We start from the raw sequence: 543,696 nt of genomic DNA, 5'->3' as shown, positions 1-543,696 counted from the left end.
ACTTATGCATAGACATGCTGCATTGAAAGAATACAAATGTGCACACAATTCACAAAGGTAAAAACTATGTCTTCAACTATATTCTCTATGTGTGTAATGTACATTAACTCTTGGTATATTATGAACATGCCATGTCCTGACAAGTGTGCAAAATATAGCAAACCCAAGGGATTGTCAAAACAAGGCTGCCTGCACGCAATCTGTTGAAGTATTCAATTTGGGCTGCTGGATTTCTCCACGAGGAGGCAGGGGCATCAGTTGGATGCCTTTCGTTGAAGTCACATTAAACCTCTTAGTCAGTACAGCCCTGCTTCTCTCACAGTCAACAACAAAAGGCAGTCAGAATGCTGCTTGTTTGATGACGTCAGCTTCTGTTTTCGTTCTTTTACTACATTCAAAAGTCCCCCTTTAAAGCTGGCTCTTCTTATGGAAGGCAACAGCTCCTTCTCCGCTTGATTTACTCTCCCCATGGGTGTATAATTTTACTTTACATTAGCCGCCAAACTACGGCATGGTGTAGAATTTTAGAGGTGACTGCATCTGATTATTTGATGAGCGATTACACAGTGATACAATTTTAGCTAAGGAGATCTACCGTGCACTAATGTGCATCACTAAATATTTTTAAGGTTCCAAGGGCAAGACGATTGCATTGCAAATGCTTATTTTTATAGTAGTTCACCTTTTTCATGTGTGTTAATGCCTTAGTTGGATGTATGTGGTTGTAACGTGCAAACTTTTTTAGCCCTGTTGATTTTCGTTTTTGCATTGTTGCATTAAAACTGGGTTGTTGTTTAGCATGCCTCCTTTGTCTGGCCAGTGTGTGAGTGTATTTGAATTGCAATAGTAGGCCAGCATTTGACTTGGTTCCCATGTGGCCAGGGACCATTTCCTAAAATCTGTGTCTATAGGCATGCTTGTGGTGATTGTTTTCCAGGCATCCTGCTTGTTATTGTGACCATGTGGCTGGCAGCTATTTTGTGAAGGCATTCAATACGCTTTTGCCACAAGCCTTCATGTCTATCTCTTGTTCCCCTTGGATTATTTCTTCTTGTTGTGGCCTGGCCATGTGCCTGGAGGCCATTTTGTGTAGGCAGCCAGTGTGCTTTTGCTATAGGCCTGCAAGTCTCCCCTTTCTTTCCCTTGGCTTACTGCTTCTACTTGTGGCCTGGCCATGTGGCTGGCGGCCATTTTGTGAAGGCAGCAAGTGTGTTTTTGCCATAGGCCTGCATGCCTTCTTTGTTGGGGCCTTTTCTTCTTGCTTGTTGTTGTTTTGCATGCATTTTTTTCTTCTTTTATTCAGCAAAAATGTAGCACAGTTCACTACATTTTGTCCATGTTTTTAATAATGTAGCGTATTGATTTGAATTGATTCACTATGTGACCTAGTTTGCCAATGGGTTTTCTAGCCAATAGACCCAGAGCTACTCATGGGTGCATGAAGCAATTGTTTATGTGGTGTTAAATTTAACATAAGTCAGGCCATGTATGGCATCGGATTAAAATACAAAATTTGCTTTTTTTGTGAGATTTCACTAAATAATTTTTTTCATATGTGTTAATGCCTTTGTTAGATGTATGTGGTTGTAAATTGCATACCTTTTTAGCCCTGTAGATTTTCGTTGTTGGCATTGTTACATTAAAGATGTGTTGTCTAGCATGCTTCCTTTGTCTGGCTAGTGTGTGAATGTGTTTGCATTGCAATAGTAGGCCAGCAATGCATTTGCCTTGGTTCCGAATGTGTCCCCCACTCCCTGACTGAAAGTAGTATCCGGTTGCTGTCCCCTCTGGCCACATTTCCCCCTTTGTGGAAAGAAAGAAAAGGACAGACGTAAGAGAGATAGAGAGAGGGAGAGGGAGAGGGAGAGAGAGAGAGAGAGAGAGAGTCCACCATTAGATGTCCTTAGTCTCTATGGTCATCTGCTCACTCCTTGGGTATGACCCTTCTGTCCCTTCATTTGGTACCTCTTGTTGTCTCTCGCTATTGTGTGCCATTCTTCCCATGCTGTCCATAACTTCCTCTTTGTATTGTGTTGTGTTGCTCTTGGATGCTGTATCTCCTCTGTTCTCATGCGATGTCTTGAGCCCCTTGAAATGTGAGCTATTTCTGGTGATCCGGTAGGGGTCCGATGCAGCTGTTATAGGTCTTCTGACATTTATTATTGGCAGCGGTTCATCTGAGAAAGGACTGTCTCATTTTCTTGATTGTCGTTGGCGTACCAGAACTGAGTCTCCTTGCCTCCGTTGGGATGATGTTGCATGTCTCCTGGCGTTCGCATATAGTTTCATTTTCTTTTTTGCTTCCTGATCTCTTGCTGCAATGCTATTGTGTTCTGGTGGCGCTTTTGCCTCTAGCTGGGGCAATCTTGTCCTGCTTGCCCTTCCTAGCAGCATTTCTGCTGGGCATCATCCCGTGGAGCTGTGAGGGGTGTTGCGATAGTCTCTTAGTATATGACAGAGTACCTGGCCTACAGATATCTGTGCCAGTTTTGCTCTTTGGATTGCTTTCTTGATATTTACCATGAATATTTCCACCATGCCAATTGCTTGTGCCCACAGGGGCGTTATCTTCTGGGGGTGAATGCCCAGGTAGACCATGAATTTGCAAAAATCCTCTCCTGAGAAGGAAGGCCCATTGTCTGTCTTCATTATTTGTGGGAAGCCCCAGGCTACAAAAATGTCATCCAGTATCGGCAACGATACAGTGGCTGATGTTGAAGAGACGTGTTGTACTATGGGAAATCTGGAGTACTCATCAATGACCACTAGCAAGTAGTTGCCAGTGTCCAATGGCGCAGTCTGCAGCCGCAATGCTTTTGGCATTACTATTCCTCTTTCCGTTTCTGAAAGTTCCTCTTGTATGTTTTTGAATGCCAGCATTTATTCCCTGCTCACTCCTTCTCCCATGGGGCTGTTGTTGTTTATGTAACTCCATCTTTGCTGTTGTGTTGTTGATTTGATGGCTTGCATTATGGCATCCCTTGTTGTCTCTCGTTCCAGCTCTTCATTGGTTATTGGGGTGGGAGTGTTTTACCTTAACGCAAGGTTTAGGTACTCTTCTACCATGGATGTGTTTTCTGATGCCTGCCGTACGGGATGTTGTGACGTGTAGTCAGCTGGCTTATGTTTGTTTCCCGGCTTGTGCACAATCTTGAAGTCATAGTCCATCAATCTTATTCCCCACCTTTCAATGCGTGGCGGTATCTTTGCTTTCGGATTTCCATATTTTGTCACTGAAGCTTGGTGGTCAGTTACAATGGTGAAGGGTTTTCCATAAATGAACATGTGGTAGTGTTCACATGCCCAGACTACTGCTAGACTTTCCTTCTCTGGTTGTGAGTATGCCCTTTCAATGTCGATAAGCTCTTGCTGACAATTTGCCCTGGCGAATCTCTTCCAGGCATATGTTGCGCCAAGATTGCTCCTAACTAACCCTGGGCAAAGCACTACGCTGCGTTCGCACTACGCGAACTGCACGTAGCACAGTGCTAACACGCGTAGTGTAGTGCAGTGGTAATTTTTTGCTTGCTCGCGGTCCCCAACGTCAAGTTGGCGACCGCGAGCAAGCATAATGACATTCCGGCAAGACTTTTTCCTCGTTCGCGATCAACAACATCAAGTTGCCGTTCGTGAGCGTGGAAAATAAACCTCCCGTCGAGATTCTCAACGCGGGGAGGTCAGGTTTCTCATTGCAAGTGGTTGCGTATGCTCGCGACCGCTCGCAATGAGAAACTACCAGTCCGCGTTGAGAAAGCTGCCGCTCGAGTAAAAATCAACTCGAGCGGCAAAAAACTACAGCTCGCACTGTGCAAGATGCCGTTTTCAGTGATTGCACAGTGCCGGATGCTTGTCCGCACTGTGCAATAATTGAAAACAGCATCTTGCACAGTGCGAACAGGGTACTACGCTGTTCGCGTAGTGCTACGCGTAGCTCGCGTAGTACGAAGTGCACGTTGCGTAGCTTCGTGTAGCGCTACTTTGCAAACGACTCCCAGCCCTACTCCTAACCCTACCAGGCTGGCGTCAACAGTGAGCTCAGTGCAAAGCGATGGGCCAAAATAAGCAAGATGATTTACAGCCATTACTGCATGTCTGATGGCCTCAAACGCCCTGCCGCATTTATGTGTCCAGAAAAATTTCGGAACCTGCTTTGTTAGGTCCCAAAGCGGTGTGCTCACTGTGGCAAAGTCCTGTATCGAGCACAGTAGCTTGCTAACCCAAGAAATGGCCTCACTTCTGTTGGAGGATTAGCTTTTTCCAGTGTTTCTACTTTGCTGGGATCCGGCCTCATTACTTTTTTTAAAAAGATGTGTCCAAAGAATACTAGTTCCCTTTTCCCTAGTTCACACTTGTCTTCAATTAGGGTCAGGCATACTTGTACCAATTGGTTGTAAACCACACGTAGGGCCTCGTCGTGCTCCTCATCTGAGCGACCGAATACCAGGATGTCATCACTGTAGTTCCAACTGTTCTTTACTGGCCTGATCACTTGTCTTATGATCTATTGAAATATCTCTGCTGCTGATGATACTCCTAAACTTAGTTGTTTGAAGCGAAAAAGACCCATGTGGGTGGAGAATGTTGTGATGTACCGCGATTGTGGATCAAGCGCCAGTTGATGGTATCCTTTACACAGGTCTAACTTTGAAAATCTGCATGCGCCAGTAAGACAGCTGATCATGTCATTTAAGTGAGACCCTGGGTGTCTTTCCCTCTTGATTGCCATGTTTGGTATTCTTCTGTCAACACAAATGCGAATCTTTGATGTTTTCTTCTATGATACTGCTACTATAGTACATACCCATGGGGGTTGGTCTGTCAGCTGGCTCTATGATGTCTTGAGCCAGTAGGCTTTGTATTTCTTCTTCCACCTGTGGTTGCAGATGTATGGGCACTCTTAGGTGATGCTGAGCCACAGGCTTGACTGATTCATTGATGTGTAATGTTATTTGCTTGTTTCTTAGTTAGCCCAGCCCTAGTAGTATGGCTGGACGTTCCCTCAGAATGTTCTGTCATTCCGACATGTTATAGATCATTGCTAAGAGACCCATCACCTGCGCGGTGGCATTGCTTAGTAGACAGGGTGCTGGAATGTCTCCTCGTAGTACATGTACTTCCTCCTTTACCAATATTTCTTTGTATGTCAGTGTCTCTATGAACTTCCCCATGTTCATCACTGGTTTCCTTGAGCCCCAGGTGAACACATCAACAGTGGGTGGTGATAACGGCGGTTTCACTCTCATCGTCTCATATTCTGACATGCACATGATGTTGCATGTAGCTCCACTGTCTAATACGAAGGTTGTGCTGTGACTCCCTACCTCAATGTTCACCGTCGCTGTTTTCTTTATCGGCTGTTTTTCTACGAGATGAATGTGTTCCGGCGTGCGCTCTTCTGTTGGTACCTCTGACATCAGATACAGCCGTTTTGCCGCCTCTGGCATGTTTGCTCCATCCGATCCAGCTGAGGGGCTGCGATCCTGCGTGTTCATGTGTCGTGCGTACCTGCTTGTTGCTGCCCGAGGTCTTGCTGGTCTCCAATGCTCACTTTTTAATTGTCCACTGATGCAGGCAATCGCAAAATGGATATCCCTGTTGCATTCCTGGCATTTGTGACCCATCGCCGGGAAGGCTCCAGCATGTGGGAATTCAAATCCACAGCAATAGCATGTTTATTCTTATTTCTGCTTCCGGGGTGGTGGTGTATTGTCTCATCTCTTGATGTTCCTAAATACGCGGTTTGCTTGTTCCACTCTTCTTGCCTTCCCATTTTCCATTTGTCTGGCATGTGTTGTAACTCTGGTCTCTGCTCGGGCCATGGTCAGTATTTACTCTAGCGTGCACGGTTCTTTCAGTGATGTGCAGTCATATGGCCTGCTCATTGTCAAATTTGTCGAATTTGTAATATGTAATTAGTTTTCGTAGTCTTGTTGTGAAATCACTGAGGGACTCCTTTGCTAGTTGGCATGATGTATTGAACGTGTACCTCTCAAAGTCCACATTTCTTTGAGGGTCAAATTTGTCTGAGAGGCACTCTATCTGTCCCTTGTATGTTGAGATCTGTTATGGGGGAAATGGTATCAAAAGGTTCTAAACCTCATCACCTAAGAAGTTTAGGAACAAATCTATGTTTTGCTCAGCTGTGTAATCCTTGCATGTGGCACGCATGTAGCGTTTGATTTGCCTTATCCATCTTGCCCAACGAATGCCTGTTTGTGGGTCTGACAAACTGAACGGTAGTGGTCTGCGGAAGATTGCATTTGCGTTGTTCTTGTCACTTCCATCTTCTGTCATTTTGTTATGGTGCAGACCTTCTTCTCCTTACTCTGTACTCCTTTCTCCTCTTCTCTGTCCATTTTTTTTCTTTTGCTGTACTTTATTTTCCTTATTTCTCCGTTGTTTGCTGTAATTTCCTTTTATTTTTTACTTTTTTTGCTTCTTTTGTGCTTTTTCAGTGTTTACCTGACTCTAAAATGGCCGCCTGTCCAGCTTTCCAGCTTCTGATTGGCTCTCCCGACTGACTTTAAAATAGCCGCAGATATATCTGCTGGGTGAGATTTCCTATTTCTTATATTGCCTGACTTTAAGATAGCCGCCCGGCCTTTTCTAGCCTCTGAATGGTTCTCCCACCTGACCTTAAGATGGCCGCTGAGTTCTCGACAGATTTCAGCTTTAAATCTACGCGGGAGGCTTGGGGCTATCTCGTTGATCAGCGGGCGACTGCAGTCACAATCGGGTGCACTGCTCCCCTTCTTCTCACCTTTCTACTCGATGCGGCAGGGGTGAGCTCCCGATGTCGCTGCATTTCCTTGCATGCAGTCCAGGGTGGGCTCCTGGCTCCACTTTACCCACGCTCGGGTTGGGCTCCGAATGTTTTTCTCTTTTGGGGGCAGGCGGACCAGGGTAGGCTCCTGGTACTGTTCTTCTTGTGACCGGGGTGGGCTCCAAATGTCGGATTTCTTCTTCTGGCAGTTGGCGGACGAGGGTGGGCTCCTGGCTCCGTTCGGACGTTGTAGAGGCCACGGGCACGCGCTTCTGGTGGTGTTTGCAAATCCCACCTCATCTTCACCAGTTGTAGTGTCTTCTTACAGAAACCACGCAGAGACCGGTAAGTGATCAATTGTTCTTTATTCCTGTTTCTTGCCCGTGCTCACCGGCACGTTTTGTCTCCTGTCTTCGCAGGAGCATAATGCCCGCCCCCACTCCCTGACCGGAAGTAGTGTATGGTTGCTGTCCCCTCTTGGCCACTGGGTGCAGGGTCCTAGTGCCCTCTTGCCCCAGGTCTTGACACCTTTGTTTGTAATGCCTTCTTCTTGCTTGTTGTTGTTCATGATGATACCATGTGGCACTGGCTGGGAGCCATTTTGTATGTCCCTTAGACATATGCTTGCATGGATGGTTGATCAATGAGATCATATCAGCTTAATAAACTAATAGATAGACGCATGAGGCTAATTTTAGTTTTTTACTGATTTATAATTATTTATGTATTTTTAATTTACTTTTTTGAATTAGACTTTTTCTATTTTTCCAATTTGTTAAATTATTTCTTTTTTTTTATTTTGTTGTTTTCCATTTTTTCAGAAGTTATTTTCAAATGTTTTGATTGTTTCATAAGTAACATGATTTGCCATCAATAAACCATTAACCATGTCTAATATATGACGTGCACAACAGTATATGGATTGCTCCATTGTCATTTGTCAGCTGCAGCTCCCTGAGTGCCGCAACCCACGTGATGCATTGCATTGCACAATGCACATACAGCAAACTGTTATATTAGTATTATGTTGTATCCTTCCTATCCTTCCTGAGCTGACTGTACACTACACCATGAAAGCATATGTTGTTGTCAAAGTCTCACAAAAGGTTACACTGTATTGTTATTTTTTTATAATAACTGAGGTAACAAGTGTGACCATACACTAAATGATATTATATTTGTTTGCACTAGTAATTGAACTGCAATAATGCCATGCACAAGAGGAGCAGGAGACACCATCGCCCATAGTACTGCCAGAGAGAAGGCCTTCACACGACATGATGTGTGACCACAGACATCTCTTCAACTTGTGAAGCTAAGTGCAGCTGCTAACTGACAACTTCAAGATGGCTCTATCTCACAACAGGAAGAGACAAAGGAAGGAGCCTTCTCTGACCCCCCCCCTATACCCAAACTGCCATCTCACTCAAGAGAGAAGGACTAGAAATGACAAAGTAGTGTCCATCTAGGAAGGAGGAGGCAATGTTCATCATTGTGAAACCCTTCAATGAGATGGTTACAAGGTTAAACAGGAGAAGCAAAAGGGGGAAGGAAAAGACATTGCTTTTCTTAATACTGCCCTCACACACGCAGTGTCATGCTTCATCATAGGGCTGCATCAGACATCCAGGCATAGACCAATACACTGGACGGAGCAGGATTTATTTTATATGAAGAAGAGTGGTGAGGGAAGTAAGTAAGAAAGAAAAACAGAAGCAAAAACAGAGGCAAAAGTGTTCCCTCAAGAAGGGACCAAAGAGTGGAGATGCATGCAGTTAAAACTATCTAAGGGGATAACCACAATATGCCTTTATTCAAGTTTCCCCTTGATACGGTTAAAACATAAAATATGGGATATTTAGGGGAGGTAAGTGCCCCTATATCCCTACTGCAGTAACCAACATGTTTCAGCCAGTCCTACGTGCCCAACCGGGTCACAACGGCCTTCGTCAGAATATGGGTCCCTTGTCTTTATGGTCTTCACCCCTACTAGGGTGGTTTTCCTCAATTACAAGGTGGAAAATCTCCAATTACTCACTCTCCAATAATCTCAGAGAGGAATCCTTTTTATGAGTTCACAAGTACTTCTCTGAACCCGGGACCTTTGTGGGAACGTGGTCTTGTAGTCACACTTACATCAAAGAACCACCAGTGGCCGTTTCCGCACATCAATCCACCCACGATTAATCGTCATGCAGTAGGGATATAGGGGCTCTTACCTCCCCTGAATATCCCATATTTTATGTTTTAACCCTATCAAGGGGACACTTGAATAAAGGCATATTGTGGTTATCCCCCTAGATAGTTTTAACTATATGCATCTGCACTCTTTAGACCATTTTTGAGGGAACACTTTTCCCTCTGTTTTTGCTTCTGTTTTTCTTTCTCACTTACTACCCTCACCACTCTTATTCATATAAAACAAAATCACGCTCTGTCCAGTGTGTTTGTCTGCCCTTGGACGTCTGATGCGGCCCATTGATGAAGCATGACATTGCAAAGTGTGTGAGGGCAGTATTAAGAAAAGCAATGTATTTTCCTTCCCCCTTTTGCTTCTCCTGTTTAACCTTGTAGTCATCCCATTGGTGGGTTTCACAACGGTGACATTTGCCTCCTCCTTCCTAGGTGGACACTACTCTTTCATTTCTAGTCCTTCTCTCTTGAGTGAGTTAGCAGCTTCAAGATGCCCCCAAAGAAGAAAGGTACCAGTACCAAGAAAGGTGCCAGTGAGAAGAAGAAGGCACTTACCACCACTGGTATGTCGCCCAAGACCTTTTTTTGGAAACCAAAAATTGCGCCTGCAGCAGTGGTGTTCGAGGAGTAAGCTGGTAGCAGCACCCCCACATCAGCGGACCCACCCCGCCAACCTAGGCCCAAGCCCATTTCTATTTCAGAGGCAGCCAGTCTAATCATGGCAACGCCGCCGAGCAGTGACGTGAAAATTGACTTATAGTTATTGCAAAGTAGTACCTAATCAATGCAGGAAAATCAGATAATTGGGCAACAACAGCCGCAACCACCAATAGTAGTTCCTCCCAAAGCAGGGGCAGTTCAGGGGATTGAGCTTCCTGCTGAGGAAGAAGAGCAAGCCACTCTTTCAGAAGATCCATTGTCTTCCAGATACTGAGCAAGAAAAAATAGACTTAGTTCATCAACTTCTTCTCCAAGCCCCCCTTCTGATTCTTTAGACACCATTAGGATCCCACCTCAGTGTGAGAGTGAGACACGCCACAAGACAAGGTTAGGGAAAAGATAGGTTCCTGAAAGCCTTAGAGTTATGGAGAAAGATGTAGAAGGGGAGGATGATGATGAGCCAGACATCATTGGCGTTAGCACCACTCCAGTGGAGACCTACATTACCACATCCCGTTACTGTGAGGTATGTGGCACCACAGAGACCACCAACACAGATACCATCAACATCACCTTCAACTGCCATATTTACAAAGTACCGACGGTGACCTACATCTACCACAATCACTGCAGAGAGTCAATCAACACACCCACCTACCAGTTTATCAGACATTGCAAGTGGCACCAGCAGCGTTAGAAAGTTGACTTCCCCAGTTTGGGACTTCTTTTGAGTTACCAAGAAGGAGGTGAACATTGCTATGTGCTCTATTTATGGACAGAGCCGGACTTGCCATAGCGGGCAACAGCATTTCCCCAGTGTGCCTCATGGTGGGGGACGGTTTTGGGCCCCTGGAGGCTGTTTTTGTTACCGGGGCCGGCAATTTCAGCCCCCTGTAACAAAATCGTCCGAAACCGGCCCGTGCAATTTATGAATAGGATGTAACAAAATGAATCTGAATCAAAAGCAGTAGCCCACTTACCTCTCTAAATAAAATACCAATGTGTGATCTGCATATAATTCAATGGGCATCTACATTAACCCTCTATGCTACTTTATGAATTAAAACAGTGACCAGACAAAACACAAATCTCTCCCACAACTGTGTTAACCACTAGATATATATTCCCGCCATTATAAACCCTTTCAAGTTGCTGGGCACACAATTATCTCTGCAGCCAGTGTCTTAACCCTGTCAGAAAATTTAAATGAAGCCTCTTTTTGACAAGTTATGTAAGCTAGAAGACTTGCCTCTTGATTTGTTGTCAGAGTGAGAGCCCTAAATGTGTCTAAGCTCATTTTAACAAGCATTTGCAATGCAATGGTCTCGGCATCATTAAAGGTAGAGCTATTGGCATTGCTCATGACATTTCTTTTTTTTTCTTTAAATCATAAATAAATGGCATTGTCATTTACATTGCCAATACACACCACTCTGCACCTGCACTCACTACTCTGCACTCATTACTCTGCACTCACTACTCTGCACTCACTACTCTGCATTCTGCACACTCACTCTGCACTCACTACTCTGCACTCTGCACTCACTACTCACTACTCTGCACTCACTACTCTGCACTCTCTACTCACTACTCTGCACTCACTACTCTGCACTCACTACTCTGCACTCACTACTCTGCACTCACTACTCTGCATTCTGCACACTCACTCTGCACTCACTACTCTGCACTCTGCACTCTGCACTCACTACTCTGCACTCACTACTCACTACTCTGCACTCACTACTCACTACCCTGCACTCACTACTCTGCACTCACTACTCACTACTCTGCACTCACTACTCACTACTCTGTGTTGACTGGGTCTTGCTGAACAAATGTGGAAATGACAGTGAGAAAAGTTGAGCTTTGAGTGAAGTGAGGATGTGGCCTAACAGCCAGTGCTGCCGACAGGGGAAGTGGGAAACCAGGCTCGAATCTCTGGGTCGACAGAACAATTTGTGATTCTGGGCAAATCACTTATGCTGCCCCCTGCTTGCGACAAGGAAACGTATCATTGTGTAATGTAACTGGTGAGCACTTAAAGCGCTTCAATACCATCGGCTGGTGTTAGCACTATGGCAAGATGGTGGACGGAAGATGTGCTCTAATACCATTGGATCGTGCCCCAAAAAAAAGTGGTGGTCGTGTATTACATTTATTTAAGAAGTGCATATATGTACATGCATTTGCATTTTTGTGGTCTGTGTGTATGTGCACAAGGGAGATGGCCTGAAAACTCAAGTACTCATATGGAGTGCTTGAAAAAAAAGAAAAAATAACCCCACAAACTGGGAGCAGTGTAGGGTGACATGTACTTGGGACATGCGCTAAGAGAAGGCAAACACAAGAAGAGGGCATGACACCTGCATGTCATGACAAATGGCATCAACAAAATGAGTGACGCTAAATGTTACCAATGTTAGGAGATGGGTGTCCTGTAAGCCCACAGGTGGATGCATGCTCTGTCTAGCCGAGACATAACACTGATCAAATACACCATTGCTTGCCAAGGAGATGTCCACATACTGGCCCCTTAACCAGCCAGCATTTTTCACAGGTGGCATCCCTTGTAATTTGTAGTCACAGTCGCTGATTCCCTGTTGGTATATTTATTTTTAAATATTTTCCGATGCTTTTGGTCTGGGCTAGTGGCGGGCACCGCTGGTCGGCCTGCCCATCCCTTCCTGCTCGCCAGGGTCCGACTGTGAGAACTTTCCACTAGAGGAACTGGCAGAGCCAGACAGAATCCGAACAGGAAATCTGTGGAGGTCAGCTTTCCCGGCGCTGCCCATGCCCTGGGGCGTGCCCGCCTCGAGGCAACAACAGATGGACGTGATGGCATGACGGCTCACTGCAGTATACTATAGAATCACGCCTGCGGTGTTGAGGTAGTGGCCAGCTCCTGGTATATGCAGTGTACAGAAGGAGGGACAGCCATCTTGGGTCGCTGGTGGATGAGGGGGGGGCAGGATTCCGGAGATAAGTGCAGGCACTACAAGGTAAGTGTCCGTCTGCGATGGGTGGAGATGCTCGATCTTCGGCTTTGTATGGGGCAGTTGGGGGCGTGGGGTGTTTACGCAGGTAAACAAAGGTGCATGTGATTGCGTCTGATCTTTGCCTATCCTAATCCCGGATTCACCAAACGTAATTTTTTTGCATTAATGGAAAGTTGTCACTGAACAATCATTCTTTTATTTAGGCCCCTAGTTTTCAAGTGTAGGGCATGGTCCTGTACAAGGCTTCGGCTTCTAGTCCAACTGAAGCGATTTCCACAGCGCCTCGTTTTTTAAAATCCCTGAACCCTGTGGCCTTGCTGTGCCCGTGGATGTAGGGCAGTATGCCGTCGAAAAAAAAGAGACGGTGGGCAGAGGTGTGAGCAGCGGTAAATTGGCCTTTTTCAAAAGTGAAAGTTTTGTTCACTGTCTGGTCCCTCGGAAGGCTGATACAGCTGGGGCGCGGTGCCTTATCAGCCCTGTCGAGTTTACCTAGTCACTGTCCTAGTCAATTCACGTCTGCTGCTGATAAACGGTCTGCCTCAAGTTAGAATCTGCCCTTCGCCGCTCTAGAAAATGGTGTGGTCTTGGGCTAATCACGTACTCTCTCTTTTCTTCATTGCGCAATCTGCCAGTATGTAAATCCTTGGAAAGCATATTGGATTACTTTTCAGACTGCAATCTTGGAATCTTACAAATGTCTGTCCGCCCGGCGCTGGGTAATGTCAGGAATCTTGTCTTGCCTCCTGGTATTAGGCAGACCCGGTTCGGGCTTCATTCCGCACATTCCTGCTCCTTGTCCAGCTGGGGAGCAAGTGCAGCGCGCGCGGTTTTCTTTCTTTTATAGTGCTCGTGTGCGCGTCCTGCTCACCTGAGCCTAGCGCGTACCGCCCCCTGCAGGGTGACTCGAAGGTTTCTGGGTGGAATGCTGCAGTTTTCTTTGGTTGTGTAAGGTTTGACTTTATGACGCACCTGTCGAGTTTCCGCCTCCGCCCCAGGGTGGAAGAGGGCAGCGTGGGCCTGACTGATGTGACTAGGGGTTCCTACCTGCCAGGGGTGGGCTGGTTGCTGCGGAAATCTGGAGACGTCTCAAGAGGCCGAGGAGCCTCGGGCAGACGCAGTGTCGTGTCTGAGTCGCCAGTGACTGGCGGGGCACGGGCAATATTAGTAGGAATAGCAGGGTAACTTTGGAGACATGTCGCTCTCTCTCGGGTCTGCGGGCACGCAGCACAGTAGTAGTTAAGTACCTGTAGAGCGGTCACCGAATGTCCTAGTAATTAGTCACGTCACGTTCTGAAAGCCGTGAGGAGAGAGGTCAGTCACGCGTGCAGGCTTCACGGTGAAAGTAAGTCCCGAATGACGTTGATAGACTCAGTGGCCTGTTTTCCGGTGAACAGTTCAGTGTTAGTCGTTGTATGTCAGGGCCGTGGCAGCCAGCCATGTGTCATGGTGTGGTCAAAAACATGGATGGCTGGTAAAAAGTCAGTCACATATCTGGCTCGTCTTCGACTGGAAGCTTTGGTTGTGGCAGTCTGAGTTCAACCACCATCGTAATAGTAGTCGTCGTATTTAATTTTATTGTTTAGATAACTTGAAATCGAATACAATAAGAGTACAAGATTGAATTACCCTTCTATCAAAATATCATTTACAGTACATCAAAATAATAATAACAGTAGTTCAATTTAAAGGTTTGAAACGTTCACAAACAAAAATAATGGGCACGGCGCATGCGTAAGCCCGAAACCTTCCATTGGGCACGGCGCATGCGCAAGCAGCGGGAGGTATTGCTAGCGTCTCAGCTTCCGAGGAGGACAGCGCGTTCGCGTGCGCGTGGCCTGCGCAAATCGCCTTGCGCGCGGCCAGTGCTGTCGTCCTGGGAAGCTGAGCCGCTAACAATAAGGTCTCTGGCGAGAGCGAGCTTCGCTCGCTTCTAGCCGAGACCTAAAAAACTATCCTTTTAATAAACATCTCACAGAGCCATCATTAAATCTGATGTACTAAAACTTAATTTTAAAGAAATACACTTTCTTTAATTTTGAAAAGGCTTTCACACATTTCTACCCCGTGTTTGTTGCATTTTTATGATTTACCTCTAACAGTTTTAACTCGACTCTTAGAGTGAAGCGAGACCATAAACTTGTCTTTGCTATACTGTTCAATTTATTGGCTCATGCACTTCTTATAGTTCTTTAAAGGCACAGCTGCATTTCTTTCGTCTCAGAAGGCCACCCATCCACCTCCTGCATCTTCACACCTTCAGTCTAATGGCACAGCTTGCTCCTGTCACAGTGCAGGACATTTCTTCCCCCCTTCCCAGCAGGGTTCCTGAATCTTTGTTGAAGTGAAATCCAAACAACAGAGTTAAAGCCTTTCCCACATGTGCCGTTCTGAAAGACATGCTGTTAGATACCAAATGCCCATGAAGGGGTTCTGCAGAGTCATGCGCGTGCCATAAAAGACTCTGGGCACCTCAAGTAAGCAGGGTGCGTGCGTGCAAGGGAGCACACTGGCTGCAACATAAGCCATAAGTGATGTAATACGTGAGGTAATTAGCAGTGCATGGCAAAGGTTCGAGTTATAGGTACTTTAGCTAACTTTAACTGGTGAATTTCAGTAGGTTGGTTAGTTTAAAACATTATCAGACATTTTCACGTAACTATGATGTTCCTTTAACCCCTTCACTGCGGCGGCTATTCCGCCGCAGTGCTAAGGGGGCGGGGCGGCCGCGCGGTGGCCGCATGCTCGTGACGGAGCCGCTTCGTCACGAGCCGCGGTTGAGCTGTGCTCATGACGGAGCGGTTCCGTCATGGCCCCGCCCGCTCAATGGAACGTCCAGCGCAGGCGCGAAATTCGCGCCGCGCAGGCGCGCCGTGCGGGCCATGACGGAACCGCTCCGTCATGAGCACAGCTCAACCGAGGCTCAGGAGCGGCTCCGTCATGAGCATAGAACGGGTTAACCTTAGCTTTTTTCAGCAAATTACAAAGGTTTTTTTAAATGTAAAGTAAAATATTATTATAGCTCCCAACTATAACGTCAATTTAACAGTTGTTTTTTCATTGAAATATCATGTTTTTTTAATTTAAAGTCAAATTTTCATCGCAGCGCAAACCGCCATGGGGGGGAGGGTCATCAATAATCATAATAAAACATAACATACATTTTATAAATATACACATAGCAATGTTTAGAAATACTTATTGTCTCAAAATATTTTTTTACAAAAATAGTTTTAAACAACCATAAACATGCCTTTGAGTCTTTTTTAAAACTATTTTCAGACCACAAAATGCATCCATAGAAACAACCACAAAAGAACCCTGAAGTCCAGCTGAAGAACCTGCATGTCCAGCTCGGAGTGCTTCAGAATAATAATGATAAGCTCTCCTGGGGTCATGGATTCAATGACCCAGGAGACTTACTGTGATCTTTTTTATTTTACAGTTTCTAGGGTGCTGCTGTGCTCCCTGCATCCCGCCACAAAATAAAAAAAATGCTGGGTGGTGGCACTGCCTCTACTAGGGGCACCACCAGGATCAAAAAATGTAATTAAAAAGCCCTTGTAGGGTGCTCCTTGCCTGGAACAATGAATAATAAATGAGAGAACCCTGACGCTCATTTATTTTTCCTATTTTGGTTTTATTGGTGGGGGGTGTCCCATCCCCTCCCAGGACACCCACCCTTTATTTACACTTTATTGTTAAAGGGGACACCTCAAGGCCCCTGGCAGCTTGCACTCAATATCAGTGGAGGTAGCTGCGAGCCATTATAATCTGTATTTTGGGTCACCTGGTGTCCACCCAGAGCATGCACGCCTTTCTTTAAACATTGGGGGCTGCAAGAGGGCCCCAAGACCCCCGTAGCCAATGCTGGCTTGCAGATAGCACCCATCCTCAATGTGGAGGGAGCAGACTCTGTTGCATTACTTTCACCCGGGCAGGAGTAGCTCTTTTCTTTGCTCTTACTGGACAGGAGGAAAGTTGTACTCCCTGCCCAGAAGAGTGCAGGCAGGGAATAAGATTTGCATTTCCTGCCCGCAGTCTCCCGGACAAGCAACAAGTCAATTTGTCGAGGGCCCTGTACCCTGAGGCATGAAGAGCCTGTCTCCCTAGGTGTCCTAAGACATTCCTGAGGTGGATGAGACATTTTTTGGACAGTTTTGTGAAGATTTGTTAAAAGGTGCCAAATTTAAATATAACCCCAAAAATAAATTTAATATTGAATCGTGTTCCTAGCTATAACTACTCAGTAGCAACTGCCACTGGGATATATATGTATATATCCACTGAAAAAAGCAGAGGTTAAAGTGACATTATAGTTAGGTATATCAATAATATCTTATTTTACTTTTTTTTTGAAAGATAGAAATTTTCTGAAAAAAACATCTTAAAGTGAAGCTATCATTAGATAACAATGTCAGTTAAAAAATACAATTTTAAATTTAAAAAAAAATGAAATCTGAGTTACAGTTTAATTAGCTTACTATAAATTTCACCCACTCCATGCACTGCTTATGACCTCACATTTTAGATCACACATGACATGTTGAATTACGTTGATGATGTCACAAGTGACATTGCTGATAACATCATTACCCATTCTGCTGCTCGATTTAATCTAGAAACCAGTAGAGCCTTTAAAATATGTAAATAAGTAGTTCGCTATGTAAGAACTCTTAAGTATGTGGAGGGACTGAGTTCTCCTTGAAGAGCTGTTCAGAGAGTGCAGCTTCTCTGTAGTAGGAGCTCGCCCACTAATTGAGCTTCGGTGTCTGGATGGAGTGGCCTGTCCATGAAGAGCAGTAAGAGATTGCAGGCTGTTTGTGGTAGTTTTTTGCTCACCTAAGGGGGCTTGGTTGCCTGGAGGGAGCAGGCTCTACGTGCAGTCTGTGTTCTCAGCACTGACTGTGCATTGTAGGGTCTTGCCCTCCTAATAGGGCTTTCATGTCTAGAGGGAATTTGCTTTACGCACAGTTTGCACACTGAGAGCAGACTGTGCATAGTAGGGCTTGCTCACAAAATATGGCTTGTGTCTCATGAGAGAGTGGGTTCTACGCACAGGGTTCACACTGACCACTGACTGCTCATTGTAGGGGCTTGCACACCTAGTTACAAAAGGTTTCTGGATGGAGTGCACTCTACCATAGTCTGTAAACTCAGTGCTGACTGTGTGTAGCTCTATGAGGTGGACAACTAGGGGCTTGTCCATCTAATAGCTCTTGTTTGGAGGGATTGGTCTCTGCGCTCTCAATATCTCTTAACCAATGCAATCTTGCTGTTACCACAACATACATCTGCTTTGTTCAATCTCTCTGACCTCAGGACACCCCCACGCCGCACGGCTCCTCAGCTGTAGCGCGCCGCCCCTAGCATCTATGCACCTCGCTGCTGCTCGTGGATCTCCCCGCTGCTGCCCCTCGTGACTACTGCTGCTCTCTCTTGTCTTGTTGCCCGCATTTGTGAATTCCTGATTCGTGCCCTCTTGCTCTCTCTTGTCTTGTAGCCCCTTTTGTGAATTTCTTGGATATGAGCCCATCGCATTGTTGTTCTCCCTTGTCTTGTTGCCCGCATTTGTGAATTCCTGATTTGTGCCCTCTTGGTCTCACTTGTCTTGTAGCCCTCACTTTGTAAATTCCCGGATTTGAGCCCGTCGCATTGTACCCCGGTGTGTCCCTCCTCCCGCTTCCCGCCGCCGCTGCTCCCTCGCGGCCCCGCCCCCTTCTCCGCTGTAACCCCATTGGCCGCCCCGCTCTCGCCTCCCAGCTGCTCCTCCCTCCCACTTGGCCTCATATTGAGCCCGCGCGGCGCAGGAGAGTGTGACCTGACCTCAGGACACCCCCCACGCCGCATGGCTCGTCAGCTGTAGTGCGCCACCCCTAGCATTGGTGCCCCTCGCTGCTGCTCGTGGTTCTCCCCGCTGCTGCCCCTTGTGACTACTGCTGCTCTCTCTTGTCTTGTTGCCCGCATTTGTGAATTCCTGATTCGTGCCCTCTTGCTCTCTCTTGTCTTGTAGCCCCTTTTGCGAATTTCCTGGATTTGAGCCCCTCGCATTGTTGTTCTCCCTTGTCTTGTTGCCCGCATTTGTGAATTCCTGATTTGTGCCCTCTTGGTCTCACTTGTCTTGTAGCCCTCATTTTGTAAATTCCCGGATTTGAGCCCGTCGCATTGTACCCCGGTGTGCCCCCCCTCCCGCTTCCCGCCGCCGCCGCTCCCTCGCGGCCCCGCCCCCTTCTCCGCTGTAACCCCATTGGCCGCCCCGCTCCCGCCTCCCAGCTGCTCCTCCCTCCCACTTGGCCTCATATTGAGCCCGCGCGGCGCAGGAGAGTGTGACCTGACCTCAGGACACCCCCCACGCCGCACGGCTCGTTAGCTGTAGCGCACCGCCCCTAGCATCGGTGCCCCTCGCTGCTGCTCGTGGTTCTCCCTGCTGCTGCCCCTCGCGACTACTGCTGCTCTTGATAGAGCGCGCAGTTCACCCGGGTCACCGAGTTCACCTATTTCTTACACGCACTGGGCCCACGGCGTGCACAAGATCTATACACCATTTACTTTCGGGGTGAACCGGGTGATTTGGCTTCTGCTACACGCTCTTATGAGTAATTAAGGTTGGTTTCACCTCTGCTTACCATGTACCTGACTTACCACAGGCACAATTCCTACGACAGATCTGGAGCTTAGCAGGGAAAAGAGCAGACAGGTCTAAACCAAATACTCTTTATAATCAGTACAATACTTATCCACAATTTCTGTAAAATGACCACAGACACCTGAGGGTAGTTCAAAACTTTATATAAAGATTCAAAGGGAAGATGCCAAGACAATAAGCGATATGCAGAATAATATATCAAATATCAACATCAACACCAATATGTAACTTTGTATTAGGATTATAACCATTAGAGTATATGGGAAGACTAAGGGTAGGAATTTTTAGAACAGAACTAATCACTGCAACTTTATACTAGGACACGAGTTTCAAGGTTGGGACCTAAAACATGTACTTAATCCTCAAACTATTCTTACTAAATTCACTGCAACCAACTAAAGGTAAGGGAAAAACGGGAACATACTATTTATATAACGGATTGACAATTTGCTAAGGGTGGGGAGAGAAGTGGAACAAGCCTATTAAACAAATCACATACAGTTCGCATAAAAGAGAATAGAGCAATATCAGTGGCAAGTAATGCTTTACCGAAAGAATTTAGAGAGAGAGAGAGAGAGAGAGAGAGATGCAAACCCTCGGTCTAATAATTACCTAAGTTCAGATTGAAGTCTAACCCTGGCCACGGGTCAGATGGGAAGACGGGGACAAGGACCCTCAGGAAGGAATACCAGAATGGGAGCAGGTACAGCTCACGGACAGTAAGGACAGGATACCCCTCAGGCTTTGGGATCAGGACTGGGCTCACCAAGGTACGACCAACACCCACAGCTTCGGACAGCAACGCCTGCGTTACCCCTCTCTGCAAGTAATCCGCCAGTAACCCCGATTTGGGTTTTCGAATTTCCCAGCAAAGTGCTTCGCCAGCACTTAGGATTTTTCCACCCCTTAGGAGTTTGTGGAAAGTATGGACAGAGTGCTCCGCAGCACTTCAGATTTGAGCACCTATTGAGATCGTAGGGTCAGTGACAGGTCTGCTACTCGGACAAGTCGGACAATTTTCCTAAGCTAAACTAGGGCAATTATACTGTTTTGGGGACCACCCACTAATGTTGCAAGTGACAGCTTCTCATATTATGATTGGTCAAGAGAGGTGGTGCGATCATTACCACCTCCCAAATTCAGCTTTCCCATACTAAATATTCAGTTTTCTACACCCGCCCCTCGGGTTCACTTTCCCAGGCATAGGAATACAGGATACAATACAAGAGTACAGTATATAGCAACAGTGTATGACAGTTCAAGGTACAATCTTGCATCTTCGGGATGGGTTCCCAGGCGCATTGTGCTTCAGGAGCCAGCTGGCTAGTTTTAGCTTCTGCGCAGTTAGGACTTTCCCTGGTCAGCTGACAGGGTTCAGAGGAGCCTCAATATGGCGTTGCTCACGTATGCCCCAGCCCACAAAGACGCGGTACATGAAAAGTAAGCGAAAACAAATTAAAATCATATATAAAATGAGCACACTGTATACCATGATGAGATATTAACCAACCCTTACTTTATAATGACTATAGCATTATTGTTTAGTGCGAAAGGATAGATAAGCAAAAGCAGCAGCAACAAGCGGAGAGCGTGGTGAGAGTCAAGCAGCCATATTTGCAACAGTGCGCATGAGCACAAAACTCCCTCCAGAATGCGAGTGCGTCACATCACATGGGTATGACCGACGCATGCGCAGACTGAATTTCAGCGAAGCAGCCGCTTTTAGTGCAAGCTTCGTTAGTACGAGAAAAGACAAACAAGCAAGCATCCCGGGGACACCCGCGTGATGGGAAAAACACTTTATAAATGACGAACAATAGTGTTAATACGATTATGCACTTTAGACAAGGGTTTTGCATGAGAGTAGGGCGCTTGCACGCGAATCCCAGCTCCATCAATCCCCTCTTTGATGATATTTACTATCATCACCACACAGAAGGAAACAGATGCCAACTTTTCTCACTCATCCATATCACTCATCGGGATCTCAACAAATTTATCGTTGAGTTTCCTTGCAGCTTCTCTATGAGAGTGGTGATTTTTCACCTTCTTGTAAATTTCACTCTTTAATTCTTCCAATTCTAAATCATCAATATTTCTTTTCACCCCCCTCTTATTTACTGTATATTTCTTTTTACACTTCTGGCATTTGCAGCAGATAAAAATGATCAATACAATTATACCTATTACAACTATTGGCATCAGTATTTTCCACAACAGATTTCTACCTAGGTTAGCAAACCAACTACCTATAGAGGAGAGACCTCCAGTCAGTCTCGTCCAGGCACTGTCAACCTCCAATGGTTTGAGTTCTTTTTCCAAATTAGTTATGTTCTTCACATATTGTTTTAATTCGATACTTTTATCTGGAATGTAAGTGCAACAATGTTGCGCTTTCAGCATTCTACAGACTCCGCCCTCTTTTGCTAATAGGGTGTCAAGGGCAAGGCGGTTTTGTAAAACCATTGATCTGATCGCAACCATTTCGGTATTGACCATCAGGAATCCTGCAGCAGTGTCCGTTGATAACCGGTCCACTACTGTAGACAATTTGCAGATTCTATGGGTGTTCAGAACTACCCCCATTCCAGGTATCAGTGCACTAAAAATATCACCTATAATTTCACCTACACTTTCACGTCTACTACGCACTAAGCCATTAGTACCTTCATCGCTTCCAGCTGCATTATTCACATGGTATATTTTCGGGAAAACAATGCCAAAGTAGCAGCTTCCATACCAGTGATCCGGTAATTTGAAATACGCCTTGTTCCCACATATATAATATATTCCGGGAAACACAGGTTCTGACCCATTTTTGAAACCCCAACCTCCAATTACCTTGTAATTATGTTCACACTCGCTGGAACCGATGAATACATTGTTATAGTACTCTGTCTTTTCCCTATGGATACAAAGTTTCCCCTTTCGTTCAAAATCCAGCAACAAGGCAGGATTAGCTTCGCCTTGCGAGGTGTTATCCATGTGCTCAGCCCACCTAGGGACTCTATCCTTTTCGTCATTCGCCTTCTTCTGAAACTTTTCTCTCCTTCTGTCTGCCATCTTAATGAACATCTTTTCCTGCTCTTGCAGAGAACAGGTCAGATTAGATTCTCTAGCTTCATCTAAATCTATGTTACCTATAGTCAGAAAATATTCTCCCATATAACGGGTCACGTCACTTGTAGTATGTACACGGTTCAAGTGTCCTCTAACAGGCAGTTCAGAAAATACTACGTTATCATTTGAATAATAGTACTGCAAGGTGCTTCTATAGAACAAGCTAGCTAATATACTACAGGAGATTCCATAGGTTAAAGGTAGATGGTGGTATGTCACGCCTTCAACCACTGAAGTTGGCAGCTTCATGCAGACATAACAGTCCTCTATTTCCATAGCTTCTACGTAATGCACTAATAAGTTGGCAAAAACATTTAAATGTGTCCTGTTCTTCATTTTGTGAAAATGTAGTTCATCCTCATCTGATGCTTCTAAGTTAGGTCGTGTGTGTGTCAGTCTGATTTGGTTGTCGCGTCTTTCTAAGCTTCGTGGTGTTTCTGCAGTCTGTACATCTCCTACGTCTATTGCTTCGGGTTCAGTGGGGGACAAGTTAGGATTTTTACTTATCATAAAAGGTAGAAAGACTGTTAGTCCTATCCACATTACTATTAGCATGGCTATACTACACAAGCATATCTTACAACAGGTTTTGAGACACCCACACCGGGATCTCCCAGAGACACTCGGATCAGACATTTTTAGCTTACAGGTGGCTTTCGCTACCCCTCTTCGTTTCTTTGCACCAAAGGCTCACTTCTGGGCTTTTTCAAGGAGGGTCTTCGTCAGAGCTCTGATCAGCAATGGACTCTTCGTCACTGTTGCCACTGTGGTGTGGTTCGTCTATTTCTTCCAACACAAAGTAAGTCCACTCAGGGCTTCGATACCGTCGGTTCTGTTTCTTTAGTCTGTCGCTTTTTCTCAGCGATTTGCCTTGGGCTGCATTCCTTTCACTTTGAGCCCTTTTTCGGTCTTTATTGTTTTCTTCGACTGTCTTTAGTCTGAGCCTTCGTCTCTTTACGTATCGGGGTGCACTTCTTCCTCCGTGCCTCCCAGTGGTTGAGGAGACTTGGCCTTCTTCGTGCACTCTTTTCACTTTTTGTTGTGGCACCTCTGTTTTCCTGCCTGTCTGACTAGTTCCAGGTCTTTCATCTACTTCTTCTGCCTGGTCCCTATTCTGACCCTGCTCAGATTCAAATCGCACTTTCTTTTTATTTTTGGTTACTGTTGTTTCCGATGTCTGAGCACTTTGATCTAGTTCTATCTGTTCCTGTTCATGCTCTTCGATCTCTTCGCTTTCTTCTGCATGAACGTCAGCTCTAATTTCTAACTGTCCCTCTCCACTTTCAGGAGTCTCAGGAGAATTCTCGAGGTCTCGATCTGACCCTACTTGGCCTACTTCCTGATCAGGTGTGATGTGATTCTCGTTGACCTGACCTTCTTCTTCTAGTTCTAGCTCACCTGGACTATCCCACTCACTGTCTAAGTAGGAATATTTCCTGGTTCGTATTGGATCATGAACCTGTTCGTCGGCGGGATACCATTCAACGTCTCGACTTGTGCTCGGCAGTTCAATGTCAGCTAGTTCCGGACTCTCCTCTTCGGAAGCCTCTTCAGCTGCGCTGCCTTCAGCTCCAGTCGCGTTTTCTCCAGATACCCGCTTGGTGTGGCTGGCGTGGATCCACTTCGGTACACCAGCGCACTTTACAGCAGTAGTAGTGACGAGGATCACTTGTCGTGGCTTTCCCCACCTTGGCTTCAGGCAACTGCTCCGGGTGTGTTTCTTTAACACCACCCAATCTCCTGGTTGCAGTTTATGTGCTGGAGTCTCTGGCCACTCGTCTTCTGTCTCTCCAATCTGCTGAGAGAGAGAACGCACTTGGTCACCCAGCTGCTTGCAGTATTCTAGCACCATATCATCAGAAATGCTTAGCAGTTTGTGTCCGGGTACCCATGCCTGCCGCATCACTCTTCCCATCAACACTTCATGGGGGCTCAGGCCAGTCTTTCGGTTCGGGATACTTCTCAAACTCATCAGCACAAGGGGTAAAGCCTCTATCCAGTTCATCTTTGTGGAATCACACATTTTTCCCAATCTGGATTTCAGGGTGCCATTTATTTGTTCCACTACCCCAGAAGCCTCTGGACGGTAGGCACAATGCAGTCTTTGCTTCATTTTGAATGCTTTACAGAGTTCTTCTAGGACATCGTTGGCAAAATGCCCACCTTGGTCCGTTTCGATAGTCTCTGGGATTCCATACCTAGGTATCAACTCCCTGAGCAATAGCTTGGCAGTAGTTAGGGCATCATTTTTCTTTGCTGGGTAAGCCTCCACCCACCTGGAAAACAGGCAAACTATGACTAGGATATATCTATATCCCTTGCATTTGGGCATGGTTACAAAGTCTGCCTGCATTCTGACAAAGGGACCTACTGCCTTTCCAACAGTACTTTGCTCTACTACAGTCCTCTTTCCTGCATTGAATTGCTGACACACTAGGCACCTCTGGCACAGCCTTTCCGCCTGGTTCCTGAACTTTGAATTACAGAACACCTTGTCAAACACTCTGCACATTGCGTCTCTTCCCATATGTGTGGGTTCATGTATCATTCTGATCATGGGGTCAATCAAGCTATCAGGCAGTACGGGCACACCAGTCGGGTTTACCACCACACCATCATCTCTCAATTTGCATCCTTCTGCTGCCCATTTTCCCTTCTCTTGTCTGTCTGTAGCCTGTTGCAACTCTTTCAATTCTTCCCACGTTGACACATTCTCAAACAACATAAGTTGGCAGCTGGTTCCACTCCACAAGGCAATTTGGAGTGACATCTGGTGTCGGGCACAAAATTGTGCAATTTGGTCAGCGTACCTATTACCGGCAGTCACATCATCATTTCCAGATCTGTGAGCCGCACACTTGACCACAGCCAATTCTTTGGGCAATTGAATAGCTTCCAGTAAGTTATGCACCACCTTTCCGTTTCTGATAGAAGTGCCTGAGGAAGTCATGAATTCTCTTTGCAGCCACAATTGGCCGAAGTCATGAACAACCCCGAAACAGTACTGACTGTCTGTGTAAACAGTAATTCTTTTGTTCTTTCCCCTCTTACATGCTCGAGTTAACGCGATGAGCTCCGCCACTTGTGCAGATTTCACCTCGCTCAGGTAAGATGCTTCTATCGTTTTTGTCAATGTAACCACAGCATAGGCAGCACTCAGACTCCCACTCTCATGTCTTAAACACGAGCCATCCACGAACATTGTCTTATCCCCATCAAGTAATGCTATTTCACGAATATCCGGACGGGGCTTTGTACTGTACTCAGTCAAATCAATGCAATTATGTTCCCCTCCCTCTTCGATTTCTACATCCAGAGGGACCGGTAACAGGGTTGCAGGGTTCAGGACGTTGCACCGAGAAATAGTTATATTTTCGGCGCCAATTAAAATCCTCTCATACTTAGTCAGCCGACTAGGCGTGAGGTACTGGGTCTTCGTTCTGGTCAGTAGGATTACAACAGAATGAGGAACATATACGGTGACGTGATGTCCCATGACAATGTTCTCACTCTGTTCCAGGCTGACGCAAGTAGCAGCAACTGCCTTCAAGCATCCAGGTAATCCAGCAGCCACCGGATCTAGAGTGGCTGAAAAATAGGCCACTGGCCTTCTAATCAGCCCGTGCTCCTGGGTCAGGACTGATAGAGCACAATTCTCTCTTGTGTCACAGAATAGTTCAAAAGGCTTGGTGTAGTCAGGCATACCCAATGCAGGAGCGGTACATAGACAGTTTCTCAAAGTTACCCAAGCATTCATGCTTTCGTTGTCCCAACTGACGGGGTCTTCTACTCCTTTCTTGGTCAATTTTATCAGGGGTCTTGCTAGAGCCGCAAATCCTACAATCCATTGTCTGCAGTAACCCACGACTCCCAAGAACATTCTCACCTCTTTCTGAGTTCTGGGCAGTTCCATTGCTTTAATTATTTTAATCCTTTCAGAAGTGACTTTCCTGATTCCTTTTTCTATCTGGTGCCCCAGATATTTTACTGAGTTTTTACAGAATTGTAACTTGTCAGGCGACACTTTATGTCCTCCCTTTCCTAAGTGATTCAGCAAGGCAATTGTGTCAGTGACACAGTCAGTCTGGGTTTTAGACGCCACCAACAGGTCATCTATGTACTGCACTAAAACAGACTCTCTTGGCAGCACTAGGGATTCAAGGCACTTTTTTAGTATCTGATTAAAAATCGATGGACTTTCGGTGTACCCCTGGGGGACACGATTCCAGACATAGATATGGCTGTCAAATTCAAAACTAAAAAGGAACTTGCTTTCTGGATGCAATGGGATGGAAAAGAACGCATGGCACAGGTCGATGACAGTGAACCATTCTGCATTCCAGGGAATCTGATATAGAATCACTGCAGGGTTGGGCACAACAAGACAGCAAGGCACAACAATTTGGTTTACCTTGCGCAAATCTTGCACTACCCTGTACTTTCCACTAGGCTTTTTTATCCCAATGATAGGCGAATTACAGGGGCTGCTCATCACTTCTTCTATTATTTCTGCTTCGAGCAGCCTGGTAATTTCAGTCGCTACTCCTGCTTTCACTTCTGCACTCATTTTGTACTGTCTGGTTTTGGGGTATACAGCATTTGTTTTTATTGCTATTTTAACTGGGTCCACATTTGCCATTAAGCCTACATCTTTTCCTGTGAAATCCCATACTTCTGGAACTACTCGTACTTGGAGCTCTTCAGGTAAATCCTCAATTGTCAAAGGCTTAATATCAGAATCTTGTCTGACTAACATCAATTTGTACAGGCCATCTTCATCAGGGGTCTGAATTTCGACGCCATTTGGTGTGCAGAAAATGGTACAACGCATCTTGCACAACAAATCACGTCCTAGCAGGTTTACAGGACTGGAATCACAGACCACAAATCTGTGCATTTCTTTGAAATTTCCTATAGAAATTTCTATTGGTTCAGTTACTGGAGTACTTATTATTTGATTTGAGACGCCCACTACTTGGATCGCTTCTCCCGAGAGGGGTAGGTTAGGTACATCCACTGTTCTTACAGTAGATCTGGTAGCACCAGTGTCCAACAGAAAGGTGACATCTTTTCCTTCAACCTTTCCTTCAATGTATGGTCCAGTCTGGTCTACCGGTAAGGAGGCGCCAAGCACGCACTCCTCATCCTCCCCCCTCAGGCCCCGTCAATCTTGACCTTCACAGAGGAAGGTATCATTTAACAAATACTGTGGAATGACTGCGTTTCTTTCACTCTCGACTTCCCATACTTCCGCCCTCTCATTCTGCTGACCCTGATTCTTAAAATTCTGTCTTGGAGCGCGAGGTACTGGAGGTATTTTTACCTGTTGCTGGTTCTTTCTCGTCCCCTCTTTCGGCACCTGTGGATTTAAACCATTTACAGGGGCATTACCGGCCTGCAGGTGTGGACACTCGTCTCGCCAATGCCCCATCTGGCCGCACCCGTGGCACGGAAATTTCTTCATGGCCTCTTCCCTACTCATTTTAGTGCGGGGCTTCCCTCCTCCCCCAGCAGTGGCATTCTGAGCATTATTACCAGAGGTCAATTGACTTAACTGCTTTTCTTGTTGTTCAGCTAATTTTACCTGTGCCCACATGACCTTTTCCTTGAGGGCCTTCTTTTTATTTTCGATTTCATCTTCGCAGTACTTAGCATATTTCAGGACATCATCTATGGGCTTTCCCTGCCAACTGATTTTGTTATCTCGAATCCATTGGGAGATTTCAGGTCTCAATCCTAGCACGAATCTGTAGCTAAAGTGAGTCATGTCTTTCATGTCTACGTTATCAATACCACTGTAAGTTTTAAATACCTGCAGTAACCTCTCATAAAATGAATGCACCGTTTCATCACGTTCCTGGGTAGTTCTATCTATTCGGGTCCAATCTGTTTCTTTTGCGGGAACCTTTTTCTTGAGATATTGTATGACTTGTTCATACTTCCTCATTACTTCAGGTGCAGGAGCTCCTGTTTTCTCATCTCTAGGGAATTCTTCACTGGGCCAATCAATTTCGATTTTACAGTCGGTCCATAAATCTACAGGGACAACAATGTCGAAAAACCCATCCAGGTCTTTCAAGAGGCATTTCTGAACTTTTATGAAGCGTTCTACCTGCCTGTACCAGTCAACTGGCTTCTCTCGTAATTTCGGGAAGTCATTTGTAAATGACACAATATCCTGTCGGGACCACGGGACATGGACATATTTCCCTCCCGGGACCTCTCTCATGGGGCACAATTTTTCTGTTGGCGTTACTTCCTTTAACATGAATTCTGAAGCCTGAGACTTCGCCCTGCTGTCTTCCCTTTTCTTTGCCCACCGGGTTCTCCATTTTCCCACCTCTCCCCACTTTTGCAGGAGCTTCAACAACTCTTTTACTTGGATCTGCTTCCCCATCACATTCAGGCTTTCTAAATCCTTGTCTGAAAAATCTACTCTGTAGGGTTTCTGAAGAATTTTGGAGCGACTGACATCAATTCCCATTTCTGTGGCTGTATCCATTATCCTTTCATGGAGCAACCTAGCACTCCGGGTAAGATTTTTGCTGATGAACAGTAACTCTTCTTCATTGTACGAGCTTAGGCGCTCAACTCCTACATTTCCAGCCATCATTTCTTCTATTTCTATTCTTAATTTATATATCTCTAATGCTTTGGGTTGGGGAGTAGTCTCCTTCTCCAGCTCCTTTGACCATCTGTCTAATTCTTCTGGGGTTACTACAGTAGCACTCCTAATCCCAGTTGCGCCTTCAATCGACACCTCTCTTATTCTAGGCTGACTTCTTGTCCCTACTGTGCTAGTCCTAGGTTCTCTAATGAGCAAATCCATCAGCACCACAGACTCACATTCACTTTCCTGGTCCTCATCGATGAATACTTCTTTCTTCGAGGAAGGGACACTAGGAGTAGGCGGTATTGGGGGGATAACAGTAGGATGGGGACTAGTCAGGTCATTTCTATACAGTGGAATAGCTGGGCCAATAGTTACTGGAATAGTCAGAGAATCAGGATGGGGATGTATCTGGGCAATAGTTCGAACTAAATCTTCCCGCTGTCTAGCCAGGGCTTCTTTCTCTTTTTCCCGCAATGCTTTTTCGGCAGAATTGTCATGCAACACCTGAGGTACTAAGGACGGATAAATACTCGGGGCAGTCGGAGTGACCACTCGAGGTGGACCTTCTCCGAACGGCTGATAATTTGGGACCGCAGATTTAGGTCTGCAAAACCCATCCCCGTTACTGGTTTTACTGTCAGTACCCGTTCCATCTGTATCACTGTCCCTCCTACATCTGGGATACTTTGAAAAGGGATTTGGTGAATGCACAGGTTCTGACTCTGCAACATAGGGAGGTGGATTTTTCATTAACAAATCTTCCAGGTGCTCATCTTCTGAGTCCCCTACAGTCATTAGGTGATGGGTCTTTTCTTTACATTTACCTCCTTTTTCTTCTAATACCCCCATCATGGGAAACAATCCTTCCGTCAACATAGATTGCCTCCACTGTTTCATTTTCTGCTCTTTAGTTGGTGTAGGAAGCCTAGGATACCATTTACTCACTCCCTTATCCATCCTGGGTTTATCTCGCTCTGCAGCCTCAATCTCCCATTCCTCCAGAGCTTCGTACTGGGTCAACCTAGGTCTGGGGTGTAATTCATTCATGCGGGTCCTTAGGTTAAACAGGATCCGACCATTAAATGTACCTTCAACAGGGAATGCTAGGACTCCGTCATCTACAGTATACTTTGCCCAATTTTCTAACCAGACACAAGTGTGATACCCTTTATCAAACAACATGAAAGAAGCAGGGGTATTCGGCGGGGGAATGAGCACGCCTTCCCTCGTTCTAATGGGCTTGTCGGTTTTGAAAAAATTCTTTACTTTGTCAGCAAATGACAATTTCCTCTTTACTCCATACATCATGTGCAGTCTACCTCGTATAAGCTGATCCTTGTAAAATCCTAGGTGCTTTGGATTTGGTATAAAATCTGGATACCACATATAATTTTCCAGACTCTCTTCTAACTCGGCTTGATTAATTTTGTCTACCTTTGTGCTTCCAATGCTAGCGCGACTTTTATTTCACAATACCCAATCAGGTCAGTGATTACAAATTCCCTTGTCCAATGGGTGCGCGGCCTTTTCGCAAGACAGAGTCTCACGCTTCGGCACTCACCCCTCCTTCACAAACTCAGCTCCGCTACACACCTGCTGTCTTGACCAATACCAGCGCGGCACGGAGTGACGTCAGAGCAGCTCTCCGACTGACTCCCTCCTTCACAAGGTAACGGAAACTTTTTACTCTCCCTAAAGTGCGAATACAGAGTTTATTTACTAACACGCAACGTTTGCCACTATGTCTGAGTGTTCTAAAAAGATAGAAAAACTTTCTCTCGCTACAAGTAAACCACTTCTGTCTACTTCTCATTCACTCTGGATAGACTTCTTTGCCTGTCCCTTCACACTAGTAACATAGAACCCGTTATTCTTCTGACTCATCCACCTCAGTCGGCGATATGTACTGAGCCAGGATTTCACCAGCGAACTATCTTACTTACCAGTCAAGCCTCGGAGACCCTACTACTCCTTCCGTATGCGACCCTTACTAGGTGATATCGCAATGAAAGTTTTATACCGGACTCGTAGCTATCATTTATTCAGATGCAACAAAGGTCCTAATTAGTGCTTCCAGTTATCCTAACCCTGCACTAATGATTCAAACCCTAGTGACTTCAACAGCTAACCGGATTCTGCTCACCGTTAGCTAAAATACTTCCCCGGGGATTCGGACTACACTGAACATTCACAAACAACTTTTCGGGTTAATATAACATTTAGCAGCAATGTAAAAATCATATACATTTACATATAAATCCTTAAAACATTTCAAAAATATTTGAACCTAATACAGTAGCAAATCAGCAGCACATTTTATATTCACGGTTTGTTTATTAACTTCCCTGTCTACCTAATCTAACTAGTCCAAACCATCCTCTGGCTGCCAGATAATTACTGATAGAGCGCGCAGTTCACCCGGGTCACCGAGTTCACCTATTTCTTACACGCACTGGGCCCACGGCGTGCACAAGATCTATACACCATTTACTTTCGGGGTGAACCGGGTGATTTGGCTTCTGCTACACGCTCTTATGAGTAATTAAGGTTGGTTTCACCTCTGCTTACCATGTACCTGACTTACCACAGGCACAATTCCTACGACAGATCTGGAGCTTAACAGGGAAAAGAGCAGACAGGTCTAAACCAAATACTCTTTATAATCAGTACAATACTTATCCACAATTTCTGTAAAATGACCACAGACACCTGAGGGTAGTTCAAACCTTTATATAAAGATTCAAAGGGAAGATGCCAAGACAATAAGCGATATGCAGAATAATATATCAAATATCAACATCAACACCAATATGTAACTTTGTATTAGGATTATAACCATTAGAGTATATGGGAAGACTAAGGGTAGGAATTTTTAGAACAGAACTAATCACTGCAACTTTATACTAGGACACGAGTTTCAAGGTTGGGACCTAAAACATGTACTTAATCCTCAAACTATTCTTACTAAATTCACTGCAACCAACTAAAGGTAAGGGAAAAACGGGAACATACTATTTATATAACGGATTGACAATTTGCTAAGGGTGGGGAGAGAAGTGGAACAAGCCTATTAAACAAATCACATACAGTTCGCATAAAAGAGAATAGAGCAATATCAGTGGCAAGTAATGCTTTACCGAAAGAATTTAGAGAGAGAGAGAGAGAGAGAGAGAGATGCAAACCCTCGGTCTAATAATTACCTAAGTTCAGATTGAAGTCTAACCCTGGCCACGGGTCAGATGGGAAGACGGGGACAAGGACCCTCAGGAAGGAATACCAGAATGCGAGCAGGTACAGCTCACGGACAGTAAGGACAGGATACCCCTCAGGCTTTGGGATCAGGACTGGGCTCACCAAGGTACGACCAACACCCACAGCTTCGGACAGCAACGCCTGCGTTACCCCTCTCTGCAAGTAATCCGCCAGTAACCCCGATTTGGGTTTTCGAATTTCCCAGCAAAGTGCTTCGCCAGCACTTAGGATTTTTCCACCCCTTAGGAGTTTGTGGAAAGTATGGACAGAGTGCTCCGCAGCACTTCAGATTTGAGCACCTATTGAGATCGTAGGGTCAGTGACAGGTCTGCTACTCGGACAAGTCGGACAATTTTCCTAAGCTAAACTAGGGCAATTATACTGTTTTGGGGACCCTCAGACCACCCACTAATGTTGCAAGTGACAGCTTCTCATATTATGATTGGTCAAGAGAGGTGGTGCGATCATTACCACCTCCTAAATTCAGCTTTCCCATACTAAATATTCAGTTTTCTACACCCGCCCCTCGGGTTCACTTTCCCAGGCATAGGAATACAGGATACAATACAAGAGTACAGTATATAGCAACAGTGTATGACAGTTCAAGGTACAATCTTGCATCTTCGGGATGGGTTCCCAGGCGCATTGTGCTTCAGGAGCCAGCTGGCTAGTTTTAGCTTCTGCGCAGTTAGGACTTTCCCTGGTCAGCTGACAGGGTTCAGAGGAGCCTCAATATGGCGTTGCTCACGTATGCCCCAGCCCACAAAGACGCGGTACATGAAAAGTAAGCGAAAACAAATTAAAATCATATATAAAATGAGCACACTGTATACCATGATGAGATATTAACCAACCCTTACTTTATAATGACTATAGCATTATTGTTTAGTGCGAAAGGATAGATAAGCAAAAGCAGCAGCAACAAGCGGAGAGCGTGGTGAGAGTCAAGCAGCCATATTTGCAACAGTGCGCATGAGCACAAAACTCCCTCCAGAATGCGAGTGCGTCACATCACATGGGTATGACCGACGCATGCGCAGACTGAATTTCAGCGAAGCAGCCGCTTTTAGTGCAAGCTTCGTTAGTACGAGAAAAGACAAACAAGCAAGCATCCCGGGGACACCCGCGTGATGGGAAAAACACTTTATAAATGACGAACAATAGTGTTAATACGATTATGCACTTTAGACAAGGGTTTTGCATGAGAGTAGGGCGCTTGCACGCGAATCCCAGCTCCATCACTCTCCCTTGTCTTGTTGCCCGCATTTGTGAATTCCTGATTTGTACCCTCTTGGTCTTACTTGTCTTGTAGCCCTCATTTTGTAAATTCCCGAATTCGAGCCCATCGCATTGTACCCCGGTGTGCCCCCCTCCAGCTCCCCGCCGCCGCCGCTCCCTCGCGGCCCCGCCCCCTTCTCCGCTGTAACCCCATTGGCCGCCCGCTCCCGCCTCCCAGCTGCTCCTCCCTCCCACTTGGCCTCATATTGAGCCCGCGCGGCGCAGGAGAGTGTGACCTGACCTCAGGACACCCCCCACGCCGCACGGCTCGTCAGCTGTAGCACTCCGCCCCTAGCATCGGTGCCCCTCGCTGCTGCTCGTGGTTCTCCCTGCTGCTGCCCCTCGTGACTACTGCTGCTCTCCCTTGTCTTGTTGCCCGCATTTGTGAATTCCTGATTTGTGCCCTCTTGGTCTCACTTGTCTTGTAACCCTCATTTTGTAAATTCCCGGATACGAGCCCGTTGCATTGTACCCCGGTGTGCCCCCCCTCCCGCTTACTGCCGCCACCGCTCCCTCGCGGCCCGCCCCCTTCTCCGCTGTAACCCCATTGGCCGCCCGCCTCCCAGCTGCTCCTCCCTCCCACTTGGCCTCATATTGAGCCCGTGCGGCGCAGGAGAGTGTGACCTGACCTCAGGACACCCCCCACGCCGCACGGCTCGTCAGCTGTAGCGCGCTGCCCCTAGCATAGGTGCCCCTCGCTGCTGCTCGTTGTTCTCCCTGCTGCTGCCCCTCATGACTACTGCTGCTCTCCCTTGTCTTGTTGCCCGCATTTGTGAATTCCTGATTTGTGCCCTCTTGGTCTCACTTGTCTTGTAGCCCTCATTTTGTAAATTCTCGGATTCGAGCCTGTCGCATTGTACCCCGGTGTGCCCCCCTCTCGCTTCCTGCCACCGCCGCTCCCTCGCGGCCCCGCCCCCTTCTCCGCTGTAACCCCATTGGCCCCCCGCTCCCGCCTCCCAGATGCTCCTCCCTCCCACTTGGCCTCATATTGAGCCCGCGCGGCGCAGGAGAGTGTGACCTGACCTCAGGACACCCCCCACGCCGCACGGCTCGTCAGCTGTAGCGCGCCGCCCCTAGCATCGGTGCCCCTCGCTGCTGCTCGTGGTTCTCCCTGCTGCTGCCCCTCGTGACTACTGCTGCTCTCCCTTGTCTTGTTGCCCGCATTTGTGAATTCCTGATTTGTGCCCTCTTGGTCTCACTTGTCTTGTAGCCCTCATTTTGTAAATTCCCGGATTCGAGCCCGTCGCATTGTACCCCGGTATGCCCCCCTCCCGCTTCCCGCCGCCGCTCACTCGCGGCCCCGCCCCCTTCTCCGCTGTAACCCCATTGGCCGCCCCGCTCCCGCCTCCGAGCTGCTCCTCCCTCCCACTTGGCCTCATATTGAGCCCGCGCGGCGCAGGAGAGTGTGACCTGACCTCAGGACACCCCCCACGCCGCACGGCTCGTCAGCTGTAGCGCGCCGCCCCTAGCATCGGTGCCCCTCGCTGCTGCTCGTGGTTCTCCCTGCTGCTGCCCCTCATGACTACTGCTGCTCTCCCTTGTCTTGTTGCCAACATTTGTGAATTCCTGATTTGTGCCCTCTTGGTCTCACTTGTCTTGTATCTCTCATTTTGTAAATTCCCGGATTCGAGCCCGTCGCATTGTACCCCAGTGTGCCCCCCCTCCCGCTTCCCGCCGCCGCCGCTCCCTCGCGGCCCGCCCCCTTCTCCGCTGTAACCCCATTGGTCGCCCCGCTCCCGCCTCCCAGCTGCTCCTCCCTCCCACTTGGCCTCATATTGAGCCCGCGCGGCGTAGGAGTGTGTGACCTGACCTTAGGACACCCCCCACGCCGCCCGGCTCGTCAGCTGTAGCGCCCGTCGCATTGTACCCCGGTGTGCCCCCCTCCCGCTTCCTGCCGCCGCTGCTCCCTCGCGGCCCTGCCCCTCTCCCCGCCTCCCAGCTGCTCCTCCCTCCCACTTCGCCTCATATGGAGCCTGCGCTTACGCGCAGCGTTCATGCGCAGTGGGCGCGCCGATTGTGCACCGAAGGCGCGCCAAAGGCAAGCCCGTCTACGCCCGTCCGCGCCTGGACTGCACCCAGCGCCAGGAACCCTGGACCTCGACGATCCCAACGCACCCGACGAACCTACGACACCGCCACCCTCCGCGCACTCAACACCGGCCGGAACCCCGCCTGCTACCTGGCCCCCCCGAAATGCTCCCACGGACCCTTCACCTGCCAGGAATGCAAATTCACCTGCATCCGCCCAGGACCAGCACCCGCCAAACCTACCACCAGCAAGAATCACCTCAAGTGCATCCTGCTCAACACCCGCTCCGTCCACAGGCACGCAGTTGAACTCTGGAACCTCCTAGACACAACAGCACCGGACATCGCCTTCCTCACAGAAACCTGGATGAACGCCTCCTCAGCCCCCGACATCGCCATAGCCACCTTGGACGGCTACAAGATCACCAGGAAGGACCGCACCAACCAAACCGGAGGAGGCATCGCCATCGCCCACAGAAACACCATCCGCATCACGACCAGCTCGGAAGACACCCTCACCGCCGCCGAACACCTTCACTTCCAGATACACACCAACCCCAGGACCACCCTCAGAGGCACCCTCATCTACAGACCCCCGGGACCACGCACACAATTCAGCGAAGCCATCGCAGACTTCGTAAGCCCGCAAGCCCTCGCCTCCCCAGACTACATCCTCCTAGGAGACCTCAACTTCCACCTGGAGAACAACAATGACAGCAACACCACCACCCTGCTGGACAACCTCGCCAACCTCGGACTCAAGAAACTAGTGAACACCCCCACCCACTACGCCGGCCACACGCTCGACCCCGTCTTCTCCTCCAGCAAGCACATCTCTTTCAGCCACTCCACTGGACTCCACTGGAGAGACCACAGCTACGTCCACTTCTCCTTCAAGAAAACCACAACCCACCACCACCCGAAATAAGCCCCCGCAGAAGCTGGAGCAAGATCACCGCCGACCAGCTCACCACCTCCCTCAGCCAGAACCCTCCCACCATCACGATGGACCCCAACGAAGCAGCCCGCATCCTCGCACAATGGATCACCGACTGCGCCGACAAACTCGCACCACTGAAGAAACCACCCAGCAGGCCCCACAGCAAGAAAGCCTCGTGGTTCACGGACGACCTCGTTAACTCCAAGAAAACCCGCTGCTCCCTGGAGAAGACCTGGCGCCAGAACCAGAAAACAGAGAACATGACAGCCCTCAAAAACGCCACCCGCAAGCACCACCAACTGATCCGTACTGCCAAGAGAACCACTTACAAACAGCGCCTGGACGACATCACCCACAACAGCAAGGAACTCTTCAGCATCGTTAAAGAGCTCTCCAACCCCAGCGCCTGCAACAACGACATCACACCCTCGCAAGACCTCTGCGACTCCCTCGCCTCGTTCTTTCACCGCAAGATCGCCGACATACACGACAGCTTCGGCGCACAGATCAACCACCCAACCACCGAACCAGCGCACCCAACCGCCATCCTCTGCACCTGGAACCCGGTCAGCACCGAAGACACCGCCCGCACACCCTGAGCACCATCCACTCCAGCTCCCCCACCGACCCATGCCCACACAACATCTTTAACAAAGCCGCCTCCACCATCGCACCCCAACTCTGCGACGTCATCAACAGCTCCTTCGCATCAGCCACCTTCCCAGAGAGCTGGAAGCATGCCGAACTCAGCGCCCTCCTGAAAAAAACCACTGCTGACCCAACGGACCTCAAGAACTTCCGACCCATCTCGCTCCTTCCGTTTCCTGCCAAAGTCATCGAGAAGACGGTCAACAGTCAACTCTCTGCCTTCCTCGAGACGAACGGATCCCTCGACCAGTCACAGTCTGGTTTCCGAGCTAACCACAGCACTGAGACCGCCCTCATCGCAGCTACCGACGACATCAGGTCTATGCTCGACAACGTGGAAACCACCGCACTTATCCTCCTGGACCTCTCAGCAGCCTTCGACACGGTATGCCACCGCACCCTGATACAACGCCTCAGCGACACCGGAATCCAAGGCGCGGCCTTAGAATGAATCACCTCGTTCCTCGCCGGTAGAACCCAGAGAGTCCCCCTCCCCCCATCCCGGTCCGCAGCTACCGAAGTCATCTGCAGCGTCCCACAAGGATCCTTGCTTAGCCCCACCCTCTTCAAAGTCTACATGAGCCCCCTCGCAGCCATCGCACACAAACACAACCTCAACATCATCTCCTACGCCGACGACACACAGTTGATACTCTCCCTCACCAACGACCCCGCCACCGCCAGAGCCAGCCTCCAGGAAGGAATGAAGGAAGTGGCGGAATGGATGAAGCTCAGTCGTCTGAAGCTGAACTCAGACAAGACGGAAGTCCTCATCCTCGGACCTTCTCCCTCCGCCTGGGACGACTCCTAGTGGCTCCCTGCCCTGGGCACCACACCCAAGCCAACGGACCACACACGCAACCTGGGCTTCATCCTGGACACCTCCCTCACGATGACCAAGCAAGTCAACGCCGTCTCATCGTCCTGTTTCAACACCCTACGCATGCTCCGAAAAATCTTCCGATGGATCCCCACCGCAACCAGGAAGACGGTCACCCAGGCCCTCGTCACCAGCCACCTCGACTACGGAAACACCCTCTACGCTGGAATCACAGCCAAGCTCCAGAAAAAATACTACAGCGCATTCAGAACGCCTCGGCAAGACTCATCCTGAACATCCCCCCCCACAGCCACATCTCTGCCCATCTGAAGGATCTGCACTGGCTCCCCGTCAGCAAGAGAATCACATTTCGACTCCTCACCCACGCACACAAGGCTCTCCACGACGCGGGCCCCATGTACCTCAACCACCACCTCGCATTCTACACGGCAACCCACCAGCTCCGCTCCGCCAGCCTCGCCCTTGCCACCATCCCACGTATTCGCAAAGCCAACGCCAGAGGAAGATCCTTCTCCTACCTGGCAGCCAAGACATGGAACCCCTCCCGACCCACCTCCGCCTGACACAGGACCATCTCGCCTTCAGGAGGCAACTCAAGACCTGGCTGTTTGAGCAGTAGCGACCCACCCCAAGCGCCTTGAGACCCTAACGGGTGAGTAGCGCGCTTCACAAATTCCATGATTGATTGATAAAGCGGAACCACACCTGAATAGCTCCAGCATCAACAGGGACAGCACTCCAGGCAATGCAAGATTCTTTCTTCAATAGGAATCAAATGTGAATATAGCAATGCTCACCCCAACACATTCTGACAGAAGTCTTGATCACATAGAAAGTCAAGCCCTTCTACGGTTATGTAATAGCACAAACCCAGAGGAATCATGGGACATGTACCTCCTACATAACTTAGAATACAGCCTTATCAGTACCATGAGCCCATTCTAATACCTGAAAACAAGACGATATTTGCGTATGTGTGTATAGTAAACCTTGATACCCATTATCTCCATTGTATTAAGGAGTGCATGTTAACCTGGTGCAGAGATTTAGCAAAGGGGAATTTATACTGATACCCCAATGTGCTGTCAACTCTGTGTGAATACTTGATCAACAGGAGCCTCAAATCATCAGGCAGTATCTATGTTCTCAATACTCAATTGCATGTATCAATTTTGCATTCTTTGCAAATATTGACATGTCATGCCCTCTAATGGGCAATTTCATTCATCATTTTCATCCATCATATTCTAAGTTAGATTATGCATTTTATGTTGGGTACCGATACCCTGATAATCTGAATGTTTTATTGCAGCATTATCTAAGTTAATACAAGGACCTGCCCATGAGTATCCCAGAGTTCTTGAGCCATACTGGGAAAGCAATTGCCCTGAGGTTATTTCATCACATTTCATCACATTGCAGGTGTACAAACAAACTCATCATCTAAATTGCTTCCCACTGGATACCTCTTTCCCAATATTATTTTACAACAGGATTCTACTAGCTTTAATATCCTAGTTCTGTTTCCCCCATCAGCGTTCTTTTCCCCAATGTCAGTCCTTCAGAAATGTCATTTCAGCTTTCAAAATTGACATCATGCTTTTCTGGGTCCCAGTTGTTGATTGCCAGTTGTGTTATATCCTTTTCTGTACTTTGCCAGCGTGCCACTGATATATCTTTATTGATAGGGGCACTGCAATATAGATTTACATATTATACTTTTCCGAACTTTTTCTTTTCATTGGATTCAAATTTCTTAGTGTTGAGATCATATTTTCATACTTCAATTTTTACAAATACACAAAAGGCAATAGGAGGAATGCTAGCAATGCATCAAACCACTAGCAATCACGCGGAGTAGCATTCCAAACTAAGCATGGGCGGAAAATCCGTTACGCTCGCGGATTTTGAGGATTTTCGGTAAATTCGGAATCCGCGAACGCTCGCGAATTTACCGAAAATTCGCACGCAGTGGATTTTTTTTTCTTGGTGATACAATTTTGCGGCGCGCGGCATTTACTTACCGTCATTCAGCGTTTGCCGAGTTGGTTTTCTCGATATTTTGCGAGTGCTACGCCATTTTGGATCTTGCTGCGGGATCCCGCGGGAATTTGGCGAGCGCGATTACGTCATCGCGGCTTGCCAACTTGCACAGCAAGAGTTTGTCAACGCGAGTACGCCGTGATCACGTATCGCGGGACTTCGCAATTGCGACCTTGTAGATGCGGCGAGCAGCAACAATCTTGCACTCGTGAATATAAAAAATTTGCATTTCTGCACAAGAAATCCACCAGCAAGCAGCATAAACCTTCTGGAAATGATGATTTTTATCTGAATGACTCCTCAGGTTGACATTTGGCTGCACTTTTTTTGCGAGGAGTCCATTTTGGGGAGGGGGGGTGGGAGGAAGGAAGTGCCCCACAGTCTTCAACTTCCTGTTCCTGTCCAGCAGGCTCCTCCCAGTGCTTTGTCCATCTCCAGGTCACTTTTCATTTGGATCTGGATCTGGAAGGATTACTTTTTGTTGATGCTGCTGGATATTTGTATTTGAGGCCTTTTTGACTTTCTTTGGATCACTTTTGGATTAGAAATTTCACAAGTAAGTTTGTTTGGGGCATTACAGTTGCTGCAACTACAATTTTGGAATTTTCGATTTTTGGGCTGTTTTGGGGCCTTTTACCCAGGGGTACTCAGTGGTGGGTGGACTGAGTCTTTCTGTGGGGTGTTTTGAATTTAAACATCATGGAGGGGCTGGATGGCTTGGGATTGTGCTGATTTTTCTGTGATTTTCGTTTTTTTGGCCTGTTGTTGTGGCCTTTTCACCAGGGGTAGTGAGTGTTGCATGGGCCTAGTCTTTCTGTGAGGTGTTTTGAATTTAAACATCATGGAGGGCCTGGATAGTTTGTGATTGTGCTGATTTTTCTGTGATTTTTGTTTTTTTGGCCTGTTGTTGTGACCTTTTCACCAGGGGTAGTGAGTGTTGCATGGGCCTAGTCTTTCTGTGGGTTGTCTAGAATTTAAACATCATGGAGGGCCTGGATGGTTTGGGATTGTGCTGATTTTTCTGTGTTTTTCGATTTTTTGGGGTGTTCATGGGGACAGGCCATGTGGGTGGGGGCCATTTTGAGTGCTGGTACAGGCAGGCCATGTGCTGGGAGGCAAGTGGCCATTTTGAATGCAGGCAGTGTTGTTAGGCCTGCAACCATTTTGCCTAGTTTTCAACCTTTATGCCCAGGGGCAGTGAGTGTTGCATGGGCCTAGTCTTTCTGTGGGGTGTCTTGAATTTAAACATCATGGAGGGCCTGGATGGTTTGGGATTGTGGTGATTTTTCTGTGATTTTCGTTTTTTGGCCTGTTGTTGTGGCCTTTTCACCAGGGGTAGTGAGTGTTGCATGGGCCTAGTCTTTCTGTGGGGTGTCTTGAATTTAAACATCATGGAGGGCCTGGATGGTTTGGGATTGTGCTGATTTTTCTGTGTTTTTCGATTTTTTGGGGTGTTCATAATGACAGGCCATGTGGGTGGGGGCCATTTTGAGTGCTGGTACAGGCAGGCCGTGTGCTGGGATACAAGTGGCCATTTTGAATGCAGGCAGTGTTGTTAGGCCTGCAACCATTTTGCCTAGTTTTCAACCTTTATGCCCAGGGGTAGTGAGTGTTGCATGGGCCTAGTCTTTCTGTGGGGTGTCTTGAAATTAAATATCATGGAGGGCCTGGATGGTTTGGGATTGTGCTGATTTTTCTTTGATTTTCGGTTTTTTGGCCTGTTGTTGTGGCCTTTTCACCAGGGGTAGTGAGTGTTGCATGGGCCTAGTCTTTCTGTGGGGTGTCTTGAATTTAAACATCATGGAGGGCATGGGATTGTGCAGATTTTTCTGTGTTTTTTCGATTTTTTTGGGGTGAATAACTGAACTGATGTTTCTCTGTCTTCCATTGCTTTTAGGTGCACAAGACTCAAGAGAACCACCTGTGCCAGGAAGAAGTCCTGCAGCGGTGTGTGTGTGCAGCATAACGTCACGCGACGTCACGTCTGGCCACAGACAACTCTGCAACTCGTGCAACTGCGGCCTGCTGTTCTGACCTGCTCTGAAGAAGATGGCCCCAAAAAAAGTTCCCCGTAGCTCCTCTAGCAAGGAAGTTGCCAGTAAGAAGAAGCAAGTTACCAAGGAGGCTGGTGTGCCGCCCGCCACGCTTTTTGGGAGTAAAAAATAAAGTACGCCTGCAGCAGCAGCAGCGGGATCTGCTGGGGACCAAGCTGGGAGCAGCACCCCCGCTCCATATGGCTCAGTGCAGCCACCACCACCACCACGCCAACTTAAGTCCAAGCCCTTGAGTGCTGCAGAGGCAGTCAGTGTACTTCTTCAATCACCATCGACCAGTGATGTTGGCTCATCGCAAGAAAGTAGCAGCAATGTCCCTGAATCAACACACGTTGTTGTAACTCATCTGACAAGTGTTGAACAACCACAGCCGCAACAACAACCACATGTGCAAGTACAAGCCCAAGTACATGTGGAAGGAGAGGCAGCGCAAGGAGATGCGCAAGCAGAGGTGCATGGAGGGTCACAAGTGCCCACAATAGTTGTTCCTCTTGAAGTAGGGGCACATCAGGAAATTGACAATCAAGCCGAGGTATCATTTGAGGAAGCCACTCCTCCTGATGATCATTCATTGTCTTCCACATCCCTAGCAAGGAAAAGATCAAGGGGGGTGTCTACATCTTCTTCAAGCCCACCTCCTTCTGATGATATGGATGAAAATTGGGCACCACCATGGCCGTCTGAGAGTGAGGCACACCATGATCTGACAAAGGTACTTAAGCGTAAAAGGAAGGTCGTCGAAAAACTCATAGTTATGGAGTGTGATGAGGCTGAACAAGAAGTGGCGGATACTGCTGCTGATGAAGGCTCTCACGACGACGAGCCAGTCATCATAAAGGTCACTGCAGCCCCAGCGGGCATGCAGCAAACAGACATTTTGACCCTAGCCCGAGAAGCTGCTGAGCGTGATGATGATGTCGACGAGGAGGCAATGGAAACACAACAATCATTGGAGTTAACTAGTACACCAACACGTACCGCTTCCATATTTCATCCTCGCAAGAAGGGACCACCATCCACCTCGACCTCAATTAGTGGTGGTGAAAGTGCACAACGTACTAAAGTTCGGCAATCCACATCCTCCACTTCATCTGGCATTAGCAGCATGACCACCACCACCAGTATCGCCGCCTCCTCCGGCCCCCACAGACAATTCAAGTCCCCAGTTTGGTACTTCTTTAGTGTTTGCCCAAAAAGGGAAAACTTCGCCATTTGTAGCATTTGTAAGCTTGCAGTTAGTCGTGGTAAGTTTGGTACCAACTATGGTACCGGAGGCCAGAGAGGTCATCTTAAGAGACAGCACGCTGTCCAATGGTTTGCGCACGTAAAGGCGATCAAGGAAGCCCGAATTGCACATCAAGAAAACATTGATGTTTCATCTGATGATGACGAGGAAGAAGATGCCGTGTCAAACACTTCACTTACACCCAGTACCCCTGTCAGCAGCACACCCCATGTGAACCACACTAAGAGTGTGGGAGAGAGTGAGACACCAATGCGCAAAAGTTCATCAGCGAGCGTAACTGGGTCGAAGATATCATCATCATCATCCCGTAAATGCTTGGTCCAGGGCAACATTAAAAAGATGTTGTTTACAGAAGCGCAATATCAACGCAACCACCCACTGACGCGTCTGTATAACACTAAGCTGGCTAAAATGCTAGCTCTGGACCTTCTCCCTTTTTCTTTTGTAGAAGGGGTTGGTTTTCTAGAATTAGTGGCAGCGCTCTGCCCTAAATGGAAGGTTCCTAGCCGGTTCTATTTTGCCAGAGTTGCGGTTCCAGCACTACATGAAGATGTGCTGGAGGTGATTGGGGCAGCTTTGCAGAAGAGTGCTGTTCACAGTATACATCTGACAACAGACATGTGGACCAGTGGCGCAGGCGCTGATTACATGTGCATCACTGCACACTGGGTCTCTTTTTCAGGGGTTAAAGCAAAGCTAAACGCAGGTGTTGACCCAGACCAAGTTTTTAAAGCTTCTCGGAAACATGCAACACTAGCCATGTTTGGTTTGGAGAAACTATGTAAATCAATGTGGACTAGCTAGTTTAAGGGGGGGGGGGGAGGATTTTAAATGACTCAAGTACGTCAGCAAATAGACAAGGAAAAAGCACTGTTTTCCTTAGAAAGCCCTCACCCACCGACCTAGTCGGTGGCATGCTTCATCATCGGGCCCACCACAGTGGCACCGAATGTGCCCCGGGTGTGCTACAACGCCAGGTGACTGCGGAGCTGGTATATTGCTGAGTGTGCAGTGAAGGGGTGTGATACGTGAAGATTAAAATGCTATACAAGAGGTCCCAGCACCCGAGGGTTAACAATATTTAATAAACTAGGCCTCTGTTAGCAGGTTAAAAAGGCAAAAGGACGTTTAAAGGAGTGTTACGATGACCTCCGGCGTCCAGTGTGGTCTACATGTTTCAGCCAGTGCCTTTTAATTCTAAGCTGGCTTTCCTCAGGACCAAAGAGAAGTGTGAAAAGGTGCAAAATATAATAAACTTAACTTAAGTGTGTGTCTGTTTTTTTCTATGTGTTGCGCACGCTAAGGCGCTATAACTGTTAGAGGGGGATTCCCTCAAGCTTTTCTACACAGAACACATAGGACAAGGACAAGACGTACAGGGAAGAGTCATATTAGGGTTGCATAAATTAAAAACCACTGTTTGCCGACTTTTAAGGTGGTGTACGACCTATATGCGGCTAGAGTGAGCTCATGGAAACTCCATGGGGCTGGTGAGGGTATAATGAGCCGTTAGTGAGGGGTGGTGGGCTAAAAAACGAAATCACAAGGTGAGGTACAGGAAAGTATAGGTACTTGGTCCTCACTCTGTTATTTCTCAGTAAAAAGCCTCATGGGTCGCCTGGCAGAGAAAGAGACCCTGTGAAGATAAATGAGATATGCAAGGCTATCTAACCTGTAAGGAGAGAAGGTGCTTACCCCATTGGCAGAGTAGGAGGTTTGTTGTTACTCACGAGCAGTTCGGTCTGGTTCCTCCTAGGACCTAGTAGTCCGTCCGCGGCGCCCGATATGAGGTAAATGGGCCGCCTTGTTAGTAATTTATACTCGTCTCTTAACCTGATTCACCTGTTCGGAATAGAAAGAGAGGGAGGGATGCGCGCTGACCGCCATGTCATGGTGGTCCTGTCTGCGCAGCTGCGGGGAGGTAGCGCGCGTCATTCCGCATGCGCGAGGCTGCAGTGCGTGTCTCCACGCATGCGCGAGGTCGAGCTGCCTTCGCGCATGCGTTGTGCCTCGCTGTGTCTGTTTACACGGCGAGCGCATGTATTCATCTAGTACGCGCTTGCGCATTGGGCTGCATTCACAATGTGTATACTGTAAAGAACGCATGGGGTGCTAAGCATGTAATTAAAGATGCCGTTTTGGTACTATTTGGGAAGTGAGAAATTCTCACCTGTTCAGAGTGTGCATAATGTGCACTGAAGGACAAAGGGAAGAGCACTCTGGGAGAGGGAGGGTCAGAGAAGCGGGCGCTAATGCAAGGGTACACTGGCACTGGTGATCTCTCATATATAGGGGGTATGAGGAAAATGATCCACACTAGTATTAGGGCAGGCAAACCAGGGGAATATATGGAGTGCACGCAGTGCTTTCAAGCTGTACTGTCAAATAGTGTTTTTACAGACAGTGTTTTTGCAGTTGTGCTATGACTATACAGTTAGGCTATTCCATGGAATAGCGTAGTTCAGGCCATGGGTGTGAGTGGCTAGACGGTATATCCAGCGCTGTTCTTTTTGTAGAAGGAATCTCTCATCTCTGGCATTGTCAAATTTCTCAATGACGGTCCAGGTGAAGTCATTGGGTGTATGGTTGTGGGTCAGGAAGTGATCTGTGAGCTTGCTTATATTTTTCCCACATCTTATTGTACTTCTGTGTTCAGTCATTCTTGTGCGTACTTTTCGGGTTGTCATGCCGATGTATCTCAGGCCGCATCTGCAGGTTATCAAGTATACCAGGTTGGTAGAGTTACAGTTCGTGAACTGTCGTTGTGTCCAGGTTTTACCTGGTTCCAAGTCAAGTGTTTTGGATGTGGATGTTAGGTGGCATACACTGCAGTTGTTGCAGGGTTGGTGTCCGGTGATTTTGGGCAGGCCCCATGCGTTGACAATGGTGTTGTCTTTGCTCTGTGTTGTCGTTCGCGGTCTGGTATTTACCAGTTGGTCCCTTAGATTGGTGGCCCTTTTGTAGGCAAAACGCGGTTTCTCCCATTGTCTGGTGCCGGAGTTGATGATTTTCCAGTTTCGTTGTATGATGTTTGATACTTGGTTCGATACTGTATTGTACGTAGTCACGCAGGTAAGGACTGGTTCTTCCTCAGGTTTTTCGAAGGTTTCTAGGAGTGCCTCCCTGTTCTGGTTCCTGGCTCTTTTGCGGGTTTGGTTTATTATCCTGGAAGGGTAGCCACGGTCCCTGAGTTTGTGTACCAGGTCGTTAGACTGCTGTTTATAATCCTTGATGTTGCTGCAATTACGCCTGATGCGTAAGAACTGTCCGTAGGGCAAGTTTTCCCTCAGGTGTCGGGGGTGGAAGCTGTCAAACCTTAACAAGGAATTTCTTGCTGTGGGTTTGTAGAAAGTGGTGGTAGTGAGTTTCCCATTCTCAGGTCTGATATTCAAGTCCAGGAAGGGTAGTTCAGTGGCACTGCTGGTGCAGGTGAAGCGTAAATAGGGGTCCAGTTGGTTAACCCAAAGCATGAAGTTGTCCAGTGATTCTTGGTTACCTTTCCATATTAAGAGTATGTCATCGATATATCGCCGCCACATTCTTATGTTGGCGGAGAAAGGGTTGGTGGGTTGTTGTACGTGTATGTCTTCAAAATGGGCCACATACAATCCTGCCACGCTTGGGGCAAAAACACTGCCCATAGACGTTCCATTTGTCTGCAAGTAGTAGGTCCCTTCATATTCAAAATAGTTCTCTTTAAGAGCTAGGGCAGCGCAGTCCAAGATAAAACTTCGGGGGTGTTATGTTCCCAGGGGTTTGTCATGAGGACATCATGTAACACTTGTAGTGTTGCATCCTGTGGTAGGCTAGTGTACAGACTTTCTATGTCTAGTCCTGCCATTAGTTCTGCGGTAGGGTCAAAGTCAAGATCCTGAATTACACTTAGTAGGTGTTTGGTGTCTTTTATGTAGGAGGGGGTCTTTTGGACCAGGGGGTTTAGAAAGAAATCACAGAACCGGGATAGGGGCTCTAAGAGTGACTTAATCCCGGATACGATAGGTCTCCCTGGCGGTGGAGTGATGCCCTTGTGTATTTTGGGAACCGTGTAGAAATATGGGGTCTTTATTTCTTTGGGGCATAGATAGTCCGCCTCTTGTTTAGAGATGTGTTCATTGTCTCTGGTATTAGTGACCAGTCGGTTGATGGTGACTTGTAGTTGTTCAGTTGGGTCTTTTTTGAGGCGTTTGTAGTTCCTGGTGTCACTGAGGAGCCTCTTACACTCATGGTCATAGTCCGTTTTGTTCATCAGGACTATGCCTCCGCCTTTGTCGGCTGGCTTGATAACCAGAGTGGGGTCACTTTGTAGACGTTGGATGGTGCTTCTATCTTTGTTGGATAGGTTATTGAAAGTGTCTTTTTGTTGGAGTTGTTGTACATCAGTGTAGACTGCCTGTTCGAATGTCAGGATTTCGACCGGAATGCTGCCTGGTGGGGGGGTGAAGGTGGATTTCACTCTCAAGCCAGTCTCATTCGGCGTGCCTACTGCTTCTATGATGGTATTGTCCTTTTTGGTTTGGAGAAACGTCACACAGCACAAAACATTTTGGATGAGTTTAACACAAAGGTCCTTCACTGGCTGTCCCCAAAAAAACGCCAGATTGGTTATGTTTCCACGGATAATGGTGCCAATGTAGTTAAGGCCATGGAGCTGGGTTGCTATTTCAGAGTGCCGTGTTTGGCGCACTGTATAAACCTTGTTGTTAAAAAAGTGATAAAGACAGTCCAGCGTACGAGGTAGTGGACACCTGCCGAAAAATGTGCAACCATTTCAGCCATTCTTTTAAGGTCGGAAGCATCTGAGGAGCCTGCTACATGAACTTCGAATGCCAGTGAAAGCACTCATCCAGGAGGTGGTAACACGTTGGAACTCAACCTTCTACATGCTTGAGCGTCTGTATGAGCAGTATACGGTACTCGATCACTATTTCTTAAAACAGGGTACAGCTCACAAGGACCTGAGGATGGATGCGGCGCAATGGGAAATAGTTAAAAGCCTGACAGACATGCTTCGTCCTTTTGAGTTCTTCACGCGTGCAGTCAGCAAGGAGGACTGTAATTTGGGAAAAGCTATCCCATTGTTGTACATGCTGGAGCACCAACTGAAGGCAGTGTCTTCTGTGTTTCAAAAAAATGAAAAAAACCAAGACCCTTTTGTTTTGTCGGAGAAATTATTAGAGCGCCTACAAGGTGATGAACATCTTAAAATGATCCACTCACAACAGCATTACATTTGTGCTACTATTCTGGATCCACGCTACAAAAAGGCGCTGGCAGGCAGAGCATTCTTTCCTTTTGATGATGAAGATGTTACAAAGTACAAACGCTGGCTAGTCTTGTCAGCCAAGAGGTTTGAAAGAGAACGGCAGCTCATTGAAGGAAAAGGCAGTACATCAGCATCAGCAGGCCATCCCCAGTCAAAACAATCCACTTCTGCACCTGTGGCTGTGGCACAAGTGACCTCTCAGCCGTTAAAGACACCGTCAACCGGATCATCTGCACCAGACACAACAGTAACATTGGAGGCTGAAGAGGATTGGCTAGCTCTGCTTGGGTTTGGTTATGAAAAGGTCACAGCAACAGCTAAGCAAAGTGGAGGAACCTTGGAGGAGGACCTTGAGTCGATGGTGCAGGACTATCTGAATGACTCAACAGAGGTCTATGTTAATGCTGACCCATTGGCGTATTAGCATGGGCAAAAAGAATTGTGGCCACAGCTCTCCAACCTGGCTTTCAACTACTTGTCTTGCCCACTCGCAAGCGTGTCTTCTGAACATGTTTTTAGTGCTGCTGGTGGCATTGTAACTCCCAAACAGGGCCGCCTCTCGACCAAAAATGTGGAGAGGTTAACAATGATCAAGATGAATCAGCACCTCATACCACCAGATTACAAAGTGCGAGAAAGCACGCCGGATGAAGACCAGGTGGACAGCAACGTAGTTGAGGGAATTTTTTCTCTGTTAGGTGACACTGAGCTCACCCTGCCTGAATTCGCAGAGTATGATGACGAAGCCTTATTCTTATTCCTGGACCCTGACACCGAGCCCTGAAAATGAGACAATGAATCAATAACTTTCTTTTTCGTCCTTATTCACTTTTATTCCTGTGTGTCTGTCTTTCTTTGTTGTGCACAGTTAATATAATTCAAACTTTAATCACCTAATCACAAAAACAAGCCCATCAGCAGAACTGTCTTCACTTGTTTGCTTATTGATTTGAAGGTGCCGCAGTCTGCATTCCTCAGGTTCACAAGTTCAGAAGAACATGCTCCTCTATCCTCCTCCTCCAGACTCCTATTTCCATCAAAGCAGAGGGCTGGATTACGCCCAATGAAGAAAGACTCAGCACTTGTGGGGGTGTTCTACTTCTTTGCGGGTGAGTTGACGGCTCTGGGGCCATTGCTGGGAAGCTCTAATACCGGATAAAAGTGGTTTGGACCAAATTGGAGGTGGAATTTTTTTTGTGTTTTTGCTGACTTGCTTGCCTTTCAGGTGCTCTTTGGGGGGGTTCCGGGTGTTTGTGGCTGAGTTTTGGGGTCTGGGAGCACTGCTGGGACACTCTAATCTTGATTGCATTTGCTTTTCAGGAAATCCGTGGTGGAAAACTAGAGTTATGGCCTAGCTGCACAGCGCGTTTGGACCGAAGGCCGAGAAATATTGTAAGTACGAGATTTTCGTTTTGGGCTGTTTGGGGGTGTTGTGCTTTTTGGCGAGTGGGTTGGCGGGTCTTGTGGCATTCCTGGAAAGGTCTAATACCGGATAGAAGTGGTTGGGACAAAATCCACGCTGAATTTTTTTTTGCTATTTCTGATATTTTGCTCAATGTAGCGTTTTCGGGGGCCTGTTTGGGGGGCTTCCTGGTGTTTGTGGGTGGGTTTCGGGTCTAGGAGGACTGCTGGGACACTCTAATCTTGATTGCATTTGCTTTTCAGGAAATCCGTGGTGGAAAACTAGAGTTATGGCCTAGCTGCACAGCGCGTTTGGACCGAAGGCCGAGAAATATTGTAAGTATGAGATTTTCCTTTTGGGCTGTTTGGGGGTGTTGTGCTTTTTGGCGAGTGGGTTGGCGGGTCTTGTGGCATTCCTGGGAAGGTCTAATACCGGATAGAAGTGGTTGGGACAAAATCCACGCTGATTTTTTTTTTGCTATTTCTGATATTTTGCTCAATGTAGCGTTTTCGGGGGCCTGTTTGGGGGGCTTCCTGGTGTTTGTGGGTGGGTTTTGGGGTCTGGGAGCACTGCTGGCTATGGATACTTTAGTTTGCAAGAGGTTTGAAGCAAATCCATGGTGGCAGAGGGGAGTTAGGGCCTAGCTGCAGAGCGCGCACGGAGTGATTTGGGAAATTGGCAAAAAAATGACTAAGTCCCCATTTTTGTACTTTTGCTTTTTGGCTGTTTGGGGGTCTTCTACTCGTTTTCTCCTGGGTTGACGGCTCTGGGGCCATTGCTGGGATATTCTAATAACGGATAAAAGTGGTTTGGACCAAATCGGAGGCGGAAATTATTTTGTGTTTTTGCTGACTTGCTTGCCTTTCAGGTGCTCTTTGGGGGGGGTTCCGGGTGTTTGTGGTTAATGTTTGGGGTCTGGGAGCACTGCTGTGACACTCTAATCTTGATTGCATTTGCTTTTCAGGGACTCCGTGGTGGAAAACTGGAGTTATGGCCTAGCTGCACAGCGCGTTTGGACCGAAGGCCGAGAAATATTGTAAGTATGAGATTTTCCTTTTGGGCTGTTTGGGGGTGTTATGCTTTTTGGCGGGTGGGTTGGCGGGTCTTGGGGCATTCCTGGTAAGGTCTCATACCGGATAGAAGTGGTTGGGACAAAATCCACGCTGATTTTTTTTTTTTTGCTACTTCTGACATATTGCTCAATGTAGCGTTTTCAGGGGCCTGTTTGGGGGCTTCCTGGTGTTTGTGGGTGGGTTTCGGGGTCTGGGAGCACTGCTGGCTATGGATACTTTAGTTTGCAAGAGGTTTGAAGCAAATCCATGGTGGCAGAGGGGAGTTAGGGCCTAGCTGCAGAGCGCGCGCGGAGTGATTTGGGAAATAGGCAAAAAAATGACTAAGTCCCCATTTTTGTACTTTTGCTTTTTGGCTGTTTGGGGGTCTTCTACTAGTTTTCTCCTGGGTTGACAGGTCTGGGGCCATTGCTGGGAATCTCTAATACCGGTTAAAAGTGGTTTGGACCAAATCGGAGGCGGACATTTTTTTGTGTTTTCGCTGACTTGCTTGACTTTGAGGTGCTCTTTGGGGGGGTTCCGGGTGTTTGTGGCTGAGTTTTAGGGTCTGGGAGCACTGCTGGGACACTCTAATCGTGATTGCATTTGCTTTTCAGGAAATCCGTGGTGGAAAATTGGAGTTATGGCCTAGCTGCACAGCGCGTTTGGACCGAAGGCAGAGAAATATTGTAAGTATGAGATTTTCCTTTTGGGCTGTTTGGGGGTGTTGTGCTTTTTGGCGGGTGGGTTGGCGGGTCTTTGGGCATTCCTGGGAAGGTCTAATACCGGATAGAAGTGGTTGGGACAAAATCCACGCTGAATTTTTTTTGCTATTTCTGACATTTTGCTCAATGTAGCGTTTTCGGGGGCCTGTTTGGGGGGCTTCCTGGTGTTTGTGGGTGGGTTTCGGGGTCTGGGAGCACTGCTGGATATGGATACTTTAGTTTGCAAGAGGTTTGAAGCAAATCCATGGTGGCAGAGGGGGGTTAGGGCCTAGCTGCAGAGCGCGCGCGGAGTGATTTGGGAAATTGGCAAAAAAGTCCCCATTTTTGTACTTTTGCTTTTTGGCCGTTTGGGGGTCTTCTACTCGTTTTCTCCTGGGTTGACGGCTCTGGGGCCATTGCTGGGATATTCTAATAACGGATAAAAGTGGTTTGGACCAAATCGGAGGCGGAAATTATTTTGTGTTTTTGCTGACTTGCTTGCCTTTCAGGTGCTCTTTGGGGGGGGTTCCGGGTGTTTGTGGCTAATGTTTGGGGTCTGGGAGCACTGCTGTGACACTCTAATCTTGATTGCATTTGCTTTTCAGGAACTCCGTGGTGGAAAACTGGAGTTATGGCCTAGCTGCACAGCGCGTTTGGACCGAAGGCCGAGAAATATTGTAAGTATGAGATTTTCTTTTTGGGCTGTTTGGGGGTGTTATGCTTTTTGGCGGGTGGGTTGGCGGGTTTTGGGGGATTCCTGGTAAGGTCTCATACCGGATAGAAGTGGTTGGGACAAAATCCACGCAGATTTTTTTTTTTTGCTACTTCTGACATTTTGCTCAATGTAGCGTTTTCAGGGGCCTGTTTGGGGGGCTTCCTGGTGTTTGTGGGTGGGTTTCGGGGTCTGGGAGCACTGCTGGCTATGGATACTTTAGTTTGCAAGAGGTTTGAAGCAAATCCATGGTGGCAGAGGGGAGTTAGGGCCTAGCTGCAGAGCGCGCGCGGAGTGATTTGGGAAATTGGCAAAAAAATGACTAAGTCCCCATTTTTGTACTTTTGCTTTTTTGCTGTTTGGGGGTCTTCTACTAGTTTTCTCCTGGGTTGACAGGTCTGGGGCCATTGCTGGGAATCTCTAATACCGGATAAAAGTGGTTTGGACCAAATCGGAGGCGGACATTTTTTGTGTTTTCGCTGACTTGCTTGACTTTGAGGTGCTCTTTGGGGGGTTCCGGGTGTTTTTGGCTGAGTTTTAGGGTCTGGGAGCACTGCTGGGACACTCTAATCTTGATTGCATTTGCTTTTCAGGAAATCCGTGGTGGAAAACTGGAGTTATGGCCTAGCTGCACAGCGCGTTTGGACCGAAGGCCGAGAAATATTGTAAGTATGAGATTTTCCTTTTGGGCTGTTTGGGGGTGTTGTGCTTTTTGGCGGGTGGGTTGGCGGGTCTTGGGGCATTCCTGGGAAGGTCTAATACCGGATAGAAGTGGTTGGGACAAAATCCACGCTGAATTTTTTTTGCTATTTCTGACATTTTGCTCAATGTAGCGTTTTCGGGGGCCTGTTTGGGGGGCTTCCTGGTGTTTGTGGGTGGGTTTCGGGGTCTGGGAGCACTGCTGGATATGGATACTTTAGTTTGCAAGAGGTTTGAAGCAAATCCATGGTGGCAGAGGGGGGTTAGGGCCTAGCTGCAGAGCGCGCGCGGAGTGATTTGGGAAATTGGCAAAAAAGACCCCATTTTTGTACTTTTGCTTTTTGGCTGTTTGGGGGTCTTCTACTCGTTTTCTCCTGGGTTGACGGCTCTGGGGCCATTGCTGGGAAGCTCTAATACCGGATAAAAGTGGTTTGGACCAAATCAGAGGCGGAAATTTGTTTGTGTTTTTGCTGACTTGCTTGCCTTTGAGGTGCTCTTTGGGGGGGTTCTGGGTGTTTGTGGGTGAGTTTTGGGGTCTGGGAGCACTGCTGGGACAGTCTAATCTTGATTGCATTTGCTTTTCAGGAAATCCGTGGTGGAAAGTTGGAGTTATGGCCTAGCTGCACAGCGCGTTTGGACCGAAGGCCGAGAAATATTGTAAGTATGAGATTTTCCTTTTGGGCTGTTTGGGGGTGTTGTGCTTTTTGGCGGGTGGGTTGGCGGGTCTTGGGGCATTCCTGGGAAGGTCTAATACCGGATAGAAGTGGTTGGTACAAAATCCATAAGGAAAAGCCTTTTGGCACTTTTTGTAACTTAGGGTTCGTTAGGGTTAGCCCTAGCAGCAGGATTGCATGTGTTTCCGGGTGTTCTAGATTTTTGCAACGGAGCTCTGGGGTCTTAGAGCACTCGTGAGAATGTGTAATTTTGGTTGCAAGTCATTTGAAGAAAATCCATGGTGGGAAAGGGGGGATTTGGCATAGTTAAAGAAAGCCTCTGCCACTATTCTTAACTTAGGGCTCGTTAGGGTTAGCAGTAATTCTATTGCATGTGTTTGGGTGGGGGGGCTTTCGAGTATTGGAGCGATGCTGGCTATGGATACTTTTGCTTGCTTGCAAGTGGTTTGAATACAATCCACGGTGGGTAAGGGAGTATTTGGGCCTACTTTTACTTTCGAAGTACGTTTTGTCACCAGTTTTCTGCTAGGCCTCGTTTTTTGAGATCTGATTGGGGGTCTTCTACATTTTTGCGACTGGCTTTAGTAAGGGTCTGGGTGGGAGCACTGCTGGGAAGGTCTAATTTTGTTCTAAAACACAGTTTACAGTACACCTAGCTTGAAGGGAAAGATCCGCTAAATTCATTGGCCCATACTTATTTATCCTTCAAAAGGTGACTCAGACAGAGTACGCACTTTCAAAAATATTGTACTGTCTATTAGGAAAATCAAAGTGTGACTTTTTGCACTACACAGCGAACATACCTTATATTTATTTATCAGTGCTGTTTTTCGTTCAATAATTACAGGCCGGGTTTCAGTCTGTGCAATGGGGAAAAAAGGATGGAGTCAGGCTTCACATTAGCGAGCCGCAATTAAGCATCCGCCAGGCAGGCAGTGGACAGGGTGTCTTCTGGTCACCAACATTGATGGACGAAGAGTCAGCTGGAATGGAGGAGTGCCGCTAATAAGAGGAATTGTTTGCTGCATACAACTTACTTACCAAATTCAACAGGAGGACAACTACAACATACAGACAGATACAGTATCCATTCTTTTCTTCTATGAGTGTGACTGCATTTCTTGGATCTCTCTCTGCTTCTAAATTGATCCCTACAGCCATTCTATAGGTTTTACTTCGGCTATTTTTTAAACCTAATTTAATGTAGCCCTGTACTGTCGCATTCTGTCATTCACGGTTGTCGCAAGTACTACTTACTTTTCAGTAACAATGCGTTCAGTAGTGCATGCACTTCCTTTATGTCACTTAAAAGATTTATGGTTAGCTTTGTACCCAAATATTTCTTTAAATTCAATTATTGTTTGTCCATGCTGTGCTTTTTTTTTTTCTCTCAACAAAACCTACCAAAAAGAAACCCCCATTCCCATCCATTTTACAAACCCTAACCCTCTTGCCCCGGGCTGTGTGGTTTTGCTTGATGTGTGACTAAATGACATCAATAATTCCACACACTTGCTGGGGAGGATAAGGTCATAGCAACAGGCTGGTGAAGGAATCCGAGGATATATTCTAGACTTACTCAGCTTCAGTACTATTTCTTGTAGTAGTAGCCAATACCAAAGAAATCCTACACAAGTACAAGTTATACTATCAATACTTTACCATTTGTTAAGCTACATTGTGGCACTGTTCTAGTCTAGTGTACTGTCACCTGCTATATTCTCTATCGTACCGTTGTAATGCTACAGTAAGGACAAACCAAGTTTCATTTACTTTTTTTCCATAGCCATGCAACTGCCACTGTGTCACACCACTAGTACCACCGCAATGAGGAGGAAATTTCATCCGCCCTGGATTGCCAACCTTAATCGCCATTTCCCGTGGAGCCAGCCCTGGGCCTAGCCCTACTTTCAAACACAAAATACAGGTAAGATAAGCGTTTGATTGGAGGTAGTATAATGGAGTATTAGGAGAGACGAGAGATTGATGGTAGTACTACTAAAGTCCTAGGACTATTCAGGAAAACAAACTTACTGTTAAACCCCCACCCACCAGACTCAAAAGCAGTAAAAAACAGGTATGGTCAGATAAAGTTTCAAAAAGTATATTTTTATAGCCCTAACAAAATAATCTCCTGCAAGACCCTCCCTAACCCCAACGATTGTCCTTCAAAAGTCCCCAAAAAACCCAACTCCCAATTCCCACCCCCCAAAAGTCTCTAAAAAAGGGGCAAGGGGCACTACGGCAGGGTGCTGTCGACTTTAGCGGCCAGGGCATCATGCTCCTTGCGGAGAGTGGCATGGTCGAAGCGGAGGCCCTCCACCAAGTTCTTATAGCTTAGGACCTCCTGCTCCAGGTAGGACACTCTGAGGCATAAGCGGCGCCGGCGTGCCTTGCAAATCCTGTGGGGGGCAGCTGATGTCTTTGCTGCTCGGCGGTGGCGTTTGGCTTTGGTAGCCTGGCTCCGTACCGCTGGAGCACTGCCCTGGCTGGCAGCCTGTGGGGGCACGGAGGAGGATGCAGCTGTCCCAGTGGATGTTGTTGTAGTACCAGACTGCGTCTCCTCCTCCTCCAGGGCCACCAGCCGCCGATATTCAGCGACAGTGGCATCCAGCCTCCGTTGCTGGGCCATTTGGGCCAGCTCCCTCCTCCTTGATGGTCTTTTGGATTTGGAAGGAGCAACTATATGAAGAAAGAAAGACATAGTCTGTAACCAATGTTCCTTAAGATTAACACAAAATGATTGAGCAGAAAGTTGTGTCACAGTACAAGTAGCAAATTGAAAGCACAGTACATAACTATTGAGGACAGTATTATGTAACCTCCGACTTCTTCATCCTTGCTCTAACATTAGTGGGAGTTTAAGGAACAAATTCTAAGAGCACTATGGACTTCCATTACAGTCGACTATGACAGTACACCAGTCTTATTCTTCTTCTTCTCTCTCGTTTAGGAAAATTGGTACGTTATCTTATGCAAGCCGGCATAATGCCAGCGCAGTGAACTTGCACCCGAGAAAAACAGACGCACACCATGATGAGTGAGACAGACTTGCGTTACTGTAGCGGTCCAGTACATGCAGGTGGTGAAGCTCTTACTTTTGTATTACGGGTGGCACTGCGAATACTCTGTTAAAAGGGCTACTGCTTAATTAATTTAGCTTTCACCCTACAGTGCAAATGAGTATTAGAAAAGGAAAATGAAGAAGCTAAATAATCTGATTATCTATCACTTCACATGGGATGTATTTGATGACATATGGGATGACTTTAGGGGCTTTGCTTATTATTGAGTGAACAGTGATACACCCACACATGAATGACGTACTACTGCTAAACTAAAGTTATTAAGAGAGGTAGGGAGTGTCCACCGTAATAACCGGATATATGCTGTGCTTGCAGTTGCAATACAAACTACTGCTACTATTCATGGTAGTATTTGGACAAAATTACAACTTCTTTTCCTTGCCTTTCCTACACTGGAACGGACGTGCGGGTCCGGTGTTACATGCTCTTCAAAGTAACACTTAGTTCATCCAGTGACCGTCTACTCTCTCTAGATACACATATGCTATCTAAGAGTCAGATAGTACCATGATCCAGGCATCCATCCATTCAAAGTATATGCACACATACAGTTTCTGTTTCACCCACCCAGGCTGTTCTCCTTCCACTCATCCTTGCTTCATCATTCACCCAGCCATGCACCATACCATATTCTTTCCTTCCTAGCCACCTCGGGGACCAAGCAAACACATATCATTCTTCTTTGCCAGTCATCATTACATTTCTCATCCTTCCACACTTACTTACACCCTTCTTTCGCTTTTCGTTCATCCCATCCATCAAGTTCATCTCAGAACTGATTGGGATTCTTCTCTCCAAAAACTTCACAGCTAAGTCGAAGTACATTTAGAGGAGGCTACTACCTGGTTGATTTATAATACTTCCGTGCAGAAAGCACACTCTGCAGTCTTTAATCTCAATAAGTAAGGAATATATAGCTTACCTCTGCCCGCCACCACCGTGTGAACCCTCACAGAATTGTCCGGCACTTCCACCGCCTCCTCCCCAGAGTTGTCCTCGTCCAATGCCACCACCACCTCCGCGCTGGCCCCACCTCCAGATGTTCCACCTACAAAGTACATTTAATAATGTTAGAATACACCACTCACTACTATATAATATTTGGTCTAGGAGGAAGAAAGAAATGTGAAAAAAATAGAATACAATTTAATAATTTGTGACTGTCTACTCTAAAGTAAAAATGTCCCTTTTTCCAGGGAAGGCTGTTGTCTTGTTGCACTTTTTGGAACAACTGATGAATGCTTGCTTTTTATTTTTAACACGCACCACTTTTTCTCCTAACAGACAGAAGCTTGACTTCTAAGAACACGAGCAGGATCAATTTCAAACCAGGTGAGAGCTCGGCTCGACCACAAGAAATGTGTCCAATTAATCGTCAGCACTAAGCACTTTTCCATTTTCAGTTAAACGTTTACTTTTATGACAAACTTGATTTTAATAAATGTGTTTACTTTTAATGAAGCTTTTAAACTTAAATAGACTCTGTGGTTTTTGGTCCTCCAGACTAGAGTGGATGAGCTAAAGGTTTTGGAATTTTTGCAAGAATGAGTCCGTGCCTCTGACATCATTGGGGATCAATCATCGGTGACTTTGGGAGCTAAATGACTCTGCCACACTATCTAGTCAGTAAGGAGATTGGGGGTTCAACTACAAAGTCTGTTATCACTGAGGTATGTGGAAAGTCTAACAGCACCTATTATAATTGATAAGCTAAGCAATGCATTATTTAGTGTCCATAGTTCTGTTTGTGCAGATTTGTCCCTGCAACAGTAGTAGAATGGATTGTCCTCCTATCCAAACCAAAAGTAAAGTAGTATCTTATTCTTTCTTGGTGGTCATTCACCTTTTTATTATTGGCAATTGTCAAAGCATAAACATTTAGAAGACTTGAAAAGACATTATGGACAATCCCAGAGGACTGCACTCAGTGCATAGAGCTATTGCTGACTAGAATGGGAGTCCAATGGAATTGCCAAATGTGCAATCTTAGTTAGCTACACAGACAGACTAATAAGAATAATCTAATAATACCACACGGAGTCATAGTCGAGGCAGGATAAGAATTTAGATCCAGTCTCCAAGAAGATCAAAGACGATTTAGAAAAAATCGAATGAGGAACGCTAGGAAAAAATAAGTACTCTATATTAAAATTAAAACTTACTGGGGCCAGCAAAGGAGCCCTCGCCTGCCCGATCCTGGCCTGCATCCTGAACAGCACCCTCCTCCTCCTCCTGTGTCCTCTTCTTGCCCCTGGGGGGAGCTGATGTGCAACATGAAAGAAAGAAAAACAGAAAACATGGATGATATTTGTCAACCAAATCAAACATTTCAAAAGAACTAACAAAATATTTTGGCGAAATAGCAAATAGACAACTATTCCACGTGATATATTATTGACCAATCTCATGTGGTCTACTACGTTATTAGTATTGCTTGATTTGCGGACCGTCGAATTAGAAACTTCTTATGTAACTCACTAAACAAAGCACTAAAAAGGTTTGCCTAGGATTGGCAGGCAGCAGTCCGCAGCACGCGAAGTGACAGACAAAGTCCATCGTGATTGCAGATCAGCGACAACACTAAAGTTTCCTACTACATTAACCAGTCATTAAAATACTCAAACTATCAATACACCACAACTATTTCTTCTTATCGCCATGTGTACAAAGGAAGGACTGGACTTGAGTCTGTAGGGGCTGATTTAGAAGCCCCTTGCGGCTCTTTTGCTCCATTGTTGCGTGACTTTTGTGACGCAGCGGCAGCACAAAAGAGGCGCAATCGTGAGGAGTCTCACAGGCCAATGAAATGAACACAAAATCGAAAACAAATAAGCATAGTAGCAACACTACTGAGAAGGAGAGCAGTGCACCTGAAATGCACAGAAGATTTTGAAATATAATTTACCTACAATGTAATGAGCAGCATTATTGCTCTTGGTAAAAAACAAAAATGTGCAATATAATAACACACAGCAGGAGAAAACAGAGTAGTAAAGAAATAGCTACTACTACTCACCAAGCCCGGGGATCTCAAGGCCAAGCAGGTCGAGCAGATCTTGTTCACGGTCCAGGACATCCGTCCAGAGGTGGGTGGCCTGGTTGTAGGTGCGCCGGACCCGAGAGTGGTGGTACTTAGCCCGGCACACCTTCTCCCACCGCTTGCGGCGCTCCTGGAACCCGTACCCGACACCGATCCTGCCGCCTGCCATGATGGTCCTGGGGAGGCGGCGCTGAACATAAAAAATGAGTGCGGCCACCTCCTCCGGGCTAAAGATCTCCCGGGGTACGACCTGCTCCCCCCTCAAACGCCCGCACGGGAGCCAGGCACGGGATGCGGGACCCTTCCCCTTCTCGGGATGCTTCCCGGCTCCCTTCACCATGGTCTGGGCGGAAAGGAATAAAGAAAATAGAATAGGCAAGAGAAGAAAAGAAAGAGTTTAAAAAAGTAGTTTAAAATTAACCAAAAGTAGCAGTAAACACAAAAATATAGGGCTAGAAAAATAGAGGGATAGATAATAAGTAAAATAGATTAAAAAAAACTTCAAACAAGCAAAGGATGGCAGAGATTTAGAGAGGATACAAAAAGCATGCCCAGAACCATAGCAATGAATGAGAAACAAGATGGCCGCGCCCGTTCACGACGGCGCGGGTAAGTTCGCGCAAGATTTTCCTCGCTAACACTCGCGAAATTGTCCTGGCGAGCCGCACACTTTGCGAGATTACACTTCACGCCCGGAAACGGAAATACGTCATGCAAACAAGATGGCCGCACCCTTGAACGACCGCAAGGGTAACTTCACGCCTTGCGCTACAAGCGGCTCGCGAAAATGCACAAAACCTTGCGAACTAACACACCGCAAATAAACAAATCGCATATTCGCACGAATTCGCAGCTTCCGAATCCGATCTCGCATGTGTTTGCGCCCCGCGAATCCCGCGAAATTGCAGAAAAACGAGTTTTGCAAAACTGAAAGCACTCAGCAGGTGCAAGAGTTCAAACTCATCATTAGTAACCATTCCCTGTAGTGCTTCCTGACTGGGGCCCCTCCAGAGTTCAGTTGCTAGTTGCAACAATTGTATGACCCTGCTCTGACCCTCACAGCAGGCTCATAGAATAGCTACAAGTAGGCCACAAAGGTCCTGGAGAAAAAAAATTGCACTGCAACAGAAAGCAAATTACTGATAAGGAAGCAGGTGCCAGACCTGGAATTTTAAAACAGTGACACATTAATAAACTAACTCCAAATTAATTCATGTCAGTTGAAGCAGGGCAGGTGTGCTTGCTTTCCCCCCCCCATAATCTACAGTGATGATGAACCAGAGGGTGGCATTGATGTAACAGAGGGTGGCATGGGTGAAACAGAGGGTGGCAGTGGTGAAACAGAGGGTGCTGGGAACCTGTGATGATGAACCAGACGTAGAAACAACATAGTCGCGACCGTTGCGAGCCGACAAGTAAGTTCGCGATTGCGAACTGGTACCAAACCCTCGCGAACTGGCAGAAACCCTTGCGCACACAAAAAAAAAAAATTCGCGAGAATTCGCAGATTTTGCGGATTGCGAGTTCGCAAAATTCGCGTACGCCAGATTCGCAAAATTCGCCCATGCTTATTCCAAACCATTGTTCAAGGCTGTGCCTTGAGTGGGTTGTTGACTGCCCACAGAAGAGTAGTGAATAGGAATGAGTGTATAGAGGAAAAGGTTGGGAAGGGAGGTCACTGTGGCGTAGATTAGGTTGGCAAACTTTGATTCTTTTGTTAGGGTTTTTGAGTGTATAGAAATAAAGACAGACCTCAATAGATAGGAGAGTTTGTTTTGAACTGAAGAGTTCTTTTGCAGTGTTGGAGGGATGACAAACCATAAAACTGATGTGGATATCGTGGGTGAATTCAGACGCCGTCAAGTAGGACAAACACAATGCCTGCTCCAAGAAAATGAAGGTTGATGAATCTCAGAGAAAATCACTTTGTCCTGCTGCCTTCCTGGAAAGAACTGCATTTTCTTCAGAGAGGCAACCATGTCTAGGGTATAGGTGATGAGGATTTGTAACTCGGCCCACATGTAAGTAGCTAGTTTTATAAGGGAATTAGGTTGTAGTTGAATATGAAAGGGGCAATTGATTGGATGGAAAGCATATTCATGGCCATTTTGGAAATGAGGGAGGTCAAAGTAGTGGAGTGTTTTAATGTGGGGGCCGAATGGAGAATGGGGTAGCAACGTTGTTTGACCAATGGGTAGGTATGGGTTGTGACCACAAAGGGCTAGTGATGTACAAAGATAAAAATAGCAGGGGCGTGGCCAAGATCGCGACCTGACCAGACGTGGATTGCTGAGGCTCCTCGCCGCGGCCCTTCGCCCTCAGTTTTTCTCAGTAAGCAGTCCCCTGCAGCACGCTGAAAAGAGCAGCGCAGTGTGTGGGGATCCTGCCGCGCCCAGTAAGAGGGGTTAGTTGAGCTACTTACACCCAGAACGCTTCTCGACCGACTTGGCCGGCTCCGGCGAGCTCTCACAACATGGCGCCCTGGCTGTGAACGCTTGATGGCATCGCTGTGCTGGGGAAGCTACAGGGCCAAGTGTCGACTGCAGATTGAAGCGGAGACCCAGTGGCCCGCTCCACTGATCGACGCATCCCGAGGGACAGAGGAGGCGGCCTGGTGGGCGCGAAAATTGAGCACGCTGCCCTTGCCTGGCCTAGCAGCCATAACCCCACGGAAGACGCTCGCCAAGCCTGGGGCGGGCGGGACTATATCCAGCCACAATATATAGTGGCGCATGCAGAGGGAGAACGACGGATTCTTCCAGGTTGCTCCGCAGACCTGTCTGGATTCCCTAAGGGAGCTTCGTGCCCAGCTGGGCGCCGATTTCGTCGGCTTGGAGAGTTTGTTGCTTTCTGCTGCCATTGGAGAGCTGTGTGGTGGAGCCCAGGAGAACTTTGAAGATTGGCTCACAGCGGGCTCTCTCCGGACTTTGCCCTCCTTTACCCTGCTGCGCGGGCCCCCTGCTGACACCGTTTCTCGAGGGTGAGTGTCCTGTTCCTGGAGGGAGGGGACTCGCTTCAGGCACGGTGCACGCCGGGGCCGAGCCGGCGACGCCAAACTCAAGGGTGAGGCTTTGCGGCCTAGCTTGCTTAGCGCTGGGCCCAGACTGCACAAGTGGCGCCTGACCGGCATCGGATAGTGCAGTGTTCGGATGCTACATCCCAACCGCTCCTCCGAAACATAGCGGACTCTCGTTCACCTGTTTCTGCCCTGGAGACACCGAGTAGTGGCTTGCTGTGTGAGATCTCCCATCTTTGCTGTGCCGCCATACTGACTGTGCCTCCGCACTGGCCTCGTTGTTCCATCTCCCTGGCAGTGGAGGCCTCGACCCTGGAGGAGGTGGCGATCGGCCGGTGTGGGGCAGCGCTGGCTGCGGGAAGCTAGAAGGTGGGGCTCGGCGGCCTAACTGACACAGCACTCGGCCCTGCAGACACGCGCTGTCCTTGAAGAGCATAACTTAGGAGGGGCATTCACCGCGTGCTACAATCCCTGCCTCCAATGCATTCCTGCAAATAACTGAAGCCACCAGTTTGCGCAGTTATCTTCTTGCTTCCTCACTGTGCAGTTCTTGGCAAGGCCCAACGGGAGCCCGCACCCATCCTTAACGCCGTGGTCCGGTGGACTTACCCGGCTACATTCCGATCAGTGAGGCTGCCACAAACAAGGGGCTCTCTCCAGGAGGCGCGCCCCGCAGCATCATCCTTGGCATGGTTTCCATGAGGAAAAAAGGGGACCACACATTGAGAGACATGCTTATCAAGGGGTCAACTCCGGGGGATAAAGGCCAACCTACATCCCCGGCATCGCTCCACCCATCGGCATCGCTCCAACCATCCCCGGCATCGCTCCACCCATCGGGCAGGCAGAAGGCGAGGCGCCCATCACCCGGTCATTCTAAAATCTCTTTTTAACACCCTCCGAGACGATTTCCAAACTCTAAAGCAGGAGGTGGCAGTGGAGGTCCGAAAAATACACCGGAATGTCGACGTGTTGGGTGAACGGGTGGCCGTTATAGAAAATGAGGGACAATCTAAATCTGAGGAAATTGAGCAACTGCAACAAGAAGTCCTCCGCCTTCAGGACCAACAGGTTGATTTGCAAGCTCATGCGGAGGACCTGGAAAATAGATCCCGAAGGAATAACATCCTAATGAGGGGCGTTCCATTGCAGGCTGAGGGAAAGGATGTCACCGTCTACCTTCAGGGCCTTTACCGGGAGGTTTTGGGGGTTGACCAAGACTTTGAGATACGCATAGATCGCCCATCGGGTGGGTCTGCGGAGGAGAACCCCAGCTCCCCCACCTGACATCTTAGCCTTTCTGCCGGATTTCCCCCTCAAAGAACATGTTCTGAGAGAAGCCCACTCGAATCAACCAATCACCTACCAGGGACATGCCATTGCTCTCTACCAGGACCCGGCTTCCATCACTCTCCAGAAACGTAAAGCCTTTCTGGAGGTGACTACTTTCCTTAAATCCAATGGTGGGCCATCGTTTTTGCATAATTTTCAAATGGAAGGGCAAGCTCCATCAGCTCCGCTCCCTCCAGGAAGCAAGTGAGTTTCTAGGCCTCGCACAACATAATCCAGACTCCTCACCAAAGCCTTCGCAGCAATCGTCGAGGGACGAATGGCAGAAAGTAAGAAGACATCGCTCTCCTAACTCAGGCGCGAAACCAGATCGAGCCACATTGACCGTCAAAAGGGTTTCGGCTTTGGCAGCTGTCTCACGAGACACAACTGCACCGGACTCTCTTTAATCTTGCACTGGGGACTGCTAACGCACAAGCTTCTAGCTACCTGGGGGCGGGCGGGGAGCCTGGGTCGTCCTGGTACCATGACCGTTCTATTTTCTTACTGCCGAGTGTTTACGGCCCAGGCTGCAGATAAAGGACAATGTTGGGTAATTGGGAATGTTTTGTTGGGGTTAGGGTGGAGGGAGGGTCGGGGACGGGAAGGGGGGGGTTGGGTCGAGGGTGGGTGGAACCGGTGTGCAATTCTTGGGGTGGCGGTAAAGTAGGATCTGTATGCGTTAGGGAGCCCACGCCACACAGAGGTCTTAGCAAGCGCCTCCTGATCTTTGTCCCTTGACACTCTGAAGGTACACGCCTAGTCAATACATATGTCTGTTCCCATGACCCAAGTCTTAACCCTTAATATGAAGGGGCTGAACAACCCTATCAAGAGGCGCGCAATTTTGAGCTACCTAGATAACTCGGGGGCCTCGATATGTTTACTGCAGGAGACACATTTTTACCTAAAGACTGGCATAGAATGAAGTCCTGTGCCTTTCCCCATCAATTTTATTCCTTCATGCCAGATAAAAAAGGGGGGGTGGCCATACTTTTAGCGCAGCACTTTCAGGGCAGGGTTGGAGACAGGTGGCAGAGACGAAGGGAAGGCTGCTGGCATACCGGCTGTGGGTGGGCGATACCCCTGTAGTTATAGGATCCCTCTACGCTCCTAACTCTGGTCAAGAGCCCTTTCTTACAGATTCCCTCTCGGAAATCCTTTGTTATCATGATAGACAAATTTTAATAGGAGGGGATCTTAAATTAGTTATGGACTCAGGGACGGACAGGTCAGGCCACAGATATGAGGTCACTGGGGCGATCTCGAGTGCAGGGAAAGAATGGCTACACAATAGAGGGCTGATAGATCTCTGGAGGGCAGCTCACCCCCATAGCACGTAATACTCATTTTATTCCCATGTGCACCATACCTATGCTCGCTTAGATCATTTTATAGGGTCCTCCGCACTTAATGCACTGGTCCAATCAGTCAATATTGTCCCAGCAGCGCTGTCTGATCATGAAGCTGTGCAGTTGACTCTTGACTTGCGATCCATGAGCAGACCGACTGGGAAGTGGAGACTGCGGGAATCTCTCTTACAGCGGCCTGACGTGTGCCGACAGGTGCAGAAGTGCATGACGGACTAATTGACATCCAATGACACAGCTGATACGTCATTGACAACCTTATGGGGAGCCCTCAAGGCGGTAGTGAGGGGGGAATTAATTGCTATCGCTGCAGCAGATAATAGAGCGCGCAAAGAGAAGAGAGAAGAGTTGGGCGCTAAAGTGATGGAGCTCGAGCAAGTGCACAGCCGGACTGCGGCCCCGCAGATGTGGCGGCAGCTCAAAGCAGCCAGAGAGCAACTTGCCAGCCTAGACTTGGATAGGGCCGTATATATGCCGCTATGCGGCTGAAACACTCTTATTATATAGGGGTGATAAGACAGGGAAGCTTCTCGGGAGCAAATTCCGGGCGCGGTCTGAGCGTTCCAGGATTACGGCTCTTCACACCTCGACTGGGGAACGGGTCAAACGCGATGACCAGATTGCTGAAGCCCTCCGGAATTTCTATGCCTCACTATATAGTAGAGACCCCACAATCAACAGTGCAGGTGAGGCATATCTTAGTCAAGCAGAGACTACAGCCCTTAACGCATCAGGTGCGGCGTCGATAGATGCTCCCATTAGGGTGGAGGAGGTGATCGGTGCTATCTCCCGCTTCAAGCCACTGAAATCGCCGGGCGTGGTCGGCTTTTCTGCTGGTTTTTATAAAACTTTTTGCCAATCCTTGGCTCTGGTCTTAGCACGCCTGTTCAATTCCTTTCAAGACCCAGGAACAATCCCAGCAGATATGCTGGAGGAAGATATTGTTGTCCTTCTCAAGCCAGGGAAAGATCCCACTCAGTGCGCAGCATACTGGCCGATTTCCCTCCTCAACTTGGATTTGAAGCCCTTTACATGGGTCCTGGCAGCCAGGTTGGGCCGGCGCCTCCCCGGTATAATCGAACCTGACCAATCGGGCTTTATTCCTAATAGGCTAAGCAGCGACAACACCAAGTGGATCATGCATTTAATAGATAAAGCCCATTATATGGGCCTGGACGCCCTGCTGCTTTCGGTCGATGCTGAGAAAGCTTTCGACCGGGTGGACTGGGGTTTCTTGGATAAGACGTTAGCGCATTTGAGCGTGGGGAATCGCTTTCGGGCCTGGGTGGCGAGCTGCTATGACCAACCTAGAGCAACGATACGGGTTAATAGGATTAGTTTAAAGCCCTTCGATATCCAGCGAGGCACACGGCAGAGGGTCCTCTTTTACCCCTGCTTTTTGACCCTTACGTCGAGCCACTAGCACAGCGGATCAAGGACAACCACCAGATATTGGGTATCCCCTTCGGGGGGGGAGTAGCATACCGTCAGCTTATACGTGGACGACATCTTGGCGACTTATGCCACATCCCGAAGCTCCATTCCAGCTTTTTTGCAGGAACTGGCGGAGTTTGGCAAGGTCTCCGGCTTTAAGGTAAATGTGGGAAAATCTATGCTCTTGCCTCTTGGCCTCCACAAGAATGCACAGGTGGATGCATTTCTGGAGCGTAGGGGACTGCGAGCCCAGAGCGAGATCCCGTACCTGGGGATTGCGCAAACTCCATCCACTGGCCAAACAATCGCCCGTAACTACTCAAACCTCACTTCCCAAGTGGTTAGAGATATGTGCTGCTGGAGGATGCACCCCCTGCCTTTGCTAGGTAATACCGGTCGATCCCCCCTTGCATTATATCCATACTCTGCAGACAGAGATCCAACACTTTATCTGGGCCGGGAAACGGCCGAGGCTCCGTCGCGATATGGCCTATTGACCTCCTGACGAAGGAGGTTTAGGGATCCCCAATCTCATGAACTATTACAAGGCGGTCCAACTTCCTTATCTAGTAGAATGGAGCAGGCCGGAGTCAGAAAAACTGTGGCTCTTTCAGGATCGGCCAATAGCGCTACTCTCCCTGTGGAAGATACCCTTCCTGAAGCTGTCGGACTGCCCATCGTATCTTCATAAATCTCCCATTACTCGTTCAGTGATGAGGGTTTGTGACCTGGTCGCTACAAAGAGGAATCTCACTTCCTTCCCCTCGCCTCTCACTCCTCTCTTTGATAATCCTGAATTTCCTCCAGGAATGGAGGCACGAGCTTTCCCGCAATGGCGAGCATCAACCTGCAGATCTGCGTGTCATCTATTTGATCTCCAGAGCTTCATCCCCTACTCGGAATTGCCTGACTGTTAAGACATCAAAGATCCCAAAAGGTTCCAGTATTTTCAGCTTCCTCACTGGCTGCTCCAACCCGACACGCGTCCTTTGGTTAGCTGCGGCCTTACGGCTTACGAGAGGTGGCTCCTATCCAAACATTCTGATCGCAAAATGATCTCTGAATTGTACCTTATGCTGCGCCCACCATTATCTCAGGAACGGTCAGCTGGTCAGCGCCGCTGGGAAGCGGAATTGGGTCGGAGCCTCTCGCTGAAGGAATGGCAGCAGATTCACTATAGGGCTATGTTACATTCTCCTGTTTTAATGTTCACTACTGTTCCTTTAATTCTGGTGGAATGTTGGTTACTCCACTGTGTGTACATAGGAGTGTAAAGGTCAGTTGGAGCTGGGCTTTTCATCCAGTGACATCTTAGGGTCTATATCTACGAATAAACTACAAATCTACATCAGCTTCCTGTGCTTCTTACTTGCAAAAGTGGCGACGAGGGAGAAAACAACCCATCTGACCCTTTGATGTCTTCATACATATTTTAAAAATCGTTTTTCTACAAGGAAAAAGAAAATCAGAGAGACGTTTTAAAAAAACAAAGGAAAAGAGAAAACCTCCAAAACGATTTCCTGAAAAAGCAGTGTCTCAAGCAGTGACTATACCAAGCAGTGAGTTGTGACTATTTTTTTTCTTCTTCTCTTTGTTTATTATCTTGTTATTTTAAGTTCTGCTGCTTGTAAATGCTGAAAAGCGGCGTTTATCTAAGACACTGCAATACAGAAACATTGCCGGAATATTGTCCATTTACTTTTGGAGGTTATGTATATTTTGACAAAACTGGGAACAAAATTCTTGAAACGCTTTCATATTGCATCTTTTAAAAATCATTCAGCATCTGTTTAACAGCGCGAGCAAGTGTACGCGAGCAGAACATCACCAGCTGACTCTCCTTGCATCGATGACATCTTAGGGTCTATATCTACGAATAAACTACAAATCTACATCAGCTTCCTATGCTTCTTACTTGCAAAAGGCTAACCACACCGTAAAGAATGCAGGGAGTAGGGAAGCGGCAGTAAAAGTAGTCATCTACTGGTACCTGACCCCGGCTCGACTTCACAAAATTCACCCAGGCCGCAGTTCTGATTGCTGGAGAGGGTGTGGGGAAACAGGCACTCTGACGCATATACTCTGGGACTGCAAGGAAGTGCAAGGGTTTTGGTTGGAAGTCCTTAATGACATAGACAATTACTTTGAAACTGAGTTTCCCCGCTTTCCTGCATACGCTCTCCTAGGTCTGCCTAACACACTCACCTTTCCACTTAAATCCATCTGAGGGAAACAAATGGGGATAGCGTTAGGCGCAGCTGTAGAACACATCTTATCTCTTTGTGGCACTAGGACCCGACCAACGCACACTGGGTGGCTCCACAAACTGTGGTATATCATTGACATGGAGCGCATACAAGCTCATCTCACAAATTCAGCGGCTTCCTTCCACACTATCTGGAGCCCTATCCTCTCGCTGTTGGCACAGGAATACAACGAAGTGACCTGCCCAAGTACCTTTGTTTGCTCAGACTCACTGATGCTCAGACTCCTACAGTCGTGCCCTAGAGGACGCAACACACTGTCCACGTATGGCGCATAGCACACCAGTTCCAGGGAGGGAGGGTGGGGGTGTTGGGTTAGGGGGGTTGGGGTGGGGGTGAGTTCGCAGGAGGGTAGACCGCAGGATTAGATTTACACTTCGCTTTTCATCGTATGATATGTACTCATAGCCCTCGGCCGGACATTTCTCTCTATTCTCTTGTACTCGTTAGCAGTGGCTTCGAATGTGCATGCTTAATTCAGATGCTTATGGCACCGACTGTGCTGGCGGGGATTTATCTGGGCCATTGTGTATTTTTGTTTTTCACTGTACCTTTGCCTGCTTTAAAATCAATAAAATAAAGCTATTAAAAAAAATTGCGATTTCCTAATTGCCATTTCCTGTGAATCGCAATTATGAAGTCGCTATTCCTTATTTATGACACTCATTGAGTTTCATTTAGAGATACGGAGTGACTCACAAATAGACCTACCTTATGCATATTAATGAGGTAGGTCGTAATTTGCGACCCACTACGAATCGCTGCTTTCACAGGGATGGTGGCCTGCTGGGGTCAGCAGAACCCCATGTCTGTGATTGCTTTTAAATAAAGCAATCTTTTGTTTTTTAATGCAGCCTCTTTTCCTTAAAGAAAAACAGGATACTTTTCAAAAGATTAAAATGAAAGTTCGAAGTTGCAATTTTTAAGAGTAGGCTGTGGTCTGTGGGACCACTGCCTGCGCTCCAAAAATATTTTGTCAACCATTCTCAAGGAGGAAATAGTCCAGGAAGAAGCTTCTCTTATACCACATGCAAATGGTAGAATTTATTACTTGACCAATCCAGATTTCAATCAAACCTTTTTCAAATTTAGGAAGCAACTCAAAACCTGGCTTTTCCCTTCCACTGATAATTAGGTCTAATTATTCTTTTTTTTCTAGTATTCTGGTTAGACATTTAGCGCCAAGATGCCAACTGGCATTTGCGCGCTCTATAAGTTATTAACATAATATAACTTAATATTATGGACCCCTTCAAATTTGCAAATGGACTGACACCATTTTTCAAATGGTGATATATCGGGAATGCTTTGCAACCTCATTTCGGTCACTAAAATGTTTTCATACCATTTTAATTCGGTATTAGTAAGGGATGCCTGCAACACGCCCCTTCCAAATACCGTATCTCTAAACCCAAACTGCGATTCGGTAATATATATAGTGTCGAACACTCCATAACACAGAAAGGCATTCAGATCCTATTACAGACATTCAATCTAATTCATCTAATTTGAGTCATTCAGGAAATTTTCTGTTGATCATGATAATATGCTCCGATTCCATCCCCCTCAATTTCTTTTCTCTGTCCCCACCTCTTAGATTCACTGGTAACCTGATAATGCCAAAAAACAAAATCTCGTCATCACTTCCTTTATGCATCTGGTGCCAATGCCTTACTACTGGGTAATTTGAATCACAGTTTCTAATGGCCCGAAAATGCTCCAAGACCCTTTTCTTGACTGGTAAGATGATACTACCCACAGAACGTAGTCCACAAGAGGAATGCAAGACATAAATTACAAAATCGCTTATACAAGTGATACATTTCATTATCTTAGCTGTTTTCCCTGTGGGAAGAGTGTATGTTTTTCTGTTCATATTGTTCCTACATGCTCACATTTACGGAAGCCCTGCTGTTCCTTCAACCATGTTCCCATGCTGCTCATGTGTACAAGATAGCTATGTACCAACAAGCCTCTAATAGTTTTACTCTTTCTAAAAGTCACCCTGTTATGTGGGCTACCCAGACTGTCAATTACTGAATCTGACTTCCATAATACAAGTGTTTACCAAGCATGTGCTTAATTCTAGCTGACTCGCTGTTATATGTCGGTATCAGTCTCACTCTGTTTCCTTCCTGTGCTTTTACTTTTATCTGTAACAGACATTCCCTTGGTTTGTCCTGTACTGTCTCACAAGCTGTTCTCAAGACGCCCTTTGGGTAGCCTCTAATAATAAATCTGCAAATCCAACATGTCTTGTTCTGCTTTAATGGATTGAGAGCTACCGCAGTTGCGTTTTGCTTGCAGCATTTCTCCACTTCAGTGCACGTGGATGGTATGCAAAATACTCTTTCCTGTAATTTCCTTCCCCAATAGACTAGTTTGTACAATATCTCACTTCACCTTGACTAGAACATCCACAATCTCCATTTCTGATTTGTGTATTTTATGTGTATATTTAAGATTGAAGTAATTAACAGATGAAAAATTGAAAAAATCATGTAGGTCCCAATGTGGCCTGTCCCAGATCATGAAAAAATCAACTATATACCTGGTCCAAAATAATATTGATTTATTTTTGGAGTTTTCTATAGCACAAACATGACACTCTGGGTATCAGAGCACTGTACAAATAGCAAATCAAGTTAAACATATAACACATTAGTAATAAACAGATAAAAATACAGTTAGTGGTATGTTTTGTAAATAACAAATAAGTTGTAACAGCAAAAAATAAAGCAAAAAACAAAACATAAACAATAATGATTTCAGGAGGAATTGCGTTCCATATACTAGGAGCAAGTCCAGAATAGAAGTGGTTATAAGTTTTCTTTTTATTGAACTTTTGTTGCTTCAACAGTAAAGCGTTAGATGCATTGTCCACTTTTCTTGTGCTTCTGTCCAAATGTGCACTGCCTTCCCCCAACCCATTAAAATTCCAACATAACTAGGCTCGAAACAACCTCCCATCGTGGTCCTAGTCAGTTGCCTATGCCAATGATCCTTGAACAGAAAACAACCTTTTTCCAGACACAAAAAAAATATATATTTGCAGCCGTAGCTCAGTGCAGAAGCACTGAAATAGCCACTCTCCTGCCTCTTACAACGGCGGGCTGCGGCGAGGGGGCCAGCCTCGTAACACCTCACACAAACGCTGTATGCGTCAATGGAAAGCAGCAGGCGCGGACACCAGCAGGCTTTTTAAAGCAGTTGTTTATTTCACAGATACAAGCAACTCGACGTGTTTTGGGACCAATGGCCAGATGTAGGAGCCCAAATACCGGTCGGTAACGGCCGATTTCGCCCGTTACCGACCGGTATTTGGGTATTGTAATGTAGGGGGCTAGAAAATTACAAAATTGGTATATTTACCGATTCAGTAAAATACCGAATCGGTAAATATACCGATTCTGTAATTCAATATGTAGGTGGCACAGTTTACAGTGCCACAGGCCCTTAGAAATTCGTTATTTACCACCCAATACTATTGGGTGGTAAATTACGAATTTCTGTGTACATGCACATCTGTGCATGTACACCTGTGCCATGTGACACACATACATGCCCTTAGGGCATGTATGCCCTTAGGGCATGTATGTGTGCCCTTAGGGCATGTATGTGTGCCACATGGTACACAAGCCAGAAACAGGGGTGCAACAGGGTGTCAAAGTGACACCCTGTCCCCCTTGAAAATTCGGCATGTTTACCGATTCGGTAATTACCGAATCGGTATTTGCTATTGAATCCTATGGGCTTCAAGGCCCATAGGAATCAATGGCAAATACTGATTCGGTAATTACCGAATCGGTAATTACCGAATCTTACCGATTCAATATTTTTACTGATTTTTTTTCCTACATAGCAATTACCGATTAGTAAATACCGAATCGGTAAAATTCGGTATTTACCATTCGGTAATTTGCTATTACCTACATCTAGCCCCAAGTCCCTTGTTCATGAGTGCCACGGATTAGCTTCCATTGCATTAAATAAACATGTGACTAAACTTTTCAGAGAACGTAAAACAGACTGAATGAGACGAGGAGATAACGCACTCCTTCTTATACAAAATGCCTTTGCCTGTCACTTTCAAAATAACCATTTACATTTTGCAGATTTTACAAAGAGCGGCATATCTATGTAATAGCAAAGGAATACAACCATTGACTGTATTGGCATATACATCTCTGCTGGGGCGCTATCATAGAATATAAAAACAGACTTCTCACGGATGGTATTATCCATAGATTAATGTCTTTTTGTTCGTCTCAGACAAATGTTTGTAATTTATTAGCATCCAATTACACACTTCAAATCTATGTGTGTGATACAGCACATATTATATTCAAAGGCACTGTTTTGTTTGTTGCGCTGAACATGTAAACACATTTGAATTCCACCCCAGTGTGAACTTGGAAAGAGATTTGTCTTCTGCTTTGACAACATGGCGTCTCCTAGGGCTGAGATAACTCACTCGCGCTGGTTACCAGGTGGAAATAGTCATAGCTGAAAAGAAAGGTGGCCTTTATTTGTGTTCAGTTTCTAGCTGTACGTGTCAGCGAGCCTGTATTTTTTACCCGCGCGCCGTTTGCATGGGTGTATGTCGCCTTTTCATATTTGTGGGTTCATTATATGTCTGCCTGCACTTCTTCTTGTGTGCATGGAAGTAGGGAGGGGGAATATGAGCGAACAACACAATACACGCCAGCTGAGAAGCTCTATGTATGGATTTGCAGCACCGTAGCAAAAATAGCACTGTTATCATCAACTGCACATTACAACAGATATTTGCATAGGTTTGTTTCACTGATAGATGTTAGAGAGATGATTTTTTAAATACAGACCACCTGGATGGTCACATTGTACTAGGCACAGAGATATCTTTTGGGACAATGGGCAGCTGGGAGCCCCAATGTCAGATATTTCCACAGAAGCATAGCAAGGCTGACCTCAGAGTAAACAAACACTGGACTTTGCTACTTTGATAACCATGGCAATAACTAGCGCTGACCGCCATCTGTTTCCAATTAACGCGACTGCCAGATGCGGGCGCGATAATTGCAAACAGATTGCGCTGCTGCTTGCTCCTGAGCCCTCTAGGCCAGGGGACAGAGAAGGCGGAACATGGATCCGCCCTGGACCAATTACATGCTGTCTTTCTTAGAAAGATACAAGCAAAGGCCAATTGCGGGTGATTAAAAAAAAAAACACACGCACCAGCCTGTGTTCAGAATTCAAAAGCCCTTACTAAATGCCTCGCAGGGCAGTGTATGTGCCCTGGCTCAGGCGAGACCTAATGATTGTGTCCTCATGTAATGCAATTGGTGCTATGTAAAGCGCTTTGATACCCAATACCGAGTCATGTTCGTACTATATAAAAAAAAACAGTGCCACTGCCCAGGTGTCATGTCTGAGGGAGAAGGCTAGATGAAGAAAAGGATAAAAACGTAAGTCACCCATTGTGGGATGCATAACTTAGGTGCGCGAATTGTGGCAGGGTTCCTGGGTCATGCCAGGTTCATCCCCCGAGCACAGATAGTGTTTCACCTCACATAGGGGCCTATTAATGATCTATCTTGGATATCAGTATGCGTCTTAGGCATGCCACTTCTGAGCATCCACGGATGTCTGAGCAGCGAGTGCCAGACATGACCTCCACTGTCGCCCACTTGATCATGTCCTGCAGCCAGGGCTGGATGATGGTTTTTTTTTCTGAGACCTCCAGGACATAGCTAGTCATCGCTTTGCCAACACATATGCCTGGTCAATGAATTTTATGACATACTTGTGGAGTGGTGTGGCTCACTGGTTTGAGGCGGCAGACCCGGGAGCAGAAGTCGACCCCGGACCAGGGTTCAATTCCCGACGCGGCAGGGTCGTAGACCAGGGTCAGCGGACTCGATAATTCTCGCCTCGGTGCCTACTCTAAACAGGGGTCCCACTCGGCAACTCTGGGCATTAGCTTGCCTCATCTCCACAACGGCCCCATCAACGCCGGGGATGCCTGGCTCCACCTTGGGGATTCCCAGCAGGGACCATCCAGAGGGAAAGCCAGGACGGGTTCCCCAGCGGTATACAGCGCCAGGACGCCGTCTGGCAACTGTGCGCTTTACAAGTAATACATTACATTACATACTTGGTTTTGTGTGTGTGCACCAATATACACAATAGGGGATCAATGAGTAGTATCCGTCCAGTTATATCTGTCAGGTTTGATGTCACCGCCATCATGATATGTGCAAAGTGGGATGAGCCCTTGATATATGGTGGAAGTCTGCTTTTAGGCATGGGAATCTCGGGCATTTGAGAGTTACTGTCGGAAACATGTGATAGATATACATAGGTGTAAGATACATCTGGTGTAGATAGTTAAATTTGGTATATTTCAAACAAGGATTTCTAGATACCCTGCATATGTATTCAAGTGCTATGGTTCATTGTCAATCTGTGTGGTCATGGCCTGTTGAGCGTGCCCATTTGTCTTTAAGAAGGGGGAAGTTCATGATTTGTGTTTACACAAGTACTCTGTACATCATCATGATTGCCCGCCTAGCATTCCCATGAATAAGCAAAGGGGGGAAAGTTCTGGTTCTTTATGCTCTGATCCCCATACTGTTCCTATCTTGGTCGCAAGTGCAATATAGAGCAGGAACTGGCCCTCATCGATGCCATACTGCTCCTGTAGTTCCTGGAAGGTGAGTGGATGGTTGTGAACATAGATGTTCTCTAGCGTGGTGAGGCCAGCCTCCCTCCTTGGTCTGGTACTATGATGCTCAGCCACATTGCAAATAGCTGGCAAGGCACGCAGTGGCAGGTTTGATGAATACTGTGGTGCGCCAGGCTTAAGCTGGATATACCTGAGTCAGCAGCACTAGCAACCCTTATCTAATGGCCAGCGCAAAGAGAAGCCCATTGCTGGTCCAACAGCCAGTCTATTATTATGCAGCCTCCCAATTGTTTCTGCATGCTTGTCCGCTCAGTGCTGGTGTCATGAGCTTGCCAATGCATCGATCATTGGAGCTGCTCTGCTGCATAGTAAACCTCATAATTCGGTGCATCCGATCCGCCATGTTCCAGTGGGGTGTATAGTTTGAAGAGCGTCACCGTCTTTCGACCAGTCCCCCTGATTCAGGTTTGAGAGAACAGATTCCAAGACCCTGAAGAAACGTTTAGGCAGGTTAATCCGAAGGGCTGAAAAATGGTATAGTAGCCTGAGCAGCGCCATCATTTTAGCAATAGCCACTCAAGCCATAGGTGATAGTGGTAGGGAACCCTAAAAGAGCAAAGAGCCACTCATGCTGGTCATCACTGCCCGCAGGATCCCTTGAATAAGGTTGTTTTCGGAGTGGTAAATATTCATGGCCAGGTACCGGAAGGCAACGCTAAATGGGGTATGGGCAAGACTCCAGTTCAGTTTTAGGCCCGAGGCTTTACCAAAGTAATCTAGAGCCTCCCTCACATGTCGAAGTGGTCTGTCTGCACACCTGAGGTACGCCAGCACGTCGTCAGCATACAGTGAGATAACTTCCCAATTGGTTCTGCTTAGTAGAGCGGAAGAGGCCTGAATGTGGTTCCATTGCCAGGGCAAAAAGTGATTGGCGACAGTGGGCGTCCCTGTCTGGTCCTCCTGTGCACCACAGAGGTGGCTGAGAGCTCTTTGCCTGTGCCGACCCTAGCCACCTGGTTGGTGTAAACCAGGACTGTTCATTCTAGTATCTTCATGGTTATTACGATGTGTCTCTGTGCTTCCTTCATATAGGGATAGTCTAGGATTTTGAAAACCTTCTTGATATCGAGAGAGTGTTTTGAATGGAGGCGTCAAACAAGACTTTTCTTCCGTAAGACGGAAGGGACATCTAAGGTTTAAAAACATGTTTCTCCCTAGGATGAACCCCTTCTGGTCTTGATGAACCAATTCAGGGAGGCAGAGCAATAACCCGTTTGCAAGGACCTTCCAAGGATTTTGTCATTTGTTTTTAAGTGGGACAGCGGTCTATAGGAGCACACCTCTAATGGGTCTCTACCTGACTAGGGCAGGACCACTATTATTGCTTTCCTCATGGATACCTGTAGGGCGCCCTCTTCTCTAACCTGGTGGTACATCCGGTGAAGATTCAGGACGAGGAATAGAACTCCACTCGGAGAGCCGTCAAAAAAGGGGTTTTATTATGTGCTATCTGAGTGATTGAGTGATTGTGAGACACATTTTTTCCATGTTTAGTGCTTGGTCAAGAGTGTGGCGCTGTAGAGGATCAGGTTGAAGGATAGGAAATCTATTCAAGTACAATAGGAGATTCCCCGTCCTACCTCTGTAGAGTAAGGTATAGTAATCAAGGAAGACTTGCTTGATGTTTGCCTGCATTGATACAACTTCCCGTTAGAGATCCGATTGCATTCATGGAGATGCTTGGGGCCTGCGATCTCAGGAGCCACAACAATACACAGCCCGGCCTTTGTGTGTGCTGCCTAGCCACATAATACATGTAATCCAGCTTCCCAAGCCTTTCCATACTGCTGTATGTTCCTCTCAGAGAGGTATAGCTTCCTCCTCATTGTCCACAACCAACCCAGCCCGTGTTTCTGCTGCTCGTAGGGCACGTTTGACTTCGAGGATCTGGTTCTGCAGCACATGTGTGACACCGTATGAGGTTTTAATACATAGTCCCTTATGAATGCCTTAAAGCTCCCCACTCTATCCCTGTACTTGTGACAGACCCCTCATTCTCTTCAAAATAAGCAGTTATGTGTGTGCCCATTGTGTCACTAAAGGCTCTTTCTTGTAAAGTTGGTGTATATAGTCTCCAGGTTGGTACTAGTACCCGCTTTCTGCCCCACCTCACAGTTATTTGTCTGATGGTACTCGCCGCCTCCATCTACACCACTCCATGGAATTTGTTGTTTGACCATCTTCGTTGTGTTGGGGTGGCAGCTGGAGGGAGAGATGCCTGCACCGCTCTACAGGAATGATCTCCTCTGAGTTACAAATAGAACTAGGGATGACTATGTCAAGCCCAGGAAGCACCTTGGCTGGCCTTGAGTTCCTACCAGTCTAGTATACCAGCCATTGTCCTGGGGGTAAGGCCCTCCCCCTTGGTGATGGTCATTGTTGTGTCAGATGGGGGGTCCGAGCCGGTGACCACCTTGACCACCTACTTCTCCTTGGTCGGAGAGCCCTATTCCAAAGGGGCCAAGGTGCAGCACAGTCTCTGTATAAGCCCCTCTTGTCTGAAAGGTAGAGGTCGCTCCCGGGAGCCCAGACGGTGACAAGCAATGAGCTGGGTCCGTTGCTCCAACAAGGTTTCCTAGTCTCTGCGGGGTGGGTTTAATGCCTGTATGGATGGCCGAGGCAGTTCGGTACTTAAGGCACCTCATCCCCTACAGCATGGCCCCAGTCAATCTACCAAAGGGTTTGGGGGGCGGCATCCACAGGTCTTTCTAACAGGCCCGCCATCCATTTCAGGAAAAGGCTTAATGTCGTGGCCACCCCTTGGGCATAAGCCTCCCAACTACCCCGTCTGTGCTGCAAACCGTGAAGGGGGATGCGGTGCAGCAACAAGCCAGGGCTGCTCCAAAGCGGGAAGTGCAATGCCCCTGTGCTTTGTCACAGGCCCAGCGTTCCATAGTCACGCAAAAAGTCAAGGTCTATGCCCTTCCCTGTCTGAGGTTGTCGGGCAGCCTTATCTCTGGCAGGAGCCAGGTAGTCAAGTCTGTAGGCAATTAAGTTGTCCCAGGGGTGTCCAATGCATTTGCCAAGGTCGGGCAGTAGGAGTATGGTGGGAGGCTGCAGCTTCAGTAGCAAGCAGACCATGGTCTCCTCTCAGCCCACACCTCGCTGAAAATGCTCTTGCATGACCCATGCACCAGCAGCATCTGTAGTGTGCAGTGGCACTCTTCCGCAGGGTGGAGAGCAATCTGGAAGGTGTTGGGCGGGCTTGTGGAGCGTAGCTACCATACTCATCATTCAATGTGGTCACCATCTTGGCCACCCTTCCCAACTTTACACACTTAGTTGTAATTCAAACAGGATGCATAGAATACTTTATCATGGCAATCATTTGTTTCACAATTAAAGCTAATTCATATTTACATCTCAGTAGCTGGGATAGTATAAAATAAGCATATTGTTTGTTACACTCTAGTTGTGCCATGACTAGTCATCTGTAGTAAAAAAAATGGCATCACTAGTCAACAGTTCTGCACTCTTATAATTTAGCTGTGATGTCACAATGGCTCCTGTCAGAATCAACAGACAACCTGAAAAGTGGATCACTTATCAGAATTACATCTAGAGCCTATACAAATAAAGGGGTAATGTATTTTCAGCTTTCTGTCTGAACTATTATGCAATGGAAAATTGATAATTAGCTGATAACAAGGTATTTATATATTGAAGTTATGGAGTCCATTATACGGCAGCAGGAATCTGTTTTCGGACATAGTGATAGATGCTTTCACTGCTGGTACTCCCGTGGGCCTACTTAAGGGCCTGCGTATGGACTATAGGCTAATACTGATAGTTATGTTACATACTGTTGTTCTCTTTGTACCATTCTCCAGTGTCATCACCTGCACACCTTGTCATAATATGATAATTGCTCTGCTTTGACGCTATAATTGTATGCAATAGAGAGAAATGCAAATAAAATCATTTACAAAAAAGAAAATAAGGCTGCAGTAATCTTTCTGCTTCTACAAATTCTAAACGCGAGTTGCTTTTGAAAAATGACCATTAACCTGTTTAACTTATTTGCAGAACAATGAATATTGACATCTCCATAGAAGACAATGGAGCAGCAGCAGACTACATATTTCTTTTGAGTCCTGTTGCTGTCAACATGGAAATGCCTTAATTTGCAGCCTCTGACCTGTCTCAGCAGAACTGAATCTTGCAGGGGAATGAGAGCGAAGCAGAGATTCTGGGGCAGGGGCAGTGTGACCGTTTGTTTCCACAGTACACATTTCATGCTTATACCCTCTACTTCAACGACAGTTTAGTTTTAAGACCGAGCATTGGGGCAAAGATTTAAAGGGGAATCAGGATATTGCAAGACATATTTTTCAGAATAAATATTATTAGCATATCTGAGTAATCTCAGAGTTCTGGGACTTCTTAATGGACCTTGGCCTTTGGTATCATTCTTTTGAATTCTAAAAGAACTCCTGAGTGACTTGGAAATGTACTTTTAATGTATGGTCGCGGCTACTTTAGCTCATTTATAATGTGCAAAACTGTAAAGGACGGAGTTGATAAAATTTCATTTTTATCCCTACAAAATCATAATAGATGATCGACATTTTGAAAATGGTCTGTCGAAATTCTACAGCATTTAGATTTCTTTTGCCTCTATTTCTGTGAATATGTTACACCAGCTGGATAATAATGCCTCATAATGTGCAGCAGAATTCGCCTCGTCCTGCTGCATAATTTGCCTTATCTTTGCCACATAATTTAACCATGTGAGTCGCACAAGTTTGGCATCAATTGCAACACAGCTCCAGCGGCCTTGAGTACAATGCATCTAATTGTCAGCTCCTTTCACGTGATCTAAAAGACATTTATTGGTTTTCAACTTCTATCGCATTTACATCTGGGCCAGTGCATAAACTGTTGATGTTTCAGTCTTAGATTTCGGAGCAGTGACTGTGCTTGCTTCCAGCAGTGAGTATTCAGGTGCGCGTCGGGTTTTCACTGATGCATAATATGGTTCAGGTGCACTGGCATCTTTATCCTTCATACCGACTGCATAGGGGGAACCTTTTGGGGGAAAAAACAAAAACGCTTGAATGACGAGGAATGGATATTTTTTATTGTATTGCAATGAAAGTACAGTCATATGGTAATAGACAGCAAGCAGTTGTTTTCAGAATTCGAGCACAAATGAGGGTCATAGAGAAATGCATTGCAAAACTATAGATTCCATTTAAAATAAACCATCCTGTTGAAAGCCACTTTTCGTCATGTTTAATTTTCGTTTTGTGGCATTTAAGGGGGTTTCCCACCCACATGAAACCCCTGCCCTTCCTTTTTTTAAACACCCTCTTCCATGCTTTCCATATCCCTTGCAATACAATCGCTCCCAATTTAGATTTTTGTTTTCAAACTCCTTACTAAACTCTCCCACTTTACGCCTGTTTTATTCAAACTCTTTACTCCCCATCCTAATATACTTCCTTTTTAAATACCGCTTACAGCTCTTTCTGTTTTATTCCGTTATTTTAAACCCCTTTCTCCCACTCCAGATGTGCTTCCTTTTTATACACCTCACTCTCTTCCTGCTTTCTTCAAATTTATTTTATATTCCCTTTACTACCAGTCCCACTTTACTCCATTTTATGAAACCCATTAATTTCTTTCCTGCTCTACTTTCTCGTTTTACAAACTCCCTACCCCACTCAGTCTTTATCCATATTATTTAAAATCTTTTAATCCCCTTCCTTCCTCACTCCTGTTTTTTTTACAAATCCTTAACTCCTTGTTTACTTCATTTATTTTTCAACCCCCTTACTTTTCCCCCTGTACTCCCTTCCCACCTCATCAACAAAAACGTTTATTCCCCATTCCTCTTTACATCCGCGTTTTTACAAACAGATTACCCTATCCTGATGAACTCCTTTTTTAATTTTCTCCAAACGTCTTACCTTCTTTTTATTTTATTCTTTTTGTATAAAAAAGAAACTCTTACTCCCCTCTCACTTTACTACTTTTGACTTTTACAAACCCACCCTGCTGATTTATTCATTTTTATATATTTTTTAAACCCCTTACTCCCCCTGTTCTCTACTCCTGTCCTGTAAACCTACTATCTTTTCCCGTCTTACTTCTTTGGAAGGCTTTCCTTTTATTTCTCTAAATTTAAATTTCCTCAAAAACATTATTTGTGGAAAAAGGTATTTTGACGTTTTCATTTTTGCCTAAAATAAAGTTTCAGGAGCTTGTTTCCGTCAGTCTGACTTTCTTCAGTTCTGGAATTTGTCAAAATGACAGATTGACATATATTCCTTTAATAGTCAAGGTGTGCTTTGGCATTTGCGAATAAAGCAAAATCTTCACAAGCATTACGCTGGCGGTCTCTGTGTGTTCGTAGTTTTTTAGGTGTGGGCTGTGACAGTGTTATCTGTCTATTAGAGTGCTATTTTTCCCAAAACATTCAAATATATTACATATACCTAGAGTGGGGTTTGGCAATTAGATTGTGTGTTTTAATTGGGTGATGTTTCCTTACCCTGCTGCTGTTAGCAATGCGTGAGGGCTCTTTTCCCTCCCCCTTTCTCTCTGCTCCCCCTTCTTTCCCAACTCCTTCTCTTCAACCCCGCTTTCCCACCACTCGCACTGCCTCCTCTTGCTCTCCTTCCCACTTGCTAATTTTTCACGGTCCGTCACACGATTAAAGGGCAGCCATCTTAAAATGATTTTTCTTACCACTGGAAGATGCCCACCCACACGTATGCACAAAAAAGCAGGTGTGGTAGGCATCTTCAAATTGCTTTTGATTGCATTTAAAAAAATCCATTCAAAATGTCACCACCATTCACACGCACCCAGTGAAGTTGAAGGAGATTTGTTAAAATAAAACAAATTCATTTAAAGTTGGCTTATGTAGATGGCTGCATGCCTGTATGATGGCCATCTTTGAATGGAACTCACATTAATGATGTCATTGTTGTGCCCAGCATTGGTTCCATATCTCACTGTGCCAAGAGGACTACTGCTGCCCCTCAAAAATAAGACTTAATATTGCCCTAAAAAATTTGAGCTAGGATATGTTCTCATTTAAGGGATACTTTGACTGGCAGTTATGTAGCATAGCCAAGACTAATTTACATATGGTTGGCCACTGTCTGTGATGGAAGTGTTCTATGGCGTTTTAGGATCCGGGTGAATTTTCCTGATTCATGCCCTTATATACGTACAATTCACATTGCCCTAATATAAGCATAGAAATCATTCCCTTATTTAGACATAGCCCATGCAGTCCAAATACAGGCATGGCTACTTCCACCCGTACCAAAATGTAACAACGATTTCTTGGAAAATCGGCTTAAGCAGTCAGGGACCTCCCCTTGCTTGAATATTGATTTGTACAAAGAACTACTATTCCCTTGGGGTTCTTTACTGACGTTATTATGCCCGACTTTACGTCAAACTAGGCACCTTCTAGGTATAAATATGCCTTGACTTGCTCTAGCAAGATATGGTGGTTCTGAGCAGTTTGACTATCTACTTACCGAACGCAGCTCGCTACAGCAAGTGCCGAAGGAAGCCGACCCTCCAGATGATGCACTGATCGAGAAGCTGTCTTTTCTCTCGCTGAGAATCCAGCTCCAGTGTTTCCAAGCTCCCCTTGCGGGGTGTTGGGAAATCGAGTCCCGAGACAGAGATACCAGACCTCCTTCATTCTAAACTAAGGTATGGAGCTGATTAGAACCTAAAGAAATCTTGGATAGATTCTTGGCAAAGAAAACCAAACCTATGCTACACAATACTTACTCCCTCCCGCGTAGACTTAGGTTAGGTACATTGGGGTAGGCGTATTTTAGAAGCACCAGTTGAGTATTTTAGTCTATGTATTTATGTATGTATTTGTATATGCCTTAGAAAACATACAATGCTCTTACAGTTTTATTTTATAATATTGTTCTCGCTGTACGCATTGTACTTTGCAGCCTGCATTACGATTGTAGCAGTTCATTTCTTTAGCATAAGAAAGAAGGCTCTTCAATAAATCCTTTTATTGAAAACGCCTGTCTCCCTATTTCTCTGCAACTCTGTAGAAACGAAGCATGCACGATTGACTGAGTGAAATACTTACCTATTGTTTCCACGACTCTAGAGATACAATTCCTATTCTTGGGAAACAAAGTTGTCATGTTTATGCGGTTGCCAGAAACTAATCCTTTCTTGTGAATTCGAGAACGTTTCTAGTGACCTCTGAGTTAGCTGGCACTCACTATTAAGTTTAATACATTCGATAGAGACCAAGTCGACCTCAGTCCTACGTCTAAACTGTAGGATATATTATTCTAAAGCGCAGAGCCTATTGGGAATATAGGAACTACACTACATGGTGCCCAACGTTTGGTAAGGCACTAATTTAACGCTAGATACTAGAGTAACTCAGTCGTGCTTTTCACAGAGACCCCTTATTCCAGTAAAATATTCCAATAGACGTTTGGAGTGGGTAAAAGGATAAAATATCCGCCATAACTGAGTAGGACGAAAATCCTATGTATTAGTTTTTGGTTTGTTCAACGTTGAAGGATACAGTGTTCCAAAATATTGTGCACCTTATCTTTGTTTCCTTGAAACTTCCTCTGCAAACTTTCAGTATTTCCCGATATTACTCCTCATGAGAAACACAGGATTCTAACAATCTGTTTACCAATGGGGATCGCACCACACCTGGAGGACTGTGACACTTTGGGTACAGTCTTTGCTGCAATCTACACAAAAACACATGGTGTTCCGTCTATAGCGGTAATACCAGACGACCTGAAACAGATTCAAAATGATTGCGGGCCAGAGCCTGCTTTAAATCTGGGTATGAAACTACTGAAAGATTTCAAACCAGTCTCAACAATAATATTAGCTAATATTAAAGGTGAGGCAGCATCTGTGGCGATCCGCCAAAAATTAAGAGAATTTGATGTAACTGAGCAACGATATGAACTGGCCAGAATAATTGAAAAATCCTATGAAGAACTAGGTAGAGACAGTTTGGGTGGGAAACCGGTTAAACCCCAACTAACTGAAAGCCCTGAAGGTCTTAACTAAAAACACTCTCACTGTTCCTAAAAAGAAGTGGGAGAACACTAAACAAACTTCTAAACAGAAGCGTTCTCAATCCAGAGGAAGGTCTCCTCAAAAGGAGCCCTCTGAAAAGAGGTATAACCTCAGGAACAGGGATAATTTGAGAAAACCTGATAGATATCAAGATACTGATACACGTTCCTCTTATACCTTTCAGACTTCCTCACAGAAATTGGAAAGAAGAGGATGGTCAGAACAAAATTAAGAACGCGTGAAGTCTAAAGACGATCAACACGTTCAGAAAAATAAGAAAACCCAATTCGCCAAAAAGAAGGAAGCACTAAAAATCAGACATGCCGAGGATCTTGAGGACACAACTCAAGAACGGGTAGTGGGCTCAGACAATGCTGGATAGCGCAGCAGTAGTAACCACAGCTCACAAGATCTTGAAGGATCATCTGGAGACAGTGGACTTGAATGAGTACATCCAAGTTGAAACTGCTGATACCAGGGTTAGTGTACCCCACAAGTTATATGAAGTAACACTCCGGATGGAGTGGGACATAACTAGAAAAGTGAGAGCTCTCTTTTGGTAGCGACTCTCACAGGGTTATGACATTCTTCTAGATAAAAAAGACCTAAATTTGTCAGGGAGTGCTCACATGGCGAAGACATCATTATGCCAGCCTTCTCCAATCATATTCCAATTCATTTAAAATACACCTATGCCAGAAAATGGGCTGTAGCCCAGGCTCCAGTATTTTATAAAAATCATGTAGGATGGGATGAGGATTCCCATCACCATAAAATCCAGTTAGAAATCCCACCAACTGCACAAAGGCAGTACCCAGTTAAGCAAGAAGCTAAAAAACAAGTCAGGGAGTTATTAGATCAACTTGAATACCAAGGGGTGGTTGAAATATGCACCTCGTCAATGAACAATCCTTTGTTTCCTGTATCCAAACCAGACAATACATATCGTCTAGTTTTGGATTACAGACATCTAAACGCTTGTTGCAAAAGTTTTGCAGTACAAAATGCACACAGTGCAGCACTAACTGAATAACATTGTGCGTAAAAAATATAAAACTACATTAGATATTTCTAACAGTTACTCCTGTCAAAATATTGCACCGGAAAGCAGGTATTTGACCGTTTTCTCAATCATGGGGACACAGCTCCAATTCTGTCTTCTCCCCCAGTATTATTTTATAATATTGTTCTTGCTGTACACATTATACTTTGCAGTCTGCATTACGATTGTAGCAGTTCATTTGTTTTGCATGAGAAAGAAGACTGTTCAATAAATCCTTTTATTGAAAACACCTGTCTCTCTATTTCTCTGCAACTCTGTAGAAACGAAGCATGCACGATTGACTAAGTAAAATACTTATCTATTGTTTCCACAACTCTAGAGATACAATTCTTATTCTTGGGAAACAAAGTTGTCATGTTTATGCGTTTGTCAGAAACTAATCCCTTTTTGTGAATTCGAGAAAGTTTCTAGTGACCTCTGAGCTAGCTGGCACTCACTATTAAGTTTAATACATTCGATAGAGACCTAGTCGACCTCAGTCCTACGTCTAAACTATAGGATATATTATTCCAATGCGCAGAGCCTATTGGGAATATAGGAACTACACTACAGAACTATGAGCACCAACAATGTATTTGAATATACCCAGAGTAAATACCAGTAGTTAAGATACATTTAAGTAAAATATCCATCAAGTCTTTCTCAATAATGTGGCAAATTCACTTTGCACACAAATGTCTTTGCTGTAGCAGGAACCTGGGTACATTTGCTGGATTGGTGGAACATACTATTCTCCAACAGGGAGTCAAGTCAAGTCAAGTCAAGTCAGAGAATTTATATAGCGCACTACATACCCATAGGGTCTCAAGGCGCTTGAGGAGGGGTGGGGAATTACTTGTCAAATATCCACGTTTTAAGTTGCTTTCTGAATGCTAGGTGGTTCTGGGTAAGGCGAAGGTAAGTGGGAAGTGAGTTCCAGGTTTTAGCTGCCAGGTAGGAGAAGGATCTACCTCCCATGGTGGTTTTGTTGATGCGAGGTACAGTGGCAAGGGCTTGGTTGGATGATCGTAGCTGGCGGGAGGGGGTGTAGAAGGAAAGTCGTGTGTTGAGGCATTCTGGTCCGATTTCGTAGAGTGCTTTGTGTGCGTGGGTTAGGAGCCGGAAAGTGATCCTCTTGTTGACGGGAAGCCAGTGGAGGTTTTTCAGGTGACCAGAGAGATGTTCTTTACGTGGGATGTCTAATATGAGCCTGGCTGAGGCGTTTTGGATCCGTTGGAGTTTTTTCTGGAGTTTAGCGGTAGTACCGGCTTAGAGGGTGTTTCCATAGTCCAGTCGGCTCGTGACCAGAGCCAGAGAGGGTGACCGTTTTCCTAGTTTCGGTGGGGATCCAACAAAATGTTTTTTTGAGCATGTGAAGAATGTTGAAGCAGGATGAGGAGACGGGGTCTGTTTATTGAAAGTGAGGAATCCAGGATGACGCCCAGGTTCCGAGCGTAGTCTGTCGGGATGGGTGCTTTTCCAAGGGCTTCTGGCCACCAGGAGTCGTCCCATGCGGAGGGGGAGGTACCTAAGATGAGGACTTCTGTTTTATCCGAGTTCAGTTTCAGACGGCTTTGTTTCATCCATTCGGCTACTTCTTTCATTCCTTCGTGTAGGTTAGTTTTGGCGGTGCTGGGGTCATTGGTGAGTGATAGGATCAGTTGAGTGTCATCCGCGTAGGAGATGATGTTGAGGTTGTGTTGGCGGGCGATGGCTGCGAGGGGGCTCATGTATACGTTGAAAAGGGTGGGGCTGAGTGAAGATCCTTGTGGTACGCCGCAGATGACTTCAGTGGCCTCTGACTTGAATGGTGGAAGGCGGACTTTCTGGGTTCTTCCGGAGAGGAACGAGGTGATCCATTCTAGTGCTTTTCCTTGGATTCCGATGTTTCTGAGGCGCTGTAGAAGGGTGCTATGGCAGACTGTGTCGAAAGCTGCAGAGAGGTCGAGGAGGATGAGGGCGACTGTGTCTCCATTGTCCAATAGAGTTCGAATGTCGTCTGTTGCTGCGATGAGGGCGGTCTCAGTGCTGTGTTTTGCTCGGAAGCCGGACTGTGAGGAGTCGAGGGATTTGTTGGATTCGAGGAAGGCGGCGAGCTGGTTGTTGACAGCTTTCTCGATGACTTTGGCCGGGAATGGAAGGAGCGAGATGGGGCGGTAATTTTTGAGTTCGGTGGGGTCCGCTGTGGGTTTTTTCAGAAGGGCGCTGAGTTCAGCGTGTTTCCAGCTTTCCGGGAAGGTGGCGGAGTTGAAGGAGCAGTTGATGACGTCTCGGAGGTGCGGTGCTATGATGGAGTCTGCTTTGTTGAAGATGTGGTGAGGGCATGGGTCTGTGGGGGATCCAGAGTGGATGGAGTTCATCAGGCGGATGGTGTCCTCAGTGGAGATTGGGTTCCAGTCATTAAGGATGTTCGAGGGGGGTGAAGGTCCAGCAGATGGTTGGGTGGGTTGGTCTCCGGGTTGGTCGTCGAAGCTGTTGTGGATGTCTGCAATTTTGTTGTGGAAGAATGAAGCTAGGGAGTCGCAGAGGGCTTGAGAGGGGGTGATGTCGTTAGAGTTGGCCGAGGGATTGGTGAATTCCTTGACGATGTTGAAAAGTTCCTTGCTGTTGTGGGCGTTGTTATCTAGTCGGTCCTTGAAGGCGGTTTTCTTGGCCTTTCGGATCAGTTGGTGGTGTATGCGGGTGGCGTTTTTGAAGGCGTCCTTGGTGCCGGTGGTTGGGTCTTTTTTCCAGGCCTTCTCAAGGGAGCGGCAGAGTTTCTTGGATTTCTTAAGTTCATCGTTGAACCAGGAGGCCTTCTTGCTGCCAAGTTTGCTTTGTCGTTTTTTCAGTGGTGCTAGGATGTCTGCGCTGTTGGATAACCATAGGGTGAGGTTGGTGGCGGCTTGGTCGGGGTTTGAGGAGTGGGCTGGGGGGTTTAGAAGAAGCGATGAGGAGATCTGGTCGATGGTGATTTTGTTCCAGTTTCTTAGCAGAGTTGGTTGGGGGTGGTTGTTGGGTTTGGGCTTGTTGTAGGTAAAGTGAACGCAGCTGTGGTCAGTCCAGAGGAGAGCCGTAGTGTGGCTGAAGGAGACATGGTTGCTGGAGGTGAAGATAGGGTCGAGAGTGTGACCTGCGATGTGGGTGGGGGAAGTGACCAGTTGTTTAAGTCCGAGGTTGGCGAGGTTGTCCAAAAGGGTGGTGGAGTTGCGGTCGTTGTTCTTTTCAAGGTGAAAATTGAGGTCTCCCAGAAGGATGTAATCTTTGGAGGGCAGCGCGTGTGGGGTGATGAAGTCCGTGATGTCCTCACTGAATTGTGCGCGGGGTCCTGGTGGCCTGTAAAGGAGGGTGCCTCTGAGTGTGGTCTTGGGGTCGATGTGGATCTGGAAGTGAAGGTGTTCAGAGTTGGCGAGATTGACGTCAGAGCTAGTTGAGATGTGGATGGATTTCTTATGTACGATAGCGATTCCTCCTCCTGTGTGGCCGGTACGGTCCTTGCGTATGATCTTATAATTTTCTGGGATGGCAATGGTGATGTCTGGGGCGGAGGAGGCGTTCATCCATGTTTCTGTTAAGAAGGCGACGTCCGGAGAGATGGTGTCAAGTAGATTCCATAGGTCAATGGCGTGCCTGTGGACCGATCGGGTGTTGAGCAAGATGCATTGTAGGTAGTTGGGGTCGGAAATCTGTGGTGTGATCGTAGCGGAGTTGTTGACGGTGCCGGTGAATTTGCAGGAGTAGCATGAGAAAGGTTCATGGGTGTGTCCAGGAGCGGCTTGGATGCAGTTGGGGTAGCGGCCGGGGTTAAGGGCTAGGAGGGTGGTGGCATCGTAGGTAATGCGGGAGGGCTGGGCAATGCGAGGACCAGGGGGTCTGGCACTGGGCGCGGTCCAGGCGCGGACGGGCGTAGACGGGCTTACCTTTGGCGCACCTTCGGCGAGGCCGTAGCGCGTGGACGCTGCGCGTGGGACCATCAGACATAAATGGACAGTGGAGGGGGCGGAGCGTGGGAGGGGCAGCAGGGAGGCGGTAGTGAGGCTGAGGGGCGGGCCTGGGGAGATCAACAACAACAAAATGGAGGGTCCGAGGGGAGGCAGACAGGGGTAACAGTAACAAGGATATAGCGAGTGAGCAGCAAGCACAATCAAAACTGAAGCGCTACACAAATACAGCGTCAATGGCACAAATACAACAACAATGATCCCAATAGCGCTGACGGAGGCAGATAGACAGCAGAGGCGCTACGCGTGTGAGGCGTCCAAATGATCCCAAAAGCGCTGAAAGAGTCAGGCAATCAACAGAAGCGCTACGCGTGCGAGGCGCTAATATGCAAATATAGCAGCAGTTCACTGTTCAGCGCGCTGCTACGATACCAGGGATCGTCGCAGCTGAGGCACGGGAGGAGCGTGGAGGAGCGGCCGTACTGGAGCAGGTCCAGGTGGCCAGAGTTTTCATCTGCAGGAGCGCCCACATTTACTCTCAAATGTCACAAATGTCACAAATTGTTTCATCAACTTGAGTTCTGCTTTGTAGTTACCGGCAACCGCGGGTTCAGCAACTTGAGTTCTGTTTTTTGGTTGTGAAAGAGTTTATGGGCACCAGACTACAATAATATACTGCCTACAATACTAGACCAGAAGTAACTGAAATCTGGCTTAGATAGTCGTAGAAAAAAACAATAACCCTCACATATAACAAACTATGCAAATATATTGATGAATCCTCAGGCAGCCTACAAAAAGGGGCAAACAATAAGAATGCTAATGGAACAATAAACACAAACTGTTGGCAGAGTGTTCCTGGAGCCTGCTTGGCATGCCGCATAGCCCATGGATATACAAGGAAACCACTATGCTATGGTGTAGTAGTTAAGGTATGGATTACAAAAAAACAACGTCTGCACAAACTAGTGTTAAGTACGTGTAGGTAAAGGGAGAGGAAACTACGAAGGAGAAGGCAACAGCTTTCATCCAAGTCTAAAATGAACTCCCAAGAGTCTTAAATAATGTCACCCACAAATATAAACCGATCACTACGAAGAATCATTAGCTTACCTTGTAGTTTGGCACACAACAACTAGACAACCAGCAATACAGTTAAGAAATAAAATGTTCATTGACAATTAGTCAAAACAACAAAATAATAAAAAGGAAAGCCTCAGTAAAATGATGAAAATCAGCTCCTGGAATGAAAAGTTATAATGAAAATAACGTCTCATAAGAGAGCTTTGTAAAAGGGCATACAATGTTATCTAACAGGAAATTAAAAAATATGTAACAAAATGACAAAGGAATCTCCAGGTAGTTGACTGACCCATGAATGAACGCGCTGGATTGAAGTTGTAGTGACATTTGTATGAGACCCAAGTTGGTGGAATAGTCTGCTGAAATTGTTTGTCTTTGCACTAGGAAGCTTTATTGGAAGTCAAAGATTCTTGTTGAGGTAAGGCAGAGGCTCTCGTCAACTAAAGCGCTGCAAGGGTAGATACATTGAGATAGTGGTTCTGCTGGATCATCGAACATCCTTCCAAAAACTCTGCTCTGGAAAAAACACAAAGTATAAGCTTCCGAGGTTAAATCTTTTTCGAGGAGGCAATTTTGGCATGTGGATCCAGTACTACAGGAGTAGGTTATTTTTTTATCTAAATCCACATATTTCCACAAATTCTGGCAGCACTGCTAGCTTGATGGGAAGTATTTAAATCTGGCTCCTCTGGTGCTAGTCTACTTTCCCCAGAAGCAGAAGAATTCCAAAAGCTTTAGTTTCAGATCGTCAAGAAATGTCTAACTTCAATTGGTTCACGGATATTCTTCAAGAGAGGCAACAATTTCTTCTGTCTCACGGACTTCTCTCTTCAACCTCAAAATTAAAATTCCATAGGAGCAAGCAGAATGAATCCATTACATGTTCCTTTAAGGCAGTATTTACACGAGGAACAGCTGAAGGCACCTCAGATTCCAAGGGCCCTTGCAGTTCTGTATAGTTGTATATTGCGCAACAGATTCACGTCTTGCCTCCCCCAGTGCAGACATACAACCTCCTAGATGAAATTGGGTACTTGAAAACTACTGAACAGTGTTATGATTAATTAAATTGCATGTACGCCACTCATGCTTTGATTAGGAGACATACGCAGCGATCCCTGAATGAGACCTAAAATATCTCTCAGTCAACACCAATATCGAATTACATATACTTTTAGAATGCTAATATGGCTTTTTTCTTACTTGAAGGTTTTGTAGCATTCCCAGTGTTTCAGATATCTGACCCTGATGAACCCTTTGTAAGATGAAACACGTAGGATGCGCTATCTTGAAAATATAGAATAAAGAAAAATTCTGCACCATCATTCAAGACTTATCAAGTCAAAGCTTGGTCAAGGTCTCCAGCACAGCCGTGTGGTCTTCCGGGCCTCCATTCTGAATGGGGCAGATGCTACAGAAGTCCTTTCAAACACAGGTGTTCCCACTTCACAAACCACCGTGGTTTCCTCATTTCCATTTTGTACAATGTGGGGCCATTCCTTTGAGGTGGAAGATGGGTAATAGATAAGGTTGTGCGTGGGGTAGGTGGAAGATGGGTAATAGATAAGGTTGTGCGTGGGGTAGGTGGAAGATGGGTAATAGATAAGGTTGTGCGTGGGGTAGGTGTAAGATGGGTAATAGATAAGGTTGTGCGAGGGGGATCACTGAAATATTATCGACGGTCACATTATCGACTTACTAAAATATTGTTGACAAATTATCGACGACAAAAATATCGACTTTCTATACTTATTACACAAATTACAAAAATATCGAGTAAAAAATATCGAGTATTTACTATATCGAGTACATAAATATCGCTTATATAAATATCGACTACAAATATATCGTTGGACATGAAATTAGCCCTAACACTACAAAAATATCGACTACAAAAATATAGACTACCAAAATATCGTAAAAAAAAAAATATCGAGTTCATGTTTGTACACTTTCATTTCTAAAATACCATCTTAATCATCAATAAAAGTCATTGCTCTATACAAAATACATTTCACATATAATACCTGTTACTTACATAAAATTACTATTAATCAACATTTGCTATACATTCTATTACATGCATTTTATCATTTTCTAAATATTCTTTGCATTTAACAAACTTTTTCATTACTTATTTTCACATAAAAATCTATTTCATTTAAAAACGAACCTGCTTTAATGCGGGAATCACCACATACCACCATTCTCACATCAACAAACACTCCAATTAACCAAAAAAAATTCAAACTAGCCTATACAATGCTTCCTTACATCCTACAACCAATCAAATCAAAGCACACATAATACATATACTATAAAAGGGATACATGCATTCTACCATTTGTTGCTGCTACCTCTCTGGAAAGTAGATGCCAACACTCTGAAGATTTTGTTGCAGAATAAACATCTTTAAAGATCCAGCTCACTAGCTAATTAATCAAGTAAGTAACACTGCATTTCTTAGAAATCTAAATTAGAAGTGCACTATTTTCCTTACATCTCCTAACTCTTACACTTATTTTATTTTCATCTCTTCCTACATTTCTGATAGAAACTACTCCAAAACAATTCCTATTACATGGTCATATTTCTTCACGTGGAAAATCAGATAGTAAGTATATAATAATGCTCTGTTATACACCAACTGCTGTTTTTAAACACTAATTTACAAGAGTATTTATTTTTTTTAAACATTATATTGACAGATATACTGAGATTTTCCTATTTCTCCACCAAAAAGGATAAAACTACACTAATTACACATGTAAGTATAGATGTTTTTGTTATGAAACAGCCAATTTTATAATTGCACATTTCTAAGCAACATATCTTGCTTTTTACATCTTCCCTATAGATCATTTGAAAGATCCAACATCAACTATACCAAAAGACAAGAGTACCCTTCTGAAAAATGTAAGTATAATTGTAATTTGTCTAAAACTGGCCAAATAAAACGCAAACTATATTCTTAACACCATGTTATATATTTTGAATTGCCTCTACAGATATTCTGAAAACATCATACATCTATTCTACATATCCTATGAAAACATCCAACACAAACTATACCAATATACAAGAATACCCTTGTAAAAAATGTAAGTATACTTGTCATTTCTCTAAAACTGCCGAAAATAACACACACTATGTTCTTAACAACATGTTATCTATTTTATATTTCCTCTACAGATATTCAGAATACATCATACAGCTATTCTGCCTACAACAAAGAAAACGACTTATTTAGAAGTTAGTATACTTTTAAATATTTCCCATTTCCAAATGGTTCAATATAAAAATTATAATAATTTTTATTTATTTCTTCTATCTACTCTACAGATCAGACCTGTACTAACTTGATGTACTCCACCAATTACTAGAACTCTACTCTTTAAACAAGTAAGTATATGTAATGTTTACATCAAATGTACAAGTAAGCAAAAATGACAACTGCTTTTTAGTAAGAAAAACGTTTGTTATGTGTAAACATTAACGTGCCATTTCTATATTTTCATACCAACAGTAAATAAAGACATACATACAAGAAAATCCTTCAAAAGACATTTCTGCTTTTGTGACTACTACTTTGATTAACTGTAAGTATAAAACACATCATTAATGATGTTAGCACCACAAAAGGAAAAATATGTGTTTTGATTTTGTTTCTTTCTACTCTTTCCTAGAACAAGTAAATCAAAATGACTGAAGGTGCAGAATTTGTCATGTCACAGAAAAATAAATTACTATTATGCTACATGGGTTATGTGTATAATAAGGAAAGACAAAGTGGTAGAAAAGTTTTTTGGAAGTGTACCAAATATTACTCCAACAAATGTTATGGGAGGGCTACTACTGAGGAAACTAATGTGCTATTTACTAGGGAACACAATCATCCCCCAAATGTCACAGAAATTGAAATTAGAGATGCTTTAGAAAGTATTAAAAGTGCTAGCACACAAAGTGATAAACCAACAACACAAATCCTTAAAGAAGAACTGGTAAAAGTCCCAGCCCATGCTTCAGGTCAACTACCCTCTATTGACTCCCTGAAACGCACAATTGCACGCACTAAACGACTCACTAGCACAACCCAACCCAACCCAACAACTTTTGAGGAAATTATTATTTCACCAGAAATGGCCATCACACACAATAAAGACAAATGTATTCTTTTTGATAATGAAAGCAGTACAAACAGAATAATTATGTTTGCAACTGCAAGTAATTTAAGAAAAATCCAACAGTGTCCCCAATGGATGATGGATGGAACATTTAAACCATGCCCAAAACCTTTTTATCAACTGTATTCCATCCACGGTTTATACCATAATTCTAACATACCTTTCATTTACTGTTTGCTACCCAACAAACAGCAAAACACTTACACAGAAATATTAAATGTTCTCAAAACGGAAATCAATAATTATTTTCCTGAAAAAATAATTATTGATTTCGAATTAGCTATGATTAATAGCATTTTGAGAACATTTTCCCACACAGCAATCCAGGGTTGCTATTATCATTTTAATCAGAGCATATGGAGGCATCTCCAAAAATCTACTTTAAGTATACTATACTCTACAGATAGCACCTTTGCCTATCAAGTAAAAAAATTAATAGCCCTGGCCTACGTCCTGTAACAGATGTAGCGGAACATTACAATTTATTAATTGACAGCACATATTACAAGAGGAATGAGGATAAACTAACCCCATTACTGGACTATTTCGAAGACACTTGGGTGGGAAGGTTGCACAGATCTGGACATCGACGCTAGCCCAAATTCCAAATCCCTTGGTGGAATGTCTATCTTAGTACTTTAAACCAAGAGCTAAAACAAACAACAGTGTAGAAGGGTGGCATAATGCTTTCCAAGCAACTACAAACAGAGGCAAACCCACATTACATAACCTTCTAGAAGCTTTGAAAAAAGAACAAAGCTATCAGGAACTAAGAATGGAACAATCAGTGTCACAAATAGGTCCAAAACTCACTAAACAAACTAAACAAATGTTCCGACTACTTCAAAGTCAAGTCACACTATACCCTACAACTAGAGGATTAGAATACCTGTCAATAATAGCTAAAAGTCTACTATAAAAATGTCAACTAAATATACTAATGTCTTCTTACAATAATAGTAAAATTACATTTCATAAATATATATAATCAATTAAAAATAATACATATTTGTTTGACAAAGTTATCAAAAATTGGAAAAATATTTCGTAACAAATATGCAATGTTTATAATTTCATCACACATACACATGACATTAAAAATCGACATTTCCCACCCAATTAAAATTGTAAATTCAATACTTACAATTTTTGGAGATGAGAAAGACGTAATCAAGCAAAATGCAATCCATACAATCCAATCCAATATCTTACAATTCCAATATGGGAAACCCTCAAAAACCCGAAAATAAAGTGTAAAACTTAAAAAAACGCTCCAGGAAATCCCGAAAACAGTAGTGTGGACACTTTAGTATTTAAAGTGATATACACACAACTTTTAAAAAACGGTCACGCATATCAATGTATCAATCCGATTCGAAACCCTCCAAAAACCCCGAAAAAGGTTGAAAAAGTGTTAAAACCGCTCCTGGCAAACACGAAAAATAGGAGATAAATGTCAAAATATAAGCATAATAGGTCAAACATTTGTTTCTCCGTAAAAAAACACGCTTCCTTCCATGTAGTTTTCATGCGAGGAACCGGAACCTGTAAAATAACATACATAACGAAATCCACCCACAAATAGCCCATAACATTTGTAAATACACTTACAATTAACATTAACCATGTAAGAAGACATTTCCGAACACTTACAATAACACTTGAAGCAAAAAAATCACGACACATCTATAACGGAGACATTTCACCAAAACGCTACTTAAACAATTAATACATACACCAAAAAACACTACAAAGTTTGATTATACCCTCAAACATGACCACTTACTTATAATTCCTAGGTAAAAATAACCTTACCTCTCTCCACGCGAAGCAACTCCCAACCGCGAGCTTCTCCAGTCCAGAATGGAGCGCAATAACCTTACGCGGTAAAAAAGTAGTCCCCTTAACCCATTTGTGTAAAAGTATCATAGACAATACAATGTTATATTAAAAAAATATAATACATACACATGTATAATTTTACAAATTAATACACTATACTCATTACAATTTACCTTATTAAAGAAAAATAAATATATTTAATATAAATTAATATATAATAATTATTATATATTAATAATATTAAATAAATATGTAAGACTTTGAATAAAAGATGTAAATATTTTGTTATTGTATACATTTGTATGAATAATTTTGTGTTTATTTTTAAGTAAACATAATAAATGTTTATGGTAATAATTAATAATAATAAATAATATAACTTATTTATTGTTATTAACATAACAATTTGAACCATTTAATATATAAACAATGTCCAGAAAAAAAGTATTTATTTTATCTGTGAATGTATGTTTTTCTGAAATTAATAATCTAATGTTTATGTTTATTAATTAATAATAATAATAATAATAAATAAAATTGTTATTATTTTTATTAATTATTACAAAATGGTTTATAATAATTTCTAACTATAACAAAAGTATATAATAGCTTAAATAACATTTTGGCAATACCAGATATTATAATTAAACATATTGTTTCCCTATACAATTATAAAGTTTACAACCGAATAGATTTCTATGTTTAATTTTAAAACAACATTTTCTGAAATATATACCAACAAATATTTTATTTTGTATTTCAATTTCTTCTAACAAATGTAATAATAGTCATGTTACTTGTTAAAATAAAAAATGTTTTATATATATTTAATAATATTAATATTTAATAGTAACATTATTAAATATTAATGTTTGAAAAGTATTTAAAAACATTTTTTTATGTATTTCAATATAAATACTTGTAACTCTAAGTGAATGATGGGAATATGTTAAATTTACAGAAATAATGTTGTAAACAATTTTATTTTTATTATTGACAACATGTATATAAATGTAAATGTGTTATTCTGTGAATACTAAAAGTCAAAATAATGTTATGTTATTTTTGTTTGTGATTGTATTGTAGTACACAATAAAAATTTCAAAAATGGTTAATAAAGTTTTTTGAAAACATCCATGTAGCATTATTTTTTAATATTATAAGACAGTAATGAACAAATGTATGCAAATGTGCTGCACACTGACCAATTTAATATGTCCTATTGCTACTCCAGTCAAGCTAATATCATACAAGCTGCAGGACACTAGCAAAAAATTATTTACTATTCCTACTCCAGTCAAGCTAATATCATAAAATGTGGTGCACACTGACCAATGTTTATTTAGTAATCCAACTCCAGTGTAGGTAATATCAGTGATGGTGCTGGACACTAACCAATTAAGAATAACAATTCCAACTCCACTCTAGCTACTGTCTGGAAAGATGCTAATACATATATTTTTTAGATAAAAGTAAAACTTAATAATGTAAAGTTATATTTTTTTGTATTTTCCTGTAATAGCTTTAATGTATAAATGTTTTATTTTACACTATACACCTGCACTCCAAAATACCCAAAACTGTCCCTGAACACTAAAAATACCCCTTCACCCCAAAGCCCAAAACTGACCCTGAACCCTACAAATACCCCTTTATCCACAAACTTAAAACTGACCCTGAACCCTACAAATACCCCTTTACCCAGAAACTGAAAACTGACCCTCAACCCCAAAAATACCCCTTTACCCAAGAACAGAAAACTGACCCAGAGCCCCAAAAATACCCCTTTACCTACAAACTGAAAACTGACCCTGATCCCAAAAAATACACCTTTACCCAAGAACTGAAAACTGACCCTGAACCTTTAAAAAACTCCTTTACCCACAAACTGAAAACTGACCCTGAACCCTACAAATACCCCTTTACCCACAAACTGAAAACTGACCCTCAACCCAAAAAATACCCCTTTACCCAAGAACTGAAAACTGACCCAGAACTCCAAAAACACCCCTTTACCCACAAACTGAAAACTGACCCTGATCCCAAAAAATACACCTTTACCCAAGAACTGAAAACTGACCCTGAACCTTTAAAAAACCCCTTTACCCACAAACTGAAAACTGACCCTGAACCCTACAAATACCCCTTTACCCACAAACTGAAAACTGACCCTCAACCCAATAAATACCCCTTTACCCACAAACTGAAAACTGACCCTGATCCCAAAAAATACACCTTTACCCAAGAACTGAAAACTGACCCAGAACCTTTAAAAAACTCCTTTACCCACAAACTGAAAACTGACCCTGAACCCTACAAATACCCCTTTACCCACAAACTGAAAACTGACCCTGAACCCTACAAATACCCCTTTACCCACAAACTGAAAACTGACCCTCAACACAAAAAATACCCCTTTACCCAACACCTGAAAACTGACCCTGAACCCTATAAATACCCCTTTACCCACAAACTGAAAACTGACCCTGAACCCTATAAATACCCCTTTAGCCACAAACTAAAAACTGACCCTGACCCAAAAAAATACACCTTTACCCCTGAACTGAAAACTGACCCTGATTCTTAAAAAACACCCCTTAACCCACAAACTGAAAACTGACCCTCAACCCAAACAATACCCCTTCACCCAAGAACAGAAAACTGACCCTGAATTTTTTTAAAACCCCTTGACCCACAAACTGAAAACTGACCCTGAACCTTTAAAAACCCCTTAACCCACAAACTGAAAACTGACCCTCAACCCCAAAAATACCCCTTCACCCAAGAACAGATATCTGACCCTGAACACTCTAAATACCCCTTTACCCACAAACTGAAAACTGACCCTTAACCCTTTAAAAACACCTTTACCCACAACCTGAAAAATGTCCCAAATCCCACAAAATACACCTTTACTCACGAACTGAAAAATGACCCAGAACCCAAAAAAATAACCCTATAGCAAAAATTATTTAACTGACCCTGAACACTATAAATAATAATGTACACATTAAACATTAATATTTAATTAACTAAGAATTAATAATTAACAAAAACAAAAAGAAAATATATTAGCACATTAGCTATAATTAATAGAATTAATTAATTAATATTGTTTATTTCCAATTAATTAATTAACATGAACATACATTTATACATTAAATTTAAATTCATCCAATTAATGTAATTAAGTCATTATTATTAATTAATTACCAACTAATTAATTAAAATAATATGCAAAATATTAATAAGATAATTAACTATTTATTATTAATTATTTACCAATTTATAAATTAAAATATTATACAAATTAATAATAAAAAAAATCACTAATTATTATTAATTAATTAGGAATTTATCAATTAAAATAATATGCAAAAAAATTAATAAAAGAAATCACTAATTATTAATTAATTTCCAATTAATCAATTAAATAATAAGCTAAATACTTAATAAAACAATTAAATAATTAATATTAATTAATTACCAATTAAAATCTAATTAAAACAATTAACAAACATATATTAATTAATTAATTATTATTAAATTACTTCCCACCCTATTCCCCTATAAACCCACAACCCGCTCCTAAACATTAACTACTAATTATAATATTTTTTAAAAATTATTTTTTTTTTTACATTTTTTTCTACATATTGTCGATATTTTTTACTTTCACTATTTTTCGATATTTTGTCTGGTCGATATTTTTGAGTCGATATATTTGTATTCAATATTTTTTTGTCATTTTTTCTGTCGATATTTTGCCCAACGATATTCCTATAGTCGATATTTAGTTAATGTCGATATTTTTCCGTCGATATTTTGTCCATTCGATAATATGTAGTCGATATTATGTCCAGTTACCGTGCGTGGGGTGTGATCCCTGACAGAAAGGTAGATACCTTTGGAATGTACTTCAGCAGAACTCAATTACATTGTATTTCCTATTTCAAAAGAGTGGTAAGGATAATTGGCAATGTAAATTTGATATGATTATGTATATTTTCTTCACACATTACCTATACGCTGAAAATTTGATTTTGTTAACCCTTTACAACCTAAAGTGCCAGATTTAGGGCCTCATTTAGATTTTGGGGGACGGGTTACTTGGTCACTGTTGAGACAGAGTAACTTATCCAGTGAAATCTACATCAGGCCCTAAGTGTTATGCTACATTTCATATAGCTTCAACCAGGTGCTGCAGAAGATGCTGCACGGAAATACATCCTAAAATCACATTTTTGTTTTTACCACATACACATCCTCACTCTTAATTGCCATATCTGTGGTCACAGGGGCCCTATGAAGAGACAGTTTCCTTAGTCGAATTGTAGTTTGGAAATATATAAACATCTTTGGGGCATATTCTTAAGAATGTGTGATAAACATCGCAAAAGTAACTTAATGCAACATTCAACATCGCAGTCTATTGCGGGAAAATTATGCCGTGTTAACTAAGTATTCACAACACGGAGGCACCATGCGATAGGCCCCTAACAATGCGTCAAATGACCCTGATAAAGTCAACGCAACGCCGCAAAAATGCAAAACACAAACGCAAGAAAACTTGTGATGAGGCCAATCGCGATACAAAAAGCAGCGGAAACCAGCGCCAGGCCTGCATATCCCACGCGTCTGGTGGTAAAATGCACTATAAAAGCTACAAAAACAAAGCACCAAAAACAATCCAAAGTACGTAGCAACATGGATGCACCTTGACTGAGTGCAGAGGCCAAAGCGAACCCCACAACCCCCTCGGACCACCAGCAAGGAACAACGGGGTCAGTGAAGGCGAAGGAGAGGAGGAAAATGGGGTGCAGCAAAACCAGATCAGCGTCACGGAGGTGACAGAACACTACCATCAACTGACTCACAATTAGACTACCGTGAATGCAGTCGGAGTGTTGAGGAGGCCAATGGAGTAGGCCAAGAGGTGCTGGCATGATGTAAAAATCTAAACCAGGCACAAAGCCACTGCCAACAGGAAGGCAGCAAGGGCGACAGGAGGTGAGAGTCCTGCGCCACAGGAGGACTCAGCTCGGGAGCACCTAACATAACTTCAACAGGGTGAGTAACAAACAGAGACTGGGGGCACGGGGGGATATAGGCACAATGGCACACATGCACAATGATGTGTAGCACACTGCACACCCACATCATGGGATCATGTCTCTGATCCCAGTGGCACACTGCAGCACACAAACATAGCAATAACAGCACATCCCCATTGACAACAATGTGGTACAATGCACAACCCCAACACTGCAGAACAGAGGACACAACTGGCTCCGCACACACGCAGAAACAGGCCAATCACATATGACAGAGCTGTAAACTGTGAAATGGAAATGTACGCGTACAACCTCACATCCGTCATGTAGCCCAAATGTCCACTGTCCCACATCTAAATCCAGCACCTCCAAAACAGTCACAATGTACATTTTCATACTGTCTGCATGTAAACAAGAACAATGCGTCAACCTACATGTCAAAACAATGTCAACATGCATCTCCCCTTCACGTTGCAGAGGGACACAAAACACCTCCAGCAGAGCAGAGCAGACCACTCATCAGTGATGCCGGAGAGGACCACCACAGCTTCGACACGGACACCCTACAACAGCCCATGGACATCCCACGCAGCCCACCATCAGGACCAGGGCAACCAAGCTACATAGAGGAGAACATAGCCCCTTCAACAGACCACCAGCAGGACGCACCCGAAAGCACGGCTGGCTCCCAACACTTCACCGACTCACACATGGCATCCCAATGCCAGGTGTCAGAATGCCAAAAGGAGGGGGCCGAACAGGTGCGGGTGGGATCCGAACCATGGAAGATTAACTAAATCACATATGTGGGTGTCTCATTCCCTTTATGGACCACCTACACCCCACAAAGGAGACCCACACTTCGACAGAGACAAATGCATTTGCACATTATCAGTATTGAACCACGCCCAGAGCCCCGCTATTATCAGTCACACACCCAGCTGGACCTGGGAATGATGGACCAGCCAACTCCCCTTACGTATTGCGTGTGTGACGACCAAGCTACATGTCCAAGCTCTAACCCGCTGCCTGTGGTGACATGTCTGCGTCCGCTGTACACAGCACAATACAATGTCGTAGGGCCCAGGGCCCTCATGCATACCTCATGACCACACGGATACACGCAGATAGTATGTTGAGCTGGCTACAGGCACGTGCGCCCGGCCCCTTTATTGGCATGGTTCCATGTACAGTGACGCCGGTGCCAGATGTGTGTGTGTTGAGTGTAAGCCAGCCCGCACGGAGTGGTTGGTGCTGGCAACAACTTTAACAGTAACCACCATTGAAACAGAAACAGTAAACACCAGCATAACAGAGTCAACTGCTGAGCAACATGGAGGGAGCCGGAGCAAGTACAGAGGTCACCCAACATTCAAACAGAAGTGTCTGCGAGTTGCAGAGCACTGAGTACGTGGTACTTGGAGTGCTGAGCAGGGTATCAGGCAGATTATGGAATCCACAACAGGTGTGAGTAACCCCGTTAGTCTGCCAGTACCACTGTTTTGACTCTGTTGGAGGTGGTCCTGGCGATGGTGGTGTGTGCCTCCTGCGGTGATGCCACTTCCGGGACTCAATTTGATGTGTGAGCCCTGGTGGACCGCAGTTGAGGCCGTAGGCAGCGGACAGTGCAGGGCAACAGACACATGGCATTGACGAACCCAAGGCCATCGTCTCAGAGGTCATCCAATATTCAATCAGATAGGGTCCCTGACTTGTGCTGCGCAGAGTTAGTGGCTCTGGATGCACAGTGGCCGGCACAGGCACACCGCCACGGGATGGTGACTTGCGGTCCACTGAGGGAGGGCCACGCAGACTGAGCGGGTCCACGACGAAGTCCGAGGGGACTGTGGCAGAGGGTCACGGGGGACTGTGAAAGGTGTCCTCCAGGGCATGATGCGGAGAGCAGTAGCCGTCCAGAAGCAGCAAATGGAGGACTTGAATGCTACAGCCTCGTTTCCACCCCCAATTCGGTATCAGCTACAAAGGTGAATGTGGTGGAGGGTTGCGGGGGACATTGGAAGGTGTCCTCCAGGGCATAATGCAAAGGTCTGATGTTATCCGGAAGCAGCAAATAGGGGAGTGAAAAGCGATGACCTCGCTGCCACAACCAATTGGGATGAAAACGACCCCCCTTGTTCATAGACTCAGACGCCACCAATGTATGACCAGAGAGTGTCCATGAATGTCGGGGAACAGACTTAGTGGGGATGCAGTCTGTGATGATGCCGGTACACTGATATGAACTCCGCCATTGCTAAATCAAGACTCTGTTACCTACTGGACTGCAGTGTAGGCTGGAGGCAGTGGTCAGCAGTGGCTCACAGCTAAGTGTCATTGGCTTGCAATGCACAGATTTAGTGATACCAGGGCAATTGTTGATAGTGTTCTAGCACCTCCGTAATGATGATCCTTTTTTCTGCCTGACTGCAACTCGTCATCCTCTTACATCTCTCCTTGCGTGCAATGATATGTACACTGCCTTTGAAAAAACAATGCTCAGTTCCAATTGTGTGACCTACTCGTGAGCAGCGTAGGCCAAGGACAGTAGTCCGCGTGAGCCCACATGCACGTGTGGTTGTGATGCTATGCACAGGCTTGGTGTCACCACATCAAAGGGAGTAGAGTGACATAAACTCAGTCATAATTAATGTTCTCTGCCATGGTGTATTCTAGACTCAGTTCCAAATGTGTGACTTACTTGTCCGCTGTGTCTGCTGGTAGAGTACGTCAACGAGAAAGGAGTACTGCAGGCCTGTGTTGCAGAGGCTGTGGTGGAACGAGAAGGGTACTAAAGTCGCAGGTCTTGGGCTTGCAGCTTGCACCGGTCCGTGGCGGGCCCTCTTCGGCACACGCCAGTGTCGGCATGTGGGCATTGAAGCCTGGATGCGCAGGGGCGGGCAAGACTGGTCGGGGACCAGCGTCCCGGGGTGCAGCAGCCGCACAGGATCGCAGGCAACCCGCTCACGGCGACGGCATCGGCCTCTTGGTGGGGTGAGAGGCGTCGCCCTGCCAGAGACGTTGGGCATCCCAGAAGAGGACCATTCCCAGAGTTACGTGCCTTTTATTCACACCCCTACGCTGGCCTGGTGTACACCAGGCCAGCACACTCAGGTCACGCTTACGGGTGTACGTAACAAGCTACATTTCTGCGCTCTTCCCTACTGGCTGGGGCGACATGGTTGAGTACACTGTCCACTACACTCCAAACACCAGCGGTGCGTGTCAACATGGGCATGCGTGTGGTCTGCATACTGCAGTCTGGCCCTCACATCCACGCCACACATGGCATTGTGTACATTCTCATTCATCGGTCACTTGCCTCCTTCGCACATGCCTGGTCCCCACCTCTTCCCACATTCTGCTGTTGTGTGGCTGAGGTGCCATGCCATTGATGGCTAATGTAAATGGCTATCCCAGGTTACCACATTAAGTTGTGCTGTCATGTCTGGTGGGTGTGCATGTTTTTTGGCATATATGTGAGCTTGTGACGTGTGCATTTCCAATGTTGTGAGTTGCATGATTGTGGATTTGAGGTGTGTGGTATGTTCATTTGGTATTTGCCAACGAGCAATGCATTTCCGTGGGCGCCATCCTGGTAGCGCAGATTGATGATGGACTGTTAGAAGATGTAGGGATCATGGACACTGCCTGGGTGGTTGGCGACGACATTGTTGGAGATTCCCCGGTTGTCCAATATTGCCTGGACATTGGTGGAATACGTGTGCTTTCTGTTGCAGTTATTGTGTGCAGTGTTGCCAGGGGGCACAAGTAGGACATGCGTGCAGTCAATTGCCCCCTGACACGTGCAGGAAGCCAGCTGTGGTGTAGACACCTTGCTTGGTCACCGGCTGTTCCTGCGCAGTGTGGGGGAAGTATAGATTGTGGGGTACCAAGCTGATGGTGTCATCCATGACCGTTGTGAGGGACTTGGATTGGGCTGGCTGTGTGACTCCTCTGTCTCAGGTGGTTGTTGGTTGGAGGGTACCAGAGGCCGACATGTGCTGCTCGGCCAGCAGCTTTGTCGGAGGTGGGATGTAGGTTGTCTGCTGTGTTGGTACCATCAGCCTGTGGACAATGGTGGTCAGAATGCAGAGGATGGTTGTCCCTTTGATCATGTAGTGGGCAATGGCATTCTCTGGTGCTGGGTCTGTGAGGTTGGTACGTTTTCTGTAGGTCGCTGTATTTGTCTGCGCTGCCTCAGTGTTGGTCCGGGGGGGGTTCCTGGGGGTTGTGGCGGTGGGTGCTGTGGCCCTGTTTGGGATCTGAGCGGCATGGTCAATGGCTTCATGGCATCTGCTGCCCTTCAGGTGTGGCTCTGGCCTAGGCTCCCTTTTGTGGTGCAGGTTGCCATCCAACTAAACAACAGGTCAGAGCAGGTGTTAATTTCCTGCTGCTAAAGCGCCTTATCGCATGTTTTGTGATCTGATCACCTATCTGGCTGGTCGTTGAGAATGTTGCAGAGTGGTTTTGTCGCAGCTTTTGGCACAGGATCTCCTACTCTGCATCTCATTAGCGATAGTTGTAGGGGTCATCTGTGGCGATGTTTTTGCGGTAGCTACCACAGGTAAACTGGTGATATGGGTGTTAATGTGAATGGGGCAATACATTTATCGCCACTTTGGCTGCAATAAAGTGCTGATAACTCTGGGATAAGTCCTTGAGATTATGCCCCTTTGTTTTAAAACAGAGCATACAAGCTGTCACAGAAAAAATACAACAAAAAGGGAGAGGGTAAACATGATTCGAAACAGGACTCTGGCTTTCACTGCAATAACAAAACTGCAGCAAAACAACTTCCTTCCCCTAATTTAGTAAACTTAAACTGACAAGTTTTCTTACTTCAATTATATTGCACCTACCAGTCCTCACTGCAGTGATATCGTCCTCACTCCTAGTGATTACACCAAACTTGCTACATCTGAATGCAAAGCTGCCCACGATTGGTGGTGGTGGTGGGTTGTGGTAAAGGACAAGCTAAAACTAGAACCATAAATTCATAACTGTTTAACATGATCATACCTCAGCACCCATTTTTACAGGGAATGTGCTTCTTTGTAACGCTCACCTGTTCGTCCTTCAACCTCAATATATACATTGTAACCTTTTATTTCCCTCCTTTGAAGCTTACAAAAGAACTTTCACATTAACTGCTTGTAAGGGTCCCAGGTCCCAAAAAACATTAAATACACTTACATTCGTAGTTTTCAAGAGTTCCCGGGTGATCTGTGTTTCTAGGGCTTAAAAAGAGAGGAGGAGAAATCAGATGAGTGTCTTTACTTCACACCCAAGTAATGAGCGGTAATAGTGCAAACACTGGCTTCTTACAGTACCTGGAACTTCCTGTAACTTCTTTCCCTACAAGAGATGACATGGATAAAAACTGTTAATAGAAATAGTGACAAACACATCATACCTCTTTGCAGATTTATATAGTCCCAGTTACCTTTAGACTTGTTCCTCATCAGAAGTATCAGACATACTATTAATCCACTGATCAGGGCTACTGATCCTAATGCAATCAAAATGGGCTTCCATGAGTCATCGCCCAGTGGACCTGAAAAGGATAAATATAAAGACTTCACTGATAGAAATTTCATTACTGGATCCAAATATATTGCCACACTGCCTTTTTCATCAATGGAGCTTATGACGTTTAAACCACAGGCAAGTCAATTTATTAGTGTTATTAAATGTACTGTCATTCATTTAGCAGATACTAGGCATTACTGCGAGTATGGAGCATTCCTCAAACATCAGGCAATATGACTGTAAATACCTCACTATCATGTATGAGCAAGCTAGGCAATAACATTCCTCATGAACAGATTCATTATGAACAACATTTCCTATGACCAGCTTCACTGTAAGACACTTCTTAGGCACGTGGATCATTGAAATGAGTAAACCTGTGCGTAAACGGCATATCAGTAACACAAACAAGGCTTCCTGCTCCAGGACAGGCTGCAGAGAACACTCCCCTAGCCAGGGGTTAACTTTGGCACAAGAAAACAGTTAACAAGTTGGGCTAATGCCCAGTTCAGGGAGCCCTCAGTCCCTTTTCCCCTTATTCCAGGCCCTTACTGTATGAATTAGGGCCACCACAGGGTTAATTAGGACCTACGAGGCCCAACTGCAGGCTCCTGAAGGGGGGGGCAGTCGCGGGCTGCCTCTCTACTTTCGCGGGCACCTCCGCAGCCCCACCGCCTCCGTGGCCGCTGGCCAGGCGGGCTCCCCATGGCATGTTCCTGGCAGGCGGCAGATCGGTGGGACTCGCGCTCTCCTTTGAGCCCCCTCGCCAATGCTCCGGCCAATCCTGGCTCTTCCAGGGCTTCTCCCAGTGTCGGGACCACTCAGGGACGGCCCCTGGGAGGTGCGGGGCTAACTGCCAATCACAGCTCGGCCGTCTAGTGGGCACGGCCGGTGAGGCCAATCGCAGTGCAGCAAGGGCGTGGGCGAGGCCAATGACACGGCCGGCGCCCCCGTCACGTGGGGAAGGTTGACTTGGCTTCGTAGGACCGGCGCGGCCCTCTCCGATAGTGCAGCGGCCCTCTCCTTGCTCCGGGTGCCGTAGCGGGGATGCAGGCAGCAGCGGCATTTCGCCGATGAGGGGCTGGGCCGCGGCGGTGTTTTACGGCCCCAGGCGCAACCGGCAGCAGCACCACACAGCGGACTTGTCTAACATGGCTCCCGGGCCGTGGCAGGGATTTTCGGGCCGCAGAGTACTTCCGATCAGCGCTGGACAGCGCAGGTAACCCCGGGCCGCGGCGGTGATCAGGCACAACTCATTGAACAGTGCAGCGCTTTGCAGGGCACATCGCTGGAAAGGGCAACAGCGCTTTTAACAGCACAGAGTTATGGAGTCACAGAGGCAGTCTCTTGTAGGCCCCAATGCCTGGAGATTATTATGGGCAGAATAGCGCTTGGCGTTCACTGCGCTTTGGGAAACAGCAATTCGGGCATGACACAGTTCTGGGCAGTCCAGGGTAAGGCGGCACTGGGGATTAGTCTCATCTTGGGCAGGACAGCGCAGGAGCACAGTTCAGGTGGGAAGTGCTGGTTACCTGGTTGATCTTCCAGCAGTCCTCACAGCAGGTGTTTCCTTGCGGCGCTTTATGGTTCCAGCACCCTTCTGGTGTAGTTTCTTGGGAGGGGGAAGAAGGGGGGTTGAGTTGGTGGCTCAAAGATAGGATGGTGCCCTTTGGCTCACTGAAGTTGGTTCCCTGGGTTCCACAACGCTGGGCCAGATCAATGGGCTGGCAGAGTCCCTCACCTAACTTAGAAAAGCAGTGCCTAAGCCCAGTCAGTTCCAGTGGTGTAGGTTCCTCCCCTAGACCCCAACCGCCTAAACTCCTGCAGAGGTTCCCCCAGGTCCAGTGGTGCCCCAACTGACAGGCAGATTTCCCTCCTTTCCCCTTATACCCTTAGGTCAGGTGACCACTCTCTAAAGGCGGCAAAGCGTAATCCCTCCCCTATTCTTAAAGGTTCCAGGAGCTTCTACATTCTAGGCTATGGGCTGAAAAGGCGGGATGGCAGTGTTACTGTATCCTAATGTCCCAGCCTGCTCCTGACTACTAGTGCGTGTTTAAAAAGGCCACTCCGCAGTAGAAGGGCCTGTGGCAGCCATGTTGTTGGGAGAGAGCACCTGCACCTCAGCACTGTTTGGCAGTGGTAAGGCGTCCAGAGACCTAGGTCCAACAAAAAATATGGTGGAAAAAACAAGGCTAAGGGCGAAAAAAAAGGGGTAAGACCACCCTAGGGCTGACAGGTTTAACAATGCCGGTATTAAGAGTGTTATGGTAAGGGTGGCCAGTATTGGTGGTAGCAATTTTGCTTGTAGTAATAGTGATGGTAAGGACAATGGTGGTGATCGTAATGAAGGTAATTATAATGGTAATGGTGGTGTTTAAAATCCAGGGGTGACTTAAAGGTTTGAATGTGGCAGAAAGTGTTATGATTGTTGTTAAGTAACCCCTTTGTGCTTTGAAACAGACGTATCCCATTGGAGGAGAAATGATACGCTAAAAAGCCAGTAATATGTGGTGAATGAATCATCATCACGTAAGCCCACTCTTTATTAACAAAACATCTGTGACAAGTACCAAAAGGTGCATGTAACCGGACCTAAAAACACAACATCACATTTTGAAAAAGCAAAGAAAGAAAGCACACACTGTATGAGGGAACAATTCTGTAGTTATTGGACCGACTATATTACAAAATAGAAATAATTTTTGCTGGTTCGCACCTATACAAAGAAGATGTTTAAATGCCCACCTTAGGGACTGCATATTCATGGGCATAAATGAAAGATGAGATAATGGTTCAGGACAGCGGGCGATGTGGTAACGTAGAGCTTCGACTCAGCACTAAGGGTATGACTGCTAGCGGTTGAGGTTGCGCTGACCACTGAGGATTTTGATTTGGCAACACAGCAGCCCATGACTCCACATATGCCCATATGCACCTTATACATCCCGCCTCATATCCGAATTGCAGCCTGGAGCTACTGATGGAGCAGGGGACAAACAAACATTTTTGTACCCTCTATAATGTTATTTTCTCGTAACTTTAATTGTACTAATTGTGTGATGCATGTAAACTGATCAACGAAACTAAGCGAATAAAAAAAAAGATATTACACGTGGGAAAACAAACTGCTATTTGCAAAAACTTTATTTACTAATGAAAAATGAGTCTAACTAATATAGAGCAATAACGACGTAGAATAAGAGAGTAAACGCATGTATTTGTGATTTGTAGAAAAAGTTATTGTGGCAAAATGAATACAAATGGTAAGTAAAGACGCATTTATGTGGCTTCGCAAGGTAACACTTAACCGGGGAAAATTAGAAAGGTGGGAGGTAAACAGAAGGGTTTATTTGCTTTATCTAATTTTTGTTATGTTTGTTTTCATAATAGTTGACTTTTGGCCCGAGAGGCATAGTCTGAAAAGTGGCTGTTGAGAAAACGCAAATGGTAAAGATGGCCCCACGCATGCGTAGTGAAAAAGACGGAAAAGTCACGAGTGAGGACGGCTTATGCCCAGAGCGAGGGATGTCAAGGCCAGCATGGCCTACAGACGGAAGTTGTGCCAAAGTTGAATGGATTTAAAAGCCTGGGAAAGAATGAACTCTCAGGACTGTGTGCGAGGAAATTGATACAAACAACAGAAGAAAAGTATACAAGTACATGTGAATTTATTTAATTAGCTCATGGGAAAGCATAGCATGATTTTGCAAAATTTCAAACCAATTTGAGCAAGAAGGACATGAGGTGATCACCACCCCTCAAATGGACCAATGAGAAATGAGTGAAGCCCCTAAAAGTTTCAATTTGGATTCTAGATAGCTAGTGAAAGGGTATAAACTGTCTTGTATAAGTGATCTTGGTGTGGCCTTTGTGAATTGCACCACAACATCCTGTCACCTGTCAGTTGGGACGATTTTCTTAGGGTGCAAAAGACTTTGAACATTTTGGAACTTTTGATGGGGAGGAGAAACGAGATTTTTTGCAGAGATTCTCTTTTTTTTAAAACTTTCTTTATTGTGGTTTATACCATCTATATACTTATACATTTCTGACAGTGTCCAACACGTAATCTTACATATGACAGAAAACTGAGAGCATATTACATTACATCACATCACAAGGCTTATCCATATCTTGCTACAGATTTATTGGGCGGCCTTCATTCCTCTAAACGGGCATCTCCTACTCCATCTGACAATGATATGTGTTGGGCATGGTAGTCCACTGGCCCTATATTCTCATTTGCACAAGTTCTCTGACCCAGAACACACCCTGTACTGCACAGTAGCCATCATTCCTCCTCACACTGAATCCCCTCTATCACCATACTCTATTTTTGGGGGGAAGTTCACGAAGAGACTGTGAGAATTTGGCCTGATATATGATGCTCACTAGTTCTAGTGATCACCTTGTATCAGTCCAAATAACCCTTATGGGGATTGGTTGTAAGTCAACCTTATAGACCAGCTATCCTAGTGGTAGCATGGACAAAGCAGTCTTAGGCTAAACTCTTTTGGCATGTGAAGCCAGCTGTTTTACCACATATAACCCCTTGAATACCAAGTGAAAGGACACCACCCAGGTTGTTATGAAAATAAACAATATATTTATTAATAACAAACACCTCTGAACTCTTTATGAGATCAGAGGGCTAAGCACATGACAAGACTCTTAAGAAAAATACGTTTAAGTTGCACAAATTACAATGGTGCCCTAGGGGCACGTCAAACCATATACTAAGTAAGTGGGTTGAGAAAGTCGATAGAAGGAATGGAGCTGTCCAGAGGCTGTAGGATCACTGGGACTACACTACCCTAACCTTAGGTAAGTAATAGGAGGCCCACGAGACGCGCGTGCAGAGTGTGAACTCACACGCGAGATGCGTAACAAAGTCAATGGACAGTACAATTTACGAAAAGGTAAGTATTAGACAGTTCCGACTAACTAGGACTAAAACGACTGGAAATCTGGACACTAGGAGAGTCAATCTACCCTTGAGCACCGAAATGCTCTTGTTACCTCACCCACGGGCTGCGGGTGCATAGGTGTCAAAGTGTGTCGGGTTTCCGCTTTGCAGTCTATGGAGCCTTGAAGAAAGATGCTGCAGGCGACCAAGAGGAAGCTGTCTGGAGTGATCCAAGGGTGGATCAAGGAAGATGAAGACCTGAAAGCAGAGGGGGCAATGTTCAAAGTCACTAGCCAGTGACTGGAGTGGAACCAGGAAGGAACCAGATGCTGTCCTCGCGATCAGGTGAAGAGTGGACGCTTGACTCTACAGACACGTGGACCAGGAGGTGTCTTCGACGACCAGATGGAGGCACGAGCTGTCCCACGCAGGCTCTCGCTGTCGGCGGTGTTGGTTCTGGATTCGGCGTCAACAGGCCTTGGCAAAGGCAACCCACGTGGTGAGTGGAAAAGGCGTCTGGTGCGGACCAGGAGTGTCCGGGTGCTTCTCCTTTGCAGGGAAGCAAGGGCCAGTCTGGAGCAATCAGACCAGCGGTGGGGATTTCAAGGATCATCGTCTAGGAGGCCACTAGCCAGCCGGCAAGTGACCAGACAACACGTCGAGCAGCAATCAAGCAAAAGGGCCCCACGCAGATCTCGTGGATGCTGGAGGGCTGATCTTCTGTGCAGAAGCTGCTAGGGTTGGGCTTCTCAATCCCCAAAACACTTAATCGAGGATGCCTCTGAAGGCGTGCTGGAAGCAAAGTGCAGTTTCTTCAAGATGACCGGTCCCACGTGTCTCGTCGAACCCACGGATCTCAGCTGTGCTGCAGATGTGAGTTGAGGTCGGAGAGGTCTGTAAGTCCGGGTCTCGCCGGGCTCTGAAGTCTGGATCCACCAGAGAAGACGACAGAGTGAACCGCTGGAACGCTTGATGGTGCCTGCTTGTGCAGGGTGGTCACTCCTTGGCCACAAGGGAGATTTCTTCAGTCTTCTGTGGAGCAGAACATCGAAGTCCAGATTTTCTTCTTGTAAAGTTTCAATTCAGGATAATCTAATTTGGAATGGGACCAGCTCCTACCTTTATTTTCCTAAACGGGGCTGTACTATCACTAGGTCCCTCCTATGGGTGGGCCCAGGAAGGGGGGTGGTTACACCCCCTATCCTTTGTCCGGTTTCGCACTAGAGCTGGGGCTGGAGTGCCCCAGCAACTGGTTTGAGCCGGTGTATGCACAGGGCACCTTGTGTGCCCCAGGCATGTCTCATTCCTTTCAGGCCTGTCCTACCCAATACACAAAATCCTGTCCGGGGTGGTGCTAGCAGTGAAGTAGTGTGGCTCACTGGTTAGAGGCGGCAGACCCGAGAGCAGAGGACGGCCCGGGACCAGGGTTCGATTCCCGGCGCGGCAGGTTTCTGGACCAGGGTCAGCGGACTCGATAATTCTCTCGTCTCGGTGCCCACTCTGATCAGCGATCACACTCGGCAACTCTGGGCATTAGCTTGCCTCATCTTCACTAACGGCCCCACCAGACCGCCGGGGATGCCTGGTCTCACCCTGGAGATACCCATTAAGGGACCATCTCTCAGGGAAGCCAGGAAGGGTTTCGCAGCGGTCGAAGCGCCTTGGGACCCTATGGGTAAGTAGTGCGCTATATAAATGCCAATACATTTACATTTACACATTACAAGGCAGGAAACCCTTTGTCCAAGCCTCCCTCGCTGGAAGGACTCCCAGCAGCAGAAGGTCAGACTTTTGTCTGTGGTGGCAGCATCCATTTTGTGATGCTGAGGCTCGAGTTAACTTTAACCGGGGCTCACAGTTACATACATGTTGTGTCCCTCTAAAAGGGTGGAATGCTACCCCCGTCGCCAGAATTGGTGAGGGGGTAGTATTCCAATTCGTATGACACCTTACTTGACATGTTTTGATAATTCTATGCCAAAGTTAGCAATAACTGCGAGGATTATAATGCACTTAAGAGTATATGGTATAGCGTTATCATGGAAACAGCTAAAAGACTTTGTTCCGAAAGCTGCAGACAGGCTCAGCTCATGCCAGAGCACTATCTCACATAATTCCAAGCACTCTGCCTCCAGGATTGTTAAGGCCTGCCATAGGAGTGACTTATAGGAGTATATATGTCCATTTTAGGGTTAGATATAGGTATACTATATCTAAAGCAAAAGGTGATTACACCACCTTGCCCCAGCTGATTGATCAGCCAGTTGTGTCAGATTTGGATCGCCAGCCAGGGGTGGCATACATGCTGCAGCCCCTGGTAGGCCTTGAGTTCACTTATGCCCTGGGTACCTATTGTACACTGTACAAGGACTTAGAATAGTGACCCAATACCATTTGGTAAATGCACCTAAAGTACATGGATGTCAATTTAGAGAGAGAACAGCTAGGCAGTGGGTCTGATTAGCAGGCCCACAGGCAGGGAAAGTCGTAAACCAGTGAAGCAAAAAGCAAAAATCTGGGGTGACCATAGGATTGCAAATCCTACTCTCCTACAGGGACCAGCCCCGTGACAAATCTATGTCAGGCTCCAGTGGGTTCGCTATTAGTTAACATGTTAGTGGTGCCCAAATATCCCTGGGCCTGGATGAACTAGGCAACAATTCGGCATGGTTGTTGAGTTGTTCTTGACAATAAATCATGTCGGCCATCCAGGTCTTACAGGACACCCGTCTCTTGGCCATGGGAGAGCAAGGGCTACATACATACGTTGCATCACCTGCACATTTTTAACATACCCCAGTAAGGCCATTAAAGGTGTTTGTTCAATATGTGTGTTAGTCATCACATTCCAGGCCTCAAAGACTTTCCCCCAAAAGACATTCACCCCCGGGCAGTCCCAGACCAGGTGAAGAAAGTCAGCATGTGGAGCCTGGCACCTGTCACACCTGTCCGAGTCTCGCAGCTGGTATTTGTACATCCTGACCGGTGTATAATACATCCTATGAAGCTATTTATAATGTATTATTCGGAACCTGCTGCTAGCTGAAACTCGCTCCGTTTGCGCGCAGCAATATTGCCAGTGCTCATCGGTCAGTGTAAAGCCTAGTTCCTCGCCCCAGTGTGTACGGGTCGCCGTAGTCAGTACTTCCCTCTGTGTATGAACTGTGGGGTATATCAATGAAATCTGGCGTTTAGCGGACGTGTTCTGGAGGGTCAAGTTTAGTGGTGCAAGTGTTGGGGGTTCCGTCGGGAAGTCTGGGGCGAGAGAACGGACTCCCTGTCTAAGCCTGATGTACAGGAAGGCGACAAGCGGGGTCTGTTGCTTGTCCTGAAATACACTACCTGAGTCCCTAAACTGTCCTTCCTGGTACATGTCCCCCCAGGTACTAATTCCTACTCGGTCTCTAAAGTTATGAAATACCGTTTCCTGAAGAAGGGGCATGTCCGGGTGAAACACAAGTGGCAAAAGCGGGGAGTATGCCATGGGGCTATTCCGCTGGTGGCCAATGCTCCGCCATGCTGTGATTGTGACATTAACAGTGGTTTGCGTCTTCTCGCGGGCGCCCGGCACGGCATAAAGTGCACCTTCGATCGGCACTGGTTGTGCAAGACTTTGTTCGGCTGCTACCTGTGGCATATATTTTGGTTGGTTCATCCAAAAGTACAAGTAATGGGCTTGTGTGCTAGTATAGTAAAGTTTGAAGTCCAGAATTCCAAACCCACCTATTGAGTAGGGCCTTATCAAAACATTCCATTGCAACCGTGGTTGTTTACCGCCCCATACTAGTCATATCAGCTCCGACTTAAGAGCCTGCCTCCCCAGAAAATATGGTATGGAAGGGGCATGGAATGTGGCGCAGCGGCCAGGGGGACTGACATTGGATTCTGGGGATCACGGTTCGATCCCTGGTGCTGGCGGCAGATTAGCCCAGCACCATGTGACTCTGGGCAAAAGCTTGCTTAATCTTCCCGACGGCCCCCAGCGCCTAGAGACCCTTACGGGTGATTGTTCGAGCTTTATAAATGTGGATTATTATTATTATATTTAGGAAAAGGTATAGCAATTGAAAGAGTATTACCATTTTTAAAAAAAATAATTTTTTGGGAAAACCTTTATTTTCAAATCAGTGCACACAGCTATTTAGCCTTACATCCCGGAGGCTAGGCAGCATATTATCGGTCAATCGGCTGGTGTACAACGAGCATATTACCAAATCGTACAAAGGTTTTTTTAAAACTTTTTGAAAAGTAACTAAGATGAAAAAAGGGGAAAAGCACCAAACTAGTGCTAGGAAACAAGGCAATTAAACATTTGTGTAACAGAGCCCGATCATAGGAAAAGCTAGGCCCAATAACATAAAAGCAATATGAACAGCACCAATTGCAAGACCATGGAGGGGGGGAGGATACAGGAGACATCAGATAATAGGACGTATATTGGAGCCATAGGCTACGGGGACATTCGTTCTTCCAGGGGGGCGGTGTCAGGCGGCAGGCAAATATCACCCCTATACTCGTTCCAGGCCCCCCATATCTTTTGCCACTTTTTGGGTTTACCCCTGGCCATGTACACCGTCTTTTCTCGGAACATGCACCAATCCATGTTGGCCTTCCACTGTACCACCTTTGGGGCTGTAGCAGCACCCCACATCTGAGCAATATCTCGTTTCGCGACCATGTTCCCCAAGGTGACCCATTGTGTTTGTGCACTATTATAATCAGTAGGACCCCACACATTCAGGAGGCAGCGCCGGGCCTCTGCCATCACGTCTACCCCAGTCACCTCGCTCATGATCATATGTACACGCCTCCAGTAGGAGGCGACCACCTGGCACTCCCAGATAATATGCATGAAGGTGGCCAATGCACCACAACCACGCCTACAGAGGCCGTCCACTGAATGACCCATGTGTAACAGCCTGGGACCCGTCACGTACACTCTATGGAGAATCTTTAATTGAACCAGCCGCAACCTGGCCGGGATTGCCACCTCCTTGGGGGAGGACACTGCATATTGCCAGTCTTCATCATCCAGCTCAATCCCATCACGCACCCACTGGTCTCTCACCCCAAGGAGGAGGTCCGTACGGACATTGATGAGTTTTTTGTATATTAAGGAAATGGCACTGTCCGGCATATGGCCGTCCAGCACCGTGTCCTCCAACGAGGAAGACTCAGGGATCTTCCCGCCCTCCGGCATCACTGCCAGAATGGCATGACGCAGTTGGGCGTACCGGAAATATTCTGTTTCACCCAACTGGAACTCTGTGTGTAAAAGAGTAAAGGACTTTATCTCCCCTTTCACAATCATATCTTCCATCTTGGATATGCCTATCATGTCCCACCTGTCGAATCCCTTCGTGTGCCATAATTTGCCCAGTATTTCAGATTCAAAGAGAGGAGTTGCCATCGTAAGCCTACCCTTCCACCCCTGTGACTTTGTGATTGCCCGCCATATATGTACAGCTGTCTTCGTCGGCCCGACATCCTACCATCCAGAGATCTCGAGTATAGCGCTCTATGATACTTCCCGTCGTCCAGGAGCCACCGATCCATGGCATAACCTGGGCTTACTGCTGGACCGTAGAGGCCGTGATTAAGGGCCGCTAGCTGAGAAGCCCAATAATATCTCCGGATGTCAGGCAACGCTATGCCTCCGTCATACCATGGGAGCGTAAGTTTCGTAATAGCGATGCGTGGCCTGCCATCCCAGAGAAGGGCCCGCTGCAAACCCTCGACCTCCCTAAAGTAACTGGATGGGACCGGATCCTGGGTGTTTTGAAGAGCATACAGGAATCTGGGCAGGGACATCATTTTAAACAGTGCCGCACGCCCGGGCAGGGAAAGCGGGAGCTTCCGCCATCCCTCTACGTCACGTCGGAGACGTGCGAGAGGGGGGAGTAAGTTATTCGTGTAGCGTACCTTGGGATCCGTTGAAATATAGATCCCCAAGTATTTGAATCCCTGCCGCGCGACCTGTATGTTGCATTCCCTTGGAAGCCGAGGTGTCCCACCTCTCAGCACATATAGGTGTGACTTCGACCAATTAATAACCAGGCCAGAGTGCAGACCAAAAAGACGTAGCACATCACACACCACGATGAGTGACTTACAAGGAGACGTGAGATATAGCAAGATGTCGTCTGCATACAGCGACACACGGTCCTCTAATCCAGGGGACCAGCGTATTCCATTTATATCCGGGTGGAGTCGCAGCCACGCCGCCAGCGGTTCAAGCGCCAATGCAAACAACAGGGGCGACAGGGGGCAACCCTGCCTCTTGCCTCTGCGGAGAGCAAAGGACGCAGATACACGACCATTAACCGTTACGTTGGCAAGCGGGCTAGCGTACAGGAGCTTGACCCATCCTATGAATTCCGGGCCAATTCCGAACTTCGCCAACACTGCCCACAGATAGTTCCACTCGAGGGAGTCAAACGCCATCGTAGCATCCAAAGACGCCAAGACGGCAGGCTCCCTGAGCGTGTGGACCCTCGCGAGGGCCCCATGTAATCTCCTGAGGTTAAGGGCAGTGTTGCGGTGTGGAATAAAGCCCGACTGGTCCGGGTGAACCAAGTCGCTAATCGCTCCAACCAAACGGTTGGCAAGCAGTTTAGCCAGAATCTTGGGTTCAGCATTCAACAGAGAGATGGGACGATACGATCGACACAGGTCTCTGGGCTTCCCTTCCTTATGAATGACAACAATGGTGGCCAGTCTCTGGTCCAAGGGAAGCATGCCCGTCTCCCGCGCCTCCAGGAACATGTTCCGCAGGGGCGGGGAGATGGCATCAGGCTTAATCTTGTAAAGCTCCACTGGTATACCATTGGGGCCGGGCGCTTTGCCAGATCTCAGGGAACGTATTGCAAGGGCAATCTCATCGGCGGTAATATCCCTATCCATGCCATCCCGCTCCGCTTCCGACAGGCACGGGAGCTCAGCTTCAGCCAAGAGCTCCCCAGAGTCAGTTTCGGACATGTCGGAGACCGAGGTGTAAACGGTCTCGAAATATTCTGCAAATGCCATGACTATGGCACTCGGGTCGGTGACAGTCACGCCGTCCTCCCCCAGCACCTCCGGGACCACAAGGCTGGCTCTCTCTTTTTTATCCAGCCAAGCGATGAGTTTGCCCGCCTTGTCCCCAACATCATAGATCCTACCCTGTTGCTCTCTACCCATGACCTTGGCAGCATCGGTAACAGTAGCTCGATACTCTGACTGTTTAAGTGAGAGAACATGGAGTAGGTCCGGTGTCGGGTCGACTTCCAATTGAGAGTCCAGATCTTCAATTTCAGATTCAATCCGCACCACATCCGCATCCCTGCGTCTCTGAACCTCAGCTATAAGGGAGAACGCCTCACCCCTCAAGACCGTCTTAAAGGCCTCCCATAGGGAGATAGCCGATGTAACTGACCCCGAGTTTTCAGAAAAATAAAGCTCAATAGCCTTAGCCATGAGTCCACGAGTCCTGGGGTTGCGGAAGTACCACGGATTAACCGATACCACCCTCTCGGTCGCCACAATGTCGAAGTCAAAGGACACCCAGACCAGAGAATGGTCTGAGATGCCCCTCGCCAGTAGTCGGGCCTCAGAGACTGCCGACGCGTGGGCCGCTAGAGCCAGAGTATTACCATTTTAATGAGGGATGCCCGGCCAGCCATAGAGAGTGGCAATGTAATCCAGCGATCGACACAATCCCCTATGCGATTCAGCGCAGTTTCATAATGAAGACGCATCCGCTCGTCTCTATCTCTGGTAACCCATATGCCTAGGTAGCGCAATTCGTCATAGCCCAACACCAATGGGTAGCCCAGTGCGAAGCGTTCTACTGACGTGGTCAGCGGGAATAGACAGGACTTTCCCCAGTTTATTTGAATCCCTGATTGTTTCCCAAAAATGAAAAATTCCAGAAGAAGTGTGTTAAAATTTTGTTCTGGGTCCCTGACATATAAAGTGATATCGTCGCCATATAACGAGATTAATATCTGCTGCATGTTACACTGCAGGGCTTTATCATTGTGGCGTTGTCTGAGCCTTGCCGCCAATGGCTCCATCGCCAAGGCAAAAAGCAAGGGGGACAGGGGACACCCTTGGCGAGTCCCCCTGGTGATCGGGAAAGCCTGAGATGTGTGTCCATTCATGAGTATCTTAGCACCCGGCCGGTGATACAATAATTGGATCCAGGACAAAAAAAGTGGCGGGAACCCCATCCGTAACATTATTTCAAACATGTAGTCCCATTCTATTGAATCGAAAGCCTTGGTGGCATCTAGAAAGACAATCACCAAGGGTAGGTCAGGGGAAACAGTATATAAAATAGTAAATAACGTTCTCAGGTTGTGGGAGGTTGCTCTTCCTGGGACAAATCCCAACTGATCCAGGAGGACCAGGTGCTCTAACAAAAAGCGAAGCCTGTTAGCAACAAGCTTCACCAAGATTTTAGCATCGCAATTCAGAAGAGATTGCGGTCTATAAGACCCGCAGTGTTGGGGTGGCTTCTTCAGTTTCAAAAGGGAAATGAGAGCTTCTCTCATGGAAGGGGGGAGGCTGCCCACTTCCAAAGACTCCTTGTATACTTCACGCAGAATGGGGGCCCTTAAAGCTATATAAGTTTTGTAAAATTCTATATGAATGCCACCCGTATCGGCTGCCTTTCCAGATTGCATTTGCTTGATGGCTTCCCTGACCTCGTCTAACTCAAAAGGAGTACACAGAAATTTGTGTAGCACGTTGCTTAACCACCCCAATGATTCGTCTCCCAAGTATGCCTCGAGGTCCAAGTCATCCTCTCTAGTCGTGGTATATAGGTCAGTGTAGTGATTTGTGAAAGCTTGCAGGATGTGTGCTGTGTCCCGCCAGATGGTTCCATCTGGGCCCTCCAGTTCTACTACATAATTGGAGTATCGCAATTTCCTAATTATGCCTGCTAACGCTTAGCCAGGCCTTTCGCCCTCCCTGTATCTGTGAGCCACCCAATTCTTGCCCCTATATCGTGTTTTCCTCTGTGCCATATCCATGTATTCTGTAAGCGTCTCTCTGAACTTGTGTTGCGTAGCCCTATCAGGTCCTGATGCCAACGCTTCGTCCAGCGCCTTAAGCTCTGAGTCTAGCCTGCGCATTGTGTTGCTAAGATCTTTTAGTACCCTAGCCCCTTTAAAGATGCAGAACCCTCGGAGTGTGACTTTAAATGCTCCCCAGATGGTTTTCACACTCTTCACTGTGCCTTTGTTCCTTTCGAAAAAGTCACGAATCTCCTCCCTCAGTTCCTCCTGAAAAACAACATCCAATAATACACACGCGCTGAGTCTCCATATACAGCGCGGGGGATAAACTTTGCTGAGGATAGGGTAAGCATGTCCGAGTACGTCCTAGCTAAGTGCTGTACCTTCTGTATAGCTGGGTCTAGCCCCTTAGATATAATCCAATAATCTAGTTGCGCCCATGAAACAGCTTGTGGTGTGTAGTGTGTCCCTTCCCGCTTCAAGGGGTTTGTGTGCCTCCACGCATCTAGTAGGTGGTAGCTGGCGAACGTATCCTGTATAATAAGGTGCACCTTGGTAAAGTGGTGAGGCAAAGGGGGAGATCTGTCCCTGTCAGGGTCATAGGTAACATTAACATTCCCACCCCAGATGACGTGATTAGAGCCCAGCGCGTTAATTTCAGCCTATAATGCAATGAAAAATTCTGGGGCATCCGCATTAGGCCCATAACAGCATGCCAGAGTTATCGATTCAGCTCCCAGTTGCCCCCATGCCAAGCAATATCGCCCCTGCGCATCACAGGAGGTTCCGGACACGTGGAAAGGCACCTGCTTCTTAACCAGTATTGCGGTGCCTCTAGCGTAGGAGCAAAATATTCTACGAGTCGCCCACCTGCTCGCGAATGTATTGATTCTCTGGGGAGCAAGGTCAGTCTCCTGCAACATAGGTCTGATGCCTATCCAAGTAAGCCAAGACCTGTGTCTTTTTCCTTGGGTCCCCTAGCCCCCTGACATTCCATGTGATTACATTCAATTTTGCTGGGTAAGTACTAGCCATGTGACCATCCCTTTTATAAGGTCGGATCATGCCCCTGGAGTGGCCTGCCCATTGGCCATATATGTGCCTTGTATGTTGTCATGTTGCACGCCAATAATCCCACTTGTATCTGCCATGTCAATCCTGTCAGTTCGAAAAAACCCTCAACATATTTGAGATACAAACTTGAAATAACCAGCTCCCCCCTGATTCCTGCCCCCTCCCACTGAAGCAACCCCAACTTGCCAGAAAGAGTGTCTCTCCCTCCCTCCCTTACTCCCTCCTTATGCAATAATACCTAACTAACACCTCTAAAGTCTGCAGTGATCCACATTGGGGGAATACCCATTAGGGACTGTTCTCAGGTGCCAGCACAACTAGACCTCCACCCCAGAGCCCTTCTCAGACGGTAGTATATCAGGGCCCAACGGGGTAGAGGGTGCCTGACGTACAGTAAATCAGCTCAATGTGTCGGGATACGTAGTCCTTGCGGTAAGTCTGACAGGTACATGTCCTTCCCCTCTCTTAATCACCTTCCATCAGCTATAAATGACAACTAAAGCTCCAGAAAAAAGAGAGGGACAACGTTCACTATGAGTCATCTTCTCCTCTCATCTAGGAGGACTGCTGCGATGCTGGCGCAGCCCCAGAAGAGCGGTTTGTACGCTTCACATGTTTGCGAAATTCCTCCACTTGTTGCGGCTTGGTAAAGAAATGCTGTTTTCCTTGGTGGGTGACCCTGAGGCGAGCAGGATATAGCAGCGCATAATCGATCTGAGCCAGCCTTAATTTGTTCTTGACATCTATCAATTTGCGCCGCTCCTCCTGAACAATAGGGGTGAAGTACGAGTATATGGACAACCTGTTGCCTTCATAATTCAGTTGTTGCTTACTCCGGGCCACCCTCAGTGTCACATCTCTATCCCTGTAGTTCAGCATTCTTGCAATTATAGGCCACGGAGTATTGCCAGGCGCTGGTCGTGGTCCCAGCGAACGGTGGACTCGTTCAACTATGAACTGATTGGATAGGGACTCTGCTCCTATCGAGGCCAGCAATAGCCTCTCCACGTATTCCTCCATCTTGCCCGTGTTGGTCAACTCGGGAATTCCCACTATACGGATGTTATTGTGCCTACTGCGCGCTCCCAAGTCCTCGTTCTTGGCGGCAATCTGCTTCATGAGTTTCTCCATCTGAGCAAGCTGCATTTTGGCTCTGGTTCTCGTGTCTTCGGTGTCCGATATGCGCCTTTCCGCCTCTGTCAGTCGGTCCTCGTGTCCCTCCAGCTTATGAGCGATAACGTCCTTCCGTGAGGACATCCTATCTACCTTATCCACAAATCCTTGGTGCACCTCTTGTAAGATACTCTGCACGTCTGAGGTTTGTGTCACCCCACTCGCCTGTGTTTCCTCTCTTCTGTCGGCATCTTTTTCCTCTTGCATGTTTTTGGCATTGCGCTTAGTTGCTTCAAAATTCAGCTTGGGCTGTCTGGTGTCTGGCTTTCCCATGTCGGCTCTTTCACGTTACTTTTTGGCTAGCCCTACGTTACGAAACTTGACGGGTATTTTGTGTAGGCGCTCAAAATCAGGTGTATGCAGTGGCCAGGGGAGCAGTAGCTCCTTTCAGCATGTAATTAGTCAATGGGCAGCCTCAGTCCATAAGGCTAAATTAGTTCCCCCTGCCAGGGCCCTCACCTCCCAGCAGGCCGGTTTAGCACAAATGGCAGAGCTAGCACCCTTTGTCCACGCAGCGAATTCCCAGCCTCCTGCTGTGCCTCCCTGTCAGTAGCACTCTGTCCGTTCCCAGGTTACCAGTGGCGGTGTTGGCATGTATGTTCCGGGGGGACAAGCCTCAGACTGAGGGTTCAGGCTTTAGGCAAGGTTGCAGATGGTGGGGGGACCGCCCTTCAAGGAGCGTTGCACTCAAAGGCAGGCAGACTCCTGTCCCTTGCTCCCTTCTTCTGAGCCCGGCCCAGCCAACGTCTTTTCCTGCGCGTCGTGGGGGTAGCGACCTCCTACCCACTCACGCTACCGGCAGGGTCTAGCAGGAGCCCTCTGGGGTCTTTCATCCGCTACGCGTGTCCTCACAACGCTGGTCCCCGCTGTTGCCGATGTAAATTCTGGCCCCCTCCACAGTCTAATCAGTAAGGTCGGGTCAGTTGCATGCCCCCCGGGCCCATATTGGCTATCAATGGTGCCCGCCAGCCCCTAGGACAGTTGTGCGCTGCTAGGTTAGGCGTGAGGCCGATTTCACACTCCCGCTCTGCCTGCGCTGTCACACGGGCTGCTGATGGGGAGTCCACTATGGCCTCAGCAACCATTCAGGTATAGGCCTCGGCAGTGCTGCGTACCAGTCTCTTGTCCCCCGCGCCCCTCTCCAAATCTGTCCTTCTTGCATCGTAGTAAATCCGGGCCTCTCCGCAACTCCTTTTCCTGATGGACCCAGCCGAATCTCCCTGTGCGCCTTTCATTTCTGTTGCGATCCGGCTGATCTCCTCTCTGGGCCTAGACTCCTCGTCGCAGGCCGCGGGCTCGCGCAGTTCTCCGAGCCGGTGCAGCACTCCGCCACAATGACCTCCTCACATTCCGCGGATTCTTCTTCAGTGCACCTCCAAGGCAGTACCTTCCCAAATCAGACAAAACTTACAGCGGAGCTCCCACAAGTCTTCCGCAACAGTATGCCCCAAGAACTCCGATTTAGCTGAGCTGTATATTAGGATAAATGTCGGATAAAAGCACCAGGCTGCAGGAGCCTCACTGGTGTGCGGCCATACTGCTTGTGCGCCACCTAGCGCCCCCTTTTTGCAGAGATTCTATGTCGGGAGAGAGACATCGAGTTTAGAAAAGAAAGTCAGTTTGGGAACCTATTCTATATTCTGTTATTCTATAGTCGCCCTATGGCCAAGGGGTAGTGAGTCCGCTTTATTCAAATTTTGCTTGAATGTATTACTAAATGTTTAGAAATGTACTTATTTAATAAATCTATCGCTATATCAAAAATTTCTCTTAATGATTTAGATAAAAGTATAAGAAATATTAACTCCAGTCTGTGATTATCAAAATAGATTATGTATATAAAAAATGTTAAAGTTGTGAGAATAATGTGATTGAGCTGGACTTAATCGCCATCAACTGATTCCTACAAGTTGGTCCATCGACCAAGTAGCGGAGTACCTTGATGTTTGTTCTCTGTAAAATATTGAGTACCTGGAAGAACTAAATGTATATAATGTATAAAGTTAATGTATAGGCCAATAAGGTACCCCGCATATCTTGCAGCACGTTTACTTATCACTGATTCAGGGACGGTGTGTGATTGAGAGAATGTGTGTATGAGTGACTCGCAGTGTTATGGGCCCCACTGATGAGTAAAATAAGTAGTTCCAGTTCTCAAGTGATATAGATAGAGGGAAGTAGTTCCTGTTCTCAAGTGATATAGATAGAGGGAGTCATGTTAGACCGCGCTGCAACAGTTTTCCTGGTAGCAGAGTTATGGTTTCTGTAGGTCAGTTTGGAGATTATTGATTATTGATGTTGAACATTCAACACTACATGTTGAGTTTGTATTGCGTTATATGTATTCAGAATTTTGAAGCTTCCAGGAAGTAGGACGTGGATGTTTGTGACAAGTGTAGTCACATGAAATTGTGCATTGTCTGATTTCAATTTGGTGATAACACAGGACTGTGTGTTATGTTAGGGAATTTTCTGTGTGTCTGTGCTGAATGAAATACAAACAGGTATTCTTGTGAAACTCTGGCTATAATTCTCAGGAGCTGTATAGTCTCCACATGTATCTTATCCCCAGAGAAACAGGTTTACCTTTTGCTTGTTAGAAGGGTAAGGTAGAGGGAAGTGCTACTTTATTGCAGAAAACAAAAATTCTACGGTAGGGTAGAGGTAAGCGCTGCCTACTGGAAATACAGAATTCTTGTATAGCTGGGTAAACTCTCTCTTTTGCTTTAGAGAAACAGACAATGTAAGTGTTTATATGTTATACCTAATCGATTTTGTAAATAAAAAGCTTAGAAATACAGTGCCGATAAATTTTGGAAAGGAGGGGTTATGAGAAGCAGGAGTAGAATTGACGTAAGCAGGAGCCGTGCTGAGATTGGTCAGTTGCGGAAGGTGTGAGCAATCCTGATTGATGCGTTAGTGTGTTTTGCGCTGAGATTGGTCAGTTGCGGAAGGCGTGAGCAATCCTGATTGGTACGTTAGTGTGTTTCGCGCTAGGATAGGTCCGTGAAAGTGTGCCGTGAACTATTCAGATTAGTGCGTTAGTGTGTTTCGCGCTGGGATAGGACGGAAATATCAGCATAGATTGAAAAGAGGTGTATAACTTGGTTGCGAAGTGGTAATTTTGAGGAAGAATGGATTAATTTTATGAGCAAGAAAAATAAAAACCTTCATGGTTTAAGAAAATTTAGAATATTTCCAAGAAGGATAAAGAAATAACGACTAGAGAGGGAAAAGTGCTTCTTCTGTCGAAAACGCCTTCGTCATATATGATGACGAAATATGGCTATCATACTTGCATATCGTTAGAGAATTGGGTGAAATATACAAAAGATGATGGTGTTTTGGCATTTCCAGAATAGGTTCGTTTAGGGCAGCAGTGATACGGAATTTGAGAGAAAAAATGATGAAGAATGAACCGAGACCTAAACCAACACAGTTTGAGGCCTTAATGGAATGGGAAGATTGGATGAGTGAGAGAGAGAGAGAAAGATTTCGAGATTACAGAGAAGACAGATATAATGCAAGAGGATTATGTGGATCGACTCATGAGAGTAGAATGAAAAGTTGGTGGTGTGCAAATATGTGGGATGGTATCCTGTCAGAACAGTGGATGAAATGTTAGGAAGAAAATGTACAGAGAAGAAAAAGCATGGAATACCAGAGAAAAGTGGGTATGGAATCAGTGATACAGAAGATGGAGTGTTGGAGGATATTTTAAATAAGAGACCCCCTCCATATCAACAGACTTCTGCAGTGGTTACACGAAATGCACCGCCAATGGACATTGAAATAAATAAAACCCCAAGCAGGTATACTGAATTAAAAAGGCAATTTCAACCACAGGAGATAACGCAAACTATAAAACCTAGTACTTCTGAGTTAGAAACATTTACAAATGAATTAGCTGAGAAAATAAAAGAATTGACGAGAAATGTAGAAGTTGTAACTGTACTCCTAACTATAGGTCCTGTAATACCAGTATTTGAGAATCAGAAAATAGAAGAACACTCATTAACAATTCCTTTGAATTCTAGCATGCAAAAGTATGAGAAAAAATGTATCCTGACCTGAATGAGACAAAGAGCACGATTAGAACAACTCCCTCTGTTGGGATCTGAATCAGCTTCTGAAACCCCTGATAGAAGTGTAGATAAAATACATTTGTCTAAAACTCCAGTAGGGCCAACAGCAGAAGAATTAAATGATTGGGTCAAAACTTTACAAAAGAAAGATTCTGAACCAAAGCTTTTGGATGTGGTAAGGTTAAAAATAGATATGGAAGAGCTGATTATTGGAACAATAGGTACCGATAGATTAAAATCATATCAAGATGATGAGGTTATGTTTATGTGTAAAAGTATAACTTGGAGAGCAAATAATTAGCATGACAAAATAGAAGAGACAGCAAATGAATTAGGAGTAGAATTTCCAAAAAATAAATGTTGCAGAAACCAAACAGGATAGATTTCACTGAAAAGGATATAGAACATTTGAATACATCAGGACGACTAACCCTGATAAAAGAATTAGCTGAATTGGCTGTATTACTGAGAAAATGGGGAGATGTAGATCGATGGAGAAGTAGATGGGTAAAGAAAAAGGAAGAAACCTCTGATAAAGCATTGTTAGCTTGCTCTGTCAAAGAAAAGGAGCCAGTAGTAGCAGGATATCCTATGAGAGAAATACCAGGAGGAGGTTATGTACATGTGCCATGGAATAGGCTGGACATATTGTCATTTACCAATGATTTCCCCAGATTACGAGAGAAACCTGTAGAATGGCATAGACAAGTAGATAGGCTTGTGAAGGTTTCAAAGGTGTTGTGGGCAGATTTAGATGGATTGTTTGACATAGTCATACCTGCAGATTTGTGGACAGAATGTAAAATTACTGTTGACTGGCCGAAGCTCCAGGTCCGGAAGTAATGAGAAAATATTAACAGGTCATAAAATTTTTGAAAAATAAAATTCCTCCAAAAGAGACAGATTGTGTAAAAACCGAACTATTCAAGAAGCTAAAGAATCTGTACATGCTTATTATGAGAGTCTACCGTTAGTTTTTAAACAGTATAGTAGATATGAGACTTTGAGTGAAAAAGATATGAGTAATATTGTTTATAGGTTTGTATTTGGATTAAGACCTGAAATAGGTGATATGATAAAACAACATATGATGTGTTAGTAATCTAGTACAGTCGATGATGTGTTGAGGTATGCAAAATATTGTAGTGATGACATAGAAGCAAGACAGAGTAAATTAAAAGAGAACGCAATGTGGGCACGAGTGAAAGTTGCAGACCAACAAGAAGCACAATTGATTAACCAAGCAAACGAAATAGGTCAGACTGAACAAAAAATGTATGCGAATAAAGGAAAAGTCCAAATGAGCATAGATGAGCTAAAAAGAATTGGCCATGTCATAACTGCGGCAAGGTAGGGCATTGGAAAAACAAGTGTAAGTTACCTCTCCAAATTAATACAGAAAATAAATAATTGAATCCACAGGTGCAGAATGAGGTGAATAACCAATCACCGCCACAACAACAGGTAGCGGACGCCAAAGGCAAGCCCATCTGGGCCCGTCTGCGACTGGACCACGCCCAGCGCCAGAACCCCTGCCCCCCGCCGAAACCCAGAAACCTGACTGAGATATGACACCACCAGCCTCCAGGCACTCAACACCGGCCGACCAGCCGCCTGCTACCAAGCCACCCGAAGTGTACCCACAGACCCTTCACCTGCCAAATCTGCAAATTCACCTGCGTCCGAACCTACACCCCACCGCCCGGACCAGGCAACAACAACAACCACCTCAAGTGCATCCTGCTCAACACCCGCTCCGTCCACAAGCACGCTGTCGAACTCTGGGACCTCCTCGACACAATAGCACCAGACGTTGCCTTCCTCAAAGAAACCTGGATGAATTCCTCCTCAGCCCCCGACATTGCCATAGCTATCCTGGACTGCTACAAGATCACCCGAAAGGACTGTGTCAACCAAACCGGAAGAGAAATCACCATCATCTACTGGAACACCATCAGCGTCACAACCAACTCCGAAGATGCCCTCACCACCGCCGAACACCTTCACTTCCAGATCCACACCGACCCCAAGACCACCCTTAGAGGAACCCTCATCTACAGACCCCCGGGCCCACGAACACAATTCAGTGAAGCCATCGCCGACTTCATCAGCCCACATGCCCTCGCCTCATCAGATTACATCCTCCTAGGGTACCTTAACTTACACCTGGAGAACAAAAACAACAACAACACCACCACCCTGCTCGCCAACCTTGGACTCAAGCAACTGGTGAACACCCCCACCCACTACGTCGGCCACACACTCGACCCAACCTTCTCTGCCAGCAGCCACGTTGCCTTCAGCCACTCCACCGGACTACACTGGACCAACCACAGCTGTGTCCACTTCACCTTTAAGAAGACCACATCCCACGACCGCCCACAACAGATCCCCTGTAGATGCTGGAGAAAAGTCACCACAGACCAGCTAACCACATCACTGAACCAGAACCCACCTATTAACACTGTTGAAGCCATCTTTTTTGTATGATACCAAATGCTGTAAGCTTTTAGTGCCTGCTATGTTGACATAAAAAGCAGTGCGCAAATGCTTGTACTTTTCCAATTGCTTCAGAGACACAGCTTTGTAACACAAGGTTTGATCAAGAATAATGCGTGACAGGCAAGTTGCTCCCATAGCACATTTTGCAATATGTCCGGTCCTTTCTATTATGTTGCAATTATTAACTGGAAAAGAACCAGACTTATTTCTTACATTACAGTGGAAGGTCCCAAAAGCTGCCCACTTAGTTCACGTGGTCAGCAACAGTATGGTTAGGACCTTACAAGGTATAAACTGTTTCAGAACCTTGCTAATTGGTCAAATGACTTAAGGGGTCATTAGGATGGAGGATTTTCCGCATCCTCCGGGCCGGCGGAAGCCACCGCCGGCCCGGAGGATGCGGAAAATCCTCTGCGGACCCACCAGGACCCACCGCCAAATTAGGATGGCTGGTGGGTCCTGGTTTAGGTCCGCAGCTTTTCCGCCGCGGCTGGCTTACAACCGCGGCGGAAAAGCCCTAAAATGGTGAAGGTGTCTCTTAGACACCGTCAGCCAGATTAGGATGCGCTTGGGAACATGCTTTTCCGCGGCGGCTTTTCCGCCGTGGAAAAGCATGTGTAACTGCACTGCAGGGGCCCATTCCGGGCCCCCTAGGTGTAGTGGGTGGTGGGGGTGCACATGGGGGTACCTATGGTACCCCCCTGCATTTGCGTGCACAATGCAGCAGGCACCGCGCGGTGCCTGCTGCTTTGTGCACGCAAATGCGGTGCTTGCATTTTTAACATTGCCGCGGGTGCAGCTTGAAGCTCCACCCGCAGCAATGTTAAAAATAGAGGATGTGACCGCCACCCTGGCGGTCACATCCTAATCTGCACAGAGGGAACGCCGCAGCACATGCGGACGTTCCCTCATGCTCTGGGGTCGCGGACGGACTCAAGTCCGTCCGCGATCCTAATGACCCCCTTAATTTGTGCTATGTATGTGATGATGCCACATCCTTTGTGGTTTTGGCCTATAAAAGCTGTCTCCAATGTCACATCTTTGGGCATTCAGTACTTAGGGGGTCATTAGGATCGCGGACGGACGTCCGCGACCCCAGAGCATAAGGGAACGTCCACCTGGGCTGCGGCGTTCCCTCTGTGCAGATTAGGATGTGACCGCCAGGGTGGCGGTCACATCCTTTATTTTTAACATTGCTGCGGGTGGAGCTTCAAGCTGCACCCGCAGCAATGTTAAAAATGCATGCACAGCAATTGCGTGCACAAAGCGGCAGGCACCGCGCGGTGCCTTCTGCATTGTGCACGCAAATGCAGGGGGGTACCATAGGTACCCCCCATGTGCATCCCCACCCCCCACTACACCTAGGGGGCCCGCAATGGGCCCCTGCAGTGCAATTACACATGCTTTTCCACGGCGGAAAAGCCGCCGCAGAAAAGCATGTTTTCATGCACATCCTAATCTGGCTGACGGTGTCTAAGAAACACCTTCCCCATTTTAGTGCTTTTCCGCCGCGGTTGTAAGCCAGCCGCGGCGGAAAAGCTGCGGACCTAAACCATGACCCACCAGCCATCCTAATGTGGCGGTGGGTCCTGGTGGGTCCGCAGAGGATTTTCCGCATCCTCCGGGCCGGCGGTGGCTTCCGCCGGCCCGGAGGATGCGGAAAATCCTCCATCCTAATGCCCCCCTTATTGTCTGCCTCCGTGCTGCACGTACTTTTGCATTATTTGTTGTTCCCCAATAAATATTGCTAACAGTTGTGCTGAGAGAGACTTGTGTTATTTGTATTATTCCTTATTCATTCTATTTTCAGCTTCCACATTTGGTGAAGAATGCTGCCCAAAAACATCTGACCAGCTTCGACAGCCACCGGTTGCTGGGCTCCAACCCCTTGGAGCTCGGAGACCTGAGGTGATGATATTTCAATTTGTCTTCTCTTTCTCTGCTCTCTGGCTGTTGGAGGGCAACACAGGTGCTTAACCGTTAGTTGCCTGTGTTATGTGTCTTTGGCTCCTGCTCTGTCTCTGTCGGCACATTTGTATAGCACTGTTTTTTACCAGGTTCTAAGCGCTCTCCTTCTGTATCATTTTCTCTTGGTCCTCTTCTCACGCCCCTGCCAGTGTGTCTTAGCCCGGTGACCCTATGTCTCTGATATATCTCCATTGGTTGTTTACTGAAGTACTTCTTGACTGTCATACTGGCTGTCCTCATTCCTTTCTTTGTTCTCCTTTTTCTAGCTCTGATGATTTCCATGTCACTGTGTCGCCATTCTGCTGGTGACCTTTCCTCCTCTTCCTCTTACAGTTTGCTCAGTGCCACTCACTCTGTTTCTGCTTCGGACTCGGAGCCCTTTCTGAGTTCTGACCTCTGACTCAGCTGCCGACTCTCAGCTGTCTTTTAATATGCATTTTGGTCTCTTTGTAGTTTCTGGTCCTCATCTCCACCCCTCCAGAACGGCGATGGTGTCCTTTTGCTCAATTCCATGCACGCAGTCACTCCCTGGTGCTACGCAGCACTTGGCTCAATATAGGACCAAGGAGCGCCAACTTCTGCAACACCTTTGTCTTGCCTGCAGAGAGTCTCCGGTCTCTGGGGGTGGAAGACATTTTACCCAGGTCCCCTGTTGGCAACTGAGGTCGGTATGCTTTAGCAGACCAGTCATCACTCTGTGAGTACATATCGAGGGTTTATATCCTCCAGGTTGGGTTGCAGCAGGTGCAGGTATGATAATGTATATTTGGTGTTAGGCTAAGGTACCATGGTAATGTTTTTGTGTTTTTTTTTTTTTTGCTACATGTGTCGCTGATGGCGCTGTTAGTAGCTGTGTCTCTCTCTGGTGTGCACTCCAGTGTTGCACCATCTTGTTGCCTCCAACGTCAGAGGGACACAGTTGCCATCTCCTTGCGTATTTATCTTCCGTTGTTCCTGGCGGTGGGCCAGTTACAACGGGGAGGAGTGTTTGTTTTGGTCTCGGTTTTTGAGTTTCCTCTCATGTGTATCCTCTGATTGTGCTGCCCTCTGTTTTATTCCCTCTCTTTTTCCGTCTGCTGTCGTTGCCAATGGGTAACTTTGTTTCCACAGTGGCTCTGTGTATTTCTTTTTTTTTTATTGCCCTGTACAAAGGCATTCTTTGCTAAGCTTTCTTTTCTGGTCCCCAGGGGGGCTGCATCTGTTTGATCCTGAGGGGACAGAAAGAGGAGGATTGGATACCATCGCAGCTGAATGAACCACTATTAGCTAGCCAGAGTTCTGAGGGTACTCAGTCATAAGTGGGCTGACAAGCCCCTTTAGGACCTTGGTTGGAGGGACTGATGGAGGGTTGGTGTTTAGCATCCTGTGGTATCTTGCTGTATCTTTATGGAATCTGAAACACTGCCGTGTTCCTGATCCCAAGGTAGACAGTTAGACACAGGCTTAGAGATTGGATGTGCAGGCTTTTTATCCATGAATAAATTATACTTTTTTACCTGAACTCCACAAAGTATCCTCGTTATTATACTGGCGACGATCGGACGATCTTTTTGATAAGCCTGGAGTCCAGCTGAGAGCAGACCAAGTTGCTGTTGTATCATTGAAGTCCTGCGAGCTTCAGTTAACATTCTGCTGCACTGTTGACGATTTCCGAAAATCCCTCATGAAAGGCGCAACCTCTGAAGTCATCCAGTGAGCGTTTGGGCTATTTTTGTTCCTTTTCGCAAGTTCAGAGCTTCAAGCCAGCGCGCATGTCGGAGAGGACGGGTGAGGTCATAACGTCAGCGTGGCGGACATTTTAAGTTGGAACAACAGCACGCAACGTCACGGCCATTTTAAAGGCATTTTATTTGTCACGTTTATTGCGGTGAAATCGTTTTTTTTTCAATATACTCATTCTAGGAACTGAATGGCATTCGGCGTGTGTTTTCTTTGTCAAATTCATCAAAACGAGGTCATAAACACATCGCATGAACTGGAGGACAATTAAAAAATAATACTTAAATATTTTGATCTTTTTCTGGATATAATTGTCAACAACAAGTATGGAACATGCATAGCAGGTACATCGTTAATGCACACACAGCTATTTTTATGTACAATTGACAATTTCGTTTCAATTATAAACTGCAGTTTTGGCACGATTTACTTTTTAATAAATTGATGGAGGGCTTCAATGCTCCTGCACCTTTTCTGCCATTACCAGGGGAACCTGTTTTAGAGTGGAAACGCTGGAAGCAAGGTTTTGAAGCTTATATTGAAGCCATTGGTGGTGGTGATTTCACTGATAAACGAAAATTGGCTATTTTAAAACACTGTCTTGGTGCAGTAGGAAGATATATTTTAAGTCATTTACCACCTAATACAAAGTGCACTACATCAGCTGACGATGATACTGACGTGTTTGAAGAAGCTATCAAACAGATGGATAAATGTTCCATAAAAAAGGTCAACGAGGTTGTATCTCGCCATAAATTTCTCAGCAGAGGACAACTGGTTAATGAGTCTATAGACTCTTTTGTAAATGACTTGAGAATATTGGCCTCAAAGTGTAATTATTCTACTTTTCATGATCAAATGTTGCGCGACCAGATGGTACACAAGGTTGCTGATGTAAAACTTCAAGAAAAATTATCTGACTTTAGATAAAGCTTTAGACATTGCAGATCGTTTTGAAGACATGAAGCTTGGTTTAAAAGAACTGGCTGAGCAAAAAGCGTCTGAGATCAATGCAATTAAAAAGAATAATCCTGAAGAAGCTGTTTCCAACAAAATAAAATATAAAAGCTAGAGCAACCAAGAAAAAAAAGAATGTATTTGTTATAAATGTGGTATTTCAGGTCATTTTGCTAATGACAGGAAGTGTCCTGCTTTGGGCCAAGTATGTAGGTATTGTAAATTGAAAGGACATTACACAAGGATGTGTAGAAATAAGAACAAATTCAAGCGTAAGAATTTTAATCATAGAAGACAAAATGATGAAAATGTAAAAGAAGTAAGGGGGGGGACATTGATGATGAAGACTTTCTTTAGCTGTTTATGAGGTTAATTGTACATCAAAGGATGCTCCTTTCTGCACAGTTGTTATTGGTGGTAAATATGTAAGTGCTATGGCTGATTCTGGTGCTAGACACACTCTTATAGGAGATGAATGGTTAAAAGAATTTCCAGACATATGCTTATCTCCTCCTGACATAAGGTTAGTGGGATATGGTAGAAAACCTATTGATGTTTTAGGGTTTCTCATAACCACTCTTAGTTTCAAAGGTAAAACAATGATATCAAAAGTATATGTAGCAAAAGAAGGATCTTGTCTTTTGGGATGGCCTTAACAAAGGGATTTGATTATCACTTTAGACCCCAACCTTCCTGACCAGGTGCTTGGATATTCTGATTTAATCTAACATGTTGATTCTGATCCAGCTTCGGAGTGGGAAAAGAGATTCCCTAGTGTATTTTCATCTTCAAAATTGGGTCTCCTAAAACAATTTGTACATAAAATCATTCTGAAACATAATGCCGTACCCAAGGTTCATAAGGTTAGGAATGTACCTTTATATTTAAGAGAAGATGTTAAAATCAAGCTTCAAAGATTGTGTGATTTTGGTATAATATAGGAGATAGAATCTTTGGAGTGGTTATCTCCGGTTGTAGTTGCACACAAGCCTAATGGTAAAGTAAGATTATGTGTCGACTTAAGAGATCTCAACAACAACGTGTGGGTTGACAGACATCCTTTACGAAATATTGGTGAGATGTTCACAAAATTGAAAGGTGCCTCCATATTTTCCACCCTTGATTTATCTAATGCCTACCATCAAATTGCACTGCATGATGATAGTAAACATCTCACGTCATTCATAACTTCAGAAGGTGCTTTTAGATACAAAAGAATGCCCTTTGTATTGATTTCTGCATCATCAGTGTTCCAAAGGGTAATGCACAACGTATTTAAGAATATTGGAAATGTGCTATATTTTCAAGATGACATTTTGATTTTTGCCTCTAATTCAGCTGAGCATACTGACACTTTGCACAAGGTTTTGTGTATTTTACAAGACAATGGTTTGAAACTTACAAAGGAAAAATGTACATTTGGGGTATCATCTGTTGATTATTTATGTCATTCTATTGATAAACATGGCATTTCTCCCAAACAGAACTTGATTAGAGCCATTGAACAAGCTCCTGATCCAGAGAATAAAGACCAGCTGTGATCTTTTTTAGGACTCGCTGAATATTATGCAAAATTTATACCATTATTTGCAGACAAAACTGTACATATGAGAAGTTTAATGAAAAAAATAAGACATTTTTGTGGGACGTAAATTGCATGAATGAATTCAAACAATTGAAAACATTTATTTCATCTGCACCTGCTTTAGCAACGTTCAATACGGCGTATGATTCAATTATTGTATCTGATGAAAGTAATGTTGGTTTAGGTGCAGTTCTGATACAGAATCAAGAAGGTCACTTGGTCACTATTGGATTTGCATCTAGACCATTAAGGGGTGCAGAATGTAAATATTCCACTTTAGAAAAAGAAACGCTGGCATGCTGGTGGGGAATTGAATACTTTCGAAAATATGTTTATACTGTATTCAAAGTTAGATCTGATCACCGTCCTTTGGTTGATTTGTTTACGACAAAAGGATGTGGTAGAGCCACATCAAGAATTGAGAGATGGCAATATAAACTACAGGATTTTCATTTCAAAGTAGAATATATACCTGGTGTAAGAAATATACTGGCAGATTGTTTATCAAGATTGCCTGTACCAGATGACAATGTAGTTGAAGAAGACAATGATTTAGAAAATGTAATTTCTATTTGTGAGGTGTCAAATGGATGCATTCAAGAGAAAGAATGGAAAATGTTGTGTGAGAATGATATTGTTCTCAAAGAAGATGCTAAATATGTTAAGTCATCGTGGCCCAGAAAAGCAAATTTGTCAGAAGAACTTCGTCCTTTTTTTCAGGTAACGCATGAATTGTCCTTAAAAGATGATGTCTTAATGAGAAGTTTACAATTAGTTGTGCCATGTGATTTACAGCATATTAGATATGGCTCATGAAGGTCATCCTGGTATGAAAAGTATGAAAAGAAGGATTAGAAGTGAGTTTTTGTGGCCAGCCATGGACAAATCAATTGAACTTAAAGTCAGAGATTGCATGGAATGTTGCTTAAGTGATAAATCTCAAAAAATGGTGTCTTATGAACGATTTCCTATTTCTAGACCTGGTCATGTCTGGCAATGTGTTTCTTTAGACTTTGCGGGTCCTATGTGTTTTAATCAGAGTTCAGTATATGCCATCATATTTATTGATCAATTATCGCAGTGGCCAGAGGTTAAAATCGTTCCTACTATTACTTCAAAAGTAGTGATTCAATTTTTGAATGACATTTTTGAAAGAGAACGTTTTCCAGAACGTTTTCCAAAAACAAATCCCTATGTATCGCCCACAAACTGCTGCAGGGCAAGGGGCCCCCCATACTGAAGAAACTAGTATTACCCAACAAAGCCAACCGATCACTTCGCTCAGATGGCGAGCATTTGGTCATCGTGCCCAGAGTGAAAAAGGCACGCACAGGAGGAAGGCGATTCTCGGTTAACACAGCCAAACTGTGGAACTCCCTTCCACTGAAGTTACGGGCCGAACCCTGCCACCTACGCTTTCGGAATCTCTTAAAAACCCACTTATTTCCTTAAATCTGCTGCATTTGTTTCTCTGGTTCCCGCCCCGGTCTTTTTGTTTAGGTTTAGTGCTGGGATGCTTCCGGGTAACTACGCGCTCTATAAATCTTCATTCATTCATTCATTCATTCATTCATTCATTCATGGACAAGGCCCAATGGGAAGATATGCCTGCTTCAGCAATGCTTCTTTCCATCACATGCTTTTTCACGGTCCCTCACATTTTGGCTGAGATGGCATGATTAGACTGTTTTCCCTATGTTGGTACAACTCCAAGTTCCGCCAAATAGCAGAACGACTTTGCAGAAAGACTTTGCAAACAATGCACTGTTTGCGCCCAATACAATACTGGAGAAGGCACACCAACTGTATCTGGTCTTTTCCCACTTCCCCATGGACCATATGAAAGTCTCCAGATGGACTTCATAGACATGGCCCCCACTCACAAGTACAAATATATTTTGGTAATAGTGTTCATGTTTAGCAAGTGGACAGAAGAGTATCCAACCATGAACTGTGATGCAGAGACTGGGGCAAAATGCCTTCTAAAAGAACTCATTCCGCAATTTGGGATTCCATCTCTCCTGAGCTCAGATAATGACCCTGCGTTCATCTCCCTTATGAAAGGGAACTATGAAAGAAGCTTGGGGTCACACAGAAATTACAGTGGGTGCGGTGGAGAAGAAGAATGGGGTGTTGAAGAATAGGATTGGAAAAATGTATGCATCAACTGAACTTTCATGGGTAGATGCACTACCACTAACCCTGCTGGCAATGAGAATAACACCAGATGGGGTAACAAAGCTCAGCCCCCACGAAACAGTATTTGGCCACCCTATGAACATTGTAGGCCATATGTCCACAAGCTCCACTATCAATATCAGACGACCTGCTTTTATGCTTTTGCAAGAAATTAATAGAGACCTTACGTAATCTTCACCACCAGGTTCTGCAGGCTCTTCCAGAAGCAGCAACTCCATCGCCACATGACCTGCAGCCTGGTGAGTGGATCTGGGTAAAGGCCCATACCCGACGGCACTGCCTCCAGCCCAGGTGGAAGGGACAACACCAGATCATAAGTCAAGTGCCAAGGGCTGACATCCTGGATTCACCGCTCCCACTCCAAGAAAGAAGAAGGGCCAGACAGTAGAGCATAAGCTCCACCAGCACCACCAGTGACATCTGAGGCATCTCTCTGGTACAACTTTCGATCCAACACGCAAGACAAGACCAACGGAAGTAAGAGGCAGATACCTGCTCGGGGCAGGCTAGGCTAACAGAAGATACAAGAGGCAGTCACCTACTGCGCACAACACTTCCAGGTCCAGGCCTCTGGTTATCAACTCCCCAAAGACGCCTGTACCAGCTGTCTTCCAAGGGAGTGCCAACTGTCATGTGCTAGTAACCTCTGACAGTACACCATCAAGGCACCAACGTTTTCTTCTAAATGTTGACTGGCGTCTGCACCAATAGACCCCTAGGAGATACAGAGCCCGCTAGTTAGAGTTGCTGGTGATGCTCCAATTAGGCACATAGCGGTGCATCACCCGTTAGTTACATATCAAAGACAAAACTTTGGAACATGAAAGAACTGAATTGAACACTTGGTTAAGGGCATGCAACGACCTAAGTAGATCACAATTGCGACAAATGCCAGCAACAAGATCTGGAAGGCTTAGATCTATACAAGTGAATGTAGAAGAGTAACACCTAATAATTAATGTAAGGTTATTGTGTCCTGGAAAGAAATTAAATAGTGTGCTGGAACTAACTGTGCCAAATACTCCGCTACTGAGTGGGTTAAGAGGCTTGATCTTGCAAGACATCTCGTCCCCCATTTTTGGACATCAAACAACAGCACAAGATATCGCAGACATGCGACTTGACATTTTGGATTGCGTGATGTATGCAATAGAAGAGATCGGATCTGTTGAAGCCATCTGTCTTGTATGATACCAAATGCTGTAAGCTTTTAGGGCCTGCTAAGTTGACATAAAAAGCAATGCACAAATGCTTGTACTTTTCCAATTGCTTCAGAGGCACAGCTTTGTAACACAAGGTTTGATCAAGAATAATACATGACAGGTAAGTTGCTCCCGTAGACCCAGACATTTCAGCATAGCACATTTTGCAATATGTCTGGTCCTTTCTATTATGTTGCAATTATTAACTGGAAAAGAACCAGACTTATTTCTTACATTACAGTGGAAAGTCCCAGAAGCTGCCCACTTGGGGCACGTAGTTAGCAACAGTACGGTTAGGACCTTACAAGGTATAAACTGTTTCAGACCCTTGCTAATTGGTCAAATGACTAGGGCTTAATTTGTGCTATGTATGTGATGATGCCAAATCCTTTGTGGTTTTGGCCTATAAAAGCTGTCTCCAATGTCACATCTTTGGGCATTCAGTACTTATTGTCTGCCTCCGTGCTGCACGTACTTTTGCATTATTTGTTATTCTCCAATAAATCTTGCTAACAGTTGTCCTGAGAGAGACTTGTGCTATTTGTATTATTCCTTATTAATTCTATTTTCAGCTTCCACAGCCAACCTCAGACTCAAGCTACTGGTGAACACCCCCACCCACTAAGCCGGCCACACACTCGACCCTATCTTCTCTGCCAGCAGCCACATTGCCTTCAACCACTGCACCGGACTACACTGGACCAACCACAGCTGCGCCTTCTTCTTCTTTAGGAAGACCACATCCCACGACCCCCCACAACAGATCCCCAATAGATGCTGGAGCAAAGTCACCACAGACCAGCTAATCACATCACTGAACCAGAACCCACCAATCAACACTACCGACACCAACAACGCAGCCCGCAACCTCACACAGTGGATCGTCAGCTGCGTCGACGCCCTAGCGCCACTGAAGAACCCTCCAGGCAAACCTGGCAACAGGAAAACAACATGGTTCACAGACGACCTCAAAGAATCGAAGAAATTCTGCAGAATCCTCGAGAAAACCTGGCGCCGCTATCAGACGACAGAAAACATGACAGCCCTCGAGAACGCCACCCGCAAACACCACCAGCTGAACCGCACCACCAAAAAGACATCGTTCAAAGAGCGGCTGGACAACAACACACACAACAGCAGGGAACACTTCAGCATCGTAAAAGAGCTCTCCAATCCCAGCACCAGCAGCAATGACATCACACCATCGCAAGACCTCTGCAACTCCCTCGCCACATTCTTTCACCGCAAGATCCCTGATATACATGACAGCTTGGCCGCCCAGACTCCGCCCCCAGCCACCGAACCAACGCCCCCTACAACCACCCTCAGCGCTTGGACTCCCATCAGCACTGAAGACACCACCCAGGCCATGAACACCTTCCACTCCGGCTCTCCTTCCGACCCATGCCCCCACCACATCTTCAACAAAGCCGACACCATCATCGCACCCCACCTACGCAAGGTCATAAACAACTCCCTTGCGTCCGCTACCTTCACAGAGAGCTGGATGCACGCAGAGATCAATGCCCTACTGAAGAAACCCACAGCTGATCCCAAAGACCTCAAAAACGTCCGCCCCATCTCTCTTCCCCCTTCCCTGCTAAAGTTATTGAGAAGATCGTCAATAAAACTACTGACAGCTTTCCTCAAGGCCAATGGCTCCCTCGGCCCATCCCAGTCCAGATTTCGAGCCAACCACAGCACCGAGACCACCCTCATCGCAGCCACCGATGACATCAGGACCCTGCTTGACAACGGGGAAACAACCGCCCTCATCCTCCTAAACCTCTCAGCCGCCTTTGATACAGTCTGCCATTGCACCCTAATAACCCGCCTCCACAGCACCGGTATCCACGGTAAAGCCCTGGACTGGATCACATCGTTCCTTTCCGACAGAACCCAGAGATTTGATTTAATTTGATTTGGGATTTATAAAGCGCACGAATACCCATGGGCGTCTTGGCGCTATGTGACAAGAAGACCTGCTAGCTTCTGTTGCGGTTTACAGACTTGCAGTGAACAACCAAGTCTTTATCTCTTTTCTGAAAGAGTGCAAGGAGGGGCTGTTTTTAATTGAGAGCAGGTTCCAGATCCGGGCTGCATGCAGAGAGTCCGCCTCCCTCCCTTCCACTCCGCAGTCACCGAGATCATCTGCGGCGTACCCCAAGGTTCATCACTCAGCCCAACCCTCTTCAATATCAACATGAGCCCCCTCGCCACCATCGCACACATACACAACCTCAACATCATCTCATACGCCGACGACACCCAGCTGATACTCTCTCTCATCAAAGACCCAGCCACCGCCAAACTCAACCTCCAGGAAGGAATGAAAAACGTCGCGGAATGGATGAAACTCAGCCATCTGAAACTGAACTTAGACAAGACGGAGGTCCTCATCCTCGGACCATCCCCTTCCGCCTGGGACGACTCCTGGTGGTCCACAGCACTGGGAACCGCACCAACACCCACTGACCACGCAAGCAACCTGGGATTCATCCTGGACTCTCATGCTGACCAAGCAAGACAACGCTATCTCATCCACATAACATGACCACAGTAAACTACGCGGACGACACCCAGCTCCTCTTCTCTTGGGAAGGCGAAGATTCCATTTCCTTGCAAGCCTTCCATGAGTGTCTAAGAGACACCGCGAGCTGGTTGCACCGGAACTCCCTTCAGTTCAACGCCTCGAAAACCGAGGTGCTGTTCTGCCCTGCGAGCCGTATACCCCGCCCTCTGCCCGCAGAGTTCTGGCCCCTGGAAAATTCTAACAACCCACCACCTGTTACCAGTGTTCGCAACCTGGGCGTCATGCTAAACCACCAACTGAGCATGGAAACGCAGGTCTCAAGAACAGTCGCTACCTGCTCTGGCCTTATGCGCTCACTGCGCAAGGTCTTGCCCTTGCTACCCTCCTCCGCCAGAGCCTTAGTAGTCAGGTGTACCATTCTTAGTCGCCTCGACTACTGTAATGCCCTGCTGCTAGAATCTCCTGCGACACTACTGGACAGACTCCAACGAGTCCAGTCGGCAGCAGCCAAATTGGCTCTTGGCTGGACCAGGAGATCCTCGGCCACCGCCGCAGTGGCCGAGCTGCACTGGCTGCCTCTGAAGAAACGCATCGCCTTCAAGGCTCTTTGCCTGGTCTTTAAGGCACTACATGGCGCAGGACCCAGACCTCTCCAACGTCTGTTCTCCTGGTACACTCCCACCAGAACACTCAGGTCCACAACTGCCAGCCTTGTGAGAGTGCCCAGATGTAAGAAGGCCAGGATGGGGGGAAGATCGTTCAGAGTAGCCGCAGCCAAGCTGTGGAACAGTCTGCCTGTCGATATTCGCCAGATCCCCCATCTCCTCCCCTTTAGGAAACGAATCAAAACATGGCTCTTTCCTCTACCCCTTTAAACCAGCTAGCCACAGTTCACTTCCCCCCGGCAATAAACCCCAGGAGTAGCTACCAGCGCCAGGATACCTGCCAGGTGACAGCCGCGCTCTATAAATATTTTAAATAAAAATAAATAAATAATGTTTCAACACCCTGCGCATGCTCCGTAAGATCTTCCGGTGGATCCCTACCAGAACTAGAAAGACTGTCACCCAGGCCCTTGTCACCAGCCGACTAGACTACGGGAAAGCCCTATACACAGGAACCACAGTCTAACTTCAGAAAAGACTCCAACGCATACAGAACTCATCCACAGGACTCCCTCGCCACAGCCACATATCAGCCCACATGAGAGACCTGCACTGGCTCCCCGTCATCAAAAGGATCACGTTCAGGCTCCTCACCCACGCACAAAAAGCGCTCTACGACATAGGCCCCGAATACCTCAACAACCGCCACACGTTCAACACTCCAACAGGCAAACCCCGCTCCGCCAGCCTCGCCCTCGCCACCGTCCCACGGATCCGCAGAACCCCCACCGGAGGAAGATCATTCTCCTACCTGGCGGCCAAGACATGGAACTCCCTCCCCACTCACCTACGACTGACCCAGGACCTCCTCACATTCAGGAAACACATTAAGACCTGGCTCTTCGAGCAGTAGGGGCATCTCCACCCCTCCCTCAGTACCTTGAGACCCCTACAGGTGAGTAACACGCTCTATAAATGGATTGATTGATTGATAGCTACTCAGCAGAGTCAGGTGCCACAACCACCTCTTCCACAGAGTGTAAATCTTCAAAGACACAGTGCAGAGACATGACTCTACGGAAGTAGTGTGGCTCACTGGTTAGAGGCGGCAGACCCGAGAGCAGAGGACGGCCTGGGACCAGGGTTCGATTCCCGGCGCGGCAGGTTTCTGGACCAGGGTCAGCGGACTCGATAATTCTCTCGCCTCTGTGCCCACTCTGATCAGCGATCACACTCGGCAACTCTGGGCATTAACTTGCCTCATCTTCACTAACGGCCCCACCAGACCGCCGGGGATGCCTGGTCTCACCCTGGAGATACCCATTAAGGGACCATCTCTCAGGGAAGCCAGGAAGGGTTTCGCAGCGGTCGAAGCGCCTTGGGACCCTACGGGTAAGTAGTGCGCTATATAAATGCCTATACATTTACATTTACGGAGGAGAGCAGGTAAAAAGATTGCTGTGTGCAACTGTTTCCCAGTTTTGGTTGCGACCGGATGGAAATGAAACAGATGTGAGAGATTAACAGTGCCTAGGGGAAGAAGTAGAGTGCCTGCTTGGCGCAACTCTAGAGGTAGATCAGTCTGGTCCCTTTGTGGATGGAAAGGTGAATGGTGCAAATGTTACCTTCCTACTGCACACTGGGCTACCCGTTCTACAGTTAGATCAGTAGAAATTCCAAACCTTCCTCTCTCGGGAGAACACATCCAAGTAGTAGGATTAACGAATAGGCAGATTCAAACCCCTCTCACACAGTGGAGGTGGAAATAGGTTCGTTTATAGAAATGTATCGCTTTATGGTATGCAATAGTAGTCCTGTAAATTTGCTTGGACGCGACATACTCTGTAAAATGAATTGTGCCATTTACTGTACTACAGATGGAATTGCTTTCCAAATAGCAGATAATGATCTCTTGTATAACGTGACTAAGTCCATAATCCATTCTGAAAAGAGTGAAACGTTCCCTGTGAACCTCTGACCCTCTGGGCCGGTCACCCCACGCACCGCGCACACTCTCTGTGAGTGAGCCCAGGCTGCCCCCGATCCCGCCGAGTGCCGCCGCTGCCCGCAGCCGTGCTCCTGGTCTGCTGTGGCGGTAGTTCCTCTGCTGCGCTGTGTTGCTCCCTGTTATAATTTGTATCGTATTGTCACTGCGTTGCCCCCTGTTGTAATTTGTATCGTATTGTCACTGAGTTGCTCCCTGCTGTAATTTGTACCATATTGTCACTGCGTTGTTCCCTGGTTTAATTATCATTGTATTGCATTACTGTGCTGTTCGCTTCTTGTGCCCCTGCCCTCTGCTTAATCGTTTTTGTTCCCCCTCTGTTGTGCCCAGCCCCGGTCGTGTGTCCCGCCCGCTCCCCGCCGCTGCCCCCCTGCGGCCCCGCCCCCTTCCCTCTGACTCCCTTCCCATTCGCCGCCCCGCTCCCGCCTCCCAGCTGCTCCTCCATCGCTCCGCCCCCCCACTCTCCACGTATGGCAGAGTGGCAAACGCACAGCATTGACGCGCAGCGTTGACGCGCAGCGGGCGCGCCGATTGTGCGCCGAAGGCGCGCCAAAGGTAAGCCCGTTTGCGCCCGTCCGCGCCTGGACCGCGCTCAGCGCCCGAACCCCTGGACCTCGCAGGCACCAGCCCACCCGCCGGACCTACAACACCTCCGAACTCAACGCACTCAACACCGGCCGGATCCCTGGATGCTACCGAGCCACCCCGAGACGCACCTACGGAACCTTCAGCTGCCTCTCCTGCAAGTTCTCCTGCATCCGGACCTGCACGACAACAACACCCTCCAAGCCGAGAACTAGCACCAACCACCTGAAGTGCATCCTGCTCAACACCCGCTCTGTCCACAGAAACACCGTGGAGCTCTGGAACCTGCTCGACACAACATCACCAGACGTCGCCTTCCTCACCGAAACCTGGATGAACGCCTCCTCAGCACCCGACATCGCCATCGCCATCCCGGACGGATACAAGATCTCCCAGAGGGACCGCGGCAACCAGACCGGAGGAGGCATCGCCATCATCCACAGGAACACCATCCCCATCACGACCAACACCGACGACACCCTCACTACCGCCGAACACCTGCACTTCCAGATCCACACCGACCCCAAGACCACCCTCAGAGGCACCCTCATCTACAGACCCCCGGGACCACGCACACAATTCAGCGAAGACATTGCCGACTTCATCAGCCCGCACGCCCTCCCCTCCGCGGACTACATCTTCCTCGGGGACCTCAACTTCCACCTGGAGAACAACAACGACCGCAACACCACCACCCTGCTGGACAACCTCGCCAACCTCGGACTCAAGCAGCCGGTGACCACCCCCACCCACCACGCCGGACACACTCTCGACCCTGTCTTCTCCTCCAGCAAGGACATCGCCTTCAGCCACACCACCGGACTCCACTGGACGGACCACAGCTGCGTCCACTTCAGCTTCAGTAAGAACACGATCCACCACCACCAGCAACAGATTGCACGCAGAAGCTGGAACAAGATTACTGCCGACCAGCTCGCCGCATCCCTGAGCCGGGACCCCCCGCTAGCTCAACGAACCCCAGCCAGGCCGCCAACAACCTCACAAAGTGGATCAGCAACTGCGCAGACGACCTCGCCCCACTGAGGACCCCGCCCAGCAGACCCGGCAGTAAGAAAGCACCATGGTTCACCGACGAACTCAAGAGCTCCAAGAAGAACTGCAGAGCCCTCGAGAAAGCCTGGCGCAGAGACCCGACACCAGACAACATGACCACCCTAAAGATCGCCACTAGAAAACACCACCAACTGATCCACGCCACCAAGAAAACCGCATTCAAGGAACGACTGGACAACAACGCCCACAACAGCAAGGAACTCTTCAACATCGTCAAAGAGCTCTCCAACCCCAGCGCCGGAAACAACGACATCACCCCATCACAAGACCTCTGCAACTCCCTCGCCTCCTACTTCCACAACAAGATCGCGGACATACACAACAGCTTCAGCACACAGCCGACGCACCACACGACCGCACCTGCACCCCCCACCACCACCCTACGAGCCTGGACCCATATCAACACCGAAGAAACCCTACGCACGATGAACTCCATCCACTCCAGATCTCCAACCGACCCCTGCCCTCACCACGTCTTCAACAAGGCCGACGCTGTCATCGCGCCCCACCTGCGGGACATCATCAACACCTCCTTCGACACCGCCACCTTCCCAGAGAGTTGGAAGCATGCCGAACTCAGCGCTCTACTGAAGAAACCATCCACGGACCCCACCGAACTCAAAAACTACCGCCCCATCTCGCTCCTCCTGTTTCCTGCCAAAGTCATCGAGAAGACCGTCAACAAGCAGCTGGCCGCCTTCCTCGATACGAACGGATCCCTCGACCTCTCGCAGTCTGGCTTCCAGGCCAACCACAGCACCAAAACCACCCTCATTGCAGCCTCTGACGACATCCGAGCCCTGCTCAACAACGGTGAAACAGCGGCCCTCATCCTCCTGGACCTCTACGCGGCATTCAACACTGTCTGCCACCGCACCCTAGTGCAGCGACTCAGCAACGTCGGAATCCAAGAGAAGGCACTAGAATGGATCATCTCCTTCCTTGCCGGAAGGACACAGAGAGTCTGCCTCCCTCCGTTCAGATCAGAAGCCACCAAAGTCATCTGCGGCGTTCCTCAAGGCTCCTCGCTCAGCCCCACCCTCTTCAATGTCTACATGAGCCCCCTTGCGGCCATCGCACGCCAACACAACCTCAACATCATCTCTTACGCCGACGACACCCAGCTGATCCCCTCCCTCACCAACGACCCAGCCTCCGCCAGAGCCAACCTACACGAAGGGATGAAAGACGTAGCCGAGTGGATAATGAACAGCCACCTGAAACTGAACTCAGACAAGACGGAAGTCCTCATCCTAGGATCTTCGCCCTCCGCCTGGGACGACTCCTGGTGGCCCCCTGCCCTGGGCAGCGCACCCAAACCAACGGACCACGCACGCAACCTGGGCTTCATCTTGGACTCCTCCCTCTCCATGACCAGACAAGTAAACGCCGTCTCCTCGTCATGCTTCAACATCCTGCGCATGCTACGTAAGATCTTAAGGTGGATCCACACCGAGACCAGGAAGACGGTCACCCAGGCCCTCGTCACCAGCCGACTGGACTACGGCAACTCCCTCTACGCCGGAACCACTGCCAAACTCCAGAAGAGACTCCAGCGGATCCAGAACGCCTCAGCAAGACTCATCCTGGACATCCCCCGTCACAGCCACATCTCCGGACACCTGAGAGACCTGCACTGGCTCCCGGTCAACAAAAGAATCACGTTCCGACTCCTCACCCACGCACACAAAGCCCTACACAACCAAGGACCGAGATACCTCAACAACCGCCTCAACTTCTACACTCCCACACGCCAGCTTCGATCGACCAGCCACGCCCTTGCCGCCGTTCTCCGCATCCAAAGAGCCACCACAGGAGGAAGGTCCTTCTACCTGGCAGCCAAGATGTGGAACTCCCTCCCGACCCACCTCCGCTAGACCCAAGACCACCTCGCCTTCAGGAAGCAGCTCAAGACCTGGCTATTCGAGCAGTAGTGGACCCCCCCTCCCCAAGCGCCTTGAGACCCTCTGGGTGAGTAGCGCGCTATATAAATGCATTGATTGATTGATTGATTGTATTTGACAAAGAAAAAATTCCCACTGAATTGAAAGGAACAGTTAAAAGTGATGCATGGGATTTTACCGGAGAAGATATAGGCTTAATGAACGGAGTAGATCCTGTAAAGATTACTGTAAAAGAAAAAGCAAGTTTTCCAAATACTCCACAGTATAAATTGACACCAGAAATCATTGAAGGAGTAACTCCAGTAATTAATAAAATGATTGAACAAGGGATTTTGAAAGAAATTATGAGCAGTCCATATAATTCACCTATAATGGGACTGAAGAAGCCACATGGAGCTTTTAGAATAGTGCAAGACCTGAGAAAGGTAAATAAAATTGTTGTTCCATGTTGCCCGATTGTACCAAATCCAGCTGTAATGTTATACCAATTTCCGCATGATGCAGAATGGTACACTGTCATTGACTTATGCAATGCATTTTTACAGCTCCTTTGCAGCCTGATAGCCAATCAATTTTTGTCCTCAAGTTTGGCGAGCGTATTTTGGCACGGTGCCGAATTCCTAAAGGGTATACAGAAAGTCCTTCCATTTTTAATCAAAGATTGAAAAATTCATTAGAAAGTCTGAAAATTCCTGAAAAATCTGTTTTGGTTCAGTATATTGATGACCTGTTGGTGGCATCAAGAACCAAAGAAGCTTGCATTTCTGATACCATTGCATTATTGAATCACTTGGCTGAAGGAGGGCATAAAGTATCTCCATCAAAATTACAGTTCTGTCAACAACGACCTTAACAATCTTCGGCCCATATCTAATCTCCCTTTGCTCTCCAAAGCCCTCGAAAAATGCGTCCTTCTACAATTAGACAACCATATCTCCTCCTTCAATCTTTTGGATCCCCTTCAATCAGGTTTCAGAAAGGGCTGCAGTACTGAAACTGCCATGATTAAAGTAATTGATGACTTACACCAATCCCTTGACAAAGGCGAAGCCTCCATTCTCATCCTTCTTGACCTCTCTGCGGCATTCGATACTGTCAATCATTTTGCCCTACTTAACACTCTAAAAGACCGTTTTGGACTCAATGGTTCTGTACTCCAATGGTTTTCTTCCTTTTTCCAACACAGGTCCCAACAAATAAAAATTTCTGATTGCCTCTCCAAACCTATACCCATCTCCCTTGGTGTCCCTCAAGGATCCATACTCTCTCCGGCTTTGCTCAACCTCTTCATGGAGCCCCTTACCATCATTCTTAAACAATCTGGAATCACTACCACCTTTACGATGATGACACCCAAATCTATTGTAAGATTAAATCAAGTTCTGATATTACTCCTCAATGACACCTTGACTAAGAATCAATCTTGGTTCCACTGCAACCCCCTTAAACTTAACCGTAAAAAAACGGAAATCATCCTCTTCTCACCTAAAAACAACCTGCTCCCCATCCAGTCCTGGATCTCTAACGTGAATGCTCTTAGCTGCTATTTCACCTTATCCAGCTCAGTTAAATTCCTCTGGATCAGCATTGACCAGAACCTCAGTCTCATACCACACATAAAAAATGCTGCCAAGAGTGCCCTCTTCACACTACAGCACCTCAAGAAACTAAAACCCTTTATCCCCAATGAGGACTATAAATCTGTGGTATAATCACTTGTCCTTTCAAGAATTGACTAATGTAATGCTATCCTCACTGGAACTCCAAAAATACATTTAGCTCCAATCAAATCTAGCTGTGAGGCCCATCACGGATTGAAAATGATTCAAGCACATTTCTCCTGTCCTCAAATCCCTCAAGTTGGCTCCCCCTTGAAGGCAGATCCACCTACAAAACCGCTTGCATCACACATAAAGCACTTCACCAAAATGCCCCTCAATACCTATCTGAGAAACTTCTAAAAGCTGGCACTGCTAGAGATTTGAGAAGCACTGACAATCGCATCCTCATCCCTCCTCTGTTAAATAGGAAAGCCACCCAATCACGCTCCTTCTCTGGAAATGTGCCATCCACCTGGAATTCACTCCCCATTGAATTTCGCTGCAACCCCTCCTACTACAGCTTCTAAAAAGCCTTGAATTGCATCTTCGTAACCATTACTTGGGCCCTTAATTCCTTGCACTCAACACTTGTCCCTATTTACTCTGCGTCTCTCAGTTTTTCTTTTTTTGCCCTCCCTTCTATCTGCTTTCCCCCCCTCCCCTCCCTCTTAATTCTTCCCTATCCTACTTCCTTATCCTCTTTTCCCATTTAATAGAGGTAAGATCTCTGGGCCTTTTCTCTCTGACCTGGCCTCTCCCCGCTTTTCTACTGTAAACCTCCCTCACCTCCTTCACCTACGTCCACACCATTCAATTCTTCCTTCCCATCTCTCTTCCTTATTTTCCCTTTGCTCGGAATGGGGAGGTATTCCTTAATTGCGAATCGCAATTTGAGATTCGCAATTGAAGAATATGTAGGATTTGCAAAATGTATTGCAAATCCTACATACATAGCATTTTGCGATTCTCAAATAGCGATTTGCAAAAAATCGCTATTTGAGAATCGCAAATGAGGATTTTGATACATATGGTCCAAAATCACCAAAGGGGGGAATTGATGGAGCAGGGGAGTAACACAAATGTTTGTACCCCCTATGATGTTATTCTCTTGTAACTTTAATTGTACTAATTGTGTGATGCATGTAAGCTAATCAACGAAAATAAGCAAATTAAAAAAAAGACATTACACCTGGGAAAACGAACTGCTATTTGCAAAAACGTTATTTACTAATGGAAAATGAGTCTAACTAATATAGAGCAATACAGGCGTAGAATAAGAGAATAAACACATGTATTTGTGCTTTGTTGAAAAAGTTATCGTGGCAAAATGAATACAAATGCTAAGTAAAAACGCATTATGTGGCTTCGCAAGGTAACACTTAGCCGGGGAAAGGTGGCAGGTAAACAGAAGAGGTTTATTTGCTTTATCTAATTTTTGTTATGTTTGTTTTCATAATAGTTGACTTTTGGCCCGAGAGGCATAGTCTGAAAAGTGGCTGTTGAGAAAACGCAAATGGTAAAGATGACCTCCATGCATGCATAGTGAACAAGCATTTACAATGCAATGGTCTCGGCATTATTAAAGGTAGAGCTATTGGCATTGCTCATGACATTTTTTTCATTTTTTTTATACAAAACATAAATAAATGGTATTGTCATTTACAATGGTAATAGGTGAGCATTAGAGAGTAGTAGAGAGTATTTGCGGACACAGAGCCACACACACAGACAGAGCTGCACACACACACACAGACAGAGCCGCGCACACACAGACAGAGCCGCTCACACACACACAGACAGAGCCACACGCACACATACACACACACACAGTCATGCACACACACACACACACACGCAGCCACGCACACACACAGACAGAGCCACGCACACACACAGACAGAGCCACGCACACACACACACTGAGCCACGCACACACACACACACAGAGCCACGCACACACACACACACACAGAGCCACGTACACACACACACACACACAGAGCCACACACACACACAGACAGAGCCACGCACACACACAGACAGAGGCATGCACACACACAGAAAGAGCCATGCACACACACAGACAGAGCAACACACACACACAGACAGAGCCACGCACACACACAGACTGAGCCACGCACACACACAGACAGAGCCATGCAAACAGAGGCATAGAAAAACCGGGATGATAAGCAGGGAACAGGAGTAAGAAGCATACTAGAGAGCTTCATAGAAGGAGTAAGACAAAGGCAGTGGGCACACCAGGAGTAAGATGCAGACTAGAGAGCTTTGTGAAGGGAGTAAGAGGGCCGCCTGCTGGTGGTCTCAGATTAGTCCCTCTTCAGTGTCGGCTGCTCCCTCTGTTACCTCACTGTAATGGTAAGATGGCCGCCTGCCGGTGCTCGCAGATTAGTCCCTCTTCAGTGTCAGCTGCTCCCTCTGTTACCTCTCTGTAATTGTAAGATGGCCGTGTGCTGGTGGTCACAGTGCAATCACAGAAACTAACCTCAGAGCAGGAAAAGGAATACACTCGGGTGATGAAAACAAAGTTGCATTTCTTGTGTATACATGTAAGCCCTTCAAGATGCAACTGGAATTTAACAGAATACTTAGGACGATGTTGAAGTTTTCTATTTTCCTTTAAAAATACGGTTTTCTCTGGCGATATTAGACTGTCCCACTCCAAAGCTGCAGCACAGTAACGGAACTTCGGACGTCCGAAAAGGCTCGAGTCTGCACAGCTGTCTTTCTTCTCTTTCCAAGCGCTGCTCGGCATAGCGTCTGCTCTCATGCCCGATCCGGTACTCCTTTCCATAGAAATACATCTTTCAAATCCTTTTCTGGTACTTTGCATCTGTTTATATTTGATAATTATGGATAAAGTAATATTTGCCTTATCGCTTGAGTTGCGCTCTTTGATGCAGAGGCGCCCTCTCATTTCAGTGGTTCCTTCATAAGGGCGAATGCGGCTGGCCGCTGCCGTGTCACTGAATGGTGCAGCGTTCGGAGCCTCGCGCAGGCTTTTGTGAGGCTCGGTAGCTCCCAAGAGGAGGACTTTTACATGCCACCATCAAGGCATTCTGGCTGGCTCCTTGCTTGTTAGTTTTGCAGTCCGCTTTAGAATGATGGAGCATTCTTGCGAGCGCCTTGTTTATTTTGTGGTCTTTCGGTTCAATCTGCAGGGGTTTATGGTTGTTTCCTCGATACAGAGAAAGCTGGCAGGGCTCGGCTGAAGAGAAGTGCTCTCTGTTCGCTCTCAAGTTTTCAGAAGCGGTTTTAGACTCGCAAAGAGCTGAGAGGTGAAGGAAACCCCCCATGCTGAGACATGCGCCGCGAAGAATGCTGGTGCTTGTGGTCTCCCTAGCCTGGACGTGGAGAGACTTCCCCTCAGTCTCTCTCCCGCAGCCGGCCCTAGACAATGCGTAGGCGCTGTAACGCGAGACACTCGTTACCTGGGGAGCGGACGGGGCGCTGGTGCGAGGCTGACTCCAGGGCTTCTGTCCCAGTTGCTGAACCGTTGCTTGATACGGGAGGTTCCAGGGACTTCTTGGTTCATAAGTAATTGGCTTGCTTATACTTGCCGCCCAAGGGGGGTCTTCCTTTGCCGTTTCTGCCACGCTGAAGGCAATAAATCATGTCATTGAGTCATGGAAATTAAAGGCATTTTGCAAGCCACTGGCCAGTGAAAGGAAAGGCTGCCTGAGACACTGACACTGCCAGTGGTACCCGTGCCTTGGATCCTGTAGGAAACACCAGTGACCAACTATGTCCCAACCTGCTTGCCTTACAGTGGGACCAGCCTGCCGGGAAGCCGCATCCTCTCTCCTTCTCCGTGCTGGACGCGGGGGAAGCCCTTAGACCTGTACCAATGGCCCTTCAATGACGCGAAGGAAACTCCGGGAAGGTGTTGCGCCCCACAGCCGTACCGGCGTGAGTGGAGTGGATGTGGGAGAGGCGGGGCCAGTGGGAGTCCCTCGGCGCCTCTTGCTGGAAGGGAGAGCCGCCGCTGCAGCTCTCCCCGGTGCTTGGTGTTAAATTTCAGCGCTTCCTAAACTTCTGCTGACGTCACCACTGGCCGCCATGCAGAGGGAGCCAGAGGAGCCGCAGGAGCCAGGTCGGCCTATCAGGGCGCTCTGCAGCCGGTTGCCACGAAGCCTCCGCCGGAGTGGTCCCACTCCTCTCACTGGTAGCTCTGCCTGTGATCGCCTCTAGCTGCTGTCCAGCTGTCAGATCGGCTTCTCATGACACTCCCCCTTCTCCGGGCCAGCCCTGCTCCTGCAAAACGAAAAGCAACCAGTCTGATTTACATCCAATAATTAATCAAACCAACAAGGCCTCATGTTTCTATTTTGGTGGTCCGGGGAGGGCCCCAGCCTGGAAGCAGAGCTCCGAGGTTTTCTTTTCCAGGGTGGCGGGGAGTGTAAAGTCTGGGAGGCAAGCGCTGCCATTTTCGCATTCGGGCGTGTTTTTTGGTGAGTGACGGATGACGTCACAGATAGAAAGAACGCAAAAAACACGCCCCCAAATCTGAAAAAGACGGGCCTTAAAGGGAGTGACGCCCCTCTCCTCCAATGGCTGGCCAGCATTTACGAGGCCAGCCAATGGCAAAGAGGGGCGGGTTCAAGCCCCCTACACTAAGAAACATAAAATCTCGGAGCTCTGCCCACTGCTTACGCAGTGCGACGGAGTCCTCGACCTAAAAAGAAGGAAAAGTCACGAGTGAGAACGGCTTATGCCTTGAGCGAGGGATGTCAAGGCCAGCATGGCCTACAGACAGACGTTGTGCCAAAGTTGAATGTATTTAAAAGCCTGGAAAAGAATGAACTCTCAGGACTGTGTGCAAGGAAATTGATACAAACAAGAGAAGGAAAGTATACAAGTACATGTGAATTTATTTAATTAGCTCATGGGAAAGCATAGCATGATTTTGCAAAATTTCGAACTGGTTTAAGCAAGAAGGACATGAGGTGATCATCACCACCCCTCAAATGGACCAATGAGAAATGAGTGAAGCCCCTAAAAGTTTCAATTTGGATTCTAGATATCTAGTGAAAGGGTATAAAATGTCTTGTAAAAGTGATCTTGGTGTGGCCTTTTTGAATTGCACCATGACATGTTGTCATGGTGCAAAAGGTATGAACATTTTTGGACTTTAACTTTGATGGAAAGGAGAAACAAGATTTTTTGCAGAGATTCCATGTCGGGAGGGAGACATCGAGGAGGTTAGAAATGAAAGTCAGTTTGGGAACCTGTTCTATATTCTGTTATTCTACCGTCGCCCTATGGCCAAGGGGTAATGAGTCCTTTTTATTCAAATTTTGCTTAAATGTATTACTAAATGTTTAGAAATGTACTTGTTTAATAAATGTATCGCAATATAAAAAATTTCTCTTAATGATTTAGATCAAAGTATATGAAATATAAACTCGAGTCTGTGATTATTAAAATAGATTATGTATATAAAAAATGTTAAAGTTATGAGAAGAATGTGATTGAGCTGGACTTAATCGCCATCAACTGATTCCTACTAGTTGGTCCATCGACCAAATAGCGGAGGAACCTTCATGTTTGTTCTCTGTAAAATATCGAGTGTCTAGAAGATCTAAATGTATACAATGTATAAAGTTAATGTATTGGCCAATATGGTACCCGCATATCTTGCAGCACGTCTACTTATCACTGATTCAGGGACGGTGTGTGGTTGGGAGAAAGTGTGTATGAGTGACTCGCAGTGTTATGGGCCCCACTGATCAGTAAAAATAGGTTGTTCCTGTTCTCAAGTGATGTAGATAGAGGGAATTATGTTAGACCATGCTGCAACACTTCAATATGTTGCCACACTACAGCGACTATTCGACATAAGACTTCGGGACGAAAAGCAAAAAGCACACTGACCTACAGCAGCATTTGCCGGTAAAAACCTTTCGTGTTTAGTATACCAACTGCATTTTTTTTATTTTGGTATTCTGAATTCCAAGGGTCTGACCAAGAGTTTCATTCATCATTCCCAGAGCCAACGAAGCTGCAAGAGTCTGTAAGGGGAGTACCTTGGTGGCATCATTTATGTTCAAGTTGGTCGTAACCATGCTTTATTACCTTTGTACACTGTCAACATTACTGTGATGCTGGTAACTAAGAGCGCAAGAGGAGTTGAGCAAAGTTGGGGCTGCATAAAAGGCACACTTTAAAATGCAGGGATTTGTTGGGACGGTTGCAGAGGCAGTATGTGTAATAGTCGATGCGGTTTGCGACCTCCTCGAGTTATCTAGGCATGCTGCCCCCATGTTACATATAGAGATGCATCGGCTACTCGTTTAAATGTCTGCAGAGGCCATTTGGGGTCCAGTATACAAGAATAAAGAATGAACATAGTGAGGCCTCAGTTAATCAAAAACTGCTTCAGCATCTTTCACCTCAATAAAACGGCACTTACTAAGAGAAACCTCAGGGAAAAATAGACTCCCAATTGGACCCGCTAAAAGTACTAAGCATCGTACTTTCACAATGGCTTCTGCAGTTTTACTTTATAAAGCCTCTCTTGGCCATTTGCAACAGATCGACTCTATCGGTGCGAAGTTTCCTCAGAAAATGTGCTATTACTAGGAGATATGCAGGATAAGAGGGAGAAGAGCCTAACTACACAGCCTGCTCCACATTTATACTTTGCTTCAGATGCTTTTAGAGAAAGTGAAGCCTCCAGCCATAGCAGCAGGGAAGATTCCCCACTCCAGATAGCATCACAAGACCACCACCTTACTCTTTATGATCAGCCAGTTGGCTTCGGAAATGAAGCTTTTACCTTTAGCACGCTCATCATCCAAAGAAACAAACCAAATATTCTCATCCTATGGAGGCGTTAAGGGTCGCACAGCGGGATGGCTGCTTGAATCGGCAGCTACGCCGGGCAGGCACAAGTCCAGCAATATAAACACCATTGCATGGACCCACAAGCGGGGTAAAATGCAATATGATGCGTAGGAACATTTGAGGCACAAACTGCGATGCTCAAAAGTCAGCTGACTGCGAGACTTTCAAAGATAAGAGCCGAATCTGCCAGTCGCCGGCGGGAAGGTGAGATGGCGGACATCGATGCTCGCGGACATTGGGGGAAGGAGGAGCGACATCGGCTTAACTGCAGAGCGGGCAAAAAGGCTCCTACGGCTCCGGGTGAGGAGAACGAGAGATAAACTGAAATCTAACCCGCCTATAAGCGTGAATGCCACGGAACTCATTTTGACATGGAGCGACTTCGGAAATCAAAATGGCGGCGCCAAGGTTGTGGGGATACAAGTGATTGGCAGTTTACAAGGTGAGGCACTGAGAGTGATGTGAGCAAGCGTACGGCAGGCTGCATTGGGAGAAAGGATGCGAGAGGAGAGAGGACACTTGCGGCATTAGACAGAGCAGGAGGATATAGAAATAGACCCGAGAACCGAATACTAAAGGCGCCGAGATCAAAGACACTGATGCGGTGCGGATGCCTCACACAAGAATGAGCGAAGGGTGCCTATAGGACTCTACGAATGGTATGCGGTTCACCCGTGGCGTGCAATACTGAGACTGTGGGGTGCAGTACCTGTGGGGGAAACTTACACGATTCGCAGGCGGCTCTCCTGTATGGGCGCTAAACGAACCACCGGATCACAAAAGCAAGCGAATAAGAAATGGGCGGAGAGAGTGGAACTGTGGTGAACTGGGATAACATGAAGTGTGCTTGCCGCCCCACGAAATAAGATCCGTGAGAAATAGGCAGTGTGCATAGCAGCATAGCATGTACATGATCTTGGGCTGTCCTGCAACACTTTGAAAATCGCTCGTTGGCACACCGCAAAATGGCGGCACCCACAACTTAACATTCCTATACAGAAAGTATACACGGACTGCAATCCAGACTGCTAACGGAGCTCTTGTGGGTCTGACACTGTGCAGCGACCACTGCTAAAGGGGATGTGAGCAACTATCTATAATCGCAGATGAAGACACCTAAGGCTGGCTTGCAGACTACAGGAATAAAATGGTGGCCGATAGCTATCTCATGATGGTGGATGTCAAAGTGCTGACTGTGCGACGGCGGATCTTGTAACTGTAAACACGAATGCGTATTGGAGGTCTGGAACGTGTGATGACATTTGAGGCTTAGCTGGGACTCCAGAAGCCACTAATGAGGGAGTGACAGTAGGAAGTGCGTAGCGGACAGACAACACAGAACCATCGACCCATAGGTGGGCGCAGCAGACGTAAGAAGATACCCAGAATGACCTGAGGAAGATCAGAGCTTGAGAAGCGGGCGTTCTGCCATTTCATGGAGCCAGAGCACACAACGTCAACTGCGCAAGCGCATCGTGGTGAGTCCCGAAAAAGACTGCATTTTTCCTAAGAACACAGTTGTAGGCGAGACCTCATGGCGATCTGGTACTTGCCTCCCTGGAACTATATTGTGCAGTAGTGGATGACTGGCAAGAAGGTACTCTTCACTAGCAGGCCAACTCCTCCGCACGGTCCGTGTGACGATCGCTCTTACAGTTGCCAACCAAACGTCTGGGAGCCATTGCAAGAGGGCTCTGCTTTGGGCCAGGCTTCCCAACAAAGGCATGATGCGTAAGCCAGACAAGCAACAACCGAAGCTTACATTCGAATTACGCAAGACGCCCAAGAGCCAAACTGGGTAGCTTGAGGAAGATTCAGCATCAGACGCAACGGAGGGTAACAACATGGAAGCCATCCTGAGAGCCATACAAACTAACTTGCAGGACACAAACAGTAAACTAGACCCCCTGACGGGGAGAATGGACAGCATGACAGCGAAAATGGACAAACAGGGAAAAAGGTTGGATACAGCGGAGCAATGCATCTCCACGGTCAAAGATGAGTCTCATGATACGGCAGGGAAATGTAAGGGCATGGAAAAGGTGCTTGCAGTCATAAGCGCAAAGGTGGAGGAGTTAGAAGCGAGATCCCGCCGGAACAACAATAAGCATGGGCGGAAAATCCGTTCCGCTCGCGAATTTTGTGGATTTTCGGTAAATTCGCAATCCGCGAACGCTCGCGAATTTACCAAAAATCCGCAAATTCGCACGCAGCGGATTTTGTTTTCTTGGTGATACAATTTTGCGGCGTGCGGTGTGAGTTCGCAATTTCGAACATGTAGGCAGCAACAATCTCGCACTCACGAAATTACAAAAATTGCAATTCTGCACAAGAAATCCACTAGCAAGCAGCATAGACCTTCTGAAAATGATGATTTTTATCAGAATAACTCCTCAGGTTGACATTTGCCTGCACTTTTTTGGATTTGAGGCCTTTTGACTTTCTTTGGATCACTTTTGGATTAGAAATCAACTTTCACAAGTAAGCTTGTTGGGGCATTACAGTTGCTGTAATGCTGTTCTGCAGAAAAACGAGTTTTGCAAAAGTGAAAGCGTTCAGCAGGTTCAAAAGTTCAAACTCATCATTTTTAGCCATTCCCTGTCATGCTTCCTGACTGGGGCCCCTCCAGAGTTCAGTTGCTAGTTGCAACAATTGTATGACCCTCACAGCAGGCTCATAGAATAGCTACAAGTAGGCCATAAAAGGTCCTGGAAAAAAAATTGCACTGCAACAGAAAGCAAATTACAGATAAGGAAGCAGGTGCCAGACTGGAATTTTAAAACAGTGACACATTAATAAATCAACCCCAAATTAATTCATGTCAGTTGAAGCAGGGCTGGTGTGCTTGCTTTTTCCCCCCATAATCTACAGTGATGATGAACCAGAGGGTGGCATTGATGTACCAGAGGGTGGCATGGGTGAAACAGAGGGTGGCAGGGGTGAAACAGAGGGTGCTGGGAACCTGTGATGATGAACCAGACGTAGAAACAATATAATCGCGACCGTTGCGAGCCGACATGTAAGTTCGCAATTGCGAACTGGTACAAAACCCTCGCGAACTGGCAGAAATCCTTGCGAAACACCAAAAAAAAATCCGCAAATTCGCGAGAATTCGCAGATTTTGCGGATTGCGAGTTCGCAAATTCGCAAAATTCGCGAACGCCAGATTCACAAAATTTGCTCATGCTTAAACAACGTACGGATAGCGGGCCTGCCGGAAACAACGAATACTGGCTGCATGGAAACATATGTAGAGCAAATGTGTAAGGATATCTTTGGGGAAAATGCCTTCTCTCCCATTTTTGTGATCGAAAGAGCTCATCGTTCTCTTGCACCGAAACCGCCAGTAGGAAGCACACCCCGACCCATTGTAGCCGGGGTGTTGAACTACAGAGATCGTGAAACCATTCTCCGATTAGCGCGCAAAAGGGCCCGATTCAACACCAAGGAAACAAACTAGACTTCTTCCCTGACTTTACAGTAGCTGTTCAACAGGCACGCAGGGAGTTCGCTGCAGTCAAGGCAAAATTTCGGGAGTTGCACATAAATTATGCTATGCTATACCCGGCGCGCCTAAAGATCACTTGGGTGGAGAGGTCGATAATTCTTGCAAGCCCCAAAGCAGCTCAGGATTTTCTTAAAAAGATAAACGGAAAAGGCAAGAAGGCGAACAATCCGGAACAGCAGCACGACTCAGAATGATGGTGAGATCTTGTATAATTGGATTGCTACGGTGCCAATCATACTGGCCTGCAATATTTTATGCAGACTTATGGTGCCTGTGCAGGTTGGGGATCTCAGGTAACAAGCGCTCTGACCTTACTATTTAACATTAATGCACAATTGGTGTACAAAATGCGAGGAGACAACTGGACACCGCAGGATTGTCACATGCAGACACATAGACATATTGGAACTGTGCAACTGCAACTGGGGTTCTATCTTTACGCATACACTCTGACACCGGATCACATGATCCCTGCCTGCTTGCTGACACTTAACATACTGGTCCGCCACACAATGTGCGGCAGGAGGTCATAGGCCATCATTGTAATGATGATATCCGTTGTCGAAATTATTATACTTCTCGGGGGGCTTGACTGGGTCTATGCCCGAGGGTTTTCTTTTCGTTTTTTTTTGGACGCATGTCTGTAACTCAAACGCCTGGACACAATATTGAAGACAAGGTCAATAGCACACCTAAGATGGCTGACCACAAAGGTAGTTGTGGTGTCAATGTACATTGTGAGCATCATATAAGACAAAATTGTTGTTTTTCCTGTTTATCCCAGGTGGCTGGGGAAAAGACGGACGTACCGACGAGTAAGTACACTAGTAATGATAGAATGTTTAACCACTTGCTTGCGAACGATGCCAAGTACGACATGTTATTACGCAGGAGGTATGCAGGCTGCTCTGCAGTGCACTCACCTAGATTGTATATTGCAGAGGCGCGAGAGGTGATGGTATGACTAACGACATAGACTGCCGCTTCCCTAGCCACGTCCTTTGACTCGAGCATGTATATATTGCAGTGTCGCATTTGGGTGTTTATATTACAAAGCACTATTTGTTTAAATCGTAGTATGTCTGCCCCCATCCATTAATTTGGGTGGAGTAATGTACCCCCGGTGGACCTCTAAATGGGTAATCCCCACAAAGTTATGTTTATTGATGATGTTAGATGGGGGTCATGGCTTCAGCAGGGTTGGGTTGCTGAAGCGGGTGGGATTGGGGTGTGTTGGGGTTTTGTTCAAGCAAAGGAACCAGGGCATTTGAGAGGCATTGCTGATAAACATGTTGTATCCAGGATGATATGTAGGGGGGCCGTTGGAGGTGAAAATAGCGACACGTTCATCCAATGTTTAAAACGACAATATTATCACAGGTATGATGCTACAAGGGAAGGGGGGCTTTAAGCAATAGAAGTCTAAACCTACTAACGTGGAATGTGAGGGGCTTCACGAACCCAAAGAAAATTAGGCAGATATTTGCACATTCAGACAGATGTGGCATTGATATAGCCCTACTACAAGAAACTCATATAGCACCGACGATGCGCACGAAAATTGGTATGAAGTGGGCAGAATCCACACACGCAGCTAACTACTCTTCAAATTCCAGAGGGGTAATGACGTTGGTCAGGAAAGGTGTTAATTTAAAGTTTACTAAAACAATACTGGATCCTTATGGAAGGTATGTGATTGTATCGGGGGTGTTACAGGGACAATGAGTAACAATAGTCAATGTATACGGTCCAAATGTAGACTCCCCTGAATTCTTTCTGGAACTTTGGAATCATATACATGAATTCTCAGACACCAACATCATATGGGGTGGTGATTTTAATGTGGCGTTAAGTGATAGTTGGATTGCTCTGCTACATCTACAGAACCACATAGGAAGGCTCGGATGCAAGTACAGGATATAATGGAGGAGCTGACACTCAACGATATCTGGAGAGCCAGATACCCAGATGTAACGGGAGTGACACATATTAACATGGCACATAGCAGTTGGTCGCGTATAGACTTTTGGCTGGGATCAGACAACATTTTCTTATGGATGGGGGCATTGAAAACATTGCCTAGAACCATTTCAGATCACAACCCGGTCCTACTAACGCTTCACATACCTCATTATACACCCCCTCCGTTCAGCTGGAGGTTTAATGCTAAAGCACTCACTGACCCAATATATGCGGACACTATAGCCAAGGCTATACACAATGACTTTAAAGCTAACGTAAATACAGTCGACGATCCCGGCACAATATGGGAGGCTTTTAAAGCCACACTGAGAGGGGTGTGCATGAGTACCACAGTAGGAATTTTGAAAGATATTAGGAACCAGATCAATAGATGTGAAGCCCGTATGAAGGAACTTGAAGCCGAGTTTGAACGCACGCAAAATGCGGCCTTGCTGGGAGACTTGAGGCAGGTTCATACGGAACATCAAACGCACGTAGCAGATGAACTCAAATATATATTCAAAAGACCAACAGCCAGACAATTTGGGGAAGGGTGTAGACCGGGCAGGGTCCTCACGGCAAAGATTTGCGAAGGGAAAGGCCCACATTCCATCACGCAACTACGAGATGAGACAGGCAACCCGATCCGTCACACGGCAGGTATTTTGAACAGCTTTGTACATAACTATAGCGAATTGTATGAATCCAAACAGACGGCACCCCCGGAAGAAATATTTAACTATTTAAAGGACATGGCAATTGCATGGTTATCAGACCGTCAACGGGAGTACTTGTCACTACCAGTGACAGTGGAGGAGGTGACGGAAGTCATTCAATCGCTGCCCAACGGGTAGGCGCCAGGCCCTGATGGGTTCACTTGCGAATTCTATAAAACGTACGTTGAGAGCCTGGCTTCGATGTATGGCAACGCCTTTGATCAAACAATGCTCCCTCCGACGCTTTGTGAGGCACTGATAGTGGCCCTCCTGAAACCACACAAAGATCCTGAACTTTGCGAGTCACACAGGCCACTGTCATTAATTAATGTTGACTCTAAAATACTGGCAAAGCTCCTGGCGGCCCGGCTACAACCACTAATGACTAATCTGATCCTAGCGGATCAGGCAGGTTTCATACCTTCGAGATCCACGACACACAACACCAGAACGCTTTTTGCCCTCTCCCATTACCTCACACCAGACACTAAAGCCGTGGCGGTAATGTTAGATACCGCCAAGGCATTCGATTCCATAGAATGGCCTTATTTGCTCACGATTTTGCAACGTATGGGGTTTCCCCCAATGTTCACACAGTGGGTAGCATTGCTATACACTAGTCCGGTAGCCAGGGTGCGTGTGAACGGGTATATTTCAGAGGCCTTCCCCATAGCCCGGGGTACACGGCAGGGATGCCCCTATCACCCCTGCTATTTACACTGGCCCTCGAACCATTGGCCTGCATTATTAGACAAAAGCACAATCACTCCACCTTGCACTTCGCAGGACGTCCATTGCACATCTCTTTATACGCAGACGACATGCTTTTGTATGTTCGTGACCCAGAATCTGGATCCGTTATTACGGGAGTACATAAAGTTTGGAAGACATTCTGGTCTCCAGATAAATTGGGATAAATCCTCAATCATCCCACTGACAGACACCACCAAACCACACACAACGGAATTCCCATTGGACTGGCAAACCGACTCGATACGCTACTTAGGGGTGTGGTATAGCAGGGACCCTGAGGAGGTTATACGCACCAATTACGGTAGAGTAATTGCCACACTGGATGAAAAGATAAATAGGTGGATACAACTGCCACTCTCCTTGGCGGATCGGATTGCCATTGTGAAAATTAACATTCTTCCTAAATTCCTGTATTTATTTAACAATATCCCCATACCGCCCCCAAGGGCTGTCTTTAAAAATATCACATCATTAATACTGAAACTGATCTGGGCTGGTAAACAAGCACGGATAGAACTTATAACAATGACCCTACCCTACGAGAAGGGGGGCTTCTGTGTACCGGATTTCTTCCTATATTATTTATGTGCCCAGTCGCAATATGCTGCACACTGGTACCACACAATCCCTTATTAAACGCATACAGCAGTGGAGGAAGGGGATGCCTTCCCGGTACCGCTGACAGCCGTAATCACACACAAGCGACCACCCTTACATGCTGCAGATATAAACACGATTGACACAACAGCACACGCTTGGAGGAAACTAGGACAGCTAGCTCATAAGTTACCTCTGTATACCCCGGCATTGCCTTTGCACCATCACCCTGCACTATCAGTTACTAGAGAGAAAGTAGGCATGGATCTATTGAAACAGGTGGGAATAGATACATCTGGAGACTTATACAAAGATGGGAAGTTTTGTCAATTGGAGGATCTGACATATATACAGAATCAAACCATGTTATTCAGATTTACGTTTTATAGACTGCAAAGGGCTATTCGAGACTTATATCCCAATTTCCCTGTGGAACCGCCTAGACTAGATACACTGCAGCTAATACTGTCATCCTCAAATACTACACACTTAGTGTCGAGATTATACACTGTTGCCCAAGCTGAAATCCCATACAACACCACTAAAGCGCTAGCTAGGTGGAACAAAGTCCTCACTTATCCGCTAACTGAGAAACAGTGCTTGTACGTTAATTAGGCTATTTACACCTAATGGAAACTTGCGCCTCATACATTTCAAATATCTCCACCAAACATACTACACTCCTGCGAGGCTGCACAATTATGGGTTGCGGGAGGATGCAAGCTGTAGAAGATGCGGGGTGAGAGGAGCTGACTGTATGAAATGAAATGAAATGAATGAAACTTATATAGCGCACGACTTACCCTGGGGCATCTCAGCGCTTGCTTAGGGAACCCGTCCTGGTATTCCCCTGTGAGATAACCCTGGCAGGGTATCCACAAGGTGAAAGCCAGGCATCCCACCGCGAGGGGCCGTTGTGGAGATTAAGCAAGCTATTGCCCAGAGTCGCAGAGTGTGAACCCGTGAGTTGAGGAGGCACCGGAGCGAGAATTAACGAGTCCGTGGAATTTTGAGCCCAAGACCCGCCGAGGCGGGGAATTGAACCCTGGTCCCGGGCCGAACTCAAGCTCCAGGTCTGCCGCCTCTAACCCCTGAGCCACACTTCTCCACCTGTATACACCTGGCATGGAGTTGCGGGCAAATACACACCTACTGGGAGAACATAACTGCCAAGATCACAAAAATGGTGGGGGTGGAGATCGAATGTTCTATAAAAATATGTCTGCTGGGCCTTTTGTCAACGGTAAAGGCAGACAAACGCAAAGTTTGTGCTATTGCACTGTTTATGGCCAAAAGGCAGATATCTCAATGTTGGGGTGGCACGAGTGTTCCTAGTGTTACAAGATGGCTACAGGACTTGGCCTGCTGCAGGGATAAGTTGTTAACTTATGAGGAAGAACTGCCAGCGAGATCACGTCCAAAGGATTTCTAGAAGTTCCTTACTGATTTTCTGCAGAACGGTGAACGAAACAAAATGTCATGAGCACTATTGTCTATGTTTATGATGTATTATTGTTCACCCTGGCTGACTCCTCTTCTCAATTATATGTAATATTTGTAAAGTATACAAGTGGATGATGAATGCGGGAATGTACTGGCCTTCGTTTTTATTGAATGGTTGTACTATGTTTTCTTGATGAATATCAATAAAAAGAAATTTTAAAAAAAATATTCTTGTCCTCTCTCAAAACTTCTTCTTCAGAAGGGGTGGTTCTCCAGAGCAATACAAAAGGCAGCGAAAGCCGGCTTCTTGCCTCTGTAAGGTCTGACAAGCCAGAGCAGAGGCAAGTAAGTGCTCTTTAAATTCCCTCCTCTAACCCTGATAGCCCTCAGGGGGCTTTTGAGGAGGCAATTGCTCGGGACGATTCAGTGATTCCAACTAATGGCAACACCACCCTTTCCTTACCCTTGGAGTGGCCGACAAGTATCTTACAATCTAGCTTGCCACTTTTTGATATAACCTGTGATTCTTTCTCATCATATTCTTTTAGAGTGGCTCAAGTCCTCCAACAGATCCTGGGGGTAATCGGGGAGATTAAAGCCTCACAAAACAGGGCGTATTAAGAGCTAAATTGCAGTTAACAGCTCAGCGTAATGAATGTAAGTCTTTCGAAATTCAATCTTTGAATGGAGCAAGCGGAGGGATATGGGCTAGAGTTTCTCAAACTTTGGACATTTATTCATTTAAGATCTTCTCCGACATGTCCTTGGCTGCAGCACATTGACGGAGAATTTAAGTTGATGGTTTGCTTTTTTAATAAAGTAGGCACCCAAGCGGGCCTTGCTCAACAATCAAAGTTGAAAGTAATTCTTAATAGACGGTCTGGGCTTTTCCCTCAGTTGCACAAGCTCACACATTTTTAAGACTTATTACCATTTCTCGCATTGGGAATGGGGCTGTAAATGGGAATTGAGAATGTGCCGGGCTCGAGCAGTCTGGCTGAAATTTAATCTCTTTTCCCCCCTACTCTCTCCTTTTTGTGATGAAGGTTGTACTTACTCTCGTCTGTCTTTTTTGCTCTCTGATGTATCCTCTGTCCCATAGTTGTATGCGTATTTTGCTTACTGTACATGACTTAGAGGCAGAAGGAAAAGTAAGGTTCAGGTTTGCATGCCTCCTGGACCCGTGAATGCCATTTCGAATGCACTGCCGAGGCACTCAACCAGGAGGGGGCTAAGGGGAAGGACACTTTGGAAAGAGGGTTTTTTGAGGGAGAGTCAAGCAATGCGGCCTCAAGGACCTGGGATGGGTTGTGTCCTGGGAGCATGTGCTCCAATGGGGAGGGCTGGAGTGGGGCTGGGGGCGGTGAGTGCAGGGAAAAGGGTTAAAGGAGGTGCACATGTGTAAAGGAAATGAAACAAGCATTTACAATGCAACAGTTTCGCCTTTGGAAAAGTTAGAGCTATTGGCATTGTAAATGGCACAATTTGTATTTATGTGTTGGTTTTGAAAACAGATAAATAAATGGCATTGTCATTTACATTGCCAATAGCTTAATCTATCACAAATGTGAGACCTATTGTACCCTACGGACGAGCTCAGCAGACAGCAATTACTACCACACACACACACACAGAGCCACACACACCCAGAGCCTGCCACAAACACCCAGAGCCAGCCACACACACCCAGAGCCACACACACACCGAGAGAATCTAGAATAATACCTGAAGCCTTCTAAGTTCGAATCAGCAAGTCCATATGTGAGAGAGGATCCTGTTCAGCATCATAAGTTGGTGTTTTTTAGGTCTTGATTATCAGATAGCGTAAGATGTCTGATTGTGGAAGGCCTATTAAGCGCTTACCAAGTACTTACAGGGGTTTCCAGCCCATTGTTTACCAGTAGTTGGCTTTATTGTCACTCTCAATTGCTTGCTTCTTATGCAATGGATTTCCTTGTCTTTTCCGTCTGGTGTTTGGAGAGACGCTGAAGCTCCTGATGCTGATTGAAATTTTAAGGAATTTGCCTTTGTATATACCGACTATTATGTAACTTTCAGAATCCAATTGAATGTTATTGAGAAACTGAACTTAGCCTTGAGAAAGCCCTGGCGCAATTCGCCAAAGAGGGCGAAACACGTGTCAGCTGTTTTCGTTCAATTTTGCACCAATAAAATGTAATACTCTTTCTAAACCTGGGGTCGACCTTATTTGTTGAATGAAAATTTGAATCAACGATCACAGGATTTAACCTAAAAAATAGTATGCACAGGCGTGGCCAAGATGGCGGGGTGAGCGGACGCTTCCTCCCGTAGCTCCTCCGGCCCGGCTCAGCTCGAGCCCCGATTCCTACGCCTCTCTCCCCCCGCGGCTGCACTGCGGGTGAGAGAACTGTGCCGGAGTTCCTGGGGCACTTTTTGGTGTCACTTTGACTTCTGGAGCCCCGGGGGAAGTTCCCGAAAAGTTTATTCGGAGATCGCTCCGAGGACTAGAGCCCGGGTCGCCCTGAGGAGAGGAGCCTGGAGGCGGAGCGTAGTGCGGCGCTGTCCGCGCGCCTTGGCTGGCCCGAGTGCTGAAAAGCGGAACGCCGGAGATTCCGAAGGAGCGGACTAGAAGGACTCCGCGGAGCGAGGTGGCTTCCTGGCGGTGCCCTGGTGGCAAGCACCATTGCTGGGCGACGGACTTTAGCCCTGTACCGGCGATCCCCCCACTACCCGGGGTCTCGAGGGGCGACGCCTTGCGAGCTCCGCGCCCGGAGGCGCTGGATGGCGGAGTTCGAGCAGTGCCCGAGCCGGGCAATCGACTGGTGATGGGGGGAAGCACCGGTTTCGCACTTTCCGGACCCGTTATCATTTGAGAGTTGCCCACGGACTTGCTGGCCCGGGCTGCCTTCTTGGGTCCCACCCTCCCGCCATCTTGTCTTTGTGTGGCTGAGCCCGGTGGCCCCTGCCCGCGCCCTTCTCACACGGGAGCCTCGACTCGTTCTGGCGCCAGCTCATCTACTGCCCTCCCTGGAAACACGAGACGGGAGGCCTACTCTTCGGACATTGCTGCCTGCCCTGCTGGCCCGAGGGCCGTCTTGCCCATGCCTAGACCGCCATTTTGTCGCCTGTGACGCACTATCCTTGTCCTCGGCGAAGGCCTCACATCTGGTGCCCGCGAGCGGTGGCGCTCGCCTACAGCAACTAATCCTGGGCTTTGCCGGGCCCCAAGATGACTGGAAGACGTGGCGCGGCACGGGGTGATCGCACCTTGCCGGAAATGCTCGGCAGGTCCCAGCAATTACGCGACAGGACGCAGCCGTCCCCGGGGGCCTCCCGGGCATCAACGGACGCAACTGCGGGCGAGCCGCCGGTCACGCGGTCCTTCATGGAGGACTTATTCACCTCCCTCAAGGAGGAATTTCAAACTCTTAAGACCGAAGTGGCTGGAGAGGTCCGGGAGGTGCGCAGGGAAGTCGAGGGCCTGGGCGAACGGGTCGATACTGTGGAGACGGCGGCTCAACGCCGCGATGAGGAGATAACCCATCTCCAACAGGACGTCCTCCGCCTCCGGGAGCAATGTGTCGAGCTCCAGGCCCACTCGGAGGACCTCGAGAACAGGTCCAGGAGGAACAACATCCGGGTCCGGGGTGTTCCATCCGCCGATGAAGGTACGGACCTAGTGGCTTATCTGCAGGACCTGTTCCGTGACATCTTGGAGGAGGGAGCGGATTTCCCCATCCGCATCGACAGGGCACACAGGGTGGGCCGCCAGCGCCAGTCATCAGCACCCCCGCCTGATATCCTGGCATTCTTGCCGGATTTCCCTCTAAAGGAGCGCATCATGACTGAGGCCCGTAGGAAGCAACCATTGACCTTCCGCGAAAGACCTGTGGCGCTCTATCAGGACCTGTCGGCCATCACACTGCAAAAGCGCAGGTCTTTCCGCATCGCTACGGACTTTCTGCGAGAGCACGAGACAGCCTACTCCTGGGGTCACCCCTTCCGTCTTATCTTTCGATGGAATGGGGTACTGCATCAGCTGCGCTCCTTACAAGATGTCTGCGGGGTGCTGGGTCTTACTGCTACGGAGGAGGACGGGGCTACACCCGCATGGAGGCGCCCCGAGCGGCGGGGCCGACGGAGGTCGAGAAGGCGCCCATCGTCAGCGCCAGTGAGTCGCCCGGACTCGCCCACCATCAGAGCTGACATGGCGGAGGCCCTGAGGACTGCGGCCAGGAACTTGCCTGAATCTACTGGTGTGGCCTTGACGGCCTAATTTTTCTCCGGGGGGAGAGGCTCTTAGCTTTCACGATGCTGGGCTGGGGGTTGGGGGGGCGGGGGGGTGGTGTGTGGCTGGACGTCCACTTGACTGTTTTCTGCAGACTCGCCCATTTGGGCTAGACTGAGACTATGGGGTGTTGTTTTTTACTTTTTGTTTTGGCCGGTTGCCATCAATGGTTTTTGGGGGGGTTTCATTGCTGGTTTGTTGTGGGGGGGGTCCCGTCCGAAGCTGTCCGAACGAGTACGATGCCGCCTCTGGCCTTCCCTGCGCCCCTGCCCCGCGCGCCCCCTCCGCTGATCCCCCGCCTACTGCATAGCGCGCTGTTTCCCTGGAGGCGATGCCACCCCTGAAAGTAGTGACCCTTAATGTCAAGGGTCTGAATAACCCCGTAAAGCGTAGGGCGATCCTCTCCCTATTGGAGGGGTCGCAGGCGGATATTTGCCTCCTGCAGGAGACCCATTTACTCTCCAGAGATTGTCATAGGTTGCGCTCTGCCAAGTTCCCCACTCAACTTTTTTCCTCTGCTGCGACTAAGACCGCTGGGGTGGCCATTCTTCTAGCCAGCTCCTTTAGGGGGGAGGTGCTGTATAAACATGCCGAGCAGAAGGGGAGGCTCTTAGTGTATCGCATGCGCTTAGGAGGTGTTACCTTTACGGTTGGTTCGGTTTACAGCCCAAACGATCACCAGGATCGTTTCCTGGACTCGGTGTTGGTGGACGTTACTGCCTCGCCCGATCGCCATGTCATTCTGGGGGGAGACCTGAACATGGTCTTCGACTCCACTCTGGATAGGTCTGCCCAGCGTTTTCCGCAGACAGGGGAGCTTTCTAGAGCGGTGCGGGACCAGATTGCAGAGATGGACCTGCATGACCTCTGGCGCACCATGCATCCCACCGATAGGGACTACTCCTACTTTTCCCACGCACACCGCACTTATTCGCGGTTGGATTATCTTTTGGTGAGCGGCCCACTTCGCTCGGCCGCCACGGCGGCGGACATCGGGGTCTTGTCTCTGTCCGATCATGCGCCGGTCTCCGGAGTTTTTGCGTGGCCGGCGCCCCCCCCCTCGAGAGGGATGTGGCGGCTTCGGGACACGCTTCTCCATAAGAAATCGGTGGTGAAGCGAGTGGAGGAGGTCGTCCAGGACTACCTGACCCACAATAACAACTCTGATACATCCCTGGCTACACAGTGGGCGGCTTTGAAAACAGTCGTCAGGGGAGAGTTTATCTCCATTTCCTCGGCTGAAAATAAGGAACGCCAGCGCAAGAGGGAAGAACTGACGGCGCAGGTTAGGGAGCTTGAGCAGGTCCACCGCCGGACGGGGGCACCTCGGGTTTGGAAGCAACTGAAGGCGGCACGAAAACTCCTCTCTGCGTTGGATCTAGATCGAGCGGAGTACGCAGCGCTGCGCCTGAAACATGCCTTTTACACCGGCGGAGACAGGTGCGGTAAGCTCCTGGCCCATAGGCTTAGGGTTGCGCAGCAACGCAATGTGGTGAAGGAGCTGGTGGGAGTGGATGGGATCCCGGTTTCCGGTGACGCGGAGGTGGCAGATACCTTTCGATCCTTTTACGAGTCACTGTACGCTTCAGAATCTTCCCCACCGGGGGAGGCTGAGGCCTATCTGGAATCCGTGACCCTCCCGGTCTTGGACCCCTCCCAGGCGGACCACCTAGAGAGGGACATTCACGTGGAGGAGGTCATCTCTGCGATCGCACGGCTGAAGCATGGCAAAGCCCCGGGCCCGGATGGCTACACGGCCTTGTTCTACAAGACCTTCTGTCCCACTGTCGCTCCTCTCCTGGCTCGCTTGTTCAACTCCTTCTCCGAACCGGGCGCCATCCCACCGGACCTCCTCTCGGCGACTGTGTCGGTTATCCCCAAGCCGGGGAAGGACCGGACCTTGTGCGGCTCGTACCGGCCCATTTCGCTCCTAAATGTGGACCTCAAGCTTTACACCGGAATCTTGGCGGCCAGACTGGGTCTACATTTACCAGGTTTGGTGGAGGCAGATCAGGCCGGTTTTGTACCCGGTAGGCAGACGGTCGACAACACGAAGAGAGTGACGCACGTCCTGGAAAAGGCCTCACGCGTCCCGGGGGAGCGGATGCTGCTATCGGTCGACGCGGAGAAGGCCTTTGATAGGGTTCATTGGCCATACCTCGAGCTGGTCCTTGGGAAACTAGGGATCGGCGAGAAGTTCCGCACTATGGTCTTTAACTGCTATAGGAGACCGTCGGCGTCAGTGCGTGTCAATGGACACAGCTCCAGCAGCTTCACCATTGAGCGCGGCACGAGACAGGGTTGCCCTCTCTCGCCGCTCCTCTTCGCCCTTTATATGGAGCCGTTTGCGCAGAGGATCCGCGACAACCCGGACGCTATTGGGGTGAAGATGGGGCAATACACACACACTGTCAGCCTATACGCGGACGATGTCTTGTTGACCCTAGATGACCCCAGGCGGTCGCTCCCTGCCTGTGTCCAGGAGCTGAACGCTTTTGGCCGCGTTGCGGGCTTTAAAATGAACATGACTAAGTCGGCTGCACTGGATGTGTCGCTCTCTGCCGACACCAGACGGGACCTTCAAAGTCTCTTCCCTTTGCAGTGGTCCTCCTCCACGGTGCCTTACTTGGGCATTTTGCTTGCTCCCACCCTGCCTGCCATGGTCGCAGCTAACTATTCCTCTCTAGGCAAAAAGATAAAGGAGGAACTCGGCCGATGGAACAAGGGCCTACTCTCGTGGCTGGGCCGTATTGCGGCGGTGAAAATGACGATACTGCCCCAGATCCTGTATCTTTTCCGCGCTCTACCTCTTCAGCCCCCTGTGGGCTGGATACGGCAGGCGCAGGCAGACATCTCCCGCTTTGTGTGGCAAGGCCGTAAACCTCGGATGAAGCGGGTCCTCTCCATGCTTGCCCCGGAGGCGGGAGGTCTCGGGGTCCCGGACCTCCGGAAGTACTTTCAGGCGGCGCAGCTCCGGTACCTGGTGGAATGGAGCCGGTGGGAATCGGACAAACACTGGCTCTTTCAAGACCAGGCAGTTGCGGGCCGTACCCTCCAGGAGGTCCCGTTCCTACGGCGCGTTCACCGCCCGCCTAATCTCTACGCCTCCTTTATCACCCGGGTCCCGCTAAGAGTGTGGGACGCGGTGTGTGAGCTACGGGAGCTCACCACTTTTCCGTCGCCGTTCTCTCCCATTGCTGACAACCCGGACTTCACTCCGGGCCTGGAGCCGGGGGCCTTTTCCCACTGGGTGAGTGCGGGATGTAGAGCGCTTTTCCAGATCTACGGGCCGGAGGGCGTGCTCCCCTTCCAGCAGCTCCGACAGGAGTTTGGCCTGACGGAGGGGGACAGACTGCGTTACATGCAAGTCCGCCACTGGGCTCTTCAACCCTCAGTGCGTGACGTCGCCGCCCGTACAATTACGCCCTATGAGCGATGGTTGGTGACCCGGGCCTCGGATGCCAAACTCATCACTGATTTGTATAAATTTCTCCAACCCCCGCCGTTTCACTACCATAACCCAGGGAGGGAGCGCTGGCACAGGGAACTGGGCAGGACCCTGAGCCACAGGGAATGGGACAAGATTGCGTATCGGGCGAGGCACTCTGCGTACCACACTGGGCTGACGGAAACCTTCACTAAAGTGTCCACCTATTGGTACTACACCCCGGAGCGGCTCTACGAGATGCGCAAACTAGGCGATAAGGGTTGTTGGCGCGGCTGCGGACAGGAGGGCACCCTCACGCACATTCTCTGGGAGTGCCCGGTGCTGTCGGCCTACTGGAAGGAAGTCTTAGATGAGGTGGATAGGCATTTTGAGATTGAGCTCCCACGCTTCCCCGCGTATGTCTTGCTTGGCCTCCCCAATGACTTGATGTACCCGCTGAAATCCCGCAGGGGCAGGCAGATTGCGATTGCGCTAGGCTCAGCCGTTCAGAACATACTTGTCCTTTGGCGCACCCCCACTGCCCCCTCTATCACTGGTTGGTTGCATAGGCTCTGGCAGGTACTGGGTATGGAGAAGATATCGCTAACGGTGGCTGGGAATGTTGACCAGTTTGAGGAGCTCTGGCATCCCTTTTTGGCACTGCTGTCCACGGAATTTCGCGAGCTAACGTGCCCACGATACTTGCGCCTCCTTAGGCTGACACCGCCGGCGCCAGCGGCGGAGTGATTGTGCGGATTGGGGACCGGGGGCTGGGGGTGGGAAGTGGGGTTATATGCTTCTAATGCTGCTTTTCGGACGGGGATGTTGGGGTGTTGTTTTCTTTTCTTTCCTCCTTGCTTTTCTTTCTTCTCCTTTTCTGGGGTCGAGGGGCTGGTGGTATGGTATGCTTCTCTTTTGCTGTGTCGCAGAGTGCTATTCTGGCTTGGCCTTGCCTAGGAGTGGGGGCCTACGGGGGGTTGTTTACAGTGCCTTACTGCCTTATGTTTTTTGCCCTGTTACCCTCTGGGGCACCCTGCCTCCCTCTTCTTCTTCTGACTCGCTGCAACGTTTTGCTTCTTGTATTGTATGTTTGCCTGACCTCCTGCTCCCCTCCCCGTGTTTTTTATGCCTTAATAAAATACTTTAAACCTAAAAATAGTATGCACAAAAACCTGGGAAACCTACTCTACCTTTCAAAAACTATGAAGTCTGGTGCCTGGATGCTCCTTATCCGTGTAGGTGGTACCACCGTCTGGTGCAGTCAAAATGTAAAGTCATAACTTTCTACACAGCACCAATAAACACGTGTCCCCCCTGGCACTGGTATGCGCATGTACCAGGCGTGGAGCACCAGCATGCCACTGTACCCTGCTGCCCAGCGCCAGCATATGCCTGTACGGGGCAGTTTAGTATGAGATGGGACATTGTCCAGCAGCAGCAGCTGCATGTGCCTGAACCGATTGAGCAGGATCAGAATGGCTTTGTACCAACATGCGCAGCAGAGCTATTTTGGACATATGAAGGATTCTGGGGTCCTGTGCCAAACGTATTTTTGCATCCATGAGTTTCCCGAGCGCCATCCCTGTGTAGCTCCTGTGACCAGGAGGCTGCTTCTCCTTATCTGCTGCTCTGCTCGGTCTTTGACCCTTTATAAACAAGATGCATGTTAACTCTCATAGAAGCCCCGCCCGTTTGGCCACGTCTGTAGAAAATTAGAAATATTGATGTACATAAGCAACGTTCATTTCCCTTTTCCCACTCCTCTCCCTGCATGCACCATGAATACCGTAAAGCATTGACTGCATCACTCTGTCAGCAAAGGCCTGTACCCATGTGTACATGACAGCCATTTTAGGCACCCTAGCCTTTTGCCCGCCTAAGATTAGAAACACCGGCTTCCTCTCTGCGCGTATTTGAAACCCCCCCCTCTCTCTCACATGCATAAACCATGAAACCCTCTCCCTCTGCGCGACCCTGCCCTGAAAGGCAGCCCTTCTGCTTGACCCACGCAAACCCCCATTCCCTCTTGAAGAGGCCACCTTCGCCCCAGCTGACATAGCCCTCCCCAGCTGCACCTGACTATCACCGCTCTCTCATGCATGAGTCATAAGATCTCTCTCTCTGTGCGACTCTGTCCCTGTGCACACCCTGGCTCCCCCTTCCCCTTCTCCCTCACACGGGCAAGTCATAAACCTTCTTCTGCAAGACCCTGTCCTTGGAAGTCACGGCCGCGCCTGACCAACACCTCCTTTCCTTCCATGAATGCCCCTCTATTGACAAGCCCTCCCTCCGCACTCAACTGTCCACGCGGCATGAATACTACTCCTTTGATGACCTCTTCCCCCGGGTCCGACTGACCACACATGTCCGAGGCCATCGCCTAAGCCAGGAGATACCATTTACTGCCCTTTTTGTATGAAGTCACTCCTCTTCAAAGGACCCACTATTGATCCTGGCCACCCCACCCCCTGGGCTATGATCAGGCGCACACATTCTAAACAGTTGACGGAACACTCAGCTGCGTGATTGCCCTCCCCTCTTATCAGCAAGTCAAGGGTCCCTATTGTGAACACATGTGGGGTAGGATTGACACGAGGATTATGGGGATATCTTTTCTTTGTTTCACAATGCTGTGATTGTAACGCCAAGTGTTTTGTAAGGTATAAAAGACGGAGTCTCAGCTCACTTGTTAGAGCACCTCCCGATGACACCTTGTTTCGTGTCTGAAATGACAGGCTCTCCTCATGAGAAATAAACTCTGTTCTTGTGATTCCTGCTCCCAGCGCCCGTCTCTTTATTTTGGTAACTATACAGAATGGGAACTAATAGGCGACTTGCGCCAGCCATCCGGGCATCGATACTAGTATGGAAACGCACATGTCGCTCTCTTTTTCTACAATTGGCGTCCCAACGCGGGGTCCATCAGTGACATAAGGTCCAATGAGAGAGATCCAGACGATGAGGTGAACATCTAAATGATCGGAGTATACCTGCCTTGAGAGGGCCCTCGTCCGGCTGCCGATTGAATGAACTTCACCAATTCCGAACGGACCTCTCTCGAATGACCCACTGTCCTGACTGGAATCCCACAGGATTGCCGCGGTAAAATCATGGAGTAAGAGAACGATCGGGCGCTGGAAGGAGGAAGGCAAAGAACTGCCCACACGGTCCGGCCCGGGTAAGGTCGCGTAAATGCGACAAATTGTGAATTAATTGTTTGGTTTGGATAATACTAGTATTACTCTTTTGATTGGTACCTCTGGAGATTCACCGTCTGCAAACGGGGAAACAACAGGCTCTCCCTTTGCAAGCAGTGAAGGATAGGTAACGCAGACTTTTGTCCCCATTGTAATCCGTCGTGCCTATCTTCCTCCCCCACTGTTTCCCGAACTGCCGTTCGTGGATTATTGTCTGGAGATTCTTTGTCTGCAAACAGGGAGGAACAAGGTCTCTCTTTGCAGGTAGAGAAAGAGTGGGTAACGCAAACTTTTTGTACCCACTTATTCTCCCCACTGATTGTTTGATTGACCGTACATTAAGTGTTCGGTATTGGTTCTTTTGAGGTATTCACCGCCTGCAAACAACGGAGAATAGAAATATTCTGTCTAGTCTTTGCCCGCCGTGATAAGATAGGTAGTGCAGACTTTTGTCCCCGTTGTAATCCGTCATGCCTATCTTCTCCCCACTGGTTGGTAGCCTGTTTAGCCCGGACCACTTATTAGAGTTGAACCATCCAGCTCCACTGGAAGGCACACCTAATAAGGACCTATTCATTAAGTGTGGACTAGTCGCTATAGCTTATAATAGGCTATGGCATAAAAATACAAGAAAAGGAGTTGAGCGAAATCAGTAGGCCACTGAGGAGTTATCAACTTCGCTAAAAATAAAATAAGAAACGTTAGAAATAACCCGTAATAAGAAACATAAAAATGGCGAGGGAAGAAAAGCTTGACACCAAGGCAAGCCACGAGGTAGCTAGGTTCCGTTGCCTATTCCTGCCCTAAACATGTCTGCCTCATTGCCCACCACGCCCAAATAACGGTCACATGAAATAGATACAAATCAATAGGTACCTACCCCCATTCCGGAAACTCCCGAAGTGCCACAGGTCCGCGGTTACGCCCATCCGGTAGGCGAGGCCTCGAGGCAATCGGGGCTCGCCTGGCCGCAGTCGGAAGAGGAGGCTGTGGGGCGGACGGCCCAGAAAACCGTGATGGCCTCTCCTTCTCTCCTCTTCTGCTGCCCTGCAGGCCACGGGGGGGGCTGTCTTGCCTCAGCCACCGACCACCCCCCCCCCTCTGTCTCTCGCCTGGACCGGCCCACGAAGAAGGCCGAAGCCAAAAACAAGAACGGCGGCGCTTACATGTAGTCCGCCACATGTCAACGCCTGGACAAGTGCAAGTAGTCCCGCCACATGCCGACGCCGGGATAGTTACAGGTAGTCCCGCCACATTTCAAATTCCTGGAGAGTTGGAGGTAGTCCCGCCACATGTCAAAAAGGGGGGGGGCTGTCTTGCCTCAGCCACCGACCCCCCCCCCCATCTTCAATAGCCGGCACGGCCAATATCGAAACGGCAGAGCCGAGGATCGGTGAGGGGTCGCTGGAAGGGGGAGGTGGCGCGAACGAGCCTCCCCCACCTCCCTCCAGGTGGAGGCTTCCAGCGACACCCCAACGCTCTTACTTAAAGAGGGTCCACATCGAAAAGCGGTCTTTTGCCCGGGGCGGGCACATGCCCCATACCGTCTCTCCTCAACCTTGAAGATTCTATGAGAGCCGGGGGGCCCCCGACCCCTCTGCATGGGTGCCCCCGTCCCCCTCACTGGGACCCGCGACATCGACACACTCCTGCCGGCGCCAGCCTCAGTTTGGAAATGGCTAAAACACAGCCAAGGTACAGACTTGTTCAGTTCCGGTGGAACACCAGAATGACCCGGTAGGAAAATTGTTGTTGCCCTCCCCACTCTTTGACTGATGGTCCATTTGTTAGACTGTTACCACATTGCGAAAAACTTTTTGAACTGCCAACGGAAGGTTCTGGTCCGACCATGAGTCATTGGAGACATTCTGACTATACCGGAACCTGCCTGACCTCGCCCAAAATGGCGCCGATACACGAAACGAAAACTTTCGAACTCCCTGTTCACCTGGATTGCTCGAATAAGTGATGCTCTGAGATATGTATGCATTTTTGGACAATGAAAGTCGATAAGATGGATAGTGATTATGTGCTTAGAGAAGAAAGCAATACAGATATTGATCATGTGTTTTGACAATGAACTGATTTAGGGTGGGTACTTATTATGAATGGGAACAATGAATTGGTGTAATTTAGACAGTGAACGAGCATCTGGATAATGAATTAATTTAATATGACTGAATCCTTGACATGCATCATGTTTGCTCTGTAGTAAAGTTTTATACGATTTTATTGCACTGCCGCACTTTATGCAATGAACTGCCACCAACTTCGTTCTTCTTATGTACATTTCCAATCTGCTCCGTGGCCGGTCCACTGGGTTGTAGGCCTGTATTTATACACCAGCACTTTTTATTAAAGGTATTTTTGAAAACGAAAGCATAGTTGTAGCGGTTGCATTAATGAGTTTTGAATGTATTACTACTGTGAGCAACGAGAAAGTATGATGAAGGCTGAAGGTTAAAAAGGACCCGATATTTAGCAGCTACATTATGTGTCACAGGCAGCCGGAAAAGTGTTTTAGAAGCCTTAAAGCGACACCACAGAAATGCCACCTGACCGCCACCCTTGCACCCAACCAAAAGGGGTTACGACCAAGTAACTCATGTAGATACGCAGATCGTCAGTGATTATCTATCTGACATTTCTGGTCCCTCTAGGCTTAAACGCTGAGATGGCAAAGAAATGCACTACGTGGAGATAGGTCGAGTATGTGGTAGGTAAAAACATTTCCGGATTACTGCATGCTGATGTGGTTTGAATGCTGCCCCCCACCCCCTTCTTTCTCCTCCCTTCTGCAGGTCACGTCGGAACCTCGGCTGAAGTATGGGAGGACGATGACCGAACCACCGACGAGAAAGGGAAGAAGGGAATATGAGCATGGTCCTTATGACAATAAGTTCTTAAAAAAGACGTAGACTTGACATGACTGTACCTCCTCAGAACATAGCGACTGGGAGGATGGACTGACATAGAGACTTGACGGGTACTGTATGACGAAAAATTGGCTCGAAATAACACGTTAGAGAATGTAACTAGACGTTTGACTAGGTAGGGAAAGGACAAAAGAAAAAGTGCACGGGTAAGGGTTACCAAGACTGCACCCATCGGGGAAGTTAGAAATGTTGCTGATGTTCAAAATGTACTGCCCCCTTCTCACACTCTCATAGATCTAGCCAAGCTGTCCGACTGTTCTCCCGATCAATACTTGCCGTTGCATCAGCCTGAAGAACTTCCCACCAAAGGAAGAAACTGGAGAATGGTTTAAAATCCAACCATGGGTAAATAGCGCGACCAGGTTCATTTCTGATCGACTAACCAAGGTGTAAGTATTGGCAATTGAGAACGCTCGAAAAGATAACAGGCGAGAGGGAAAAGGGAGGGAAAGGTAGACAGAGCTAAGCACGTAGGTAAATAGGATAGTAAAAGATAAGTAGGATATAAAAATATATAGATCTCGTTGGCCAACTATTGTTTTATGTTTTTGTTGTGAATGTCTTATGTATGTAATACATGTACTGTCTTCCTTCGTCTGAGTTTGTGTGTGTGTGTACTGTAGGGGTTTATGTTCTCCCTTTGTTTGCGTCTCTCCGTTACCTGACCCCCTACTGTTCTGTGTTGTGAACGCACTAAATGACCTATTTTTGTACATGTCTCTCCCTTTCTCTATCTCTCTCTCTCTCGCTCTCTCTCTACATGTCATACGTGTACCGAATGGCTCGTTTAGGTTGCGGACGACTCTCACTCTCTATGAGAGTCTCCCTATTTCCTCTTCCTTTTTATGGTAAAATCGTGCCTCGCAGGCACCAGTCTGATTGGATAATTATTGAACGCGAAGGCGTTCAGCGAAATTGACCGAAAACTAAAATGATTGTATATCGCCATATTACTACCTCTCCTTTCTGCAAAATGAATGAACTCCAATTGGCTGAGAAGGAAAGGACAGGTAAGACGACTAAGGTCCCCCAATCTGGCCTTTATAGGGGAACTGTATGTCAATGGCACCCTATTTTTCTGTTCATCGGAGACGAACGCCAACGTCCAGCTTGACCCCCAACGCCCAGATTCCCTCCCCTTCTTTTTGCACCCAAGCGCGAGCGCCCGAAGCATCCCCGCCCCATTTGATAGACCCCAGCTGCTGTCCCAGGTATAAACATGATGACCATGAGTAACTGTCGTCCCTCGAGAAAAATTTGTTTTACCTGACTCTCGATGATAGCGCCCCCGCCCTGTTTGAAAAGGTTAGCCAGCCTTGAGGGGAAATGTTCCGAAATGTTGAATATGATGAAATGCACAGTTGATGGGAATATTATTTGTCCTCACTTGAATTATAAATGGGACGATGAATAAACTTGGCATGAACTCAGTAGGAATGCCGACATATGCACTGCTTGGTAATAGACCTCTGACTGTGACCGATGAGCGTATCTCCCAAACGCGTAGAATTAAGGGAGGAATTCACATGCATAAATGTCTTCGTCTGCCAGTTCTCTAAAAGCTTGTTTTGTACCTATTCAAAGATTCACGATCACTGAAGGAGAAGGGTCGGACGTGACACACAGCCTGGCTGCAGATCTTGAGACAAGTGTGACCTCGACCAAAGGTGGAGCCGCAGAGCAACTAGATACGGGACGAGACAGCAATCCCAAACGTGGAAACGACGGGCTGCCCTGAAGCCCTCCGCCTGCTAACCCACGTGTGCCTGGAGTCTCCGTCCCCCTTCTTTGGGCCCGATTGATGGGCCTGCCTGCTTGTTATCCTTTGCTCCCTTGGTCCCTTTTGTGTGTCCCAGGAACTCTGACCCAACTCCACTCTCTCTCCTATCGACTATTTGAACTACACACACCCTCTTTTCCACGTGACTTATTGCCAAAAGGAAGAACTGCATTCAACTGGGAATAGGGTGTTGCCACAGAAATATAGGTGTCGAGCATAAGGCGCCGCCAAACGGATTGTTTAGGGAACAGGACTGTGGTCTAACAGCAGAGGACTGACCGCACCCTGCAACGCGTAAGGATAGACCCGAGTTGGACCTATAGCTCCACCGCCGGTGCTCAACAGCGCCAACGAAAGGACACGGACTAGAGCCTACCAGTGATGGCTCATTACTAAAAGACACTGTGACGAAGAGATCTTGTGTATTGAACTGAATTCCGCCCTCGACTACTTGATCAAAATGCTCATTGGTCACATTTTTAAGTCAGAAACATTTATGCTATGTAGTGCTTTGAAACAACAGGAACTCGACAAATGTAATCTCCTATGTGCTGCGTTCTGCCAAACACATTAACTGTCCATGATTATATGCCCTATGTTAGTATTGACAAATGCTAATTCTTCGACCGCACCTGTTTATATGTACCCTCATCGATTACGAAAATGAACTTTGCTATGTAAAAAGGGGCGACTGTAGAAAATTAGAAATATTGATGTACATAAGCAACGCTCATTTCCCTTTTCCCACTCCTCTCCCTGCATGCACCATGAATACCGTAAAGCATTGACTGCATCACTCTGTCAGCAAAGGCCTGTACCCATGTGTACATGACAGCCATTTTAGGCACCCTAGCCTTTTGCCCGCCTAAGATTAGAAACACCGGCTTCCTCTCTGCGCGTATTTGAAACCCCCCCCTCTCTCTCACATGCATAAACCATGAAACCCTCTCCCTCTGCGCGACCCTGCCCTGAAAGGCAGCCCTTCTGCTTGACCCACGCAAACCCCCATTCCCTCTTGAAGAGGCCACCTTCGCCCCAGCTGACATAGCCCTCCCCAGCTGCACCTGACTATCACCGCTCTCTCATGCATGAGTCATAAGATCTCTCTCTCTGTGCGACTCTGTCCCTGTGCACACCCTGGCTCCCCCTTCCCCTTCTCCCTCACACGGGCAAGTCATAAACCTTCTTCTGCAAGACCCTGTCCTTGGAAGTCACGGCCGGGCCTGACCAACACCTCCTTTCCTTCCATGAATGCCCCTCTATTGACAAGCCCTCCCTCCGCACTCAACTGTCCACGCGGCATGAATACTACTCCTTTGATGACCTCTTCCCCCGGGTCCGACTGACCACACATGTCCGAGGCCATCGCCTAAGCCAGGAGATACCATTTACTGCCCTTTTTGTATGAAGTCACTCCTCTTCAAAGGACCCACTATTGATCCTGGCCACCCCACCCCCTGGGCTATGATCAGGCGCACACATTCTAAACAGTTGACGGAACACTCAGCTGCGTGATTGCCCTCCCCTCTTATCAGCAAGTCAAGGGTCCCTATTGTGAACACATGTGGGGTAGGATTGACACGAGGATTATGGGGATATCTTTTCTTTGTTTCACAATGCTGTGATTGTAACGCCAAGTGTTTTGTAAGGTATAAAAGACGGAGTCTCAGCTCACTTGTTAGAGCACCTCCCGATGACACCTTGTTTCGTGTCTGAAATGACAGGCTCTCCTCATGAGAAATAAACTCTGTTCTTGTGATTCCTGCTCCCAGCGCCCGTCTCTTTATTTTGGTAACTATACAGAATGGGAACTAATAGGCGACTTGCGCCAGCCATCCGGGCATCGATACTAGTATGGAAACGCACATGTCGCTCTCTTTTTCTACACGTCCACCACACACTAGCGGTATGAAACGTCTTCCCGCCCGTCCCCACTATAATGGCCAGCTCACTCAAGGGACCTCGGCGCCTTTTGGCGCGCTGGCAAAGTTACAGGCACACGTGGTCACATATTTGTGCAAATGGCTCAATAATCCGCAAGTTCGCAGGAAAATTCGCGAACTCACAGATTTTTTTTGCCATTTTGCACGAATTAGCGTACCGCGAATTCACAAATTTTGCCCATACTTATATAGTAGCACTACCCTATTGGGCCTCCTGCAAACCTCACTTGTTCCTCTTAGGGCTACACTTAATGTAGCACACAGGCACATGCATTCTAAAAAATGTGATCATATCATCTCCGATCTTCGAGCTCTGAATTGGCTACCTTTCAAGGCCAGGATGCATTTCTAAATTCCTTGCAGGACCCATAAAGGCCTGAACCACAACATTCCTTCATACCTATCTCTCAGAAACTGATCCTTTTGGGTGGAAACAGATCCTCCAGAATCACGAGCACTTTACTTCTCAAGCCACAAAAATTAAAGAAAAAAACTATTACCGATCCTTCTCTGGTATGGCCTCTCATATCTGTAACTTCCTTCCTATTGAAATAAGATGTAACCAATCCACATCCCTCATCAGGAAAGAAGTAAAAAAAATTATTTCCAAAAAATTCCTTTCTTGCTTATGACTTTGACATGGCCCAATTATCTGGATCTCCCTCCCTATTGAGATAAGATGCAACCCATCCTTCTTCTGGAAAGTAGTTAACACTTTTCTTTCCAACAAATTCCTCTCTCACTGAGGACTTGGCCTCACCCCTCTCCCTGTGTAGACCCTGGCTGTCATCTGTCTGCTGCTCCCGGGCACACTGTAACTTGCCACAGTCTTGGACTTATGGTACTCTACACCCCTTGCTTAAATATATATATCACTACCTCAGGGAAAACGGTTCATCGACTCTCCCCACTCTTGCATCCCCCTCACCAACTACCTCAGGACTTCTTCGTTCTTCTTTATTTATTGTCGATATGTATTTTTGTTTATACTTTATGTAACTTGAGTTCTGGCAAATATTCTGTTTAAATATCCCACCCTAGGGCAGTTACTTTTGTTTACCATTATTATATAATTTTATTTATTTTCTCTCCACCTCCTGTTAATTTTGTTGTGCTTATTCTGTAAAGTGCTAAGTTGTCTTGAATGTACGTGCTTAGCTGCCATGTTCGTTCATCACCTTGGGGATAACTATGCAACTAATCTCCTCACCCTAGCAACTTCTCACTTGAACTACCTCAGTTCCTTATGTCTACATATGCTTTGTATTTTAATTTATGCTTTATAGAACTTGGTATTTGCTGATATTTACTCACATATCCCACTGTATAATGTTCATTATATTACCTGTTACTTTATGTTTGATCTATTCTATATGTACCGCATGTCATATTCCTATGCTTACTCTGTGAGGTGCTATGATACATTTGGGTCAAGTAGGCTCTATATAACCTTTTGTTGTGGTGCTTCCTCTGTAAAGTGCTCTGATGCCTTCGGGTCAAGTTTGCGCTATATAAAGCGCATAAATAAAGCCCTGGGATCTACTAAGTTAGGTGGTTCAAATGGAGAATATGTTCATGCCCTTAAACCAACTCCACATCCCATGATGGAAGCTACTTCTGATATGGAGGAGAAATATTGGCTAACTAATTAAATAGATAGGGAACGAGCCCACCGGAGTACCTAAGTTAACCCCAAGAACTTCAAAAGGCAAACATTGCTGCCCATTGGACCTTTAAATTGTTAACTGCAAACCCAAAGAAGCCCCCTCCTTGAGGAACTGAAAAATGTGATCAAGATTAGCTCTTTGGAAGTGCACCACTTACTAAAGAGCCTACAATGCCTTGCGTATTATAGGAGACTAGAGCCTCTTTGAGAAGCTTAGAGAGTCAAAGCAACCTCATTCAAAAGCTCCTTCCTCTTTAATCCCCTCCTTTTAACTTCCAAGCAATCAAATGTATATTCCTTACGGAGTGAAGAGAAAACACGGGAAGAGGGCTCTATCAGAATGTTCCACTCCTCTGACACCCTCAGATTCTTCACCTGAGGATGCAAATTGGAGTGGGGCCATGCTGGGGCTATCATAATTACCTGGACCTTCTCCCACCTGCGCCTAACTAGAAAGGACTGTATCAAAGAGGAAGGAGGAAACATGTACAGAAGACCCGGAGGTCATCTGCATGAAAGAGTATCTACTGCCCATGTCTTCTCCTCCCTCCATCAAAACAAAACTATCAGACTTTTGCACTGGTCTCTGATTCAAACAAATCCAGGGTTAGTACTCCCACTTTGTCCATTAACTGATGGAAAATGGATGGGTAAAGAGAAAAATGGATGGATGAAGAGATCTCCCGACTTAAGAGATACGCTTGCACGTTGTCAATCCCCTAAATGTGAGCAGCTGTCAGGGAAAGGACAGACTTCTGGGCCCATTGAAAGATTTTGTCTGATATCTTATCTAGAGAGCGGGATTTCGTTCACTCCTGCTTGTTGAGATATTCTCTTTCCACACTAGAGCATGCTTGTGCGGAAGTAAGGGACTGAAAACAGTCACCTCCAGTTCCCTCTAATTTGACAGCCTTGCTTTGAGCCTGGATCAGAGAGAGAGATAAACTTGACTTCTCCCAGTTCACCAACTATCAGTGCTCTTGAATGACGATGATAACTCTGGCTGTATGACAAGACACTACCTCTTTTAATGACACCTGCACAAGTCATCATCTAAATATAGATGAACAAAAATCCCTTCCTAATGCAGAATAGCAATTGGAGGAGCAAACACTTTTGTGAATATCCTTGGTGAGGATGTTAAACAGAAGAGTGGAAACCTGAACTGAAAGTGTTGTTCTTCAACAGCAAATCCGAGAAAGCGCCGATAAGACTCTCGCACAGGAATGTGAAAAAATGTGTGCTGCAGGTCATGGGCAGTGAGAAAATCATCCTTGTTGACTAGAGGAATGATTGAATGTAAGATGACTATACAAAAGTGTACCATCTTTATTCAGGTATTTACCCACTTCAAATTCAGAACTGGACAAAAAGCTCCTGAAAGTTTTTTAACCAAGAATAGGATTGAATGCATTCCTTCGACTTTCTTCTCTGTTGGAACAGAAACAATAGCAGCCTTATCCAATAACTACTGTATCTCTTCCAGCAGGACCCTCTTTTTCACTGGATTGTGTGGAACGTGAGTCACACTCACCCCTGTGTCCGCAGGAATCTCCAGAAAGTCTATGGCATATCCATGTCTAATGATATCCAGACCCTATTTATCCTTGACGTCTAGTTCACACTTTTGAAGAAAGGACTGAATTCTGGCTCGGACGGGAAGGCCATTGTTGTTAGGACGACTTTTAGTTTTTCAACCCTGCCTGCTTAGAAAACTCACCCTTGGAATAGACTTTTGTAGACTTGGATTTTGGTCTTTTATCCAACCATGTTTTGTACTTCTGCTTAGGTGAGGTTCTGCTGGAGAAACAGCAGGCCTTTTTATGGGATATAGAGATCTGCCTTTATTAGGAAGGTTGCTGTTACATTCTATTATGTTGCCCTCTTAACTATTTATTTCCCATTTAATTGTATAGTGTATTTTCAATTGTGGCGCATGCATTGCTGTTATGATTACATCACTTAGAATGGATGATTTGATCATCTGACTTTGGAATTCTACATCAGCAGCTGTAACTGCAGTACTATGCTCACATCATTACATCTGGATTTTATTCTAATATGATTCAAGTGTTTTTCCTTCAAGACTTTAAGATTTTGGCGACGAGGGACCCAGTGCCTGCTACTTTCTGAGCACAGGAGCGGCACTACCTACTTTGGGACTGAAATTGATGACACTGTGTCTGTTCCTGGATGTTAGGAACGTTATTCTGCCTGTGGATTGATATCCATTTCCTAATTTTCATCAACCTGTTTTTCACCATTTTTTACGTGGTTCCTGGACTTAGCAATCGATTTTTGAACTATTTCACTATTTTTGTAAAAATCTGCATCATTCAACATTTTCCGTTACCTGCCTCGGGGTCCACGCTGTTGGAACACGCCATACGCTGTAATCGGCGGAAGTCTGCACTGTTGGAACGCGCCATACGCTGTGATCGGTAGAATGAAGAACGTCGTAAATGAAATGTGGAGTTCCGAAGTTTAAGAGGTTCGTCAAAGAAGATGGAATAACGTTGTGTTACAGCCTTCACGTTGACGTCTCTTATGTCATCACGTCATCACGTCATCACGTTGGAAGCCATTTTGTTTGGTTTCCAAGGTTACTCTCACCGCGATCCACACTAGCCCAACTCAACTGTGGGAAGTGTGCTCAACTCTTACTATTTTTCCTCACTGATGTGCACAGCAACATTTTGGAACCACGATGCACATACCATCTATATCTACGCTACGTCGCTGATGTGCAAAGCCATCATTTAGCATCATAACATTCTTTGGATGTTTTGTGCATACCTTGAATACATCGTCGATACGCACAACAGGACTTGATCTGCAAATTCAGATGGTAATCTCTACAATATCTGTCAATCCTACGGCAGGCATTTAAATTTATAGGATGGCTGAGTTTTTGTATTTTTACATATACCATAAGTTTTAAGCTGCACTACTAGTTTCATTATATTTATTCATTTTATAAAGGACATTATAGTGTTGCATACTGGCTTGGTTACTACATGTAATACCTGCTTATATATATTCTTCTCTGTAAACTCTTTAAATCCTTAGGCATTGTGTTACTTTGAGATATCTGTGCTGATTTTAATTAGCAATATATTTCCTTCTACTTTCCATTACACTTATTTTATTTGCAACCATGCAATTTGATCCACCCACAAAATTCTTGCAGTCCAAAGGTGAACCTCCCATTCCTTGGGCCAGATGGAAGGAATAATTTTCGACTTATTTGAAAGCTATTGATGGGGAGAGGATGGGCAATGAAAGGAAAAAAAGTATTTTGTTACATTGTTTAGGCTCAGAAGGCCAAGCTGTTTTTAGAACCTTACCTGTTGCTTCTGGGGATTTTGGTACATTTTATGAGGCTCTCATGAGAATGGAGACTCGCTTCAAACCTACAACGAGCATTGTTCTCAACAGATACAAATTGTATACTAGGATTTAGAGGGATGGTGAGACATTTGATGATTTTTTGACTGCTCTTAGAGGTCACGTAATCTCTTGCAATTTTGGCAATCTAGCCGATGAAATGATTAGAGATCAGATTATTGTTAATGTGAAGAGTGGATTTTAGGTAATCTTAATTTAAATGACACGATTGCTTCAGCAAAGACCTTTGAACAATCTGATAAGTGGAGTTAACCATTGATGATGTGAATGCTAAAGGTGATAGTAGTAAATGCATTGATGAAGTTTGTGCTGTAAAGAAAGTGTTTACTAAGACAACTCATTTGAATAATAGAGTGACCAGAAATATTGTTTGTTTTAGGTGTGGGAGTACTAACCATGTGGCCTTGTTCAAATATTGTCCTGCTATGGAAAAGAGTGTATCAAATGTGGCAGGATTGGACATTTTGATAAAGCATGTAAAGATGATCGTAGAATAACTATTGATACTCATAAAAATGTAGGTTCTAGGAATAACGATGTGTCTTGTGTGAGATGTGTCAATCTTTCAGATGATGATCAAAGGAGTGAAAAAGAGATAGTTGTTTCCATTATTGATGTATGTTCTTTAGAGGAGAATTTGAATTCTCCTAAGTGTATTGTAACATTTTTAAATGAAAACTTAGTTCTGATGGCAGATTCAGGTTCGCCATGGACCATTATAACGGAAGCTTATTTTGAAGAAATTTATGGTAAGGTTACATCAGTTAAAGACCTCAATCTTCCTGATATTGTGGCTCAGAGTTTTGATGGTTCTATAATTGATCTTTCAGGTTATGTTGCTTCCGATGTCGAATTCAAAGGAAGGACAGCTTTTATTAAGGTGTATGTTGCGAGAAAGGGTGTCAATGGTTGGAGAGACCAGTGGAGGTTGGGAATTATTCTCAATCCATGTAACAAAGAACCTGTTATGGTGATTGAGGAAAGTGTTTGTGTTGGTGTTTTATCTAGAAGTAACAATGCTGTTGACGTTGAAGGTATGTTTCCTGAGGTGTTTTCTGATACTTTAGGAAAACTCAAAGGGTTCTCACATGAGATTAAGTTAAAAAAGGAGCCTCTCCAGTCAAACAGAAACTTAGGAATGTGCCAATCAATGTACGTGATTAATTAGGAGAACCTTTGAGAGGTATGTTGAATGAGGGAGTGATTGAAGAAGTGGAGTCATCAGAGTGGGTTTCTCGGATTGTTTTGTCACGCAAATCTGATAATTCTTTGAGACTGTGTGTTGATCTTCGTGCGCTTAATGCTAACATTTTGATTGACTGCCATCCATTACCTAACATTAATGAGCTTGTGAGCATGTTAGGGGGGGCAGCAGTTTTCTCTACTTTGGACCTTAGGTCTGCCTATCATTAAATTAGCCAAAGATTCCTGGTCATTGACTGCTTTCATCACACCACAAGGTCTGTTTCAATTCAAGAGAACGCCCTTCGGGCTAGTGTCGGCGGCACCTGTATTCCAGAGATCAATGTGTCATCTGTTTAAGGAGTTGGGGTTTTGTGTAAAATGTTTCCAAGATGACAATTTAATTTATTCGCCAGACGACGCAACTCATTCGGAGTATCTTAAAAAAGTCTATGGAATTCTCAAAGACTATGGTCTTACACTAAAGAAGACAAAATGCAAGTTTCTTCAGGAATCGGTTGAGTATTTAGGACACACATTCTCCAAGGAAGGAGTTGTTCCCAAGAAGTCACTAGTTGATGCTCTATTAAAAGCACCTTCTCCTGATTTTAAAGAGAAACTTCTTTCTTTTTCAGGACTTTGTGAATACTATACTAAATGTGTAAAGAATTTTTGTTTCAAAAATGGAGCCATTAAGAGAAATTATCAGAAAAGATGTTGAATTTGTGTGGGGTGAAAAACAACAAAAGGCATTTGAGAATATCAAAGCATATATGGTTGCAGCTCCTTCTCTTAAACCTTTTTGTGGGATGAAACTTGTGTGCTGACTGTGGATGCCAGTTTATATGGTTTGGGATGTCTCTTGTCCCAGTGTGCAGTAAGGATGAATGGAATATGGTTTCGCTTCATGCACGTTACATCTTACAGAGAGGCGTTATGCTGTCATTGAAAGAGAATTGTTGGCATGTGTGTGGGGTATAGAAAATTTCAGGACTTACATTTGTGGTGCAAGGTTTATTTTGAAAACTGACCATAAGCCTTTGATCCATATTTTAGCTCCTGGTGGTGGTCTTAATGCTATGGCTAGGATAGCCAGATTAATGTCCCGTTTACAAGAGTATACATTTTCTGTTGAATACGTTCCAGGAAAGGTGAATGTCAAAGCAGACTGTCTTTCACGACTTCCATGTGATGTTAACAATGCTTCTTGTGGAAAGGAAATCGTTGCTAGTTTTTCTGAAATGTTATCAGAGGAATTTAGTTTGATTTCAGAAGAATCATGGAAAAAGAATATGAGTGAAGATACCCTCTTGTAGCAAATTGTTAATTATGCAAATGTGGGGTGGCTTTCCAAGAGGGCCTTCCAAGAGGGAAATTTCTGATGAGTTGTTCCCATACTGGAAAGTTTCTGATGGGATTGTTGTTGAAGGAGACTTTATTTATAGACAAGGAGAATGTATTCCACCAATTTCTTTAATGTAAAGACTTATTAGCTCAACCTTTTGGTGGCCTGGTTTAGGCAGGTATGTTGATAAAATGGTAAGAGAATGTCCAGAATGTATGTGTAGTGAAAAATATCTCAAGTATAATCCAGCTCCTCTTGTTCCTGTTAAGTGGCCAGATAATCCTTGGCAGAAGGTTGGGTTGGACATTGCTGGACCATTCAATTTTTTACCACAGGATTGTAGGTTTGCAATTGTCATGGTGGATTATCACTCTAAGTGGCCAGAGGTAAAGTTGGTACCTTGTGTTACCACTAGTAGTGTTATATTGTTTTTAAAGGAAGTTTTTGCAAGGGAGGGTAGTCCAAGAGGTGATAATTTCAGACAATGGTGTGCAATTTAAATCCTTCGAGATGTTAGAATTTCTAAAGTTACACAATATCCGTCACATAACTACTTCTCTTTATGAACCTCAAGGAAATGGTCAAGTAGAAAGGTTCAATAGGGGTCTGAAACAAGATATTCTTTGGGCACAGAATTTTGGATATGGAATGGAAAGATAAATTGAGAGAAAAGTTATGGTTCTACCGAATAACTCCCCATTCAACAACTGAAGTTTCACCTTTCCGTTTGCTTTCAGGTAGAGATCCAGTGTCTAAATTGTGCCCTTGGTGGTTTAAGAATAGTGTAAAAATTCAAGCTTCTGATGTTATAGAAAAAGACATAGCTCAAAGAGTTGAACAGAAACAGCAGAGGAGTAAACATTGCTATGATCTTCGCATGAATGTTAAGGAGCCTAAATTTTTGTTAGGCGAATTTGTTAGAATACGCAAACCTGGGATCCTGTTAAAAAATGAAACAAAGTTTAGCAGACCTGTTAAACTTGTTAGAGTCAATCGTAATAGTGTAGTTACCCAAGATGGACAGGTTTGGAATGTAAGACGTGTATCTAAATTTTCAATGATTCCTTCTTAATGTTTCTAAAGGGGGAAATGTGGTATCTGGACTTCTATGTTATGACTTCCCTCTCTGTAGAATACTCATGTGATGCAATCCTCATGTGATGTCACTTCATAGAATGTTGGGAGTTAGATAGCCACAGTTGGCTGGGCTGAGCAGCATGCTGGCTGCTCCTGGTGGGGTCTCCCTATGGTCTTGTTCCTATCTTCTTATCATCCTGTCATTCCTGTAACTATTCTGGAATAAACCATTCTCTAAACTTCATCATCACTTGTGGGCATTTGATCATTACAATTTGGCGACGAGGTTTAAAAGAACCTACATCTGTCTCCTCTACAAGGACTTCAAGCAACTTAAAATACAGAATCTCCTGCAACTTAAGTCAAGTTACCCCAACTGGCATCCTCACCCCACCAGTGACCTCCCATTGGTCGCCCACAGCAGTCTGCCAGTTGTTCCTGTTCGTTTGGAGAGCCTACTAATTTCTGTGTTGGAGCTGTGGCCTCAGGGGTGGTAAACCCGAATCTCTTCAGTCCCTGGCTCATCCTATGCAGTGCCTTCACATGAGGGTAAGCCTTTTCTTTCATCAAACCTCCCTACGCCTATGTCTTCTCTACCACACACTGTCTGGGGAAGAAGTGTGACTGAAGACGTATACCTATGCTGCAGTGACTTATCGTAATTTCAGTTTCACTGTCACATCACTGAGGGATAGCAGAGCCTGACCTTTTTATTGCCACATGTTTCATCATAAACAGAAACCACAAGCTTCATCATAAGCATAAACCTTTCATTTCTTGAGCAGTATTCAGCTGTCATCATCTAAGGAACAGCTGAATCGAGGTGGGGAGCCTACTGCCAGTGCGTGTGTTTTCTTCGGTGTTGCTTTATGCTGAGGTGAGGTACCGGCCCTGAATGTTTCCCTGCTCTGTTCAAGTTTCTATTGACTTTGATTTATTTCTGTGTTTCAACACATTACTGTGGTGTTGCGCTCTAGTCTACGAGCGTGAACGCGATGACGCGTCACGCTATAGACGGAGCGAGGCACGCGCGCATGCGCAGGAGCGAGAAGTGAAGGGCGCGAAAGGCAGGAAACGGCAGTTAACGACCGGAGCAAGTACTGGATAGACGCTCGGCGCTCTATGTTCCCAGAAGCTATTGTTGGCTTGAATAAAGCACTATACACCCTAATTGGAGACTCTGTGCACTGTGTGGGGGCAACATACATCATTACAGTGGCGACGAGGACTGGGATCACCCAACTGTCTCCACACAGCCTTGAAGGAAACCCACTTCCTGAGCACCAGAAGACCAGCCCTAGTCAAAAGGGACAGAGCAAGTGTAGCAGTGCCAGCAGTGAAGCATAGAGCGTGGCAGTGGCAACCTACCAGCACAGGAGCCCAAGGAGTGCCCATTCACCCTACAACAGGGTAGAGGAACCAGCCTCAGACCACCTCACAGGTCAGTGCTGTCCGGGAGTGCGAGGGGTCCCCCGGCCAGTACCCTGGCAACGAAAGGAGAAGCCCGGAATCCAGGGGAGGGCAAGCAGTCTCCAAACCTTCCCAAGGGAACTGTAGATAACACTCCAGGCAGTCCCAGAGGCCAAGGAGAAGTCGCAGGAGGATCAGAATCCCCCCGGGCACCAAACAACCCCAGAGACCAAGCGGAAGCACCCAAGAACGAGCCCAAGATGGCCAACCAATCATCTGCTTTGATGGCTCCCATCACCTTCCTGCCCAGACCAGGCGAACCCCAAATGAAATGGGAGGACTGGAGGGAGTACTTCAAAAATTACATAGAAGCCCTAGAAGATGAAAATGGAGAAGCGTACCCCCCAGCAAGAAAAAAGAGGTTGTTGCTCCACAACCTAGGTCCGGAGGGCGTGAGAGTGTTTGCCAACATAGTGCCCAAGGAACGTGACGCCGCGGAAGATGATGTATTCAAGAATGCACTAGAAGACTTGGATAACCACTTCCGACCAGCGGTTTGCGTATCCATAGACCGTTACAATTTCCAGCAAAGGAAACAGGAAGCGGGGGAATCGATAGATGACTACGTAGCAGCATTACGACGCCTGGCCATCACATGCAAGTATGGAACACTCCAAGACGAGTATATAAAAGACCAGATAGTCATGCACACTACCAACAAATCTGTCCAGGACAAACTATGGGCGCAGAGTGAAACATCACTCAAGGACGTCATAGCCATGGTGAAGAAGGCGGAGATGTCGAAGCGCTGTGCAGACGCAGCCAAACGAGAAAACGTACAGTAACAGATGGTCAATAAGATCGACGAGGCCTCCACTTCACACAAGCAGAAGGGGCCACACGGAGAACAGAAGCAAGAATCCAGATGGGCAGGCAAGCAGACGGGGTCGGGACGATCTTCCACGGACAGCAAGTTCGCATGCTACAGGTGTGGGAGTACGAGCCACTCGGCACAGGACAAACGTTGCCCAGCATTTCGCGCCAGATGCGCGTTCTGTGGCCTAGTCGGCCATTTTGAGAAGGTATGCCGAAAAAAGGGGAAGAGGTCCACAGTAAAGTGTGTAGAGCCAGCACCGTCAGAAATCGGGACGGACGACGATCTTGAAGATGGCGACATGGTCCTGTGTGTAGAAGATCAAGTGCTGGAGGTAACGGGAAAACGCACGGACAAACCACGCACGGACATGTTCACTGGTGGAGTAAAGGTGTATGTGGCCATTGACTCTGGCTCCCCTTGGACCATAGTACAGCGGTCCATATGGGAAGGAGATTTCGCACCTGTTCTAGGACCAAATCTACAACCACCGGACATACGTCCCATCTCCTACACAGAGAATGCCATTCCTATTCTAGGTTTTCGCCCGTTGAAGTTTGAATTTAGAGGCAGATCAGCAACCTGCAAGTTATACGTGGCAGAAAAAGGCCCCTCTGTACTCGGATGGAGAGATGCAGGAGATTTGGGAATCAAATTAGATCCGGGCGGCAAGGAACAAATCCTATTGACAGAAGAACTTCAAACAACAAACGGTGAGAAGTTGAAACTGGCCTATCCCAAAGTCTTTGATGGTACAGTAGGAAAATTAGACAAGTTCGTCCACAAGATAATACTCAAAGAGGGTGCAAAGCCTGTGTCCTACAAGGTCAGGAATATCCCCATATCCACAAGGGAGGCGGTACAACAAGAGCTCCAGAGACTGGAACGACAGGACATCATCGAACCAATAGACAGTTCAGAGTGGTTGGCCCCCTTGGTCGTAGCCATGAAGCCCAATGGCAAGGTCCGTTTATGTGTGGATCTTCGCGAACTCAACAAGTGTCTCATAGTGGAAAAGTTCCCTCTACCCAGGATTGAGGAAATGTTAGCGAGAACCAAAGGAGTCACCTGGTTTTCCACAGTTGATCTCACATCAGCGTATCACCAGATAGACCTGCATCCCGCTAGCAGAAGATACACCTCATTCATAACACCCTTTGGATGCTATCAGTTCCGCCGCATGCCATTTGGCCTAGCATCCGCGGCCGCGGTCTTCCAAAAGTTGATGCATCGCCTGTTCAAAGATATACCTGGAGTCCAGTATTTCCAGGATGACATCCTTGTGATGGGATCCAACCAGGAAGACCACGATGGGAAACTGTCCAAAGTACTCACCGTACTACAAGACAAAGGACCCACAGGTGAATGGAGCAAGTGCAGGCTAGGGATGTCATCGGTCACCTACTTGGGGCACGAGATCGGGAGTCACGGCATATCCCCCAAAGGGCAGAACGTGAGAGCCATCAAGGAAGCCAGAGCCCCGAGCACCAAAGAAGAAGTACGGTCGTTTCTGGGAATGGCCGAGTACTATAGTAAATTCGTGAGACACTTTGCCACCAAAACAAACAGACTGCGAATGCTCATCAGGGACAAATCTAAATTTGAGTGGGACATGGAAGCACAAAGTGAATTCGACTGTGTGAAGAAGGACATCAGTGAAGCAGTACCCTTGCAGGGCTATGACCCCTCCGGCAACACCATCCTAACCACGGATGCCAGTGACAAAGGCCTTGGAGCTGTACTGGCGCAAGAAAGGGGAGACGGCACCGTTGAGACGGTCAGCTTTGCATCACGTGCTTTGTCGCCCACAGAACAAAGATATAGCGTAATAGAGAAAGAAATGCTGGCGGTCACGTGGGCAATGAGCAAGTTCAGACAATTCATCTGGGGCACCAGGTTCAAACTTCAAACTGACCACAAGCCATTAGTCAAGGTCTTAACGTCCTCAGGCCATGAAACCGCTACCCCACGCATAGCCAAGATGACGCTCAAATTGCTGGACTACACTTACGATGTCGAATACTTAAAAGGGACGCAAAATAGAGTTGCAGACTATCTTAGTAGAGCTTCTGCCATGGAAGAAGCCCCTGCATCATCTCCGGACACGGAAGAGATGGTAGCAGACATGGTCGACAATGAGACGACGATAAGCAGACAAGAGTGGGCAGTGGCATACGAACAGGACCGAGAGAAGTCAGAAGTCAAGCAACACCTCACAACGGGATGGCCAGACAAACGGAAGCTCAAAGAGGAACTGAGGAAGTACTATGAAATTCGTGAAGAATTATCGCTGAGTGACTCAGGTGTCTTCCTGTACAGAGGCGATAGAGTAATACCACCGGAAACACTAATACCTGCTTCATTGAAGCAACTTCACGAAGGACACCTAGGCATTGTAAAGACTAAAACGCGAGTGAAGCAAATGTATTGGTGGCCAGGCATGGATAGCCAAATAGAAAGACAAGTGAGGGAGTGTGAGCAATGCCAAGGAGCTGATAAAATACTCCGACCACTCAGACCTGCGTTAGGAAAATTTGACCGTCCCCAGAACCCGTGGGAGGACATAGCGATCGACATCCTGGGCCCAGTGCTCGACAATAGAGGAATGAACAAATACTTATGTGTAGTCATAGACAAGTACTCCAAGTGGCCGGAGATCGACGTACAAGAAACCATGGACACAGACACTGTATTAAGGTTCTTAACCTCCCTGTTCTTGAGGGAAGGAATACCGAAAACGATACTGAGTGATAATGGACCCCAGTTCGTCTCAGACAAATGGACCAGGTTCATGAAGAGGAATGGAATCAAATCGAAACACACAGCAATCTACCACCCAGCTTGTAATGGGCAAGTGGAGCGGTTTAACCGCGTACTCATGGGTTCGATACAAGCAGCCATCATGCAAGGGAAAGACTGGGAAGCAGAAGTCCAAAGCATACTATGGGCGTACAGGATCACCCCAACCATTCTAGGGTACAGCCCTTTCCAAATCCTGAGAGGCCGATTTCCCTTCACCAGGGACAACGTAGTGTGGAGAGAAAAAACGGTGACCAGCAAATGGTCTCCTGCAGTGGTGCAGCACAACCTGGAAAAGGCGCAAAAAGTATATGCAGCTCATTACAACAGGCGGCACAACACCAATGAAGTCTCGCTGGAGGAGGGAGAATGGGTTAGGGTCAAACTCCCTACCTTGCAAAAGAAGGGAGAAAGCAAGTACAGCCAACCCTTACAAGTAAAGGAAGTACGATGGAAGAGCTGCCCTACTCAGCGATGGCAAGGTGTGGTCCCAAGACCGCATGGCGAGAGTCAACAGGATCGTGAGATGGCCAAAACACGAGGAGGTGGAGATGCAGATCGGAGGAGAAGAAGAAACACAAACCAGTAAGGAAATCAAGAAAGAAAGACTAGCGGAAAGAGGTGAAGAAGGAGAAGGAGAAGTACAGAAAGGAGAGATAGCAGGGAGCGATGCCATACCAGCCACTGGTGTAGAAGGGAGAGACAGGGAGGACACTGAAGGTCTCCCTGGGGAAAACAGCGGTGAGGAGAATAACGCGGTAAGGCGCACCCGCATGGGCAGAACAGTCACCCTGCCTTCACGATACAAAGACTATGACATGAGCGGACAATAGAGTTGGACTCTAGCACTGTTTGTTTAGTGTGTTAAAGGGGGGGGGGATGTGGTGTTGCGCTCTAGTCTACGAGCGTGAACGCGATGACGCGTCACGCTATAGACGGAGCGAGGCACGCGCGCATGCGCAGGAGCGAGAAGTGAAGGGCGCGAAAGGCAGGAAACGGCAGTTAGCGACCGGAGCAAGTACTGGATAGACGCTCGGCGCTCTATGTTCCCAGAAGCTATTGTTGGCTTGAATAAAGCACTATACACCCTAATTGGAGACTCTGTGCACTGTGTTGGGGCAACATACATCATTACAATTACTTCATGCCTTAGCGCCATGGCAGTTGAAATGTCCTGGCTTAATCAAACATCCTCGAGCCTCTCACCACGCGCACGCACTCAGCGCATGTATTTTCACCTCATCCTTGTTGTACCGCCGATGCCTCCTCATCTTCTTCTGTGACGATTTCTTTCAGCGCACTACAGCTGTTCGTCGATCTTTGGGGCATTCTTCTGCAGTGAGCCACCCTGCCCTATGACGTACTGCGTGCTGCCATTTCTTCACTTCACCTGTTGTTCCCAGCGCTCTACGTATTGTGTCAACCATGATGTCAGTTCAAGTACGTGATCTCCGTTGTTCCGTTTTCAGACACATGGACAATAAAGAGCAAGATGAGAAGCACATCCCAATAATTATCATGGTCATCAGAGCATCTTTATAGATCCAGGGACTGTTTCATTAGTTTTAAACTGGCTGACTTCTACCATCAATTTTTCTCAAGAACATCAGAGCGCCCAAAACGATTTTCAACAGGTACTGTTTCATTCATATTTATAAACGCGCTACCCTTTCACATGGAATTGGAAACTCTCCTCATCACGATATGATGTTTTTCCAAGTGCTGAACTTTAAGTTTTACAACACTGCCACCTAGTGGTCAACTGTCCACTTTGCAGCAAGGTATTCTAATGTCCAGTTTGATCACTTGTTCGTCTTTGTTCATTTACAACATTTTGTTTTTCAAGTGCTCAAATGAAGCTCACTACTGTATTTGTACAATAGCTGTTCTCTCTCACAGTTTCAAGTGTGTCTAGTCTAAACTATTCCTTTTACAGGTGGACTCTCGCACTTAGTACTAAGCAGACTTTAGCTTATAATCTCTGACTGCAATTTATGCAGGATGGTTGTATGTGTAAAATGCAAACTGTTGTTCTTCCTTTCTTTGTTACCTTTAGTTTTCAATTGCACACACAGACCTCGCTAATTTTGTTTCTGTGTTTTGCGTAGGGTTAGTCCATTTAGCTTTCAAAAGTGCACGCCCAATGTCTATACACAGACCTCGCTAATTTTGTTTGTCTGTGTTTTGCGAAGGGTTATAGTCCCTTTAGCTTCCAAAAGTGCACGTCCAGTGTCTACACACAGACCTTGCCAATTTTGTTTGTCTGTGTTTTGCTAAGGGTCAGTCCCTTTACTTTCTAACAGCCAGACCTTGCCAATTTTATTTGTCTGTATTTTGCTAAGGGTCAGTCCCTTTAGTTTCATACAGCGCACAGTGTGGTAGCACCACGTTAGTTGTCAACACACGAACCCGCAGAATCTTTGCTTTTAGCCATGTAGGGTGTGCGCGACTTGGTTTTTCCTCCCTCCTGGGAGCTATGCAAGGGTGTCAGTCCCTGTGTATTATGTTCATGGGTTCCTACCCTTATGTTCTATTTTGTTTGGAATATGTCATGAGTACCTACTCATATGTGCATTTACGCAGTTACATTACTACAGTGCACTGTGTGGAATTTCAACACAAAGTTTGTTTTCACACTTATATCTTTACTCTACATTGGGTGTGTAGGGAGAGTATTTGCAGTTTTGTGCACTACGCATCTCTTTTCCAAGAGATTAGTCATGGGTTATCACCCATGCATTCTAGTTAACATATTTAGCCTATGTGTTTATCTTATTTGAGTGCATTTCACGCCTTAATTGCTAAATATGTTACGTTTATATTGTATTTTAATTGCTATTTTGCACTGTTATCTTTGCATTACAATTCTGTTATTGCGTATGATAATGGTGTTTAGATGGGGAATCACTCTTATTTTTCCTCATCTTCTTTGTTTGTTTCTTCTTTTCTGTTTTCATTCTGAGGTCTTCTTCATATGTCTCCTGTGCATTTTCGATTTTCCTCTGCTTTTCTGTTGTGTTTCTTTTCTCTGCGTCCGTCGCAGCTTGTAGCACTGTGTTCTATTGGATTTCCTTTTTCCGGCTCCATTCATTCCTGTTCTGGCCAGTAGGTGTGTCTTGGAGTTGTGTGTTGTACTTTCTTTCCTTCTTTTCTTTTACGTTGCTGCTTCTGTTCTTCTTCTCTGGTGTGTAAGAAGTGGGGATGGCTTATATGTTTGATCAGTCTGTTTGCTCTATTCTCCTCTTCTTCTCATTTCTACTTTCTCTGTTGTTTTTTCTTTTATTAAGGAGAAAGGGGGGTATGTGGTATCTGGACTTTTATGTTATGACTTCCTCTCTGTAGAATACTCATGTGATGCAATCCTCATGTGATGTCACTTCATAGAATGTTGGGAGTTAGATAGCCACAGTTGGCTGGGCTGAGCAGCATGCTGGCTGCTCCTGGTGGGGTCTCCCTATGGTCTTGTTCCTATCTTCTTATCATCCTGTCATTCCTGTAACTATCCTGGAATAAACCATTCTCTAAACTTCATGATCACTTGTGGACATTTGATCATTACAGGAAATGTGTTACATACTATTATGTTGCCCTTTAAACTATTTATTTCCCATGTAATTGTATAGTTTATTTTCAATTGTGGCGCATGCATTGCTGTTATGATTACATCAGTTAGAATGGTTGATTTGATCATTCTGACTTTGGACTTCTACAGCAGCAGCTGTAACTGCAGTACTGTGCTCACATCATTAAATCTGGATTTTATTCTAATTGGATTCAAGTGTTTTTCCTTCCAGAATTTAACAGGTACGCTTGTGATCCTTAAAGACCTTCACAATCATATTATCCAGCTGGACCCCAAACAGTATTTTACTATCACATGCGATTTTCAAAAGAACAGACTTTTCTGCCACCTCCATTTTCCATTCCCTCATCCACAGATTCTGATTTTCTGTTTTGCTGAAATGATTGCACCTGATACCCTGGCTGTGGATTTTACGACATCTGATGAAAAATGTGCCAGCAGTTTTGACTGTAATTTCCCGATTATCAGTAAGTCCATGTGCCTGCTTTCAAAGCCACATTTTCTGTTAAGAGAAGGTTTTAGGCAAAGCTGCATCACCTTCTTATCTGTCACATCGGTTGGAGCCCAATCCATTGGATTCAAGGTTGCCCTGCCTATTAACATAGCCAGGATAGCATCTACCTTAATTCTTAGCAGGAAAGAATCATCTGCCTGCTACATCATATACAGTTTTTGAAGGAATCTCGGAATGGACATTTTATCCACATCTTTCCATTCCGAAACAACTACGTTTTTTATTTTACCATGAAATGGCATCACCATAGAATGAAGCTGAACATATACTAAGGGAACAGGTCCACACAATCTCTCAAAGGCTGAAAGGGAGGTAATACCAAATATTAGTATGTTATGTTAATGGCATATGTAAAGTGAGCGTACACCGGTCGGTTTCATGGCGCAGGGGTGGAAACGGTGAGGTGAGTGTGCTGTGAGCAAGGGTTTAGTTATATGGTTGGTTGAAAAGCCAGGTTTATAACAGTTTCCTGAATTTTTAGTAACATGAGACTAATCTGATCTCTGGAGTGCAATATTTCCAGATGGGTGCGATGACTGAGAATCATGTACCCCTTGTTGAATTTGGTTACCAACACCTCAACTATTCCTACTCTAGTATTACTGATCCACCTGTATGACTATGCACCCTGTACTCACCTACCTCAACTATCCTACCTTTATGTTATCTCCAAAAGCATTTTGAGAACGCTTAAACAAGTATATGCTCCTTCTTTTTGTATTTTTATATTACTAGCGCACCTGTTAACTATGCACCTTGTACCTACACTACCTCTATTTTGACCTACCTCTTGTATTGTGACATACCTATGTAACTATGCACCTTTACCTAACTACCTCAACTATTACATACTATTATTCTATCACCCCCTTGTCTTGTAAAGCGCTCTGATATCTGTAAAGATCTTGTTCGCGCTATATAAAACTTTTCAAATAAATAAATAAAATAAATAGTACATATGTGCGGAGCACAGAGTGTGTTTGGGGTGTATTCTGAATTTGGGATGTAATAAATGGCCGACTCTTATTGTTTAGAGTTTTAAAGATGATGCAACCAGTTTTGAATATTGCTTTTTGTGCCACTGGGAGCGAGTGGAGGTCTCTCATCAGGGGAGTGATGTGGCATCATTTGGGTTGTTGATATATTTTAGTCAGACTGCCTGTTTCTGGACAAATTGGAGCATATTGATATAGGGGCCCATTTATGAGCCCTTGCGTCACTTTTGCACCACTGGTGCGTCACTTTTTGTGACTCACCAGCAGTGTGAAAAATGCATCCTCTTGCGCCACATTTACAAAGTGACGCATCTAGGTAGATGCGTCACTTTGTAAACCCCTGCGCTACATTATACCTGCCCCAGCAAGAAAGGGTCATGGAAGTGATGCTGGGGCCTCTACCAGATTTCACTGCGCCACTTCTAAGACTCAAATGAGTCAAAATCCTATGCCTTCCTCACAGCAGGCGTAAGACTGATGCAAGCCCATTCACATGGGGCTTGCCCCATGTGAAAGGACACATTGCTGGGGTGGCGTCACTTTTGGGACACACTCCAGCAAAGCGTCACTTTTGCGCCATACAGATACGTCAGAAATACTGACATATCTGTAACTCCTTGACATGACGCGTCATACAGTAAATATGACGCATCAGGTATGGCACAAGGAGTGCGCACTGAGAAGTGAAGCATCGCTGCTTTCATGCAGAAATGCATCATTTCTCATAAATGAGGCCCATAGCATTTAGGATGGCGAACGTATTGGGAATTGGCAAAGTGTATCGTTTAGATGACAAGTGAGATGACAGCTCGGATGATGACCTCTGGGGTCAGCAATTTCGCCATTATTCCTGATTCTACGAAGCATACAGAAGTAAGAGGAGATTACTGCTCTGATTTGTGGCTTCTTATATAGTTCAGCATCAGATTTCACCCGAGACTCTATACTGGTTTTTCTGGGGGGGGGGGGGGGGAGGGGGGGGGGGAGGGGGGGGGGGGTTGGGTGGTTGCGGGGGCTCCCAACTCGGGGACCAGAAGGATGCTGTTGATTTTAGTTATGACAATTTCGATTTTATCCAAGTTCAATTTAAGGTGGTTGCTATTCATCCAGTCGCAGATAAATAGTATTGTGGATTGAAAGTTTTCCTTAGATTCTTGGGGGTTGTCACTCCTGAAAATTAGTTGCATGTCATCCGCATAATTCTAGGTCTTGCATTTCTTATTTTTGAGAAGGTGAACTAGTGGGTGTATGTAGAGGCTGAAGAGATAAGGTCAGAGGAACGAGCCTCCTGGGACTCCAGAGAGTAGGTGTACTTTGGATTAGTTGGAGGGGATTAGGCTGACTGACTGGGATTGGTTGTTTAGAAAGCAGATGAACCAGTCCAGTGCTGTGCCCGAAGCCCTCTGGGCTCAACACAGTCTACTAGGAGGCTGTCCTCATCGTAGGCGCATCTGCGCTATGAGGTCTAAAAATAGGCCGGTGTGCGAGAAACACTAGAGCGCCACCCTGCCAAAATGGCCACTCGAGGAAGCCTAATCAGGAAGTACCAAATTATCCCCCAGCTATCTATAGGTTGAGAGTCTCCCTCCACACAAACAGCATGGGATTTCTGCGGTGGACCGGGGAGTCGAGGTGCTTGAGATACGACTGGGCACAAGGGCAGCACAAATTAAATTAAAAAACGAGGTGAGGTTAAAAATGGTTGTACAATTCTATTTTTCAATATTAAAGCACATGAATTTCATACAGAGTGCTAGCACATCTCAGCAAGCCAAGCAAACCTCAGCCTATCTGTCCGCTCCTGTGCTTCACCGAATCAAGGACAAGGAATCTAGCAAGACTTGGGAAATTTACGCACTCAATCAGGATTGCTCTTAATGAGGCATTACAAAATTATGCCATCCCTCCGATAGGCTAATGACCACATACCTTTATCTGCATAGTGCATTTTACTATACAATGGAGGCAGCAGGGTGGGTCCTCACTTGGTTTTAAGGGGGACCATCTTCTTTTACTTAAAGTTTAACTCATCAAACCTGACTTTTATGCTTGAAAATTAATTTGTCCCATCACACAAGTAATTATAATCAATTTTGAGAATTTGTAAATGTGAGCCAAGGGTCTAAGGATGAGCACAAGGATAAATACATTGAAGGGGAGTGGAGGGGGTAGTGGGGAATCGTGTTAAACAATGATTTTACTGTAATAATTCTAATTAATTAAACAGTTAATAAATATTTATTCAATCATACTTTCCCTAGGCTGAGGGAGTGACCGAGGAGTGAAATAGCTGGGCCCATGAGGTTAGTCAGTACTGTTTTTAGAATTGTTGGTGAGCAGTTGTCGTTGGGAGATCCTGATTCTACTTTAATCAGCAGGTCCCTGAGGCAATCCTTGCTGATAGGTGGAAATGAAAAAATGGTGACAGGGTTCATATCTCCTGTGCCTTCATGGGGTTAAGTGTGCTTGAGCGGATGCTTTCTTTGAGGATCTTTATTTTGTCAATGAAAACATTATTGAGTGCGTCGCAGAGAGTCTGGGATGGAGTGATGGGTAATGTCACTATATATCGATTTGATAATTCAGAGACGATCCCGAAAAGCTGATTGGACTTATTTGTGAAAGAGAAGATTTTATTTGGGAAGAAGGTAGATTTGGCTTGTAGGCTATGTATTTTGTATTCTTTGAGGTGTTTAAAATAGATTTCCTTTGCTTTCTGCCATTTACGTTCATAATGGCATAATTCAAGCTTGGCTGATTTAAGATTGTCCATAAACCATTTGGAAGCATAATGGCTCTGGCCTGTTTTGACATGTGTGAAGGGGCATGGAGATTGCTGGCTGTCGTTAGCCAGTCCTAGATCGCTTTTTCATATAGGCCGATATTATTACTTGATTCTGGCATGGTTATAGCCAGAAAATCACAAAAGAGACTTTGGTTGACCTGTGACCAGCCTAGCGAGTGTTCTCAGGCGAGGTGGTGGTTTTAGGGGAGACAAGCCTGTTAGTGACAATGTATTTAAGTTGTGGTCGGACCATGCACATAGGGAAACTGGGAGGTATGAAGGGGATAGGTGAGTGGGGCCTTTGATGTAAGAGGGAGAGAACACATGTTGTACAAGATTTAAGTTGCTGAGGTAGTCAGAGAATTCGGTGGCAAGATGTCCTCGCTTGTCCTTGTTAGCCCAACGGTTGAAGTCGCCGACCAATTGGTGTTTTGCATGGGCGACACAGAAGGGGGGAAATTAGCTCATAAAAAGCTGTGGGAAGTGCTGCATATAGTCTAGTGGTCTATAGATGAGTAAGCATAAGAGGAGATAAGTTAGCGATTCGATTTGGTTATAAAGATATCTTCTGCAGGGATATTTAAGGAAATGAATTTACTGAACCTGGTATGATTTTTGATCACTGCGACTACTCCGCCTTCAATTATAACAGCTGGTCGTTGGTTTGCAGGATATAGTTATTGTCCGGTTGGGAGGCGAGAATAACTGAGTTGGACTCTTTAATGAGCCAAGTTTAAGTTAGTATTAGGATGTCTGGTGATTCAGTGTCTAGCAAGTTGAAACTCTCAGTTTGGTGTTTCACCATGGAAGGAGTATTTAAGTAAATGATTGCTAACTGGTTGGTTTTGGGGCTGTGGGTGCTAAGACTGGTGTAGGAGATTATATATTAGAATGCAGTGGTCTTTTAGTTTGGTGAAGTTGGATGTAGCAGTGTTGGTGTTTGAGAGTCCTAAATTATCTCATTTTTGCAGGAGTAGGGGGTCTATTTTGTAACTTGTCGAGTGGAGGATTTTAATTTCAGTAGCCCGTCTAAGCCCGTCTATGCCCGTCCGCGCCTGGACCATGCCCAGCGCCAATCCCCCTGGCCCCCACAAAATCCACTCCACCCGCACAACGTACGACGCCGCAACCCTCTCATCACTTAACCCCGGCCGACTCCCAAACTGCTACCATGCCGCCCCAGGACACACCCATGGACCCTTCACCTAACCACCTGAAGTGCATCCTGCTCAACACCCGCTCGATCCACAGACACGCCATTGTACTTTGGAACCTACTCGACACCACATCGCCGGACGTCGCCTTTCTTACAGAAACCTGGATGAACGCCTCATCAACGCCCGACATCACCATAGCCATCCCGGACGGCTACAAAATTATCCAAAAAGACCGCATCAACCAAACAGGAGGAGGCATCGCCATCGTCCATAAGAACACCATCCGCATCACGACCAGTTCCGACGACAACCTTGCAGCTGCCGAACACCTTCACTTCCAGATCCACACCGACCCCAAGACCACACTCAGAGGCACCCTCAATTACAGACCACCAGGACCCCGCACACAATTCAGCGAAGACATCACTGACTTCATCAGCCCACACGCCCTCCCCTCCGAGGACTACATCCTCCTTGGGGACCTCAACTTCCACCTGGAAAAGAACAACGACAGCAACACCACCACCCTTCTGGACAACCTCGCCAATCTCGGACTCAAACAACTTGTTGACACCCCACCCACAATGCCGGGCACGCGCTCGACCCAATCTTCACCTCCAGCAAGCACGTCTCCTTCAATCACACCACAGCTCTTCATTGGACGGACCACAGCTGCGTCCACTTCAACTACAAAAAGACCACGACCCACAACCACCCACAACCAATTCCCCGCAGAAACTGGAACAAAATTACCACCGACCAGCTCTTCACATCGCTTCACCAAAACCCTCCTGCCAAATCATCGAACCCAAACCTAGCTGCCACCAACCTCACACAATGGATCACCCACAGCGCTGACGAATTAGCACCCTTGAAAAACCATCAAATCAAGCAAGGTAGCAAAAAAGCCCCCTGGTTCAATGATGACCTTAAGAAATCCAAGAAGACCTGTCGCACCCTCGAGAAAGCCTGGCGTAAAAACCCAACCACTGACAACCTGGCCACCTTCAAGAACGCCACCCGCAAACACCACCAAGTGATCCGATCCACCAAGAAATCAGCATTCAAGGATCGACTCGGCAACAACCGCCCACAACAGCAAGGATCTTTTCAACATCGTCAAAGAATTTACCAACCCCACCGCCGGCACCAACGACATCACTCCCTCCCAAGACCTCTGCGACTCTCTAGCCTCGTTCTTCCACAACAAAATCACTGACATACATAACAGCTTTGGAGACCAGTCCGGAGACCAGTCCACCCCACCCACCTCCGAACTAGAACCCCCCTCCAACAACCTCTGCGCCTGGAACCCAATCACCACTGAAGACACCATCCGCCTGATGAACTCCATCCACTCAGGGTCGCCAACCGACCCATGTCCCCACCACATTTTCAACAAAGCAGACTCCATCATCGCACACCATCTCCGAGGCGTCATCAACTGCTCCCTCAACTCCACTACCTTCCCGGAAAGCTGGAAACATGTTGAACTCAGTGCCCTCCTGAAGAAACCCACAGCAGACCCCACTGAACTTAAGAACTACCGCCCCATTTTGCTCCTCCCATTCCCTGCCAAAGTCATTGAGAAAGCCGTCAACAGTCAGCTAGCCGCCTTCCTCGAATCCAACAAATCCCTCGACCCTTCACAGTCCGGCTTCTGAGCCAAACACAGCACCGAGACCGCCCTCATTGCAGCAACAGACGACATTCCAACTCTACTGGACAACGGAGAAACAGCTGCCCTCATCCTACTTGACCTCTCTGCAGCCTTCGACACAGTCTGTCATAGCACCCTTATACAACGCCTCAGCAACGTCGGAATACAAGGAAAAGCTTTGGACTGGATCATCTCGTTCCTCGTCGGAAGAACCCAGAGAGTCCGCCTCCCCCCTTTTAGATCAGAGGCCACCGAAGTCATCTGCGGCGTACCACAAGGATCATCACTCAGTCCCACCCTCTTCAACGTATACATGAGTCCCCTCGCATCCATCGCGCGCCAACACAACCTCAACATCATCTCCTACGCAGATGACACCCAGCTGATCCTCTCCCTCACCAAAGACCCAAACACCACCAAAACCAACCTACACGAAGGGATGAAAGAAGTAGCCGAGTGGATGAAGAACAGCCGGTTAAAACTGAACTCAGACAAAACGGAAGTCCTCATCTTAGGTTCATCCCCCTTCGCCTGGGACGACTCATGGTGGCCACCGGCCCTAGGAAACGCACCCATACCAACGGACCACGCTGCCACCTGGGCATCATCCTGGACTCCTCCCTCTTGATGACCAGACAAGTCAACGCTGTCTCATCATCATGCTTCAACATCCTCTGTATGCTCAAAAAAATCTTCCGTTGGATCCCCACCGAAACAAGAAAGACGGTCACCCATGCACTGGTCACAAGCCGACTGGACTACGGAAACACCCTTTACGCCGGAACCACAGCCAAACTACAGAAAAAACTCCAACGCATCCAAAACGCCTCACCCAGACTCATCCTAGACATCCCCAGCCAAGCTCACATTTCTGGTCACCTGAAAGACCTCCACTGGCTCCCCGTCAACAAGAGAATAACGTTCCGTCTCCTCACCCACGCACACAAAGCCCTCAACGACCTAGGACCCGAATACCTCAACACACGCCTGTCCTTTTACACCCCCACCCGCCAACTACGATCGTCCAATCAAACCCTCGCCGCAATTCCACGCATCCAAAGATCCACCATGGGGGAAGATCCTTCTCCTACTTAGCGGCCAAGACCTGGAATTCTCTCCCCACCCACCTCCGCCTTACACAGAACCACCTCTCCTTCAGAAAACAACTAAAAACTTGGATATTCGATAAGTAAAGTACCCCCCCTCCATCAAGCGCCTTGAGACCCTCTGGGTGAGTAGTGCGCTATACAAATTTTAAACTTGACTTGACTTGAAGAAGTGAGAGCTGGGGCGTGATGGCTGGCCTCTAGCCACAGTCGGACGGGTGCAGACGGGCTTGCCTTTGGCACGCCTACAGCATACCAGCAGCAAACCCGCCACTTGCAATCGTTAAGCGCATCCGCGCTGCTTCATTCACATGTGACCGGCTGCTCTTTGTAACTCTGCTGACACATTGCAAGGCAGTTTTCGGATTAGCTCCCCCCGGACACTATGTAGCTACTGGATTGATTCTCAAAAGGTGTTAGGTGCTGATCCGATTCAGTAGGAAGGGCGAGTGTAAACACACAAACAACTTAAAAAAAACACAGACCAGAGTTCAAAAGGCGCTTCTAAAGTGCATATGCTAAAAACCAATGGTGTGCAAAATACGGCAGTATCAGTGAGAGCAGCTTTCACATTGCTTAGTTTTGCTGCGCGCCCGAGATGCTTCAGACATTTGTAGCCGAGACGTCTTTGTAGCTTCGTAACCATTACATCTAAGGGACACCACTGCCTACGCTCTCAGCTGAAAACAGCGGAAGGCTTTCCTTTTCTACTTTGCCTCTGGAGTTGGGGGAAGACCTTCCCCAACCTACAGAGGCATTTCTTTTTTCCAGTGTAATGACGACCGCGCGCATGGCACGCTGAGGTCATTACATTAAAACTGAAATGAGCTCTTTCCAGTTTCAGTTTCAGTGCTTCGGTGCTCGTGGGTCTATCCCAGTCCCCCCCAGAACTGGAACACCGCAAGAGGTATCATCAATGGTACCCCTCCCTAATGGATCCCTGCTTGGTGATCGGTGCAGGACGGTGATCCCCAAGCTGGGATCCACCCACTAGACACCAGGGAGAGGGGAGCAGCCCCTTGGGCAAGGGCTTTTGCCCCCCCCCATAATAATTTGGGCATAGTCAGTATTTTTGTCCCCTGGGAGACAGATGGGGCAGAAGCCCCTAATCTGCCCCTGTAGGGGTCAGAAAGCACACTACACACTAGGGATTCCTTTCTTTATTAATGCTTAGGGGTGGGGGCTGCTCTAAATGGGCACTATAATGCCCCAACCCCTCCCAAAAATATGCAACAGTCTTTCTGCCACCACCCCTTGGGTGCAGATGGATAGAAAGCCCACTAGGCACCAGGAATGTATTTTTAATATAAAAGAGGGGTGGGTGCTGCCCACAATGGACCAAAAATGCAAGTGCCCCCTATCTATGGTAAAACAACCTGTTTTTGCAAGGGGTGCAACTGCGTTTTTGATCCCGGACTCCGCATCCATCTGGGGCAGTGATACTCAAAGTTCGGCCTGGGGGCCGCGTGCAGCCCTCTTGACCTTTACCTGGTAAACAGCAGCCCAAGCTGTTGTTTAATCACTGAGCACTAACATTCAGATTTTTTTTTTAGATAAACGGGCAGGCATTTATTAGCCTGCAAATAAATGCTTGCTTATTTATTTAACACTTTTTTAAACCTCCTTTCACAATCCCTGACCCACCCAGGCCCCCTAACACTACCCTGCTAGGATCAGTGCGGCCCTCGGTCACACCACAGACCCTGCTTTGTGGCCCTGGGCAAATCTTTGCGATTACCCATGATCTAGGGAAACTTACCAAATTTAGACATTTCTGAAAAGTAAACATCCGGGGGAGTCCAGGAAGGTATGGCTTGCAAGGACCCCCAACATTTTGTTGACTAGAAACCCCTGCAAATCTCAATTTTAGCAAAATAAATCACATTTTCCTCACAGTTCTGTGTGGGAAAGTTGTGGAATCACCGGGCCCGCACACATTTCCTACCATCCAGCATTCTTACAGCTCTCCCGATAGAAAGGCTACCTCACTTGTGTGGGTGGGATAGGTGCCCGCGACAGGGAAGGCGCCAAAGCTTACTGTGGAGGCATCAAAACTATTGAACACAAAACGCCTCGGTTTTGCAAGCGGGTCAGCTGTATTTTTGGTCCTGGGCTTGAGGGCCAACTAGGGAAACCTACCAAACCCAAAAGTTTCTATAAACTAGACAACCAGAGGAGTCCAGGGAGGTATGGTTTGCGTGGATCACCCATCGTTTTCTACTCAGAATCAACTGCAAACCTCAAATTTTCTAAAGAAATCAAATTTTTCTCACGTTTCTGTGTGGGAACGTTGTGGGATCAACGGGGCAACTCAATTTCCTACCACCCAGCATTCCCCCAGGTCTCCCAATAATAATCGTACCTCATGTGTGTATGTTGGCCAAGTACCCGCTGCAGGGAAGGGTCCAAAACATATTGGGAAGACATCAGAATTATCTATCACAAAATACCCTGGTTTTGCAAGGGGTGGGCACTCACATTTTTGGTCCCAGGCTAGGCAGTCATCTAGAGAAACCTACAAAACCCAGACATTTCTGAAAACTAGACATCCAGGGTAGTAAGGGAAAGTGTAGCTTGCATGTCCCCCACAAAGTTTACTTAGCCAGAGTCCCCTGCAAATGTTACATTTAGCAAAAAGAAAATCATCTTTTTATCACGTTCCTGTTAGGAATCATCCCACGGGCACATATTTCCTACCACCCTGTGTTCCCCTTAGTCTCCTGAGTAAAATGATAGCTCACTTGTGTTGGTGGGTCAATGGTCTGCGACTGGGAAAGGCCAAAAATATAGAGATTGAGGAGATAGCACAGCGATCTCTTAAGCGCTATATATTTGTTTTAATACACTTTTAAGCAATTCTTCATTGGACACTCAAACAAGTGAGGTATCATTTTTATCTAGAGACCAAGGGGAACGCTGGGTGGTAGGAAATGTGTGCTGGTGCAGTGATCCCAGACAAAAACATAAGGAAAATGTGACTTTTTTAAAGCTACATTTGAGGTTTGCAGAGGATTCTGGGTACGAAAAAGTTGGGGGATCAACACATGCCACACTTTCCTGGACTCCCCCAGGTATCTAGTTTTCAGAAATGTCTGGCTTTGGTAGATTTTCCTCGATTGCCGCCAAGCCCAGGAACAAAAATGCAGGTGCCCCCTTTTCAAAAACAGGGTTTTTGGGATAGATGATCTTAATGTCTCCACAATATGCTTTGGGCCGTTCTCTGTCACTGGTACTTGGTCCACCCATGCAAGTGAGGTGTCATTTTATTGGGAAACCTGGGGGAATGCTGTGTGGTAGGAAATTTGTGTTGACTCAGTGATCTCACAACTTTCACACACAGAGATGTGAGGAAACGTAAAACATTGTGGAATATACACACAAGCCAAACCTCCCTGGAATACCCCTGGTGTTTAGTTTTCAGAAATGTCTGGGTTCTGCAGGTTTTTCTAGACGGGTGCCAAGCCCAGGACCAAAAGTGCAGGTGACTCCCTTGCAAAACCAAGTCTTTTTGTGATCTATAACTTTGAAGTCTTGTTTGGCCCATTTCCTGCCGCGGGCATTAGATCTACCCATACATGTGAAGTACCATTTTTATCGGGAGACTTAGGGGAATAATGGGTGGGTAGAAGTTTGTGGCTCCCTATAGATTCCAGGAGCTTCCATCACAGAAATGTGAGGCAAATGTGTTTTCTTTGTAAACAGCATTTGAGGTTAGCAAGGGATTCTGGGTAACATAATCTGGAGAGAGCCACACAAGTCACCCTATCATGGATTCTCCTGAGTCTATAGGTTTAAAAAATGTACATGTTTACTAGCTTTCCATAGCTGCCGGTTGAGCTAGGGCCCACAATTCATAGCTAGGCACATTGCAAAAAAGGGTCAATTTTCTATTGAAAAATGTGATGTTTTCACCTTGCGTTTTGGGCCTTTTCCTGTTGCGGGAACTTGACCTACCCACACAAGTGAGGTACCATTTTTATTGGGAGACTTAAGGAAATGCTGGGTGGGTGGAATTATGTGGCTCCCTGTAGATTCCAGAAATGTGAGGAAAATGTGTTTTCTTTTGACAATGAGGTTTGCAAGGGATGCTGGGTAATGGAACCTGGCGAGAGCTACACAAGTCACCCCATCCTAGATTCCCGAGTGTCACGTTTTGAAAAATGTACACATTTGCCTGGTTTCCCTGGGTACTGGCTGAGCTAGGGCCCAAAATCCACAGCTAGGCACATTGCAAAAAAAGGGTCAATTTTCTGTGGAAAAATGTGATGTTTTAATGTTGCCTTTTGGGCTGTTTCCTGTCCTGGACATTAGGCCTCCCCACACAAGTGAAATATCATTCTTGTCTGGAGTCTTAGGGAAATGCTGGGTGGTTATCAGTTTGTGGCTCCCTGCAGATTTCAGGACTTTCCATCAGAGAAATGTGAGGAAAATATACATATATATATTTTTTTTTTACAAAGATGAGGTTTGTAGGGGTTTAACAGAACCTTGTGAGAGCCACACAAGTCACCCCATCCTGGAATCCCAGTGTTTAGTGTCTAGTTTTGAAATATGTACAGGTTTACTAGGTTTCGACTGAGCTAGGGTCCAAAATTCACAGCTAGGCACATTGCAAAAAAAGGGTCCGTTTTCTGTGGAAAAATATGATGCATCCATGTTGCGTTTTGGGCTGTTTTCTGTCGCAGGCACTAAGCCTCCCCACACAAGTGAGGTATAATTTTTATCAGGAGACTTAGGGGAATGCTGGGTGGGTGGAAGTTTGTGACTCCCCGCAGATTCCAAAACTTTCCTTTACAGAAACGTTAGAAAAAGTTTTGGTTTGCAGTGGATTGACCAGAACCTGGTGAGAGCCATACAAGTCACCCCATCCTGGATTCCCGTGAGTGTCTAGTTTTTAAAAATGTGCAGGTTTACTAAGTTTCGGCTGACCCAGGGACCAAAATCCACAGTTAGCCACATTGCAAAAAAAAGGTCAGTTATCTGTGGAAAAATGTGATGTGTCCATGTTTTGATTTGGGCTATTTTATGTCGCGGGCACAAGGCCTACTCACACAAGTGAGGTACCATTTTTATCGGGAGACTTCGTGGAATGCTGGTGGGTGGAAGATTGTGGCTGCCCGTAGATTCCAAAACTTTCCATCACAGAAATGTGAGAAAAATGGTTATTTTGTATTTTTACAAAGTTTGAGGTTTGCAAGGGATTCAACAGAACCTGGTGAGAGCCACACAAGTCACCCCATCCTAGATTCCCCAGAGTGTTTAGTTTAAAACAATGTATAGGTTTACTAGGTTTCAACTAAGCAAGGCCCCAAAATCCACAGCTAGGCACATTGCAAAAAAAAAATTTGTTTTTTTTTTACAAGGTTTGAGGTTTGCAAGGGGTTCTGGGTAACAAAATCTGGTGAGAGCCACAAAAGTCATCTCATCCAAGATTCCCATGAGTGTCTAGTTTTCAAATATTTACAGGTTTGCTATGTTTCCCTAAGTGTCGGCTGAGCCAGCACCCAAAATCCACAGCTAGGCGTATTGCAAAGAAAATGGGTCAGTTTTCTGTCGAAAAATGTGATGTATCCTTCTTGCGTTTAGGGCTGTTTTCTGTTGCAGGCACTAGGTCTGCCCACACAAGTGAGGTACCATTTTTATCAGACTTGGAGGAATGCAGGGCGGGTGGAAGTTTGTGGCTCCACACAGGTTCCAAAACTATCCATCACAGAAATATGAGAAAAATATGTTTTTTGCCAAAGTTTGAGGTTTACATGGGATTCTGGGTAACTGACCCTGGTGAGAGACACAAAAGTCACCCCATCCTGGATTACCCCGAGTGTCTAGTTTTCACAAGTGTACAAGTTTGCTAGGTTTCTCTAGCTGCTGGCTGAGCTAGGGCACAAAATCCACAGCTAGGCACATTGCATAAAAAAGGCCAGTTTTCAGTACAACAATGTGATGTTTCCACGTTGTGTTTTGACCCATTTTCTGTCGCAAGCACTAGGCCTATCTACAAAAGTGAGGTACCATTTATATCTGGAGACAGGGAGGAATACAGAATAGTAGAATAAGTGTTATTACCAGTTGCCATTCTATGCATTTCTGCCTTCCAAATGTAAGACTGTGTGTAAAAAAAATACTTTTAGAAAAATGCCCCATAATTCAAATGCTAGTATAGCTTACTCACAAACTCAGAGATGTGCAAATTACCACTGCTCTAAACTCCATATTTTGTTCCCATTTAGCAAATACATAGGTTTCCTTGATACCTAATTTTCACTTTTCATATGTTACCAAATTAATTGCTGTATACCTGGTAGGCAATAAAAAAAACATTACAGGGGCGTGGCCAAGACCGCAATGTGATCGGACGTGCCACGGGCGAGCTCTGTCGCCCCGTTGCCTGCATAAGCCTCTTACAGCGACATTCGGGGGCTATCGAACGGAGTGCCTGCACAGCTGCTGGTGTCTGGAGCGTGGGGCAGCCACTGGCGGAGCAGACCCGGCGGGGGAGGCCGGGGTGCACGGACCGGAGGGCTCGGACGTCTTGCCGCCGGAGGGCCCGCCCGCCATCTTGGTCCTGTGACGGAGGACCGGCGCCTAGGTGTCTGCGCCTCTGCGGATGCCCTATCCCCTGGCGGCGGCTGGAGATCGCGGACTGTGCTGCCTCACCCTGCGGAGTGCCCTCCGGTTACCGGGCTTGAGCCCGTGAATGCCTGGGAGCCGACCTGCAGCCTCCTCGCGGAGCGCACTCCGGCAGTCCATGAGGCCAAGTTGGCGCCGTCCTGTAGCTGCAGTCTAGCCTGACGCCGAGGGTTGACCTGGACCCCCCGAACCAGCGGGAGCCCCCTGTGAGACTGCGGGGAGGAGAGGAGCGCCCGGCCTGCACCTCCGCTCGTCCCTGAGGTGAGGGCCCCTGGGGTGAACTGCCGCGGAGGGCCGGAGCTGGCCGGACTTGCCTGACTCCAAAATGGCGGCGGTCCCCGAGACCCGCGGTGGCCTGCAGCGCTGCACCTAGCGCCTCCAACACAGCGCTCGAGACGCCCCTCTGGCCCATCCTGCACAAGGGGGGAAGCCCATCGGACCTGCCCGGGCGACCCAGTTGGGGGTGACAGGGGACTGGCGGGAGCGGAGGCCGGTGTGCCTAGCGAACTTTCCCGCGCTGGAACTTCCCCGTCTGCGGATTGGGGCGCCACTGCTGCCCGGCACTGCTGGACTGCGGTGGGGGCCGCTGCTCACGCCGCCTACCAACTTGGGCCTCCTGGACTGGGCCCAGCTTGGCACCTCGGCCCCTCCGGCTGCTGCGACCGCGGACGTCTGTGCCCCCGGGGCTGAACCGGCCGGGCTGGAGTGAGGGGTCAGATCTGCGAAAGACCTGTGAGTACCCCCGCGCTGACTGTGGGCCCCGGGGTGACCAGCGCCACTCCCTGAAGGCGACGCCATTCCCCGAGGGACGGACGGAGTGACACCCGGAGCCCGGGGGGGGGGCTGGCCTGTGAGGCGTGCTGGTGGCGACGAGAGGACCCGGGCCTGCACCCCGCCCCGCTGACAGAGCGAGCTTGCACGTAGGGGAGTGCTTGGGTGGGGAGTGGAGGACTGGTGGCGCATCGCACTTTCTCCACACCCCGGCGACACCATCGAGGGACCGTGCCCGCGGCGAGGGACACTACGCTCCGGGTGGACGATGACCCGAGGCAGGGGAGGAGGCAGGACGGACCCGGCGACAGCATCCAAGGGCACGTCGATGGTTGCCATGTGGGGCAAAGCGGGGGCGTCGGCCCCAACCGAAGACACGCCGCCACCTGTCACCGACTCTCCCCTTGTGACCCAGGCCTTCATGTCCTCTTTCATGGCGGACTTAAAATCCGAGATAGGGTCCCTGCGGGCGGAGGTGCACACCTGCGTCAAGGAAATGCGCAAAGAAGTCACGGAACTGGGAGACAGGGTCGATGGACTGGAAAAAATTGTCGACTCGCGCACTGAAGATGTCGAGCAGTTGTGGCAGAGGGTGGCGGCCCTGGAGGAGCAAAACATCGAGCTCCAGGTCAAACAGGAGGACCTTGAAAATAGGGGGCGCCGCAACAACCTCAGAATCCGTGGCGTACCACTCGGAAAGGAAGGGTCTGACATCATGGCCTACACAGCTCAGCTCCTGCACGAGGTGCGAGGCAGAGAGGGGGCCTCCCTACCAATTCTGGACCGCGCACATCGAGTCTTCAGCGCGGGAGGCAAAACGGGCCTTCTCCCGGATATCATAACCCGGGTACACTATTTCACGGAGAAGGAGGCTATAATGAAGGCGGCAAGGGACAAACAGGACCTGCAATTCGGAGGGCACAAGATCCAAATCTACCAAGATCTGGCACCTAACACGCTGCATAGAAGGAGAGTCTTCCGCCCTGTGACAGAAAAACTACGGGCTCTCGACATCCCCTATCAGTGGGGACATCCCTTCGCCCTGATCTTTGGCTGGGGTGACAAGCGCAGAACACTCCGCTCCTACAATGAGGCGGCGCAACTGATTGGTCTCTCGGAATCCCCCGAACATAGCCCAACCCACCCCAGGCGACAGGAGAGGCCCCCGGCTCGACCGGATTGGACCACGGTGACCCGGCGTCGCCGGACGACCCCGAAGGACGATCTCTCCACATCCCAGGCTAAGCAAGACATCATTGACCACATTCGCTCCCTTGAGAGCGACCGCGAGGAGCACCCTGCGAAACCTCATACACCGTGACCCCCGATTGGCCAGTCTCCACGTTTAGATGACCACCGATCACTGAGGAAACTGCCACTACAATCACCTGTGCGGGACTGGGAACTTCTGCGTCCGTACGCTCACTGATGGGCATTCTGGCACCACCTGCATTCCTGCAGCTTGCACGACCTCCCACACCCCGGCAACAAGGGGGAAGCGCACGATTAGCCCTACAACCTGCCGAATCTCTACAGGGGGACAACTGAACAATAGCTGCGGCTCGGAGGGGCTGATGATGCCATGGACAGCGGTTGGGCCCCTTGGGGTGATCGAGAGGATATGACCTGGTGGACCTTTGCTACAGGAACTTGCCCCCGTCGCTGGACCCAGGTACTCCTGTAGAAGTTATTCAGCCTTCCCCGTTTTTGAGATGCATTAGACTCACATCCCCTGAAACCGCCCTGGGCAACGGGGCAGACGGGCTCCGTGGCTACCGGGTCCTACATTCCCAACAGAACCCCCCCCCCATTCTGTCCCGTAGGAAGTGACATTCCTGCGACTATCCAAACCCTCGGGTAGAGGATGTCCGGAACATGGGACATTGTGCTAGGGCCCTGTTGGCCCGTCGTGGTTTCTTACTCTCTTTGTTCTCTTTGTTTTCCCACTCTGTCTACTTCTCCTCCTTTTCTCCCGAGCTGTCCCTATGTTGTCCCCCCCTCTGCCCTCGGGTGGGGTGGCAGTCCCGAGACCCTTGCAGATGCACGCACGGAGCTGCGGCAGTGGTGGCGGAGGGAGGTGATTCTTCCCACCCATGCGGGGTGGAGGGTGCTGGGTGATAAGGCGGCAACATCCCCCCTAGTGTTATGGCGGTGACTGCTCCCAGGCCCCTAAAGATCCTATCGCTCAATGTCAAAGGGCTGAACTCCCCCAACAAAAGGAACCAGATATGGCGCTACCTTCTCCATCACTTCCCTGACATCATATTTTTACAGGAGACACATCTCCTATGGGGGGACACTAAGCGCATGGCACACCCTAGATACCCCACACAATTCTGGGCATCGGCTGACACCAAGACGGCAGGGGTGGCAATCCTGTGCAGAGTGGGCTGTAGACAGGGGCCCGCCAAACCATACAAGAGCAGTGATGGGCGCTTCATCCGGGCTGCGGTGCAGATGGGGGGGATACGGTACACCCTGGGTAATGTATACGCACCCAACCAGTCGCAGGACAAATATCTCCAGTCACTCCTGAGGGCCCACTTCAAGTCTGATGAACCGCGTACAATCCTGGGTGGAGATTTTAACCTAGTGTGGGACCCAGATATAGATCGCGGGGAAAACGCGTGTGGCGGCGCGGGAGCGATGTCCTCTACGCTCAGGTCACAGATCACGGACTTGGGACTGGTCGACGCGTGGCGCTACCACAACCCGGGGGTCCGAGACTACACCTTTTACTCCCACTCCCACCGGACATACTCGCGCATTGACTACATTTTCACCTCTCTAGACCTTGCCCGGGACACGCTGCAAGCTGACATTTCGGATATCTCGCTGTCGGATCACGCACATGTGGAACTTACGTTGCAGGACCCCCTGACGTGCGGCCCTCGGGAGCGACGCTGGACCCTCCCACCGGGTGTCCTCCGAGATCCGGAAGATGTGAATAGCATCCGCGAAGCCATAGACTCGTACTTCGCCGTCAATGATCTACCCGAGACACCCCTCCCGGTAGTATGGGACGCCTTTAAGGCCACCATACGGGGGCACATCACGTCCCTAGCGATCGCACGACGACGGGAGACTCACAAGCTGGAGTCTAAGCTTGCGGGCGAAATCAAGCAGGCGGAGGCACGGGACAGGACTCGATCTTCCCTGGCGTCCAGACGGGAGCTAGCTAACCTCAGGGGACAATTGCGTCTTCTACGCACCAACAAGGCAGAGTACTCCTTATTAGCGCTGAGGCAAAAATATTATGAGGGCGGAGACAAGGTGGGGCGTATGTTGGCCAGACGGCTGAGAGCGAGAACAGCCAGAGCCCATATCGCTAAACTCCACTGTCAAGATGGCTCCACGGCTGTCACGGAGAAGACAAAACAGGACGCCTTTGTGGCCTACTACACCTCCCTGTACGCGGGGGCACCCACATCGCAGGAGGCGTGAGCGGCGGTCCTGGACGACTACGAGGGGACTCCGTTGCTGCTGGCTTGTGCTGCGGAACTGGAGGAGCCCATACTGGAAGAGGAGGTCTTGGCGGCCATTAAGGAACTCCCCACCGGGAAAACCCAAGGCCCGGATGGCCTCCCGCTGATCTTTTATCAAGTGTTCCAAACCCAGCTCCGTCCCTATCTGCTCAGGCTTTACCACTCCTTCTCTGACTCGTCTGGTCCATCCTCTGACATGGGAATGGCAGAGATAGCGTTGATCCCGAAACCCGGAAAAGATCCTGCGCTCTGTGCTTCCTACAGGCCTATCGCCCTCTTAAATACGGATCTGAAGATCTATACCAAGATATTAGCCAAGCGATTGGACCCCTACATGCCGGGGCTTGTGGACCCGGATCAGGTGGGTTTCATTAGGGACCGACAAGGGGCGGACAATGTACGCCGACTGGCGCACCTGGTGGGCAAGGCACGACACTGGGACATTCCGGCTTGCCTTCTCTCGCTTGACGCGGAGAAGGCCTTCGACCGGGTGGACTGGACCTTCTTGAGGGCGGTGCTCCGGAGGCTCGGTCTAGGCCCTAGAATGATAACTAGCATTATGGCCCCGTACCTTGGGCCGCAAGCCAGGGTCAGAGTGAACGGCCAACTAAGACCGCCGCTGCAGATACATAGAGGTACGAGGCAGGGATGCCCGCTCTCGCCGCTCTTGTTCGCCCTCGCGGTGGAACCATTAGCAGCAATGATACGACGCGACCACAGAATACATGGAATAGCCCACGGGGGGAGGGACAACAAAGTGGCGCTATTTGCCAACGACTTGATCCTCACTCTCACACACCCCAGTGAATCCCTGCCGGCGCTTCACGAGGTTCTGTGTCTATATGAACAGGCATCGGGCCTCAAAATAAATCATACCAAGTCCTGGGCGCTCAACCTCACTATACCCGCGGACGAGCTCCAGCTGCTGAAGGCGACGGTCCCCTACCAGTGGGCGGAGAGCCAAATCAAATACCTGGGCCTCACGCTGACCCCCCACCAGGACTCGTGGTCTTCGGTAAACTGGACGGAGTGTCGTAAAGCGGTTCTGGAGGACCTCCGGAGGTGGAGGCCTCTGATGATTTCGATTCCGCTTCACTGCATCCGGAGCCTCCAGCGAGAGATCACTTCCTTCATCTGGGGCGGGAAACGCCCCCGGTTCTCGCAGAAAATCCTTATGGAGCCGAGGGACAGGGGAGGCCTGGCATGCCCCAACTTGGTTCACTACTACTGGGCAGCACACCTGCGCTTCGTAGTAGAGTGGGGTGCACGTGCAAGTGACAAGCACTGGTTCCACATGGACCGGGCGGTCACGGGACGCACTATATGGGACCTGCCGTGGCTTCCGCGGGCGGCGCGCTCCAGGAGTGCCTACATAGCAGTCCCTACAAAAACGGTCCTGGACATATGGGACAAGATTGCTGTACCCAGGGGCCTCACGACGTTCCCGTCCCCGCACACGCCGATAGCGGGTCACTCGCAATTCCCTCCGGCCCACAGAACCCGTGCGTTTGATGAGTGGTCGCAGGGAGACTGCAGAGTCATTGGGGACCTTTTCCTCGGGGGCTTGCCCAAGACCTGGGAGGACTGCAAGGATGAGTTCAGACTCCCCCCGTCGGCTGGTTTTCAGCACACCCAGCTACGTCATTGGACTGCGGGTGATGAAGTATACCAGGCGGCCACCAGGGCTTTCACACCCTTCGAAAAGCTGGCGCGCTCTCTCGGGGGGCTGAAGAGACTAATTTCACAAATCTACCACATACTACAACACCCGAAGTCAATCCCCGCGCACCCGTACCAGAAGCAATGGCAGTTGACGGCAGGAGCAGACATAGAGCCCTCCCAGTGGAGCAGACTGTGGCGCGACATACCCAAAATCTACCGCAGCGTCCCGCAGCAGGAAAATGCCTATAAATTGCTCACCCAGTGGTACTACACTCCGCTGCGCCTTAGCAAAATGTTCCCTAAAGCCTCGCCGATGTGCTGGAGATGTAGCTCTGCGACTGGTGACTTTGTGCATATATGGTGGGCGTGTCCAACTTTGACAATCTTTTGGAAGGAGGTACTTAGCCATATCAGAGGGGTGCTGGGGTTCCCCATGCCTGAAGAAGTGTCCACAATACTACTCGGCATTTACCCTAGCACACTTAAGGCACTTACCCGCAGCGACTGGGTACTCACACTCCACATGCTAGGTGCGGCTAAGCAACTCATAGCCCTGTATTGGAAACGTACTGAAGCGCCGCCCATAGCATCCTGGTTTGTACGCCTTTGGCAGGTACTCGTGCTGGAACTGCTCACGGCTAGGCTACAGCTGAGAGACACACGCTTTACAGCAGTTTGGAAACCCCTAGTGCGATACCTCTGTTCGGTACAACATGTACGACACATGCCCCCTAGACTCCGCACGCTACGCCTCTTTGAGGACGCCATTGCCCCTGCGGATCCTGCCAGGCTGTGCCCTTGAGTGTTAGGCACACTACGGTGTCCCGCGCTGCAGCGTAAACCCCCCCCCCGCCTTGCCCCCAGACACGCCACCCACAGCCACTATCCCTTCCCCTCTCTCTACTCTCTGACCACAGATTCTCTTGCTCCGTCTATTTTCTTCCTTCCTACTTGCCACCCTGGCCTTCTTCTCGCTCTGAGACAGATGTGCCCTGTTGGGCTGTTACTACAGTTGGGCTAGTTGCCTGCTACCTACCTCCCATGCATAGTGGGCGTATGCCCGCGTGTGATGAGCCTTTGTCTACTCCTCCATAAGCCTCGCGGCCGGCTCTCCTGAAAGAGTTGTAGGCACGGCGCTGTGTTAAGGCTTTGAGCCGGCTCCAGTTGATACGCAAGCATAAGAACTGTTGCAAACGCGGCCGGCCTCTACAAGAGGTTGTAGGCTTAACGCTGTGTTTAAAAGATAAATAAATGTGGCCTGTATGGGCCTGAACGAAAAAAACATTACAAGATGCAGCTCAGTTATTGGCTCTGTGTACCTCGGGTTCTTGTTGAACCTACAAGTCCAATATATCCCTGCAACTAGAAGGGTCCCGCGGACATAACAGTATATTGCTTTAAAAAATCTACCATAGTTTGAAGAAGTTACATGTGAAAAATAAAGGCACAAATGACTGTTTTTTTCAACTCAATTTCATTATCTTTTATTTCAACTGTTACTTTCTAAAGGAAAACCTTGAAGTATCTACACAAATGACCCCTTGCTGAATTCAAAATGTTGTCCTCGTTTTAGAAATGTATAGCTTTCTATGATCCATTATTGCTATCACACCCATTTCTACCACTAACTGGAAGGATTTTGAATGCAAAAAATAGGCATTGTTCCAGTAAGATGCCAATACTGAGTAGAACATTGTGCTTTTCTGACAAAAGTGTACCTGTTCCTGAGAGCTGAGAAGATGGTATTTTTAGCACCGCATACCCTACGTTAATTCCATTTGCAGGGGAAAAACAGCCGCTCTCATCTGCAGCACTTGTATCCCCTTTTTACACACAATAACAAAATGTAGCTGTATTTTGCCTAATTTCCTGGTCCCCTCCAGGGGAATACAAAAGCCCTGGGTACCTTTAGAATCCTCAGGATGTTGGAAGAAAAGATGCAAATTTGGCATTTACACCTTATGTGGACAAAAAATTGTTGAGCGCAAACTACCCCAAAGAGTCAAAAAAGGGAATGGCACAGGAGGGTTGGGGGGGGAGACCTGGCAGGGAAGGGGTTATAAACACAGAGCAGGGTTTAAAAGGCGCTTCTAAAGTGCATATGGTAAAAGTCAATTGTATGCAAAATACGGCAGTATCGATGCAAGCAGCTTTCACCTGGCTTAGTTTCGCCAGTCTTACATGAGACATGACATTCCACAAGTGTGTTCAAATAACTAATGGGGAGAGATCAGTATCTACCAGCCAAACTCTCACTAGCTGTCAGGACTCACAGTAGGTTTCTTCCTTATTTAACTATGACCACCATTTCTCTCTCACAAAACCACCAAAAGCATTCGATCCCTTGAGTTGGAGAGCAAATTGGCATCGTAGAAATTCCAACATGGCAGCTAACATTCCAACACTGCTGCAGCATATCGCTGTGTAGCAGTCTAGTCATTTAGGTTAATCGCACACTGGTGAAGCGCGCTCCAAGATTCCACTGTGCACTTCACCGAAGTACTTCAAGGAAGAGCAACACATTTACATGGGTGTAGTGGAAGTCAGTCAGGGTAGTTTGCGTGTACACCGGGTTTCGATTCGATGGTTGGTAAAATTCCCAGAGTCAAGATTGGTGAACTGTTTAGTTCTTGTAATGTAAAAAAAAATACTTTGTGAATAGCTAATAGCATACTTTCTAAATATCACCGGGAGGCTAGAGGTGAAATAAAAGTACCGGTATTTAAAATTGCTTCATCAGTCCCCCCTAAACCTTGGATGGATTTTCAGAGGCTTTCATAAGACAATTTCTGTCAGAACCATTTAGTTTCTCCTGAACGCAGGAGTGACCTTTCAACATGCAGCGCTTACCAGTGAGAAATGCAAGCATCTAATTTCAGCTGTGTTCAGTCAGCTGAGGCAAAATATCCATAACGTGGGCTTCTCTTTTAACACACCAAGTTTCCTCTCAACTAAATAAAAAGGAATGTTTTTCAGCCAGAGTCGGAGTTACTCGAGTGTGACGATTAGCACGCCATAAATCAATGCTCTTTTCAAGGACATGTAGCTAATTAAAACTAACATTAAAAACGACATCCCTTAAGCAAATAATTTCCTACCAGAGTCAGAGATATTCGTGGATAATAATTAGTGCTCCATAAAACACATAACTGCAATTTATACTAAGAAGCTAAAAAGCAGGCCCGGACTGGTGAGTCTGGGCACTGGGCAATCCCCCGGTAGGCTGGAGGGGGTTGGGGCCGGTTTTCCAAAAGTGGGCCGGTTTTGTGGCTGGGGGACGATTTTCAGTCTGCCCATCACAGCCTGTGACGGTCGGACTGAAAATCTGCTCCCGGCCCCAGCCACAACTGCGTGCGTCACATCATTCACTCTTTCCAAATAATTTAAAGTTCCCTGCCCCGGCCCCGGCCCCCGAATAAGTCTAGCGCCGCCGCCAGCAAGCTTGATTGACACAACAGCACTGCAGCAAGTGGTGCTGGCTAAATGTGCAACCTAACTTAAACAAACGGAGGAGGAGGTGCCTGTGCGCAGCGCGCAGAATTATGCCCTGTCTCCTCCTGTCCCCGCATGCGCATTGGGCATCTAACTGCGCGTGACTGACAAGAGGAGCAGAGGTCAGGTGCGCACTTGAAGTGGCCATAATTTTATAGCCAGGCAGTGGCTAGCGCCGCCTACCGACCCCCCTGTGTAGTGTGTCTGCCACAGTCAGAGTGCCACCCCACCACGAACAGCAGTCAGACAGCAGGCCTGAGTGAGGTGAGTCCGCTTTTCGGGAAGGATGAGTGTCTGGGTGGATGAATGAGTAAGTGAAAGGCTGGCTGGATCGGTGAAAGGTTAAATGGCTGGATGGATGAGTGAATGGATGGATGAGTGGAAGAGTAGATGGATGAGTGGATGAATGGGTAGATTGAAAGGATGAATGGAGGGATGGATTAGTGAAAGGGTGGATGGAGGGATAGATGCGTGGAATGATAGATGGATGGATGGAAGGATAGATGATGGATAGGTTTGCAAATGGTTGAATATTGTTATGGATGGTACACAGATTGAAGGACAGACTAAATGGTGAAAGATTGAATGATGGGTGAAAGAATGACTACACCTTGTAACCCCCATTTTCTTAAGTAACATTTCCTATACATTGACTTTCACATGTATATGGGTCATTGTCTCTATATAGGATGTGTGTGATGTAACGCTCTCCGACACCCTGTCCTACTTACTTGGGATGAGTAGCACTATAAAAGAAATGAAAAACAGATGTGAGAGGGTCTTTGTGAAGATGAGGGGCACCATTGGAGGGTGGTTGCAAGGCCGAACTGGCAGGACTGGATATCAGGCGTTTTCCTGGGAGGCTGGAAAGATGAGGTGGGGGCTGTTTTGTTAGCACAAAAAGACCTGCACATTTGCTCAAAGCTGCATGCATACTCAAAAACCATGAAGTGCACGATTTTCTCCACCTAATATAAACATATTTTCACTTGTACTTAAGTGGTTGTCTATTTACTTACTTATATACTATTGCGCAACCTCATCTGATGTGCCTTTAAAACTTACCTTTTGTCCTGAATTTCGAACTCCCGTCCTGAATTTACGTCCTGAATTTTGACCCTTTGTCCTGAATTTTTACACTCACAGTCCTGAATTTGTACCCATGCCAGTTTGTCACCCTGCTCACACGATTATTTCCAGGTCACTTCCTGTAGGTTGACTGGTGAACAGACGGCACGCTTGCAAGGTGGCTGCAGCGAGGCAAGGACGCCCTGGGTGGGGGTGTTGCAGAACGGGGGCGTGGTCAGTAGCCAGGAAATATGCCCCTGGCTCATGCTCCACGCCTGGACAATTTTAAGCAATCGCCGGCTACACTTTCCAAATTCCACACCATTTCCCCCTCAAGTGGCCAGCGTGCGCCTGGATGTGGCATCCAGGTGGTACAAAAGGGGGTGGTAATGGACGGAGCATCTGAACCAATCAAACACTCACACCCAGTCAACAGATCTGGGTTTAATCCATCACCGTTCTTTAGCCCACTCTGCCACCCCAGTTCAGACATGGCCATATGCAAATCAGTCTGACCCTGTGCCTCATGGGAACAGTCCAGCCCAAACTGCCAAGCCATGCCTTCCCTGGACCGGAAACAACTTCTGAGGACCGGTTTCTGGCATTTCAGTCGTCTTCAGCCCGGCTTGCTTGAATCCAGTGGCAAAGTGAGCAAGGGACTCACGTCTGAGCATACCCTGCCAACTTATGCAGAACAAAGCGGTACAAAAGGGGGTGGTGATGGATGTGGCATCTAGCCCTGAGCCGCCAATTTTCAACGGGTTCTTAATCTTTTCATAACGTGAATTATAAATGCCCGGCTTTAGTGTTCTGAATCTGCGCGAGCAGAGAGAGCGCGCGGGCATCTGATGGGCACCGCTCACTCACTCACAGCTCACAGAGAAAGCGGCTCCCTCCATTATTAATGCATGGCCAGTCAGTCGCATCAAAGACTAATACCTTTTAGGCCGGTGGTGCGCGCTTTGTCGTCGAACAAACCAATAACTTCGAGCCGAGTGCCAGGCTGTGGGTGGGTAGCCTCTTTTTTCTCACTGTAAATAAATTCACTTTTTTCTAATTTAAGAGAAATACATTTTTTCTTAAAGACACGTGAGTAGGGTTGGGAAGTTGTGCACCCGTCCTGAAGAAGGAACACCGAGTTCCGAAACATGTCGACGCACACCAGAGGTAGTGTCCATAATAAAGACAACTGACCTCACTTTGCACCCTTTTTAATAGCACCAGCTAGGGGTCCCGAATAAAGTTTTGTCAAAGAACCCACTAGCCAGGTACTTTTTAATCCTCACCACACCCTTCACTCACATTTTCTAATACCCCATCATTTGCACTTAACACACACCACACATAGTCAACCTCTACAGTGCTCCCGCGTAGTCGCTGGTCGCAGCACGCCGCATCCCTCTAGCGGATGAGAAGACCCCAATGATGAAGCATGACACCAAGGGGCCTGTTGGTGTGTGAGGGGTATTTTTCACAACACTGAGTGTCCCCCATCTCTGAGGTGTGCACTCCGAGTAGGATTCTTCTTGTTTAATTACCAGTGCCCGTGGAGTGAGAATCCTGTCTCTATACTCTACCTCCCCCCATTGTTATCTTGTGTTCTAGGCAGCGCAGAGCTGCGGGAGTCTTTGTCTCCGACCACATCTCACACACACATAGAGACACACACCATAGTTATAAGAAGCCAGCGGTCCTTTCAAAATGGAAGACGAACACGGCCTCACCTTTGCAGAGGACGAAATCGACAAAATTCTATCAGACGCCAACCTTTTTGAAGGCTTAAGCAACCAGGAAACTGGTTCGAATACCAATGATTGGAATGAATTGCTCAATTTAAGACGCAGCCAGATAAAAGCAGCCCTTCACGGTTTGTTCATGACCGAGTACCTTCGCAATAAAATGGCACCACCGGGTCTAATTGTTAAAAACGAACCACTAATTTTTCAAAATGACTTGATTTTTAAAAAGGAGTGGTCATTGATATCCTGGCACTGCTCAAGAGACTGGTTGGTATTAATAGTAAAAACTGCCGCCAGAATAACTCAGGAACTCAAAATTGAAATTAACAAAATAGAGGTCCAGCTCAACACGTACATCTCTCCAGAAGAGTTGAAAACCAGACTGGACGAATTGAACCAGCAGATGACAGACTTTGAGTTCACCTTGAAACAGAGTAAAACGAACAAACTGGCCAAGGATGTAGCAAAATTTACTCCTGAAAACGCGTATCCGTATACAAAAGCGGATTATGTCTCCAAAAGTACCTACAGTGATGCGGATAGCGACGTCTCAGACAACGGCTCCTCAGGATCGAACTCAAGTAGTAATAGAGGACCCAGACAACGCCGAGGAGGTTGGAGACAACGGAGACAACAATTCCCCAGACAAAGGGGATGAAGGGGTTACCAACCGCAAACCCAATATCCGCAATACTTAGGCCCTCCACAATTCAACCCTTTTCAATTTGGGCCACCACCAGGAGCACTGAGTTACCCACAATGGAACCAGGAATATAACGAAGGTTACTATGGTCAACAACAGCCCTATGGAGGCCAACAACAGCCTTTTTTAGGCACGCGCCAGACCACACGAGGAAGAAACTGGAAAGGCAACACCGTGGCTTGGCAGGACCAGGACCAGCCCAACGCCCGGACAACCAGGAGCATGACCGGATCCCTCCCCAACCAGCCATCAACAAGCAAGAGAGGGACCTAATAGTCAATCTCACACCGTTGACACTGACAACGACGCAGGAAAATATATTGAACAAAGGACTGGGGTTTGTACTGACTCAAAAACCTGACATATTCAGACTCAACATGGAATTACAAGAGTTCTTTCGAAAACTGAAGCTACAAGCTTTCTTTAAAGACAAACCACTGCCGGAGGACAAAACAGATACCGGCTTGAAGTTAAAATCAACCTTCACCCCACCGGACTCTGCAATACCAGTTGAAATTCTAACTTTCGAAAAAGCGGTCATTACTGAGGTCAACCAACTCAACATGAAAGAAAGGAGCACCTTCCACAACACCAGTGGTGATGAACATCAAGCCCTGAGGGAATTAACAAACAATAGCGAACTAGTTATTAAACCAGCAGACAAGGGGGGTGCCATCGTACTACAAACCCTTGAGGCCTACGATACGGAGTGCAGACGTTTACTATCTGACGAACGTAACTACAAAATTCTGCACGATGACCCAACCGAAAGACTACGTATCAGGATTGGGGGCATGGTGGAGGAAGGCCTAGCCCACGACTGGCTAAGCAAAAAAGAGGCTGACTTCTTACAACAACCATCACCACGGATACCGTACTTTTATTGCATCCCCAAAATCCACAAGAACATCAACAACCCACCAGGGAGACCTATCGTCTCCGGGATCCGGTCCATCCTGGAGCCCCTGTCAAAATTTGCGGATGCATTTCTCCGTCCTTTGGTACAATCCACCAGCACTTACCTAAAAGACACCAAGGCAGTATTACAACTACTTGAAGAAAAAGAATTTGATCCATCAAAACAGTTCCTACTAAGCCTCGATGTAGAGAGCTTATACACCAGTCTCCCTCATGATGAGACATTACAAATCATAGAGGAAGTTCTCTTCAGCAGTAGATGGAAATACCAAACGCCGAGAAATCTGGTCCTAGAATGCATCTCCTTGGCTTTGCAAGAAAAACATTTTTTTTTTTCCAATACGACCAGACCTTATATTTACAGACCCATGGAACAAGCATGGGTAGTACATTTGCTCCGAGCCTGGCTGGTCTGTATGTGTACCACCTGGAACAAAACAGAATCCTAAACACAGACAACCCATATCACCCCCAGATCAATACCTGGAAAAGGTATATAGACGACATTTTCATCATTTGGGATGGCGATCTGGAGAGTGCCTCCAACTTTGTGACATGGCTGAACAATCAGAATAGATATCTGAAATTCACAAGCACCATATCCAGCACATCAATGATCTTCCTGGATCTAAGCATATACACGGAGGATGGCAGGCTGAAGAGCAAAACCCACTTCAAACCCACCTCCAGAAACTGTTTATTACGGTACGACAGTTTCCACCCCAGACACCTTAGGGAGAACCTACCATATGGACAATTCTTACGCCTCAGAAGAAACTGCACGGAATTGAACCAGTTCAACAAACAGGCCAAAGATCTCAAAACAAAGCTAATACAGAGACAATACCCTGTAAAAACCATTGACAGGGCAATGAAAAGGGCCAGGAACAACCACAGGGACGCACTCCTTGAAGACAATTTACAAGACAAGGAAGCGATCAAAAGACCAATATGTGTCACGACCTACACAACCATGTCCAACGAAGTATCAAAAGTGATCAACAAACACTGGAGGATACTGAACTGTGGCCAATTGGACTTCGAAAAACCAATGTATGCACATCGTAGGGGCAGAAACATCAAGGACATACTGGTACACACAAGACCTCGTCAAAATCCAACCGGCAGACAGACCACCATTGGAGTCCAAGGACATTTCCCCTGTGGAGATTGCAGTAGTTGCCACCTAACTCGCAAAAGCAAGGTCATAAATTTCAGGAATGGTACATCATGGGAGCAACGACAATTTTCTAACTGTAACACAAAAAATGTTGTCTACATGATAACATGCCCATGTGGCCTAGAGTACATAGGCATGACCTCCCGACCTGTAAAAGTGAGAATAGGAGAACATAAAAGCAACATACGCTGCAAAAAAACAACCACAAAGATGGCTTCTCACTTCTTGGAACAACAACATTGTGTCAATGATCTGCATTGGACCGTAATTGAACGTATGCAATCAGAAACCGGCCTTCTTCAGAAAGAACAACGTTGGGTTTTTCGTTTGGGCACCCACATTGAAGGCCTAAATGATGATATCCCTTGGGGCCATTTGTCCGGGTGAATCCTATAAATCTAGAAGGATCTGCAACTTAAGGCCATGTCTGTGTTTAGAGAAACAAGGGTTCTTATCAATCTGTAACCGTAAGGGCCATGCCTGTGTAATCCCTCTCTCTCTTTTTTAACAAACCTATGTTAAATACTCACTGATCCATCCCATCCCATAAGTGCCGCATAGCAGTAAATATACCTATAGCACTTAGTATGGGAGTAGTGTAACAAAACCAAAGCGCACATCTCATAGACTACACCATCTACCCATGCGCCCAGAAGTAGCGACTGACGTCAATATCTATGACATACACGCATGCGCCTTATTGGCTCCACAGACACTACCGGATTTAACATGCTCAGTACGACACATGGTACTCTGTAAACAGGTCCATGATTATGATAGGCGCTGAGGCGGATGTTCCTTATTTGGTCTGTACACCACATCCGTCAATTAACGAATCAATGAGCACCTCGAGGCCCTTATATACCACAACCCTGAACGCTAAACATTACCATCGGAGCATCGCAGGGTGGTAGAAGGAGGCCGACTCAGGCGGATTTTGTGAGTATTTGATAGACAATCCTTTAGAGACCTACCTGGCACGAAGCCAGACAGTGAGTAAATAAACTGAAACCAATTCTTTACCCACACAGATTAAGAATCCACCTACCTACCCTGGCGTTCTGGATATGCTCATGAGGCAGGACACAACAGTCACTATGAGTATGATTTTCAGAACCATTACAAACTAGCCGTGTGTCATCTATGTTATGTGTCATGTGTGTGTTTTCTCTCTACAGGTTTATTTAACCGTTTGGGGCTCCAGGTGATTGCACCTGTCTGAGCCAATCCCTTGCGGAAACCAAACTTATTCATCTTTCTCTTTTTCTTTTTAGGACATGCAACTGCATGATCCCAAAGAAACCGCTGTAGGCACATAGTAGCCTCTTTTTTCTCACTGTAAATAAATTCACTTTTTTCTAATTTAAGAGAAATACATTTTTTCTTAAAGACACGTGAGTAGGGTTGGGAAGTTGTGCACCCGTCCTGAAGAAGGAACACCGAGTTCCGAAACATGTCGACGCACACCAGAGGTAGTGTCCATAATAAAGATAACTGACCTCACTTTGCACCCTTTTTAATAGCACCAGCTAGGGGTCCCGAATAAAGTTTTTTCAAAGAACCCACTAGCCAGGTACTTTTTAATCCTCACCACACCCTTCACTCACATTTTCTAATACCCCATCATTTGCACTTAACACACACCACACATAGTCAACCTCTAGCCCCAATGATGAAGCATGACACCAAGGGGCCTGTTGGTGTGTGAGGGGTATTTTTCACAACACTGAGTGTCCCCCATCTCTGAGGTGTGCACTCCTCGTAGGATTCTTCTTGTTTAATTACCAGTGCCCGTGGAGTGAGAATCCTGTCTCTATACTCTACCTCCCCCCATTGTTATCTTGTGTGGGTAGGGGGCGCCCGCCCCGCAGCTGAACCCGCCTTCCACGTTGGGTTGCATCCATGCCACTTTATGGCGGCCATGTTATGGTAAAATAATGATGCAGCTTCGACTGCCATGTTTGCATTGTGATAGTACGCGTATATACGTCTAGAGATATTGTAATTGTATTTATATAGCGCTTACTGCCTCTGGCGAAGCATTGAAGTGCTTTTCAGCGAGTAGCACGCTACTCCTGAACCCAAAAAGGATTATGCTGGATTAGTAGTGGGAAATATAATTTGTTAAGGCGAATGGTGGACATGAGAGTCTGTTAGTTGGATTGAGTAGGATAACAGCATGTCAACAATAGTGCATACAAAGTAGTCCCATTGTGAGCAATCCCCTAAGAAAGACCTCATGAACTTTGTTTTTTTTTTTTTTTGTTTTTTTTTTGGGGTTCAAACTGCTTTATTGGAGTAAACAGAGTATGGTACACAGCTTGGTCCGCCTACAACCCGGAGGCTGGCAGCAAAAAATTATGAACAATACACAGCCCAGATGCCGGCATCCCGGGGGCCCGGAGGCGCATAGGAAAACATACATGACGCTGGTTCCGCAGCCCGGGGTGTAGGACAAGCAAGGATGAGCAACAGTTGAACAGGGTTTTTTAGTCGAGAGATGAAATCCCTCTCCTTTGTTTTTTTTTTTTTCCTCAAACAGGAACCAAACTTCCCAACTCAGGTAACAACTATGAGGCCGTATAAGACTGTGTGAAAGTGCCAATGAAGAGTGGTGCAGCAAGGTGGGTCAGGCAGGCCGCAGCTCATGGGGAAGCTGATGTCCAGGACTGCTATCCCAGTGCGGCGGAAGTCTGCAAAGGTGCATCCCATAGAAGCATAATATATAATGGGGTGTTACTCAGTAGGAGTGTGAAGCATGCTGTGGATGCAGAAAAAATAGGATATGTATGTCCAAATACGATGGGGGTGTGGGTCAGGCCAAGAGAGGGCGGCCCAGGTCACTCAGGACGCTGCGGGGGCATGAGAGCGCATGGGGACAAGGAAAGTCAGATGGTGCAGGAGGTATTATCGGATTGCGATCTGGGAGGGACGTCAGCGCACTGAGGAGGAGGAGGCACATCACCCGATCGTGCATCGTCATCCTGGCGCGTGAGCAGGTAGTGCATCAGAGGTTCCCAAATATCCCTGGGCCTACAAGAAAGGGGTATCAATTCAGCAAAAGTGGTATGTTGGTCCTGGCAATATGTTAAATCCGTAAGCCAGTCCTTAAACTTGGGCGCCCTTCCTCTGCCCCAGCGACAAGCAACACGCCTCTTGGCTAAGAGCAAGGCGGTGTCAACAAATTTCCTGCATCCCCTAGGCAAGTGCATCGTGCATCCGAGGATGGCGATCAAGGGGTCTGCGGGCATCGCCTCACCCACCATCTCCGCGAAAGCCTCCATAACCAGCTGCCAGTAATGAGCAACTTGGGGACAGTCCCATGCCAGGTGTAGGAAATCGAAGATGCTAGCCCTCCACCACTTATCTCACAATTTTTGTGAATACAAACAGACACTTGTTTTGTTTGTATGGGCGAATTTATTTAACCCTTTTCATAAATTTTTTTGTCTTATTTATAGAAACATTTTAGGTGAGAAAAGGCACAGAGATACAAACATTTACATTATTTACAGCTCACACGCATACATCTTTCATACCACTATTACAACTAACATATATACAAGTAATCGACATATTTTTTACACACTATATATACAAGCTTCTTTGTGAGGAAGAATTTCAAATTTTAAACCACAAATAATGATTCTCTGTGGAGAGTCAAGTTGTTACGACGCCCAACAAGGGTCAAACAGCAAAAAGGCAACAAGAAAATAAATTGCAAATTCAGTGGTTGAAAATAGTAAATCGATTATAACACAAATGTTAACTCAAGGATGCCTAATTTGCTGTTATTTGCCAACACGTTTCGAATCTGAGTCTGATCCCAGATTCTCCTCAGGGCTCTTTAAATGAAGATTCTCAAAAATGGAAGGCGCGGTCCCGCGATGCCATTTTCAGGTGAGGGCTTTAGTTTAAGAAGAGGTTCTTTAAATGTGGTAAGTGAGGTTGCTAATATTTCTTTTTGGCGCTGTGTTTATTTCGCTGTTCAGGCGGAGCTGCTGCAGCCTGGTGACTGTTTTTCGAGCAGGAGACTCGCTACTTCGCCAGCCCGTAGCTCCTTCGTTTTCGCGCAGGCGGCGAGCCGGGACCAAAGCAAAATGTTCCCAACAGTTGGTGTGATTCACGCTGGTTTCTTCTTCTCCAACTCTAGCAGCTGCTGCTAGAGTTGGAGAAGAAGAAACCAGCGTGAATCACACCAACTGTTGGGAACAGCTGCTGCTAGAGTTGGAGAAGAAGAAACCAGCGTGAATCACACCAACTGTTGGGAACATTTTGCTTTGGTCCCGGCTCGCCGCCTGCGCGAAAACGAAGGAGCTACGGGCTGGCGGCGAAGTAGCGAGTCTCCTGCTCGAAAAACAGTCACCAGGCTGCAGCAGCTCCGCCTGAACAGCGAAATAAACACAGCGCCAAAAAGAAATATTAGCGACCTCACTTACCACATTTAAAGAACCTCTTCTTAAACTAAAGCCCTCACCTGAAAATGGCATCGCGGGACCGCGCCTTCCATTTTTGAGAATCTTCATTTAAAGAGCCCTGAGGAGAATCTGGGATCAGACTCAGATTCGAAACGTGTTGGCAAATAACAGCAAATTAGGCATCCTTGAGTTAACATTTGTGTTATAATCGATTTACTATTTTCAACCACTGAATTTGCAATTTATTTTCTTGTTGCCTTTTTGCTGTTTGACCCTTGTTGGGCGTCGTAACAACTTGACTCTCCACAGAGAATCATTATTTGTGGTTTAAAATTTGAAATTCTTCCTCACAAAGAAGCTTGTATATATAGTGTGTAAAAAATATGTCGATTACTTGTATATATGTTAGTTGTAATAGTGGTATGAAAGATGTATGCGTGTGAGCTGTAAATAATGTAAATGTTTGTATCTCTGTGCCTTTTCTCACCTAAAATGTTTCTATAAATAAGACAAAAAAATTTATGAAAAGGGTTAAATAAATTCGCCCATACAAACAAAACAAGTGTCTGTTTGTATTCACAAAAATTGTGAGATAAGTGGTGGAGGGCTAGCATCTTCAATTTTCTACTTTATATTAGGTCCAGCTGCCCCTCTGTCCCAGGACCAAACTCCGTTTTGTTTACAAAAAGGTGTAGGAAATCAGCATGGTCGGCACGGCAGCGTTCACATCGGTCGCTGTCAGCTAATCCGAACCTATATTTCCGAGCCGGAGTATAGTATATCCGCTGAAGGAATTTGTAGTGAATAATTTTCAATCTGCTGCTAGCAGAGACGCGAGAGGTGAGCGCGCAACAGTATTTCCACTGCTCATCGGTAATGTCGAAGGCAAGTTCAGCAGACCATCGTAGCCGAGCATTGGAGACCTGTTCCGGAGCAGCGTTGCGAATGTGGCGGTAAAGACCAGAGACCAAGTGGGTCCCGTCTTGCGATCCCAACAGGAAATGCAGTGGCGCTAGGGTCTCAGGTTCATTGGGATAATCAGGTAAGATGTCTCGCATACCCGCACGCAGCCGAATGTAGTAAAAGAGTTCAAGGGAGGTGTGTTCCTGCGCTTTAAAGAACAGTTCCTTAGTCTTGAACCTACTCTCATGGAACAGGTCACCCCAGCAGGCGATGAGTAGCCTATCACATAGTTGACGGAAACCACGTTCCGATAAGAGAGATAGTTGCGGGTGATAAGCAAGTGGTAATTTGGGCGAGTAAGGCATCGGGCATGACAGGTGTCTAGCGATGCGGCGCCACGCATCTAACGTGCAGGAAACTGAGGTATTCGCAGTGGCGATGGATGTCTCAGGACAGTGTAGCAGTCCGTTGAGTGGTATAGGGTGCACGATCCAGTCCTCCGCCGCTATATGCGGCATGAAAGGAGTTGGAGCCATCCAATGGTAGGCAAAGTGTGCCTGTGCACATTGGTAGTAAGTTTCAAAATTAGGGATGTCAAAGCCTCCCCTATCGTAGGGAAGGGTCAGCGTCGACCATCTTAAGCGGGGGGATCGGCCGCCCCAGAAAAGCCTGCGCAGCTCCGTACGGAGCGTCCTGAAGAAAAAGGCGCCAGGGTAGTAGGGGATATTAAGGAAAAGATAGAGGAAGCGAGGTAATATCACCATTTTAATGAGTGAGGCTCTTCCCGCCATGGAGAGTGGTAATGTAATCCACCTAGCCACTGAAGCAGTTAATTTGGTCATGGCCACTCCGTAATTGGCCCGCAGCGTCTCGTCTCTATCGCGAGATATGCGAATCCCCAAATATTTAAGATCATCGCTACACCACTCTAGTGGGTAATCGAGAGGGAAGGCATGCACTGCATCCGTGAGGGGGAAAAACTGCGACTTTGCCCAATTGATGTGGACACCCGACACCCCACCGAACAATATGAATTCTCGAAGCAGGGGATTGAGATGTGTCTCAGGATGTTTAACGTACAGCGTGATATCATCAGCGTAGAGGGACACATCTATTTGCCGCTGCAGGCATTGCACCGCCCCCACTCGGTGTAGCTGCCGTAAACGACAGGCGAGTGGCTCGACCGCGAAGGCAAATAGCAGGGGAGAGAGCGGGCATCCCTGACGGGTGCCTCTAGTAAGTGCAATAGGTTGTGACAGGCGTCCATTAATTAGCACCCTCGCCGTGGGGTCTGTATACAAAAGTCGAACCCAAGAGAGAAATAATTTGGGGAAACCCATGCTGGCCAGGATCGAAAACAGGTAAGGCCATTCGATCGAGTCGAATGCCTTAGTAGCATCCAGGAACACGGCTGCGACAGGGATGTCGGGGTGAACCGTGCGAAGCAAGGTAAAAAGGGTGCGTAGATTATGGGACGTGGACCTCCCCGCCACGAAGCCAGACTGATCAGGTAGGACAAGCCTGGTCATGAGTAGCGACAGTCGGGTAGCTAAGACCTTGGCTAGTATCTTCACATCGCAGTTTAGGAGGGACAGTGGACGGTACGAATCGCAGGCGGCGGGGTTTTTATCCGGTTTCAGAAGGGAGGTGATTGCCACTTCACGCATAGAACGGGGAAGTATCCCATCGGCTAGTGATTCCGCGAAGACCTCGCTGAGCACTGGTGCCATTATGTCAACATAGGTTTTATAAAATTCGGCAGGTAAGCCATCGAGCCCCGGCGCTTTGCCATTTTGAAGGGACATTATGGCCTCACGGACCTCATCCAGCTCGAAAGGAGCCGCAAGAAACTCCCTGTCCCCATCGCTGAGCCAGCACAACGCCACTTCGTTAAGGTAGTCAGCATATGAAGTGTTTTCCTCCGCTGTAGAAGTGTAAAGCGAAGAGTAGTGTGTTGTGAAGGTGGATAGTATCCCTGCCGGGTCCCTGACAGCAGTGCCGGTGTCATCAATAAGCTCCAGTATAGTGTTGTGTACCCGTGGTGGTCGTGTGATTGCAGCAAGCACTTTCCCGGGTCTATCCCCCTCACAATATTTCCGGGCCACCCAGTGTTTACCCCGATATTTCGCCTCCCTGGCTGCCTCCTCCTCGAACTTTGTCAGTGTCTCCCTAAAGGTGACGTGTAAGTGCGGGTCAGAGTCTGTGATCATGCGGTGTTCCAGAGTCCGCAGGTCGCGTTCCAGTGCAGAAATAGACTGCAGGATATCACGCAGCACCCCGTGACTTTTAGAGATGCAGAAGCCCCTTATGGTGACCTTAAAAGCCTCCCAGATGTGCTCAACTGACTCTACCGAGCCCTTATTTCTAGGGAAGAAATCTGCTATCTCCTCCCCCAGCTCAGTGCAGAAGACATTGTCCAAAAGCACATCAGGACGCAGTCTCCACGGAGGTCTTGGATTGTCCCACCCAGGAATGCTGAAATGCATAGACACAGGGCTGTGATCGGAAAAGGTCCGAGGAAGGTGCTCTACTCTGAACAACTCCGCAGCAGCCTCTCTGTTAACAAGAAAGTAGTCAAGACGCGCCCATGTCCCGGTGTGAGAGGTAAAATGTGTCCCTTCCCGCCCCTGGGAATGTAGGTGTCTCCAGGCATCCAAGAGTCCACCCTCCTCCATGATTCCCTCCAACGTCTCCCTGGCCCTGGGCTTGTAGGAGCTGACACCATCCGCCCTATCCATGGGGGGCACCAGCGCGAGATTGAAATCACCGCCCCATATAACATGTCGTGCCCCAACAGCTACAATCTTCCCCCACAATGTGGAAAAAAAGGCAGGAGTATCAACATTCGGTGCATACATAGATACAAATACATAGACATCGCGGCCAATCCTTCCCCACAGCAAAGCATATCGCCCCTCTTTGTCCATCGCCTCTCCAAGATGATGAAAAGGCACTCCGCGGGCAATGAGCACTGCAACCCCCCTGGCATAGGTCGAATAAGAGGAAAAAACACGGGCACTAGCCCATTTCGTCGCAAAAGTGGCAGCGTTCTGAGCAGGCAGATGCGTCTCCTGCAACATAGCAACTTGCACATGATGTCTGTTCAGGTAGGCAATGATATTCCTGCATTTCTTAGCATTGTTCAGACCCCTGACATTCCACGATAAGCATGTCAATCTAGCATTTGCAGTCAATACAGCCATTGATACAATAAGCCTATATGTGAGAGCGACCTAGAAGGCCTAATGTCAGTGCCATAGTCGCCCCGCCCCCATCCAGAAAAGCACCAGTTCAGTAGATAAAAATACAGTCTGAGCAACAGAAGCCTCTTAAAACCCAACCTCCCCCCACCCACCCCAGCATCCCAATCATGCCAGTAGCCATGGATCCCACCCTCGCAGTCCCACCCCAACCCCCCTTTCAACCGCAACAGCAACATCGGAAAACACAACCAAGTAATGGGGAACACCCAGTAGGGGTAGAGCATAGAGTGCGCACTGCCACCTCCTGGTCCTTAGCTCCAGCACTGTACCACCCTCGGTGGAGACTAAGGCCAAGGGAGTGGTCCTTGGCATACATTACCACTGGGGTGCAGTGTCCATGCAGGTCCATCGTTCTCACATCACTCCAGCGACCAAAGTTACATACGTTGTCGGAGAGCCAGCAGGCGTGGCCGGCGCCGCGCATATACCATGCAAACATATTTAATTATCCTGTCGTTCAGGGGGTAGATCAGCATTTTCCAGGTCTTCTGCAGGCATATCTCCGCCTCTGCGCGCCGTTCGAACCGATTTCAAAAAGTCCTCAGCTTTCTGCGGGTTAGTAAAGAAACGTTGCTTACCCTGATGGGTAACTCGCAGTTTCGCCGGATATAGGAGGGCGTAGTCAATTTGGGCCTCCCGCAGCTTTTTCTTCACGGGCAAAAACGTGCGCCTTTCGTCCTGGACCATCGGCGTGAAATCAGGATAAATTGAAAACGTAACCCCATTATACTGTAGCGATCTCTGAGTCCGGGCTGCCCTGAGGGCCGTGTCGCGATCACGATAGTTCAAGAGCCGTGCTATTATAGGCCTAGGAGGTAAGCCAGGCTGGGGCATGGGTGCAAGTGACCGGTGGGCCCTCTCTACTATAAACTGAGGAGAAAAAGCGTCCTCTCCTATGGAACCTTTAAGCAACTTCTCCACGTAGAGCTCCATTCTGCCCGTGGCCGTGGTTTCCGGCACGTTCGTGATGCGCACGTTGTTGCGGCGGCTTCGTGCCTCCAAATCTTCGTTCTTTGCCGCTATGACACGTAGCAGATTGTCCATCCTGGCCAATTGTGACGTATGGGTCGCAGTGGTGTCAGTATTGTCGGAGATCCGCTGCTCCGCAGCCGTGATGCGTTCCTCATGGCGGTCAACCTTGTGCACCAGGGCATCCAACCGAGCCGTGACCCCATCCACTTTTTCCACGACAGTGGCAAAGCCCTGTCGCATCTCTTGGATCAGACTTGTAAGATCCGCCTCGGGGACCGGGGGCGGGGGGGGGGCGGACTGGGGAGAAGATGTGCTTGGCCCTGAATTCATCTGCGTCGATTTAGCGCTCCTGCGAGCGTTGTCGAAGCTCAGTTTAGGCTGGCGGTTCTCAGGTCGCCCCATGGCAACTCCCAGCGACAGTCCACAAGCCCGGACAGGCAGTAGCAGGGTAGTTCAACAGGAGTATTGGCCTTGTAGGGAGTGGTCAGTTGGAAGAGGGCAGGTGTGCCCAAACGCAGAGTATAGCAGGAGAGTTGTTGCCGAGCTCCGTCGGTCCGCACTCCCCCAGGCCCCAGTGGAGCGCCCGTGAATGTCCGAGCAGAAATGCGCAAATCTCGTAGAGGTCACTGGCGGCGTGGGGCTGATTGAGACAAAGCTCAGGCTCCCGGGTCCACGGCAGTCCCAGGTCAGCAGGAACCAGGGCAGCAGGATAGGCAGCGTTGGTCAGGAGCGAGACAGCGCGCCTCACAGGGAGCGCCACACAGGGGGACAACACAGGGCCCCCACGCAGGGCGGAGGCACAGCAAAGTCTCAACCAGACAGGATCAACTGGTGTGGAGACGGCGTAGGGGTCCGCAGGCAAGGAGCACGTACCAGCGGTAAGTTCCAGTGCGGTGGGGCAGGCTCCAGACCCTGCAGGTCCGCCAAGTCGCGCTGCACAAGCCAGTAATTAGCAGCGAGGCGGGAAGCAGTACGGGCAGGACGCAGCTCCGTCCGGCATGCGAGGAGCAGCCCCCCCCTAGCACCAGCAGTGAGGATTTAGCTGCGAGCGGAGGAGGGGGGGGGGGATGCAGCTCGAGGCAGGGTGCACAGTCGTCTCCTACCTGCGCGGCGACCGCCGCACGTCTTCACAGCAGGGTCGCAGGCTATGGCGATGAGGTGCGGCCTGAAGCCTCGTGGCGATCCCCAGGGTCGCGTGGTGACAGCAGCCGGACCGGCGCCTGCCGCAGTTCCAGTGATAGAGTCGGCCAAACTGCAGCTGCTCGTATCTCCCGTTCCGGTGCACGCAGAGCCTCCAAACTCGGATCGGGTGTGGAGAACGATGTCAGGATGCAGTTTCTGAACTTTTGGGGTGAATCAGCACCCCGTGGCGCAGGATCAGTGGAGGATCATATACCAAGGAGCGGGAGCTGCGTGTTCAGGCAGCCATTCCGTAAGCGCGCCCTCTAGCGCCCCCACCTCATGAACTTTGTTTGTATGCACCTTACTCTTTCCTGCACTAGAATGTAGGCTAGAGCCTTTCGTTCAAACATTTTCAGATTGTTAGTCACATTGCATTGGGTCTACCGCGAGCATAACATATGCCTGCACCACCATTCTGCTTGTCTGCTGATTCTCCTCCTGAATGTTCAAATCAGTAGATATTTGGAATACAGGCTCTGTTCACTGTGGCCTTTCCTGAAGTTTGCCACCACTTTCCCCAATACCCTTGTCAAAAACATTTGATAATGCACAATCCCACAGCTACTTCGGTCTCAATTTATACCAGCCTATTATTAATATGATCACACTTTCCTTGGCTTTAAGAACAAAGGGAAACTCTCTACTTTTCTGGAGTGCCTGTCAACTATTCCCCCTTGTAATTTGACCACCCAGGGCACTACTCCCAGGCTAGTTGTCTGCCAAATAAGGAGCTATCTCACTTATTAGTGGCGATCCACCATCCAGTATGATCTGTTTAGTAGCACACTGCACTTCTTGTCTTGCAGGCCAGCACTCTATGAGAGGCTGAGCTGAGCGCACAACTCAGGCCGAGGGGCTCGTATATGCACAGCTCTGTGTATACATGCTGATGGCAGGACCGTCGCAGGTGCAGGCAATACATCAGAAAAGTGTAATTATGATGATGAATCAATCATCATCATGATTACAATTTTTGATTTGGTGCGCTGTGCACATGGTGCGGGCGGCCAGGCCGGCAGGCCGCGATGTAAGTATGAGATCTGAACTAAGCTAATGCAGCCGGCTGGTTGGCTGCTTTGTTCGTTCTCCTACTTTAATCACGGCCTAGGCATGGGTTGGATTAATATTAGTGATCAGCAATTGCTGTAACTTTGAGGGATTGGGCATGGAATCTGTAGGCTTTTGAATGTTACTGTCAACATTTTGAGGGCCATTTATAAATATCAAACAATGCAATGTAATAACCAGAGTTAACCTCCTTGCGTTGGCTCTCTTTGAGCCTGCTTTGCACCACGCTAAGCATGGGCGAATTTGGTGAATCTCGCGTTCGCGAATTTTGCGGATTTGCGAACTCGCAATCCGCAAAATCCGCGAATTCTTGCGAATTTGCGGATTTTTTTTTGTGTTTGCGCGGGTTTCTGCCAGTTCGCGAGGGTTTTGTACACTTTCGCAAATTGCGAACTTACCTGTCGGGTCGCAAGTTTCGCGAACTTGTTGTTTCTACGTGTCCAGCCTGTTTGGGACACTCTTCTTCATCACTGCCACTCTCTGTCACCACTGCCACTCTCTGACTACTCATGCCACCCTCTGGCCCACCCATGCCACCCTCTGTTTCATCACAGCACCCTCTGGTTGTCCAGTCAGTGTACATTATTGTGGCAACGCAAGCACCCCTTCCCTGCCTCAAGTGACCTGAATTAATTTGGGGCTGATTAATGTGTCACAGAATATTTTTTTAGCTGGCACCTGCTTCCTTAGTGCTTCCTGATTAGTGATCTTTTGTACTTGCTAAGTGCTTTCATTGTTGCAAAATTAGTTACAACACCTGCCCTGCCCCAACTGACAATAATGAATTAGGGGCTGATTAATGGATTTGAACTTCCAGCCTGGCTCCTGCTTGTCTCCCTTAGCTGTAATTCAGGACCTTTGTGGCATATGTGTAACTATTCTGAGGTTCAGAGCAGGGTCACATAATAGTTGCAACTGGCAACTGAATTCTGGAGGGGCCCCTCAGGAAGCACTACAGGAAATGGCTACTAATGATGAGCCTGAACTTTTGAACCTGGTAAGTAGTTTCAGTTTTGCTAAGATCGTATTTCTGCAATTTTGCACTTATTCGCGGGGCGCGAAGTTGTACTGGGAAGCCGCGAACTCACGCGAACAGGGCGAGCAGTGCGAGCAAAATCCGCTGCTCGCAGATTTGCGGATTTTGCGGGAGATTCGCGAATCTCGCGGATTGCGAATTTACCGAAAATCCGCAAAATCCGCGAGCGAAACGGATTTTCCGCCCATGCTTACACCACGCACACACCTTTGTACCACAGTGAAAGGCTGTGAGCATTATGTCTACTGTCTAGCATAGATTTCGCACTGAAACTACAAGTAATATCCATCCACTACAAAATCCTATGCATAGGAAAACTTTAAAATGTTTACTGAACTGTATTTATGCTGTACTTTAGAGCATATATGCATTATTGGAAAACCTCAAGAAGGCATCAGCGTGTGTCTTAAGTCCAGGTCTACCTTTGTTAGTAGGTAGGACTTTACATCAAAACCCATGGGTGGTTGCTTGGGGACTTGCTCCGACATTTCATCTGTGAAACATCCTCTTGACACAAATTAATGCAAAGTGAAATTGAATAGAACACTTATTTGAGAAGAAGTACGTTGTTATGTTTTATAGTATATAATATCATATTAAGCATTTGCTACTACAGGCAGGTCATGTTAGCTGTTTACAATGTCAATACGCCTACAATCATAATGTTGTGCACTGTTGCACTTTACATAAGATCCTTTATTTAAGCACTATTTACAAAACTCTGTATATAAAAATCATTTAGGGCCCGATGTAGGTACCAAATACCGGTCGGAAACGGCCGATTTCGGCCGTTTCCGACCGGTATTTGGCCTACTGAGATGTAGGGGACCTTTTTTTGTCCGATTCGGTATTTTACCGATTCGGTAAAATTACCGAATCGCAAAAATACCGAATTGGTAATTTTACCGATTTTTTAAATTTGGGATGTAGGTGGGACTACTTTCAGTCCCACAGGCCCTTCAGATTCGGTATTTTAACACCCAATCCAATTGGGTGTTAAAATACCGAATCCAGGTGTGCATGCACATGTGTGCATTCACACCTATGCCATGTGACAGACAGACATGCCCTTAGGGCATGTCTGTGTGCCACATGGCTAACATGCCTTTTTTTGGGGTGCTGGAGGGTGTCAAAGTGACACCCCCTGCACCCTTGCACAAATCGGTAATTACCGAATCGGTAATTACCGATTCGGTAATGCCCATTGATTCCTATGGGCTTCAAGGCCCATAGGAAGCAATGGAGGATACTGAATTGGTATTTACAGAATCGGTAAATACCGAATCTTACAGATTCGGTATTTACCGAATCTGAAATACCTACATCTCCCCCCTCTAATTTACCACTTCATAAATACCGATTCGGTATGATTCGGTATTTATGAAGTGGTAAATTTAGATTTACCTACATCGGGCCCTTAATGTTTGCATATTGTCTTGAACACTTTTTACTCTGAACCTTTGCACAATTGTTTGAAGTTCAGTGCGTTTTTAAATGTCTTTATGCTTTTTTATATGAAGAATAAATTGGTTATATTTAAATTCATGTTTCATGCTCAACATTTCATTTTTTGGTGTTCTCTGTAGGAATGTCTGTGATTTATGACTGGGTATCCTGGTGCTCTATAAGGTAATCATTTACTATGCTTTAAAAGTTAATACAATCTAATATGTAATAAAAAATGTGTTGAAAAATGCTTTGTTTTGGCCTTTCTGTCTCCCAAATTTTCTTGGGGGGAGAAGTTCAACCCCCCAAACTCCCCCTAGTGGTTGCTAACGGCGCTTGCTTGCTACACACCATGTGGGGGCTGGTCTCACTTTTACTTTGTTCTCTCTGATTCACTGCTTGTGTCTATTTTTGGGGCTCTCTGAAAGAATGCCTATGGGTAACCTGATGTTCTTTAAGGTCATCATCTACTGTTTACTGTGCTTTGAAGGTTGATAAAATTTGAATATGTAATGAAAATGTGCTGTAAAATTCACCATTTTGGTCTGTCGTTTTTCAAAAATTTCTTGGGGGAAGAACCCCCCAAATCCCCCTAGTGGCCATAGGGCTCGCTCGCTGCGCTCGCTTGCTACGCGCTGGACGGGGGCTGGCTCGCTACGTGCCGGATGGGGGCTGGTCTGGGAAAATTTGCCAGGGCGGCTTTCAGATCCCAGTAAGGCCTTTACTAAATGTGTGGAACAAGAAAGAAAGGCAGAGACATGACTCTGCCCTTTCCTGTTCCTAAAGCAACAGCAACTAACAGAGGACTAATGTTTCTATCTCCCCTATTCTGGCGGCCATTTTAGAGTGGTCTCGCTCTCTCTGTGGCGGCCATCATGAACTAGTCCTTCTCAATATATGACCATACCTATAAACTGGCCTCTTTAGACTAATCTCAACTACCGAGTGTCTGCCACTTATTGCAGTATTATACTTATACTTGTATTCAATGCACCGATTGCTACCTCATATATTTCTCGCTGCTCACTTTTGTCATTTTTTGACTAATGCTGCCTTTTGTTTGCACCAGTATTTTGGTCCGTTATATCTTTAATATTATACTTTTATGTGTATACTGTACAGTATTATAAGCTGCACCCATCGCACTTTCTTATTCATGTATTGCATTGATCGCTACCTCACATATTTATATACATTAGTATAAGCTACACCCATCTCAATTTTTATTCCTGTACTGCACTGATCGCTACCTCACATATCTATATACACTTTGTGTAAGCTGTGCCCATCTCTTTCTATCCTGTAAGCTGCACCCATTTCACTTTTTATTCATGAATTACACCAACAGCTACCTCTTATATTTTGGTTATGCTGGTTGAACACTAGTGCCACTTTGTACTTTGTAACCTCATATATTTTGATTGCTCACTAATGTCACTAATGTCACTTTTGATTCTGACTGCCACCTCATATACTCAGTCTGCTCACCATTGTCACTATCGCTACATGTAATTTTTTTTTTTGTTTTTTTTGTTTTTTTGCTCCTGTTATCATTATTGTACACCCTCCTATGCCTACCTCTACCCAACATGGATCCCATTGGCAAACACACATATAAAATCATCTACCCACCATTACCCAACAAAAAAGCCGCTAAGCGCTTTAAACATAACTTCCTTAGGACCCACCCTGAAACCCCCTTTGTCGACACCTATTTCTCATCGGTGAATGGATCCATGAATATTGACATCATCTTCCACACCACACGAAGAGTCCAATGGAGAAAAGTGTTCTGCACCTTACTCACCGTCTCCTCTACCAGGAAATCCGCTCATGGCTCAACACTCTCCATCACACCATCTCAACTCTTCCCAGGCAGAACCACCATCACTATCTACAATAACGGGATTGTCCTAATTCAATCCACAGACAGGAACCTGGAACTACTAGACAACATGTTCCCCACCTTCAAACAGCACCTCTCCAATCCACGGACCCCCACTCACAGCATCCCCAGTCCTCTCATCCCTAACTGCACAGCCTCCAATCACAACCCAGCTAACATAGTTCAGCCCCAAAACGACACGCACCTCTCTGCCACCCCCAGCACCTTAATTACCCACTCACCTTCTGTAGCTACCCCACACTCCTTAATCACAGACATAGATCTCTCCCCCTCTACCCCCTGCACCTTAATCACCCACCGACCTATTGTAGCTTCCCCACACCTCTCACTCACAGACATAGACCTCTCCCCCATATACACCATCCGCACCCCATCACAGCTGAGGAACATCTCACAGCTCTCCCCTCCCCAATCCGCGGTAATCAGTCACCCTCCTGATCGTACTTCCCATTGCATTCCACCCGTTCATATCCCCCAAATTCCCCCATGCACTAGCGAAGATCACCCCCCTTTGCGCACTCCCGTTATCCCCACCCTCCTCACCCCCTACCACACAACCTCCGCGAACGTCGCAGATGCTGCTGTAATCGATCACCCATCCGATCTCACTTCCCCACACCCCTCATGCATTGGCGATTATCATCCCCTTTCACACATCACCAATACCCCCACCCTCCTTATTCCCAACCCCACTCCTCACACAAGTCGCGCAGAACCCACCTCCACTACCTTGAGCATACCTCCCGCGTCCCGCGACATGACCAACCCTCACCCTCTCTCCCCCCCCACTCTCACTCCCCACTACCCCACCCCATCGGCCAGACTCACGGAACACCCCACCTCCCCCAACATAACCCCTTATCCTTTATCCCCTCCCATTCTTAGCCCTCACCCCCCTATTGTCACTCCTTCCCTCTCCAGTCTACATTTTTCCCTCAACTCACCCACACCGCCTACCACAAGCGCCATCACTCACGCTATCAACCGCCCCCTGTCCTCATCCCCGACCCCGGTTCACAAACTCTCTCATCCTTCGAACGCTACCCCACCTACTCGGACCGCAGAGCCCTGCTCCATCGCGCGCACATCTCGTCACATTCGATCCAGTTCCCACCCCATTACCCGACTCAAACACTCACCCACTGCTCTCACTTCCAATTCCATCCCCAATCCAACACTGGACATGATCATCTCCAACCTCCTACAAGTCAAGGAAGAGCTCCACAACATCAAAGAACTTCTTCTCACACACCCCAGGCACCCACTACCCTACACTTCCCCGCCCAACAAGGACTCCATTCGCCCTCAAACCGTTCCACCCTGCTCTCCCCGCGCTGGCCCTCTATCCCTGATCGCAAGGCCACCGGCCGTCCCCGTCGCACCCTAAACACCCTTTCGGGCCGAGACTTACACAATCTACTCTGCTCCTATGGCCCAGGTCCCACAAAACGCTCACCCACAACACACCTCCCCATACCCACGATTCTCACAAATTCCCTCAGGCCACCCACACTGAGCGACAGAAGTTCTGTCCCTGGTAATCTCAAAAATATCCCCCTCTCCTTAGAACATTCTCCCACCCTCCTCACCCTTAGACTAAAGTGTATCCTGCTCAACTGCAGATCGGCCCGGAGACACTCCTCTGGCATCGCGGAGCTCATCTTATCAAGGGGCATTGATCTAGCCATTCTGACTGAAACGTGGTTAACTGAAACATCCACACCTATAATGGACATACTAGTCCCCCCCAACTATCGCATCATTAGACTCGACAGGAATGGCAAGACGGGCGGGGGAATCGCATGCATCTACAGGAGCAACCTAGCTGTCACTGAAGGCCCCTCCCCCTCCCTCTCCGCCTGCGAACTCATCTGCCTTGAGATTACTAGTGAGGGCAAACCTGTGTGCTCCCTTCATGTTATTTACCACCCACCCGGTGACAACTTCATCTTCTCCCAACAACTAATGGACACGATATCCACCAACGCCGGTCGACAGCTCAATCAAATTTACCTGGGAGACTTCAACCTCCACTGGAATGCCCAGAAAGACACTGTGGTGAAGAGCCTTAAGACTTTCCTCGACGCGCTTGACCTCACCCAAATATGCAACAGTCCGACACATGAAAAAGGCTCTATCATTGACCTTATCATCGCCAAAGAAGACTCTACCCAACTAGTCGCAATCGAACCATGTGACTGGTCAGACCACCACATCATCACCTTCTTCATCAACGAAAAAGTCAAACTTAACCCGGCGCAACCTGCCAAAACCAAGATTTGGAAGAGGGACCTGAAGAACCTTAACCCAAAGACCTTGCCTGCCCACACAGGCAGTCTCCTTCTTCCCCTGACGGACGTCTCTGATGTGCATTCATTGACCAACCTCTACCTAGACTCCATGTCTACAATAATCAATGAAGCCGCACCCTTGCAATTGAAGAGAGTCTCCACCAAGAACTCGAACCCATGGTACGATGGCAGACTCAATGAAGACAGACGTGTGATGCGCTTAGCTGAGCACGTGTGGAGATCGGACCCCTCAGCACTGAACCTTAGAACGCTTAAGAGTAAGAGAAACGCTTACTTCAGAAAAATCAAACGCTCGAAATCAATATTCTTTAGCCAACAGCTGGATCAAGCTAAAAACCGACCAAAAAAACTGTTCGAGTTAGTCAAAACCCAAACCAAAACACAACCTCCACAACCCAACAACTTAACAAAGGCTATCCCAAGTTGCGAAGACTTCTCTGCTTTCTTCAAGCAAAAGAACAACACTATAAGAAGCGATCTCATCAAGGATGTAAGTCGATTCGCCGGCTCCATATGCATAACCAACACTCATGCTAAAAACAACGCTTCATGGTCGTCCTTCGACACCTATTCCGAAGAATCAATCCACAAGCTGCTGGTCACCTTGAAACCCGCCAATCATCACACAGATCCCCTACCTGCCAATGCTGTTAAAGTCCTCACCCCCCTGTTCCTCCCACTCTGGACTAAAATCATCAACTGTTCCCTGCAACAAGGGCTCATCCCAGATTCCCTCAAGATTGGGCAAGTCACGCCTATACTCAAGAAACCCACAGCTGGCCCGGCCGACCTAAACAACTATCGTCCTATCACCAATATCACCACTCTAGCAAAACTGTTAGAAAAATGCGTACAACTCCAACTGACAAAACACATTGAGCAGTTTGACCTCCTCAACTCTCACCAATCCGGATTCAGAGCAAAGCATAGCACGGAAACGGCCATGACACACATAATAGATGATGCCCTCCAAATCCTTGATCACAATGAGTCTTGCCTCCTCATCCTTCTTGACCTCTCTTCAGCATTTGATACGGTCAAACACGAGAATCTACTGGAGCTCCTAAATACCAGAATGGGCATATCCGGGACGGTTCTCAAATGGTTCACGTCCTTTCTGCACAACCGTTCTCAGAGGTTCAAGATCAACAACGCACTGTCCTCGCCTGTGCCAGTAACACTGGGCGTTCCGCAAGGTTCCTCCCTATCCCCCACATTGTTCAACCTCATCATGGAACCACTCACCACCTTGCTTCAATCCTCTAAGGTACAGTTCCATATGTACGCCGATGACACTCAGCTCTACCTCAAGCTTCAATCCCCTGAAGATATCAAACTGTTGAATGCCACACTAAGAAATACCCAAGCTTGGCTGGCCGACAATCACCTCAAACTAAATGCTCTGAAAACTGAGTTCCTTCTGATCTCTCCTCCTGCGAAAAAGGCCATCACCCAAACCTGGCTCAATCATTTAACCGCACTCAATGTCCAACCCACCATCGTGGACTCAGCGAAATCCCTTGGCATCACACTGGACTGCAATCTCGACATGCAGCAGCATATTAGCATAACAACTAAAGGAGCCAACTTCCAAATCAACACGCTGAGAAAACTCAAACCCTTCCTTCCACCCAAGGACTTCCAAACTGTGGTACAAGCCTTAGTCATTCCTCGCATAGACTACGGAATTGTGGCTCTCAGCGGGCTCCCCCTGACAACAACGGCTCCCCTAAGAGCCTCCCTGAACGCGGCCGCGAGACTCATCACCGGCTCAAGAAAACACTTGCATATATCCCCTGACTTACAAGCCCTGAACTGGCTGCCTATTGAAGCCAGAATTCAGTTGAAAATTGCCTGTATGACACACTCTGCCGTACACCACAAGGCACCCAACTACCTCTCTCATAAGCTGACCATATCAGGAGGCTCAAGATCCAACAGAAGCACAAACACTCTCCTCCTGAAACCACGGAGATTCCGGAAGGAAAAAACATACAAACGCTCCTTCTCTGGAATGGCACCTAGGATCTGGAATGCACTCCCGCCAGAAACCAGGCTTATCCCGTCCACTATACTCTTCAAGAAAGAGGTGAAGGCCATCCTTATGGCTAAATACACCTGAACACTATTGATACTGGAACAATGACAGAATTTGGCTCCCTCATTATTGGCTGTCTGAATACCTACCTTTGTACACTAGGACTTGAGTGCCTCAATAACCTGCAATGCACCCACTACTGACTACTACTCTGCCTTCAACATTGTGTTTATTCACCCTCTGGGGTGCTATAATCTTATCCGTTTAGACATTGTACTGTTTCCATATTATTGTTTCTTGATTGTTATTACTCTGTATACTCGTGTATGATTGATACCCTACTTTTTGCAACTCACTGTCTACAGAATCTCATATTGATTTAGGAGTCTTGTTTATCCTACCTACTGTTTCTGTAAAGCGCTCTGATATCTGCAAAGATCTTGTTCGCGCTATATAAAACTTTAAATAAAATAAATAAAATAAAAATAAATTCCCAGAACCCCATTTAATACACCCAGTTCAGTTCAACACACTGTAAGTATACTAATAGAAATTAGAGGCACATCATTACAGAATTAAATAAAATAAACTTAGACTTACCTGTATCATTTCTTGTGAAGGAAGCTGAAGCAAGATAGGCACCGGTCATACCTGAAAAAGAAGAAAGAAGATCACCCGTCAGGGCCCCCGAGCCCCGGGGACCACCAACTCCCCGGGGCTGTGCATGTGATTGGCCCTGGGGATCACCACCCCCCAGGGCCGGATCCTGCAGTGTCCCGGGGGGCTCACTCCTGGGACACTGCAGTTTGCTATGACAGGGCAGGAGCCTCGCGGCTCCCGCCCTGTCATAGCAAACTGTGGTTTGGATTTTGGAAGAGAGAGCAGGAAACCTGTTCTCTCTTCCAAAATTCAAACCACATTGCTTTTCCACACGGGGAGCTGCATATCAGCAGCTCACCGTGTGGAAAATAAATGCTGGCTCCCGCAGGAGGTTGGGAGCCAGAATTAATTCCCCAACTTACAACTCGCCAGGGGGCGTGTTTACACAGTGGTGAAGGAAGGGGGCAGGGCATGAGGTGACGTGTGCAAACACACCCTGTGGCACGTTTTAAGTTGGGGAATAAATTCCTCTTCAATTCTGAGGGTCCCTGGGGGCCAACTAGCCCACCAGGTACCTTCAGTATGCGCCAGGCAGCTGCTTTGCAGAGAGGTGTTCAGAGACCACACCCCTTTTTACACCACTCTGCGCAGCTCTGTGGTGCTTACTTGAGGTACCTGGTGGGCTAGTTGGCCCCCAGGGACCCTCAGGATTGAAAAGGAATTAATGCCCCAACTTAAAACGCGCCAAAGGGTGTGTTTGCACACATGTTCAAGCCTATCACATTCAATACCTTGTGGGAAATGTATGGGTCAACAAATTAAATTAGATGATATTCATTTGTAGCTAGTCCTGCCATAGAGACCTTCACTAACTTATCGCCAGAGAATTCGACCCAACTTCGACGTCGAGGGTCAACTAGCAAAAGCCTGTTGTCCCGTAAGCCTTAATTGTGAATTCAGGGGAATTCTGCACAAATGTCATATCCACATAGTACAATCATATACATTTATAAATATATAAATACTTGTTAAAACTTGGATGAATCCAGATCATAAAAAATTCATATATCATTAAAAAGACCCCTGAACTTAAGAAGCCCTAAAAAAATTCAGAGGGGCTAAAAAGTCAAATAAGATCAAGTAAATGTAGGCCTTGAAGGAATCTGATTAAAATTAACAGAATCGACCCTAAAATTTCCCTCATTGTGATCCGCAAATAGTGGCTCAGCCCAGACATGTATGTAGGTCCTCTGTGATGTTGAGGCCACCTGGGGTCTTGGAATCTAATTGGAGGATGTACCGTGTTTCCAGCCTCCGTAGTTTAGATTCTCTGTCACCTCCCCTTCCTCTGGGTGTGTCAATAACAAAATATGTAAGTCCACTGTTGTTACTGTTGTGGACCTCCATGAAGTGCCTCACCACTGCATATGTGTTGTCTTGATTGGAAATAGTCCGGAGGTGTTGCAAAATGTGCTTATGTACGGCCAACATATTTGAGTCTGCAAGGACAGCTAAGTATGTAAACAGCAAACTCAGTTTTACATGTTAAAAGTTTGCCGATCTTGTGCTCCCTGTTACTAAACGGGTCAGTGTACGTTTTCATGTTCCCTCCATGGGTACCCGCCTTGCATGTTTTGCATTTGTCGAAATGACTGTTGGTCTGTAACCAAGTGGTTTCATCAATTACCACCGGAATGGTGTTGACTAACATATCCCTCATTGAGGGAGCCCTACTGTCTGTGATCGAAAATCCACTCGGTAGAGTAGGACCTATGACCGGGTCACTCAATTCAATAGGCCAGTTATTAGCAATGATTCTGTGTAGGCTAGGGCGTTATCTGCTATAACCATTGGTAATCCTAAAGGGATTAGATTTATTTTGCTGTTCTTCTTCATCAATTTTCCCGACTTGAGGCTCTATCTGTTCTGCCATCCTTTTGTCGCGGAGAAGTTAAATTCTACTAAGCCTCATCTACTTAGTGATAGCACTATCTATGGTATGCTTGCTGTAACCCCTCTCCAAAAATCTGTGTTTGCTAAGAAGTTGCGCCTGTCTCAAATCTACCTCATTGCTGCATATTTTTCTTGGACGTAACATTTCCCCATAGGGGATGCTGTTGATAAGATGGGGTGGGTGAGCACTACCAGCATGTAGAATTGAATTGCCAGCGGTCGATTTCCTGTAAAGCCTAGTTTCAATGCTGTTATTAACTATGTACACTTCTGTATCTAGAAACATGATAGAAGACTGGCTCATGGTGGCAGTAAAATGGAGATTTAAGTAATTGTCATTAATCCCTGCAATAAAATAATCAGCCTGTTCCCTAGTGCCATTCCATAGGACAAACAAGTCGTCAATATAGCGTAGCCAAACAATCACATTATCACCCACTTCAGGATTCTGCTGAGCTCCGGTCCTTCCTTGAAAGTTTGGGGGGGGATTCGTGAAGCGGGGGCCGAGATAAAAGGGGGGTCCCAAAACGTGTTTTCCCCATGTTAATTTCCATAGGGCGGTCGAACTCACTTTTAGCCCGAACGGCTGAATGGATTTCCACCAAACTTGGCAAAATTGTAGGGACTGGTAGCCCGATGTGCCTTTGCTATGTCTCAAGATATGTGCTCCAGTGGTTTTTGAATAATTTAGGTTCAAAAAAATATATATATCTATAGCAGCGCCCCGGTACGCGCACCGGTGCGCGTACCGGGCGCGCTACGTGACCTGTGTGTGGAAAGCTGATTGGCTCTCAGGTGTCTGTAAACATTCCAAACAGTACGGAGCGGCCGCCATCTTGTGTCTCAGTAGGATCGAGACACAAGAGGTGGCTTAAACAAAGGGGGAATTGACCATAATGGGGCGGAGTAGACCCCCCCTTGACCCCCTAGGTTTGATGTGGGGGCCATGAAAGGGCCCCGCAGGGCAAAAAAAAAAAAAATTGATTTTCAGGGGTGGGATGCGCCCGGTACGCGTACCGGGGAGCGTACCATGGGGAAAAAGAATGACAGTTTTAAAAAAAAGTAGCTTTTTGTTGTTTTTTTTTATATATATATACATACACATAAATATATATAAATGCATATGCATATATATGCATATATGTGTTTATGTGTGAGTGTAGCGAGAGGTAGAGAGGTAGAGGTGTAGAGGTAGAGAGGTAGAGGTAGAGAGGTAGTGGAAGAGAGGTAGAGACTAGTAGAGAGAGAAGTAGAGAGAGGTAGAGAGGTAGAGAGTAGAGAGTGAGTAATAGAGAGTAGAGAGTGAGTAGTAGAGAGTAGTAGAGAGCAGTAGAGAGAGTAGCAGAGAGTGAGTAGTAGAGAGTAGTAGAGTGAATAGTAGAGTGAGTAGTAGAGAGTAGTAGAGAGTGAGTAGTAGAGAGTAAGTAGTAGAGTGAGTAGTAGAGAGCAGTAGAGAGTGAGTAGTAGAGAGTAAGTAAAGAGTGAGTAGTAGAGAGTAGTAGAGAGTGAGTAGTAGAGAGTAGTAGAGAGTGAGTAGTAGAGTGAGTAGTAGAGACTAGTAGAGAGAGAGTAGTAGAGAGTGAGTAGTAGAGAGTAGCAGAGAGTGAGTAGTAGAGTGAGTAGTAGAGAGTGAGTAGTAGAGAGAGAGTAGTAGAGAGTGAGTAGTAGAGAGTAGAAGAGAGTGAGAAGTAGAGAGTGACTAGTAGAGAGAGAAGTAGAGAGAGGTAGAGAGGTAGAGAGTAGAGAGTGAGTAATAGAGAGTAGAGAGTGAGTAGTAGAGAGTAGTAGAGAGCAGTAGAGAGAGTAGCAGAGAGTGAGTAGTAGAGAGTAGTAGAGTGAATAGTAGAGTGAGTAGTAGAGAGTAGCATAGAGTGAGTAGTAGAGAGTGAGTAGTAGAGAGTAGTATAGAGTAAGTAGTAGAGTGAGTAGTAGAGAGCAGTAGAGAGTGAGTAGTAGAGAGTAGTAAAGAGTGAGTAGTAGAGAGTAGTAGAGAGTGAGTAGTAGAGAGTAGTAGAGAGTGAGTAGTAGAGTGAGTAGTAGAGACTAGTAGAGAGAGAGTAGTAGAGAGTGAGTAGTAGAGAGTAGTAGAGAGTGAGTAGTAGAGTGAGTAGTAGAGAGTGAGTAGTAGAGAGAGAGTAGTAGAGAGTGAGTAGTAGAGAGTAGAAGAGAGTGAGAAGTAGAGAGTGAGTAGTAGAGTAGTAGTGAGTAGTAAAGCATGAGTAGTAGAGAGAGAGTAGATAGTGAGTAGTAGGGAGTAGTGAGTAGCGAGTAGTAGGGAGTGAGTAGTAGAGAGAGAGTAGTAGAGAATGAGTAGTAGAGAGTGAGTATTTGAGAGTAGTGGAGTAGGAGAGAGTAAGTAGTAGAGAGTAGTGGAGAATATTCCAAAGTTTGGCACAGCACCACTTGCACAATGAGTCCAATCAAATCATATCACTTAGAGTCCTTATTGAAGCGCTGAACCTTGGTGTATATTCAAATGCTTTTATTTTCCTTAAGTTTATGTACCACAGCCAGCCGAAACGTTTTGTTCTGTACAGCAGAACTTCTTCAGGGCATTCTTATTTCCTTCAAGTTATGTCGGTATCCTGTTGTCATATAACTAGATATTTCTTCCAAATGTTAGACGAGACGTAAGTACATTCTTATTCAAAGTGACTAGGTATCAATTTTACCCACACAATTCGGGCAGACTTGAGTAATTTATAGCATCCTCAAAGTCAGTCTTTCAAAAATTCCAAAGTATAGGACATGATAATCCAAATCCAAATGTTTCTCAAGAAAAGTCATAACACTACCAGTGACCATTTTCCCAATAGCGTTACCCTTTCTCTTCCCACCTGTCGAGAAAAGACTAACCGAGTGAGTACATATGGTCAGGAATATCTGGTACTGGACAGAATAAATGGATACTCGCTCAAGTGGGATCGAGCAGACCCACTTAAGATCACTTTGGAAGTAGTGAAGAATTCTATTAAGGCCATAGAAAAATGTTTGGGCCCTTCCTCTAATCATCAAGAGATTTTAGACAACTTTTCGGTTATAACTAATGTAGTGAAGGAAGCCTTATGTATTTATCCTAAAGAGAACAAGAGGAAAATGAAGGGTTGGTTTAATAATGCTTGTACTAACGCATACTCCAACCTAAAATCTGCCCTCCACAAAAAAGAAAGGGATAAACGAGAAATCATACTACTCAGAATGATTTATAACCATTCAGTTAAAGCAAGAAAAGCAGAATTGAAGCAGGAACTTTGAGCAGAACTGCATAAGAGCTGCTTGATGAAAGATGGTACTGCCTTTTGGAAGATAATTAAATCTCCATTTGTGTCTGAACCTAGGGTTAACAATAAAATCTAATCAGCTATTGATGAGTTATCATGGGTGGAAACTTTTCACAGATATTCGGATCAACTGCTAGAGAAGTGACTGATCATAAACATATGGAGATGATGAGCCCCTGTCAAAAACCCTCAATTTTCCCTCTTGTACTTGATTTTACTCAGTTAGAAATTGAACTTGCCTTAATGGCAAGCAAAGGGGGAAAGGTGCCAGGCCCTGACGGGCTCCCGGTAGACCTTTTTAAATATAACATGGATCTCTGGTCGCCAATATTGGTCAGGGTATTGGAAGCCAAAAGCACAGTGGGGCTGGTGGAATCGTGGTCCGACTAAATCCTGGTCCCAGCATTCAAAAAAGGTGATCGTCAAAGTCCATTTTGTTATTTCCTCATTTCATTATTAGATTCTTTGGGCAATGTTGTGGGGCGCATTATTCTTGAGCGCCTACAACAATGGGCTGACGATAACAACGTATTGTCAGACCTTCAATACGGGTTCAGGTAGGGTATGGGTACCACTGAGCTAGTCCTAAATTTGATATTGTTAATGGGCAAATATGTGAATGTAAAGGGTGGAAGTTTGCACATGGCTTACGTAGACTTAACATCAGCCTTCGATTGCATAAGCCATTCGAAATTGTTGGGAATTTTAATAGATATGGGAGTTGAGCTCTCCTTGGTTTATTTCCTCCGTGAATTGTATTGAGATGCCACAGCCAGGATGAGGTTTGTCAGGCAGGGTTGTGTCCTGGCGCCCTTCCTTTTCACACATTATACAAATGGCCTTGAACAAGCCATGTTGGAGGAGTGCCAGGACCTTCCCCTACTTCACAAAAGCCCGAAACCCGCTCTACTCTACGCGGACGACACAGTAATTATTGCTCGCACCCCCCTGGAACTCCAGTGCTCGCTTAATACATATAATACCTATATGTCTAACTTGGATTTAAAAATTAACATTAAAAAAACTTTTATTATGAATTTTGGGCCAAGGAATAAGAAAAGGAGAGATATTTTCATCAGTAATACCAAGGTGGAGAACACGAATACGTACCCCTATCTAGGACATTTAATTGATGATAAGTGCACATGAAGAAAAGCTATTGAGGCCAGAAAGCTGCTATTCATCATGCCTACCTCTGCACTAGTACGTTTCGGGCAGAGGCTAAGTAAAAGACCCCTGGCAGAGATGATCCAGATTTACCAGGCAAAATGCATCAGTACAGCCATTTATGGAGCAGGGGTGTGGGGTTACGGTCAGGTGGAAGCCCTTCAAAAAGTGGAAAACAGTTTCTTGAGGTATCTCTTAGCTGTTCCGTGAGATACCTCAACCTTTAGCTGCCATCTAGAACTAGGTTTGCCATATATTACTGATATCGTAAAAATGCAGCCAATTCTATTGTGGCACCGCCTCTGGTCCTCTCCAAAGCCAGTTTTAAACTAACGCTTATTAAATGACTGTCTTGCACTCGAAAACTCACATAGGATCGTTGGCTTTTATATGTCAAAAGGTTTCTGTATTATTTGGGACTAGAAAGATATTACCATCACCCCTCACTTATCGTGGAGTTATCAAGAAAAGGGCTGAAAAAGCTATGCCTGACTCATATAAAGGATCTGCGTCTGGGTATTGAGGTTAAAAAAAGCTCGGTTCAACAATCATTGCTGATTCAATCCACAATGGCCATGCAGCCTTACTTAATTTGCAATCTGAGTGGCTATGAAAGGTTCTTGTTGACTCGTTTTAGGCTGAATATTTTACATCGCCTGGTAACCTTTCCTAGAATCAATGATTGGTCGAAGCTGTTAACCACTTGCCCCTGCGACGAAGTATCAACCCAATCACTAATCCATGTGGTCCTTTTTTGTAAATTTTATGAAGAACCGAGAAAGCACTGGATAATCCCAATTTAAAAAATGTTAGGCTTACGCCAATGTCGTCCTGCCCTAATTGTGCTGCAACTCATGGAGACAGAATGCCTGACGACAAATATTGTTAAATTTTTTAAGTTTTGTATTAGCCATAGGACTAATTTATAACAGAAATATTGCTGTTCATATTCCTCCAGACTATACCTTGCTACTGCTTTGTACACACAGGATTATATGAATGGTTTTAATATTATTTTTGTATTTCAAGATATTTTATGAAGGCATGCTTGTCTTTTAAATTTGTATAACTATCTATCAATGTACGTGGCTTTTATAAATATGAACTTTTGTGGTTTTTAGCTATGGAGACCGAATAAAGCAATTTGATTTGATTTGATTATTGGATAGTGACTAAACTGTGTGAATATCTGTACCACTTTGTCAGTTGTTTTGTAAACTGCTGCACCAGTTAGATACTAGCTATGTGAAAGTCTATATTATTTATTGATTAGTTAACTGAGTATTTGTATTGGAGAGTGAATGTGAGTGTGGTTGGGTGGGAGGTGTGTGACTGTCCAAAGATGTGTAAATAGTTGAGTTAGTAGATATATGAGGTTAAAACTGCACGTGGAATCAGTTGTTTGGGTGAGTGAATGTGTTTATGGCTGTAGTGATAAGTAAGTATATTTCTCAGTGAAACATGTCCAACATAGTAGAAGTATAAAACACAGTGTATGCGACAGTTGTTGTATATAAATAAGTATACATAAGACTCAGTGATTGCATGAGTGACTGTATGAATAACTGTATACTTGTAATAGTGATTTTATAACACACTATGTATGAGTTACTATCTGTATGAATAAATAAGGTGGTGTTTGTATAAGTGTGTAGCTGAGTAAATGTAAGTATGATCCATTGTTTGCATAAGTGAGTAGGATGACTGCATAACTGAATACTATGTGTGCTGGTGTGTAATGTCGATATAGCTGTATAAGTATATTTGATAGTGTTCTATTGATCATTGACAGCATGTGTGAGTGAATCTATAGGTAAGTGATTAGATTTGTGCGTAGTTCTAGGAATCACTGAGTATGTTTTTAGGAAGTATTGGTGTGTCAATGGATTCAAATATAGATGAAAGGTTATACTCGTGTATGATGGGGTGTATCTGATTGTCACGTGGATGATGTCATCAGTGATGTCATCAATGATGTCATTTGAGATGTCATCAGTGATGTCACTGACCATGTCATGAATGATGTAATATGTGACATCATCAGCAGTGGATTGCGCGCGTGTGAGTTATAGTTAGTACAACTAACTATAACGGGCAATTTCAATGGTTTTATACGAGTAAAATGTCTAGCTAACTATGACACCGCTAAAACCTATGGTTTTTTCTGTGAATTTCTAAGGTTTTATAAATGCTAATTCCTAACTATGACATATGCAAAACCTATGGTTTTTTCAGTGAATTTCAAAGGTTTTTTAAATGCTAATTCCTAACTATAACATATTCAAAACCTATGTTTTTTTAAGTGAATTTCAAAGGTTTTTTAAATGATAATTTTAAAATATATTTATTGTTTTTTTATATTTTAGAACTACTTTTTTAAATCTTTTTATTTTTATATGTTACTTTTTAAATTACATTACACATTTTTGTATTAAATTTTTTTACATAAAAATATTTTGTTCTTTATTTTATATTGTTTATAATATACTCAAATTAGTTTTATTATTTTTTTCCTTTTTTTTGGAGTTGCGCACCCTACGAGCACCCTGCTCGTTCACTGCGTGAAATGTGTCCGTCATTTTAGGGTCGCTGTCTAGGATCCGCCTAGGGTGCGCGTTGGATACAACTTTTCCAACGCGGTTGCTACGCGACTTGTGCGCGACTTCTGGCTCATACGCGAGATGTGCGTATTACGCGAAGTGACTGACGCACGGTAGCGCGTGATGTTATATGCATATCAGACGCAGTGGGTGTGCGACTCCCACGTTTATTTAATGTTGAAAAACTTATTTATATATTTAATATAAATATTAAGACAAGAGATTATCTGAATATTGTTTAACTTTCTTAAAAAGTACATCACTTTTTAATACAATTTTGTGAAGTCGCGCTGGGTGCGAGCAAGGTACAAGCATGGTGCGTGCTGAGTGCACGCATCCTGAGCGCATCCTGAGCGCACCCTATGTGACCTCAAAGAAAGAGATTTGATTGGTTCATTACACTTCCTATTGAAACTATTGAAGGACCCCACCCATTTCAATCAGTCTTCTCAGAACTTTTCCTAGGGAAAGAGCTCCTCAGAAGATTTTCTGTTTCTTTCTTGTTGAAGAAGATATACACTTCATTCAACTATGGCTGCCCATCAATCTGCTTCTTCTGATTCAGAACACTCTTCAGAGCAGGAATTTGTTGCTGAAGCTCCCCCAAAAGAAAGGTACAGCAGTATTGTATGGAAATTTTTTACCTATCCACCTGGATTGAAGAAGGTAAATGCGACCTAAGTCACCTGTCGCATTTGCAAGGCTGTGTTCTCAAGGGGAGACCCCACAAATAAATATTTTTGCGGAACTGCAAACCAAACATCCAATCAACTATGCCAGGGAGGAGTTAAGAAGATTGAGGGAGACTCCGTCTGATTTGTCTGCAGTCCCGAGTAACAGCGGAGCAACACCAGGAAGCTCTACATCACAGCCTGTCATCCGTCTCCAATTTGGGAAACTAAGAATGTCATGCATAAAATGCAGACGGCTGATTGCATATGGGGAGCAGTCATTGGATCTGGTGTGTCGAGCTGTTGACCACCACTAGTGTTAATTTTCATTTCTCCTCTCCTTCCAGTTTTTTGTTCTCTTTCCCCAGTCCACATTTTTCCCCTGTTTTGAAAAAAAAATACAAAATCGTTCAAAAAATCACCAAAAAAACCAAAACAACAAAAAGGAAAAAAATTGATGTTCTCTGTATTATTCCGTTTAAACGTGTAATTTTGCAGCCCTTCATAGAGACACATGTTCTCAAGATGATGACTTCTGTTTGGGTAATATGTGTCCAACATATTCATTTTCAAAATATCTGTACTTTCTGGAACTTTTTCTGCTAAATATTCAATTTCTTGTACAGATTTCAGTACTTGATTTCGCATACACTAAAGGATAAAGGATTCTTCTAGATTTGGAGTATAGACTTGCAGATGATAACCGATCTGAGCATTCCTATGCTCCAATTTTTCGATGTGATAACATCTTTAAACTGAAACTGTATACTTTCTTACTTAGAGTCTTCTCGTGAGAAATCTCTTCCCACATTTCTTTCAATTCCGTCTTTTCTGATTTTGTAATATAAGGTGTTACATATCGAGCAACAGCAGTGGAATTGTCCGCAACATATTGAATATCCATGTTAGCATTCCAAATGGACAAAATAACTGGGTTGTAGTCATTTATGTATTTTGTAGGTATTTTTTGTAGGTATTTTTTAGAGACTTTCTTGTGATGGTATGTCGCAAAGATGACATAAAACGGTTCACTCTTTTTCGCTATTACAGGACGTGTAAATCCAAAACGACTTTTGGTGTAGAACTTGTCCTTAGATTTGTACTTTCGTCGACAGTATTTTCCACATCGCTGGCTTTGGAATCGTAACACTTGTGCGCTTAAGTTGTTTTCTTCTGGGCTTTTGGGGACAGCACATGTTGCATATTGTTCAATAAAACTCAAAACAGTATCAATCGCATCTGTTCCAAATTTGGGAGCGTCCTTAATCCATAACAGCATATGTATATGAGGAGCACCTCATGCTTGATACTATTTTCTCCAAAAGAAATCCACAACTTCTCCAAGAGGAGGATTTTTTTTATTGCAGATAAAAGACATCATAGCCTCAAATCTATGATTGAAATACCTGCATACATTAACAGGATCAAAGAGCACAATTATCAAGGTGTCTTGTATTCAATATCTTTTATATTAGAATTTGCCTCTCGAAGAAATTCTAGTAAATCATCCCAAGTGTACTCAGCACAGCTTAGGGTAAGGAACTATGCTGGAGTTCCTAAGTTCCGTAGCATACATTTCAGTTCTCTATGACGACGGTACCAATATTCATTAGTGCCATGCTGACATGCCATCAAATTAATGAGCTGAGATTCTAGATGATCATCTCTCTGGTACACTTTATCCACAAAATCTTTTGCTGATACATTTTGCAGATGCATTCCAGATTTTAGAATATGGTTGACTGCATATGAAAGTACAGACAAGTCACTTTCATACAAAAGAATAAATATATAAAGGATACATTGTCGAAATCTTGGATCTTCGTCATATATTCTTGTTGTCCGGTATTCAGATGCAGGAATCTGCACAGGGCGTTCATCATATCGTCCTCCTTTTCCAGTTGGGAACAACTGTGGAAAACAACTATTTTCCAAGCTCCCTTCCCATACACTCATGGTAGTTCCTTTTGCTTTTTTCATTTGGAACAACTCAATAGTGTTCCCCATTACTTATTTTGAATGAAGTGGATGCACACTGTAATGTTCATAGATTTCTTCACATCTTAACATATCCACTTTTTCAATTTGTCTACTTGATGTTTCAGTATTTTCTGCTAAAACTATTTCTTCTTCTCCTATATAAACATTCTTATAGTATGTATAATTTTTTGTCAAATACAATGTTGCCTTTGGCACTTTCCTAACATCCACTAACTCCAGCCAGATTTTTTTATTCTTAGTCGGCACAACATTAACAAGAATAACAAGTGGTTCACTTTCTACACTCTCTACACCAATAGTTTCAATATTTTTCTTTAAATCTAACGGTAACTGTAAATACACAACTCTTCCTTTTAATCCTCTTTGTAAATCTGAAGTACTGACCTCCAGACAAGGTAGGAAGCAGACAGTGCTGCAGAGTTAATGGTGTGTCATGCAGACATCCCACCAAGTCATTTCTAAGGTAAGTATAGTACTTTTAAGTTCACAAAACAGACTCATAAACATAAGTTTGTTTTTAACAAAATATTTTCTGTTTATCCTTGAGTAGAAACTAGGCCTGGACGTAATACAAATTAGGAAGTATGGGATTGTGACATGGTTCACTGAGCTGTCACATCCATACTCGGCCATTGGCTGGATCAGCTTTTAGAATGAAACGTCACATGTGGTGTTTTTTCCCACATGAAGATGACAAGCTAATTGGTGGGCATTTAGAACCTGAGAAACTCTTGCAGGCAGGGTGCCTCCCTGCCCTGTGCAGTGTAGGACATTCTGCCTGTTGGCTGGCACTACTGGCCTACGGGATGGGGCATCCAACATAGGAAATAAAGAGAGCTGTCCAGCCTGCATGGGTCCCAAATTGCTCCATCCACCCTGACCCAGGTAGTGTAGCTGGGTCTGCCCTGAGCTTAGAGACCTGCCTGTCGGGACAGTGCCTCCCAGGTGAAAGCCATGTCTTTGCCCTCCTCTCATGGGGACGGGAGCATGAGCCACTGACTCCTTCCGGTCTGGTATCACCCTGGCCCAAGAAGGGTAAGTGGTCCTTCCCCGTGCCGGGAGCATGGGCCTGTGGAGACCAGACCTCCGGTAGGCGAAAGACATTTCTTCGCCCACCTCTCACGAGGGATTAAGGGAACTGTTCAGCCCGCTGGAGCCCGAGACTCCTCCGTGGTCCAACACCACACTACCCAGTGATCTGGCTGAGCCTTCAGGTTGGGTCCATTCTCTGCTCCGTATCCCAGAATGGCACAAGTGTTCTCCCTTGTCTGCGGCCACCATGACCTGGGTAGGAACTATCACCTCAGTCCATTGGCTAAGGGTGCCCCAGGTTAGTGCCTTCCACTTCCCTAAGTCCCCAGCCAACACCCCTCTCTCCTTGGGCCTGCTTGGAAAACAATTTTCCCTCGGCTGTAAGACACCCGGGGGAGACATAGTCAGAGTTAGCTGCCCTGGATGGTCCGCTGGTTATCTCTCCGCCACCAGCCACCGACCAGTAATCTGTTGCCCATCAACCGACCAGTTATCTGGTCCGTCTGCCACTGGCTGATCATCTGGCCTGCCATCCCGTTGACCAGATGGCTCAGGACAAGATGGTGACCAGATTGCCCAAGCGGCAGTTGAGGATGAGGCCAGCACTTGGGAGGCTCCTTCCTCAAGCCACCAACTGGCTTGTTGCCTCCATCCAAGTCTGATTGTGCCCACTCTGGCCAGCTGGTCACCCTGCTGACCTGTGAGGGATCATGCCCCATCCCAACATCTGATGACACAGGGAAGGATGGGAGGATCTCATGTCGAACTTCATGTGGTGGTGGTAGCCTCCCATGGGCCCAAGACCTAGTCCTCCTACCGCGTTGCGGCAAAGGGACCTCAGGAGAGCATAGACACCTATGGATGGAGATGAAAGCTTGGCTCAGAGGATGACCTTCACCCAGAATCAGGTAATCTACATATGATTTAGCACCAGTTGCCCCAAGAACATGCGTTGCACTATGGGCGATGGAGCCAGCACCCTCCCGTCTGTGCTCCAGTTTTGAAGTGAGCTTCGGCTATCCCAGGCCAACTGTGGTTCCAAGTCACTGCTGTATCATTATTGTTCAGAGGGGATTCTCACTTAGAGGTGTTCAGTCATAGTCCACAGATGCTAGCTTTGCCTCATTAGCTCTTCAGCCAGGCACATACTCTGAATGTCAAAACCTGTGAGTCCTCTCGTACTGGGCAGGATTACTCTTGCAACAACAATAGTATAAAATGAATCTGTCTCATGACGGTCTAAACCCAGCTCATGTTCCCTATTAGTGGGTGAACAATCCAATGCTTGATGAATTCTGCCTAACAACAATAGGAAGTGCCAACATTGAAGGATCAAAAAGCAACACTGCTATGAATGCTTTGCTGCCACAAGCCAGTTATTCCTGTCATAACTTTTCTAACACCTCCTGCTTGAAACCCAAAACGTCAGTAAGATCATGAGGCCCCACTTTCGCAATCAGTATTCTGACTGAAGATCAAGATCAAGTTAGCCTTTGCCCTTCTGTGGAAGGGTTTCTCTCTTCCCTAAACTCACCTTAGGACATATGCGTTATTGTTAGACAGGTGTACTGCCTCAGTCAAGCTTCTCACCTGCCACTGTCCATGGAGCTTGTTGCGCCAATGGGGCTCCCCCCCATCCCGCCCCACTGGATGTGATGAAATGGGTTATATTATATAGTGTGGTTGTATAAAATCACTGTGTAGTACAATACCAACCCCATTAGGCCCAGTCAGGTTTCATTTGTTAAACTTTAGCCTAAACCTGAGCAGCTGTGGCCCTGAGCATTTAGGCTTACACAGAGGAACAAGTATAAAGCATATCTGACACCCATTTACAAAAATAGGTTATATCTCTAGACAACAAAATGAAAAAGATCCTAAGATATAGATTTTATAAAGTATATTAAATCACAACTTTTCACTTAACTGCGAACAAGCATTGGCAAACTAAACAAAATTGACATGATGTAAATGAAAGGAAGATCCACAGGCACAGGTAAGCTTTGGATAAGCTTTATTGCAGCACAGAGATAGTAGGTCAGCTCCACGTCCAACCAGAGCTCCAACTGCCAACAAGGCAAAGGAGCGCTCCAGAATGCAGATCACAAGAAGAGATCTAGAGTGCTAGCTCAAGGAAGAGCAAAGCACTGTACAACATATCTCCTCTCCTTGCAATGAAAAGAAAAGACAGGAACACAAAGGGAAAAGAAACACTAATGCACATAGTCATTCAAATACATGGGTGGGCGGCGGGAGCGAGGGCTCCTCAGGCAGACATCAGCTAAGGAAGAGGAAGGAGGAGCAGGAGTACAAGGTACAGAAGGAGAAGCAAGAGAAGCAGAACTGAAACCAAGCACAGACCTATTGTGGTAAGTACACGAGGAAGTGGAGGCATCACCACCACCCACCTCCCCCCGACTAGCTGACAAGGGAATGGGAGAAGGAGGACAACCAGAGGACAATAAGTAACCATTACAGCCATCCACTTTGGCAGGAGACAGGTCATCAGAAGAAGAAACTTTACGTTTCTGGTAGAGGGCTACCCTCCGGTAATTCCAACTCTCACCATTGGCTAATACAATGAAGTTGGGGAAAACCTTCCTGACTTTGTAGGGGCCTCTAAACTTACTAAGACCTTTAGTAAGTCTGCCCGGCTTAACCTTGACCAAGTCGCCCACGGAAATGGGCAAGGAGGCACTGTCATGGGTTAAAGGAATTTCACCGCTAGAACTCAGCCAAGAAGGGGTCAATTTGCTCACTGGTGTGCGACCACGCATTAGCTCAAAAGGAGACTTATCACCAGACTTATGGGGTGTGGAGCGATAAGCCCAGACCAATTCCTGGACACGCTCATCGGAAAAACAGCCGGACTCCACAAACATCTGAATCACGCCCTTAATGAGGCGATTCACCCTTTCACAAAGGCCGTTGCCCTGTGGGTTGTAAAGACTCGTCTTCTGATGCCTGATGCCACAACCATTAATAAAAGAAGCCATTTTAGAGGACGTGAGTTGCGTCCCGTTGTCTGAAATGAGAACAGAAGGATACCCTTCGTTGTTAAAAATGCCCCTCAAAAACTTAATGGTAGCATCTGTAGTGATTTCCTTTACAAACTGTACACACAACCATTTTGAAAAACAGTCGATAAGAACAATGGCAAACCGGTGATCAGTGGGAAGCTCACACATAGGGCCTATGAAGTCAATGCATACACTATGCCAGGGAGTATTCTCAAAGGTAATCTTGTGAGTGGAGTGGGAGCCTAAAACTTTGAGGCGCTTCTCACCCTCCTTACAAAAACTACATCTCAACACACAATCTACTGCGTCATTATCAATAGAGGGCCACCAAAAGTTCAATTTGACACGACGTTGCGTGAGGCTTTGACCCAAGTGTCCCTCATGGGCCAAGTCCAGAATTCTCTTTCTTAACAGAACAGGGGGAACAAAACGATCACCCCGCATTAGAACATCTTTTCCTTCTAAAGAAAGTTCATCCAAAATTTTTAGAAAGGGTCTGACAGAAGGACTAACAGTACTTTCTCTCCTAGTACCATTAGAAATGAGACTGATAACGGCCTTCAAAGTCAGATCCTCCTCCATACCCTTGGACCAGTCATCACGGGTAAATGTGCCACCACCCACAGACAAGACATCCTCCATAACAGCAACTGCAAGGTCGTCGGACTTGACTTCAGAACTACAGTCAGTGGAAGGTATAGGGAGCCTAGACAGACAATCCGCTTGGATGTTTTTCCACCCATGAATAAATTCAACCTCACACTGAAAGTCCTGTAAACGAGAAGCTAGTCTCGCCAACCTGGGAGAACCCTTACCAGCTCCACCAGGAGCAAGGACGTTGACAAGGGGTTTGTGGTCGGTACGTAAAACAAACTTGTAACCCCACAAGTAGGTTCGAAAGTAACTTGTACCCCAGACCGCGGCAAGAGCTTCACGCTCTATTACCGAGTAGTTAGACTCAGAAGAGGACAAAGGTCTAGATGCGAATGCAATTGTCTTTTCAACACCGCCATGTTTCTGTAAAAGCACAGCGCCCAAACCAATGGCACTTGCGTCCACCATCAAGATGGAGGACCGAGTAGTGTCAAAAGGGGTGAGAACGTTAGCAGATTTGAGTTCCTTCTTAATCAATTTGAAACAGGATTCGTGATCAGAGGTCCAGCTAAACTTGACACCCTTTTTGAGCAAGGATCTAAGAGAAGCTGTCTTAGAGGCAAAATCTCTTACAAATTTCGAGTAGAACTCGATTAAGCCCATAAAGGACCGAAGTTGATCCTTATCAACTGGGGAGGGTGCTAGCTCAATAGCTTCAATTAGATTCTTTTTGGGTTTAATGCCATCCTCTGACAAACAAAAACCTAGGTATTCTATCTCTTTCAATAGGAAGGCACACTTCTCTTTTCTTAAGGTCAACCCAGCCTCATCTACTCTACGTAACACATCATGTAAAATTTTGTTGTGTTCCTGTAATGAACTACCATAAATCAAGATATCGTCTTGAAAAAATAGCACCTTATCAAGACCCTTAAAGACTTCAGAGACAAGTCTCTGGAATACGCTAGCAGCTGAGACTAGCCCAAAAGGTAGTCTAGTGAATTGGAAAGTGCCTTCACTAGTGATAAAAGCAGTTAAGTGCTTTGAGTTATCGTCCAGACAAATTTGGTGGTAGGCGTGTTTGAGGTCCAATTTACTAAAGAACCTTGCTCCCCTAAGGGTTGATACCAATTCGCCAATGTTGGGGAGGGGAAACACGTCAGCTACCACACACTTATTGAGAGAACGAAGATCCACACAGAACCTGATCTTGTTATCCGGTTTCTGTGAGATCACAACAGGCGAAATCCAAGGAGATGCTTCAATGGGCTCAATAATACCCCCTTGGAGCATTTCCTCTAGAGTAGCCTTAACCTCATCTCGTAAAGCAAAGGGCACCCTTCTTACTTTGTGCTGTACAGGCGAACTGCCTTCTTTAAGGATTATGCGATGAGAGTATCCAATAAGTTCACCCAACTGGTCCCTAAAGACATTTTTAAATCTGGCCAAAATGTCTTCCACAGACGAGGTCTCAATTATGGAAACTGGGTTATCCGACCTGGGATCAACTACAATATGGAGGTCATATTGGTGATGACGGCCTAGGATTGCTGGTCCATCAGCCGATATGTATATTTTCCCATAGGCTGATCTGCCCTTGAAAACAATTTCCGCTTCAAAGAAACCCAGCATGTCAATTCTCTCACCTTGGTAACCAGACGGGAAAATGTCGCACGTTTTCAAGGCTCTTTTCCCCCAAACATTTTCCAACAGGGAAAAGGGAATTATGGTCCACTTTGAACCTGTATCAACCATGAGTGTAACAGTTTTCCCATCAATTACAAAATCATCTTTGAAAGGATTGCCCCTCTGGTTATCACACGCACACACAGTGTCAGTCAGCACTAAAATTTTGTTAACATCACGTCTCAGAACATCGCATTCATCAACAATTGTAACTTTTGAGTAATTCTTATTCCTACACATTTTAGCAAAGTGTCCTGTTTTACCACACCGTAGACACTCTTTGTTGTTTGCATAACAAAATTTCCCATCTAAAGGATGAGAAGAAGTACCACATCTCGAACACATTTTCTGATTATTCTTGTTAAGCGATGTTGCTTGTACATTCTTTTTTTGAAGAATGTAGCCTTTCTTCCTGACAATTGCAATGGCGGCAGATTCATCGTCGCTATTTTCACTTAAAGTATTCTTATGAGAAATTTCAGCTACTTTGGTTTCTAAGCCACTTTTTTGCAGTTCTCTCATGCATTTTTCACTTTCTTCTACGACCTTGGCCAGCTCTATGGCGTCTTTCAATGTTGGGTTCTTAGCCGCCCACAGACGTTCTTGCACTTTCCTATTGTTGGCTTGCACAACTAATTGGTCTCTGATTAACTCGTCTGCCATCTGGCCAAAGTTACATTTAATAGATAACTCACGCAGTCTTGCTACAAACTCGTCAATACTTTCTTCAGCCAATTGTTTATTTTTATAAAATTTATATCTCTGAAGGATGAGATTCTCTTCCTTGCCAAAACGAGTTTCTAATCTTGTGACAGCCTCTTTAAACTCATCAAAATCGGCTTGTGATCCTGCAGGTAGTACTTGTGGTAAGTATCTGAACAAACGCTGCCCCTCTTTACATAACGTGGTCATCAACAGTGCTTTTTTACGTTTAGGCGAATAATCTTCTCCATCCAGAGCCTCAATATAGTTATGAAACATAACTATCCAGTCCTCCCATGCTATAGGGGGATTGCCTGGCTCTGACAAGAATTGGGGAGGAAGGGCAACATTGATTGATTGAGTCATGACCTTTAAAGAATGTCAGCAGGTAGAGAGAACTAAGTACACCAAACAGTGGAGTAAAAAGAGTAGAAAGTAAACGCTTACTGTTATTGCAGTTGATGATCTGTAACAAATGGCTGATGCTTACTGCTTCGTCACACTCGTTTCAAATGCTTCGACACGCTCGTTTCCAACAATGCCCACAGTGAGGAACTGCACCAAATTAAATTTTACAACGTTATCTGCGTTTAAACACAGCCTGGTGGCACTCACACCTGAGTGAAGGTTTCGCGTTTGTAAGCGTGAGCGCGAAAGACTTGTGCTCCCCGGCGCGTAACCAGGGCAACAGTAATGCCGTCAAAATGGCCGACAACGTTGTGACGTCGTGCGTGAGCGTCACACGTCAGACGTTCCGTGTCGTCAGCCTGTACGGCCTTCAGAGACGCGCTCAGTGGCGAAGCGTTACTAAGCAACTCACCAACAAAGGAAGTTGGTTCAGGTGACGTCGCTGCTTGTGGTGATCACGTTGCTAGGAGACGTGTTGCAGCAGAGTAGACGTTGGTAGAGATGACGTCGACGCTGGGCGGAGAACAGAAAATCGGCGTAAATATCCGCAAATAGATCACCTCGAAGTCGCTGTCGCTGAGGAAACGGAGGCTATACTTCGCATTGACGCTGTGTCTCACGCGTAGATTCTTGAGGGAGTTGAGGCGCTACTTCTCTGGGAAATAACTTCAGGCTGCAGCGGACACAGGAGACAGTGGTCGGACTTCACACCAACTCAAGTCGCCAAATGATGTAAATGAAAGGAAGATCCACAGGCACAGGTAAGCTTTGGATAAGCTTTATTGCAGCACAGAGATAGTAGGTCAGCTCCACGTCCAACCAGAGCTCCAACTGCCAACAAGGCAAAGGAGCGCTCCAGAATGCAGAACACAAGAAGAGATCTAGAGTGCTAGCTCAAGGAAGAGCAAAGCACTGTACAACATGACACTTAGAACTTGTTCAAGAAAAACTTGGGCTAGTATCAATGTGGTTACCTTGAGTTACTATGTGGGACCAACTCCGGCAGGGAGCAAGTTAAGGGGACCAGCCAGGTCGACAGAAATATTTACCTCTTCAAGAAAAGCAGCCCCAGTCAAGTTCCAGTGGTCCCTTGCCATTGACCTCTAACAGAGTGGTCCTGATACAAGGGAACCATAATGATGATGATGCTCATAATTGACAATGCCAGATGGTTGACTGGGTCTTCCTGGAGCTACTCCTTGGTCCACAGGCTAGGTGAGGTAGTCCTGGCAACAGTCCCTCAATGTCCTCTCATGCTTAGCAGAAGTCTAGTTGCCTGGTACAGTGGTTTCAGTGGTCTCCTTCTTTTGGCAGTAACTTGCATCCTGGGCAATCCAGCTTCACTCCGACATCTCTACTGGGTCCTGCAGACTCTGGTGCAACTATGGAGCATCGATTCTTGGTCGTTTAGGTTTTCAAGGGGATGAGGAAATCTGGGGGGAGAGGAGCAAAAATGTAGATATCTCAGCTACCAACTCGCCAGGCAGCCTACCTCAGCTTTTGTGGCCATGTGCTGTGAACAGGAGGACAGTCATAGTACCCTTGGAGTCTGTTGTTTTTGGCTTGGCTCAGGAGTCAGCTTCTCTATGAGCAGTACACAGAAGGCAGAGTCATTTTCTTTGGTAGCCTAACGTGCAGCAGGTAGAGTCTAACTTCAATGCAGCCTCTCTTTGCCAGATCCTTGGTACAGCAGAGCAGCCCTTCTTCGGTCCTCTATTCCAGTCAAACCAGATCTCAGTTCTGAATTCCAGGAGTGCCATTTTTATGCCCAGAAAATGCCCTGGGGGAGGTTACGGCTGACACTAGCTAATGTGCTACCAGGTTCCCTCCCTCCTCAAGACTACTTCCTGTGAATTGTGGCATCTCGTTATCACAGAAACTCCATTCTGTCCACTTCAAACACAGCAGAACCGCTCTCTCAGTCTGCAGAGCTACCTAGACCAACCCAGAGGTGTGGATACCGGGTGGCTGCACGCATCAGAAAAACATTTTGACAACAGTTGTTCCCCATCCATCCCAACTGCTTGCCAGTCTACCAAAATAATAGATCAGCCCCTCTCCCAAGCATATTGACATTTGCTCTTCAAAGGCAGCTTCCTCTTTAAAGCTCCTCTTTTGGGCCAACAACACCTGTGTGGTTTCCTACCAGGGAGAAGTAGCACCTCTCTGTCATGCAGGCTGCTAAAACATTTGGGAAGCATTGCCGTCAAAACATGGCTGTATGCAATCAATGATGCCCAGTTATAAGCCAGAGAGGATAACCTAAACATGTTTGTGGATTTTTATGGGGCACTCTATAAGTCAAAGTCTACACAGTTCCATAAAAGCTTAAAAATCTACCTTTGCTGATGTACCATTCCCATGGATGGATGATAAATATTGAGGTTCTTTTTCTGAATGGTGAGTGTAGATAAAATAGATGTAGCCATTGAAAGTTTTGTGGGAGGCTAGGACCTGGATTTACCAATACATTTTATAGTTACCTACTGCCCCACAGTTATCAGAAATTCATAATGAAGACTTAGAATTAGGTTGCGTGCCAAAAATGACAAGGGAGCAAATAATAAATGCTCTGTTAAAGTTGGCATAAGATGAGGAGTTATGTCAATCGTATTCCCTACTATCGTTCATAAGGGTGGATGACAAGATTCTGGTTCGGGTGATTGTTAATAGGCTCATTTCATGTATGAATAAATTAGTACTCCCAGACAAATCATGTTGTATCCTGGCAGGGGCCACCTCATGTAACCATATGACCCTCTCTATCCTAATGCAGCACATTCAATCCAAGTTGTCAGCTCTATTTAGATTATTTTTAAATGGCAAAATGGCCTTTAACTCACTGGAATGGATGGTTTTATTGACAGTGCTTGACTGGATGTGCCTTGGTGGATTGCCGACATTCTGGTTTGTCACATGATGGAATTCTATTTGCAGAGGGGGATATTGTAAAAAGCCATGATTCATCCAAACTAGAACCCGGAACTTGTGAGGTATCAGCTTTAATTGTATCTGCTGTCTCAAGCAGTTCTACGCTATATTCAAAATCCTCTCCCACTTTATCCTAGAACCTCAACTCACAGAACACAATTATGTAATAACATTCCACATAACAATATGTAATAAAAACACGTGTCAGCAACCCTACCTATATCCAAGATGCAACATATCCCTCTTTCATATTAACAACACTAACAACAGAATAAGTTTAAACCATAACATGGAATAAAACAAACACCTCTTGTTATGTAAAATTGACAAAGTACTTTTGGAATAAGTAAATGGCTTGAATAAGAAATCAATTTTGCAGTCATTGTCCTTTTTTACTTTGGTGCAGCAATGCCTCTAAAAATGTAAGCGATGCACACTATATGAATTAAAATGATGGAATCACAATAGGTGAGATTTTCCGCCAGAGGTTTCAAATAAAAAGTTGACCTCCTCCCAAATTCCTTTCATATTCATCTTGCAAGAGCTCTCTTTTTGTTTGTAAGTTTCCTGCGTAGCCTAAGCTCTTGAGGGTTATATGGGCCCCCCTCCACCTCTTTTTTGTACATGAGGATGCGTCCCACAGCAGTGGTACTGAGGAGATTTCTGACTGTGATGGGAAAGCTGGGTTGGGATGCATTGTGCATCGCAGGTTCCAAAGCAGAGCTGCGAGGAGAGGCGTTGTGCTGTGTCGGTTCTGGCCACGGGACCACAGCTGGGCTGGCAAAGCACCTGCAGGTCCACTTTCATGGGTAAAGGATTGGGCTGCCACTACTTGGGGAACAAGACTCAGAGCAGACTCGGTCCATATGCTGTGTTCAAGATTGTTGGTGCCTGTTTTGTCACTAAGGACTCGGTCAGGATGCCAGCCAACTGGCCATTGGTGTCACCTTGGTGGTCCCGGGATCAAGATGCAGGTTCATTCCTTCACTCAGGCAGGCAGCAAGGCAACAGGGACTGGCAGAGCAGCATAGCAGTCCATCTGGGTCTTCTACAGATCCAGGGGTGTACTGAAGAGAAATGGGTCTGAAGGTCCACTATACCTGGTGCCACCTTTGAAGCAGGAGAAGGTTTTGGATGTTTCCGAGCCCAAAAGAGACTGGAAATGTCTACCTTCCTGCCCTGGTCCCAGCTTGTCTGGGGTCACAAAAGACCAGTGTCAAACGTTTGGTCAGAGTGCTCTGGCAGAGCCCTTGTGAAATGCAAGCGTGGTAGGTAAAAGTGGCTCTCCCTCAGTAGGTTAGAGATGTCCCATCCTACTACAACTTATTCCCCTTTGTCTTACTGTCTGGGAGCAATACACAAAGACCAACTGCAAGCTACACCTAGTCATGGGACCCAGTATACAAGTTACAGGCACCAAATGGTTAGGACAAGAAAATGCCAACTTTCTAAAAGTGGTATTTTCCGAATTGTAACTTAAAATCTGACTTCACCAATAAAGAGGGCTTTAACGTACAATTCTTTAGACACCAAAGTCAACATTCTCATCTGCTCCAAATTGGAAGTTAGCACTTATTAAGTATCATAAGGGAATCCAATGTCATCCTACAGGAGATGTAGGCCTCACAGTGGTAAAAAATTAATTTAGATGTTTTTCACTACCAGAACATATAAAACATAAACGTACATGTCAAACTTGTTAAATACACTGCCCTCTGGGCTGTGTAGGGCCTAACCTGGGGGGGGGGGCATATGTATTAAAAACTAAGGGTTGGGCCTGGCAAAAAGTTTATCTTGTTAGGCTGAAATGACAGTTAAAAACTGCACACAGTGACAGGACAGAGACATGTGTAAAAGGCTACTTCAGTGAGTGGCACAATAAGTGCTGCAGGCCCACTGTTAGTATTTAATTTATAGGCCCCTGGGTATATGTAGTACCAGTTTATTAGGGACTTAAAAAGTAAATTAATATGCCCATTGGGTTCTTGTTTTTTATGTGCTAATGGCCTCTGATCCAGTCCTGAGACCATATATTGTAGCAATATACAGGCGATTGTCAATCTAATGGATAAAACCTCAATTTAAATAATAATAATAAAATATATACATACATATGCCAATTGGGCCAATTGGGTGTAAGCCAATTTTACCATTTTAAAAGAGAGAGCACAAGTAATTTGGCACTGGTAAGCATTTGCAAAAGACATAGAGTTTCAAAAACTAACAAAAATGGGTTCTGAAAACATAGGATTAGGGCACAAATTTGGGAATGATCCTGCAGAAATGTTTATGTCCAGCAACCATGAACATATTGAATCTCAAATTCTTGTAAATTAAACAGCCATCTCACTCTGTGATGGGTTGCTCTGCCTGCTCCCTTAGCAGAAATAAATCTACCAAGAGTTTGTGATCTGTCCTTGCTGTAAATGGTGTTCGCCAAAGACATTCGTGAAAATACCTAAAAGTCCACATACAAACTAATGCTTCATTTTCCTAAACTGAAGACTGGGACTCGGCTGGTCTCAAAGTTCTAGAAGTATATGCCAGCTCGTTTTCATGACCCTCCTTGACTTGTAGAAACACTACTTCCAAACGATAATGGCCCACTATTGAAGAACATGCAGATTCAAATCACTTCAGTTATGGGCTGAGCACATTTCCTTCTTCAATATGGATCCTTCTCTTTCACAGATTTCACTCCGCTCATACTTTACATCTTTATTTAATATTTTTCTCATGCGGGAAGTCTTGTACACAAAATTGTTAATAAACCTTGCATAGAACTCAGCTACTCCTCTAAACAAGCACAGCTGTTCCTTCTTCTGAGGACTGGGTGGGGTTTCTGTTGACTTGACCAATGACACCTTAAGCTTGATTCTATTGCAATGTATATGGTATCCTAAACAGTCCACACCTGATACACTGATTTAAACATTTTCTTTCCTTTAATCATCAGTTTTCTTCGTTTTCAAAACTTGTTATAACAATTTATCACGTTCTTCCTTGACATTTTCACAAGCCAAGATATCAGCATGAAAGTAGGTTGCATCTTCTAGAACACTAAATAGTTTCTACATAGCCATTTGTTACACTACTGATACCAGACCAAGAGACATCCTGCAATCTCTAAGTGCTCCTACTGGTGTTATGAAAGATTATGCTGAATTGTGAGATAAACACTGTGTACCTGTGCAGACGTGACTAAGTGTTACATATCATCCTTCATTGTATCTGTACTCAAAATTTAGAAACCTGGTCTGTTCAGGGTAAGTCTAGCCCTGATTGCCTTATTGAATATATATGTACCCATGTGGAAATTGCCCTGGAAATGCCTCACTGATCAGGTGTTCTGTCACACTCACGGCGACCACATACAGGAATACTTCACACTGAACGCAGGCACAGCCTTATCCAGATCAATAGAATGGGACGTGTATAAGGTCCAGGCTGGGGGACACTGCATCCAACAAATAGTAGGAGCAATCACTGCAAACAGCGGAAACAAGATTGGCGGACATAACCGAAAGCATGGATAAAGGGGAAGCTACTCCGGAGCAAGTGGCACCAGCAAAAACGTGTGCGGAAACTATGAAAGACCTTTGTAAATACAACTTTAGGGCGTATGCTGCCCGGGTACATCGGGAGGGAAACAGGGTGGAAACACTCCTAGCCTAGTTAGCGAAACAAGACACGGACATGCAACCAATCACAGAACTGATAGATGCGACGGGTGCCCCTAGGCAGTCACAAGTATATATACTACGCATTTTACATGACTATTACATGACTATTACACGGGGATCTATCGAGCTCCCCTGCAGTCATCACGGCTGGCATTGCCCCAGTTCTTCCACTCATTACCTCTACCCAGGATCCCGTCGGCAGATGGGAAGGCGTTGGAGACAAAGATAAAATCCCCGGACGTAACCCACGCAATCATGGCACTGGTACGACGCAAGGCGAAGGTAATGGATGGATTTCCGCCTGTATACTATACCACCTTCTCGGGTCGACTGACCCCACAACTTGTGTCCATGTATGAAAACGCGTTACAAAGAGGTGAACTTCCTGGTTCACTCATGGAATCTACCCTGGTAACATTCCTCAAACCACATAGGGATCCCACTCTCCTGTCCTCATACAGGCCCATAACCCTACTCAACGCGGACTCTAAAATTTTAGGGAACATTTTAGATGATCGGTAGATCCAAGTCCTCCCACAATTGATCCACCCAAACCAAAACGGTTTTCTCCCCAGGCGCAGAGTCTCACAGAACATATGTAGACTCTTCCATATACCAGACAGAGCGAAAGATCACTTCCCATGAGCCACATGCCTAATTCTAGACCTCGAAAAGGCCTTTGATACACTACTATGGCCATACCTATTCGCAGACCTCTGTAAGATAGGCGTCGGCCCGACCCTGCTGGCATACAAACAACTCCTCTATAAGGGCCTCACGACTCGGGTGAGAGTGGTTAAGTGCATTTCAGCTCCATTCCCAGTGGAGCGGGGACAAGGAAGGGATGCCCCTTGTCTCCCCTTCTATTCATTTTGGCAGTGGAACCCCTGGCCATTCGTTTGCGTCAGGGGGGTGAGACCTGGGGCATTCCAATCGCAGACACAGTACTTAGCATATCGCTATACGCCGATGATCTCCTGATCTATGTGTGGGGTTTCACAAGCGACCTTACACTGATATGGACAATATTACAAGGCTTTGCAGAGGTCTCCATACTCAAAGTCAATTGGGAAAAATCTACGCTCTTTCCACTAAGCCCCCACCTAGCTCCCTTGGAGATTGGACCCTAGACGCTCAGTTGGATGGCTGCGGCACCACGATACGTGGGAGTGAGGCTGTATCACTCACCCGAGAGCCTCTATGAGGGGAATCACCACAAGACATTGGCGGGCTATGTACGGTGGTCGCCTTCTGGAAGACCCTGCCCTTGGCCCCCATAGGGCGAGTAGCCCTAGCGAAGACGATTATGGTACCTAGGCTACTCTACTCTTTTACTAATCTCCGAGTGATACCGCCTCATTCCTTTTTTCAAAAACTAGACACACTACTTATAACATTGATACGGGGGGCCTTACAAACCCTTTATTTACCCACAACACAAGGGGGTCTGGGAGCCCCCTCCTTTGAAGCTTACTTCCTAGCAACTCAGCTTCAGTGGCTGTCCTATTGGACAGCAAAGCGCCACATAGAGGACACATTCTCCCGCGATGGCCAGAAACCTCTCCCGGCCCTCCGGAGATTACTGATGCCGTGTACCAATCACACGCGTACACATCCCCTACAGGTAGCAATAGCCTGCAAATGCATGATGCGTATTCACCGTATGTCAAGGGGTCAGCCCCTCTACTCCCCACTGCTTCCATTGGTAGGATTCCCTCAACAGGAGAAATATTACACCTCCAGCGCCCTAAGTTCAAGTTCAAGTTCCAAAATTTGTATAGCGCACTACTCACCCAGCGGGTCTCAAGGCGCTTGAGGGAGGGAGGTGCTTTACTTATCGAATATCCAAGTTTTTAGTTGCTTTCTGAAGGAGAGGTGGTTCTGTGTAAGGCGGAGGTGGGTGGGGAGGGAATTCCAGGTTTTGGCCGCTAAGTAGGAGAAGGATCTTCCCCCATGGTGGATCTGTGGATGCGCGGAATTGCGGCGAGGGCTTGATTGGACGATCGTAGTTGGCGGGAGGGGGTGTAGAAGGAAAGTCGCGTGTTGAGGCATTCGGGTCCTAGGTCGTAGAGGGCTTTGTGTGCGTGGTGAGGAGACAGAACATTATTCTCTTGTTGACAGGGAGCCAATGGAGGTCTTTCAGGTGGTCGGAAATGTGAGCTTGCCAAGGGATGTCCAAAATGAGTCTGGCTGAGGCGTTTCGGATGCGTTGGAGTTTTTTCTGTAGCTTGGTTGTGGTTCCGGCGTAAAGGGTGTTTCCGTAATCCAGTCGGCTTGTGACCAGTGCGTGGGTGACCGTCTTTCTTGTTTCGGTGGGGATGCAACAGAAGATTTTTTTGAGCATGCGTAGGATGTTGAAGCATGATGATGAGACGGCGTTGACTTGTCTGGTCATCAAGAGGGAGGAGTCCAGGATGAAGCCCAGGTTACGTGCGTGGTCCGTAGGTATGGGTGCGGTTCCCAGGGCCGGTGGCCACCATGAGTCGTCCCAGGCAGAGGGGGATGACCCTAAGATGAGGACTTCCGTTTTGTCCGAGTTTAGTTTTAGACGGCTGTTCTTCATCCACTGGGCTACTTCTTTCATCCCTTCGTGTAAATTGGTTTTGGCGGTGTTTGGGTCTTTGGTGAGGGAGAGGATCAGCTGGGTGTCGTCTGCGTAAGAGATGATGTTGAGGTTGTGTTGGCGCGCGATGGATGCGAGGGGACTCATGTATACGTTGAAGAGGGTGGGACTGAGTGATGATCCTTGTGGTAAACCGCAGATGACTTCGGTGGCCTCTGATTTAAAAGGGGGGAGGCGGACTCTCTGGGTTCTTCCGGGGAGGAACGAGATGATCCAGTTCAATGCTTTTCCTTGTATTCCGACGTTGCTGAGGCGTTGTATGAGGGTGCTATGGCAGACTGTGTCGAAGGCTGCGGAGAGGTCAAGTAGGATGAGGGCAACTGTTTCTCCGTTGTCCAGTAGAGTTCGACTGTCGTCTGTTACTGCGATGACGGCGGTTTCAGTGCTGTGTTTGGCTCGGAAGCCGGACTGTGAGGGGTCGAGGGATTTGTTGGATTCAAGGAAGGCGGCGAGCTGACTATTGAAGGCTTTCTCAATGACTTTTCCGGGGAATGGGAGGAGCGAGATGGGGCGGAAGTTCTTAAGCTCGGTGGGGTCTGCTGTGGGTTTCTTCAGAAGGGAGCTGAGTTCGGCATGTTTCCAGTTTTCCGATTTGTTGAAAATGTGGTGGGGACATGGGTCGGTTGGCGATCCTGAGTGGATGGAGTTCATCAGGAGGATGGTGTCTTCTGTGGTGTTTGGGTTCCAGGCGCAAAGGTTGTTGGAGTGCGGTTTTGGTTCGGAGGTGGGTGGAGTGGACTGGTCTTCGGACTGGTTTTCAAAGCTGTTATGTATTTCGGCGATTTTGTTGTGGAATAATGAGGATAGAGAGTCGCAGAGGTCTTGGGAGGGAGTGATGTCATTGGTGCCGGCGGTGGGGTTAGTAAATTCTTTGACGATGTTGAATAGTTCCTTGCTGTTTTGGGCATTGTTGTCAAGTCGATCCTTGAATGTTATTTCTTGGTGGATCGGATCAGTTGGTGGTGTTTGCGGGTGGCGTTCTTGAAGGTGGCTAGGTTGTCAGAGGTTGGGTTTTTTCTCCAGGTTTTCTCAAGAGTACGACAGAGCTTCTTGGATTTCTTAAGGTCATCGTTGAGCCAGGGGGCTTTTTTGCTACCTTGCTTGATTAGATAATTTTTCAGGGGTGCTAGTTCGTCGGCGCTGTGGGTGGTCCATTGTGTGAGGTTGGTGGCTGCTTGGTTTGGGTCCGATGATTTGGCAGGGGGGTTTTGGTGAAGCGATGTGAAGAGCTGGTAGGTGGTGATTTTGTTCCAATTTCTTCGAGGAATAGGTTGTGGGGGGTTGTGGGTCGTGGTCTTTTTGTAGTTAAAGTGAACGCAGCTGTGGTCCGTCCAATGGAGAGCTGTGGTGTGATCGAAGAAGATGTGCTTGCTGGAGGTGAAGATAGGGTTGAGCGTGTGTCCGGCGTCCGGCAAGGTGGGTGGGGGTGTCAATAAGTGGTTTGAGTCTGAGATTGGTCAGGTTGTCTAGGAGGGTGGTGGTGTTGCTGTCGTTTTTCTTTTCCAGGTGGAAGTTGAGGTCTCCCAGTAGAATGTAGTTCTCGGAGGGGAAGGCATGTGGGCTGATGAAGTCAGTGATGTCTTCGCTGAATTGTGTGCGGGGTCCTGGTGGTCTGTAGATGAGGGTGCCTCTGAGTGTGGTTTTGGGGTCGGTGTGAATCTGGAAGTGAAGGTGTTCGGCGGAAGCGAGGTTATCGTCGGAACTGGTCGTGATGCGCATGGTGTTCTTATGGACGATGGCAATGCCTCCTCCTGTTTGGTTGGTGCGATCTTTTCGGATGATCTTGTAGGCGTCCGGGATGGCTATGGCGATGTCGGGGGCTGATGAAGCGTTCATCCATGTTTCTGTAAGGAAGGCGACGTCCGGCGATGTGGTGTCGAGTAGGTTCCAGAGTTCAATGGAGTGTCTGTGGACTGAGCGGGTGTTGAGCAGGATGCACTTTAGGTGGTTAGTGTCGGAGCTCTGTTTGTAGTTTGTGGATTTGGTGTGGGTCATGATGCAGTCGAACTTGCAGGAGTGGCAGGTGAAGGGTCCATGGGTGTGTCCTGGCGCAGCTTGGTAGAAGTTTGGGAGTCGGCCGGGGTTAAGGGCTGAGAGGGTTGCGGCGTCGTATGTAATGCGGGTGGAATGAGTTTTGCGAGGACCAGGGGGTCTGGCGCTGGGCGCGGTCTAGGCGCGGACGGGCGTAGACGGGCTTACCTTTGGCGCACCATCGGCGCGCATGGGGCGCGACCGCTGCGCGTGAACGCTGCGCGCAAAAGCATCTGTCATATGTGGATAGTGGAGTGGGCGGGGGCGAGGGAGGAGCAGCTGGGAGGCGGGAGCGGGGTGGAGAGCCGGGCAGGGAGGCACAACAACAAACAACATAATGGCAGCAAGCCAAAAGCGAAACAGGATTGGGGCACAATCGAAATGAGCGCGATGAAAATGGCAGTGGCACTGGCACAGACAAGCACAGCTGAAATATTCAGGCAAAAGGCAGCGCAGCACAATTTAAATCTCTTGAAAGCGCACCTTAGCAATAGCGCTATAATACCGAAGTGATATGCAATCAGGCACGAATAATAACGCTACAATACCAATGTAATATGCACTCAGGCACTGATAATTGTGGGAGCAATGCGAGGTAGCAGAGAGCAATCTGGGAGTATAGCGCTACGATACCACAGGCGGCAAGCAGATCAGGGAGCAGCGTGAGGAGCGACCGCTTCTGAGGGGATCAGGACGGTCACAGCGCTACAACACGAGAGCGGAGCCTAAACTATCAGTGGGAGGGAGGATCAGCTGGGAGGCGGGAGCGGGGTGGAGAGCCGGGCAGGGAGGCACAACAACAAACAACAAAATGGCAGCAAGCCAAAAGCGAAACAGGATTGGGGCACAATCGAAATGAGCGCGATGAAAATGGCAGTGGCACCGGCACAGACAAGCACAACTGAAAAATTCAGGCAAAAGGCAGCGCAGCACAATTTAAATCTCTTGAAAGCGCACTTTCGCAATAGCGCTACAATACCAAAGTAATATGCAATCAGGCACGAATAATAGCGCTACAATACCAATGTAATATGCACTCAGGCACTGATAATTGTGGGAGCAATGCGAGGTAGCAGAGAGCAATATGGGAGTATAGCGCTACGATACCACAGGTGGCAAGCAGATCAGGGAGCAGCGTGAGGAGCGACCGCTTCTGAGGGGATCAGGACGGATATGGACTGAGAATGGGGTGACAGAGGTCGAGTCACTGTTTGAGGATGGGCAGCTGAAAACATGCCCAGAAGAGAGGAAGCTACGATCTCCCACTGGGACAATTCCTGGTCCATAGACGATTAGTAGATAGCACCCAACACTGCTGGGATCTCACTGAGGGAGAACCACCGACACACCCGGTGCTGCACACAATCCTGAGTATGGGCATGGGGAGACACCTAGTCACTCGGCATTACAAAGCGATCCGGGAACTGTTCACAACCCCTCTACAAGCCCTACGCCAGAAATGGGAGGATGAGCTAGGACGGGTGCTCCATGACAAAGAATGGGAAAAGGCACTAGAGTACCCAAAAAAGGTTTTTAGGAACGCATGTTTCAAAAACATTCAATTCAATATTTTACATCGCGCATACTTAACACCTCACTGGCTCCCCCGATTTTACCCTGATACACATTTCGCATGCCCCAGATGCCAAACACCTGAGGCTACTTTTAAACACATGTTTTAGGACTGACCCACACTTCAAAGGTACTGGGATAGGGTATAGCAGACCATAAGGGCGACAGTCAACCTCATGAACATTTCAACGTGGGAGGCAAGCGCCCTATGTGTCTTTCACCGGAGGAAGACAGAAAAGGTGCAATGCAGCTTTCCATCCCTAGCTATGCTTTTAGCGAAACGTGGAATAGCCATGCATTGGAGGGCCACAATAGGACCCCCAGAAGCAGCCTGGATAGGCATCATAAAAAAGTGGGGGGCAGCAGAGGAAGATGCACTGAGAGATGAGGAGGGGAAAGGGATTAGTAAACATCCCATCTCCATGGAATGGGCACAACTCCTGTTCCAATTTGTTCAAGAGACAACACTAGAGGACTCACCCACGGCCACACAATCCCAATCCCAAACTCCACCCCTGTCCCCCATGGCTGGCGCAAACAAACACCAACGCGTAACAGCCATGCGATATGAAGGGCTGACTGTGTGCTAAGGCCCCATCGGAATACCACCCCGGTCCATGATGGGAGACGCAACCCCCCCGGGATCCACTTCCCCCTCGCTACTGACGCCACAGCTCAGTAACGAGCAAACCAGAATCAGCCACAGACTAGTCAAATACCACGATACAATGTGTAAGCTCCCCGACCCCCCTTCCACTCCACTTTCCCCCTTAGTTTACTGTTCTACGTTTCCCCCCGACACCCACATAGTCGGCTTATCCGCATTGGGAACACATTCATAGATGATATAAAAGGAGGTGTACTGGGATAGAGCTGGCGACTGAATATCAACCCACGCCACTCGGACACCCACAAATGCACCAGGCAACCTACATTGAACGTAATAGTTCATCTGAAGTGTAATCTCTATTTCATTTGACTGTATCTTATATGTGATGTAACATATATGATGGGATGGTTGTTCCAGGATGCAATGATACCATTCAACTGCCTGCATACACCTGTCATCATGTATTAATAATGATGTGTAACTATGTACCATGAAAAGTAAAACTCCCAATAAAGAAATGTAAACAAAAAAAAAACTTAACAGGCACAACAAATAACACATAACATGACATAACACATATAGACAACAGTTTGACTGACTAAACAGTAAGGAATGGCACTAAGTGCCTACCTTCAAACTTCCCAATGTGTGTTTTAGAGTGTTTGTTAGTCTATATTAGAAAAAACAGTCCACCATGGAGGTAGTACTGCTAGTAATCACACAATGAGGACACTTATGGCCTCCATCTAACCAATTTAAGTTCCATATCCTTTGTACATTTCATTTCTGGAGTGAAGTGGCTCCTCCATAAAAGATGTGGACGCGTTTTGGCCCCTATTAAGTATGGGCCTCCTCAGGACCATGGAAGAATGAAGAACCTAATGAATAAAAAATATATATATACATATACAGAGACATAAAATCAGAATTCTAAATATTAAACCTACTTCATCGCTTGTAGACTTCAATTATAACAATGGGGAGACAATATGAACATGTTAAATTACATTGTAACAGAGCCAAAAAAGGTTTGTAAAAAATCTTCGGAATGAGTTGCAAGAAGGCAAAACAACTTTTTTTCCAACATATTGACACCAAGGATCCTTGTGGGAAACAAAGCCCAAAAATGGGAAATTGGAAAAGGACTATGTAAATTACATGCAGTACCAAAGAGTGGTAAAAACCTTATGAATTCGATATTTTGTGCCACCCAGACGTGACTGACTGGCTAGCGGTAAGAAGTGACGGAACTAGACCTTGCTCAAGTCAAATACCTATTCTTTTTAGTCGTAACAAGGGAGCCCAAGAGGTACCTAGGGACCATGGGCAATTAACTTTTACAAAGAACAACGGTCCTTAGGATTAAGAACATGAACAATAGAATGAAGTATAGACTGCGATCAGTACTATATCAAAATATTTCAGTACCCAGCCGGGCCTGAAAAGTTTTATTCAAATATAAGCATAGATAAACAAGACCACCAGAGGGGTCCAATTCATTATCTGATAGGGTACAAGCCTGTACCTATCCAGAGAACACTCGAACAAGGTTCAGGAGTGAGAAAATAGGGAAAGAAGAGAAAGTTAAAGAATATCAGGCAAAGAGGACGTGGGAGCCAACTGTCCCTTGCATTATTACCACAATTTTAAAGCAAGTTCGGACAGACAATTACTGTAACAGATTTATCACAATGGAAAAGATTACAGAATTGCTAAAAATGTCGACGACGTATCGATCCCTGGCTCCTAGTGAACTGGGATCATCATCAGGACTTTGTATTAATTTGCCTGTTTGTGCTTTTGAAGCGCCTGTTCATAGTATGAAAAATGAGAAAGGAAAGAAAGGAAATTCTTGTTTAAACACAGCACTTGTGTCAGACAGTATACACAGAATTTCACATGTTAAATCGAGATTGGGGTGAAGCGACGCCGGTGGAATGAGGGATGATTCCTATAATTAGGGAAGGGTCAGTTGAAACTTGACCATATTACATGCGACTCAAGTAGTGTCAAAAGGGGTGCATAGTTACCTCAAAAGTCCTAGTGAGCGGAAAGCTGATTGCTGTCGGTCACTTGAGGTAAAGTCTTTTCCAAATGGGGGTGTGGGCTAAAATTGATCCACACGCTGGAAGGAACATGGGAATATGGTTAGATCAAAACCAAGTGACGGGAGGATGGATTAATTTCCAGGGGCTTAGACCCTTACCGTTATTTTGCAGTCGCTGCTGCCTTGCTCATGAATCGAGCAGAGATCAGTCGGCGTGCTCGATGGCACTGTTCCGACTTCGCGAGAATCTGGAAGTGATTTCGGTGGCTGACCATCGCAGTGCATTTAAGTGAGCGAGGGAGGGGAAGTGAGGATACGTGTAACTATAGCGGCCATATTGGAAAGGTGCCCCTTGCGTGAACCGTCAATCGGAGACCCGTGACTGAGTGCCTAAAATCATACAATTTACAAATGTTTTTACAATTTCTGAAGAATTATACAATCAACAAGCAATGAACTCAAATGTCTCTACAGGGAGAAATTTTTGAACAGTCTTAAGAACAATCTGCAACTTTTGAGCAGTATTTAGAACAATCCTCAGAGGAGTTAAAGGAGTCCAGCCCAATCTTCTGTTCGATTTAGGCCATTCTGTATTGTATCCAAAAGTATTATACATTTTAGTTCCTCTTTATTAAGATGTTGGGTCATGCTTCCTCCTCTGGGTGGCAGCTTTAGTGCCTTCAGGATGGTCCATCGCAACTCATCTTCCTTGTGCTTGGCATTGATAAAATGTTCCACAAGTGGGGCATTGGGGGTTTGACATCGAATACGGCTCTTGTGCTGGCAGATCCTTGTTTTAACCTTCTGCGATGTTTGACCCACATACATTTTGTTACAAGGACATTGAACAATATATATAACATTACTCGTGTTACAATTTGAGAGGGAAGAACTTGTAAAAGTAATATTGTTAAATACTCTTGTCTTTCCCTCAATGGTTAGATCACATACGCTACAGTTGCCACATTTCACATGTCCAACAATGGGGGACAGACCCCATACACCTTCAAGCGTGGAAGATTGAGTGGGACTTGGCAGTGCTGCTTGGACTAAATGGTCCTTCAAGTTTTTGCTTTTTTTAAAAGCAAATAACGGACGTTCAATTTCAAATACACCTGCATTAATGATAGGCCAGTGATGGAGTACCATTTTTCTCAATTTATTTGATACTGGTGAAAATGTTGTGACACAGGCCAACCTTTCTTGTGCTTTCTTTGGAGTGGGTGTAAGCAGGGTCTCCCTGGGTCTATACCATGCTCTCTTGAGTGCATTTTTAACAATTCTCCTAGGGTAACCCCTAATTTTGAGTTTGTCTGCTAGAATGGCACTTTCCTTAAAGTAATCCTGCCTGCAGGAGCAATTTCTCCTAATTCTCAAGAACTGGGAGAATGGGAGTGAGTCACGAAGAGCTCTCGGATGATTACTAGAGTAATCTAACAATGTGTTCCGCTCTGTAGGTTTTCTGAATAAACGAGTCAGAAGAACTCCATCTTGGTGAAAGATGGTAAGATCCAAGAAGTCTATGGAGAATTTATTTGATGTGAGGGTAAAATGAAGGCCACAACAGTTATTTTCCATCCAATGTAAAAAGTGGCGTAGATCATTGACTTCACATCTCCATATCATGAAGATGTCATCAATGTATCTACGCCACATACTAATTCCAGAGTAGAAGGGGTTTGATGGGGATAGAACCACCTCATTTTTAATCTCGTTCATAAACAATATTGCCAAATTTGGGGCAAAAATAGCGCCCATACTTGTCCCCTTTATCTGCTGGTAGAAGAGACCATTGAATGTAAAAAAGTTTCTTGTCAAGCAGATTTCAAGAAGTTGTAAAATAAAAGAAGTCGGTATTGCATGTGGACGTGGACGTGTGTCTAAGGTTTTCTGAATAACCCTAAGGGCTGCCACCTGAGGGATATTCGTATAAAGGGACTCCACGTCCATGGTGCAGAGAGTATCTGTTGCAGGATCAAAAGGAAGATGTTCAATCAGCGAAATCATGGACATGGAGTCTCTAACGTAGCAAGGAGTGGAGGGTACAAATTCCTTGATGAAAAAATCAACAAAGGCTCCCAGTGGTTCAAGGATTGATCCACAAGCTGAAACAATAGGGCGGCCCGGTGGTGAAGTCAAGTTTTTATGGATTTTCGGAAGGGTGTATATCACCGGTATCCTGGGGCTTTTGATGTTTAAGTAATTAAATTCTTTCTTTGACAAGAAACCCTCTGCTACCGCATCTGTGGTGATTTTGTTTATCAATTCCTGGATTTCTTTTGTGGGATTAGACGCTAACCTTTGGTAATGTTCCCTATTGTCTAGCTGTCTTTGTATTTCTGTGGTGTAGGAATCAAGGTCTTGGAGAACGATTCCTCCGCCCTTATCCGCACTTTTAATGACCAATGAATTGTTCAACTTTAGTGTGGTAATAGCCTGTTTCTCTTTCAATGTGATATTATAAGGAGTAAAGCTACGTTTGTTCTGCAGGATGGATAGGTCTTTTAATACCAACTTCTCAAAGGTAATTATCTCTGGGGGAATCATTCCAGATGAGGGCAAAAAAGTAGAAGGTGGACGGAAGGGAGTTAGGGTTTTACTCTCATGGCTGGGATGAAGTTGAAAAAATGCCTTCAGGCGAACTCGTCTGAAAAACCTCATCAGCTCCGTTTGAAGCTCCAAAAAGTTAGGTGGAATTGTAGGTACAAAGGTCAGTCCTTTTTTGAGGAGAGAGACTTCGTCGTCTCCTAAGGAGTGGTTAGAGATGTTAAATATAGGGATGGTTTCTATCTGTGCGGAAGCAGAACCTACCACTGGTAGTAATTGTTCCTGGTCCGCCGCTCTCCTGGTGGGTTGACCCATCTCTGGGTTTTCTTGACCTTTCCTCTTTGTGGTGTACCTTGTTGGCCTCTCTGTAAAAAAGCGTTTGTACCTGTGTTCTGATGTGCACCACCTCGTCTAAAGGTGCTGCTACCTTCACCTGCGTCTGAATTATCGGACGATTCAGCTGAGGTATCTGAGAAGCCTACTAAATTCCGGCGTCTATTGTACCTGCCCCAGGGTCTGTACTGTTGGGGGTTGGAGTATACCCGATTTGTATAGAAGTCCTTTTGCAAATAAGGGTATGTTACCTCAATATTGTATGATTTTATGTCTTTTTTAATCTTGTTGTATTTTTTATTTTGTTCAATTCTGTGGTACTCCGCAATGGTCTTATCCACCTGTTCAAGGAGTTTCTTGCTGTCTTCGGATGTACCAGAATCCTGGATTTGTTTTAGGATATCTGAGATCTCACCCTCTAGGGATTTTAATGTCTCAGCGGCAGTGTCAATGCCTAATGCCAACCAATGGCGTGAACAAGTTGTTCCTATATAACTAAAACTAGATGTATATTTGGGATTATCTGTAAAAATACCCGGTATATTGCGGTAAAGAGAAAGAAAGGACAACCAGAATGCGGTCCAGTCTAGAAAATGAAAAAGGAAATAGAAAACAATGGGAATTTTTAGAGGGGATTGAAGTGCTAGGGGACCCAGACCCAGTGTGGGTTTGGACAATAAAGAGCCCTTGCAAACGTGTATTGTTAGTGAGAAAGGGGGTGTACAATCCAATGTCGGGCACTCTGGCATGTTGCTAAAGAATAACATGTGAAATTCTGTGTATACTGTCTGACACAAGTGCTGTGTTTAAACAAGAATTTCCTTTCTTTCCTTTCTCATTTTTCATACTATGAACAGGCGCTTCAAAAGCACAAACAGGCAAATTAATACAAAGTCCTGATGATGATCCCAGTTCACTAGGAGCCAGGGATCGATACGTCATCGACATTTTTAGCAATTCTGTAATCTTTTCCATTGTGATAAATCTGTTACAGTAATTGTCTGTCCGAACTTGCTTTAAAATTGTGGTAATAATGCAAGGGACAGTTGGATCCCACGTCCTCTTTGCCTGATATTCTTTAACTTTCTCTTCTTTCCCTATTCTCTCACTCCTGAACCTTGTTCGAGTGTTCTCTGGATAGGTACAGGCTTGTACCCTATCAGATAATGAATTGGACCCCTCTGGTGGTCTTGTTTATCTATGCTTATATTTGAATAAAACTTTTCAGGCCCGGCTGGGTACTGAAATATTTTGATATAGTACTGATTGCAGTCTATACTTTATTCTATTGTTCATGTTCTTAATCCTAAGGACCGTTGTTCTTTGTACAAGTCAAATACCTATTCACACCCGCTGGGTTGGAAACGGAGGTTTGAAGAATTCGTGTAGAGAGGTGATTGCGTTATAGTGTGTCACAGACAGCCATGGCTAGACTACCACGGATAACCAGATAAAAAATGTCCAGAATAAATCTAACACAAACATGTTGAGGTATATGCTAAAAAGGAAGCATGTAAAAATCTAAAAGTTAAACTGTGCAGCGGAATATAGGGCCAGATGTAGGTGAAATAGATTTACCGATTTTTAATTACCGAATTTTACCGATTCGGTAATTAAAAATCGGTAAATCTATGGGTTGGACATGTAGGTATTCCAGATGTGCTGGAATACCGAATCGGATGATTTCGGTATTTACCGATTCGGTAAATACTGAATCGGTAATGCCCATTCATTCCTATGGGCTTTGAAGCCCATAGGAATGAATGGGCATTACCGATTCGGTATTTACCGAATCGGTAAATACCGATTTTCACAAGGGTGCAGGGGGTGTCACTTTGACACCCTCTGGCACCCCCAAAACAGGCTTGGGTGCCATGTGGCAGGCATACATGCCCTAAGGGCAGGTCTGCCTGTCACATGGCATAGGTGTGCATGCACACATGTGCATGCACACCGGAATCGGTATTTTACCATCAAATTGGATTTGATGGTAAAATACCGATTCGGTAAGGCCTCTGGGACTCTGAAGAGTCCCACCTACATCTGGGTGGCTCACATTCGGTAAATTTACCGATTTTTTTATTTTACAGAATCGGTAAAATTACCGATTCGGTAATTTTACCGATCCGGTAAAATAATGCCCCCTACATACCTATCACCTATTTACCGATCGGTAACGGCCTAAAATACCGATTTTCGGCCGTTACCGACCGACCTACATCTGGCCCATAGTACTCTATTATCGGTAATCAATGGTGGAGTACAAAAGGTAAAACCCCGCTGAGAGCCACTTACCCGTATTACTCAGGCTCCATATAGGTGGGATGGCATAGGTGTTAATGTCTGCCCAAACCGAGGCAGAAAAGTCCCCATCAACTACGTCCATACACCTAACATACCCATATTTTCTGATACTTAATTGAAGTAACTGGGCATTTGAATATAACATTAAACATAAAAGCTTTCAAAACACCATTTCTGAGCTAATTTTTACCCCAAAATTCCCAATTAACCATGTTGAATGTCTTTTCTGTTTTTTACAAAATGATGGCCAATGCTAAATCGTCAATATGTTTAATGTTGATTAGCAGCAATACCAAGTTAGTTTGCTGGGTAGTGGTGCACCCTGGTATGAATACAGAATGCTCTTTAAAACGCAGCTACTCCAAAAGTTGGTGAAGATAAGAATTCCCTAATTGTTTTGCCATAAGCATTTTTGCAAATAGAGTAAATGATATGAGGAACATATTTTTAAATAGATCTCTTTTTTGAGAAAGACACCAATCGTTAGCTTGATCCTACAAAAGTGGGGCCAAGTGGCCATGAAACTAGTGACACATAGCCCCTATTAGAAATTTTCTGAATTCAGATTTGAGAAAATAAACATGGGAGTTCATTTACTCTTGATAATTTTTTGTTGGATATTACATTATTGCCACTTTCAGTTATAATTTTGGGAGAGGTTGTTTTATTTAGCATGTTGATCAATTGTTATCCTAGCTAAATAAAGGTTACTCTAATAGGTCTCATTCTCTTGAGAAGAGTGCAGCTGCTCTAAAGTAGCTGGAGCAGCTTAACATTTTTGAAACACCTCAGTAATCTGTTTTAGTTCATTTGGAGCCAGAGTCCTTTGTGATTTGTTCAATAATATTACCAGTCTCTGTCTCCTTGGGGTGAAGTGTCAACTTGTGACCCGTGAATTGACTATATTCACAGACGACAATGATTTCTTGAAGAACCACATTAGCTCCAGTACTTTCAATGCTAAGCAGTTACAAATGTTTGCCTGGTGCAGTCTCACGTGTGCCTGCTCTTCTGTATGTTTGACTATTGAGGTTCGTTTGATTTGATACCTCCGGGAAACCCCAGGAAGTACCATACATTGCTTCTTCAAGAGTGTCCCAAAGGATGGTGCTATCAGAGTTTTAACTTACTGTCTGTGAGTTTATAATCAGGAATGCTGAGTCTTCCACACACGATCTGTTGAACATTAACCTAAATGTTCTATGCCAAGAACAACTAGCATGTGGGAAGTGATCAGAGATCCCAAAAGGATGAATACCAGACTTTGACTTAGGAGCTTCTCTCTATAAAGAGAAATAGTCATGAACTCCGCTTTCTCAATAAAACATGAAACACCAACTCACCTTCGTGATCGCCTTTCGTGCCATTCTTTTTCTCCACAAGAAGTGAAATATTTCTCACAATTTCCCAATGGTAGGGCTGTTGTGTCAGACGGGCTCCAATGCAGAGGTAGTGCCCACTGTCCGAGGAGGTAGCATTTCTGATTTCAATGTTATGTTTCTGGATCTTTGCAGAAATGTGTTTATCACTGTGATTAAATATTCTACGGACGCTCTCTTCATGGACACAACAGTGTTCATTAAATCGGGGTTCATGGTCTTCAACCGCAACCGAATAAAGGCATTGGGCTTGTTCTGCAGCTCTGATCCAGTACAAAATAAAAAGTGAGGAGTTTGTTGTAAAATGACAGGAAAGGGTGATGTTTGTCCTTTCAGGCTTCGTAATCTCCTCCGAACTGTCCTGGGTTGGCGCTCTTTCTTCTTTGTGTGTTCTTCTTGGTGCTATAAAAAAATAGAACAGAAATCACATCTGAATATGTTTGAAAGAAAAGATGGTTCAGAGAGCACATGCACTGAAATAAGGTAGTAGTAGCTTCACATACAGGATGTTTTCCTTTATAGCTACATTGACATATGCGTATTCTTATAGCTACATGAACCTGCCACCCCAATTGAACTACATAATCTGCAGACAATGCATCATAATGAGATCTGAAATCATTTAAGCAATGCATTTGGTGCCTCTGTTATATTTTATATTTTACATTTTATATTAAGTTATGTCAGGACCCAGAAAAGAGGTGTAATTTATTTTCATACTTGCTTTGAGGTTAGTTGGCACATGTAATCATTATTCTACATTAGGACAGCCTAAAAGTGATGGATGGAAACGTTTGAGCCAATGCAGATTACACCTCGCCCATTATGTCATCACAGCCCTTACTAATGAGGACCGCTCACCATAAAACTAAATGGAAGCCATGTACCGCTTGACCCATGATTTAGTCAGATCATAACTTGTAAAATATATTATGCAATACAATAATGAAACCATAGTACCATTCCAATACATGCCTTTGTATGATAAAATCATAGGAAAATAAAATGAAATTATGATTGAAGGATACACCTTCTTCCATCATATCTAACATAGTATAAAATACCATAAGACAGCACATGAATCAATCCCACAGTAATGATAAAATGATCATATCATTATAAACTTCTGTAGACCTATGGCTACATGTCTTTCACCCACACTCTGACTTGGAAATTCCGAACTACAGCTCCCATTCAGATCAGGCTTGTAGAATAATCCACCAAATACAATATAACCTTGTCAGCCAGACCACTTATATTTTACTACAAACCTATCGTACGCTTGGTGATGTTAGCTTCATATGGGCCACCTCACATATTCCCCATGAGGGTTTTACATCACACTAAGCATTGCACAATTGCCAGTGGTCCTGGAGAGATCTTGTGCTCGCCTTCCTTGTAGTTCCCTCATGCCATCTTCACAGGACTCAGACGAGGCCTTAAAAAAATTCAGATTCAAACAATCTATGTTACCATTAAATTTTAAAGAACAGATGCACAAAAACATTGTGCACCTTGCACCCACTCCTGATTTGTAACATGATGTCTACCCACTTGTATTACAGGGATCTTTAAAAAACAGCATCCCTCTGTTCACAAGAAAAGTCATCCCACATGATGAATGACCTTGTGTTGGAAACCAAATTCAGGAAGGACCCGGTGAATGGGCCATACCTTTCTTCAGTTAGAAGTGCTTGTCTTCTCCTGGAGCCACATCTCATTAACTGACAAGCCCACTACTTTACTGTGACCTCTTCCCAACCATTCTAACTGGAATCTGTGGTCCCAGAACAGGGGATAGACACTCTCTCAAGAGTGCCATGCCCCAAAAAAGTGGGGGGGGGAACGAATTAAGAAAGTAACCAAAGAAAGGCAATGCAGTATTAGTGACTGGGGAGAATAATCGAACCTTTCACTCCTAGGGGGATACATTATAGTTGTATTTGAGAGCCAATTTAATCTTTGTCAGAGTTCTTGCTAGTTTGTTGCTTTCTCATTGTCTGCGGTAGATTTGTCACCCAATAAAGACACCGTCCATTACTCAATGCAGCCCCTTTTAAGCATGCACAAACCAGAGCCTGGCAATACCTGGACTGCTTTCCCTCTCAGCCAAGTCAAAGTCTTGTCACTCCCATGGTTTTTTGGGTTTTACTCTTGAAACATTTCTCAGGATTTTATTTCGTAATTTTCTAATTAGGCACTATGGCATTAGTGACAGGTTGTATTCCTCCTAAAAGTCTCAGGCCTTTTGCCTCATTGATGTTTTTGACATTCTGTAATTGAAGGCTGTTTGATTTAGTATGTGGTGTGAGCCTTTATCTGTGCTGCTCTTGTGGCATATAGTTGAGAATAGTCAACTAGAGGTGGTTATACACGTTGATTGTTTCTTTTCACTTCATTTGACAACTGACCGGATTACTAATGCAGATTATATCAAATAAATGTGTTGGCTATACCCTATTAAACATCTTTAAAAAGTAAAAAATGAAATACGAGATAACAATTTAATAAAATAGAATAGCATTTACAAACAACTCTGGAAGATGACAGAGGTTGTGCCTGCTGCTCTCCTTGCTCAGGCTCCAGAGTTGCTGGTGAGCCCCACAACATTCCTGGAGAGGGTGGTGACCATATCTATGACACTTGAGCTGGAGATCCATCTGAGGTGCCCAGCTGGGAGCAGGGGCGGCTCTAGGCTCATGGAGGCCCTTGGCAGGTAGCGAAGGTAGGGGGGCCCGGAAGAGGGGGGCCGGGCGGGGTGGAGCACGGAGGCCAGTGAAGAGGGGGGGGGGGTCAGGGTGTTTGGAAGTGGGCAGAGCCTGAGGCTGCCAAATCCCTGCCAGAGGCCACCACGCAAATATGTATCCATCCTCCGAGGATTATTATATTAAGGATATATATTGGAGTGGTGGTCCCTGGGGTTTGGTGGCCCTGTGCAGGTGCACAGCTTGCACATGCCTAAGGCCGCCCCTGCTGGGAGGGAGGAGACAATGTGTAGAATACAAAGGAGCACAAGAGGAATGTGATAGCTATTTTGTGTTCCAGCTCCTTCCAGGGGACCATCACAGGGACAGTGTGAGAGGAGGAGAGGGGTAGGGTTTTAACCTTCAAATAACGGTCGGAAGACCTTTCTGGCTTGCCTTACACTAGGGATATTTCACACCCCTGACAAAGATGTGATAATAGGCTAAGACTTAAGTCTGGTAATAGACAACTTCCATGGCCACTCAGCATCGCAGTCTAGCCTCAGTGGACCTATAACAGAGGCAGACAGTAATTGGTTGGGTGCACTTGGCCTGCTCGACATTTAGAGAATCCATCACCCAATTTAGAGGGGCTACATCTATTCCCCTATGTCAGATAGTGTTGCAGGGATTCTGCACATATACAGAACTATGTGCAGGAAACTAGGATCTCAGTGTACAGTGGTGTACCAACTACCCAACTTAGTGCCCAAAATCCCAATCCGACTTGCTATAGTGTCTCATTCGTTCTCCGTACTACAGCGAAGCTTCCAATGATTAGACAACCCAGAACATGTCACTCTGACTTTCTCAGGAATCAGCAAGAACACTCTTTCGCTCACTCACTCATACTTGTCCACAACATGAGTAATCAGAGACCACGGTATCGTTTAAAATGTTGATATCAACTAACGTCCTTTAAAATGCAGTACATGTGCTATTGCTTACAGCAGAATGCCTAAACATAATATAATGAGCATTGTTACACTTCCATAGAATATTAAAGGAGATATCATTTTATAAAGCTAGTGGAAAATGGCCTACTGTGCCTTGGCACCCTCCCCATGCTAGGAACTAGTTTATTATAAAAATGGAAGATCTCTGGGCTTTGTCAGGGGGACCCCATACCGCCAAGACTAGATGCAAAGGTTTACATCTCCGGACAAGCACAGCTCTTCTCTCTGGAACGGTTTTTCTCCAAGTGCCTCGAACATGCATGCATGCAATATTAAAAGCACACGATTTTTTGCAGTGCAGCTGTGGTTCGTGTTATGTCTAGGTGCGGGGGACTGACCTGAGCAGAATAACAAGGGACATTGTTTTTTGACCTTGCACATCATGTACAGATAAAAACCACAGAGAACTGCAAGGAACCCGAAAGGCAGATGGTTCTCATGTGAACAGGCACAAGCAGCGTCTTAGTGAAAACAAAGTTGTGTAGTAACATGGGCAAAAGCAGCAGCATGGAAGACAAGCTTGTGCGAACTTACCAATGTCTGCAGTCAATCCACCAACCTCACTACATCCTCACTACATCCTCCCCTGGTAAGTGAATTGGATGTAGACATAGGACGAACACAGACTACAAGAGCAGAGTTCAAGAGCGTCTATAATTTGCTGAATTTTGAAAAAAGAAAAAAAACGTGTAAATAGGGGCCAGGTAAAAAAATGTTGCTGAAAAATACAATAAAAAATCTGGCACAGAGGGGGGCGTGGCTTGGAAGCTGTGCATGGCTGATGCGTCTTTGTAGAGCTCCGTTAGCCCGTGCCTCTAGGAGCCCTCATCCTACTGTTATCTGGACCCCAGCCCTGCAGCTGCGGACCTCTCCTTGTGAAGCGCACCGTGGCCCCTGGGGTGCAGTTTGGTGCCGGCGGCGTGCCGGTGGGGCTCAGATCCGGAGAGGACACAGATGTGGCTGATAACGGTGGGCGTGTGGGGCCACGCTGTGTTGACTGGGCTGTGGCCGTGGATTGCTGCAGGCCGGTTCCATAGGCCTCGCTGCGGCGGCTACTCTCGCCCGAGAGGCCATGGATTGGTGCCGGTGAGTGACCCGGGCTTAGGGGCCTGTCTTAATTACAACAGCCTGCCACCATGGGACCATGGCCGGCCGCTTAGACCGTTGCTGGTGGCCCTTGCTGTGGGCCCATTCCGCTACCCCCTGGGTAGTGACGAGTGGTGTGCGGGGTCCCCTGCTGTCTGGATGCCCGTGTCGGCCCGACCTGCTGTGCCTCGGGGGTCAGTCCTCCCTACCTCTGACATCGGCGTCTCCATGGACTGGGCCTAGTGGAGGACGTGCTGAGGGGCCTGCGCTGCGACGGCATTGGGTGGCAGAGTGACAGCGGCACCTCACCCACCTTCAGTGGGGCCAGCAGCGGTGAAGGTGGTGGCCTGTGGCAGGCGGGTTTCCTGGCCCGCGTATTCTGCCAGAGGCCTGATATTTCTGTCTGGTGCCTCTGCTGGGGACCCTCTCGCCAGGCTTCCGGTGGAGTGCAAAGTTGAGACCTCATGGGCTTGTGGCCCTTCCACCCGCTGCACATGGACCTCATGCTTCCTGCGGCTGCCTCGTCGGTGGCTGGGAACGCAGGTGGGTGCCCCGGACTCCGTGGGAGCCCACATATTGTGCACACAGCAGGTATGCTGAAGGGGCCGGCTGGTACATCTGGAGTCAATTGTGGGGTTGCCGGGGCCTGCGCTTTGTGGGTAGTGGTAGCCCACCCATCCAGACAGGGACCCCTCCTGTGGCGGGCGCTGATGCCCTAGAGACTGTACCTTCCTGCATTGCCCGGCGCCCCTGAGAAACACATCCCACGCCCCTGTCTTGGATCGGCGACTTTCCCGGTGGTTCCCGGTGCCAGTGGTCGGCAGTGTCCTGAGTGGTGGGCTGTGGAGGCTGGGTGCCTGGCCTGGTGGCAGAGGGTGCCCTACCGAGCCAGACATAGTGCTGTGTGGCTTCCCATCATTTGTCCTCATCACATGGAGGCCCTCTCTGCCAAGCTTACCTGTGGCGGCTGTGGGCCAATGGCGGGCCCTCAGTTGGCTATTCCGTTTCACGATGGGTAAGGATAAACACGGTGAGGCGGCCCCTAAGCAACCAACCATGGATTAATATACGACCTCTCCTGCGCTGAGGGACTGCCCTCCGACACTGCGACACTGCGATACTGCAACGCTGCTTGCAGCGATCAATCAATCTAGGACTGCACTCAAGGCCCAGATTGCTGCTGTTGGTTCCAAGGTATCATTTCTCTGCCAAGACCTTTGGAAGGCGGTGGACCGGATCACTGAAGCGGAGACCAGGGTCTCTACGGTGAAGGACACCGTATCCGCCCTCCAGAAGAAGGTGGACAAACTTACCAGAGGAGCTGGCGTCGCGGGTCGAGGATGCGGAGGGGAGGGCCAGGCACAACAACATCCGCCTGGTTGCCTTTCCAGAGGGCTGCAAGATCTATGGGGGGTGCGGAGAGTGGGGGAGGCCATGTTGGGTTTCAGGTTGTATGTTTCATGTTTTGCGCCTCGGACACATGTCTCCTAGATACGTCATTAATGCACCCTTGGTCATTACACACCTTAGAGTGTAGGGATGGCTGAGGCCACAAGTAAATCTCTGAGGGAACTCAATATTCTGGCATGGAATGTTCGGGGAGTGTTAGACAAGGTTCAACGGGGGGCTGTGCTTCACTTAGCGAAGCGTTACTCGGCTGACAGCCTATTATTGCAGGAGACTCACCTCTTGGGCACTAAAACCCCCTGTCTATCCTGATACGTGTTCGCTACAGTGTACCACTCTGGCTTTACGAAGGGAGCACGCGGCACAGCAATACTCATCCACCGCAGGGTACCCCTTCAGGTTACAGAACATTGGCTATATCCCCGGGGGTGCTTCACTATTATCTCTGGCACCATAGCCGGCGAACAGATCACAGTTGGGAGTATATATGTCCCTCCACCATTAGGTCAGACGTTCATAGATAAACTTACACAGCTCTGGGGGGACCTCCCCTGTGGCTTAACAATTCTGGGTGGGGATTGGAATGACATCATGACTTCCCTCGACAGATGGTGGTCTTGGCCGCCAGACAACCCCCCCCAGGGGCCAAACTGAGTGTATTGGCACATACACTGGGCTGGACAGAATATTGCCCGGCGCTTCATCCCTCTGAGGAAGGGTTCACATACACATCATCAATTCATCTGACCCTCTCATGCCTGGGTTACATATTCCTTCCACATAGCTACATACACAGTGACACACACATCCATCATGCCCGGGGGCCTCTTCGACCACTCACCAACTCAACTCAAGCTCTGCCTGCAGACTAATCGAGACCCCTATCGGTGGCGCATGTCCCCATGGCTTCTTCGCAGTGCTGACTATCAAGAGATGCTGCACCGCGCTATCATGGACTATCTCAGCCTCAACATGGGTACTTCCTCGTCCTTAGTCACTCTCTAGGAGGCCCTTAAGCCTACGATTAGAGGGGCGGACATCAGTTATCGTTCCGGGGAGAAATGGCAACGCTTGACGCAGGTGCGGGAGCTGGAGGACCGTCAGGTACACCTTCAGGCCCAACTGGTGGAGAGCCCAGACTTCGGTACCCATCGGAACCTATTACACGTCCAGCAGCAGCTCTATCAGTTGCATACTGACAGTGCTAAAGAGGCGTGGTTGGGGACCCAATACAGAATCTATCAGTGGGGCGACAAGTCCAGTCAGATGCTCCATAGGTTGTGTCAGGTTCGGATGTCCCCCACAGAGGTTCCCCTCCTGAGTTTCCCAGACGGTACAATGTGTACTTCCCCCCAGGCCGTGTTCCAAGCGTTTGTCAGCTTCTTAGCAACCCTGTATGAGGAGCGTGAGGTAATAGCCGAGTCACTCATTTACAACTTTTTCTCCAATATCCCTCCCTGTCGTTTGCCCGATAATGTACGAGACGAACTGGATAAGCCGATCACTCTGGACCAAGGGTACTCACATACTTTTTTTCGGGGGCCAAAATTACAGTTTGGCTTATGGCAGAGGGCCGCACTGATGAGACTGCGGATGGGGACGGGAGGGGCGGGGGCAACGTGGGGGCGTGTCTACTAAAGTAAAAACAAATCTTCAGTGTACAAGGCAGGAATGCAATGGCCCTGACTGTATGGTGCATGAGGCGGGTATGGCTGTGGTGTATAGGGTAGGGATGTCAATGCCCTGTGCTGTAAGGTTCATGAGGCACCGATGGTCGATGAGATGTAGTGTATGGGGCAGGGGTGCAGGGGCAGTGTGCTGTATGAGGCACTGATGCATCACAGAGCTGTAGTGTATGAGCAGGGGTGCAAGTTCACTATACCGTGCGTGTGATATGGCACAGATGAGTTCAGGGGCTGCACATTTAACTAGGTATAGATCGGAAGCAGCACTACATGTGGCAGGGATATTACAACCCTGGATCTGCACCTTTGAGAAAAACAATTTAAACATGTTTATTTCTAGCAAGATTAATCGAGGTCAGTTAATCTTACATGTACTTTTCCAAGTTCGGAGATGCCCTTTGAGCTGCTGGTCGGGTTGTATAAATGTAGGTCCAATCATTTCATTAATTAATTCATGGTCGCCCCCAATCTACAGCTGGGCCGGGAATCAATTATGAATCAATTTCGCCCTTACTATGACACACGTCACTGGGTTCACACTTGGATGCATTCCTACTCATTGTGTAAAGCGGTAACTCAGTGGCTACCGTGGCGCTACAGACACAGTACCTATAAACACACTGAATGTCACTGAGCATCCATGAACACCGTGCTTCGCACCCGCACCACATCTCTAAGAGACCTGCTTGAAGAAAAAGCCAGAATCACAGCATGCTTCAAACAGTAATCTAGGAATGTTTACAGAGGCCTGCCAGCTCTAAGGAGGGGAATCAGTTTGGTGCCAGGGAGGCTCGTAGCCTAAACTAAAAGAATCTTATTCAGAAGGCACTATAATTACATGTCCTCATTGGGAGGTGAAGGAGGGAGAACTATTGGCCAGGCATGTTGTGGTAACATGGATAAAAAGCACGCCTTTACCTTAAGAAGGTTCAAAACTTGCACAGATTGATGCTGCTGAAAAGGCCAGTCGCACGGATAGGACTGACTTATATTTATGTCGGACCACCTACGTGGCTGCGACTATAGGTGTTTGGTTAGTGAGGTTTAAGATCTGCACCACAGCAGTAGTCCACCAACCCCCCCACATCCTCCACCCCACCCCCAGTGGCTGGTGCTGATGTCTATGCTGGACTGGAAAGGAAAGCCAGCAACCTGCATGCCATATGCGCAAAGCCCAAATGGCTCAAAGGGCTTCAGCTCCCCCAATGTGTGCCAGCCCGGGCTGAGACAGTTTTCCGGGGGGGCAAACACACAGACAGTTTTTGAGCTGCCAGCCACACCCAAGTACTTCACACGCTGCTAAAAAAACATTCAGTTGTGAACGAGGCTTTATTGCATTGTCACCCCTTCTTAGAGCCCCTACATCTCACGTCACTGAGCAAGAAGGGGAGGGTCACATGTAAGGAGGCGAATCACTAATTTCTTGAGCATGCTTCTTTGATTGCCTTTTTTTTTGTTTAGCATGAATGCGGTCCCGAGGAATGAACAACAGGCAGAACAAAGGCTGCTGACTATGTGCGTCTTTCGTTGTTTTCCACAGGGGGGCACCTGAAGGTCTGCCGGGCCGCAAATGACCCGCGGGCCGTACTTTGAGTACCTAGGCTCTGGACGAATTACAGGCGGCACTGTCCAATACACACCCTGACCGTGCGCTAGGCCCAAACGGGGTTCCCTGTGAGTTTTTGCGTCCACATTTGACTACCCTGGGGCCTCACATGCTCGGGCGTTACTGTCAGGACTGATCGATTTCCCCTTAGACAAAAGCTTTCCTTACCTGTTTCAGCATTGAAACATTTTTAATTCCACAGACAGGTTCATTTAAGCTGGAGTCAGTTGTTTGCCGGGAGATTCGTTCAGCAGCACATGGACTAGATGTGGCTGCAGCTGAGATTCCAACCTGGCGGGTTAATGCAGTTCTGAGTTAGCGTTTCAGTGTTTTCGCTCTTTCTGATGCCTGGCAGGTGATTCTGCTCGCGCACCTGAAGTGCCTTGCCTCAGCGCTTCGTGTTTACTGTCAGGAGAAAGGTAGCGAGGGTCTACCTCTCACTAATTTGGTATTTGCCCAATTTCCAGAGTGTCCTAAGATCTGAATGCCTTTCCCTTGCCGTCCTAGAGGGAGTTTGCAGGTATTCTAATTTTGGGACTTCAGTCGCTCGTCTGAAGAGTTATTTATGGAAGGTTTTCCCATCTTTAGTTCCAATTCCAGTTTTTCCCCCACTAGAGAGCGCATTTAGTCAAGAAGAGAATTGTTTTCCCTGCGAAAGGAAAGAGTTATTTTCTTTCCGGACTATTTTAGTAGGAATTATTCAGGAATATATATTTCATGCTCCACAAGGAAGTGTTGTTGACATATGGTGCAGTCAGAATTGCACTGCGCAGACTCATACAATTTTGAAGCATTATTTCTGAAGACTTTGAAGAACCTATTTGCGCAGTGCTTTTCCCCAGACAGCATTTAAAGTAATCTCAACAGACTCTCTATCTTGCCACACATACCCATCTTCCACTACTTGCTGTGCTTTCCACAATCTACAAGAAGGTGTAAATGTATATATATATATATATATATATATATATATATATATATATATATATATATATATATTCCTACTTACCACTGCTATCAGCGCAGTTCTTTCCAGCTTTTTTGTCTTGGGTGAGAAAAGAAAGAAGAATGTAGTGACTCAATGCTGGTAAGGAAACTTTCTTTTTCACAAGTACTACATTACAAGATAGAAGCTAATTCCACAGAGTGCACAGGTACATTGAGATGAGAGTGAGTTATCAAAGTGATACAAAAGATGCATTTGCAAGAGTATTAGGAGGTCAGATCGAGAAAGTCCTCCAGGTGAAACCCCTGTGGCAGTCTCTCTTTTTCTTCCTATTTCCTTTTCCCCCTCCTTTCTGCGGACAAAGTTATTCTGGTGCGCAGTGGGGTACGGGAGTTGGAAAAATATCGTCTTACAGTTTCAGTCCTTGCTCTTGCCCTTGACGTCGGTTTTAGAAGCGTTGCAGAAGCAGTTGAGTGAAACTAGGCAAGAGGTTACGAAATCTAGTCAGGAAGCTAGTTTCCTTCTAAAATGTTTTGAGGAGTTTTCTGCTCGTACCAGTTCAAGCACTAGATAGCATAAATCCCAGCCTTTCTCACCCTCTCCCTCAGCCGCAGAGTTAACAACCCAAGGTATCAATGCCATCTCCCAACAATCCCATTGGCCCCGCCAGAGAGGTTTCATGGGGACCCACACAAGGCACAGATTTTTTTCACGCAGTGCTCTTCTCCTTTCTTGTGTAGGCCCATTAACTTTAAAGAAGACCAATCCAAGGTAGCTTTCATACTGTCTGGCCTGAGTGGAGATGCCGCTGCTTGGTCCATGCCCTTAGTGAACACCAATGATCCCATTCTTTATCATTTTGAGGAGTTTAAGCTGGAGTTTGTGCGCATTTTTCACCGAAGAGCCGTTTTGCAAACTACAGACAATGAACTCTTAGGTCTGAAACATGGAAATTGTGAATTGGTAGCCTACCTGGCACATTTTAATAAGTTAATAGTGGAAACTAACTGGTCGGAGGCTAAGAGAGCTGCCATTTTGTATGGAGGGTTAAAGGATGAGTTGAAAGATGGATTGGCCCAAATTCCCAAGAGACCCACTGAGTTGTCCGGACTAATAGATTTGGTTCTTTAAATTGATCAGCGTCAATTTGAGAGAAGAAGGCAGCGTCAGAAGGAAATCAGGTATATACCACCTCCACGTTTTGATCGGCTCAAAACAGAAGCATCTAAGCCTAGTGAAGGGCGACCCTTGACCCCATGTTCAGGCCAGGTCGTACCCCCGACGCGTTAGCTCGCCGTGCTAGTGGTGTGTCTGCCCTGTGCCCCGCTGCTGCCGCCGGTTCGATCCCTGGTGATCCAGTAGGCGTAAGCTTGCTCTCTATTCTGCTCTTTATTGCCTTTATTCTGCTGCTGATTGTACTGTCTCCACTGTGTTACCCTTTTCTTTTTGATTCACGTTCTGTGCCCCATTGACTGTACTGTGTTGCCTGTACTCCCTTAGCATTTTTTCTTTTGTGCCCCTTTGCGTTCTGTTCACGTTGTTTGTTTCCTCCACGTTTCTGTGCCACTTGCTCCCCCTCGTTCTTGCCGCTGCGTCCCCAGCGCCCCCGCCCCCCAACACCTGATTGGTCCCTGCTCCCCCTCCCAGCTGCTCCTCCCTCCCTAAACCCCTACGTAATGCAGGCCGCTGCACGGCCGCGCCGCTGGCGCGCCGAAGGCGCACCTAAGGCAAGCCCGTCTGCGCCCATCCGTGCCTGGACCGCGAACAGCGCCAGGACCCCTGGCCCCCGTCGAGGACAGTCCAACAGACGGATCTACGACGTCGCCATCCTCCACGCACTCAACACCAGCCGGACCACCGCCTGCCACCGAGCCACCCCGAAACCCACTCACAAATCCATCACCTGCCAAGCCTGCAAATTCACCTGCCTCCAGCCCGCACGCCGGACCAAGCATCAACAACAACCACCTCAAGTGCATCCTCCTCAACACCCGCTCCGTTCACAGGCACGCCGTCGAACTCTGGAACATCCTTGACACAACAGCGCCGGACGTCGCCTTCCTCACAGAAACCTGGATGAACCCCTCCTAAGCCCCCGACATCGCCACAGCCATCCCAGAGGGCTACAAGATCACTAGAAGGGACCGCACCAACTAAACCAGAGGAGACATCGCCATTGTCCGCAAAAACACCATCCGCATCACGACCAACTCCGACGATACCCTCACCGCCGCCGAACACCTTCACTTCCAGATACACACCGACCACAAGACCACCCTCAGAGGCACCCTCATCTACAGACCCCCGAGACCACGCAGACAATTCAGCGAAGCCATCGCAGACTTCATCAGCCCGCACGCCCTTACATTCCAAACTACATCCACCTAGGGGACCTCAACTTCCACCTTGAAAACAACAATGACAACAACACCACCACCCTGCTGGACAACCTCGCCAACCTCGGACTCAAGCAACTGGTGAACACCCCCACCCACTACGCGGCCACACGCTTGACCCAGTCTTCTCCTCCAGCGACCACATCTCCTTCAGTCGCACAACCAGACTACCTTGGACAGACCACAGCTGCGTCCACTTCAGCTTCAGGAAAACCACGACCCACCACCACCACCCGCAACAGGCTCCCCGAAGATGCTAGGGCAAGATCACCACCGACCAGCTCACCACTGACCAGCTCACCACATCCCTGAGCCAGAACCCTCCCAGCAACACTACGGACTCCAACGAAGCAGCCCGCAACCTCACACAGTGGCTCACCAACTGCGCCGATGCCCTTGCACCAATGAAGAATGCCCCCGGCAGACCAGGAAGCAACAAAGCCTCGTGGTTCACGAACGACCTCAAAATTTCCAAGAAATCCTGCCGGACCCTCGAAAAAGCCTGGCGCAACAACCAATCAACAGAAAACATGACAGCCCTCAAGAACGCCACCCGCAAACACCACCAGCTGATCCGGACCACAAAAAAGACAGCGTTTAAGGAACGACTGGATAACAACGCCCGCAACAGCAAGGAACTCTTCAGCATCGTCAAAGAGTTCTCCAACCCAAACGCCAGCAACAATGACATCACGCCCTCGCAAAACCTCTGCGACTCACTTGCCTCATTCTTCCACCTCAAGATCGCCGACATACACAACAGCTTTGGCGCCCACACCACACCCCCAACCACCAAACCTACGTTCCTCACCACCACCCTCTGCACCTGGACCCCCATCAGCACTGAAGACACCACCCATGTGATGAACACCATCCACTCCGGCTTCCCAGCCGACCCCTGTCCACACCACATCTTCAACAAAGCCGACACCATCATTGCACCCCAACTCCAAAACATCATTAACTCCTCCTTCGCATCTGCCACCTTCCTGGAGAGCTGGAAACATGCGCAGGTTAGCGCCCTCCTGAAGAAAACCACTGCAGACCCCACGGACCTCTAGAACTTCCGCCCCATCTCGCTCCTCCCTTTCCCCACCAAAGTCATCGAGAAGATCGTCAACAAACAACTGACCGCCTTCCTCGAGACAAACGACTCCCTCGACCCATCACAGTCAGGATTTTGAGCCAACCACAGCACCGAGACCGCCCTCATCGCAGCCACCGATGACATCAGGTCCATGCTCGACAACGGGAAAACGGCTGCCCTCATCCTCCTCGACCTCTCGGCCGCATTTGACACCGTCTGCCACCGCACCCTAACTTCACGCCTCCACCATGCCGGTATCCAAGGAAAGGCCCTGGAATGGGTCACCTCCTTCCTCGCTGACAGAACCCAGAGAGTCTGCCTGCCTCCCTTCCGCTCAGCAGCCACCAAGATCATCTGCGGCGTTCCTCAAGGCTCCTCGCTGAGCCCCACCCTCTTCAACGTCTACATGAGCCCCCTCGCAGCCATCGCACGCCAACACAACCTCAACATCATCTCCTACGCTGACGACACCCAGCTGATCCTCTCCCTCACCAACGACCCCGCCACCACCAGAGCCAGCCTCCAGGAAGAAATGAAAGACGTCGCGGAATGGATGAAGCTCAGCCGTCTGAAACTGAACTCAGACAAGACGGAAGTCCTCATCTTCGGACCATCCCCCTCCGCCTGGGACGACTCCTGGTCGCCCCCTGCACTGGGTACCACCCCGAACCCCACAGACCACGCACGTTACATGGGCTTCATCCTAGACTCCTCCCTCACGATGACCAAGCAAGTCAACGCCGTCTCATCATCTGGCTTCAACACCCTGCGCATGCTCCGAAAGATCTTCCGGTGGATCCCGACCGGATCCAGAAAAACGGTCACCCAGGCCCTCATCACAAGCCGACTGGACTACGGGAATGCCCTCTGCGCTGGAACCATAGCCAAACTACAGAAAAGACTCCAGCGCATACAAAACGCCTCTGCACAACTCATCCTGGACATACCCCGCCACAGCCACATCTACGCCCACCTGAGAGACCTGCACTGGCTCCCGGTCAACAAGAGGATCATGTTCAGGCTCCTCAGCCACGCACACTAAGCCCTCCACGACACGGCCCCACATACCTCAACAACCGCCTCATGTTCTACACTCCCACCCGCCAGCTACGATCCGCCAGCCTCGCCCTCGCCACTGTCCCATGGATTTGCAGAACCACCACCGGGGGAAGATCCTTCTCCTACCTAGCGGCCAAGACATGGAACTCCCTCCCCGCACACCTTTGGCTGACCCAGGACCATCTCTCCTTCAGGAAGCAACTCAAGACCTGGCCCTTCCAGCAGTAGCAGCACCCCCGCCCCCCCCAGCGCCTTGAGACCCTAGCGGGTGAGTAGCGCGCTTTACAAATCTGCGGATTGATTGATTGATTGATTAGTGAAGTGAGTTCTGGAGAGGAACCTATGCCGATTGGATCTGTGCGGGGTCCTTTAATCAAAGAAGAAATAGAGAAGAGAAGAAGTGGTAAGCTGTGTATTTACTGAGGAAGCGCAGGTCATTTTGTCAAAATTTTTTCCCAAAAGGCCCAAAATTAATACATGGGTAAAAGACAGGCCCCACCAGTAGATGGAGTTGCTCAGGTGTGTGCTGCTGAGGAGACAACTCCAAATGCACAGTTTTTAGCGAATATTTTGCAGTCATGTAATATTCTTCAGTCTGATAAAATTTCAAGACATTGAAGTGGATGAAGTATCGGTCATGGTGGATTCTGGGGCCACCGGAAATTTTTGTGACATCAAATTCGCAAAAGCCTTGGGAATCCATTTTGTCAAGAAAGAGAAGCTGTAGCCAATTTGTGCTGTGGATGGTACTAACTAATCCTCCAGCCCAATCATCGATGACACAGAAGAGATCCCTTTGGGCTAGATGTAGGTAAATTCAATTTGCTAGTCCTTGATAGCGATTTTTACCGAATCGCTATTAAAGACTCGCTAAATTGATGTAGTGAGGAATCGCTAAAATATTAGCGATTCCTTAATATTACTTAATAATGAATTGATAATTGAGATTCGTTAATAAGGAAGACCTAGCCATTCATCCCTATCGGCAAGGAGGCCCATAGGAATGAATGGGAATTTATTCACTATTTGCGATTCGGTATTAAAGAATCGCAAACAGCGGGAGCTATTTCAGGGGTGCCAGGGTGTCAAAAGGACACCCTGTTGCACGCTTGAAATGTGCATGTGTGCACATGTGGCGCACATACATGCCCTAAGGGTATGGATGTGTGACACATGGCACATTTAAAAAAGCAAAAAAGTGCTTTTTTAAAGGTAATCGCTAATTACCACCAACTTGAAGTTGGTGGTAATTAGCGATTCCTTAAGGCTGAAGTGCACTTGTTTTGTGCTACTTACAGTGCATTCAAGGAATCCCAATTTCCGATTCCTTAAATGCAAGAGCAAAATAAGGAATCACAGTTTTGCGATTCCCGATTTCGCAAGTAGGTTTGAACTGACCTACATTGCTCTCTGCGAATTTCTGAGTGACCGTTTGATATTTGGCCACCTACATCTGGCCCATTGTTTGGACATGGAAAATATCAGAGTATTTTAAGTTTCAGTCTCATAGATGCCCCTCAAATTCAATTGATTATGGGACTGCCATGGTTGACTGAACATAATCAGAAGATCGATTAGGCAAAAAGAACAGTTGAATTGAACTCAGAGCATTGTCAGAAACATTGCTTTGATTCTCGAATTGCAGTTTCACAGCAGACTCTATCAGTTCGCCTGGCAGATCAGGCTCAGATCATTTGCGCAGCAGAAACACAGAGTATACCAAGATCTGACTGCCTTTTTTAATGAAAAGGAGGCTGAGAAATTTCCCCACATCTGGAATATGATTGCAGGATCGAACTAGAACCTGGAGCGTCTTTGCCCTGCAGTCTCATTTATGCAATATCTGAAGTGGAAAATAAACATTTAGAGGGTTACTTGGATCGATACTTAGCAAATGGGTTCATTCGATACTCGTAGTCCCCAGTCTCCTCCCCATTATTCTTCATCCCTTAGAAGGATGGAAAGTTGAGGACCTGCATAAACTATTGAGCCTTGAATCACGCAACCAAAAAGAATCCATACCCCTTACCTTTGATCTTGGAACTTCTTGACCAGGTCAATGAAACCCAAATCTACACCAAGCTGGATCTAAGGGGAGCCTACCACCTAGTTCGCATGGCTGAGGATGATGAGTGGAAAACTGCATTTCAAAATCTTTTTGGCCTGTTCGAATATCAAGTCATGCCATTCGGGCTGTGTAACGCGCCCGCCGCTTTTCAGAACATTGTTAACCACATTCTACGAACATTTTTGGATCATTTTGCTGTCGTGTACATCGTTGACATCCTTATATTCTCAGCCAATTTGGAGGAACATGTTATACATGTTCTGTTCTAACAATTCTGGAACGATTGTTAGAGAATCAATTGGTTGTTAAATTGGAGAAATGTGTTTTTCACACTAATCGAGTGGAGTTCCTGGGTTTCATCTCTCCTTTGATGGTGTATCGATGGATGATTATAAAGTCAGAGCTATAAAGGATTGGCCAGCTCCCCGCTCTGTAAAGGAAATACAAAGATTTCTGAGTTTTGCAAATTTTTACAGGCGGTTCATTCTAAACTTCGCAGAGAAGGTTAGTCCCATCACTCTGTTACTCAAGAAGAAGGAAAAGTTTATCTGGAATGATGATACTGAGGAAGCCTTTCAACTTCTGAAGGAAACTTTCATCACAGCCCCAGTATTGGCTTACGCAAATCTAGAGGAACCTTTCTATGTGGAAACAGATACTTCCAACATGGCCATCAGTGAAATTCTCTCTCAAAGGCATAAGGAGACTGGTCAGCTGCATCCAGTGGTGTACCGCTCTTGCAAACTACCAGCCACGGAAATTAATTACTCCATTGCGGATAAACAATTGTTAGCTGTCAAGGATGCATTCCAAGAGTGGAGACACTTTGTATTGGGTGCAAAACATGTAATCACCATCTTCACAGATCATCGGAATTTACAATTCCTCAAATCTGCAAGAACGCTTACCCCACGACAACTTCATGGTCTCTCTTTTTCACAGACTATGACTTTGTCCTGACCTACAAGCCCGGTTCAGTAAATGGAAAGGCCAGCACTCTCTCCCGTTTGCATACTGGTGAAGTAACAGAAATTCCACAAGAAGGCCATATAATCCCTGAGGAAAAAAATGTGGGAACGATTTTGTACCCGGAGCTGGAAGAAAGGATAAGAGCAAGTTTTCCGCCAGTGGAAATCCAGAGTTGGACTTTGGAAGGTCCTGATAGAGAAATCCAGGAAGGGAGGCTTTCAAGGGAGTCTTTATGTATCAGACAGCAACTTGCAGAATGAAGTCATCCAACTGTTTCATGATGTATCGATGGATGATTATAAAGTCAGAGATATAAAGGATTGGCCAGCTCCCCGCTCTGTAAAGGAAATACAAATATTTCTGAGTTTTGCAAATTTTTACAGGCGGTTCATTCCAAACTTCTCAGAGAAGTTTAGTCCCATCACTCTGTTACTCAAGAAGAAGGAAAAGTTTATCTGGAATGGTGATACTGAGGAAGCCTTTCAACTTCTGAAGGAAACCTTCATCGCAGCCCCAGTATTAGCTTACGCAAATCCAGGGGAACCTTTCTATGTGGAAACAGATACTTCCAACATCTGAATATTGGTGAAATTCTCTCTCAAAGGCATAAGGAGACTTGTCAGCTGCATCCAATGGTGGAGAAGAGTCTTGCCGGTGGCAGTGGCAGGCTCTATCCGCACGCGCTGTGTGTTTTAATGTGCCACACTGTTTAGCGCTGATCTATAGCGTGTATTTTTAATCTTAGCGAGCAAGGCTAATTTTAAATGTTTTTGTGTGCATAATTCATTTCTTTGTCACTCACTTGATTGCCGACTCCCGCCCCGGTCCGCCGCGTCCATTTCTGGGCGTTTGTTTGCGGAGGGTGAGGAGGAGCCTAGCACTTCCGGGCTCGGGTGGCCAGGTCAGCGCTCTAGTTGCGCTGTAGGCGGCGTGTATTTAAATCTGCTGCCTCACTCAGTCGCGCTGTGGAGAAGAGTCTTGCCGGTGGCAGTGGCAGGCTCTATCCGCTCGCGCTGTGTGTTTTAATGTGCCACACTGTTTAGCGCTGATCCATAGCGTGTATTTTTAAACTTAGCGAGCAAGGCTAATTTTAAATGTTTTTGTGTGCATAATTCATTTCTTTGTCACTCACTTGATTGCCGACTCCCACCCCGGTCCGCCGCGTCCATTTCTGGGCGTTTGTTTGCGGAGGGTGAGGAGGAGCCTAGCACTTCCGGGCTCGGGCGGCCAGGTCAGCGCTCTAGTTGCGCTGTAGGCGGCGTGTATTTAAATCTGCTGCCTCACTCAGTCGCGCTGTGGAGAAGAGTCTTGCCGGTGGCAGTGGCAGGCTCTATCCGCTCGCGCTGTGTGTTTTAATGTGCCACACTGTTTAGCGCTGATCCATAGCGTGTACTTTTAATCTTAGCGAGCAAGGCTAATTTTAAATGTTTTTGTGTGCATAATTCATTTCTTTGTCACTCACTTGATTGCCGACTCCCGCCCCGGTCCGCCGCGTCCATTTCTGGGCGTTTGTTTGCGGAGGGTGAGGAGGAGCCTAGCACTTCCGGGCTCGGGCGGCCAGGTCAGCGCTCTAGTTGCCCCTACTGCCTATAAATGTGTGTAGGCCAGCGACGGCGCAGCGGACGCGTGCAGCGGGTGCGCCGGAAGCGCGCCGAAGTCGAGCCAAAGTCTAGCCCGTCTGCGCCCTTCCGCGGCCGGACGGGGCGCGGGGCCACGACTCCTGGCCACTTAACGTCCCACAAGATACGGTACGATAGACAGGAGCTGTTAGATCTCTGTCCCGATGTCACCCTATCATGCACTCATACTATATAGGCGTTGTCTTTGCACAGTTGTCCCATATGCTCTTTCTCGCCTGACGAGCCGCCCACTAAGGCAGGTTCCAATAAGCAGATTAAGGCGGGATTGTTAAACTGCCGTTCTCTCAGTAAACATAGTATACAGATATATCAGCTACTGGAGGATGAGGGATTTGATATTATGTTTTTTACGGAGACCTGGCTAGGAGAATTCTCAGACCCTGACATCATAGAAGCTATGCCTCCTGCCTACTCCCTGTCCAGATTGGACAGGAAGGATGGCAGGGGAGGAGGAATTGCAATTGCCACTAAAACTCCCATACAATGCTCCCTATCTCCTCTTACTATTGATCACTGTGAAGCAGGATCTTTTACTATCATCATACATCCTCAACTTTCCCTTTCAGGCATTCTTGTGTACAGACCCCCAGGGAGACTGTATGATTTCACATCTAGCCTGTCAGAAACCACTGCTCACCTAGCAATAAGGAAAAGCAGTTTTCTTGTTCTTGGTGATATGAATGTTCATTTTGACGACCCCCTCGACCCTGAGGCTAAGGACATTAGGTCTGTACTCCAGTCCCTTCAGCTTGACCTAATAAATCATGATCCAACTCACAGACTTGGTCACCTCCATGACCCTATCTTTGGGAATGGTTCCAGAGTGCAAGCCTCACCCCCAATTCCTGTACCCTGGTCTGATCACTCCATTATTCCATTCCATTTGCAGATATCTGAGTCTGACCCAAAAAATGACACGGACCACCGGTACCTGCGCCGGAAATGGAAAAGCTTCTCCCATGAGGCTTTTAACAAATTGCTCGTAACTGGAGGTTCTCTTGAAGGCACTGACTGTGAAACAGCATACAGTCAGCTGCAGAATCGAATTTTAATGGCCCTAGACAAAACTGCTCCTATTCGCAGCATGAACAACTCCAAAAACGCCAGAAAATCCTCCCCTTGGTACACTCCTGAACTCCAGGCAATCAAATCCGCTTGCAAAAAATTAGAACGCGAATGGCGTATCAACTTCTGCCCAGCTATCAAATCACAGTACAAAAAAGCGCAAAAGGAATATAATAAAAAAATCCGCACTTCCAAAGCCTTGCATTATAAAACGCGCATTGGGGAGGCAGCGAACTCCTCTAAAGAGCTTTTTAAAATTTTTAAAGAAATTTCAGTGCTCACAAATGATAATGTGTCATGTAACAACTCGGTGGAAACCTGCAATAAAATTGCACAGTATTTCTCGGGGAAAATCACCAACATCTATGCCAGCTTTTCTGACAATCTGACATCTGGCCATGATTTTATGGAAAGTATAGATGCTGGTTCTACTGAGTCCTGCCTACAATACTTCTCGGTTCCCCCTCCTGAAATGCTTATAAACATCTGTAAGAGTGTCAAATCGGGTTCCCCTCGTGACCCGGCCCCCCCAAAAGTACTTAGAGAAAGTTTACAAGTACTAGAACCCTACTTTAGGCACGTCATCCAACTATCCTTTTTTCCGGCATTCCTACCGCTTGACTGGAAAAAGGCAATTGTACTGCCAATCAAAAAGAAACCTAATGTAAGCCAGGATATCTTGGAAAACCTGAGACCGATCTCTCTCCTGCCATACCTTGCGAAAGTAACCGAAAAAATTGCCAATAAACAACTTATGGCTCACTTAGAAGCCAATAAATCCCTGCATAGCTCCCAGTCTGGTTTCCGGACTAACTACTCCACGGAGACAGCCCTCCTGAGAGCGACTGAAACTCTACGGGCAGGAGCTGACGAGGGTCATACGATGGCACTCATTATGTTGGACCTCAGTGCTGCGTTTGACACTGTAGCACACTCCATCTTGCTACAGTGTCTAAACCAGGCTGGGGTCACCAAGGCTGCACTGGGATGGCTTAAAGCCTTCCTTATAGATCGCAGCTTCCAGGTTCAGAGAGGAAATCTCCTCTCAGACAGCATTGCCCTAGAACAGGGGGTGCCTCAGGGCTCTGCCCTGAGCCCCACCCTGTTTAACCTTTATATGCCCCACTGGCGGATGTGGTCCAATCGTACAGCATAAAATTAGTATCCTACGCCGACGATACCCAACTCCTCATCTCCCTATCCCAGGCACCCACCTTAGCAGCCGCAAACTTTAAAATTTGCATGCAGGAGCTTGCAGGCTGGATGAACCAACACTGCCTGAAGCTCAATGGCTCTAAAACAGAGGTTCTTGTGATAGGGGGAAATACGGCTAGTTGGACTCAGGACTGGTGGCCTCCTTGTTTAGGTCCTCTACCTTCTCCTTGCAAGGAAACAAAGAACTTGGGCGTATGGGTCGATCCCAAGCTTTCCTTTGACAGCCACGCCCATAAGGTAGTAGGGAAATGCTTTGGGGTGCTGAAGACCTTAAACCGTACTCTGGACCTTCTTCCATTAGAGGCCAGACGTACGATGACCCAAGCTCTAGTCACCTCCCGTATCGATTACGGTAATGTGCTACTCTTAGGGACTACAGAGAAGAACATCAGAAAGCTGCAGGTTCTTCAGAACACGGCAGCGCGGCTAGTCCTCAGGCTACCCAAAAGAGCAGCCTCCAAGCCCGTCTTGGCTGCTCTTCATTGGCTCCCTATAAAAAAGAGGATCCAGTTCAAAGCGCTCCTAATATGCTACAGGATAACCTCTCAGAAAGCCCCTGAATACCTGAAGGATCTTGCTATCCCCTACGTGCCCAATAGAGCACTTCGCTCCAGGGGAGCGGGTCTTCTTAAAGCCCCCCGGATAAACAAGGCCAGAATGGGAGGGCGCTCTTTTCGCGCGCTGGCGGCCAAATATTGGAACTCTCTCCCTCTGAACATTAGGCTTGCTGAGACTGAGACAATATTTAGGAAACTCTTAAAAACCCACCTTTACACCCTATAGGTCTCTCACTTTCTCCTGCTGCTCTCTCCACAGCGCGGGGACACGCCGGGATGGCGTCACCAGGCGCTTTATAAACCCCTTTATTATTATTATTATTACCCCTCTCGCAAACTAACAGCCACGGAAATTAATTACTCCATTGCGGATAAACAATTGTTAGCTGTCAAGGATGCGTTCCAAGAGTGGAGACACTATGTATTGGGTGCGAAACATGTAATCACCATCTTCACAGATCATCAGAATTTACAATTCCTCAAATCTGCAAGAACGCTTACCCCACGACAACTTTGTGGTCTCTCTTTTTCGCAGACTATGACTTTGTCCTGACCAACAAGCCCGGTTCAGTAAATGGAAAGGCCAGCACTCTCTCCCGTGGGAACGATTTTGTACCCGTAGCTGGAAGAAAGGATAAGAGCAAGTTTTCCGCCAGTGGAAATCCAGAGTTGGACTTTGGAAGGTCCTGATAGAGAAATCCAGGAAGGGAGGCTTTCAAGGGAGGCTTTATGTATCAGACAGCAACTTGCAGAAGGAAGTCATCCAACTGTTTCATGATAATCCACTAGCTGGTCACAAGGGTACGAAGAAGACCTTGGAACTTTTGAAACAAATGTTTTGGTGGCCAGGCATGGAGTCTAAGGTTAGGCAGTATGTTGCATCTTGTGAACCTTGTGTAAAGGGGAAGGCCAGTAGACATGCATCCCAGGGACTGCTAATGCCCTTACCTGCACTGTTCCCACTAACGTGCGCGCGTGGGCACGCGCGCACGAGGGTCACCCAGAGCGCGCAGTGTCCTGGATTCAGCGCGCACACTCTGACACCTCCCCACAAGACCGTTTGCGCCGCCGCTTTTTAAACGCGAGCGGCGCGAAATCCAACGTGAGGCAGAGACATGGTTTTTGCAGGCGCGCAAAGCCCTTTGTGCTTAAAGGGCTTCTGCTTCAGGTCCCCACACCCCCGTCGTGTGTCAGCCCGGCTGAGACCGCTTCCGGGGCACCCAACAGCCGCACCGAGTACTTCACGGGTCTTTAAAAAACCATTTGCATGTAAATGAACTTTGTCGTTTTTTCGCCCATGCATCTTCACACTTCCTACTGCCTACTGGGATTAAGAGGACTTCCTGTGCAGAGGCCGAGTACCTTGACATTTACACTTCGGCTCGACTGCAGCAGGAGGAGTTTTTGGCGTTTAGATACTTTGGGAACAGAGGATGGTACAGACAATCACGACCTTTTTGATACAGCCCAGGGATTACGGCATGGCTCTCTCAATGCCATTTCTTGTCCTGGAGCAGTCTGTTCACGATCAAATGCGAATGAAGGATTCTCCGTGTGTGTGAAGTATGAAAAACCCTAGGTGTGATGTTTGTGGTAGGCGTTAGTTTTGTGGAAGGCCTTGGAGAAGACCTGTATTTTGGACTCCTCTTCCCATTAGTTTCTAGACAACCAAAAGCACTCCGGTCATCATCTGCAGTCTGCGAAAGTCACTTCTACTTCATTGATGTCTTATCTGGATGGAGGCTCAGGAAAGCCTCAGCACTTATTCCTAAAACACGCCTATGGTGCCTTTTGGTCTTCTTGCATCAAAAAGCTTCACAAGATGAGCAGGCAGACTTGTGATGGTCACGTGGGTGGCAGAGGTCACGGACAAAGTCGGTTCAACAAGAGAAATTTACTATTGCAGTTGTGCCAAAATATAAATGACGCTCTCCATACCGTTCACATACAAGTCATTCCAAGGCTTCTTGATCCTATTCCACTCTAAAGTGGCCGGAAGTCGTATGAGGGTCTATAGAGTGAAGCAGCTGGGGTTCACACAAACAACTCGCATTTAGACTTATTTTTCCACCATAAGGAGCGCCTTGAAACAGTAACTGCCCTTTCAAATAAAAAGAACTTGCAACATCCAAACCGAAAATTAGACAGCAGGATCGTGCACAGCAAGAAATGTACCTCAGCACATAATAATAATAATAATAATAATAAAGGGGTTTATAAAGCGCCTGGTGACGCCTCCCGGCGTATCCCCGCGCTGTGGAGAAGGGTCAGAGAGCAGTTAGAGGGAGAGGACCTAAAGGGCAAAAAGGTAGGTTTTTAACAATTTTCTGAAAGTGACTTCATTGTTCGCTAGCCTAATATTGGTGGGGAGGGAGTTCCATTTGCATGCTGCAAACTTAACTCTTACTGTGCAAAGTTCCAGAATCCAGCCATGTGCCTCAGTTGAATGAAAGGAAGCGGAATGACCAGAACCGTTAAATACCAAAATAACTTGCCTTCTGAAAATGCAGAAAAAACTGACTGCTTATGAATGCGTTATTAAAAAGAAAAAAAAACAGGAGAATGTTGCCATCTTCGTTTCCTCCTTGTTGCAGTGTTATTACTTCTTATTGACACACCATGGGCCTTATTTATGAAGGCCTTGCGCCACTGGTGCGTGTCTTTTTCCCATTTTAAAAGTCACGTAAAAGTGGGGCAAGTCCTTCACTAGACTATCCTTGTATTGGTTTAGGCTTCATCCAAGAAGGGGAAAAGAAAAGAATCAATCAATTCTTGTTGCGATTTTCACTACTGCTAACAATCAATTTTACAGTGCACAATATATTTCGCCAGATGTAAGAAACTTTAATCCTTTAGAAAAAAAAAATATTATCACGTTTGTTAAATAGGCTTTTAAGGTATTAGCAAAATTGTTTCACAGCAATAGAAACCGGTTTTTTAGTGTAGTTCATTTGCCATCAAGATGTAATCCAGGAGCAGAGACAAAGCATAGTGCACCACATATCGGCGAGTGTGAAAAATCAAACTTGAAGTGAAGATTTAAAACTCATAGCTGCTTTAAAAATAAAACTGTGCCAAATGATGAGTAGCTCTGACCCCTGCGTAACGTAAGCTTTTGGCACTGTTGACTGATGACATATTTTAATGTCCTTTGGCAGAGTGTATAGGTTTGGCTTACAAATAGAGTGAAGTCACAGAGGGGCCTGGCAGACTATGCACGCACAAACACAGATCCCCAAGCACAAAGAGATAAAGATGCAAGCAGACAAATGGACATCTAGGCATACCAAGACATATGTCCATCAGAGCAAACAGACAACACATGCACCTACAGACAACAGTACAAAGGCACACATGCAGTCGCGGACATACAGGAAGAGGAATGCATGACTGTGTGATTAGATTGATAAGTGTGCATCTGTGAATGCACACATGATTTAATGTATACATGTATACACATGGGTGCATGAATGGATTACCAAATATACATTTGTGGTTTAGGGCTTGTTTTTTGGCTTACAACGGATTGGATTTTTTTAGTACGATGCGATTTTGCAATTGTTTGCGCTGTAAGAGCAGAGAACAAAGATGCTGGCACTTTTTCTGTGGTTTACGTTTTACTACGATATATGCTTAAGAAGCAGGTTCTAAACTTCAGTCTCCTTTAAGAGCATTCGGCAGTGAAAATATCAAACAAAACATTTGAATGGGACAAGAGAATACATAAATATTCACTACACGCCTTTACGGAAAGCAAGTCTGAAACACATTCAGGAAATTACAAAATGTGTGCTCTATCCTGGTATTTGTGAAGAAACAACCCCTTTTCAATCATAGATCAATGGCATCTAGAGTATGCTCATAATGCCTTATTAGCCAAGCACTGTCCACAAAACGTATAATAATTCTATAGAACAACCCTCAGACACCTATAGTATAGTCCTCGTAATATTGCAAAACGGGCGTCCGCCCCCTGGTTTACCGAAGCACTGGCGGCTTCACGACGGCAGTGCAAGGTGGCTAAAAGAGCGTGGCGTGCACAATATGACCCGGTGGCAAAACTCGCCTACAGAGCCTCTGTTAAAGCATACCATCGCGACATTCTCTCTGAGAAGAGAGGCTATTTTTCTAGAAAAATTGAGACTGCCTCTAATTCATGTAAGGAGCTATTTGCCATTGTGAGAGAATTTATGGCCCCTCGTGATTCTTCGACCCAGGCACCTCCCACGGATGCATGGGTGAATGCCCTGGCCAACTTCTTCACCTTCAAGATCAAGCGGATTCAGGATTCCTTTCCCCTGAAGGGACCTGAGGTTTTTTACTCTTCGGAGGGTGGCCTTGCTTCCGCAACTAGTGCAGTCTCGATTCTGGCAGACTTTCCACCACTCTCAGCCTCCTCATCCTTGGACCTGATGGGCTGCCTTAAATCGGGCTCACCTCATGACGCATGCCCTGCCAAATTTTTGGCAAAAATGGCCGAAGTCATCAATCCCATTGTGAACCCCCTTTTGAACTCCTCCCTTAGTGAGGGTGTAGTCCCCCAGATCTGGAAGCAGACGATGATTATTCCTCTGCTTAAAAAGCCCGGTCTGGACTCGGAGGTACTGGCTAATTATAGGCCTATCTCGCTTCTGCCCGCTTTTGCCAAGATCCTCGAGAAGCATGTGCACAAGGTGCTCTCCGATTATCTGGAATCACATGATCTACTGCACCCCCTCAATCCGGCTTCTGCACCAGCTTAAGCACCGAAACAGCGCTTCTGGAAGTTTCGGAGGCTATTAAGGAGGTGCTGGATTCAGGTGGCAAGGCGATGCTGGTGTTGCTCGATCTGTCGGTGGCCTTTGACACCGTCCCCCACGAGGGTCTCCTCGTCAGACTTCATGAGATCGGTCTGAGGGGGACTGTGCTCAGCTGGTTTCGATCTTTCTTGGCGGGCCGTCGACCAACGGTCTGGGCCTCCTCCAGTTCCGCCGAGATGCCGTCATTGGGTGTCGGAGTCCCTCAGGGCTCTGTGCTGAGCCCGACTCTTTTTAACATCTTTATGACCCCTCTGGCGGCACTGGCGGAATCTTTCGGGGCCCAGATCGTTTCCTACGCCGATGACACCCAGCTCCTCTTTACGTGCGGGAAAGGTGCAGATTTTGATGGAGAGAGTATCCGGGGTTGCCTTGGGGCTGTTTTTAATTGGTTCCAACTTAACAGCCTCAAGTGCAACACGGATAAATCGGAGGTACTCTTCTTCGGGTGCAGTTCGGATCCAGAGTGGCAGGAATGGTGGCCGGAGAATATGTTTCCACCTGCAGGGTCGTCCCAGGTGGCCAAGAACCTGGGGATTAAGATCGATAATGGCTTGACGCTGCTTTCCCAGATAACCGGTCTTACTGGCACCTGCTTCGGTTTGCTCCGGATGCTACACAAGTTTCTTCCCATACTATCGGAAGATCACAGGAAGATAACGGTGCAGGCGATAATTGGTTCGAGAATGGATTATTCTAACATTCTGTATCTCGGCCTGCCGGAGTATCTGCTACAACGACTGCAGGTGGTCCAGAATTCGGCAGCACGAGCCATTTTCGGATTATCAGGCCATGTTAGAACCTCGGGTCTCCTGCAGTCACTTCACTGGCTCCCCATCCGGAAGCAGATAATTTTCAAAGCCCTGACTTTGGCTCATAAAGCTCTTTATGCTTCAAGAGCAAAATATTTACAAAAAAGGGTAGCTTTCTACCATCCCACAAGATCCTTGAGGTCCGGGTCTTTGTTCCTTGCCGCGGTCCCTCGTATCAAAAGGGCACGCATAGGAGGCCGATCTTTCAGACTGTTGGCTCCGCAGCTTTGGAACACTTTGCCAGTGACTTTGCGCAGTACTCCAAATTTACTGACGTTCAGGAAGGGCCTTAAAACCTGGCTTTTTGCCTCTTAGATATTAGTTTTCTTGGTGAGTCTGGATTTCCCCCCTCTTTTCTGTTTTTTCTTTCTGTTATGTTGTGATACAGGTGTGCTTCAAAGCGCCGGGACACTCTGAGTAGCCGTGCGCTATACAATACAAATATAACATAACATAACATAACATAGTAGGGAAATATCCAGAGAGTGAAGCAATTGCAGCAGCAAAAATACTTTAAATGATGGGCTCCACCTCAAACAGCACTCACTATAGCTTATGATGGGCTACAATAGAGGAGTGCGAAACGAATAATTAGAAGGAATAGTCAATAATACAAATTAACAAGCATTCTACTTTGAATAGAAAGTATAAATAGTTACTCCGGTTTTTTGTTTTAAGGGAAAATACCAAAGTTAAATGTGTGGTTATCATAAGATTTTTTGTCAACATATCTGAAAAAGAAAGCGCAAAGAGAATGTTTTACAGCAATTTAAATCCAATAAAAAATACACTTGTCAAAAGACCTCTAGTGGGTAATACTGAACAGTAGGCTTTGGGTTAGGAAATTGTTTTTAATTGGTAGGCTCTTAAGTCAATCTAGTTAGCTAGTTTCTTACTGGATAGCTTTTGTCATTCTTGTGTTATTTCTTCTCCTGGAACATAGTTTCTCTACCACCCTTTTGATTGGATGACTTGTATCTTTCCACTGCTCATAATTAGATAATGAAATTATTTTTATTTTTAGCACTACACAGGAGTGAGCACGTGTTTTCTTGAGTTCTCTCCTTTGCCCTGTGTGTTGACTCTCTGTTCACCCTTCCGCCCCCTTTTTTTCCAGTCAAATAATAACTTTGGTGATAAACGTAGCATTTCATAAAAGCACACACAGTACATCAACAGCACATTAAATATTATATAGTGTCTTAAAATCTACAGACCAATGTCCTGGGCACTGTCCCAGAGCCCCTTTCCCATCGAACACAGCTGGTTATACCCCATTTGACAATTAGGGTGACTTTCAGACATGGTCCATTCTAGTCACCATGCAACAAAGTTTAATTCCGGCCTTAAGAATCAATATGAGCAAGCCTGACTGACTAAAGCAATCTTCTCTGACCGGGGCAGCCGCTGAGTTCAGAGAATACAGAGGCATGTCTTCTCAGGCTCCGGTCTCACAATGCAGGAGGGTTGTGGCATCTAGCAGACCTCTCTGGATGATGCATCGGGACAAACTATCTCTGACGAAATATCCAGACATTACTCCGTAGCTTGCATGTCTAATTGTAAATATGTTATGTAATTGTGTATATATGTGAACTTGTATAGGCTCACAACATTCTCCACCCTATGAACAGTCCTTGAGCTGAGGATCTTCCGTAAAATCTTATTATGATACCACCATTGGAGTCCTGTGCTTTTCTAATCCCAAAGTGTACTTGCCTGTGTAACCAATTCATGTCATTGCGTATGTATCTAAATTGAAAACCTGCCTTAAGACACTTTATGTGGCGTTACATATGTGGAAATGCACTCTCTTTTCACTTTTTTAAGCAAAGGTTTGGAGTGAAACTTGGCGCTGCACCACATACGCTGTCTGGTTCCCGGCGCACATAGCCTTAGTTACAGCGCACAGAGACCTTATACTGCCGCACACAGAGGAAAACATTAAAGGGGAACATTGCTTACCTGTAGCCCCCTATCCCTGGTATACAGTTTCTAGGGATTTTATTGTTGACCTGCCTTCTAGCCATGGGTATTCCACCATTTTGGTGGTGGTAGATCATTTTACCAAGATGAGCCATTATATTCCTTTAGCCGCACTTCCAACTAAGGCCCAGTTAGCAACCTTGTTCACTCAGCACATTGTAAAATCACACGGAACTCCTAAGGTAGTGATTTCTGATCAGGGTTCACAATTTGTGTCTCTCTTTTGTAGATCTTTCTTGGAATGTTCAGGTGTGGGTTCCCGCTTGTCTACCAGTTTCGATCCTGAGACTGATGCACATGTTGAAAGAGTGAATCAGGATTCAGAGCGATATTTGCGATTAGGAAGGAGATTGGCCCGCCCTGCTCTGGGCACAGAATTTGCCTACAATAATTCAGTGCACTCTTCTACAGGGTATTCCCCTTTCTTTTTTAACTCTGGCAGACACCCTAACATGTTGATAGAAAAAACTGAGAGTAAGGTACCAGCAGTGGAGGTAGTTATGCAGGAGTTACAACAGGCTTATCAAGTAGCTACTGAAAATTTAGCAAAAGAGAAACAGTCACATAAGGTGCAGGCCGACAAGAGTAGAAGGGAAAGTCCAGTTTTTGAGTCTGGGGATCGGGTTTGAATCTCCACTCGAAACATGCGGCTTAAAGGGAGCAGAAAGTTTCAATCCAGATTTGTGGGCCCTTTTGTGGTAAATAGAATGATAAATCCAGTTTGTGTAAAGGTCAAACTCCCCCAAAAATCACACCCAGTTTTTTATGTATCTCTGATCAAAAGAAATCCCCCTAATTTAAGGAAGATTTTACCTTCAGCACCAGTTTTAGTGAACTCAGAGGAAGAGTTGAGGTGAAAAGAATTAAATGATTCCAAGATTAGAAGGGGACGGCTGTTCAACTTGATTGACTGGAACGGTATTGGCCCAGAGGAGAGGTCCTGGGAACCTAGTTCTGATGTGCTTGCCCCCTCGTTGGTGAAGGAATTCCATAGGACTCATCCTCAGAAGCCCAAGGAGAGAGGAGGAGGGTTCTTGGTGGGGGGTACTGTCAGGACTGATCGATTTTCCCTTAGACAAAAGCTTTCCTTACCTGTTTCAGCATTGAAAAAAATTAAATTCCACAGACAGGTTCATTTAAGTTGGAGTCAGTTGTTTGCCAGGAGATTCGTTCAGCAGCACATGGACTAGATGTGGCTGCAGCTGAGATTCCAACCTGGCGGGTTAATGCAGTTCTGAGATAGCGTTTCAGTGTTTTCGCTCTTACTGATGCCTGGCAGGTGATTCTGCTCGCGCTCCTGAAGTGCCTTGCCTCAGCGCTTCGTGTTTACTGTCAAGAGAAAGGTAGCGAGGGTCTACCTCTCACTAATTTGGTATTTGCCCAATTTCCAGAGTGTCCTAAGATCTGAATGCCTTTCCCTTGCCGTCCTCGAGGGAGTTTGCAGGTATTCTAATTTTGGGACTTCAGTCGGTCGTCTGAAGAGTTATTTACGGAAGGTTTTCCCATCTTTAGTTCCAATTCCAGTGTTTTCCCACTAGAGAGCGCATTTAGTCAAGAAGAGATTTTTAGGTTTCGCTGGGGGGCGGAGCCGTTAGGCTCCTCCTCCAGAGAAATCTGTAGTTTCTAGTATGGGTGACTTGAACACGCCCCTCTGCTTCATTGGCTAGCTCCATAAATGGAGGCTAGCCATTGGAACAGAGAGGCGTCCGTCAATGCCGGACCAGACACGGGGGCGTTCCCGAGATTCTTTGGCTTTGGCGACGTCACGCGACGCCGGGAACGCCCCCGAGTCTGGTCCGGCCGGGCCGTGCTTGCTGCTGTCCTGCCTTGTGTCCCTCCTCCCGCCGTCCCCACGTTTCCCGCCTCCCTCCCGACGTCCGTGTCCTTTCCCGCCCCCCTCGTCCTCTCCCTCGTCCTCTCCCGCCCGCCCCCCTCGTCCTCTCCCGCCCCCCCCGTGTCCTCACAAATAGTGGTATCCCGTCCCGCCCGGGGGTCAACCGGCAGCTGCTCGGCACCTTGGCCGAGGCACGAAGGGGCTGCGACCGCATTGGTGGCTTTTCGGAGGCTCGTCGGCAGAGGCGCGCTCTGATTGGCCGCTGCTGTGGGCCTGTCCCCGTGAGCTGCGCCGCCGTTGGTTGGAGCCTCGCCGCGTCATCAGGATCTGCCCCGGGAGCCGCGCTGTGAGTGGCTGACTCCGGGGGAACCCTCGACGTCAGCTTCCAGCCGGACGTGGAGCCAAACAATGTATATTTTACAGGTCAGCGCAATGGCGTGCCTTGCAAAGCGTGACATACTTTGAATAAGCAATAACACACCAGCACACACCTGAGGTGAGAGAGCTCTGAGCTCCTGGAAGGGCGAGGCGCATCCATGAACCATCACTCCCAAGAATGACCAAACCCTGCACTTCGGAAGCACAGTCCGTGCCAGCACCTGACCGGGCGGGATTCCGCCTCGAGTGCACTGCTGGTGGCACTGGGGTCTGCAGGGCGCATGCCCGGACGCCCACCCTCGACGGAGGCCCCGCGCCCCTCAGCCCACACCTCCCATTGTTGTCACACTGATGGAAGAAGGGCGCCAGCGGGCACACGGCTGAGGCGATTTCACCCCAGCCTCACGTCTGTCAGCGTTGAATGTCCCTGCTCCTTGTCACTCCTCGGACAACAACACGGGGGTGGGCGCAGAGCCCCCTCCCGAACCCCAAAACATGCACACAAACAAATTCGCCATCACTCGCAGCCCTTTCACAACACGGGCGGACTGAGCCGCGCTCATTAATCTGCTGTCTGGTTATCAATGGAGGCCCCGCCCTGCCCCCGGCCTCCCCCCTCCCGGGCTGGGGGAGCTGCCATCGCACTAGAAGAGGAGGCGCAGCGCCCGCGCCGCGCTGCGCCCTTATCTCTGCTCTGGTGCCTGCGCGCATTCCTGCCCACCGCGTGCTCTCCACAGCTCTCGCGTGCTCCCTCCCCCTCCGGGGTCGAATCACGGGGTGGCAGCACCCCAGGCTGGACATGGCCTCAGTGCACAGGCGAGGATTGGGGCGAACACCCCCACCCCCACACGAGGTGCCACTTCAGCCCCCACGTGTGTGTATGTTTCTAGGAACCTGTGTCTGGATTGGGGAAGGGGGACATGTACAGCGTCATTGACTTGTTTTTACAACGGCCGCACAGGTACTTGTCGAATGCATTTGTATAAACATAAATATATGCATTAAATAAAATTGGGCCTTGCGCACGTGAGCAGTCAGTCGGGTTAGCAGGGGCACCATATTTAAATATTGTTTCCTAAGGCACAGCCGGCCAATGGTACCCACACGCCAACAACGCAGTCAGCCATTCCTTTGAGAGACACCAAATGAGGTGCCAGACAGCGCTTCGCGCCCACAACACTTGCGAGGGCGCTATAGCGATAATGCAATGCAACACTCTCTGAGCAGGAGAGGGGTAGCCACTCTGGAACATGGACTGTAACTTCCAACTTGCTAGTGACCACGTCACGCTTTCATTAAAAAGAAAATCTCCGGAGATCTGAAGTTACCGTAAGAGGCCAGGCGCGCTCGAAAAAATATCCCAAATAAATAAATATACAAAAGCAGATGCCCTCGAGTGCACAGTGAGCTGCAAGGCCAATAAAGGCTTTCCTGTATTGTAGGGAGCAATGGAAAAGCTGCCAATTTCTGGCACACACGCGGGAGGAGAAACCTCTGCCTCGCCCCAAAAGAGGTGGATGAGGAGGACATTAGACCACGTGTTTTCTTGTCCTGGTGTGGCCCCTCTTACAGAAACTGGAGCCTCAGCCTTTCCCCCAACTTTTAGCTAGGTTTTAAAACTCCTTTTGTGCTTTGCTAGAGTGTCATTGAAACTCACAGCCGTTCACAATACTTACTGCTCCTCCTTTTAACCAATTCTGAAAGGCCATTCCTGGCTGCTCGAATCTCGCTCTCACAGTGGTGAGCTGGGGCAGCGTAGCCCGGCCGCGGGCTGACGCGCAGGCCTGCTCTTGTTTTGGGAGGTTATCTGATCATAACACAGATTCCTGAAACACCGCAAGGCCCCGGGAGCGCGTGCACGTGGGTAGCTGATCCGAAACGGCCGGCCCTGGGTTAACCTGCAACCCCCAGAGCACGCACGGAGCCATGCACAGAGCAGCATTCTTTGAGAGCGAGACTTTTCAACCGCTTGTCCCCCACGCGAGGTATATTATTATTTGGCATCCTTACAACCAAACATCGAGCAAGTGCCTGGAACAGGATCAAACCTTTCCAGGCTCTGAAGAGCCGATAGCATCCGCCCGAAGATAAGGAACGCGCTGACAAAACTACAAGCCGTGGTGCGCATGCGTGGGTTCCTGCGAAGATGCTTTCGGATAACGTTTGGAGACAGTGTTCCGCCTTGGTATTTAAAACTGGGTTAATGAGTAAGCTGGCAGCCCTTTGATGCCAGGCTGCTGCGGCCCAGGGGAAGCAGCATGGTACAGAAAGTCCCAATAACAGTGCAACCATGATTTATGTGGCTGCCAACGCAACCTGGGGGTTCATAGCGGGCTTCTGGGGCGCAGGGAGGCCGGCCTCTTTATCCACCGCCCCTCCAGCCCAAGGGCTTCTTGCATATAGGCTGAGTTCTACAATGGTCCCTTCATTAATTATTCGAGTATGTTTGTGTGTGTGTGTGTGGGGGGGGGGGGGGGTTAAGGAGGGAGTGTTGTCATTTTTAGGTTTCGCTGGGGGGCGGAGCCGTTAGGCTCCTCCTCCAGAGAAATCTGTAGTTTCTAGTATGGGTGACTTGAACACGCCCCTCTGCTTCATTGGCTAGCTCCATAAATGGAGGCTAGCCATTGGAACAGAGAGGCGTCCGTCAATGCCGGACCAGACACGGGGGCGTTCCCGAGATTCTTTGGCTTTGGCGACGTCACGCGACGCCGGGAACGCCCCCGAGTCTGGTCCGGCCGGGCCGTGCTTGCTGCTGTCCTGCCTTGTGTCCCTCCTCCCGCCGTCCCCACGTTTCCCGCCTCCCTCCCGACGTCCGTGTCCTTTCCCGCCCCCTCGTCCTTTCCCGCCCGCCCCCCTCGTCCTCTCCCGCCCCCCGTGTCCTCACAAATAGTGGTATCCCGTCCCGCCCGGGGGTCAACCGGCAGCTGCTCGGCACCTTGGCCGAGGCACGAAGGGGCTGCGACCGCATTGGTGGCTTTTCGGAGGCTCGTCGGCAGAGGCGCGCTCTGATTGGCCGCTGCTGTGGGCCTGTCCCCGTGAGCTGCGCCGCCGTTGGTTGGAGCCTCGCCGCGTCATCAGGATCTGGCCCCGGGAGCCGCGCTGTGAGTGGCTGACTCCGGGGGAACCCTCAACGTCAGCGGAGGCCAGTGGGAGCTGCGACGGGGGCCGTGCCTGCGAGGGTGAGTCTTCGGCCCAGAAGCTGGGGGAGATCGCCTTCCACCCCGCACCCGGTATTGACACCGGCTGAAGAGAGGAAGCGCTGGGGGGCTGTGCGCTCGCTCGCCTTCCGTTTCCCAACTCTCTTCTCTTGCTTCCCCAGTTCTCTTGCCCTCTCTCATTCCGTACTCCCACCTCTCTTCTCTTCCTTCCCTTTTCCCGGCTCTCCTTCCGTTTCCTTACTCTCTTCCTTTCCTTTCCCTTTCCCGGGCTCTCTTCCCCTCTCTCCTTCCGCATTCCCACCTCTCTTCCCTTCCCTCCCCTGTCCCCGGCTCTCCCCCAGCTCCCTCTAGCTGCAGCCACAAAAGTAATCTAATAATGGCGCCGGTTCTGTGGCAGGCCGGCCTCTGTAATCTTTCGCCTGTAATTGCCGCGTACGTGGTTTAGCTCGGAGGAGTTAATGGAGACTCGCAGTGTAGCACGGGGTAATTCGTTGTTTTTAAATAAACTGCAGGCACACTTTAATTAAGCCTGCAGTGTGAAAGGTGTGGTGTTATAGCAGAACAAAGCACAGTAGGCTGGGAAGGGGGGGCGGAAGCGGGGGCAGATGGAGAAACACTGAAAGCCAAGAAGGGACGCGGGTCTCTTTATCTCTGGTTTCGTTAACAGCTGTTGGGGATACAAACATTCGACAGGACGGGAAACCAAGCGCCTGTTTCCCCCTACACAAAACGCGGCTTCAGAGCCACGTTTGGTTGCGGGAGAGAAGAAAAGTCTTCAGAACACTAGAAAGGGAAGAAGGGAGTTGCGCCACACGCCACTACCGATAGACGGAGGGTGTTGGAGCCAGGCAGAGAGAGAGGGAGGGAGCGGGGAAGGGAGGGAGCGAGTGAAAGAGAAGGAGACAGAGGGAGTGAGGTAAAGGGAGAGACGAGGAAAGAAGCAAGAGAAGGAAAGAAAGGGGGCAAGCGAAAGAAAAGAGAACACAAGAGAACTATGTAGAAGGAAAGAGGCCTATGCGAAGGTAGGAAGGGGCAAGGGAGAGAAAGTCAGCCAAAAATGAGGAGGTAGTGGATAAAAGGAGACCTGTGGAGTGGAACAGGGAGTTCTGTGTTGTAGTTCAGGAATTGTAGGGCCACTTGGAATTCTTGAGTGGGAAACATGGACTTTGATTGGTCTCAAGCTTCATCATCTTTGGCAGCACTGACAGCACTTTAGAAAATAACTCCCAGGGGCTGCTGAACCACAATGTACTGCCAATATATGTTCTGAACTACTGTATGGAACTTTACACTACAATCCCACATGAAGAATACCAAGTACAATTGCGCTGCTGGACGAATCATTATATCTACGTTTTCATTCCTGTGCTCAGTCTTCATCTTTATCCTGATGACCCCAGAATTTTGATTCAGTCGAAACGCTGTCAACCATACTGAGGATTAAGACTATAAAATCATTGTGCCTGATAGCTGATGCCCCCACTGCAGCTTTTGTAAATTGTATAAACTTACATTAGCCTCTTTGATATAGACCTTCCATACTTGCTCTATTTGTAATATATAAATGATACTTTATACACCTTGTATATATGTTTGACATATAAAACATACTGAACTTGTAATACATCCCCTTTTGTAATGCTTTGTTCGCCCTAAATTGGCAGGGTATGCGCAGATGTGAGTCCCTTGCTCACTTTGCCACTGGATTCAAGCTAGCCTGGTTGAGGACGGCTGGAATGCCAGAAACTGGTCCCAGGATGCTTGTTTCTAGTCCAGGGAAGACATACCCATCTTCCACTACTTGCTGTGCTTTCCACAATCTACAAGAAGGTGTAAATGTATATATATATATATATATATATATATATATATATTCCTACTTACCACTGCTATCAGCGCAGTTCTTTCCAGCTTTTTTGTCTTGGGTGAGAAAAGAAAGAAGAATGTAGTGACTCAATGCTGGTAAATAGACTTTCTTTTTCACAAGTACTACATTACAAGATAGAAGCTAATTCCACAGAGTGCACAGGTACATTGAGATGAGAGTGAGTTATCAAAGTGATACAAAAGATGCATTTGCAAGAGTATTAGGAGGTCAGATCGAGAAAGTCCTCCAGGTGAAACCCCTGCGGCAGTCTCTCTTTTTCTTCCCATTTCCCTTTCCCCCTCCTTTCTGCAGACATAGTTATTCTGGTGCGCAGTGTGAGAAGTTGGCCTGATATATGATGCTCACTAGTCCTAGTGATCACCTTGTATCAGTCCAAACAACTCTTATGGTGATTGGTTGTAAGTCAACCTTATAGACCAGCTATCCTAATGGTAGCATGGACAGAGCAGTCTTAGGCTAAAGTCTTTTGGCATGTGAAGCCAGCTGTTTCACCACATATAACCCCTTGAATACCAAGTGAAAGGACACTACACAGGTTGTTATGAAAATAAACAATATATTTATTAACTAACGTACACATCTGAACTCTTTATGAGATCAGAGGGCTAAGCACATGACAATCTCTTAGGAAAAATATGTTTAAGTTGCAAAAATTACAATGGTGCCCTAGGGCACGACAAACCATATACTAAGTCAGTGGAATGTGAAAGTCGATAGAAGGAATGGAGCTGTCCAGAGGCTGTAGGATCGCTGGGACCACGCTACACTAACTCTAGGTAAGTAATAGGAGGCCCACGGAACGCGTGTGCAGAGAGTGAACTCACACGCGAGATGCGTGACAACGTCTATGGACAGTACAGTTCAAGAAAAAGGTCAGTACGGACAATCCTGACTAGTTAGGACTAAAACGACAATGGAACTGGACACTAAGAGAGTCAAGCTACCCTTGAGCACCGAAATGCTCTTGTTACCTCACCCACAGGCTGCGGGTGCATAGGTGCGAAGTCGTGTCAGGTTCCGGCGTTGAGTCTATGGAGCCTGGAAGAAAAGATGCTGCAGGCGACCAGGAGGAAGATGTCTAGTGTGATACAAGGGTGGATCGGAGATGTTGAAGACCTGAAAGCAGAGGGGACAATGTTCAAAGTCACTAGCCAGTGACTGGAGTGGAACCAGGAGTGGAACCAGATGTCGTTGTCGCAATCAGGTGAAGAGTGGACGCTTGTTTCTGCAGCCACGTGGACCAGGAGGTGTCTTCGACAACCAGGATGGAGGCACGAGCTGTCCCACGCAGGCTCTCGCTGTCAGCGGTGTCGGATCCGGATTTGTAATCAACAGGCTTTGGCAAAGGCAACCCACGCAGTGAGAGGAAACAGCGTCTGGTGCAGAATAGGAGGGTCCGGGGTGCTCCTCTTTTGGAAGGGAGCAAGGGCCCGTCTGGATCAACCAGACCAACAGTGAAGATTTCAAGGTTCATCGTCTAGGAGGCCACAGGCCAGCCGGCAAGTGACCAGACAACGCGTCGAGCAGCAGGCAAGCAGAAGGGCCCCACGCAGATCTTGTGGAGGCTGGTGGGATGATCTTCGGTGCAGGAGCTGCTCAGGGCTGGGGCTTCTCAATCCCCTAAGCACTTCATCGAGGTTACCTCAGAAATCGTGCTGGAAGCGAAGTGCAGTTTCTTTCAAGGTGGCCGGTCCCATGTGTCTCGTCGCACTCACGGATCTCAGCGGTGCTGCAGATGTAGGTAGAGGTCAGAGAGGTCTGGGAATCCGGGTCTTGTCGGGCTCTGAAGTCTGGATCCTCGAGGGAAGACGACAAAGTGAAGCTGCTGGACGCTTGATGGTGCCTGCAGTTGCAGGGTGGACACTCCTTGCCCACAAGGGAGATTCTTCAGTCCTCTGTGGAGCAGAACGTCGAAGTCCAGAGTTTCTTCTTGTAAAGTTGTTCAGGATCATCTAATTTGGAATGGGACCAGCTCCTACCTTTATCCGGCTAAAGGGGGCTGTACTACGACTAGGTCCCTCCTCTGGGTGGGACCAGGAAGGGGGTGGTTACACCCCCTATCCTTTGTCCGGTCTTGCGCCAGCTCTGGGGCTGAAGTGCCCCAGGAACTGGTTTAGACCTGTGTATGCACAGGGACACCTTGTGTGCCCTAGGCATGTCTTATTCCTTTCAGCCCGGTCCTACCTAATACACAAAATCCTGTCTGGGGTGGTGCTAGCACCTCCCAAGGCAGGAAACCCTTTGTCCAAGCCTCCCTCGCTGGAAGGACTCCCAGGAGCAGGAGGTCAGACTTGTGTCTGTGGTGGCAGCATCCATTTTGTGATGCTGAGGCTCGAGTTAACTTTAACCGGGGTTCACAGTTACATACATGTTGTGTCCCTCTAGAAGGGTGGAATGCTACCCCCGTCGCCAGAATTGGCAAGGGGGTAGTATTCCAATTCGTATGACACCTTACTCGACATGTTTTGATAATGCTATACCAAAGTTAGCAATAACCGCGAGGATTATAATGCACTTAAGAGTATATGGTATATCGTTATCATGGAAACAGCTAAAGGACTTGGTTCCGAAAGCTGTAGACAGGCTCAGCTCATGCTAGAGCACCATCTCACATAATTCCAAGCACTCTGCCTTCAGGATTGATAAGGCCTGCCATAGGAGTGACTGATAGGAGGATATGTGTCCATTTTAGGGTTAGATATAGGGATACTATATCTAAAGCAAAGGGTGATTACACCACCTTGTCCCAGATGATTGATCAGCAAGTTGTGTCAGATTTGGATGGCCAGCCAGGGGTGGCATAATACATGCTGCAGCCCCTGGTAGGCCCTGAGTGCACCTATGCCTTGGGTACCTAAGGTACACTGTACAGGGACTGATAAGGTGACTCAGTATCCAATTGGATATGCACCAAAGGTACATGGATGTCAATTTAGAGAGAGACAGCTAGGCTGTGGGTCTGATTAGCAGGCCCACAGCCAGGGAAAGTCATAAACCAGTTGAAGCAAAAACCAAAAATCGGGGGTGACCTTAGGATTGCAGACCCCACTCTCCTACATACCCCCCAAACTTAGGGACATTAAACTAACCTTGACCAGGTGAGTCTTCCTGTTCTAAGTGGAAATACCTGGAGAGACCATCTGCATTGCCATGGTCAGTCCCTGGTCTGTGCTCCACTGTAAAGTCCATCCCCTGTAGGGAAATGGACCACCTAAGAAGTTTGGGGTTTTCACCCTTTATTTGATTTAGCCATAAGAGGGGCTTATGGTTGGTCTGAATCTTGAAGTGAGTTCCAAACAAGTATGACCTCAACTTCTTCAGGGCCCAAACCACAGCAAAGGCCTCCCTCTCAATAGCTGACCAATGTTTCTCTCTAGGGGTCAGCCTTCTACTTATAAAAGCAATGGGCATGACCATCAATATTCAGTTGAGATAGAACAGCTCCCACACCCAACTCAGAAGCATCTGTTTGGACAATGAAAGGTTTGGAGTAGTCTGGACTCTTGAGAGTAGGTGCAGTGCACATGGCCTGCTTTAGGTCATCAAATGCCTTTTGACAGCTAACTGTCCACTGAACTTTCTTTGGCATTTTCTTACTTGTCAGGTCATTAAGTGGAGTCACAATGGTTCCATAATTTCTGACAAATTTCCTATAGTAACCAGACAGGCCCAAGAAAGCTCTGACCTGTGTCTGGGTTGTTGGGGGAACCCAGTCCTTTATGGCCTGTATCTTGCTCTCCAAAGGTTGAACCTGGCCTCCACCTACAAGGTGGCCCAGATATACAACTTGACTCTGCCCTATCTAGCACTTAGTATCCTTGATAGTGAGGCCTGCCTTTTGCAGGGCCTCCAAACCTTTCCTGAAGTGGATCAGGTGATCCTCCCAGGTGGAGCTAAAGACAGCAATATCATCTAGATATGCTGCACAGAAGTCATCCAACCCAGTGAGAACTCGGTTCACCAACCTTTGAAAAGTGGCAGGTGCATTTTTCAAACCAAAGGGCATCACCAAAAACTGGTAATGACCTCCTGGGGTAGGAAATGCTGTTTTGGCTTTGGTATCCTCAGCCAACCTGATTTGCCAATAACCTGCAGTCAGGTCAAATGTACTCAAGAATTTGGCAGAAGCCAATCTATCTATGAGTTCATCTGCTCTTGGTATTGGATGGGCATCTCTTAGTGACAGCATTGAGACCCCTGTAGTCTACACAAACCTCATCTCTCTCTTACCATCCTGGGTGTGAGGTTTTGGCACTAGAACTACAGGACTAGCCTAAGGGCTCTCTGAGGGTTCAATGACTCCCAATTCCAACATATTTTGTACTTCTTGTTTTATGCAGTCCCTGACGTGGGCAGGTTGCCTGTAGATTTTACTCTTTATAGGCAGACTGTCACCAGTGTCCACCTCATGGGTGCATCAGTTTGTCTGACTGGGTGTCAGAGAGAACATTTGTCTAAAGGATTGAAGAACCTGTTTACAATCCTCTTGTTGATGCTCAGAGAGGCTGTCAGAAAAGACTACCCCATCTACTGACCCATCATCAGGGTTCTGAGTGAGCAGGCCTGGGAGAGGGTCACTCTCTTCCTCCTGCCCCTCATCTGTGGCCATGAGAAAGCCCATGTCCTCCCTGTTAACAAATGCCTTGAGCCTGTTCACATGAAGTACTCTGTGAGGGCTCCTGGGAGTTCCAAGGTCCGCTAGATAGGTGACCTCTCCCTTTTGTTCAATAAAGGTATGTGGTCCAGACCATTTGTCTTGGAGAGCTGCTGGGGCCACTGGCTCCAACACCCACACCTTCTGTCCTGGGTGATACACAGTGAGGACAGCCTTTTGGTCATGCCAAGCTTTTTGAAGTTCTTAGCTGGCCTCCAGGTTTTTAGATGCCTTCTCCATGTACTCTGCCATCTTGGAGCGAAGACCAAGTACATAGTCCTCTATGTCATGTTTAGGCTTTGGTCGTTTGTTCTCTGTGGATTCCTTGACTCGTTCCTCCTGGCAGAAAATTTCCAGGAATGGTTGAACAACCAAAATACCTTCCTGAAATTCACAAGCACCATTTCAAATGAAACATTGGTCTTTCTGGATCTAAACATTTATGCAGACGCAGGATTACTAAAAACCACCACTCATTTTAAACCAACCTCTAGAGATTGCCTGTTGAGATATGACAGCTTCCACCCGAGACACGTACGGGAAAATCAGCCATATGGACAGTTTTTACGCCTTAGGCGCAACTGCACAGACGTGTCTGAATTCAAACAACAAGCCAACGACCTCAAAGAGAAACTCAGACAACGACAGTACCCAAACAGAATCATCGACAAAGCAATGAAGACGGCAAAAAACAATAACAGAGAAGCATTGCTCGAGGAACGAGTCAAGGAATCCACAGAGAACAAACGACCAATCTGTGTAACAACATTCAACACCATGTCGAATGAAGTGTCCAAAATTGTAAATAAACATTGGAGAATACTCACATGTGGCAACCTGGATTTGGAAAAACCTATGTTTGCACATCGCAGGGGACGCAACCTAAGAGACGTATTGGTACACACAAGACCAAAACCAACCACAGTAGCCATACAACCATCTATTGGCGTCCAGGGTCACTTCCCTTGCGGCAATTGCAGCAGTTGTCATCTAACCGAAAAAAGCACGAGAATCATCTTTCGCAACGGCACCACATGGGAACAAAGGAAATTCTCGAACTGTAATTCCAAAAACGTAATCTACCTGATTAAGTGCCCATGCAACCTGGAGTATGTGGGAATGACCACAAGAGCCATAAAAACGCGAATGAATGAACATAAAAGCAACGTGCGATGTAAAAAAAGCACAACCAAAATGGCAACGCACTTTCTGACTGAACAACACTGTGTCAATGACTTGAAATGGACAGTCATAGAGCAATTACCTTCTGAGACCGGCCTTTTTCAGAAGGAACAGCGGTGGGTGTTCAGATTGGGGACCCATCTAAATGGTCTGAACGACGATGTACCCTGGAGTCAACTATCAGCATAATGCCTATTAGGTCAACGTAGACTCATGATTGATCCTTTATGGTAAACATCAACCGACCAATACATATGCCAAGATATGAATCGGGTATATATGAGAGTATTCATTATCTCAAAAACCAACTAGAATAGCCCCTAGTGGTATATCTCTCCTTTGTTTCCAGTCTCATTACATCAATGTGCCAAATATAGAACGAACTCGCGCACACTGTAGGCTTTAATGTTCAATGCGCATGTGTGGGGAACAGACACTGGTTCCGAAGAACGCCGTAACAGTAGGGCGCATGCGCAGAAGGGAGTTCAAATGGGTGCAGACACTGATCCTATGGCAGCGCGCGTTCAATTACATACGAACGCCCTGTATGGTCGGCAAGCGGATGCTCCGTACATGGACATGTAATTGACGACGGAACACCCATAATTGCCTCCGCCTAATTAGAAGAACAGGGTAAAAATAACCATGACCGTAGCCTCACTCCACATCAGCGGAGCAGCGTCAGGGGTAAGGAGGCGATCAGAGTGTCCTGTCCTTGTGAGTATAACATTGAACAACTAGTACACAGCACTCTTCTTCATAAGTAAGTGAGACAGATTGAATGATAAAAGCTGCATCATTCTCCTACTACAGATAGCCATTGGAGCAACACCCCGACGTTTCTATACTGCTCATGAAGCCTACAAAGAAGCTTCACAAGTATGGATACATTTCTCAGTAAAACCTAGTACCTTATGTGTTTTATGTTGTATGTGTTGTGAGTCTCTTTTTAACAAATGGTACGGTTCCAGGTGATTGCACCTGTTTGAACTACCCGCTACATGGGTAACCATTAGGTGTCATTTTTTGTCTTTCTGCAGGTCATTGTGCTTGTAGCAGGCCGCTGTAGGCACACTTAGCCTATACTTAAAAATTCACTTTTCTGTAAATACACTTTTTTTAATAACTAAAGACGTGAGTAGGGAGGGGAGGTTGTGCCCCCGTCCTGAGGAAGGAGCTTGTCTCCGAAACATGTCGACAACAACGCACACCAGAGGTCCTGTTCATTAACATAACAGCCTTGACCTCGTCCTGCACTTCTTTTAACAGTACCAGCCAGAGTTCAGAATAATTTTCTTTTTTCTCTAGCGCCAGGTACTTTTTAAACCTTCACTACACACCCCCCACTCACTTGACAACATACCCCACACATTGTACACCACACATAGTCTACACCATAAGTGCTCCCGCGTAGCCGTAGGTCGCAGCACGCCACATCCCGATAGAGGGGTGCGAAGACCCCGATGATGAAGCATGACACCAAGGGGCCTTTTGGTGTGTGAGGGGTATTTAACAAAACACTGAGTGCTTCAACATTTATTGATCACTCTCTTCCCTTCACTTTTGAATGTTGGATTCCTTCTGTTTACTTAATTATCGTTGTGGAGCGCGAATCCAACTATCTGCTCTACCTCCCCCCTGTGTTTTTGATGGTGTCACCATAGTGACACTGGCACAGGTGTCCCTGTAGGCATGAGCCATTTTTCCATTGATTAAAGACGTTTGTCTGTACTTGCCCAGAGTACTGGGACTTATTGTAGGGGTCATATCCATGTCCCCAGTACAAACAAGAACAGCCTGATTAGGTGTCCTGACTAAGGCAGAACCCGCCTCATTTCCCAGGGTTAACCCTACTATAGCCTTGGGAGGAGCACTACCACTACTAACTGTACTAGGGGGTGCAGGTGCCTTAGGGGCAGTAGTGGCAGGAGCTGGGCCTTTCTTGGTGCACTCACTAAACCAGTGAGTTTTACTTTTACAGTATTGGCACCATGGTTTCCTCTGACCATCATTCTTCTTCTTTTGGGAATTCTGGGACCCACCCTCTTTAGATTGTTGGGGCCCTGTTGAAGACTTCTGGTCATTTTGCTTATTCTCATTACCCTTCTGGTCTGCTTTCTTCTGGCCACCACCCTGGTTCTGGTTCTGCTGCTTGACCCTTGTCCTGACCCATCTGTCTGCCTTCTTTCCCAATTCTTGGGGAGAGGTCAAATCTGAGTCAATAAGGTGCTGATGCAACAACTGATTCTGACAATTATTTAAGATTTTCTCTCATAATTAGATTATACAATCCTGTGTAATCAGTAACTTTACTTTCCAGTAACCAGCCTTCAAAAGCCTTAGTGGCACAATCAACAGAATTTTCTGGGTGTCTCTGAACAGCAACCTGTACTGCTCAGTTGTTAAGCCAAACCCATCAATCAGTGTATTCTTCAGGACTTGGTAATTGTTAGCATCCTCAGCTCTAGTAGTGAGGAGCTTATCTCTATCTTTACCTTCAAAGGAGAGCCACAGTATAGCTGCCCACTGACTCTGGGGGGATTCACTGTACAGTGCAGGCCCTCTCCAGAGCAGTCATCTATTTGTGGGTGTCACCCCCTTGTTTAAAGGGGGGCACTATTTTACTCAGATGTCTAGTATCAAAACTCCTGTCTTTATCTCTAGGGATATTGCTGCCACCAGTGGGTTCTGACCCACCCAATTTCTGCTCTCTGGCAAAGGCAAGTCTTTCTTTGGCAAGGGCAAGTTCTTCCCTCTCAAGCCTCAGATTGACTTCCCTCATCTTAGCTTCGTGCTCTCTTCTCTGAGGGGATGTCATCCCTCTCTGAGAAGATGCCTGAGAGACATGGGTGTGAATAGATCTGTTAGAGCCTCTGGGGCGAGACCTAACTCGTCTATTCCCAAGGTTAAGCCTGCTTGAGGATAGATCTGGGGCTCCCCCAGTTCAATTCTCATGCCTGCTTAAGTTGGCCCTGGTAAGTCTGCTGACTCCCTGACCATTGTCTACCTCTTTATCAGATGAGTCTCCATCTTCCTCTACTTCTTCAGTTTCAGGGAGATTGGAGTCCTCCTCTAGTGGGGTTATAGTTCCCTCTGTAGGGTCAGATGGGCCTGGATTAGAAGTCCTTCTGGCATCAAATGTCTCTAAGAGACCTATCAGAAAAGGAAGGGAAGCGTTTGAACCCTGTTTTAGCTTCCTGGAGGTACACAGTTGTCTCATCTCCTGGAAGCTAAGGGCTACATATCTTGACATGACCTGTGGAGGGTCAATATCACCAAGGGGAGCCACTGTGTTCTCTCCTGTGATAGACATGCTTTTCTAGTGAGGTGTAAGTGGTGCACTTACCTACACTATGGGTTTTCCTACTGATCCCTTGCTAAGAGTTGTAGTCAGGGTGTGCTACTCCCTTTCTACTACAACAGCTGGTTCAGTAGAACTCAGAGTATTTCTAAGCTTGTTATATGTACCTATGGTACCTTATGTGATCTTTCAAATGATATCTCAAGATTATACTTGGTAAAAACAAGAGCAAGCACAAATCCCAACCGCTGCCACCAATGTGAGAAGTTGGCCTGATATATGATGCTCACTAGTTCTAGTGATCACCTTGTATCAGTCCAAACTAAGTATGGGCGGAAAATCCGTTACGCTCGCGGATTTTGCGGATTTTCGGTAAATTCGCAATCCGCGAGATTTGCGAATTTCCCGCAAAATCCGCAAATTCGCACGCAGCGGATTTTTTTTTTCTTGGTGATACAATTTTGCGGCGCGCGGCGTTTATCATCGTTTGCCGAGTTGTTTTTCTCTATATTTTGCGAGTGCTGCGCCATTTTGGATCTTGCTGCGGGATCCCGCGGGAATTTGGCAAGCGCGATTACGTAATCGCGGCTTGCCAACTTTTGCAGCGAGCGTTTGTCAACGCGAGTACGCCGAGATCACGTCTCGCGGTACTTCGCAATTGCGAGCTTTGAGATGCGGCGAGCAACAACAATCTCGCACAGGCGAAAATATAAAATTTGCAATTCTGCACAAGAAATCCACCAGCAAGCAGCATAAACCTTCTTGAAATGATGATTTTTATCTGAATAACTCCTTATGTTGACATTTGCCTGCACTTTTTTTGCGAGGAGTCCATTTTGGGGAGAGGGGGAGGGGGGTGGGAGGAAGGAAGTGCCCCACAGTCTTCAACTTCCTGTTCCTGTCCAGCAGGCTCCTCCCAGTGCTTTGTCCATCTCCTGGTCACTTTTCATTTGGATCTGGAGCTGGAAGGATTACTTTTTGTGGATGCTGCTGGATATTTGGATTTGAGGCCTTTTTGACTTTCTTTGGATCACTTTTGGATTAGAAATTTTACAAGTAAGTTTGTTTGGGGCATTACAGTTGCTGCAACTACAATTTTGGAATTTTCGATTTTTGGGCTGTTTTGGAGCCTTTTGCCCAGGGGTACTCAGTGGTGGGTGGACTGAGTCTTTCTGTGGGGTGTCTTGAACTTAAACATCATGGAGGGCATGGATGGATTGGGATTGTGCTGATTTTTCAGTGATTTTCGTTTTTTGGGGCTGTACTTGTGGCCTTTTCACCAGGGGTATTTGAGTCTAGCATGGGCCTAGTCTTTCTGTGGGGTGTCTTGAACTTAAACATCATGGAGGGCATGGATGGAATGGGATTGTGCTGATTTTTCAGTTATTTTCTTTTTTTGGGGCTGTACTTGTGGCCTTTTCACCAGGGGTATTGAGTCTAGCATGGGCCTAGTCTTTTTGTGGGGTGTCTTGAACTTAAACATCATGGAGGGCATGGATGGAATGGGATTGTGCTGATTTTTCAGTGATTTTCGATTTTTGGGGGTGTTCATGGGGAGGGACAGGCCATGTGGCTGGGGGCCATTTTGAGTGCTGCTACAGGCCCTGGCCATGTGCTGGGAGGCAAGTGGCCATTTTGAATGTAGGCATTGTTGTTAGGCCTGCAACCATTTTGCCTACTTTTCAACCTTTATGCCCAGGGGTAGTGAGTCTTGCATGGGCCTAGTCTTTCTGTGGGTTGTCTTGAATTTAAACATCATGGAGGGCATGGATGGAATGGGATTGTGCTGATTTTTCAGTGATTTTCATTTTTGGGGGCTGTACTTGTGGCCTTTTCACCAGGGGTATTGAGTCTAGCATGGGCCTAGTCTTTTTGTGGGGTGTCTTGAACTTAAACATCATGGAGGGCATGGATGGAATGGGATTGTGCTGATTTTTCAGTGTTTTTCGATTTTTGGGGGTGTTCATGGGGAGGGACAGGCCATGTGGCTGGGGGCCATTTTGAGTGCTGCTACAGGCCCTGGCCATGTGCTGGGAGGCAAGTGGCCATTAGGAATGCAGGCATTGTTGTTAGGCCTGCAACCATTTTGCCTACTTTTCAACCTTTATGCCCAGGGGTAGTGAGTCTTGCATGGGCCTAGTCTTTCTGTGGGGTGTCTTGAATTTAAACATCATGGAGGGCATGGATGGAATGGGATTGTGCTGATTTTTCAGTGATTTCCGTTTTTGGGGGCTGTACTTGTGGCCTTTTCACCAGGGGTATTTGAGTCTAGCATGGGCCTAGTCTTTCTGTGGGGTGTCTTGAACTTAAACATCATGGAGGGCATGGATGGAATGGGATTGTGCTGATTTTTCAGTGATTTTCGATTTTTGGGGGGTGTTCATGGGGAGGGACAGGCCATGTGGCTGGGGGCCATTTTGAGTGCTGCTACAGGCCCTGGCCATGTGCTGGGAGGCAAGTGGCCATTTTGAATGCAGGCATTGTTGTTAGGCCTGCAACCATTTTGCCTACTTTTCAACCTTTATGCCCAGGGGTAGTGAGTCTTGCATGGGCCTAGTCTTTCAGTGGGGTGTCTTGAATTTAAACATCATGGAGGGCATGGATGGAATGGGATTGTGCTGATTTTTCAGTGATTTTCGTTTTTGGGGGCTGTACTTGTGGCCTTTTCACCATGGGTATTTGAGTCTAGCATGGGCCTAGTCTTTCTGTGGGGTGTCTTGAACTTAAACATCATGGAGGGCATGGATGGAATGGGATTGTGCTGATTTTGCAGTGTTTTTCGATTTTTGGGGGTGTTCATGGGGAGGGACAGGCCATGTGGCTGGGGGCCATTTTGAGTGCTGCTACAGGCCCTGGCCATGTGCTGGGAGGCAAGTGGCCATTTTGAATGTAGGCATTGTTGTTAGGCCTGCAACCATTTTGCCTACTTTTCAACCTTTATGCCCAGGGGTAGTCTTGCATGGGCCTAGTCTTTCTGTGGGGTGTCTTGAATTTAAACATCATGGAGGGCATGGATGAAATGGGATTGTGCTGATTTTTCAGTGATTTTCGTTTTTGGGGCTGTACTTGTGGCCTTTTCACCATGGGTATTTGAGTCTAGCATGGGCCTAGTCTTTCTGTGGGGTGTCTTGAACTTAAACATCATGGAGGGCATGGATGGAATGAGATTGTGCTGATTTTGCAGTGATTTTCGTTTTTTGGGGCTGTACTTGTGGCCTTTTCACTAGGGGTATTGAGTCTTGCATGGGCCTAGTCTTTCTGTGGGGTGTCTTGAACTTAAACATCATGGAGGGCATGGATGGAATGGGATTGTGCTGATTTTTCTGTTTTTTTTCCAATTTTTTTGGGGTGTATAACTGAACTGATGTTCCTCTGTCTTCCATTGTTTTTAGGTGCACAAGACTCAAGAGAACCACCAGTGCCAGGAAGAAGTCCTGCAGCGGTGTGTGTGTGCAGCATAACGTCACGCGACGTCACGTCTGGCCTCAGACAACTCTACAATTCGTGCAACTGCGGCCTGCTGTCTGACCTGCTCTGAAGAAGATGGCCCCAAAAAAAGGTCTCCGTAGCTCCTCTAGCAAGAAAGTTGCAGTAAGGAGCAGAAGAAGCAATTTACCAAGGAGGCTGGTGTGCCGGCCGCCACGTTTTTTGGGAGCAAAAAAAAAAGTACGCCTGCAGCAGCAGCAGGATCTGCTGGGGACCAAGCTGGGAGCAGCACCCCCGCTCCATTGGGTTCAGTGCCTCCACCACCACGCCAACTTAAGTCAAAGCCCTTGAGTGCTTCAGAGGCAGTCAGTGTACTTCTCCAATCACCATCGACCAGTGATGTTGGCTCATCGCAAGAAAGTAGCAGCAATGTCCCTGAATCAACACAGGTTGTTGTAACTCATCTGACAAGTGTTGAACAACCACAGCCGCAACAACAACACCATGTGCAAGTACAAGCCCAAGTACATGTGGAAGGAGAGGCAGAGCAAGGAGATGCGCAAGCAGAGGTGCATGGAGGGTCACAAGTGCCCACAATAGTTGTTGTTCCCGAAGTAGGGGCACATCAGGAAATCGACAATCAAGCCGAGGTATCATTGGAAGCCACTCCTCCTGATGATCATTCATTCTCTTCCACATCCCTAGCAAGGAAAAGATCAAGGTTGGTGTCTACATCTTCTTCAAGCCCACCTCCTTCTGATGATACGGATCCCAATTGGGAACCAGCACCACTGCCGTCTGAGAGTGAGGCACACCATGATCTGACAAAGGTACCTAAGCGTAAAAGGAAGGTCGTCGAAAAACTCATAGCTATGGAGTGTGATGTGGCTCAACAAGAAGTGACGGATACTGCTGCTGGTGAAGCCTCTCACGATGACGACAATGAGGCAGTCATCATAAAGGTCACTGCAGCCCCAGCGGACATGCAGCAAAGAGACATTTTGACCCTATCCCGAGAAGCTGCTGAGCGTGATGATGATGTCGACGAGGAGGCAATGGAAATGGAAACACAACAATCATTAGATTTGGAGTTAACTAGTACACCAACACCTACCGCTTCCATATTTCTTTCTCGCAAGAAGGGACCTCCATCCACCTCGACCTCAATTAGTGGTGGTGAAAGTGCAAAACGTACTGAAGTTCGGCAATCCACATCCTCCACTTCATCTGGCATTAGCAGCAGGACCACCACCACCAGTATCGCCGCCTCCTCCGGCCCCCAAAGACATTTCAAGTCTCCAGTTTGGGACTTCTTTAGTGTTTGCCCAAAAAAGGAAAACGTAGCCATTTGTAGCATTTGTAAGCTTCGAGTTAGTCGTGGTAAGTTTGGTACCAACTATGGTACCGGAGGCCAGAGAGGTCATCTTAGGAGAGCGCACCCTGTCCAATGGTTTGCGCAACTAGAGGCGGTCAAGGAAGCCCGATTTGCACGTAATGAAAACGTTGATTTTTCATCTGATGATGACGAGGAGGAAGAAGACGATTCAAACACTTCACTTACACCCAGTACCCCTGTCAGCAGCACACCCCATGTGAGACACACTAAGAGTGTGGGAGAGAGTGAGACATCAATGCGAAAAAGTTCATCAGCGAGCGTAACTGGGTCAAAGATATCATCATCATCCCGTAAATCTTTGGTCCAGGGCAACATTAAAAAGATGTTGTTTACAGAAGCGCAATATGAACGCAACCACCGACTGACGCGTCTGTATAACACTAAGCTGGCTAAAATGCTAGCTCTGGACCTTCTCCCTTTTTCTTTTGTAGAAGGGGTTGGTTTTCTAGAATTAGTGGCAGCGCTCTGCCCTAAATGGAAGGTTCCTAGCCGGTTCTATTTTGCCCGAGTTGCGGTTCCAGCACTACATGAAGATGTTCCGGAGGTGATTGGGGCAGCTTTGCAGAAGAGTGCTGTTCACACTATACATCTGACAACAGACATGTGGACCAGTGGCGCAGGCGCTGATTACATGTGCATCACTGCACACTGGGTCTCTTTTTCAGGGGCTAAAGCAAAGCTAAACGCAGGTGTTCACCCGGACATTGTTTTTAAAGCTGCTCGGAAACATGCAACACTAGCCATGTTTGGTTTGGAGAAACGTCACACAGCAGAAAACATTTTGGATGTCTTTAACACAAAGGTCCTTAACTGGCTGTCCCCAAAAAAACGCCAGGTTGGTTATGTTTCCACGGACAATGGCGCCAATATAGTTAAGGTCATGAAGCTGGGTGAGTATTTCAGAGTGCCGTGTTTGGCGCACTGTATAAACCTGGTTGTCCAAAAATTCTTGGGTAATAAAGACAGTGCAGCGTACAGAGTATTGGACACCTGCCGAAAAATGTGCAACCATTTCAGCCATTCTTTTAAGGCCCGGAAGCAGCTGAGGAGCCTGCTATATCAACGTCAAATGCCAGTGAAAGCACTCATCCAGGAGGTGGTAACACGTTGGAACTCAACCTTCTACATGCTTGATCGTCTGTATGAGCAGTATACGGTACTCAATCACTATTTCTTAACAGAGGGTACAGCTCAGAAGGAGGACCTGAGGATGGGTGCGGCGCAATGGAACATAGTTAAAAGCCTGACACGCATGCTTCGTCCTTTTGAGTTCTTCACGCGTGCAGTCAGCAAGGAGGACTGTAATTTGGGAAAAGCTATCCCATTGTTGTACATGCTGGAGCACCAACTGAAGGAGGTGTGTTCTGTGTTTGAAAAAGATGTAAAAAACCAAGACTCTTTTGTTCTGGCTGAGAAATTATTAGAGCTCCTACAAGGTGATGAACGTCTTAAAATGATCCACTCAGAACAGCATTACATTTGTGCTACTATTCTGGATCCACGCCACAAAAAGACGCTGACAGGCCAAGCATTCTTTCCTTTTGCTGATGAAGATGTTACAAGTTACAAACGGTGGATAGCCTCCTCAGCCAAGAGGTTTGAAAGAGAACGGCAGCAAATTGAAGGAGAAGGCAGTACATCAGCATCAGCAGGCCATCCCCAGTCACAACAATCCTCTTCTGCACCTGTGGATGCGGCACAAGTGACCTCTCAGCCGTTAAAGAGACCGGCAACCGGATCATCTGCACCACCAGACGCAACAGTAACATTGGAGGCTGAAGAGGATTGGCTAGCTCGGCTTGGGTTTGGTTCTCAAAAGGTCACAGCAACAGCTAAGCAAAGAGGAGGAACCTTGGAGGAGAACCTTGATTCGATGGTCAAGGACTATCTGAATGACTCAACAGAGGTCTATGTTAATGCTGACCCATTGGCGTATTGGCATGGGAAAAAAGATTTGTGGCCACAGCTCACCAACCTGGCTTTAAACTACTTGTCTTGCCCACTCGCAAGCGTGTCTTATGAACGTGTTTTCAGTGCTGCTGGTGGCATTGTAACTTCCAAACAGAGCCGCCTCTCGCCAAAAAATGTGGAGAGGTTAACAATGCTCAAGATGAATCAGCACCTCATACCACCAGATTTCAGAGTACGAGAAAGCGCGCCGGATGAAGACGAGGTGGCCAGCAACATAGATGAGGGAATTTCTACTCTGTCAGGTGACACTGAGCTCACCCTGCCTGAATTCGCAGAGTATGATGACGAAGCCTTATTCTCATTCCTGGACCGTGATACCGAGCCCTGAAAATGAGACAACGAATCAATAACTTTCTTTTTCGTCCTTATTCACTTTTATTCCTGTGTGTCTGTCTTTCTTTGTTGTGCACAGTTAATATAATTCAAACTTTAATCAGATAATCACAAAACAAGCCCATCAGCAGAACTGTCTTCACTTGTTTGCTAATTGATTTGAAGGTGCCGCAGTCTGCATTCCTCAGGTTCACAAGTTCAGAAGAACATGCTCCTCTATCCTCCTCCTCCAGACTCCTATTTCCATCAAAGCAGAGGGCTGGTTTACGCCCAATGAAGAAAGACTCAGCACTTGTGGGGGTGTTGTTCTACCTCTTTGCAGGTGAGTTGATGGCTCTGGGGCCATTGCTGGGAAGCTCTAAAAGTGGTTTGGACCAAATCCGAGGCGCAAATTTTTTAGTGTTTTTGCTGACTTGCTTGCCTTTGAGGTGCTCTTAGGGGGGGTTCCGTCTGTTTGTGGGTGAGTTTCGGGGTCTGTCAGCACTGCTGGGACACTCTAATCTTGATTGCATTTGCTTTTCAGGAAATCCGTGGTGGCAACCCCGACTTATGGCCTAGCTACGCAGCGCGTTTGGACCGAAGGCCGAGAAATATTGTAAGTAGGAGATGTTGCTTTTGGCCTGTTTGGGGGTGTTATGCTTTTTGGCGGGTGGGTTGGCGGGTCTTGGGCCATTCCTGGGAAGGTCTAATACCGGGTAAAAGTGGTTGGGACAAAATCCAGGCCGATTTTTTTGTTGCTATTTCTGACATTTTGCTCAATGTAGCGTTTTCGGGGGCCGGTTTGGGGGGCTTCCTGGTGTTTGTGGGTGGGTGTCGGGGTCTGGGAGCACTGCTGGCTATAGATACTTTACATTGCAAGAGGTTTGAAGCAAATCCACGGTGGCAGAGGGGAGTTAGGGCCTAGCTGCAGAGCGCGCACGGAGTGATTTGGGAAATTTGGGAAAAAATGACTAAGTCCCCATTTTTGTACTTTTGCTCTTTGGCTGTTTGGGGGTCTTCTACTCGTTTTCTCTTGGGTTGACGGCTCTGGGGCCATTGTTGGGAAGCTCTAATACCGGATAAAAGTGGTTTGGACCAAATCCGAGGCGCAAATTTTTTAGTGTTTTTGCTGACTTGCTTGCCTTTGAGGTGCTCTTAGGGGGGGTTCCGTCTGTTTGTGGGTGAGTTTCGGGGTCTGTCAGCACTGCTGGGACACTCTAATCTTGATTGCATTTGCTTTTCAGGAAATCCGTGGTGGCAACCCCGACTTATGGCCTAGCTACGCAGCGCGTTTGGACCGAAGGCTGAGAAATATTGTAAGTAGGAGATGTTGCTTTTGGCCTGTTTGGGGGTGTTATGCTTTTTGGCGGGTGGGTTGGCGGGTCTTGGGCCATTCCTGGGAAGGTCTAATACCGGGTGGAAGTGGTTGGGACAAAATCCACGCCGAAAAGCCTTTTGGCACTTTTTGTAACTTAGGGTTCGTTAGCCCTAGCAGCAGGATTGCATGTGTTTCGGGGTGTTCTACATTTTTGCAACTGAGTTCTGGGGTCTTAGAGCACTCGTGAGAATGTGTAATTTTGGTTGCAAGTCATTTGAAGAAAATCCTGGGTGGGAAAGGGGGATTTGGCATAGTTAAAGAAAGCCTTTGCCACTACTCTTAACTTAGGGTTCGTTAGGGTTAGCAGTATTTCTATTGCATGTGTTTGGGTGGGGGGGTTTTCGAGTCTTGGAGCGATGCTGGCTATGGATACTTTTACTTGGTTGCTTGCAAGTGGTTTGAATGCAATCCACGGTGGGTAAGGGGGTATTTGGGCCTACTTTTACTTTCAAAGTACGTTTTGTCACCAGTTTTCTGCTAGGCCTCGTTTTTTCCGATTTGATTGGGGGTCTTCTACATTTTTGCGACTGGCTTTAGTAAGGGTCTTGGTGGGAGCACTGCTGGGAAGATCTAATTTTGTTCTAAAATACAGTTTACAGTACACCTAGCTTGAGGGGAACGATCCGCTACATTAATTTGCCCATACTTATTTATCCTTCAAAAGGTGACTCAGACAGAGTACGCACTGTCAAAAATATTGTACTGTCTACTAGGAAAAGCAAAGTGTGACTTTTTGCACTCCACAGCCTACATACCTTATATTTATTTATCAGTGGTGTTGTAATATTATATCACTTCCTGTTTTTCGTTGAATAATTACAGGCCGGGTTTCAGTCTGTGCAATGGGGAAAAAAGGATGGAGTCAGGCTTCACATTAGCGAGCCGCAAATCAGCATCCGCCAGGCAGGCAGTGGACAGGGCGTCTTCTGGTCACCAACATTGATGGACGAAGCGTCAGATGGAATGGAGGAGTGCCGCTAATAAGAGGATTTTTTTTCTGCATGCAACTCACTTACCAAATTCAACAGGACAACTACAACAACATACAGATACAGTATCCATTGTGTTTTTCTATGACTGTGACTGCATTTCTTGGCTCTCTCTCTGCTTCTAAATTGATCCCTTAACACATCACTTAGTCCACTCCACTATCACATCTGCACCACACATAGTCATTTGTAAGTGCTCCTACGTAATTCGCAAGTCGCAGCACACCCCAGCCCGTAGAGGACTGGGATGGCCCCAATGATGAAGCATGTCACCAAGGGGCAACCCTGGTGAGTGAGGGGACACCTAGAAAAAGAGCAATTTCTCCTTTTCTATCTACTACACCTTCCAGAACAACACCATTGAGTGTTGTGAATGGATTTATAGTGACCAGCAAGGCTCTCAGGTATCTGGCAACAGAGACCTTATGTTGAATATAGTTACCAATAATTCCACACACGCCCTGTACTGTCGCATTCTTTCTTCCACAGTTGTCGAAAGTACTACTGACTTTTCACTGACATGCATGCAGTAGTGCATGCACTTTCAAAGATTGATGGATAGGTTTGTACCCAAAGATTTGTTTATGTTCAATTGCTTGTCCATGCTGTGCTTTTTTTACAGGGTGTCTTCTGGTGGTGACCAACATCGATGGACGAAGCGTCAGCTGCAATGGAGGAGTGCCGCTAATAAGAGGATTTTTTTTCTGCATGCAACTTACTTACCAAATTCAACAGGACAACTACAACAACATACAGATACAGTATCCATTGTGTTTTTCTAGGACTGTGACTGCATTTCTTGGATCTCTCTCTGCTTCTAAATTGATCCTTTAACACATCAATTAGTCCACTCCACTATCACATCTGCACCACACATAGTCATTTGTAAGTGCTCCTACATAATTCACAAGTCGCAGCACGCCCCAGCCCGTAGAGGACTGGGATGGCCCCAATGATGAAGCATGTCACCAAGGGGCAACCCTGGTGAGTGAGGGGACACCTAGAAAAAGAGCAATTTCTCCTTTTCTATCTACTACACCTTCCAGAACAACCCCATTGAGTGTTGTGAATGGATTTATAGTGACCAGCAAGGCTCTCAGGTATCTGGCAACAGAGACCTTATGTTGAATATAGTTATCAATATTTCCACACACGCCGTGTACTGTAGCATTCTTTCTTCCACAGTTGTCGAAAGTACTACTGACTTTTCACTGGCATGCATGCAGTAGTGCATGCACTTTCAAAGATTGATGGATAGGTTTGTAAAAAAAGATTGTTTATGTTCACAATTGTTTGTCCATGCTGTGCTTTTTTTTCTTGTCCCACAAAACCTTTCCCAAAACCCCCCGTACCCATCCATTTTTCAAACCCTAACCCTCTTCCCCCGGGCTGTGTGGTTTTGATTGATGTGTGACTAAATTACAGCAATAAATCCACACACTTGCTGGGGAGGATAAGGTGATACCAACAGGCTGGTGAAGAAATCCGAGGATATATTCTTACTCTGCTTGACAAAGACCCATGGCTAATGTCAAAGAACTTCAACCGAATTAGTAGTTATACTTTACCATTTGCTAGGCTACAATGTGGCACTGTTCTAGTGTACTGTCACCTGCTATATTCTCTATTGTACCGTTGTATTGCTCAGGAGGACAAACCAGATTTCATTTTCTTTTTTTTCATAGGCATGCAACTGCCACTGTGTCACACCAATAGAACCACCGCTATGAGGAAATTTTATCCGCCCAGGATTGCCAACCTTATTCGCTGTTTCCCGTGGAGCCAGCCCTGGGCCTAGCCCTACTTGCAAACAGAAATTACAGGTAAGATATGCGTTTGGTTGGAGGTAGTATAATGGAGTATTAGGAGAGACGAGAGATTGACGGTAGTACTACTAAAGTCACAGGACTATTCAGGAAAACAAACTTACTGTTAAACCCCCACCCACCAGACTCAAAAGCTGTAAAAAACAGGTATGGTCAGATAAAGTTAAAAAAATTATATTTTTATAGCCCTAACAAAATAATCTCCCGCAAGACCCTCCCTAACCCCAACGATTGTCCTTCAAAAGTCCCCAAAAAACCCAACTCCCAATTCCCACCCCCCAAAAGTCTCTAAAAAAGGGGCAAGGGACACTATGGCAGGGTGCGGTTGCCTTTAGCAGCCAGGGAATCATGCTCCTTGCGGAGGGTGGCAAGTTCGAAGCGGAGGCCCTCCACCAAGTTCTTTTAGTTCAGGACCTCCTGCTCCAGGTAGGACAGTCTGAGGGATAAGCGGCACCGGTGTGCCTTGCAAATCCTTTGGGGGGCAGCTGCTGTCTTTGCTGCTCGGCGTTGGCGTTGGGCTTTGGTAGCCCGGCTCCGTACCGCTGGAGCACTGCGCTGCCTGGCAGCCCGCACGGAGGAGGATGCAGCTGTCCCCGTGGACGTTGTTGTCGTACCAGACTGCGTCTCCATCTCCTCCAGGGCCACCAGCCGCCGATATTCAGCGACAGTGGGATCCAGCCTCCGTTGCTGGGCCATTCGAGCCAGCTCCTTCCTCCTTGATGGTGTCTTGGATTTGGAAGGAGCAACTACATGAAGAAAGAAAGACATAGTCTGTAACCAATGCTCCTTAAGATTAACACAAAATGATTGAGCAGAAAGTTGTCACAGTACAAGTAGCAAATTGAAAGCACAGTACATAACTATTGAGGACAGTATCTATGTAACCTCCGACTTCTTCATCCTTGCTCTAACATTAGTGGGAGTTTATGGGACAAATTCTACAAGCACTATGGACTTCCATTACAGTCGACTATGACAGTACACCAGTCTTATTCCTCTTCTTCTCTCTTGTTTAGGAAAATTGGTACGTTATCTTATGCAAGCCAGCATAATGCCAGCGCAGTGAACTTGCACCCAAGAAAAACAGACGCACACCATGGTGAGTGAGACAGACTTGCGTTACTGTACCGGTCCAGTACATGCAGGTGGTGAAGCTCTTACTTTTCTATTACGGGTGGCACTGAGAATACTCTGTTAAAAGGGCTACTGCTTAATTAATTTAGCTTTCACCCTACAGTGCAAATGAGTATTAGAAAAGGAAAATAAAGAAGCTAAATAATCTGATTATCTATCACTTCACATGGGATGTATTTGATGACATATGGGATGACTTTAGGTGCTTTGCTTATTATGGAGTGAACAGTGATACCCCCACACATGAATGACGTACTACTACTAAACTAAAGTTATTAAGAGAGGTAGGGAGTGTCCACCGTAATAACCAAATATATGCTGTGCTTGCAGTTGCAATACAAACTACTGTTACTATTCATGGTAGTATTTGGACAAAATTACAACTTCTTTTCCTCGCCTTTCCTACACTGGAACGGACGTGCGGGTGCGGTGTTACATGCTCTTCAAAGTAACACTTAGTTCATCCAGTGACCGTCTACTCTCTCTAGATACACATATGCTATCTAAGAGTCAGATAGTACCATGAATGATCCAGGCATCCATCCATTCAAAGTATATGCACACATACAGTTTCTGTTTCACCCACCCAGGCTGTTCTCTTTACACCCATCCTTGCTTCATCATACACCCAGCCATGCACCATACCATATTCTTTCCTTCCCAGCCACCTCGGGGACCAAGCAAACACATATCATTCTTCTTTGCCAGTCATCATTACATTTCTCGTCCTTCCACACTTACTTACACCTTTCTTTCGCTTTTTGTTCAGCCCTTCCATCAAGTTCACCTCAGATCTGATTGGGATTCTTCTCGCCAAAAACTTCACAGCTAAGTCGAAGTACATTTAGAGGAGCCTACTACCTGGTTTATTTATATAATACACCCGTGCAGAAAGCACACTCTGCAGTCTTCAATCTCAAATGAGTAAGGAATGTATAGCTTACCTCTGCCCGCCACCACCGTGTCATCCCCCACACATTTGTCCGGCACTTGCACCGCCTCCTCCCCAGAGTTGTCCTCCTCGTCCAATGCCACCACCACCTCGACGCTGGCCCCGCCTCCAGATGTTCCACCTACAAAGTACATTTAATAATGTTAGAATACACCACTCACTACTATATAATATTTGGTCTAGGAGGAAGAAAGAAATGTGAAAAAACTGTATACAATTTAATAATTTGTGACTGTCTACTGTAAAGTAAAAATGTCCCTTTTTCCATGGAAGGCTGTTGTCTTGCTGCACTTTTTGGCACAACTGATGAATGCTTGCTTTTTATTTTTAACACGCACCACTTTTTCTCCTAACAGACAGAAGCTTGACTTCTAAGAACACGAGCAGGATCAAGTTCAAACCAGGTGAGAGCTCGGCTCGACCACAAGAAATGTGTCCAATTAATCGTCAGCACTAAGCACTTTTCCATTTCCAGTTAAACGTTTACTTTTATGACAAACTTGATTTCAATAAATGTGTTTACTTTTAATAAAGCTTTTAAACTCAAATAGACTCTGTGGTTTTTGGTCCTCCAGACTAGAGTGGATGAGCTAAAGGTTTTGGAAGTTTTGCAAGCATGAGTCCGTGCCTCTGCCATCGGTGACTTTGGGAGCTAAATGACTCTGCCACACTATATAGTCAGTAAGGAGATTGGGGGTTCAACTACAAAGTCTGTTATCACTGAGGTATGTGGAAAGTCTAACAGCACCTATTATAATTGATAAGCTAAGCAATGCATTTTTTAGTGTCCATAGTTCTGTTTGTGCAGATTTGTCCAGGCAACAGTAGTAGAATGGATTGTCCTCCTATCCAAACTAAAAGTAAAGTAGTATCTTATTCTTTCTTGGTGGTCATTCACCTTTTTATTGTTGGCAATTGTCAAAGCATAAACATTTAGAATACTTGAAAAGACATTATGGACAATCCCAGAGGACTGCACTCAGTGCATAGAGCTATTGCTGACTAGAATGGGAGTCCAATGGAAATGCCAAATGTGCAATTTTAGTTAGCTACACAGACAGACTAATACGAATAATCTAGTAATACTACACGGAGTCATAGTCGAGGCAGGATAAGAATTTAGATCCTGTCTACAAGAAGATCAAAGACGATTTAGAAAAAATCGAATGAGGAACGCTAGGAAAAAATAAGTACTCTATATTAAAATTAAAACTTACTGGGGCCAGCAAAGGAGCCCTCGCCTGCCCGGTCCTGGCCTGCATCGTCAACAGCACCCTCCTCCTCCTCCTGTGTCCTCCTCTTGCCCCTGGGGGAAGCTGATGTACAACATGAAAGAAAGAAAAACAGAAAACATGGATGATATTTGTCAACCAAATCAAACATTTCAAAAGAACGAACAAAATATTTTTGCGAAATAGCAAATAGACAACTACTCCACGGGATATATTATTGACCAATCTCATGTGGTCGACTACGTTATTACTTTAGTATTGCTTGATTTGTGGACCGTCGAATTGGAAATTACCTTATGTAACTCACTAAACAAAGTACTAAAAAGGTTTGCCTAGGATTGGCAGGCAGCAGTCCGCAGCACGCGAAGTGACAGCCAAAGTCCATCGTGATTGAAGATCAGCGACAACACTAAAGTTTCCTACTACATTAACCAGTCATTAAAATACTCAAACTATTAATCCACCACCACTATTTCTTCTTATCGCCATGTGTACAAAGGAAGGACTGGACTTGAGTCTGTAGGGGCTGATTTAGAAGCCCCTTGCGGCTCTTTTGCTCCATTGTTGCGTGACTTTTGTGACGCAGCGACAGCACAAAAGAGGCGCAATGGTGCGGCGTATATTAACAACGTGACGCATATGGGAGATGCATCACGTTGTAAAGCCCTGCGCCAATAGGGGGCGTTCCGGCGCAAGAGAGGGCGTTCCTGCGCAGGAACGCATCCTAAAAGTGGCTGAGGGAAATCTACAAGATTTCAATCAGTTACTTTGAGGACAATGATGCGTGACTCAAACCCTGCGCCTGCTTGAAGCAGACGTATGGCTTGACGCAGCATTGGGGAGATAGGGCACCCTAGAGCATTGATGGAGCTGCACCATCTTTGCGACGCAACTCCGGCAATGCGCCGCCTTTACGGCACAGATGCGTAACGCTTTGGTGACGTTTTGGGCCCATGGTGCGCCGCATTGTAAATACGGTGCACCATGGGTGATGGTGGCGTGACGCACAATTACTGGCGCATCCCTGCTACTTTGCAAGGATGCGCCGGTAATTAAAAATCTGAACCTTAGTGTGTAGCATTACGCAGTTCTTTAAACTACACTCATACATAATTTCACAGGCCAATGAAATGAACACAAAATCGAAAACAAATAAGCATAGTAGCAACACTACTGAGAAGAAGGAGAGCAGTGTACCTGACATGCACAGAAGATTTTGAAATATAATTTACCTACAATGTAATTTGCAGCATTATTGCTCTTGGTAAAAAACAAAAATTTGCAATATAATAACACAGCAGGAGAAAACATAGTAGTAAAGAAATAGCTACTACTACTCACCAAGCCCGGGGATCTCAAGGCCAAGGAGGTCGAGCAGATCTCGCTCACGGGTCAGGACATCCGTCCAGCGGTGGGTGGCCTGGTTGTAAGTGCACCAGACCCGAGAGTGGTGGTAAATGGCCTAACACACCTTCTCCCACCGCTTCCGGCGCTCCCGGACGCCGTACCCGGCACTGATCTTGCCGCCTCCCATGATGGTCCTGGGGAGGCGGCGCTGAACATAAAAAATGAGTTGGCCCACCTCCTCCGGGGTAAAGATCTCCCTGGGTACGACCTCCTCCCCCCTAAAACGCCCGCACGGGAGCCGGACACGGGGTGCGGGACCCTTCCCCTTCTCGGGATGCTTCCCGGCTCCCTTCACCATGGTCTGGGCGGAAAGGAATAAAGAAAATAGAATAGGGAAGAGAAGAAAAGAAAAGAGTTTAAAAAAGTAGTTTAAAATTAACCAAAAGTAGCAGTAAACACAAAAATATAGGGCTAGAAAAATAGAGGGATAGATAATAAGTAAAATAGATTAAAAAAAACTACAAACAAGCAAAGGATGGCAGAGATTTAGAGAGGATACAAAGACCATGCCCAGAAACATAGCAATGAATGAGAAACAAGATGGCCGCGCCCGTTCACGACCGCGCGGGTAAGTTTGCGCGAGATTTTCCTTGCGAACACGCGCGAAACTGTACTGGCAAGCCGCAGACTTTGCGAGATTACACTTCGCGCCCGGAAAAAGAAATACGTCAGGCAAACAAGATGGCCGCGCCCTTGAACGACCGCGAGGGTAACTTCGCGCCTAGCGCTACGAGCGGCTCGCAAAAACGCACAAAACCTTGCCAACTAACACGCCGCAAAAAAACAAATTGCATATTCGCACGAATTTGCGGCTTCCGAATCCGATCTCGTGCGTGTTCGCGCCCCGCGAATCCCGCGAAATTGCAGAAAAACGAGTTTTTCAAAACTGAAAGCACTCGGCAGGGGCAAGACTTCAAACTCATCATTAGTAACAATTCCCTGTAGTGCTTCCTGACTGGGGCCCCTCCAGAATTCAGTTGCTAGTTGCAATTGACCCTGCTCTGACCCTCACAGCAGGCTCATAGAATAGCTACAAGTAGGCCACAAAGGTCCTGGGAAAAAAAAATGCACTGCAACAGAAAGCAAAATTACAGATAAGGAAGCAGGTGCCAGGCTGGAATTTTGAAACAGTTACACATTAATAAACTAACCCCAAATTAATTCATGTCAGTTGAAGCAGGGCTGGTGTGCTTCCTTCCCCCCCCCCGTAATCTACAGTGATGATGAACCAAAGGGTGGCATTGATGTAACAGAGGGTTGCAGTGGTGAAACAGAGGGTGCTGGGAACCTGTGATGATGAACCAGACGTAGAAACAACATAATCGCGACCGTTGCGTGCCGAAATGTAAGTTCGCAATTGCGAACTGGTACGAAACCCTCGCGAACTGGCAGAAATCCTTGCGAACACAAAAAAAAATCGGCAAATTCGCTAGAATTTGCGGATTTTGCGGATTGCGAGTTCGCAAATCCGCAAAATTCGCGAACGCGAGATTCGCAAAATTCGCCCATGCTTAGTCCAAACAACCTTTATGGTGATTGGTTGTAAGTCAACCATATAGACCAGCTATCCTAATGGTAGCATGGACAAAGCAGTCTTAGGCTAAACTCTTTTGGCATGTGAAGCCAGCTGTTTTACCACATATAACCCCTTGAATACCAAGTGAAAGGACACCACACAGGTTGTTATGAAAATAAACAATATATTTATTAACTAACATACACCTCTGAACTCTTTATGAGATCAGAGGGCTAAGCACATGACAATCTCTTAGGAAAAATACTTTTAAGTTGCTGCACAAATTACAATGGTGCCCTAGGGGCACGACAAACCATATACTAAGTAAGTGGAATGTGAAAGTCGATAGAAGGAATGGAGCTGTCCAGAGGCTGTAGGATCGCTGGGACCATGCTACACTAACTCTAGGTAAGTAATAGGAGGCCCATGGAACGCGTGTGCAGAGTGGGAACTCACACGCGAGATGTGTGACAACATCTAGGGACAGTACAGTTCAAGAAAAAGGTGAGTACGGACAATCCTGACTTGTTAGGACTGAAACGACAATGGAACTGGACACAACAAGAGTGAAGCTACCCTTGAGCACTGAAATGCTCTTGTTACCTCACCCACAGGCTGCGGGTGCATAGGTGCGAAGTCGTGTCGGTTTCCGGCGTCGAAGTCTATGGAGCCTGGAAGAAAAGATGCTGCAGGCGACCAGGAGGAAGATGTCCGGTGTGATCCAAGGGTGGATCGGAGATGTTGAAGACCTGAAAGCAGAAGGGACAATGTTCAAAGTCACTAGCCAGTGACTGGAGTGGAACCAGGAGTGGAACCAGATGTCGTTGTCGCGATCAGGTGAAGAGTGGACGCTTGTCTCTGCAGCCACGTGGACCAGGAGGTGTCTTTGACAATCAGGATGGAGGCACGAGATGTCCCACGCAGGCTCTCGCGGTCGGCGTTGTCGGATCAGGATTTGGAATCAACAGGCCTTTGCAAAGGCAACCCACGCGGTGAGTGGAAACGGCACCTGGTGCAAACCAGGAGGGTCCGGGGTGCTCCTCTTTTGGCAGGGAGCAAGGGACAGTCTGGAGCAACCAGACCAGCAGTGAAGATTTCAAGGTTCATCGTCTAGGAGACACCAAGCCAGCCGTCAAGTGACCAGACAACGGGTCAAGCAGCAGGCAAGCAGAAGGGCCCCACGCAGATCTCGTGAAGGCTGGAGGGCTGATCTTCGGTGCAGGAGCTGCTCGGGGCTGGGGCTTCTCAATCCCCAAAGCACTTTGCCGAGGTTACCTCAGAAGTCATGCTAGAAGCGAAGTTTAGTTTCTTTCAAGATGGCCGGTCCCACGTGTCTCGTCGCACCCACGGATCTAAGCTGTGCTGCAGATGTAGGTAGAGGTCGGAGAGGTCTGGGAATCCGGGTCTTGTCGGGCTCTGAAGTCTGGATCCTCGAGGGAAGACGACAAAGTGAAGCCGCTGGAAACTTGATGGTGCCTGCAGTTGCAGGGTGGACACTCCTTGCCCACAAGGGAGATTCTTCAGTCTTCTGTGGAGCAGAACATAGAAGTCCAAAGTTTCTTCTTGTAAAGTTGTTCAGGATAATCTAATTTGGAATGGGACCAGCTCCTACCTTTATCCGGCTAAAGGGGGCTGTACTACGACTAGGTCCCTCCTCTGGGTGGGACCAGGAAGGGGGGTGGATAAAACCCCCTATCCTTTGTCCGGTCTTGCGCCAGAGCTGGGGCTGGAGAGCCCCAGGAACTGGTTTAGACCGGTGTATGCACAGGGACACCTTGTGTGCCCCAGGCATGTCTCATTCCTTTCAGCCCTGTCCTACCCAATACACAAAATCCTGTCTGGGGTGGTGCTAGCAACTCCCAAGGCAGGAAACCCTTTGTCCAAGCCTCCCTCGCTGGAAGGACTCCCAGCAGCAGGAGGACAGACTTGTGTCTGTGGTGGCAGCAACCAGTTTGTGATGCTGAGGCTCGAGTTAACTTTAACCGGGGTTCACAGTTACATACATGTCGTGTCCCTCTAGAAGGGTGGAATGCTACCCGCGTCGCCAGAATTGGCGAGGGGGTAGTATTCCAATTCGTATGACACCTTACTCGACATGTTTTGATAATGCTATACCAAAGTTAGCAATAACCGCGAGGATTATAATGCACTTAAGAGTATATGGTATCGCGTTATCATGGAAACAGCTAAAGGACTAGGTTCCGAAAGCTGCAGACAGACTCAGCTCATGCTAGAGCACCATCTCACATAATTCCAAGCACTCTGCCTTCAGGATTGATAAGGCCTGCCATAGGAGTGACTGATAGGAGGATATGTGTCCATTTTAGAGTTAGATATAGGGATACTATATCTAAAGCAAAGGGTGATTACACCACCTTGCCCCAGCTGATTGATCAGCCAGTTGTGTCAGATTTGGATGGCCAGCCAGGGGTGGCATAATACATGCTGCAGCCCCTGGTAGGCCCTGAGTGCACCTATGCCTTGGGTACCTAAGGTACACTGTACAGAGACTGATAAGGTGACTCAGTATCCAATTGGATATGCACCTAAGGTACATGGATGTCAATTTAGAGAGAGAGCTAGGCTGTGGGTCTGATTAGCAGGCCCACAGCCAGGGAAAGTCGTAAACCAGTTGAAGCAAAAAGCAAAAATCGGGGGTGACCATAGGATTGCAGACCCCACTCTCCTACACGCAGTGGGTAGATGAGTTGGAAAAATATCGTCTTACAAGGTCAGTCCTTGCTCTTGCCCTTGACGGCGGTTTTAGAAGCGTTGCAGAAGCAGTTGAATGAAACTAGGGAAGCGGTTAGGAAATCTAGTCAGGAAGCTAGTTTCCTTCTACAATGTTTTGAGGAGTTTTCTGATGGTACCAGTTCAAGCACTAGATAGCATAAATCCCAGCCTTTCTCACCCTCTCCCTCAGCCGCAGAGTTAACAACCCAAGGTATCAATGCCATCTCCCAACAATCCCATTGGCCCCGCCAGAGAGGTTTCATGGGGACCCACACAAGGCACAGATTTGTTTCACGCAGTGCTCTTTACCTTTCTTGTGTAGGCCCATTAACTTTAGAGAAGACCAATCCAAGGTAGCTTTCATACTGTCTTGCCTGAGTGGAGATGCCGCTGCTTGGTTCATGCCCTTAGTGAACACCAATGATCCCATTCTTTATAATTTTGAAGAGTTTAAGTTTGAGTTTGTGCGCATTTTTCACCGAAGAGCCGTTTTGCAAACTACAGACAATGAACTCTTAGATCTGAAACAAGGAAATTGTAAATTGGTAGCCTACCTGGCACTTTTTAATAAGGTAATAGTGGAAACTAACTGGTCGGAGGCTAAGAGAGCTGCCATCTTTTATGGAGGGTTAAAGTATGAGTTGAAAGATGGATTGGCCCAAATTCCCAAGAGACCCACTGAGTTGTCCGTACTAATAGATTTGGGCCCACATGCATCACTGTCAATTGCATTTGCAAACAATGCAAATCGCAATTTTCGGCCGTTTGCGAATGCAATTGACAAAATTGGGATGTATCATGTTTTTCTCAATTTTAAGAATCGCAATCATCTTGCGATTTCTAAAATTGCGATTGCATGTAAGAAATCGCAATTTTAGATTTCTTAAATGCAATGCATGAACATTTTCAATTTGTGAATTCGCAAATAGGGAGAGGTAAATTACCATGAAGTTGCCCTTCATGGTAATTTGCGAAAAGTGCATTTTTGAAAGTTTCATTTTACGCACACACATGCCCTTGGGGCATGTGTGTGTGAAAAATGCACTTAAAGTTATATTTCAGGGGTGCAGGGGGGGTCCTTTGGACCCCCCCGCACTCTTGAAATTGCATTCTCAATTTGCGATTCGCAAATTGCTAATTGCAAATTGAGAATGACTTCCTATTGATTCCTATGGGCCTGGCCCATAGGAATCAATGGGAAGGGATTCCTTAATTGCGATTCGCAAATTGTGAGTCGCAATTAAGGAAATTTAAGAAACCGCAAAAAAAGAATCCGATTCCTGCTGCATAGCCTTTTGCGATTTCTTAATTGCGATTCCTTAATTTTCGCAATTAAGAAATCGCAAACGGCAACAATGATGCATGTGGCCGTTGGTTCTTTAAATTTATCAGCGTCAATTTGAGAGAAGAAGGCACCGTCGGAAGGAAATCAGGTATATACCACCTCCACGCTTTGATCGGCTCAAAACAGAAGCATCTAAGCCTAGTGAAGGGCGATCCTTGACCCCGTTTTCAGGCCAGGTCGCTCCCCCGACGCGTTAGCTCGCCGTGCTAGTGCCGTGTCTGTCCTGTGCCCTGCTGCTGCCGCCGGTTCGATCCCTGGTGGTCCAGGGGGCGTAAGCTTGCTCTCTATTCTGCTCTTTATTGCCTTTATTCTGCTGCCGATTGTACTGTCTCCACTGTGTTACCCTTTTCTTTTTGATTCACGTTCTGTGCCCCATTGACTGTACTGTGTTGCCTGTACTCCCTTAGCATTTTTTCTTTTGTGCCCCTTTGTGTTGTGTTCTTGTTGTTTGTTTCCTCCACGTTTCTGTGCCACTTGCTCGACCTCGTTCCCACCGCTGCGTCCCCCGCGGCCCTGCCCCTCAATCCCCGATTGGTACCCGCTCCCCCTCCCAGCTGCTCCTCCCTCCCTCGACCTCTACATAATGCAGGCCGCTGCCGCGCCGAATGCGCACCTAAGGCAAGCCCATCTAACACCGTCCGCGCCTGGACCGCGCCCTGCGCCAGGACCACTGGCCACCATCGAGGACAGCCCACCAGACAGATCTACGACGTCGCCATCCTCCACGCACTCAACACCAGCCGGACCACCACCTGCCACCGAGCCACCCCGAACCCCACCCACGGATCCATCACCTGCCAAGCCTGCAAATTCACCTGCCTCTGCACCTCCACCCCGCACGCCGGACCAAGCATCAACAACAACCACCTTAAATGCATCCTCCTCAACACCCGCTCCGTCCACAGGCACGCCGTCGAACTCTGGAACATCCTCGACAAACCAGCGCCGGATGTCGCCTTCCTCACAGAAACCTAGATGAACGCCTCCTAAGCCCCCGACATCGCCGCAGCCATCCCAGAGGGCTACAAGATCACTAGAAGGGACCGCACCAACCAAACCGGAGGAGGCATATCCATCGTCCACAAAAACACCATCCGCATCACGACCAACTCCGACGATACCCTAACCGCCGCTGAACACCTTCACTTCCAGATACACACCGACCACAAGACCACCCTCAGAGGCACCCTCATCTACAGACCCCCGGGACCACGCACACAATTCAGCGAAGCCATCGCATACTTCATCAGCCCGCACGCCCTTACATCCTCCAACTACATCCTCCTAGGGGACCGAAACTTTCACCTTGAAACCATCAATGACAACAACACCACCACCCTGCTGGACAACCTCGCCAACCTCGGACTCAAGCGACTGGTGAACACCCCCACCCACTATGCCGGCCAAACGCTTGACCCAGTCTTCTCCTCCAGCGACCACATCTCCTTCAGCCACACAACCAGACTACCTTGGACAGACCACAGCTGCGTCCACTTCAGCTTCAGGAAAACCACGACCCACCACCGCCCACAACAGGCTCCCCGAAGATGTTAGGCAAGATCACCACCGACCAGCTCACCACCGACCAGCTCACCACCGACCAGCTCACCACCGACCAGCTCACCACCTCCCTGAGCCAGAACCCCCCCAGCAACACTATTGACTCCAACGAAGCAGCTCGCAACCTCAGACAGTGGCTCACCAACTGCGCCGACGCCCTTGCACCAATGAAGAATGCCCCCGGCAGACCAGGAAGCAACAAAGCCTCGTGGTTCACCAACGACCTCAAAATTTCCAAGAAATCCTGCCGGACCCTCGAAAAAGCCTGGCGCAACAACCAATCAACAGAAAACATGACAGCCCTCAAGAACGCCACCCACAAACACCACCAGCTGATCCGGACCACAAAAAAGACAGCGTTTAAGGAACGACTGGATAACAACGCCCGCAACAGCAAGGAACTCTTCAGCATAGTCAAAGAGTTCTCCAACTCAAACGCCAGCAACAATGACATCACACCCTCGCAAAACCTCTGCGACTCACTTGCCTCGTTCTTCCACCTCAAGATCGCCGACATACACAACAGCTTTGGCGCCATCACCACACACCCAACCACCAAACCTACGTTCCTCACCACCACCCTCTGCACCTGCACCCCCATCAGCACTGAAGACACCACCCACGTGATGAACACCATCCACTCCGGCTCCCCAGCCGACCCCTGTCCACACCACATCTTCAACAAAGCCGACACCATCATCACACCCCAACTCCGGAACATTATTAACTCCTCCTTCGCATTTGCCACCTTCCCGGAGAGCTGGAAAAATGCGGAGGTCAGCGCCCTCCTGAAAAAACCCACCGCAGACCCCATGGACCTAAAGAACGTCCGCCCCATCTCGCTCCTCCCTTTCCCCACCAAAGTCATCGAGAAGATCGTCAACAAACAACTGACCGCCTTCCTTGAGACAAACGACTCCCTCGACCCATCACAGTCAGGATTTCGAGCCAATCACAGCACCGAGACCGCCCTCATCGCAGCCACCGACGACTTCAGGTCCATGCTCGACAACAAGGAAACGGCTGCCCTCATCCTCCTCGACATCTCAGCCGCATTCGACACCTTCTGCCACTGCACCCTAACTTCACGCCTCCACCACGCCGGTATCCAAGGAAAGGTCCTGGAAAGGGTCACCTCCTTCCTCGCCGACAGAACCCAGAGAGTCCGCCTGCCTCCCTTCCGCTCAGCAGCCACCAAGATCATCTGCGGTGTTCCTCAAGGCTCCTCGCTCAGCCCCACCCTCTTCAACGTCTACATGAGCCCCCTTGCAGCCATCGCACGTCAACACAACCTCAACATCATCTCCTACGCTGACGACACCCAGCTGATCCTCTCCCTCACCAACGACCCCGCCACCACCAGAGTCAGCCTCCAGGAAGAAATGAAAGACGTCGCGGAATGGATGAAGCTCCGCCGTCTGAAACTGAACTCAGACAAGACGGAAGTCCTCATCTTCAGACCACCCCCCTCCGCCTGGGACGACTCCTGGTCGCCCCCTGCACTGGGTACCACCCCGAAGCCCACAGACCACGCATGTAACCTGGGCTTCATCCTAGACTCCTCCCTCACGATGACCAAGCAAGTCAACGCCGTCTCATCATCTGGCTTCAACATCCTGCGCATGCTCCGAAAGATCTTCCGGTGGATCCCAACCGGAACCAGAAAAACAGTCACCCAGGCCCTCGTCACCAGCCGACTGGACTACGGGAATGCCCTCTGCGCTGGAACCACAGCCAAACTACAGAAAAGACTCCAGCGCATACAAAACCCCTCTGCACAACTCATCCTGGACATCCCCCGCCACAGCCACATCTCCGCCCACCTGAGAGACCTGCACTGGCTCCCGGTCAACAAGCGGATCATGTTCAGGCTCCTCAGCCACGCACACAAAGCCCTCCACGACACGGCCCCACATACCTCAACAACCGCTTCATGTTCTACACTCCCACCCGCCAGCTACGATCCGCCAGCCTCACCCTCGCCACTGTCCCACGGATTCGCAGAACCACCACCGGGGGAAGATCCTTCTCCTACCTAGCGGCCAAGACATGGAACTCCCTCCCCGCACACCTTCGGCTGACCCAGGACCATCTCTCCTTCAGGAAGCAACTCAACACCTGGCCCTTCCAGCAGTAGCAGCACCCCCACCCCCACCCCAGCGCCTTGAGACCCTAGCGGGTGAGTAGTGCGCTTTACAAATCTGATTATTGATTGATTGATTGATTGATTGATTAGTGAAGTGAGTTCTGTAGAGGAACCTATGCGGATTGGATCTATGCGGGGTCCTTTAACCAAAGAAGAAATAGAGAAGAGAAGAAGTGGCAAGCTGTGTATGTACTGTGGAAGCGCAGGTCATTTTGTCAAAAAATTTCCCAAAAGGCCCAAAATTAATACATGGGTAAAAGACAGGCCCCACCAGTAGATGGAGTTGCTCAGGTGTGTGCTGCTGAGGAGACAACTCCAAATGCACAGTTTTTAGCGAATATGTTGCAGTCAGCTGCATCTCATTTAATATTCTTCAGTCTGATATAATTTCAAGACATTGAAGTGGATGAAGTATCGGTCATGGTGGATTCTGGGGCCACCGGAAATTTTTGTGACATCAAATTCGCATAAAGCCTTGGGAATCAATTGTGTCAAGAAAGAGAATCTGTAGCCAGTTTGTCCTGTGGATGGTACTAACTAATCCTCCAGCCCAATCCTCGATGACACAGAAGAGATCACTTTGGGCTAGAAGTTGGATAAATTCAATTTAGCGAGTCCTTGATAGCGATTTTTACCGAATCGCTATTAAGGACTCGCTAAATTGATGTAGTGAGGAATCGCTAAAATATTAGCGATTCCTTAATATTACTTAATAACGAATTGCTAATTGAGATTCGTTAATAAGGAATACCTAGCCATTCATCCCTATGGGCAATGAGGCCCATAGGAATGAATGGGAATATATTCACTATTTGCGATTCGGTATTAAAGAATCGCAAACAGCGGGAGCTATTTCAAGGGTGCCAGGGCGTCAAAAGGACACCCTGTTTTACCCTTGAAATGTGCATGTGTGCACATGTGGCGCACACACATGCCCTAAGGGTATGGATGTGTGACACATGGCACATTTAAAAAAGCAAAAAAGTGCTTTTTTAAAGGAAATCGCTAATTACCACCAACTTGAAGTTGGTGGTAATTAGCGATTCCTTAAGGCTGAAGTGCACTTGTTTTGTGCTACTTACATTGCATTTAAGGAATCCCAATTTCCGATTCCTTAAATGCAACAGCAAAATAAGGAATCACAGTTTTGCGATTCCTTATTTCGCAAGTAGGTTTGAACTGACCTACATTGCTCTCTGCGAATTTCTGAGTGACCGTTCAATATTTGGCCACCTACATCTGGCCTATTGTTTGGACATGGAAAACATCAGAGTATTTTAAGTTTCAGTCTCATAGATGCCCCTCAAATTCAATTGATTATGGGTCTGCCGTGGTTGACTGAACATAATCAGAAGATCGATTAGGCAAAAAGAACAGTTGAATTGAACTCAGAGCATTGTCAGAAACATTGCTTTGATTCCCGAATTACAGTTTCACAGCAGACTCTATCAGTTCTCCTGGCAGATCAGGCTCAGATCATTTGCGCAGTAGAAACACCGAGTATACCAAGATCTGACTGCCGTTTTTGATAAAAAGGAGGCTGAGAAACTTCCCCCACATCGGGAATATGATTGCAGGATCGAACTAGAACCTGGGGCGTCTTTGCCCTGCAGTCCCATTTATGCAATATCTGAAGTGGAAAATAAACATTTGAAGGATTACTTGGATTGATACTTAGCAAATGGGTTCATTCGATACTCATAGTCCCAGGTCTCCTCCCTGTTATTCTTCATCCCTAAGAAGGATGGAAAGTTGAGGTCCTGCATAAACTATCGAGCCTTGAATCACATCACCAAAAAGAATCCATACACCTTACCCTTGATCTCGGAACTTCTTGACCAGGTCAATGAAACCCAAATCTACACCAAGCTGGATCTAAGGGGAGCCTACCACCGAGTTTGCATGGCTGAGGGTGATGAGTGGAAAACTACATTTCAAAATCGTTTTGGCCCGTTCGAATATCAAGTCATGCCATTCGGCCTGTGTAACGTGCCCGCCGCATTTCAGAACATTGTTAACCACATTCTACGAACATTTTTGGATCATTTTGCTGTTGTTTACATTGTTGACATCCTTATATTCTCAGCCAATTTGGAGGAACATGTTATGCATGTTTTAACAATTCTGGAACTATTGTTAGAGAACCAATTGGTTGTTAAATTGGAGAAATGTGTTTTTCACACTAATCGAGTGGAGTTCCTGGGTTTCATTCTCTCCTTTGATGGTGTATCGATGGATTATTATAAAGTCAGAGCTATAAAGGATTGGCCAGCTCCCCGCTCTGTAAAGGAAATACAAAGATTTATGAGTTTTGTAAATTTTTACAGGCGGTTCATTCCAAACTTCTCAGAGAAGGTTAGTCCCATCACTCTGTTACTCAAGAAGAAGGAAAAGTTTATCTGGAATGATGATACTAAGGAAGCCTTTCAACTTCTGAAGGAAACCTCCATCACAGCCCCAGTATTGGCTTACGCAAATCCAGACGAACCTTTCTATGTGGAAACAGATACTTCCAACTTGTCAACGGTGAAATTCTCTCTCAAAGGCATAAGGAGACTGGTCAGCTGTATCCAGTGGCGTACCGCTCTCCCAAACTAACAGCCACGGAAATTAATTACTCCATTGCGGATAAACAATTGTTAGCTGTCAAGGATGCGTTCCAAGAGTGGAGACACTATGTATTGGGCGCGAAACATGTAATCACCATCTTCACACATCATCGGAATTTACAATTCCTCAAATCTGCAAGAATGCTTACCCCACGACAACTTTGTGGTCTCTCTTTTTCGCAGACTATGACTTTGTCCTGACCCACAAGCCCGGTTCAGTAAATGGTAAGGCCAGCACTCTCTCCCGTTTGCATACTGGTGAAGTAAAAGAAATTCCACAAGAAGGTCATATAATCCCTGAGGAAAAAAATGTGAGAACGATTTTGTACCCGGAGCTGTGGAAAGGATAAGAGAAAGTTTTCTGCCAGTGGAAATCCAGAGTTGGACTTTGGAAAGTCCTGATAGAGAAATCCAGGAAGGGAGGCTTTCAAGTGAGGCTTTATGTATCAGACAGCAACTTGCAGAATGAAGTAATCCAACTGTTTCATGATGTATCGATGGATGATTATAAAGTCAGAGCTATAAAGGATTGGCCAGCTCCCCGCTCTGCAAAAGGAAATACAAAGATTTCTGAGTTTTGCAAATTTTTACAGGCGGTTAGTTCCAAACTTCTCAGAGAAGGTTAGTCCCATCACTCTGTTACTCAAGAAGAAGGAAACGTTTATCTGGAATGATGATATTGAGGAAACCTTTCAACTTCAGAAGGAAACCTTCATCACAGCCCCAGTATTGGCTTACGCAAATCCAGAGGAACCTTTCTATGTGGAAACAGATACTGCCAACATGGCCATTGGTGAAATTCTCACTCAAAGGCATAAGGAGACTGGTCAGCTGCATCCAGTGGTGTACTGCTCTCGCAAACTAACAGCCACGGAAATTAATTACTCCATTGCGAATAAACAATTGTTAGCTGTCAAGGATGCGTTCCAAGAGTGGAGACACTGTGTATTGGGTGCGAAACATGTAATCACCATCTTCACAGATCATCAGAATTTACAATTCCTCAAATCTGCAAGAACGCTTACCCCACGACAACTTTGTGGTCTCTCTTTTTCGCAGACTATCACTTTGTCCTGACCTACAAGCCCGGTTCAGTAAATGGAAAGGCCAGCACTCTCTCCCGTTTGCATACTGGTGAAGTAAAAAAGTAAAAGAAATTCCACAAGAAGGTCACATAATCCCTGAGGAAAAAAATGTGGGAACGATTTTGTACCTGGAGCTGGAAGAAAGGATAAGGGCAAGTTTTCCGCCAGTGGATATCCAGAGTTGGACTTTGGAAGGTCCTGATAGAGAAATCCAGGAAGGGAGGCTTTCAAGGGAGGCTTTATGTATCAGACAGCAACTTGCAGAATGAAGTCATCCATGTGTTTCATGATAATCCACTAGCTGGTCACAAGGGTGCGAAGAAGACCTTGGAACTTTTGAAACAAATGTTTTGGTAGCCAGGCATGGAGTCTAAGGTTAGGCAGTATGTTGCATCTTGTGAACCTTGTGTTAAGGGGAAGGCCAGTAGACATGCACCCCAGGGATGCTAATGCCCTTACCTGTAGCCCCCTATCCCTGGTATACAGTTTCTAGGGATTTTATTGTTGACCTGCCTTCTAGCCATGGGTATTCCACCATTTTGGTGGTGGTAGATCATTTTACCAAGATGAGCCATTATATTCCTTTAGCCGCACTTCCAACTGCGGCCCAGTTAGCAAACTTGTTCACTCAGCACATTGTAAAATCACACAGAACTCCTAAGGTAGTGATTTCTGATCAGGATTCACAATTTGTGTCTCTCTTTTGTAGATCTTTCTTGGAATGTTCAGGTGTGGGTTCCCGCTTGTCTACCAGTTTCGATCCTAAACCTAAGACTGATGCACATATTGAAAGAGTGAATCAGGATTTAGAGCGATATTTGCGATTAGGAGGGAGATTGGCCCGCTGTGCTCTGGGCAGCAGAATTTGCCTACAATAATTCAGTGCACTCTTCTACAGGGTATTCCCCTTTCTTTTTTAACTCTGGCAGACACCCTAACATGTTAATAGAAAAAACTGAGAGTAAGGTACCAGCAGTGGAGGTAGTTATGCAGGAGTTACAACCGGCTTATCAAGTAGCTACTGAAAATTTAGCAAAAGAGAAACAGTCACATAAGGTGCAGGCCGACAAGAGTAGAAGGGAAAGTCCAGTTTTTTAGTCTGGGGATCAGGTTTGAATCTCCACTCGAAACATGCAGCTAAAAGGGAACAGAAAGTTTCAATCCAGATTTGTGGGCCCTTTTGTTGTAGATAGAATGATAAATCTAGTTTGTGTAAAGGTCAAACTCCCCCAAAAATTGAAGTTACACCTAGTTTTTTATGTTTCTCTGATCAAAAGAAATCGCCCTAATTTAAGGAAGATTTTACCTCCAGCACCAGTTTTAGTGAACTCAGAGGAAGAGTTGAGGTGAAAAGAATTAATTGATTCCAAGATTAGAAGGGGACGGCTGTTCAACTTGATTGACTGGAACGGTATTGGCCCAGAGGAGAGGTCCTGGGAACCTAGTTCTGATGTGCTTGCCCCCACGTTGGTGAAGGAATTCCATAGGACTCATCCTCAGAAGCCCAAGGAGAGAGGAGGAGGGTTCTTGGTGGGGGGTATTGTCAGGACTGATCGATTTTCCCTTAGACAAAAGCTTTCCTTACCTGTTTCAGCATTGAAAAAAAATTGAATTCCACAGACAAGTTCATTTAAGTTGGAGTCAATTGTTTGCCAGGAGATTCGTTCAGCAGCACATGAACTAGATGTGGCTGCTGCTGAGATTCCAACCTGGCGGGTTAATGCAGTTCTGAGTTAGCGTTTCAGTGTTTTTGCTCTTTCTGATGTCTGGCAGGTGATTCTGCTCGCGCACCTGAAGTGCCTTGCCTCAGCGCTTCGTGTTTACTGTCAGGAGAAAGGTAGCGAGGGTCTACCTCTCACTAATTTGGTATTTGCCCAATTTGCAGAGTGTCCTGAAATCTGTGTGCCTTTCCCTTGCCGTCCTTGAGGGAGTTTGCAGGTATTCTAATTTTGGGACTTCAGTCGGTCGTCTGAAGAGTTATTTACGGAAGGTTTTCCCATCTTTAGTCCCAAATCCGGGTTTTCCCCACTAGAGAGCGCATTTAGTCAAGAAGAGAATTTTTTTCCCTGTGAAAGCAAAGAGTTATTATCTTTCCGGACTATTTTAGTGAGAATTTTTCAGGAATATATATTTCATGCTCCACAAGGAAGTGTTGTTGACATATGGTGCAGTCAGAATTGCACTGCGTAGACTAATACAATTTTGAAGCATTATTTCTGAACACTTTGAAGAACCTATTTGCGCAGTGCTTTTCCCCAGACAGCATTTAAAGTAATCTCAACAGACTCTCTATCTTGCCACACATAAGTTCAAGTTCAAGTTCAGAAATTTGTATAGCGCACTACTCACCCATAGGGTCTCAAGGCGCTTGTGGGAGGGGGTGCATTATTTATCGAATAGCCAGGTTTTAAGTTCCTTTCTGAAGGAAATGTGGTTCTGTGTGAGGCGGAGGTGAGTGGGGAGAGAGTTCCAGGTCTTGGCCGCCAGGTAGGTGAAGGATCTTCCTCCCATGGTGGATCTGTGGATGTGCGGAACTGCGGCAAGCGCTTGGTTGTAGGATCTTAGTTGGCGGGTGGGTGTGTAGAAGGACAGTCGTGTGTTGAGGCATTCGGGTCCTAGTTTGTAGAGGGCCTTGTGAGCGTGGGTGAGGAGACTGAACGTTATTCTCTTGTTGACGGGAAGCCAGTGGAGGTCTTTCAGGTGGCCGGCAATGTGAACTTGGCGAGGAATGTCCAATATGAGTCTGGCTGATGCATTTTGGATGCGTTGGAGTTTTTTCTGTAATTTGGCTGTGTTTCCGGCGTAGAGGGTGTTTCCATAGTCCAGTCGGCTAGTGACCAGTGCGTGGGTGATCGTCTTTCTTGTTTCGGTGGGGATCCAGCGGAAGATTTTTTTGAGCATACGGAGTACGTTGAAGCAAGAGGATGAGACGGCGTTAATTTGTAGGTCATCGAGAGGGAGGAGTCTAGGATGAAGCCCAGGTTACGTGCGTGATCTGTAGGTATGGGTGCTGTGCCCAGGGCTGATGGCCACCAAGAGTCGTCCCAGGCAGAAGGGGAAGATCCTAGGATGAGAACTTCAGTTTTGTCTGAGTTAAGACCCATCGTCCACTACTTGCTGTGCTTTCCACAATCTACAAGAAGGTTGCACCCGCCGCGAGTTCGGCTGGCCCCAGGTGGGATACTGTGTTTTGGATTCAATTTGGGCTGCCGAAACGCCGCTTACGGACGCTGTTGACCGATGCAGGTTGTGGCTTATACAAAGCTAGATTGCTCCACCATTGTGTGACACTCACAGTGTGTTCGTTCTATTAGCGGCAGGCGAGGGGATGTGCAGGCACAGTTGTTACGGCTGCCAATAAAGTTTTTTGCTATGGGAGCGCCATCGGCCTTTCATTGGCCAAGGATCCACCAACCACATGGCAGTTCCGTTTAAATAACTGTGCCGCTTTACTGACGGCTTTCCGCACTGATGACGGCAAGAGCCAGAAACGCGTCTGCGGATACTTTCTAGCCGACACACAACCCGAGCGTGCACCGGACCTTGGGAGTACCATGAACTCCTTGTTTTTGCTGTGTTACAAGCGGTTTCCACCACCGCTTCCCGGTTGCACCCGCCGCGAGTTCGGCTGGCCCCAGGTGGGATACTGTGTTTTGGATATATATATATATATATATATATATATATATATATATATATATATATATATATATATATATATGTATATATATATATATATATATATATATATATATATATATATATATATATATATATATATATATATATATATATATATATATATATATATATATATATATATATATATATATTCCTACTTACCACTGCTATCAGCGCAGTTCTTTCCAGCTTCTTTGTCTTGGGTGAGAAAAGAAAGAAGAATGTAGTGACTCAATGCTGGGGTAAGGAAACTTTCTTTTTCACAAGTACTACATTACAAGAGAGAAGCTAATTCCAAAGAGTGCACAGGTACATTTAGATGAGAGTGAGTTATCAAAGTGATACAAAAGATGTATTTGCAAGAGTATTAGGAGGTCAGATCGAGAAAGTCCTCCAGGTGAAACCCCTGCGGCAGTCTCTCTTTTTCTTCCTATTTCCTTTTCCCCCTCCTTTCTGCGGACAAAGTTATTCTGGTGCGCAGTGGGGATGGGGAGTTGGAAAAATATCGTCTTACAGTTTCAGTCCTTGCTCTTGCCCTTGACGTCGGTTTTAGAAGCGTTGCAGAAGCAGTTGAGTGAAACTAAGGAAGAGGTTAAGAAATCTAGTCAGGAAGCTAGTTTGCTTCTACAATGTTTTGAGGAGTTTTCTGCTGGTACCAGTTCACGCACTAGATAGCATAAATTCCAGCCTTTCTCACCCTCTCCCTCAGCCGCAGAGTTAACAACCCAAGGTATCAATGCCATCTCCCAACAATCCCATTAGCCCCGCCAGAGAGGTTTCATGGGGACCCACACAAGGCACAGATTTTTTTCACGCAGTGCTCTTCTCCTTTCTCGTGTAGGCCCATTAACTTTAGAGAAGACCAATCCAAGGTCTTTCATACTGTCTTGCCTGAGTGGAGATGCTGCTGCTTGGTCCATGCCCTTAGTGAACACCAATGATCCCATTCTTTATAATTTTGAGGAGTTTAAGTTGGAGTTTGTGCGCATTTTTCACCGAAGAGCCGTTTTGCAAACTACAGACAATGAACTCTTAGATCTGAAACAAGGAAATTGTGAATTGGTAGCCTACCTCGCACATTTTAATAAGTTAATAGTGGAAACTAACTGGTCGGAGGCTAAGAGAGCTGCCATCTTTTATGGAGGGTTAAAGTATGAGTTGAAAGATGGATTGGCCCAAATTCCCAAGAGACCCACTGAGTTGTCCGGACTAATAGATTGGGTTCTTTAAATTGATCAGCGTCAATTTGAGAGAAGAAGGCAGCGTCGGAAGGAAATCAGGTTTATACCACCTCCATGCTTTGATCGGCTCAAAACAGAAGCATCTAAGCCTAGTGAAGGGCGACCCTTGACCCCGTTTTCAGGCCGGGTCGCTCCCCCGATGCATTAGCTCGCCGTGCTAGTGCTGTGTCTGCCCTGTGCCCCGCTGCTGCCGCCGGTTCGATCCCTGGTGGTCCAGTGGGCGTAAGCTTGCTCTCTATTCTGCTCTTTATTGCCTTTATTCTGCTGCCGATAGTACTGTCTCCACTGTGTTACCCTTTTCTTTTTGATTCACGTTCTGTGCCCCATTGACTGTACTGTGTTGCCTGTACTCCCTTAGCATTTTTTCTTTTGTGCCCCTTTGTTCACGTTGTTTGTTTCCTCCACGTTTCTGTGCCACTTGCTCCCCCTCGTTTTCGCCGCTGCGTCCCCCGCGGCCCCGCCCCCAACCCCCGATTGGTCCCCGCTCCCCCTCCCAGCTGCTCCTCCCTCCCTCGACCTCTACATAATGCAGGCCGCAGCACGGCCGCGCCGCTGGCGCGCCGAAAGCGCACCTAAGGCAAGCCCGTCTGCGCCCGTCCGTGCCTGGACCGCGCCCAGCGCCAGCACACCAGGCCCCCGTCGAAGACAGCCCACCAGATGGATCTACGACGTCGCCATCCTCCATGCACTCAACACCAGCCGGACCACCGCCTGCCACCGAGCCACCCCGAAACCCACCCACGGATCCATCACCTGCCAAGCCTGCAAATTCACCTGCCTCCGCACCTCCACCCCGCACGCCGGACCAAGCAACAACAACAACCACCTCAAGTGCATCCTCCTCAACACCCGCTCCGTCCACAGGCACGCCGTCGAACTCTGGAACATCCTCGACACAACAGCACCGGACGTCGCCTTCCTCACAGAAACCTGGATGAACGCCTCCTAAGCCCCCGACATCACCACAGCCATCCCTCCCAGAGGGCTACAAGATCACTAGAAGGGACCGCCCCAACCAAACCGGAGGAGGCATCGCCATCGTCCACAAAAACATCATCCGCATCACGACCAACTCCGACGATACCCTCACCGCCGCCGAACACCTTTCTTCCAGATACACACCAACCACAAGACTACCCTCAGAGGTACCCTCATCTACAGACCCCCGGGACCACGCACACAATTCAGCGAAGCCATCGCAGACTTCATCAGCCCACACGCCCTTACATCCTCCAACTACATTCTCCTAGGGAACCTCAACTTCCACCTTAAAAACAACAATGACAACAACACCACCACCCTGCTGGACAACCTCGCCAACCTCGGACTCAAGCAACTGGTGAACACCCCCACCCACTACGCCGGCCACACGCTTGACCCAGTCTTCTCCTCCAGCGACCGCATCTCCTTCAGCCACACAACCAGACTACCTTGAACAGACCACAGCTGCGTCCACTTCAGCTTCAGGAAAACCACGACCCACCACCACCCGCAACAGGCTCCCGGAAAATGCTAGGGCAAGATCACCACCGACCAGCTCACCACCGACCAGCTCACCACCTCCCTGAGCCAGAACCCCCCCAGCAACACTACGGACTCCAACGAAGCAGCCCGCAACCTCACACAGTGGCTCACCAACCCCGCCGATGCCCTTGCACCAATGAAGAATGCCCCCGGCAGACCAGGAAGCAACAAAGCCTCGTCGTTCACCAACGACCTCAAAATTTCCAAGAAATCCTGCCGGACCCTCGAAAAAGCCTGGCGCAGCAACCAGTCAACGGAAAACATGACAGCCCTCAAAAACGCCACACGCAAACTCCACCAGCTGATCCGGACCACAAAAATGACAGCGTTTAAGGAACGACTGGATAACAATGCCCGCAATAGCAAGGAACTCTTCAGCATCGTCAAAGAGTTCTCCAACCCAAACGCCAGCAACAATGACATCACGCCCTCGCAAAACCTCTGCGACTCACTTGCCTCGTTCTTCCACCTCAAGATCGCCGACATACACAACAGCTTTGGCGCCCACACCACACCCCCAATCACCAAACCTACGTTCCTCACCACCACCCTCTGCACCTGGACCCCCATCAGCACGGAAGACACCACCCACGTGATGAACACCATCCACTCTGGTTCCCCAGCCGACCCCTGTCCACACCACATCTTCAACAAAGCCGACACCATCATCGCACTCCAACTCCGGAACATCATTAACTTCTCCTTCGCATCTGCCACTTTCCCGGAGAGCTGGAAACATGCGGCGGTCAGCGCCCTCCTGAAGAAACCCACCGCGGACCCCACAGACCTCGAGAACCTCCGCCCCAACTCGCTCCTCCCTTTCCCAGCCAAAGTCATCAAGAAGATCATCAACAAACAACTGACTGCCTTCCTCGAGACAAACGACTCCCTTGACCCATCACAGTCAGGATTTTGAGCCAACCACAGCACCGAGACCGCCCTCATCGCAGCCACCGACGACATCAGGTCCATGCTCGACAACGGGGAAACAGCTGCCCTCATCCTCCTCGACCTCTCGGCCGCATTCGACACCGTCTGCCACGGCACCCTAACTTCACGCCTCCACCACGCCGGTATCCAAGAAAAGGCCCTGGAATGGGTCACATGCTTCCTGGTCGAGAGAACCCAGAGAGTCCGCCTGCCTCCCTTCCGCTCAGCAGCCACCAAGATCATCTGCGGCGTTCCTCAAGGCTCCTCGCTCAGCCCCACCCTCTTCAACGTCTACATGAGCCCCCTCGCAGCCATCGCACGCCAACACAACCTCAACATCATCTCCTACGCTGACGACACCCAGCTGATCCTCTCCCTCACCAACGACCCCGCCACCACCAGAGCCAGCCTCCAGGAAGAAATGAAAGATGTCGCGGAATGGATGAAGCTCAGCCGTCTGAAACTGAACTCAGACAAGGCGGAAGTCCTCATCTTCGGACCATCCCCCTCCACCTGGGACGACTCCTGGTCGTCCCCTGCACTGGGTACCACCCCGAAGCCCAAAGACCACGCACGTAACCTGGGCTTCATCCTAGACTCCTCCCTCACGATGACCAAGCAAGTCAACGCCGTCTCATCATCTGGCTTCAACACCCTGCGCATGCTCCGAAAGACCTTCCGGTGGATCCCGACCGAAACCAGAAAAACGGTCACCCAGGCCCTCGTCACCAGCCGACTGGACTACAGGAATGCCCTCTGCGCTGGAACCACAGCCAAACTACAGAAAAGACTCCAGCGCATACAAAACGACTCTGCACAACTCATCCTGGACATCCCCCGCCACAGACACATCTCCGCCCACCTGAGAGACCTGCACTGACTCCCGGTCTACAAGAGGATCGCATTCAGGCTCCTCAGCCACGCACACAAAGCCATCCACGACACGGCCCCACATACCTCAACAACCGCCTCATGTTCTACACTCCCACTCGCCAGCTACGATCCGCCAGCCTCGCCCTCGCCACTGTCCCATGAATTCGCAGAACCACCACCGGAGGAAGATCCTTCTCCTACCTAGCGGCCAAGACATGGAACTCCCTCCCAGCACAACTTCGGCTGACCCAGGACCATCTCTCCTTCAGGAAGCAACTCAAGACCTGGCCCTTCCAGCAGTAGCAGCACCCCCACCCCCACCCTAGCGCCTTGAGACCCTAGCGGGTGAGTAGCGCGCTTTACAAATCTGCTGATTGATTGATTGATTGATTAGTGAAGTGAGTTCTGGAGAGGAACCTATGCGGATTGAATCTGTGCGGGGTCCTGTAACCAAAGAAGAAATAGAGAAGAGAAGAAGTGGCTAGCTGTGTATGTACTGTGGAAGCGCAGGTCATTTTGTCAAAAAATTTCCCAAAAGGCCCAAAATTAATACATGGGTAAAAGACAGGCCCCACCAGTAGATGGAGTTGCTCAGGTGTGTGTTGCTGAGGAGACAACTCCAAATGCACAGTTTTTAGCGAATATGTTGCAGTCAGCTGCATCTCATTTAATATTCTTCAGTCTGATAAAATTTCAAGACATTGAAGTGGATGAAGTATCGGTCATGGTGGGTTCTGGGGCCACCGGAAATTTTTGTGACATCAAATTCGCAAAAGCCTTGGGAATCCATTTTGTCAAGAAAGAGAAGCTGTAGCCAGTTTGTGCTGTGGATGGTACTAACTAATCCTCCAGCCCAATCATCGATGACACAGAAGAGATCACTTTGGGCTAGATGTAGGTAAATTCAATTTAGCGAGTCCTTGATAGCGATTTTTACCGAATCGCTATTAAGGACTCGCTAAATTGATGTAGTGAGGAATTGCTAAAATATTAGCGATTCTTTAATATTACTCAATAACGAATTGCTAATTGAGATTCGTTAATAAGGAATACCTAGCCATTCATCCCTAGGGGCAAGGAGGCCCATAGGAATGAATGGGAAGATATTCACTATTTGCGATTCAGTATTAAAGAATCGCAAACAGCGGGAGCTATTTCAAGGGTGCCAGGGTGTCAAAAGGATACCCTGTTGCACCCTTGAAATGGGCATGTGTGCACATGTGGCGCACATACATGCCCTAAGGGTATGGATGTGTGATACATGCCACATTTAAAAAAGCAAAAAAGTGCTTTTTTAAAGGAAATCGCTAATTACCACCAACTTGAAGTTGGTGGTAATTAGCGAATCCTTAAGGCTGAAGTGCACTTGTTTTGTGCTACTTACATTGCATTTAAGGACTCCCAATTTCCGATTCCTTAAATGGAAGAGCAAAATAAGGAATCACAGTTTTGCGATTCTTTATTTCGCAAGTAGGTTTGAACTGCCCTACATTGCTCTCTGCGAATTTCTGAGTGATCGTTCGATATTTGGCCACCTACATCTGGCCCATTGTTTGGACATGGAAAACATCAGAGTATTTTAAGTTTCAGTCTCATAGATGCCCCTCAAATTCAATTGATTATGGGACTGCCATGGTTGACTGAACATAATCAGAAGATCTATTAGGCAAAAAGAACAGTTGAATTGAACTCAGAGCATTGTCAGAAACATTGCTTTGATTCTCGAATTACAGTTTCACAGCAGACTCTATCAGTTCTCCTGGCAGATCAGGCTCAGATCATTTGCGCAGTAGAAACACAGAGTATACCAAGATCTGACTGCCGTTTTTGATGAAAAGGAGGCTGAGAAACTTCCCCCACATCGGGAATATGATTGCAGGATCGAACTAGAACCTGGGGTGTCTTTGCCCTGCAGTCCCATTTATGCAATATCTGAAGTGGAAAATAAACATTTGAAGGATTACTTGGATTGATACTTAGCAAATGGGTTTATTCGATACTCTTAGTCCCCAGTCTCCTCCCCATTATTCTTCATCCCTAAGAAGGATGGAAACTGGAGGTCCTGCATAAACTATTGAGCCTTGAATCACATCACCAAAAAGAATCCATACCCCTTACCTTTGATCTCGGCACTTCTTGACCAGGTCAATGAAACTCAAATCTACATCAAGCTGGATCTAAGGAGAGCCTACCACCTAGTTCGCATGGCTGAGGGTGATGAGTGGAAAACTGCATTTCAAAATCGTTTTGGCCTGTTCGAATATCAAGTCATGCAATTCGGCCTGTGTAACGCGCCCGCGCATTTCAGAACATTGTTGACCACATTCTACGAACATTTTTGGATCATTTTGCTGTTGTTTACATCGTTGACATCCTTATATTCTCAGCCAATTTGGAGGAACATGTTATGCATGTTCTAACAATTCTGGAACGATTGTTAGAGAATCAATTGGTTGTTAAATTGGAGAAATGTGTTTTTCACACTAATCGAGTGGAGCTCCTGGGTTTCATTCTCTCCTTTGATGGTGTATCGATGGATGATTATAAAGTCAGAGCTATAAAGGATTGGCCAGCTCCCCGCTCTGTAAAGGAAATACAAAGATTTCTGAGTTTTGCAAATTTTTACAGGCGGTTAATTCCAAACTTCTCAGAGAAGGTTAGTCCCATCACTCTGTTACTCAAGAAGAAGGAAAAGTTTATCTGGAATGATGATACTGAGGAAGCCTTTCAACTTCTGAAGGAAACCTTCATCACTGCCCCAGTATTGGCTTACGCAAATCCAGAGGAACCTTTCTATGTGGAAACAGATACTTCCAACATGGCCATTGGTGAAATTCTCTCTCAAGGGCATAAGGAGACTGGTCAGCTGCATCCAGTGGTGTACCGCTCTCGCAAACTAACAGCCACGGAAATGAATTACTCCATTGCGGATAAACAATTGTTAGCTGTCAAGGATGCGTTCCAAGAGTGGAGACACTATGTATTGGGTGCGAAAAATGTAATCACCATCCTCACAGATCATCGGAATTTACAATTCCTCAAATCAGCAAGAACGCTTACCCCACGACAACTTCGTGGTCTCTCTTTTTCGCAGACTATGACTTTGTCCTGACCTACAAGCCTGGTTCAGTAAATGGAAAGGCCCGTACTCTCTCCCGTTTGCATACTGGTGAAGTAAAAGAAATTCCACAAGAAGGTCATATAATCCCTGAGGAAAAAAATGTGGGAACGATTTTGTACCCGGAGCTGGAAGAAAGGATAAGAGCAAGTTTTCCGCCAGTGGAAATCCAGAGTTGGACTTTGGAAGGTCCTGATAGAGAAATCCAGGAAGGGAGGCTTTCAAGGGAGGCTTTATGTATCAGACAGCAACTTGCAGAATGAAGTCATCCAACTGTTTCATGATAATCCACTAGCGGGTCACAAGGGTGCGAAGAAGACCTTGGAACTTTTGAAGCAAATGTTTTGGTGGCCAGGCATGGAGTCTAAGGTTAGGCAGTATGTTGCATCTTGTGAAACTTGTGTTAAGGGGAAGGCCAGTAGACAGGCATCCCAGGGACTGCTAATGCCCTTACCTGTAGCCCCCTATCCCTGGTATACAGTTTCTAGGGATTTTATTGTTGACCTGCCTTCTAGCCATGGGTATTCCACCATTTTGGTCGTGGTAGATCATTTTACCATGATGAGCCATTATATTCCTTTAGCCGCACTTCCCACTGCGGCCCAGTTAGCAACCTTGTTCACTCAGCACATTGTAAAATCCCATAGAACTCCTAAGGTAGTGATTTATGATCAGGGTTCACAATTTGTGTCTCTCTTTTGTAGATCTTTCTTGGAATGTTCAGGTGTGTGTTCCCACTTTTCTACCAGTTTCGATCCTGAGACTGATGCACATATTGAAAGAGTGAATCAGGATTTAGAGCGATATTTGCGATTAGGAGGGAGATTGGCCAGCCCTGCTCTGGGCAGCAGAATTTGCCTACAATAATTCAGTGCACTCTTCTACAGGGTATTCCCCTTTCTTTTTACAACTCTGGCAGACACCCTAACATGTTAATAGAAAAAACTGAGAGTAAGGTACCAGCAGTGGAGGTAGTTATGCAGTTGTTACAACAGGCTTATCAAGTATCTACTGAAAATTTAGCAAAAGAGAAACAGTCACATAAGGTGCATGCCGACAAGAGTAGAAGGGAAAGTCCAGTTTTTGAGTCTGGGGATCAGGTTTGAATCTCCACTCGAAACACACGTCTAAAGGGGAACAGAAAGTTTCAATCCAGATTTGTGGGCCCTTTTGGTGTAGATAGAATGATAAATCCAGTTTGTGTAAAGGTCAAACTCCCCCAAAAATTTAAGTTACACCCAGTTTTTTATGTTTCTCTGATTCAAAGAAATCCCCCTAATTTAAGGAAGATTTTATCTCCAGCACTAGTTTTAGTGAACTCAGAGGAAGAGTTGAGGTGAAAAGAGTAATTGATTCCAAGATTAGAAGGGGACGGCTTATCTACTTGATTGACTGGAACGGTATTGGCCCAGAGGAGAGGTCATGGGAACCTAGTTCTGATGTGCTTGCCCCCACGTTGATGAAGGAATTACATAGGACTCATCCTCAGAAGCCCAAGGAGAGAGGAGGAGGGTTCTTGTTGGGGGTACTGCCAGGACTGATCGCTTTTCCCTTAGACAAAAGCTTTCCTTACCTGTTTCAGCATTGAAAAAAATTAAATTCCACAGACAGGTTCATTTAAGTTGGAGTCAGTTGTTTGCCAGGTGATTCATTCAGCAGCACATGGACTAGGTGTGGCTGCAGCTGGGATTCCAAAATGGCGGATTAATGCAGTACTGAGTTAACGTTTTAGTGTTTCCGCTCTTGCTGATGCTTTGCAGGTGACTGTGCTCACTGTCAGTAGAAAGGTAGCGAGGGTCTAGCTCTCACTAATTTGGTATTTGCCCAATTTCCAGAGTGTCATGAGATCTGTATGCCTTTCCCTTGCCGTCCTCGAGGGAGTTTTCAGGCATTCTGATTTTGGGACTTCAGTGGCACGTCTGAGGAGTTATTTATGGAAGGTTTTCCCATCTTTAGTTCCAATTCCAGTTTTTCCCCACTAGAGAGGGCATTTAGTCAAGAAGAGAAATGTTTTCCCTGTGAAAGGAAAGAGTTATTTTCTTTCTGGACTATTTTAGTGAGAATTATTCAGGAATATATATTTCATGCTCCACAAGGAAGTGTTGTTGACATATGTTGCAGTTAAAATTGCTCTGCGTAGAAGAATACAATTTTTAGGCATTATTTCTGAAGACTTTGAGGAACCTATTTGCCGCAGTGCTTTTTCCCAGACAGCATCTCAACAGACTCTCTATCTTGCCACACATACCCATCTTCCACTACTTACTGCATTTTCAACAATCTACAAGTAGGTGTAAATATATATATATATATCTACTTACCATGGCTATCAGCGCACTTCTTTCCATCTTCTTCGTCTTCGTCTTGGGTGAGAAAAGAAAGAAGAATGTAGTGACTCAATACTGGCAAAGAGACTTTCATTTTCACAAGTATTACATTACAAGAGAGAAGCTAATTCCACAGAGTGCACAGGTACATTGAGATGAGAGTGAGTTAACAAAGTGATACAAAAGATGGATTAGCAAGAGTTGAGTAATAAAAAATGTTGTGCTTGAAATACAGGTATTAGGAGGCCAGATCGAGAAAGTCCTCCAGGTGACACCCCTGTGGCAGTCTCCCTTTTTCTTCCCATTCCCCTTTCCCCCTCCTTTCTGCTGACAGAGTTATTCTGGTGCGCAGTGGGGTAGGGGAGTAGGGAAAATATTGTCTTACAGTTTTAGCCCTTCTGCTCCCATGGTTCAGGTTCAGGTACCAACTTTCTGACAGATACATGATGCCTTGGAGCAGCGTATTCTGCCTCTGGACTGGCGGCATGCCGTAATTGTGGTTTTTCTTAAACCCGGTCGCCCTCCAGAAGATCTGGGCTTGTACCGCCCCATCTCCCTGCTGAATTTTGAGCCCAAACTGTTGGGGAAGGTCCTAGCCGACCGCCTCCGCACCTGCATTCAAGACCTGGTGCATCCGGATCAGTCAGGCTTTATGCCACAGCGCTCCATAAGGCCCAATATCAGGCGGGTTCACAACGCCATCGCTGAGGCCGCTCGTTTGGGCCGCGGCGTTCATGTTGGCAGACATCGGCAAAGCATTTGACTCTCTGAGTTGGACCTATCTCTTTAAACTCCTAAAAGCTGTTAACCTGGGACCCAGGTTCCTGGCATATGTTAAACTACTCCATACGGATCTCTCCGCCTCGGTTCGTGCAGCCGGTTGCCGCTTGGCCCCCTTTCCGATTCACAGGGACACATGTCAGGGGTGCCCCCATCCCCTCTCTTATTTGCCTTAGTGATAGAGCCCTTAGCTGTGTGGGTGTGCCTGGACTCTGTCCTTAGGGGACTAGACTGGACACCGGAGTACTCTAACAAAATTACGCTTTACGCCAATGACGTCTTGCTCTTCATGTCGGACCCATGGGCCTCCGGGCCTTGTGTCCTCCAAATCCTTCGAGTCTGTGCCAATCCGTCCAAATCTACACTGTTCCCTATTTACGGCAAACATTAAAGTCGGGCCTGCATGTCGTCACTGATCATTGCGGACGAGGCCCTGAAATACCAGGGGGTCTACATAACGAGGTCCCTCAGCGCCTCCTGGGTGCATAACATAGCACCGCTGCTCCCCACTGTTCGGTATGAGACGACGATCTAATGTCAACTGCCTCTGTCGTTATACAGCAGGTCCGCTATTTTTTATATGGTGACTTTGCCGCGCCTCTTATACAAACTCCAGAACTACCCATTCGTTATCCCCCCGTCGTGGTTCCGCCAACTTAACGCACTCCTCAATAGATTAATTTGGTAGGGGGGCGCGATTCATATCACACTCACGACGTGCACTCAGTCCACATACTGTGGTGGAATTGCGGCGGCAGACATTTGCGCATACTTTTGGGCCTCGCATCTGTTGGTGATCAATGAGTGGTGATATGGCTCTCAGGTGGACCCGGCCTATGCCGTGGAGAGATCGGCCATAGCAGGTACCCCATTGCTCCGTATCCTATACAGTAACTCCCCCCTGGGGGCGCTTCCCCCGGTTTGCCGGGTAGGTATTCAGGCATGGAGACAGGTGGTTAGGTCCACGAGTTGGTGGGGTAAGTTGATGCGTGCCATTCCCCTCTGGCAGAGAACGTATCTTCGGCCCATCTCATTGCTGGCGGTGTTTCGTAGATAGGACGATATCGGTATATACTCGCTCGGAGATATCATGCAGATGACCCTCCTCAAATCCTTTCAAAGACTGTAGGCGGATTTTGACCTTCATAATATAACAGTTCCATCACTATCTGCAGCTCTTCACGCACTGACCCTCCTGATTCGGCGACTAGAGTCGCTACCTGAGTTCCACCAACTAGAAGGCCGCTTACTGATGGGAGACTTGGGGGCCCACAAGATCCGAAAAATTTACCAAACCCTCACTACACACTCCAAGACAACTATTCACCGTACCCGGATGGCTTGGGAGGCTGATCTGCAAGCTCTGACGGATGATGACTGGGCTGAGGCGCTGTCTAGACCTCGGTACGCGGCTGTCTCTACCAGATACAGACTAATTCAATTCAAATACCTTCACAGGGTATATTACACAGGTCTCCGCTTTTGGAAAATGGGGCAATTTCATCCCCTATTTGTTTCCGAAGTGGGGCAGATGAGGGGTCGTTCCTGCACACGGTTTGGAGCTGTGAGGCATTGCAGCACTTTTGGTTTGGTGTGTTATCTTGCATGGGGCGGGTTCTTGCGCGGGATGTCCTGACAGACCCTCGATTGTCGCTCCTACACAGTACAGAAAATATCGGGGGGAACAGGTATAAACGACACCTATTGTTTTTGGGGCTCACTCCAGCTAAGCTGGACATAGCACAGCACTGGATGAATACGTCCCCCGCCCTGTATAACCAATTGGAAAAAGGCCCTGGACAATTGTATGTCAGCGAAGGTTGCTGTGTTCCAGGAGAGGGGGTGTCCCCAGAAGCATTGGAAGATCTGGTCTAGGTGGGTCAAGAATAGAGGTATTGATTTGTCCATAGTATCTCAGACATTTGCCAGGGACCCTATTGAACGACTTGTGGTGAATGATTTTCCTGTGTAAAGTTTTGGTGCTAAGTAGACGTGGACGAGAATTCCTTTGGCTTGTGAATAAAATGCTATCAAAGTATGTATGGTGCGCTCATGGGTGGTGGGGGGATGGGTGTTTCTCGTGGTCTGATGTTTTGCAGACTTTTGGGGTGGGAGTTATACAGTATCCGAGGACTCTCTATTCTGCAGTCCGATTGTATTTTGCTCGCTGGGCTCTACTCTTTGTGGTACATTGAAAAATCAATAAAGTCTGTTGAAAAAAAAAATCCGGCACAGAAGTGTACGGTGAACCAGATATATTAATTCATCAGAGTGCATGCGCAACAGCTTCCCCAAGGAAATAATTGTCGTCAGGAGCAAAAAGTGATGCCATCCAATTAAGTAAGGTGAATGAGCATTCATGTTCGTGACAGTAGGGTGCGTCCATGAGCATTGCAGGACAACTTGCCTGATATTCGATGTAGATGTGTTGTAGGAGATTCTGCGCAACCGCACAGGCATCCCATTATGCCAACACTCCAAATGCAGCTGCACGCGCCATTAGTACAACTCCGGAACATTCTTGTTCATGGGTCACTAAGGGACCCATTAATAGGTTGTAATCCGGGTCTGAACATGACGTATTGGAGAAGCAGATATCCAACACCCATGAAAAGGAACATTGTAAACATGAGCAGACGGATTGCAGGCAAGTGTAGTACGCAAAGCGGAAAGACAATCCATAACCCACGCAGAGTGTTGCCAGTGCAAAGCCTTCAAGCACACGGTTCTGGAGCATTTGCAGATGTCCGGGTTGTGCAGGACCACAAGAGGAGCAGCCATTGCCTAGCATGCATATCAATAGCAGGATACTATCAGCTATGGCAAGTATTAAGGACAAACCACTGAAGACGCTGGTAAAAACAGAATGAATAAATGCTGGTATTACACTGAAAAAGCAACTTTTTACAGCAAACTACACACTGTGAAACTGTCACAATGAACAGTATGCCAGCCAGCAAACCGCAACATTCTTGGTTATTTAAAAGAAGATAGCTACTGTTAGGAAACAGCATGAAAGTGGGCTTTTTAGTTGGAACTGGAATACCTTTTAAAACACATTCAAGGTTCAGGTTGTAACACTGCAGGCTCCGTGTAATTGTATGTTTTTGCAAATAAGGGAACGACCTACTGTAGAATCCCAGGACTCCCCGGTAAGGTATACCTCTTTGTCATCCCGCAGGCGTCATTATGTGAAAGGTATGGATCACACTTCATGCAGAAAAGTGCCACCTAAGGGTTCATAGCGGTCTAGCGGCTAATAGTTCATACAGGAGCTAAATTTAAACAATGAAAATGGTAAAGTGATAACACCATGTAGGAGCCAGACAGCAGAGTCAGTCTCAGCCACAGAGAAGGGCTCTGTCTTTTCTATGTGGAAAAGAGTGTATGTTGCATCTTTCACAGTGGCGGTGCGTCCATTGGGGGCGCTGGGGCGTTGCCCCACTAATGCCACATGGCCCCATTCCACGGTGACAGGCCAATTCCTGCAACTGTGAAGGCAGTTGAAGTTAATATTAAGCTCACGCTAAATTGGTCCGGGAGACCGGGAAACCCCAAAGGCAATCGGAACTGAAGGGGGTGGGGCAGTGCCAACAAAGGGTTTGAGTGATAGTCCTGACTGTGTCACTGACAGCGCCAGCCCAGCAGAGTACGCATGCTCGAGTTAAGGCTAATCATTTTTATTGCAATCTCGAACATGCGCACAGTCAGCCACTAATACTGTCCTTGGGAGAGCCAGGGACCGGAGGAGCAGCTCCCGGAGGGGGTGGAGGGGAGGAGGGGGCAGAGAGCATCCCTGCTCTAGCCAATCGTGGTGCTGCTAATGCAGTGCCTGGATTGGCTGAAACACCACGCAGCGTGAGCCTGGGGGGAAGCATAAAAAGTATTGGGTGGCGGCTGCCGCGCATAGGTGGTGTCACTGCCGCAGTTCGTTAAAAACTTATGCCAATCACTGTGGCTTATGTGAAGCCATGCAGACAGTGATTGGCTATTTCGTTCGTGACATGCCTCGCTCGTGTTGTTGTTGCAGCGTAGCAGTCCGTCACAGCGCCAGACCAGACCTTGTGCTGGTGACGTCCTCCTACCATCAGCCCAGTCCAGTCCGTGCAGTGTCTCTAAGGCCTACTGCTCGCTCGTGGTGTGTGAGAAGTGAGGCTGATCTGTACTTGGTGCAAGTTGGTGGTGCCGGTGTTTGGTTACATCTTTCGACGGTTCGCCGAATCAGCGAGAGTAAACAAAGTAAGAAGAGTGGGAGTCGGTCGCTCAGCTGGGTGGGCCCTTAACCACATGGATGCTGCCCCGATTTCCCTCCTGTGCTGGACATTCCTTAACTGGGTGTGGTTGTGACCTAACCATTCCGTCATCAGCACAGCTCAACCATGACTGATGACGGAATGGTTCCGTGACAAGCATCGAAGGGGTTAAATTTAGTTTATTTAGTTTGTTCTGGCATTGCCCGAGCGAGGGCTGGCGCAAATAAGTAATCTTTGCCTAATTTAGTTTGTTGTAAATTTGGAGCTGGGGTCCAATGTTATGTGTCCACATGCAACATGCATGCCGCTAGGAAGCACATCCCAAAAAAATAATGCATTTGCGGTTTTCAGCACCTTGTTAGATCTCGAAGGAATGATTTAGTCCAGCCAATGCCACGAGCACTGATTCATGCCTTCGGTGAGTTAAAGGTGTGCTCTGAGGGGCGCCGCCATAAGGCCTAAAGTTAGTTTGCGCTTTGCGCATAAAAAACTGCTGTCGGACTCGGCCCCCAGTCAGGGGCAGCTGACGTGCCCTGGGGTTTACTGCCACCTTTCACCTGCCTTCGCCGGTGCCTAGCCTAGTGCCTACTGCTCGCTTGTGGTGTGTGTGCTGAGTCAGTCTGATCTCTGAGGCCTCTTATGCTGGTTCCATGCTACGTGTGTTTCTCTAATGTGCTAACGCTGTATGCCTTTGTGCATTAAACTCAGACCTAATTCATGTCTTTCATAAAAGCTTTAGGATTTCTAAGGTCTGCACATCTTCATTAAGATCAAATGTCGTACTAGTGAAACAACACGTTTTCAAACTGTATTTTAGAAACAGTTTAGTAATAAACAAAATGTGTCTTGTTTTAAGATTGAAACAAAGAGTTGTTAATGCTGTTCGTTCTTTCCCATAAATGTACTCTATCAGGCAATATCATGTAGCAGAAGCATCAATGAAAGATGCTTTACACAAATCTTCTATGGTTAGAAAGCAATAAAAGAAAGGTCAGAAAACATGAGGCCATGACTCAGCCGCTAAAAAGGTGAAAAATTAGACCTTAATATTGGGAAAAGAATATACAGCCTGAAGCTGAAAACGCTTTAATTATACTTACATTAAAGTACACTCTGCATAGTTATTAGCTGGAAAGCCATCTAAGTTCTGAGGGGGAATAACAATGCCAAATAGCCCACGAGATGGGCTGCACACACAGACTTGAGATGAGACAAGGTCCGGACTTGAGAAGTGTCTGAAATGAAAGTCAATTACATTTGCTACTGATAGTGGGTAGTGCTTAAGTGCAATGATCAAAGTGATCTGACTGTACTTGGTGTAAGTTGGTGGTTGGTTATCGTTTGACGAGTTTTTTTTAGTTCTATTATTGTTTTGTATTACCAAGAATCCATTTCTTAAGAAAAATTGAGGAATACATGCGATGTGAGCTAAGCCACTGATAGGTGCCAAACAAAGCAAAGATGCCTCTGGGAAACAATAATGAAATGATGAATGAATTTCATTAACTAAGTTTGAAAAAATAAAATTAATGATATCTGAACAAGAAGATATGACATTTTTTGAGTCCTAGTTTCTTAACAGGGAACCTGAAGGAGTGCCCAGGGGGATGCATCTAATGGTTCATTAGTAGCACAAACATTTTTAAGCCAAAGAGCATTTCGTATGGGGTCTGCCCACCCAAAGATCTTATAGGAAGATTATTAAGTACACGTTGCACGCTATACAAATGGGCTAGCCAGTTCCTGCCAGTAATTAAGACTCTGGCTGTCAAGGATTGCTTTAAGTCACGGTTCATTCGCACGCCCCTTCTCTCGGTCGATTGCCCAGGCCATGAAAGGTTTGAGAGAGAGAAGCATCACCGCACTAGACTGTCAGCAGAGGTTCGCCAGGATATGCGGATATGGGTAGCATTCCTGGAGGATTTCAATGGCAGAGTAGTGTGGCCGGCCCCCCCGTGTCATCGGCAGAGTTGGGTTTATGGACTGACGCTGCTTGTAGCGTGGGCTTTGGCGCCATCCTGGGCTCAAAGTGTGTCGCCCAGAAATGGCCCGACGAATGGGGATCGTGGGGATTAACCACCAACATCGGTTTCCTGGAATTGTTCCCGATATGGGTGGCATTGATGGTCTGGCCGGCGCACCTGAGCAATCGGTCAGTGGTGTTCTGGTCGGACAACATGAGTGTGGTAGAATGCATTAACCAGCAAGCGGCACGGTGCCCATTCATACTGCGCTTAGTAAAGGAGATTGTGCTACAGTGTTTGAAATGGAACGTGACCTTCAGAGCCAAACATGTGCCAGGTGTTCTCAATAATGCAGCTGATGCCCTTTCTCGCTTCAAAATGCAGGTGTTCAGGCAACAGCTCCCTGCAGCGGACCCATCGCCAGCACCTTTCCTGGTTGCTCTCTGGCGGATTGGTTCCCCAGACTACCGTACCTCGTGGCATCTAGCATAGCCCCACGGACCAGAACAGCATACGAAGGGGCGTTCTTGTCTTACTGTACTTTTCTTGGGCAGGGTTGAGAGAATAACTGGGCATGTGAGGACAGTTTTGTTGCATACCTAGAGCTGATGCACAGGGAAGGGCGCTCGGTGGCAGCCGCAAACAGACACAGAGCTGCTGTTTCATTCTTTGCTCAGGCCAGGGGCGTGAGGGACCCTACTAACACTTTTGTAGTGCACAAAGCGTTGAGGGGCTGGCGTCGCATTCAGGGGCACTCGACAGATTCGAGAAAGCCCATTGGGCTGGTCAAGCTTACGGCCCTGTTGTTAGCTCTTCCTGATGTCTGTAGTTCCCCTTGGGAGGTGCTGCTTTTCAAGGCGGCGTTCAGGCTAGCGTTTTATGGGGCACTGAGATTAGGCGAGCTAGTAGCTGCGTCCAAGGTGGACAAAGAGGGTGGCCTACAAGTGGCCGGTGTAGGGATCCATGCCGACACCATAGGTGTAACGATTCAAAGATCGAAGTCCGACCAGGAGGGAAAGGGGGAAACGATAGTGCTTCACCGTGCTCGGACCAACCCTTGTTGCCCAGTCTCGCATGTAGAGGCTTTTAGGAGGCAGCGGGACGGGACGCCCAGAGGGGCACTATTGTGTCACATGGATGGTACTCCTTTAACTAGGTATCAGTTTAGGAAGGTCCTGGACTTAACTATTGCAAAGGCAGGCTTGGATCCCACGGAATTTGGCTCCCATTCTTTTAGATTCGGGGCAGCAACTGAAGCAGTGGCAAGGGGAAAGGTTAAAAGGATTGGGAGGTGGTCCTCTGAGTGTTACAAACGCTATGTACGTGTTGGCATGTTGTGACAGAGCTGGATGACTCACGCTTGTATCTCTTGGTTTTACAGTTTCTCAAACCTGTCACGCGGGAGAGGAACTTCCCGAAAGTCGGCAGAAGACACCATCATCGCAACAAAAGCATCAGGAAGATCGTCGGACATTGGTGATTTGGGTTGTGGGCCACTCTTATGTTAGGTGTGCAAAAACTGTATTTCTTTCAGGTGACAGGGTGAGAAGGGTGCAAGAGGAGGTGTTCTACATCTCATTCTTTGGGAGGGGAGACCTGGGTATTCGGCAGTTCAGGGAATACTTTCTGGAATTATTGTCGCAGCAACCCGCCCCCGTCAGTGGTGATACTTCACCTGTGGGAGAATGACTTGACCAAACTGGGGAGACGCATCCTGATAGATGAAATCAAATCCACTGTGGGGTGGGTGTCTAGGACTTGTCCGGGTTGCACGGTAGTCTGGTCTCAACTTATTCCTTGTTGGCAGTGGCAAGGGGGGGACTCGGTCAAGGCATTGAATCACTCGGTAAAGAGGATCAACACGCAGTTGGACAAATTGTTTCGAGCCCCCCGGTTGCAGACGATTCCTCATGGGTCAATTTGGGAAGAGCATTTCTACCCCTGGGACGGAGTGCACTTGACTGAGACTGGGAATGTCCTGTGGTCAGATAACATTTTAGCTTGGCTAGAGGGTTATGCGAAGGGTACATGACCTTTCTGAGGAGTAGGAAGGGGGGAGGTCAGATCGTCAGGTAACAATGCTGGCCTGTGACGGTAAGGTCATGACCGGTGAGCAGCTATTTTAAGGTCTTAGGGGGTGGCATCATCCTTTGGAGGTGTCCGCCCAGGGGGAGGAGGGGTCTCTGGTCCCTCCTAGAACTTCAGGGGCAGCTGGTAACGCAAGTTAGGGCCCTCCTTCACTGGTTAAATGAAGTTCACGGGGTGGACCGAGTAATTAACGGGCTCGGCTGCATGGATGGAAAGAGTAATTAACGGGCTCGGCTGCAGGGGTGGACCGAGTAAGTAAAGGGCTCGGCTGCAAGGGTGGACCGAGTAATTAACGGGCTTGGCTGCAAGGGTGGACCAAGTAATTAACGGGCTCGGCTGCAGGGGTGGACCTGGTAATCAACGGGCTCGGCTGCGCATGCGCACCTGCGTAAGGGAGCAGCTTGTAAGACCAGACACCGGTTAGCGACCTTGCCATATCGCCATAAATGATGGCATGCAAACATTTTCAGATGAGGATGTTAGATTCGGTTAGGAAACAAGCTGTATTAGAATCTTGTTAAGGCTAGCCAATCACAATTGTCGATATAAATGTATCTAAATATGTCTGAATAATTTTGCATAAAAATTGTATATTTTGTTTAACAATTTTTATTATTTTGTATCTTAATAAATACGGCCGGGGGTTTTGCGACCCCCCGCCTTCCAAAGACAAATCCTGTTCCGTTTTGTTGTGTTCTGGGTTGATGTGGGCTTGCAGGGAGAGGGGCGGTAGCCGTCACTGACCATGCTGTTACCGACAGCCATGAGTATGTATAACATGTGTGAGGGGCAGACGTTGTTTACGATCTGCCACTCGAACCCAAAGCATTTTATGCTTAATTGCACCGCCTTTGGAATCACAATAGTCATTCTGAGACCAAAAGAATAAGTCATTGAAAGACTGAACACAGTAATAAGAATCACTCACAATAAGAGTAGTCACATTAGGATCAGCAAACTCAAGAGCAAGCACCAACACACGCAGCTCGGCCAATTGGATGGTACAGTCACCTAGCGCCTGTGTATGAACAACACTGGACTTGAACTCACCGTTCACCATGGTACCTGCCACAATAGAACAGGCTGCCGAATAAGCACGCTTAGACCCGGTGGCCGGTTGCGCCGAACCATCGGTGTAAATGATACAATCGTACTCCTCAAGCGGGAGCATAGACAGAGGAGGAGGATGAACAAATTCATACTGCAAGAACTCCTGAGTCTGAAGAGAGGAGACAAAGATAAACGTGACATCCGGAGACGTCAAAGAAGTAGCACATTGTATCCAACGAGGATGCAAAGCCTTAGAGTTTGGTTCACTCGCCTTTGTCACTGCCAAAAAGGACAGGGTATGGTGTTACCATCAAAATGTGTTTCCCCTGTGCCAGTGCGCGTCCCTTCAGACTTTTTCAACAGCGGAAAACCGCACCTTGGCAGAAGTGTACAAGTGCGATTTGTATGCAATAGGTACTGGGTCACCTTCCTTAAACGTTAAGTACATAAAACCCACTGTGCCTGGCACAATACGTATTATCAGGTTTGTGTGGTTATCACATGTTAACAAGTATTTTGATTTAAGCAAATCAGATTGTAAAGAGAGTAAAATAGCAGAATGTTCCGGTGACCAGCTGGCTTTCGAAAATGTAGGTTGATTCAAAGCATAAAGCGGCTTGATACGCTGGGTGTATTCGGGAATTTAAGACCGCCCGAAATTCAAAAATCCCAGCAAAGCCTGAAGTTTTTTCAGGCTTGTCAGAGGCCGCAAAAGTGCGCATTTCTCCAGAAAGTGAGTTGCTAAGCCTCTAACTTCATTATTGAGCTCATAGCTCAAAACAACACTGTATACTCTGTGATGTGTGATTTAGCAAAGTTAAATTTGTAACCGTAGTCCGCAAACAAAATAATGATCCATCGACTCGGCAAAGATGCAGCTACAACTCGTCGTCTGTGAGAGAAATATCATCAACGTACGAGTACGCATCTGGGTCTATGCTGTCTAGTAAAGAGACAACAGGGGCGGCGAATACCACGGGGCTGTTTTTATAGCCCATTGCTAAACGCCGGAATTGTCTTTGTTTCCTGCTGGCTGTGAATGCTGTCCATTGACAGCATGCAGGGGGCAGATTGTGACTGAAGAAGCCGTAGGAAATGTCTAGGGTCCTTTTATATCTTTTACTAACAAGACTGTCTACAAGAGCAGATCTATGGATATTTTGTACCGCAAAAGTGCGACACTGAGAGTTCAAATGCCGGTCATTCAAAACTATGCGATACGACCCATCGGGTTTGGTAACGGTAAAAAGAGGGTTATTCATCGGTGACACACAAGTCTCAATCACTCCTTGATACTCCAACTTAGTTAGAATCTCAGATATTGGACCTTTTGATTCCCGCCGGAGGGGATATTGGGGTTGGGGCTGTGGCATAGATCACAATGCTATCTCATAGGTCCCAGCCCATATGAGTACAGTACAATTCCAGTGCAAGCACCAAAGCCCATTCTTCTGCAAAGGCCTCTGCATGCTCCCGGGGAACGTTACGTGGAAAACTCGGAAGTATCACCTCCTCCCCTTTCGGAACGTTCAAAACAAAAGGTGGGGGACAATCTGCCTCCCCCAACAAAATGTCATTTGAAGATCATAGATTCTCCCAGAAAATCCCTTTAATAACACGTTGAATGTCACCTTCAATTAGAAGAACTATTTCATATAGTCTGTCAGGGAGAGCAACTTGAGTGTCAGCTGTTTCAACTGTAACAAAAGTTTCAGTAGCTGTCGCCTCCAGAAATGGACGCAGTGCCTGCCGCAGTATGGTAACTTCCGCTGCGCTGTCGAGCAGAGTCACAGCCCATGTTAAATTCAGGAGCCAGGCTCTCACCGTCTGTGGCATATCTGGCTGTTAAAGTCGCAACTTTCTTTTTCTGAAACTGAGGGCGCTGACAAGGAAATTCATCTTGTTTTCCCTTTCCTACAGTCTGCTGAGGCTGCTCACGTCCTTGTGGTGCACCCCGACCTCTGCCGCGATCCTGGTGTTCCCCTCCACCGGCTTGTGAGCATGATGTTTCCTGCAAAGAATGAGGAGAACGCTGATCAGGAACCTGAAACCTGTCAGGAGACCTAATTCTTGCGCGGTCGCGAAAATCATAAGTGCGATTAGAAGCTTCGGGTATCGGTGACACAGCACATGACCCTTGTTTTTGTTGTTGCTTTCCCTGTTTCTTAGTTCTCCAATTCTTTTTAGAAAAGAGTGGACGCTCGTCTTTATCAGACTGAGACGTCTGTTGTGTTTTCGTTTGCGGTGGTATTTTAGAAATATGTTTAATTCCCAAAGTATTGCAGCCAATGGTTTTATAAACCTGTGCAATAATTTTTGGTAATTTGAGTGGCTTCTTATCCTCTAGGACGAGAGCTAAAGCATTAGCTACTTGAAAGTTGACTGCATCCCCCCTCACATTTGCTAAGATGAGATCAGCAACTATGCCGAACAATCCCACTAACCTCATCCCCAACTCAACAGCCGCTTCAGGACATCTTGAATACGCTTAATCACGGAGGGGAGTACTGTCATTGAGGGAGGGCTGAAATACTTCGAATATACTGCTGAGAACAACTTACCCCAATTGTTTTAATCGGTTAACTCAGGAATTAAGTCCTTCTGCAAACTTATAGTCAAACTTCTGTGTTTCTCCACAGTAAAAGTATTTGGAATTACCTCCTCCAACTGGTCAAATATCTCAGCAAGCCAATAATGTAAGTCTTCCTTATTCTGTGGACGTTTGCCCATTAACAATTTAACCATGATGGGACTGATAGCTACACTGCAAGGTCCAGGTCTCTGAGAGCGACAGTGAGGGTTAATAGCATATCGTCCCCAAGCCAAGCTATACAGAATGGAACCTGGCAGGGATACACACTGTTTGCTCTGCTGTTCACTCTGTAAATCGAGGCGATGGTGGAGAAAGTGAGGAAGAGAGGGAATAATAGTCAAAATTGGGCCTGATACACATACACTCAATATGTACACTGATAATGCCCTTACTCCCTTGTCAGATCAAGTATGGTCCCTACTGGTGCTCTTTGAGAAAATTGAAAATATTGGCACAACCTCAGGTTTCTGCTTACATTTCCAAAAATGAGTCAGTCTCTCAAAAGAGCAGCAAGAGGTCATTCAGAACGTTATTCCTTCCAATGAGTCTTGGAAAATGTCACATATTTAGGGCTACAATTGTACCCTCCGTGTCTACGATATCTAAACTGAACTACACAGACCTCAAGTCTGCTATTAAAAAGACACAAAATCATGGTACACCATAGGACTGTCGTGGTTAGGTTGAACAGCAGCAGTTAGGAGGATATTCCTGACTAAGATCTTATTTATGTTTTAGGCATTACTACAACAAACCATACATTGGTTCACCTGGGCTTGGAAGAGATCGAGGATTGCCAAACAGAAGATACAAAGGCATTTGGATGACAGAGGCCTAGGAATCCCAGATATCACTAAATACTGTTACATGCTACATGGAGGGGATTGAAAAAACACTGGTGCTTCATAGACCACCTGGATGGGGGCACACACTTCTGGAAAGTCCTCTGGCTTCACAGGAAACACCACCCATGGAGCTTGCATTCTTCACTTGTGATAAGGTCCATACTAGTGGTCTGGGACTTGGTAGAGATGAGGTGTGGACTGACCAGATTTTCCTCTCCCCTCTTGCCGATACACATTAACCCAGTGTTCTCAAAAGCCACTCGAATAGGAATATGCTACAGGATGGAAATAGGGTTGCGAATAAGTGGGTGCTCGATTTGACAAAAACAGATTCAAGACTTTGAACCAATTTAAACTGAATTTAATATCACGGAGAGAAAAAAATGCAATGTTACCATATTAAGCACTGGGACCTACAGAGGCCAGTTAAACCCTTTTTTGCCAAACACTTTGAAAAGTTGCTTCTATCCAAAAGGGGATGAGAGCTTACTTTCTCAAATATACCAAATGCTCCTCCAGGCACACATGACTGACAAATCTCCCGGCTATAAACGATGGGGAAAGGAAACAGAGTGGTCCTTCACACACATAGAATGGTGAGATATAAAGTATAGGGTTAGATTATCTTACTCGTACTGTGTCCCCGAAAAGGAACATGCATGGGACCCCAAAAAAATCTAAATTCTGCTGATGCAACACTGGGGACACAAGCACCCGGCTTCACGTGGTCTGGCAATTCCAGTAGCTGGCCAAATATTGCAAGAGGTTCCTAGATGACATAGACTATATATATGATACACAAATCCCTAGGTTTCTGACCTATATAATCCCTGACCCCCCCTAACAAACAACCAAACTTCCATCCTCTAAAGGCAAATTGATGGCGTTAGCTCTTGGTGTGGCGAAACACGTAATAATGGATCTATGGGCCAAGGACACCATCCTGAATCACTGATTCTGCCTAAGCAGTAGGTATGGAAAAAATCACTATGACAAGAGAAGAATTCCAAGACAGCCACAAAAAATATGTCACGCTTTTATGGTTGTCCCTGCTGGGGAATTCAGGGATTCAGTATTTTACAGTTCTTCAGCTGACCACGAGCTGAGCCGTGAAACTCTGTTGAATTAAGCACAGTCATAAGGCAACAAGAAACGACACCTTTTTTTGTGTTTCATATTATCAGATTGGTCGCACATTGAATGTTGCTTGTGTTTATTGCAGCAAGAGAGTAAGAATGCTGGTGCCGATCCAATCCCTTACTGATGCTCACTGAATCATCCCTACTTAAGAAGGGCTACACCATGACTGACCCACAAAGAGTATAAATCTCTGATCTCCACACCAAGCTACATGTGTGCAATTCCCCGGCCCCACAGCCCCTGAGATCTAGGGGGCATATTACCAAGCAATAGCGATAATTATCGCTATTGCTTGGTTAGAGACAAAAATTTACCGCTGAGCTGCGGTGATTTTTACCGCAAATAAACCTTGGTATTAACAAGGTTTTCCGCAAATGCGATAAAAATCGCCGCAATGCATGAACATCGCTGAAAATTCAGCGATATTCATGCATTACCGAGCTAATGCTCTTAGCCATGTTATCCACCTCCCATTGTATAACATGGCTAAGAACTGCTCAGGGCAGGTGTTAGCTTTTGGAGATATTCTCGCTTAGCGCGAATATCTCCAAAAGTTGGTAATAGGAGATAGCGATGTTAGCGACTGTTTTCAGTCGCTAACATCTTGGCACGCCCATTTTGCATGTCATTAGTGATAAATATCACTGACATGCAAAGTGGGGCCCAAGATGGTCGCTATCTCCTACTAGCTGTCGCTAACTAGTGTTAGCGACAGCTAGGTAATAGGGAGATAATTTTATCTCTGCTTTCTTGGCTTTTAAAGCCAAAAAAGCGGAGATAAACCCCCTTGAAAATATGCCCCTGTGTTTCTGCTCTCGAACTAAAATTGTGAGTTGTAAGTTAGTTTCCCGGTGGTTTGATTGACAGTCATCTTGATGTTTCTTTCGAAGATCAGGAAACAAAGTAGGTGGCCTTGACAAGAAGAGCACAGGAGGACCTGGCAGCTGAGTACCTAGAAGAATATAATGAAAAACAAAGCAGAGAAGGAGAGCTGACAGTAGAAAAACAAATTGCATATATGGGCCAGTGAACACTCAAAAATGAGAGCAGTAGTGGCCATAACTAAGCATACACCCTGGTTGTGTTAGTATCTATCAAAACAGGGGTGTTGTTCCAACTGAGAAATACATGGAGGGGATACACTTGGTAATATGCAGTAGATTAGATAGAAAATACATAGTACTTGTGAACATCTACCCCCATATATAGATGAAACCTCCAACTTGGACAAGGTACATGACTAGCCTACCCCATTAACTGCAAATTGTAGAGGGATATTTCAATTTTTAACTGATATAAAACGCAATAGATCATATCCCCAATTGCCCACAATGGTAGTGATTAGAACAACCAAAGCCTTGAATTACTGGATAAAGCAGTGAAACCTAGTGGACTTAGGGAGAGTGCATCCCCTCGGGATCAAGAACTATTCATTTTACTCTGGCATGTACAACTTACACTTGCACTTGCGACTAGATAGACCCGTAAGGACATTGTTCAAACTAAGGAGGCTATGATACAGATGTTGTCCTTAGATAGGGAGGAAATTGAGCTCAGAAAATCTACGATAAGGACTAATCTTATTGTTGCCAATCCCCCTGGACCTGAACTTTACCTTATTTTAGTCAACCGTTCTTACCACAGGTTTCTTTTAACACGTTTTCGCCTCAATATGATTGATCTGAATTTAGGTCATTTTCCAGAATGGAGCACCCCTGAACAGGCTCTGCCGTACACTTGCGATACTTTTTCTAAGCAGGACACAATGCATTTTTTGATGTTTTCTGCTCACTACAAGGCAGTAAGGATGAAGTTCCTTGTTCCCATCTTTAAGGAGGCAGGGTTTTTTCAAGTTAAGCCCGCTCTCCTATACCTGCAACTATTAAATAACCCTAGGGTTATTTTTCATGTGGCCAGTTATTTGGTGGGTGCTATTCAGCTTAGGAACAGGAAAATGATAAATTGTGATTAACTGTATTCATATGAAGCTGGTCATTTATATTGTCAATATCATTTTGTATTGGGAAATGCTATAAGGAGGCAAAATATTTGTGATATGATTTTTAATGTTTATGAAATTTGTGGGATTTTTTTTAACTTTTCATTTTAATATATTTATTGTAATAATTTTAATGTGTTAATAATGTATATATAATGTATATATAATGTATATATAATGTATCACCGTCTTTTTATGATATTGAATTATCGAAATAAAGTATCTTGACTGACTGACTGACTGACTAGATAGATCCTTATCTTACCCCACAAGTGTATACAGTAGTGAAACACAGAGTACATAACTAGAACCTACTCTGACCACAGTACACTGACCATAACATTGTAATCGGGTAGAACTAGGACTGTCATTCCGTCTTGGAGATTGCATGTAGAAGGACTCGATGATCAGATATTTAGAATTACCACAGAAGAGGAAATATAGAACTGGTCTAAAGTAAATAGGAGCACTGCTTCATCTGAGCTGGTGGAATGGGAGGTCATTAAGGTCATAATTAGGGAACAGGTTCTCAGGGACATAGAAAAAGAACACTGGAGAACACAGAGGTCAAAGAAACTTTAACAGGGAAAAAAGAGAAACTGACTCAATTAACAGAAATGTTCAGTATTTACAGTTACGAAAAACATTTAGCGAGGGCCCTGGATAAACAGTACAAAGCAGTCAGACTTCCAGCCTGGCTGGCCAATCCACAAAGAAAGAGGTACCCTGTAATGTAGCTCTGAACTTTCAAAGGAATGATGGTATAATGAATAAATAAGATAAATGATGCATTTGTGAGGCATTTTGAGACACTTTCTAAGGTACCAGCAGGTTTTGACTTGAAGATAATACAATAATAGCAATATTACTGTCCTAAAATGGTGAAGGGATGCCCCAGAACTGGCTCTGTATAGGCCTTTGTCAATACTTAACACAGATGATAAAGTGTTGAACAAAATACAGCCAAATAGACTACTCCACAACCGTGAATTAATACATATTGATCAAAATGAGGTTATTCCAGGACAGGACACTGCAATTAATGTATGAAGGCTATTGCAGATCTTCGATTTTCCTGTAGGAACACACCCAAAATCAGTAATAATTCAAATACTTCAATTGATTTAAAAAAAGCCTTAGACTCCATGCAATAGTATTTCCTAGATTAAGTACTGGGAAAGTTTGAACCAGTGTCAGACTTTAGGTCCTGGAATAACTTACTATGCAGGGCCCCATTGGGTCAGAATAAGCAAATATGTATGGAATATGCAATGGGGAGGGGAACAATGCAGGGATGCCCTGGGTCCCCATTGCTGTTAGATATAGTGGTTGAATCGCCTGCATGCATAATAAGGAACAGAAAGGCTTTCAGAGGCTTCACTACTAGGGATTTAACACATTTTGTCTTATTAAATGCAGACAACAATCTGTTCTGTATACAGAATGGACACCGGCGAAAAGAGGGAGCTGTAAGAGCCTGAGGAGGTTTGGGGGCAGTATTTGGACTGAGAGTGAATCGAAGTGAAACAATGTGTTCCAAATTAAGCATTGTTAGAAATGGGATCTCTTGTTGGCTAAGGCTTGCGCCAAAGCCAGGCAGAGACCACCACTCTAGTCAGGGCTTGGAAGTTACACGCCAAAGATAACCCATGCTCACCCCCTTGGTAGCTTGGCACGAGCAGTCAGGCCTATCCCGGAGACAATGTGAAAAGCGTTTGCGCAACACACACACACACAGCAGCAACACACTAGGCACACCACAAAAGGGACTCCACACAAAGTTATATATCAAAATAGCCTTTGTATTACCATATACACATTAGATCATAATCACACATATACACTGTGACAACTGGCACTGGGCAGTATCTACAGTGGATTATATACACCTGACAGGGCCACTGGGGCCACTGTCCTAACCATCACAAATCACCAATTGTAAATGTAGCACAAATAATAAACGTAGAGCACAACCAGTAACTACCGGTAAAAGTTAGGAACACACTAGGCAATAATAATCACCTTAGGCGTCTAACACGGTATGCAGTCACTGTAGGCATAAACACATGAGATCTAAAAACCATTAGCATAACACATTACGCACTTGGCATCACAAGCATAAATACATATGGCAATACTTGAAAGCATGAGCACCAATAGATATAGGACATATAATCAATGTGGAACACCACCAGTAATTACTGGCAAACACTGTTCTCAGTAGTGGAGCCTGCAACATAAAACATATTATGCCATCAGCATCACATCAAGCGCAAACCAACTTATGTGCCAACTCAGAACTCTGCACCCTATGTTCAGTAAAGTCAGGACTGGCTGCAAAAGGAGCGAAAGCAAAGTGCGCCAAACTCACCTAAACGTGGCAGCTGCCCACTAATTGCTGAGCAGCTGTGAAGGCGAAAAGTGCAGGTTTTTGCTGGAACAAGGGCGCTGGGGTCATGCCCTGCCCCGGGGCCCCTCACTGAATGTAGCCTGCTTGGCACCACTGTGCCCTTTTGAAGCCCCACTCCGGGACTTCTCAACATAAATGCCACCAAATGAAATGTCGCAGCTGCCCACTGTTGTGCGGGGCAGCTGGAAGCAACCAACAATCACTGTCACCCTCTGTGCCTCTGAAGAGCATTCCCAGGGGGGAGGCACCGACAATGTGCCCCGACCTCACCCCTCCTGATACACAACACAGCCCCACTCACCGGGACCTTCTCTGTGAGCACTCCGCCCCTCCATGGGCTTTCCTCTGGTCTCGGGGCGGCGGCGGCTGTTGTGCTGCACACGGGGCTCTCCTCCAATGTACCGAAGCGTGGGGTAGGCTCAAGTCTGCTTCCTTGCTGTGGCGTCTCCTGTAGAGCCTCTGAGGCTCCAGGTAATTAGGCGGCACGCGGGGCTCCTACCTCTGACACCGGTGCCCCGCCCGCACCTTCAGCCACTCTCCGCTCCTCCCTGGGCACCATAGGGGCTCTCCCTTGCTCTCGTGGGCCCCGGGTGCAGACGCCGCCTTTGTCCTCGCAGCCTTCTTCAGTTTACAGGAGCGCGGGGTGGGCTCCCGACGGCTTCCGGCTTTGCTTGTGGCCCCGCCCACGTCCCAACACAGGTTGCCTGGCTTCCTGTTCAAGCCGGGCTGCGGCGGTGATCTCGGCAATTCCTTCCTGCAGCACAATACGGGGTAGGCTCCTGTTATTAAGCACAAAGTCCCTGGTGCGGTGAGCACCCGCTAGGGGTATTAAAACGGCACACAGTCCCTGGCGGGGTGGGCACCCGCTAGGTGTATAGGCGCTGTAGCATCAAGTCCAGGAAAATTCTTTTTAGAATGAAGGGGGGGCAAGGGCTGGGCCCAGGTAGGCCAGCACACAGGGCCCTGCAGCATGGAGGCAGTCCCTAGTGGTGGTTCCTCCTGGTGAACAGCAGCAGCAGCATGTCCCCTCAAGTTCGGAACACAGAGAGAACAACTTGCATGGGGTCACAGCCCCTTCTCTTATACACAGATTTCCTTTGTCACAAAGGTGCAGGGCAAGGAGGAAACCAGATGCAACTAGTTTGGGGGAGCTTTGAAGCACTTTGTTGTGCTCAACTCCTCTCCCCTATGTCAGGTGGGGGCTAGGTGCTCAGATGCACCACAGGGGGCGGAGGCAGCATTGTGGAGGGAAGGCACAGCCCTATTCAGGTCCCAGGTGAAACTCCTCCCTTCCATCTACATGCAGATCTCCCCATTCACCACCAGGCAGACCCATCCTGGTTCCTGTAGCCAAGCACACCATCCAGCCCCTGTCACTCATAAGCCAGACATGCACTCCATATTAGGCAGGCAGACACACAGCACACAGAAATGCCAACTTCTAAAAGTGGTACTTCTCCTCCAATCACAATAAATCTGCTCACACCATTGCGCAGCATTTATTCTCACGAGTTCACACATATCAAACTCACCCCTGCACTCCTCTCACACCAGGAATTACTATGGACACATATATTCCATATGCATTCCTATGGGAAGGCAGGCCAATCTCACCACACGCACTCAGAGTGTGTATGCACTTTACACTGCGACACAGTGCTAAAGTGCGCAGAAGCCAAAAACTACTAGTATCAGGTCACATTCCGGCCAATTTTAAGGATCTCATTTGGCCGCCTGATTTTGCTTGTCCCAGCTCTCTTGGAGGCCCGGCCAAAAACTTGGGGGTCTGGTTCGGACAGGATCTTAAGTTTGAAGTACATCTAAAAAAACTTACGGCGACCTGTTTTGCGACCCTCAAGTCACTAAAAAGGTTCCTTCCACTGCTCCATAGGGAAGCAAAAGAGACGGTTCTGCGTGCTCTGATTCTATCAAGGCTGGATTACTCCAATGCCCTCTTTAGCGGTCTTCCTAAATATCTCATCAACCGAATGCAGATTATTCAGAATGCGGCGGTCCGACTTTTATTCCATCTCCCGAGAAGAACTAGCGCTTCTGCTCATCTCCGAAAGCTCCATTGGCTTCCAGTGGCCCATCGTATTGTGTTCAAATCTCTGGTCCTGGCCTTCCGTGCCCTGCATCAACACGGACCACAATATTTGCACAAGAGGTTCACGTTTTATTCCCCTCGCCGTGCACTCCGATCAGCTAATCTCCTTCTGATGTTTACGCCTAAAATCAGATATGTGAGATTGGGTGGTCAATCTATTTCTGTCCAAGCAGCTCGATCCTGGAATGCCCTGCCGCTCTCTTTGCGTGCGTCAGCCACACTGGCAGAATTTAAGAAGGGGTTAAAAACTCACCTTTTTAATCTCAGTATCTAGTTGCTTCCCTTCTTCCTTGGTTCGGCTCTGTTCTAGTTCACATATCGCGCCAGGATACTCTGTAGTAGCAGAGCGCGTAATAAAATCTTTTATACATACATATACATACATACACATTGAAAGGCAAAAAGGTTAGGGGTGAACCTGCCAAAAGGGCCAAGTCCAACTAGCATGAACAAAATAACGATGAACCTTAGGCCATGATGAAAGGACTGAAATGGGACCTAAATACTAGGAGGTGTGTGAGGGTACAAATATATAAAATAGAAACATATTTACCAGAAGTTCATATTAAAATTACAATACACGCAATGAAGGAGACCAGAACCCTTCTGGAAGACATTATCACTATCTGTGGAGGGAAGAATGCCCTAGGCAAAAATTATGTCTTTACACTAATTATTATATTTTTTTACCATTCTTCCATTCAGAGATTATGAAGACAATGTTACAGGAAATAGACTCCATACTAGTAGAACTATATAGGGGTGAGGAGGGCAGATGCAGAACGAAACTACCGATTCCTGCACAAGAAGGCAGGATGGTGGTTTTAGACTTTGATCTGCCAGTCTAAAATAGGGCGTTGATGGATGACATATTTCAACTGGCAAAGACTAGAGAGCCCACTTGCAATACAGCACCTAGAAAATGGCACACTTAAGAGTGAAGTAAAAATAGCCTATGCCCTCACCATGAAAACAAGCAGACCATAAAGTTAAATTAAATCAAGCATTGGCAAAGCCAATGGGTCGCGCCTATGCAAGAGATATTGTCTTTGCAAATGTGTTTTAGCCATGTTGTCTCCAATGCACTACCCTTTACCTCTCTCAATATATTCTCTAACTCTACTCTCTGACTCATCCCAAACTTCATTCTACTACTATGATCTCGAAGATAACCCTTTCTAGACTCTCCCCTCCTCTATCCCTCCTTAGATCACTGTAAACCTCATCTTAATACTATGATCTCTCAAACAACCCATCTAAATGATTGCCTTACCTATCCCTCCCTTGACTGATCCCAAAACTCTTTTTACTACTATGTTCTCGCTAATCGATTTCTCGAAATTCTTCCCTCCTCCTTCTCTTCTTGTTCTCATCTGAAACCTCATCTTACTACTATGATCTCCCAATAAACACTTTCTAGATTCTTTCCTCTGCTATCCCTCCATTATCCTTTTCAATCCAACTAACAGGCTTACATGTTCACCACTCAAATTCACTATACTAATCCACCACTAATCCTTTTTGAGTTCCGGAGTAGCATGCTACTTTCCAAAAAGCAGTTTTGGGCCTTGTCAGGGGTAAACCCTATATAAATAAAATTACAATACAGTATTTCCTGGCAGTGGCACTGAGGTGGGTCATGAGGTGTGAGTGAGAACTCACATGCTAGAGGGAATGATACACTTTTCATACCAAACTCCAAATTATACTGGACATATTACCTTAAAAAAAGGGGAAAACAGAGATGAAGACAGGCTAATTTAGGTATTCCATTACTGTTGGCAAGAGCGCTGGAAAGAACACACACCCAAAGGTCATACATCGCAGAACTCCCGCTAGAGGTGATAGAAACTCAGCTGCACCAGGGTGACTGGAGAAGGATAAGCGTGTGGTCAGAAAAGGGGATTAAACTCTAAACGAGGTCTATGAGAAGGTAATTCAGTGAGAGAATTTGAGGATGTAAGTAGAGATTACGATATCCCAGGGTGGCATTTTCTACTATGCTGCGATTTTGAGTGGCCATAAGGAAGATATTGAAACTGGGAGGTGAGGATTCATTTGGGCATCAGGGGTTGAAGGTAATATGTACCATCATTGGGAAGAACAAACAGTAGCATTAAAGAATCAAGCATTGATAATTCAGTACAAATGTTCACTAATCCCCCGAGGGAAGCACAGATAATTGATGGTAAGAGACCTGTGGAAGAAGCGGAATGAGGCAGAGTACTGCGAAACATCCCTAACATATCCATGAATGCACTGTTCTGATTAATTTACCCTTACTATTTGCTTAGGGCATATTTGATGTCTAAACAACTTAACACGACATGCCATGAAGCACAGGCCAAATGCTACTTTACTAGGGACTTGCAAAGTAATTTAAATATGGCAATTGGTGATTCTCCAATGTAACCATGATTTAAGGAGTGAGCACATGCACTCCAGCACTGTTTAGAAGTGGTGAAGTACAAAGAATCCTAAGGCCAGAAGAAAACTTTTGGATACCTTGCAAAGAGGAGGATGAAGCTTCTTTGACAACAGGGTTGGATTGGTAATGTGGGCACTCGGGAAATGGCCGAAGGGCCGGTAGCCAAGTACCAGCTGTGGGCTGCTTTTTTTGCAGCCTGGGGGTTGTCTGTGCTGTTAGGATGCTGCCAGCAGCCCAGTGGATGCCTGAGTGGCCTTTCTAGAGGCAGATGGGCGAGGTATCACTACCTTTCTCTCGCTGGACCATTAATGTATGCTGATTGAGAGGGGGCAGGGGGCCTGAGCAGAAGTGGTCTCACTTGCATGCATGTGTGGCTCAGCAGTGTGAACTAATCTGTGCATTTTTTGGTATCTAAGTGAAGTTAATAAAACATACCTCCTACTCCTTTTCTTTGCATAAAACTTCGCTGAAGCAGTGTTTTGTGGAAAGGCAATACGCAAATGTGGGCCATTTTTTTTTATTTCCCGGGCCGATTTCTGATCCCAATCCAACCCTCTTTGACACCTCTTCCTATTTACTTTGTGAAAAGAGGGACACGTACCAAGGTACTAATCAGGAAAACTCTTCCGATTGGAAAAGGGAATTTTGTATTTGCACACAGTTATTTTTCTGATTTTATGAATCACAGGATTTGCAACCACAATGCACCATTAAACACCGAATGTATAACGATACAACGCGTGGTGTTTCCACATGTGGCACTACATCGCAAGTAGTTTCAACGATTTGCCCTAGGTGGCACGCTGGATTTAGAAATAGTATAAATTAGTATTCCTACTCCAGATAGCGCAACAGCAGGGAAGGTGTTGGATTTAAAATCCAACACATTCCCTGGTGTTGCATGCCACCTAGCACAAGACATTGAAACGCCTTGCGATGTAATGCCACGCCTGGTAACAATGCGGTCGTTGTAACCGCGTTGTTATCAACCCACGTGGTATTGCCAGCTTTGTAAATGCTGTCTTCCTTAAACACCTGACCTTGATTACCAAAATACTGGGAAATGTATTACTAAACGTAGTATGAAATGGAGTACAAAAGATGCAATGAACTACAGTACTACGGGTAATGTGAAACTTAACTCTAGCTATCAGCTGGAACATTAAAAAAACTAAGAAGTGTGGGGAGAGACAGGAAAGAAGAGCAAAAACAGGGAAAACCCAAACGTTGGCAGCAGAAATTAAGATGCAAATAAAACACTAGCACTGGGTACATGGGAGCTGAAGCATTGAAGGCAAATGTCAGGGGAGGCAAGAGCTCAGAAGACTGCATCAGTAACATAGGGACAGCTAGGAGCAGCAGGGCTTTGCAAGCAGAAAATAGTTCATAGTTACAGGAGTCAAGAGAGTTCAATGCAAAATAGAGGCACTCTTCCATCCTGCTCCATAAGTGCAGTCCTCTAAATGGATGCAATAGGGAATACATCAAGCTTAGAGGGTGCAGTCTAAGAAACAAGGGTGAAGATGAGTTACTTCCGCTCTCTCCGAGTCGTATAAAGTGAGAAGAAAGCATGTCCGTCAGAATATTATGGATTATAGTTCCCAGTATGTTATAAAGAATGTATGTTTCCAGTAGCACTAGCAGAGTATGTGAAATAATTGGAAGTATGGTAGGTAGCAGAGGTGGCACTTGTTCACCCAACTCGTGTGGGGTGCTGCAATGGCTCCTCCGCTAAAGCTGACTGGCGTCGTCCCACTGCTTTTTAGCAGTGCAAAAAAGGAAAAGGAAAATGATGATAACAAAATGTTATTATCATTTTATTTTTCTGTGCTCAAGCCAGTTTTGGGGCATCTCTGGGCTTGGCTGTTGTCACAGCCAGCAGCAGAAGGAGGAGTTGATGTGCATGACTGTTTGGCCACCCGTCTTGCGCCGGCCAAACAGTCATGCGCTCTGAGCATGTTCTCCACTCTGCTGTATTGCACTGCTTGGGTGGTGAACATGCACAGACTCCCACTCCCTCCCTGAGCGTTGAACCAGGCCGCTCAGACCAATAACAATGCTGCTGTCATGCTGATGGCAGAAGCGTTGAGATTAGTTTAAAGGAGAATGTGTGCTTTCTGCTTCCCGGAAGAGAAGTGGAGGAGAGACGACAGAGGAGAGATGGCAGAGGTAAGTGAATTTTTCTTTTTTTTCCACCGCTCCGCCATCCCTGTTCCGTACTAGCCACCACTGGTGGAGTGTGGTGTCTTATGCGTTGGCCACATTTTGGGGGAGGTGGTGTAATCAGACATAAAATATCACCACTCCTTCAGCAATGTGATCACTATCAACAGCTATCACTGCAATCAACTATTTCAGCTTGCCAGCACTTCAGTTTCTTTCCTCGTTCCCTTTCAGCGCCTTCTTTACTTTTTTGACAGTAGACCTCCTTGAATATGAGTGTCCGGAAATTGGTAAGTCTAGCATCCATCATACATAAGACTCCTTCTCTGATCCTTTGTTGCTGGGATTTATGTACCCTTGATGTTTGAATGCGAATCCAGGCACTTGATAAAACAGGGGCTACTTATTTAACAAAGGGCCCTCATAAAGTCATAGCAAGATATGGTACTATAATTGATGTTATTGGACTTGGCCGACTCTATGGGGTAACCCCAAACTTTTTGCCTTCACTCCTCCCATTTTCTGACCTTGTTTCTGTTGGGTTTTAGGACACCACTTCACCATTGTGAACCGGCGCTAACCTGTTTGTCCTCTCTCCTCTAAATATGGTAAAATTGGCTTGTACATTTATTTACTTATAAGTCCCTAGTAAAGTTGTACTACATGTACCTATGACCTCTAAATGAAATGCTACTAGTGTGCTGTAAGGAGTATGCTTTCAGCGCATCAACATGTCTGCCTTTGATGCAGATGCCGCCTGTAGCTATCTTTCCAAAAACGGTGAAAATGTGAGGTCATTCAGAAATAGACTTCATCAAATCCCCAGTGCGACATCAGTCTGGGACAGATGCCTTTTTCAAGGTCATATAACAGCCATTACGTAACTAATATAGTCTTTTCTGAAGTATTTGTTCCGTATTAGTACATCCATAGATGTATATCATTATTTCAAAAATTCCTAAGGTTACTTTGCAAGTTCCATCGTAGAGAAGATACAATATACAAGAACAACCACTTGACCACTAAGTAAGAAGTGAAACTTCACCTAGGTCGCAGAGCACAGATGAGCACAGCACCGAATTCCCTCTCAACAGAAAGAGCTTCTAGCAAGACTCCCCAAGGCTCTGCGAACCATTCCATTCTGCCTTCATAAACTGGTGCCAGGACTGTGTGCTCACTGAGATGCAATCTAGTAGCTGTTGAACTTGTGCTCAATATAGCTGATAAGATATTCCAAACTGGCAACAAACCATGTAGTTAGTCCATGTGTGCTCACCATTTCTGAAACTCAGGCTTATTATATATTCATCAGCTAGAACTAGTATGGCGTTTACAGATAGTACAGTGAGGGTTTAAGGGCTATAAATAGTGATGTTAAGATTGTTTCCTGTTTTCACTATCATTGAAAAGCTTTGTTGCTTTTTATTATCTTCTGTAATATTACCAATATTATGTGCACTAGATCCCACTAGTTTAAATTCACTATTTTAAAATAATTATGTTGAAATACATATTACTTTGGTAGTGATCTTTAGAGTGTAAATCATTAATGAATGATCGTTTGAATGGCTGCTTCTCCCTGTTACTAACCAAAAAGCATTGACACGACCTCATTTATTTTCTAGGTGGGGATGTGCTGGGCTACAATAACCTGTTTTCCTGTTTTTCACATTCAGTGCCGGTGCATCGAACAAACTTCACTTGTATCACATGTGAGTGTGAAAACACAGGGCTTCATTTACGAAAGTCATAGCTGCTTCAAAACAACGTTGCAACAGTTTTCGCTGGGTCCTCCTTGCGACATGATGGATGCACAGTATTAAATGTATGGCGCTACATGTCGCTAGGAAAGACAGATACATCAGGAATCCTGATGTATCTGTTGGCACACATTGCTGGAGTTGTGTTTCAATACTGGAACTCAGACACCGCCACTTCAGTACACCGCTGGACCTGTGGATACTCTGCCAGGAAGAAGAAATGTTGTACTGCTGAAGGACTGCTGCCCTGGTGGACTACTAGCTTGCTGCACTGCTGCCTTACTGTGCTGACCTGCTGCCCTCTTTCCTGGGTCAGGAGGACTGGACCTGCATTTCTTGAAACTAGAACCCAGAGTTACTTCAAGGGCTAGTTGGCTGGCCTCCTGATCTGAAACCTCAGGGGCATAATAGGCTTCGAACAACCTTGCACCTGCACCTTGACTCTGCCATCTGTGAGTCTCCTCAACCAATAAGGCCACCGAGTCCTGGACCCTTGGAAGTGGGCCTAAGGTGCCAGCCTCTGTGGATCCAGTGCAACAGATGGCTGTATGACACACCCATGCAATCCTAAACAGCGCATGCTTTAACCACGAGCTCTTTACAACAACTGTGTCTTACCACGCATGCCTTTACAATTAATTTTGGTGTAGAGGCGTGATTGGTAAATGTGTATATGTGGTAAAGATTCCACCCCAGCACCACCGTCCTTAGCCCTAAAAATCGCCATACCTGCTTTGTAATCTGCCCGCTCCAGCCCTATTAACAACCCCGACCCTGTACCCTTAGCCCTTAAATCTGGCTCCCTAGCTCAAAAATACCTCGACCACAGCACCCCTGCTCTGAGCCCTAAAAATTGGCACCAGCCCTCAAAATTGACCCTGCCCCGAGTCCTAAAACTCGGTCTCTTCCCTAAACACAACCCAAGACCCCTGCCCTGAGCCCTAACACCAGCCCCCACCCTTAAAACCTACCCAATATTCCCCTGACCCCCTCCCAACTTACCATGCTGTGTACGGGTCCTTCCTGCAGTGATCTGTCCCGGTTCCCCCTCCCGCCCAGGCACTCACACAGCAAGAACACCAACTGTCTTAACCACACATATGCTTGGTTAAGGCATATGTGTGGTAAACACAAGCGTGTTCAACTTGCGGGTAAACAGCCCACATGCTTAAAACCACGCTATGAAGGTAGTTTACCAAATCAACACATCTCCTATGCTGCACTGCACAATCCTGAGAAGAACTGATACATCACCGCTACTGTGTGTACTGGAACCGATGTAAAGACCCGCAATGCATCGCAGCCTGTCATAGCATCAGAACCTCGACAGCGCAATGCATCCTCAGTGTAGGCCCTAACATCCATCGCCGATGGCAGCCTTGATGATGATGCCTGCCCCAATTTGCAGCTTCACAGCCCCTCAGAACTGATGCTTTACGGACACTGCATGGCACATCGTTGACTCCGGACTTCGCATTGCAAACCCTGGTCAAAGGGTTCCTCAATGATGATGCAGGACCGTGAACCGGAGCCTTGGTGCATCTCAGAACCAATGCATCTCTTTAGCTGCACAACGCATCTGCGATGCGAATACTTGCTGTGCAAACCAGGATTTAAGATACTCTGTTCAGAGGGCCTAACTAGGTCCTGCTTGTCGGCCCGCACTCTGCTACAGCCAGTCTGTACTTGTGACTTTGTCCCGGTCCAGTGCGACCAGATATCCACAGGTGTAGCCTTACATCTTTTGGTGACATTTTCTCTAAAATCTCTAGCTCTACTAATTGGAGTTTTGTCGTTTTTGTCTTGTTTTATTTACTAAAAATAATTCTATTTTCCTAATTCTGTTATAGGCTCCTTTTGTGGTGTGTTTTCACTGTGTTACTGTTGCAAAAATACTTTACACTTTGCCTCTAAACAAAGCTTGCCTGCTCTGTGCCAAGCTACCCGAGCGTATAGCAAAGGTTAATTTAGGGTTTGCTTGTGACTTCACCTTGAGAAGAATTGTGGCTAATGCTTGAGTGGAGTTTCACCCTCCTCAACCAGTAACTCAATTTCTTACACACTAGTATACTTTCCCTGCACCTACTGCACACGCTTCTAGGTTCCTTTTAATCCCTGCTTTCTTCCTTTGCAACTGTTTCTGTCTTCCTCTTACTCCTTCTTTCCCACTTTGCTGCTTTTGTCTTTCTTGTTCTGGGTCAAAATCAGATGATTACAAATAAATCCCACTGTACAATTCTGATATGTATTTTATTTATTTATTGCAAGAAAAGGGCACATGCTATTGCCTAATTGTGGGTGCTGTGTGCTTTCAATAAAGGTTTTAAATAAAAAAAAACTTCCATATATTTTTTATAGAAAAATATAGGTGCTTCCTAGCAGGCTGGTGTACTTAGAACAGGTATAGAACTTATTTTTTGTTTTTATGCACACCACTTAAAAATACGTTTCTTATTGGCACAAAAGAAAGGTACTATTGGTTTTGAATTACTGCAACCTGAAGATAAAGTTTAAACACGCAAGATGACTACATAATTTACACAATGGATACAGAATGGAATTAAATTAATTTGCCACAGTAAATTATTCGACCAGCAGCCCTGGTAATGAAGTGCTCTTACTTTTAAGGAGAATGAGCACATGAGGTCATGAAAATTACTATAACTAACAGTGCAAGACAGTCAATGTCTGAAGAGGGCTGATCCATTATCACCTGTTCTTGCCATGTTGGGTGGAAGCAAAATGTGAATGGCTGCTGAACAAACCAGTAGATGAACATGCTGACTCAAAATCTTTGTATGTATGTGTTTATCTTTTATTTATGGCTTTATTATACTACATGAGGCAGGTGTGACACCTAAAGCAGTCTCTCTTTGTGTGGTCTAAAGATGACGAGGTCCTGCAAAGGTAGTCAACTCAAGGCACAAGAGTGTGAACATTTACAGATAATTAAAGTCGAGCATGCTATCAGAGGGCAACTCGTTGCCAGGCAGCAGGGCCGGCCCTAGGCATGTGCAAAGTGTGCACCTGCACAGGGCCGCTAAACCCCAGGGGCCGCCATGACGAGGATCGGTTCTTGGCACTGGCGGCCCCCTGGCAGGATTTGGCGGCCTCCGGATCCGACCCCGGCTAGCAATGGCATTAGCAGCGCCGCGTTGTTGTTTTACTAGTTTCACTTGCCCAGAGTCAGCCAGCAGTTTGGGTCCCAGGGCCGTCAATCTTAGCACTACCAATGACGTGACGGCCCTGGGACAGCCCCCGCACGCTCTGCGCAGTGCGCAACTGCACCTGCTGCTAAGCCGCGCTGTGACGCGTCACGACGGTGGTGGTCACGCTCCCGGCGCCAGAGAGTGCGTGCGTCGTCATCATTGTGAGAATAAAGAACATTATACCAACGCGCCACCGACGATCTCACAGAGAACACCTCTGTCCGACTCCGAGTCCGGCATCTCGACTCTTCCCGTTCCCCGACCCTATTTGGAACGGTGAGACTAGTCTCAGCGGACAGCGGACTTGCAGGTATAGACACAACAAATATAGATTCATTTCAATGATCTGTGAATATTACAGGCACTGTTGTGCAATGTGGATGCAGCAGGCCTCGAACAGTCACTCTTACAATGAAAGCCTGCCCAGTAATGGCTGAAATGGGGCTGAAGGGGTGGGACCTGCAAGCCAGGGCCAAAAAAGAAACGTTCTTGATTCTGCTCAATGTGTGGTATTTATGTTTTTTAAGACTCATAGGGGTAATTTCAGAAAATACAACTTGTTTACCTGCAGCACAGGTACTCCTATGAAAGCACTAGTATCCTCGAAATGTTTTTCCAAGTCCTGTCCTTCTTATGACGTGCACCTCGAAAATCTAGATCAAACATTTCTCATTAAAACAGCTTCAGTGCAAATTCGAATGAGACTCCTAGAAAAATTATATCCTTTATTCCAAAACAATGCTTCTTTTACGAGCTACTTTTTGTTGCTCCATAAAGCTCTTCACATCGATATAAAACTTATTTTATTGCACCTTCTGTGCATGTAACCTACTAATTCAGATAAGCAACATATATACTCATACACTTGCTGGCACCGGACGAGTGGCACCCGAAGAGTTACAGCCACAAGTAATGTCCTAATAACATTCATGAGAAAGGCTCACGTAGTGACATGAAAGATGGCGATGGATTCAGGCTCCGCTTTTTATTTCAATAGCCACGTTCAGAGAGGTTTTATGGGAGTAATGATTATTCTCACTAATACCAAATGTGCAGGATGTAGTGATAATTCCCCTGTTACCAATCTTCGTCATTACAGAGAAGAAAACGGCATTACAGGACAGTAAGCTAGGCATTGCATCCATGGTAGGTGGACAGTGGTCATGCCATGGGTTAAATGACAACGAAACAACAGTAATCATGTCTGATTGTATTGTATATGATCTATAGTACACACGTAGATACATGCATGTGGAAAGCTTGGCGCGCCTAGTCTTTTCAATGCCCTTTATTCGGGTGTTGTCTTGGTTTTCTTTAAGGTTCTTGTCATTTTGTATTTACAAGCCCCTTGCGCGACCAGTGCATCAAGGGGCTTGTAAATAAAATAAGCCCCAGGGTTTTTACTGGTATCCTTGGTCCATGCGGTAAGTCGTGAGGGGGTCGGTGACACCATGAGTTACCCGCACCGGGTGACACCAAACCTAGTGACGCCACTGTATATAGGCATAGAAATCATAACCATGTTTAGACTTGGCTCCGCCCCGTCCGGACCCCCTCTTCCGGGGCCCCCACCTACGCTCCCTGCACAGGGCCACCATGAGCCTAGAGCCGGCCCTGCAGGCAGTGTGGCAAGACTAGTCTGTCCATCTTGTTCCATTGTTTTGATGACCAGCCTTGGACCACTGGAAACAACGGCATATCGCCAACCTTGTTCTTACTGTGCCTCGGAGACCTGAATTTGTCATTTAAGATGGTGATTCTTTCTGCCATCTGCTGTATCGCTCTTTTGGTGCCTGTACAGCCCTCCTCGGACCTCTTTCTACCCTTTGCCCACCTTCATTGTGCTGTTTTAACAGTGACTATCCCTAAGCTTTTTTTGCATAAGGTTGATCTCATGTCAGCACAACATAACAACAGTGTGTTTGGATAACCCCATTCCAGACATTGTTTGGGTACATCCCATTATTGATGTTTTTAACTTTTGTTCCTTCTAAGTGAGCATTATGAAACATGAGAAGATGACATGCAACATATACCAACAAGGAAAAATGAAAAATTTGCCAAGAACTCACTCTCTGCTAAATGTCTTTTATGTTAATGCCATATCACTCCCCACCGGAAGCGAACATTCGTTTGTGCTAGGAGGACCTATTTTTATTTCATCTGCCCCCAAGTTCTTAATACTCAGGTACGTGCCAAAAATCAAAAAACAACTTGTCCAAAAGAAACTGGAGTTAATGCTACTGGTGGTAGTCGTGTAGCATCAAATCGATTGCTGCGTTTAACTGACTGACAATCTGCCAGAAGGCTCATAAACATATTGAAAACATATAACAACATTATGACATGAAGTCAGGGGGTGGGTCAGGTACTGAGAGACGTCTTGCTTCCTTAGAAGCCTGCTTTGGCATAGGCACTAGCAGCAATATCTTGATTTACTTTTTTTCAAATGTACCAAAAACGAAAACTCCCATACAGCCGGTTTCATGACAGAAAGGCATAACCCGCTCTACTACAAGGCCCTTTATTGATTTCAGAGTATAAAGAACTGACGTATGACGTGTGGCTGGTCCCACGTGACTCTCACCTGAGTTGAGCAGATGCCTGAAGATGGGCCAGTTCAAGCAACAGCTTTAAAAATGACATTTCTGCACACTGTCACTAGTTGAGGTAAGGCCACCAATGTAATGACCTATTAAATTGTTCTTCATTCACGGGATGGCCTCTTTTGATAACCTGTAAAAGGGCCGCTTAAATGTCTGCTTGAGCGCTGCGTTTCCTCACTCACCTTCATGTGGCTTTGTTACAATAAAGAAGTCGTATTCGCAGATCGCGACGATGTTTACTCTGTGAGGTGCTGACGAGCAGAGATCTGTACCTGTCGAGGAGCGGCAAGCAAACACACCACTACCTGGAACTCGAAGCTTGTTTGAAACACATTTTGATGGTTTGTTCATTATTTCCAATTGATAAGTGTGGTCCTCCCCGGTTTGATACCAGACCGCTTCCCGATTACTGTTAAAGGACCGGTTACACTGAAGCGGAACCCCGTCTTCACTCTCCACAACGTGCAAGGCGCCTGTTGAAAAACAAAGAGATGGAATAGTATGAATATAAGGCAGTATACTATATGCATGTTGATAACAATGTACACATTGCAACAATTACATCTGAATCTTAATCATGACCCCTGATAGCCAGTGTGATTCTTTTTTCTACCATTCAGTCTTAATCAAGTGTCCTTTTCTGTGGTTGTACTGGGAGTAACCATGGCATAGCCCTGGCAAGCTTTTGCAAGGAATTTATTTTATTTTTATTTCAATAATATGTACAAAGAGTATATAAAAAGGAAGAAAAGAAGGAACAAAGCTGTACTTTGCTGGTCTTAGCATCTGTTATGTATGTACGACAGACAATCAGTCATCTGATGTCTGAATCAGGAGTAACTAACTTCAATTCTCTAACCTACTAGTTGTATCTCCTGATGATCCGCTTTCTGCTACGTTAATCCATTCTGTGGGCAATTAACTCTTAACTCATCGTGTCTCTCTTCCATCTGGTAGTTTTCCTCCTGTGTTTATTTCAGCGACTGTACTGAAAATAAACTTCACTGGATCCATCACGCCCCTCTAACTACCGACATACTTCCCTGATACCCTGCTTATGCAAGATTCTGAGATGCATGGTCCATTCTCAGTTATGACATTTTCTCTCTGTACACAATTTACATCTTCTAGCATGGTTTAAGTCTGGTCTTGCGCAAAGTATCTAATTTCATCCAATATTCTTGTCATCAGAGACTATCTTCTTTACTGGTACTTTTGGATCTTTCTGCTGCTTGTTACAGTGGGTCGTCCTCTTATATCCGCATTTGAATGTCCCAGTATCTTGGTTCTATATTTTCTTGGGTTTTTTCTTATCTTTCGGGGTCATAGTTTTATGGTTCTGGAAAGATTCTTTGGGCCTTATTTAGGAAGCCCTTACGCCATTGTTGTGTCACTTTTTTTGATGCTGCAGTGGCATAGAAAATGCGCCACATTGCGCCATATTTACAAAGTTACACTACTAGGCATATGCGTCACTTGGTAATCCCCTGCGCTAGATCATACCTGCGACAAGTATAACGTATGCTGGGTGGCAGTTCAAGATGCAGAAAAGCTTTGTAGAACTGGGGGAGAGAATGTGGCCTAACAGCTTGGACGGTCGACCTCAGAGCAAGGGAACTGGTTCGAGTCTCGGCATGGACACTTGACATCCTGTGGTTCTGGGCAAATCATGTAATCTCCCCAGATTTCACTGTGTCACTTCTACGGTCTCACTGCATCAAATCCTTACGCCTGCTTGAAGCAGGCGTACGGGGACGGAGGGCTTTCCACATTGCAGGAGTTGCATCTATTTCCAGACACGCTCCATTTTTGCGCTGGCAGATGTGCCAAGATTCCCAACGTATCTGTAAATCCTTGCAACATGGAGCACCATATAGTAAATCGGGTGCATCCATGGTGTAGCAAGGAGGGCGCACTGGAAAGTGCTGCATCACTGTTTTACCCTGTTTTACCGCAGTGATGCAACACTTTTTATAAATGAGGCTTTTTGTCCCCAATTGTTTCTTTAAAATATGTAGGTCCTTAGAACTGAATGCTGGACTTTTTGCTCTTTTATATTTATTTATTTTGAGTTTTATATAGCACAAACTAGACCCAAGGGCATCAGAGCGCTTTACAAGAATTACATATATATCGATTACAGGAGCTATGACCGTAGAATGAGGCTTTCCAAAAGCTACATGTGCATCGTTTATATCATTTACAGGAAGCATAGCAGAAGTGGAAGGGAAAAGACATACAATACAAGACAGGCAGCAGATAAACAGGACACATTTACAGGAGATAGGTACAAGTGGGGAGCATATATTAATACAGTATATGGCGGGGTAGGGTATCAAGAGGGTGTAGGGATTGAGGTCAGAGTGAACAGTGATTTTATTAGATATGGTATTTGGTAGGTCAAGCACAGTAATTTAGTGCATGAAGCATCAGTTTCAAGTTTTACCTGAAGTGAATGTAGGATTGGCTGTCAAGCAGTTCCTTAGGAACGGCATCCCAAATTCTTGGGGTGTTTCCCGAGAAGGATCAAGTGAGGAATTTGCTTGTTTTGAATTCGGGAGGGATGAGGAGAAGGGTGTTGAAGCTTTGTAATATCTGTTTTGGGCCACTTTTGTGAGTTCATTTACGAGAAAGGTAGGATTTCCAGAATAGAGAGCTTTCAGGCACATGCATCAATGTAGGCTTTTGCGATTCCTTAATTGCGATTATTAAGGAATCGCAATTAAGGAATTGAAAAAGCCTATGCATGTAGAAATCGCTATAAAATTAGCGTTTCCCAAACATTCCCTAATTGCGACTCGCAAATTGTGAGTCGCAATTAAGGAATCCCATTCCAATTAATTCCTATGGGCCTACAGGCCCAAAGGAATGAATGGGAGATTGCATGCGCAATTTGCAAGTACCAATAGGTATTCGCAAATTGCACATGCAATTTCAAGGGTGTCAAAAGGACACCCTGTTGCACCTCTGAAATTGATCTGTGCACGCATGTTGCGCACACACATTCCCTAAGGGCATGTGTCTGTGTAACCTACAACTTTAAAAAATGCACTTTAGTGCATTTTTCAAAGTTTTTTCAAATTACCATAAAGTACAAATTGATGGTAATTTGCGCCCCCTATTAGCAAAATAGCAATTTGCGATTCCATCATGCATTGCATTTAAGGAATCACAATTTGCAATTCCTTAAATGCAATCACAATTTAAGAAATCTTAATATTTGGCGATTTCTTAAATTGCAAGAGGCTGACAGATTGATGCATCACAGAAGCACTTTTTGCGGGTGAAAACGGCTGATTTTTGCGAATCGCACCGTTTGCGTTCGCAAAAATGGTTGATGCATGTACCTGTTTGTGTGTTATGCAAGCAGTTCTGAATATATTCCTCACTTCAGTTGGTAAGCATTTGACTTTCTTGAGAGTTGGAGTGATGAAATCAAATCGTCTCTCTCTAGAGATCAGTCTAGTTGCTGCATTGAATGTGGACTTCATTGGCATCAGGTGTATTTTAAGGGTGCCAGTAATAGATGGATTGCCATTTTTTAATGTCTTTTAAAGTGTATAAGTCACTTTTGCAGAGGTGTTGCTGTGTTCAAGGAACGACTGGACAACAACGCCCACAACAGCAAGGAACTCTTCAACATCGTCAAACAGCTCTCCAACCCCAGCGCCGGAAACGACATCACCCCATCGCAAGACCTCTGCAACTCACTCGCCTCGTACTTCCACAACAAGATTGCAGACATACACAACAGCTTCATCACAAAGCAGACGCACCCTACGACCGCACCAGCACCCCCCACCACCACCCTCCGCGCCTAGACCCTGATCAACACCGAAGAGACCATACGCACGATGAACTCCATCCACTCCGGATCTCCAACCGACCCCTGCCTCATCACGTCTTCAACAAGGCCGACTCCGTCATCGCACCCCATCTCCGGGACATCATCAACGCCTCCTTCGACACCGCAACCTTCCCGGAGAGCTGGAAGCATGCCGAACTCAGCGCCCTCCTAAAGAAACCATCAGCCGACCCCACCGACCTCAAGAACTACCGCCCCATCTCGCTCCTCCCGTTTCCTGCCAAAGTCATCGAGAAGACCGTCAACAGACAGCTGGCCGCCTTCCTCGAGACGAATGGATCCCTCGACCCCTCGCAGTCCGGCTTCCGGGCGAACCACAATACCGAGACCGCCCTCATCGCAGCCACTGACGACATCCGAGCCCTGCTCGACCACGGCGAAACAGCGGCCCTCATCCTCCTGGACCTCTCCGCGGCGTTCGACACTGTCTGCCACCGCACCCTAGTGCAACGCCTCAGCAACGTCGGAATCCAAGAGAAGGCACTGGAATGGATCGTCTCCTTCCTCGCCGGAAGGACACAGAGAGTCCGACTCCCCCGTTCAGATCAGAAGCCACCGAAGTCATCTGCGGCGTACCACAAGGATCTTCATTCAGCCCTACGCTGTTCAACATCTACATGAGCCCCCTAGCGGCCATCGCACGCCAACACAACCTCAACATCATCTCCTACTCCGACGACACCCAGTTGATCCTCTCCCTCACCAACGACCCGCCACCGCCAGAACCAACCTACACGAAGGGATGAAAGACGTAGCCGAGTGGATGAGGAACAGCCACCTGAAACTGAATTCGGATAAGACGGAAGTCCTCATCCTGGGATCGTCGCCATTCTCCTGGGACGACTCCTGGTGGCCCCCTGCCCTGAGCAGCGCACCCAAACCAACGGACCATGCACGCAACCTGGGCTTCATCCTGGACTCCTCCCTCTCCATGACCAGACAAGTCAACACCGTCTCCTCGTCATGCTTCAACATCCTATACATGCTATGGAAGATCTTCCGGTGGATCCCCACCGAAACCAGAAAGACGGTCACCCAGGCCCTCGTCACCAGCCGACTGGACTACGGCAACACCCTCTACGCCGGAACCACTGCCAAACTCCAGAAAAGACTTCAGCGGATTCAGAACGCCTCAGCACGACTCATCCTGGACATCCCCCGACACAGCCACATCTCCGCACACCTAAGAAACCTGCACTGGCTCCCCGTCAACAAAAGAATCACGTTCCGACTCCTCACCCACGCACACAAAACTCTCCACAACCAAGGACCAAGATACCTCAACGACCGCCTCAACTTCTACACTCCCACCCGCCAGCTTCGATCGACCAGACACGCCTTCGCCGCCATCCCCCATATCCGAAGAGCCACAAAGGGAGGAAGATCCTTCTCCTACCTGGCCGCCAAGACGTGGAACTCCCTCCCCACCCACATCGGCCTGACCCAAGACCACCTCGCCTTCAGGAAGCAACTCAAGACCTGGCTGTTCGAGCAGTAGCAGGCCCCCCCTCCACAAGCGCCTTGAGACCCTCCGGGTGAGTAGCTCGCTATACAAATGCTTTGATTAATTGATTGATTCTTTCAGGATTTTGTCGAGATTATTCCAAAGACATTTGACATAGTTAGATGTAGATAGTTTACAGTTTAGTGCAGTTAGACTGTCAATCAAGTGGTGGATGGGGTAGAGATTGTTTTTAGGCTGAATGAGGAGGAGGAGTTCTTTTTATTGGGGTTTAATTTAAGGTGGATGTTGTAGTTCCAGGTGTGTATCAGGAAGTGAGGTTGAGGTGTTGGATGTCGTTGAGTGAAGTGATTTTGATATAGATTTGAGTGTCTTTTGCATAGAGATGGAAGGCAATTCTGGCTTGTTCCAGGATCAGTGCAAGAGGCTCCATGTAAAGGTTGAAGAGAGTAGGGGATAGAAATGATCCTTGGGGCCTCCTTGGTTGACTGAAGTTACTTTGGATGTGGACTTGTTTAGTTTGATTAGGTTAGATCTTTTGTTCAGGTATGATGAGAACCAGGCTGATGCCTGCCCATTTTGACAGAGTATTGAGAAGGGTCTTGTGGTTAACAATATCAAAGGCGGCTGAGTAGCCCTAGAGGGTAAGTAGACAGGCATCCCCCTTGTTGAGGGATCTGTGTAGGTCATCAGTGATCAGGATTGCGGTCTCTGTACTGCAGCCTTCCCAAAATCCAGATTGGAATGTGTCATGTATGTTGTATTCCTCAATGTGATTGTTTAATTGGGAGAGCACACATTTTTGAGATAGATTTAGCAAGTAGTGAGAGGTTGGTAATAGGTCTGTAAGTATTGAGGTCATTAGGGTTGGCATCAGGCTTCTTGATGGCGGGGGTTATTTGGCCACATTTAAGGGAGGCCATCATGGAGCTGCTGGATAGGGAGGAGTTGATGATATTCGCCCAGGTTGGAGCGATGATGTGTCTAAGTCTTTTTACGAGGGAGGAGGGGGGAGGGTCAGAGAGGTCGGCTTTATAAATGATAGTATTCCCCTGATTTCCTTTTCAGATATACCTGAAAATTTAAACCAGGTTACGTTATTTTTTGGATGGAGGTGGTTAACGCTGTAGTTCTGGTGTTGTAAGGTGGTGGTATTGTACGGATCAACATCAGTTGGTGAGGGGCCTGTGGGGGACCATTGTTGGTGGTGGGGTCTTTGGTGGTAGGGGAAGGGAAGAGGAGGTCTACAAGAATTCAATGTTTGCTGTCTTGTCTGCGAAGAATTTAACGAACTCTTCACATCGTTTAGTGGAGACATCTGTATGATGTTGAGGAAGGAAGAAGGTTTGGGTTTTTATGATCTTGAAGAAGTCTTTGGAACAGTTTCTCAAATTATCTAGTTGGGTTCTGAAGAACGCGGATTTATATCTGTAGATGTGCTTTTTATATTTTAGGCGTTCTGTTCAGGGAAGTGAGAGATGAGCTAGAGAGAGTTGATTTCTCAATTTTCTTTCCATCATTCTGAGTTGTCATTTCTCATTGTTAAGGTCTGTGTTAGATCATGTGCTGGAAGGGGCACTTCTTGATTTTTTTAGTTTTAGGGGGGTGATGGCATCAAGATGTTCAGTCATTTTAGTGTTGTAGTGAGAGGTGAGTTCGTCGTTGGTGGTCAGTTCAGGTGGGGGAATGATTTAGAAGCTTATTAGGGATTCTAGCTCTGATTGTAGGATTTGGTGCCTGTTTCTTGTACAGTGCTTCAGCAAGTGGATTTGAATAGGGAGCTTTGGTGGTTTGATGTTAAGGTCAAAAAGAATTAGGTGATCGTCGGCCAGTCCATGGGAAGGTTGGAGTGGAGGTATATGGTATCGTGGATAATTATGATAGTGTCAAGGGTCACACTTTTATTGTGGGTTTGCTTTTTACAGTGTCGGTGAGACCTTTCGCTGTTAGGAGTAAGCCTAGTGTTTGTACAGAAGTGTCATTTGCATTAATCAGGCGTAAGTTTAGGCCTCCTACAATAATATCCATGAAATCTTTCAAGGAGTTTAGTGTTATAAGGTCCATTATTTCTTCTAAAAATTGACATTTATCATCTGGCGGGTGATAACTGGTGTGGAGTTTAAAGGGGTTTGGCCCTTTAAAGGGAAGGGTAGCTCCTAAGTATTCAAAGGTTGAGAATGCAGTTGTGTGGAAGGGTGTTGGAGGCAGGTTGTTGTTGTGTATGATTGCTAGACCACCACTGGCGCGTGTTTGCGGTTGTGACGGATAATCATCTCAAACGAGAAACCTGGTGGGGTGAGGAGATCCAAGATGATGGTGAGTGGTCAATTAGCCAAGGGTCCGTCAGAAAGCATAGGTCAATTTTGTGAAGTCGGATGGTTTCTGTTAATTCAGCGACATGCTTTGATGCTGACTGACAGTTTAGGCGCATGACATTTAATATGGTTGCTGCTTTCCATTCAGATTGAGTTTGTAGAATGGGGGTGAGTTGGGCTGGTGACCTAGGAAGGTGGGTGATGATAGGGATCCTGCTCGTACCGAGGACGACTGGGATTTTGGAGTAGGCGGATTGTCTGGTGGCCGTGGCATAGGAGTTGATCAGGGCTTCCATTAAATTATGAAACATTTCAGGTGTAGGACATCTCGGTTTGAGATGGTATTGTTCGAGAGGTATAGTCAGCCAGGAATGAGAGTGAGGGGTGACCAAGGGAGGGTTTGTGGTTAACAAATTAGGAGGTGAGCTGGGGTTGGACTTGAGGTCCTTGCGTAAAGCAGTACTATCACTTAGTATGGCGATCATTTTAAGTTCCAGGCGTGTGATTGAGGTGATCATTTGGGCTATGGTTGGGTCAGGGTGGGATGCTGGAGTGGATTGGTGGTCGTCGTAGACTATGGTGAGGGTTGGGGCCAGTGTGATGTTGTGGGATGAAGGAACCTGTGTGGTTGGTGATGGGGTTATTAGTGTAGGGTTGTGTGGCTTTAAAGGGAGAACATGGATCATGACTGGAGATGCTGTGTTTAGTGGGATTGGTGTGAGGTGGATGGGTGTAGGGAAAGGTAGGGATTGGTGTGTGGGATGGCAGGTTTGACTGCATAGGGAGAAGGGAGGAGGGAGAGTTCAGCGCTGGAGAGAGGGACGGTGATTTGGGGTTAGGAGATAAGGTTTGAAGAGGTTATGTTTTGTGGCTTATGTGAGGAGATTTCCATTTTTGTAGATGGTTATGAACAGTTCACCAGTGAACTTTTGTGAGGGAGATATGGTGAGTTTGGATCCATATGGGATGCTGGTGGTATTGGTTACGTACAGGTTCTGTAGGCATTTGGTTTTCCATTTGGTAGGTATTTTGGAGTAGAAAATTAGGTCTTTTGTTAAGTCTCCATGGGTTGCGCCGTGATGGATGTCTGTTATAAGGGTTTCTGGGTGTTCTTTGAGGATCTTGTATTTGTAGTTTTTCACAGCATGTCTGGAGAGATTTGATGGGGATTTAATAAAGGAGTTAGGACCATCACTTTCCAAGGGATAGGTAAGTGACACCTTGGTAGGGTATAATGAGAGTGATGGGTCTCTGAGAAATGTTGGAATGGGGGGATCTTCTGAAGGAGATTAGGATGAAGAGTCCTTGTGCTTGCCTAATACCTGAAGATAGTGTTTGTGTTGACTTGTCATTGTAGTCTGGGTTTAGGGATAATCCAATTCAAAATATGTTATTGAAATTTGTTTGTAGACAATTAACAAAGACAATACATAAAATATTATTATTTAGTGAAAATACCTAATCAACAAATTACCCAAAGTCATTAAAAAATTACAATAGGTATTGAAATATGACATATTCAAAAGGAACATAAAAAGGGAGGGAAGGAGGGGACAGGTATAACAAATAATGCAAAAGATGTACATAGAGCTACGATATCTTATAACAACAATAGATTAATTGCGATAAAATAAAAAATTACGTTATAAATACAACATTTAAATGATAAATATACATTAACAGGTTACAAAAAGATTGATAAGAGATAGAATTATGAATAATCCCATTAATGGATAATTGAGCACCTCTTCTAGTAAAGATAACCCAAGACCACCAAGCATTAACAGATAATATAGAAACATCTTTCCAACAAAAAGTGATGGATTTTAATGCTGCAGAGATTAGGAAATTAAAGAGTTTACCTTCTAAATCATGTAAATTTTGTGATAAAATAGCAGATTTACATATTATTATTTGATAGGAAACATCTATATGAATTTTTTTAATCTTTTTTATGATATCCCAAACTTCAGACCAAAATTTAAAAACTAAAGGACATTCAAAAAGCATATGTTGTAATGTACTTGGACGCAATTTACAATGGCAAAAATCTGCAGAGGTAAGAAGTTTAGCTTGGAATAAACGTAATGGAGTACATAAACGATCGAATAGAATATAAGAATTGGTTTGGTAGAGTGAAACAGGTAGCCACCCAGATGTACTACTAAGCCAAATATCTTTCCACGTGTCAGCAGATAAAGAAAGTGAAAGCTCATCATTCCAAAAAGTTAACATCATATCTATATTGCTACCTAAAGTATCTGATCATTTTTTATATAAAATGGAAACACCATGAGATAATTTAGAAACCGTTCGAACATAAATAGATAAATCAGCTATAATACTAGAAGGAATAGCACTGGGGAAAGAATTTAAGATTGAATTGCACTAATATTGATATTTAATAAGGTCGGATTTAGTTAAACCAAATCTTCATTGTATTATTTAAAAAAAATAAAAGTATTATTGGAATAAACATCTTTGAGATAAAAAATACCAGCCTTAATCCATGAAAACCAGAAATAATATTTCTGTTCAATTTAATAACATTACTATACCGCAGTGATAACTCTTCAGTATTAATGGAAAAAAGAAAATTAAGTCAAGATCATTAAATAACATTTTGGCAGATTTAATAATAACGGATTTGTGAAAAAATGTAGCATTGTTAGACATGGACAACAAAGTAGGTAATGGAAATGGACTTACTATTGATTTCTCAATACTTAGCCACCCAGGGGGATTATTTAAAAAGGAGTGATACACCATAATGAACTTTGTTTTAAAATAAAGGCTTTATGATTAAGAAAAAAGTCTGGGATACTGAATCCAGCATTGCGTTTAGGCACTTTTCATTTTTTATAACTAATACGAGGAGATTTGTTGTTCTATACAAACTTTGACAGAAATTTATCAGCATCTTTATAAAACTTTAATGGAAATTGAGTAGGGATCCTTGCAAGGGTAGAAAAGATTTTGGGAGCTATAGTCATTTTGATAGAATCCCTTCTACCCCACCATGAAAGATGTAATGATGACCATTTAGACGTTTTGTTTTTAATATAATTTATGATGAAATCACAATTTAAATTATTGTCGATTTTATGGATGAAGAAAATAAAATACCAAGTTAGTTCTTTTGTTTTGCCAAATAATTTCATGCATGGGAAGCATATCAGGAGTGCAATAAACATTTAAGGGAAATAATTCAGTTTTGTTGGTATTTAAAGTGTATTCAGAAACTGTAGAGTATTTTGTTATAATATCCATTAGTGAGGGGAATGAAGATATAGGGTCACTAATAAATAAAAGCACATCATCCGCATAAGCAAGGGTTTTAAATTCATAACACCATTTTTGTAGTTTAAATTTATATTGAGGGTTGTTGGGTGTAATAAAAAGTTGTTCAAATTTTGCATTTTGTTTTTGTAGGTTTTTAGCATTTGCATGAAAGGTTTTATTTTCATGGGCCATAATAGATATTGTTACACCCCTAATATTAGCTTTAAAAGCATCCCTTCTATTAATCATAGAAGTAGAACCTTCAGGGTTGATTATAAAATATTCTCGAATGGCGGTTAAAAGTTTTGGCTTGTTATACTCATTTAAAATGATACCAGTGTTCATTCCCCATCTAGATTGTTTAATAAAAGTTGATTCTAAATTCAAAACAAAGAAATCATTGCATGATCTGAGATGTCAATGTACCAATATTAGGAGAAGTTATTGAATTAATTAGTTGCCTGGAAACCAATAAACAATTCTAGAATGGGAATTATGAGGATTTGAAAAGAATGTAAAACCTTTTTCTGTAGGAAAATGTAATCTCCATATATCAACTAGCTTAGTGGCTTTAATAAATGATTTGAAAGCAAAATAAACTTTAGAAGGGTGAAATTTAGTAAGAGATAATCTATCTAATAAAGGGTCAAAGATTACATTAAAATCACCTCCAACAATTAAAGGGACATTACCAACCTTTAGAACCTCTGTTGTAAGACTAGCCCAAAAAGCAGGGTCATCTGCTGTAGGACGATAAACATTTAATAAAAATAGAAATGAGTCATGAACTTTAATTTTAACGAGTATATATCTACCATCCTTATCAGAAGTTTTACTCAAAATTTGACAATGTCGTTTTTTTGGAAAAAAAATAGCTACACCATTTTTCTACCATTAGCAGGAGAAGAGACAATAGCATCTACCCATTTCTTCTTCATATAATCTAAAATGTTATCATCCATATGAGTCTCTAGTATAAAACAAACATCAGCTTTGCAACTATTTAGATCATCTAGAATTTTTGTACGTTAAACTGGATGGCGCAATCCTTTAACATTTAATGAAACTACTTTAATATTATGTGTGTTAGCCACAATAGAAGGAAGGAGAAAAGAGTTCAAGAAGAAGAAGATAAAAGAAGATCAACAGAATAAGAAAAAAGGTAGCTCCAGATAAAGAAGAAGGAAAGGAAAAATGAAAAAACAAGGAAAAAACGACAAACATACTACGTAAATGTGAAATGTGAAACGCACACCTGCTTCACAAGCATGACCGGAACCGCTGGAGCCCATTATGAAGAAATTTCAGTATTGTGTCAGAAAAGACATAACTGGCAGAAATCAATGTGCAGAGTCATTAGTATCCATTGAGTGTTGTGACTGATGATCTAAAAAATGTCTCATGTGGTTAGGGATTATGAGAGCATGGATATATCGGTTAGATTATGGCGATGTCAGTGGGGATGGGAGAGTGGAAAGGAGGGGTGGTGGCTCTTTCTTGAGAAGAGTAGAGTACCAGTGCCAGAGGTGTGAGGAGTGGAGTTCGACAAGATGATCTCCATACCTTTCAGGCACGCACCCCCTCAACTGCGGTGTCCCCTTGGGCTCCGCTCTCAGCCCTATGCTGTTTAACGTGTACATCCACCCCTTGCCCTCTTGGCCAAAGAACGGAAGATCAATATGATTTCTTACGCGGATGACACACAGCTGATTTTCACCTTCTCTAAGAACACAGTGCAAGACCAGCTAAAATTCCGTGAAGATATTCTGGCCATCTCGGAATGGATGGCTGCGAACTATCTTCAACTCAATTCCTCAAAGACGGAGGTGCTCCTGATTGGCCTTGACTCATGTAAATGGGACCATCAGTGGTGGCCCTCGACATTAGGTCCGCCCCCCAACATAAAGAGGCAGTTAAGAACCTGGGGGTCCTGATGGACAACTCCCTCTATTTCGAACTGCATGCAAAAAAAGTTGCAGGAATCTGCTTCAGCAGCCTTCGCGGAATCAAACCCATCCTGGGATTCTTTGAGGCCCCCACCCGTCAAGTTATAATTCAATCAATGCTTCTGTCACATCTTGACTATTGCAACGGGCTATTATTGGGCACCAATAAAACGGTCACAAAAAAACTTCAAAGGGCTCAAAATGCGGCCGTCCGTACTCTGTTTGCCCTACCCAAATTCTGTCCCACCTCCCACCTTCTGCATCGCCTGCATTGGCTGCCCATGAAACAGAGAATCCAATTTAAGACTCTCTGTTTGACTCATAAGATCCTACACAGCCAGTACCCCCAGTTGCTGCAGGGACTCTGTACTTTCTATGTTACCACACGAGCACTGCGCTCTGCAGACCTACATCAGGCCTGCACCCCCCGGGTGCGCAAGAGCAGAGCGGGAGGCCGCTCCTTCAGGTCTTTGGCCCCCGCCCTATGAATTCTATTCCACTTAAGGTGCGCAGCACAAAAGATCACTGGTCCTTTCGTAAGCAGATTAAAATCTGGCTGTTCGCCTCCACTTAGTGAGGCTGCTGCTAGCGCCTATTTCCGAAAGTGACTATACATCTTTGTCCTCTCTGCTGTGCCTTTCCCCCTGGTCCTGTATGCGAGCGCTGGAACGCCCTGTTGTTGGGGCAGCCATGCGCTATATAAGCTAGTTTAACATAACATAACATAACCTTGGACAAACTTTCCCTTCGTCTCTCCGCTGTATCTATACACTACCCCTTTAGCTCCTAAAAAGTTTTTTATGGTATCTTTTGTAACTATTTTCCCCTCGTCTCTACGTCCTGTCTTCCTTCTACCCTTTGACCTTCCTGCCCCATTCACCTTGTCCCCTATGTTCTTTAAACGCTTTTCTTGATCATTATGTAACTTTTAACTGATGTAATTTGCAACATTATTGTCCCTCATGTAAATCGCTCTGATTCCATCGGGTCTAGCCAGCACTTTATAATAACTCATTAATTAAATTTGTTCCCATTTAGTACTCTTTCTCCCTTTGTCTGCCTCCCTAGCTCCTATCCTCTCTCCCCGGAATCTCTCCCCTTGCTTGCTAGTCTGCCTAGCCCCCTGGCCCTTTGACTAAGCACTCCTTCTCCCCTTGTTGGGGAAAGAACCAATATTTATACTCTGGAGTTTCAGCCTACCCACTGAGAGAGTCCACTGCGCCTAGGGAGCCACTCACAGCTGAGGTATGGTTTGTCACCCTTTGCCAAAGCACTCCCTCTCCCCTTTTTGGGGAAGGATCCAGTATGTAGGCCTTGGAGTGTCAGAGACCCCTCTGAAAGAGTCCACTGCGTAAAGGGAGCCTCCCGCAACAGAGATAGGGAAGTGATACCACTTCCCCTGGGATTTAGCTTACTGGACTTTGGACGTTGCTTTGACTCGTCTACCGGTTTGTGTCCCCGTCGCCCTTCCCCTCCTCTTTCCATGCAATGTCCTTCACCCTCCCCTCCTCTTTCCCACCTTCATTACCTGTCTACTTCCCCAGCTCCTTCACCCTCCCCTGAATCTTTCCCCTTGCTTGCTTTTCCCCTTTCGTTTTTGTGCTTATTGTTTATCTTGACCTTACAAGTAACTATGTTGCCATGCTCTAATAACTGTGTAACGTTTGTAACGATGTAACCTGTAACTATGATCTGATGCTCATGTAAAGCGCTCTGATACCTCCGGGTCTAGCCAGCGCTATATAAAACATCTTAAATAAATAAAAATAAAATAAAATCTAGTAGGAACCAATCTTCCCTCTAATTTTTTTCCTGTGTGTGCGGCAGTGGAGGGTCTCTATGCGCTGCAACCATGGCTATGTGCACCAGGAACCAGACCACCCGCGTGTGCAGTGCCAAATGGCACTCCAAACGTTTACTTAAAAAGGTGAAAAGATGGTGCATTTTCACACATACAGAACCACGTTAAGGGTTTTAAGGTTTCTTTCTTTCTTTTTTGAAACCATGACTGGTTTTAAGGTTTATGTATGGTCATGTGCATTGTAATATTTTCTCATCAACTGTTTTTTGTCAATTGTGTTAATGTACATTCACTGTTTGAATTGTGATGTCTCCCCTTGTTCTGAACATATGTAAATAACTATGCTCAATAAAAAATAATGAATAATTGAGTAGATAAATACTCCAAACCATATGATTGTTTCTTGGTTTGCCATATCATAATTGCATAACATGAATGTGATGACTAGATCCTCTTTGTTTTTCTAATAGTAGGCCCTTTCTAGTTGTCGATAAGGGCCATACCCCCTTTGATATAAAAACTTTCTAAAACTGGCAATTTCAGAGTTGTGACGTAAAATATGAATTTACCATTGAAGAGTATTTCAAATTACAATTATGCAGACACCAAACAAGGCATTCCTACCTGCTCCAAAACAAAATAAATCATTTATTAAATATAATTAGGTAGTCCAATGTTATCCTCTGGGAGAGGTTGGCCTTCAAATAGTGAACATTGGATTTGGAATTTTTTCACTACCTGGGTATAAGCAGATTGTGAGGCCTAAGATTCTATTTCATTTCAGTTCAATAATCCGGTTACTTCCTTTGTACACTTGACTCGCCAAAGAGAGCAAAATCAAGCAGAGAAGGCTTACCTCAGGGTGCAGGAGAGGGATCACGATTCAGATAGAGCATAATACAGTACTATCAAATGTGTGACTCCTCTAGAAACTAGGAGCATGGTTTAGAGGGCAGTATAGATTGAAACTCTCAAAATAACTCCATACCTCACTGCCCATACCATGTACATGCCTCGTTTCCTGTATGCCCACCTTACACTCACCCCTCCTATCACCACCCTGCTGGCCTCAATGCTGCCCTCGGTCACACCAGACTATTCATTTTGGCCCCTAGTAAAACATTTGCGACTACACATAGTGTACACTAAATAAGCTCTTGTTGTACCATGGGTACGTTTACCCTATAAAAGTATAAAACATACATTGCACTGGGGCCTGACAGAGACTGAACTAATAGTATTTTCACTCATAAGGAGTGCAGCCACATTACCACTAGGGGATGTGAAATCAAGCCGAACATCTGGCAAAGTTGTGCATTGTATCCCTTGGGAAAGATGACGATGAAAGTCTAGCAATCATAAAATTTTGTCATTGACCAGAAAAAAGATGATTGTCTACATTATGGTGGTCTGCAGTGGTTGTAATTCAAATCCTTAGGAGAACAGAGACACAACACAATCCCAGGTAACATAAAAAGATCATAGCTATGTCTCCATTCATGCACAAGCATTATTAAAGCGGGAAGCACTATTGGGGTTGGGTCTCGATATTAGGCAAGAACAGCTGACTGTATGCACTTATGGTTATAATTTACACATAGTGTAGTGTTTGTGTGTGTGAATTCCTTGGTATGCAAACCTCACACAGCCGGATGATAAGCAGATGCATGCTTTAATACAATCCTGCACATGCGATTTTAGGCACTGCCATCACGTGTGTGGTAATGGAGAGCACTCTTGCACTGTGCAGATTAGCATGGCTATATTAATCCCATTCAGGAAGTTGTTTTGGGACTCCAAGTCCGTTGTGCTGCATGTCATGATTTATGCTTATAACACTTTATCCAAAAAAACTGTGCATGCTTATGATAATGTAGGGATGCAAATAGCATCTCATCTTTTCTGGTAATGGCAGTATCATTCATGCCCATGGTAAGGCTTCCCAGCTCGACACGCTGATGTGGATCACCATGGCTTCATGGCTCAAGCCCCCTGAGTGCCTACATTATCCTCCACAAGCCATGTGCAACCAACCCAGCTGGCAACTGGACCAGCAGTGCTGGCACACATTTCACAGTCAGTGCACAAGCCTCCGCCTTGTTCCTGTCACTCTCTCTGTGATTAAGGCTTTCAGGACCAAAAACCCTCATATGTTTTTTTTATTTTATTTGAAAGGTTTTATATAGCGCAGGCTAGACCCGGAGGTATCAGAGCGCTTTACAGGAGTATCAGACCATAGTTGTAGGTAACATTGTTACAAAGGTTATATAGTTATTAGAGCATAGCAACATAGTTACATGCTCGGTCGAGGCAAACAACAAGGGCATATGAGTAAGGGAAAAAGTAGGCAAGGGGAGCGATTCAGGGGGGAGTGGTAGGAGCAGGGGAAGTAGACAGTGTATAAAGGAGGGAAAGAGGAGGGGGAGGGTGAGAGACACAACATGAAAGAAGAGGGGGAGGGTGACAGGGGCACAACCCGGTAGACGAGTAAACGCTGCGTCCAAAGTCCAGTAAGTTGTGATCCATGGGGAAGTGATATCATTCCCCCAACTCAGATGCGAGTTCCCCGCCCCAACAGCCGTCTGGCATGGATATCTCTGCTGTGCTCTGGGGCAGCACACTCAGTACAAGCCGACAGCCTCACCGAGGCGTGACACAGACTAACAGCGTGGGGGCTTGTGTGCCTTTTAACAGTGGGTAGTCCTGCTCCCTGTGACAGAACCCCCTCACTTGCAACACTCGACCAGCACATACCAAAAAGGTTTAGCTTCAGCGCACCCCAATCCACACAATCCCTAGGGTATTCCCCTGGCGCCAGCATCGCTGCCAGGGAAACACCTGGTGTAAACCAAGCTTTTAACAGAGCCAGGAGAGGGCATGCAGGAAAGAAAACCTTACATAAATACGAACATATTCTTAGCAAGGGCACCTACATGGCAAGCAGCGATCTAGAACTGCAGCAACCAAAGATGTTTAAAAGAGGAAAGATGGGAAAGGGTACCTTCCAGCCGGCGGAGCTGTTACTGTCCCCTTTATCTTTGAAGAAGGGCACGGACTTCACCATCCACTCGTAGATCTGGGACAGGGTGAGCCGCTTCTCCGGGGAGTTCTCGGTGACCTGGCTGATCACCTTGGCATACGACTGATTGCCCAAGGCGTTGCGCTGAGAGCCGCCCTTCCGAGGGGTCGTTCCCCCAACCCCTGCCATGCCTCTGCCACGGCCCTGCTTTCCAAATTATTCTGCGGGTAGAAATCAGCCTCTTGGCCATCGCACCAAGCTTCGTGCACTGGGATCCCTTCGGACGGAGGTTCCTGCTTCACAATGGACAAGTCCGGCCTCGGCAGAGGCCACGTACAGGACCTGGGTCGGCTCTGAGGCTCGAAGTCAGGTTCAATGTCCACCTCGCCCTGCTCCAGGGCTTCCTCTTGAGATAACGTCAGTGAAACCAAGGGTGCAACAAGTGCTTGTTTTCAGCTCGATACTCACCGCCCCGTTAACTTCATCGATGGCAGGTGGCTGGGCCCACCATGGCAGCAGAGAGGAAACTTCAGTCCACTTGAGGCAGGAGGCAAATTAAATCCTGCTAGCCTGCCTTCGAAAGCATGCTCACAAAGTTGTAGCCGTTTACAGATTTCAGCTTTCCAGGTGTATTGCAATCATACTGAAGAATAACTTCAGAAACTACACAAAGAAAGCAAGTTACTGTAGATGGCGAGCACAGGACGGATGACGTCACCAACAGATAATCCTTACGGTGGCCGAACGCTGTCAGACAAAATAAAGCACATGCATCCATGTTAATTCCAGCCTGTTTCATTAGGAACGCGAGGCTGCGGGGGAGATTGCCTGTCTCTATCTCAGTATCCATGTCAATTGCAGCCCCCTCACGAGGTGCGACCAACATGGGCACCCAAACAAAAGCCCTCAATCACCCCCGCAGCCTCGCCCCACTACCAAACCATTGTATTGTTCTGATAGTAAAGCGAGGCCGCGGGGGAGACCGAGTGCCCTCGTTCAAACATCCATGTTAATCGCAGCTAGCGAAGGGGCCGCAATTAACATGGACACCTAAACAACGGCAGACAATCTCCCCCGCAGCCTAGCGCTCCCAATAAAACATTACAACAATAGAAAAAGCACACGCAAGTGGCCCAAAAATACTTACCTCCGCAATCTGGAAATGCCCGTTCTTCGCACCACGCGCCTTTTAAAAGCGGCGGCGGCGCGAATATTCTCGCGGGATGTGCCCTCTGTGCGCGCTCCACACATGGCACTGCGCGCTCGGGGGTAGAGAAGTGCGCGGCCGCGCGGCTTATTAGGAACAGTGGTAGGAACCCTGTGAGTTAGAGGGGGCCTTGATCGACGAAAAGCATCAATGGATATGCTGAACATTCTGAGTCCTTAGGTGTCATGGTAACTAGGAGCTGGGGGTAGTGATGGAAGTTATTGGCCAGTCTGCGCAGAGTTCTTTGTAGTCAAGGGCAGATGTGTCTGGTGCTAATGGAGGTTCTAGTTGGTGGTTGAGAGAGTTTTCCATAGCAGACTTTGCAGGGGCATGGATTTTAGGGTTAGTTATACATATAGAAATCAGGGAAAAGTGGCTGGCTGAAGTCAGTGGAAATCACATGGCTTTTAGGGCAGTTGGCTGTACATATAAAGAGGAACAACGCATACAATGGTTACATAAACAGAGTAGGTACGTTATCAATATAAAAAAGACTAGTAAACATCAATAAAAGCAGGGTCTCTAGTGTGTGCATAAAATAAAATGGCAAAAAATAACAGTATCGGGATGAGCTGGAGTGCATCAGCAGCTATTAATAGACCGGTTAGTTAATATCAGTAGGTGGCTTATACTACTTTGCAGAAGTGCACTCAACTTCTGATCTGCAGGTCGAGGACATCAGGTGCCGGGGGGATAGGGGAGCTAGCAGTTGCCTAGGTGGATCGCAGAGGATCAAAATTGACTGATGAGGCGGGAGACGAGGGGAGTTCGGGCCAGCTCCCTAGTGTCAGCCCTTGAGGCCTCAGAGTTCAGGGGCCTCAAGTCCACCCTGAGTCGAGACCAGCCCTGTGTTTTCAGAAGATTGCTGCTCCAGCACTCTTCACATGGAAGTTGGATCAGTTGTGAGGAGCATCTGACCAATCCAAGATAATAATAATAATAATAATAATAATAATAATAATAATAATAATAATAATAATAATAATACTGAAGTTTATATAGCACAAGCAGCTACCTACCAAGGAGGTGTCCCGGCGCTTAGTGAGCAGCAGAAAACTGGGTGGTTAAAAGCAGCATGAAAAAGATTACTGATTAAAAAGCCACGTCTTTAGCTGTTTCCTAAAGCAGGTCACTGAGTTTGCATTACGAATGAGAAGTGGTAGGGCATTCCACAATTTAGCTGTTCTAGCCGAAAAAGCTCTACCTCCAAGAGTAGCCTTTGCAAATCGAGGGACAGAGAGCAGTGCAGTTTTCGAGCGCAGGGACCGTACCAGCATGTATCGGGGGAATCTTAAGTTAAGATAATTAGGACACTTGCCCTGCAATGCCCGATAGGCCAAGGCCAAGGCCTAAATTCAATCCTGCTTGCCACTGGTAACCAATGCAGATTGCGCAGATGCGGAGAGACATGATGTCTGAACGGAATATGTTTAATCAGCCTCGCAGCCGCATTCTGCACAATCTGTAGTCGCTGGATCGCATACTTCGGCAGACCAAGATAAAGGCCGTTAGCGTAGTCTAGCCTAGATGTTACAGTGGCATGGACTACTAATTTAGGGCAATCTTCTGGAAGTATATCCAGGAACTTTCGAAGATTTTTTAATTTATTTAGGCATCCCGCCGATACCTGTTGGATATGAGCAAAAAAGGAGAGACCCTCATCCCATCTCACCCCCAAATTTTTGGCACTAGTGCTGAGGAGAGGCAGGGGCCCCATTTCGGTAGGCCACCAGAGATCAGGCGAGGGCACTGGACCTTTTACAAAGAAGATCACCTCCGTTTTCTCTGCATTTAGTTTTGTTTTGTTCGTATTCATCCAAATAGAAATGTCACAGAGACAGCCCTTAAATTTGCCAAAGGCTTCCACTGTATGCTCTTGGTAAGAGAAGACCAGCTGCGTGTCATCAGCGTACGAAATCGCTTCGACACCCCAGTTGGCTAATCATATACATTGTCTTGTCCTCTTTCAATTGCTATTAGTTCTTTCATTGCATCTGACCAATCCAAGATGGCCAACATAGATATAGCTTGGTCTTGTCCTCTTTCAATTGATATTAGTTCATTCAATAGGCGATAGGGGCACTCAATGGAAAATGCTGTGGTAAGAGGGGCTACATCAGACCAGCTTTCGAGCTGACGAGCTCGGGATCACGCACCTGCGCGCCGTGGAGAGGTACCAGACCTGAGAACACTTTTGGCAGCCTACACACCAACCCCATACGTACGCCTATTCCCTGCTGATGAAGGGTAGCGACCCAGAAACACATGTCCAGGAATGGCCGGGGCGAACCCGCTGGTGGATGGTGCAGTGTGCGACCCCATGGATGACTGTTTATTAAGGCTCCCTTGAGCCGGTGGAGGTGACGACCTCGGGATCACGCACCTGCGCGCCGTGGAGGGTACCAGACCTGAGAACACTTTTGGCAGCCTACACAGCAACTCCATACGTACGCCTATTCCCTGCTGATGAAGGGTAACGACCCAGAAACACGTGTCCAGCGATGGGCAGCACAACAGTGAACATACTCGGGACTTTACAAGAAGCACACACGCTGAATCGAACTGCATTGACCATAATGCCTAGGGGCGAACCCGCTGGTGGGTGGAGCAGAGTGCAACCCCATGGATGACAGTTTTGGGGTAACACCTCTCATCAACCAGTTCAGCTTGAATCCAGTGGCAAAGTGAGCAAGGGACCCACGTCTGGGCATACCCTGCCAACTTACGGCAAATAAAGCAAACACAAGGAGATGATGGTCGGAGTGCTAAAACTTTGCAGATCCTCACCCCCAGTCACAGATCTGGGTTTAATCCATCATCATTCTTTAGCTCACTTCGCCACCCCAGTTCAGCCTCAGGCATATGCAAATTAGTCTTGACCCTGTTGCCTCTTGGGAACAGTCCAGCCTGATCTGCCAAGCCAGGTCTTCCCTGGTCCGGAAACAAGCATCTTGGGACCAGTTTCAGGGTAACACCCCTTAACAGCCAGGTTAGCTCGAATCCAGTGGTAAAGTGAGCTAAGGACCCACGTCTGGGCATACCCTGCCAACTTCCGGCAATGAAGCAAACACAAGGAGATGATTGACGGGGAGCTGAAACTTTTCAGACACTCACTCCCAGTCATCATTCTTTAGCTCATTTTGCCACACCAGGCCATACCCAGCCATATGCAAATCAATCTTGACCCTGTGCCTCATGGGAACAGTCCAGCCCAAACTGTCGAGACAGGTCTCCCTGGACCATCAACAAGCATCCTGGGACAGGTTTCAAGGCTGTGTTTGGAATCACAATAGAGAGTGAGGAACTAGAGTAGCTAGTTCGCTTCCCCAAGGGATATGTAATGATCAAAAGGAGCTAGCTACTTTGACAATGTACGTGTTGTAGGTGTCAGTTTGGGAAAACCGATTGGTTTTTATGAAGGCCCTCATCCACCAAACTAGTTGGTAGCATGCTTTATCATTGGGCCCCACCAGAGGCACCGAGTGTGCCTCCGGTGTGCTTCGAAGCCTGATTACAGCAGAGCCGGTTGTGTTAGGTGAGTGTGCAGTGAGTTGTTTGGAGTGGGGTTTTAAAATACTGTTCTATAGGTCCCAAATGGTTCATTTATTCGTGGGAAATAGGTAGGATTAAAAACAAGCCTTTGGGACGTGGTTGGAGAGACTTATGGTGTCCCACGTCCACTGTGGTCAACTAGTTTCAGCCAGGCCTTTTAGTTAAAACTGGCTTTCATCAGGACCTATGTGTGAGGGGGTGGAACAGCAGACTCACGTGTTGTCAGCTCTCTTATGTGAAGCACATGCTAAGGGGCTATAATTGTAAGAAGTTTCCTCTCTGTTTGTACTTCCTAACTGCAAAGGACAAACTGCATGAGTCTCTGGCGGGGATCCGAGACTCCTATGCACTTTGGCGTAGTCTCTGGATCCTCTGAATTACCTGTTGTGCCAGGCCAGGAGCTCCGTGTATGACACCCCCCATCTTCCAGGTTAGCTTTAATTCAGTGGCAAAGTGAGCAAGGGACCCACGTCTGGGGTCAAGACTGATTTGCAAATAGCTGGGTCCGAACTGAGGTGGCGAAGTGAGCTAAAGAACTATGATGGATTCAACCCAGATCTGTGACTGGGGGTGAGTGTCTGAAAGGTTTCAGCGATCAGTCCATCATCTCTTCGTGTTTGCTTTGTTCACCCCAAGTTGGCAGGGTATGCCCAGACGTGGGTCCCTGCTCACTTTGCCACTGGATTCAAGCTAGCCTGGCTTATGAGAGGTGTTACCCCAAAACCAGTCCCAGGATGCTTATTTCCGATTCAGTTAAGATCTGGCTTGGCAGTTCGGGCTGGACTGTTCCCATGAGCCACAGGGTCAAGACTGATTTACATGTAGCTGGGTGTGAACTGAAGTGGTGAAGTGAGATGGAGACCGATGATGGATTCAAACCAGATCTGGGACTGGGGGTGAATGTCTGAAAGTTTAAGCACTCCATCCATCATCTCCTTGTGTTTGCTTACAAGTAAACCCACCACAACTGCCAAAGGATGCTTACTAGTGGTGAGTTCCGATAAACTTCTCCACATGGCGTAGGTGGAATTTTTCCCAAACTCCGCCCTGCAAGCAAAAAGGAGTTTACCACCCCCCACTAGTCTCCTTCTGAACTCCTGCAGTGCAGGCGAGGTCCAAGGTAGATGGGGAGGCTGTTCTAGAACTTCATGGCAAGGTAGGAGAAGGCGTGACCTCCACTGTTGCTGCAGCAGAAGAAGAGGGTGTGAGCAATGAAGAGCGAGTTGGAGTGCTGGGGTCTCGGGGGTATGTGTAAGCTCAGGCAGGGGGTGATGTATGCTGGTCCTTTGTAGTGGAAGGCTTTGTAGGCATGCAGAGGAGACTGCATTGATCTGGATATTCATGGTGAGATGATGCCGAGGGTCGTTTGGGTTGGGACAATAGGATGGGCTGGGGTCTCAGTTCGAGGGACCACTAGGAGGTGTCCCAAGTAAAGTTTCTTAAGATCAGGACTTCAGTCTTGTCTGTGTTGAGTCTGCAGCAGTTGTCTTACATCCAGCTGGTGACACTGGTCATGCAGAGATTGAAATTGGCCTTGGTGGTGGTAGGGTCTTTTGAGAGGATGAGCTGGTTGTCATCCGTATAGGAGATGCTGTTCAGTACATGGCTTCTGATGATGTTGGCTAAAGGGGTTCATGTAGGTGTTGAATAGGGTGGGGCTGAGGGATGAGCCTTAAGGGTCGTCACAGATGATGCTCTTGGGTTCTGAGGTGAAGGTAGGTAGGAGGAATCTCTGAGTCCTTCCGGAGAGGAAGATGCGATCCATTTGAGGGTGTCATCTTGGATGCCAATCTGATGAAGCCTCATGATCAGGTTGTGGTGGGAGACTCTGAGAGGTCGAGGAGGATCAGAGCGGTTGAGTCTCCCCGATCGAGGAGGGATCTTATGTCATCCTTTGCAGCAATCAGGGTGGTTTTGGTGCTGTGGTTGGAGCGGAATCCGTATTGGGATGCGTTCAGAAGATCGTTCTTCTCTAGGTATTCTGTGAGTTGCTGGCTGATGATCTTTTTGAGGACTTTGGTTGGTTGGTCTGTAGTTTATGAACTCATTGGGGTCAGTAGAGGGTTTTTTGAGCAGGAGTTTGATCTCTGCGTTTTTCCAATTCTTTGGGTAGGTGGCTGAGGGGATGGAGGTGTTGATGATGTCTGTGCCAAATATAATATGGGTGTCATCCACAACTCAACCCAAACAAGCCACTGCATTGAACTCTTAAAATGGAGTTCGGATATATGCATAGGTACCCACATATATGGAAGATTCTTAAAATTAAAATGCCTAATCACAGGGAAATATAATGTCCAAAAGAATAGCTCCCTTTGGGTTAAACCACGATTTCAAACCAATGCTATATGTTAACCTCAACCCCTGTTTCACTTATGGTACCATATAATAACATACACTGTGTAATATTACAAATGATTTTTTATTATTAAAAACAATAAATATGATCATCACAACTATTTCACATTACAATTCCATATATTAATAAAACGCTGAAGATATCAGAGGTATAGTCAGTCACATTAATGAAATATAAAACACCACTAAAATCCCTGAACATTAATCATCAATAAATCCTTTTAGTTCACTGTAACATAATTAGTCCCTATCAGAAGGTAGAAAAAATAGAAAAGAAAAAGAGATAAAACATATACGACAATGCACTTGTACTTATTGACTAATCGGTTAAAAGGGCAACATTTGCATATATTTAGAGAATTATTTCCTATTTCTCTCCAACACGCCAATATGTCCAACAGAATTAGTGTATTCAAAGCATCAACGCGTTTCTGTGGTATCAACTCAATAAAAACCACCTTTATCAAGACCTAACTTGTTCCTCTCTTTTTATAGGTTACAAAACTCTGGAATTGACACCTAAATCAAATACACAAATACCAATATTACAATCCATATAAATACCCAATCACATCATAACATCCAAAAATACAATAACATAAAATAAACTCTATCAGGATATTCATTAAAAACCCACATTGTTCATTTAAAAATGGCACCATAATGTTTATAGCGGTTTATAACATCTATGTCTATAAGTTCTATTACCACCTATTCAATCATAGATATAGAAAAACACAATACAGTCCTTTACTTCTACCCCCATTCTGCTTTCATCTCATCACTACACATCCTCTGCTACTCAAATTCATACTGTCGAACCATCATAGGCTCATAATTAATTATATCTTATTATAAAGAAGAGACCTCCATGTCTCCTGTTAACTCACCGGTTGGTATTTCAATTTGCCCCCATCAATATATATAAGACCATTTGTGTAATAACCTTGTCTTCCTGTACTATAATCTTCTAAATTCTCATCAAATTCGCCAACTACAAAATCTAAAAGATAAAAAAATGGCACTATCAGCATTTTCATATGGGGTTACTACACTTAAGTGTCCATGCTTGAATAGCTGTTTAAAATCAATACCTGCGATGTTCTGCCTTGTCATTATAATGTGGTCATCACTCGAAAATATAATGGTTATTCCTTTATGTTAATAAACGATCTGGAAATACCTCTCAATGTGTCCTTCCTCTGAAAGGTCGTGAAGCAGTTTCTGCTCGTTTCTTTATACAAATCCGGAATTAATTATAAATAGAGGACCAACAGGTACATGCATCAACCATTTTTGCAAGCGCAAACGGTGGGATTCGCAAAAATCAGCTGTTTGAGCCCGCAAAAAAATGCATCAACCTGTCAGCCTCTCGCAATTTAAGAAATCGCAAAATATTGAGATTTCTTAAATTTCACTTAAGGAATTGCAAATTGCGATTCCTTAAATGAAATGCATGATGGAATTGCAAATTGAGATTTTGCTAATGAGGGCGCAAATTACCATCAATTTGTACTTTATGGTAATTTGCAAAAACTTTGAAAAATGCACTGAAGTGCATTTTTTTTTTTTTTTTTTTTAATTTTATTGAGCAAACTTTAGACACATAGCAATACATAAAAATAAACATATATAGTATCATTATTCTAATATAATGAGGATTTTTCCCAGATTATCAGGGAACGCAGAAAGGGCTATACATAATACAAAAATTACAATTAATAGTACAAATTATTTCTTGTACTGTGTGACAGATATAATAACATATTGCAAATGACAAATCAACAAAAAATATACCCTCATTATCCTACTCCATGTTTCTACATAATTCCAATGTTTTAGAAATTAGGCCGTTTGCTGATTATACCAACTAGCTACGGGGGCCCAGATCAATTCCCCTTTAGCTCTGGATTTTTTCCCTCTGGTTTTGTATATTGCTGTTTCTAGCTTATATATTGCCAGTAATCTATTTATCTAACTCTGAAATGTAGGGGCCTCGGTATCCTTGCAGCGGGCTGTTAACATAATTCTATATATAGCTGTATTTAGATAGATTGTATATATTTCTGAGTTATTAAGCTCTAGAGAGCTATCAAAACCCAATACGAACAGGGTTGATGATATTTGGATCTCCCGGCCAAAGATTTCAGTCCAGTATTTAACTATACTTTCTTTTAGTTGTTCTAATTTCGGGCAGTCATAAAACATATGTATTAGATTTGCGGGGCCGAGCGCGCATCTAGGACATTTGTCGTGACTAGCCATACCCCATGAGAACAATTTATGTGGTGTGTAGTATAAGTTACATACCGTTTTATATATTTGAGCTTTTGGATTACTTGCAAGTATGATTTTAGAGGATAACTGCAGTATCATATCTATATCCACATTGGGATTATTTAATTTATTAGCCCAACTTTCCTCTATTTTCCCTAGGTCATCTGGGTGGTTGTTTATGAGGATCTCGTAAATATCACTGATTCTAATCGATATTTTTTGCATCAAGTCTAGTAGTGATAGCGAATGTGAATTTAAATTTGTGGCGTATTGTCTAAGTGATGTGGAGATTTGAATAAATTTAAAATAGTCTGCAGGGTAAATCTGATATTTAAGGGATAGCTCATCAAAGGTAATTCTACCGTCTGAATTTAGAAAATCCCCAATTGTAACAATGCCTAACTTTTCCCAGCGTTTAGTGGTATTATCATTAAGATATTGTGGGATTACGAAGCTATGGCATAGAGGTGTATATTTGGTATATTTAGGTATGGCCAGCACTTTAGAAACTCTAGTCCATATTTTATAAGCGTCTGTCACTATTTTGAATTTAATCTTTTTATAATATGATGGCTCGATTTGTCTCAGCAGTAGTCCTCGCGCTGTATCTCCTAATGTGAGTTCGTAAATAGAGGGAATATCGTGAGGAGATCTTGTTTGATCTGTTATTTTGGGAGAGATTAAGAACGACATCTGTTGCAAGATAGCGGCCCACATGTAATAGGTTAAATTTGGGACTGCTAATCCGCCTCGGGATGTTGGTAACACTAATTTGTTTATGGCCCGTCTTGTCTTCCCATAATTCCATATAAATGATGTTATTACTTGGTCTACTTTCTTTATATAGGTGTTGTCGATAAGGAAAGGGATTGCTCGAAATAGGTATAGTAGTTTTGGGAATATTGTCATTTTAATATAGTTTGCTCTACCAATAATGGATAATTGAAGGTTATTAACTCTGACAAGATCTTTTTTTATTTTTGTGATTACCGGGTCGTAATTAAGTGTGATTATTTCATTAGTATTAGGTGAGATGTTGACCCCTAAATATTTTGCATTTCTGATTCTGTATTGACTTATATAGGGCATGTTGTCGGTACAGACAACCATCGTTTTGTCTTGATTTAATGAATATCCTGAATACTGCCCAAATATTCTGGTGACTATTCCTATTTCATCTATAGCCTCAGTAGGATTAGTTGTTAGAATCGCTACATCATCGGCATAGGCCAGTATTTTAGTATTATATATTCGGGTTTTTACTGGAGTTATCCTTGGTGATGTTAGTAACTTAACAATTAAGGGATTAATATATAATGCAAATAAAAGCGGTGAGCACGGACACCCTTGTCGGGTCCCTCGCTGAATATTAATATTTTCAGACTCACTACCTCCCGTCAGGACTTTGGCCTTAGGTTCTACGTATAAGGCTTTCACTGATTTTATAAACCCCGGGCCAATATTGTTAAGGGCTAACAGTTCCCATAGATACTGCCATGAGACCCGGTCAAAAGCCTTTTCGGCGTCTAATAAAATCAAAGACATTTGACCGTGTTCTATTTTCATGATATCAAAGAGTGTTATTACCCGGCGAATGTGATCGGTGGTGCTTTTACCTGGTATAAACCCGTGTTGCCAGGGAGACACTAATTGTTCAATGTGTCTGCCAAGTCTGTTGGCGAAAATTTTTGCATAAGTTTTAGAATCTGAATTGATCAGCGATATAGGTCTATATGATGTAGTTAATTCCGGTGGTTTGTCCTTTTTCCCCAAAACTGCTATGTTTGTTTGTCGCCAAGATTCTGGAGATTTTCCATGCCACTGGATACCTAAGAATAAGTCATGTAGAAATGGGATTATAGTCTTCCCTATTATTTTATATAAATCTAGGGGTATCTTGTCAGGCCCGGCTGCCTTTCCTGCCGCTAGTTCTGCTATTGCCAACTCAACCTCTATTTTAGTAACCTCTTTATCTAGTTCTTCCCTTACGTCATCATCGACAGTTTGTAGCATATTATTTTCACTAAGCCAATAATTATAAAATCATTAGTCTCTTGAGCCGTATATACATCCTCGTTTTGATATAGCTTTAGATAATATTCTTTAAAGCAATTGGCGATTTCTTTGAGGAAATATAATTCTTGATCGAGTAGTGTTCCCCAGCGAGTACCCCACCGTCTCCATGTACTAGCTTGCAGTGCATGTGATTTCCCTCCTGTGTCTGCTACGAAGACGCAAATACATTTGCGTCCATCTTTAACATGTCCTCTTTCAGATCCGCCATAATTGGATTGAATATTCAGTTCCTATGTATACCGTGCCACCGTCTTTTTGTGGTACACTTTACACGTTTTTCAGCTCTGGCGAGCAGGCCCTGATTCTGCCATGAAAACCTTTTCCCTGTTTCCCGACTCTAAGGGCCTCAACCCAGGCTGCCTCTGTACCAGTCACCCCTGCCTTACTCCTTGCGCGGCTCCAGCCCAGCCTTCTGCCTGCCAAGACTGTATTCAACCTTCGAATTATCTGCTCCACTCCTCGAAAATACATTCCTGTCTCGTAGCTCAAGTAAACATCCTCCCAGCTGCAGGAGCATGGGCCCGGTCTTTCTGTCTCTGTGCAAGTAACTCATAGACTCCGTTGCCATGGTAGGCCCATGCCCCCTCACCCGCATGCCGATACGTAGACACGTATACACGCAGACAGTATAGAGTAGTCTCTGCCCGAGAGACCTTCTTTCCAGACACTACAGTTCTTAACACATACGATATTAGATACGATATTGGGATCAGGTTGATCTGACATCCCAGACTTATGTCTACACTTGTAGTGCTAAGTGTCAAGCCCCCTTCACCCTCCAGCTACACGTCAGATTCACGTCAATCTGCTGCGCGCGCATCTATGTCATGATTTTCTGCTGACATTGCAAGATTCTCCTATGTATCCACCCATTTTGTGACCTCATGATTAATGACGTCTCTAGTACACGCCTTCATGCACGCCTATTGTACCGCCTTTATTATGACGTATTCATGTTTTATCTCCTTTTTCCAGCTGTTACGCCTACTGCCTATTCGCTTAATGTAATGCATTGACTATATATATGTACTTCTGTAAATAATATGTTGTCTGTCTGCCCCTTCCCGAACCCGTGTGGTGACGGAATGGTTATGCCACCTTGGCTCGAGCCAATAACCCAATTCCTTTTACAGGAATAAAACCCTTTTGAGTTAACCTCAATATCCCGGATTTTGCCTCTTATTTTTCTGAGTTATTCTTATTGATTATTGATTATAAATTATGCATAGGTAATCGATTTTACCACAGTTTTGGCGCCCGAATAGGGACCCCTCCCCCACCCCACGCGCCGGAGGTGCGTTGCAGGCCTAGCCCCCTGCCACAGCCGGACGGACAACTACGCGTATCCGCAGGATTTCCTGTATCTCCCTCAGGCCAACGGAGGTGACTGAGGCTGCGATCGACACCCAGACGAGGCGGTGAGGAGTGCGGAGGATCCCGACCTGAGCCTAGCTGAGAGAGCAAGATCCGAGGTATACGGAGGCCCACCAGATTCCGAAGTTCCGAAGTATCTACGTCGCGAGTCGAGTCCGAATCCAGTCCGAGCCCAGTCCAGTCCAGGGTTTCCGAGGCCTTCTGTTTCCGTGCTTCCCGGTGAGTACCGTTGCTAGGGACGCATCCTGACGTGCGCATTAGTTTGTGCCGGTCAAGACAGGTTCGGGTACACGAGCCTGGTCTGCACTGTTTAGCAGTGTATCTATACTGTTTAGCAGTATATCTAGATTGCACCTGTAAGGTGTATCCGTGCCGTTTAGCGGTACATCCTGTTTCACGTGGTTGGTAGGTTTTCAATGTAAATGTAAATGTAAATGTATTGATGTCGTGGTATGAGTGAATGTTTGATCTTCATTATTGTGCTTATATGTGTTTTATGTATAGTGTGTTCATATCTAAGTAAGAACCAAGTAGCCAGATTTCAGAATGCCGTTGTTTTCCAAACTAAGACAAATAAAAACCCGTAAAGGGGTTCTAGAAGAAGCTGTTCCCGTTCCACCTAGGGACACTCCAGGGTACTTTATGTACCATAAGCACGGCCTAGATGCCGTTTTGTTTCTTGACCTATGGGTGGATTACACTAAAGAACTGTCAGAAAATCAGAGATGGCCCGCTGCTGGGACATGGGATGCAGAATGCATCATGAGAGTAGAAGAAGCATTGTGGAAAAAGAAAGCCAGACAGTCACAGAAGGACGCCATCGAGTTATGGCGTAAAGAATCGCATAGGCGTACCGAAAAAGCTCACAGATTAGAAGAAAAGAGTAAGGAAGAGTCTGACAAGATCCAAGAGAACGCATTAGTTGAGGAAGGTATCAGAGTAAAGTTAGAACAAGTAGACAGACAGCGAAATACACTGATGAATGGCATGTTCCCCATCCTGTCAAAGGGCTTGCCAAAGGCCTCTCCGGAAGTACCGAAGGACCTACCACCCCCATTGCTCCCGACTAAAACGCACCAGAAGACAGCAAAGGACATTTTCCTCTCCTCCTATTTAGACGATGTAGCTCCCGCATACGTTAATGCTGCATTGCCACAAGTGCCTGCACCTGATGGTCAGGACAATTATGCTCTTCCTCCCCGACAAGCTACTCCCCCGATTCCTCCTGGTCTTCCAGCACTCCTTCCACCTCTTACTGTACCTACTTCCCTCGATACGAATCCGACTAACCCCTTCGGAGCAGGCGCCTCAGGAGGTGCGTCCGGAGGAGCGATAGGTTTCCAGACCCCACCAGCTGCCCATCGCATAAGTTTCAGAGAAATAGCGCAACAGCGTACACCTAGAACAGATATTACAATTCTTGGAGATCGCCTTGCAGACTGCAGATATGATCCTGTACCCGGTAGAAAGAATGACGAGAGAATGTTACTCGCGTCAATACGTTTACGGCGAGTCACGAACTTCCTAATGACGTTACCTGGAATGACGGAGCACCTAGATAGAATATATCAGTTTGTTCAGACAGGAGTAGGGCCTGACAGTATTAAGGAGGCTATGACCTACCAGAAAGTGGATACTAAAGCCAAGATATTGCGGTTTCTTATAAACTGCTTCATTAGAGAAGTGGACAGGCCGGGTATGAACCCGGAAGACGTAAAAGCACTCCACAGATGGGGTCAGAATATAACAGATGGACAGCATGACAAAGAGGCCTGTATTGATAATATGTACCGAAGAATCAGAACTGCAATTAATAAGATGCATGAGAGAAGACAGCCCGTACCGGAAGTAGATTCCGACAAACATGAATCCTCAGAGGAGGAGCCAGAGGAGGAAGCTGAGACACCGGAACACTCACAGTTGCCGGTCAGGGAAATGATAGCTTACGTAGGTAAAGGAAGACCGTTTAATAATTCGATGCGCCCAGTGCGCCCAGAAAGTAAAAGGATATATCAGGAAGCCATGTGTAATCCTAGAACACCCGAACACTTGTTCCAAGCCACTGACAGAATACTTCAAGAACGAATGGGGTACCATGTACTCGATTCTATGGATGAACAAGAATTAGCCAGGTCAGCCGTACAATGGGCTGATAGCTCTGAGAAATATGGTGATGATGCGTTAGCACATACGTTCTTGAACTTGACACCGAGTGATCAGCGTTTAGCTGGTATGTACATGATACAACATCTGCTCTTATTGTATAAAAGCCAACGTTCTGATCCAGGTCCCCTGCCTGACATACTAATAGAACTAGTCACGAACAGATGGAAAGGTCGAAGTACTGATCTAATTAAAGCAATACTAGAACACCGCCACAAGTATAGTACGTTCTTATGTCCACATGTCAATTCTGCACCCGTTATGGAACGAAAAACCATGTATTATATGGATAGACAGAATCCGTTGCGAGAAGTGCACCCCGTACAGAATGCAGACCACACGCTTAGACGTGTATTCGTGTATACACCTGTAACTAAAATTGAATTGTTGGAAATGAAGAAATTAGTACCCAGTCACGATAAAGACCCTGCAGGTTTTCACCGCGAAATAAAGGATATGTTATTAATGGGTGATTATACTTATCCCGACCTTATGAAAATACTGAAAGTACTACTACCTCCAGGCATATACGAGAAACTCAAGGAAAAAGAGTGGGAGGTGGGAGACGCAAAGATTGATTGGGCTGCATTACAAAATGAAGAAGATACCCGAGTGCCAGGCCTAGGACTTGGAGACAAAGTTAAAGCGTTACCAGGTTTATTAGTACAAGTGTTGCCACGTTTATTGAGTACGAAAAAGGAAGATTGGGGTGCTATTTCAGCATGCAAACAGAAACCTGATGAAGACACTAGTGATTTCTATACACGATTCGAGAAATGTTTTGGTATAAATAGCGGTCTGAAAGCTAGTAGCGAGTCATATCCACATCTTTTTGTAACGAAATTAGTCGAGAATTCTTTGCCCCAGGTCAAGAATAGAGTACTGAAAGTAGAAAGTACTTGGCAAGCTAATACTCCTTCACAAATGTTACAAATGTTACAGTACCACCAGAATAGACTTATAGAAGAACAGGAACATGAACAAAGACGTATGAAGGATACAAAAATGAAAATGTTAGTTGCTCAGTCGGTTCCTGCCGACGGTCAGAAAAAGGGTGCGACCCATCCCAGTAATTCAACAGTTCCTGTCAAGGGTGTATGTAATTATTGCAAACAGCCAGGTCATTATATAAACGATTGTGCAGTGCTGAAACACAATATCGCCACGGGTAAGACTAAAGAGAGACCGCGTCCTCCTAGACAAGATCAGACCTCACAACAAGTACCCCAGAATATACAACATATTGCACCCATGCCAGCATCTACACAGACCGTAGCGATACCCCAACAACAGCCTATTACCGCAACACAAAACACAACACAGCAGATGTACCAGTATGCGCAGAACGATTACCCTGATTATCAGCGATACACATGAAACAGCCTAGAGAGGGAATTCCGCTTGCCTCTTATTGAAGTTCCTGTAGATCAAAATGGTCCTTATGTACACAGTCAAGTATTGGGGAAAGACAGAAAGTTTCTCATTGACACAGGGGCAAGCAGAACCACGATAAGTCACAATGAAGTACCAGGGGCACCCCTCTCAGGCTCACAGAACGTGTCCCTTGGGTTTTCAGGAAAACCCATTATTAATGAAGTATCACAACCCCTCCCTCTTGCAGTAGGTCCTCTGACACGGACTACAGATTTATTGCTCACGAAGTCATGTCCAGAAAACCTGTTAGGTATAAAAACACTGAAGGCTCTAGGAGCTATTATATGCTGTTCTCCGGAGGGAGTACGATTGTTTTTGCGAGATTTCAAAGGCCATTATGTATTGAGAGATATGGATCCCCGGCTACAGAACGTCCCTGCACACTTGTGGGCACAGGGCCCCACTGATGTAGGTTGCATGCACATTACCCCATATCGAGTCACACTCAAGGCAGGAGTGGTATTACCACGAATCCGACAATACAAGTTACCACCAGATGCTGTAGTGGCTTTACTGAGAATCATTGACGAGCTCATTGCACAAGGAGTGGTTGTGGAAACCGACTCCAATGTGTGTAATTCTCCTATCATTCCTGTTCTTAAACGTACTGACCCAAATGCTCCACCTGTTTATCGATTAATTATTGATCTGCGCGAATTGAATAAATGTATTGTACCGCAGTACCCTGTGGTCCCGGATATCTCTTCGTTGCTGACTGCTATTGATTCAGAAGCGACGTTCTTTACTGTAATAGACCTCAAGAACGCCTTCTTCAGTGTCCCTATTGATCCGGAGAGCCAATATTTGTTCGGATTCAGTTTAAATGGACGATCTTTCAAATTTGCCCGTGCACCTCAAGGATTCACAGAAAGCCCCAGCATCTATAGTCAAGCATTGAAAAAGCAACTTGATTGTATCCACATGCCAGTTCACACTGCCCTGCTTCAATATGTCGATGATCTGCTGATCACCGCTCGAAGCGAACCCGAATGTGAAAACGCTTCACTGACTGTTTTGAACTTTCTGGCCGACAAGGGACACAAGGTGTCTCCTTCGAAGCTACAATTCTGTGTTCAGCAAGTTGTGTACCTGGGTCACTTGCTGTCCAAAGTGGGGAGACAGCTCACACCTGATCGCATTCAGTTAATTGCAAACATGTCACCACCCAGAACACAAAAGGAAGTGCGGGCTTTCATAGGCCTAACTTCATACTGCAGACAATGGATTCCCCAATATGCATTTCTAGCGAAACCACTCATTCAGTTAACGACACAGGAGGCAGCGACTTCGACTGTCCTCCCTTGGACTCAGGAACATACACAAGCTTTCGAAGACTTGAAGAAAGCCTTATGTCAAGCACCTGTCTTAGCAACACCATGTTACAGTAAGCCTTTTACACTTTTTGTCACAGAACGTGAGGGTACTGCCTTGTCAGTCCTCACTCAGGAACAAGCAGGTTCACACAAGCCTTGTGCTTACTTTTCTAGCACATTAGACCCAGTAGCCCAGGCCCTTCCGGCATGTTTGAAATCAGTTGCAGCAACAGCTTTAGCAATTAGACAGAGTGATGCTATTGTGTTAGGACATCCATTGACAGTACAGGTTCCACATTCTGTAGAAGTCCTTTTAAATCGAACTCAGACCCAACACCTGACCATAGCAAGATTGACAGGTTACGAACTGACATTGTTTCAACCACACATTGAAATCAGACGCTGCAGCACATTAAACCCTGCCACGTTATTGCCAGTAAATGGAGTAGATCCATTGGCACATGATTGTATTGAAGTTATTACTATCACAACAAAACCCAGACAAGACTTGACAGATGTTCCGTTACCAGATCCAGACCTGACACTTTATGTGGATGGTTCATGTATGAGAACAAGGACAGGTGAATTAGTGGCAGCCTATGCTGTCACGACAGATACTGAAGTTATTGAAACCAATTGTATTGACACTTTGTCAGCTCAAGCCGCAGAGCTTATTGCTCTGACACGAGCATGTATTCAAGCCCGAAATAAGAAAGTCAACATATATACTGATTCACGTTATGCATTCGGAGTCGTTCACGACTTCGGAGTCCTCTGGCGAGAGAGAGGTTACTTAACTTCTCATGGGGCCAACATCCAGCACGGTCCCCTTATTCAAGCCCTGTTAGATGCAATACATCTACCCACTGCAATCTCTATCATGAAATGTAAGGCACATACAAAGGTCACTGATATCATCTCCCAGGGTAACGACCTGGCAGACCGAACAGCAAAGCAAACTGCTCAGAACCGAACTCATGTAATTGATCAGACACAATTAGTGTTACCATCGCACTGTATGACAGTCAGGGATCCCGCACATGATATAATCGACATACAATCACATGCAACACCAGATGAAATTAAGGAATGGACTAAACTAGGAGGGATCCAAACAGACCAGGGTTGGATGACGAAGGGAAAATCTACATGGTTTCTCCCCGACTCTATGGTACAAGTCATCATTAACACGATACATAGTCCCGCACACCTAGGAGAGAGGGCAATGCTAGACAGTATTCAACACATATGGTCAAATAAAAACTTACGGGCAGCAGCCAAGCAGAAAGTGCGTACTTGCATGATTTGTGGTCAGTTCAATCCAGGTAAAAGCATTCCCGTAGAACAAGGTGGATTTCAACCTCCCGATTACCCTTTTGAAATACTCCAGATGGATTATATCCAGATGGAACGCTGTCGAGGATTCAAGTATGTCCTCGTAGTCGTATGTGCTCTTTCCCGATGGATAGAAGCATACCCAGTTCCTGATTACACTGCTCCGACCACTGCCAAGCAGCTGGTTCGTGAATACTTCCCGCGGTATGGTTTGCCCCGTATCGTGTACTCAGATAATGGTCAGCCATTCTCATCCGAACTTGTGAAACACATTACACTTCTGTTAGGTTATCAGTGGAAGTTCCATTGTGTCCGGCATCCCGAGGCAGCAGGTCTCGTGGAGCGCCATAATCAGACATTAAAGATCCGACTTTCCAAGATCTGTAGAGAGAAGGGTGTGGACTGGATAGTTGCCTTGCCGGTCGCCCTCTTCTATATGAGGATGGTGGTCCATTCCCGATCTGGGCTATCCCCGTACGAAGTGGTTTTTGGTAGACCACCGAATATGTGGGGGACGCCTATTCCACGAAAGATAACTGATGTTGATTGTCTTATGCTGACAGATTACCTTGCCTCCTTGATGTCTGCACTACAATCTTGTCGTTCACAGGTAGCTGCAGCCTTTCCCGACAACACCGAAGTGAAGCCCCACGAGGTGGTCCCGGGTGACTACGTGTTCACCCGCAACTTTGATCGGAGAAGTCCATTGGAGCCCCGCTGGCAAGCCCCGAAATTGGTCCTGCTTACGACAAGGACAGCTGTTAAACTAGAGGGCAGGAAGGGATGGCTGCATTCCAGCCACATCAAAAAATTTCACGGACTTCCTTCGGACTTGGTTTCTAAGCCCTGCCCTCCTACACAAACTGACTCAGACTCAAAACTCCCTTTGATTGAGAAATCTGCTTCTGAAGAATACAGAACAAAGTTGCGATCTAGCAAGTCAGACAGTTTAATTGTTTAAGTCCTCCCCTAGGTGAATCGGTTAAATTAGTTTCTGACATGTATCCCCTAGATCGAGATAGAGAGAGAGATAGACAAAGACAACATAAAAGGAATGCATATTGTAAATCACTTCACAGTGGCTGTATAGTGACACTACTTATCATGTTTTTCTTAAGTTTGCTGGTTATTACTGCTAGTGTTTTGTTACACATATATTACCCTATATTCAAGCGTGCACAATCTACTTATAATGTTACTGACGAACATTCTTTTAGTGAATTACCCCCACACGAGTTATCCTATAGGCTTGCGCTGCGCAACAACACTTTCATTAGTATGTTACATCATTCCCATCAGGTTACCAATGCTACAAACTGTTGGATATGTGGTCGACTCCCTCCCTACCAAGAAAACAAGGGAGTTCTTCCCCTTTTTCCGTACCCGTTCACTCACAATGGCACATGTGGTGCATGGTTTAAAATGCTCAATGCCCTAGTTTCTGATGCTGCTATTTACGAAGGTAACTGGGTTTGGGGAAACCTGAACTCAGCCTTGCTTAAAGTATGTTACCCTGACAAGGAGGGACTCCCCGTTGGTACTGGAACTGATCTAGAAAATGAAGTATATGGATTAGATAATTATACAGTTACATTCATGATTTTATCTGTCGAATCTGAAGCTGCTCCTGTTCTACCTGCTATGGCAGTATTGCCAGTTACTGGTGAACTATGTGTTCGCAAGAATGGTTCCATACACTTAGGTCATAGTAAATGTACTACTGTGGTCGATTTCTGTGATCATGGTAGATCCACGTTTAGGGCTTTACGTCATTCCTATTTTGTTTGCGGCCATATTGCATATGTCCGTTTGCCTCTAGATTGGGATGGTACCTGTTACATTGCATTCCTTCTGCCACCTGTTTTCCTAGCCCCTCCTGACTATCATAGAAACACTAATCTGGTCAAGCATAGACTCCGAAGAGATCTCCCACTTGTCGATTATACTGAAACCACATGGGAACAATACACAGATTTCAACAAAGGTTTTTTCCCCTACCTAGGTACTGTTTCCAATAGTAAGCTAATCCGTAGATTAACCAGAACCCTCGAAGCAGTGGTGCTTGAGACCACTTCAGCCCTAGGTAACTTAACGGAGGAGCAGTCCGCTATGCGGGTTGTTGTTCTTCAAAATCGTCTCGTTATTGACGTCATCTTGGCAGATAGGGGTGGAGCTTGTAAGGTCATCGGGTCAAGCTGCTGTGTTTTCATCCCAAATAATGCGCCAACCGTGTACAAAGCTATTACACGTCTCCATAAAATTGCAAGTTTGATACATCAGACTCCAGGCACCTGGACTTGGTCCGGTTGGTTCTGGACAACGCTGTCAGCCTGGGGGTGGAAGATCCTATCCCTCCTGGGTATTGGCCTACTCATAGTACTCAGTTGTTGCCTGTGTCTCCAATGTGGACCGGTGATTTGCGGCCTGTGTGCCACTTCATGTATTCCACGTCCAGGTTCCCATGCAAAACACGAGAAGCAAGAAGAGCAATTGATGTTAAGTGAACAGATTGATCAATTGATGAGAATTGACGTATCATGAAGGGTCCGTGGGGAACAAGGAGGGAATGAGGAAATATAATTCTTGATCGAGTAGTGTTCCCCAGCGAGTACCCCACCGTCTCCATGTACTAGCTTGCAGTGCATGTGATTTCCCTCCTGTGTCTGCTACGAAGACGCAAATACATTTGCGTCCATCTTTAACATGTCCTCTTTCAGATCCGCCATAATTGGATTGAATATTCAGTTCCTATGTATACCGTGCCACCGTCTTTTTGTGGTACACTTTACACGTTTTTCAGCTCTGGCGAGCAGGCCCTGATTCTGCCATGAAAACCTTTTCCCTGTTTCCCGACTCTAAGGGCCTCAACCCAGGCTGCCTCTGTACCAGTCACCCCTGCCTTACTCCTTGCGCGGCTCCAGCCCAGCCTTCTGCCTGCCAAGACTGTATTCAACCTTCGAATTATCTGCTCCACTCCTCGAAAATACATTCCTGTCTCGTAGCTCAAGTAAACATCCTCCCAGCTGCAGGAGCATGGGCCCGGTCTTTCTGTCTCTGTGCAAGTAACTCATAGACTCCGTTGCCATGGTAGGCCCATGCCCCCTCACCCCGCATGCCGATACGTAGACACGTATACACGCAGACAGTATAGAGTAGTCTCTGCCCGAGAGACCTTCTTTCCAGACACTACAGTTCTTAACACATACGATATTAGATACGATATTGGGATCAGGTTGATCTGACATCCCAGACTTATGTCTACACTTGTAGTGCTAAGTGTCAAGCCCCCTTCACCCTCCAGCTACACGTCAGATTCACGTCAATCTGCTGCGCGCGCATCTATGTCATGATTTTCTGCTGACATTGCAAGATTCTCCTATGTATCCACCCATTTTGTGACCTCATGATTAATGACGTCTCTAGTACACGCCTTCATGCACGCCTATTGTACCGCCTTTATTATGACGTATTCATGTTTTATCTCCTTTTTCCAGCTGTTACGCCTACTGCCTATTCGCTTAATGTAATGCATTGACTATATATATGTACTTCTGTAAATAATATGTTGTCTGTCTGCCCCTTCCCGAACCCGTGTGGTGACGGAATGGTTATGCCACCTTGGCTCGAGCCAATAACCCAATTCCTTTTACAGGAATAAAACCCTTTTGAGTTAACCTCAATATCCCGGATTTTGCCTCTTATTTTTCTGAGTTATTCTTATTGATTATTGATTATAAATTATGCATAGGTAATCGATTTTACCACCTCTTTATCTAGTTCTTCCCTTACGTCATCATCGACAGTTTGTAGCATATTATTTTCACTAAGCCAATAATTATAAAATCATTAGTCTCTTGAGCCGTATATACATCCTCGTTTTGATATAGCTTTAGATAATATTCTTTAAAGCAATTGGCGATTTCTTTTTGAGTAGTAAATTCTTGACCACCATATTTAATGTTTTTTATTGTGTTATAGGATTGAGTCTGTCGTGTTTTTAGGGCAAGGTGTTTCCCAACGTTTTCCCCTGCCTCATAGATTTTATTTTGATGGGCTTGGAAAATTTCAGCGGCCTTAACAGCTAACTCGTTATTTAGCTCTGCCTTGAGCACAAAAATTTTTCATAGGGTATCCTCTGCATGTTCACCCTGTTGTATTTGATTAGCATGTTTATATTCTAAGTGTGTTAAATCATTTATTAGCTGATTATGAGTTTTCATTCGTTCTTTCCTTCGGGTGGCAACAAATGTAGCAGTTTCCCCCCTTAATGCCGCCTTATAGCTGTCCCAAACACTAAAACGTGAAGCACTATATTGGTTCATGTCAAAAAATTCTTTTGTCCATTGGTCTATGTGAGTTATGTATTCCTGGTTAACTAATAATTTCCTATCAAATGTCCATTGAGTGTGGGGTCGATTATATCCCGGTGCTTCCATTGTAATGTATATAGCATTATGATCGGAAATTGTCTTTGGGTCTTTAACTATCCGGGTGTTCTGAGCAATATCTGGAGTTGCAAAGAAGTAGTCAATGCGGACATATTTCCGATGTGGGTAAGAAAAAAAGGTATATCCGGGATCTTTACCCTTTTTAAGCAGCCATATATCCTGGAGGTTGTGAGTCTGTATTAGATTCAATACTGCTCTGAACACCCTGGGCTTCCAACCCAAATATTTGTATTGATTCTGTACGGATAGACTTTGATTAAATGTCAAATTAAAATCGCCACAGGGAATCAGAGTACTTGGCCATGATGCTAATTCTATTTCAATTTCAACAAACAGTATGGGGTCGTCAAGATTAGGGCCATAGATTGAACAAATTGTGATACCCAATTCTAATTGGACAATGGCCCATCGTCCATGATTATCAGCTTTTTTACGTATTGGGCTGCCTAGTCTGGTTCTTCCTAAAATCATGACCCCCCTAGTTCTTGTAGTTTGCGTTGTTGTAGTTAATATTTGGTAACCGGGTATTTTTAACTGTTTAATCTCCCCAATTGGAATATGGGTTTCTTGTAAACAGATGACATCACAAGTACTATGGGCAATTATTTGACAGAATTGGGCTCTCTTGCCTTTGTCGTTCAAGCCTGCCACATTCCAACATCCTATATTTAACCTACCCCTTTGGTTGTACTATTTTTGGTTCCCTATTCATTAGCCTGCATTCCCTCTTAAGTATCAATTTGCTCTTTTTTTTATTTTTTTGCTCACCCCTCCCCACACCGAGTGCCCCGAGTGCACCCTGTATCCCACCCCCTCCCCTCCTTTCTCCTCTCCTCCCTCGCCAACCCTTGTCCTCCCAGAATAGGTGTTGAGACTCTATTGGAGTCTACAGTGATGGATTTAGCTCACTCCAAACAGGACTAGTGCCGCATGCATTTAAAAGTGCATTTAAAAGTGTAGTAATGACAATTATAAGATATAGTAGTGACAGTTACCCTATTGTGAAAAGTAAAAAAAAAAAAAAGGAAAAGATAATGAATATTTAGAAATAGAGGGATACTAAGAATCAGTACCTGAAAATTACAGATAAGATAGTGATAAGATAGTGTCTATTCAATTTCTTATTGTCCTATTTTCCTATTTTCGAATATCGCAACTTATATTCAGGTACATATTCATAACCTGCTGTATATTAGCCTATACTGAAATCAATAGACTAAATATAATTCCATTTCTAATCTAACTCAGTTACCTATCCAAACTATTCTCAAGCGCCTTTGATTATTCTTTCATAAACTCTCTAGATATTCTTTGGCCTTAACTTCAGATGTAAAAAATTTTGTTTGTCCCATATATATCACTTTTAGCTTTGCAGGATTGTTCAGATATACCGTTGCCTTCTTCTCTTGAAAGGGTTTGATAAATTGTCTGAGTCGCCACCTCCTCTCGACAGTCCAGTGGCAAAAGTCAGGGCGCACGAAGTATGATATTGAGTCTTTTTTGCGGTGTTTGTCAGGAGTAACTTTCTCCGCAATGGCCTGGCGAAGTAGGAAGTTCCCAAAATATAGTAGAATTGCACGAGGATATTTTCCTGTAGGTGCCGTGGGTTTTAAGGATATTGGGACCCTATGTGCTCTCTGCACCTCGTATCCCCAATCCCATGTATTTAGCTCCGGCAGGGTATCACGGAATAATTGTGTTATAAAGGTACGGCAGTCTTCACCTTCTGTTTTTTTCCGGAATTCCAAGTACTCGTAGGTTGTTTCTGCGGAGTCTATTCTCATAATCCTTGAGCTTCCATCTTATGTCATGAACCTGCGCTTCGGTAGCTTAAAGGCGCTCATTTGTAGCTGCGGCCTCTGTCTCATTAACCACAACACGGTCCTCTATATCATTTAACCTTTCAGTAAATGCACCCATTGTTTTGGATAGTTTACGAACCACCCCTTGAACCTTTTGCAATCCAGCCCGAGCTTTGCGACTGTCCTTAGAAGTTTCTTCCCGGTGTGATGCTATAGCCTGTAGCACTGTCTCCATTACTTGAGTTAGAGTAGTTCCCGAGGGTTCCAGAGTTTCTTTATTCACATTTTGATCTAGCGTTGACCTTTGGGATTCTGGGCCAGGAGTGTGGCTTTGGTTCAAGGCAAGAACTGTTGGGGTATAATCCCACGATAGCTCATTGGCACCATGGTGTCCAGATTTTTTCTTTTTAAGTAACGAGCTCTGCAACAAGCTCCGGAGGGTCCGTGATCGAGACGGATCAACTGAGGCGGCAGAAGCCGTCACCGGATAGAAGCGCGATTACTCCACATCCACTGATGGCCCCGAAGAATGCAGCGGCAGTAGCCTCGGCAGCAGCGAAGACAAGAGCTGCACGCCAGGCACTGCTAGAACAAGAAAAAATTAAACAACAGCGTGGTGCTACCGGTGGTGTTACTCAAGGGCAAGGAACGCCAGCGGAGACAACAGCAACGATGTCAGAGAAAACTGTGGATAAAACACCGGCCAGGAGAGGGGTCACCTCTACTAAAACTAGTAAGACACCATTAATGTCCCAGTCAACTAAGAATGCCTCCGTAAATATCACAACAGTGGCAACAATGTTCCGGGCCGCTAACCAAAAAACGATGATTAAAGATACACAACCAAATACTGAAAATATTGGAAAACAGCAAGTCGCTCCCCCCATTGAGGGTGATAATATATCAGTAGATACTGGGGGTAATGGTAAAGACAATGCAGTATCAGAGAAAACGGCTGTAGCAAAATCTGCAGCTCCAGCAATAATGCCAGACGACAACGAGCTACTGAATCTGATGGGAACACAGGAGGCACAAGAAGTGCAAACGGAGCTAAATCGAGTGGCCGCTTCTGCAACCAATGGGATATTTGAAAAAATCAGTCTAATCGCAGGGCAGGTAAGCCACTTTATCCCTAATGTTTCTGCATCTGCTTCTGCATCACATAGCTCTGGGGTCATTAGCCAGACGGACACAGATAAACCTAATGACCAGCAGGAGAATATAACCCCCTCAATTGACATTGAACATAGCTCGAGTAAGGAGATGCCTGGCCAGGCCCCTTCTATGAACCCCCAAAACAATAATATGGAATTGCACATCGATTCCACACCAGCGAATGAAACAACTGATATACAACTAAAATCTTCCTCAGGCGCAACCAACATAACACAAGCTGGGGCCAGTATAGGGCTGGAGGCAGTGGAGGCAGTGGAAGGAAAAATATCAAAATTCACGGAGAAATCTAATTCAGACCTAGAAGTACCACAAATCAACTCTACTGTAGACTTGCACCCTGTTGATGCTATAGAGGTATTAGAGATTGATAAAGATATAACTGACTTCTACTCTTTCTCTGAGGATATTAGCTGGTCAGGGGACACCGATGAAATAGATGAAGCTGAGGATCTAGAGAATGAATCAGACTCTAACCTAAGTTCAGATTTCGAACCTAACCCACCAAAAGAACAACGCGACAAAAAAAGAACAATACTGAAGTGGATTTTTCAAAGTAGTAGGTTACACACACACACATGCCCTTGTGGCATGTGTGTGCGCAACATGTGTGCACAGATCAATTTCAGGGGTGCAACAGGGTGTTCTTTTGACACCCTTGCACCCTTGAAATTGCATGAGCAATTTGCGAGTACTTATTGGTACTCCCAAATTGCTCATGCAATCTCCCACTCATGCAATCTCCCATTCATTCCTATGGGCCCGTAGGCCCATAGGAATTAATGGGTCGGCATTCCTTAATTGCGACTTCGGGAATCGCTAATTTTATAGCGATTCCTATATGCGTAGGCTTTTGCAATTCCTTAATTGCGATTCCTTAATAAACGCAATTGAGGAATCGCAAAAGCCTACATTGATGCATGTGCCTGCAAGTCCTTTCACTAATATCTTCCCTCCACTTCTACCTCTAAAAAGCTAACAAGGGATCCTGCATCCTATAGAATCCGCTAACCGAATCACTAAGCCATTTACGGCATCAATCCTGCAGTGACACACAGTCATGAATCAATTCACATACTTGTCCAACAACTGCCAGTCCGCAGTAATGTTCATCGTTGCTTAGTTTTCACGATTCACATTAATAAGTATATTTCCTATGTCCCTTATGGACAGCTGCATTGTGGCCTGAGATACGGATGAGGTATGACTGTGTTAACGTTTGGTGACGTCATAAAATTAATAAACGGTTACAAAGATGTCATGAGTGTTTAGGGCATTTAGGGAGCAAGTAATTGAGAAACAGGTCCACGTATTATTCTCTTGTTTCCACACAAATTTCGTCAGTAAGTGCATTAACCCTCTGCATTTTCGAGATTGGAACCTGTGACCTGCAGGCTACATTTGGATCACTGCAGTCGATTTGAAAAACTTCATAAGGATTAGAGCCAGCGACCCGAAAGATACCGACGTTTTACAACAAGCACAGCAACCCCTTATGACATCGCACTCATATTTTAATCTGTAATTAAGAGCCTACTGTTTTAACTATTTTCATTCTTTACCTTTTCCTCTCTGTCCTTCTTTAAAACTTTGATTTTCTTTAACCACGACGTCTCTCCTTTTTTTGCATTTTATGTATTTCTCTTATTTTCCTTTTTTCCTTTAACTCTCTTCCATTCATCTCTATAAACTCACCTTTGTTCTATATTCTCTATCTCCTTTCATCCCTCATCCGTTGTGTGTGTCGCTGACATTTACTATCTCTTCATATTGTTTTCTCTTTCTCTGTCATCATTTTCTCCTTGAATCTTTTCCTGCAATTTGTCATAATATATTTTTCTTCCGTTTTCCATTTTTCTATTTTTGCCTGCTTTGTACATTTTCTCATTTTCAAATCACCTCCCCTTGGGCCCAGTGTGATATATTCCAAAACTACCCATTTAAGAGATTCTGGTGAATGACTGTGTGTGGTGCAATGATCAACCAAAGGTGCCCTTGGTACTTTGCATCTAATGTGAAAGGAACCGTGCTTTTACACGTTGTTGAGTCTGACCCACATAGATGAGGTCGCATGGGCAGATAATACCATAAACTACATTTTTGGTATTACAATTCGTGTGGTGTTTGAGGACGTGTCGATGATTTTTAAAGACAAATTCCTTAGATTGGATAGTAGATGGGCAGGCTTTGCATTTACCACATCTGTAATGACCCACTACCCGCGGTTGGTTCCAACATGAGGCTATAGTGGGTTCTGGTGGGCATTCCAGGAATGAGGAGACTACATGGTCTTTGACATTGCGTGCTTTTTTAAATGCATGCATCGGCATATTTGATGTTTCCAGATCTTTTGCAATCAGATTCCAATGTTTATTTATGACCTTCTTGATGGAGTGGCTTTTTGTTGAGAAGGTAGTCACACAGATCATGCGATCTTCCGATTGACTGCTGCGTGTTGTGGGTTCAAGGAGTATATCGCGGTGACAGAACCAAGCTCTTTTTCTAGAGCGTTTGATGAGTCGCTTGGGATAACCTCTCTCTATTAAACGTGTCATCAGGATCTCAGATTGTTGCATATAATCCTCCTTCTTACTGCAGTTCCTACGCACACGGAGGAACTGCCCGTAGGGTAGATTATCCCGAAGGCTCCTAGGGTGATGGCTGGAGTATTGTAATAGAGAGTTTCGCTCTGCAGGTTTCCTATATAAGGTGGTATGTAAAGTACCTCCCTCTGCCACTAGCGTTATATCTAGAAAGTCAATCTTTTCGTTGCTGGATTGTTTAGTGAATTGGATGTCTGTGGACCATGAGTTCAACCATTCGTGAAAGAGTTCCAGTTCATTGTTGTTCCCCTTCCAAATTAGCAGCACGTCATCAATATACCGTACCCATAATTGTATATGATGATGAAATGGGTTCTGGACGTTGATGACAAAGGTTTTCTCATAGAAAGCCATAAACAAAATGGCCAGATCTGGGGCAAAGGCTTTTTGAGCCATTAATTGTGGCCCTTTTTTAGGGACCACTTGTACATTGTCTTAGAAGCTTGAATAAGACTTGTCACGGAATGTATCAGATCACATACATCCTACCCCCTACACTTTCCCTCACGTCACCCCCTTCCTGTTGTGAATGTGGGCACACATATTATATATAAATTGTGTCACTAAAAATATGTTGTAAATGAATTTGATATCCATTGAATAGGATATATGCAATCTTGAATTAAATTCTCTTTTGCTTCCAAAAAGGTTTTCCTCATATTGTTTGAATACTAATTGTGTAAATTTGTAATTTACCTTAATTTGGTCACGGGACCCCTTCCCTCTGTTTCTTTCTTAGGGTTGGCGTTCTCTTGGTATTGGTGCCCCCCCCCCCCCTTTCACTACCCTGTTGTGATCCCCATAAACCTAAAGTATTCTAGCGAGGGCCCCAGATCTTCCATTGTTTATGCAGGCACCCTCTGCTCTAACAGCCCACTTTCTCCATCTTACCACAGAGCCCTACCGCCACTGGGGAGCAGTGTCTGACCTCCTGTGACCTCCAATGCTTTGCTAGGACAAGCCCTGTTCCCACAAATGGCCTTATACTTGTGTAGCCTCCCCATGTGTCCATCATCCTAATATTGCAATGTTGAGGTCTACGTCCACTGGCCTCATTATCATCCTGCCAAGAATACCATGGACTCATGTCCAATACTTCTTAATTGTCAGATATTCCCCTACCACGTGCACTAAAGTAACACCGCGCACCCAGTGCACCTGCGATCTTGTCCTCCTTCCATCCCCTCACCCTTTCTGGAATGTAGTGCACTCTGTGAAAATATGAAACTTGTAACGGCCGTAGGCAGGTTAGGATTGTCATCTGTGACCCTGTCTCCACTCTGCCTTTTCCATTGACCCTAACTCCCTTTCGAATTTCTCCTTTCGGGCCTGAAGTCTATCTAAGTATTTACTGCCACGGATTTGTATATTCAAGACCCATTTTCTCCCATTAGGCTGAATGTCAGCGTGGCTTCCTGTGGGCTAAAATCTGTTAATGCAAGAAGCCCATTCGTGTGTGGATCTAACACATATTACTCCTAGAAATAATGTAACTGAGTGCTGTGCAAGGCAAACTCTCCATTTGAATTCTCGATATGATTTGATATTCTTGCCTACCCATTTTTTCCCCAAGTTTTGAAATTCCTATTAAGTCCCCTGAATGGGGTTTCCCACTTTATCCATCTCTGTGCATTACGCTAACCGTCTAGGGGACGAAGAAATAAGTGATGAATGACTGATCTATATAACCAGTTCAGGACCAGGGGCCGTAATCACGAGTGAGATGGGTCATCTCTATCTTTGAAAAAACTGTTGTTGATTGGGAGTTACAGGGTTACCGAGTAGGAGAGCGGGGCATCCGCCAGATCCCCTCAAGAACCAACTGCACAGATTTATTAAACAGAATTCTTGGACCCAGATTTACAAAGATTATGCATTGGGTTTGCGTCACTTTTGACGCAGACCCAGCACAAAATCCATTTTGGTATTTACAAGGTAACGCAAATGTAGATTTGCAGTGCTTTGTAAAAAACCCCAAAAAACAGATGCAAAGCAACACACTGCTCTGCCCCGTGTTACTGTGTGTCCTGTCTACTGTGTTTTTTCACACAAGGATTTTGATGCAAACCCATGTCTACAAAAAGTTGTAATAGCATACGACAATCTCTCAACAGGTATAAATCTAGAAATTATTTACACAAGTTAAAGTATAGAAAAAGGAGAGAAACACCAAAGGTTGATCACTGCGCTCTGTATTTATAAATAAGCATAAAAATAAATTTAGACAGCAATAATATGATTACTCTATGGATCTGCAATCAATATAAAGTGGACACATATGGGCAGATTTATAATCCCCTTGCGCCACATTTACGACACTTTTAACATGGGAAAAATGACGCAAAAGTGGCGCAAGGGGCTTGTAAATCTGCCCCATAGTGCTCATGAAAAATGTGAATGGCACATGTAAGGCACGTGGAAGAGTGAAGGTCACGGCGAGGGGGAACTAAATTTAAAATGGTATAAAATATGAATACTGGAGAAAAACTATTTTATAGAAGAATGCTTAATAAGGGAGGGCGTAAATCCTCTGGTTTGTGTTGACGGCATTTCAACAACAACCACTTCCATTAGTTAAGCTTGATGCATGTGGTAAATCCAGAGTTTGACGAAAGGTGTGAGAGGTTGTGTGAGCGACACCACGCTGAATTAAGGCTTGCGGTGAAAGCTTTGGACACAGCAATACAGATGGTGGGGTTGGGAGGGCCGTGGAGAATTTGGGTCAGTTCAAGAAGTCTAAAGGGGCACAAGTGCTTCAGAGTACCTGAGAAGGAGGGTGAATCATTAATTCTCAAAGGTGTATATAATGGCGCGCTAGACCAAGTAGCATGATCAGTATTACTTTAACACAAAATAAATGAGGTGCAAACCAAAATATAACATCAAAAACTACGCACACGCAACAGAGTAAAAGGTAGTGATGAAACACTGTTCCTTGAAGTTCAAAATGAAGGCGTAGTCATTAATCGGTGTGGTTCAATTTTAATGTGGTAATCTTTCGCATAACCAGCCAACACGTGTTTCGTCTGTGGGTATTGACGCCCTTGACTTCTTCAGGGCTTTCTGTGAATAGGCTGTCTGTTCCAAACCGGCTGGTCACGTAATAAGTGTTGTATTCAGTGAAATAAAAACACATTCCCAGATCTCAGATCCAAAGAACCGTGTCTGGTCCGAGCCTCTTAGCAATATCAATTGGTTCCGGACGGCAGAAGAAGTCGTTTGATACAGCCAAATTTCAGAACCTTGGCGAGTACGCCAAACGTCCCTTCTGTTCTCAGGATCTCTGACAACCGGATAGCGGTTGACAGAGATCCCGAGAACAGACACGGTTCTCTGGATCTGAGATCTGGAAGTGTTTTTATTTCACTGAATACAACACTAATTATATGACAAGTTGGTTTGGAATTATCACCGGAACAGTGTTTCATCCCTACCTTTTGCTCTGTTACTCGTCCATAGGATCAGAGTACTTTGTAGTGCTTAATTAATTGAAGTGGTTGCGTCTCACACTGTAACCAATTGGTACACTTCAGGGTCCCGCCACCCTCAGATTTAATTTTGGAGGCGGAACTCTTGCCTCATAGTGAGGTCACCTTTCTTACACCGGACCACGGCTCCAGCACCTAATGGAAAGTGAAGACCACTCGAACGTATGGATGGGTGCCCCGATCCCCCCGGGAAACCATTTTGGGCGGGTGGCGTGGTTCGGCTGGTATGCCCAAAGCGGCGTAGCCGGAGCACGTCCTTCCCGCCGAGAAGGGGTTGTCCTAGACACCCGCCCGGAAGACCGCGCCCAGGTGGGCGTACCCGAGGAGGGCCCCCGCCCTCCCGCAGACGGATAAATAGAGCGGGAATCCAAGGAAGCGTCCTCTTGTTCCAGTGCTCTGAAGGCTGCACCACTCGTTGCTCGTGAGCCCTCGACGGAACAAGCAGCAATTTTGAGAACTAGCAATCTTTGTTGTTTCTCTTTCAGTGTCAGGCGTGTGGAGGATCTAGGACCTTGTCGATCAAGTCGGACGGAGTAACCGAAGGCATGTCTGGCAAAAAAGCGGGAAAGAGCTCCGAGATGGAGAAGATGCTACGCACTCTGGTGAACCGAATGGCGGTAATGGACCGAAAACTGGGTAAAGTGGATTCGCTCGGTCGGGGCTTGGCAGAAGTTAAGAAACATATAGACGCCCAGAACAACCTCTCGGGCGGCCTAAGAAAGTGATAGGACCGGCCTTGCCAGGCGTCGCCCCAGAGGGTAGGGGGAAGCGTAGTAAGAAGAGGGCGGGTTCCGGGGAGGGCCCAGTCCCGGAGGTGCCCCCAGCAGGCCCAGTTGCACCGGTAGACAGCCCGGTACCAAGCCCGGATGTGGGTTTACCAATCCCCGTGGTGATAACGCCGGTTGAGGATGACCAGATGCCCCCAGAACTGGCCCTTCAGTTAGCGGCAGTGTTACCCTGGCTAAAGAAGAAGACAGGGGGGGCAGTGGCTGCGGGGATCCGGCCGAAGAGGCCAGAATAATAATTGAGCAGTTACGGCAGTCAAGGGAAGCCGGGACGGCGAATGTTCCTTATATTCCCCCACAGGTGGCACCGGGAGTGACGGCGGATGGCCGAGAAAAGACAGCGGACACGGCGGTTGAACCCGGTAAGAATCCATTGCCAATGGTGGGGGAGAGTTCAGTGCCTTCGAGGCGGGAAAGGTTGGCCCAGCACATCCCGGCGGCCACGAAGGAAATTATATGGGGGGACAAATATATTAATATGTTTTCACTGTTGACTGACCATCGTGAGATAGAGTACGCAAAGACCCAGAAAGATTTATGGCACCCTAGCGTATGGCGGGCCAAGATGGCGGAATTTAGGGTCGACGAGACCGTAGCGAACTGGGTGAAGGCCTTCTCTATATTTACGGCAGTAATGGGGAAACGTAAACCTGAAGTGTTGCCCGATCTATCATGTTACCAGAACAGGATCATGGATTTTTATACAATGTACAGGGGGAATGAATGGAAGGGTTACAATGTTAACTTTCGGAAATCTAAAGAGTTTGATGTAACTTTAACGTGGGATTGTCTCGACACGGTGTCATGGCACAAACAGCTCTTGCCTGGATCGGCGGGTACGTCCTCGCCAGGCGGGAGCGGGTCTGTGACAGTTCAACAAAGACCAGCGCAGCCCTTTCGAGCAAGCGCCGGTGGGGAATCACAGCCCAAGACCGGCGGGAATGGGGGCAAGCGCGGGGTTTGTTGGGGTTTTAACAGAGGTAACTGTAACAGGCCCCAGGGAACATGTAGGTTCCGGCATGCTTGTGCGGGCTGTGGGAACTCCTCACACCCAGAAAGTAGCTGTAGGTCCAAGAGCGGTAGTTCGGGAGGCAGGGGGGGATCCAAGCAGGATTGATGTGGGGCTTGGGAAGCAATCATCTTCACCCATCGACATCATGTCTTTGACCCCCCTGGCTGAACAAATACCCTGATCATGTATCCGCCGGGATTTTGAGGAATGGTTTCCTATATGGCTTCAACATCCCGGCGGGGAATTTTCGGGGGAACCCCTTTTGTAAGAATCAGCTATCTGTTCAACACAACCCGGCAGTGGCAGCCAAGAAAATTACCAAAGAGGTCAGCTTGGGACGGGTAGCAGGACCTTTTCCATGCCCGCCAGTGGCGGATTTCGTGTGTTCACCTCTAGGAGTGGTTCCGAAGAAAGACCCAGGGGAGTATAGACTAATTCACAATCTGTCGGCCCCGAGGGGGGCCTCGGTGAATGAAGCCATTGACGCGGTAGTCTGTTCAGTTCGATACGCATCGTTCGACGATGCCGTCGACCTACTGAATCACCTGGGCCCCGGTGCTCTGATGGCGAAATCAGACATCGAATCAGCATTCAGGTTGCTCCCGGTACACCCGCAGGAGCAGCGCTTGCTAGGATTTACGTTCCAAGGGATGTATTACATGGATAAATGCATGCCCATGGGCTGCTCAATTTCTTGTGCTTATTTTGAAATGTTCAGCTGTTTCTTAGAATGGGCGTTCACCGAGGCCACTGGGCATAGACAGGTGATGCACTATTTAGACGACTTCCTGTTCTTGGGGCCGGCAGGAACTACGAAATGTGCACAGGCACTGCAGGACTTCTGCATCCTCATGCAGGAGTTTGGGGTCCCATTGGCACCAGGTAAGACAGTGGGGCCATCTACTTCACTGGAGTTTCTGGGAATTGAGCTCGATTCTGTGGAGGGATGCTTCCGTTTGCCAATGGAGAAAGTGGCCAAGTTCAGGGCTTCCTTAATACAATGCCTGGGTAAAGAGAAGGTGACCCTGCACCAGTTACAACAAACAGTGGGCCAGCTTAACTTTGCCTTAAGAGTAATACCGATGGCTCGCCCCTTCTCACGTTCCATTGCACAGGCTATGGCCGGCCTCAAGGAGGGACACCACCGCACGAGACTGTCGGCAGAGGTCCGCCAGGATATGCGCATTTGGTTGGCATTCCTGGTGGACTTCAACGGTCGGGTGGCGTGGAACAAACCCCCAGCATCGTCTGATGAACTGGGTTTATGGACCGACTCAGCTGGGAGCGTGGGATTTGGCGCAATCTTTGGTAACCGATGGTCGGCGCAATTATGGCCGACGTGGTGGCACTCCAGTGGCCTAACAGGTAACATTGGGTTCCTGGAGCTATTTCCCATTTGGGTGGCTCTGTTGGCATGGCCAGAAGAGTTTAGGGACCGCTCAGTAGTGTTTTGGTCCGACAATATGACAGTGGTCGAGTGCATTAATCAGCAGGCAGCACGCTGCAAGTGGATCTTGAGACTGTTGAAAGAAATTGTATTACGTTGCATGAGATTGAATGTACAGTTCAGGGCAAAACATGTGCCGGGTGTACTGAATAATGCAGCTGATGCACTCTCTCGTTCACACATGCAGGCTTTCAGGGGCTATCTACCTACAGCGGATCTAGTGGCGGCACCGTTCCCCGAAGCACTATGGCTGATCGGTGCCCCGAATTACAGGACCTCGTGGCAGCCAGCTTAGCGCCCAGGACGAGGAAAGCCTATGAGGGAGCGTTTCGTTCATACTGTGCCTTTTTAGGGCCGGCAGGGAGACATAGCTGGGGGCAGGAGGAATCCTTCCTGGGGTTCTTGGTGGCGCTTCATAAAGAAGGCCGATCAGCCGCAACTGCCAACAGACATAGGGCGGCAATATCATTCATGGCACAGCTCCACGGCATACGGAACCCGACGGGTTCCTTTCTAGTCAGGAAGGCGCTCCGCGGTTGGCAACGCCTGGAGGGTCGCAGACAAGATACAAGGCACCCGATTGGTTTGGAGAGATTGTCTCTGCTACTAGCAAAACTTGATGAGACATGCTCCTCCCCTTCCGAGGTAGTTTTGTTCCGAGCGGCTTTCGCATTGGCATTCCATGGGGCCATGCGGGTAAGTGAACTCGTGGCGAGGAACAAGAAGGATATGGAGGGAGGCCTATGCAGGGATCACGTTCAAATACGGGGTGATTCTATCCTAATCTCCATAGCCAGGTCCAAGACAGACTAGGAAGCTTTGGGGAGTAGTGTTATTGTGCAGCGCGCTCGAGGGAGCCCCAGTTGTCCGATAAGGTATTTAGAGGACTACCTGGCACAGAGGCCGGCGATATGGGGAGGGAGCCTGCTTAGACACAAGGATGGCACCCCGTTGACGAAATTCCAGTTTCAGAGGGTGCTGCACTTACAATTGCTGCGGCGGGCTTGAACCCGTGCGATTTTGGGACCCACTCATTCAGAATAGGGGCCTCTACTGAGGCTACGGCTCGGGGTCTGGGTGCGGAAGAAGTGAAACAGTTAGGCCCTTGGTCCTCGAACTGTTTCAAGAGGTATGTGCGACTGCACATGTTGTAAAAGACTGATGAAATGCACTCACGCTTGTTGTCTTTTGTTTGAATTACAGTTTCGCAAGCCTGTGACGCGGGGCGGAATTTGGGATCAACCCATCACCAGAGGACCAGCGGTCAAGGATCACCGACTGGAGAGCAAGTGGTATGGGTCGTGGGCCACTCATACGTGAGGCGCGCCGGGGACGTATTCATGGCAGGTGACGCGACTCACGCATCTGGGGAATACGGGTTCAAAGTAACCTTCCATGGGAAGGGAGGCCTCTGTTTTGACCAATTTCAATCGTTTGTGGAGAGTCTCTTAGGGCGGCAAAGGTCACCGCCATCTGTAATCATAGTGCACTTGGGGGGCAATGACTTGGTAAGACTGGGAAGACGGGTGTTAGTGGAACACATATTGTCTGCAGTCAGCTGGTTGGCTAGGAGGCTCCCAGGGTGCACAATTGCCTGGTCCCACATGATCCCCAGGAGAGTTTGGCGGGGGGGTTTCTCTGTAACAGCGTTGAACCACTCGGTAAAGAGGGTCAACAATAAAATTGGGAAACTGTTTCGCTCCGCGCATTTGCAAAGCATTTCCCATGGGTGTATTCGGGGTGATCACTATTACTTGAATGATGGGGTTCACCTGTCCAGGGCGGGGAATGATTTACTCATAGGAGACTTCATAGCATGGCTAGCGGGATTGAGGAGGCATGACCTTTAGGAGGAGTGGGGGGGCCGGATAGTCGGTCAACTATCCGGCCTGTGGCGGTAAGGTCATGATCGGTGAGCAGTGATTTCAAGGTCCCTAGGGGGGGCGCCACCCAGTATGGATGGGAGCGCCCGGGGGGAGGCGGCCATTGGCCCCTCCCACAGGGAGGCGGCACCCACTACGGATGGGTCACCTAGGGGGAGACGGCCATAGGCCCCTCCCAGGGGGGAGATGGCTATATGCCCCCCTACGAATTTCCCGGGGGGCGGATATCCGCTCCGGCGGAAGAGAGTGTGGGGAAGGGGGGGAGTCCACGCTGTCCTTCTTACAGATACCTCACACGGGAACTCGGACAACCTTTAAGATGGCGTTGAGTGAAAGGGGGCCCCCACGACAAGGGAAGTTACAGTTGGCAACAAGGGTAAAGTCCTCTGCGCATGCGCCACTCACACCGTGAGGGCGGGAGTTTGGTAGTAGGGATCTGACACCGGTTAAGACCTTGCCGTTGGCCCTTAATGCTAGGATGTACAATTTTATTTTAGAATGTTATGCATTTTCAGGATGCTAGACTCGGCTAGGATACCTTTGTATTAGAGATCTGTTAAGGTTAGCCAAAGAACATGTCTTCATCAAAATGTAATGAAAGTAAAATTGTACATAATTTATGAAACGTTTTAATTTAAAGTTTTAAATTTTGTTTCATATTTTAATAAATACGGCCGGGGGGGTAACCCCCCCGCCTTCCAAAAGCTCAAACTTGTGTCTGTCTCCTCCCATGGGGAATTGGTGTTGGGAGGGGGTGGCAGGCATCCCGGCCATATGGAAAGGGAAGACCACTCGGTCCCCCCGAACGTATGGATGGGTGCCCCGATCCCCCCCCCCCCGGGAAACCATTTTGGGCGAGGGGCGTGGTTCGGCTGGTATGCCCAAAGCGGCGCCCTTCCCGCCCATAAGGGGTTGTCCTAGACACCCGCCCGGAAGACCGCGCCCAGATGGGCGTACCCGAGGAGGGCCCCCGCCCTCCCGCAGACGGATAAAAAGAGCGGGAATCCAAGGAAGCGTCCTCTTGTTCCAGTGCTCTGAAGGCTGCACCACTCGTTGCTCGTGAGCCCTCGACGGAACAAGCAGCAATTTTGACCCACCCACCAGCCCCTTCTTGCAATGTTTGTTAGAATAAAGTAATTGTTGGTGATATTCGAATGTATTAAAGAGATGCAGTCACATTTTTCAGCATTGATGTATGCCTTGGATTGAATAAATGTGTGTAGGCCTTTTTTCCCTTGTAGAAAAAGTGAAGGAGTGAATCACATAATAAAAATTATCTTGTTCTTTAGGACTTTTTTCCCTTTGTAGAAATGAAAAAGTTGATGAATCATCAAGCTGTGGCAGATTAGGCGTATTTTCTTTCCTTAGTAGGTAAAACAACTGTCGTATTTATTTTGGTCGGGCGGTAAGGTCATGATCGGTGAGCAGTGATTTCAAGGTCCCTGGGGGGGCCGCCACCCAGTATGGATGGGAGCGCCCGGGGGGAGGCAGCCATTGGCCCCTCCCACAGGGAGGCGGCACCCACTATGGATGGGTCGCCTAGGGGGAGACGGCCATAGGCCCCTCCCAGGGGGGAGATGGCTATATGCCCCCCTACGAATTTCCCGGGGGGCGGATATCCGCTCCGGCGGAAGAGAGTGTGGGGAAGGGGGGGAGTCCACGCTGTCCTTCTTACAGATACCTCACACGGGAACTCGGACAACCTTTAAGATGGCGTTGAGTGAAAGGGGGCCCCCACGACAAGGGAAGTTACAGTTGGCAACAAGGGTAAAGTCCTCTGCGCATGCGCCACTCACACCGTGAGGGCGGGAGTTTGGTAGTAGGGATCTGACACCGGTTAAGACCTTGCCGTTGGCCCTTAATGCTAGGATGTACAATTTTATTTTAGAATGTTATGCATTTTCAGGATGCTAGACTCGGCTAGGATACCTTTGTATTAGAGATCTGTTAAGGTTAGCCAAAGAACATGTCTTCATCAAAATGTAATGAAAGTAAAATTGTACATAATTTATGAAACGTTTTAATTTAAAGTTTTAAATTTTGTTTCATATTTTAATAAATACGGCCGGGGGGGTAACCCCCCCGCCTTCCAAAAGCTCAAACTTGTGTCTGTCTCCTCCCATGGGGAATTGGTGTTGGGAGGGGGTGGCAGGCATCCCGGCCATATGGAAAGGGAAGACCACTCGGTCCCCCCGAACGTATGGATGGGTGCCCCGATCCCCCCCCCCCCGGGAAACCATTTTGGGCGAGGGGCGTGGTTCGGCTGGTATGCCCAAAGCGGCGCCCTTCCCGCCCATAAGGGGTTGTCCTAGACACCCGCCCGGAAGACCGCGCCCAGATGGGCGTACCCGAGGAGGGCCCCCGCCCTCCCGCAGACGGATAAAAAGAGCGGGAATCCAAGGAAGCGTCCTCTTGTTCCAGTGCTCTGAAGGCTGCACCACTCGTTGCTCGTGAGCCCTCGACGGAACAAGCAGCAATTTTGACCCACCCACCAGCCCCTTCTTGCAATGTTTGTTAGAATAAAGTAATTGTTGGTGATATTCGAATGTATTAAAGAGATGCAGTCACATTTTTCAGCATTGATGTATGCCTTGGATTGAATAAATGTGTGTAGGCCTTTTTTCCCTTGTAGAAAAAGTGAAGGAGTGAATCACATAATAAAAATTATCTTGTTCTTTAGGACTTTTTTCCCTTTGTAGAAATGAAAAAGTTGATGAATCATCAAGCTGTGGCAGATTAGGCGTATTTTCTTTCCTTAGTAGGTAAAACAACTGTCGTATTTATTTTGGTCGGGCGGTAAGGTCATGATCGGTGAGCAGTGATTTCAAGGTCCCTGGGGGGGCCGCCACCCAGTATGGATGGGAGCGCCCGGGGGGAGGCAGCCATTGGCCCCTCCCACAGGGAGGCGGCACCCACTATGGATGGGTCGCCTAGGGGGAGACGGCCATAGGCCCCTCCCAGGGGGGAGACGGCTATATGCCCCTCCTACGAATTTCCCGGGGCCGGATATCCGCTCCGGCGGAAGAGAGTGTGGGGAAGGGGGGGAGTCCACGCTGTCCTTCTTACAGATACCTCACACGGGAACTCGGACGACCTTTAAGATGGCGTCGAGTGAAAGGGGGCCCCCACGACAAGGGAAGTTACAGTTGGCAACGAGGGTAAAGTCCTCTGCGCATGCGCCACTCACACCGTGAGGGCGGTAGTTTGGAAGTAGGGATCTGACACCGGTTAAGACCTTGCCGTTGGCCCTTAATGCTACGATGTACAATTTTATTTTAGAATTTTATGCATTTTCAGGATGCTAGACTCGGCTAGGAAACCTTTGTATTAGAGATCTGTTAAGGTTAGCCAAAGAACATGTCTTCATCAAAATGTAATGAAAGTAAAATTGTACATAATTTATGAAACGTTTTAATTTAAAGTTTTAAATTTTGTTTCATATTTTAATAAATACGGCCGGGGGGGGTAACTCCCCCCCCGCCTTCCAAAAGCTCAAACTTGTGTCTGTCTCCTCCCATGGGGAATTGGTGTTGGGAGGGGGTGGCGGGCATCCCGGCCATATGTACACGCATGCTGACAGGCTGCACCAAGCAAAACATTGATTTAAGCAATCTCTGTCCAGATGATGACCTGACGTAATAATGGTAGAAACGCCCAGGACAAAAACTAGCAGATTTGCTGCGTTTGACACTAAACATGCTTCTGTAAAATTGTTTTGATCTAGTATTCATGTTTTGTGCCATTTTAAAGTAACGCCCCCTCGCTGTTACCTTCACTCTTCCATGTGCCTCACATGCGCCGTACACATTTTTCACAAGCATTATGTGTCCACTTTATATTGATTTCACATCCATTGAGTAATCATATTCTTGAAGTCCGTATTTAGTTTTATGCTTATTTATGAATACAGACTGCAATAATCAACCATTGGTGTTTCTCTTATTTTTCTATGTAATTTCTTTAACTTGTGTAAATAAGAGGAAAAAGCTTTGAAGGATAGTTTTTGTGCACTGCAGGTATCCTAACCATAATGCAGGCACCCTTACTCAATGGTGCACGGGTGCCTGCCTTGGCATTAGGCAGCCCACGGTGCATTAGCACATGGAGAGAGAACGGTGCCAATTCATTGAAAATATGGTGTAGTTCTGCAATCTCCATTTTATGCAACACCTTAATTTCCCTACCTATGCTGCATTGTTCAAAATGTTTGTATATATGCCCCTTGGTATCGTCTCAGACCACAGGAAAAATGCAGATATTTGCATGTCGTGTATTGAAGAAGTTCCAGAAAAACTTGTATGGATAGTTTTTCTACAAATGCAACAGTTTAGGAAGAAAGATCATTTTGAACAACTCTGTTCTCCCCAAGATTGAAAGTTGCTAATTGTCCCAATATTGCATATCCTCCTGTACCTGATCAGCCAGAGGAGCTGTAGTGAATTCCCAACACTGTTGGATGCCCCTTGACATGGTCTAAGTACTTGAAGTCATCCGTCATAGTGCAAAGTAGTGAAGACCCATCTGATGCATCTGCCTCAACTATCAGGGGAACATACATAGATGTTCTCCTGACCCAGATTGGTCCCAATTAGCCTGAAGACAAGAGGCTTTCTCGTAGACCAACAATATTTGCATCAGGCACAGCCTGGCAGGCTCCGATCTCTGCCAAAACAATAGCAAGTCTTCTGCATATAGAGGCAACCTGTCAGACATGCCTATGTCCATGGAAGACTCGAAACATAGCGGTCACGTCTATTCCACTCTGCGAGTTGCTGTATTACCAGGGCGTACAATAGAGGGCAAAATGGAAGCCTTGACAGGTGCGCGTTCTGTGGGAAAAGGTGAGGACATAATGCCATTGACCCTGACCTGGACTTTAGCACCGCTGCATATTTGCCGAAGTAGGGAGCAACGTTCAACTTCAGTAGCCCCTGATGGAGCAACAGCAGATTGACCGAAACAAAGGCCTTCCCGAAATTTTTGATGATCCACTGGGGCCAACTTGTTCATAAATCATGGCATAGCCTGGGGCAATCGTCTGATGCATAGGTGTGCTTTGCTCAGGCATGAAGCGGTAGTAGTCTCCGTGTTCCAGAATGTTCATTATCCGACCCAGTCTCCTGACAAATGGTTTGGCTAATAACTGAAACTCAATGTTCATGAGTGATTTTGAATGGTACAAGGAGTAGGCGTTTAGGGATCTCTTGGTTTATGGTAAGGCCAAGATTAGGGTACCCTGGAGATCGGACTGTACCGTTTCCATAGAAACAACTTCCTATAAAATTCTCCAGGAGTCCGTTAGGGCCAGAAGCTACTGAGGAAGGTCTTTTGACCGTTAATCACAAGAATTGGAGGTCTCAAAAGTGTGTGCCCTCACTATCAGTGGCGCTTATGGACCTGGTCTGATCTGATTTTGGTAAAGTTACAGCAAAGCAAAGTTGAAAAATCCAAGAAAGAGGGAGAATCCCCTTAGAGTAACATCAACAAGCAATGAGCTCTCACTCAGAGATGGGGATAAAATAATGTTCCGGGATCTGAGCAGACAGTTCCAAAATAGGAAAAAGGATCTAGTGCAACTTTGAGAACATTTACTGAAGAGGCAGCTGGAGACCATCGGTTGGATATCGCCAATGTCTGAATGAAGCTCTAGGAGGAACAGCAGCTCTTCAGAGGGTGTAGATTTACCGATTTTTCTTGATAACATAAAGCAGCAGTTGACACATCTGGGTACAGCGGGGATTTACCCATATTTAGGTGAATATTTGCATTTATCTTCTCCGTTGTGGAGTTGTAGTTGAACAAAAGCCTCAGACCGACCGGGGAGGTTCTGCAAAAAAGCTCATACCTGATAATTCCATGGGAAGGTTTACATTTGGCAACCTTTTTCAACATTTACACCTCTGTTCGCAACATTGATATTTAAACTGCATAGAACGTGAACGATTATTCCTATTATCGCGTTGTGGATTACTTCAAGACCGTCTCTAAGCGGAGTAATGCTCTGGCTTTCCCGACATTGTTACATGCACCGTACAATCAACTCTGCAAATATCTAATAAAGTACAATCCTGTCTGTTTTATTCATAGTGTATTACTTATTGAATTAATATTGTGCATTTGCAGGAGCGTCAAGAAGTCACTTCAAAGCCCGTTTCAGGGAAACTGAGTTTAATAGAAAGTAACAGTGACAGTCTTAAAGTAGGCCTTTAAAACTGCAAAGCCCGTCGGATGTGGTGCAACTTTAGGCGCTTCCTGAGTCTGAAAAACTTGTCTTTAGTTCTGAGGAGTACGAGAAGTCAGCTTTAGAGGAAGAAGGGTGGCCTTGCAAATATTTTGCCGCCAAAGTTTCACACCTCATGGTATGAAGGCACAGTTGTCTCTTAGATGGCCTGCGTAAAGGCTTCTGGTCGCACGGTATGAAATCACAAGGTTATCTTTTTTTTAATACATATTCCTTAAAGTCACTTAATGCTACAGATGATTCTTTTCCAAGCTTTAGAAAGAGGGGTAGTACTCCCACCTGCAAGAGCAGAGGGCAGGAGGAGAGAGATAGGAGCATAATCAGAATATCAAATAGTCAGAAGTTTTCTTTAGGTCTGGTCTAGAGACAGGTTTAGCTGTAAGTGGGGCTCATGTTTTTCAAAGCAAATCTTAACAGCCCACTCCATCCATCGGCTGCCTTGCACTGTGAGCAGCTCTGCACTTTAACTGATCTGATGTGCAAAGCCGCCTGAAAAGGAAAGTGAATATTAAAGTCTCTAGACCCAATGAGGATAGTTGCTAATTAACACTCTGTGAGAGTTGTCGGGGAGGCATAGAATTAGGCAATAAGGGCCTTATTTAAAGTTTAGTGCACAGAACACTGCATTAAAACACTGTAGATATCATGTTTGCCATATTACAAGTGCCATAGACTATAATAAGCTTGCATTACAGAGGTTGGGACATCCGCCATGTTTGTGATGTTGTATCCCCCTTGCTAAACTCTAATTAAGGCCCTAAGGCCAGATGTAGGTAGGCTTTTACCGGGTGGTAACAGCCGAATTCGGCCGTTACCACCCGGTAAAAGCAATTTGACATGTAGGTTCCTGTAATTTACAGACTCGATAAATTTACCGATAGGTAAATTTACCGAGTATGTAAAATACCGAGTCGGTAACATTATGGATACCGGTAAATTGGTATGTAGGTGGGACTCTTCTGAGTCCCACAAGCAGTACAAAATCGGTATTTTACCATCAAATAATACTTGATGGTAAAATACCGTTTCAGGTGTGCATGCACATGTGTGCATGCACACCTATGCCATATGACAGGCAGACCTGCCCTTAGGGCAGGTATGCCTGCCACATGGCACCCGAGCCTCTTTTGGGGGTGCCAGAGGGTGTCAAAGTGACACCCCCTGCACCCTTGTGGCTATCGGTATTTACCGATGTGGTAAATACCGACCGGTAAATGCCCGTTCATTCCTATGGGCTTCAAAGCCCATAGGAATGCATGGGCATCAACTGGTCGGTATTTACCGCATCGGAAATTACCGACTGTTTCCGATTCGGTAATTGCACATCTGCAATTACCTACATCTCGGTATTTTTATTTTCCGACCTCTGAAATACCGAGTCGGTATGACTCGGTATTTAAGAGGTCGGAAAATAAAAATTACCTACATCTGGCCCTAAGTGTCTTGCCAAACAAGAAATTTAAGACCTAACGTGTGAAGATTTCACTTTCACAAAGTGGTCGTAAATCACGCACCCACTTTTTGCGAATGAAATCTGATTTAACAAACCAACTCATGTACTAATATGTCAGTTTGCAAAATAAGGAATCATAGTGATTAAAAAAACTGATTTCCTTAAAGGAAGTAGGGCTGCTTTTAAAAAAAAATAAAAATCTTTTTTGAAAAGTTTCCTTGCCTACTCCCGCTAAAACCTAAACCCAAATTTCCAAAGGGGCATGAGTCCAAAGGGGATTCCTTGCCCTTTTGCAAATAAAATACCACTCAATCTTGTAAGATAGTTAGTTTTCAATGCTTTGCGACCGAAAGTATGATTGCAAACCAATGATACATCAGGGTACGAATCGCAATTAGGAAGGTAGGCCCACAACACTCCCCTTCCAAATTACGATTCGAATCACATTCTAAACCCGTTTACTGATTTGAAAACAGTTTTCTGAATCAGTAAATGGAGTCAGTAAATCCAAAAATATTTTTAGGGATTGTAAACCATCTGATTTAGACCATCACAGGGTTTGCAACTATTAAAAAGTTGAATGCATTTGGCCCTTAATGCCAAATCATTTGTCTCCCTTTGCACCTTACAGCTCCTTCATTAACATTTGTCTCCTTGGAGAAGGTAACATGGTAATTTATTTGGGATGATATTTCTTTTATCATACTTTTAATGATAAACCTGAAATCGGCCTGCGGAGAAAACAGCAACCAGATTTCGCTTGGCAGGCAAACTTTAAAAAAGGCCTAGCTGACACTTTTTTTGGTGCAATTTTATTGCCCTGTAAGTTTATGTTTTATTGATTGCTGCAAAATTGTTTATGCAGCATAAAAAACCACTCTCTCCTTTTACTAGTCTCTCTCAATTTATCCTCATCGGTAGGCTCAAGAACTGTCCCTCGTGACCTTTCATTTGCGCCTTCTCTGCTATCATTCCAATAAGCCACGATCAAAAATTAGGGGGCCTCATTTATGAGACTCCTTGCGCCTCCGGAATGTCCCTTTTTTTGACGTTCCCTGGCGCAGAAGCCTGCGTGATATTTATCAGGTTGCACTGAGCCACTTTTTTTGCGTAATGCTGCCTGATAAATAATAGTCCTGTTAATGCAGGGCGTGCAATGGGTGTTGCTGGGGGCGTTCCCAGCAACATCTATGGCCTTTTGACATTGCCCCAGATTAACGAGAAGTCGCAAATCTGAGGCATCGCCAAAAGCTTACGGAGGCGTAAGGGAGGCGCAACGAGAAGTATCTTTATTTCTCCTTTTTTTCTATGTGTGCTGCATTCTGCCGCACGCCTAGAAAGAGGAAAAGCCTCTTATGATTATTTTTGTACAGAATGGTTTCCCTTCATGTACAAAAATAATCATCTACGCAACACAGGCCCTCTTGCACCATGGTGCAAAGGTGCTTGCGATGGTGCACGGCAGCCCATTGTGTGCCGGCACAGGGGAAAAGGACAGGAATGCGCCGTATCTTATAGATACGGCGCATTCCTGCCCTTTTCTTTTGCCGTAGGGAAGCGCAGCAGCAAGGCCTGCTGCTTCCCTACGGCAAAACCTCATAAATGAGGCCCGGGGGGTTGAGAAGTTGCTTGTACACAAATGTACTGTAACTCAATGATATGGACAAATACAGGCAAGAATGGGTGAGACATCAACCTATGTGAGTGGAGATGAAAGGGGCCGCAGTGATGATGTTTCAGATGGTAACACGACAGTACAGTAGTGCTGAAGCCTGCAGCCTCCCTCTCTCCGGCTCACATCCCCGCCGGCCTAAGAGACATCTTCATAATGCCCAAAATTTAGCAAAGGCACTGGTTCGGTCTCAGTACCTTTGGAATAATGTGTTGCCTTTTCAGCCACAGCTCACTCTACTGGCATTGGTTAAGGCCCATATGACTAGGAGTATCAATGGGCGTAGACATGCTGGGCTCCAACCACTAGCTCTGACCCACTGGATGTACAATCATGGGCTCTCCTCTGTGTAGCCCCGAGAGAGCAGGCGCACTCTGCGATTTGTCTTCTGAGAGCCATTGCTGTAGGGCTACACTGTTGTGACTTCCTCGTTACATAAGACTCCTGCTGGGATCCAGGCAGTGCAGCACTGTTTACCCTGCGAAGAATGAGGGAAAAATCTGAGAGACCAAGAGCACCGCAGCCATCTTGGATATAAGCGGGTCACAGCCCCAAGTAAACCAATTTTAATACTTATCCTGGCCTTTCAACAGAAGCTAAAAAGGGAATAGATGCATTGCAGGGTAGATTCTCATTTGAACAATTTAAAACATCAATAGAAGTTTCAATTTCATAGTTAATTATTTCATAAATAGTTTACTACAGATCTGTTAACTCACACAAAGTCACATGAGTCACACAAGGATCACTTCACATGGTCACCTGGTGAAGAGCCGACATCACACTGTGGCAGGAAATGGGAGCCAGAAACCCTGCACTGAGTTGTTTTCTAGTTCGTCTTTGGAGGCTCAAAGCAGCCGAGGTTCTTTAAGGGGAATGAAAACTCCCCCAAGACATTGTAGGCAAAGCCTCAATAACCTTTGTGTGTGTGTTGTTGTGTCGTGTGGGGCACACACAACGTTGGGGAAGTGACGGACTGGGGGCAGTGGGGCTACCACGTGGGCTTGTACAATAAAGATACGGACAGCGATGTGAGTTGCTTCTCGTCTTCCACGCCGTCGCCTAACTGGCGTACGTGCGTGCGTAGACGCTATTTATTTAACTGGAGTCACATGAGCGTGACGTGTTCAGCCGGTTACTCCACCGACTAGAACACCACATGTGTGGGTTTTGTATTTGAAGAGGTGGGGTCAGTGGGCGGAAGGGGACAGGGGCAGAAGTGCCTCTCATGGAGTTCTCTGCATCATGCTCCGCCCCTCCATGGCCACGCCCCTCCTCACAGAGTGAGTTTCATTTTGAAGTTGACAGGTCTGCTACTAACCAGATCTATGCACTTAACAAGTGTTTTTTTTTAAATTTTGATTTTGAATTAAATCAACAACCCATATAGTGCATCATGACAGTATTAGACATGGGCCATCATTTGGCATACACTGGAAGCATATATGATCAAATAAGACAATTAAAGGCATATGTGAAATGGTCTGAGGCTCTTTCAAGATAATAATAAAGGAACCAAGATATCGACCAAAATATCATTTAAGCAAACATCATTGCCTACTTGATCAATAAGAAACAGCAAGTACAGTTGCCCAGCTCTCTGTTCACTCCTCTATCTCAGGCCCATCCTCATTGGAATGATCATCATCATCATACAACATACCCAACTGGTGGCCCATTGTATCGTAGCCTCAGACGCCCACTCATCATTACGTGAAAGCTGCTTGTGCTGTTCCTCTGATAACCCGTTCTAACAAATTCTAAAGTTAAGTTGTGGTCAATTACCTTTAGAAAGATTATAATTGTGGATGATGGAGTCATATTCTGAATTTAATAAACATTGCCTTGACTAAACTTTCCAATTCATTAATCATAATGGGACAACTACACAGAATATGCATAAATGACTCAGTTTTAAAGGTATAGGGCCTCATTACGATGTCAGTGGGACCACTACCAACATGCTGTCGGTGGCCGACCCACTGAAATCTGAGGCAGTGGTCCAACCACCAGATTTGGATACCGGCGGTCAGAGTGAAGCGGTCGGGGAGAGAGACCGCCACTTCTGACAGCATCAAGGATCCCATAGGCGACAAACAGATTTGCAATCCCTGAATGGCGGCGGTGCCTGCGCAAACACCGCTGTCGGGATTACGATATCCTTTTCCCTCTGTCTTTTCATAGCGGAAACAGACTTTGGGGGCCCCATACAGGGACCCATGCCCATTGCGCCCCTGCTGGGTGGCCTAGGGGGGCACATGTAGTGCTTCCCACACAATCATGCACCATGGAGTTGCAGGCACCACATGGTGCCTGGCACATGGTGCATGGATGTTTGAGAACTGTCCTTTTCCACTGTGGCCTGTGCTGCAGGTCTTTTCTAGGGCTGCTGCACACGCCGCAATGTAAAAGAGCAGTGTTCTGACTGCCTGCACGGTGGTCGCATTGTAATCGGGCAGGTGGGGCCACCGACACATAGTCGGCCATACACCTGCCTGAGGCATTGCGGTCGCACGCTCATCCGACTGCCATGGTAATGAGGGCCATAGATTGTACAGCATTTACCAAGTGCCCCCGTTGCTCCATTCTGTCCTGGATGATGCAGAAATTAGACTGAATTAGGCTTATTTTAACACTCGCGGCCAATGGGTATCAGCATACTTTGGAGAGGTGCCCACAATGAAAAGCTCAGTGGCTTAAAAAGTATTACATTTCTTAGAAAATAATGCAATGTTATCATTAAAATCATTCATTTTCATACATATAATAATGACCCTCTCCTTAAATTCTGAATAGCTAATGCAATTATTCCAATCTTTCTGGACATTCAGAGAAGATATTGTCCTTCTGAGGAAAGTTGCCCGGGAGATATTTCCTATTTTTTCTTAACAACCAAGTGCCAAATCTGGCTCTTTACATTATCATGATTGAGGGTACGCGTTCAAAATATCTGGGGCTCATCACAAAGGGAACTTACACTGGTGAGCAATTTACATGTGTACATTACCTTTACACTTTTGAGTAACTTTACTATTTTAGCTATTCACAAAATGTGAGTGTAAAGTTACTCAAAAGTGTATACTTACATGTCTGGGTGGAGCCCGTCATACGATTGTAAATTACTACTGGCCCCCCAAAAAATCAGTAGTATGACCATAACCCTCACCAGAAATGGCCAATCCCTGATGCTGCAACACCCTCCTATAGAAAATAATAGAGACACAGAATTTAAGTAAAACCCCATCAGAAATCATGATAAATTAAGTTATTTAAAAAAAGTAAATGTAAATAAATATAATTTAATGTTACAAAATATAAAAATAAGTAGTATTTATAAAATATTGAAGCAACTTTTTTTTAAATGTACACATTAATGTAACATTAAGGGGGCTATTTGGATGGTGGGCGGATTGCTACCGCCCGTCTGGCGGTGGCAATATGCCTGCCATTTTCCACCGCCCGCCTACCATTTCCCCCAGCAAATTACAATGGCGGTGGCGACCCTGGCGGACGGAAATACTGACCTGCGGGTTTCCGCCGGTTAGACAGGTGACCAGGCGGAAAAGGGCATCCATATTAGGATGGGCGGCGGTGCAGGGCTTTCCATGGCAGAGTCCCCGCCATGGAAAGCCAGGCGGAGTGTGCTTTCGGGGGCTCCCTGCGTGCCCCCAGGGGTTTTGGGGGGCTGGGGTTGCACTTGGGCGGTACCCATGGTATCCCCCTCCATTTGCATGCACAATGTGGCAGGCACCGCGCGGTGCCTGCAACATTGTGCATGCAAATGCACGACATGCATATATTGCATTGTGGCTGGTGCTGCTTACAGCACTGCCCGCCACAATGCATTCTATGAGGCATGCCACCACCACCGTGGGTGGCATCCTAATTTCCATGGTGGGACCGCCGCACCTATGGCGGTCGGTCCCGTTTCCCGATACGTCTGTCCGCCATCATAATAGGCCCCTAAATGTTAAGAACATATAATTAAATTACTTTTAAATAAATCTAAACCATGTTTAATAATTATTATTGGATAATAATTTGTTTTACTTTAGGTGGAAATTAATTTTTGCATTTAAACTTCAGGTAACCAATTTTATTTATTTTCATATATTTAAATGAATTAAAGATTCAATACAAAATTAATGTAAGAGTACGATAGCATTTTTTTATTTGATTTAAAATAAATATATACAATTAATTTGCATTAATATGTACCACATGACATTTATATTTGTATAGCATTTTGCAGTACTTTAGTAGTGCTACTAAAGTACTACAAATGCAGTTTATTAATAGGCCCCCTTTGTTTTTCAAAATGCACTCATCATTAACAGTGATTGTCGATTGAGCCGAAAAAACTAAGCTCATTCCAGCTTGTGAAGTTACATTTAGTATGCTGAATAATACCCACATGTACCTCGCTGAGAAATGTGGAGCCACCTCACTAGGAAAAGCTTATTTCCATAACTTAGGGTGGGAAGTGGCTGCACCTCAAGAGCTTTCTGGATAGGGGCCAGACTCTGAGATTTTTAGAAATATGTTAACAGGCCAATTTTTAAGTAAGCAACTTGTGGCCTTAACAAAGCCATACAATTCCACAAGCTGACACTTTTTGAAAACCATAATTCTAGAATGTACCCTTTGCAATGTTTCACCTAGTAATGTCTAACTCTACCATTCCAGTATGAGAGCATAACAGTGTGGCTTAAATATTGCCTGGCTATAATATGGTTTTTAAAATATAGTTTGCAAAGCTGTCGCTCCACTGTAGTTAATAATAGAAAATCTACAGGATGTGGAGCAACAGTTCCAGATCTTGATAATCTGACATACAACTGTGAAGACTTCCATTTTCCGTAATGATTTTTATCTTTCAAATGTTAACCACAAGTTTACTGTCAGCACTATTTATGCTCATTACATCTGTAGCTATCTACTGACCAATATTATTTCTATCTAGTAAAATTGTGGCATTGGCATATTGCAGGAACACTAGATGATGCTCCGCTGCCTTTTGGCTAGATTCATGCTATAGAAATATTGTATGCATAGATACGAAAATACAGCCCCCCCCCCAAGCTTGAGTGGAAAAATGTTAGCACTAGCGAACGTCGGTCTAGGGTCTACAACATAGATATTAAAGAGAGGGTGTTTCAACATGCAAGATTGGGGGTGGAGGGTGAGCATCAGGTTTCACGACCATTACGCTGGCATATAATGTTAAGATACATTATATGAGAAGTAGGGAGCACGAGTGGGGTTTAAGAGGCAGTTACTACATAAAATATAGTGGATGTTCCAGACAGAAAGCTCTTGCTCTAAAAGTCCCCTATTCACTCCATCAAACAATGGTTCAAAGTTGGTAAAACAAGCATTTGATATCTTTTTTAATATATGGATAAGCTAATACAGGCTTACATTGTGCTACGGTGTGATTGAAAACCACTTTGATGGAGTCAGCTGGTTTCTGGAACAAATATACCACCTTACTACGCATTCTCCCCCCCACAGGCAATTACAACATGGTCATTACAACAACCGCGTTGTAACAATGCATACCATTACTCTGCAAGTCGTAACAACGACTTGCTCTAGGGGGCGCTGGATGCTGGAATAGTATAAGTTACTATTTCAACTCCAGCCTGTGCAACAGTAGGGAAGGTGCCGGATTGCATGGACGGTGTTCAAAGCGGATCTTTGTTTGTGCTGTGGTTGTGGAAAGTAGCATGGCTCCACATCAAGATTGTTTTTGGAAATATTGATTCCCAACACTACGTGTCTGATATGAACAAAAGTATCCTGCAATAACATAACGACTGTTCAGGCTAAGATTAACTGGATAAAGTTATGTTCCTGGAGGTCCGCCCACGGCGCCCCGGGCGTGGGGCGCGCTGGTCATGTGACTCCTGATAATAAAAAGAGATCTAGCACGTGCACAGGCGTTCAGAGAGAGAGACGCGCAGACCGAGCAACAAAACTTATTCCCAGTGTCCGTCTGAGTTTATTCTAGGGCCACGTGTCAGGCCTAGTCAGGATTAGATGCCCCGGAGTGTAGGTCCCAGAGTGATCTCCCTAGGGCATTCACTTCCCCATCACAGGACACAACAATTGGCGACGAGGGTGGTTGCCGACCCCTCGCTCTGGGTGTGTGTGTGCCCCTGCCGGGGCGAGGCGGCTACGGGTGCTCCCATTTGCCCTTGGTGCTCGTGCCTTGCTGCCACGCACACCCCCGCACGGCTCACCTGGAGGAACGACTTCCACCCCTGGCTCTTTGCAGGTGAGCGGCGCTGCCTGGCACTCTTTTGCTGCGCATCGGAGCTCGATTGGTCGCGCGAGGCCATTCCTCTACTGAACCTCCATGCCCGGTGCCGCACTGTGCTCGGTGGCGCGTGCGTGAATCGCACCTCGGCACGCCTGGCGAGGCGATCCGGACGGCGTCCGGTCCTGCCCAGCTGCTCGAGGGGACGTGGTGCCGACTCATCCCAGGGCACCACCCTGCCAACCGACTTTGGAGCGCTAGCCGCACGCCCTCTGGTGCGGGTGCCGGAGGAATCTCAGCGGCCCTCATCTACCCGGCCGGTGGGCATCGTCACGTCTGTGCGCAGCCCCTGCTCTCTCCGATCTGGTCGGAGTGCCTCCTCGGATATCACCTCGGCTGGCCGCAGGCCTGATCCAGCGCGTCCTGGGCGATGGCTACCATTCCGCCCATTGAACCGTTTGTGGTGGAGGGTGCGCCCTCCACTCTCGCACCGAAGTGGAAGGAGTGGGTGGACAGGCTCCTAATATTCTTCGAGGCCACCAAAGTCCATAAGGAGCAGAAGCGCGCCATGGTCCTCCATCTTGGTGGCAAGGATATCCACTCCATAGCTCGGACCCTTACGGAGGCGACCCCCAAAACCCATAATACCCTGATTAATGCTCTCAATGCGCATTTTGAGCCAATGGCGAACCAGGATTATGAACGATTCATTTTTCGACAGGCACGGCAACTGCCGGATGAATCACTGGATGCATATCACTCCAGACTCAAGAAACTAGCACTAACGTGTGGATTCCAGGACGTTACAGAGGAGATCAGGGGCCAGATAATCCAAGGATGCGCCTCTGCAAAGTTGCGCGAGAGAATACTGGAAGAATCGGGGAAGCCCCTCCCCGACATCCTCACACTTGGCCACACAAAGGAGCTGTCCAAGGCCAGGGCGGCCCACATGGAAGCGGCACTACAAGCCAACATGAAAGTGGAACCGGTCAATAAAATACAGGTCCGGACACAGCCCAAATGGCCCAAAAGAACGACGACCCCTCAGGGTGGTGCATCAACACAATCATGCGGGTACTGTGGAGGCCCGAGACACCCGGCGCCAGAGTGTCCGGCACGGGGCAAGAGATGTTCAGGATGTGGAAAAATGAATCACTTCGAAAAAGTATGCCGGTCCAAGAGGTTCAGCAAGCCCCGCCAGACGGTGCACACGGTCGCTGAGCACAGATTGCTGATGGGGAGCCCAGCAACAGTGACATGGATGACGACGAGGAGGAGCGATCCGTACACAAGGTGCACATGATCGGCACCGCCACCAGACGCACCAGGACGCTGCCCCAGTGCCCCATCCAGGTGGCCGATCAGGACATCATGGCGACAGTAGACACCGGCGCATCGATAAACCTCATGAGTGCGTCCCTCTACAGTGACATGTCTACCCCTCCAAGACTTCGTTCCACCCCGATCACAGTATATGCCTACGATCAAGATGTTCCACTCCGCATCCGCGAAAAGTTCAAAGCGGCAGTCCGGCATGGGGATAAGATCACGAAAGCTAACATCTTTGTGTCGGAAGAGGGTCAAGGCATGCTCCTGAGCTGCCGGACGGCAGAAGACCTGGGGGTGGTCACATTCGCATTTGGCGTGCATGAGGAATCGGTGCAACAACTGATCATGGACTTTCCAGACCTATTTGAGGGAATTGGCTGTTTCAAGGGCCGTGAAATACACCTGCACGTGGACCCCACTGTACAACCTGTGGCCTTGCGGCACCGTCGCATTGCGTTCCACCTGCGACCACTAGTGGAGGAAGAACTGCAGAAGCTGGAAGCAGCTGGAATAATCGAGAAGGTGTCAGGCCCCACCCCCTGGGTGTCGCCCATCGTGGTCACGAGAAAACCGAAACAGCCTGGAGCGGTCAGGATCTGCGTGGACATGCGCCTACCCAATGCTGCCATCAAGAGGGAGCGCCATATCACCCCCACGATAGATGACTTGATTGGGGAAATGGCTGGAGCCTGCTGGTTTTCCAAATTGGATCTCCGGGCGGGGTATCACCAACTCGTACTAGACAAAGAATCACGGAACATCACAACGTTCTCTACCCACATTGGACTTCGCAGATACACCAGACTGAGCTTTGGGATCTCCAGTGCTGCCGAAGTTTTCCAGAATGTCATCCAGGAGCTGATTGCTGGCATACCTGGAGTAATAAATGTCAGCGATGACATCATGGTGCACGCCCGAACGATCCCAGAGCACAACCAACGTTTGGCGCAAGTTTTTCGCAGACTCCGCAGTGCGGGGCTCACACTGCACCGAGACAAGTGCGAATTCTTGCGAACAAAACTGGGGTTCTTCGGGTATGTCTTCTCAGCGGACGGCGTCAACCCAGATCCTGATAAGGTTAAAGACATCAAGGATGCGCCACCGCCCACGACAGTGACGGAAGTCAGGAGTTTTCTCGGCATGGTAAATTACTGTGGCCGTTTTATCAAGGACCTGGCCAACCTAACTCTCCCCCTGCGAGAACTCACCAAGGACTCCACCCCGTGGAGCTGGGGACCCGAACAGGAAAAGGCATTCCAGGACATCAAGAGCTCACTCTCCAGCAACACCACGCTGGCGTTCTTTGACCCGCGACACTCCACTCTCACTGCGGTGGATGCCGGACCGGCGGGGTTAAGGGCCGTCCTAATGCAGAGGGCAAGAGACGAGATAGACTGGTCCCCCGTTGCCTTCGCCAGCAGGTCTCTCACGGACACGGAGCAGAGATACTCGCAGATTGAGAAAGAGGCCATCGCGATCCATTGGGGATGTCGCCACTTCCACTTGTATGTATATGGCAAGCCCTTCACGGTGGTGACAGACCACAAACCGCTGCTGGCTCTGTTCTCAGGAACCTCATCCAAGCCACCACCAAGAATAGAAAAATGGATTTTGCAACTGCAAGAATACAATTGCAATGTCGAGTACCAACCAGGGGCGAAGAATCCGGCGGATTACCTATCACGACACCCTCGGCCCGCAACTCCTGAAGAGATGGAGGAGGCAGAAGAGACGGAGGCGTATGTGCAGTGGGTAGTGGCCAGGTCATGCCCGCGTCCCATATCCCTAGAAGATGTCGTGAGCGCCACGGCTCAGGATGCCTGCATACAGCGGGCCAAGGACCTCCTCCAAACTGCCAACTGGCAGAAAGCTAAGGAGGGCTGGAAGGTGCTCACCCCTGAGGCTCAGAAAATCATGGACAGTCTGTATCATGTAAGGGCTGAACTTAATGAAGATGCGGCGGGATGCCTCCTGCGAGGGCATCGCCTAGTGATCCCAACGGCTCTCACGGGACGAGTGATCCAACTGGCCCATGTAGGGCACCAGGGGATGGTCAAGACGAAGGCCCGGCTGCGAACTAAAGTATGGTTCCCTCTCATGGACGACATGGTGGAGAGCGTGGTGAGATCGTGCGATGCCTGCCAAGTCACGGGAGACACCCCCCGCGAGGCCCCCATCATCGTGGAGCCCCGTCCACAAGGGCCCTGGGAGCGGGTTAGCATGGACTTCGGCAGTCTCCCGGATGGAAGACACACGCTGGTGATGATAGATGACCACTCAAAGTATCTCGAAGTCGAGATCGTGACAAGCACCAGTGCAGACTGCGTAATCCCCAAAATAGAAAAGATTGTCGCCACCCACGGAGCCATGAAAGAACTCAGAACAGATAATGGACCGCCATTTCAGGGTCAGGACTTTGCTGCCTACCTGTCATCTCTGGGGACACGTCACAGGCGCATAACACCTCGGTGGCCTCAAGCTAATGGGGAAGCAGAGAGGTTCATGAGGACATTGAACAAGGTTATCCGTATTGCTCACGACAAAGGACAGTCAGTGGAAATGGCCATCTTTACGTTTCTTCGAAGCTATTGCCAGACCCCGCACTCCACAACCGGGGTGGCCCCAGCACACCTTCTCCTAGGAAGAGTAATAATGGACTCCATACCTCATCACCCCCAGTGGTCACCTGAAATGGTAAACGAACAAGTAGTGGCGAGGAAACGAAACTCCATGTTTAAAAAAATCAGCCAGAGAAGACGGGCCGTGCCCCCGCATTTCAAGAGAGGAGATGTGGTGCTCATTCGAAATCGTGTCACTAGTGGCAAGTTTAGACTCAATTATGAAAAGCGACCATGGCGAGTCATCGGAGTGAAAGGCACACGCCTCACAGCCATTCGAGGACGAGACAGGGTGACTCGCAATGTGTCTCACTTCAAACTGTATCATCCTGCAGCCCCGGAGTCAGAGCGTCAGCAGGGTGGTGAACAAACCGAAACTGCAACCAGCTTGCCAACTGTTGAATCAACAACTCGGCACGAGGTCAGACAAAGTAACGAGCCTCAGGTCTCCAGTGAAGAAGTGGGAGGTGACGCGGAGGCCCTTGAGGAGGCCCCAGATCCGGAGGGGGCAGACAGAGAGGCGCCAAGTCACGAGCTGGAGGTTGGAGCGGAAAGGCTGACTCACAGGGGGTCGCAACGTCGGCTACGTGACAATCCCACCCCCTCTGGCCGGCTGAGAGACTACTTCACGTAAGACTGTTCCCATTTACGCATGTATGTAGTTGAGCAGAGCGACCATTAAAGTGGCGCTGCGCTTAAAGGACGCTGAAGGTATCGGTCCTAATATTTCCAAAGATGTGAAAAAGAAATGTTTAAATGTGTTCATGTTTAGGTTTTGGTTTTTCCTTATTTTAGGAGGAATGTTATGTTCCTGGAGGTCCGCCCACGGCGCCCCGGGCGTGGGGCGCGCTGGTCATGTGACTCCTGATAATAAAAAGAGGTCTAGCAAGTGCACAGGCGTTCAGAGAGAGAGACGCGCAGACCGAGCAACAAAACTTATTCCCAGTGTCCGTCTGAGTTTATTCTAGGGCCACGTGTCAGGCCTAGTCAGGATTAGATGCCCCGGAGTGTAGGTCCCAGAGTGATCTCCCTAGGGCATTCACTTCCCCATCACAGGACACAACAGAAAAGGATACAACAGTAGCATTTTAATAACCTCACATAGATACAGGAACTGAGATTTATGATCACACTACAAAAGCCTTGAGAAAGCCCGAAGGGGGCGAAATGCGCGTCGGCTGTGGACCATAACGTTTGCAAAATAAAGGCTTGAATTTTCTACACTTTCTGGTTTTGTGGAATTGGCTTCTGATCAAGGATATGGACTATCTGTGAAACGCTATAATAGCGAAGGGATCAAAGTGACTATTTTGGAAGTGCACTGGTGTTCTATTTACGTTGTGTTGACCTACAGCCCGAACTGACGTTTGAGAAGGTGGTCAAGGTTTGATGCCCTAGGTGGATGTGCATCCAACGCCAAAGTAGCACTCTGTATTGCTCATTGTGTGTGAAATTGAATTGACCCTTGACTAATGAGAACTAATATTGATGTGCGAGTCAAAATAGCAAATCCACCATTCTTTTGTATTAAACAGTTAGGGAAGGTGTTGGATTTTAAATCCAACAGCTTCTGACCCCTACGCACGTTGTTGTTCCTATTTGCGTAGTAATGGTATGCGTTGTTACAACGCGATCGTTGGAACATCTGGGTTGTAATTGCCTGCGGGGAAAAGGATTTGTGGTACGATGTTTACCTTCTGGAACCATTTCGATCATTCTGTAAAAAACATACTGACAGAGCATCTAGCTACGCTAATGATCAAGGCTACAAGCCTATAATTGGAAGGGTCAGATGAGAACCTTTTTACGTCTGCCTTACAAACGGTCTTGATAGAATATTGTATTCTTAAAAATGACTACAGCGTATTGTTAATAATATTGCAAATAGAGTCCTTGCTCTGTTGGAGTGTCATTCAAACAACATGACAAACTGATTTGTTTCAGGTTCACTCATGACCATTTTTTATTTGCGGACAATTATGGGGAACATCACAAGGTAGGAAGAATCCTTGAATCTTGATACTTCATGTTTAGAAACGAAGGTACCAGTTTAGGGTTTTGGCTGAGAGAGTACAGTCTATCATGATGGCGAAGGACATTCCCTCTGCTACTGAGATGGACGACCGCCTGCCAGATTTAGAGATGAGCACTGGTCCAACGGTCATCTCTATATGTTGACAGGAAATATCATCACAGCCGCCACCCTATCCTAGTGTGCTGAACATGATCCTCTAACAACCATATCAAGAAGATTCGGACATACCCATTTAACAGGGATATAAAGGAAGGGTGTGAATATTTTTATACCAATCATATGACAGAGGGCTGGGCATAACCTTCCAACTGACTTATTAAGATGGGCTGGTATACCCTGCTAACAACCCTACCAAGAAGAGATGGGCATACCCATCCATCAGCCCTCTTATGGAGAGCTGGCGATACCCTTCTAATAGCCTTGTAAAGAAGGGCTGGGGAGGTACCCATTTCAGACATTTCTGGGGAATGGTGCCTTTCCCTAAAAAACAAATACATGGATAAGTTGCGTGTGCCTTCCCTGATTATTATATCTTGAAGGGCTTCAGGCACTGGCCATGCCCTGGATTAGTACATGACAAGAACAGTTATAATAATATTTCCTAGAGGATTGAATATACTTTTTTAGTCAAAGCAAAAGCTGTGATGTAACTTGAGAGGTACGACATTTCTGATCCCAAATCATTTTCTTGTACAGTGCAATTTCACTGCAGTACCTGGCCTAGGCCCTGGGTATATGAACCATATGTGCCAAAGAGTATTGCAAAAACATAATAGGCACACTCACAACCCATTTGTGCAACACAATACTAACTAGGCACATTTAACTTTAAGTAACCAACCATCTAATCCGGGCCGGACTGGGAACCAAACCCAGCACTGGCAAAGTGCTCGGCCGGGGGGGGGGGGGGCGGGATGGGGGGTATGGGGGTGCGACCGAGCTTTCGGCCGATTTTGCTGCAAAAACGGCCTTGTAACAAAAATGGCCACCCTTGCGGCGCACCGGGGGATTGCCCGGTGCCTGCAACCGCCAGTTCGGCCCTGCATCTAATCAGGATTCGTGCCAGATTTTTAAGATAACTACATTTATCTAAATGGATATAGTCTAAAAACCCTCCAGCACCGACTTTGGAGAATCCTGATTTAAATCATAAACAACGTAGGCTTCAGAGAAGTACAAAGACGTGTACATCTATATATACATCTTTTACCTCATGCTGTTTGATGATTGGGGTAACAACATACCATTTTATAGCCTAGGAAGTGTTTCTATCCCTATGTATGAGGTGCTTTGTTTTCAGCTTGTGGCAGGGACTATTTGGTGAACATAAAAACCATCTTGAAAAGAAGGGGTCTACATCTAAAAGCAACACACTCTGTATTATTGGCAAATGGTTACCTTAAGCATGATTTAGAAAATAAGTATGTAAATGCTGTATGTTTGATGCATAAGAATACTTTTCTGGAAAGCTGTTGTAAGGGTAGTCACTGCAGTATTAGAACATCATATTACTTTTACACTACACATTGCACTATTTAATTTCCTAGATGAACTGCAGTATTAGAAGGCCTTCTCCGGGGCTGAGTCTAATACTTGTGAATAAGCACATTGCATCATGATGGAGACTGGACGAGCCGCTCAGTTTAGACAAGTTGAAAGCAGGCCTTGATACCTGTACAAGAAGCCTCTTTTTTCAAGGAACGTTGATACCCACAAAAAAACCATAAGCTACAAGACAATTGGCCACAATATAAAATGCAATTGTGGTCCTTCTTCACTATCACCAGTTGAATGAACCATTGTGGCCCTACTTAAATACAGTTCTGTAGAAACAATGAATCCAGTCTTACGTATTTAGCCCCTTCGCTGCGGCGGCTATTCCGCTGCAGCGCTAAGGGAGAGGCGGGGCCGCGCGGCGGTCCCGTGCTCGTGACGGAACGCTCCGTCACGGCCCGCGGGTGGGCTGTGCTTGTGACGGAACGGTTCTGTCATGGCCCCACCCGCTCAATAGAACGCACCGCGCAGGCGCGAATCAGCGCCGCGCAGGCGCGGCGAGCGGGCCGTAACGGAACCGTTCCGTCACCACCACAGTCCACCCGAGGCTCGTGACGGAATGGTTCCGTCACAAGCATGGGAGGGGTTAAGTCCTACCTCATTTATCAAATATTTTCAAAATGATATCAGTTACATTTCCAGGACCAGTGTAATGGATTGCTACTGGTCTTTTTTATCTGGGTATACCTAGTGACAGCCTTTGGTACTGCAGGTTTTTACTTCTCACTCTTGGAACAAATGGTAACCGCCTATGATACTGAAGTCGTATATTCTTAATTCTCTGGACACAAACAATTGACAAAGCACACAGGTTTGCCTTTAATGTATTAACAAATGCAAGAAGAATTTGTGCTCGCCCGTGTTTACATAGATAAACATAATGAAGGAAGACCTGATGCTTTACCCCAGTTGCTGATCCATCCCTTAACTAGCGCCGAGACGCCCACGGGTATTCGCCGCGCTCTACAAATGTCAATAAATAAATAAATAAATAAATGCCTATGTCAATGTTTGTTTCAAAAGGGCTAATACTACTCGAAGGCACCAAAAGCCCTCCTGCCCATCCCCTGGAGTGCAGGCATGGACTGATGTGAAAAATAAATTATACAGCATGCGGTGGCCAAAAAAACCACTTCAAAATATGGGGGAAATGGTGGGCATATTACGAGTTGGATAGTCGGAGTACCTGAAGGGGGGTAGAGGAGTTTTCTGGGGCTTCCCTGGGAGGGACCCAATGAGTGTGCATTATTTGTACCATTGTTAAAAAACTCAATACAGTTTTCTTATCGAATAAAAAAGGGTTAATGCATGGGGTGTGCAAAATTAGCTTAATTTACTTTTGCATAATTACGTGAAAGCAAATCTGTAATTAAGCACTGTATTTTTGCCCAAAATCACGGTGCCAAATTTGGTGTATTTTAGCCCAAAAGCACTGTGCCAATTCTTATGCAAAAACGCATTTTGCATTAAAAAAAAGTGTACTAGAAATTACAGCAAACACCAGATACTTGTGTTTTGTACTTTCCATGAGATGATGTCAATTTTTACTGAAATATTGTGTAACACGCATAATATAAAATTGCAGAAATTACGTAAATTACTCTTGCATCACTTACATTTCACCCAGGCTAGCTTAGCTAGGACCCAGATATCAGAACTAGCAATACTGTACTTTAAAGAACTTGGGAGCATATTTACAAACCCCTATCGCCACCGCAATGTCACTTTTAGTGACGTTGTGGTGGTGATAGTGGCTGTGCCTTATTTACAAGGTAGCGTTAATCCACCTAATGTGGCTTAATGCTGCCTTGTAAATAAGGCACCTTTTCATGCTGTACTTAGCATGAATGGGGTGGGCGATGGGTGCTGTGGTGGGCGTTCCACCGCAACACCCATTGATTTTGACCCTGCCCCCTATTTACATGGGTGGCAGAAATAGGAGGCAGTGCCAAAATTAAGACTAGGGAAAAACTGGTCTTATATAGGCAAAACGAGGAGAAATGTTTATTTCTCCGCGTTTTTGCTGTTTCCATGTGTGCTGAGTTGTGCAGAACATATAGAAACAACAAATTGCCATTGATTGTTCATGTGCAGGAAGATGACAATCATAAAACAATGACGTTTTGCAACTTCTATGTGTGTGGCATTAAACAGCACACATAAAAGTTACAAAACGTAATTTAAAGATTGTTTATGTGCAGGAAGGAAGACACAATGGGTGTTAACTATGACAGATGACAACTACAAGTCCCATCATACTTTACAGCTACTTAAGCATGAACTAATGTGCACTACTAAGTGAGAATTATGGGAAGCCATCAAGGACTGTCAATTCAGCTTTTTACAAAAGAGCCCAAGAAGAAGGCCCGCACAGCACCGAAACGCATAGGCTAAAGGAGAAAAATAACGGGTGAAACAACATCGCCATCCTTGCAATAAAGCGTTTATTCACTTACCTGCTTGTCGAGTGCTCTTTCAAGCAACAGAGGCGATTTGGAGGGAGAATATATTTATACATATATGTATATCCATACTAATATAATAAAGAGAGAGCCCAAACCTTTGAAGCGGGTAATCTCAGGAACCACAGCACCAATCACAACACCCAATACAGCGTTGGAAAGGGCAGTTGCAGCAGAAGGACATAGGCTATGCAGACGGCCACCATATAGACTTAAAATGTAAAAGAACCGTGCCAGCAAAGTAGTCCCTTGTGGGCATGTCTACATTGTGCTGTGGGCGTGTGCTGGGGGCGTGACAAATGCTGTGGGCGTGTGGTACGTTCCACCCTTCATGCCATGTCTCATATCGTGTGCTAATCCCACCCATCTCTCTTTAAATACCCCTGCACCCCATAATCATAACCCACCCTTCCTCCTTAAAATACCCCAACACCCTTAAATACTAACCCATCTTAACCCTATGAATATACCCTGTACCCCAAAACCCAAACCTACCCCATAACCCTAAAAATACCCCTGTACCCGAAAACCAAAACCTAGCCCTGAACCCTATAAATACCCCTGTACCTCAAAACCCAAACCTACCCCTGAACCCTAAAAATACCCCTGTACCCCAAAACCCAAACCTAGCCCTGAACCCTAAAAATACCACTGTACCCCAAAACCCAACACTACCCCTGAACCCTAAAATACCCCAGTACCCCAACACCCAAACCTAGCCCTGAACCCTTAAAATACCCCTGTACCCCAAAACCCAAACCTACTCCTGAACCCTAAAAATGCCCATGTAACCCAAAACCCAAACCTATCCCTGAACCCTAAAAATAACCCTGTACCCCAAAACCCAAACCTACCACTGAACCCTAAAATACCCCTGTACTCCAAAACCCAAACCTAGCCCTGAACCATAAAAATACTCCTGTAACCCAAAACCCAAACCTAGCACTGAACCCTTAAAATACCCCTGTACCCCAAAACCCAAACCTATCTCATAACCCTAAAAATACCCCTATACCCCAAAACCCAAACCTAGCCATGAACCCTAAAAATATCCCTGTACCCCAAAACCCATACCTATCCCTAAACCCTAAAACTACCCCTGTACCCCATAACCCAAAACTATATCTGAACCCTTAAAATACCCAAACACCCCAAAACATATATCTCAGTACCCCAAAACATATACCCCTATACCCATACTTACCTTATCCAAACATTAAAAAAACCATGCTTTTACCATTCATGCATTTACAACGAAGCATATAAAATGTAATGCCATGCGTTATAATGGCATTGCAGAGTCATGGTACTTTCGTAATGAAAGTATGCGGAGTGATGGTCTGCGGAAAGAAAGTTGCGGAATAATGGGTGTTTACCCTCCCCCGGTAAGTACAATGGTGGCACGGCGGCCCACATCTCCAGCAACATACTCATATTTTTTCACCACCCATTTGAAAAATGCACAGGTCTCTCTCATTGATGGCCAGCACCGACATACAGTTTTAGAAGTTCTAGAATTGCGAACTTTAGAGCTGGGGAGCTACGTTGGAATCTCGGCATCAGCTCAACATCCTGTGATTCCAGGCAAATCACTTTGTCTCCCCGTGCCTACCACAAATGAATGTGTTCTTCTGTAATGTAAATTGTGCTCATGCCATGTTGTCGAGTTCGCACTATATATATTGCAAGGAAAAATAAAGTAGGGAAACTCAAGTTCACACATTACTGAACGCGCACTCTTAAGTGCATCAGCAGTGCACTGTGAATCGGAGCGTTTCACAGGCCTGTCACAGATTAGAAACGCTATCAAAACGAAATCCTATAAAACAATATACTACTGGCCGGCAGCAATTCATACCCGTCGGGACGGGCTGCTAATATATATATATATATATATATTCACTGAAAAAACCATAGGTTATAGACCATATATAGTTAGGAATTCGCATTTACAAAACCTTATTTTACTCACACAAAACCATTGAAATTCCATATATAGTTAGTTGCACTAACTATATATCGCGCACCCGCAATCCACTGCTGATGATGTCACATATTACATCATTCATGACATGGTCAGTGACATCACTGATGACATCACTGATGACATCTCAAATGACATCACTGATGACATCTCAAATGACATCACTGATGACATCACTGATGACATCTCATTTGACATTACTGATCACATCACTGATGATATCATTCATGTGATAATACGATGAACCTCTTCAGACTCTAATATAACCTTAGATACAATCAGTGTAAACAGACACTCACAGACTGTCACTCATCCATGGAGTTACTCACACACCTAGTCAGTCAATCAAAGAATCAATCACACCTCCATTTCCTCAACTATACAGTTATACAAACTTTACTTATTCAAACATATACTAACACATATTAACTCTCTTATACAATCCCTGATACAAGTTCACAATGATCCATACAGCCACTCACACATTCACTGGCTCTTATGCACAGTTATTTATATATGTCAACTCTCACATGTACTGTGTTTTACATATGTACTTACTTTGACATGTAGCACTGAGATATCCATTCACTCACCAATACACTCATGCACACAGTCAACCGCCCATACAGCTGTTTCCACATGCACTTTTGAAACCATACATCTAGTGAATCAACTGCTCACACATCTATGCACAGAGTCATACACCTCCCAGCCACCCACACACACACTCAGTCTCCCATACAAATACTTGGGCAACCAATCAATAACCCATATAGTTACTCATATAGCTACTTATCAACACATGCAACAGTTTACAGAACAACAGACATAATGATGCACAAATTAAGACAGTTTAGTCACTAACCCATGCACTCAGTGAGACACATTTAATCACTCACTCATACAGTCAGTCATGCACCTACTAAATCCTTCATCCAGACACTTATACATCCACTCATTCTTCAATATGTAAGACATATTTTAACTTTACAGAAACATACAGTCACTGGATGTTGTCATCAGTGATGTCATCAGTGATGTCATTTGAGATGTCATCAGTGATGTCATCAGTGATGTCACTGACCATGTCATGAATGATGTAATATGTGACATCATCAGCAGTGGATTGCGGGTGCGCGATATATAGTTAGTGCAACTAACTATATATGGAATTTCAATGGTTTTGTGTGAGTAAAATAAGGTTTTGTAAATGCGAATTCCTAACTATATATGGTCTATAACCTATGGTTTTTTCAGTGAATTTTCAAGGTTTTGTAAATGCTAATTCCTAACTATATATGGTCTATAACCTATGGTTTTTTCAGTGAATTTTCAAGGTTTTGTAAATGCTAATTCCTAACTATATATGGTCTATAGCCTATGGTTTTTTCAGTGAATATATATATATATACATACATATATAAACATATATCATCTGTATATCTATATAAATACAAACATAAATGCATGCATACATATACTTATATGCATTTTAGGGTTGTTAGGGCGTTTTCGTGTGTATTATGTTGCTTTTTTAGGGCTTTTGGGTCAATTAAGTAGGGTTCCCGGAGCCTAGGGCTGAGGGGCCGGTTCAGTTTCGTGCGTATTGGTGTTGGCAAGGTTTTGAGGGATTTTGGCGGTTTTTGGTCGAGATTTGGCCGTTTTATGGCTTTTTTTGTGTTTGCGGGGGGCGCGTATTCGGGTTGAAATTCGTCCCCGTTCCAGTGGATGGATTGGGCTGATTTTTGGTGAGATGTTAGGGAATCGCTGGAACTAGTGTCCAGCCAAGTTTGAAGCGGATCGGAGCAGTGGAAGTGCTTTAAAGAGCAATTTTTGTGCGGAGTAGCGAATTGTCATGTTATTCAATGGGAGTTTTTGGTGCGCATGGAGAAGGTGAATTTGGGGTGTTCCAGTTGCGCTAGAGGGACGGGGCTTGGGTGAGCTGTAGGGAGAGTGGATCGGCAGGTGTGCCGAATTTTTGGGATTTGTTGGCCGAAGGGAAGGGTGTGCTTGGGCAAAGTCGATTTGGTGAAAACGGTGCGTTATTTACATGAAAGTTGAAAAAACACTAATAAAAGCAAAGCTAAAAAGCCACCTCATTACAAACAGAATGGCTTTAACTTAAACGAGGGCGAGATCTATTGCATTTTCAATGCTTGTTTACTTTGGTTCCATCAAGAAGGCATTCAGATGTGTCACACATTTTCCATAAATTCTGAATGTTAGCACTCTAGTTGCACATTAGATCACTGTAGTAAAGCTACTGCTCACCAGGGACGTCTGCTGCTGGTATTCAAAGTGCATGTTTCAGTCTGCATGTCAGAATTTTTTTAATGAAATAGAAGAGGATTTGAGAAGTCACTCAAAATGATCCCTAATTTTTCTTTCTGAAGCACTAATCATACTTTCTATGGCAAAATTAACCCCCTCATGTTGTTCCTTTTTAAATTGAGTGTTTTCAGACTTACCACTTCATTCCAATCAAGATGGCTTCTGGTGTGCCATACTTTTGTCATAAGTAAGACTGTTAGCGCTCTAGTTGTTCTTTAGAACACTCTGGGACATTCTGTCATTGGGCTATACTTGGGGTACATCTGGGTGATATTTGGGCTACATTTAGGCTCTTTTGTCTCTGGTGGCCATCTTGCGAGACTATGTCAGAATTTTTTAATGAAATTGAAGAGGGTTTGAGAAGTCACTCAAAATGTGCCCTAATTTTTCTTTCTGCAGCACTAATCATAATTCATATGGCAAAATATACCCCCTCATTTTGTTCCTTTTTAAATTAAATGTTTTAAGAGTTACCACTTTATTCCAATCAAGATGGCTTCAGGTGTGCCATACCTTTGTAATAAGTAGGACTGTTAGCGCTCTAGTTGTTCTTTAGAACACTCTGGGACATTCTGTCATTGGGCTATACTTGGGCTACATCTGGGTGATATTTGGGCTACATTTGGGCTCTTTTGTCTCTGGTGGCCATTTTGGGAGACTGCATGTCAGAATTTTTTAATGAAATAGAAGAGGATTTGAAAAGTCACTCAAAATGTGCCCTAATTTTTCTTTCTGCAGCACTAATAATACCTTCTATTGCATAATATACCCCCTCATTTTGTTCCTTTTTAAATTAAATGTCTTAAGAGTTACCACTTTATTCCCATCACGATGGCTCCAGGTGTGCTATACCTTTGTAATAAGTAGGACTGTTAGCGCTCTAGTTGTTCTTTAGAACACTCTGGGACATTCTGTCATTGGGCTATACTTGGGCTACATCTGGGTGATATTTGGGCTACATTTGGGCTCTTTTGTCTCTGGTGGCCATTTTGGGAGACTGCATGTCAGAATGTTTTAATGAAATAGAAAAGGATTTGAGAAGTCACTCAAAATGTGCCCTAATTTTTCATTCTGCAGCACTAATCATACTTTCTATGGCAAAATATACCCCCTCATGTTGTTTCTTTTTAAATTAAATGTTTTAAGAGTTACCACTTTATTCCAATCAAGATGGCTTCAGGTGTGCCATACTTTTGTAATAAGTAGGACTGTTAGCGCTCTAGTTGTTCTTTAGAACACTCTGGGACATTCTGTCATTGGGCTATACTTGGGCTACATCTGGGTGATATTTGGGCTACATTTGGGCTCTTTTGTCTCTGGTGGCCATTTTGGGAGACTGCATGTCAGAATGTTTTAATGAAATAGAAAAGGATTTGAGAAGTCACTCAAAATGTGCCCTAATTTTTCATTCTGCAGCACTAATCATACTTTCTATGGCAAAATATACCCCCTCATGTTGTTTCTTTTTAAATTAAATGTTTTAAGAGTTACCACTTTATTCCAATCAAGATGGCTTCAGGTGTGCCATACCTTTGTAATAAGTAGGACTGTTAGCGCTCTAGTTGTTCTTTAGAACACTCTAGGAGGCTGCAGTAGAACACAAAGGAATCAACTGACAGTCTCTGTCCTTGTTGGATGTACATGTTTTACTGAGAATGTCAGACTTCATTTTCACATGACTGAGAAAGATAATGTGAATTTACAGAAAATATGCTTTCAGTTTAGCTTATAGATCCCCTTCCAAACCACTGTGGTAAAATCATGAGATATTAGTTTTCTTTCAAACAATATTCATGATATCACAGCAGAAGGTTTTTTCACATGGTAAAATCACCTTAGAACCCACCACAATTCCTAAAACGAGTATGGTACCATCAACAAATGATTTATAATGTAACTAAAGTCCTAAAACCCTCTATTAACTACAATGCTTTTTAATGAGGTGCTATCATGTATATTGGTCCCAAGATGGCTGCCAACACTTCTTGGATGAAGTGCTGACAGCCAATCAGATCAGATGTGTGGTTAGGCTCCGCCCAGATATATATATTTTTTTGAACCTAAATTACTCAAAATCCACTGGAGCACATATATTGAGACCTAGCAAAGGCACATCAGGCTAACAGTCCCTACAATTTTGCCAAGTTTCGTGCAAATCCATTCAGCCGTTCGAGCTAAAAGTGAGGCCAACCGCCCTATGGAAATTAACATGGGAAAAATGTGTTTTGGGACCCCCCTTTTTTCTCGGCCCCCCCTTGATGAAACCCCCCCAAATTGTCAGGGGCTGCTCAGAAACAAAATGTTCCATTTTCCTGAAAATTTCAGCCAATTCCGTCCACAAACGCCAAAGTTATTAGACATAGAATTTTCAAAAATCCCATAGAGAAAAAATCCTAACTATATATACCTACTGGCGACCGCCAGTAGGTAATATATATATAATATCTATATATATATATATATATACACACATATATATATATTTGTTTTTCACTTAACAACAAAAAGCTTACAGAGACAATATAATCAGGCTCACATTTCGCATGCACCAAACCCTAGAAATGCAGCAGTTATAGTTACCTGAGCTAACCATAACTTAAGCCCCTGCAATGCACTGCTTATGACCTCACACATTACATCACTCGTGACACTGTCAGTGACATGATGGCATCTCAAATGATATCACTGATGACATCAACCAGGAAATGTAGGTGTTTCGTAAACGCTTCTGAAACTTTAAGATATATACTAAGCCACTGCATTAGTTAAATTACTATTCTTTTTTAAAAAAGTCAAAATAAGCTTTATTCGGCTTTTGAGAGTAAAACCATAAAAGCAACAAAAACAAATACATAAATACAAAAATAACTCAGCATAACATTGCATAATTAAAAGGGAATACATTTAACCCAACTAGAATAGTTTAACAAATCAAAGATTCAAAGCGAGTCAGTAACCCCAGATACACAGAATCCCCCTTTTTCATCCAGTATTATAGTGATTTGGTACTCGGGAACCAGGGTAAAAGTCATACAGGTCCCAAATACGGATGGAACCATCTCCGAGTTTGGGCTGGGTAAATCGCAAAAAGGGGGTAATGTTCCTACGTTTGAATTTGATTAAAATCAAGTCCCCCGAAACATTTTTGGGCAGATGACCAAGCCACCCCACCCTTCTGACACTCAGTATCCCACCATCTAGCGCGGGTGGTAATGGTCTATTGTTATTGAGCCAATAAATGGCTTTATTCAGTAGGTCCTGGTGTGATTCACGTGTGCCTGGGCTGAGTGCCGGGACCCCAGAAAGAACGGTGACATATGGGGCGGCTTCAGGGGGTAGATCGATGCGATGCCCTCTTTCTACTGGGTTAATAGGAACTCTATGTGGGGCATGTTCAGGATTCAGAGTATCACTACGACCAGATAGAGTGGATGGTATAACAGGGGAGTCACTGGTTTGAGGTATCCTAGGAGCATTGTTGATACACCTTTCCTGGATGTTAGCGGGGATAACAGCATTTCCTGGAATTGGATTTGACCTTATTGCAGATTTTTCGATCCTGGACAGCCTATCCCCCAAGTCATTGATTTTAGCGATCAATGGAGATAGAGCAGTGTATAATAGTCGCTCGATTTGGGCCAAAAGAGTCAATTGTAGGGGGGATACAAAGTCATTTGGTCGGGTCCCAGCTTTATCCAACGTTGATGAGGCTGGGTTGGGGCCAGGTAAAAAGGGGCTGCAGTTATTGGATGGAGAGAGGGTAATAAGAGGGGAAGCCTGGGGAGTGATTGTTTGGTCAGTGACTATGGTCACAATGGGGGGGGTAGAAGCATCCGGGATATAGTTTGTGCCGCACAGTGCGTTCAGCTCTTCCCAGATGGACATAGTAGGTGGAAGACAGGATCCCGGGAACCAATGTAGATAGTTAAAACGGTAGGGATTGAAAAGATGAGTAAGTGGCTGTACCTTATCATATGATGGGGCCAAGAGTGGTGGCCCGTCCCGTCCTCCTTGTGCCTCCGAGGGCCACAGAGGGCCCGCCCTTTGCCCGGGCTTCGCCCGGCGCCGATCCGCGCGCGGTCCCGCGACGCGGGTGCTGGTGTCCCTTTTTAAGCGCCTCCTGGCGCGGGCTTCCCGTCCGGCGGCGTGTCCCGCCGCTAGGGCGTCTGGGTAGTGTAGTTTTTCAAGGCAATGCCCCCCTCGCACTGCGGCTGCTGGTCTGTGTGTGCGGCGGCGGAGGGGAGCGCTGGAGCTGCGTGGGACCTGGCTGTTGGGCAAGGTAAGCCCCCAAGTGCGTCTGGACCCCCCTGCTCCCCGCTCCTGGTGTCCCTTTTCAAGCGCCTCCTGGCGCGGGCTTCCCGTCCGGCGGCGTGTCCCGCCGCTAGGGCGTCTGAGTAGTGTAGTTTTTCAAGGCAATGCCCCCCTCGCACTGCGGCTGCTGGTCTGTGTGTGCGGCGGCGGAGGGGAGCGCTGGAGCTGCGTGGGACCTGGCTGTTGGGCAAGGTAAGCCCCCAAGTGCGTCTGGACCCCCCTGCTCCCCGCTCCTGGTGTCCCTTTTCAAGCGCCTCCTGGCGCGGGCTTCCCGTCCGGCGGCGTGTCCCGCCGCTAGGGCGTCTGGGTAGTGTAGTTTTTCAAGGCAATGCCCCCCTCGCACTGCGGCTGCTGGTCTGTGTGTGCGGCGGCGGAGGGGAGCGCTGGAGCTGCGTGGGACCTGGCTGTTGGGCAAGGTAAGCCCCCAAGTGCGTCTGGACCCCCCTGCTCCCCGCTCCTGGTGTCCCTTTTCAAGCGCCTCCTGGCGCGGGCTTCCCGTCCGGCGGCGTGCCCCACCGCTAGGGCGTCTGGGTAGTGTAGTTTTTCAAGGCAATGCCCCCCTCGCACTGCGGCTGCTGGTCTGTGTGTGCGGCGGCGGAGGGGAGCGCTGGAGCTGCGTGGGACCTGGCTGTTGGGCAAGGTAAGCCCCCAAGTGCGTCTGGACCCCCCTGCTCCCCGCTCCTGGTGTCCCTTTTCAAGCGCCTCCTGGCGCGGGCTTCCCGTCCGGCGGCGTGTCCCGCCGCTAGGGCGTCTGGGTAGTGTAGTTTTTCAAGGCAATGCCCCCCTCGCACTGCGGCTGCTGGTCTGTGTGTGCGGCGGCGGAGGGGAGCGCTGGAGCTGCGTGGGACCTGGCTGTTGGGCAAGGTAAGCCCCCAAGTGCGTCTGGACCTTTTTTTTTTATTTGGGCCAAAAGAGTCAATTGTAGGGGGGATACAAAGTCATTTGGTCGGGTCCCAGCTTTATCCAACGTTGATGAGGCTGGGTTGGGGCCAGGTAAAAAGGGGCTGCAGTTATTGGATGGAGAGAGGGTAATAAGAGGGGAAGCCTGGGGAGTGATTGTTTGGTCAGTGACTCTGGTCACAATGGGGGGGTAGAAGCATCCGGGATATAGTTTGTGCCGCACAGTGCGTTCAGCTCTTCCCAGATGGACATAGTAGGTGGAAGACAGGATCCCGGGAACCAAAATTACTATTCTTTCTGTACTATTAATGAGTGATACTATTTCTAAGTGGCTGTGTGACTGTCTGCACCAGTGTGTGAGTGGTTGTCGGAATGGCTGTATGGGTGTGTGAGTGGCTGTATGAATCTGTTAGTGGCTGTATGAGTGACTGTATAGGTCTGCCAATGGGTATTTGAGCGGCCGTGCGGCTTGTGAATGGGTTTGTGAGTGGTTTACTGTTTCTGAATGGTTGTATGGGTGTGTGAGTGGGTGTGTGAGTGGTTGTATGGGTGTGTGAGTAGGTGTTTGAGTAGCTGTGCAGGTGTGTGATTAGGTGTGTGAGTGGTTGTATGGGTGTGTGAATGGGTATGAGAGTGGTTTTATGAGTGTATGTTTGGGTGTGTGAGTGGTTCTATGGGTGTGTAATTGGGTGTGTGAGTGGTTGAATGGGCCTGTGAGTGGGTGTGTGAGTGGTTGTATGGGTCGGTGTGTGGGTGGATGTATGGGTTGGTGAGTGGGTGTATGGGTCTGTGAATGGCTATATGGGTCCCACAGTCTTAAAGTTAGGATTTTTTTCAGTTTAGGAGTAGCAAAGTTAGGAGTCCTAACTTTACTACTCCTAAACTGAGAAAAATCCTAACTTTAAGACTTTCGGTATTCACAGAAGGCATTTAGGAGTCCTAAAGTTAGGAGTCCTAACTTTACTACTCCTAAACTGAGAAAAATCCTAACTTTAAGACTTTCGGTATTCACAAAAGGCATTTAGGAGTCCTAACGTTAGGACTCCTAATTTCTGTGAATACCGAAATGATTAAGTGCCTTCTGTGAATACCAAAATGAGTAAGTACCTTCTGTGAATACCAAAATGGTAGTAAGATTAGGATTTTGTCTTAAGTTATTCAATGAATCGGGCCTGTTGTTTAAATTTTAAAATATTTTAATAATTTGTATATCTTTTAGGAGTGGGATGTGGGTTCAGAGAGGATAAGGGTGGGTAGTAATTTAAAAATGCTGTGGGTATGAATATTATTTAGTAATACGAAATACATTTTTGATGAGATAAATAGATATTTTATGGTATTTAGTAATTTTTTAATAGCAGAATGTTTAAAATTTTAAAAATGTATTTAATTTTATATATTTAAATATTTAAGAAAAATGTAAGATTAAAAAAATTCAAAATTTAAATTTCTGTGAAATTATAATTGTAAATTTAGTTAATTGAAAATTATTATTATTTAATTGTAAAATGTTATTTAATTTTTTATGGACTTTTAAAATGTAATAATGAAATTGAATAAAATATCAATTGTCTAATGTATTAATATTTTGGGGGAAATTGCATGAATGTTTTTAATTATAATGTAATAGTTTATGCAAATAATTTATAAAATTTATTAGAATTTGGGAAATAAATATTACATTTAATAATGTATATTTTAATTAATTAGTTTTATTTAATATGTTTTTAAAGAAAATGTAGGGTATTCTTTATTTTTAACTTAGAGCTTATTTTAATTTGGAGTTGGAATACTAAATAAATATGGATTAGTATCCAACGCTTTCCCTGAGTTTAGTTGCATTTGGAGTTAGAATAGTAATTTATTATGGTTTACAATTCAGTGCTTTCCATGAGTTTAGTTGGATTTGAAGTTAGAATAGTAAATTATTATGGTTTACTAGCCAGCGCTTTCCCAGGGTTTAGTTGGATTTGGAGTTAGAATAGTAAATTATTATGGTTTACTGTCCAGCGCTTTCCCTGGGTTTAGTTGGATTTGGAGTTAGAATAGTAAATTATTATGGTTTACTGTCCAGCGCTTTCCCTGGGTTTAGCTGGATTTGGAGTTAGAATAGTAAATTGTTATGGTTTACTATCCTGCCCTTTCCCTGAGTTGAGTTGGAGTTGGAGTTAGAATAGTAAATTACTATGGTTTACTATCCAGCGTTTTCCACAAGTTTAGTTGGGTTTGGAGTTAGAATAGTAAATGAATATGGTTTACTATCCAGTGATTTCTCCGAGTTTAGTTGGATTTGTAGTTAGAATAGTAAATTATTATGGTTTGCTATCCACTATCCAGCGCTTTCCCTGAGTTTAGTTTGGTTTGGAGTTAGAATAGTAAATTATTATGGTTTACTATCCAGCGCTTTCTCCAAGTTTAGTTGGATTTGTAGTTAGAATAGTAAATTTTTATGGTTTGCTATCCACTATCCAGTGCTTTCCCTGAGTTTAGTTTGGTTTGGAGTTAGAATAGTAAATGATTATGGTTTGCCATCCAGCGTTTTCCATGAGTTTAGTTGGGATGGAGTTAGAATAGTAAATTATTATGGTTTACTATCAAGCGCTTTCCTTGAGTTTAGTTGGGTTTGGAGTTAGAATAGTGAATTATTATGGTGTACTATCTAGCTTTTTCCCAGAGTTTAGTTGGATTTGGAGTTAGAATAGTAAATTATTATGGTTTACTATCCAGTGCTTTCTCCGAGTTTAGTTGGATTTGTAGTTAGAATAGTAAATTATTATGGTTTGCTTTCCACTATCCAGCGCTTTCCCTGAGTTTAGTTTGGTTTGGAGTTAGAATAGTAAATTATTATGGTTTACTATCCAGTGCTTTCTCCGAGTTTAGTTGGATTTGTAGTTAGAATAGTAAATTATTATGGTTTGCTATCCACTATCCAGCGCTTTCCCTGAGTTTAGTTTGGTTTGGAGTTAGAATAGTAAATTATTATGGTTTGCCATCCAGCGTTTTCCATTAGTTTAGTTGGGATGGAGTTAGAATAGTAAATTGTTATGTTTACTATCAAGCGCTTTCCTTGAGTTTAGTTGGGTTTGGAGTTAGAATAGTGAATTATTATGGTTTACCATCCAGCTTTTTTCCCAGAGTTTAGTTGGATTTGGAGTTAGAATAGTAAATTAATATGGTTTACTATCCAGCGTTTTATCTGAGTTCAGTTGGGGTTAGAGTTCAAATAGTAAATTATTATGGTTTACTATCCAGCGCTTTCCCTGAGTTTAGTAGGGTTTGGAGTTGAGTTAGAATAGTAAATTATTATGGTTTACTATCCTGCGCTTTACCTCAGTTTAGTTGGGTTTGGAGTTAGAATAGTAGATGATTATGGTCTACTATCCAGCGCTTTCCATGAGTTTAGTTGGGTTTAGAGTTAGAATAGCATATGATTATGGTTTACTATCCAGCATTTTTGCTGAGTTTAGTTGGGTTTGGAGTTAGAATAGTACATTATCATGGTTTACTATCCAGCGCTTTCCTTGAGTTTAGTTGGATTTGGAATTAGAATAGTAAATTATTATGGTTTACCATACAGCGTTTTCCCTGAGTTTAGTTGGATTTGGAGTTAGAATAGTAAATTATTATGGTTTACTATCCAGCGCTTTCCCTGAGTTTAGTTGGGATGGAGTTAGAATAGTAAATTATTATGGTTTACTATCAAGCGCTTTCCTTGAGTTTAGTTGGGTTTAGAGTTAGAATAGTAAATTTTCATGGTTTACCATACAGCGTTTTCCCTGAGTTTAGTTGGATTCGGAGTTAGGACAGTAAACTAATATGGTTTACTATCCAGCACTTTTCCTGAGTTTAGTTGGATATGGAGTTAGAATAGTAAATTATTATGGTTTACTATCCAGCCCTTTCACTGGTTTTACATGGATTTGGGTCTGTAGTTGTAAGTTATTGTTGTTTAGTATTTTGTACATTTGTCAATTTTAATAAGTTAATAGATGTATGTTAGTTTGATTTTTAAAAATGTTAACATGTAAATATATTTTAATTTTCATTCACAACTATACTTTTAATATTGTTTTGGTTAGAAAATGAATTTTTACATTTAAAAATATAAACCATACATATTCATGTTATTCACATTTTATTAAAGTATTTAACATAATTGTAATATTTATTTATTATACAAAAATGTGAAACAAATCATTTATAATTACTATTTTTTATTGGGTACAGTGTTCAACAATTATACATTTTCTATAGCATAGGTATGTCATGGTAAACTAAAACAATTCAATAATTTTATTAATAAACATTTTCATATGTATTGTTAATTTTTTTGTAGAAAAAGAATAAAATGGTATACATTTGTGTTTACATTTCAACAATATTCTTTATATAAATTTTGTTAATTTCAAAACATACAGTTTAATTTTACAAGATTATAATTTATTATTTAGCGTACTGAATATTATTTTTTATAAAATAATGTTCAATATGTTAAATAATTTACAATATTTTTACATAATTATTTTTAGTAATACATACATTTTTTAACAAATTCTGTATAATATTATTAGGTTAACAGTGATGGAATAAAGATATATTTTAATATACATAAAAAATATTATTTTATGTTTTTTATGATATAATATTTAATGTATACTTTTCAATTTTCTATGTTTATTTTAAACATTGGGAAAAAATATAGATATAAGAAAAATTATACATATATTTTTAAACATGTTTTTCAATATTTTCCATTGTTGTCTATGGGGAGTTAGTCCGATTTTAATTTTAATTGTACAGCCATTTTGTTTTCTTTTTCTAACTTTTGTATCTATCTGTTTTGTTTTTATGTCATTTTGGAAGACGGAACCTCGCGGTTGGGAACTGCTTTTTGTCCGTGCGGGTAAGTTTAGTTTTAAATATTTTTAAGTTTGTTTTAAGGTAGAGGTAAGTTAGTAGTAGTGTAAATGTATTTGTTGGGCGTTATTTGATCATTTTCGGGAGAGTTAGGTGTTGTTTTGGTAGGTTAGTGTTTTATATGTTTGACTTAGTGTCGGATATATTTAGAATGTTATGTAATTTTAGTTATGTTTTTATTATATGTGTTTACGTGTATTTTATATTGATATATTGTTTTTGTGGGTCTGTATTTTTGTTGTGGGTGGGTTTTGTTCAATTTTTATTTATAGGTCCTTGGTTTGGTGCACTGATGGAGTTGTTCACCTGTTTTTTTTTTAAATAAACGACAATGTTGTTTCTTGTTTTATTACAAGTTACTATTCATTTCCTTTTTTGGGTCGTTGGAGCATTTTTGCATAAACTATTTTCCGGTTTTTAAGCGTTTCGTTATTTACAGGATTGCGGCGTTGGATTTCCCTTTTCTACAGCTGTATTTTTACATTTTTGGGGGGATTTCCTTACTTAATGGAATAACTTTTCCTTGGATTGGTGTGCATTTTATTGTTTTTGAGGACATTCTAAAACTACATAACTGTAAGTAATTTTGTTTATTGTTGTGGGTTTGGAAATGTATATTTTTTCTTTCTCTTCTCTTCTTTTTTTTTATTTTTTTTTTAAATTTTTTATTTGGAAACCTCAGGATTACATTGCGTGCAAATCAAATAGAGGCCAGAAGGCCATGAAACAATAACATCCAGACGTCAAATTATCGTGCAACAGAGGATAATTACACTGTATACTCCGGTAAGACCGGTCACATTAAATCAGGATAAACGAGCAGAATTGTCAACAGTGGTACAGGATGTGGGAGGATTCCAGTTTAAAATAAAGTTGAAGGATCAGACTAAATGCAATATTACGACATCATTCACCATGCTATACGACATCGCATATCAATCAAAGCACAGGACAGGATAGTAGCCTTTAGTCGAACACAGCATTGGGAGAACAATAGGAAGATATTAAGCCAAATACGACCGAACTGAACCACAGTGCCCCACTCACGAAGGCGAACAATGACAGACAGAATCCGTAGCTTAAAAGGACACAAGCGATGATCCTCCCAAGGAACCCGAACCCCCGCCTCCAACTATAAGAAACATATAAGAAAGAAAGATACACCAAGAAAGAACGAGAAAAGAAGAAAGAAAGTAGGGCCATAGAGACAAAGAAAATCAGAAAGATGTCCCGCCCCCACCCCCCACCCTGCATGCAGCGGAAGACCACGGCCCACCCCCCCCCCCCATAGGCATGCCTGTCACCCCAGAAAACCCCACAAGAGGGAAATTAGGAGGAGGGCCCTAGCTCCGGCCCCAGGTACGCCCCCCCACCCCTCCCGAAAAACATGTAAGACCGCCATGATGGAGGGCAAACAACAATATACAGTTATCCCGATCACCCCAAATCCCCGTCACAAGCCATGGCACAGTCTGGCATCAAGAACATCCAATAAGTACATAATTAGCCCAGGTTCAGCCCTGGCTGGTCCGAACTGAAATAGTAAAGCACCGCACATCATGGAGAGGCAAGTACAATGAGTCCACAATCCCTGTTGGAGCCGATCCGACTGCAAATAAGAACAAAGGCGTCAATGGGATGCTGCGTCTCCATGTCACACTAGCCATCGGGAAAACTGGGCGCTGTAGAGCAGGAGAGGAAATAATTAACTGGAGGGTAGGAAAGTCAGCAGACACAGAAGCACGGCCACACAATCCGCCAACTCCAGTTTCCAGTGTTACGCACCCCAGGGAATCCTCAGCATCGGAAAACTGGGACAGATCGTGCTCTCGATCGACAGTCTGTCCTCCCATCATTGTATAACTTGCCGCCGCCTGCAGGTTGTCCACGACCGTCCACCGACGTCTCAAAACTGAGCGCAAATCTGTGAGGGCCAGCAGGATGTCCTGCACTGTGGGTTCCATCGCCATTCCAACAATTTACGTAGTGCACCCCTATTCCAGGGAACCTCAGAGCAGGAGAGGAAGCAAGCCCCACAGGCAGCCGAGAAAACAAGCGCTGTCCGTAACACACGCACGGGTCATATCAGGCACATTCGAGTCCACGGACACCCACCATACTGCCAATCGCTTACCAGCCGTAGCCGGAGACTCCGATAAAAACCAGCAGTGCAGGGAGATGGTTCGGCCGCCAGCAGTCCCGGGGGTAGGGCAAATCCAGGCCGTGTGTCGATAGGTGTAGCTGAGGGTGCACGCAATTACAGGCACCAACGTAAAACTTCAGGTGGGCTGCTTGGGGGCTTCAGCGCCAGGCTCCGATCGACCGTCTATAGCCACGTACAGTCACAAGTCCCGGTCTGGGTCACCGGACAAACATGGCCGACCGGAGCCGATGTTGATCAATCCTGTGCCGGCCGCTGCGTCACTCGAGGTCCCGGTTCGCTCACTCCAAGGGCCAGAAAGTTTAGGTCGACGGATCACAGCCATCAGGGGTGGATTTCACGCCGGAGTCACACAGCCGGGCTCCACACGCCTTCACCAATACGGGGCCACAATCGGGATACAGGATATATGCCAGGATGGTGCGGGAGGCGAGGGCGAGCGGCGGAGCCGGGCTTCTATGCGGCCATTTTGGCCGCCATCTTGGCTCCTCCCCCCCTTTCTCTTCTTTTTAAATATGTATATTATGTCATATCATTTTATGTTATAATTTACATTTTATGACATAAGTATGTTTATTCATAAAAAAAGAGAACATATTTGTGTTTATGTTTTCTATGTTTCAAAAGTTTGCTTTTTGGTTTAATTTAAAGAATTGATTTAGCAATTATGTTTAGATATTCTAGACCTTGTGTATTTGGATATATCCTAGTTTTGTGTTAGAGGTATTCATACATGGTTTTGGTGTGTTTGCTTAGTTTAGGTCCTATTTTGCTTACAGATTGCTCTTGGTAGCTTTGTTCCTTTTGAATAGCTTCAATACATTTATGTAATGTTGACTGTCCTCTTTCAATAGTGGCTTGGCAGACATTATGCCATCCTTCCACTGTGTTGTTTGTTTTGGCTGTTTGAGCTAAAGTACAGGCATACACATTCCACCAGGGTATTTGAAATTGAGGTTGTCTACGATGGCCTGATCTGTGTAACCTTCCCACCCAGGTGTTTTCGAAGTAGTCAAGCAGGGGACTTAATTTATTTTCATTGGTTTGATAGAAAGGACTTTCTATTAGTAAGTTGTAGTGTTTGGCTACTTCAGTAGTAGGTACGTAGACCAGGGCGAATATTTTTTTCATTTGGTAGGCAAACTTGAACATTCTATGTTTAAAGTAGATTTTTGTAGGTGTCTCCATAAACTTTGTTTAAAATAGTAGTAGCAACATTGCATTGCAGTGTGTGGGTAAAGTTTGAGTATTGCCTGAATACATTGCTTGTTCAAAATCTATTATTATTCTTTGGTGATAGTACTTTTCTGTGAATTGTTTTATTGTAGTAGGTACTGCTATATAGGTAGTGTTATTTTTATTAGGGAGCAATGAATAATTGAATAAGATATTTGTCTCTTCAAATTCACCATGAATTGTATAAAGTTGATAAAATGGTTTAGGACAAACTTTAAAGGTTCCGTCCATCATCCGCGTTTCACAGTTTTTGCAAATTAGTGTTAATTGCAAAGATAAGAATTCTTTTCTCATGACTTTTATTGTCACAGAGTCAGAATTGTTCTTCTTTGTGGGTGATGGTGTATTCTGGGCGTATTAGGATTTCTCCAAATGTTTGGGGGTGGGTGGAGTTGGATCTGAAGTTCTTTTAGTTTTTGCTATTAATCTTTTTAAATTGGGTATGGAAGGAAGTTATCCAATTGCATGTTCTGGTACTGTGGTGAAAACATTTTTTAGAATGTGAGTACTTCTCTGCTGGGAACTTTTGCTTACTTCCGTTATTGTCTCTAGGGAATCTCTTACTTTCACTTCAGTCACTTTGGGGGGATGGTTGTGCTCTCTAACATTCACAACATTTACATCTATTGTAGTAGCTCTTCCAAAACAGGCATTGGCATAATATTTGCTACAATTTGAATGAGTTTTCTTTTCTATACATTTTTCTTGGGTGTATGTGTAACCCATGTAGCAAAGGATTAGTTTCCCCTTTTGAGATGTGATAAACTTCGCACCTTCTGCCATTTTTGGGGTATATCTGTGAAGATATATAAATATGTGTTTAGTTAATATGCTATTGTGAATTATAATAGTGTTAATATTATTAAAAATATAGAAAAAATACTTACATCAGTGTTCTTTGACTTTTGTTGAAGTGATTATTCGCTGCTTGTTGTTTTTTCACTGTTTTATTTTCTGTTGGTGTGAAAGAAAAATGTTTATATATAATTACATGTGAGATATGTTTTTAATTTATTTGTATTGTTTTTTATTTAGCGCTGAAACAAATAATATTTACGTCTTGTATTTGATCATTTTGATTTCGTGGATGTTTTTTGTAGGTGCAGTTTGTAAAAGCTGTGAAGAAAAATACGTTTATTAGTTATGTTTTGTACTTTTGATATGTGTAAAAAATCTGAGTTATTTACTTTCTTTATAGGTTAAGTTTTACATTTATTATTTATACTATTTATTATGTACCTAATAATATATTTGTGTTGTTTTTTATCGGTTTGGTTGTGTTGCACTTTACTTTGTATTTAAAAAAGGGGAACATTTCATTATTTTAGTTATTTAAGGTAAGGATGTAGAGACATTTATATTTATAAAAAAAGTTTTGTTTTTACCTGTGTTGTAGTATAATTTGATATAGTAGTTTGTGTAAATTTGCTTTCTTTTCTGGTCTCTCTTTTGGAAAGTAACGCTCTCCCTCTGTGTTTGGCCGATAAACGGTAAAAATGTGTTAATTAATTGTTTGTGAATATAGGGATCCATTATGATGTCGGGCGGATCGCCACTGCCATGGTGGCGGTGGCGATCCGTCCGACAGAAATGCCCACCAGCCACCCTTTCCTCTCCCCGCCACATTACAGTGGTGGGGGGGACCGCAGCGGAGGTAAACACCTCCTGCCACTTTTCCGCCAGCCATATTTGGATGCGTGCAAATAGGTGCCTTTCCGCGGCGGCGATGCCGCCACGGAAAGGCAGGCGGTCTTTGCTATTGGGGGCCCCTGCGGGCCCCCCTGGTGAAGGCCGAGGTGGGGGTGCACAGGGGAGGTACCTATGGTACCCCCCTTAATTTGCATATACAAAGCGGCAGGCACCACACGGTGCCTGCCGCTTTGTATATGAATGAATGATTACGCATTTCTATAGCGCATGGTTACCCTGAGGCATCCCAGTTAAGCATGAGCGAATTTTGCGGATCTCGCGTTCGCGAATTTTGCGGATTTGCGGATTCGCAATCCGCAAAATCCGCGAATTCCCGCGAATTTGCGTTTTTTTTTTTTTTTTGTGTTCGCCCGTGTTTCTGCCAGTTCGCGAGGGTTTTGTACACTTTCGCAAATTGCGAACTTACCTGTCGGGTCGCAAGTTTCGCGAACTCTTTGTTTCTACGTGTCCAGCCTGTTTGGGACACTCTTCTTCATCACTGCCACTCTCTGTCACCACTGCCACTCTCTGACTACTCATGCCACCCTCTGGCCCACCCATGCCACCCTCTGTTTCATCACCACACCCTCTGGTTGTCCAGTGTACATTATTTTCGGCAAAGCAAAGCACACCTTCCCTGCCTCAAGTGACCTGAATTAATTTGGGGCTGATTCATGTGTCACAGAATATTTTTTTAGCTGGCACCTGCTTCCTTAGTGCGCCCTGATTAGTGATCTTTTGCACTTGCTAAGTGCTTTCATTGTTGCAAAATTAGTTACAACACCTGCCCTGCCCCAACTGACAATAATGAATTAGGGGCTGATTAATGGATTTTAACTTCCAGCCTGGCTCCTGCTTGTCTCCCTTAGCTGTAATTCAGGACCTTTGTGGCATATGTGTAACTATTCTGAGGTTCAGAGCAGGGTCACATACTAGTTTCAACTGGCAACTGAACTCTGGAGGGGCCCCTCAGGAAGCACTCCAGGAAATGGCTACTAATGATGAGCCTGAACTTTTGAACCTGGTAAGTAGTTACTTTCAGTTTTGCTAAGATCGTATTTCTGCAATTTTGCACTTATTCGCGGGGCGCGAACTCACGCGAACAGTGCGAGCAGTGCGAGCAAAATCCGCTGCTCGCGGATTTGCGGATTTTGCGGGAAATTCGCAAATCTCGCGGATTGCGGATTTCCCGAAAATCCGCAAAATCCGCGAGCGGAACGGATTTTCCGCCCACGCCTAATCCCAGTGCAGAACAAAAAGGTTTTCAAAATTTTTTCTGAACCTGAGGTGGTTCTCCTCCAAACGGAGAGCGTCCGGAAGATTGTTCCCAAGTTTTGCAGCCTGTAAAGAAAAACGCCTGCCCCCGGTACGGATTCTCCTAGTCCTGGGGATTACCAGTAGGTTCTTATTACTGGGTCTTAGGGTCCTACATGTTTAGTAGGGACGGAACAGGGGTAGAAGGAGGTCCAGTCCAGAAGTAGACAGGGCTTTATGTACAATAGTTATTGCCTTGAATTCGATCCGTTGTTGTACAGGTAGCCAGTGAAGTTGCCTCAGAGCTAACTTGGCAGAAGATCTTCGTGGGATGTCCAATAACATTTGGGCAGCACAGTTTTGGATGGTCTGTAAGATCTTGATTGTCCCCTTAGGTGCCCCTAGATAGACTGTGTTGGAATAGTCTAGGCGTGATAAGATCAAGGATTGTACTAAGATCCTCCTGGCCTCAAAGGGGAGTAGCCCTAAGTGATCTCATGAGGGCATATCCAGTCCCTGCTACCTTCCGAGCTTGAACCTGAAATTTAAGGGCTAGATCCAGCCAAACTCCTAGGCTTTTAATTTGCTCTTTGGGGAGCTGAGGCTGCCCCAAAGAGTCCGGCAACCACTCATCCGCAGAGGTAGGTGGTTTATGTCCCAGCATCATGACCTCTGCTTTAGCTCCATTCAGCTTCAAAAAGGACTCATTCATCCACTCATGGACTTTGTTAAGACAGGAGGATAAGTTGTTCTGCGACGACTCTTGCCCGGACAGGGTGATGATAAGCTGAGTATCATCAGCATAGGTTACCAATTGCACTCCCCAGGGTAACACCACCTCAGCCAAAGGTCTCATATAGATATTAAATAGAGTAGGGCTGAGGGATGAGCCCTGGGGAACACCGCATTGAAGCTGTATTGGTGGAGAGACAGCATCGGCCTCAAACACAGAGAAGGTACGGTTGGACAAGAAGGATTGAAGCCAACTCAGTGCGGTCCCAGTGATACCTACATTACTCAGTCTCTGAGTAAGAATCGTATGGTTAACAGTATCAAAGGCCGCACTGAGGTCTAATAGTAGTATGGCCGCACATTTCCCTTCATCCAAGATCTTCCTTGTTTCCTCAACTACTGCAATAAGGGCAGTTTCAGTGCCCTGTTTGCACCTAAACCCAGTCTGGGTGGGATGTAGTAAGTTGTAATCTTCGATGAAAGTAGATAGAAGGGAATTTACGTGTTTTTCGGCAATCTTACTAACAGTTGGCAACAAGGAGATAGGACGATAGTTGGCACAATCATCAGGGTTGAGGTTGGGTTTTTTTAATAACGCCCTTACTCTTGCCTGTTTCCACATAGGTGGAACTACTCCAGCTGCCAAGGAGGTATTAATCACATCCTCTATCACAGGAGCCACTGTGCCTGAGACCAGATTAAGAACGGTTGATGGAGCTACATCACTTGGTGAACCTGATTTCAGGTTCCCCAGAAGCACTTGGACCTTAGCTCAGTCTAGCGGAGAAAATTGCAAATGCGAAAATGCATTTTTAGCATTGTGGCGGGCGGTGCAGAGTGCACCGCCCGCCACAATGCTAAAAATGAAGGATGTGCCCGCCACTGTGGCGGGCACATCCTAATTTCCCCAACGGGACCCCTGCCCTTATGGCGGGCGGTCCAGAATACCGATAGGGTGGCGGGCTGACAAAGTCCGCTCGTCATCCTAATGAGGCCCATAGTGTTCAGTTAATTAGTTAACATTTTTCATTGGTTTCTGTGGTTTTAGTTTAAATTTATTGGTTGAGATACGTTATTGGACATTTTTAGCAGTTGCTTTTTAACTAGGTAAATATTTGTAATGTTTATTGAATGTTTATATTTATGTTATTTGTTGATGTTTAAATATATTTGGTAATACATGTAATTTAAAAAATGTGTTAGTTAGTGTAATTATATTATTATTTTTAAAATCATTTATTATTTTTTATATATGTTGTTACAATTTAGTATAATTATTTGGCTTATGATAAATAATTAATTAATTGTATTCAGTCTTTATTTAGGGGCCCATTACTATGGTGGGCGGACATTGTCCGCCCGCCACTGTTACGGTAAACGGGACTGACCGCCAGAGGTACGGTGATCCTGCGATGCCAATTTCGGATGAGCTCACCACCCTGGCGGTTGCATCCTGCATAATATGCATTGTTGTCGGGCGGTGCTGTCAGCAGCACACGCCGCAATGCACAAAATGCATGTTGTGCATTGGCATGCACAATGTGACAGGCACCACGCGGTGCCTGCCAACTTGTGTATGCCAAGGAAGGAGGGTACCATACGTACCCCCCAAGTGTACCAACCAATACCCTGGGGTCCCACAACGGGCCCCCAATTTCAAAGACCGCATTCCTTTCCATATTCTCGCATGCATCATAATATGGATGGCTGTGCCTTATTATCTGCCTTTTCCACCCGGCCGGCAATCCGACCAGCGGAAAAGCGGTGGACGGTCTTTCCATCCACCGCAGTGCCCCTCGCCATACTAATATGGCGGGGGTGTCACAGCGACATTTGGTGGCGGCCCTAACGGTAGTATCGACATTATTTAAATATATTTTAGCGATATTTGTGTCGTCTATATTAGTGTTCTCAATATTTTTGTTGTGTTTCATTATGATTTTATTTTATCGATATTTCTGTTATCTATATTTTTGTTGGCGATATTTTTATACTCGATATTTACTTAGCCGATATTTTTTTCTTGATATTTGTGTAATTTCTTGTTTAAGTATAAGGTGTCGATATTTGTGTGTAATATATATTTACCGAAATATTTTTGTAGTTCAGTGTTTTTGTAGTCCCAACATGACACATGACATATGGACTTGACTGGATTATTGGCTCCTAACACCCAATCTGACACATTGGATTGACGATGTACAACATTTGCCACGTACACTGTCCGACCACTCACCGGTCCTTCTGCGGCTCTGTATTCCCAGGGCGGGTAGAGTGGAGCAGCATTGGAGGTTTCTTTAGACAGCCCTCCGGGATGATGTATTCCGATCTGAATTATGAATGGCAATACTGGAGTATTTTTACATTAACAAAGGGAAGGTAAACTCATGGCCACACTGTGGGAGGCCTTTAAGGTGTTTATAAACATGCGGTAATCCTCAAAGACCTGCTGCGTACATTATCCCAATTAGAAAAGCGGCTACGGACGCAGATCAAACCTCAGTATCTCAGAACCCAGCAAACCAGTGCGGGGAATGAGATTTTGATATCAATTTATGATCAATTTAATAACTTATCTCATTCATCTGTTTTGGACCGCTAGTATCTGTCATTGAGTAAAAGACAACCCCTGTATCGGTTTAGACAAACCCCATTAACGGACGCCACTCGGAAGAACCACTTACAACTGATAAAGTTTAAAAGTTTTATATAAAAGTCAAAGTTAAATGCAAATACAATCCTCTCGGGATCAAAGTATACAAAAGAATACAAAATCAATTCCACATTCAGCAATTTAAAGCTTCGATGTGAAGTGGTTCCTTGGCGTCTTCTACAGAAAGAGAAAAAATATCACGTTAAATCTGTCCCTACTCTATGCTATGTGACATCCCTACTTCGTTAGTTTCTTCCCTAAAAAGGTGTCAGCAGTTTGACTCCCAAAGAAGTTCAAACTCTCTTAGCCTCTAAAGGTAACTTAAGTCTAAGAAGCAGTACCCTTTCTGCCTACCCATCCGCTGTTCTTAAGGGTCCTCGGCCTACTGCTCTCTTGCGCTCTGATCTCTCTCAGCGCATCTGCTCAAGTCATCTACCCTTCGCCCTTCTCTCTCTGAGCTCCCTGCTGGGCTATTCGCTCGTCTTCGCTATCTTATCCCCGGGGTGCTGTCCCTAAAATACACAATCACAGTGTGGGTGGAACGCCCCTTGACGCCCACCACGGACTTTCCCCGATGATGTCAGCTTCTGGCTTCTTCCATTGCTTCATCTCTTTCGTCGTCCGTTAAGTTGACCTTTCTTCTTTAGATGTCATCTTCATCTTCTTATTGGCAATTTCAATTGACACTTTCAGATCAGAAATCATATGAACTTAAACAAGACTTTAACTTACGACTGCTATTCTTTGACCTTATAGGTCCTGTGAATGGTCATTCAAAAACAAGTCTCAAATTCTTAGCGCTTCTCATCACGTTCAGGCCATAAACCTTGTCCAGCGTTGTCACCTTAAATCTAACAAGTGCTAGACTTCTTGGCTCTCACGTCCACATCAAGCTATTTACGACTCCTGTAAGTCCGCTAAATTATATACATCGGACTGTGTTCCTGCTAACCCTCGGTCAGTCAGGTTAGAATCACAAATGACCTAAACCTTTCTAGCGTTCTCACAGAAAGCCTTCTACACAGTATAACCTTTAACACACATTATATATTCGTATTTAGCAAAAGTCTGTTACACATATATGAATACATTGTACATAGAATATAAACTACGTAAGCATAACTTCATATCATCATTCGCTATATCGTTTTATATATGTTCTACATATTTCTTCACGTTTCATTTCTCGCTGTTTCTTCGTTTAAAGTTACACACGTACATGAATTCTACTTTGCACGTTTTTACATTTCGTAAGCATTTCTACACCGTCTCTACATCAGCCCACTGCATATACGGGCCTTCTAAATCTAATACATGTTCTAAAGTGAATATAGTTACGTTTCCTATATTACTTTGATTACATCGGTTATCTATATGCTATAAGTGTCGATTTCACATTACGATATACGTCTCATTCCTACGTTATACAATGTGCTTGTAAATACGGCCTATACATAATTTCTATTCAAAATTGCGCTCTCTCAGTCCCCCCTTTGATGACTTCTAGGAGTCATCACTAAATGCAATTTGAATAACACCTCTAAACAGAACTAGTTACAATATTCCCTCTTTTCATCGTTTCGAGTGCTCTTAAGCTTTTGTACTGTTGATCTTGTAAAGCAGCTAATCTCCTTTCCTGCTCTCTCATTGTTCGTTGTAACTGGTTCGACCTATACCATTTATATAATTTTACTAAACCTAACAATGTGATTATACAAATTAATACTATCAATATAGGCTTTATTATGTACCATACTATGCTTTTCCCAAGGTTGGCAAACCAACTCCCAACCTTTCCTACTCCATGACCAACTTTTTCCCAAACATTTGTTTTTGATAAATCTTCGATCTCTTGATGAATCTGTGTAATGTTCCGTATGACTTTCTCAAGTTGTTTTGAATTATCAGGAATATAAGTACAACATTCCTGGACCTTCAAAGCCTTGCAAACTCAGCCTTCTTTTGCTAGCAGTACATCTAAAGCAAGTCGGTTCTGAAGAACCATTGCTCTAATCGACTGCATCTCACCTTCTACCAACATTAATGACCCTGCAGTACTTGCAGATAATCTATCCACAACTGTAGCCAGTCTCCTGATCTTAACATCGTTAAGTATTAAACCTAACATAGGAAACATCGCTCCAAATACATCTCCTACTACTTCTGCATCTCCTACTTCCCTTTTCGGTCTCCTCGAAGCCTTTCCTTCTATTATCGCTACATCTTTTGCATGATATATTTTGGGGAAGACAATTGCCAAGTAACACGATCCATACCAATTGTCAGGTAGTTTTACATAGGCATTTCTTCCACATACAAAATACACATTCGGAATAGCTTGCATTCCTTTCATAAAATCTTTCGTATAGTACTCTAAACGAAAAGCATGTTCGCAATTCACTTCACCTACAAATACACTCTCATAATATGTCTTGCTTCGAGTTAAACATAACTTTCCTTTCTGCGTCCTATCCAATGCTATTGGACCATTGCTACCTTTCTTTTTATGTGCCTTCTCTTCTTCGGTCCAATCCGTTTTCCATTGTCCTGACATTTTTAGAATCTTCTGCCTTCTGTATCTATCGTCTACTTGTCCTATGAACTTCTTCTCTACCTCTGATACTTTGCAAGTTAGATTATTTCTGCGTGCATATGATGTATCTAGTGTATCCCAAGGAAGAAAGAATTTAGCTAGTCTATCCTCCTTTTTCCCCATAAGAGCAGGTCTCAAAGTCGTTATAGGCTTTACATTTGCTATTTCATTATCGCTCTCATGTCCTATTATGTAAGATATTGTCACTACTGTAATTATGAGAAATATCACTACTACTATAAGTGTACCTACTATACATCTAGCTTTTCGGTTTGGGTTGCCGTTCTCCATGTTATCAAAACAGCGTAGCTCCTTTTTTTTTTTGCGAAAAAGTTTTCCTCCTGCAGTCTTTGTTTGCTTTATTTGCTTTCTCAGTCTTTAAAATGCTTTTTCCCAACAAAGTCTCTGTTTCGCAACAATGTCTTTCTCTTTTAGCAACGGACAACCCTAACCCTTCTCCGTCCTCTAAATGTAATCCCTAATTTTATTCTTCTTTCCACTCGGCGCTATGTTATCTTCTTCTTTATAACTTATGTACAAAAGTCTTTAAGTATCAACAATTATTCTCGCACCTGCAGCTCGTGCAACAAGTTCCAACAACTCAAAACGAATGACTATCTTCTTCCTCCGATATTTGATGACCAAATGTTGGAAATTGTAATTTGTTTAACACTAAATTTTTAATCCGACTCAAGTATGGGGGTATGGGAAGTGTGAAAGTCAGTAACCCCTCAGTCTCGAGTCCCGGCGTCAACATCCATATCTCCACTGCCACAAATGGATCGAGATCGATTACTTTCACGCTCTTCACTCTCCCAGATTTCTGTCCCCAAGACATCTGCTAGATAAGTCCACTCTGGGGTGGCGTACCTTCTGCAGGGCACACGTACCCTTCTCGATCTTCTTGGACTCTCTGTTCCTGAGTCTGTCGTTTCTTCCTCCTGATCCGATTCTTCAGCGATCGGGACAAGTGTTCTTTCTTTCTTTCCTTCCGAACTTGGCCTTTTCCTTCTCTCCGGCCAACTGGCTTCGTCACTCCTTGTCTTTCCACTCCTTGTCCTAGGACCCGTCTCTTTGTCACTCTCAATTTGTTCGATATCTGTGTCGGACTCCCAATTGCTTTCTTCTCCTGAGGCGACTTCGGTCCCACTAGTGTCCTGACCTTCGTCGTCCTGTTCCAACACAGTTTCAGTTTCTTCGATCACCTCTACAGCTTGGCTTTCCCCCTCTATGGCTTCTCCGCTTTCCGCTGGATTCTCATCCGAGAGAGGAGCTGTTTCTTCTGGAGGTGTTGGCACTCTTCGGGTGTGTGAGGCATGTATCCAGTTCGGCAGACCTCCACACTTAACTGCGGTATTCGTCACAAGTATAACTTGAAACGGTCCTCTCCAGCGCACATCTAAGCAGTTCTTTCTTACATGCTTCTTCACCAGGACCCAGTCTCCCGGACTCAGGTCGTGGCACAAGTCTTGTGCTGATGGAACCTCTGCAGCCTGGACCTGGAGGGACACAGAATTAACGGCATCAGATAGTCCCTTGCAGTAGTCCAAGATCAAATCGTCTGTGATGTTCACTAGAGCTGCAGTCGGAACCGATGGCAATCTCATAGCTCTCCCCATTAGCACTTCATGAGGAGAGAGACCTGTTCTTCTATCTGGTGTGCTACGTATGCTCATAAGAACCACTGGAAGTGCGTCTGGCCAACTCAGGGATGTTGCTGAACAAACTTTGGCAAGTCTGGACTTTATCGTGCTGTTGATTTGCTCTACAATCCCTGAAGCTTCTGGTCGATAGCTGCAGTGTAACTTCTGATCGATATTCAAGGCTGAACATAGCATCTTCACTATTTCGCTGTTAAAGTGAGTTCCTCTGTCCGATTCCAAAGAGGATGGCACCCCAAACCTCGGTATTAACTCTCTAAGTAACAATTTTGCTACTGTAAGTGTATCGCACCTACGTGTAGGGTAAGCCTCAACCCATCTAGAAAATATGCAAACAATCACTAAAACGTATCTGAGTCTATTGCATTTAGGCATTTCTATAAAATCAAGCTGCATTCTATTGAAAGGCCCCCCAGACCTCCCAATATGACTCAATGTGACTGGTGTTCTCTTTCCCACGTTTAGCTGCTGACAGATCGCACATCGCTGACACACTGCTTCTGCCGCTACTCTAAACTTGGGTAAACCACGTTTGTCTGAATACTCTCACCATAGCATCTCTTCCTATGTGTGCTGATCCATGCAATTTCCTCGCCATTGGACTAATAAGTTCATTTGGTAAAACTGCTCTCCCATCGGCAGATATCCAGAAATTCATTTCGCTTCTAGAACAACCAGCTGTTTCCCAACTCTTTTTCTCATCATCTGGTGCATTTTCCTGAACACTTCTCAATTCATCCCACGTATCTACAGTGTCTAACAACATGGTCAATTCAGTTCTTTCTTGGATTCCCCCCACCTTTATATCAGTGTGAGAATATCCCTGTTCTGCACAATAACGCGCTACTTCATCTGCGTAGCGGTTTCCTAGTGACACAAAGTCAACATTCTTTGTATGGGCTGCACATTTGACCACTGCTATGGCCATCGGTTTTTGCAATGCCTCTAACAAAAGTCTCACGAATTCTCCATTCCTAATAGGAGAACCCGAGGAGGTCATGTAACCTCTTTGAGACCATAACTGCCCGTAATCGTGAACTACCCCGAAACCATACTGGCTATCGGTGTATATGGTGACTCGAAGTTTGTCGCCCGCTAAGCAAGCACGAGTCAAAGCAACAATTTCAGCTACCTGAGCGGAGTGTACTCCTTCCAGGCAAGCGGCTTCTATTACTCTCGTAATTGTGCAAACTGCATAAGCTGCTCTCAGCTGACCGACATTGTCTCTTACACATGAACCATCAACGAAGAAAATTTCATCTGGGTCAGTCAATGGCTCATCTACAATATCGGGTCTCGGTTTGGTGCATAGTTCAGTCACATCAAGGCAGTCATGATCTGTACAATTTTCATCATCCACCTCATTTGGAAGTGGCATCAAAGTTGCAGGATTCAAGACGGAGCATCTTTTTAGGGTCACATTCTCGGCAGCCAGTATGACTTGCTCGTAGCGTGTGAGCCTGCTATTTGTCAGATGCTGAGTCTTAGTCCTGGTCATTAACAATTCTACAGAATGCGGTACATACACCTCTAACTGGTGACCCATGACCACGCTTTCCGATCTCTCAATGCTGACACCCGTTGCGGCTACGGATTTGAGACATCCGGGCAACGCTGCGGCTACTGGATCTAATGTAGCCGAGAAATACGCCACTGGTCTACGCGCATCTCCATGGATCTGAGCTAAAACTGCTAAAGCGCATCCCTCTCTTTCGCAGCAGTAAAGCAAAAATGGCTTTGTGTAATCAGGCATTCCTAAAGCCGGGGCACGACATAAGTCCTCCCTTAGCTGCAAAAACGCCATCAAACAATCTTTGTCCCATGGTACCGGATCACTTACTCCTTTATGCGTCAGTTGTAATAACGGTTTTGCCTTCAGTGAGAAGTTGGCTATCCACTGTCGACAGTAACCAACCATACCTAGAAACATCCTGACTTCTCTTTGTGTTGTAGGCGCGTTCATTTTCATGATCGCCTCTATTCTGTCTGGAGACACCTTCCGCTTTCCCTTTTCAATCCTATGGCCCAAGTATTGCACTTCAGTTCTACAATATTGCAACTTACTTGGAGACACCTTGTGTCCGTTCTCGGCCAAGTGATTTAACAAGGTTATGGTGTCTTCTTTGCAAGCTTCCTCAGTTTCTGACGCAACTAGGAGGTCGTCTATGTACTGGACTAGAACCGAATTCTTGGGCAGTACTAGACTTTCAAGGTTTCGTTTTAATAACTGGTTAAAGATCGATGGGCTTTCTGTATACCCCTGAGGGATACGACACCATGTTAAAACGCGATCTTCCAGCTTAAAAGCGAAAAGATACTGACTCTCTTCATCTAAAGGAATCGAAAAGAAAGCTTGGCACAAATCTATCACAGTAAACCATTCAGCTTGGAACGGTATCTGAAATAATATCACTGATGGATTCGGTACCACTGGACAACATGAGACAACAATATTATTAATCTTTCGAAGATCCTGTACTATCCTGTATTTTCCACTAGGCTTCTGCAAACCCATAATCGGGGAGTTACATGGACTACCCACGATCTCCTTCAGTATTCCCTGTTTAATCATGGATTCGATCACAGGCTTTATCCCTGCAATCGTCTCTGGAGTCAACTTGTATTGTGGAGTTCTTGGATACTCCGCATTGGCTCTTACCAAGATTTTTACTGGTTCCACTCCTTTAATCAGTCCTATTTCTTCTCCAGTAAAATCCCACACCTCATCTGACACTTTCTCTCTCAAATCCTGTGGAAGTTCCTCCACTGTTAAGGTAGGATATAGTTCCACGCACTCTTGCGAGTTTACAATTTTAAAATCGGCATCCTCATCATTCGTCTGTACTTCTACTCCTTCAGGTGTACAATGTATTGTGCAATTCAGTTTGCACAATAGATCTCTTCCCAGCAAACACACAGGGCTAGAATCACAGATCACAAACTGATGTTCGTCACTGTAATTCCCTATTTTTACTGACACTGGTTCTGTCAGAGGATTAGTCATCCTCTTGTTTGCAACTCCTACCACCTGAATCGTCTCTCCCGATATTGGCAAACCTGGGACTACCGCTGATCTCAACGTAGATCGAGTAGCACCCGTATCCACCAAAAAGGTTGTAGGACATCCAGCCACTTCAGCCTCTACGTATGGTCCTCTCTGATCTACTTCCAGGGCTGCTCCTAGAGTACAGTCTTCCTCCCTGTTTACTCGTTGCCCTGTAAGAGGATCAACGTAGTAACATTCTTCTCCTCCTACAAACAATGGCATTTGTCTATAGGTTTTCCCTCCGTTTGTGATGCGAGGTGGTTGAGGAAACGGGGCTCGAGGAGTCTGAGTCCCCCCTTTGATAAACTTTCCCTTCGGGGCTGCGGCTCCCTTAACCACGTTATTCTGTACCTCTTCCTCCTCTTGTTCTAATTCTCCTGTCTCAACATTGTAAGGACACTCGCGTCGCCAATGTCCCACTTCGTTACACTGATGACACCTCGTTGTCCTTTTCAGTGTCGCAATATCCATTCTCGGTCTCGGTCTTTCTTCCTCATCTCTGCTCTGATTATTCTGTTTCTTTACTTGCGCTCCTGTTCCCTGTTGCCGTTGTCCACCCTTTCCAGCTGCTTGCATTTGTACCAGCATTAACTTCTCCTTGAGTTTCTTAGCTTTCGAATCTATCTCATCGCTACAGTACCTTGCATACCTCAGGATTTCGTCTAAAGGTTTGTTCTGCCAACAGATTAGATGCTGTTGTATCATCAGGCTTATGTCTGGTCTTAGTCCAAGAACAAACTTCGACACAAACTGTCCTATGTCCTTAGGATCCATTACATCTAACCCACTGTACTGCTTGAATGCTTTCAGCAATCGCTCATAAAACTCATGGACTGTTTCCTTCGGCTCCTGAGTAGTTCGATCTATCTTAACCCAGTCTATATCGTGCACTGGCACTTTCTCTTTCAGCCACGTTATGACTCTTTCGTATTTCTCCATGACTCTGACTGATGGACAATTCGTCCGGGTATCTCTCGGAGGCTCACAAGTAGGCCATTCAACACTAAGCTTGCATGCCGTCCACAAATCTCCGGGTACTACGACATCGAACAATGTGTTCAAATCGATCCACAGTACCTTCGAGATCTTCACGAATCTTTCTACCTGCTTGTACCACTCAACGGGATTTTCTCTGAGCTTTGGGAAGGAATTAGTAAATGCCGCTAAATCCCCCCTACTCCAGGGTACATGAACGTAATTTCCGTTCGCGATTTCTCGCAATGGGAATGCTTCCATTCGCATTAGGTCTGTATCCGGGGACCTTGTAAGTGAACTCCTTCTTACGGATCCCTTTTTAGACCATCTTTCCTCCCATCTATCCAGATCTCTCCATATTCTAATACTCTGAACCAATTCCCTTATGTGTACCTTCAGCGCGATCGTTCTACGCTCATCCAGATCCTGATCTGAGCAAGTTAGCCTATGGTTACCCTGTAAAGCTTTAGTTCGTGATAGGTCTATCATATATCTATTTGCCAAATTCGATAAATTTTCATGAGCTGACCTCGCTCTCCGAGTAACATCCTTGGATAAGAACAATATTTCATCTGGTGCGTACAAGTCCAATCTCTCGATTGCTACTGTACCATCAATTATTTCATCTAAGTCTGATTTCAAACTCATCACGTCAAACCGTTTTGCTTTTATTTCAGCTCTCAGTATGTCAGTCCTAGGTGGTTCGCTCATACCCCTCTCACCTCCACTATGCGCCCTACGCCTGAACACAGGTGAGTTATGAGGAGTTTTCCTTCCATCTCTTTGTTCCCACCTCTCTAGATCCCAAGCCTTTCCATCTTCCCGTGGGGTGTGGTGGAACATTACTCCATCCCCCATCCCTACATTGCGCCTTTTTGGCTCGGTTTCTCCAGATACGAGATAGGATCCACCGTTCTGTTCAAAATCACTGTAATTCGCTTGCTGTCTGGTATCGCTCAGTAAAATGAAAGGTCCTCGCCGGTCTTCCATGTTCCCGTGATCTCGTTCTTGATCACCAGAAGTATGGCGAGACGTTTCACGGCTCCCTACGTTGTCATGACTTCGTCTACTATCGCCGGATGCATGTCGAGACGCTTCGCGATTCTCCATGTTTCCGTGATTCCAATGTTGCACTGTTTCACCCGGGGCATGGTGTGTGCATCTGAAAGTATTACGGTACTCCTGCGTCCTTTGTTCTCCTTCACTAAAGGTGACGCGAGGCACTTCGCCACACCCTGTACTCCTGTCGTCGCACATTTGCCTATTGCCGCTGATAGTAGGACAATTATTTCCTCTGCTCTCCTGACTCCCTCTCTCCCACTCCGGGCTGCTTTCTCCAGCTCCACAATGAGAGAGAACCCGATTATCTTGGTCTCTCCACTCAGCTCCTGTTTCTACACTTTTATTCCTACTCTCCTCGGCCGTATCCCAATCCTTCAGGTATTCCCTTAATTCCTTAAAGGACTTCGGTTTTGGTCCCCTTAAGTCCATTGGCCCTCTTTGACGCCCATGTTCTACCCAGGGACCTACTTCGGTATCTAATGGGGTACTCCGACTCATCGGTGCTAATATCTGTCTCTGAGGATTCATCATGGTATTCCTATTCTCCATCTCTGCCCTTTCCCTGTCCCATCGTGCCTGTTCCTCCTGCTGGACCCCTTCTGGGTTGTAGATTGACACAATAGGGCCTATGGTAACCGGTACTTGTAGAGCATCTGGCATTTGGTAAGACCTTGCATGTTGTGTTTCTGGCATTTTCTGGACCACAAATCTTCCCACTACTCTCTGTTCGGAACTAGATTGAGGTACCTCCTCCTCTTTCTTGGCATCCCACTCTGATACTGGGATCGATTTATATTCTCCCCACCTAGCTCCGTCCTCTTGTGGTAATATAGGGCTTGCGGCCCCTCCGCTGTATGGAGGTGGTCTATCTGTCAATAGCCTCTCTATCAGTTCCTCTTCTGTCTCGCTTTCCTCTTCTTCTTCTAGAGGTTTCCTCTCTCCCGTAACTTCTAGCATCGGGTACAGTTTATCTGCTTCTATCTTTTGTACTCTCCATTTCTTAGCTTCATCATGCCATTTGGCATCCTGTACTGCCTTTGCCGATCTTCTCACTCTTTCTTGGCGCCTCTTTACGCTCTTTTCGTGTGCTGTTCTAAACCATACACTAAGTGCTTCGAACTGTGTTGGCCTCGGTAGAGGTCTTGTTGCAAGCATTACCGCTTTTAGTTCGTTCAACACATCTAGCTTAAATGTCCCAAATCTCGGAAACGCCAGTTCCTTATTCCCTTCAGTTAGCTTATTCCACTCGGAGATCCATAGTATCGAGTGCAAGCCTACATTCACTGCCATATAATAAGCTGGTGTGCCTTCTGGTGGAGCTTCCTCTCCGGCATATAAATTTCTTCTATTTCTCCTAAAGAGTGCTCTTAAACTCTTGAAACACTTCATTTTCTATAATCTACAATTTTTCCTTTTACTCTTCCTTGTTTACGTCCCACTGACAACCAACCAACCAATCCCTACGCGGCTCTTGCTAATCGGCCTATCTCAGTGCGACTCTAAGCTGACCGACCAATCTCAGCGCGACTCTTCGCTGACGTCTGACAAACTAACCAATCTCAGCGCGGTTCTATGCTGACGTCACTCGTTCCCTCTTGCAGCAATTCTCCTTCTTTCTCAATTAGTCTCACGATTTCGTATGCGTTTTCATTCATACACTGAAAAATGACTACTTCCGTCCAAGCGATCACTTTTCTCTGACTGTACGGCCACAGTCTAACTGTAATTGCCACCTCAACTGGCACAGCGTCTTTCCTCTTACGGTCGGACACTTGCCTCAACTGATAGGTTACTTACACACAGTAAACGTACGACCAGCGTCCGCTACTCATTCACTCATTCATACGCTCCCCCTATCATCGGTCTGTCGGGAAATCAATGGTACCTCATGACCCCCTTTCAATGGTAGACAAATTACTCTGGGTGTTCGATACACCCGGACCACTTAAGTCCTTCCCTGGAGCTTAAGATTTCATCCGGTTGCGCGCGCTCACAACCTTCCCTCAATCACACTACAGGCATTCAACTCCGCTTGACATTACAACACAGGAACAACATAAAACACCGCAATCTTACAACGCATGACCCTTATACTCACTCTCGACCGATTCTGCTGCTTTTCTCTCGACACACCGTCAGCACCGTCTTCGGCTGGAATTCTTCTTCTGGTCGTCGATGACTTGGGACCTTGGGGTAAACTAAACCTGGCCTAGGTCGTCTTCCTCAAGAAGATAACCATCCTCTGCTACCAACTGCGGGGAATGAGATTTTGATATCAATTTATGATCAATTTAATAACTTATCTCATTCATCTGTTTTGGACCGCTAGTATCTGTCATTGAGTAAAAGACAACCCCTGTATCGGTTTAGACAAACCCCATTAACGGACGCCACTCGGAAGAACCACTTACAACTGATAAAGTTTAAAAGTTTTATATAAAAGTCAAAGTTAAATGCAAATACAATCCTCTCGGGATCAAAGTATACAAAAGAATACAAAATCAATTCCACATTCAGCAATTTAAAGCTTCGATGTGAAGTGGTTCCTTGGCGTCTTCTACAGAAAGAGAAAAAATATCACGTTAAATCTGTCCCTACTCTATGCTATGTGACATCCCTACTTCGTTAGTTTCTTCCCTAAAAAGGTGTCAGCAGTTTGACTCCCAAAGAAGTTCAAACTCTCTTAGCCTCTAAAGGTAACTTAAGTCTAAGAAGCAGTACCCTTTCTGCCTACCCATCCGCTGTTCTTAAGGGTCCTCGGCCTACTGCTCTCTTGCGCTCTGATCTCTCTCAGCGCATCTGCTCAAGTCATCTACCCTTCGCCCTTCTCTCTCTGAGCTCCCTGCTGGGCTATTCGCTCGTCTTCGCTATCTTATCCCCGGGGTGCTGTCCCTAAAATACACAATCACAGTGTGGGTGGAACGCCCCTTGACGCCCACCACGGACTTTCCCCGATGATGTCAGCTTCTGGCTTCTTCCATTGCTTCATCTCTTTCGTCGTCCGTTAAGTTGACCTTTCTTCTTTAGATGTCATCTTCATCTTCTTATTGGCAATTTCAATTGACACTTTCAGATCAGAAATCATATGAACTTAAACAAGACTTTAACTTACGACTGCTATTCTTTGACCTTATAGGTCCTGTGAATGGTCATTCAAAAACAAGTCTCAAATTCTTAGCGCTTCTCATCACGTTCAGGCCATAAACCTTGTCCAGCGTTGTCACCTTAAATCTAACAAGTGCTAGACTTCTTGGCTCTCACGTCCACATCAAGCTATTTACGACTCCTGTAAGTCCGCTAAATTATATACATCGGACTGTGTTCCTGCTAACCCTCGGTCAGTCAGGTTAGAATCACAAATGACCTAAACCTTTCTAGCTTTCTCACAGAAAGCCTTCTACACAGTATAACCTTTAACACACATTATATATTCGTATTTAGCAAAAGTCTGTTACACATATATGAATACATTGTACATAGAATATAAACTACGTAAGCATAACTTCATATCATCATTCGCTATATCGTTTTATATATGTTCTACATATTTCTTCACGTTTCATTTGTCGCTGTTTCTACGTTTAAAGTTACACACGTACATGAATTCTACTTTGCACGTTTTTACATTTCGTAAGCATTTCTACACCGTCTCTACATCAGCCCACTGCATATACGGGCCTTCTAAATCTAATACATGTTCTAAAGTGAATATAGTTACGTTTCCTATATTACTTTGATTACATCGGTTATCTATATGCTATAAGTGTCGATTTCACATTACGATATACGTCTCATTCCTACGTTATACAATGTGCTTGTAAATACGGCCTATACATAATTTCTATTCAAAATTGCGCTCTCTCACCAGCTACAAAACTGTGTTGCATTACTGGCAGAGTTTCATAAGGCACCAGAAGGCGAAGCACACGAGCTGGGAAAATACGCAGTGGCCCGCAGATACAGGGAAGGAGAGAGACCAGGCTGCACACTTGCAAGAGTGCTACAGCCCCCCAGGGGTCAGTCTTACATTGCCACCCTCAAAAGCCCGGGTGGCACCTATATCACAGACACCATAGGCATTCAGAAAAAAATGCTAACGTACTACATGGATTTGTACTCAATGCGTTTGACTACAGACGAGTTGCCCAATAACAGGTATTTAGACGAGGTGGCCTTGGTGTGGCTTGATAAGGCATACAAACCATTTCTGGATTAACCCTTTACGGAGGAGGAGATAGTCCAGGCCATAGAAGCTATGAACGGATCCAAGGCACCTGGCCTCAGGGCCGGACTGGCTGCAGTGGGCATTTCCCTGGTGGGGTGCCAGGGTGGGGGCCGGTCCTGGGCCCCTAGGGGGCTGTTTTTGTTCCTGTTCCTGGGACTGGCAATATCGGTCCCATGTAACACAATCAGCCGAAACCGGCCCTAGCAAACAGCTCGGCTGCACCCCCCTTTGCTCCCTTTCCTCCTGGGGGGGCTGGCCAGGCAGTTTGCCAGGGCCAGTTTTGGTTCCCAGTCTGGCCCCTGTCTGGCCTGGATGGTTTCTCAGGTTGTTTCTAAAAGGCATATAAACACCTATTGGCCTTTTAGAGACTTATGAAAAAGGGGTCCTGCCACTTACACTCCGCGAAGCAGTCATAATACTGCTCCCCAAGCCGGGAAAAGACCCGTTGCAATGCAGTCCATATCACCCACTATCACTATTAAACTTCGACAATGAGATTCTGGCCAAAATGTTAGCCACCAGAAATTCACTACTGTTAGACCAAGTGATATCGCCAGCCCAGTCTGGATTCGTCCCCAGTAAATCTACGGCCATGAATCTTCGTGCCCTTTTTGTGGCACTCCATAGAATCTCGCCATCGGTGCCGGCGATTGCGTTGATGTTGGATACTGAAAAAGAGTTAGATTCGCTGGAATGGCCATTCCTGCAGGTGACTCTGGGTAGGATGGGGCTCCCACTCGGATTCATTGCACTTATTAAGCTCTCAGCCTGCATGTGCTTAAACGGAACGCTAACAACAACTATGTTTCCCAATTGAGGGAAGGAGCAAGTGTGTCTGCTACCTCCCGTCCTTTTGTGCTTGTGCTGGGCTCATTGGTACTACACTTGCTGGAAAGACACCTTCACATGGGCCTGTAGTTTAAAACATTTGAGCACAAGACCCGCCGAGGCGGGGAATTGAACCCTGGTCCCGGGCTAGACGTCTGCATCAGGGTCTGCCGCTCTAATCATTGAGCCACACTTCTCCACCAGCGTAACAAAAACTAATGACCCGGATAAGTAGATGGTTAAAGCTGCTGCTAGGCATGGCAGGACTCATAGCCATTATCAAAATGGTAATATTTCTCCAATTCTTGTATCTATTTAACATCCCAATCCCACTAACTAAGGAATTTTTCGCCACACATTATTAATCCATCTGGTGTGAGAGGGGGGAAACAACCATGGGTTAGCTGGGACACTTTAACCCTTCCATACAAACAAGGGGGTTTCGAGTTCCAAATTTCTATATCTACTACCTGGCGGCTCAGTGCAGTAATACCCGACATTGGTGCCACCCGGATGCTAGGATACCATATACCAAGCCTGAGGCGGATCTGGTGAATCCACTCCGACTGGCTGCGAGACTGCCGGTTGGAATTCCGCCAGATCCACATGACACCCAGACAGTGTCGACGACCAGCTGGGCATGGAAGAGGCTGATTCGGGCTACAGGGCGCACTTTTTATATTCATCTGCTCTTCCCATAGCGCGGAATACGAGGCTGCCCATTATGCAGGAAGCCATTGTTAAACATACTCTAACTAAATATTCTCTGAATGCCATTGGCGACATATTACCTGACGGGCATGCCTTCTTAGGAACTGGAAGGACGCACGTTTTAAAGACGCGCCCATGATGGATCACTTTGTGTTGAGACGGATACAGAGGTCACTAAGGGCCCAGGTTCCCAGTTTGCTCTAGAACCAGAGGACTTCCCGCCATTTTCGTTAATAATCACGGATTCTGGGGGTGAACATTCAATCTCTAAGATGTACAAGGGAGACCTGGCATTACTCCCTTCTAGGGATACAGGGACCAGGACCGCATGGGAGAGGGACCTGGGGCACATGCTCACTGATTTTCAATGGCAATACTGTTGTACACAAACACGCTGGGTATCCCTCTACCATCGACACAAAATATTGCATTTCAACTTTTTATGCTGGACCTATATTACACCACTTAAAATGCATCACATAGACCCCTCCCGCCTCCACAACTGTCCCAAATGTCACGCTCCCTCTGAAGATTTTGCACACATGACGTGGACATGTGAGAAACTGGCTAAGTACTGGAGGACCATATTTCTGGAGCTATCACCCATGACCCAAAACGCACTTACACCAAACCCGTTATTTGCACTACTTGGGTTTGTGCACACAGTTCTCAAAACAATGCGTCGATTAACAGCCATACCACTCATTCTAGTCATGAGGGAAGTGGATTTACATTGGGGGGGTAGGCACCCACCTGACCAGAAGGCATGGCTTAATAGTCTGATATATTGCAGCACAAACAGCGACATTTATGCACAATCACATCCCCTACCTTAAGGCCTCGGGACATTTGGCAGCCAATATGTACTTATTTACTTGAACCAGAGACCTCCATCGATACACAATCCGGGTCATATTGGGAGGCACCAGAGTTCAGAATGCCGGGGGATACGATACGTATACATCTGTGTAATAGACAATTTCTTGTTGACACTGTACCTGATAATATCGACCTTAATATGTTTGGATTGTACTACTGTATATAAATTGGATGGTTTGCATGATCAACTTGTAACAGCCTACTGATGTATATGTTTGCTACCTTCATTATTGGAAAAAAAGGAAAAAAAAGTTGAAAGAAAAATAATTGTTCCTCAAGCAAATTCTTACAGAAATCTGTGATAGCATGAATCCTACTATAAAGAAGATGACGAGACTACAGAGAGGTAAATCTCTACCAAACAAGGGTACTTCCTCTTAGCTATATGAAGTAAGTGCTTCTTTGTTTGGTGGCGATGCACTCATATTCCTCGGCATGAAGGATGCATCACCAAAACTGGAGGGAAATGCGTTGGAGTGCCTTTTGGTAAGCCATTCAACATCCAGGTAAAAGGCATGAAGACCTTTGCATACAACTAAGCTGGGCAGGGAGGCCCGCCTAATTAATAGAAAGGTATTTCGGCCCAGGAGAGCCATTACCTGGAGCCCAGCCACAATACAGTAGGGAAGGGGGGTGCATTCCGCCCGCTCATTGGCCCGATTTTGGCCCCAGGAACCCGATCTCCCAGGGCCCGGCCTTGAAATGCTGGGTGCCACCCAGGGCACCCAATCCGCAGCATTGGGGACCACATGCGGGCCTGGAAGGGAGCCGTGCATCTCCCATCCTTTGCTGTGCATGGGCCGGCCTGAGGACAAATGGTGGTGCCCAGGCATGGGGGATCAGCGTAGTTCCCTGGCATATTATTCAATGTTGCAAGGGGGGGGAGATGGTGGTCCTGGGGCTCTTAGGAGCAGGAGGAGGGGGGTCCACAGTGCCCCCCTCCGATATTGAAATAAAGCCCCAGGGAGGTGGTGGTCTCTGGGGCTAAAATCAGGCTTAAGAGGGGTCCCCCTGTGCCCCCTTGCTTCTATTTTTAAATGCCTGCATGCCCACAGGACCAGGCCTACCCGGGGGCTTTTATGTGAACAAGCGCGGGAGACCACGCTTATTTTTTTTAACTGCTGCCATGGATTCGCTGCTCCGTCATGATTCTACTGCAAATAATTTTTCTTAAAGTGTTTTTTTGGCCTGGCGCAGTCCCCAGGACTAGAGCTAAGGGGTCAGGGTATTGGGCCCTTTTTCTATTTTTAAAATTATTTCTAGAGCTCGGCTGGCTTCGAGAGAGTGAGTATTAAGGCCCTTTCGGTCCCTGCCGGTTCCCTGCCTCCTGTGGGAAATGGCATTGCTTTCAGACACAGGGAGTTGCTACATATGCAGCTCCCTGTGGCCCAGACATTTAGAAACGGAGGAGGGGGGCTGTGTGGCCCCCTTCCCAAGGCCAATTTCAGTTCCGGACACCACATCCCACGGGTCTTGCCATGGTTTCCTGGGTGGGACCACAGGGGGAGCCTAAAGGCCCCTGTCTACAGTGGGAGCCTGCTAAACATGCAGCTCCCTGTGTCTGAAAGCAATTTGTCTGTTTCCCTGCTCACTTGATAGAGGGCAGGGTAACAGATGAATGCTCCGATTCCAGCAAGCAAGAGCTTTTTCGCAGCTCTTGCTTGATGGAAGCGGAGAGCTCCCTGTGGCTTGGCGAGAGCGGTAAGTCTCCCACCAAGCCACAGCAAACAGCTATGTTCCGGGGCTGGGCACCTCAGGACATAGCAAGAGCCTGCCCAGTGGGTGGTTGTCCCTAGGGCCATATATCGCTTCATTAGTGGGGCCCTGGCAGCCCCCTCCATGTAACACTCTGCCCTGGGGGAATGGCGGTCCCGGGGTTGTGGGAAGGCCATGCGGCCCTCGTTAAATGCAATAAATTGCCCCTGGGAGGTGGTGGTCCCAAGAGCTGTTAGGGGGCTGCACAGGCCTCGACGCATTAATTTAATATGACTTGCCCCATGGAGGTGGCGGTCCCTGGGGTGCGCCCGGGTTAATCGGGCCCGTAAGTTAAATGCAATAAATTGCCCCTGGTAGGTGGTGGTCCCAAGAGCTGTGAGGGGGATGCACAGGCCTCGACGCATTCATTTAATATGACTTGCCCCATGGAGGTGGCGGTCCCTGGGGTGCGCTAGGGTCCATCGGGCCCGTACGCATATATATTTTGATAGTGCCCCGGGGAGGTGGCAGTCCCCAGGGCTAAGAGGGGGTCATGTGAGCCCCTCACATTTTTTTTAATATATGTCTCAGGGAGGAGGCGGTCCCTGGGGTGTGGGTAGTGATGTGCCATCATCATCCCCACATATTTATAAGTGCTCCTCCCCCCGGGACCTGGCCCACGCAGGAGCCCATGCATCTTTTAAAAATATATTTTTCGGCGGGAGCTGCGATTCCAGCACAGCTCCCGCTGAAAGTTAGTTTTTTACAAAATGATTTCTTTTGCCCTGGCCGGTCCTTCTAGGGCCCCCAAGAGGCCTAGAGGGTCAGGGTATTCCTGTTGTGCCCCCTTTCTCATTTTGTTAAACGTTATTTGTGGGACTCGGCTCAAGCTGAGTCCCAAATTGGCTGCCAACACTTCTTGGTTTGAAGTGTTGGTGACCATCAGATCTAAGCACGAGATTGGGAGAGTTTGTGGAGCCTGAGCGTCCCTATATATACAATTAGGGTTTTCTCTCAATATCTCAAAAACTACTGAACGGATTTACGCCAGTTTACCTTCTGGACCAACAGCTACCCTTCTGCTAAATGTGGTGTAATTTTGTTCAGCAGTTCGGGCTGTAGTCGTGTCTAAAATCTGTATGGAGTTAAAATGGGGAAAACACGTTTTGCCCTCCCCCTTTTTCACAGCTCTGGCTTGATGGATCACCACTAAACTTTCAAGACAGCAGCTCAAGTGAGCATCATATTAGTTTTGAAAATGTTACTAGGAGTCATAAAACAATGCCAAAGTTCTTGGCATCTTCTCCTATGGAAACTGGGTCCTAACTATTTAATTTAATTTAATTTAATTTGCGGGTTTCTAACACGCTAGAATCGACTCCCGAAGGAGTATCTCTGCGCAATAGACTGCTGGGGAACCCGTCCTGGCTTTCCCTGTGAGAAGGTCCCTACTGGGTATATTCAAGGTGAAACCAGGTATGTTGGGGGCCGTTGTGGAGATAAGGCAAGCTAATGCCCAGAGTTGCCGAGTGTGATCCCTGGTTAGAGTAGGCACCGAGGTGAGAATTATTGAGTCCGCTGACCCTGGTCCACGACCACGACCTGGTCCGACTATAACTACATACTGGCGACCAACAGTAGGTTTTATATATATGTGATTTTTTGACTTAGGGGTGGGTTAGTGCATTGTGGGGGAAGGGTTTTTTTAGGGTTATGGTGTGGGTAAGGGTATTGGGTGGTTAAGTGTGTTCTTAGAGTTTAGGGGTGGGTAGGGCATTGGATGGTAAGGGTGTTTTTAGGTTTTAGGGGTGGAAGAGTTTAGGCGTTAGGGATTGATAAGAAAATATATATTTTTATATATAGGGATTTCACTTACCTGAAATATACTTGGCGTGGTAATGGCATATGCATGGTAAAGACTTGCGTGGTAAAGACATTTGTTTTAATGTCATACAACCGTTGAACGTGTATGTCCAGTCCTCTGTGATATGACTGTTAGAAAGGTATTACCACCCTTCCTTTATATTGTGGTTAGAGGTATATGCCCTGGTTTTCATGATATGGTTATGAGACGATTGTGTTGAGCGCACTAGGATTTGGAGGGGGCTGTCAAAGGCCAGACCTAATCTTCCGAGTTATGGGTAACAGTGGTTATAAGATCTCTACATGGTAAGAACATTGGAAAGGTATGCGTACACACCACACCACGACAACTAGAGGGATGAGCCCAGCAATCCACTATAGGATGGTGATTGTGAGGATGCATTCCAGCTCCCTACAATATGGATCACAGGAGGCATGATCACTGCTCCATGAATAGACCTTTAGTGTGCAATACACATCCTTCCGTGATAGCCACACTCAACGATACTGGTACAGTAATGAAGGGGTACGCTTGCCGCAGCAGGTCAGGGTTAACAGTGAGGTCATGTAGCTAGTTACAAGGAGACATGCCGAGTCTAGGATAATACAGCTGTCACAATTATATGTGTGTCCTTCAGTTTACGGTTATGGTTATCAGGAATCATTCCTAGCCCTAAAGAATTGTAATCGAGAATCCCAACCCTACAGTATGTGGTTATGAGGACTACCTTTCCTGCTTCCTAGCTACAGCTAAGGTAATCAGAAGGGTCTGGGGGGGGGGGCACACAGCATTCCAAGATGTGGTTTTGGGTATCAGGTAGCATGCTAAGCCCTCCGGGTAGTCATGAATGGCACTTCAAGTTGTGGATATTAGTGTGGCCACCAGCCTTTGGGTATCACCATCAGACGGACAAAATGCAGGCAAAGACCTGACTGTCACATCAAGGTTTACTTAAGGAACAATGGGGTTTTATTTACTTCAGTTTTCTTTTAAATGCCTTCTTTGTCATCCTAGGCTGAAGATTATTAAGAAAGCTATAATGTTCTCCCCCTTACGTGGCTAGGGCTGTGCCTTTTTCTGATGACTGTGAGTAACTTTCCGGCATGTCTCTTTACATGTTGCCTGTACTTCACTTCTCTTAATTCTTTGATCTGAGTGCATTTGTTTGCTCCTGGTTACAAAGGTATTGTGATTTGTAACTTCCAAAGACTCCTGAACTGAGCTTTTAACTGAGCAGGAATGTACCAACTGGTAAAAAGATGCGGATCGTTGGCTCAAGGGTGAGGCTCGCTCCCCTTTCAGACCGCTTCCACTCACTCCAATCTAAGGTCACAACCCTACAGTTGAATCCTTATTCATTTTTAAGTCCCTTTAATATTATAGACACATTATATCGAATTAAATGCCTTGTGCAGGACAGTGTAAAAAATGTGACTGACAGACAAGTATCTATAATCTACTGCCCACCATAGCAACAATGCTGCAAAAATACCTTCAAGGAGCCAGATGATGGAGCCTGCTCTCTGGGCATGTGTGCCCTGGTTCCTGGCAATTTAGCATTATTCTTTGACAACTGAGCAATGACAATTGTACTGAAAACCAGCGCAAAAACTAAAATTACACCCATTAACCAACACATTACAATATTTTGTAGCAGTCACTCTCTACAAATCGTTCATTAAAAGGTACAAAATCGACTGCAATCAGAGATAAATTGCCCATCTGTAGTGCAAACTTACCTGGAAATTATAAAATGTAAGCGATGATGCTATTGCTACCCAGCCATCGATCATATTCTAGAAATTATAGAAAATCCAATGTGTTCAGAGATCGCAGCTACCTTTGGTGCAGCAGGTTCAGTGGCACTGGGACAGACTGTCCTGACGGGGCCTTTGACCCCCGGTGTTCCTGTAGTTTACTACACCAACAGTGGTCACAGGGGCACTTTTCCTTGTTTGTACCAATGTCCATGACATTCACGCTACATTTCTGGATGTGATGTCAGAAACATAATTAATGTTTAGTGATATTGATGATCTGTACAAAATGTCGAGCTGGTCTTATAAAGTAGACTATCAATGAGCTCTGCAGTGCCTAATTTGAGCCGGTGGTTTCTCGTGCTCGGGTCCTACACTTAATTGTCAGCACCAGCACTTATGACAGTCTGCACATGGTGCCACTGTCAGTCGAGATAAGGACTACAGTTGTTTATGAATTCAGTATTGTAAAAAAATGACTAAAACCTACCACCAAGGACGCTTTTATAGCTTAGGGGGCCTGGAATCGTCACAAATTTAAGAGTGTAGTAATTGGTGGTGTGCTTGCGCTGTCTCTGGCACCTCTAGCAGAGGCAAACCGTGGTGCAAGCTGCAGCAGCGGCCTGACGAGGCCCTGGCACTTAAAAAAAAAAAAATTAAGCACTGGAGCTCTGTAACTTTTTATTCAGGTCGGCACCAGAGTTACAGAAGATACTGCAACTCATCATTCTTTCTGTATTGCGTGCATAAGAGACGTACGATTTCCTACTCGGGAAGGGACACTTACCGCATACTTCAGCGGGCAAATACACAGAAATCAGGGTACACAGTAGCAGGAGTGGAAGCATGATTGAAGGAGCTGCCTCGTCGCCGTCTTCTTGCAGAAACACTGTTCCATTCCAGAAACCGAAGAGGTTTACAGGAAACACGGCTCACTAGCTCATCAAGAGGCGGGGCTGCTAAAGAGATAAAAATGGTTCATGTGTAGGTTGTGCAACTATGAGAGCAGCATTCTGCTAAAATCACAAAAGAGGAACTGAGAGAGAAAAGGCCGAGCTAGGGTGGTGTGCATCCGTGGCGTGGGCGGGTTTAGAAACCAAGGCTGGAGTCCAAGGGAGGCACAGACGATGCCCAGTGGGGTCTCCAGAAACCATTCTCTTAGGAGAAACACAAAGGATCACAGAGAAAACAGGCGGTATAGAG

The 543,696-nt window shown here is 46.3% G+C and overlaps 1 protein-coding gene across 4 annotated transcripts; it reads right to left on the bottom strand.

The window, feature by feature from the left end:
- Positions 1 to 71,916: 71,916 nt before the first annotated feature.
- Positions 71,917 to 543,479, bottom strand: LOC147729103 (uncharacterized). Of its 4 annotated transcripts, XM_086959389.1 has the most exons (11): positions 543,281 to 543,479; positions 416,166 to 416,456; positions 382,583 to 382,624; positions 372,738 to 372,773; positions 330,737 to 330,772; positions 303,896 to 303,931; positions 293,367 to 293,804; positions 107,710 to 107,820; positions 107,597 to 107,621; positions 107,460 to 107,503; positions 71,917 to 81,115 (listed from the first exon to the last, which is right to left on the bottom strand). In XM_086959389.1, exons 1-11 carry the CDS (start codon positions 543,339 to 543,341, stop codon positions 80,943 to 80,945), a joined length of 1,293 nt encoding a protein of 430 aa, XP_086815515.1. In that variant the 5' UTR covers positions 543,342 to 543,479; the 3' UTR covers positions 71,917 to 80,942. The 4 variants fall into 4 exon arrangements, with proteins under 4 accessions (XP_086815515.1, XP_086815516.1, XP_086815517.1 ...); XM_086959390.1 differs by lacking the exon at positions 372,738 to 372,773 and having other exon boundaries at positions 543,281 to 543,437; XM_086959391.1 differs by lacking the exons at positions 330,737 to 330,772; positions 372,738 to 372,773 and having other exon boundaries at positions 543,281 to 543,437.
- Positions 543,480 to 543,696: the final 217 nt, after the last annotated feature.

Source organism: Lissotriton vulgaris, chromosome 2_2 (assembly GCF_964263255.1).
Source record: "Lissotriton vulgaris chromosome 2_2, aLisVul1.2, whole genome shotgun sequence".
Classification (NCBI taxonomy): domain Eukaryota; kingdom Metazoa; phylum Chordata; class Amphibia; order Caudata; family Salamandridae; genus Lissotriton; species Lissotriton vulgaris.
Note: the sequence above shows the minus strand (reverse complement) of the source record. Positions and strands in the feature narration are given on the sequence as shown.

Coding starts and splice junctions, on each gene's coding strand:
- LOC147729103 (XM_086959389.1), bottom strand. CDS start 543,341: ATGCTTCCACTCCTGCTACTGTGTACCCTGATTTCTGTGTATTTGCCC. Junction 382,625..416,165: donor TGTAACAAAGCCACATGAAG/GTGAGTGAGGAA, acceptor TTCTCACCCAAG/ACGAAGACGAAGAAGATGGA. Junction 293,805..303,895: donor GAACTGCGCTGATAGCAGTG/GTAAGTAGGAAT, acceptor ATTTTTTTATAG/CACCAAGAAGAACACACAAA.